The 576,716-nt window shown below is 39.1% G+C and overlaps 8 protein-coding genes and 1 long non-coding RNA gene across 15 annotated transcripts in view; 3 read left to right on the forward strand and 6 right to left on the reverse strand.

Moving 5' to 3' along the window:
• Positions 1–530: 530 nt before the first annotated feature.
• Positions 531–37,469, forward strand: wrap73.L (WD repeat containing, antisense to TP73 L homeolog; the record flags this gene model as incomplete). The annotated part of the gene is given in 12 exon segments (NM_001096522.1): positions 531–764; positions 1,424–1,576; positions 7,260–7,376; positions 24,806–24,878; positions 25,926–26,029; positions 28,357–28,443; positions 28,718–28,852; positions 29,363–29,440; positions 29,600–29,705; positions 31,065–31,190; positions 33,711–33,902; positions 37,086–37,469. Coding segments are annotated over 12 exon segments (1,356 nt in total). The 3' UTR covers positions 37,202–37,469.
• A 5,659-nt stretch (positions 37,470–43,128) lies between these two features.
• Positions 43,129–68,783, forward strand: LOC121395596. The gene is made up of 3 exons (XR_005962579.1): positions 43,129–43,230; positions 64,564–64,858; positions 68,505–68,783. It is a non-coding gene; the product is annotated as an uncharacterized LOC121395596 (long non-coding RNA).
• On the reverse strand, positions 45,419–56,551 carry LOC121395594 (protein kinase C delta type-like). Of its 2 annotated transcripts, XM_041569445.1 has the most exons (9): positions 56,466–56,551; positions 50,763–50,869; positions 50,246–50,413; positions 49,334–49,425; positions 48,402–48,464; positions 47,669–47,807; positions 46,746–46,937; positions 46,331–46,459; positions 45,419–45,648 (listed from the first exon to the last, which is right to left on the reverse strand). In XM_041569445.1, exons 3-9 carry the CDS (start codon positions 50,408–50,410, stop codon positions 45,532–45,534), a joined length of 897 nt encoding a protein of 298 aa, XP_041425379.1. In that variant the 5' UTR covers positions 50,411–50,413; positions 50,763–50,869; positions 56,466–56,551; the 3' UTR covers positions 45,419–45,531. The 2 variants fall into 2 exon arrangements, with proteins under 2 accessions (XP_041425379.1, XP_041425378.1); XM_041569444.1 differs by lacking the exon at positions 56,466–56,551 and having other exon boundaries at positions 50,763–50,968.
• On the reverse strand, positions 64,610–75,135 carry LOC121395595 (protein kinase C delta type-like). Of its 2 annotated transcripts, XM_041569447.1 has the most exons (9): positions 75,032–75,135; positions 69,353–69,459; positions 68,843–69,010; positions 68,485–68,576; positions 67,553–67,615; positions 66,827–66,965; positions 65,939–66,130; positions 65,536–65,664; positions 64,610–64,839 (listed from the first exon to the last, which is right to left on the reverse strand). In XM_041569447.1, exons 3-9 carry the CDS (start codon positions 69,005–69,007, stop codon positions 64,723–64,725), a joined length of 897 nt encoding a protein of 298 aa, XP_041425381.1. In that variant the 5' UTR covers positions 69,008–69,010; positions 69,353–69,459; positions 75,032–75,135; the 3' UTR covers positions 64,610–64,722. The 2 variants fall into 2 exon arrangements, with proteins under 2 accessions (XP_041425381.1, XP_041425380.1); XM_041569446.1 differs by lacking the exon at positions 75,032–75,135 and having other exon boundaries at positions 69,353–69,557.
• A 13,985-nt stretch (positions 75,136–89,120) lies between these two features.
• LOC121395597 (protein kinase C delta type-like) lies at positions 89,121–95,616 on the reverse strand. The gene is made up of 9 exons (XM_041569448.1): positions 94,845–95,616; positions 94,030–94,136; positions 93,513–93,680; positions 93,155–93,246; positions 92,227–92,289; positions 91,494–91,632; positions 90,606–90,797; positions 90,026–90,154; positions 89,121–89,350 (listed from the first exon to the last, which is right to left on the reverse strand). The coding sequence occupies exons 1-9, from the start codon at positions 95,599–95,601 to the stop codon at positions 89,234–89,236; spliced, it is 1,764 nt and encodes a 587-aa protein (XP_041425382.1). The 5' UTR covers positions 95,602–95,616; the 3' UTR covers positions 89,121–89,233.
• Positions 95,617–103,205: 7,589 nt separating this feature from the next.
• tprg1l.L (tumor protein p63 regulated 1-like L homeolog) lies at positions 103,206–111,233 on the reverse strand. Its single transcript, NM_001094857.2, has 5 exons — positions 110,984–111,233; positions 108,521–108,612; positions 106,151–106,327; positions 105,336–105,486; positions 103,206–104,033 (listed from the first exon to the last, which is right to left on the reverse strand). The coding sequence occupies exons 1-5, from the start codon at positions 111,182–111,184 to the stop codon at positions 103,839–103,841; spliced, it is 816 nt and encodes a 271-aa protein (NP_001088326.1). The 5' UTR covers positions 111,185–111,233; the 3' UTR covers positions 103,206–103,838.
• Positions 111,234–142,380: 31,147 nt separating this feature from the next.
• Positions 142,381–425,870, forward strand: megf6.L (multiple EGF-like-domains 6 L homeolog). 2 transcript variants are annotated; one of them, XM_018226155.2, is made up of 39 exons: positions 142,381–142,483; positions 175,870–176,004; positions 186,764–186,873; positions 210,312–210,416; positions 303,446–303,568; positions 341,703–341,825; positions 361,573–361,698; positions 363,296–363,418; positions 365,029–365,151; positions 367,428–367,565; positions 368,812–368,934; positions 373,128–373,250; positions 374,114–374,275; positions 374,627–374,758; positions 381,174–381,302; positions 381,397–381,525; positions 383,238–383,372; positions 384,760–384,894; positions 386,289–386,414; positions 387,252–387,383; positions 387,768–387,896; positions 390,952–391,083; positions 392,195–392,323; positions 394,756–394,884; positions 396,497–396,625; positions 398,045–398,173; positions 398,539–398,667; positions 404,426–404,554; positions 405,491–405,619; positions 409,147–409,278; positions 409,402–409,530; positions 409,748–409,876; positions 411,129–411,257; positions 412,073–412,201; positions 413,336–413,464; positions 416,214–416,342; positions 416,572–416,700; positions 419,789–419,833; positions 422,156–425,870. In XM_018226155.2, the coding sequence occupies exons 1-39, from the start codon at positions 142,389–142,391 to the stop codon at positions 422,224–422,226; spliced, it is 4,842 nt and encodes a 1,613-aa protein (XP_018081644.1). In that variant the 5' UTR covers positions 142,381–142,388; the 3' UTR covers positions 422,227–425,870. The 2 variants fall into 2 exon arrangements, with proteins under 2 accessions (XP_018081644.1, XP_018081645.1); XM_018226156.2 differs by lacking the exons at positions 142,381–142,483; positions 175,870–176,004; positions 186,764–186,873; positions 210,312–210,416; positions 303,446–303,568 and adding an exon at positions 329,164–329,628.
• An 8,567-nt stretch (positions 425,871–434,437) lies between these two features.
• arhgef16.L (Rho guanine nucleotide exchange factor 16 L homeolog) lies at positions 434,438–480,925 on the reverse strand. Its single transcript, XM_018226157.2, has 15 exons — positions 480,743–480,925; positions 463,457–464,055; positions 462,368–462,419; positions 459,294–459,460; positions 454,501–454,557; positions 452,383–452,543; positions 444,993–445,145; positions 442,745–442,874; positions 441,092–441,166; positions 439,646–439,738; positions 438,756–438,907; positions 437,821–438,027; positions 437,150–437,226; positions 436,752–436,853; positions 434,438–435,678 (listed from the first exon to the last, which is right to left on the reverse strand). The coding sequence occupies exons 2-15, from the start codon at positions 464,033–464,035 to the stop codon at positions 435,539–435,541; spliced, it is 2,145 nt and encodes a 714-aa protein (XP_018081646.1). The 5' UTR covers positions 464,036–464,055; positions 480,743–480,925; the 3' UTR covers positions 434,438–435,538.
• A 27,670-nt stretch (positions 480,926–508,595) lies between these two features.
• Positions 508,596–576,716, reverse strand: part of LOC108696629 (histone-lysine N-methyltransferase PRDM16) — a 439,218-nt gene continuing 371,097 nt past the window's right edge. The window contains exons 1-15 of one of the 4 annotated variants that reach the window (XM_041569451.1): positions 557,649–558,071; positions 552,303–552,405; positions 544,408–544,606; positions 542,284–542,431; positions 542,060–542,158; positions 540,187–540,340; positions 533,777–535,184; positions 531,489–531,576; positions 527,874–528,043; positions 527,211–527,288; positions 524,044–524,213; positions 522,341–522,515; positions 516,149–516,385; positions 515,258–515,432; positions 508,600–511,808 (exon numbers count right to left, since the gene is read on the reverse strand). In XM_041569451.1, coding sequence (XP_041425385.1) covers positions 511,674–511,808; positions 515,258–515,432; positions 516,149–516,385; positions 522,341–522,515; positions 524,044–524,213; positions 527,211–527,288; positions 527,874–528,043; positions 531,489–531,576; positions 533,777–535,184; positions 540,187–540,340; positions 542,060–542,158; positions 542,284–542,431; positions 544,408–544,606; positions 552,303–552,405; positions 557,649–557,750 — 3,441 coding nt within the window. In that variant the 5' untranslated portion in view covers positions 557,751–558,071 and the 3' untranslated portion in view covers positions 508,600–511,673. Of the gene's footprint in view, positions 511,809–515,257; positions 515,433–516,148; positions 516,386–522,340; positions 522,516–524,043; positions 524,214–527,210; positions 527,289–527,873; positions 528,044–531,488; positions 531,577–533,776; positions 535,185–540,186; positions 540,341–542,059; positions 542,159–542,283; positions 542,432–544,407; positions 544,607–552,302; positions 552,406–557,648; positions 558,072–576,716 lie in introns of those variants that run through there. The other 3 variants (XM_018226160.2, XM_041569449.1, XM_041569450.1) reach the window with 3 other exon arrangements.

Raw genomic sequence — 576,716 nt, forward strand, 5'->3', positions numbered from 1 at the left:
TATATTTTACAAGAGGGGGTACTTTATTCACTATATAAACGCTACTGACTTGCTCCTTTCTTACAAATACAGGTTCCAGTAGCCTTTGAATAACAATGTGTGGGAGTAAAAACGTGACACATCTTAGTGAAATGACTTGTATCGGAAAATGGCAGCATTCCGTGTAATTGTACTTCAGCTGGAAGACTGGCCAATTAACCCTGCTCTAACGACCATCTACCAGCTGCGACTTTTAACATTTACACGCGGGTCCATTTCCCGCTTCTCTGGCTCTTCCGCCCTTCCCGCCGCTTAACCCGCGGACGAGTCGTAACTCCGCCCACCCGCTGTGTCAGTTGGCCAACCAGCTGTCATAATCCCACAGACCTACACCAAGAGACTCCCTAGTCTGTCATTTATTATTAACCCCGCCCACTGCTGAAACACGCACACGCCCCTCCCGATGAGCACGCCCTTTGCAATAATAAAGGCCTCGCGATCACACCCAATTATCGAAGACGTCTGTCTTCGTTCTTCCTATAGGCTGCTTTGTTCTGTCAGTCAGATAAGCTCCACCCTATTGCTGCCATCCCCTCGCCGTAGTCGTCAGATCGTATTAGACGTAATTCTGAGCCGCCGTTGGCGTGTTCCGCCCACCAATCTCCCGGCTCTTCCTATGGAGCTTACAGTTTATTAAGTGTCACTGTGGGAAGACAATGAATTTCTCCGAAGTGTTTAAGCTTTCTAATCAGCTCTGCAAGTTCTCTCCCAACGGGAAGTATCTGGTGAGTGAGTGAGCCCAGTCTCCCAGTCAGCCTGGGGCTTTTCATCTTGTTGGGACAGAGGATTCTGGGAGTTGTAGTTTAACCACAGACAGCAGACCCGAGGGTGGTCCTGTTTTAGTGTGGGTTGGTTACTATGACCACCAGCATCATTGGGTCCCCTGGGAAAACTGTAGTTGAACATCAGCTGAAAGATTTTCAAAATATATAAAAAAAAAATTGAATTTTTTAAACTCGGATAAATGTAATCGATTAGAAAACTCGAATCAAATTCAACCTGTTTCGTTTTTTCTTTAGGAAAAAAACTTGAATGTCAGGAAGACTGCAAACAACTCAAAATTGATCCCTGGGTGTCTTCCCATTGACTTAAACAGCAATTCGGCAGGTTTTAGGTGGCGAATAGTCAAATTCAAGTTCTTAAAGGGCCAGAGTATGATGAATCTAATTTGAATAACTCCCTAGTCGAAAAAAACGAATTCAAATTTTCAATTCGATCCTTAATGTTACCGCTGATATGATGCCATTGTATCTACAGGGAGCTATAACTGGTCCCAGTAGTCGTGGGTATTACATCTTGGGGACCCCATTACTTGATTTGTTTTATGTTCTTTATTTTAAATACACCTAATCTAAAATCTAATTGTCTTGCTTATTTCAACCAGGCATCCTGTGTGCAATACAGGCTTGTAATAAGGGACGTGAGCACCTTGCAGATCCTTCAGCTCTACACCTGCTTGGATCAGATCCAGTACATAGAATGGTCTTCAGACTCCATGTTCATCCTCTGTGCTATGTATAAGAGAGGACTCGTGCAGGTAAGACATTATACTGAGAAAAAGGAATGTAATCAACACCTATTATCAGAGGAGCAAGATGAAGAAGGGGTTATTCGGCATATTATTCTCTTCATAGCCAGGAGCACAGGTTCTTAGATTGATTAACCCTTTCCAGTACGCCACTATCATTGGTAATGTGGTTGTGCCAGTCTTTGTGTTTTGAATCCAAATGTGAGTAAGTAATTGAAGGTTTTGGAAAAAGGTTCAGATGATGGGAATTGGACAGTTCACTTGTTATTGCTGCTTTTAGCCCTCTATGCGAATGAAAATGTAAATTCAATGGTTGCTTTAACTATTGATTGTGGGCATTAACTCTGTAATTTAACCAGATCATAATCTGGTAATATTGTAAAGATTACGTTGGAAATATCTTGAGGCCAGCATTAGTATGGATACGTAGTGTATTTACTGTATGCAATACATACAGCAAATATTGAACACGTCAACTGTGTTCTCAGTAAATATATTTCTAATGGGGCTGCTGTCATGAAATTCACACCAGATGTCTGTAACAACCCAAGTAATCCACACGTACCAAGAAATTAAAACAAATCCAGAAATTAAGTTATGTTTAATAAAGTGGAATGACACAGGGAATGAAAATTAAACACGCTTACTGAAATGTATTTAATACTTGGTAGAATAGTCTTTCTTGGGAATGATAACTTCAAGATGCCTCTTGTATGGAGAAACTAGTCACATGCATTGCTCAGGTGTGATTTTGGCCCATTCTTCCACACATACGGTCTTCAAATCTTCAAGGTTCTGGGGGTCTCTTCTATGAATCTTCAGTTCTTTCCATAGTTTTTCAATTGGATTCAAGTCGGGTGATTGACTCGGCCATTCTAGCAGCTTTATTTTCTTTTCTCTGAAACCAATTGAGAGTTTCCTTGGCTGTGTGTTTGGGATCATAGTTTTGCTGAAATGTCCACCCTTGTTTCATCCCCAGCATCCTGGTAGAAGTCCCAGTACATTTCTCTATTTATCCTTCCTTCAATTATATGACGTCTGCCAGAACCATATGCTGAAATACAGCCCCACAACATGATGTTCCTACCTCGAAACTTCACTGTTGGTATAGTGTTTTTTTGGGTTGATATGCAGTGCCATTTCTCCTCCAAACATGACATCCAAAGAGCTCAAGTTTGGTCTCATCTGACCAGACTGTATTCTCCTAGAATTTCATTGGCTTGTCCAGCAAAAGGAACTTCAACATGCTTTTTCTATAGCAGTGGAGTCTTGCGGGGTGAGCGTGCATAGAGAACATGTCAGTTGAGTGCATTACTTATTGTTTTCTTTGAAACAACTGTACCTGATAATTCAAGGTCTTACTGAAGCTCTCCGTGAGTGATCCTTGGACAACTCTCTGATTATTCTTTTGATTCCTCTGTCAAAAATCTTGTAAGGAGCATCTGGTTGTGGCCGGTTTAGGCTGAAATGATGTTCTTTCCACTTCCAGATTATGACCCCAACGGGGCTCAGTGGAACATTCAGAAACGTAGAAATGCGTCTGAAATCAGTATGTTTAGCAACGATAAGGTTACTAAGGTCTTGAGAGAGCTCTTTGCTTTTACCCATCATGAGATGCTTCAAGGGGTAATGAGAAACCTTTTCATAGGCCATCAATTAGGACTAAACCAGCTGATATTCATTTGAACTGATAGGGGGCAGGATTGCTTTATAAATACTGACAGATTTCAGCAGTTTTCTTGGCTTTCCATGCCTTTTTGCACCTCCTTTTCTTCTTGTGTTCAATACTTATTCCCTGTTTCATTCCACTTAATTAATTCATTACACATCAATATATGAATTTATTTGTTTTGAATTCTTTGTATGTGTGGATTACTTTGGTTGTTACTGACATCTGGGGGCAGATTCACTAACTTCGAGTGAAGGATTCGAATGAAAAAAATTCGAATTTCGAAGTATTTTTTGGGTACTTCGACCATCGAATTGGTTAAATTCGTTCGAATTCGAACGAAATCGAACGAATCGAAGTAAAAATCGTTCGACTATTCGACCATTCGATAGTCGAAGTACTTTCCCTTTAAAAAAAACTTCGACCCCCTACTTCGGCAGATAAAACCTACCGAAGTCAATGTTAGCCTATGGGGAAGGTCCCCATAGGTTTGCTAACCTTTTTTTGATCGAAGGATTTTCCTTCGATCGTTGGATTAAAATCGTTCGAATCGTTCGTTTCGAAGGATTTAATCGTTAATCGAACGAAAAATCCTTCGATCGATCGATCGCAGGATTAGCGCTAAATCCTTAGACTTCGATATTCGAAGTCGAAGAATTTCAATTTCATGGTATAAGCGTGCCTGGGTGCAGTGTCCAAAATATTTAGAATTACAATTCAACAAAGAAGGTCCGCACTCTCAGGTCTTAAAAATCAAATATGGTTTATTTTAAAAAGACTAACGTTTCGGCCTCTCCGAGGCCTTTCTCAAAGTCACTTTGAGAAAGGCCTCGGAGAGGCCGAAACGTTAGTCTTTTTAAAATAAACCATATTTGATTTTTAAGACCTGAGAGTGCGGACCTTCTTTGTTGAATTATTTATATATATATATATATATATATATATATATATATATATATATATATATATATAAATAATGGAAGCCATTGCTGACCACTCCAAATGGTTGGTGCTCACTGCAGGGATATCAATCTTATTTGAAATAAGTTTAGTCATATTAAGGCATACCCTTAAATCTATATGCCCCCCTGTGGATAACTCGGCACCCTGCAGCACAAGTAAACACCTTAGGAGCCCTCAACAACAATATTCAAATGCCAAGAAACCACAGGCAGAGTATGGCACACACAGGGAGTTTAGGGCTGGCAGGTATAGTATGGCACACCCAGGGAGCATAGGGCAGGCAGAGTATGGCACACACACAGGGAGTATAGGGCAGGCAGAGTATGGCACACACAGGGAGTATAGGGCACGAAAAGTATGTCACACATTGGGAACATAAGGAAGGCTGAACAGAGCAGAAGACTGAAACCTATCAGGACCACTCTAATATGTACTACATACAGTTACACAGTGCTGGTGCCCCTCCAGCATTTTTTATAAAGTGTGAACAATGTGGGCAGTTTCAGTCTGGGTCACAAGTGGGAACAATGCAGGGGGATTACATGTGTGAACAATACAGAGGATTAGTCTGAATTTGAGGTTTAAACAATGCAGGGGCCAGTTAATCTCTGTAGTGATACCTTTTAAATGTTACACATGGTTAGCAGACCCAACAGGCAGATTTTCATGTGGGGGGCCACACAAGGGGGGGGGGTGCCAGTTGGACAGCCATGAGCTAGAGCTGCGTTATTTCCTTTCTTGTAAATTACCTTTTGTATTTATCATCTCTGTGTTTGCACCTAAGCAGAGTTGCACTTGAAGAAAACAAAGCAGGCACTTCACGTGGGATGTGGGTGGCATCCGGAAGGATATCAAATACGGTGGAGCCACGGTATACTAGCGGGCAGGGAGAGTGTATCTTGACTTGAAGTGGCTTCTGATGAAGTGACGTATTGGTCACGAAACGCGTATACACTGTTTTAAGGATTCAATTAAAGTTTATTGATTTTATCGAACTACCTGGCTCCACCGTATTTGATATCCTTCCGGATGCCACCCACTTCCCACGTAAAGTGCCTACTTTGATTGCTGTATTGCCGTACCAGACCGGCATGGAGGGCTGCATCAGGAACCAGAAGCTACTTTCCTCTTTCCGCTAGCGGTGGTTTCAATTTTGCTTTGCACTTGAAGAATTGGCTTCTGCCCTTAGTGGTTGGTCGCTGTATATATTAGCTCTATGCAGGGTTGCCATCAGGAGTCGGTAAATGCATTTTCTGGGTGAGAACGCAGACAGATGACGTTTGCTATCCTTTTATAGTAAGATCAAGTACATGGTATTGTTTTATTATTGCAGAGAAAAAGTAAATCATCGTTAAGAATTTGGATTATGTGTATAAAATGGAGTCTATGGGAGATGGCCTTTCCGTAATTCTGAGCTTTCTTGATAACTGGTTTTCCGGATAACGGATCCTATACCTGTACAGTGTTAGCCAGTCACAGGGCAAAAAAAATAACAAAAAAGGGGTATAAAGGTGATCCCTTTATTGGCTAACTAAGATCATTTAAGATCAAAAGGAACTAAAATGTTCTGAAAGCTTGCTATGATTATCTGAGTTAGCCAATAAAGGGATTGCGTTTATACCACAATTTTTTGTTAAATCTTAGTTTGTATTGATTATCTTTTTAAACTCTCTCCTATTCATCTGCTACACTGTTGCCCAGTTACTGGGGTAATTGATCCATAGGAACAAGATAGCAGTTAAAATTCCCAGCCTGAGCTTTTTTTCAAAACCTCAAAAAAAAAAAACTAGTTGCAAATTGTCATAGAATAAACCTTCTACATGATATTAAATTTAATTACCCTTTTAATATGCGCGATTGTGCTTAGAATTACGACTTTACAAGTACAGAACTGTGATTGGATATAAATCTACAACTCCATCTTGTGAAGACGTGTGATATGTTATAGTACCTAGAAAAAGTTGTGCATTGTTTTTATGGTTTATTCATGATTTGCAGCAGTATCATCTGAATAAAAACAATAGGATTTCAGACCACTAAGGGCTATGGCACAAGTTACATTTGTCTGCTGCTGCCATAGCCCTGACTAAACCATAATCTTTTTTTCTGAGGAAAATGACTTGACTTGATAAAGTATACCAGTTGATGTACAACAGGACAATGCAAGCAGGAAAGTGGCTAAAACTTTTCAGAATTAAAGTCTTTCAGTTTTCTCCACACTGCTGTCTTTTTACCAAATCATGCACATTGTCTTGTCAGGTTATAGCATCCCTTTAATAAATATCTGCCTAGGACAATATGTTGTAAGGTTTCATTTAAAACCTTTAGAGATACAATCTTTACTGTGTTAATAACAAGGGTTAAGCATTGCAGTGTTAATGTTATACTATGGGGGGCATGTGCAAGGCCTCTCGGTCAGTCACATACACAACCTAAAGCAATAAGTTATTGGTGCAGGACTGTATAAGGGGCAGACTAATTGGAATTGACTGTTTACAGGCAGAACCATGGCAAACTATACATCTGGTTAGTATTTTAAACCTCTTTTTTTTCAAAAATAATAACATTCATAGAGGAAAAAAACAGTTTTTGGGTACACCAGGACAAAATTTTGATGTAAAATCCGGGAAAACTTAAAATCAGGGAAATGCACCCATTTAAATGCATTATAAATTGGCGGGGCCACAAATAAAAAAAAGTAAAATGCTGGAAAACTTAAAGTCAGGGTTTCACTGTATTACATTTGTAAGAGAGCTCATCATGGAATGTGCGGCCTGTGGCCCTTCAGCTATTGTTGGCCCGACTAAGCCGAGTCTTCCCTGATGGGTGCAAGGCTATGGGGTATTCTAGCCTAACACCTGGAGGGATACAAGTTTGACGTTGTTTTAGTGATTCAGATGTCCTTATGAAACCTGAATTAAAGTGCTAGCTATTCTTGAATGAAAAACTTGTCTTACTTTTGTAGTGGAACCCAGTGCCAGTCCTTCATTTTCCTGATGATTTCAAACTCCCTTTGGTTTCCAGCTAACGTTGTTTTTCCCTTTCCTTGTCCCTGTTCAGGTCTGGTCTCTGGAACAGCCGGACTGGCACTGCAAGATAGACGAAGGCTCAGCCGGGCTGGTGTCCTCCTGCTGGAGCCCAGATGCTCGTCACATTCTCAACACAACGGAGTTTCATGTAAGCGTGGGTTGATGACTCCTCCACTCCGGATCAGATGTTAATGTCTGCACTCCCGTTCTGAAAATAAACTCCAGTGGGCACAAAACTATCAGGTTCCCAAGGCGGAAGTACAGGGCCATTCCCGTTTTCCCTTCTGTATTAATATTAATCTTTAGCATATCAGAAGCCAATTTTTGTGCAGACAGATAACTGCAGATGAATTGTATAAACAACTGCGCATTAGCTCGGGGAAACTCAATATGAGCAGTTCCTGCTGGGACAGACTCTTTATTATTGAGTTTATAAAGTCATTAAATCGACCTCTGGTCATAATATCTTTTAAAATCAATGCTAAAGATCATCATTATCATGTAAACTCTATTGACACATACAGCAGCAGGGGACAGAGTTTCCTGATATGCTTTAAAAGTTATCCACAACATCATATAGTACATAAACACTAGCTTAAACTCATAGCTGGAATAGCTGGAAAACCCAAAATGTGAACACAAATTATTCGTAAAAATGTAAATGTTTTTGAGATAATGATGTACCCTCCGATAAATAATATGGAATTTAGAAGTTACCAAGGAGTTTCATGAACATGATCATGACAACTTAAGGGCTAGTCCACACGAGGAGATTCGGGGAGATTTTGTCGGCTGGCGACTAATTGCCTCGACTTTTGAGGCAACTGTGGGCGACTATAGAAAACGCATCACCGCGTGTGCATTAGCGCAGGTGACTTTGCATTGTAACCTATGGGGGAAAAAAGGCAGAGGTAGTTCGGGGAGATAGTCGGTCAAAAGACGAGGCGATTAGTCGCCAGGTGTCAAAATCTCCCCGAATCTCCTCGTGTGGCCTTACCCTAAAGGTGAGTTAATTACGTATTCTAATATATGAGCTTACATGATATCACAATGCCATCTAAAGTCTGGATTGTCTTTGTTTTCAGATGAACAGTGACCTGCTTGCATGAGCAATCCTTGGCATTCTCTTTCTTTTATTCTCCAACCTTTTTTTTTTTTAGATTAAAATGAATATTCACTGGCATTTATTGTAATGTCTAATACCATGTAAGAAAGCTCTTGCATGCCATCATTTACAGATCCAGCAAACAATGTGGACTGTAGTCTGTTGAATAAGAAATCTTATTTTTAGATATAGCTGCTTTTACCCAGCAATCTTTTGCGGTGAGCCAGGTGATATACCTACACCCCCACCCCCAGGACACAGCATCATTTAAAGGAAAACTATAGCCCTCAAACAATCTAGGTCTATATAAAAAGATATTGCATAAACAGCTCATAGGTAAAACCCTGTATCTGTTGCTCAAGTATTCATTTTGGGGGCATAGTTTGACTTTAACTTCCTTGCCATCTGTTCACTGCTCTTTGTTATGATTGTCAGGTACATCCTGGAATTGTGCCATTTTATTTGACTGTTAACAGCGGACTATATTTGACTTATGGCTCTGAGTACTAGTTTCCCAAAAATTTTGTACTTTTTAATAGCCTTTTATTTTTAAATTAACAATTTTATATTATGTTTTGGTCATCCTAATTCTACTGATGGTTAAAAAAAAAAAAATCTATGGTAGGGCTGTCTAACCAGAGGGTCGGATGTGGCCCTCCAAAGGATTTTTATGGTCCCCTGTCTTCTTCAAGGCTCCATAGAGTTTACTGTAAGACATCATCATCATTTTAAATGAATCTGGCCCACAAACATGCTATATGAGACATAATCGGCAACCTGTTCCCATGTGCCATGATATTCCTCGCCATATAATGGCCTGTGACTACTGGTGAGTTGAGATAATGTGCTTGCTGCTGAATGCTGCACATTTATTCGTTTTACCTTCTGCTCTGATGTTATGGCTCCTTAGGTAGGGTTACCACCTTTTTTTTTTCTCTGCGAAAACGGGCAGGAGGCAGGCCGGTGATGAGGGGGGCGGGTGATTTCAGGGGTGAGACTGATGACGTGGCGATCATCGACTGTCCTGTCCGTATTTCCTAATTTGGAAATCCAAAAAGGAACTTTTCACCAGGGTAGCCCTTCCAAAAATCGGGCTGTCCGGGTGATATCCGACAGGTGGCAATCCTATCCTTAGGGCAGTATTGTGCATCTAGTCTAGGAATGTGCGTCTAGTCTATGCGGGTGCATGTCTGTAAGTGAACCTCAAGAGCAGAGCTAGGAGTTATGTCTGGACTAGAGAGCCGTAAGGCAAATCCGTCTGAGAGATAGTCTGCTTTGTCAGTCATATTAGTTCACAAAACATCTGAGTACACGGTGTCAGGAAACATTTACTCTTTATACGTTCAAACTGATTTCAGTTGTCTAGACCATAAAATCTACCCTCCATTAGATTGATTGCAACTATATTCATTTTTCAGAACACTATATAGATTTCTGTTCGTAGCAATGAGAAAGCACGCAGATGTACAACATGCAGTTGTGTCACGGTTAGACAGGGTGGCACTTAGTGAATTTTCTACACACTGGTGATGACAGAAACATTAAACTGTGCTGCAGTTACTACAGCTAGGGTTTATATAGGGAGTCGCGTAACATAGATCATATAGCAAAGCTTAATTAAATCTAAATCGTATTAAAGGGTTGGGCTTGGCGTAGGGCAATGCAAAGAATGGCAGCGAGTGATCTCATCTTTACTATTTGTGTTTTTTTTTTTTTTATTTACTTCCGTTTGATTTTACGACCATTATCAGTGTAAGAAATTTCCCAGTTGTTCATGTTAAATACAAGTGTCAGACACCAGTCCGGCAGTCTCGGTTACCTGTCTGTGGGCTGTAACGCAGTAGAGCTCTTTCACTATGTCCTTGCACGTGCTTGTGTAGGCGGTGTGTATTTTTGTGCAGCCATCACAAATTGACGTTACCCCCCTCCCCACTAGATTTCATTAAGCTTTTGCCAGGATAGCATCTGTGTCAAGATAGATTTACTCTCCAGCTGTAAACAGGTTGCAGAATTAACTCATTTCAGACAGCTGCCTCGCTTGTGTCCGTGTCGGACTTGTGTTTTCACTCAAGTACAGTAAATCCAGAGCCTGCCGGCAGTGATTTGTTCAGCATTAATGGGACAGCTTCATTCAAAAAAAAGTACTATTATAGCATGGCACCGATTCAACTGGAAGGGTGGATCTCTGATAGCAGCTTCAGCACTGATTAAAGCAATTAGAAAGGCTGCACTTATGGAATGTGTCCCTAAAATGGCCTTTCTGTAGAGCAGTGATCCCCAACCAGTAGCTTGTGAGCAACATGTTTCTCCCCAACCCCTTGGATGTTGCTCTCAGTGGCCTCAAAGCAGGTGCTTTTTTTTGAATTCCAGGCTTGGAGGCAAGTTGTAGTTGTATAAAAACCAGATGTTCTACCTACCAGAGCCTCCTGTAGACTGCTAGTCCACATAAGGGCTACCAATAGCCAATCACAGCCCTTATTTGGAACCAACAAGGAAAATTTTTTATGTTTGTGTTGCTCCCCAACTCTTTTTACATCTGAATGTTGTTCACGAGTGAAAAAGGTTGGGGACCCCTGCTGTAGAGTCTGGTAACAACTGACTACTTTTGCTATTGTATTCTTTGCTTTTTCCCTTATTAACCTGTATTTATAGAGTTCTAACATATTTTGCAGCGCTGTATTTTTGCTACTGTATGTGCCCCTTTGAATTACCATCTTACGGTAAGCATAGCAACCCGGCCCTGATTTGAATAATTGGAAAGCCCATATGGAAACACAAGTACAGGTATGGGATCGGTTATCCAGAAATCTTAGAATTATGGAAAGGCCATCTCCCATATACCCCCTTTTATCCAAATAATCCAGACTTTGAAAAAGATTAAGATATAATCAATCCTTATTGGAAGCAAAACCAGCCTATTGGGTTTATTTAATTGATTTATATCTGGGGGGGGGGGGTTATCAGAGCAATTCACATGACTGGGGGCTCCTGGGAAACTGATATGTCAGATTTCAAAATTTAATATAAAAGAAATTAGTTTGCTCTTTTGAAAAATGGATTTCCGTGCAGAAGTCTGCTGGAACAGCACTATTAATTGATGCATTTTTGAAAAAAAAAAGTGTTTTGCCATGCCAGTATCCCTTTTTTTGCTTATTTTAAGATGCAGTATGATTCTCCAGTCAGATGCTCAGTATGTTCACCTTTCTGCACTGTCTATATTCAGCACTGAAATAGATGAAACCCCTTCCTCTTTAGTGTGGATGCTATAACAGAGCTAAACAGCTCCATCTGCTACTGTGTAATGCTGGCAATCTCCCCGAAAATGCTGACCATGCTGTCCCTAGGTGAGAATTCCTGCAATGTCTGCTTGCCAGTTGCATTTGCAGATCTGGGTTCTGGTTATATCTATTGCTAAAAGGAAGGCATTCAATTATCCCGCACCAAATATAAATCAAAATGCAGGAGCTATGCGCATACAGAGCAGCAGAATGTTAACTAGATAATTCCCGAGTAGATAGAATATATTCTGTTAGTTGGCTCTAAAAGTTAAGAAACACATAGGTTATTGTAACAGAAAGTAACTCATTTTACAGCATTCTTGGAAAGTTATATTAAAAATGATACGTGTTCACTGAGAAAAAAAAAATCTAGGTGGAACGTGCCTGTCTACATTATATACTGTCTAGAATTGAAAGGAGGTCTTAATGATTATCTGGGATTAATTGAAGTAATGTGGCATTAAGGAGAAATCTTTTTAACTGGTCTCAAACACACCTTAAATCCCCAAGGTCCTTTTGAGAATAACAAAAGCAATAAATAAGTAATTTAAGGTGTAGTTAAAGATCAAGTTAATCTGAAAGTCTACACGTTTTATTTTTCCTTTACATTTAAAAAAAATTGCATTAAAACCTGGCCGGCCAGGAACCAAACATGTAACAATATAAATACATAAAATGTTATTCTCAAGGTGATTCAGGCGAGTGGTCATATATTTAAAATCACAATAATAGGAATTTTCCCAAAAGTATCCTAGGTTGTATTAAGTGATTCCCCCAGTCTTAAAACAACAAATGTGCAAGGCAGAATTGGTGTGAGTTATAGTTTTCAAATTTGGTAATCAAGTGAGAGGTCATTTTACCAAACAGGTTGCCAAAATTTATTATGTAGAGAGATATGCAGAGTAAGTTAGAAAGGGATTAAATGTGGCGTCCCCCACAACCCCTCTCTTTCCAGCCACACGTGCACCCCAACAATGGACTAATCTCACCAGATCCTGTGTTCCAGTTTCTCCTCAAGGGCACAGTTTGGCACGCTCACAGGTCACTTAGCGCCAGATCGAATAGCTGCTTCGTGATATCTCCACTTTAAAGGACACTGTCATGGGAAAAATTAGTTTTTTTTTCAAAACGAATCAGTTAATAGTTCTGCTCCAGCTGAATTCTGCACTGAAATCCATTTCTCAAAAGAGCAAACAGATTTTTTTATATTCAATTTTGAAATCTGACATGGGGCTAGACATATTGTCAATTTCCCAGCTGCCCCAGGTCATGTGACTTGTGCTCTGATAAACTTCAATCACTCTTTACTGCTGTACTGCAAGTTGGAGTGATATCACCCCCTCCCTTTTCCCCCCAGCAGCCAAACAAAAGAACAATGGGAAGGTAACCAGATAACAGCTCCCTAACACAAGATAACAGCTGCCTGGTAAATCTAAGAACAACACTCAATAGTAAAATCCCATGTCCCACTGAGACACATTCAGTTACATTGAGAAGGAAAAACAGCAGCCTGCCAGAAAGCATTTCTCTCCTAAAGTGCAGGCACAAGTCACATGACCAGGGGCAGCTGGGAAATTGACAAAATGTCAGATTTCAAAATTGAATATAAAAAAAAATCTGTTTGCTCTTTTGAGAAATGGATTTCCGTGCAGAATTCTGCTTGAGTAGCACTATTAACTGATACGTTTTGAAAAACACATGTTTTCCGATGACAGGATCCCTTTAAGAATACCACCCTCCGTCAATCCAAAATGGCGCCTGATGTATCCCAGCTCATGCGTTCCACTGTGGAGTGCAACTCTCCGAACTTGCTCACACAGAATCCCAGTAGTTTGCCGATTCACGGGGTCCTGGCAATTTGCAGATTTTCACGATTTTGGGGTAAATTCACCAATAATGTTGTTCCAACCTTAGGAGCGACACACAACCTTGATGGCAACCCGATTGGGAAAATGACCTCTCACTTGATTACCAAATTTGAGAACTATAACTCACACCAATTTTGCCTTGCACATTTGTTGTTTTACGACTGGGGAATCACTTAATACAACCTAGGATACTTTTGGGAAAATTCCTATTATTGTGATTTTAATTAAGTGACCACTCACCTGAATCACATTGAGAATAACATTTTATGTATTTATATTGTTACATGTTTGGTTCCTGGCCGGACAGGTTTTAATGCAAATTTTTAATGTAATGGAAAAATAAAACTTTTAGACTTTCTAACTAAACTAGCTAAAGGTGTAGCTAAACTTGATCTTTAGCTACACCTTTAATTACTGGACCTCTTATTCTGTAGCTAATACTTTGATAAGCATGTGGCTGTTGATCTTTGTTAAAGTAACATTGGGGTATGCTTACTTATTCTAAACTTGTCTTCGTGCCAGTGTTGATATAGCTTGCACACATCATTCCATTATAGAGGCATGTTGATTGTTTCTTTCTTCACATACAAGATGCCCATTCAGTTCCTGTAGAGCTCAGTAGCTTTGGCACTGGTAGCCTTCAGCTAAACTCTATAGACACTGGGTTGGCAGATGTTTCATGTGCAACTGGGCCCTTGGCTATAACAGGTTGATGTAGTGGCTAATTGATTCTTATTTTTCTCTCTGATTCAGTAACAATAGTTCCCTTGACAAAGGCATTCTTGCCAAATATTGGGGTAATTCTCTCATTCAGAGTATCTGCTTTCATACTGGTATGCTGTTTATTCCATGGTGTTCTGCATCTTTATGGCCTTGAATATTGTCATTATGTATTGACTTCTACATTGTAATGTTTGTTACATATACATCTTTTTGTGCTTGATTAGTGTGCAAGATTATTCTATTTTTTTCTATAGTTTAGGAGTGAAATGCCGGGTTCGTCTTTTATTAGGGATGCACCGAATCCACTATTTTGGATTCGGCTGAACCCCCGAATCCTTTGCGAAAGATTCGGCCTAATACTGAACCAAATCCAAATCCTAATTTGCATATGCAAATTAAGGGTGGGAAGGGGAAAACATTTTTACTTCCTGGTTTTGTGACAAAAAGTCACACGATTTCCCTCCCCCTAATTTGCATATGCAAATTAGGATTCGGGTTCGGCCAGGCAGAAGGATTCGGCCGGATCTGAATCCTGCTGAAAAAGGCCGAATCCTGACAGAATCCCGAACCGAATCCTGGATTCGGTGCATCCCTATCTTTTATAGAGGCTGCGCCTGCTCGCCCTGCCCGTTTTGTGACATCATCGACGGGGCGGGCGGGTCTATAAAAGCAACCTGGAAACGTGGATGCAGTCGGGCGTGGGCTAAGGGGGGGGCGGGCTAGGTGCGGGTTGGGGGAAATCCCGACCTGCCCATCACTAGTCTTCAGGTATATACTGCCCCTTTTAGGCCATAATGTTTCAGATACAAACAAATAACTTAATGCTGAAGGAACACAATCTTATTTTCTAACAGTTCATATCTAAATTATTAAGTATTTGTGCCTGGACAGTATTCTGTAGCAACCAATCAATACAATTAAATAGGGATGCACCGAATCCAGGATTCGGTTCAGGATTCGGCCTTTTTTCAGCAGGCCGAACCGAATCCAAATCCTAATTTGCATATGCAAATTAGTGGCGGGGGGGGGAATCGCATGACTTTTTGTCACAAAACAAGGAAGTAAAAATGGTTTCCCCTTCCCACCCCTAATTTGCATATGCAAATTAGAATTTCGTTCAGTATTCGGCCAATCTTTTGTGAAAGATTCGGGGGTTCGGCCGAATCCAAAATAGTGGATTCGGTGCATCCCTACAATTAAAACAGAAGTCCATTTCAATTACCTCAGATAACCCAGTACAACATTTTTAGATTAGAACTTTGTGGTGATGACAATATCTCAATTTCCAGAGCTATAAAGGTGCACCTGTCTGACTGCAGTGGACTTGCTGGTTTAGTCTAAACTGATCTTCACAGTGCACCATTCCACCCAGTCTGTTTAAACTGTTAGATGGATTTATAATCCAACCACAGCGCCATTGAACCTTGATTTATAGGAATATGGCTTGCCAATCAAAGAGGTATATAGACCACATGCCCTGCAGATGGTTTGGGCTTTCTGTTCCCGTTGACACACCATTTTATATTATAAAACTCACAGGGAAAGTTCTGTATTTCTCATACACGTGATATTTCCTCACTACTGTTGAAGAAGGCCGTTTACATTCTCACATCTTGTTGTGACTGCTGAAACCATGTAGCAGAAGCCCGCTGATTAAGTCAGGGAAACGGACTTATCTGTTATCCGGAAATCCATTATCCAGAAAGCTCCGAATCACGGAAAGGCAGTCTCCCATAGATATGATTTTATAATCCTTGTAATAATAACACCGTACCTCGAACTTGATCCCAGCTATGATATAATTAATCCTTATTGGAAGCAAAGCCAGCCTATTAGCTTTTTTTTAATGTTTAAATGATTTAATAACCTTAAATGAGAACTAATGTTTAACTAAAGAAGTAGCTAGAAATGTTGCATATTATCTGTTGGGCTTTTTCAAGCCCAAGGCAACCACAGCCCTTTAGCAGGATCTGTGTCTCCAAAGATGCCCCAGTAGCTCCCCATCTTCTTTTCTGCTGATTCCCTGCACATGCTCTGTGCTGCTTTCACTTACTGAGCTTAGGGACCCACTCACAATATACAGTACACATAGAATATAAATGTCACAATATAAGACTGATTAGTAATTACTACATGTCAGCACAGAAATCAGTGCAAATAGCATCAGAATTTAATAATCATCCCTGTAGCATCAGCTTATATTACTGCACAACCTCATTTTTTGCTTGATAATTAGTGACGACCCCTAAGCTTAGCTTCTCAACAGCTGCTCAGAGCCCACTGAGCATGGGAGTGTCACAGACACTTTCCAAGATGGTGACCCCATGTGACAAGTTTGAAGTCCTGGATCATTGCTGCTGTTGACAAGTTGAAACTGTAGGCTGGTGCAATACGTTATTTTATATAAAACATGGCATTTTTAGCCATATTCATTTTTAGAGTTTAGTTCTCCTTTAATTGGAGGAGGAGCATTTATAATAAGGATGGTTGTGTAGTGGAGACATTGCATTGTTTATTTAAAAATGACAGGATATCCAATTTAAGGTTTAAACTTATATTCACTGCTGCATTGTCCAGGGCTGTGTAATGAACTGTGGGCTTTACATGGACATTCGATCCACGTAATGTCTAGTGGGGGCTCTTGACTTTATAAGTGACTTCTACGTGGGTGCAGAAAGCTCAGCAGGGTCTGTATTACTGCATACGCAATAGAATCAATATTTTGGTGTGAATTTGGACACAGAATCTTTGAATTTGTGTCATTTTAGAGGCTTTTTAGACCACTACTTAACTCTACTTTAAAAGCGAGAATGTCTACTTACTTATTAAAATATCTGAATACAAAAAACACGAACTAATAAATGCGGAACAAATCCCAGTAAGGATTACAAAATCTCAATTCTTGCTTACTCCAATGTGCAGATTTATTAAGGGTTGAATAGTAAATTCAAATATTTGATTGTCAAAATTGACACATTTGAATTTTAATCCCTCTATGCGAATAAATTATTATGTGAGATTTATTGCAACTCGACCATGGAAACAGTCCTAATTCGAATATTCGACACGTAAAACCTGCCGAGTTCATGTACAAGTCAATGGCAGAGGTCTGTTGAGCCATTTGGCGATGTTAATAGCCTTCCTGACATTCAAATTGAATACAATTCGAATTTTCGGGTCAGAACCATTCAAATATTAGACATTCACAGTTTTTCTTAAATAACCTCCCAGTCGCATTGTAAATATAAACGAATTTTAAAAAATTCACATTAAATTGGAAATTCGACCTTTGATAAATGGGCCTCCAAATGTCTGTGTGCATATATAAGAGAAAAAACTTTGAACCCTAAATCCTCGAAGCAACTAAATATTTTACAATTTGCAAACAACAGTTTTTAGATGATGCCGTTTTATAATAGAGTTTTTCGTTGTTTTTATGCTTATTGAATGAATATCTAAAATGTTGTGCATTAGAACCACGAAAATTTTTTTTTAGTACTATAAAAAAGTTTGAATTGTGGGGGGAAAAAAAAGAACCGTAATAAATAGGCCGGTTAAGTTCTCTATTTTCCCTGCATTTGATGCTCAGTGGAAAGAAAGAAGACAGAATAGCAATGTAAGATGTCCATTATCTATCACTAGCAATCACCCAGCCATTAGTGCTGGCAGTTGCTATGGGTTACAGGGTTAGTGCATAACCCCAATATGTACGTTGAACCAATATCTGGAAGCAGGTGTCTGAACTGAAATATTAAGAACTTACTCTATTAAAATCACCAGACATCATGTCTCTCTACATGCAGAATTTGTACAAAAGGCAGTTATTTTGTTAGATTTTGTGTATACTGGAATCATTTATTTGAGTGAGCTCTAATTCATGTGATAGGAAAGGAAGATATATTGGGTCGAACTGTTAATGATTATCTGACACCCAACTGCTGCATGTAGACAGAATGAAGAGAAACAGATGCTGAGAGAGGAATAATGAACATAAACTTGATTATTTCAGAAACAATGCAAAATTGTTTCCATTTAGAAAGTTTTTTTATTTCACTATGATGAAGCTTATATTAAATTTTTTTCACAATAGTTCCTCTTTAATGGACGGATGTCAGCCACTGATTTTTAGCATGATGTTGTCTTGGAAGTGTTTCAGATGAATAAGTGAGTAATTAACCTACTGTGTGTAGCAGTACCCCTTTGCAGAAATAATCCATTGTAATTACAAATAGCTGGCTTGCCTCAAATGCTTTGTGTCGAAGAATGTGCAGGGAATAATCCGCCAAAAATCCGGTGCTGACAGACACAGCTATGTAAAGGGGCCTGGTGACCCAGTCAAGTCTGGGACACAATCTGACAGTCACTTGAGACGCCAGGTTTGATACAAGTGGGAAAATGAGCAGTCTGTCCCACCTGCCGCTAACTGTCAGACCTCAAGACTTGCCCTTCTTATATCAACGGCAGGGGCTGTTTATCACATTACTGTCTCAATACTTTTTATTTCTCAGCTGTTTTAAAGGCTATTTTAGAAACAAGCTGCATATCTTTGTTGGTTTTCACTTTAAAAATTAAAAAAACAACAGTGAAATTGAATTCTAAAAAAAAAAAAAAAAACTCTAAGACATTATAAACTTTCTTGTCTTCCCCATATAAAGGAGCAGCTTCATTGGGATCATTAGCTGTTACAAGAATATATAGAAAATAATGTCCTCTAGATGATAAACTACAAATTCCAGCACACCCAGAGGTGCTGGAATTTGTTATTCAATAACTTTGGAAAGACGCCCACCGTAGGAAGTTACCGTTAACTGGGATAACTCTGGAACTCTAGTAATGACCTTTTATCTCTGTCCGAGTCTCATGGGGGGACGAGGAATCAATACTAATTTTAAGAATTATAGATTGTGTAAATGATGCCTGAAAGTGCTGGGATGACATGGTGAGAATTTTAACAAACTTGTCCTATGTCATTGCTGTAATAGATCCCCTAGTAAATAAGGGTGGCCATAGATGGGAAGATTAAAGCTGCCGATATCTGTCCTTTAGACCGACTCTGCAGCTCATCTGCCTGTGTAGGGGGCATTGCGATGATGGGTCTCCCCGAACTATATCTGATTGGGCAGGTTTAATTTTTCTTTGCATCCCATCAGCACCTATTCTCAGCATTGCAATCTGATTGTTTGGCCCTAGTGCCGAACAATAGGATTAAACCAATTCTGCCTTTGGTGAGCATATTGGGTGAAGATCTTATAGTGTATGGCCACCTTAAAGGAGAACTAAAGCTTTAACTAAATAAGTAAGCTAGAAATGTTGTACATTATGTTTTGGGCTTCTCTACCTTCCTTTAGCAGTAAAAATCTGTCGCCAAAGATGCCCCAGTAGCTCCCCATCTTCTTTTCTGCTGATTCACTGTACTTGCTCTGTTCTGCTGTCTCTGAGCTTAGGAACCCACTTACAATATACAGTACACAAATAATATAAATGTCACAATATAAGGCTAATTAGTAATTAATACAGATAATTACTACATGGCAGCACAGAAACCAGTGCAATTAGCATCAGAATGTAATAATCTTCCTTGTAGCATCAGCTAATAATACAGGCAAACCTATTTTTCTGCTTGATAATTTGCGACGACCCCTAAGCTCAGCTGCTCAGAGCCCACTGAGCATGTGAGTGTCACAGACACTTTCCAAGTTGGTGATCCCCTGTGACAAGTTTGAAGTTCTGGATCATTGCTGCTATTGACAAGCTGAAACTTTAGGCTGGTGTAATAAGGTCATTATATAAAATATGGCAATTTTAGGGTTTAATTCTCCTTTAAGAGACAGTATGACTTTGTGCAAAGCATACTGCATACACAACTAAGTTCCATTCAAACCCAACTGATAAGTACATAATAGGGCTCATGTAAGTCTGCAGTTCAGTTGCGGTCTTGCAATTTAGCCGTAGTCTGTTGCGAGTAACAGCACTCCTTGCACTTCCGTATAGTTGCCCTCCGTGCTCAGTCCTGTTCCAAATCAAGTGATGCTGCTCCTACTGGGAACCCTGGAGATTCCACCACCTCCTGACCAGGCAGTAGATCTGGGGTTCCCATTCATGCCCAACGTCCATAGACAGCAGTAGGAAGTTTATGTCCCTTGCGTGCCAAGCAACGGAAATGACACCAGCTGAACTTCATCACGATTGCATGCGATTTGCGACAAAGTGTGAATTTGTTACGTCAGATACCATTGCAGTAGGTGCAACACAGTTGAGCCAAACACATCGCTCCTTGAGACCACAGTGATCATGGAATTCATGGTGATTGCACTCAAAACTGCATTTTTCTCACTGCACTTGCAGATGTCCATGTACCCTATTGTCTTTATCCTTAAAGGGATACTGTCATGGGGAAAAAATGTTTTGTTTTTTGTTTTTCAAAACGCATCAGCAGAATTCTGCACTGAAATCCATTCCTAGAGTAAACAGATTTTTTATATTTCATTTTGAAATCTGACATGTGGCTAGACATGTTGTCAGTTTTCCAGCTGCCCCAGTTATGTGACTTGTGCTCTGGTAAACCTCAGTCACTCTTCACTGCTGTACTGCAAGTTGGAGTGATAATACCCCCCCTCCCCGCCCCAGCAGCCTTACAACAGAACAATGGGAAGGTAACCAGATAACCGCTCCCTAACACAAGATAACAGCTGCCTGGTAGATCTAAGAACATCAATAGTAAAATCCCAGTCCCACCTCGACACATTTAGTTACATTGCGAAGGAGAAACAGCCTGCCAGAAAGCAGTTCCATCCTAAAGTGCTGGCTCTTTCTGAAAGCACATGACCAGGCAAAATGGCCCTAGATGGCTGCCTACAAACCAATATTACAAATAAGGAAAATACACTTGCTGGTTCAGCAATGACATTTTATATTGTAGAGTGAATTATTTGTAGGGATGCACCGAATCTAGGATTTGTTTCGGGGTTCGGCCGAATCCTTCTGCAGGAAAACCCCCACCAAGGTGGCAACCCTAAAGACAAATATAAGGTTTGGAGCTTTTAGTATTTAGATCTGCTTTTGCTTTGGGGACAAGAATGAAATCTTATCCCCCGGAAGCGGTGGCTGAAATATCCAAACTTGAATCTTGGTATTCTAGCTATGCAAGTGATGAATGTGCAGTGAGTGAGTGAATAATATTTATGTGTGGGCTGTTGATCTGCAGTGGTCCTTGTAAAAAAACGTTTAGTCTTCCCTTAGAAAAAGAACATTACAATTTTTTCTTTTAATCTAGAACAGAAATATCCGTTTGAAATGACAAAAGCAAGAGTCATTTCATAATGTAACACAACATCACAAAGGGCCACTAAAGATTCTTTGTCTTCGTTTAATTACGAAGGTATTGAAAATTAACTAATGATGATATGTTTCATTGCTACGGTATAGATGCTACACACTCTGCTCTGCAGGACCATCCATTGTTAAATCTTCTTATTTATTTTCAAATTCTATTGAATTTTTAATAATCCGGCAGCAAAGTTTCAAACAAACAATATTTGCTAAGATTCTATGTGAATCCTACAAAGAAATTACTTTAACATTAACAGGTATTAACTACCAAGTGACCAGAGATCTACTTCATCTTTTTGCTCGACAAATTTTCTCCAATATAACATGTGAATGGTGCAGTCAAATTCAAAATGATTTTCCAGACCTAAAGGATTTTCTCCCATAAACTTAGAAATACATTTTCCTTTTTGTTGTTTGTGATGTTTCTAAATAAATTGACAACTTTATTTTGAATAGCTTTCTTGAAGAATGGTCTCCTAATTTATATTGAATAGCATCTTGTAAGCAAAGGCTATGTGTAACATAATAGCCAGAACACTACTTCCTGCTTTTCAGCTCTATAACTCTTGAGTTAGTCAGCGACTTGAAGGTGGGCCACAAGGTACATTTCTGTTCAGTGAGTTTGTAATTGATCCTCAGCATTCAGCTCAGATTCAAAAGCAACAGATATGACCCATGTGCCCCCCTCAAGTCTCTCATTGGTTACTGCCCGGTAACCAGTCAGTGTAAACCAAGAGAGCTGAAAATCAGGAAGTAGTGTCTGACTGACTTGTTATACATCAAATCACTCCAGTCTTTATACTTTGCATTTTTGCCTTACTAACTATATTAGAAACATTTTTTATTTTGCACAGCCTATCTATTTACCCAGTTGTTATTTTTACACTGAACAATTCCTTTAAAGGAGAAACAAACCCCTTGTTAAAAAAACCCTACCCACCCCAGCCTAGCTGCTACCCCAGGCAAATGTCCCTAACCTTTAACTTAACCCTCGGTGTAGATTCAGGGATCAGCGTTCACGGCAGCCTTCTTTGGGTCTTTGGTAATCTGAGAATAAGACTGGCGGAGCAGTGCATGCGCAGTTGGAGCAGTTTCCCATTTTGCGACAACTGCACATGCACTGAAATTGCAGAAGCGCCGGCTGCAGATGGCTGCCGTGAACTGCGATCCCTGAATCTGCACCGAGGGGTAAGTAAAAATTTTTGGGCACTTGCCATGGGGCAGCTGCTAGGCTGGGGTTTTTTTTTAATAATTTGTTTCTTCTTTAAGGCCCCCATACACGGGTAGATATAAGCTGCTGACAGATTAAAGAGGACCTGTCACCTTGAGACATGAATAATATATAGCTTTCCCTCCTTAGTTAAACCCTTTAGTCAGCTGTTTTTGTCTATATCTGAAACAGATTAGAAAATATCCTATATGTAAAAAGTGTTTCATAGGTGCTGCCATCTTGAAACAGGACCCCTTTGTGTTTTGTGTGTGGGCTGAGCCAAACTGCCAAATCTCATGCATGCCTAGTCATAGAGTATACTCTGTGATAGAAAAATGTAGGGCTATGGCGAGAATGCCCACTTTAAAGAGCATTCTTTTGGTTGATCAATATATGCCTCGGCAGAAATAAGACAAATTATTGCTTATGTTTTTGTTGTGTTGTGTCAATTTTTTCTGCAGGTATATTATGAAGTCAGACAGTAGCACTTGTATTGTAGCTAAAGTGACTACTGGTAGCTGTCCAACTACGAATATTAATAATAACTAGGAGCAGCTGGAAAATGAGAGGAGAAATGTAGGTATTTATTCCCAAAGCCAAATATAGTGTAAGACCTGAAATAATGCAGAATCAAGCCTCATCAAGCCTTTTCTAAATAATCATCAGATGATCCCTCAAACCAGTGGAAGGCAGAATCTTCAGTTAATGAAAACGTATTTATTTTCTTATTTTCATTTGCCTGTGACTGCATGTGGGGGGTTGGTTACTCATGGAGTTGCACCTATAAGGCAGGTCAACAGAACTCACACACACAAACTCAGGCACACACTCAGACACACACACACTCACAGACTCAGGGATACACACTCAAACACAGACTCAGGGACACAAAGAGATACTCTAACACACACACACATACACACAGAAATGCACATCACAGGCACATGTTTCACAAAAGACTGACCATTTAATCAAGGTGAACAGTCACTAACAGAGCACTCCATAGCGTAGCCTTATCAAGTCTCTAAAATAAATAAACGTAAAAGTACTGTTCATATTTCACAAAAGCCAGACCATTAAATAAAAGTGAACAGAGAGGTCTAACATAAATAAACTAAGTACGCTTCAGTCTGTCCTGCACGCCGAATACAGACACGAGTTCCAGCTAGAGGACTCAAGGCAAACGCTGTCGGAGTTTCCTGCTGCCTTATCTTTCTCCTCCGTGCGGGAGGTGAAATCTCACGAGATTTATCGTTTTTCCCTTGAGGCTTTGCGTGACGACTTTCAGAAAGTCGGACTGGTAGAGTCTCGTGCACTCTTTGAAAACACTGCATAGTTACATTTATTCAACAAAAAGATGCTGGTATGTGAGTATTTATAATTAATAATTACAGTCCTACTGTCAGCAAAAAAGTGACAGGTTTCCTTTAAGTCGGCAACTTATTGCCCAGTGTATCGGGCCCTCTGACTGGCTTCACCAATCGATATCTGGCTGAAAGATCAGGTAGGTTTAAAAAATCCTGTCAGTTTTAGGGCCGCATCAGTTCGTTGATGTGGTCCGCTATCTGACCACCCGTTTTCTCCTCTTTATGAACTGATTGTTGGGCCCTAGGGCCCACGATAAGATCAGCCAGATATTGCTCAGTGGAGCAGATCTCCATATGTATGGCCAGCTTTAGAACACAACACACAGTTTCAAATTTCTTGAAAGGGACTTCCACCCAATTTTTTTTTTTTTAAGCATAATAAAAGAAAATCTAATTCTAAAGATTTCTAGTGGTTTTGTTAGTGTCATTGCTATTGAAAGCTTTATCTGTTTATTCCTTCCAGTTGTCTGTATGATCATGCAAAATTAAAAATATAACAGGAGCCAGGTCTCTTCCTGGTCTTTTAATCCACTTTTATTAGCTGTCTCACAACATTGCTTCAGGAGCAAGGAGTCCACTGTTAATAGTGATTCATTTTACATAATAAAAATCAAAATAATTTTTGGGTGGAGGCCATACTGATATACCTTGTAACTAAATTGTTTTTCACAGATTTTTTTTTTTTCCCTCTGTGCAGCTCCGGATAACGTTGTGGTCGCTAAGTGCAAAGTCTGTGTCATACATCAAGTACCCTAAAGCCTGCCAGCAAGGTAAGGCAAAAAACGTTCTAACCTTGTAAACATAGTACCCAGGTATGGGATCTATTATTTTGAATGCTAAGGACCAGGGGATTGCTGGATAATGAATCTTTCTGTAATTTGGATCTTCACGTCTACTAGAAAATCATGTACACGTTAAATAAACCCAATAGGCTGGTTTTGCCTCCAATAAAGATTTATATCTCCGTTTGGATCAAGTACAAGGTACTGTTTATTATTACAGAGAAAAAGGAAATAATTTTTTTAAAAAACTTGGATCATTTGGAGACGGCCTTTCCGTAAGTCTGAGCTTTCTGGATAATGGGTTTCTGGATAACAGATCCCATATTTGTGCTATTTTCTTTTATTATTTTTTTATTGCTGCATAAAAAGGAGTCTATGGGAGGCGGTTTATCCTTAATTTGAAACTATCTGGATAATAGGTTTCTGGATATCAGATCCCATACCTGTATAAGAAGTCTGCTTTCCCTAACTTAATCAGCGGGCTTCTGCTACATGGTTTCAGCAGTCACAACAAGAAGTGCAGAGAATGTAAACGGCCTTCTTCAATAGTAGTGAGGAAATATCACGTGTGTGGGGGGGGAAAAGAAAACATTTTTTAAACATTTTAATCATTTGGATAAAATGGAGTCAATGGGAGACAGCCTTTGCCTAATTCAGAGCTTTCTGGATAATAAGTTTCCGGATAACGGATCCCATACCTGTACTGGCCTAGGATAAAGGCAGCGTTGCTTTTCAGTGAATGTGTTTAGACAACAGCACAAGCTGATTGTGTTTTTATGTTATTCTTGTTCAATTGGCTTACTGGTTGTGGATGCTTTTGCTGATCAACTGAGCTTTATAAGCTTAAAAACGTCTCCAAGCTTCCTGCTCTAGGTCACAGGTTGCTTTTTTTTGTTTTTGTTTTGAGGCTCCTTTCATTTAAACCGCTTTGTTGTTAAAATATTTTCCAACCTACATACTGCCCATAATGCTACTGTGTATTATTGTGAGTAGACACTAACTGCCGCCTTGCACATACGTATTGTCGACCTGCAGGCATCGCTTTCACACAAGATGGCCGGCACATGGCTTTGGCAGAGAGACGGGACTGCAAAGATTACATTAGCATATTTGTGTGTAATGACTGGCGCCTTCTAAGGGTGAGAAATACCTTTGTGCACATGTTATGTGTCCGTCTGTTCATCTAATAACTATATATCTTTCTACTTGCTTTGTACAATTTACTATACTGCAGGCAGGGGACTTTCCTAGATTGTTTCTTGGCAGTAAACAAGACTGTCTATACATAGAAGGATAATTCCTTTCTACACCCCCCCCCCCCCCCAGCATAGGGGCTTCAGGACTTCATGTGAACATTCCTTTCCCATTATGAATTTTCATCATTCATTTGCTACCATATTATACAGTATTTATTTATTTTTTATTCAGTTAATATAATAATAATTCAGAGGAGTGTGTGTATTTAAGGGGCAGATTTATTAAGGGTCAAATAGTAAATTTTAATTTTCTAATTGTATTTTTGGTCAAAACTCAGAAATAGTGATGGGGCGAATTTATTCGCCAGGCTTGAATTCGCAGCGAAATACCGCGTTTGGCCGCTTGCGAATATTCACCAGCGAAAATTCGCGTCAAAGTATATTTGGCGACGATTAACGGATGCCTATTGACTTCGATGGCACCCATTTTGACTCTGGCGAATTTTGCAAATTTTTCTCCCGTCTTGCAAATTTCGTGGATAAATTCGCCCATCACTACTCACAAATTCTAATTGGGAATAATCCAAACTCGATTCGAATTTGAATCATCATACCTTCGACTATTCGCCACCTAAAACCTGCCAAGTTCATGTAGAAGTCAATGGCAGACGTCCAGTGACCCATTTAAAGATGTTAAGAGTTTAGTGAAATTTGAATAAAATGAGTTTTCGAGTCGATAATATTCGTTCGAATTTTAGAAGTTCAAATATTTTCTTAAATAACCTCCCATTTGAATTTCGAGTATATACAAATTTATTAGAGTAACAAAAAAAAATCACATGAATTCGAAATTCGACCTTTGATGCGTGCCATCACTAACGAAAAATTATTTATTACTACTTTTTGCATGAGCACCGGGTCCTTTATTCAGTTTAGGTGTGCAGCCTTTACAAGCCATTTTGTGCATATATATCCATAATAAAATAACCTTTTGTAATCTAAAGCATATAAAAATGCTTTATAAAATTAACTTGATTTAGGAATCACTAACAATATTTTAGTTTTACCCTCATCATCCATCCAACAGGCATTGACAGCACATTAATTAACCCTTGATATTTGACCATCAAAGTTAACTCCTTCGACTTCGAATATCGAAGTCGAAGGATTTACCGCAAATAGTTCAAAATAATCGAACGAAAAATCGTTAGATCGAACGATTAAATCCTTCTAATCGTTCATTTTGAAGGATTTTAATCCATCGATCGAACAATTTTTCTTTGACCTAAAAAACATTAAAAAGCCAATGGGGACCTTCCCTATAGGCTAACATTGCACTTCGGTAGGTTTTAGGTGGTGAAGTAGGGGGTCGAAGTTTTTGACAGTACTTCTGTCTATCGAATGGTCGAATAGTCAAAACGATTTTTAGTTCGATTCAAAGTCGTAGTCGAAATAGCCAATTTGATGGTCGAATTAGCCAAAAAAATCATTTGAAATTCAAAGTACTTTTTATTCTATTCCTTCACTCGAGCTAAGTAAATGGGCACCTAAGGGGCAGATTTATCAAGGGTCGAATTATGAGGTGATGGGAGTCTTTTTAAACTCATCTACTCGGAATTCAAATAAAAAAAGACCAACTTATATAAAAAAAAATTATAATTTTTAACATCAAGTGAATAGGCTGTTCGAATCCAATTTGGATCATATTAGATCGAATTTGATTTGAAGTATTTAAAAAAAACAAAAAAAAACTTTGATTTTGATTTGAAGTCCACCAAATGACTCCAAAAAGGGTCTAGGAGGTCCCCCATAGACTAAAACAGCAATTCGGCAGGTTTTAGATGGCAAATGGTCAACGTCGAATTTTTAAAGAGACCATACAAATTTCGATATTCAATATTTTTTTCAAATTTGGAATATTCCTTAGTCGAAGTACACTAAGATTTGCTCGAAATTCAAATTTAAACTTTACATTTATCAATTCGACCCTTGATACATCTTCCAATAAATATTGCCTTTTATTGACATGACGTATGCATTTTAGCAGAGGTCGGGTCAGCGTACCATAGGCTAGTAGGTATATAGTAACAAATAATTTGATTGGATGTTTGTCCCGAGTAGGAGACCTCCTACAGAGTGCAATGGTTATTGTATTCTCATAACATGTTAAAAACCTTTCTAAACAAAAGCTAGAGACTGCTTGACCATACTGTATAGTTCAGTTGTTCAGCTTCTAAGAATAAATAATTTAATATATCTTTTTTTTACAGCATTTTGAGACAGAAACCCAAGACCTTGCTGGTATAGTCTGGGCTCCAAATGGCTGTGTGCTGGCTGTATGGGACACTTGCCTAGAGGTATGGAACAATATCAGTAGTTTTTATTCTGTTCTGAGATCTGACTCACAAAACTCCTTGTTTTGATTTAAAGAAACAGTGAGTGGCTTTTTGGCTAGAAATATTTAGGTTAGAAGTTACAGTTATTGCACAATAAATGAACTTGCTTTGCTGCAGAAAACTAACCAAAAAACAAGGTCATAGTTAGGGAACCTAATTAACTTGGCATATGAAATGTGAGTGGCAGAAGCAGTTGTAAATGACCTGAAATTCTGTTTCTTTTCCTCCCTTTCAGTACAAAGTGTTACTTTACTCGCTGGATGGCCGCTTGCTGTCGTCCTATTGTGCCTATGAGTGGTCGCTTGGGATTAAATCTGTCGCATGGAGTCCCACGAGCCAGTTTCTTGCAATTGGCAGCTTTGATGAGAAGGTATGACTACAGGGGGCAGATTTATTAAAGGGGTGCCGAATTACTGTATAAGTCAATCGGAGAGGTCCAGGTGATGGTGATGTTTGCAGCCTTCCTGACATTCGAGTTTTTTTCGGAGACAAAAAACTTGAACCAAGTTTTTTAAATTCTATTTGATTTTTTGAATTAGATTCAGGTTTTTTAAATTCGAATCGAGTTCGATTCGAGTGTTTTAAATTCAAAATGAATTTGAATCAAATTCGATTCAAGCTTTTTAAATTTGAATCGAATTTGATTCGAGTTTTTTTAAATTCAAAGCGAGTTCGATTGTTTTAAATTCAAAATCAATTTGAATCAAATTTGATTCAAGCTTTTAAAATTCGAATCTAATTCGATTTGAGTTTTTTAAATTCAATCCGTCCAAGGTAAAAAAATTTGATTTTATTAATAAATTTCGATTGGTCGAATTTTGAATTTATGGGAGCTTTAAAAAACTCGCATGAATTTTGATATTTGTCCCTACTATTTTAGGTCCGAATCCTCAACCATGTTACATGGAAGCCTATAAAGGAGTTTGAACATCCAGCCACCATCACCAACCCTAAAACAGTAAGTAGAACTGAGCTGCAACAAACCTAGGAGTCGCCAACCTTTGGGATTTTACAGTTCTGCACATTACAAAGCTATTCATAATGAAGGGGTTGTTTAGAGCTGTGGATTTTCAGCTACAGCCAGACCATAGCATTGCTTCTTCTGTTTCATTTTTAGGTTGTTTACAAAGAGGTTGAGAGAAGTCCAGCTATCAGAGCTGATGAACTTGCTTTCTCCACCCCAAGAGGCAACCCAAGCAGCCTGTTTAGCAATCACAGTAAATGTAAGTAGCTCAAATTAGCGTTCATGAAGGATGTTTTATAGCTGCCCACATTGTTTATCTTCATTTATTTTAACCCCTGTTAGCATATTAAAGGGGAACTATCGCAAAAATGAAAATTCAATATAAGCTTCCTCATACTGAAATGACACAAATCAGCTGAGAGAAAACAATGCAGATTGCAAGGGTGGAATATATTTCGGCTTTCTTAGACATTACAAGGAGAGTAAGAATTTACACATTTCTTTTATGGTCTGAGGGACACATGACTCCTGTACCAGGCAACGACTTCTCAGTATTCTTACATTAGAATTTTTAAGGCAAAATAATGCTGCAGTAAAGAGCAGGTTAAAGGAGAGCTATCGCAAAAATGTAATTTTGGCTTCAGCATACTGAAATAAGAAACTTTCTAAATACAATCAATTAAAAATTCTGTACAGTTTCTGAAATAATCAAGTTTATCTTCACTATTCCTCTTTCAGCATCTGTTTCTCCTCATCTGTCTTCATTCAGGAGTTGGATGTCAGATAAATGATCCAATATATCTTATAGGGGGGCCTCCTTTTGCCTAGAAGATGTATTAGAGCTCACTCTATTAAAATCACCAGACATCATGTCTCTCTACATGCAGGATTTGTGCAAAAATGCAGTTATTTTTATTAGATTTTGTTTTTACTGGAATCAGTTATTTGAGTGAGCTCTAATACATCTGCTAGGAAAGGAGCCCCCTTATTAGATATATTGGATCTCACTGTCAATGACTGACAACCAACTCCTGCATGAAGACAGAATGAAGAGAAACTGATGCTGAGAGAGAGATAGTGAACATAAACTTGATTATTTCAGAAACAATACAGAATATTTAATTGTATTCAGAAAGTTTCTTACTTCAGTATGATGAAGCTCATATTAAATTTTAGTTTTCGCAATCGTTCTACTTTAAGATTGATCTTAATTCTGTTTTCTCTTGTACAGCATAGTGGCATGTAGACCACATTTCGGGCCCATTCAAGTCTTTATAAAGGTCTCTGTGTGACCTGAAACATTGTCTATATGCCACTATGTGCCAGTAAATCACTTTTTGGCACGGTTCTCACAAATCCAGTGTGCTGTTAATTACTTGCAATTGTACATACAATAGTATGGCTTAGGCAGTCAGCACCTGGAACCTGCAAAAAGGTTCTTGTTCCAAGTTGAGCATTCTGTAGCCGTTGTGAATTTGTAGATCTAAAAATATAATGGTGCGATCACTCTTGGGAAAAAAAATGAAACCAGTTATCTATGCCCCATGGCTTTTAATTATACATTCTGGTATCCCTGGTAACATGTATGAAAATAAATGTACAAATATCTTCTTTACAGATGAGATTGCCCAGGTGCCAGTATTGTTCCGAACCATCAAGCCTGATACGGATCGGGCAAATCCAGATCTTGGCATTGGGTTATTGGCATTCAGTGCTAATAACCGTTATATGGCATCCAAGAATGGTAAATGATAAAATCCTTTTGTAAACATTAGCTTGTTAAGTCTTGCTTTACATTCAGCATGTTCAACTTGTTTATCTAAGGGCAATGGCACACCAGGAGATTAATGGCCAGTGATAAACCTCTGCTTCTGCGGGCGACTAATCTCCTGTAAAAGCTTTCTCACTGGCAATAATGTGAATCGCTGCTGTAAAACCCATGGGTTGCTCTATCGCTGGAGATTAATCGAACCATTATGGAGTTTTGTAATGCATTTAGGGCAGAGACACACGATGAGATTCGGGGATATTAGTTGCCCAGGGACAAATTTTCTCTTCTTCAGGGCGACTAATCTCCCCGAACTGCCTCCTGCCGGCTAGAATGTAAATCGCCAGCGGGATGGCAATCGGTGCACTTCGTTTTCCTTCGGGCGACTTCGGAAAACGAAGTGCTCCAAGTGCCATCCCACCGGCGATTTACATTCTAGCCGGCAGGAGGCAGTTCGGGGAGATTAGTCGCCCGAAGAAGAGGAGATTTGTCACTGGGTGACTAATCTCCCCAAATCTGAGCGTGTGCCTCTGCCCTTAAATACTTTGAATGTGGTCTTTGGGAGACACACTAAAGATTTGGCAAAATCGCCTCAGTATCTATAAGACATGGAGAATACATTTAAATGGAGTGAGTTCATTTGGAAATACTTGCAGGGCGAAGTAATACAAGGGGAAACGTATTTACCCAGGACCTGTAGACCAGCTCACCAGTAAATTCTACATGCTAATTGCTTGCCATACATTGCCCAACCAGTAGCAAACTTTTGTTACATTAGCCCACTGATCTCCAACCAGTGTCTCCTGAGCTATATGTGACTCACCAACTCATTGGATGTTGCTCCCAGTGGCCTCAAAGCAGATATTTATTTTTGAATTCTAGGCTTGGAGGCAAGTTTTGGTTGCATAAAAACCAGATGTACTGCTAAAGCGTCTCCTGTAGGCTGATAGTCCACATAGGGGCTACCAAATAGCCAATCACAGCCCTTATTTGGCACCCCCAGGAGCTTTTTGTATGTTTATGTTACTCTCCAACTTCTATTACATTACATTGCCAATTGGGAGGTGGCAAAACATGAAGCGCTACCTAGCATGAATAAACAAACGGGAGAGGACAGTGTGATACGTGGCGTACTAATGGGCACTTTGGTACATAGGAAAGGTTTCAGTTTACCACCTGCAGTGACAGAAAAAGAGGGAACTGGAAACCGAATTCAATAGGGAGAGATGTAGGGAGATGAACAACATCACAAAGCAACAGGAACATAAAGGACAAATAAACGGAAAAATAATCTCAACGTTCTCATTAAGGGGCAATAAATAAATTCACTAAAGGGCAAATTTTCACCAGCGATGGCTACGCCTCTTCACCAGGCGCAAATTAGTTACCGTTACGCTAATTCACTATAATGCGAAGTTGATCATTTTCGCTACCATTCTTTGGCTGGGCAAGCATTTCACAGCGAATTTTCACTAACGTTCAATTCTGAAACTTTTAGTATTCTTACGCTTAGATTCATTTGAATAGGGCGGGTACCTAAATATCGTATGGACATCTTTATTAGTAATGTTGGTGCAAATGCTTGAAGTGGCCACTTTTTCAAACACATGTCCAATGAGCCATAATAAAGACAGAAGAGATCCTCAAATGCCCTAGACATGAGCCCACCCTTCAACAAATGTGCCATGCCCCTCAAATTAGTTTTAAAAAAATTCCTCAAACATAAATCTTTAATAGTTTGGACTTTTGAAGGCAATCCCACTTTAAAAAAAAAAGAAGAAAAGTCGCCAGCGTTTTTAACAACTTAAATGCATTTCCGGCATACAGGATATGATGTCACTGACATAAGATTGAGGAAGATGTTGCTTCGTTTTATCAGTTCGCCTGGTCCGAGGTGACTAAACTCTGGCAGGTAACGTTCAGTAAAATTTGCATCTTCGTGAATTTACGGAGTAACGACCGTTTGCCAGAGCGAAAAGTCACTTGGCGATAGGGTGCGAACAAACGTTAGCAACGGTCTTGTTGACTAGTGAATTGTCCTCTACGCCCGTTGGTGAATTGGCGATGGCCCTGCGGATGTTATTTCTGCTGAATTTTCGCTAGTGTCGTCCACTTCGCCATTTAGTAAATCTGCCCCTAAATCTTTGTTTGCACTCCTCCATTTTGCCAAATGTCCCATACTTTTTGGCATCTAATGTTACAAATAAAAACGTATGTATGTATGTATGTATCTAGGATACCTAACCTTTGAGTGCCATGCCATTGTCCCTTCTTTCCCAGGGATCCCTTGTGGCTTTCCAGGTGTTTGATAAAGTAAAACCAGAAATCTGCTCATTATAGGAATAATGGACAACCACAAGGGATCTCTAGGAATGCAGTTACTATAGTGATGAACAGGTATTTTAACAGTAGAAGCGGGTAAAAATTAACTGGGGGTGTTTAATAAACTGGTGAGGAACTTTAAAATAATTAGCAGAATTCTATTTGTTCCTGCAGATAACATGCCTTACTGCGTCTGGATATGGGACATTCAGAAGATGAGACTGTTTGTTGTTTTGGAACAGACTTCAGCCGTCCGAGCGTTTCACTGGGACCCCGTGCAGCCAAGACTAGCCATTTGCACTGGCAATAACAGAGTGTATTTATGGAGCCCTACAGGCAGTGTATCAGTGCAAGTGCCGGCAGAAGGTGAAACCTTAAAATGTTTGTTTTGTAACTGAATCTGAAAGTAAGTTAAATGTTTATACATCTACTGTCTAGAGTCAGACATCAGAAAGCTCAGCTCGCTCATCTGAACTGGAAAGGACACGTCTCCTCCATATTCATATGTGGAAGTGCATGTTATTCTATGTAATACAACATGCCTGAGCTGTGTTACACTTGTGCATCCACCACTAAATACTTGAAAAGGGCTTGGGGAAAGTATCTTTCTGGTTAAAAGCCTGGTTAAATGTTAGTGTATGTGCAGTTCCTTTAAATCTTTTCATATTCCTGGCTTAAGTGGACATAAGCACATTTTAATTCTTTACTCATAAAACTGATATTTCAGTATTTTTTTTATCCTTTATACTTTTCACCTTAAAGGAGAATTTTACCCAAACGTTAAAAAAAAAAAAAAAAACCCTACCCTACATAGACCCCCCTTCCTCTCCCCCCCAGTCTAGCTGTTACCCCGGGCAAATGCCCTTAACTCTTTACTTACCCCTCCGTGCAGATTCTGTCCAGCGGAGTTCACGGCAGCCATCTTCTTCTCTTCAGGAATGAATCCGGCGAATAGGTGCATGCGCAGTTGGAGCTGAATCTGTGGACAGAATCTGCACGGAGGGGTCGCAGCTAGGCTGGGGGGGGTCTATGTAGGGTGGGGGTAGGGTTTTTTTTAACTTTTGGGTTTTGTTCTCCTTTAAAATTGTCCTGTTCCTACTCCATACGTTTAACTCCAGGCAGTGTTTGCTAAAAGGGATGGTTCACCTTTCAGTTAACTTTTAGTATGTTATAGAAGCATTGTTTGTTTCATTATATTTCGCCTTCTTCTGACTCTTTCCAGCTTTCAAAAAACCCCATCTAAAAACAAATGGTCTGTAAGGCTACAAATGTATTGTTATTGCTACTTTCTATTACTCAAATAGTAAAAAATGAAAACAAATTGCAAATTGTCTCAGAATATCACTCTCTACATCCTAAAATGTAGCTAAAATTTAGCTCAAACGTGAACAATCCCTTTAACAGCAGTGGTGGCCCAGGGTAAAAAGATTGACAGCCTAGCTGTCAGTACATTGTGGGTGGGCTTTTAATCCTCACGACTTGATCGCTTCTCCTGCAGAATCCTTTGAGCTTTGGCTGAGTTGTAACAGGAACCTGCCGACATTCATCAGCCATAGCAGAGCCCACAAGCTGCCAATGAGGCGATCCAAACCAAAATAAAATATTAACAGGCATTCAGGGAACAGCAGATTCATGTTTTGTTAGTGAGCCACAGAGCTCTCAATCTAATGACAAAATGGCTTCTGGGAGGGTTGAAAAGGACCCCTCCCAACTCCTTTTCTTCAAGGCACAAAGTTGTACAGATTGGCAATCGGCTTAAAGTTTATTGATGTCATTAAGGTTCAACATACTATTTGTAGGAAAGCACCGAATATTTTGGATTTGGCCAAAGCCCCAAATCCTTTGCAAAATATTCAGCTGAATACTGAACCATCCCGCCCCCTAATTTGCATATTCAAATTCAAATTCTGTTCAGCCAGGCAGAAGGATTAGGCCAAATCCGAATCCTGCTGAAAAAGGCCGAATCCCAAACCAAATCCTGGATTCGGTGCATCCCTACTATTTTGTTACAACTGAACACTGAGATATTTGTGCTCATTTACTAAGACAGGTGCTAATGTGCAGTTGTCCATCACAACCACATCAGAAACGGGCTTTTAGTAGTTGGTAACTAGTGATGAGTGAAAAATTTTGCACTGTACAGATTCGCAGCAGACTTGCGCGTTTCCAGTGAAAATTTTCGCAAAACAGCTTTAAAATTATTTAAAAAGAAAACGAGAAAGATGCATGACCAACGCATATGTCGGTTTATCCTTCCCCTCTCCTTCCACACCAACCAAAGCCATCCCACTGCCTATAGAAAGACATACACATCAGTATATAGTATATATACACTTATATAGCAGATTTATTATTAGTTGCCACGATAAATAACGACCAGATTCGTCATCAGTATTGGTAACTAAAAAAGAACAGTTTGTTATGGGTAACTTATTGCACATGTTTGTAAATCGGCATACTATTTGTTTTTACACTTGATCGTTTGTTTCCTTTTAAGGGGTGGGTCACCTTTAAGTTAACTTTTAGTATGTTCTAGAATGTCCCATTCTAAGCAACTTTTCAATTGGTCTGCATTATTCATTTTTTATAGTTTTTTTAATTATTTGCCTTTTTCCAGCTTTCAAATGGGGGTCACTGAACCCATCTAAAACATATGCTTTCTAACGCTACACATTTTTTGTTACTGCTAATGTTTATTACTCATCTTTCTATTCAGCCCCTCTCCTATTCATATCCCAGTCTCTTATGCAAATCAATGCATGGTTGCTAGGGTAATTTGCACCCTAGCAACCAGATTGCTGAAACTGCAAACTAAAGAGCTGCTGGATGCAAAGCTAAAAAACCCAAAAACCACAAATAATAAGAAATAAAAGCAAATTGTCTCAGAATATCCCTCTATATATCATACTAAAGTTAACTCAAATGTGAGCAACCACTTTAAAGGAGAAGGAAAGGTTAAAACTAAGTAAGCTTTATCAGAAAGGTCTATATAAATACACCAGTAAACCCTCAAAGTAATGCTGCTCTGAGTCCTCTGTCAAAAGAAACACAGCATTTCTTTCCTTCTATTGTGTACTCATGGGCTTCTGTATCAGACTTCCTGTTTTCAGCTCAAACCTCCAGGGCTTGGGCTTGAGCATGCTCAGTTTGCTCCTCTCCCCCTCCCCTTCCTGCTTTAATATGAGGGAGCAGGGAGAGACTAATATACTATACTAATATACTAAACAAACAGAGCTTGTAGAGCTGTTTACTCAGGTATGGTAAAGCATTCTGCAGAATATAGTGTTTTAGCTTGCACTATTGTGGCTAATCTATTGGCAATAAACTGCTTTACTTCTCCTTTAAACCACAGTGCAAAGTTTCACACTGAATGCGAGGCCTGTACTTATTGATGCTGAATCGTAAGATTAGAAGTCAGATTAGCCTTATGTAATGTACTTACCAGATTGTGTGTAAACTGAACTTAGCCTTAGATTCACGTGTAGTACATGGAGATCTGTGTGAAACCTTTGTTATAAAATGCATGTGTGTTACGTTTTTGTTTTCTAGGAATGTCCAATGTTCTGTCTGTGTCCTGGCACCCACTCGGACAAGATGCCCTGCTGGTCATGAGCAAGGAGCAATTATGCCTTTGTTATTTGGACACAGAGGAAGAAAAGAAGTGATTGGAGCACACAGCACTAACGCTGCAGAACAGTCACACACACACACGCACAGCTTTACTGGAACACAAGTAGCTTCAGTGCTGCGGAACTTTTCCCAAGCAGTCGCTTTTTTTTCTTTTACATTTTGGATTGAGTAACCCCCCGTATGGGGTCGGAGTTGCTGAAGGACTTTACAACATTCCATATGTAGAGCATGTAAATAATGTAGATGTAAAGAGATCTAATTTATGTCATTGATGTCATTTTTCAATAAAAGTAATATTTAATTCTGGTATTTAAAGGGATTCTGTCATGATTTTTATGGTGTCGTTTTTATTTCTAAATTACACTGAAAATAATTCACTCTACAATATACAATTTCATTCCTGAACCAGCTAGTGTATTATTTTTAGTTGTAATATTGGTGTGTAGGTGCCATCTCCGTTTATTTTGCCCGGTCATGTACTTTTAGAAAGAACCAACACTTTAGGATGGAACTGCTTCCTGGCAGGCTGTTGTTTCTCCTTCTCAATGTAACTGAATGTGTCGCAGTGGGACCTGGATTTTTACTATTGTGTTATTCTTAGATCTACCAGGGAGCTGTTATCTTGTGTTAGGGAGCTGCTATCTGGTTACTTTCCCATTCTTCTGTTGTTAGACTGCAGCTGGAGGGATTGGGGGTGATATCACTCAAATTTGCAGTACAGCAGTAAAGAGTGACTGAAGTTTATCCGAGCACAAGTCACATGACTGGGGCAGCTGGGAAACTGACAGTATGTCTAGCCCCATGTCAGATTTCAAAATAAAATATAATAAAATCATGTTTGCTCTTTTGAGAAGTGGGTTTCAGTGCAGAATTCTGGTGGAGCAACACAATTAAAGGAACAGTAACCCTGCCCTAGTAAAACGGCAGCTTTTATATATATATATATATATATATATATATATATATATATATATATATATATATATATATATATATATATATATATATATATATATATATAAAAAAAAGCATTTTGTCATCCACACTTAATCTCCAGAGACAGAGAGATAAAAAATCGCTTTCCATCAGTGTCCGTGTGAATCACACTAGTAAGACATATCATTCGAGAGCCACTGGAAAATTCAGAAGGCGTTTCCGTTGCGCGACTGAAATGTTTTTACTGAAGGCGATTCACTATGTCACCAATGGAAAGGTATTTTTGGACATTGGAAATAGGAGATTAAGTGCAGGCGACACTGCACCCCATACTTAATAACACAATGCTACTGATCTACAGGGAACAGCTATGCAGCACCATCTGCTGGTTAAAAGGTGTCATTGCAGCAGTTCTTTGCATCCTTTTTTTTTTTTTTTTTTAAAGTGACATATTTGCTTGATTCTTCAGCTTATATACATAAAAATGTGTACTGTTTTTATAATAAACCTGACTGTATGCAGTGAAATTCCCCCTACGTTTTACTTGCTCTGACTATTGAGGATAGGAAACTTCAGATGGCCCCTAACTGAAACAATCATACTTTCGAACAGCAGGGAGTCCCCCCTAACCTACTTCTCAGAACTCGAGCAGCTTTGTTTGTATCCCTGTAGAGCAGCCGGCGACTGTGTAGAGATTAGTATCCGCAGACCCAGTGCAGTCTGTATATTCTGATTATTAATCAGTCTTGCTGTATCAGCTTCCATGGCAGATATTATTTGACCTGTGCTGCTAATAAATGACACTAATAAATCCATGTGCACAGATTTTCTGACTGATCAATAAATCAAAAACCAGGCTGAATGACAATTTCCCCAGAGTAATATGTGTATGTATGGGGTGATCTGTAGAGAAAGAGTAGTCAGCACACGGATTCTCAATATTCTTTAAGGATGGTGCACGTTCTGCAATGGCCACTTCCCATTGGCAAACAATACTGTGAAAAGATTGAACAGCACCATCAATTCTTGAGTCGTTTAAAAAGCCTTTATTTGTGCTTTTGTGGGCATCACCTCCCCATACTATAAAATAAAACACAATAAACTGCAGCTCATCCCTTTTTATTGGGTGCACGTGGGTGAGGCTTGATAAACAAATTACACAAAGTTTAACCCCAGCACTCCAATATAGAACCCCAAGAGAAAACTATTTTGCACAGCTGAACTGTAACTAGTAAAAAAGACACTTTTAGTTACAAAGTTTGTACAAAATATGCATAAGCTGACGCGCCCCGTCAAAAAAGGGATGAGCTGCAGTTTATTGTGTTTTATTTTATAGTATGGGGAGGTGGCTCTCTCCTTAATGCTTGCTCTCCCAACCCCCATTCAATGGTGTTTTTGGAAGAGATCATGCTAAATAAAGAGAAAAGCAGGTATGGTCTTTCTCCCCCCAAAAATAACACTTTTTTCACTTAGGTAGGACTGACGCATGGACACTGCCTTGACGGGGCGCGTCAGCTTATGCATATTTTGTACAAACTTTGTAACTAAAAGTGTATTTTTTACTAGTTACAGTTCAGCTGTGCAAAAATAGTTTTCTCTTGGGGTTCTATATTGGAGTGCTGGGGTTAAACTTTGTGTAATTTGTTTATCAAGCCTCACCCTCGTGCACCCAATAAAAAGGGATGAGCTGCAGTTTATTGTGTTTTATTTTATATATTTATTTTTTATATATATATTTTATATATATATAAAATATATAAATATATATATATATATATATAATGAAAAATTCCAGGAGTGAAATGAAATATATATATATTTATTGACAATTATATGCCTAATGTTGACTGGTACAGATAGTGAAATAAAATAAACAAAAGGAAATTAAGTAAATAATAAAACCTCGACTACATGAGCTTTAAATTGGGGAAAAAGAGCAGTTACAGTGAAAAAAGCACAGCGGGCGCATCAAGCCCATATCTAAACTCTATCCAGGGATTCCAAGTTAACAGAAATTTCTGATGAGTATCCAGCAAGATACTCATCAGAGTTCTATTGGGATTTGCTTTTGTTTCCAAGCTCCTGCTATAGTCCTCTTAGCCGCTAGCATTATAAAGGAAAATAGGCGAAACTGAGCATTAGTAAGGGCCTCTGTTTGTTTGCCCAATAGGGCTACGGCAGGGTCTTTAGGCATAGAAACTTCCAACACCGAGTACACTATGTTAAAAATCCTAATCCAAAATATTCAGGCAGCCGGACACTCCCACCAAACATGAAACATTGTGCCTATTTCCCTACAACCTCTATAGCAATTGGGATCTGCCAGGGGAGCAAATTTTGCAATACGTGCAGGTACCAACGAAGTACCAACAAGTAATACTTTGTAATTTGCTTCCAATAGGGAGACGTTATAGGAGGATCTTTTAGTTACACTCCAGATCTGATCCCAATCCTCAGGTGAAAATTCTCTGGAAAGGTCGTTCTACCAAGCTGCCATGTAGGGTAACATCAAGGGCTGTGGGGACTCGAAGAACTTGTTATATAAGTGGTGTAATTGTTGTAACCTAAACCTCTCCGCTAGTGGAATTGAAAGCTTATCTGTCAACTGTTGTAAGGAAGGAGGGTCTGATGAGGAACATATATGCCCACTACCCAAATGCCACGATCAGACCACCACTTGAATTGGGAGACTAGGAGACCCGGAGTAAATTCCGGATTTTGAAATAAAGGTGCTGCAGGTCTAAGGGGAGACCTCAAATGTAATTTCTTAACTGCAGCATCCCGAATTTTCAAGGTGTGATGTAAACACCTACTCGCCTGTTTGGGCCCTTTTCCTAGGGGGCTCCAGATAAGTGCGTAAGGTTGTGTAAAGGAAACTTCTAAAGATACCAGTGTGGACAATCTTCTAGGGAGTGAAAAGTAAGAACCTGGGCTAATTGAGCTGCTCTGTAATAAAAAGAAAGTTTTGGGAGGTTCAAGCCCCCCTGATTCCTAGGTTGGTATAAAGTAAGTTTATTGACCCTTGGTATTTTCCCAGCCCAGACAAATTTTAGAATTGAGGATTCAAAATTTTCTAGATGTCCTGCAGGTATTGGGATAGGTAAGGTCCTGAATAAATATAACCGCTTCAGTAGAAGTGTCATTTTAACTGAATTTATACGTCCTATCCACGATATATGGTGCGAATTCCATTTCTCTAATAGAGAGGACAGAGCTTTAAACATTGGAGGGTAATTATATTTATAGAGGTGGTCATATGAGCTTGTTAATTTAATACCTAGTAGGGAGATATATTTGGGATGCCGATTGAATTCAAAGTTCAATTGAAGCATTTTTTTCCATTTCATGTATGAGATTGATATTCAATGCCTCAGTTTTATGATGATTAATTTGTAGTCCCGAAATAGTACCAAATGTGTCTAATACACTGTGTATATATATATATATATATATAAAATAAAACACAATAAACTGCAGCTCATCCCTTTTTATTGGGTGCACGTGGGTGAGGCTTGATAAACAAATTACACAAAGTTTAACCCCAGCACTCCAATATAGAACCCCAAGAGAAAACTATTTTTGCACAGCTGAACTGTAACTAGTAAAAAAGACACTTTTAGTTACAAAGTTTGTACAAAATATGCATAAGCTGACGCGCCCCGTCAAGGCAGTGTCCATGCGTCAGTCCTACCTAAGTGAAAAAAGTGTTATTTTTGGGGGGAGAAAGACCATACCTGCTTTTCTCTTTATTTAGCATGATCTCTTCCAAAAACACCATTGAATGGGGGTTGGGAGAGCAAGCATTAAGGAGAGAGCCACCTCCCCATACTATAAAATAAAACACAATAAACTGCAGCTCATCCCTTTTTATTGGGTGCACTTGGTGTTTTTGGAAGAGATCATGCTATAATTTTGCCAAAAATTTTGTTATCCGTATTTAAGACCGAGATTGGCCTGTAGTTCTTGCAATCAAATAAATCTGTATCAGGCTTAGGTATCGCCGATGTTTTAGCCTGTAAGGATTCAGGGTGTAGCTTTTGTCCTTCCCTAAGACCATTTAACATAGAGGTCAAATGTGGAGTCAATTCCGTGGTAAATTTTTATAGTTTATATTAGCTAAACCGTCAAGGCCTGGGGCTGTATTTGATTTCAACTGCTTTATGGCTTGAGATACCTCCTCTTGCGTAATTACATCTTCAACCCATCTTACTGCAAATTTTCAATAGTGCTGGCCAGTGGTTGTAGTTGTTTGACTACTGCCACAAAATTGCACAGTACAGGTATTGGACCTGTTATCCAGAATGCTTGGGACCTGCTGGATAACGGATCTTTCCGTAATCTGGATCTTGATACCTTTAAGTCTACTAGAAAATCATGTAAACATTAAACCCAATAGGTTGCTTCTGCTTCCGTTCCAAGAAGGATTAATTATATCTTAGTTTGGATCAAGTACAAGGTACTGTTTAATTATTACAGAAAAAAAGGAAATCAATTTTTAAAATCTAGATTTGATTATAATGGTGTCTATGGGAGCTAGTCTTTCCTTAATTCAGAGCTTTCTGGATAATGGGTTTCTGGTTAACAGATCCCATACCTGTGCCGCAACCACTAAGGGTGATGGCACATGGGGACACTGGCCACCCACTGGAAATCTGTGCTACCCAGGGCCGAACATAAGAGTAGTCAGGAGAGGTAAGTGGGGGGCACTGGGACCCTAGAAATGTTCCTCATCTTCTAACTTCAGCCCTGCTGATGGGAAAGCGTCAGTGGAAGAGACAGCAAGTGGCAAGGGGAGTCGTTGGACAGTTGAAGAGCTGGAAGTCAGGGTGATGAGATTTGGGGAGCGGGGAAGGTGATGCTGTGTTTGCCTTGGGTGCCCTAATGAGCTGGCGCTATCTGCAGTCGACTCCTGAAAATTCCTTTATATTGACATGGAAGCAAAGAAGTGCAATTTACTTCTGTAATCCCAGTGCCACACAATGAAAAAATTCCAGGAGTGAAATGAAATGCAGCCAGTCCTGTACAATCAGTGGAAATCCTGGACAATTACATACCTGAACTGGAAAAGGCCAGTGTCTCCCGGGACATGTATGAATGTGAATGTTTAACTGCAATGAAAATGAAACTGGTAAGTGGACAGAGCTGAACAGAGGCGCCTACAACACAACATATTCATTATAGTGACACTTTGGTTAGAAACTTTTACAGTGATTTACCTGCAATGCCCTCCAACAATAAAGGACAATACATTTATCCCTGAATAGTTCCAAGTTTTCAAGTTAAACACCCTCCTAAGGGTTAGAGCTTGTTGTGCAGCCTCCGAGCAGCAATAAGCACAGTGCTCTCTGGTTACGATCTGCTGCAGCTGTGCTGTAAAGCCCTGTTACCCACCTCTCAGCCCTGTTACCCACACATATATATATATTCCACCATGAAAACTGAAAAGAATAGATCAGAATGACTCATGAACACTGCACAAAGCTGGAATATATTAAGTAGTAGGAGGTGAAGGCACTTTGTATAATATAAATAATAACATGTTAGAATCAAGTCTCACAAGTGGTTGAATTAGCACATGGTTACCCATGTGAGCAGTAACGCCACGTCAAGGCTTCAACTCTTGTTACTGTCCATTCACACATCTATTGCAGCAAATGGCTCACCCTATCACTTGCTGCAATAGTTTCCTCTCTGGTCCTGCATGGAGTGACATAAACTGTCATGGGACCTTTCCTCTTCAGCAAATACTGAGAGGTATCTGACTAGTCACACACACACACATCATTGGCTTTTACATATTTAGATTTACTTTTACTCAAACATATTTAGATTTAGTTTAACATTTTGATTTTTAGTTTTAGATGATATATACACAGTACTGATACAGGAATCATGATGAACCTATTTAGCTGACTACATATGACTATGGTAAGAATATGGTTGTTTCTAGTTGGCATTTTGGGTCATACACCTCTGTCCAGTCTGTTTATGAACCTTTCCCCCATCCTTGAGCTGACCTGCAATTTATTCTAAATATGGTCCTGGGTTTTTTGGACTAGTTGTTACAACAGAGCCAATATTCACATTCACACACACATATCTCACACAACCATACAACATTCCTACACATTCCAGAATATCACACATGCTATAATTATTAAGTTCTTCTTTTAGTAGCCTCTTCAAGAACCCTGCTCCCCTCTAACTAATGGTTTATAAAAGTCAACCTGGGACATCCCTATTTAATTTAGTTTTTGGCATGCCTTTTCCGTTTTCGTGGGGTTGTATTTAGGTTATATTTATATTTTAATGGGCAATTATTTGCAATTAAATAAATTTAGATGATCCAGAGGAAGGCAAAAAACCCCTTGTGAGGCGGTCTCCAATCTGCCTCAGAAGGGGAAAAAAATTCCTTCCTGACTCCAAAATGGCAATCGGACATGTCCCTGGATCGACAGTAGCCTTGTAAAGGAAATACAATGCCACATAGGGAGTGTACGGGTTCAATTCTATTGCTCCCGTATTGGCATGCCATTAATGAAGCACCAGGTTATAAAAATAACCTGATACTGGTGACTGATTCCTTGAAAGGGAGAACAGGTCATTTCCAATACAGAAATGCTTGCGGATTCCAAAAGGGAATTCAACTCAGTGTTCTCCTGTTCAAGGAATGGGTGAGCATTGCAAATAGCTAATTCAACTGATGCGCGCACACACACACTCTCTCTCACACACACAGACACACAGACACACACACTCACTCTCACACACACTCACTCTAACACATACACACACACTCTCACACATACACACACACTCACTCTAACACATACACACACTCACTCTAACACATACACACACACACACTCACTCTCAAACACACACACACATATATACAATGGTAAGGTGGTAACAAGAAACCCCTATATAATCAGGTCTCCAGGGGGTAAACTTACCACTACTTACCATTAGGGAGCTCAGCGGCTGCTGAGTGATAACCCGCCCTACATTCCCTAAAAGAAAATGATTTTAGATGTATTTTAAGAAAAGTTTCTAAAGAGCATATGTTTTCTTTTCTACCTTATTCTAGATGCTTGCCTGTCAATAGTTATATAATATCTATTATCCTGTCAATAAACTATTGTATAACATTTTAGCTAAAGACCTAAAACCAGCCTAATCTTTTACATTACTCTACACTGTCTCATTTCATCTAACATTTATACTCACGATGTTAACTCTTCCGTTCTTTCTTTTTCTCCTCTCCAAGTCAAAGCCAGGGATCCCGTGTGGTGGCGACATTAATGGCAGACGCAGGTGGATGAGTTGTTGAGAGGTGCAGCTTGCCATAGAGGGTATGATGTCAATTGGCCCAGGTTGTTGCTATGTCCAGGCAGTATTGATGTTTTCCCATATTAGAACCAATGCCTTACTCCTGCCAACTCCAGCTGGGATCCACGTGGGAGAAATCTGCCAAGTTGGTTTCCTCGTTCGGAATTTGAGACGAGAATGTCAGCGGGATTTCAGTGAAGTCATCTGCTGATGGCTATATGAAAGGAAACATACTTTATTTCACTCAAGATAAGTCGTAACTTAATATGTGGCTTTAATTATCTGTAAAAAGTGATTACTGGATTCAGATATTAATGCCCAGAAAAATGAGAAGCAGGGAAAAGTTAAAATCAGACTATCACTATCCACCAAAACCCAACAACTTTATTTTGGAAATAAAATTACAAAAAGACTATGAAGATTTTCATTCATCCAGGTCATGGTATATCTAGTATAGGTAAATCTAAAAAACAACTGGACTTGCTGAGTAATCATTGAAGAGCTGAAGAAGCTGCTCGGATGAGTAGTGAAACGTCTTCAACTCAGCAAGTCCAGTTGTTTTTTAGATTTACCTATACTAGATATAAAATTACAAAAAGTTTCTGAGGGCCAAGGAATGAGCTATTGAAAAAGGTAACTGTTAATAAATGAATAAGGGACCCATTAACCTCACTATGGACATATGATTATCTGTCCTTGTCACAGTGATTACCACAGTAGAGACCAAGCTGAAGTCCAGTTTGGGTGAACTCTGAAGGTGAATTGTGTTTTATCAGTCTTGGATACTACTAGATCTTTGGGAAAGTTACTGTTAGCAATATGTTTTATTATCTAAGTGAAGCCCAACCCAATGTGTGAGAGTGGGTGGATGTATCATATATAACACATGTATTTACCATTCCTGGCTGGAAAGGGGTCTTCACTCTCCGGTTCTCCAGCTCTTCCCACTTCACTGTGCTGTAGAAAGCGTGCTCCCTGATGTTTCCGTTGATACCGATCCGCTGATTCTCATCCATCTCCAAAAGCTAAAAAGAAACATGAACATGAACATGAATTCTAATATTGCAGGTGCTATGTCATGTACCTCCTAGCACTAGGGCCCGGGCCTAGGGTGGCAGGATTTTAGGGGGCGGCATGCTGCCCAACCACACCCACAATGATTCAGAAACACTGGGGATGCGCATGAGATACAATAGTTTTTTTTAATTTCCTGTGCGCCAATCCCCATTGCTCTGGAGAAAAAGATGAATGATGATGAAGGATGAAAATCTGAGGGGTGTCTGCTATGTGAATCTGGCTCTGGATATTTACCTTCGGCAGGAGGTCCAGCATTTCCTTGCTCATATAATATGGGTAATACGGCGTATTCTTCTTTATTGCAAAGAATTGCCTTAGAATACTGCCTGATGGTGAAAATGGCAAGCTGCCCGTGGCCATTTGGTACATGGTAATCCCAAAAGACCACCAATCCACGCCTGCGTTATACTCTGCCTTTGATAGAACCTATGAAATAAAATGATTACAGAGAAAACATGAGTCATGAACTTGATAGGGTACTTGCAGAATACTAAATAACATGTTATTTCCATATTAAATTGCAGATGGATTACATTTAACTTCTGTATTACTATTAATTAATATATTAATAATATTAATTAATATTAAATGAGCACAGATCAAATACGTGTGGTATTATCAGAGATGCTGTTCTCATTTAAATGGGTTGTTTTTCACCTTCAGGTCAACTCTTAGTATGTTATAAAACGTCACATTCTTAGCAACCTTTGCATTGGTCTTTGTTTTTTATCTTTTACAATTTTTCAATTATTTGCCTTTCTCTCCAGCATTCAGATGGGGGTTAATGACCCCTTCAGCCAAAATCATCCTGCAGTGTAAGGCTACAGTTTTGTTGTTACTGAAACTTTTATAATTTATATCTATATTACTATATATATTTACTATATTTACTATATATATTTATCTATATATATACTATATTTTCCAGTCTCTCATTCAATTCAGCACCTGGTAGCTAAGTTAAATTGAGCCCTAGCAACCGGATAGCTGCTGGAACTCCAAAATAGAGAGCAGCTGAACAAAAAGCTAAATCATTCAAAATGAAGACCAGTTGCAAATTGTCTCAGAATATTACTCTATGCATGAGACTAAAGGTTAATTTATAGGTGAACAACACCTTTAGATGCTATGTTTGTATTTTAAATGTTTGTTGTCACCTCTGGTGCGCGGTATCCAGGGGTTCCTATTACTCCGTTGGTCCTTGTCTGGTCAAAGATGTTCTCTGCCGCGAGGCCAAAGTCGCAGATCTTGATATGGCCGTATCTGTCCACCAACACGTTGTCAGGTTTCAGGTCACTGTAGGATAAGCATTAGGAGAAAGTTACATAAGTAACAGTTCTTGGGACCAAAATTGCCATCCACTGCCCCTATAAGTAGGCTGCTATCAGAGTGGGGATCCTGCAGGGGGGGCATAGTAACAGAGAACCCAAAGAAATGTGAAGGTACAATTCATAGAATAAAAAAGATATTGGACCTTCAGAGGGAATTAGTAGCGTTTGGGTGGGGATGTTGACGTGTTTGAGCAGAACGGAGTGTGTGTTCTGTAAAATATTCTACATTCTTTTAATGGGGGCCATGTTCTACTTTGTTGGATTTGCCCACCTCCCACAGGGGTGAGGGGCCAACCTGGCAGTGGGAATAAAACCTGGGCTTATATAGGGGAGTTCTATGTAGTATGGGGGTCCCATGACTTCAAACAGCACCCTGCAGTCTGACTGTGTAAGTGCTTTCTTGTATTGGCTAATTTAAAAAGGAGTTGGGAGAGATGAGTAGTTACTATGGGAAATTCTTGCCTACAGCACATGTAGTGGTGACAGTCCATCATCACTCAGTGAATCTATGTGTCAGAAAGCACATAGAGACAACACAATATACTGAGAATTTACTCACCGATGAATGATGCCCTTAGAGTGCAGGAACTGGAGGGCAACCACCATCTCCGCTGTGTAGAACCTTTTACAAAAAGAAAATCATCATTGTTCCTATATCACATTCATTACATAGGATTTGTTACAGTTAACTATAGAGTTGCCTCGCAGTGTTCTCTGTGCTTGCATCTGATGCAAATATCTAAGTGTAACATACAAAAGGGTGCAGAACACGTCTTACTGACAGCACAGGCAAACATGCTACATATGTAACTTGTTATGGGAACAATTTCAGCCCATTGAAGTGTCCAGCGTTTACCACTAATAAAAGAGCTCTAGTGACACTGTCCCAGAGAAAATCCATTAAAGTGATCCAGCTGCAATTCCTTAAAAACTTTTCATGTTCTTATTAATAAGGTTAAACCAAAGAAATGAAAAATGGGCCATTGGTTGGGGCGGCTGGGAGGGGTGATATTGTAAGTCTATGGCATCTTTTAGCAACTCCTTTGGCATTGGCCAGAATATCAAGATTGCCAGTCTGGGCCTGACAATATGCAGCAGAACACAATTCAAAAGTGGGCAGCTTAAACAGAGGAATAAGCACTATATAGACCTTTGGAATATGTACCCCAATTTCTCTGTAATAACAATTAATATAATTCAGGTACAAAGCAGCCCTGTACTTATCTATGGCAAGGGTACAGGGCCAGGCTGCATCTTGCACCCACTTAACTAGAGCACCTGAATGAAACACAAGTTAGGGTGCAGGAAAGGGGACACTGCTACTCAAGCTTGTCCCTCAGTAATACACTGCTGCCATTGTGGAGAACACAGACCTATTAAGGACTAAGAGGTAGGCAGTGAGCAAAGTATGAAAAACACAGTGGGCTGCACCTGTTCTTTCCAGTTTGCTCCCTATCCCATGTACTGTAAATGGGCCCTAATGTCACTTACATGATTCTTGCCATTGGCAGATTTCCTTTGCGAAGAATCATTTGCATTAAAGATTTCCCGCTGGCATACTCCAGGACGAAGAAGGATTCCAGCTGTTAAAGAGAGAATAGAAGAAGGTGAGACCTAGAACATCCAGCCTCCCACCCAAAAACTTTAAAACTGTCTGAATAGAAGTGGTAATGTGAATAAGTGGAAAGCAACATCTTGGCGCTCCATGGAGATATAGAAACAGCCATGTATGAGGAGCAAATGAGACCCCACCGCATAGTTTGCCTAACACTGGTCTAATAATGCTAAAAGGTCATTTAAATGCTAGATTCCCTTTAAAGGAGAAGGAAACCCCCAGGGCGCTAAACCCCTCCCCCCCTCCCCTGTGCTGCCCCCCCTCCCTCCTCCCCCCTGGCCTACCTGTCCCCCTGGGCAAATGCCCCTAACTTTTTACTCACCCCTCTGCGCAGGTCCTGTCCACGGAGTTCGCAGTCGCCATCTTCTCCCATGCGCGTCTTCTTCCTGCTCTGACCGGCGTCTTCTGGCGCATGCGCAGTAGAACAGGTACCGGTACGGCTCTACTGCGCATGCGCCGAATGTCACGAAGTTTTCCGATTTCACTTTGTGACATTCGGCGCATGCGCAGTAGAGCCGTACCGGTACCTGTTCCTACTGCGCATGCGCCAGAAGACGCCGGTCAGAGCAGGAAGAAGACGCGCGTGGGAGAAGATGGCGACTGCGAACTCCGTGGACAGGACCTGCGCAGAGGGGTGAGTAAAAAGTTAGGGGCATTTGCCCAGGGGGACAGGTAGGCCAGGGGGGAGGAGGGAGGGGGGCAGCACAGGGGAGGGGGGGAGGGGTTTAGCGCCCTGGGGGTTTCCTTCTCCTTTAAAGAGATTATATGCAATTAATAGCAGTATTTACCTCTGATTGAAAAGCTGCGTAGGAATGACATAAAAATGTGCTTCCTCTAGCGACCGACAGCACTCGGGCCTCCTTCATCATGATGTTGAAGTTGTTCTTGTCTGGACTTTTCTGCATGATCTTTACTGCTACCAGTTGCTTCTTCGGTGTAAACGAAGCCAACATCACCTAATAACAAAGGGCAAATATTAGATATGACATGGTGCATGGTAAAGGTAAACGCTAAACACTGAGAGGCTAAAATGAAAACGTTATTTGTTTTCACTTTACACCATAGGTGGAGAATAATGAAGATTTCAGGAGGTTTAGTCTCCCCAATTAATTAGAAAGTGTCTTCCAGTGATTCCTTCCCCAACGTAAATGTCGCGTTTTATATCTCCACTTTATAATGATATTCTAAGAACTGTATTTACAAAACAGCGAGTAATAATACTAAACTACTTTATTCTCGCCAATGTTTTCTGCTTCCCTATGATTTATACCAAGAGAAATCATTCCTGGGAAGCCTTTCACTTACCCGGCCAAAGCCTCCTTTTCCCAGCTCTGAATAAAACCTGTAGTTCTTAATATCCAGGGGGACAGGTCTGCTGATATCCACACAGAGTTTCTTCGCTGCGCTTCCACCTAGGAAAAAAACTCCATTAGTACCTTGTATTACAAATAACCTGTACATAGCATATATTAATAAACCTATCAGCAAGCACAAGGCAGGGCTCGTTAATATGAGGCAGCACAAGGGGACTGGAGAGGGGACACCTACACCTATGTGCCTCCCCAGATGGCCCCCATGAATACATCTCCCAGAAAACTTAAACCCTTGATTATATATTGAGAAATGCTGGAAGCCTGGGTTTCTGACATATTGACACAGCAGACCATTAGTGATAGTGATGTTCATCAGAATCAATCAGTAATTAGATTTGAACAGTTACATACAAGGTAGAAGATGAAAGCAGATCTAATTGGTTGACTTTGGCATCATCACTGATATTACTTATTTCCTATACTATAGAAAACCAGCCCTGATTGGTTGATACTGGCAACATCACTGGTCATTTTTATTTTCCCTTATAGTAAACCAGCCCTAGTTTCATACCAAGATTAAAAAAAGAAGAAGAAAGAATGAATAAAAAGATGGGTAATTTTTAATCAGAACAAGACCTTGGGTAAGTCAGCAAGCTATAAACATCAGGCAAACATATTATTTGCAGAAATCCTGTTAAAAAGACATCCCAGCAAGTTAGGGTAGATGGGCAGATAGATTCTATGGGGTCACTTCTTATTAGCAAGTTAGGGGAGAGATTAAGCACAAACGCTGTAACTGTGTTTTCTTACCTTCTAAGGGATCCTCTGGACTTCTTGATTTTTGATCCTTATTCACACGTTCACTGGTCTTTTCCAACTGACTTTTCTTTTCTTCTAACTGTAACTTTTCACTCTTCTCTATGGGGCTTTTCTCCTTGTCTTTTAATTCACTCCTTCTGCTTTTATTGCTCCCATCTTGACGGGTCTTCTTTTCCATGGGGTGTTTCTTCTGCTCTTCTAACTCATCTCCACTCCTTCTCCTTTTATTTCTCCCATCTTCACTGGTCTTCCTTTCCATGGGGCTTTTCTCCTTTTCTTTTACCTGTCCTTCACTCCTTCTCCTTTTACTGCCCCCATCTACACTGGTCTTTTTCATTTGACTTTTCTTCTGATCTTCTAACTCACCTTCACTCCTTCTATTATTGCTCCAATCTCCACTGTTCTTCCTTTGTATGGGGCTTTTCCTCTCTCCTATTTGTCCTTCACTCCTTCTCCTGCTACCATCTTCACTGGTCTTCTTTTTCACCAGGCTTTTCTTCTTGTCTTCTAAATCACCATCACCCCTTCTGTTATTGCTCCTATCTCCACTGGTCTTCCTTTCTTTAGGGCTTTTCTTCTTCTCTTCCAGCTCCCTTTCTCTCCTTCTCCTTTTACTGCCCCCATCTTCACTGGTTTTCTTTTTCACCAGGCTTTTCTTCTTCTCTTCTAGATCTCCATCACTCCATCTCCTTTTCTCGCCTTGTCCTTCCTCTTCCGAATTCCGACTCCTCTTCTTCCTCACCTCCATGTTAATCTCTCCTCCTATACTGGTTTTTTAAATTTTATTTAAGCTCTATCGCAATTTATACACTTCTATCGATCGCCACTCTCACTCCATGTCTCTTCTCCTCACTGTCCAAACGGCAGTTGGCCTGAACCAACTGGACAAGTAACTGAACTAGGTGAGTCATGTGACCACCAGCAGTGTCAAGCAGCAGGCAACATGGAGTGACATGCAAGCACTAGAGAGCCATTGGCACTACAGAGGACATTGCCATGGCACTACAGAGAAGGAAAACTTCTCTAAGAGCAAATGTTTAAAGTTGATTGGGAGTTATCAAGTTGAGAATATGATTTATTAGTAAAACCATTAAGGGGCAGAGCTGAAATCCCTGCAGTTCAGTCCACAAGGGTTATCAAATGGAACTGCTAACAGAGTTGTATTATATCTACACTGATTGATGCTAATTGTATCAGAGTTCCAGAACTGTGCTGAGATTCTGTGTTCACTTCAGCTCCTTCAGGGGAAATTGGAAGTTGCTGATTACCTCAACAATTCCCACATATTAGAAGTCTGGTGGCCATTATCTGGACAAACACCAAGTTGTTGCTTAGAGGAACTTCTATTTTAAATGGTGCCTATCTATGCTGCCAGATTTCCAAACCTTTTTGGAGGTTTAGTGGGACGTATGTCTTTATTGAAGCATGACATGCTGACAATTATCTACATTCTCTATCTATAGACCCTTCTTCACCATTTCCATATTTCACTGCACTGCATTGTAAACTCCTAAATAGAAAGATTCATAGACACTGATAAATGTAACATGTCTATATATTTTTGCACTAATGTAAAAAAATAAAGGTCTAAACAGAAGCAAATTATTGTGAGTGCCATGTATAGGTGTCTCTGCTTTGTATTGCTTCTTCTTTTTCCCAGTTAATGTTAATGTGTAATATGGAAAACTGTATAGGGGCAAATGTTATATAAATACTGCACCTCTTAGTAGCTAATATTATATATTATCCATCTGAAATGTGTGACCATTACTTTTAACTGCATCAGGAAATTCCATGCATCCAATTCTCACATAGTAACATAGTAGATGAGGTTGAAAAGAAAAAAATGTGTCCATCAAGTGCAACATGCACAACTGCTATTGAATCCAGAGAAGGCAAAAAACAACCAATCTGAAGCCTCACCAATTTGCCCTGGGGGTGGGGGGATTCCTTCCCAACTCCCAGATGTCAGTTGGACCAGTCCCTGAATTAAGTTTGGATTAAGAGCTGTTTTCAGAAACCTTGTGTTTTATCCCTTGCTTAAAAGCCAAACAACACCTGTAGGGCACAGAACTGATGGAGAATGGCTGAAGTAAAGGATCATGGAGGTAGGAATGAGATGCAAGGAGGGCAGTGGATGAATACAAGCTACATACAAAAGCCATGCAGTGTTTCAGCACTGACTGCCCACTTAGCTCATGAAGCACACAAGAGGGCAATGTAATAATTATTAGTCTGCTAACCCATAAAAATGTTATTTGTGGGGAATTAAATAACTGCACTTTACATTGCTTTACTGTGCCAAATCCATTGCTGTTGTTGCATTATAGATGTACTCAAAAGAGCAAAAGTGGTCTTTGTTACTTGCAAAATCCAAGCTAAAGCAATAGAGAAAGAAATTTGGGGGTCTGCATATCCCTTAATTTCCCTAGACAGCATGATAGAACGTTTAGGAGACATAAATTATCTCCTCTTCCATCTTGGGATCTCTGTAGGAAGTGTAAGGAAGACGGGAGACCAGGCAGAACCAACTTTGTTATGCCTTGAAGTTCCCCTGTCATTTTCATGCTTAGTCAGTACCATCTGAATGTACGATTGCAATAACCGAATGTAATTTTTATTATATGTTATAAGCACACACAAAAAAAAGCATAAAAACAACAAATAACTGTAACATAGACAGTAGGTTTATTTATAAAACTATACAATAAGCAATCATGTTACAATACATTTACAAACAATATAAAATAAATATATTTATAAATATTTACCCAAAATTTAGATCTACCTACCGTCTACATACAGAAAGATATACAATTATGGGCTGCTGTATAGAACCACCTGCTACAGATTTTGCTATTTTGTACTGAAGCCACACAGAAAACCTGGTATAAATGATTGGCTGAGAGGGTATGCAGGGGCGGATATGTAAAACGTGGGTACAGAAATGTACATTGAGAAACATGCACCATAGAGAAATGATTTGGCTCAGACGTGCAAGGTGTTCCTTGCTTGCATCAGTTCTGTGTGCCTCTGGATTGCTTGACTTCTGTACTGGATTTGAGGTTGCCGAACCTCTACCATTGTGCACCAGACAGCATTGACTTACCTCACACAAGGGTGTGCGAGAGCCAGATTTCTCTTGGACAGGCTACTTACAGACAGAACGTGGCAAAATAAACATCTGGTTAGTATTTAAAAACCCATGACACTAATAATAACTATGGATGCACTGAATCCACTATTTTGGATTCGGCCACAGCCCAGAATCCTTCGCGAAAGATACGGCCGAATGCCGAACTGAATCCAAATCCTAATTTGCATATGCAAATTAGGTGTGGGAAGGGGAAACATTTTTTACTTTTGTTTTGTGACAAAAAGTCATGCAATTTCCCTCCCCACCCCTAATTTGCGTATGCAAATTAGGATTTGGTTGGGCCTGGCAGAAAGATTAGTCCGAATCCGAATCCTGCTGAAAAAGGTCGAATCCCTAACGGAATCCTGAATTCGGTGCATCCCTAATAATAACATTCTTAGAGGACAAACAGCAATTTTTGGGAACATTAGGACAAAATTGTTATATAAAATCCAGGAAAACAGTATTACTATCAAGGAAAGCATCAATTAAAATGCATTATAAATTGGTGGGACCACAACGAATTAACATAAAATGCAGGAAAACGTAAAACCAGGGTATGTAAAATTGAGGGTTCACTGTATATAAAATGACACCACAGCCGGGCCAAGGAGTTTGGGCTAGAGTCCTGCGCGGGTCCATTTTTTGGAACCCGCAACCTGCAATCCGCAACGCGGATCCGCAACCTGCATTCTTTCCCACTTGGACCAGCAACCCGACCCGCAAATACCTTATCCGCAACCCGGACCCGCTGACCATCAAGGATCAGGAAGTGCTGACGTTGTAAACCGAAAGTGACATTATCGGAAGTAGGCGTGGTCAGAAAAACCGAAGTAAAACAGTAAGTACTGTCAGGGGCGATCATGGCCCCTCCGCCACCTGAGGCAGCAGCAGTTGCTGCTGCCCCCCCTCCCCCGGAAATTCGCTCTTAAAGTACCAGGAGCAGCATTTTTGCTGCCCCTGGTACCTAGTGGGGCGCTGCCGCCTGAGGCGACAGCCTCAACTCGCCTCCTTGGCGAAGCACCCCTGAGTACTGTCAATGTAAACCGGAAGTGACATCATCGGAAATAGACGGGAACAGAAAAAAGGAGTAAAAATCGCTAGTGAGAAGACCTGCGGCCCCGCAGAACCGCTTCTATACCCGCACCCAGAATTTCTGCTCGCAAAACGCAGGGTACTGCAGGTTTTTGCGGGTAACCGACCCACTGCAGGGCTCTAGCTTGGGCACCCAGGACAAGGGTGGTGATGTAGGGGCCACACTTGTGACACTGCTGTAAATTTGTGCCATAAGAATTTAGGGAATTCATTTACAAAGGCACATGACACAAGCAAGAAACGTTGACTTGAAAAGGGGGTTGTGTATTTTATAAGAGCTGCTGTAGAGAGTCTCACCCTACAACACCCCACCACACAGGCACAATGTTATTAGGCAACATTTCCAAAGGTTGACATATATTTTAGGCAATTACATTCATGGCAGAGTAAATCCCCTGACCTATAATATATGTTTCACTACAAATCCAGTGAAATGATGGTATAACTCCTCCCCCACAATAGTAATGTAACTAAGAGCAGGACAAAATATTAGATACTACATGTTCATATAAACGTTAACTTCCCCTTTAAATTCTCCCCCTCTGTATGTTGTTCGTAGTAACATCTCTCTGCACTGCCCGGGGAGAAACGTTTCGTAATAAAGAGAGAGGCGGGATCTATTAGAGGAGCTGTGGAGCCTCTCACCCGGCCATTATCTCGCAGCGATCACTGAGTTCAGAAGCAGCAGCACCACAGAGCTCAGCAGCCCCATCCCGTAGTCTCACTGGGGGCGGGGTTAGGGGGGGGACTGACAGAGAGACACGTCATAACAGTGCGCAGTTGTTTTCATTATACACGCAGGCCGAATAGGCGCGGCACGATCTATCCAATCAGAGGGCCACTGATGTGATAGCCTAATCTGATTGGGAGTTGGTAACGTTTAGTTTGTTGCTGGCGCGGGGAGGAGACGTGTGGGTTAGATGTGATGTGACAGGGACTGGAGATGTTGTACATCCCGGTTTTGAGGGCGCTTGGAACCAATTATGGGCCGTAGTTGAAGTCAACCTCTCCTTCCCCTGTTTATATTTACACAGCCAGTGGAGATTAATAAATGTATGAAGTGAAATGGCGCAGAGGCTGTTTATTAATAGTTTAAATGGAAATATTTATTTCTTATAATCCTCTGGTTCCCTAATAGGGTTGCTAACTGGTATCTTTATTTTTTCCCAAGTTGGTTCTTTTTACCAGACATTCTGGTAACCCCATCCCTTACTCCAAAGTATAAACAGCTGCCACTCACAAATCCCACACACGGGCACATTACCAAAAGAATCTTTTATTCCAAAAACATGTCAGATGCAATTTTATGGCTGTAGGCTGTTCTGACTGGTTAAATAGTGTTAATTTACGTTATTCTATGACTGAACATGACTATAATTGTTATTTCATCTCTGTAACCTCAGACCAAGCCTGTGACTCTGTACTATAACATATAATATTGTCACATATTGAGCCGTATATGATTTGTATAATAAAGGATGCTGTTTGTGGGATATTTAAGTGTCTGCTATATATTATATGGAGTATGGATTAACTCTGCTGTCAAACACTGCTTATATAATAAATGTGTCTCACAAGCGACTCCCAGCTCCAGTGTCAAGGTAACACAACAGTTTATCTAAATTCTGCAGAATTGTGGGGGTCAGAGTGATCAGACTTGTGTATGAGGCAGTTGGCCAGTGATCTCTTTGCTTTCTCCCACCATTTCTTATTGACTGTTATACATACCCCCCAACTGTCCCGTTTTTTGCGGAACAGTCCCACCTTCAGCTGCCTGTCCCGCTGTCCCTGGTTGTGGGTTCAATATCCCGCTTCCCAGTGGCTCATGAGCTCTTCCTGTTTGTGCTTAGTGAAGTCTCGCGAGAAGAGACCACGCGTCCCTGACGCGCTACGTTGCCTCCCTTAGGCGCCAGGGGCTCCGGCAGAAGTGGGGGTGGAAGGAGCAGGAGACAGAGAGGCCGCAGTCAGACAGGAGCGAGGAGTAGAGTTATGGCTCGGTGGGCGCTGTTGGTGCTGGAGGAATGCACTGCGGCCTGGGAGGTAAGGGGGATTGGGTGGAACGCAGAGTGGCGCGGCAGGTAATAGGGGATTGGGTGGAGCGCACAGGGGTGCGGAAGCTGAGGTGACAGGGAAATAATACAGTGAGGCCTGCCATGGAAGAGGGGCTGGGCCTGAGCCTGCACTTGTTAGTGTTTCTTTCCCAACACAGGCCGGACTTCGGTCCGAACCACTACTTTACATTCTTCCCACTAATCTCCACCCAAACCGCACTCCCTTATACTCTCTCCCCTCAGTACTTCAATCAGATCTTCAGGTATGCTGCAGCTTCTTGAGAGATCAGGAAACGCAAACTATAACTCCCAGCATTCCTCGCTGACTCCTACAAGGGGTTTAGCAGACACAGACAAGAATGTTACTGGCCACACTTCTGCCTGGATATGCCACTTCTTTATGTTACTACAGTGAAAGTTCTGGAGACTTAGTGCCTCAGCATTTCTGTCATGTCACTAGTTGCATCCCCAGTCCCTTAGCTTTGTTAGTTATTATCCTATTGGTTATACAGCACTATTTGCTTTTGGCAGAAAGTAAAATCCCTTAAAAAACCCTCCATATCTACCAACTGTCCCTTTTTTAGAGGGACAGTCCCTCTTGACAGTCGTATATTGTGTGATTGTTCTTGGCTATATGCAGATCTAACCCCCCTGTGTTGTACACAGTCTTTTGTGAAGGCTGGGGTCTGAGAAAACTTAGCTAATATCAGGGCTCCAGATAAAGACTTAGGAGACACATATAAAAAGTACACGCTCCCAAATAAGTGCTGCACATGGTGCTACTATAAAGCTAAAAGGTTCCCTCAAATGTGTGATTAATATGTGACTTTTACAATGAGTAATTCATTTAAATGTATAGGTTTTGTGGCTAATTGGGCTACTTTTGCACAAGCACAACCTTTAGCAGGTCACTACTGGGCTGTATACCTCCCAACTGTCCCGTTTTGAGCGGGACAGTCCCGCTATTAACAGCTCAACCCGCTGTCATGGATAAGTCCCGGGTTTCTCTTTGATCTGCTGTACTGAATAGCCAGAAACAGATACAAGGTTTCTAACTTAATTGTGTCTTGACAGACAGCCCAGAATACATACTTGACATACTTTTGTCACAGTTTGATAAGATAAGAACTTAGACTTACAGCTTAAAAGGCAATTCACCTTCATTTGCAAAACTGTAATAACATAAAAACCACAGAAATGTGTTCAAACTTTCATAACCTGCCAAAGTATGTAAAATGAGCATGCTAAGTAGGGGGCGTGGCCACAAAAATGGGAGTGGCACAACTTTTTGTCCCTCTTTTTATTTCCAAAATGTTGGGAGGTATGTGTTATACCTCTCAGCCACCGTACTTCTGTTTTGTGCTCTTAGCCTCCCTGTTACTAAACTGAATAATCCTCGTTTCCATCAAGGTTTTGACATCTTATATGACATTTAGTATAGAGATGCACGGAATCCACTATTTTAGGTTTCAGCCGAATCCCAAATCCTCTGTGTTTTGTCTGGATACCAAACCAAATCCGAACCCTAATTAGCTTATGTAAATTAGGGAAACAAGAAAAGAGAACCGCACCTGGTAAAACATTTTTTACTTCCTTGTTTGTATGATTAAAAAGGCAAGTTATTTTTCACATTCGGTTGGCCAGGCACATGGATTTAACCAAATGAAAAAGGGCAAATGTTCACCGACTCCTGGATTCGCTGCATCCCTAATTACGTAGTTGGTTCATCCCATTTTATTTGTATGTATATCAACATCATTAAATAAACAAACATAAAAATGATGTCAAGGCAGTGGCGTAACTATAAACTCCGCAGCCACAAGGGGGCACATATTGAGGGGTCTGCTTCTTCTATAGTTCTAAAGAATTCCACTTTCCCCAGCCATTCTCTCACTGGTGTGTGGGGGACTAAAGCAGAAACTTCCAATTTGGAAGACTGAAGCTACACGGGTTATATCACCAGCAATTCACATTATTGCCTATGGGAAAGCTTTTACCGGAGATTAGAAAATTCACCAGTGTGACGCACTGGGCTGGCCCAGATCCACTTCTAAGTGGCGCAACCCCTCTTTGTCAGGGGTCGCGGTGAATTAAAAATTATACGCGTGCGCACTGATGTCACGCTGCACGCATACTTAGAAACCTGGCACCACGTGCTCCCATGGACAAATGCGACGCGGCACTCCGAAAAGGTGAAGGGGGCCCTGGGGCAGTAGCCCTGGTGGGCCCCAAGCCCCCCAGTCCGACCCTGTTGTGACATAATTTCGTTACTTCGAACGGGTGCAGGTGTAACTTTGCTAGAGGAGGAGATAGACTCCCTTACACCTGGTAATTTGCTCCCTTACACATCTCGAAGTTGTGCTCTGGCGAAGGTACGTAACTACGCAAATTCACTAAGATCTGCATTTTACTGAACGTTACCTCTTGCGCCAGACTTGCTTTCGCCACCTCAGACCAGGCGAAGTGCAATAGAGTAGATAGGACTTCCTCAAAAAATAGTTTGTTTCGCTTGCCGCAGTAACGCTAATGCTACTTCACAAGCGTTCGGTGCCCTGGACGAAACTTTGGATTTTAGTGAATTAGCATTGTCCTGGCGAATCTAAACCTGATGAAGTGTTGCAATGTGAGCGAAGCGGACGCTAGCGCAAACTCAGTGAATCTGCGCTTAGTGTTTTGCCCAACTCTGTGCTATAGGGTGGGCGAGTCATACATTTCACTGGGCTGGAGTCTTTTGGTTCCTTACACTGTTACTAAATATACTACAATATATTATAGCAAATGTGGCACAACAGACACCCATTTAAAAACGTTCATGTATCTTAAAAGGGTTGTTCACCTTTAACTTAACTGTTAGTATGATATAGAGCATGATATTCTGAGACAATTTGTAATTAGCTTTTATTATTTGTGGTTTTTGAGTTATTTAGCTTTTTTTATTCAGCACCTCTCCAGTTTGCAATTTCAGCAATCCAATTGCTAAAGTCTAAATTACCCTATCAACTATGTATTGATCTGAATAAGAGCCTGGAATATGAACAGAAGAGGGCCTGAATAGAAGGATGAACAATAAAAAGTAGCAATAATACAGGCACAATTGCCTTACAATGCATTTTTTTTCGGCGGAGTTACAATAAGAAGCAGGGGCATATTTATATTTAAAATAATTTGCACAATTGATTCAATGACCACAAACAACAGTTTCTTTTTATCACATGAACTTTATTTATATCACTATGAATTTCTCACATGAATTGAATCGATACATTTTCCAGTTTTGTTTTTTTACTTTTGTCCACACAAATGACTTTTGATTTCTAAATATTAGATTGTGTGACTGCAATAACTCTTCTGGCGGTTCGTTTCTTTTTGGACATTTTGTTACAAACTCTTGATATTAATAATTGTGGTTTAGTTTTTCTCCGTGGAAAGAAACGCAATCACGAATTTGAAAAAAAAAAAAACAGCACCGTTGACTTGCACCTGCGCAGTACAGGTATGGGATCCGTTATCTGGAAACCCATTATCCAGAAAGCTTTCAGTTACGGAAATGCTGTCTCCCATAGACTCTATTTTAAATGATTTCTCTTTTCTCTGCAATAATGAAACAGTAGCTTGTACTTGATCCGTACTAAGATATAATTAACCCTTATTGGAAGCAAAACCAGCCTATTGGGTTCATTTAGGGGCAGATTTATCAAGGGTTGAATAATAAATTAGAATTTTCGAGTTTTCACATTGAAATTTTAACCCACCTATTCTAATGTTAATTTGAATAGCTCTAGTGCTGGGGCAGGAGATATAACACAAAGCTCACACAACTGCAGAGATGTGACACCAGTATCACAATTGTACAGTGGCTACCTCCACTCACCTCCCAACTAAAAGATAAACCCTATGTTATAGGGTGCATTAACCAACATGTATGTGCATGTGTATGTACCCCAATCAATTTCTGTCTATGTGTATTTGTTCCCAAATGCTTCCCACATAGCAAGATACAAAATGTGTTTTATGGTAGATTCAGATCCATCAAGCTCAAGCATCAGATCATCACAAACAAAATCAAACAGGTTCATGTAATCCAGTTTTGAGTGTTGAATGTGGTTATTTTAATTATTTTTATTTGCTGATTGGTACAATATCTAGCCTCCAAACTTCTATTCTGAAAGGTGCAGGGTGATTAATGCCGTGCAGATGCTTAAACAATGTCACAGTTGTGCCTCTTACCTCTTGGATGGTTATACTTGGAAACACCTGTAGGGAGATGGATAACTATATTGTTATCATCATCCTTTATTGACAACATGCAGAAATAATCTGCAGCCTTTTACAGAGATTATACATCATTTCCATCAGTCCCTTCCCCAACGGAGCTTACAATCTAAGGTCACAATCAAATCTATTGCATTCACACAGACAAGCATCAGTTTTCAAGTTAAACACCCTCCTAAGGGTTAGAGCTTGTTGTGCAGCCTCCGAGCAGCAATAAGCACAGTGCTCCCTGGTTACGATCTGCTGCAGCTGTGCTGTAAAGCCCTGTTACTCATATATATATATATATATATATATATATATATATATATATTATATATATATAATATATATATATATATGTATATATATATATGTATATGTATATATATATATATATTTTCCTTCCACCACTTCCACCATGAAAACTGAAAAGTATAGATCAGAATCACTCATGAACACTGCACAAAGCTGGAATATACTTACCCCAAAATAATTAAAGATGTTCTTGCTGCAAAAGTCAGTGCTACAAAATATTAAGTAGTAGGAGGTGAAGGCACTTTGTATAATATAAATAATAACATGTTAGAATCAAGTCTCACAAGTGGTTGAATTAGCACATGGTTACCCATGTGAGCAGTAACGCCACGTCAAGGCTTCAACTCTTGTTACTGTCCATTCACACATCTATTGCAGCAATTGGCTCACCCTATCACTTGCTGCAATAGTTTCCTCTCTGGTCCTGCATGGAGTGACATAAACTGTCATGGGACCTTTCCTCTTCAGCAAATACTGAGAGGTATCTGACTAGTCACACACACACTCATCATTGGCTTTTACATATTTAGATTTACTTTTACTCAAACATATTTAGATTTAGTTTAACATTTTGATTTTTAGTTTTAGATGATATATACACAGTACTGATAATCATGATGAACCTATTTAGTTGACTACATATGACTATGGTAAGAATAGGGTTGTTCCTAGTTGGCATTTTGGGTCATACACCTCTGTCCAGTCTGTTTATGAACCTTTCCCCCATCCTTGAGCTGACCTGCAATTTATTCTAAATATGGACCTCGGTTTTTTGGACTAGTTGTTACAATAGAGCCAATATTCACATTCACACACACATATCTCACACAACCATACAACATTCCTACACATTCCAGAATATCACACATGCTATAATTATTAAGTTCTTCTTTTAGTAGCCTCTTCAAGAACCCTGCTCCCCTCTAACTAATGGTTTATAAAAGTCAACCTGGGACATCCCTATTTAATTTAGTTTTTGGCATGCCTTTTCTGTTTTTGGGGGGTTGTATTTAGGTTATATTTATATTTTAATGGGCAATTATTTGCAATTAAATACATTTAGATGATCCAGAGGAAGGCAAAAAACCCCCTTGTGAGGCGATCTCCAATCTGCCTCAGAAGGGGAAAAAAATTCCTTCCTGACTCCAAAATGGCAATCGGACATGTCCCTGGATCGACAGTAGCCTTGTAAAGGAAATACAATGCCACATAGGGAGTGTACGGGTTCAATTCTATTGCTCCCGTATTGGCATGCCATTAATGAAGCACCAGGTTATAAAAATAACCTGATACTGGTGACTGATTCCTTGAAAGGGAGAACAGGTCATTTCCAATACAGAAATGCTTGCGGATTCCAAAAGGGAATTCAACTCAGTGTTCTCCTGTTCAAGGAATGGGTGAGCATTGCAAATAGCTAATTCAACTGATGCGCACACACACACACACTCTCTCACACACACAGACACACAGACACACACACTCACTCTCACACACACTCACTCTAACACATACACACACACTCACTCTCACACATACACATGCACACTCACTCTCACACACACTCACTCTAACACATACACACACTCACTTTCACACATACACACTCACTCTCACACACACTCACTCTAACACATACACACACTCACTTTCACACACACACACACACTCACTCTAACACACACACACACACACACTCACTCTAACACATACACACACTCACTCTCACACACACACACACATGTATACAATGGTAAGGTGGTAACAAGAAACCCCTATATAATCAGGTCTCCAGGGGGTATACTTACCACTACTTACCATTAGGGAGCTCAGAGGCTGCTGAGTGATAACAACCCGCCCTTCCTTCCCTAAAAGAAAACGATTTTAGATGTATTTTAAGAAAAGTTTCTATAGAGCATATGTTTTCTTTTCTACCTTATTCTAGATTCTTGCCTGTCAATAGTTATATAATATCTATTATCCTGTCAATAAACTATTGTATAACATTTTAGCTAAAGACCTAAAACCAGCCTAATCTTTTACATTACTCTACACTGTCTCATTTCATCTAACATTTATACTCACGATGGTTAACTCTTCCGTTCTTTCTTTTTCTCCTCTCCGAGTCAAAGCCAGGGATCCCGTGTGGTGGCGACATTGATGGCAGACGCAGGTGGATGAGTTGTTGAGAGGTGCAGCTTGCCATAGAGGGTATGATGTCAATTGGCCCAGGTTGTTGCTATGTCCAGGCAGTATTGATGTTTTCCCATATTAGAACCAATGCCTTACTCCTGCCAACTCCAGCTGGGATCCACGTGGGAGAAATCTGCCAAGTTGGTTTCCTCGTTCCGAATTTGAGAGGAGAATGTCAGCGGGATTTCAGTGAAGTCATCTGCTGATGGCTATATGAAAGGAAACAAGGTGCTTCTTACATACTTTATTTCACTCAAGATAAATCGTAACTTAATATGTGACTTTAATTATCTGTAAAAAGTGATTACTGGATTCAGATATTAATGCCCAGAAAAATGAGAAGCAGGGAAAAGTTAAAATCATACTGTCACTATCCACCAAAACCCAACAACTTTATTTTGGAAATAAAATTACAAAAAGACTATGAAGATTTTCATTCATCCAGGTCATGGTATATCTAGTATAGGTAAATCTAAAAAACAACTGGACTTGCTGAGTAATCATTGAAGAGCTGAAGAAGCTGCTCGGATGAGTAGTGAAACGTCTTCAACTCAGCAAGTCCAGTTGTTTTTTAGATTTACCTATACTAGATATAACATTACAAAAAGTTTCTGAGGGCCAAGGAATGAGCTATTGAAAAAGGTAACTGTTAATAAATGAATAAGGGACCCATTAACCTCACTATGGACACGGGATTATCTGTCCTTGTCACAGTGATTACCACAGTGGAGACCAAGCTGAAGTCCAGTTTGGGTGAACTCTGAAGGTGAATTGTGTTTTATCAGTCTTGGATACTACTAGATCTTTGGGAAAGTTACTGTTAGCAATATGTTTTATTATCTAAGTGAAGTCCAACCCAATGTGTGAGAGTGGGTGGATGTATCATATATAACACATGTATTTACCATTCCTGGCTGGAAAGGGGCCTTCACTCTCCGGTTCTCCAGCTCTTCCCACTTCACTGTGCTGTAGAAAGCGTGCTCCCTGATGTTTCCGTTGATACCGATCCGCTGATTCTCGTCCATCTCCAAAAGCTAAAAAGAAACATGAATTCTAATATTGCAGGTGCTATGTCATGTACCTCCTAGCACTAGAGCCCGGGCCTAGGGTGGCAGGATTTTAGGGGGCGGCATGCTGCCCAACCACACCCACAATGATTCAGAAACACTGGGGATGCGCATGAGATACAATAGTTTTTTTAAATTTCCTGTGCGCCAATCCCCATTGCTCTGGAGAAAAAGATGAATGATGATGAAGGATGAAAATCTGAGGGGTGTCTGCTATGTAAATCTGGCTCTGGATATTTACCTTTGGCAGGAGGTCCAGCATTTCCTTGCTCATATAATATGGGTAATACGGCGTATTCTTCTTTATTGCAAAGAATTGCCTTAGAATACTGCCTGATGGTGAAAATGGCAAGCTGCCCGTGGCCATTTGGTACATGGTAATCCCAAAAGACCACCAATCCACGCCTGCGTTATACTCTGCCTTTGATAGAACCTATGAAATAAAATGATTACAGAGAAAACATGAGTCATGAACTTGATAGGGTACTTGCAGAATACTAAATAACATGTTATTTCCATATTAAATTGCAGATGGATTACATTTAACTTCTGTATTACTATTAATTAATATATTAATAATATTAATTAATATTAAATGAGCACAGATCAAATACGTGTGGTATTATCAGAGATGCTGTTCTCATTTAAATGGGTTGTTTTTCACATTCAGGTCAACTCTTAGTATGTTATAAAACGTCACATTCTTAGCAACCTTTGCATTGGTCTTTGTTTTTTATCTTTTACAATTTTTCAATTATTTGCCTTTCTTTCCAGTATTCAGATGGGGGTTAATTACCCCTTCAGCCAAAATCATCCTGCAGTGTAAGGCTACAGTTTTGTTGTTACTGAAACTTTTATTATTTATATCTATATTCAGGCCCATTTATTTTAATTTTCCAGTCTCTCATTCAATTCAGCACCTGGTAGCTAAGTTAAATTGAGCCCTAGCAACCGGATAGCTGCTGGAACTCCAAAATAGAGAGCAGCTGAACAAAAAGCTAAATCATTCAAAATGAAGACCAATTGCAAATTGTCTCAGAATATTACTCTATGCATGAGACTAAAGGTTAATTTATAGGTGAACAACACCTTTAGATGCTATGTTTGTATTTTAAATGTTTGTTGTCACCTCTGGTGCGCGGTATCCAGGGGTTCCTATTACTCCGTTGGTCCTTGTCTGGTCGAAGATGTTCTCTGCCGCGAGGCCAAAGTCGCAGATCTTGATATGGCCGTATCTGTCCACCAACACGTTGTCAGGTTTCAGGTCACTGTAGGATAAGCATTAGGAGAAAGTTACATAAGTAACAGTTCTTGGGACCAAAATTGCCATCCACTGCCCCTATAAGTAGGCTGCTATCAGAGTGGGGATCCTGCAGGGGGGGCATAGTAACAGAGAACCCAAAGAAATGTGAAGGTACAATTCATAGAATAAAAAAGATATTGGACCTGCAGAGGGAATTAGTAGCGTTTGGGTGGGGATGTTGACGTGTTTGAGCAGAACGGAGTGTGTAAAATATTCTACATTCTTTTAATTGGGGCCATGTTCTACTTTGTTGGATTTGCCCACCTCCCACAGGGGTGAGGGGCCAACCTGGCAGTGGGATAAAAACCTGGGCTTATATAGGGGAGTTCTATGTAGTATGGGGGTCCCATGACTTCAAACAGCACCCTGCAGTCTGACTGTGTAAGTGCTTTCTTGTATTGGATAATTTAAAAAGGAGTTGGGAGAGATGAGTAGTTACTATGGGAAATGCTTGCCTACAGCACATGTAGTAGTGACAGTCCATCATCACTCAGTGAATCTATGTGTCAGAAAGCACATAGAGACAACACAATATACTGAGAATTTACTCACCGATGAATGATGCCCTTAGAGTGCAGGAACTGGAGGGCAACCACCATCTCCGCTGTGTAGAACCTTTTACAAAAAGAAAATCATCATTGTTCCTATATCACATTCATTACATAGGATTTGTTACAGTTAACTATAGAGTTGCCTCACAGTGTTCTCTGTGCTTGCATCTGATGCAAATATCTAAGTGTAACATACAAAAGGGTGCAGAACACGTCTTACTGACAGCACAGGCAAACATGCTACATATGTAACTTGTTATGGGAACAATTTCAGCCCATTGAAGTGTCCAGCGTTTACCACTAATAAAAGAGCTCTAGTGACACTGTCCCAGAGAAAATCCATTAAAGTGATCCAGCTGCAATTCCTTAAAAACTTTTCATGTTCTTATTAATAAGGTTAAACCAAAGAAATGAAAAATGGGCCATTGGTTGGGGCGGCTGGGAGGGGTGATATTGTAAGTCTATGGCATCTTTTAGCAACTCCTTTGGCATTGGCCAGAATCTCAAGATTGCCAGTCTGGGCCTGACAATATGCAGCAGAACACAATTCAAAAGTGGGCAGCTTAAACAGAGGAATAAGCACTATATAGACCTTTGGAATATGTACCCCAATTTCTCTGTAATAACAATTAATATAATTCAGGTACAAAGCAGCCCTGTACTTATCTATGGCAAGGGTACAGGGCCAGGCTGCATCTTGCACCCACTTAACTAGAGCACCTGAATGAAACACAAGTTAGGGTGCAGGAAAGGGGACACTGCTACTCAAGCTTGTCCCTCAGTAATACACTGCTGCCATTGTGGAGAACACAGACCTATTAAGGACTAAGAGGTAGGCAGTGAGCAAAGTATGAAAAACACAGTGGGCTGCACCTGTTCTTTCCAGTTTGCTCCCTATCCCATGTACTGTAAATGGGCCCTAATGTCACTTACATGATTCTTGCCATTGGCAGATTTCCTTTGCGAAGAATCATTTGCATTAAAGATTTCCCGCTGGCATACTCCAGGACGAAGAAGGATTCCAGCTGTTAAAGAGAGAATAGAAGAAGGTGAGACCTAGAACATCCAGCCTCCCACCCAAAAACTTTAAAACTGTCTGAATAGAAGTGGTAATGTGAATAAGTGGAAAGCAACATCTTGGCGCTCCATGGAGATATAGAAACAGCCATGTATGAGGAGCAAATGAGACCCCACCGCATAGTTTGCCTAACACTGGTCTAATCATGCTAAAAGGTCATTTAAATGCTAGATTCCATTTAAAGAGATGATATGCAATTAATAGCAGTATTACCTCTGATTGAAAAGCTGCGTAGGAATGACATAAAAATGTGCTTCCTCTAGCGACCGACAGCACTCGGGCCTCCTTCATCATGATGTTGAAGTTGTTCTTGTCTGGACTTTTCTGCATGATCTTTACTGCTACCAGTTGCTTCTTCGGTGTAAACGAAGCCAACATCACCTAATAACAAAGGGCAAATATTAGATATGACATGGTGCATAGTAAAGGTAAACGCTAAACACTGAGAGGCTAAAATGAAAACGTTATTTGTTTTCACTTTACACCATAGGTGGAGAATAATGAAGATTTCAGGAGGTTTAGTCTCCCCAATTAAGTGTCTTCCAGTGATTCCTTCCCCAACGTAAATGTCGCGTTTTATATCTCCACTTTATAATGATATTCTAAGAACTGTATTTACAAAACAGTGAGTAATAATACTAAACTACTTTATTCTCGCCTATGTTTTCTGCTTCCCTATGATTTATACCAAGAGAAATCATTCCTGGGAAGCCTTTCACTTACCCGGCCAAAGCCTCCTTTTCCCAGCTCTGAATAAAACCTGTAGTTCTTAATATCCAGGGGGACAGGTCTGCTGATATCCACACAGAGTTTCTTCGCTGCGCTTCCACCTAGGAAAAAAACTCCATTAGTACCTTGTATTACAAATAACCTGTACATAGCATATATTAATAAACCTATCAGCAAGCACAAGGCAGGGCTCGTTAATATGAGGCAGCACAAGGGGACTGGAGAGGGGACACCTACACCTATGTGCCTCCCCAGATGGCCCCCATGAATACATCTCCCAGAAAACTTAAACCCTTGATTATATATTGAGAAATGCTGGAAGTCTGGGTTTCTGACATATTGACACAGCAGACCATTAGTGATAGTGATGTTCATCAGAATCAATCAGTAATTAGATTTGAACAGTTACATACAAGGTAGAAGATGAAAGCAGATCTAATTGGTTGACTTTGGCATCATCACTGATATTACTTATTTCCTATACTATAGAAAACCAGCCCTGATTGGTTGATACTGGCAACATCACTGGTCATTTTTATTTTCCCTTATAGTAAACCAGCCCTAGTTTCATACCAAGATTAAAAAAAGAAGAAGAAAGAATGAATAAAAAGATGGGTAATTTTTAATCAGAACAAGACCTTGGGTAAGTCAGCAAGCTATAAACATCAGGCAAACATATTATTTGCAGAAATCCTGTTAAAAAGACATCCCAGCAAGTTAGGGTAGATGGGCAGATAGATTCTATGGGGTCACTTCTTATTAGCAAGTTAGGGGAGAGATTAAGCACAAACGCTGTAACTGTGTTTTCTTACCTTCTAAGGGATCCTCTGGACTTCTTGATTTTTGATCCTTATTCACACGTTCACTGGTCTTTTCCAACTGACTTTTCTTTTCTTCTAACTGTAACTTTTCACTCTTCTCTATGGGGCTTTTCTCCTTGTCTTTTAATTCACTCCTTCTGCTTTTATTGCTCCCATCTTGACGGGTCTTCTTTTCCATGGGGTGTTTCTTCTGCTCTTCTAACTCATCTCCACTCCTTCTCCTTTTATTTCTCCCATCTTCACTGGTCTTCCTTTCCATGGGGCTTTTCTCCTTTTCTTTTACCTGTCCTTCACTCCTTCTCCTTTTACTGCCCCCATCTACACTGGTCTTTTTCATTTGACTTTTCTTCTGATCTTCTAACTCACCTTCACTTCTTCTATTATTGCTCCAATCTCCACTGTTCTTCCTTTGTATGGGGCTTTTCCTCTCTCCTATTTGTCCTTCACTCCTTCTCCTGCTACCATCTTCACTGGTCTTCTTTTTCACCAGGCTTTTCTTCTTGTCTTCTAAATCACCATCACCCCTTCTGTTATTGCTCCTATCTCCACTGGTCTTCCTTTCTTTAGGGCTTTTCTTCTTCTCTTCCAGCTCCCTTTCTCTCCTTCTCCTTTTACTGCCCCCATCTTCACTGGTTTTCTTTTTCACCAGGCTTTTCTTCTTCTCTTCTAGATCTCCATCACTCCATCTCCTTTTCTCGCCTTGTCCTTCCTCTTCCGAATTCCGACTCCTCTTCTTCCTCACCTCCATGTTAATCTCTCCTCCTATACTGGTTTTTTAAATTTTATTTAAGCTCTATCGCAATTTATACACTTCTATCGATCGCCACTCTCACTCCATGTCTCTTCTCCTCACTGTCCAAACGGCAGTTGGCCTGAACCAACTGGACAAGTAACTGAACTAGGTGAGTCATGTGACCACCAGCAGTGTCAAGCAGCAGGCAACATGGAGTGACATGCAAGCACTAGAGAGCCATTGGCACTACAGAGGACATTGCCATGGCACTACAGAGAAGGAAAACTTCTCTAAGAGCAAATGTTTAAAGTTGATTGGGAGTTATCAAGTTGAGAATATGATTTATTAGTAAAACCATTAAGGGGCAGAGCTGAAATCCCTGCAGTTCAGTCCACAAGGGTTATCAAATGGAACTGCTAACAGAGTTGTATTATATCTACACTGATTGATGCTAATTGTATCAGAGTTCCAGAACTGTGCTGAGATTCTGTGTTCACTTCAGCTCCTTCAGGGGAAATTGGAAGTTGCTGATTACCTCAACAATTCCCACATATTAGAAGTCTGGTGGCCATTATCTGGACAAACACCAAGTTGTTGCTTAGAGGAACTTCTATTTTAAATGGTGCCTATCTATGCTGCCAGATTTCCAAACCTTTTTGGAGGTTTTAGTGGGACGTATGTCTTTATTGAAGCATGACATGCTGACAATTATCTACATTCTCTATCTATAGACCCTTCTTCACCATTTCCATATTTCACTGCACTGCATTGTAAACTCCTAAATAGAAAGATTCATAGACACTGATAAATGTAACATGTCTATATATTTTTGCACTAATGTAAAAAAATAAAGGTCTAAACAGAAGCAAATTATTGTGAGTGCCATGTATAGGTGTCTCTGCTTTGTATTGCTTCTTCTTTTTCCCAGTTAATGTTAATGTGTAATATGGAAAACTGTATAGGGCAAATGTTATATAAATACTGCACCTCTTAGTAGCTAATATTATATATTATCCATCTGAAATGTGTGACCATTACTTTTTAACTGCATCAGGAAATTCCATGCATCCAATTCTCACATAGTAACATAGTAGATGAGGTTGAAAAGAAAAAAATGTGTCCATCAAGTGCAACATGCACAACTGTTATTGAATCCAGAGAAGGCAAAAAACAACCAATCTGAAGCCTCACCAATTTGCCCTGGGGGTGGGGGGATTCCTTCCCAACTCCCAGATGTCAGTTGGACCAGTCCCTGAATTAAGTTTGGATTAAGAGCTGTTTTCAGAAACCTTGTGTTTTATCCCTTGCTTAAAAGCCAAACAACACCTGTAGGGCACAGAACTGATGGAGAATGGCTGAAGTAAAGGATCATGGAGGTAGGAATGAGATGCAAGGAGGGCAGTGGATGAATACAAGCTACATACAAAAGCCATGCAGTGTTTCAGCACTGACTGCCCACTTAGCTCATGAAGCACACAAGAGGGCAATGTAATAATTATTAGTCTGCTAACCCATAAAAATGTTATTTGTGGGGAATTAAATAACTGCACTTTACATTGCTTTACTGTGCCAAATCCATTGCTGTTGTTGCATTATAGATGTACTCAAAAGAGCAAAAGTGGTCTTTGTTACTTGCAAAATCCAAGCTAAAGCAATAGAGAAAGAAATTTGGGGTCTGCATATCCCTTAATTTCCCTAGACAGCATGATAGAACGTTTAGGAGACATAAATTATCTCCTCTTCCATCTTGGGATCTCTGTAGGAAGTGTAAGGAAGACGGGAGACCAGGCAGAACCAACTTTGTTATGCCTTGAAGTTCCCCTGTCATTTTCATGCTTAGTCAGTACCATCTGAATGTACGATTGCAATAACCGAATGTAATTTTTATTATATGTTATAAGCACACACAAAAAAAAGCATAAAAACAACAAATAACTGTAACATAGACAGTAGGTTTATTTATAAAACTATACAATAAGCAATCATGTTACAATACATTTACAAACAATATAAAAATAAATATATTTATAAATATTTACCCAAAATTTAGATCTACCTACCGTCTACATACAGAAAGATATACAATTATGGGCTGCTGTATAGAACCACCTGCTACAGATTTTGCTATTTTGTACTGAAGCCACACAGAAAACCTGGTATAAATGATTGGCTGAGAGGGTATGCAGGGGCGGATATGTAAAACGTGGGTACAGAAATGTACATTGAGAAACATGCACCATAGAGAAATGATTTGGCTCAGACGTGCAAGGTGTTCCTTGCTTGCATCAGTTCTGTGTGCCTCTGGATTGCTTGACTTCTGTACTGGATTTGAGGTTGCCGAACCTCTACCATTGTGCACCAGACAGCATTGACTTACCTCACACAAGGGTGTGCGAGAGCCAGATTTCTCTTGGACAGGCTACTTACAGACAGAACGTGGCAAAATAAACATCTGGTTAGTATTTAAAAACCCATGACACTAATAATAACTATGGATGCACTGAATCCACTATTTTGGATTCGGCCACAGCCCAGAATCCTTCGCGAAAGATACGGCCGAATGCCGAACTGAATCCAAATCCTAATTTGCATATGCAAATTAGGTGTGGGAAGGGGAAACATTTTTTACTTTTGTTTTGTGACAAAAAGTCATGCAATTTCCCTCCCCACCCCTAATTTGCGTATGCAAATTAGGATTTGGTTGGGCCTGGCAGAAAGATTAGTCCGAATCCGAATCCTGCTGAAAAAGGTCGAATCCCTAACGGAATCCTGAATTCGGTGCATCCCTAATAATAACATTCTTAGAGGACAAACAGCAATTTTTGGGAACATTAGGACAAAATTGTTATATAAAATCCAGGAAAACAGTATTACTATCAAGGAAAGCATCAATTAAAATGCATTATAAATTGGTGGGACCACAACGAATTAACATAAAATGCAGGAAAACGTAAAACCAGGGTATGTAAAATTGAGGGTTCACTGTATATAAAATGACACCACAGCCGGGCCAAGGAGTTTGGGCTAGAGTCCTGCGCGGGTCCATTTTTTGGAACCCGCAACCTGCAATCCGCAACGCGGATCCGCAACCTGCATTCTTTCCCACTTGGACCAGCAACCCGACCCGCAAATACCTTATCCGCAACCCGGACCCGCTGACCATCAAGGATCAGGAAGTGCTGACGTTGTAAACCGAAAGTGAAATCATCGGAAGTAGGCGTGGTCAGAAAAACCGAAGTAAAACAGTAAGTACTGTCAGGGGCGATCAGTTGCTGCTGCCCCCCCCTCCCCCGGAAATTCGCTCTTAAAGTACCAGGAGCAGCATTTTTGCTGCCCCTGGTACCTAGTGGGGCGCTGCCGCCTGAGGCGACAGCCTCAACTCGCCTCCTTGGCGAAGCACCCCTGAGTACTGTCAATGTAAACCGGAAGTGACATCATTGGAAATAGACGGGAACAGAAAAAAGGAGTAAAAATCGCTAGTGAGAAGACCTGCGGCCCCGCAGAAACCGCTTCTATATCCCGCACCCAGAATTTCTGCTCGCAAAAACGCAGGGTACTGCAGGTTTTTGCGGGTAACCGACCCACTGCAGGGCTCTAGCTTGGGCACCCTGGACAAGGGTGGTGATGTAGGGGCCACACTTGTGACACTGCTGTAAATTTGTGCCATAAGAATTTAGGGAATTCATTTACAAAGGCACATGACACAAGCAAGAAACGTTGACTTGAAAAGGGGGTTGTGTATTTTATAAGAGCTGCTGTAGAGAGTCTCACCCTACAACACCCCACCACACAGGCACAATGTTATTAGGCAACATTTCCAAAGGTTGACATATATTTTAGGCAATTACATTCATGGCAGAGTAAATCCCCTGACCTATAATATATGTTTCACTACAAATCCAGTGAAATGATGGTATAACTCCTCCCCCACAATAGTAATGTAACTAAGAGCAGGACAAAATATTAGATACTACATGTTCATATAAACGTTAACTTCCCCTTTAAATTCTCCCCCTCTGTATGTTGTTCGTAGTAACATCTCTCTGCACTGCCCGGGGAGAAACGTTTGGTAATAAAGAGAGAGGCGGGATCTATTAGAGGAGCTGTGGAGCCTCTCACCCGGCCATTATCTCGCAGCGATCACTGAGTTCAGAAGCAGCAGCACCACAGAGCTCAGCAGCCCCATCCCGTAGTCTCACTGGGGGCGGGGTTAGGGGGGGACTGACCGAGAGACACGTCATAACAGTGCGCAGTTGTTTTCATTATACACGCAGGCCGAATAGGCGCGGCACGATCTATCCAATCAGAGGGCCACTGATGTGATAGCCTAATCTGATTGGGAGTTGGTAACGTTTAGTTTGTTGCTGGCGCGGGGAGGAGACGTGTGGGTTAGATGTGATGTGACAGGGACTGGAGATGTTGTACATCCCGGTTTTGAGGGCGCTTGGAACCAATTATGGGCCGTAGTTGAAGTCAACCTCTCCTTCCCCTGTTTATATTTACACAGCCAGTGGAGATTAATAAATGTATGAAGTGAAATGGCGCAGAGGCTGTTTATTAATAGTTTAAATGGGAAATATTTATTTCTTATAATCCTCTGGTTCCCTAATAGGGTTGCTAACTGGTATCTTTATTTTTTCCCAAGTTGGTTCTTTTTACCAGACATTCTGGTAACCCCATCCCTTACTCCAAAGTATAAACAGCTGCCACTCACAAATCCCACACACGGGCACATTACCAAAAGAATCTTTTATTCCAAAAACATGTCAGATGCAATTTTATGGGTGTAGGCTGTTCTGACTGGTTAAATAGTGTTCATTTACGTTATTCTATGACTGAACATGACTATAATTGTTATTTCATCTCTGTAACCTCAGACCAAGCCTGTGACTCTGTACTATAAACATATAATATTGTCACATATTGAGCCGTATATGATTTGTTAATAAAGGATGCTGTTTGTGGGATATTTAAGTGTCTGCTATATATTATATGGAGTATGGATTAACTCTGCTGTCAAACACTGCTTATATAATAAATGTGTCTCACAAGCGACTCCCCAGCTCCAGTGTCAAGGTAACACAACAGTTTATCTAAATTCTGCAGAATTGTGGGGGGTCAGAGTGATCAGACTTGTGTATGAGGCAGTTGGCCAGTGATCTCTTTGCTTTCTCCCACCATTTCTTATTGACTGTTATACATACCCCCCAACTGTCCCCGTTTTTTGCGGAACAGTCCCACCTTCAGCTGCCTGTCCCGCTGTCCCTGGTTGTGGGTTCAATATCCCGCTTCCCAGTGGCTCATGAGCTCTTCCTGTTTGTGCTTAGTGAAGTCTCGCGAGAAGAGACCACGCGTCCCTGACGCGCTAACGTTGCCTCCCTTAGGCGCCAGGGGCTCCGGCAGAAGTGGGGGTGGAAGGAGCAGGAGACAGAGAGGCCGCAGTCAGACAGGAGCGAGGAGTAGAGTTATGGCTCGGTGGGCGCTGTTGGTGCTGGAGGAATGCACTGCGGCCTGGGAGGTAAGGGGGATTGGGTGGAACGCAGAGTGGCGCGGCAGGTAATAGGGGATTGGGTGGAGCGGCACAGGGGTGCGGAAGCTGAGGTGACAGGGAAATAATACAGTGAGGCCTGCCATGGAAGAGGGGCTGGGCCTGAGCCTGCACTTGTTAGTGTTTCTTTCCCAACACAGGCCCGGACTTCGGTCCGAACCACTACTTTACATTCTTCCCACTAATCTCCACCCAAACCGCACTCCCTTATACTCTCTCCCCTCAGTACTTCAATCAGATCTTCAGGTATGCTGCAGCTTCTTGAGAGATCAGGAAACGCAAACTATAACTCCCAGCATTCCTCGCTGACTCCTACAAGGGGTTTAGCAGACACAGACAAGAATGTTACTGGCCACACTTCTGCCTGGATATGCCACTTCTTTATGTTACTACAGTGAAAGTTCTGGAGACTTAGTGCCTCAGCATTTCTGTCATGTCACTAGTTGCATCCCCAGTCCCTTAGCTTTGTTAGTTATTATCCTATTGGTTATACAGCACTATTTGCTTTTGGCAGAAAGTAAAATCCCTTAAAAAACCCTCCATATCTACCAACTGTCCCTTTTTTAGAGGGACAGTCCCTCTTGACAGTCGTATATTGTGTGATTGTTCTTGGCTATATGCAGATCTAACCCCCCTGTGTTGTACACAGTCTTTTGTGAAGGCTGGGGTCTGAGAAAACTTAGCTAATATCAGGGCTCCAGATAAAGACTTAGGAGACACATATAAAAAGTACACGCTCCCAAATAAGTGCTGCACATGGTGCTACTATAAAGCTAAAAGGTTCCCTCAAATGTGTGATTAATATGTGACTTTTACAATGAGTAATTCATTTAAATGTATAGGTTTTGTGGCTAATTGGGCTACTTTTGCACAAGCACAACCTTTAGCAGGTCACTACTGGGCTGTATACCTCCCAACTGTCCCGTTTTGAGCGGGACAGTCCCGCTATTAACAGCTCAACCCGCTGTCATGGATAAGTCCCGGGTTTCTCTTTGATCTGCTGTACTGAATAGCCAGAAACAGATACAAGGTTTCTAACTTAATTGTGTCTTGACAGACAGCCCAGAATACATACTTGACATACTTTTGTGACAGTTTGATAAGATAAGAACTTAGACTTACAGCTTAAAAGGCAATTCACCTTCATTTTGCAAAACTGTAATAACATAAAAACCACAGAAATGTGTTCAAACTTTCATAACCTGCCAAAGTATGTAAAATGAGCATGCTAAGTAGGGGGCGTGGCCACAAAAATGGGAGTGGCACAACTTTTGTCCCTCTTTTTATTTCCAAAATGTTGGGAGGTATGTGTTATACCTCTCAGCCACCGTACTTCTGTTTTGTGCTCTTAGCCTCCCTGTTACTAAACTGAATAATCCTCGTTTCCATCAAGGTTTTGACATCTTATATGACATTTAGTATAGAGATGCACGGAATCCACTATTTTAGGTTTCAGCCGAATCCCAAATCCTCTGTGTTTTGTCTGGATACCAAACCAAATCCGAACCCTAATTAGCTTATGTAAATTAGGGAAACAAGAAAAGAGAACCGCACCTGGTAAAACATTTTTTACTTCCTTGTTTGTATGATTAAAAAGGCAAGTTATTTTTCACATTCGGTGGCCAGGAACATGGATTTAACCAAATGAAAAAGGGCAAATCTTCACCGACTCCTGGATTCGCTGCATCCCTAATTACGTAGTTGGTTCATCCCATTTTATTTGTATGTATATCAACATCATTAAACAAACAAACATAAAAATGATGTCAAGGCAGTGGCGTAACTATAAACTCCGCAGCCACAAGGGGGCACATATTGAGGGGTCTGCTTCTTCTATAGTTCTAAAGAATTCCACTTTCCCCAGCCATTCTCTCACTGGTGTGTGGGGGACTAAAGCAGAAACTTCCAATTTGGAAGACTGAAGCTACACGGGTTATATCACCAGCAATTCACATTATTGCCTATGGGAAAGCTTTTACCGGAGATTAGAAAATTCACCAGTGTGACGCACTGGGCTGGCCCAGATCCACTTCTAAGTGGCGCAACCCCTCTTTGTCAGGGGTCGCGGTGAATTAAAAATTATACGCGTGCGCACTGATGTCACGCTGCACGCATACTTAGAAACCTGGCACCACGTGCTCCCATGGACAAATGCGACGCGGCACTCCGAAAAGGTGAAGGGGCCCTGGGGCAGTAGCCCTGGTGGGCCCCAAGCCCCCCAGTCCGACCCTGTTGTGACATAATTTCGTTACTTCGAACGGGTGCAGGTGTAACTTTGCTAGAGGAGGAGATAGACTCCCTTACACCTGGTAATTTGCTCCCTTACACATCTCGAAGTTGTGCTCTGGCGAAGGTACGTAACTACGCAAATTCACTAAGATCTGTATTTTACTGAACGTTATCTCTTGCGCTAGACTTGCTTTCGCCACCTCAGACCAGGCGAAGTGCAATAGAGTAGATAGGACTTCCTCAAAAAATAGTTTGTTTCGCTTGCCGCAGTAACGCTAATGCTACTTCACAAGCGTTCGGTGCCCTGGACGAAACTTTGGATTTTAGTGAATTAGCATTGTCCTGGCGAATCTAAATCTGATGAAGTGTTGCAATGTGAGCGAAGCGGACGCAAGCGCAAACTCAGTGAATCTGCGCTTAGTGTTTTGCCCAACTCTGTGCTATAGGGTGGGCGAGTCATACATTTCACTGGGCTGGAGTCTTTTGGTTCCTTACACTGTTACTAAATATACTACAATATATTATAGCAAATGTGGCACAACAGACACCCATTTAAAAACGTTCATGTATCTTAAAAGGGTTGTTCACCTTTAACTTAACTGTTAGTATGATATAGAGCATGATATTCTGAGACAATTTGTAATTAGCTTTTATTATTTGTGGTTTTTGAGTTATTTAGCTTTTTTTATTCAGCACCTCTCCAGTTTGCAATTTCAGCAATCCAATTGCTAAAGTCTAAATTACCCTATCAACTATGTATTGATCTGAATAAGAGCCTGGAATATGAACAGAAGAGGGCCTGAATAGAAGGATGAACAATAAAAAGTAGCAATAATACAGGCACAATTGCCTTACAATGCATTTTTTCTCGGCGGAGTTACAATAAGAAGCAGGGGCATATTTATATTTAAAATAATTTGCACAATTGATTCAATGACCACAAACAACAGTTTCTTTTTATCACATGAACTTTATTTATATCACTATGAATTTCTCACATGAATTGAATCGATACATTTTCCAGTTTTGTTTTTTTACTTTTGTCCACACAAATGACTTTTGATTTCTAAATATTAGATTGTGTGACTGCAATAACTCTTCTGGCGGTTCGTTTCTTTCTGGACATTTTGTTACAAACTCTTGATATTAATAATTGTGGTTTAGTTTTTCTCCGTGGAAAGAAACGCAATCACGAATTTGAAAAAAAACCAAACCAGCACCGTTGACTTGCACCTGCGCAGTACAGGTATGGGATCCGTTATCTGGAAACCCATTATCCAGAAAGCTTTCAGTTACGGAAATGCTGTCTCCCATAGACTCTATTTTAAATGATTTCTCTTTTCTCTGCAATAATGAAACAGTAGCTTGTACTTGATCCGAACTAAGATATAATTAACCCTTATTGGAAGCAAAACCAGCCTATTGGGTTCATTTAGGGGCAGATTTATCAAGGGTTGAATAATAAATTAGAATTTTCGAGTTTTCACATTGAAATTTTAACCCACCTATTCTAATGTAAATTTGAATAGCTCTAGTGCTGGGGCAGGAGATATAACACAAAGCTCACACAACTGCAGAGATGTGACACCAGTATCACAATTGTACAGTGGCTACCTCCACTCACCTCCCAACTAAAAGATAAACCCTATGTTATAGGGTGCATTAACCAACATGTATGTGCATGTGTATGTACCCCAATCAATTTCTGTCTATGTGTATTTGTTCCCAAATGCTTCCCACATGGCAAGATACAAAATGTGTTTTATGGTAGATTCAGATCCATCAAGCTCAAGCATCAGATCATCACAAACAAAATCAAACAGGTTCATGTAATCCAGTTATGAGTGTTGAATGTGTTTATTTCAATTATTTTTATTTGCTCATTGGTACAATATCTAGCCTCCAAACTTCTATTGTGAAAGGTGCAGGGTGATTAATGCCGTGCAGATGCTTAAACAATGTCACAGTTGTGCCTCTTACCTTTTGGATGGTTATACTTGGAAACACCTGTGGGGAGATGGATAACTATATTGTTATCATCATCCTTTATTGACAACATGCAGAAATAATCTGCAGCCTTTTACAGAGATTATACATCATTTTCATCAGTCCCTTCCCCAACGGAGCTTACAATCTAAGGTCACAATCAAATCTATTGCATTCACACAGACAAGCATCAGTTTTCAAGTTAAACACCCTCCTAAGGGTTAGAGCTTGTTGTGCAGCCTCCGAGCAGCAATAAGCACAGTGCTCCCTGGTTACGATCTGCTGCAGCTGTGCTGTAAAGCCCTGTTACTCATAAATATATATATGGGTTGAGTGCAGAGGAATCTTGTATTTGTCTATATGTATTTTGTGGTCACACCCTCATTGCACCCCCGCCTAATGATTTTAAAAACTAGTGGTGAGCACAACTTTCCCTTGTTTGTTATAGTTCTACAAGAGCAGTGACCAGCTCCATGTTGTAGCTCCCACCCTCTCCAACTATAGTCAGGTGATCCCACTGGTGTCTAATAAAAGGGCAGCCAAGTTTGGGAGTTTTACTTTGAAAGCAGCTAGTAAGTTGCAGGTAAAATGTATTCGTCCCTTTTATAAAATGTATAATTAAACCATAGAATTCTTAATGAATCAGATGAAAATTGAGCATAGGACTGGCCAATATATTTAAGACAGCGACATTTTGTGCATACTGCTACTAAAAAATGCCTTACCCTTTAAACAAAACAGGGATTGTTTGTCCATATATTGCAATATATTTAAGCTGGCCAACTACGTCAAAGTCATCCCATATCTGGCCAGTCCTACGCTTAATTTTCATCTGATTCATTAAGAATTCTATTGCTTCATTATACATTTTACAAAGGGACTAGGTTTTACCTGCAACTTACTAGCTGCTTTCAAAGTAAACCTCCATACTTGGCTGCCCTTTTATTAGACACCAGTGGGATCACCTGACTATAGCTGGGTTTTAAAAAATAGTGGTGAGCACAACTTTCCTTTATTTGTTATAGTTTATACAGGAGCAGTGACCAGCTCCATGTTGTAGCTCCCACCCTTCCCAGCTATAGTCAGGTTGTAAGTTGTAGGTAAAACCTAGTCCCTTTGTAAAATGTATAATGAAGCAATAGAATTCTTAATGAATCAGATGAAAATTAAGCATAGGACTGGCCAGATATGGGATGACTTTGACGTAGTTGGCCAGCTTAAATATATTGCAATATATGGACAAACAATCCCTGTTTTGTTTAAAGGGTAAGGCATTTTTTAGTAGCAGTATGCACAAAATGTCGCTGTCTTAAATATATTGATAATGGGTTGAGTGCAGAGGACTCTTGTAGTTGACTATATGTATTTTGTGGTCACAGCCTCATTGCACCCCCGCCTAATGGTTTTAAAAAATAGTGGTGAGCACAACTTTCCTTTTTTGTTATATATATATATATATATATATATATATATATATATATATATATATATATATATATATATATATATATTTTCCTTCCACCACTTCCACCATGAAAACTGAAAAGTATAGATCAGAATCACTCATGAACACTGCACAAAGCTGGAATATACTTACCCCAAAATAATTAAAGATGATCTTGCTGGGGGGGCGTGGCTGGACGGGCAACTGTGAGGACGCACCTCAAGGTACTCCCAGGGCTCCAACCCGCAAAATTCTACTCTAAGTCCCCTAATACGGCTAACACCTACCCACAGAGGTGCTCCATTGTACCGGGGTGCGTCCGTCATCTGTTGCAGGCACCAAAACCTGCCTGGTGCGCGTGGAGCCGGAGATCCGGTCGGGGCCTAGCGGCGCGTGTGAAGCCGTGGCCTCACGTACTTGCAGACCCCTTCTGAGGCCCGACCGGAAGTGCGGTCCCCGCAGCAAGCTCCTGGGTGACTCAGCGGAACGCACCAGCAATAACACAGCGGTGCACAGAGGAAGTGGGTGTGAGTGATTTTGGAGCCCTGGGGGCCCTCTCAAACAGTCTACAGGAATATTAAGGGCTGCAGATCCAGCATCCTGAGCTGCAGTCTATAGTTGAAAACAGCTAAGCACACACATACTATAGAGTGCTCTGCAATTGTTGTCCCGCCCTGCATATATAATAGCAAAGAGTTAAATAAATGCTCCATTCTGCGCTATAAACGCTGTTGCTGCTGCACTCTGTGCTATAAGTGTTGTTACTGCTGCAGCCTCTGTGTCCAGTTCAGCCGGCTTTAGACTGTACAAGTGATTGAACTGGATATTTAAAGCTGCTGGATATTTAATTAATCTACTACTATGGCTGATATGCTTGAGATGCAACACGTTACATTCCCAACTACACAGATGTAACATGATATTTATGCACGGGGTGCTGTACCTGTGAACTTTTTCCACCTGAACTATTGCACTAGGACGCGGTAGTCCCAGGGTCCAAATTGTCTCACATTTGACACAACGCTAGTCTGATAACTGCAACATTACCGTATCTTACCCCCACTGAGCGTTGTTATGAAGAAAAACGCACAAAAGCTCAAGGCTGATGCGGCCGCACGCCTGGAGCAATATGCCCGTAAAAATGGCCATGAGATCGCTGGCTCTTCTTCTCCAACTCCCAGTTCATCCCCTCCACTCCGGAATACTCCGGACCGGGAAGTAACCTCAGGTGTTCTTAAGACTCCATCTCCTGCAGATCTTATGGCCGCCATCCTGCAATGCCAATCCACGCTAACTTCAACTTTTGCATCTAAGATTGAGGAACTGAAAGTGGACCTTTCTCTAATTAAACAGGACATGCAAAATATGCGGGAACGCACTGGTGCATTAGAGGAACGAGTGAGTGGGGTAGAGGATCGTACGGCTACTCTGCCACGAGACCTAGGCCAAATCAAGTTGCAGCTCCAATCTGTCACTGAACGTTTGGATGACCTTGAAAACAGACAGCGTCGTTCAAATGTTCGAATCTTGGGTCTCCCTGAAAGAAGCGACGGCTCCCAACCGGAAATATTTACTGAAAAGTGGCTTAAAGATCTATTGGGCCAAGACATATTCTCCCCACAATTTGTAGTTGAACGTGCACATAGGGTGCCTCTGAGAATCCTACCCCCTGGTGCACCACCGCGGGCGTTTCTAATTAAACTACTTAACTATAGAGATAGAGATGCTGCCCTGCGAGAAGCCAGAAAGAAAGGTGAATTAAAGTACGAAGGTGCTCGGATTTCCCTGTACCCTGACTATTCAACTACAGTGCAAAAGAAACGAAGCTCCTATATGGGAGTTAAACGTAAGCTTCGAGACCTTGGCCTGGAGTATGCCATGTTATACCCTGCTAAACTAAAGGTGACAGATGGTGGCAGGGCCCATTTTTTTGACCAACCGGAGCAGGCTCTTGACTGGCTGGAACGGAGGCGGGTGGCCCCTGGGAGCCCTCTGCGAGAACAACGCTAACGATCGATTTTGGAAAAGTAAAATTTGCTGGATTTCTGCAGACATTATAAGTTTATTGTCATCCACTTCATTATCAGAAATCACATGCTTGAAAGGCGCATTTACTCCATTCTTACACTGGATTACAATACTTTGTGACAGCTCACCAACCTGGGATCTAGAGCTAGCTCAATTTCACTCTCTTATATACCCCAGTTAGTTGGCTGACCACTGGAATATGACTATGTCACTTTCAGGTACTCTTTGCTGGATAGCTCTGCTAAGAGAGGGCAGGTGATTTTTGTTCTATATTGGTTTTTTTTCCCAGTTAATTTTGCGGATCCAGAGTTGGTGCAATAGACTCTGTGCAGCACCCCTATATAACTGTTCTACTTTTGCTTGATTCCCTTGCTATTCCCCTGTTGGGTTCAACTTGTTCTGGGAACATGTGTCTCCGGACTATGTGGAGGATGCCGGGTGGGAAGGGTATTGTTGGGGTTCAACTGTTTTCTCTTTTGGTCCTTTCTCTTCTCTTAAATTAGTGATATCGGAGCTGATTCACCCGGACCAGACAGGCTTCATGCCCTCTAAGGCCACAGACATTAATATCAGGCGTTTGTATACCAATATCTCTACTCAACATGATAACTCGGGATCTAGAATTGTGGTGTCACTAGACACGGCAAAAGCTTTTGACACAGTCCAATGGCAGTTCCTTCGGGAAGCTTTAGCCCGGTATAAATTCGGCCCTAAATTTCTAAAGTCGGTACGGTTGCTTTACGCTCGCCCTCGAGCTAGGATTATAGTGAATGGGAGGTTAACCGAGAGTGTATCCTTAGAGAGAGGCACGCGCCAAGGGTGTCCACTTTCCCCAATGCTCTTCGCTCTGGCTATTGAACCGTTGGCCATACATATACGGGCGAATGAAGGGATACAAGGGTTGAGACTGAGGAATGTTACTGAAAAAATATCGCTGTATGCTGATGATATGCTGCTGTACTTGGCAAATTCACACCAGGCTCTGGAAACTCTCCTTATAGCTGTGTCTGAATTTGGTCGATACTCTGGTCTTAACATCAACCATTCTAAATCGGTCATCTTCCCGATAGACCCTCTCCCCCCAGGCACCCCTGGCTATATATCACGTCTCCAGGTGGTGACCTCATTTAAATATTTAGGGGTAACAATACATAAAGAGCTAGATAGATATGAACAATTAAACCTATACCCGATAGTGCAGGCACTAACTAACAGAGTTGGTATATGGCAGGACTTACCCCTTCCCCTCCCAGGTAGAATTAATATATTTAAAATGATTTTTCTCCCTAAATTTTTGTATGCATTACACAATTCCCCTATCACTCCGAGGACGTCCTGGTTTACAGGGGTGGATAAAATCATTAGGGGCTTCTTATGGGCAGGAAGCCACCCACGCCTAAGCATGAAAATATTGCAAACTTCTTTGTCTAATGGGGGACTAGCCTTACCTAACCTCAAAGCTTATTTTCTTGCAGCTCAGCTAGTCTATGTCCATTGGTGGGTGGTCCCCGATATGAATAACCCAGCAGTTCTATTGGAAGCCTCTATAGTTGGTTCACTTGAAGCCCTATCTAAACTTCCATACCGAGGCGCCTCTTCTTTTTGCCCTACCACACCCTCTATGGTCACTGTAGTTCAAGCTTTTCAGAAAGCCTTGAAGGTGGTCCAGGGTCCATCTGAAGTTTGGTCTCCTAGGACCCCAATATGGGGCAATAATCATCTTCCCCACTTTCATGAGCTACAAGACATAGCTAGATGGGCTCAGCTGGGAGTTAAAACCTTACGTGACATTGTGAATGGTGGTGAATGTAAAACATATGACTTACTGAGGCAGGAGATACACCCTTCCCCTAGTATGTTTTTCAGGTATCTGCAGTTGCGTCATGCCTTTAACATTCAATTTCCCGCTAGGCCCATAAGGGTGGTTGAAACTAACCTGGAGACCTACCTCCATAGACAAGACCTGACTAAACCACTCTCTTGGTTCTATACTATTTTGTTGACTGCAGGTCCTTCACCCCTGGAAAAATCTAAGACCAAATGGCAGAGAGACATTCCTGAGTTGGATGATGAGAAGTGGTCTGATGCTCTCAAAATGGTCCCAAATATTTCCATCTCAATGAGAGATAGATACATCCAGATAAAGTTTTTAAACAGAGTGTACCTGACTCCGTACCGTTTAGCGAAAATATACGATAATGTGTCAGATTTGTGCCCTAAGTGCAGGGATGAGATAGGCACCCTGTTCCATGTGTTTTGGTCATGCCCGGTGATACAGAGATTCTGGAGTAAGGTGCTGCAATTCTTGGATGAAAAATTAGCACTCCCACATATTCGTTCCCCGGAACTCTGCTTACTAGGACTGTCTGGTGATGTTCCACTACGTTTCTATTCCAGACTCTGCTATTTACAACTTCTCTACTACGCCAAGAAAGCCATTCTTATGCACTGGAAGTCCTTGGACCCCCCCTCATTGCAATATTGGCGAAAGTTGGTAAATGACTCTCTTCCAAGTCAGAAATTGACATACTTAGCCAGGGGGTGCCCAGAGAAATTTGATGCCATTTGGGGTACCTGGTTGAATTTACAGTAGTTTGTAGAAATGAGTGTTATTATGAATAGCCGAAATGACTGCCTCTGCCTCACGTTTTTTCTTCTCTTTTCTTTTTCTTTCTCTGTTTATTGTTGTTAAAACTGCAAAATAAAAACTTTTAAAAAAAAAAAGATGTTCTTGCTGCAAAAGTCAGTGCTACAAAATATTAAGCAGTAGGAGGTGAAGGCACTTTGTATAATATAAATAATAAGATGTTAGAATCAAGTCTCACAAGTGGTTGAATTAGCACATGGTTACCCATGTGAGCAGTAACGCCACGTCAAGGCTTCAACTCTTGTTACTGTCCATTCACACATCTATTGCAGCAAATGGCTCACCCTATCACTTGCTGCAATAGTTTCCTCTCTGGTCCTGCATGGAGTGACATAAACTGTCATGGGACCTTTCCTCTTCAGCAAATACTGAGAGGTATCTGACTAGTCACACACACACACATCATTGGCTTTTACATATTTAGATTTACTTTTACTCAAACATATTTAGATTTAGTTTAACATTTTGATTTTTAGTTTTAGATGATATATACACAGTACTGATACAGGAATCATGATGAACCTATTTAGCTGACTACATATGACTATGGAAAGAATAGGGTTGTTCCTAGTTGGCATTTTGGGTCATACACCTCTGTCCAGTCTGTTTATGAACCTTTCCCCCATCCTTGAGCTGACCTGCAATTTATTCTAAATATGGACCTGGGTTTTTTGGACTAGTTGTTACAACAGAGCCAATATTCACATTCACACACACATATCTCACACAACCATACAACATTCCTACACATTCCAGAATATCACACATGCTATAATTATTAAGTTCTTCTTTTAGTAGCCTCTTCAAGAACCCTGCTCCCCTCTAACTAATGGTTTATAAAAGTCAACCTGGGACATCCCTATTTAATTTAGTTTTTGGCATGCCTTTTCTGTTTTGGGGGGATTGTATTTAGGTTATATTTATATTTTAATGGGCAATTATTTGCAATTAAATACATTTAGATGATCCAGAGGAAGGCAAAAAACCCCCTTGTGAGGCGGTCTCCAATCTGCCTCAGAAGGGGAAAAAAATTCCTTCCTGACTCCAAAATGGCAATCGGACATGTCCCTGGATCGACAGTAGCCTTGTAAAGGAAATACAATGCCACATAGGGAGTGTACGGGTTCAATTCTATTGCTCCCGTATTGGCATGCCATTAATGAAGTACCAGGTTATAAAAATAACCTGATACTGGTGACTGATTCCTTGAAAGGGAGAACAGGTCATTTCCAATACAGAAATGCTTGCGCATTCCAAAAGGGAATTCAACTTAGTGTTCTCCTGTTCAAGGAATGGGTGAGCATTGCAAATAGCTAATTCAACTGATGCACACACACACACACTCTCTCTCACACACACAGACACACACACACTCTCTCTCACACACACAGACACACACACACTCACTCTCTCTCACACACACAGACACACACACACTCACACATACACACACACACTCACTCTCACACATACACACACTCACTCTCACACATACACACACACACTCACTCTAACACATACACACACTCACTTTCACACATACACACACACTCACTCTAACACACACACACTCACTCTCACACACAGACACACACTCACTCTCACACATACACACACACACTCACTCTAACACATACACACACTCACTCTCACACATACACACACACACTCACTCTCACACATACACACACTCACTTTCACACATACATACTCACTCTCACACATACTCACTCTAACACATACACACACTCACTTTCACACATACACACACACTCACTCTAACACACGCACACACACTCACTCTCACACACAGACACACACACACTCACTCTAACACATACACACACTCACTCTCACACATACACACACACTCACTCTCAAACACACACACACACATATATACAATGGTAAGGTGGTAACAAGAAACCCCTATATAATCAGGTCTCCAGGGGGTATACTTACCACTACTTACCATTAGGGAGCTCAGCGGCTGCTGAGTGATAACAACCCGCCCTACCTTCCCTAAAAGAAAATGATTTTAGATGTATTTTAAGAAAAGTTTCTATAGAGCATATGTTTTCTTTTCTACCTTATTCTAGATGCTTGCCTGTCAATAGTTATCTAATATCTATTATCCTGTCAATAAACTATTGTATAACATTTTATCTAAAGACCTAAAACCAGCCTAATCTTTTACATTACTCTACACTGTTTCATTTTATCTAACATTTATACTCACGATGGTTAACTCTTCCGTTCTTTCTTTTTCTCCTCTCCAAGTCAAAGCCAGGGATCCCGTGTGGTGGCGACATTGATGGCAGACGCAGGTGGATGAGTTGTTGAGAGGTGCAGCTTGCCATAGAGGGTATGATGTCAATTGGCCCAGGTTGTTGCTATGTCCAGGCAGTATTGATGTTTTCCCATATTAGAACCAATGCCTTACTCCTGCCAACTCCAGCTGGGATCCACGTGGGAGAAATCTGCCAAGTTGGTTTCCTCGTTCCGAATTTGAGAGGAGAATGTCAGCGGGATTTCAGTGAAGTCATCTGCTGATGGCTATATGAAAGGAAACAAGGTGCTTCTTACATACTTTATTTCACTCAAGATAAGTCGTAACTTAATATGTGGCTTTAATTATCTGTAAAAAGTGATTACTGGATTCAGATATTAATGCCCAGAAAAATGAGAAGCAGGGAAAAGTTAAAATCATACTGTCACTATCCACCAAAACCCAACAACTTTATTTTGGAAATAAAATTACAAAAAGACTATGAAGATTTTCATTCATCCAGGTCATGGTATATCTAGTATGGGTAAATCTAAAAAACAACTGGACTTGCTGAGTAATCATTGAAGAGCTGAAGAAGCTGCTCGGATGAGTAGTGAAATATCTTCAACTCAGCAAGTCCAGTTGTTTTTTAGATTTACCTATACTAGATATAACATTACAAAAAGTTTCTGAGGGCCAAGGAATGAGCTATTGAAAAAGGTAACTGTTAATAAATGAATAAGGGACCCATTAACCTCACTATGGACACAGGATTATCTGTCCTTGTTACAGTGATTACCACAGTGGAGGTTTGGGTGAAGTCTGAAGGTGAATTGTGTTTTATCAGTCTTGGATACTACTAGAACTTTGGGAAAGTTACTGTTAGCAATATGTTTTATTATCTAAGTGAAGCCCAATGTGTGAGAGTGGGTGGATGTATCATATATAACACATATATTTACCATTCCTGGCTGGAAAGGGGTCTTCACTCTCCGGTTCTCCAGCTCTTCCCACTTCACTGTGCTGTAGAAAGCGTGCTCCCTGATGTTTCCGTTGACACCGATCCGCTGATTCTCATCCATCTCCAAAAGCTAAAAAGAAACATGAACATGAATTCTAATATTGCAGGTGCTATGTCATGTAACTCCTAGCACTAATATATATATATATATATATATATATATATATATATATATATATATATATATATATATATATATATATATATATATATATATATATATATATATTTATTATACTATACTAATTGATCTGTAATTCTTCTTTGGGTGATATTAACAGGCCCGGATTTGTAGAGAGGCCACCAAGGCCCGGGCCTAGGGTGGCAGGATTTTAGGGGGCGGCATGCTGCCCAACCACACCCACAATGATTCAGAAACACTGGGGATGCGCATGAGATACAATAGTTTTTTTTAATTTCCTGTGCGCCAATCCCCATTGCTCTGGAGAAAAAGATGAATGATGATGAAGGATGAAAATCTGAGGGGTGTCTGCTATGTAAATCTGGCTCTGGATATTTACCTTTGGCAGGAGGTCCAGCATTTCCTTGCTCATATAATATGGGTAATACGGCGTATTCTTCTTTATTGCAAAGAATTGCCTTAGAATACTGCCTGATGGTGAAAATGGCAAGCTGCCCGTGGCCATTTGGTACATGGTAATCCCAAAAGACCACCAATCCACGCCTGCGTTATACTCTGCCTTTGATAGAACCTATGAAATAAAATGATTACAGAGAAAACATGAGTCATGAACTTGATAGGGTACTTGCAGAATACTAAATAACATGTTATTTCCATATTAAATTGCAGATGGATTACATTTAACTTCTGTATTACTATTAATTAATATATTAATAATATTAATTAATATTAAATGAGCACAGATCAAATACGTGTGGTATTATCAGAGATGCTGTTCTCATTTAAATGGGTTGTTTTTCACATTCAGGTCAACTCTTAGTATGTTATAAAACGTCACATTCTTAGCAACCTTTGCATTGGTCTTTGTTTTTTATCTTTTACAATTTTTCAATTATTTGCCTTTCTTTCCAGTATTCAGATGGGGGTTAATTACCCCTTCAGCCAAAATCATCCTGCAGTGTAAGGCTACAGTTTTGTTGTTACTGAAACTTTTATTATTTATATCTATATTCAGGCCCATTTATTTTAATTTTCCAGTCTCTCATTCAATTCAGCACCTGGTAGCTAAGTTAAATTGAGCCCTAGCAACCGGATAGCTGCTGGAACTCCAAAATAGAGAGCAGCTGAACAAAAAGCTAAATCATTCAAAATGAAGACCAATTGCAAATTGTCTCAGAATATTACTCTATGCATGAGACTAAAGGTTAATTTATAGGTGAACAACACCTTTAGATGCTATGTTTGTATTTTAAATGTTTGTTGTCACCTCTGGTGCGCGGTATCCAGGGGTTCCTATTACTCCGTTGGTCCTTGTCTGGTCGAAGATGTTCTCTGCCGCGAGGCCAAAGTCGCAGATCTTGATATGGCCGTATCTGTCCACCAACACGTTGTCAGGTTTCAGGTCACTGTAGGATAAGCATTAGGAGAAAGTTACATAAGTAACAGTTCTTGGGACCAAAATTGCCATCCACTGCCCCTATAAGTAGGCTGCTATCAGAGTGGGGATCCTGCAGGGGGGGCATAGTAACAGAGAACCCAAAGAAATGTGAAGGTACAATTCATAGAATAAAAAAGATATTGGACCTGCAGAGGGAATTAGTAGCGTTTGGGTGGGGATGTTGACGTGTTTGAGCAGAACGGAGTGTGTGTTCTGTAAAATATTCTACATTCTTTTAATTGGGGCCATGTTCTACTTTGTTGGATTTGCCCACCTCCCACAGGGGTGAGGGGCCAACCTGGCAGTGGGATAAAAACCTGGGCTTATATAGGGGAGTTCTATGTAGTATGGGGGTCCCATGACTTCAAACGGCACCCTTCAGTCTGACTGTGTAAGTGCTTTCTTGTATTGGCTAATTTAAAAAGGAGTTGGGAGAGATGAGTAGTTACTATGGGAAATGCTTGCCTACAGCACATGTAGTGGTGACAGTCCATCATCACTCAGTGAATCTATGTGTCAGAAAGCACATAGAGACAACACAATATACTGAGAATTTACTCACCGATGAATGATGCCCTTAGAGTGCAGGAACTGGAGGGCAACCACCATCTCCGCTGTGTAGAACCTTTTACAAAAAGAAAATCATCATCGTTCTTATATCACATTCATTACATAGGATTTGTTACAGTTAACTATAGAGTTGCCTCGGAGTGTTCTCTGTGCTTGCATCTGATGCAAATATCTAAGTGTAACATACAAAAGGGTGCAGAACACGTCTTACTGACAGCACAGGCAAACATGCTACATATGTAACTTGTTATGGGAACAATTTCAGCCCATTGAAGTGTCCAGCGTTTACCACTAATAAAAGAGCTCTAGTGACACTGTCCCAGAGAAAATCCATTAAAGTGATCCAGCTGCAATTCCTTAAAAACTTTTTTCTTATTAATAAGGTTAAACCAAAGAAATGAAAAATGGGCCATTGGTTGGGGCGGCTGGGAGGGGTGATATTGTAAGTCTATGGCATCTTTTAGCAACTCCTTTGGCATTGGCCAGAATCTCAAGATTGCCAGTCTGGGCCTGACAATATGCAGCAGAACACAATTCAAAAGTGGGCAGCTTAAACAGAGGAATAAGCACTATATAGACCTTTGGAATATGTACCCCAATTTCTCTGTAATAACAATTAATATAATTCAGGTACAAAGCAGCCCTGTACTTATCTATGGCAAGGGTACAGGGCCAGGCTGCATCTTGCACCCACTTAACTAGAGCACCTGAATGAAACACAAGTTAGGGTGCAGGAAAGGGGACACTGCTACTCAAGCTTGTCCCTCAGTAATACACTGCTGCCATTGTGGAGAACAAAGACCTATTAAGGACTAAGAGGTAGGCAGTGAGCAAAGTATGAAAAACACAGTGGGCTGCACCTATTCTTTCCAGTTTGCTCCCTATCCCATGTACTGTAAATGGGCCCTAATGTCACTTACATGATTCTTGCCATTGGCAGATTTCCTTTGCGAAGAATCATTTGCATTAAAGATTTCCCGCTGGCATACTCCAGGACGAAGAAGGATTCCAGCTGTTAAAGAGAGAATAGAAGAAGGTGAGACCTAGAACATCCAGCCTCCCACCCAAAAACTTTAAAACTGTCTGAATAGAAGTGGTAATGTGAATAAGTGGAAAGCAACATCTTGGCGCTCCATGGAGATATAGAAACAGCCATGTATGAGGAGCAAATGAGACCCCACCGCATAGTTTGCCTAACGCTGGTCTAATCATGCTAAAAGGTCATTTAAATGCTAGATTCCCTTTAAAGAGATGATATGCAATTAATAGCAGTATTACCTCTGATTGAAAAGCTGCGTAGGAATGACATAAAAATGTGCTTCCTCTAGCGACCGACAGCACTCGGGCCTCCTTCATCATGATGTTGAAGTTGTTCTTGTCTGGACTTTTCTGCATGATCTTTACTGCTACCAGTTGCTTCTTCGGTGTAAAGGAAGCCAACATCACCTAATAACAAAGGGCAAATATAAGAGATGACATGGTGCATGGTAAAGGTAAACGCTTAACACTGAGAGGGTAAAATGAAAACGTTATTTGTTTTCACTTTAAACCATAGGTGGAGAATAATGAAGATTTCAGGAGGTTTAGTCTCCCCAATTAATTAGAAAGTGTCTTCCAGTGATTCCTTCCCCAACGTAAATGTCGCGTTTTATATCTCCACTTTATAATGATATTCTAAGAACTGTATTTACAAAACAGTGAGTAATAATACTAAACTACTTTATTCTCGCCTATGTTTTCTGCTTCCCTATGATTTATACCAAGAGAAATCATTCCTGGGAAGCCTTTCACTTACCCGGCCAAAGCCTCCTTTTCCCAGCTCTGAATAAAACCTGTAGTTCTTAATATCCAGGGGGACAGGTCTGCTGATATCCACACAGAGTTTCTTCGCTGCGCTTCCACCTAGGAAAAAAAACTCCATTAGTACCTTGTATTACAAATAACCTGTACATAGCATATATTAATAAACCCATCAGCAAGCACAAGGCAGGGCTCGTTAATATGAGGCAGCACAAGGGGACTGGAGAGGGGACACCTACACCTATGTGCCTCCCCAGATGGCCCCCATGAATACATCTCCCAGAAAACTTAAACCCTTGATTATATATTGAGAAATGCTGGAAGCCTGGGTTTCTGACATATTGACACAGCAGACCATTAGTGATAGTGATGTTCATCAGAATCAATCAGTAATTAGATTTGAACAGTTACATACAAGGTAGAAGATGAAAGCAGATCTGATTGGTTGACACTGGCATCATCGCTGATAATACTTATTTCCTATACTATAGAAAACCAGCCCTGATTGGTTGATACTGGCAACATCACTGGTGATTTTTATTTTCCCTTATAGTAAACCAGCCCTAGTTTCATACCAAGATTAAAAAAAGAAGAAGAAAGAATGAATGAATAAAAAGATGGGTAATTTTTAATCAGAACAAGACCTTGGGTAAATCAGCAAGCTATAAACATCAGGCAAACATATTAATTACAGAAATCCTGATAAAAAGACATCCCTACAAGTTAGGGCAGATAAATCCTATGGGGCCACTTGTTATTAGCAAGTTAGGGGAGAGATTAAGCACAAAAGCTGCAACTGTGTTTTCTTACCTTCTAAGGGATCCTCTGGACTTCTTGATTTTTGATCCTTATTCACACCTTCACTGGTCTTTTCCAACTGACTTTTCTTTTCTTCTAACTGTAACTTTTCACTCTTCTCTATGGGGCTTTTCTCCTTGTCTTTTAATTCACTCCTCCTGCTTTTATTGCTCCCATCTTGACGGGTCTTCTTTTCCATGGGGTGTTTCGTCTGCTCTTCTAACTCATCTCCACTCCTTCTCCTTTTATTTCTCCCATCTTCACTGGTCTTCCTTTCCATGGGGCTTTTCTCCTTTTCTTTTACCTGTCCTTCACTCCTTCTCCTTTTACTGCCCCCATCTTCACTGATCTTTTTCATTTGACTTTTCTTCTGATCTTCTAACTCACCTTCACTCCTTCTATAATTGCTCCAATCTCCACAGTTCTTCCTTTGTATGGGGATTTTCCTCTCTTCTATCTGTCCTTCACTCCTTCTCCTGTCCCCATCTTCACTGGTCTTCTTTTTCACCAGGCTTTTCTTCTTGTCTTCTAAATCACCATCTCGCCTTCTGCTATTGCTCCTATCTCCACTGGTCTTCCTTTCTTTAGGGCTTTTCTTCTTCTCTTCCAGCTCCCTTTCTCTCCTTCTCCTTTTACTGCCCCCATCTTCACTGGTTTTCTTTTTCACCAGGCATTTCTTCTTCTCTTCTAAATCTCCATCACTCCATCTCCTTTTCTCGCCTTGTCCTTCCTCCTCCGAATTCCGACTCCTCTTCTTCCTCACCTCCATGTTAATCTCTCCTCCTATACTGTTTTTTTAAATCTTATTTAAGCTCTATCACAATTTATCCACTTCTATCGATCGCCACTCTCACTCCATGTCTCTACTCCTCACTGTCCAAAAGGCAGTTGGCCTGAACCAACTGAACAATTAACTGAACTAGGTGAGTCATGTGACCACCAGCAGTGTCATGCAGCAGGCAACATGGAGTGACATGCAAGCACTAGAGAGCCATTGGCACTACAGAGGACATTGCTATGGCACTACAGAGAAGGAAAACTTCTCTAAGAGCAAATGCTTAGAGTTGGTACAAGGGTTATCAAATGGAACTGCTAACAGAGTTGTATTATATCTACACTGATTGATGCTAATTGTATCAAGAGTTCCAGAACTGTGCTGAGATTCTGTGTTCACTTCAGCTCCTTCAGGGGAAATTGGAAGTTGCTGATTACCTCAACAGTTCCCACATATTAGTAGTCTGGTGGCCATTATCTGGACAAACACCAAGTTGTTGCTTAGAGGAACTTCTATTTTAAATGGTGCCTATCTATGCTGCCAGAATTCCAATGTGGAAAACTGTATAGGGCAAATGCTATATAAATACAGCACCTTACATACATCCAATTCTCACATAGTTACATAGTAGATGAGGTTGAAAAGAAAAAATGTGTCCATCAAGTGCAACATGCACAACTGCTAGTGAATCCAGAGACGGCAAAAAAAAACTACCAATCTGAAGCCCTGGGGCTGGGGGAATTCCTTCCTGACTCCCAGATGTCAGTTGGACCAGTCCCTGAATTAACTTTGGATCAATAACTGTTTTCAGAAATCTTGTGTTTTATCCCTTGCTTAAAAGTCATCTAACACCTGTAGGCATGGCCGCCATTAGAAATCATGGGGCCCCATACAACAAAATTTGTTGCCCCCTGGGCCCCACCCAACCCCGGCCCACAAGCCCTAACTACCCGGCCCACAAGCCCCACCCCAGATCCCGTCCACACCACAGTTAAAAGACCACACAGACATCAGCGCTTAAAAAGGTAACCCCCCCACACAAGTTATAAAAAGCTATTGATGGTTAGGGCACCCTTATAAGTTAAAAAAACTCTGGTGCCAGTGCCCCCATAAATGGGCTTCCCCTGGATCTACAAGGTCATCTATTTTTTCTGACACACCAGAAAGATCTAATGTTACGTGAACCTTATTTTCAGATGTTGAAGATGATAAAGTAGTCCTCAATACTGTGTGTGAGATTACAGGCTGACTTTTATTTGCATCAACTGCTGTTTGTTCTACTGACACTGCAGTACTGTTCATTATTCTTGCACTGGCATTATAAATAGGAGTGCTTGCTAATATATGGGCAGAACCAAGTAATGCAGAGTCCCTTCTTCTTCTCTTCAAACCACAGTTTTCTTACTGAAGACAAAGTAATTTTATATGAGATGTATATTCTTGTATACAAATATATGTTTTTGAGCAGGCTCTTGTATATAAATACATTAATTAAGAGACTCACCCTTATGATATAAAAATATTATAATTACTGGTCACAACTAGTGCAAGCTTGCGGACCCTATGGTTTATTCATCAAGAACAGACTTTATAAGAGTAAAATGTTCTTCTAGATCTGACCAGCAGGTAATTCAACCCACATCCTCTCCATGCTTGCACTCTATTGCCAATGACCTGCTCAATGCCCACCTACCATTGTGGATACCCACGACTATCTGAATCACTGCGGGGCCCAAACATGGGGAAATACAATATTAAAATAACCTGCTAAGATCAGTAGTAAGGTGTCATTTCTGCCGTAGCCAGGACTTTGCATTGAACAACTCGGTGAAAATCTATTGGCAATGCTAGGAGAGATTTGTTTCTTACCTGGCAGCAAACTTTGGGGCAAAGCTTCTTGTCATGTTTATCAAAGAACACTGACGATGGCCAGACAAGCAAGTCCTGATACAAACCGTCCATATCCATTTCTCGTTCTCTAGTTCTGTCCATGTTGGCCGTTAGCCAGTTTCTAACTTCACAGAGATCTATATGTGACATCTCCAGAGTGGAGCCCCAGGTGACCAGGGCAAGAGGCTGAAGAAAGAACACAACAGGCCAGAGCATAATGATAAGACATAAACGCTACATTGAAAGCTACAAGGTAATTTATACAACCCACAGCAAAACCACTCTGGGCATTCCTGTTAAAAAACATAACATATTATACCAATAACATTTTTACCTTTAACCTTTAAGTATTTAATGTATTTCAATTTTACTATGTCATAGAATGGCTAATTCTAAGCAACTTTTCAATTAGTCTTCATTATTTATTTGTTACAGTTTTTGAATAATTTGCCTACTTCCTCTGACTCTTTCCATCTTACAAATGGGGGGTCACTGATCCCATTTAAAAAAACAAATGCTCAGTAAGTCTAAAAATGTATTGCTATTGTTTTATTACTAATCTTTCTACTCTGGCCCTCTCCTATTCATAAATGCCATTTGGACCCTAGCAACTAGATGAAATAGCTGAAATTGCAAACTGGAAAACTGCTGATTATAAAGCTAAATAACGCAAACCCCACAAATAATAAAAATTAAAACCAATTGCATCATATTAACTTAAATGTGAACAACCCCTGGTGACATGCTGTAAAGCCCTGTCCCCCACCTCTCAGGATTACCAACAGCCTGAGTGAATAAATAATCCAATAGTGATTGACCGTCACTTAGGCAAAACATTGGGATCATTACAACTTCCCTATGCACAGATGTGGCCACATTTCACATGATCAACCTGATGTCAGCTGAATCCTTACTTGGTATAGCAAGTAACTATATATGACCTATATAGTTAAATATTGTCTCAGTGATATAAAATAAGACAAATGGGTCATAGGTCTCTATAGCATTATATACTGTACCAACTGCTGTTTTAAGAATGTGTTTTGATGGAACATTAAAAAAAAAAAGACAAAAGAACATTTATCAATAGAGAAGTAGCAGCAACCAGGAAGGTGTTAGCAATAGACAGGTACTGACACGTAGTTTACTGTATTGGCATGTCAGTACGTCTATTGAAACCTTCAGCCCTAAAGAATTATGGGAGAGCGGCGGCGTCACTGTGTGTCTATTGCTAACACCTTCAGCATGATGGAGGCTGAGGGCCAGTGTAAATTTGAAAACGAGCCGTATTTGGCCCCCGGGCCGCAGTTTGGACATGCCTGCCATAAACACAGAGCCTCTTGGTCCAGGTGATCACTACATCTACTGGACTTCTTTATACACATACCCCCTAATTTAAAGTTAATAATTCAAAATTACGGGAGGAAACCCACTTGTTGCAGTTGGTGGGGAGGGATGGGAGTGGGACAAGTGGTGTTCATGTCTGGGCTAAACATGCTCCTCATAAGCAATACTCTCTCTACACTCAATCTGCTATACTCTAGGGAATGCAATTAAGAGGAGACTTGTGTTTGATTTTATGAAAACTGTGAAACCTCAGATTATTATGTAACCCTTTCGGCACCCATTCGTCGGTGTTACACTCCACGTGTGTCGCTTACCTGATGGCGTGAAACAAACCTGAGCCACTCTGCAGTGGTATTGGGAGAGACTGGGTAACCTGGTACTTAGTGCCTCAACCTAGTGGGTTCCGCAAATGCACGTCCGGGTGGCCCCACGGGGAATACAGTAATAAAACACACACACACACAGTACTGTATTTGTTGAATAACTGTTTATCTAAAATTAAATGGCCAACTAGTACAAATAGCGCTGACTATCTACCTGAGTAAACAAGGCAAAGTCCTTTAATGTCCTTCCACAAAACAGTCTCTGTATCTTCAAGCGCTTTTTTAGGGTACTGTCCCTTTAAACAGAATACTCACTCCAAATCCTCTTCGGATTCTTTACAGTTTCTTTTCAGGTGAGTCCAGCACATTCAGACATACAGTGCGACTACCAACCCCTTTGGATGCTCAGATGGAAATCCCCTGCTGATGCTGGTTTCTCCAATCTGGATTTCTTTCATGCTCTCTGTCTCTCCAGGCACAGTATATGGCTTCCCTGTGGCAGCCTGATACAAATGTCTGCATTTGGTGATGCCTCTCAGCACTCTGGGCCTGCCGGCAGCTCTCTGGTCTCTCTCTCTGTCCACCGTGTGGTTCTCTATGCCAGGCTTTTCTCTTCTGCCAGCATCTGTCACTTCCTCTTCCTGCCAGCCACTCATTAGCTGCTGTCACTTCCTGCTGCACTGAAAGCAACAACTGGTTGCTAGGTAACAGCTTACAGCACACAGACACAGGCTCTGTGCTTGATCACTTACAGGGATAAGTGCGATGGTTTTGCGCTAATTCCGTACAATTATGTTACAGGAATCCCATTTGATTGGCACTAAGATTCTCACCCTTAAAGCCTTGGCTAGGCTCTATGTACCGCTCAGTACACTCATGTTACTCCAGAGTTAAATCCTGCCCAATTACCACTCACAACGCCATTTCAGATGTCTCTGGTAAATATGTGATTATATGGTAAGAAATTCACCATGGTGAACATCAATATACCCCTCCCTTCCAGGATGAGTTGCCATATGCTCTAATTAACTTACTGTCACTCCCGCCTGTCACTGGTCCTATTGATGTGGGACTAGTGCCCTAGGTGCCAGCACTCCCCAGCTGACGTTTTCCACATGGTGTGGATTTGCCCACTGCTACAGTGTTTTTGGGGGAAGTAGTTAATATATTAGAGATAGAATAGGGCTAGTGCTCCCACTAGATCCAATAGTCGTGCCACTTAACCAGGATGAGGAATTGTCGCCCTTCAGAGCACAAAGAACCCTGCTATCTATGGGGGGATGTATGGGGGGGAAAATGATTTCACAACTCTGGAAATCAGCGGGGGACTGACACTTACAATACGGGAAACCATGATTGAAATGTCATCCCTCTTTATAAATTTACGTATATAAGGAGAGCTGTCCACAAAAATGTGATAAACGATGAGTTCAATGAATAGAAGCAGAAGCTGACCAGGACCCCTAAATACACATTGTAACCTAAGGTGTGCCTTTAACTTTACTAACGTCCTCCTCCAGATATAGACCTGCCCAATGAAGTCAACACAACCCCCGAATGCACATTAAATGATCCCTGTGTGTCCCACTGTAATCAGGAGTAATTGTGATACATAATTATGTGCACCAATGAGACACAACACCAAGTTTACTTGTTAGTTTGTTTATTGTATAAATAAGCATCCTGTACATATGTATTATTACCCTTTAATACTATGTTTTAAACATGCTAAATAAAAGAATTATTTTTTAAAAAAATGAACAGGTTAAATACTACCCAGTCCTGTAAAACCTGTACCTCAAGGTGTTTCTAGAGAGAAAAACCTATGGGAAAAATATCTTTCCTCTCCTGTCTGTTAATGATGGTTACTGCTGAAAGAAGCAATAGTTTCAGTAAGAATCTTATAAAGCTTTATTTAGGGGTGAACGTAAAACACCAAATGCTACTTCTCCTTTAGGAACCAGTTCCCAGACAGAACCCCGCACAGGCTTAGAGGATTCCTGCACATAAGAAACAACGGAATTCAGCAGTTTTATCCTGGAAAGCACTTTTTGACAAAAGCATTTCCAGCCAACGAGCCAAGTGTAGATTAGCACTTAAATACATATCCAGAAACCTTTTTTCAGAAAACTCATCCTCCCATAGACCCCATTTTATCCAAATAATCCAAATTTAACTTTTTTAATAATTAAACAGAACCTTGTACTTTATCCAAACTAAGATATAATGAATCCTTATTGGAGGCAAAACCAGCCTATTGGGTTTTCATGATTTTCTAGTAGACTTAAGATCCAGCTTACATAAAGATCCCTTATCCAGAAGGCCTCATGTCCCGAGCATTCTGGATAACAGGTCCCATACCTGTACTGATTGCTGAGGGTGATCATAATGATGTACATTGGCGGCTATTATAGAATTAGAAGGCTAATGTTTTCCAGGCAGCAGCACTGACAACATGGAACAGGTATGAAGAACAGTAGAAGAAAGCTTTCCATCTTACGGAACGCATTTTAGGACATCATGCGCCTAATTACCTTTGCTGCATGCGTTGTCCTATGCCTTCTCCATAGCGCATCGTTTGCCTTTGTAGTCACGCATGCTCCAAATGCGCAGTCACACCTCCGCTCTGTAGCCTCCCTCCTCAGACGTCACTCATCATAGCTCCGCCCTCAGCCTTCCTCCTTCAGCTGTCAGGTATCGGGTATCAGGCATCAGGCGTCTTCCATCAGGCATCAAGCATCAGGCGACCGTATTCTGTCCTGGGCTGCTTTATTCACTTTTTTTTTTTTTACACATTTTTTTAACTTCCGGTTTTCTATTTGGTGCTTTTTTTCCCCAGCCAATATGCGCTATGGAGAAGGCATAGGACAACGCATGCATCAAAGGTAATTAGGCGCATGATGTCCTAAAATGCTTTCCGTAATTGCTTCCCTGCAAACCATGTGACCTCTCTCCTCCAAACATCACACGCATGGGCAGAGAGGGGGAGTGTACAGCTAGATTCTCATGTGGTAGTGCGACCTGGCTTTTCATTACAGAGTGGCTGCCTCCAAGCACACAGGTAATGCTGTGCCTGCTGTTAGAGCAGCACAGGATGAATGTGTAATGAGCAGAAATGGAAGCCCCCATGACAAAATACAAACTAAAATAACTTATGCATGGATTTGTGGATTAACATTTTATTTGCCAGACAGTGTTTATGGATGTGTGTTTTTTATAAAAATGCAAAAAAAAAATTTTTTTAAAATGACGACAGATTCCCTTTAAAGGGGACCCGTCACCCAAAAAAATTATTCAAAATCCTATTTTATCACATCAGTCAAGCAAAATTAACTTTAATCACACTATATCAATTATTTGAATCTTGCTTCCTTCAGTCTGGGAATTCAAAATTATAGCAAACAGGCAGCAGCCATTTTGTTGACACTGTTATTAAGACAAGCCTTCCATCATCTCAGAATCTTGTTTGTGCACCAGAATGGGGGACCTGATGTCCATCCCCATGCCCTGGCTACACAATTAAATGGTAAAAAGAACGGGGGGAATATATGGAGAGCAGTGACATCTAAGAAGTGCTGAATGGAAAGTGAAAGTAATTGTTTGCCCCGCCTCTATGCCACGGGCATAGAGGAGGAGCTAGAAATTACTTTCACTTTCCATTCAGCACTTCCTAGATGTCACTGCTCTCCCCACATTCTCCCGTTCTCTTTACCATTTAATTGTGAAGCCAGGGCATGGGGATGGACATCGGGTCCCCCATTCTGGTGCACAAACAAGATTCTGAGATGATACAAGGCTTGTCTTAATAACAGTGTCCACAAAATGGCTCCTACCTGGTTGCTATAATTATGAATTCCCAGACTGATGGAAACAAGATTCAAATAATTTATACAGTGCATTTAAAGTTAATTTTGCTTGACTTATGTGATAAAATAGGATTCGGAATAATTTTTTTTGGGTGACGGGTCCCCTTTAAATGCACCTATCACCCCTTTATAAAGCTGAATGCTTATTAATAATGAAGTCGCACAAGAAATGTGGGAATCAGGAAGCTTTTAATGAGTAACGATTAGGTGCAACATAAAAATACTTGTCATATATGTTATTAATTTAGAAGCAGTGTTATGCAATTAGTCATTGTGCTTTGGCAGATATGAGATACTCAAATCATCACCATATATACGACTGTTACATATACACAACAAATACACTGAGTTTTGGCAAGAAGGTGCATTACACAAATCTGCTGAGAGAGAAAACAAGGGTGGAATATATTTCGGCTTTCTTAGACGTTACAAGGAGAGTAAGAAGTAACATTTCTTTTATGGTCTGAGAGTCTTCTCAGTATTCTTACATTAGAATTTTTAAGGCAACATAATTCTGCACTAAAGAGCAGGTTAATGTCGCTTGACACTGTATCTTTTCTCAGACAGACTCTTTCATGGTCCTCATACACGGTCCATATTAAAGGAGTACGTTTGTATAACTGATCGCATGTAACAGCGCAGCCCCACCACCTGTACAAACACAAGGAGCCTTTACAGAGGTTACAGTTCAGGCAGAAACAAAGTTCTCTTGGCTTGTACATAATGAACATTACATGCAGAGAATAAACAGTTCAGGTTCCAGTGCAGTCGCAGCACACACACATTGCTGAACATCGGTGGCTGCTCAAAATCCAATTTTGCCTCTTGACATGGCGTATCCTAGTTTGGCCTCATTGTTAATCAAAGACATGAGCCCCAAGTAAGTTTCAATCATAAGAGGGCGCTCCAGCACCAGCACACCATTCGCTTTTCCTTGAACTGGATTTTGCTTGTGAGCTTTCTTCACAGCTTGAATCAGCTGGGTCTTGAAGTCCTCCAGCTTTGAAACAGAAAAAAAAAACCACACATATATTAAGAGGAAGATTTTTGAGTACCTGTTAAAGGAACAGTAACATCAAAATATGAAATAGTATTAAAGTAACAAAAACACTGTATAATGTAGGTAAAACTGGTGTGTTTGCTTAAGAAACACTACTATTGTTTATATAAATAAGCTGCTGTGTAGCAATGGGGGCAGCCATTCAAAGGAGAAAAGACTCAGGTTACACAGCAGATAAGCTCTGTAGAACATAATGGTGTTATCTGTTATCCATTATTTAACCTGTGCCATATAGACTTTTTTCAATTTCCGCCATTGCTACACAGCATGAACTATAGTAGTGTTTCTGAAGCAGAACACACCAGTTTTACCAGTGCAGGGCAACACTACATGATATTTTCATTACTTTCAATCACTTTCATTTTTTGGTGTTACTGTTCCTTTAAAGGGATTGGATGAAATACCATACAATATAGATTGTTTACTCACCCTGGGGGTGCAAGTGTGTGCCCCTCACTTGCAGAACAATTGTTCCCCTGGGGTTATTAGTCCCATCCTTACTAAGCCTGCGACCATTCTCCCCATGCAGTGTGCAAAGTGCAAAAAAAATAAAAAAATTGCCCATTTCATATACAAATTAGGGTAAGGACAGGCTAAGTAGAGCCGTGTGTGCAGCTCATTGGAAAAAATGTGTGACGGAAAAAAAGTCACGTGATTTTAAGTATTCTGATTTGGCTTGGACCGGCACTAGGATTCAGCCATATTGAAATCCTGCTGAAAATGGATGGATTTGGTGCGTATAATAGTACTAAGGGGCAGATTTATCAAGGGTCGAATTTAGAGTTTATGGGAGTTTCTAAAAACTCCCATCAACTTGAAAAAAAAAAATGACCAATTGAAATGTTTAAATAAAAGAAAATATAATTGTTTAAAAATGGGTGAATAGGATCAAGCTGCAAATTTGAATCAAAATCGATTCAAGGTTTTTCACCCAAAAATATTTTATTTTTTCAAAAGTCCACCAAATGACTCCAAATTGATTGTAGGAGGTCCCCCATAGGCTAAAACACCAATTCGGCAGGTTTTAGTTGGCGAATAGTCAAATTCAAATTCTTAAAGGCACAGTACATGATACATTTCAAAATTCAACATTTTTTAAAATCCGAATTGAATTTGGACTTTTCCCTAGTCGAATTACACTAAAATAAACTTGAAATTTTAATTTAAAAATTTGCATTTTCAATTCGACCCTTGATAAATCTGCCCCTTAAAATTCTTAGATTAGAGAGATCTATAAATCACCTTGCATAGTGGCATGACCTTGTCATCTGCATGTGCCATCGGGTGTTCTATAAAGGTAGCGTAGGGCATATTGGTGGTCCAAGGGTTCCATTTGTTCATGAAAGAGAAGCGCCGTGTACTCCACAGAATGCGAATTCCTGTTCCTTCACGTCTGCCATTAAAATAGGGAAAAATAAAAAAATGAAACAATAAATTAAGTGTGTATGTATATATATATATATATATATATATATATATATATATATATATATATATATATATATATATATACGGAAAATAGCAACACTCACAGGGCTTTACTGATGCAAGAAAAAATGATTATTAATTCAAACTCAACGTTTCGATTGTTCACGGATGGAAACGTTGAGTTTCAATAAATAATCGTTTTTTCTTGCATTAGTATAGCCCTGTGAGTGTTGCTATTTTCCGCATATATACCTATCCTATTATTGCGGGCACCCAGGCGTTTGCTTCAGGAAACGGAGTGCATCTTTGGGAATATATATATATATATTATATATTTATATATAATATATATATATATATATATATTTTTTTTTCTTTCTTTTTTTTTCTGCTTCAAAGGGTAAAAGAAACCACACCACATTACATCTTCTGCATAACCAAATACATTGTCTGTAGTGACTGGTATGAATGTGAGCTTTAATTTACAATTAATTTAATTTAATTTACAACGCTCTTTCAAAGAAGGACAAGGTGAATGCAGCATATTTACTAGTGACTAGAACAGTATCGCTGTGAACTACTCCCACAACACTATATAAACACTTTACTGATATATACACAGTATGTACCTGTTTAGAGACATTGGAGGAAACTCAAATTCTCCTATGGAGATGGTGTCCACAGCATTGAGAGCTATTCGGATGACTTGCTGGCACTCCATGCAGATGAAATCATATTTGCAAATTAATAGTGTTCGCTCAGTAATAAGAACCAGCCGTTCCTTTTCATTGTTCCAGTGATCAACTCTACAAAAATAGAGCAAAAAAAAGAAAAAGAAATATATGTTAGAGGTAAAGAAATCCTGTATTTGACCAACAAAAGGATCAACATGCTGACACATCAAAAGAAAACTATACCCCCAAAATGAATACTTGAGCAACAGAGAGTTTACATCATATTAAAGGAAAACTATACCCCCAAAATGAACACTTAAGCAACAGATAGTTCATATCATATTAAGTGGCATATTAAAGAATCTTACCAAACTGGAATATATATTTAAGTAAATCTTGCCCTTTTACATCTCTTGCCTTGAGCCACCATTCCCGTGATGGTCTGTGTGCTGCCTCAGAGATCACCTGACCAGAAATACTACAACTCTAACTGTAACAGGAAGAAGTGAGGAAGCAAAAGACACAACTCTGTCTGTTAATTGGCTCATGTGACCTAACATGTGTGGTTTGTTGGTATGTTTGGGAGTACAGTGAATCCTACGATCCCAGGGGGCGGCCCTTATTTTTTAAAATGGCAATTTTCTATTTATGATTAGCCAATGGCACATACTACTAAAAAATTATATAAAATATAAATATATTATGAAAATGGTTTATTTACACGAAGCAGGGTTTTACATACAAGCTGTTTAATGCAATATCTTTTTATAGAGACCTACATTGTTCTAGGGGTATAGTTTTCCTTTAGGGGTCACATGCTCAGATTCGGGGAGATTAGTCGTCCGGCGACAAGTCTCCTCCTCGAACTGCCTCCCTCTGGCTAGAATGTAAATCGCAGGTGGGATGGCACTCTGAGTGCTTCGTTTTCTGAAGTTGCCCAAAGTTTCTTTTACTTCAGGCGACTTTGGAAAACTAAGCGCTCTGAGCGCCATCCCACCTGCGATTTACATTCTAGCCAGAGGGAGGCATTTCGGGGAGAAGAGGAGGAGATTTGTTCCCGGGCGACTAATCTCCCCGAAACTGAGCATATGCCCTGACCCTAAGAGCAATTTTACACAATTTAGTCGCCGCAATAAATCACCTCTTTTCCAGAAGATTCCCCTTGGTGATCATGGATATTGCTGGTGGTAAAAACATGTGGTGCTTCGTTTTTCATTTACCTCTATGTTCAGAAGGGCTGTCCAACTGAAAGCCTGGGGGCCGCATATGCCCCCCCCCCCAACATTGACTTCTTTATATAACCTTATCCTTTTAATATAACCCGTTGAAGAGCAGTGGAATACTGCATAAAAGGTAACACTTGAACATTTATTCCAGGTCCTTGAAAGCATTGTAACCTCAGGCATGTTGTTGGCATAGTGTGTATAGTACAGGAGAATGCATTTAACAGGTGTTTATGTGAAAAGGTGCAATTCTTATACTTCTTGCCTTCTAATTCCGCTTGCCTACATTTTACATTAAAGGGGTTGCTCACCTTTAAATTAACTTTTAGTATGATGTAGAGAGTGATATTCTAATTATTATTACAATTAAATTAAAGCTTTAAATTGAATTAAAGTTGAAAGTCTGCAGTTCAACTGCATCCGAGTTGTTTCATTTAAAATTCATTGAGGTAATGTACAGAACCAAAATTAGAAAAAAGTTGTCTCTGTCCAAATATTTATGGGCCTTACTGTATGTAAGAAAAAGTCAACACATGTGCAGTAACCCAAACGTCCCACTTTTTTTACATTATTTTATTAATCTCATATTCCTAAACACCAGATTAGAAAGTTACTGCTGATGTAACAAATTGTTTCGCTAAGTACCGATCTTATAAATGACCAGTTATAAGACTTAAGGGGTTGTTCTCTTTTATTTAACTTTTCGTACGACATAGACATTAATATTCTGAGACAATCTGCAGTTGGTTTTCATTTTTATTTATTTATTTTTTTTACATTTTTTCAGCTGTTTAGCTTTTTGTTTATCAGCTCTCCATTTTGTAATTTTAGCAGCTATCTGGTTGCTAGGGTCTTGTTTACCTTAGCAACCAGACTGAGAGAATATGAATAGGAGAGGGACTGAATAGATAAGAAATAAAAAAGTAATAATAATAATAATAAAACTGTAAGCTCACAAATCAATAGTTATTTGGCTGCAGGGTCAGTGACCCCCATTTGAAAGCAGAAACAATGAAAAAGAGGACAGCAAATAATTCAACAACTAACAAGGTTAGAGCCCATTAGTTATCATTTTACCCTTCTCCCTTGGCCTGGAACTTACTCTGTAAGTAGCCAAACACTCTGGATCTCTCCATCCTCTGTTGGAAGCACAACCATGCGTATATCATTTACTGCTTGTTCAAGATTCCCAGGCTGAAATGAAAATAAAATAATGACATGCATGGAAACATACCCGAAAACCTAATAAAAACATAATGTGCAAGTAGCAACCTTCTTGTGGCACCTAACTCAGTCTGTAGGCTCTACTGGGTGACGCTATGCCCAATAAATGACCATATATTGTTGCACATAAGAGAACTATATACAGCCATATTGTACTGAATATGTATATACTGTTCAGTAAATGCTCAAAATAATGCTGCTCTGAGTCCTCTGTCAAAAGAAACACAGCATTTCTGTCTTTCGATTGTGTACACATGGGCTTCTGTATCAGACTTCCTGTTTTCATCTTAAACCTCCAGGGCTAGGGCTTGAGCATGCTCAGTTTGCTCCTCTCCCTCTTCCCCTTCTCTGCTGTAATCTGAGCTCATAGCTATGAGTGAGCAGGGAGAGACTCAGGCAGGAAGTGATGTAACATAAGCTAATATGGCAGCTGTTATCCTAAACAAACAGAGAGAGCTTCTAAAGCTGTTTATTCAGTTATGTTAATGCATTCTTCAGAATAAATACAGTGTTATAGCTTGCACTATTGTGGCTCTATTGTGGCTCATCTATTGGCAATAAACTGTCTCTGTAGCTTTCCCACTTCTTTAAAATGCCCAATAAATGACCATACGCAGTTGAAGTGGATTCCTGACTAGCCCCAATTGTGCATGCGCCTGCAGGCTCCATGTCGGGAAACCCAAAGAGGATATGAATGGGCAGAAGATGGAACAGAGTGATTCCACTGCTCTACTTTTTGAGCTCTGGGTTCCAAAAAGGAGCACAAATATAGGTAATACACTGTGCAGGGAGAGGGGGGTAAAGGAGGCAGATCGAGGGCAATTGCGGGGGGCACTGTTTTATATTCCGGGGGTTTAGTCCTCCTCTAAAGTAACTTTTAGTTTGATGTAGGGGGTGATATTCTGATACAATTTGCAGTTGTTTTTCATTTTATGGTCCAAATTACCCTACCAACCATGCACCGATTTGGATTAGAGATTGGAATATGAATCGGAGAGGCCTGAATAAAAAGATGTGTAATAATAACAATAAATGTGTAGCCTTAGAGTGGTGGCACATGTGGCTACTGGGGGAGATTAGTGGCCCAGAGACCAATCGCCTCTTCTTCGGTCGAATAATCTACCCTAAATGTCTTCATGTCGGCTAGAATGTAAATCGCCGGCAGGAATGGCGCTCGGAACGTTTCGGCTGAATTTTCCTCATGAGGCAACTTCGGAAAACAAAGCATTCCGAGTGCCATCCTGCGGGCGATTTACTAGCCGGCGGGAAGGCATTTAGGGGAGATTAGTCGCCTGAAGGAGAGGCGATTTGTTGCTGGGCTACTAATCTCCCCAAGTGTAGCCTGTGCCACCACCCTTACAGAGCATTTGTTTTTTAGATGGGGTCAGTGACCCCCTTTTTGAAAGCTGGAAAGAGTCAGAAGACGAAAGCAAATAATTCAAAAAGTATAAATAATGTGGTATAGAGTGTATAGTATAGGAGAATGCATACAACAGGTGTTTACTAAGCAAAGTTATTTGAAAAGGCGCAAAATGCAAATAATTAAAAAGAAAATTCATGAAAAAATAAAGGCCAATTGAAAAGTTGCTTAGAGTTAGCCGTTCTATAACATACTAAAAGTTAACTTAAAGGTGAACCATCCAAGTGTGAACAACACACAAAGGGGGTGAGAGATCTTTCACAGAAAAGAGATGGTTATTTTGCAGCTGAGGAGCAGGTTTACAAACACTGGAGATAAATATAACTGGTGATGTTTTCCATAGCAAACAAGCCACAATAAAGGTGGCCATACACGGATAGATCCGCTCGTTTGGCGATGTCGCCAAACGAGCGGATCTCCCTCCGATATGCCCACCTTGAGGTGGGCAATATCGGGCTGATCCGATCGTGGGCCCTAGGGCCCAACGATCGGATCCTAGCGTTCACCAAACGGGCGGTCGGATCGCGGGACCGCATCAACGAACAGATGCGGCCGCGATCCGACGGGATTTTTAATCCCATCCGATCGAGATAGAGATCTCGATCGGGGAAGCCCGTCGGGGGCCCCCATACACGGGCCAATAAGCTGCCGACACGGTCTGTCGGCAGCTTTTATCGGCCCGTGTATGGCCACCTTTAGATTTGGACAGTCACCTACAAATGAGAAAATAAAAGCAAAGGTCTGATTGGTTGCTATAGGTGACGTCACTGGAGATATTTCTCTCCAATATAAGTAAACACGCCCCTGAATCTTAAATAAGAGCATAGGTAGCGTGTTGCACGTTAGACACGTCTGGGGAATGCTATCAAACATGAAAGCATGCTAGGAGGAACGGAACCAGACTCAATATGCTGCTCTCACCCTGAATACGAAGAACTCTTTGATTCTGGCCTGGTGCGTGGGGTTGTGCACGGTGAGAGAGTGCAGAGACTGCACGGAATAATTAGAGGGCGTGGTCCCGAAGGCTCCCCTTTCCGGGCTCAGCTGGACCTCGGCCACCTCAGCGCCTTCGGGTGACAGAGTGGCTGCCGGGCTGGTATCGGAGTCATTGAGCTGCAGCATGACAGCAAGCGAGTGGACCAAAACAAGTGGGGAGACAGTACACTTCCGCACAGCGTCATATCCGGAACGGAGCTAGTGTCACATGCCTCGTTGCTTTGATTCGGATTTCCGGTTGCTCACTTCTAACAAGGGAAAGTTATGAGGGAGAGGAGTCAGGGTGCTGGGGAATTGTACGGACTTTTATGTCAACTCGTACAGGCGTAGCGTCGTGTAGAAGTATTAGGGGGGAATATAGTGAAAGCCACTTCCCTGGGAGAATTAATATAACGTTATATTTGTCCGACGTGTTCAAAACAATGAATATTCGCTTATTTAAAGATAACTAAACCGCCGTTTAAAGGACAAGCTTATGGGATTTAAAAAAAAAAAAATGAATGTGGCCAATGTACATACAGAGCAAGATCTCCATTAAAATGACGCCTGCACCTTTTTCCAATGTCTATTCTCTATTTGTCAGCTGCCCCGAATAGGCCTGACTCCTGTAACCTTCCACTTTTGTCTCAATAGGGTCTGTGACTGAAATAGCTGCTTAATAAAAAGAAAACGAAAAAAACACAAATAAAAAAATGAAAACCAATTGTAAATTGTATCAGAATATAACTCTCTACCAGGGATGCACAGAATCAATTATTTTGGATTCGGCCGAAACCCTGACTCCTTAACGAAAGATTCGGCCGGATACTGAATCGAATCCTAATTTGCATATGCAGTTGTGGGCGAATCCTTCTGCGTGGTTGATGTGAATCGGAATCCCTAATTTGCATATGCAAATTAGGGGTGGGTAGGGGAACATTTTTTACTTCCTTCTTTTGTAACAAAAAGTCACGCGATTTTCCTCCCAGCCCCTAACTTGCATATGCAAATTAGGATTCGGTTTGGCCGGGCAGAAGGATTCGGCCGCATCTGAAACCTGAAAAAAGCCAAAGCCCGAACCTAATCCTGGATTCGCTGCATCCCTACTCTCTACAAATGTTCATTTAATGGTGAAGACCCCCTTTAAGGCTACTTCCAGGCTTCTTTTTACCTGCATTCCCCTGTGCGGATCTTTAAAGGAGTGGTTCACCTTTGAGATAACTTTTAGTATGTTACAGAATGTCCAGTTCCTATCAACTTTGCAAATTGGTCTTCATCTATTTACCTTTTTCTTCTGTTTTTTTACAGCTTTCAAATGGGGGTAACTGACCCCATCTAAAAACAAATGCACATGTATTGTTATTACTACTGTTTATTACTCATATTTCTATGTAGTTCCTTCTATTCGTATTCCAGTCCCATATTTAAACCAATGCATGATTCCTAGCAGGCCCAGATTGGCAATTTGTAGATTCTGGAAAATGCCAAAGGGGCTGCCATAAACAGTCACTATTTAGTGGGCTGGCGAAGAGCTGTTTTCTTACTGGACTGATCTGTGAAAATTTTTGTTACTACATAAGTCCATAAGTCTCCATTACCTTAGACGGCACTAGTTTTTTATACTCTCCTTAAGCTTGTTCACATTAGAACCAACGTTAAAGGAAGAGTTCAGTGTGACAAAACTGGGTAAATAGATAGATTTTTTTTATACAAGATGTAAATAAAGCTTTTTGTACTATTTCACAACGATTTTGGGACTCCTGGACTTTACATAATTTAGTTATTTTTTTGGGGTGACGGAATGTGCCAGCTCTATTTTTTTAGGTTTTGGGTAAATAGATCGGCTGTGTAAAATAAAAAATATTTCTAATATAGTTAGTTAGCCAAAAATGTAATGTATAAGGCTGGAGTGACTGGATGTCTAACATAATAGCCAGAACACTACTTCCTGCTTTTCAGCTCTCTAATTCTGAGTTAGTCAGCAACTTGAAGGGGAACCACTTGTTACATATCTGTTCAGTGAGTTTGCAATTGATCCTCAGCATTCAGCTCAAATTCAAAAGCAACAGATATGACCCATATGGCCCCCCCCCCTCAAGTCTCTGATTGGTTACTGCCCGGTAATCAGTCAGAGTAAACCAAGAGAGCTGAAAAGCAGTGTTCTGGCTATTATGTTAGATATCCAGTCACTCCAGCCTTTATACATTACATTTTTGCCTAACTAACTATATTAGAAACATTTTTTATATTGCACAGCCTATCTATTTAGCCAGTTTTTATTTTCACACTTAACAATTCCTTTAAAGGAAAATATTCTAAGTTTTAAGATCTCTATCTAGTTTGAACACGTGCATGTGCTGATGGATGAGGACGGTTGACCATATTTCCATGTATTTGTGACTTTTGACCAGTCGATACAGTCTATTGATCAAAATATCAACCTTGCATACACCCCAATGGTCCTCAAAATAGAGGGGGTTAATCATAAAGTGGGTCATAGTTTAATATGCAAGTTTTGATGGCAGTTATCCTGATGTGGCTACATTTACTCCAAGCATGAGAAAACTTACTGAACCCTTTGAAAGAAAAGATATAGCCCGGTCGGCTTCTAAAAGAATCATGGGGTGATGAAATAAAAGTTGCATTGGTTGTTTGATTACACATCTCCCTCGGTTTACAGCACAGAGGACTCACTTGTACAAAATAAAAGGCTTGAAGCAGAGAGTGCATTTTAAAGTCTGGCAAATGGATAACAATTGAACTTCATACAATCTGAGACTGTTCCACTTAAACTGTTATGAGCCCTGAAACACTTATGACTAATGTTCCACTTAAAAGAAATAATAGCTTTCTGAAGCATGAACAGATAGGCATTTACAGTATATCTCAGTGTGAGAGCTTTAACAGAGTAGCTGGTACCATTTATAAGACTATTTATAGGACACACTCAAGGAAGAAAGGAGAGCAGTACTGTAAGATCACACCTGCAAAGCATATTACTATACACTGCACCCAAAATCAGCAACATATCATAAGCGAATATCTGGCCCATTTGGCTACCCACGAGCTGAGTCAACCGACCCGACTGTCAGACGCATATTAATCAAGCCTAACTTTTGCTCATGCCAAAACCAGGCTGAGGTTCAAAAAAACAAGTGAGACGCAATGGAGGAAATTCACAAAAGTGTCGAGAACGAAAAAATGTCTTTTAAATGTTGTAGAAAGTGTCGTAGTAACAGCCGACAAATTCACAGCGCATTTACCTGCCAATTTTCCGTCGTGTGCGACACTTACCATACTGAGCTTAGGAGCCGACTCAAAATATACTGAATATATATAATATAAATGTCACAATATAAGGCTGATTAGTAATTAATACAGATAATTACTAAATGGCAGCATAGAAACTAATGCAGTTAGCATCCGAATTTAATAACCAGCCCTGTAGCATCAGCTTATATTACAGACAAACCTTATTTTCTGCTTGATAATTTCTGACGACCCCTAAGCTTAGCTTCTCAACAGCTGCTCAGAGCCCACTGAGCATGTGAGTGTCGCAGACACTTGGTGACCCCTGTGACAAGTTTGAAGCCTTGGATCATTGCTGCTATTCAGAAGCTGAAACTTAAGGCTGAATCAATAAGTTCATTAGCCCTATTCATTTTTAGGGTTTAGTTCTCCTTTAAGGCATAATATCCTTGCAACCAGCGCCGCTCCACGCTTAAAAATTAGCGTTGGATCGGGTCTAAGGGTCAGTATCGCTAGTGCATTGAGCTAGTTAAAACCCGGAAGTTCGGCTCTTAGGGTAAGGCCAGACGAGGAGATTCGGGGAGATTTTGTCACCTGGCGACTTATCGCCACGTCTTTTGCGCGACCATCTCCCCGAACTGCCTCAGCGTCTTTTCCACATAGGCTATAGCTCAAAATCGCCTGCGCTAATGCACACGCGGCGATGCGTTTTCAATAGTCGCCCAAAGTTGCCTCAGTGCCTCCTCGTCTGGCCTTACCCTTAAAGTTACAATATATAAGCGTCTAGGCTGAATAATTTGTGTTGGCCACTGGATGGCAGCAAATTGCAGCTGAATTCTTTAAAGGGCTTTGCAATGAATATTTGGGAAAGCAAACAGAATGAGAACTTGGAATAAGATCTGTGGTAGTTGTGAAGCTTGGACTCATAGGGTCTCTTAACAACATTACTGATTAGTTACACTGGTGGATCTAATACTTTCTAATCCGACTTTGCTCCTGTGTGGCTCATATAAAGCCAAATTACTAGGGATGCACCGAATCCACTATTTGGGATTCGGTCGAATCCCCGAATCCCTGGTGAAAGATTCGGGCAAATACCGAATCCGAATCCTAATTTGCATATGCAAATTAGGGGCAGGAAAGGAAAAAGTGGAAAAAATTATTGTTTTCTGACGAAAAGTAACGGTATTTCCCTACCTGCCCCTAAATTACATATGCAAATTAGGATTCGGATTCTGTTTGGCCGGGAACAAGGATTCGGTCGAATTCGAATACTGCTGAAAAAGGCCGAATCCTGGCCAAATCCTGAACCGAATCCTGGATTCTGTACATCCCTACAAATTACAGAAACATAAAATGACCCATCATATATGTATATGAAGCTAGTTATCTGTGATAACATCCCAAACCCTGATTCAGCCTACTCCATGTCTCCCACATTTCCAATCAAGCCCCACCCATTTCACTTGTGTGGTTCCCCCAATTTAGAGGAAATTGTTTCATTTCTAGTGCAGATTTAACATTTTAACATTGACCATTTGACCTAGTTGTTAAGAATTGTGCTAGACTTTTCCACCTACATTACATTCCAGGTAAAGAAAAATTCTATACTCTACTGAGTGTAGAGTATAGAATTTTTCTTTACCTGGAATGTAATGTAAAGAAAAAAAACCCATCAAAAGCAATCTAACATAATTGTATTTGTTTTTGTTTCCAATGCAAACCCCCCAAATTATCAGAGAGAACTGGTTCATAAATCAATGTTTGATAAATCAGCGGGGAATAAAACAGAGGGGAATAAGTATAGCTGCTAACAAATATTAATACAATAATGAAGATAAAAGAGGCTCCCTAAGCAAAACAGCAAATGTCCATGTCAGCTGCATAAGATGAAATTCTAGGAAAAATACAATAACTAAATAGATTTACCATTAGGCCAGATAAGATTGAATATATTTATACACAGTAGAACCCCCATTTTATGTTTTTAAGGGGACTAGGAAAACATGTAAAATACAGTAGAATGTAAAATCAGGAAAATGTACTGAAAAAAGTACTGAAAGGATATAAGCACAGGCAGGGCCACCATCAGGGGGGCACAGGGGGTACAAGTGTACCAGGCCCGGGCCTGAAGGGGGGCCCGGCAGTGCTGAATTGTCGAAAGAGCTGGGTCCCCCTTGACAGTGCCGAAGCCATGCCGCCTCCTTCCGAAGTCCCGAACAGCTGAAATGCGGAAGTCCCGAAAAAGCCGAACAGCCGATGTCCCAAAGTGGCGAAAAGACCAGAAGCCACGAAAATAGCTAAAATTGAAGCCCTGAAGCGCCGAAAAAAATCCGAAGTCGTGAAAACAGCCAAAATTGAAGCCCTGAAGCGCAGAAAAGACCCAAAGTCACTAAAACAGACAAAATTGAAGTCCCAGAGCACTGAAAAAACCCAAAGTCATGAAAACAGCCGAAGCCACGAGTTCCATTCCTCTGAGCACCAATGTGTTTTTTTTTATTTGTTTTAATCCCCTGGCCACCAATGTATTATTTTAATACTCTATAGGCCCCTGCCACCAATGTTTTTTTTAAAAAATATTCTTTGGGCCCCAATTGTTTTAACTTCTAAGGGGGGCCCTGGCACCAATATTTTTTTAAAAAAATTCTTTGGCCCCAATTTTTTTTTAACTTGTAAGGAGGGCCCTGGCACCAATCTTTTTTTAAAAAAATGTTCTTTGGGGCCCCAATTTTTTTAACTTGTAAGGGGGGCCCTGGCACCAATGCTTTATAAAAAAAACTTTTATGGGGGGCCCTGGCACCAATATATTTTTTTTAACTTATAGGGGGGCCCTGGTCCCCAATAGCTTTTTATAACGTGTGTGTGTGGGGAGGGGTTACCCTTTTTAGTGCTGATGTCTGTGTGTCTGCCTTTTAACTGTGATGTGGAGTGGGCGGGATCTGAAGCGGGGCTTGGGCTTGTTGTACGGGGCCCCGTGATTTCTAACGGCTGCCCTGAGCACAGGAGTCAGTTTTACTTTGAAATACAATATTAAATGCTTTAATAACAATATAAAATATAAAAAATAAATATAAAATAAAATGTTAAAAATTTTCCCCAGCCACTGCATAGTCTAAGGCAGTGGTCCCCAACCAGTAGCTCGTGAGCAACATGTTGCTCTCCAACCCCTTGGATGTTGCTCCCAGTGGCCTCAAAGTAATTGCTTATTTTTCAATTATTGGCACGGAGGCAAGTTTTGGTTGTATAAAAACCAGGTCCACTGCCAAACAGAGTCTCAATGTAGCTTGACAATCCACATAGGGGCTACAAAATGGCCAATCACAGCACTTATTTGGCACCCCAAGAACATTTTTCATGCTAGTGTTGCTCCCCAACCCCTTTAACTTCTCGATGTTGCTCACGGGTTCAAAAGGTTGGGGATCCCTGGTCTAAGGGTTGCTACCTGGCCGGTATTTTACCGGCCTAGGGGGAAATTCACTAACGGGTCGAAAATTCGCCAGCGACGGCTTCGCCACACTTTGCCTGGCGCAAAATCGCATAGACAAAGCTAATTCACTAATTTGCGAAGTTTTGTCGCCGGCGCCGAACGCTTGCGAAGTTGCGCAAGCGTTACTACGGCAGGCATATCGAAGTTGCGCTAGTGTTAGATAATTTGCATACGGCTGGAAGTAAAATTTCAATGGACGTATATGTTGCAGAAAATACATTACACTACACAAGCCCAGTTGTTATCTTGCCCTACACATGAGCCGACTGTATAGTTTATGTGCCATATGTTAGGAAATGTAGGGGGGTAAGAGGGTACCCAAAAAAAAATTTTACGATCTTTTTCAGCCTATCACCCTGTAAAAAAGAAAAGACGCCAGCATTTTTTGGGACTTTCAACTTTTTTTGGACCAAGTCCTATCTACTCTATTCTGGTCTGATGTGGCGAAGGCAAGTCTGGCGATAGAGGTAATGTTCAGTAAAAACAAAAACTTACTGAATATGCGTAGTAACGCTCTTTCGCCGGAGCGAAAATTCGCCTGGCATTAGAGTGTGAAGTTACGCTACAGTCTATCTCCTTAGCTAGCGTAATTACGCCAACGCCCGTTAGTAAATCGTCAAAGTGCCGAAATGACATCACACTGGCGAATTTTCGCCAGCGTTAGCCACTTCTTCCTTTAGTAAATTTGCGCCCTAGCTGGTAAAAATAATGGTTGATCTCAATGTTATTAAGAGGGAAAAGAGATAAATATATAGGAAGGCCGGTATTTTTTTCCAGAAAGGTGGCAACCCTAGGGGTACAGGGCCCAGTTCGGTGCAGCGGAAGTGACTTTTTGATGGAAGGGATATTGTGTGCGTGACATCATTCCACACATTGGGGAGAGTGCTCTACATTCTGGTGCCTAGGGTAGCACTGGACCTAAATACATCCCTGCTTGTTACTAGCTAGAAGGCACAAGGTAGCCTGTCCATACCACCTAGCATAGGGCAATGATTTGATGACAAGTTAGGAGGGGGAGCGATAATGTGGGTCACCCCTCCTCTCATGAATATAGCGCTACCAAAAGCACACAACAGTCTCAGCACAGAGACAGTTCAGAGAAGAATAAGGCAGGGTGCAAAGCACATTTTTTTCCCTATTGAATTCATTTTGTAGAATTTCCATTGTTTAACCCTTTCACTGGCTCAGGGTTAAATCCACTTTGTGTAAAGCGTGTTGCTAGTGCAACCTTGAACCTGGAAACCTAGGTGCCACGTTGTTGGCAGGCAAAGAGTTGACAATTGTGATTGTATTTATAAGCAACCTGAAAAGGAATGAATATTTAAATTCCCCCCACCCCACGCCATGTGAGAAGGAATGTTCTGTTGAATTAGTGACAGTGTATATTTAGGTCATCCACTGAAGTGACAAGCCGACAGCTTATATTCCATTTACTCAAAATAAACTGACTTTAATTCACTGCAGCAGGTTGGTATTGGACGGGTGTTTATTTGACTCCATTATATCCATTTCATGAAAATGTCATGGTTCTTATACACAGCGTAACCAACTGAATTCTATTTCTATTTGTCACACACAAGGACACACTGATTTCATGCGCTTAGAACCAATAAGAAGAGATGGACGTTTTTATAATTGACCTTGTTTATTACATCTCATACAAAAAAAAAATCTCATCGGCCAGCGCTGCCCATTCATTACACATGTTTTCCATTACTACAAGTGTAAGAGGTTCAGTGATAAAAGCCGCGGTGCTGGGGATGACCCCATAATCTTACTAATGCATAGTTATCAAGGTCGTACACATCTTAGAGTTATTGTAGTATCTGGAGTTTTATGGAGATACTTTTGGAGCAATTTCAAGCCCTAATAGTCAACTGATCCATAAGGCTTACAGGGGTTGGTCACCTTTAAATTAACTTTTAGTATGATGTAGACTAGAGAGTGATTTTCTAGTCTACATCAATTGCAATTGGTTTCCATTTTTTTTGTGATATAGAGTTATTTAGCTTTTTATTCAGCTCTCCGGTTTGCAATTTCAGCAATCTGGTTGCTAGGGTCCAAATTATCCGAATAAGAGATTAGAATATGAATAGGAGAGGACCTAAACAGAAAGAGTAATAAAAAGTAGAGGTAGTAGAAATAATTTGTAGCCTTAAGGTGGCCAAACGAGCCGATCTTAACCCGATATGCCCACTTACGGCCGGGCGCGATATCGAGTGAATCCGAACGTTCAGCCCTGGGGCCGAATGATTGAATTACAATGCTGTGAATGGGCGCCGACGGGTTACAGGACCTCGTCAACTAGCCGATGTGGTCCTGGATCTCAGATAAAATCAAACTTGACCGATCTATATCTGGAAGGTGTTTAGAATTGGCAATTCTATAATATATTCAAATGTTTTATTTTATTTTTGTTTATTTTAAATAATGTACAAAAACAAGAATAATAGTTATTGGAGAAAAATGTGAGGTCGATGGGTAAAAATTAACTAACTAGTAGGAATAACATAAATATGCTTAGTACAAAAAATACAGGTCCATACAATGCTATATAACATTTAATAAATACATTATAGGATGAGTAAATAACAAGGCTATAAAGTAAGGAAATTAGGAGTCCATGGAACTGTACATGATTGAATGGATCCTATCTCTTTCAGCATTGTTCAAAAATTGTAAATACATTTTCCATTTTGAGGTGAATTTTTGAAGTTTTTTATGTTTTCAAATCTGTAGTTGAGTGCTTCATTAGTACATAAATCTTTTAATTCTAAAAGAGCCTCCCCTAGAGAAGGAAGGGAAGCCTCTATCCACTTTTTGGAAAATTGTTCTACGGTCCGCTGCTAGTGTCCGTTTCACAAATGCATGAATAAGTGAGGGGCACCAATTCTTGGATTTCAATTCTGATTTTAAATTTGAATTTCAAGCTTATTTGTTATTTGACTAGGGGATAGTCCAAATTTTATTTGAATTCAAAAATAATTCAAAATGTATCATGCACTGTCCCTTTAAGAATTCATTTTTGACTATTCAACATCTTAAACCAGCCAAATTGGTGTTTTAGCCTATGGGGGGCCTCCTACAATCAATTTGGAGTAGTTTGGTGGACGTTTGAAAAAAGAATTGCAAAAAGAAATTTTTGTACATTTTTTTTGGTGGAAAAATTAGAATCAAATTCAATTCGAATTCAGTTCAAGTTTGCAGGTCGATCCTATTCACCCGAATGTAAAAAATGTAAATTTTGTAATAAATTTCAATTGGTCCTTTTTTTCCAAATTTCGAGTTTATGGGAGTTTGTGGGCATTTTTAGAAACTCGAAATTCGACCCTTGATAAATCTGCCCCTAAATGTTAGAAACCTTACCTAATAGACTGATTACCGGAGTGAAAGAGAATGAAGTAGTGATCTGTTCAAATTATTTTCAATGTCATATTTAAAGTTAAGGTGAACCAACCCATTAACATTCAAGTGAATGAAAGCAATCTGGGGCAAGTAGAAGGGGTTTGGTGGACAGTGCAGTTAACAATGGACATTGCATGTAGAATAGAACCTCTTAATGACTGCTAGTGTAAATTTCATATCAGTGCACTCCTGCTGCTTCTTGAACAGGGTATCACTTAAGGTGGCCATAGATGCAAAGATCCGCTCGTTTGGCGACATCGCCAAACGAGCCGATCTTTCCCCGATATGCCATTAACGAGCCCTGTGGCTGAACAATCCGATTACGACGCGCAATGGGCTCCGGCCAGACGAAAGATGTCGGCACTCTCCACATACGATCCGAAAATCGTACGAATCCTCGATTCGTACAATAGGATCTGTGCGTCTATGGCCAGCTTTACACTTTCAGCACTCTCAAACCAGCCCCAGATTTAGACAGTCACACTATAGTTTTTCCAAAAAGAGTTGCTGGTGAGACTGGGTGAAAGTAGTTCAGGAAACAGGAGCACACTGGTGACAAGGGTTTGTATCTATCAATCTGTCACAATGGAGACATTTCCGCATGTTGTAAAGAGAAAGAGAACCATTTCTAATCTCTGATTAGTATATTTACTTAATGAACCCAGTTGTTAAGGAACCATAATTACATTTTTCGCTTCTCTTGGGCTGCCTAGTGAATTAACATTTCGGTATAGGAGACATTTGAAGCTATACACTTATATGGTATTGTACAGCAATAAACCTACCCATAGTTGGGTATTATGGGTTGAATTATATTTCTCTCAGTACATGCTGCTAGCTACCAACTGCCATTGCTCACTCTTCACCCTCCCTCAATGTTTTCTCTTTCTTTAAACCAATTGCTGAGTGTGTTCCTGAAGAAGGGTCTGTGAAACAATCGCTGAGGCAGGCATTGATCCATCTTCTTCTGTTAATGCTTAACGAACCCTGAATATTTCCAACGTATATAATGCATAATTTATTTTAACTCTAATCTGTACTCTTCCATACTGATGCTGTAGTTAAACTATTTTTGTCTGTCATTATAACTGTACCATGACTTACTTTGCCTTTTCTCTTTTACATTAAAGGGGAACTAAAGTCTAAAATATAATAATGCTAGAAATGCTGTATCATGTATACTAAATATAAACATAAACTTACTGCACCACAAGCCTAAAACAAATGATTTATGCTTTCAAAGTTGGCTGCAGGGGGCTGTTATCTTGTAACTCTGTTAAAAATATTTGCAAGACCAAGACTGTGCACATGCTCAGTGTGGTCTGGACTTCAGTTAGGAGGGTAAGCTTAGGGATCATCATAAATTATCGAAACAGCACAAGTTAAATAATATCTGCCATAGAAGCAGATACAGCAAGACTGATTAATAATCATAATATGCAGACAGCACAGGGCCTCCGGATACTAATCTCTACACAGTTGCCGAATGCTCTACAGGGAAACAAACAAAGCTGCTCGAGTTCTGGAGAGTAGGGGGGGGGCTCCCCCTGTCATTTGAAAGTATTGTTTCCCTGCAGAGCAGTTAGGGACCGTCTGAAGTTTCCTATCTGCAGCTGTCAGAGCAAGTTAAAATAAGGGGGAATTTCACTGCATACAGTAAGGTTTCTTATAAAAATGGTACACATTTTTTAATTAATATATATTGGAGATAGATTTATTTTTCATTAAATAACGTAAAAATGGAATTTATTTTTTTGCCTTTACATTCCTTTTAAAGGGAGTCCATGCAAAGCGTGTTTGTTCTGCCTCCCTTTCTAAGCAGTGGAAGTGTGATCTCTTTAATGATTTATGAACATTAACAATTTCCTTCTATTGATACATGATTGTTTTATTTGATGACCCATGGGCATGTCGAGAATTCTGGAGCTATAAGAAATGCTTCAGTGGTAGGAACTGTTAAGGATTTGTTAGGGGGGTTTATTGGTAGAGAAGTTGGGGTTTCCTATGCATGAGAAGTCAGTTAAGGTGGCCATAGACACACAGATCCGATCGTACGAATTGAGGATTCGTACGATTTTCGGATCGTGTGTGGCGTGTCCCGACTTCTTTCGTCCGGCGGAGATCGGTCGTTTGGTCGATCGGTCAGGTTTGATTTTGACCCGACCGATCCCGCCGGAACCCAGGGCACATCGAACAATCAGATTACACCAGATATAGCCATGTTTGTTAATGGCATATCGGGGAAAGATCCGCTCGTTTGGCGATGTTGCCAAACGAGCAGATCTTTGCATCTATGGCCACCTTTAAATATATAATTTTATAATTTTGAATTGTTAAGTTACAATTTTAATACCCTTAAACTAGAGAGAGAACCTACAAGGTTGATTTACAAACACAGCCACAAGGAACTTGCTCCTAAACGAAATATTTGCTCCAAGTGCAATTATACCCGCCGAGTTAGTCCTGATGAATCACACGCAGATGTGCCTATTAACACATATGGGCTCCCTAAAGCTACTCCTGCCCTGAACATGGCAGTTATTCCAGGGTTTCTACTGAGCGCTGCACCAAAAGGAGCAACAGACTTGCACCTAAAAAATCTTTCACAGACGGCAAGTGCTGGAAATGAAGCAATCTCCACCAGTTTATCAAAAATATTTTGACGCATCAGGCACAATTGTGTCAGATGTAACTTTCATCATGGCTGCCGTTGTGCTGGAATTTGTAGTTGTGCTTTATTTGCGCTCCTTTGCCAGAGTGTTTCTGAGCATCTGCTTGCTCGAGGGCAAATATAATGTAGGACTCCCTCGGTTTTATAGAGGCATATACTGTAACAATAAATGGGGCCTAAAGGGTCCAAACATGATCATAATCATAGTATCATTAGATATTTAGATTTAGAGGTACAGGTATAGGATCTGTTATCTGGAAACCCGTTTTCCAAAAATCTCCGAATTACATCTCCCATAGACTCCATTATAATCAAATAATTTCGATTTTAAAAAATGAAGCAAATGCTTCGAGCATCGTTCAATTCGAAGGATTTAATCGTTCGATCGAACGATTCGAAGGATTTTAATCCATCAATCAAAGGATTTTCCTTCGATCAAAAAAAGCTTAGAAAGCTTATGGGGACCTTCTCCATAGGCTAACATTGGTGCTCGGTAGGTTTTAGGTTGCGAAGTAGGTGGTCAAAGTTTTTTTTAAAGAGACAGTACTTCGACCATCGAATGGTCGAATAGTCGAACGATTTTTAGTTCGAATCGTTCGATTCGAAGTCGTAGTCGAAGGTCGAAGTAGCCAATTTGATGGTTGAAGTAGCCAAAAAAAATACTTCAAAATTCGAAGTATTTATCATTCTAATCCTTCACTCGAGCTTAGTAAATGTGCCCCTCAATCTTTCAAAGTCCCCAATAAGAGTAGAACTACCAGTGGTGCTGCAGGTGTAAGTGCCTTTGGACCCTGAAATATTGGCATTGTTTTGAAATGAAGGCCCAAATAATGTAATGTTCTTTGGTTCTGTTCCTCTTCTGGTTACTGACTTCCCCCCATATCTATGGAATTGGCTCAAAAATTAATTGATACAAGGACATAGCTGAACATGATTCCTTATACATAGTGAATTTGAAAGCCATCCACCTATTTAAAACCTTCAGTCTATCTCCTAGGCTGCTGTATATTATTCATTTTATGAATGCACTTCATGTTGTGGGCATTTATGTGAATGTATACATGCTGTCCCTATCACTGGTAGATTTATAGTTATTGGTTTGTATAACTACAGATTTGAATATAAACAATCCCTTAGAGGGTGTTTTAATATCTCTGTATCATACATTAAACCATTCTCTGGAGCTTTCGACACAGTTGTTCTGTAGCACGTGGGTGGGATTTTAAAGTGTCTATAACACAATATTATATTGCTGTTTTCTCCAATCTCTGGTAACCGTTGGTGCTGATGATTATTCGCCATATGAAGGATTATGAGAGATAAGCTACAAGATCAGCAGGTGAGATCATGTGGTATTATTTTTTTTTAATTTGTATTCTCAAGATTAGTTCTTACCAGAGATCTTTAAAGAGGCACAATTATGGTTTGAGCCATCAAGTCACTGACTGACACAATCTAGTGTTTCTAAGCCTGTTATCCACAATAACTCCTAAATCCTTCTCTTTTAAGGTGGCCTCATTGCAATGACATTATAGTGTACTACTGACATTCATCTTGTTTTTGCCCACATTTATTTATTGCGGATAAATCTCACTTGCCAGTTTGCTACCATGTTCTCCTATGTATTCAAATCACTGCAAAGTACAAACATTGTGCATGTAACTGATTTTTTTTGCACAATTTAGTGTCATCAGCAAACACAGACAATACTTACTGCCTCAAGATAATTTATTAATGAATAAAAATGTAATTAGCAAACACTGTATTTATAACCACACTTGTAATCTATCTTCTAACCAGTTTTATATCCAAATAGGAGCAGGACCTCTACCCAGGTCAAAGATGTTATTGGTGGGCCCTCACTGCCCCAAGAATTTAGTGAAAGTACAGGTATGGTACCCGTTATCCAGAAACCCATTATCCAGAAAGCTCTGAATTATGGAAAGACTCCATTTTATCCTAATAATCCAATTTTCCAACAATCGTTTTTCTCTGTAATAATAAACCAGTTCCTTATACTTGATCCCAACTAAAATATAATTAATCCTTATTGGAAGCAAAACCAGCCTATTGGGTTTATTTAATGTTTATATAATTTTCTAGCAGATTTAAGGTATGAAGATCCAAATTACAGAAACATCCGTTATCAGGAAAATCCCTGGTCTGAAGCATTCTGGATAACAGGTCCCATTCCTGTACTACGATCTGGCAAGGGAACTTCAATATAAGGCAGACAATAAAGAAATGGTACGTGCTTACTGAAGTACACCTAGGTATGCCATCCTGGACTGAGGTGATAAATGTCAAAATGGGGCCACACAAGAATAAATGGAAATACATGAGAAATTGTAGGTCCAGGGCTAATGTCCCCTTTTCACATTTGCCCTCTCAGGTCATTATTTCATCATTTAAGCATTCACCTTCTGTGCAGTAGTCGTAAATTTGCCCAGGTGCAGTAACCCATAGCAAACAATCAGCATGTAGCATTTAATTAAAAAAAAAAACAACTTATTGTTGCTATGGGTTACTGCACCTGGGCAAACTGAGGGGCAAATTCACCAAGGCGCAAGCGCCGAACGCTAGCGTTAATTCACTAGCGTTTGGCATTTTCGCTACTGCGCAAATTCACTAACGAACGCTGGCGTAGTTTCGCTAGTGTTACTTCGCAACCTTACGCCAGGCGAATCTTCGCTAGCGACGAAACTACGCAAATTCACTAACTTGCGCAGTGTAGTGAACGCTTCCTTTTACGCTAGACTTCCTTCGCCACCTCAGACCTGGCGAAGCGCAATAGAGTAAATAGGGATTGTTTAAAAAAAAATCAAAATTTTTTCTAAGTCCCAAAAAACGCTGGCGTGTTTTCTACATGATGGCTGATAGGCTGAAAAAGATCGAAATTTTTTTGGGGCTCCCCTTCCTCCCCCCTACATTTCCTGACTCATGGCAACTTACCTAGACAGTGGGCACATGTGTAGGGCAAAATAAAAATTTTATTTCCAGATTTGAAGGTTTTCTAGGCATTTGTAGTGCAGATACGTGTTCCTCCATTGAAATTTGAATTTCGCGCCGTATGCAAATTAGCCTTCGCTAGCGCAACTTCGCTTTATATAGCGAAACAACGCTAGCGCAACTCCGCAACCTTACGCTACCCCTGTGCGCAACTTCGGATTTTAGTGAATTTGCGAACCGCTGGCTAAACTACGCCTGGCGAAGTGCGGCGAAGTTGTGCCTGGCGCAACTTCGCATCTTAGTGAATTTGCCCCTTTAGTGTCTTGTATTACATATGGGAGATTGTATTTTAAAACACAGTGTCTAGGATATTTCTCTGTGAAAAGAGGGATAAAGCTTGGAAGTCGGGCTGTTTTATATTCTGTTCAGGGGCTTTTCTTGTGATGAACAAGATTATCTATAATCAGAGCGACTGGGTACAGCTAAGTGGTGTCATGTTTTCTCCATGCACTAGTGGAAACTGACTTATGATTCTGCTCTGAAGACTCTTACACTAACCAAATGTTCCGTGCACCTTTGAAAACATCATTATGAGGCCAAACACAATCCATAGATTCTATTTTAGGTTTGTTCTTGGCTCACTGAAAAATTCCACCTGCGATACCCATTAACAGAATTCTTATAGATATTGGCCACTATTTATGTTTGCTCAGTAGGGGATTTATGGTAATCCAGTGGCTGGAAATTAATACAGAATATGATCCTTTTCTTTCATTCATGTCTCTTTGCACACTACAGCTTTAAAGGAGAAAGAACGAAGAAAGGTTAGTTTATATATTCATTTAACATATTAGCATAGGTTACTCAGCTCAGGGAGCCTTCTTTATCAAAACATCTGCTTTGATTGCTCTGATGAGCTAACTCATCCATAGAATCTAATAACAGTTCTCTCTAGTGGTTTTATTCACTTAATAGATGGCAGAATGCTTGCAGTAACTTTTGGGTAAATCATCATTAAAAGACTAATTTGCACATTATTGAGTGATAAGTTATGTGCAGTTTGACCTAACTTGCCCTCTGCCAACTCATACTCAACCTAACTAAGCGGGTAGTTGTTCCTTATATATCTACCCAACACCATCTGTGATGTTATCGGAGGGGTGTTGCGGGCAGGTATGGGTATATAAATGAGCAATAGCAGCTGGGCAAAAGACAATTAGGTGCACACTCACATCACAGGTGGTCAGTAGTGATATGCAGGTCAGGAAAAACTCAACCCGCATCCGTCCCCACACACAAAACTTTAACCTGCATCTGTCCTCAACCTGCATCCGACCCTAACCTGCAAAGTGTTCCATTGGAGGACCCACGCCCAACATAATCTTTGGGAACAGTGGAGTAGTGTCCTTTCCCAGTCTGACCCACACCCAATGCTAACCAGCAATGGTTGGCCAAGTTTCAACCCTAAACCCACCCAAGCAGTGCTCAACCCGCGGGTCACCATGGGTTTCAGGTCAACCCACACATCGCTAGTGAGCAGGACCATTGGGAAATTACGGTCCACACACAACCCTCTAAAAAAGTGGTTGGGTGGCCCAAACTTGCCTGACTTGTGGGTTCCATGGATTTTAGACTAGCCCAACTATTAGGAAGATTATGGTGGGTGTAGCTTTGAAGATAGCATTTTAAAAAAATATGTTATGTGCTTGAGAAACACTAGCTATTGGGGATGGGGGACCATGCTCTTTCTGCTAAGGGTAAGGGCTCTAGTGTTGTCCCACTGGCTTTACTTTCCCTTGAATTTTGAAGGATTAAGCCAGATCTGAATATCAAAAAACCATTGTGATTTGGCAGAACCTTAAACTGGATTTATTCCTTTCCCTAAAGCCAAGTTATAGAGACCTGTGGCACCCAGTCCATTTTAGCCATCACTTTGCTCATAGAAAGAAATATGGCAGGTAAAACACCCTCCCTTATCTACGAGATTGTTGGCGCCTTAATCCAATCATAGCTCAGGAACGCATGAATCACCATTCCCAAGCCAAGTCCCTTTAATGAAATAATAAAGTGCTGTATTCCATTGCTCAGGCAGTTTATATCATTTATATGCTTTACGGATTAACCATCGATTCATCTCAATTTATATTACGAAGAAAACAAAATAAAAATTCTGATGGTTTTCAGATAAATAGTAATAGCTGCAATTCTCACAGAAATAACCATAACAGTAAATGTATGGACGCAGTTAGGCCACAGTTTGTATCGCCATTGGGACACACAATTTTATGATCATTATAGATGACATTTTATTGTACAGCTGTCTTTATTTTGATGCATGCGTGTAATGCATTGGATATATTATGCACACTATATTTATTCACAGATCTGCTCGAGACTCCTAGGGAGATGTGTCCTGGGTTCGCATGATTCATGTGGAAGGCAGTAAAGGCAAGACTTATGAGTGGAATGCATAAGCATATCTGTTCAAAGCTTGTCTATTAAAGGGAAAACAGCATACGACTAGTTTTATTTGTGTTTGCAATCCCTGCTTAGCATCAGCTTAAAAATATGGAATGGTTATCCACTTAAAGAGGTAGTTCACCTTTAAATTAAATTTAGAATGATGTAGACATTGCTATTCTGAAACAATTTGCATTTTTTTAAATATTTTTTAAGCTTTTTGGTTTTGCAGCTCTCTAGTTGGTTGCTAGGGTCTAATTGACCCTAGCAACCAGGCAGGACTTGGAATGAGATTTGAAAATATAAATAGAGGGCCTGCATAGGAAAATAAGTAATAAATACTATCAATAACAAAAATAATTTAGGCTCACAGAGCAAGTTTTTTGGCTGCTGGAGTCAATGACCCCTGTTTGAAATATGAAGAGTCAGAAGAAGAAGAAGAAGAAGAAGGCAAATAATTGAAAAACTATAAAAAATAAATAATGAAGACCAATTGAAAAGTTGTCTATTCTATAAACAACTATGGGGCAGATTTATTAAGGGTTGAACTGAAAATTCAAATTCAAAATTTTTTTATGGTCAAAGTTGCTAGGAATAGGGAATTCTATAATATACTTATTTACTAATATATACTTTTATTGTATTATGTTCTAGGATTTTACTGAACACATCCCAGCCTGAACACTGAAATCACAAACCAGAGATCTATTTCGAAAAGATCAACTACCAAATGGACTGTGGATGTAAACTGAGCATTATAAAAATGAATGTGTTACTTTTTGGGATGTCATTTTTCATCATAGGGCTTGGTGGAAAATGACCCCTTTTTATAATAAATGGTCTGTTATTCCCTAAAGCAAGAATGGGCAACAGTAGGCTATACAGTACATTATGCCGACAGATATAGAGCTGCAATAGGCTCAACTACAGCACCATTTAAAAAAAAAAATCTGCTGCATCTGATAATGAATTTAATATCACATGGGGTAAATAATTCTGGTGGCTAAAGAAGTTCTTTGCTGTTGATGTGAATAGCAGTCATGGCCGACCAAGTATCTATATAAATGAGGGATGTACCGAATCCACTATTTTGGATTCGGCCGAATCCCTGAATCCATCGTAAAAGATTCAGCAGAATACCGAACCAAATCCTAATTTGCATATGCATATTAAGGGAGGGAAGATGAAAACATTTTTTACTTCCTTGTTTTGTGACCATTGCCCTCCCTGCCCCTAATTTGCATATGCAAATTAGGATTCGGATTTGGTTCGGCCGGGCAGAAGGATTTGGCCGAATCCGAATCCTGCTGAAAAAGGCCGAATCCTGAACCGAATCCTGGATTCAGTGCATCCCTAATATAAATTACTGAAAGCTCAATGAGATATGAATTAACTAAAATTGTTAGAAGCAGGTATTAGTATATTTGATTAGTCTTTATTGCCCATTGAAACTCACCTGACCAAGGGCAGCAACCTGCTTTAAGACACTCCACATTTTGGTCCAATAGGTAAATGTGTTGGACTCTGTAAACTGTGTTTGTTGTAGAAGCCTGAACTTTTTACACTTACTTCTTGACACTCAAGAGTCATTATAAGAGGAGTGGGACAAATTCTAGTCTATCAGAGCATGGAGAGACAGATACGACTTTATAATGAACTTCCCCCTCCAATGCACTGCCTGAGCACTCAGTAAATGAAGAGGAAATGCTGAATAAAGCCATTCCCTCTACATTGGGAGGAAATATAGTGTGAAAGAGTTCATGTGCCATGTATACCGTTTCATTTAAAAGAAAAATGAAATGGATAGAATGTTTAGGTTGAATGCACCACCTGATGGTGCAATGCTGGATATAGTGAAGGTGTGTATTTCTCTGTAATGATGAATCATTTCATTGCTGATGCTGCAATGGCGTATTATATTCCTGGGATCTAGGATGGGCCCATATTACTTTGTAGAAAATTTGGCATTCTGAAGCAGACTTTGCCCCATTGACAGTGTCTTTATCTGTCACAGATGAAGCAAGCAAAACAACCTTTCATTGTATCCAGAGCAAACTTGTACATGCATAGGATCTATTATCCAGAAACCCAGGGGCGTTTCTGGCTATAATGCCGCCTGAGGCGGCCTTCTTTCGCCGCCCCCACCCCTCCCCACGGCACTAACCTTTATAGCACCGGAGAGGGCAGGGGCGGTCCGCGACGCTTAGTGCAGAGAGCGCAATAGCGCTCTCTGCACTAGAAGAGCCGAATTTCCGGTTTGAAAACCGGAAATTCGGCTCTTAGTTACCAGGAGCGGCATTTTTGCCGCCCCTGGCAACCAGGGGGGCGCTGCCGCCTGAGGCGAGTGTCTCAACTCGCCTCATTGGTGGAGCGCCCCTGCAGAAACCTGTGATTTTACGGATCTTTCTGTAATTTCGATTTCCATACCTGAAAGGGGTTGTTCACCGTTAAATATGTAAAATGTGAGTGATATTCTGAGACAATTTGCAATTGGTTTTCATTTTTTATTATTTGTGGTTTTTGAGTTATTTGGCTTTTTATTCAGCAGCTCGCCAGTTTTTAATTTCAGTGATCTGGTTGCTAGGGTTCAAATTACCCTAGCAACCATTCATTAATTCGAATAAGACAATGGGATATGGACAGTAGGGCCTGCTTAGAAATTTGTGTAATAAGTAGTAGCAATAACAGTAAATCTTACGGAGATTTTTTCTTTTAGATGGCGGTCAGTGACCCCCCCCCCCTCCATTTGAAAGCTGGACAGATCCAGAATAAGAAGGCAAATAATTAAAAAAAACTATAACAATGAAAAAAAATGAAGGCCAATTGAAAAGTTGCTTGGAACCATTCTATAAAATGCTAAAAGTTAACATAATGGTGAACCTCTCCTTTAAGTCTGCTAAAAAATCATTTAAACAGTAAATAAATGCAATAGGATTGTTTTGCCACCAATATGGATTCATGTTTTTGGGATCAGTACAAAGTACTGTTTTATTATTACAGAGAAAAAGTTGATCATTTTTAAAAAAAATAAAATTATTTGCTTAAAATGTAATTCACAATGTAATCCACAGCTTTCTCTGGTTAACAGGTTTCCGGATAATGGATGCTATAACTGTACAATCAAGAGTAAAATAAAATATTTTTTTCTGTTTATTAAAGTGAATCTACAACGCCTGAATCTACTCTAAGCATATTTGCAATGTACATTCATTGGGGCTAATTTTCAAACACTGGGCAGATTTGCACCTGGGCAGTAACCCATAGCAACCAATCAGTTATTAGTTTTTTTCTGCCAGCTGCAGGTTGAACAGTGAATGCAATCACCTGGTTGCCATGGGTTACTGCCCAGGTGCAAATTTGCCCAGTGTTTAAAAATATGCCCACTCTCTATTATTGGTTTTTGAGATATTTGCATTTTTGGACTGCCGATACCAGTCTTTAGACTCAACTGAGAGTCAGCAACCCTAGGGTTAACCTAACACAGAAAGTAATTAGAAAGCATACATATAGTTAGGGTCACGCACACCAACCTTCAAAGAGAGCTGTTGAGCTGAAAGCTTATATAAGCAGTCTAAAGCCGCTAATAACGCAGAAACCACTAAAAAAAACAGAAAATCAATAGAAATTGCGAAAGTCATTAGAGGACCACTCTAAATACATCAATGTTTATTTTTTGGAATAAAGATCTCCTTTAAGGGTCAAACATAATCATAATACACAATGTCAGACTGGGCCTCAGAGAGTGCACCCAAATAACTTGACATTCAGAGCTCATTCCTATAGCAATCCAATTAGAGTGCTAAACGTTATAGATCTGTTATAACAGGAGACTTCGTGTTTTGCAAAAGTTTAAAAAGTAAATTATATTTACAATTCCTTAGCTCAAGTAACTACCATGTATACTTTGCGTGCACTTTTGTCAAATTTCTCTTTATCTAAGAGTATCAATTTTTTAGCTTTTTGGTTTAGGCAACTGTTAGACTAGATGGAATGTAACGTGAATGCTCCTCATGCTTTGCTTGGCTTATTCATGACAGTGATACCTGGAGCCAAGTGTGTCTCCTGCTCTTTTTCCGGAGGGCGAGATTAGTGTCGTTTTAGTTTTAGAGCTCGCCAACAAAAATGTCTATTTCCTTACAAAAAAGGGAACCCACCTAGTTTAGAAAGCTACACCAAGTCAGAAGTGTTGACACAGCAACTATAGATTTCAGAGGGATCAGATTTTGCCCTATGCGCAGGAAAAGGTGTGTAGGCAGTTTGGGCGCCAGGGTTTGTCTATTTGGTTTGTTAATAGTTACTGCTTTACTCACAGGTTATCCAGTAAAACAGTTATAGACTGACTCAACTGGAATCTACCCACAAACGGCCCTTCTTAATTGGCTCAGTTTTAATTGGCTCAGTTGAATTTTTCTGTACCATTTCAAGTAACACCTGCATAGTAATATAGTTACTGAGGTTGAAAAAGTACATTTGGACCCTAGCAACCAGATTCCTAAAATTGCAAACTGGAGAGCTGCTGAATAAAAGCCTAAAGAACTCAAAAACCACAAATTGCAAAACGAATTGCAAATTGTCTCAGAATATCCCTCTCTACATCATACTAAAAGTAAATTTAAAGGTGAACAAACCCTTTAAAGGGGGCATATCCCCAACTTAAAGGGGACCCAAAAAAAATATTCAAAATCCTATTTTATCACATTAGTCAAACAAAATGAACTTTAATTACACTATATAAGTTATTTGAATTTTGTTTCCTTCACTCTGGGAATTCATAATTATAGCAAGCAGGCAGGAGCCATTTTGTGGACACTGTTATTAAGGCAAGCCTTGCATCATCTCAGAATCTTGTTTGTGCACCAGAATGGGGGACCTGATGTCCATCCCCATGCCCTGGTTACACAATTAAATGGTAAAGAGAACGGGGGTATGTGCGGAGAGCAGAGACATCTAGGAAATGCTGGATGGAAAGTGAAAGTAATTGCTTGCCCCGCTTCTATGCCTAAGGCATAGAGGAGGGGCAGACAATATTTAATTGACAGCTGAGATTTTTTAACTAGTTTACAACAGCTATGAATGCTTTAATAAAAAACAGAAATTGTATTTCATATTTAATTTAAAAAGGACTTTTATTATACAGATTTTTGTGTCTGGGTGACAGGTCCACTTTAATGGAACATTGCTCTTCTTCTTTTCTTCAATATTTTTTGATTTACAAAAAAATTGCTAGATCTCACTAGGCACCATTTACGACAGCAAGGGAAACTGAGCTTGGCTGCAGTCAATTGCAAGTGGTCATTCACCTTCAAGGTAACTTGGGGAGGCACATTTATCAAAGGTCGAATTTCGAATTCATGTTAGTTTTGTTTTAACGCTATTAAATTTGAAAACACTCGAAATTTGATTGGGGGGTTATTTAATAAAAAAAAACAATATCTAAAACTGGCACGAATTTTACAGATTTGAAAACTCGAATCAAATTAGACTAAACTCGATTCCAGTTTTTTCTACTGCAAAAAACTTTAATATCAGGAAGGCTAGTAACATGTCCTAATTGGTCCCTGGACCTCTCCAATTGACTTAAACATGAACTCAGCAGGTTTTAGATGGCGAATAGTCAAATTCTAATTTCTAAAGGGACAGTGTTTGATAAATCTCGAAATTCTAATTCACAATTCGAATTTGAGAGTTTTGACCATAACAAAAAAAAATCGAAAATTAACTTAATTGCCTTCTTCTTCTTCTGACTTTCTCCAGCTTTCAAATGGGGCTCACTGACCCCATTTAAACAAGAAATGCTCTGAAGTGCTACACATTTATTGTTACTGCTACTTTTTATTACTCATCTTTATATTCAGGCTCTCTCCTATTCGTATTCCAGTTTATCATTTAAATCAATGCATGGTTGCTAGGATTATGTGTATCCTAGCAACCAGATTGCTGAAATTGCAAACTGGAGAGCTGCTGAATAAAAATCAAAAAAACTAAAAAGCCACAAATAACGAAAAATGAAAACCAATTGAAAATTGTCTCAGAATATCCCTCTCTACATCATACTAAAAGTTAATTTAAAGGTGAACAACCCCTTTAAAGGTATTTGTGTTAAAATGTACTCCTTCGATTTCTGTAGCAGCACCGCTGCCTCCTGTCCTGAATTTCAGGCATTTGCATCTAGTGACACAGGACTACCCTACACCATAGACCGCTGGATTAGTTAGTAGCTCCAGGTTCCTACAGAAGCCTGCTTTAATCATGGCAGTTCAATGGGCGGCAAAAGAATACACTGCACACATCACTCTAAACACCGGAAATGACACCAACCAGTCTTTTCAGCACAGTTGCGTCTTATATGTATTTCAACATTAGAAAGAAAAGATAATAATGTTGCCATACCCAAACAAACATGTAAATATTATGAATGCCATTTGCTCTTTCTGATATTAATTTCTGAGTGAAGTAGCAGGTTCCTTTACACAGTTTAGACTATATTTAAGCCCCACGGGGTAGGGTCCTCCATCCTTTTGTCTCCTTGACACTGAGCACTTAATCTGTATTGTAATTATATTTTATATTTATGTGAATTGTATTTCTAAAGATGCACTTATTGTTACGTATTAAAGTGGACCTGTCATCCAGACACAAAAATCTGTATAATAAAAGTCCTTTTCAAATTAAACATGAAATCCAATTTATATTTTTTATTAAAGCATTCATAGCTGTTGTAAGACCATTTAAAAATCTCAGCTGTCAATCAAATATTGTCTGCCCCTCCTCTATGCCAGTGACATAGAGGCGGGGTAGACAATTACTTTCACTTTCCATTCAGCACTTCCTAGATGTCACTGCTCTCCCCACATTCCCCCATTCTCTTCACCTTTTAATTGTGTAACCAGGGCATGGGAATGGACACCAGATTACACATTCTGGTGCAGAAACAAGATTCTGAGATGATGCAAGGCTTGTCTTAATAACAGTGTCCACAAAATGGCTCCTGCCTGCTTGTTATAATTATGAATTCCCAGATTGAAGGAAAACAAGATACAAATATTTTATATAGTGTAATTAAAGTTCATTTTGCTAGACTAATGTGATAAAATAGGATTCTGAATAATTTTTTTGGGTGACGGGTCCCCTTTAATGCAGTGACCCCTTGTTTGTTACTACTAATTTATTATTTTGCTGTACAGTGCTTTGCCCTCAAGGAGCGCTATACAAATAAAAATATACATACATACATTAGAGTCCTGCAGTGGGTCAGGTACCCACGGGTTACCCGCAAATACCTGCGGAACCCTGCGGTTGCAGATAGAAGTTTCGGGAGCGGGTATAGACACGGGTTGGCGGTACTCCGGCTTTGCGGGTCGTGGGGTCTTCTCAATAGCGAGTTTTACTCTTTTTTTTTCTGATCACGCTTACTTCCAATAATGTCACTTCCAGTTTACAACGACAGCACTTCCTGTTTTACTTTATTTTTTCTGATCACGCCAACTTCTAATGACATCACTTCCGGTTTACAATGACAGCACTTCCTGTTTCTTGATGGTCAGCGGGTCGGGGATCGGTTTGCGGATAAGGTACTTGCGGGTCCAAGCGGGTAAATATGCGGGTTGTGGGTCCGGGTTCGGGTTTAACAAATTGGTTCCACGCAGGACTCTAACATACATTCACAGTTTGCAAGTCCAAATTGGGATTAATGATAGACCCTGGCATTTCAAGTACACAAAGACCCAAATAACCCCCCACTTTATAGCGACTGCCCTTCACAGCTGACAGTCTCTCTAGCATTTGCCAGAGATTGCCAATCCAGGCATAGTTAATGCCCTTATTCACCAAATGAAATCGGAGTCATTGATCTGGACCAAGAAGAAGCGTAGATTTCCCAATGTTTATTCAAAAGCTCTTCCTTAAACAATCAATATGTGTTATTGAAGAAGGGAGAAAGGCTGGCTTCAAATGGATATGGAGAAATTGTGAGTGACAGATCTGATTCTCAAGAGGTTCTTCAGCAAGTGCAAAGTTCACTGAACATGTATTGGTGAGAGGCATGTAATCTCCTGAGGTTGTCTGAATCCTTAATATCTCACAAGCCTTGAGTTTAGTTACTCTCAAGCCATTAAGTCCAGTTTGTACCGTTCAACAAATTGTAGTTGAAGTGTCAACATTGGTTATTCCAAGGGAACAGTTACCTAGTAACCTTGTTCTAAGTAGCAAGTAAGAGGGAGATGGATTAGATGACTTTGCAGTCAACAATCTGATTTAATGACCAAAGTCCCATTTAAACTGTCTAGTGTGGGCACATTATGGTGAATTTGAAATAGACACTATGGGGCCCCACCTGGATACAGAACAGTGATCTTGAACCTGTGATACCTAGTTGTTGCTAAGGTACAACGACCAACATGCCAATGAATTTTAAAGCCACACATTGAGATCTACAGAGCTGTCTCTGGACCCGATGGCCTAGATTTTGACTTGGTTGGAATCAAGTGATATTGCCAACTTGCTGTGCTTTTCCTACAGTTACTGCTCTTTGGGGCTCTATTTCCTATGTATTTCATGCACTAATTCAGATACATTTCTCCTTCTAACTAATGGAAATGATTTGCCTGTGTATGTGCATACCTTTATGTATTCTAGAAGAGAAATCCCCCATTTCCCTTTAAAGGAGAACTAACCCCTAACAATGAATATGGTTAAAAATGCCATATTTTATATACTGAACTTACTGCACCAGGCTAAAGTTTCAGCTTGTCAATAGCAGCAATGATCCAGGACTTCAAACTTGTCACAGGGGGTCACCATCTTGGAAAGTGTCTGTGACACTCACATGCTCAGTGGGCTCTGAGCAGCTGTTGAGATACTAAACTTAGGGGTCATCGCAAATTATCAAGCAGAAAATGAGGCCTGTAATATGAGCTGATGCTACAAGGTTGATGATTAAATTCTGATGCTAATTACACTGGTTTCTGAGCTGCCATGTAGTAATTATTTGTTTTAATTACTAATCAGCCTTATATTGTGAAATTTCTATTCTATACGTACTGTATATTGTGAATGGGTCCCTAAGCTCAGTAAATGACAGCAACACAGAGCATGTGCAGTGAATCAGCAGAAAAGAAAATGGGGAGCTACTGTGGCATTTTTGGAGACACAGATCTTTACTGCTAAAGGACTGTGGTTGCCTTGGGCTCGTATAGTTACTTCTTTAGTTAAGCTTTAGTTCTCCTTTAAGTCTGCACAATTGAGTGTTACTTCGAAACAATGGAATAGCCAATTTATTGTACCGTTACACTAAACATAAACCTTGGAAAATCCCGTCAGTCTGGGATGAGTCACATGAAATGAATGGAGAAATCTTTCCCATTGTGGTAACTGTGTAACAATCAGTGGAATCTTTGCCCTTCTCGCTGGTGCGTTTTTTCCCTTTGACTGATTTGCTTTAGCGATACCTCACTGGTCAGAATCACATTTATTAATATATGAACACATTGCATTGAATAAACAAGAAATATACTTCAATTTCATTTCATCTGCCTCCTAGGTGGCAATGTTTCTTTTCCGTGCCTGCTCAGTAAATATTGCTAAGTGCATTGCGTGGGAATTTTGAGTGGACCGGAAAAAAAAACTCTGAAATGCTTAGTAAATTGTCCTTTCTACTATAAATGAATTGGGTTTGTATCCTTCAGCTCTGTCGGCTCACCGCTGACAGCATCAAATGGCTGGTACATTGCTAACTTGTTCAGCCTCCCTAGTGCAGACACAGAGAGAGGAGAGAATGAAATTAAGAGAGGAAGGAGAGAAAGAGAGAAAGTAAAAAGAAAGAGAATAACAGAGAAGGAAATAAAAGTATAGAAGGAAAGCAAAAAAGGCAGAAGGGAATAGAAAGGGGAAGCATACAAGAGAGGTAATTAAATATGTAGTACAATGTGAGTTGTACAGAAAACAGGAGAAAAAGGGGGTAAGGGAAAGTAACAAGGGGAGAAGCAGGGAAATGGTGTTGGAAATTGGAAAACTGAAGAAAGCAGGGGTAAGAATTAGAGAAGGGAAATGTAGCGAATCAGAAAATGGAAGGGGCATAGTGTGAGAAGGAACAATAAAAACAGGCAGAGGGAGAGTAAAAGAAGAAAGAGTTTGAATTATGAGTAAGATAATAAAGGCAGCAGCCCAGTGGCTTCTGAATGGGGCCAGGAGCATAGGGAGGCACCATTAAGGGGGCAGCCCTTAGGTTCCAAAATAGAAAAAAATCCCATCCCCAGACACTTTCTGCAAATCCAGTGCTGGAGCTGAAGGCAAATGGAGGTGACCCCTGTCTTCACAGTCATCAAATATGTCAGTCACTGGTTTGAAGGTGATGGACTGAGGTCAAGTGCCTAGAGCCCAGGTGCAACTGTTTGTGATCAAAGTATGGAGCAGGAGGTGGTAGGTGTCCCTTGGCACGCCTCTAGCATGCACATCATTCAGAACAAGATAGCCAGAAGCTCTGGGGGCCACCCAAATGCTAGGGAGCCCTGTACTCAGAAGCAGGCCAAGCCGACCAGGCGCCCTAGGCACTATGACATTGTGTGCTCGAGGTGGGTAGCAAGAGAGTGGACAAGAGGTACCTGCCCAGCCCCCCCCCCATCATTGCGCCCTAGGCAGGTGCCTATCCCTAGTGTTCTGGCCCTGCCACTCATGCCTGGTACCCAGGGGAGAATTAATGCACAAGCTTATCTACGTTATAGCCTAGGGTTCCATTGTGATCAGGGGCACGTATAGCTTTTTCAACTAACTATTCTTTTTATTTGCCCTAGGGCTGGTATAAGATAAAAGGCAGGCAAGGTGTGTGCATGCACCTGAGCTCGCTATGCCGGGGGACCTCACTGCCGCACACCCAACCTGACCTGGTGTAGAGAGCACGTGTGACTGTATCTGCATGCCTCGCAAGGAAACGGGCAGTTAGGAAAAAGAAGAGCTACGTATGACATCCCGTCAGCATTTCAGGGAGATTAGTCGCCTGAAGAAGAGGAGATTGTCACTTGGCGACTAATCTCCCCTGAATCTTACAGTGTGCCACCAGCCTTAATGGGCAGCATATAAAAACAAGTGAGAGAAAGTGAGAATTAGGGCAGAGACACACGTGGAGATTCGGGGAGATTTAGTCATCTGGCAAATTGTCTCTTCTTCGGACGACTAATCTCCCCAAACTGCCTTCCACCGGCTAGAATCTAAATCGCCTGCGGGATGGCACTCGGAGCACTTCATTTTCTGAAGTCACCCGAAGTTGCCTCACGAGGAATCTGCCTGTGTGCCCTTACCCTTAGGGTCTGACCGCACGGGCAGATTCGGGGAGATAAGTTGCCAGGCGACAAATCTCTTCTTTGCGGGGACTAATCTCCCCGATCTGCCTTCCGCCAGCTAAAATGAAAATCGCCTGGGGGCAGGTACACAAATCGCTTTGGTTTCCGAAGTCGCCCGTAATTGCCTCACGAGGAAACTTCGGGTGATGCCAGGTGCCATGTGTGCATTGCCGCATGTGATTTTCATTTTAGCCGGCGGAGGACAGGGGGATCTCCTTGAATCAGTTTGTGTGGCCAGACCCTTAGGCTTAGTCCACACTAGGCGATTCGGGGAGATTTAGCGCCCTGGCGACTAATCGCCTCTTCTTTGAGACGACTAATCTCCCCGAACCGCTTCCTCTTCTCCTGCCCCGGCTGTAATGAGAGTCGCCTTCGTTATGACACACGCGGTGCTTCGTTTTCCGAAGTTGCCCAAAGTTTCCTCGTAAGCCAACTTCAGAAAACGAAGTGCCGCCAGTGCCATCCTGCTGACGATTTTTCATTCTTGGTAGGTAGGGGAAGGCAGTTCGGGGAGATTGTTGCCCCAAAGAAGAGGAGATTTGTGGCCAGGCGACTTATCTCCCCGAATCTGCACATGTGCCCTTACCTTTAGATTTTACCAGGGAGGGAAGGCAGTTTGGGGAGATTAGTCGCCTGAAGAAAAGGCGATTTGTCGCTGGGAGACTAAATCTCCCCTAATCTCCACGTGTGTCTCTGCACTTAAAGTTGTCAGGGGGAGTGAGAAGTAGACGAGGGGGAGGTATGAGCAGTTTGGGAGTGGAAGGGAATCAGAGTGAGCTGCTATGAGAGAGATTTAGGAGAGAGACAATGACTGTGAGTAAGGCAGGAGCTGAGAGACTGCGGAGAAGCTGCCTCTATACACATATTACACACACTATATGAATACCACTGAAATCTAGGACGCAACTGGAAAGCCCGAGTCTCCCTGGGCGCTATAAATATGCACGGCTCGCATGCGGCGCTTCTCTATTACTCGGGAGGCTTCACGTCCATTATCCACCCAGAGGAATTTCTCTTTCTTCCAGTCACCTGCAAATAGCGCCTGAGAGGCAGGTACAACGCGCAGCGCGGGGAATAGGCAATGGCTGCAGTCTGCTCGTGTCGCTCTCACTGATGGATACGCTGCATCCTAGAGGCACAATGCCGGGGAAAAGACATCCCTAATTTGTCCTGAGGGAGGTGACCTGTCTCCGAAATCCCCTCCTCTTCTCTGTCTACTCGCAGGCTCCTGTCGGAGGGGGCTTGGACTGTGCTCCTTGGAATGGGAACTGGATCAGCTGCAGCAGGACTCCCAAACACTCCCAAATACTCATTCACCTCTCAGCTCCCAAACACCCCCAAATACTCATCCACCTCTCAGCTCCCAAACACCCCCAAATACTCATCCACCTCTCAGCTCCCAAACACCCCCAAACACTCATCCACTTCTCAGCTCCCAAACACTCATCCACCTCTCAGCTCCCAAAAACCCATCAGTGCTTTGGATCTCTTTGACTCTGCTTCAGCTGAACAATGAGAAACAGCTGCCCCTGCACATTCTACGCTCCAGCCTGCTGGGAACTTTCTCTCCTTGTCATTTAAACTTGCAGCAGCACAGTGACCCTTTCTTCCTGAGACAATACACATGGCTCTTCAAGGAGAAACTTAGCAAAATCACCTCTTCTTGGCTTTTTGGGGTTTTTTTGGGGGGCGGGGGGAAGAAAGAAAACTTTGGTCAACTGCCTGAATTTCTCAGTCCTTTGTTTGATACCTGGGGGAAAGTATCCGGCTTGATTTGTGAAGTTCAGAAGGTGGATCATGTTACCTACAATGTGCGTCCAGATGATGGCTTTCCTACTGCTTGTTCTTACTCAAGAGATGTGCTCAGCAACAGATGGAATCCAGCCTTATATGTGAGTAAATTGCCATGTTCACCGAGAATGCTTATTTATTTATACACATTAGTTCCTATCTCCAGCAGAGCTGACAATCACATGTTCTAAGTACAGGCTCACACATAATTTAGATACCAATTCATCTACTAATATTGCCATTTGGAGTTGTCCAGCCTCCTATCCACCAGTTTTTGATCTGCAACCCTAAGCTTTCAACTTCTGCTGGTAGATGTAGTCTGATAGGAGCTGGAGGGTCAGGTTGCCCCCCCCCCACACACTTTTTAAAAAACTTTTTTTTACGTTTTTAAAGCATGGGAAACAATGTCAATAAAATACCAAGAGTTTCTAAACCCCTGTTTCCTAATCTAGGGTCTTCAGATCTTGCTGGACTTCAGTTGCCAATCACTTATTAGTATGGTAAAAGTATGCTGGGAATTATAGTCCAACAACTGGGGAACCAATGTTTTTGAGGTTCATTTACTAAAATATATTTAATTTTTTAAATAAAAAAAACCATGACCAAACTCCCATACCCAATTTTACCTTATGTATTATTAAAAAAGCTTGATTGAATCGGTTTGTTAAAAACTCGATATAATCGAGCGAAAACCCAAATCATAGGTTCTTTACGGGTTTTTCCCAAAAAGCCAGAAATTTTCGGATTTTTGCCCGAAATGAGTAGATTTTGAGACTAATTCCAGACCACAGAAACATCAAAATAGGATAGGGACCTCTGCCATCGACTTATACACAACATCGGCAGGTCTGAGATGGCATATTTTCGGATCCGGGCTTTTTACAGCATCGGGCTTTAATAAATCTCGAGTTTTATTCCAAAAAACCAGACCGGAGTTTAGTAAATAACCCCCTTAATGTTTGCATCTGCAAAATGTAGCTGCTGAAAAAGATCTCCCCAACAACTCCCCAAAGTGGGGCACAGGAGCTTGCATATACTCCCAGTATTAAAGGGTAATGCTGCTTTTTGTCATCAGTGCCACTGTAATACCTCTTTAAATGGTCTGGTATTTCGTAAATGATTATCTTCGTGCAGTTTCGGAACATGCCTTGCCCTGTAATTGAATAGAAGGAGCTGCTGCAGTGAGAGACCTTGTATGTAGTGAGAGGCAGTGAGACAGCTGCAGAGAAGACTTCACCTAAGGCGCTTTTAGGGAGAGAATTCAGGGTTTCTTCCTTCCAGGAATTCCTAGTTTATGTTCAACACTATATTAGCTGCCTATCAAAGCAACGTCTTCCTTCAAGTGCATTTCATCTGCAGCAAGCGGAACTGAGACACTTGCTTTGCTCCCTTTGAATAGATGAGGTTGTATCTCCTCTTCTTCATATTGAGTTTGGCACATGCTTATTTGGGAGCTGTGTACAAAATGTACAGGTGTAGGTCCCACTATGCAAGTGATGCACATTCTGATTCTGTACAGACAAAACCAATATGCATCTACAGTACGTTTCTAATTATTGTCATGCATTTTTAGAATATAAGCTCTGTTGAGCAGGGTTCTCTGTACACCCCTGTCAATAAATATTTGAATGCCATTTGATGTATACAATCTTCTTTTGGATAGCACTGTAGAATGTGAATAATAATATTAATACTTAAAATACTTAAAAGGTTGTTCACCTTTGTGTTAACTTTTAGTATGATGTAGAAAGTGATATTCTGAGACAATTTGCCATTAGTTTTCATTTTTTATTATTTTTGTTATTTAGCTTTTTATTCAACAGCTCTCCAGTTTGCATCTTCGGCAATCTGGTTGCTAGGGGCCAAAGTATCCTAGCAATCATGCACTGATTTGAATAAATGACTGGAATATGAACAGGAGAGGCCTGAATAGAAAGGAGAGTAATAAAAAGTAGCAATAACAATAAATGTGTAATCTTACAGAACATTTGGTTTTCAGATGGGGTCAGTGACCCCCATTTGAAAGCTGAAAAGTTTCAGAAGAAAAGGGCACATCATTCGAAAACTGTAAAAAAATAAATAAAGACCAATTGAAAAGTTGGCTGTTCTATTACATACTTAAAGGTGAACCACCCCTTTAAATCATGGCAGGGGTATCAGACAAAGACAGAGAACCCAGATTGCCCATAGCGGAATGCAGATTGAACTAATAATCATGAGCAGGAAAAGACGACCATTAGCACTTGATATGATAGTTCTGAAACATATGGGTGCTGTAGGTCACATGCTCCCTGATCTGGTGCAAATGGTAGAATAAGTGGCAAAAATAGGTCTTAGTTCAGCCCCAAAATGTATAAATTAATTTTATATAGGAAGAGATGAAGAGCTGCAAATGCACATATGCAATCCGTTGTTTATATAGTGAATAAAGTACCCCTACTGTAAATTATAAGGATATTATAAATTACTGAGGAGTTTCATGACCAGATAAAAACACGAGGCCGAAGGTCTCCGAGGTAACTTCTAATATCCTCATATTTTGCAACAGGGGTACTTTATTTGTTATAATCCACAAGGTTCAGTGAGTCATGTGACAGAAATGACATCAGAACTCACCGTTTATAACTGATGACATCAGAACTCACCGTTTATAAGGATATCATTTACAAGGTATTCATGGCTTTTGTGTATTATATATCATATATCTCCACTTAAAATGTTCAGTTGACATGATGCTATGTAATCTCACTGTTTCCCATTAAGGCTAAATATTTAAATTCCTTTACACAATGTAAAGTTATTATAGAACAGCCCAGCACTGAGGTTTTAGCACTTTCCGTTCTGCCATGCTGTGGACCAGGAGCAAGTTAATGCTCATATAAAGTTACGGTCCATAAAACTCCTCAGTAGTACTGGGGCTCATTTATCAACACAGGGCAAATTTGCCCATGGGCAGTTATCTATACCAACCAATCGGTGATCAGCTTTTTAAAGCCTGCTGCAAGTAGAACAAACAATGCAGCAATTTGATTGGTTGCCATGGGTAACTGCCTATGGGCAAATTTGCCCAGTGTTGATAAATGACCCCCAGTGAGTCAAAAAGTTTGCTGCCACTGTAGGGTCTGGAACTTCTTTATAGTAGTCATACTATATGTTAGTGCTCCCATTATAAGCTGTAGCACACCTGCCCACAGATATCAATACGGGTATGGGATCCGTTATCCGAAGATCCAAATTATGGAAAGATCTTTTTTAAGGTCCCGAGCATTCTGGATAACAGGTCCTATACCTGTAGTTATGCACAGCTGATGTCATACATTTGCAAGAGGAGTGCCCCCTGCTGTTCTATCTACATGGCCACCCCCCAAAATAGTTAAGTTACTGATGCAGGCAGGAAGATTCTCAACGCTGTATGCTCAGTTCTTTCGAGCTTGCAAGCAAATAAGAGTCAGGAGATGCTTTCTGTAATAGAGATTATATTTGTACATATCATAATGAAAGAAGCACTATGATCTAAAAATCCATTTTTTAAGTATTTAACATGAAATAATGGGGAGATCTAATAGGGTTGTTTGTAGGTTATTTTTAAGGGTGTCGTCTTCATGTCAATAACTGAAAATGATCTAGTATGTTGCAGACTGCAGAAATTAGGAAAGGAGCAGTGAATGGCGAGCCAAATATTTGTATAATGGCTTTGCGGTGCTGGGAAATCTGTTTGCAAATTGGCGGATGAAAAAGTAATTCAGACCAGAAAATGAATCAGTTGACATTGATAGATTACTTAACTGTCAAACTAAATATGTTCCATTTTGCTGTTAAATTTTAGGGACAACATTGCTGTGAGGCTTTATGTTGTGTAATGGAGCACTAAGCCCTGTGTTGCTTTCTGTACACATAGGCCATTGTGTTTAATGATATATACTGTAAATGCCTGTTGTGGCATTCATGAAGGGTACTTTTTCAGGGGTGCAATTACACAGAAAGCAGACCCAACTGCAGGGTAAATTTTAAGTGATTTTAATATATATTGGTATAACAGGTCACCTCTGGTCATTTTGGAGGCCCAACAAAGAATTTGCTAGTTACGCCACTGCTTTTCATGCTCTGGGTTCTGCTTTATGTATGTTCATATAACTATCAAAGAAAGAGGGGAGAAGGGATTTCATGTTTGCTTGTTGGTGGACAGTAATATTTATCTCATGGGAATGCTGTACTGGATAAGTGTGTAAAGTGTTGAACACCTAAAAAGGAGTAAAAGCAATTGTTTAGTATTTCACCTATTTGTAAAGGGACAGTGTAGGCCAAACAACATGACAAAAATCACCAAGCTTCCCTTGAGCTTAAATTTTGTGTGTGTAGTAGACAGCTTCAATTCAATTCTATTTATAAAAATGCATTTACCCATATACAGAACTTTCTAGAACTGGTAAAGTCCCACTGAAACCAATGTTACAGAAAAGAGCAGGTGTAAAAAAAAAAACAGATTATTTGGTGCCTTCTTTATAAATATGACTCTTAGATTCTGTTAAAGGGATACTGTCATGGGAAAAAAAATTTTTTTCAAAATGAATCAGTTAATAGTGCTGCTCCAGCAGAATTCTGCACTGAAATCCATTTCTCAAAAGAGCAAACAGATTTTTTTATATTCAATTTTGAAATCTGACATGGGGCTAGACATTTTGTCAATTTCCCAGCTGCCCCATGTCATGTGACTTGTGCTCTGATAAACTTCAATCACTCTTTACTGCTGTACTGCAAGTTGGAGTGATTATCACCCCCTCCCTTTTCCCCCCAGCAGCCAAACAAAAGAACAATGGGAAGGTAACCAGATAACAGCTCCCTAACACAAGATAACAGCTGCCTGGTAGATCTAAGAACAACACTCAATCGTAAAAACCCATGTCCCACTGAGACTCCTTCAGTTACATTGAGAAGGAGAAACAGCAGCCTGCCAAAAAGCATTACTCTCCTGAAGTGCAGGCACAAGTCACATGACATGGGGCAGCTGGGAAATTGACAAAATGTCTAGCCCCGTGTCAGATTTAAAAATTGAATATAAAAAAATCTGTTTGCTCTTTTGAGAAATGGATTTCAGTGCAGAATTCTGCTGGAGCAGCACTATTAACTGATTCATTTTGAAAAAAAAATTTTTTCCCATGACAGTATCCCTTTAAGTACTTGTTTCTATGGTTCATGCTGTCCTTTTATGACTTAAGTATGGTGGCTATACTACATCATCCTGGGCGCACCATGTTTCTCTTGTAGAACAATTGGTTGTAAAGGTATGGGATTCAATATCCAGAAAGCTCAGATTTACGGAAAGGTTGACTCCCATAAACTCCATTATATTCAAATAATCCAAATTTTTAAAAAAAATATTTCCTTTTTCTCTGTAATAATAAAACAGTACCTTGTATTTGATCCCAACTAATTAATATTTTTTTGGAGGCAAAACCAGCATATTTGATTTATTTAATGTCTAAATGATTTTCTAGTAGGTTTAAGGTATGAAGATCCAAATTACAGAAAGATTCATTACCTGGAAAGCCCAGGTCCCGAGCATTCTGGATAACAGATCCCATACCTGAACAAACTAGAGTTCATGGGATAGAAGTGGATCATTAGGACTAATTGTTTTGAATCACTATACAAGATGTAGAAATAAATTGCCTATCTTTGAGTACATATGAGAGCCCAGCAGCACCTGTGGGTGAGAGAGGCAGGGGGACATAATGTTCTATGTTGAGGTCAGTGATGCCCCATGTTCCAACTAGTGTGCTATGTGGTTTATTACCATTTTGGTGCTTTAGAAAGAGACCTTCCCAACCTTTCAGGCAGGCCATTACAAATTCAGAGATGGGTCATTACAATCGTCAGTGAGCATTGCCTCCCATTGACTTCGGTTTACAGGATTTATCTCCAGCATGTTTCTCATGCAAAGAGGAGTTTCACTACCCATTTCAGGTTTCTTTAAGGGTAAGTCCACACTGGGCATTTTGGGGAGATTTGGTCGTCTGGCAACTAATCACCTGAAACTTCGGGCGACTTTGGAAAACGAATCGCCGCGTGGGATTAGCGCCGGCGTTTTGTCATTTTAGCCGGCGCAGAGTGAGGAAAGGCCTTTGGGGAGATTGGTCGCTGCAAAAGGAGGCGATTAGTCGCCAGGCAACCAAATCTCCCCAAAATCTATAAAGGCTGGAGTGACCGGATGTCTTATATAACAGAACAGAACCCAACTTCCTGCTTTTCAACTCTCTAAAGCTGGCCACAGATGTTGAGATGTTTGAGATCTGATCATCATCGTGAGACCACGATTATCTCGGAACGATCGTACGATCATACGAATTGTCCATGAACTAAAAAGACCAATTTGCCAGGAAAAAAAGGGGAGCTGCCTGCTTGGCCCTGTAAACATAGATAGATTGCACTGGGACCAACAAAGATTTTTTAACCTCGCCAAAAAATCGTAAGATGTTCGATCATTCGAATCCCACTAACCGCATGATAATTTCGAAGGATTGGTCGGACTTCGCTAAAATCGGTTGCTCGGCAAGAGAAATCTTTGCGTCTGTGGGGACTCTAACGCTTAGGGGCCAATTCACTAGGGGCCAATTCACTAGGAATTAAAATCCTTCGACTTCGAATATCGAAGTCGAAGGATTTAGCGCAGATAGTTCGATCTAACGATCGAAGGATAATTCCTCGATCGAACGATAAGATCCTTCGAATCAAACGTTTCGAAGGATTTTAATCCAACGATCGAAGGAATATCCTTCGATCAAAAAAAGTTAGCCAAGCCTATGGGGACCTTCCTAACATTGACTTCGGTAGCTTTTAGATGGCGAACTAGGGGGTCGAAGTTTTTTTTAAAGAGACAGTACTTTGACTATCGAATGGTCGAATAGTCCAACGATTTTTACTTTGAATCCTTCGATTCGAAGTCGTAGTCGAAGGTCGAAGTAGCACATTCGATGGTCAAAGTAGCCCAAAAAAACCTTCGAAATTCTAAGTTTTTTTTACCTTCGAATCCTTCACTCGAAGTTAGTGAATCGGCCCCTTAGTCAGTCAGCGACTTGAAGGGGAGCCACATGGGATATAACTGTTCAGTGAGTTTGCAATTGATCCTCAGTATTCAGCTCAGATTCAAAAGCAACAGTTATGACCTATTTGTCCCCCCCAATTCACTGATACTGGCTGCCCGGTAACCAATCAGTGGAAACCAAGAGAGCTGCAAAGCAGAAAGTAGTGTTCTGGCTATTATGTTACACATCCAGTCACTCCAGCCTTTATACATTACATTTTTGGCTAACTAACTATATTAGAAACATTTTTTTTTTTTTTGCACAGCCTATCTACAGTATTTCCCAGTTTTTATTTTTATACTGAACAATCCCTTTAAGGTGACTGTGCTCTATAGAGAATAGAGCAAACAATTTTAGATTAGAGATGTTCACGTGTTGTTGCCTGAGGCTAGGCCATTTTCCAAAATAAGATCACAAATGGAAAATTCTCGCTCACTTTCTAATGTTAACAGCTTTTACTTTCAAGCTAATAGCACAAGCCATTTGTACCGCAGTAGCAAAACAACTTCCATAAATGAAAAGGCAACGAATAACATACTCCCCAATCCTCTGCAGAAACGCTTTGTACCGAAATAACTTTTCAACGTCAGTGATAAAAGTGCTGCTCCATAAGATGGAGAACCAAGCAGGTTTTTAAATAATAATATGATATCCCTTGAGATTCCTGACAAATGTCAGGATTGCACTTTCCAGCTGATGCGAATGTGTCCTGGCTGACCTTCCTGTAGTGACTCACAAATAGAGGACCACAAGTCTGTGTTATAATGTATTCCACACTAGTATCTGCTAGTAGATCTGGGGGGGGGTGTTAAACCATGACCCCATGAAGAGACACTGCTATCTCCATAGACCAGTGTTTTTAAAGGGATTGTTCACCTTTAAATAAACTTTTAGTATGATGTAGAGAGTGATATTCTGAGACAATTTTATATTATTTGTGGTTTTTGAGTTATTTAGCTTTTTATTCAGCAGCTCTCCAGTTTGCAATTTCAGCAATCTGGTTGCAATTTCAGTGATTTATGCTGCCCTAGGCCTGGGCCTTTGTGGCCTTGCCGCAAATCTGGGCCAGCTGGTTGCTAGGGTCTAAATTACCATAGAAAGCATGGGTTGATTTAAATGAGATACTGGGATATAAATAGGAGAGATCCTGAATGGAAAGATGAGTAATAAAAAGTAGCAATAATAATACATTTGTAGCCTTACAGGGCATTTGATTTTTAGAAGAGGTCAGTGAACCCCATTTGAAAGCTGGAAAGAGTCAGAAGAGGAAGGCAAATAATTGAAAAACTATAAAAATGAAGGCCAATTGGAAAGTTGCTTAGAATTAGTCATTCTATAACATATTGTTCTTATAGGGAAAAAAAACTAATTATGATGATGAAATAATCCACTGCCAACTAGCTTTATTCTTGCCATGAATCTGTGGAGAAAACTTCTACTACAACTGAACTGGCAGAGATCTCTCTGCATTGTGGGGGTAAAGCAGAGTGTGGTTGCCCTACACTTTCCATTTTGTTGGCAGAAGCCACCATAGAGTTCATTGTACAACTTCTAGAACTGCAGTCATTTTTGTTCTTTGAACTCAATGCGTTTTTATTTGGAACTGTCTCTCGCATGCTAAGAAATAGTACATTCCAAAAAGTTAAAGGGCATTAGTCAGTTTAAAGTTCTGAGATTTGCTTTGGTGCCTCCTATGATTTGGACATGATTCTGACTCTCCTCTCTCAAATGGAATAGATATATTAAGAACCTGTCAGTCATGGGATTGGGGATCCTATGGAGCCACCAGCAAAGCATACATGACTGTGCTAGTATCTGAGTCTGAACAAAACACGTCTCATATTTAAAGGGATACAGTCATGGGAAAACGTGTTTTTTTCAAAACGCATCAGTTAATATTGCTACTCCAGCAGAATTCTGCATTGAAGTTCGTTTCTCAAAAGAGCAAACAGATTTTTTTATATTTAATTTTGAAATCTGACATGGGGCTAGACATATTGGCAGTTTCCCAGCTGCCCCCAGTCACGTGACTTGTGCTCTGATAAACTTCAGTCACTCTTTACTGCCGTACTGCAAGTTGGAGTGATATCACCCCTCCCTTTCCCCCCCAGCAGCCTAACAACAGAACAATGGGAAGGTAACCGGATAGCAGCTCCCTAACACAAGATAACAGCTCCCTGGTAGATCTAAGAAAAGCACTCAATAGTAAAAATCCAGGTCCCACTGCGACACATACAGTTACATTGTGAAGGAAAAACAACAGCCTGCCAGAAAGCAGTTCCATCCTAAAGAGCTGGGTCTTTCTGAAAGCACATGATCAGTCTACACACCAATATTACAACTAAAACACTTATTGATTCAGCAATTACATTTTACTGTAGAGTGAATTATTTGCAGTGTAATTTAGAAATAAAAACGACACCATAAAAATCATGACAGAATCCTGTTAAAGGAAAACTATATCCCCAAAATGAATACTTAAGAAACAGATAGTTTATATCAAATTGAATGGCATATTAAAGAATCTTACCAAACTGGAATATATATTTACATAAATATTGCCCTTTTACATCTCTTGCCTTGAACCACCATTTCGTGACTCTATCTGTGCTGTCTCAGAGATCACCTGACCAGAAATACTACAACACTAAGGGGCAGATTCACTAAGGGTCGAATTTCGAAGTAAAAAATACTTCGAAATTCGACCCTCGAATTGAAATCCTTCGACTTCGAATATCGAAGTCGAAGGATTTAGCGCTAACGATTCGAAGGATTTTAATCCAACGATCGAACGAAAATCCTTCGATCAAAAAAAGGTTAGCAAGCCTATGGGGACCTTCCCCATAGGCTAACATTGACTTCGGTAGCTTTTAGCTGCCGAAGTAGGGGGTCGAAGTTTTTTTTAAAGGGCAAGTACTTCGACTATCGAATAGTCGAACGATTTTTACTTCGAATCGTTCGATTTCGTTCGATTTCGATCGAATTCGAACGAATTTAACCAATTCGATGGTCGAAGTACCCAAAAAATACTTCGAAATTCGAAGTATTTTTCATTCGAATCCTTCACTCGAGCTTAGTGAATCTGCCCCTAACTGTAACAGGAAGAAGTGAGGAAGCAAAAGGCAGAACTCTGTCTGTTAATTGGCTCATGTGACCTTACATGTGGTTTGTATGTGTACACAGTGAATCTTACGATCTCAGGGGGCGGCCCTTATTTTTTAAAATGGCAATTTTCTATTTATGATTACCCAATGGCACATACTACTAAAAAAGTATATTATTACGCTAATGGTTCATTTACATGAAGCAGGGTTTTACACATGAGCTGTTTTACTCAGTATCTTTTAATAGAGACCTACATTGTTTGGGGGGTATAGTTTTCCTTTAAGTTTTTCTTTTGTTGGAATGTGTGAGTAATTTGTATTCCTCCTGCCAGGTTAACCACTGCATGAAGATTTATGGCCACTGTGCCATGATACACTCTTGCAGTTTGATTGGTATGGCTGTCTGGAAGAGACACTAAGCATCATCAGTGCCAAACCTGTAAGAATTCCCTGGCAAACCACAAGCTTTGTATTTATTATAAGAGGAAAAATGTGTAGAAGTTAGTTGAACGTTTTCTGCCAATGTTATATCTGTTCTGTTTTGCCTTAGACTGGCTCCAGTTTGCCTTGACTCTCTCTCCGTGGCTCACTCTTTTGGGCCCTCCTGGCACCCTTTGCCAATAATAACTGTTTTTGGAAGCATTTCTTTGCAGGTGATACTTTCCCCGTATGTGTATATAGCATCAAAGCGAAGTCATGTTTAGAGAAGCCTAGGTTTGAGAAACAGGCGTCCGTCATTTGCGGTTATGAATGGAATTTTTGTGTTATGAGCAGGGATCTTATTTCACAGAACGTTTCTGAGTGTAACCTTTAACCATTTTTTGGAAAAGAAAAGAATGGCAGTGCAGTCCCATTAACTTCAGTAACTGATTCTTTTTCAAGAGTAAAATTGCAGATCAGAAGAAATATCTGTGGGAATATTTTAATTACATTTGACATGCTTCACTTAACTAGATATGAATGTAAATATTGAAAAGAGATGCAGGGACTTTGCCAGGTCCTTATGCTACTGCAGTATTTAGGGCTGTGGTGCATTTTGAATCCTGCTACTTGTGTTGGAAATCAAAATACCAGGAGGCAGCTAGAAGACCTAACCCCAAAAGCCCTTTTTATATATATATATATATATATATATATATATATATATATGGGACCCTTTATCAAGAATACTTGAGACCTGTTGTTTTTTGGATAACAGATCTTTCTATAATTTGGATCTTCCTACATTGTCTACTAGAAAATCATGTAAACATTTAATAAACCCAATGGACTGGTTTTGCTTCCAATAGGGATTCATTATATCTTAGTTTGAATCATGTACAAGATACCAGGGCTGGAACTAGGGGTAGGCAGAGTAGGCACGTGTCTAGGGCGCAAAGCTTGGGGGACGACAGGCAAGTACCTTCTCTGTGGCCTACCCCATGTCCGGACCCCTCTCTTCATGACTCTGTTTTATCCTCCCAGTCTATTTGCGCTTCTGTGCATGCGCATGTCAATTCATGCAGGCGGCGATTCGCAGATGCGCCACCCGAGCGTCAATTCTCGCATGTGCATGTCCAGCTGGCCAGGTTGCCTCGGGCGCCTGCCCGGCCTGGCCCAGCTCTACAAGATACTAATTTTTATTACAGAGAAAGAGTAAATGATTTGGATTATTTGGATATTATTATTTGGAGAGTGGTCCCTGGACATCATATTGTTTGGTGAGTTTCAATTTAACTATGAACCAATAATTCTCTAGTATACCATAGGCCTTAGAGCGCAGATTAAAGGGGTGGTTTACATTTAAGTTAACTTGTAGTATGTTATAGAATGTCCTATCAACTTTGCATCTGGTCTTCATAAATTATTATTATTATTATAATTATTATTATAATTATTATTTGCCTTCCTCTTCTATATCTTTCTGGCTTTCAAAAGAAGGGTCAATGACTCTGGCAGCCAAAAAAACTGTTGCTCTGTGATCTTACAATTTTTTTTATTATAATTTCTTTTTATTCCTTGTCTTTCTGGCCTCTCTGGAATTCATATTCCAGTTTCTCATTGAAACCACTGCCTGCAGTGGCGTAACTAGATGTTACTGGGCCCCCAAAATATCCAGTGGTTGCCCTGTATTACCGATATATATTACAATTACTCATTAATTAGGGCCTTATGGGGCCCAATATGCCTCCTGGCCCCTGCAGCCTGGGTCTGCTTCCTCTGTTGTTACGCCCCTGACTGCCTGGTTGCTAAGGTAAACAATACCCTGACAACCAGATAGCTGCTGAAATGCCAGACTGCAGTAAGAAAAACTGAACAACTGAAAAACCACAAAGAGTAAAAAATGAAAACCCGCTGCAAATTGTGTCAGAATATCAAAGACTATGTAATACTAAAAATTAATTTACAGTTGTAGAACCCCTTAAAGGGAAAAAACAAAAATCCCTCTTGCCCTATCCTTGGCAGTTTACTAGTAAATGGTAGGCTTCTGTTTTTAAAATTATAGAATGGAAGTTGTTTTGCCACAGCGGTCATACCCTGATGTTTCCTTAAAGGACTACTTTACCCTCACACTGTTTTCTGCAGAGTGGTGCTTCAAATAAGACAAATACCAGTGCTGGCACAAATGCATTGTATCTCTCTGTACAGGCTATGAAAATGCCTAAGGAGTTGTCCCTGCTATGTAGTGTACCAATTATGGCCCTGTTTGACTTGTCATCTCTCAGATACCTCCAGCACAGCTGTAAAATGGCTTGGCCTGGGTTGACTGATGTGTAGCCTAAAACCCAGATTTTCCAGTTTAAAATGTTGCAATACATGAACAGAATATGGATGCACTGCATCCAGGATTCGGTTCGGTATTTCTGCCAGGATTCGGACAAATCCGTGTCCCTGGCCGAACCGTATCCGAATCCTTTAAATCATGTGATTTTTTGTCACAAAACATATGCAAATTAGGGTTCATTTTGGTTCAGTATTCGCTGAGTCTTTGGCAAAGGATTCAGGGGTTCGGTTGAATACAAAATAGTAGATTAGGTGCATCCCTAGAACAGAACAGTAATGACATTAGAAATATAGTGGTTTTGCTCCAAATCCATAATATTCAGATTGAGCAGACTACCAAGTACAAAACTGATTTCAAACCTTAATTTGCATACATAAATTTGAGTAAGATAAACAAAATTGAATCTGTTATCAAAAATCTGTTGCCTGTTTTTTGTTATTCAATATGCATGAAATTGAGTTTGGATTGGGTTCAGCTGAATTAATGAATGATTTGACTAATCATGCCCTTTGGATTTGCCTGAATCCTAAATCCTAGATTCTCAGCATCCCTAGAAAGCGGCAGGAGGCTTGTATTATTGGATAAACAACTGTACTTTCATATGTGAGAAACGCCTAACTCACAAATTATTGCTTGGAAAAAGAAAGCATAAAACCACCATCTTTTTATGAATTTTTGGTTACCGCTGGATACCTTTTAATTAACATTTTCTTTTGCCTCAGAGGAGCGAGCAACACGACACTTCATAATGATATAAAAAGATGTGAATAAACAAGGCTGTCTGTGCAGAATAACTTACAGAAAAAAAATGAATTTAAAACGAGCCTTTACTTAGAAATATTTGTCCTGCTCGAGAAACAAGGACAGACTAGCTGAAATCCCCAGCTAAGGCCTGTGCAACATAATTCACATGTAATTAAAGTACCAGCAATAACTCTAAACAGAGGCTTGAAATGAAAATACAAGTTGCAGCACATCATCAGTAACTGGCGAAATGCCTCAGAGCAATGGTACCTTTGAAATAGTCATTGTTTTTCCATGAAGAATGTTTTAACATGAGAAGGTATAGTTGTGTATTTGTTTGTGTTCTAGAGAGAGCGCCTATTGCTGTAACAAACTCATAAGACATTCAAGACCAGGTGCACACAAAACCACTATGCATTTAGAGATACTGTATAAGGCCTAGTTTGCAAAACACAAAATCCTCTTGTCTTCTTGACACTGAAGGGCCTATTTACTAACATTCAATTTTTTTCACATTTATTTCTCTCTAAAAACGTGAGATTTAACTCTAATACAAAACTTTGGCAAGTAAAAGTATTCAAGGTCCCACAGATGTAAATGGGAGCTGTGCAAATACTACATAAGTATGTTGGACCTTTTTTTAGCCATTCGAACTTTAGGATGTTTTCTGTCTTTTTTATTATGTAGTATTTGTCAAATTTTTAGATGTATTGATGTTTTTTTCTGGATCCTTCAGTGCTTTTTTTTCCATTTGTGCTTCTTATATTTGGATCTTTTAATAAATGACATGACATTTGTGATTTTAGAGTACACGAGTCTATTCATGCTTTCAAAAACCTCTAAAACCACTAAAATGAGAATGTTGATAAATGGGCCGCCCTATGAGTAAGTGCTCACTTGGTACGAAAGGCATATCCTATTAAAAATTTTTTACTTTTGTAAATATTTTTTTTATTTTTGCAACCTTTGGACTGGGTTTTTTTGTGATGAGACCACAATGTGATTTTTTTTGCAACTTTATAAGTATACTCACCCCTTCAGGAGCAGATATACACACTATCAATTCGAATTGAATGGGCTACCCTGCCTTAATCTTTATTGTAACTGTGCTTTGTATTTATTATTGTACTTTGTACTTATTTGTATTTAGTAATGTGATGACCCCCTGTTTGTTCCACTAATTAACTGTTCTGTTGTACAGTGCTGCAGACTCAAGTAGCGCTATATACATACAAGCATGGTGTAATCCATGCTAGCACCAAATACACAGCCCAATGTATTTGTTAGAAGGTCATTTCAATTTGCATTAATAGAATAGCATTGTAGAATCTCATCAACTTCTCATTTAGTTGGCCATTGATGGAGCCAACTGGAGCTTTTCATTATACATCACCTACTGGCATGGCAGCTTATATAGTGTTATAGAACCTGCATCTTCCATGGGAATATTAATGGAACACCAGATTTTCTGATTCTACTAGTGATGAGTGAATCTGTCCTGTTTTGTCAAAAAAGCCACGAAACTGCAACTTTTCTTGCTCCAAATACATGTAAACTAATCTGAGTTTTTTCTTGTGGCATCTTTTTTTTGTCTCTGTGACTTTTTGTCAAATGCGAGTCAACAAGCATTATGGGAATTTTTTTGTCCAAATGCATTAAAGTCAAAGGCCGTTTTTTCTTATAGCGACTTTCTTGTCTTGGGGAATTTGCCACAGTTTCCTGAAAAAAAAAATGTAGAATAGCTGGCGGATTTTTTTTTTCACATTACTAGATTCTGCCCATTAGGCATTTTAGTCACACTCTGTGCCTTCAACATGTATCAAAATTGCAAACAAGGGAAAGTTGTGCTCACCACTAATTTTTAAAACCATTAGGCGGGGGTGCAATGAGGCTGTGACCACAAAATACATAGACACATACAAGAGTCCTCTGCACTCAACCCATTATCAATATATTTAAGACAGAGACATTTTGTGCATACTGCTACTAAAAAATGCCCTACCCTCCAAACAAAACAGGGACCGCCCGTCCATACATTGCAACACATTTAAGCTGGCCAACAACGTCAAAGTCATCCCATATCTGGCCAGTCCTATGCTCAATTTTCATCTGATTCATTAAGAATTCTACTGCTTCATTATACATTTTACAAAGGGACTAAGTTTTACCTGCAACTCACTTGCTGCTTTCAAAGTAAAACTCCCAAACTTGGCTGCCCTTTTATTAGACTCCAGTGGGATCACCTGACTATAGCTGGGAAGGGTGGGAGCTACAACATGGAGCTGGTCACTGCTCCTGTATAACTATAACAGCAAATAAGTTGCAGGTAAAACTAGTCCCTTTTGTAAAATGTATAATGAAGCAGTGGAATTCTTAATGAATCAGATGAAAATTGAGCATAGGACTGGCCAGATATGGGATGACTTTGACGTTGTTGGCCAGCTTAAATGTGTTACAATGTATGGACAGAGCGGTCCCTGTTTTGTTTGGAGGGTAGGGCATTTTTCAGTAGCAGTATGCACAAAATGTCTCTGTCTTAAATATATTGATAATGGGTTGAGTGCAGAGGACTCTTGTATTTGTCTATATGTATTTTGTGGTCACAGCCTCATTGCACCCCCGCCTAATGTTTTTAAAAATTAGTGGTGAGCACAACTTTTCCTTGTTTGTTATAGTTATACAGGAGCAGTGACCAGCTCCATGTTGTAGCTCCCACCCTTCCCAGCTATAGTCAGGTGATCCCACTGGTGTCTAATAAAAGGGCAGCCAAGTTTGGGAGTTTTACTTTGAAAGCAGCAAGTAAGTTGCAGGTAAAACGTAGTCCCTTTTGTAAAATGTATAATGAAGCAATAGAATTCTTAATGAATCAGATGAAAATTAAGCATAGGACTGGCCAGATATGGGATGACTTTGACGTAGTTGGCCAGTTTAAATGTGTTGCAATGTATGGACGGGCGGCCCCCGTTTTGTTTAAAGGGTAAGGCATTTTTCAGTAGCAGTATGCACAAAATGTCGCTGTCTTAAATATATTGATAATGGGTTGAGTGCTGAGGACTCTTGTATTTGTCTATATGTATCAAAATAGTTTTACCTTAAGCTGGTCATAGACGCAAAGATCTGATCTTCGCACGATTTTCGGACTGTGTGTGGAGAGTTCCGACATTTTTCGTCCCTCGGAGATCGGTCATTTGGTCGATCGGACAGGTTAAAAGATTTCTGTCCGCTGCCGATAATATCTCTGCATGTATTGCCGATCGTACGTTTTTCAATGGGAGACTGTCACTAGCTTTGTCGGACATAACTATCGTACGTTTGCTGTCAGGGGCAGAACATCGGCTGATCTGTTCTTTTACTACTTTATTTGATCGGAATGGTTAGTGGCAGGTCGGGAGATGGGGAAGTCTGATTGTTCGAGGATTCGAACGATCGGATCTTTGCATCTATGGCCAGCTTTATTGACCTATTCTGTCTGAATGACCATATGTTGCTAAAAGCTGGGGCAAAAGTTAGTTTATGAAAATCCAAAGTGTTTCTGCTATTGTGCTAAGTAGCACCATCCTCAAGTATATTCTTAAATAAATGATAAACTGATACCAGCAGTACCCTTGTTATAACATTACATTGAAGGATCTCTGTTTTGCTTACATTTTATGTCATGATGCAACTTCCTCAGAAACCCCTCTTCCAAAAACTCACAGGAAAATCAATAGAGATAAAATTCAGCGTAAAACTGCAATTGTTACAGCCAATTTGACATTGGCCGAATCTGATTTACAATCTGACAGAATCTTACCTGTCAAACTGCTTGTAGAAACAATTCTTTACTATTGCCGCAGGGCAGCTTTGACTATAAGGGATTTTTGGTTATTACTGTAGCTTTAAATTATAGCTGTTTTCTACTGGCGAGTCTTCATTTGCTTTGATCTGTTGCAGCTACAACGGTTGTCTGGAGAAATTCTTAGTTTAGAAGGAAGTAGAAGTATTAAATATTGCTAGTATTCAATTTATTAGGGCTTTCCAGCAGCAAACACTGGTAACAAACTAAAATCCACTTAATTCCAGGTGCTATAAAGCGATCGCGTCAGTGACTTGATATTATGATTATTTATATGATTTTGCATAAAAGGGTTTTGCTCTGTAAATCTGAATCCTCACACACCCAATGCAATTGTTTTCTTTCCACTGGTAAATAGGTCGGTGTTTTGTCATTTTGTTGTGCTATATGAAGCCTATTTGGGACAGTCAAAAACAAAAGGAAAAAAAATGGCCTATTAAGTGAAGTATGATATATGAGCATTTAGGAGAAATAATAACTTGTTTTACATTTAAATAGATCATTATGAGGCAGCTTACAGCCTAGGGAACAGAGACTCGGAGCTCATCATTCCCAGGTATAGGAAGCAGGGGTGTGAATGTATGGATCCCATGATGAAACATGATGCCTAGGGCAAGTACAGGGTAATCGCATTTCACAACGTCTCCCACTAATTACAGGGAACCTAATCTGTTTCTGTCTCTCTCTCTGCTTACGTAGTCACTCTTTTTTTTTCTAACTTCTTCTTAAAGGGATCAACAGATTGTGGGGCAGGGTGCAAAGTGCAAAAAAAAAACAGGAGCAAGGAATCATGTTTTTCAAACTTTGCCCTTATAACTACAGTGCTGTATTCATGAGGGTCAGGAGAAGGGTGTCATATAGTAAACCCTCTATCCCCCTATCTGCCCCCCTAACTTTAAAATAAAAAAAGAATGGTAAAATGATGACAATGTTATAGCATGTATGGGAGCCAATATCCAGAAACCCGTTTTAAAAATGGTTACCTTTTTCTCTGCAATAACAAGACAGTGCCTTGTACTTTATCCCAACTAAGATATAATTAATCCTTATTGGAGGCAGAACAATACTATTGGGTTTATTCAATGTCTAAATGAGTATGGTGATCCAAAATATGGAAAGACCCCTTATCTGAAAATACCCCTTATCTGGAAATCCCCAGGTGCTAAATATTCTGGATAATAGGGAAGATAGACAATCCTTCCTGTGAAGGAGCTACACAATTTATTATAACAATAATTAAATAGAGATATGGGACCTGTTATCCTGAATGCTCGGGACCTGGGGTTTTCCGGATAACGGATCTTTCCGTAATTTGGGTCTTCATGCCTTAAGTCTACTAGAAATCCATTTAAACATTAAATAAACCCAATAGGCTGGTTTTGCTTCCAATAAGGATTAATTATATCTTAGTTGGGATCAAGTACAAGCTACTGTTTTATTATTACAGAGAAAAAGAAAAATTTTGATTATTTGAATAAAATGGAGTCTATGGGAGACCATTCCATAATTCGGAGCTTTCTGGATATCGGGTTTCTGGATAAGGGATCCTATACCTGTACCTATAAATCAATAAACTAATACATGAGTGTTATTACACGTCAGTACCCAAACCCCTTTTCAGTGCTGATCAGTGGACAATTACATATGCATATATGTTAATAATAGGGATGCACTGAATCTTTTATTTTGGATTCGGCCAAACCCCCGAATCCTTCGCAAAAGATTAGACGGAATACAGAACCGAATCCAAATCCTAATTTGCATATGCAAATTAGGGGTGGGAAGGGGAAATCATTTTTTAATCCCATGTTTTGTTACAAAAAGTAACGAGATTTCCCTCCCGGCCCTAATTTGTATATGCAAATTTGTATTTGGATTCGGTTCGGCCTGGCAGAAGGATTCAGAATCCTAATCCTGCTGAAAAAGGCTGAATCCTGGCCGATTCCCGAAGGGAATCTTGGATTCTGTGCATCCCTAGTTATGAATGAATCAAATCAAATGGAAAAAAACATAAAAACAAAAATAAAAAAATGATCATGCTGATATATGGATGCATATAAAAAGTGGATATATGATATGCCAGCAATGTAGAGTGTAATAAATAAAATGATGAGGGCACAGTAAATCTTCCAGTGTGGATCAAAGATGGTGCCGCAGAGGAAACAAATTTAGTAAAACGTCTTTTAGAATACTGTATACATTTAATATACTGTATATTTATACTGTATAAATTTACAAATCTGTATACATTTTTGTATGATGATCCCGTGTACACACAGGGGAGTATGATATAAATAAGTAAATATACACACTGTATATATATATATATATATATATATATATATATATATATATATATATATATATATATATATATATATACACAAACATACAAGTTATGAACCAATATAATAGTTATAAAAGGGTAACATAGGAGAATTTTTTTATAATGCTATGAGGACAAGGCAAGGTTCATTACGTGCTCTAAATTGCAACTCTTTATGCACCTATAATGGAAATCACTCTGTACACAGTCCTGTGTGTGTTCAGCAGTGTTGCATTCAGGAGCTACGTGAGTTGGGTGACACTTGGGCATCCCCTGGAATACACAGTAACTGGCACGTAATTCCATAGGCATCAGACCGGAGGGACCATGATGACCCTTCTTCCCCCCAGTTTTTAGCCCTGGTTTTGATTTTTAATACTGTGGTATCTTTTAATTAGGAAGGTTGAATTAAACGTCCTTTTGTTGGACGGCATTCTCAGTAAAGCGGACTCTGTACTTGTCCTAAGTGAAGAATTTGCTTCTCTTTGTTTGTAGTTAACACTTAGACCTCTGGCCAGTGTGCATCTATGACTGTTCATTCTGATGACTTGGTCGTTCAAAGTCCTAATGAAAATTCAATTTCTCATTGTGAGATGCCATTTATAGCCTGAGCTTTGGCCTTTTTTTTACAATCAGCAGTTTAGCAACTATAGGTCACCTCTGAGCAGGAGATTGATGAGCACAGATGAGAATCCCACTAACAAAGGAACCTTAGAAAACCACAAAGCTTTCCATATGGACATAAATGGAACTATGGTTCTTTTTTTAAAACAATCTTCATCTTAAACAAGTTATCTTTGTTTTATGGGATTGAACATGTTCAGGTGTTTGCTTCGGAGCATGAGAATGATTAGCCATATGTTTTCTTCATTTTCTATTACTAGAATGCATCCCCCTAGCCCCTTGCACTGGGAATTGAGAGGCATTACTGCACAAATCTATAAAATGAATGAGCCATTCCTGTCATATAACTAGTTTCATGGCGTTGTTTAACGCAGCACATGTTGGTAATGTCTGTAAAGGTTTATATATTGTCATCCATATGTTATTATTGATGAGGGCCAACATTATTATGATTAGATAAACATCTGATCCAAGGATTATTCCTTTTGACATTTTGGACTATGCAAAGATGAATTGGCAATAGGCCTTTTTAATTTGCCTTTCTCCGAGTCATTTTATTTAGAGTTTTGGAAAGTGTTGAATTGATGAACTTTTGCCAGTTTGGTGGGCACCCCCAGTGATTCTAATCCCTAACTTGGTTGATTATTTGACCTATTATCCCAGGTCCAATGTGGTGAATGTTGTGCAATTTCTCTATATACAGGTATGGCCAATAATATTATTCTCTTCGTCCATTTTCCTCTCACTTTCTTATCTACCAGCCAACCACTAAGAATGTTGCAGATACAACTGCAACTACAAAACTGCTCCACCCAAGGTGCTGTATGGGTTGGTAACCGGGCAGTATGGTTGAAAGTGGACAAGGCGTTGTGCAGGTCTGGTCAGCTTTAGCCTTTACTAAACTTAATAGGAAGAACAAGGCTTTGTGTAAACAACTGATGGCTGAATACAGTCCAATTAATATCAGGGCATAATGTATACCTTATACAGCTCTCAAGCAACACCCATTTAACTCTCTGGTTAATCTGGGGTGTATCTGTGGGGTACAATGTCCCGTGTTCTGTTGAGGTGGGCTATGCGATTCCTCAAACTCTGCCCTGCGTGTATACTGAGATATTAGGCAAACATCATATGCTTGATGTACATTTCCATGCAAACCTGCAATGTGACAAGAAATCATTAATTTAAAAGCAGCTCAACCACTTAGACAAATACTCTTGCCTTTTTTACTTTGTAATCTAGCATGTTTTAGAGCCATTTATATTTTTTCAGACACTGTGCATCAAAATGGCCAAAATTGGCTTTTATTTTGCAGTAAAGTAAAAATAGAAACTAGTTTGCAGTTAGCTGTGCCTGTCTCTGAATATTTAACCATTTGAGACAGGGGTTTATTTTTTGCGGAGAAAATTATATTATCAGTGGTTGAGAAAGATGGCAAATCTTATACTTGAAGAGCAGGTTTAACTTCTTATTTTCTATTCCTTGTGATTGTGTATTTTGGCAGGGCATAAAAGAGCTTTTATGAAGGAATCACTTCCATGTACCTGAGCACATCATAGTCAAACCAATAATTACAAGCTCTCAGCAAGGCTTTATGGAGGACAGGACGTGTTTGACCAGTCCTGTAAGTTTCTGTGTGGCAGTGAGTAGAATCTTGGTCCAGGAAAATGCAGCGGATGCAGTACTGTACATTTGCACTTCCAAGTCCTATAATATTCCTCACTAGATGTTATGACATCAAATGAAGTAAAATAACCTAGGAGGGAATAGCTGTCTGGAATGGTTTGAAAGGCTGAAGAATTATAAATTAATAATTTATTGGGTACCAGAGCTCAGTAAGGGGGTGGGAGTGGGAACACCTAATTGCAAACCCCTGCCTGTCCCTCATGAATACAGTGTTACCAAAAGCAGACCGCTCTGTTTTCATGGGGCTAATTCAGTAATTTAGTATGTGTGCAAGTGCATATATTTTCAAAAATAGGGTTTTTTAGATAAAAATTTATGGTCGTAAATTGGCTAGCCACCATACCAAGTCAAGATTAACCTTATTTGGTGGTCCTAACTATTAACCTCTGGTTTTATTTTTCATAGACTGACACCTCTTGCATAGTTGCATTTCTTGGGAAAAGTGTCTCCAGATCTCCTGGCCTGGGCATTAGTCTCAGTCACAGTCTTGCCGATTTTGTGATCATAACTTGGTAACTAAATGCCCCTGTTTTTGAAAATACACCTATAATATAATCATATGCACAGATACTTAATTACTAATGGAACTGGACCGGGCCACTTAACGTTTTTGGCATGAACAAAAACAAAAGAAACAATGCAAAATATATCTGGAAAAATATAGGGCATGCGGATGAGAATTCATTTGAAGAGAAAAAAAAAATAAATAAAAGTATTCCAGTGTTACTTAGAAATGAGAAAAGATCAGATAATTTAACAGATTCTCTGGGAGCCCCTGTGTGGGCTGCCAGATGATACTGTCTGTGGCTGTCAGTTCCAGCACACCATACCGTGGAGCTGGGAGTGGAGACTGTGACTTCCAGTCCGGAGTTTGACTTGATAATCTGGCAACATCAATACAGTTGGAGTCTTTGTGTTCAATTGGAATAATTGCTGCCCAGCTAGCTCTTGCAGAAAGTTCACTAATGGCATTCACTGACATAACTGAATGCTAAAATGCATGAAGGATGACAATTGATCTTTTTTTGTTAAAGAAAAGCAATTGACTTTAACAAATAACAAGTCTTTTTATGGAGTGATTTATCATCCCAATCAAATCTTCCTATTTCACAATAACTGTAGGAATGTAACATGTAACAATACAGCCATAAGTATATCCAGGCACATTTTTAGCCAAAAGTCACTGCATAGGATGCTGGAGCAATGTAAACATGTCCTCTGGAGTGATTTCACTGTCTGACAGACCAATGGAAAAGTTTGGGATTAGCAGATACCTGGAAAACAACAAGGGCTGAAATATGTAAGGCAATGTCAGCTGTAAAGTTGGCTGGAAGAGGCTGTTTTTTCATGGTTTGGACTAGTGCTCCTGATTCAGTGAAAGCAAATAATAATGCATGGTATACGATGTTATTCTCGTGAATTTTGTGCTTTCTACTTTGTGGCATCAGTTTGAAGAAGGCTCTTTCTTGTTTCAGCACAGGACTGATGATCAGTTTCTTTTTTGCCTTTTCAATATGTAAATCTGGTGTGAGTGTTAACTATTGGTGTGAATTCTTCCTTGAGCTATGGGTTTGGGGCACAGCACCCGGACCATCAGCTTATGTGCCAAAAGGTTGACCTCTATAAATGAAATTTGGCTTGGGCAGAGCCTGACCTCAACCCAAATAAACACTTGTGCGATGAACTGGAATACTGACTACAAGTCAGGCCCCTTTTCCAATATCAGTGTCATATCTTACTAGTGCTGCAAAACAAGAAGCAAAGTTCCAAAATCTAATGGAAGAAGTAGAAGAAGAGCAGCAAGCAAATATGGATACTCTTGGTTTGGGAATAAGATGTTAGACAGGCAAGTTTCCTGAACTAAAGGAGGCGGCATCATTACAGACAATGTTATTTCCGCAAGAAGCACCAACATGCTACTTCTTGCATCTGTATGACATCAGTGGAGTTGTCTCAGGTACAGAACTGACTTTAAATCCCCGGATTTTGTTTTCCCGGAACTGACACCAAGTTTTCACATTCCCAGAATTCGTTGACTTTAAGCCTTTTTGACTTGGTCTACTTGCGAACGTAAAAATCCGACTCTACTATTTTACATATTTTAGAATTGTTAAGGGATTTTCTTATATAGTTGCATTTGCTGGCCATGGTTCATTTGCTGGCATTTTTACTGTGCCAATGTGGTAAGTGAATAATTGCTTTGTTGCAATTCTGCCTCAAATAGCATGTTGCCATACAGTTTCTCCAAATTATGGAAAGGCCATCTCCCATAGACTCTAAATAACCTAAGAAAGGGAGCCATTGTTGGTGGCCATTGGCGTTACTATAGAGGAAGCAGACCTTGGGGGGGGGGGTGGGGTTATAATATAATATAGCAATGAGACCAATGAAGTCCAAAAGCAGAAAAACTTTACAAGGCAAAGGAGGCAACTATGGTAAGGAATTTTACGAAAAGCTGTAAGGAGTCAGAAGAAAGAGGCAAATAATTCAAAAACTGAAAAATATAAAAAATGAAGACCAATTGAAAAGTTGCTTAGAAGTGGCCTTTCTATATTAAAAGTTAACTTAAAGGTGAACCACCCCTTAAACAGAATACTTTCCAACACTAACTACATGTTCCTATATGTGAGCTGCTTTGCATGTCCAGCTAAATTCACCAGGAAACATCCATAAACAGCAATATCCTACACAGTAAATAGCATGTCAGATTGAATGAGGATAAGTGGATATAATCCACTGTGGAATTTCAGGCTGACAGATTTCATATCATTAAATGCAGATCTAGCTTTTAGTACCTCTTCTCCCACTCCAGATCTCCATGTTATCTTGTTTTTTTTTCTTGTACATTTAGACTGATTTTCTGTCATTTAAAGAAATGCTTCTCGTTATATGAAAAATGTCCCATAATTTTGAAAGCATTAAAATAAGCCTTTATCATCAATCATATTAGAATAGGCTTCTGTTATCATGTGGTATACACTAGTCTTCTGCACTGTTTGTTTTTTTGTTGTTGCATATTTTATTATTAAAATGATAGGAGCCTTTATCCTCTCTAATACAACCATTAACACACAGTTTACATTTGCCAATTCTCTTTACAGTGGAGTTTATGTGTACTATCATTTTAACCAGTATAAATTAGTGTAGCTGTAGCCCCCTCTAGCTAATTACTTCGCTATTAAACATTTCTTTAGTATAAACAGACCACTTTTCATTTAAAGGAGCAGAAAACGTACAATCCGACAGGGTTGCCAAATGTGAGGTCACCTCCTAGGAATTGTAATGACTTATCCGATACCCAGGGCTGGTGCTCCTGTTAGAAAACTGCACTGGTCTTGGACACAGTGAGCAACAATCCTCTTCTTCTTCATGCGGGTTCACATGCACAGTAGTGTTAAATGTCCGACTTTAATCAGCAAAAAATGACTTTTTTGCTCTACTGTGCAAGCCACTGGATTTTGAAGACAGAGAAGGGAGGAAGAGTTTGAGTACCTAAGTGTACCTAAGTGTACCTAAGTGCTGAGATGCTACCTAGTTTTTGCTCTGCCAGTCTTTCTGCCCATTATTTCCTGCCCTGCCTCACTCTGACCATCATTTCCTGTGCTACCTCACTCTGTCCATCATTTCCTGCCCTGCATCACTATGACCATCATTTCCTGTGCTACCTCACTCTTCCTATAACCCTAACCCTGCCACTCTGTTCATCATTACTTGCTCTACCTCACTCTGCTGATTTCCTACTCAATTCCAATTTGTCCATCATTTCCTGCTTTACATCACTCTGCCCATCATTTTCTGCTCTAAATAATTCTGCCTACCACTTCCTTCCCTGCCTCACTCTGTCAATCATATCCTGGCCTACATCACTCTCACCGTCATTTCCTGCCTCACTCTGGCCGTCATTTCCTGTGCTGCCTTAGTTTACCGATCATATCCTGACATATACCCATCATTACTTTCCCTACATCACTAATTATCATTTCCATACCCACCACAATCTGCACATTACTTGCCTTACCTTACTGTGACGATCATATCTTGACCTACCCAACTCTGCCCATCATATCCAGTGATGGGCGAATTTGTCCCGTTTTCCAGAAAAATTTGCGAAATGGTGAAAAATTTGTGAAAAATAGTGAAATCTGAAAGTTCCCGAAAAAAACGTTAAATTTGGACGTTTTCACTCAAAAAACATGAAATTTGAAGGTTTTCACAAAAAATAGTGAAATTTGAAGGTTTTCACAAAAAATCGTGAAATTTGAAGAAGGATTTTTCTAAAAATTGTGAAATTTGAAGGTTTTCACTAAAAAGTCGTGAAATTTGAAGTATTTCACTCAAAAAACATGAAATTTGAAGGATTTCACAAAAAAATCTTGAAATTTGAAGGTTTTCACGGATATTTTCACGAAAAAATCTTGAAAATCGGAAATTGATGCCGGTGAATTTTCGCTGGTGGTGAAACAGGGGAATTCGCCGCAAATTTGTGCCAGGCAAATTTATTCGCCCATCACTAATCATATCCTGTGTTACCTCACTCTACCTATCAAATGCTGACTCACACCACTCTGACCATCATTTCTTACCCTACTTAATTTCATGTCCTCGTCTACCCCAACCTTAGCCACTAATCAGTGCTGCCAACTTTGTGCCTTTTTAAGAGATGATTTATATTATTATACATGCAATAATAAGAAAGACAGAACATGAAAATCGGAATCTCTGCCATGAACATTTCTAGATGAAACTGTTTTGACTTCAGCAAGATAATGAATTTAAACAGCCTGCCATTCGCACGAGCACAGCTATGGAGGAGGTGCTGAAGATTTATTGGTTTACCATTTCATTTCTTATCAGCGACATTTCACCCTCTTGCTAAAGAGTTTGCTTAAAACTTGCTTGTTCTGGACAATTTATTTTCCCATCATTCTGTGAGATAATAATCTGCCATATTCAGTGTGGAGGAGACATTCCTGATGAGGCATTTTTCCAAAGAATGGATGAATTAACTGAGGTATTTCCAATAGATTCCATTTCTAAGTGCTGAGGTGGAAATATAATAAACAGTAGTTCATACACACTGCAACTAGCAAACTTCCCCCCTCCCCCATTTTCTAAAAGCAAGAACTCCAGGAGATTCATTGCTGAGGCCACACAGCATGCAAAAGCACAGTCAAGCAAACTGCTTGATTCTGCACAATTAATATGGTAACTTATCTGGAAAGCCAAAGGTATTTGTCTAGCAGGTGTTAGTTATGGGGCTCCTTTTGCAGTCTCCTAACCTTGGCTCCTAACTATCACTTTATGAACAAGGTGAAGTATAGAAGTTTTGACTGATCTTCCTACAGAAGAACTGTGTGTGCCCCATTCCTTTGTTTGCAGCCTTTCCATGATGTGTCAATGTAGAGTTTTCTTTTTGCTTCAGTACTCAGTGATCCCTGTACAGGTATAGGATCCGTTATCTGAAAACCCATTATCCAGAAATTTCTGAATTACAGGAATCAACATTTTAAAACATATTTCCTGTAATAATAAAATAGTACTTTGTACTTGATGCCAACTAAGATACAGTTAGAACCATAAATATTTGGACAGACAACTTTTTTTCTAATTTTGGTTCTGTACATTACCACAATGAATTTTAGTTGAAACAACTCAGATGCAGTTGAACTGCAGACTTTCAGCTTTAATTCAATGGGTTGAACAAAAAGATTGCATAAAAATGTGAGGAACTTTTTTAAAGCCTTTTTTTAAAACAATCACTTTATTTCAGGGGATCAAAAGTAATTGGACCAGGGGTTCAAAAGTAATTGGACAATTGACTCAAAAGCTATTTCATGGGCAGGTGTGGGCAATTCCTTCATTATATCATTATTAATGAAGCAGATAAAAGCCCTGGAGTTGATTGGGCGGGGGGGGGGGGTGCTTGTATGTGGATGATTTTGCTGTGTACAGACAACATGCGGTCAAAGGAGCTCTCCATGCAGGTGAAACAGCTTTAAGCTGCAAAAACTGAAAAAACCCATCTGAGAAATTGCTACTATATTATTAGTGGCAAAATCTACAGTTTGGTACATCCTGAGAAAGAAAGAAAGCATTGGTGAACTCAGCAACGCAAAGATACCTGGATGTCCACGGAAGACTACAGTGGTGGATGATCGCAGAATCATTTCCATGGTGAAGAGAAACCCCTTCACAACAGCCAAACAAGTGAACAACACTCTCCAGGAGGTAGGTGTAACGATATCCAAGTCTACCATAAAGAGAAGACTGCATGAAAGTAAATACAGAGGGTGCGCTGCAAGGTGCAAGCCACTCATAAGCATCAAGAATAGAAAGGCTAGATTGGACTTTGTTAAAAAACATCTAAAAAAATGCCAGCATAGTTCTGTAAAACCATTTTTTGGACAGATGAAACCAAGATCAACCTCTACCAGAATGATGGTAAGGAAAAAGTACGGAGAAGGCTTGGAACAGCTCATGATCCAAAGCATACCACGTCATCTATAAAACATGGAGGAGGCAGTGTGATGGCTTGGGCGTGCGTGGCTGCCAGTGGCACTGGGACACTAGTGTTTATCCATGATGTGACACAGGACAGATACAGCCGAATGAATTCTGAGGTGTTCAGAGACACTCTCTGCTCAAATCCAGCTAAATCCAGTCAAATTGATTGGGAGGCGTTTCATAATACAGAGCGACAATGACCATACAGCCAAAGCAACCCAGTAGTTTATTAAAGCAAAGAAGTGGAATATTCTTGAATGGCCAAGTCAGTCACCTGATCTGAACCCAATTGAGCAGTATTTCACTTGTTGAAGTCTAAACTTCAGACAGAAAGGCCCACAAACAAACAGCAACTGAAAGCCGCTGCAGTAAAGGCCTGGCAGAGCATTTAAAAGATGGCGATGTCCATGAGTTCAAAACTTCAGGCTGTCATTGCCAGCAAAGCGTTTTCAACCAATTAGAAACAAACTTTTTATTTTCAGTTTTCAATTACTTTTGAGACCCTGAAATGAAGTGATTGTGTTAAAAAAAAGGCTTTAGTTCCTCACATTTTTATGCAATCTTTTTTGTTCAACCCACTGAATTAAAGCTGAAAGTCTGCAGTTCAACTGCATCTGAGTTGTTTCATTTAAAATTCATTGTGGTAATGTACGGAACCAAAATTAGCCCCCTCATAGAGGAACACAGGGGTAAGAAAGGTAATGTAAAAGCATCACACAAATACCTTTATGGTAAAATTATAAATAGCATTCAAAACAATGTTATGGCAAATACAAAAAAAGGTTTCAAGGTTTCAAAGGTTTCTGGTTTCAGTATCTCTTTCAGGTATGAAGTTGAAAATTACAGAAAGACCCATTATCCGGGAAAACCCCTGGTCCTGAGCTTTCTGTATAACAGGTCCCATACCTGTACTTCCCACAACAGGCAGATCGCCAGTGAGTGGTCATTAAATTAAAAGAGACAGGCAATATTTGAGGCATAAATGGCAAGTGTGCTTTTACATCCCTCTTGGAAATGGGTGCCAAGGTGCTATAGATTTATGTCTTTTTTTTTGCCAAACTGTTTGACATGGAGTTTACTGAAATAAAAACAAAATCCCCCTGTAGTTTCATATCAACATGAAAGAGAAGAAAGAGATCAGAACCAACAGTTCTAATCTGTGCCTGTGATGATTTCATCCTTTATTCTCAGCTTGTAAAGTGATATCTCAAACTAAACGTGGCCCTCTGGGTACTCTATGCAGGAAACTAATTCACTGCTTGATAATGCCATCCACACCCACTTGAGCTTCGCCTTGATAATATTCCGTGGCAGCTTTTGCTTGGAAGGGTCTCACATGTCTCTGCGCCTCTTCCTTCCTGTAAACCATATTTGAAAGGGTTCCTAAGCATGAAAGGAGTCAGTGTTTTACTCATTGAATGCCGGAAGGTTTCCAGTGTCACAATACTAGAGAGGGCATAATAAGCAAAGATGAAATTCCTTCCATAGTTATGTGTAGGAGAAAAAGTAGTTAGGCCTAAAACCCTAAAAACATGATTGGATCTGATAAAAGTTTAAAAAAATGCAAAGGCAAAATTAAAACTAGTGCAAGGGGGCCAGCATGTGAGAGTAAGGATGAACATTATAGATAACTTGAACATAATAATAATATACTGAAATAATGTGGAATCTCCACATAGGAACTAATCACTGATTTCAGTCAGCTGCTAGTAGAACACCAAAAGCAAACATCTGATTGGTTGCCATGAATTACTACCCAAGTGCAGATTGGACCAGTGTTTATAAGTGACCCCAAAGAGAGGCAAAAGGGTGGACATGGGTCTTGAAATCTGAAGATAGAGGTTATTGCACTGCTGTATACGATATTATGTAATTACTACTTTTTCCAAGGAATGGTTGGCAGTGACACATTCTTTTCTGAAATTACTTATAATTACTACTTGTGTTTCACCCAGAAGCATGTCCATGTATCTGATTGAGGCTTTATAGGATCACTAATACCTACAACAGGTGTGGCCAGCCTTCTGATATATTTCAACGATACCTCTCTGTATCCTTCCTGCAACCCACCAACCACTAGCTTTTCTCTGTATCCTTCCTGCAACCCACCAACCACTAGCTTTTCTCTGTATCCTTCCTGCAACCCACCAACCACTAGCTTTTCTCTGTATCCTTCCTGCAACCCACCAACCACTAGCTTTTGGGGCAGTTTAAGAATATCTGGAGGGTTGCAGGTTGTTTACGATGTTTTATCTCAATCTGTCTTGTCCCTTGCAAATGTATATCTGTTTCTATGGTTACACTGTAAAGAAAAATATATTAGTGCCATATTAATAAACTATTAAGAGCTGTATAATGATCAAAATTCCACTAGGGATATGTTTGTCACAGAAAAACAGCTCTGATGTAAATTTTACATTGGCCCAGTGCTTTGTCTAGTGAGACCATTGTTGTCAAGAAATGTTGGATTTTAATTTATCAAAACTGTCTGCGGCATCTTACAACAACTAATTCGGCATTTGTTTGTCAAGTAGGAATACAGGCAGGGGTAAAAATTAAAATGCCTCCCAAAAATTTGGTTTCAACAAAGAACTGAGTAAATTAGCGCCATCTTGGTCAAGGGATACTCTGTAGAATGGGAAATTTGTCAAAAGGGTGCCAAGCAGGAAAAAGTGTAGGGAAATCACTTGTGTCAAAACTAGATGTCGCCATGTGTGTCTCCACCAGAAGACGTGTTGCATACAAGGAGAAGGAGACAAAAGTTGTGGTGGTAGGTAAGAGAACATGCTGGCTTCCTGGTGGCCCTGACAGTGGGGCCTGTAATTTTGAGTGGAGGTACTGCCTAAAATCATGCATTTAAAAGAAAAAAAAATGTCATTCTGAGTATGTTGGGTAATGGGGAAAACTTTTTAAAAGTTAAGTGGTGTTAGTTTGTGTGCCTCAGCCAGAACTCCAATTCTTATTGCTTATTTAGACAAAGACCTCTCCAGGCAGTAGTGTAGTGTAAATAATAACAAAGCTTTTAGATAAATGGTAAAAAGTAATCCACTTCCCCATGAAAGTTTAAATCTCTATAAAATCCCCCAAACTACAAAATTTTAAATAATACTGTATGCAGAGGGAGAAGTACAATATTCTGGAATGGCCATCACAGTCCCCTGACTTGAATATCATCAATAACCTATGGGATGATTTGAAGCAGGCTCGGCAGCCATCAAATTTAACTGAACTGGAAAGATTTTGTATGGACAAATGGTCACAAATACAGCCATTTAGAATCTGGACACTCATCAAAGGCTATAGGAGGCGTCTAGAGGCTGTTACATTTGCAAAAGGAGGCTCAACTAAGCTTTGATGTAGTATCTCTGTTGGGGTGCCCAAATTTATGCACTTGTCTAATTTTGTCATGATGCATATTGCATATTTTCTGTTAATCCAATAAATTTTATGTCACTGCTGAAATACTATTGTTTCAATAAGGCATGTTATATATTAAAAGGAAGTTGCTACTTTGAAAGCTCAGCCAATAAAAAAACAAAACACTAAAGAATTAAGAGGGGTTCCCAAACTTTTTCATATGACTGTATGTATGTAAGGGGCTTGTGACTGGGAACTACTGGAGTGGAGACACAGGGAGGTTTATTTAGAACAATTCAATCTTGTCCAGATTCAGGCCTGGGAATGGGATATGGTTCTTCTTTGACTTATTCTGTGGTTATTAACAAATATATATATATATATATATATATATATATATATATATATATATATATATATATATATATATATATATATATATATATAAGAATATAGCAAAGGAGACTTATAATTGCTATCTTACGGCACTAAATCTTAATTCACTGCAGAGCCAGTGATCAAGCAGTGGTTAATTTTTGGATGAAGGTGTCCATCATTCTTCCCTCCTGTAAAGCTAGACAGCTTGAAAAAATCCCTTAGGCCTCAATGACAAGTTCCCTACAGATAAATGCCTTTTCTTTGCTACATACAGTACAGCTGTTCTTACATTTATAAATAGTCTATATTAAAATATTAAAAAGTAATTTTGTCAAACATGAGATAGTTAGATAAGCAGCCATACCACGTACTAATGTCTCCAGGGCTTTACTTATTGTAATTGCCAATAGCTTGTCTAGTGCTGTAAGTTACACATTTTTATTTTTAGCAGGTTAACCATGACCTTCCTTAAATGTAAGGACCCGTCCACAGGTGTTTTAGCCAGTGGCAAAACCCCATATTGGCATCTATTGGGTGCCTGTTGTGTTTAATAAACAGTTGGCTCAGTGTTGGTGTGGATTGACCAGTTCCAGGTGGAGGAAGATTCAACTTAGACGAAGTTGCTTTGCTTCACAATTTTTAAGCTATAGCTAGTGAGAAACTTGCCAAGGCCATTCCTTCTCCGATGGGAGGAGAGGTAAGCAAATGGGAGTAAAGGGGTAGTTTAAGGTCTACAGGAGGACCATGAGCACCCCTGGTGTTGATCTTGAAGTTCAGGAACATGTGAAGGACCCTAACTTGTCCAAAAAGAACTATGATTGGGATAAGTTGTTATAAATGCACATTTCTGTAACTGTTTCTATTTAGGCAGACATGACCAACCTCACTATTGCCTCCTGATTAGGGACTTCCCTACCTACAGAAGGCATCTAGTTGCTTTTTTTCTAACAGCTTTTTAGTATAATTTTATTGACACTGGTAGTAGTATAGGCAATAGCTATTTTAAAAAACCAATTTTGTGCACTATTCATATGATTAAAAATTCTAAATATTCAACTTTTTGTACATTTTGTGATTTCCTAGGCCCAATGTGTGTTCACAGAGAGAGCCGTCCGTAGCAGCCCACAAGCAGCCTGTGATCCAAGCCTTCAGTCGCATGGTCAAAGTATGGAAACAGGGATGTGCGGGGCAGATGTGGTGTGTTGGCTATGAGAAAAGGTAAGTACAAGAGACACTGATTTTCTGTCTACTGTGTTCTAAGGCAGATTTATCAAAATGTGAGTTTAGAGTGTAAAAAAAAAAAAAACATATTCTATTCATTCCTTTGGGATTTTTAGAACCATATTTATCAACTGGTGAGTTCTTCTTCACCCATTGATAAATACAATTCTGAAAATCCCATAGGAATGAATAGAACATGGGCAAGTTTTTATCTATTAAAGGGATACTGTCATGGGAAGACATGTTTTTTTCAAATCGCATCAGTTAATAGAGCTGCTCCAGCAAAATTCTGCACTTAAATCCCTTTCTCAAAAGAGCAAGCAGATATTTTTATATTTAATTTTGAAATCTGACATGGGACATATTGTCAGTTTCCCAGCTGCCCCCAGTCATGTGCCTTGTGCTCTGATAAACTTCAGTCACTCTTTACTGCTATACTGCAAGTTGGAGTGATATCACTCCCCCAGCAGCCTAACAACAGAACAATGGGAAGGTAACTAGATAACAGCTCTCTAACAAAAGATAACAGCTGTCTCGTAGATCTAAGAACTTCACTCAATAGTAAAAAGTCAAGTCCTACTGAGACACATTCAGTTACATTGAGTAGGAGAAATAACAGCCTGTCAGAAATCAGTTCCATCCTAAAGTGCTGGCTCTTTCTGAAAGCACATGACCAGGCAAAATTACCTGAGATGGCTTCCTAAACACCAATATTATAAATTAAAAAAAATACACTTGCTGGTTCAGGAATGAAATTTATATTGTGGAGTGAATTATTTGCAGTGTAAACAGTGTAATTTAGAAATAAACACGACACCGTAAAAATCATGACAGAATACCTTTAAGCTCTAAACTTACATTTTGATAAACCTTCCTCTAAATGGTAAATTATACATGAATTAACTCTTTTACTTGCTGGTTAGCACAACTTGTGTGTATATAAATATACGTTTAATAAATAAAAAAAAACATATTCTATTCATTCCTATGGGATTTTTAAAACCATATTTATCAACTGGTGAATTCTAGCTTTCACCCATTGATAAATAAAATTCTAAAAATCCCATAGCAATGAATAGAACATGGGCGAGTTTTTATCTATTAAGCTCTAAAATCACACTTTGATAAATCTGCCCATAAATGTTAAATTATATGTGAACTAATTATTTTACCCGATGGATTATTGAGATTATCGAGTCCAGGGGTAAAAAAAACATAGCTGCATTGCAATGAAGGTATTGTATTAGGAGGAAGCTTTCCCAAAGCACTCACATTCATTCAGACTTGGGTGTTTGGGAAAATAATGCAACGGTGAAGGGCAAGAGAAAAAAGCAAAAGTATCAAATATAAGTTATGGATTTCATTGATATAACTATAGGCCCATGGGCCACAAATAAATCTACACATACTGTAAGGTTCACTCAGTCTCTGATATACATGCATATGCATCATATGTAGACAGTACAATATTTTTCAGCAATATATATTATTTGTTATTTGAGTCAGCTCATAATATCTAAGGATGATCTGTTGTGTTGCTAAAAATTGCCCTACAAACATCTGTGCTGTCAGTTTTAAGTTGTCCTAATAATGCGCTATAGAGGTTGAATTCAGGCATTTTAATACAATATTAGGAACTAGGATAACAAAGTGGGAGATAAGCCTGAGATCAACTTATGTGCCATTGGCTTAAGGTTCAACTGAACACAATAAAATAGCAGTGGCCTTGTTTTGAGAACAGATAAAATATGGCTGAACACAGTAGAGTTAATAGCAAACTTACTGCAATAAAATCTGGTACATCAGCCTGAGCCTCAAATAAAACATTTTTACATGCACAGGAAAGGAATAAATAGAATGTCAATTCAAATGAATGCTTTTCAATTTCTGATTTTAGTGGTTCTTTAATGTGCCACCATTATGTGAGTGAAATGTTTAATTGCTCATTAGGATCAAACATTTGGAAACCTTAGTGCCTCGTATTGTTCGGTTTCAAGCAAAATAACAGCAAACAGTATGTAAAGGGGAAAAGAAAATAGGCACAATAAAACCCAGTTCCACTCTATTTGGTGCAGGGCCGGATTTACATAGTGGGTGCCCCTAGGCCTACTGTTGTTTGTCACCCCCGTCCTATCCCCTTTATTCCTGCACATGTGCAAATTTTATTCATCAGGTCTGGAGCATTGGGGATAGGTGCACAGGAAATGTTTAAAAAAGATTGTATTTCCCGCGCAACCCCAGTCTTTCTGAACTAGTGTGATTGTGATTCGGCGGCATGCCGCTCCCTTAAATCCTGCCACCCTAGGCCCAGGCCTTGCTGGCCTTTCCACAAATCCAGGCCTGATTTGGTGCCTGAGGTGTATATAGTAGTACTGTATGGATGATTTATTTCAGAAGGATGGTGGATAACTGCATGCAACTGTTTGCATTAAAGGGATAACCTTGGCATTACACCATAGCCATGTTCATACAGTAAGCAAAAAAGCAGACTTTGTTCTAAAAGCGAAGGCCCAAGGTATAGTAAATGTCTTTATTGTAGAGTAAACATAACCAGAGGGAGCTAGGGAGGGGATAGGGTGAAAGCAAGATAGACTTTGCCTCAATGATCATTTTCTCTTCTAGATATTCCTTGACACCCCACTTCAAGGTCAGTTATGCTAAGATTTGGGGGAACCCAATTGTTTTATATATTGATAACTTTATGACAAGTTATGAGGGCCCTGACCAAATATTGGACTGAAAAAGGGGTGGTGGAGCTTCAAATCAGAAAAATATAGAAACGACAGAATCATAGGGTAAATAAATCACGATCAGGAGAATCACCTTAGTGAATGCTTTTGCCTTTTGTTAATCAAGATATTATTATTAATAATAATAACAATAACATGTATTTTTAGAGTGCTAACATATTCCACAATGCTGTACAATAAATAGGTTTATACAAAGAACATACAGAATTACATACATATACTGGTTATACACGTAACCGATACAAAAGGCGAAGATATATATGTATGTTCCAATATAATGTATGTATGTGTATGTATGTATATATTACATAAAGCGTGTACGTGTGTAGTACATAACCTACAGTATAGCATGTGCCAGTTATCTGTCATACGTAAATGATTGTGGCCTAGATCCTTTTGAAATCTAAAGGATGATGATTAAAATTCTTCCTGGGGGACAAATATCCCTAGGGCCAACTTTGGCTCTTTACAGTATTTTAGTAACAACAACACCAAGGGGCCGATTCACAAAGGGTCGAATATCGAGGGTTAATTAAGCCTCAATATTCGACTGGGAATTAAAATCCTTCGACTTCGAATATCGAAGTCGAAGGATTTTAGCGCAAATAGTGCGATTGAACGATCGAAGGATTATTCCTTCGATCGAACGATAAAATCCTTAGAATCGAACGATAAAATCCTTCGAATCGAACGATTCGAAGGATTTAAATCCAACGATCAAAGGAATATCCTTCGATCAAAAAAACTTAGGAAAGCCTATGGGGACCTTCCCCATAGGCTAACATTGAGTTCGGTAGCTTTTAGATGGCGAACTAGGGGGTCGAAGTTTTTTCTTAAAGAGACAGTACTTCGACTATCGAATGTTCGAATAGTCAACGATTTTTAGTTCGAATGGTCGAAGGTCAAGTAGCCCATTCGATGGTCGAAGTAGCCCAAAAAACACTTCGAAATTCGAAGTTTTTTTACTTCGAATCCCTCACTCGAAGTTAGTGAATCGGCCCCCAAGTCATATCTTTTATGACTTCTCTGAGCCAGTAGGGGACCATGGGAGTTTGACATGTGTTTATCCATATAAAGACATTGATGGCACAGGACTCAATGTGCAGGACACCAGCTGGACGGCTCTGACAGCCCATTTTCAAAACCTGTACTTTGTCACGGACAAGGAGTAAAGAATATTTACTTGGAGGGAACTGCGCTTAATATATTTTCTATTATTTTCTTGTATCAGGTTCATTTGAGTCTTGTTTCCCTAAAACACACTTCGGATTTGTTGAAGGCCCTTCTTAGCCTGAAAAGTCTGAAAATGAACAAAGTGCTCATGCTATGTTGATAATTTGCCCATTTCAAATTTCCACTAAGAAGAGCAAATCAATCAGTTATTTATTTTCTGCTCAGTGACTGGGGCAGGAATTCACACTGAGAAGACGAGGACAAAGCTAACATTTAGACTGCTCGCTTATTCTTCCATGTACAAGCTGCTGCGTGGAAACCTCATACAGCCCAGGTTCTGCAACTTCCCTTCACACTGTAATTTTCAGCAATTATCATCAGTAATGTATTTGCCGCTGAAGGAAAAAAATAAATAAAGTGTAACTGGTCAGAGTGTCTGAGTTAGGAACAAAGACGTTAAATAATATGGTCGCATTGTTTGGTTTGACTTCAAAAGCTTCTTTTGCCATTTAAGAGACAATAACCCATTAATAGTAAACTGTCAACTAGTTCTTTGAAGCGTTGTGGGAACCAACCCACCCATTATGGCACACCGCTAAATGACTGTATTTACATCATCTTAGGTGCACAAAGGTAAGAATGCCACATGAAACATGGTGGCTGACATTTTTCTTGACTGAGCAACCTCATTGATCGTAAAAAGATGGAGCTATTATTGAACGTTTGGAATAATAAAAGGACTTAAAGGAAGTCAAGCATTATGGCAGCTGTTATGTGTATAATTGCAGATGTGCCGAAAATATCATTTTTAATGAAATTGAATTCCAGTTTGGGATAAGCAGGGAAGAACTAACTACACAGCATGTTTTTTGCAATCTTGCATCGTCCCTTTGCCATGTGTAGGACACACTATAGCTCAGAGATATTTTGACATCCCTGTAAAAGTCATGCCAATTAACTCCTAACCTGTTCCCCACATTTGGTCCATGCTATGAAAAGTCCCTTGTATCTCTGAGCAGTGTTGTTTCCTAAACTTGACAAAGGGTCTGGAAATCCAGAATATGTAAAATGCACTGAATCCAGAATGTGGCACATTCACAGCACTTCTTGCAGGACTTGGAGTTGGCCAAATCTTTAGGGTTTAGATTCAGTTTGGCTGCGGGAGTGATGCAATTTTGTGATTTATCGCAAATAAATGTCAGTATTTGTCAAATCCGACAAATTCAAAAATGATTAATTGGTAGTATTGTAGCATTTTGGCCTGGCAGAGGGTATCTAAGGCCACCATACAGTAGCTGCTAAGCTTCAAAGTGGTTGCCCTTCTGTGACATTTGTTGAAAAACACCTCAAGGCAAAATCTATATGAAGGTACAAATGAACTGGACGCTGTGTGCCATAGTCCTTAACCTTTTTTTATCTCTACTTCTCATGTCTGCTAACACCTCTGCATGCCATGCTGATATAGCTTGATCTTGCTGTTTCCTGACTTGTCATATGAGTATCAGGAATCTCACATAGGCAAATCATTGCAGGAAGGAGATCAAATGATCAGGGAATTGGACACTGACTTCAAATATCTGCCCTCAAAAAAAGTTAATCCAAAAATATATTACTTTACTTGGCAGTATATATATATATATATATATATATATATATATATATATATATATATATATATATATATATATATATATATATAATGTCCACAGAATCAATGGATCAACCAAAAGTCAAGGTTTATTGTGTTCCTCAGGGAAAAAGGACAAAGATTCAGTAGGGAACTGAAATGTTGGTCACAATAACATTGATTTTCGTTTATCCATCGATTCTGTCAAAATGTTCCTTGGTGTGCTGTCAACATTTGGGATATATATATACATATATATAGTAGTTCCCCAAGATTGACGCACTCCAGGGCTTCATAAGACATTGTCTTGAGAAAGGCCCAGAACGGGACAGAAACGTTGACAATAATTTTTTTTTTCTAAACTTCATTATGAAGCCCTGGAGTGCGCCAATCTTGGGGAACTACTATCTACAATACATTTTGATAGCACCCAGGCATAAATAGAACGCTTGACCCTTCATGCAAATCATGTGAGTGCAGGTACCACGTACATTCTTAATCTATTTTTGACCAGAGCACCCAGGTCGTTTATTTTCACCTCAAGGTGTGCATCCTGCACCCACCGTTCTCTCTCTCTTTCTCTCTCTCTCTCTCTCTCTCTCTCTCTCTCTCTCTCTCTCTCTCTCTCTCTCTCTCTCTCTCTCTCTCTCTCTCTCTCTCTCTCTCTCTCTATATATATATACAACCAACAAACCTGATGATGGCTCGCGTTTAGGAGCCGAACTGTTGAATAAATCCACTTTTTTTCTTCACAAGACCTATGAGTGCGGATTTTTTTGTTGGTTGTAAGTAGGGTTTCTTGTTCCAGCACCTAGCCGTTTACTGTCTGTGTGCACCTACCTATTTGTTTATTATATATATATATATATATATATACTGTATATAATGACTTGTAAGACGCGAACTATCAATCAGACAATATCTCCTGTGTAGTTTAACTCTAGCAGCGTCAAGTAAATATAAACATGTGGACACACTCGGAGAGAGCAATGGAATTCTCCTTGGAAAAAGGGGTTCCTCTAGGAGTATGGAAGGAAACCAATACAAGCACGGGGTAAACAACTCCATGCTAATTGCACCCAGATCAAATCCTTAATCCAAATGCTGCAAGGCCACAATATTACCCGCTGTGCCACCATTAAACCAGATGTCTGAATAAAAAACAAACATTTTAACTTACATAATAATAGAGTGCAAGAAGGCATGCAAAATATATTTAAATGTCTGCAGTACCATCATTTTGTTTGAGCAATTAAGTTCTGAATGTGTAATGCTATATCAATTCCATTCACCAAAATTAGGTGATTTTGTTTATAACTGTAATCAGCGTTACTATAACATTTACTGCTTCTTCCTACTTTAGTGTGAATAGTAGGGGCCAGGCTGTGCCCCAGAAGGCCTTTTGTAATTCGTCAGATGTTCAAGTAATGTACCCTGAATATCTATTAGCCCTCCCAATTGACTTTCTTCTCACACAAGCATAAACACAAAAGTGAATTAAGGAACGCTATTTTCTTTGCTAATTGAGTCTGTAAATTATGAGCGCAGATCATTAATTAAACCATAGCATTGTGCCAAAAAAATATACATTGCCTTACAAAAGTATTCAGACCCTTGACCAACTGTCTTGTTTCACTGCCTAACAAATCTTGTGCTAAAAATTAGTGTGATTTTTATTTCTAAACTCAAAATTAGATATTCGATATTCAGTCCTCCGTCTCATTATTTTGTAGAGACACCTTTTACAGCTATAACAGCTTTAAAACAGAACTAATTTTTAACATTTCAAGTAACTTCTCTGGGAATGCATTTCGGACAAAACAAGAAGTGATTTAGGCAGTTTTGGGCTGGATCTTTAGGGCCTACCAGGGGACATGACGTGTAGGGTACACTCTCACAACAACTTTAGATAGGTATCTCTGTTGCAGTTATTATTTTGGTCTATGGTGGAAATAAGAAGGGGCTTGTTGTAACTGTCCTACACTAGGGCCCACTAGGGCTTGGGCCCATAGGGGGACCCTCTGGTACTCTGGCAGGCCAGTCCTACCCTGGATTAAGGAACCTGCAGTGGGTAGAATGTGTAGTCCAAACTCTAATTGGAGGGCTTTGTTGTTCTCTAAGTCGTTTTGGGCAGCTTTGCACACCCTTCAGGACTAATATTTCATTCTTCTAGACAGATTTGGTCCAGGTTGTTGAAGTTAGTCAGAATACACTTGTGCAACTCAATTTTCAAACACTGGTGGCTCTTTAAAGTAAGAGTGTTGGAAGTGAATAAAATTCAGACTATTTGAGAAGGTGACTATAGGGTCTAAAAACAGAACATGGTTCTTCCGCTTAGTAAATAGTGCAGCTCAAAAGATCATTCCTAAATTAACTTAGCACGACAGAGATGAATTTGACTATTTCTGTTTTCCCGAGTGTCCTTTTCCCTACATTTTAAATGCTGTTTAGAGACCGTAGCATTTGACGCACTATTGGCAGCAGGACTCGTCAGCTGTCTTCCATCACAGCCAAATTGCCCAGGCCACTTATTGTGTTGAATCATGGATTTGCTTGTGTTAAGCTTCCTATCGTTCTATTAACCTTCTGGTGGAATCTCATTACACTGACCCGTTAATGCTCACAAATGAGTATGGGTATTCATCCAAAATCTATTAACAGAATTCTAAATTTGTTCCCGAGCATGCTGAGCTCCATGACTAGCCCAGAGGGACGTGTTTGCATTGTATTTGCATTGTATGTGCACAGTAATCCGTTGAATATTTAACCCACTTACAGACAGCTCCAGAAATGATTACTGCACTCGATGTGTCACAGTAAGAGAGGACTTAATCAGCCTGAACTTGTACGACTTGATTTTTCAAGTGAGTGTTATGCCCTAGATATAAGAGTCAATGAAACAAAGGGCAGGCGGTGGTGTGTTTGGGTACTAGTGACATGGCAACAGGAGGTCTGTTTGTGAATGAATTTTGTCCTTCAGACAGTTCACTGTTGACGGCTGATGACAGCACTAAATGATACTCTAAAAGCAAAGGTTAGACTTAATGTATGGTTTCTCACCAGGTCTCTTTCTTCTTCAGAATGATAATTACAAGGGATAACACAAGATTTCTTGGGAGGGATGGATGCCAAATTTGACTGTGCACGCATAGTGATGTCATCTAGCAGTAGCCGTTGATGATGCCATTGAAATGCTGGTTGTGCAGAATATGTGGTGAGATGCCACTTCAGAAAATTTGTAGTTAGGTTCCCCCCTCACTTTCAGTGCTCCGTCGACATTTTTTATATATATATATATATATACAGGTATAGGATCCCTTATCCGGAAACCCGATATCCAGAAAGCTCCGAATTATGGAATAGACTCCATTTTATCCAAATAATCCAAATTTTTAAAAATGCTTTCCTTTTTCTGTGTAATAATAAAACAGTACCTTGTACTTGATCCCAACTAAGATATAATTAATCCTTATTGTAAGCAAAACCAGCCTATTGGCTTTATTTAATGTTTAAATGAATTTCTAGTAGACTTAAGGCACGAAGACCCAAAATACGGAAAGATCCATTATCCGGAAAAACCCCAGGTCCCGAGCATTCTGGATAACAGGTCCCATACATTATATACATATATATATATCAGAGAATACCACAGCTTCACTATATTAAGCTTGAAAAAGGAACTAAAATGTGTTAAAAGCTTGCTATAATCATCTTAGCCAATAAATGTATCACCTTTACACCACCTTTTTGTTATTTTTTTTACCAGGAAGACATAATACTATAAATTCAGTTATGCAAGGGACAAGTAATATATTATTAACAAGATTTATTTTTTAAAGTGGCCATTTTTCAGATGTACAGCTACACAGATTTTTAGTTTTTGTAATTTTGTAATTTTTTTCGTGCAAAAGGCAGCCTGGTATATTGCTGTATTTGGGCCGTCCACAATTTGTTCCGCAAATGTCTTTTCTCATTTTAGGAAATAAAGAGGAAGTGTAGAATAAGCCAGATAGCATTGGAAAGGGGGGTATTAGAGTCAAAGGGTTTGAATGCTGCTGAAACGTGAGAAAGAGTAGTAGGATACAGTACTTTTTTTCCATCTTGTTAAGGCCCTATATTTAAAATAAAGGCTGTTTCTTTAGAAACATAGAATTGTTGGCCAAGATTTTTATGCAGATGCTGTTGACTGCTAATGTTTGAGATAGCTATTTCTAGATCGATATATTATAGTTATTTGAGGCTGTGTCCTTTCAGGTGTGGAGATTTATCTTGGGGATGTGCTAGAAGTGGTTCCTTTGGTGCACTGTGAGCTAAAGTCCTACAGCGGGTCAGGTACCTGTGGGTTACCCAGAAAAAAAGCAGATAAACTGCAGGCGACAGTGACGTAACCGCAGGGTCTGCTTCCTCTATAGTTACGCCACTGGGCAGCGGGTAGGACTTTCAGGTGTAGGTATAGATGTGGGTTGGCTGGTTTGCAAGTTGCAGGTCTTGCCTATACCAAATTTTACTTCTTACATACTTTTCTGCCCAATTTGTCAATTGTCGTTTGCAGCAACGGCACTTCCTGTTTAACATTGGTCAGCTGGTTGTGGATAAGGCAGTCGCGGGTTGGATAGTGGGTCCAAGCAGAAGGGTCCAGGTTCAGGTTGCATTTCGTGGCTCCAAGTTTGACCTGCAAAAGACTCTACTGTGAGCTTCATGTGTGCTTACTAGACTGGTCTCATTTTAATTGTAGACTCTCATCCCCACAATATTCAGTCTAACCTCAGGTTAGATTCATAAAATTAGAAATAGTGTAAAGGGTCTTGGTAAGTCAGTACTACACAATCGTATAATGGAACCATTCCGTTAGTTACTCCACAGTCAGTGCACATCACCAACGATGCTCCAGGTATAAAGCACATTTATTGTTAGATTTAAGTTCTCTATTTTGGCAGGATTTAGAAAACATAGCAAGTGACACTTGTTGTTGCTGCATTTTATGTTCTTGCATAATATTCCCATTTTTTGCAATCATTTTCCATTTTTATTGTTATGGTGTCTGTGAGCTGATCGCTTTCTTTATCATCTGCTTAATGTAGGCTTACAAGGACAGGGCTCTCAGAAACACAAACTGAGTAATGAGATGTAGAGAATGCATAATTATGTCTAATGCCTTCTGATTCCTTTACTTGTTCCTATATATATCTATTTGTTTCCCTTGCAGAACGGCATACTACATCACATATAGAACAGTTTACAGTATGGATTATAAGAGCGTGAACAAGTGCTGCCCAGGATGGAACCAACGCAATGGCGAAACAGGCTGTCATTACAGTAAGTGCTGCTCGTTTCATGTTAAATGACAATTCACTCATAAAATTGTGCAAAGCACATAAAAGGCAATAAAATGCCTTCCTCTTTATAGTGGTGCTGTTTTGGTCACTGTTAGGGTATTTTTTTTTGCATTAGGAAAGCTTCTTTTGTTGCACTAGAAATCTCAGAATACTCAAAATCCAATGCTGAAATATAGCAATGACCATGAGTCCCCGATCTGATGTATCCCACGGCACCAGATGCACAAAATACAAAGGAAAAAGATCAGTCTAAAGATAATAAGTTCATATTTGCTATAAATATAGTTAGTGGCAGTTCCCAAGAAGTGAACATATTAGGTTTTTCCTGAGGTCAAAGAGCTGTATGTATTCTGCATGTATATATTACTTTTCAGAATTTGCTGCTTGTTAATCAAACATGATGTTATAGTTTATTATTTTAAATGAAACCACAATCATTCTGTATTGTGCTCTGCTACATAAATTCATTAAAGAATGAGTAAAGCCTTAAAAAGAATATGTCTAGAAATGCTGGGTTATATTATTAAAGGGGTTGTTCACCTTTGAAATTAACTTTTAGTATGAAGTAGAGAGTGAGCCAATTTGCAATTGGTTTTCTTTTTATTGTTATTTGCGGATTTTTAGTGATTTGCCTTTTTATTAGGGATGCACCGAATCCACTATTTTGGATTCGGCCGAACCCCCGAATCCATTGCGAAAGATTCGGAGGAATACCGAACCGAATCCAAATCCTAATTTGCATAGTGGTGGGAAGGGGAAACCATTTTTACTTCCTTGTTTTGTGACAAAAGTCACGCGATTTCCCTCCCCAGCCCTAATTTTCATATGCAAATTAGGATTCGGATTCGGTTCAGCCGGGGAGAAGGGTTCGGCCGAATCCTGCTGAAAAAGGCTGAATCCTGGCCGAATCCCAAACCGAATCCTGGATTCGGTGCATCCCTACTTTTTATTCGGCAGTTCTCCAATTTACAGTTTGTTCAGTCTGGTTGCCAGGGTCCAAATTATCGCATCAACCATGCATTGATTTGAATAAGAGACAATGGAATAGGAAAGGCCCTGAATAGAAGATGGATAATAGAGAGTAGCAAAAACAAATTTGGCTTTTTTATCGATGGGGTCAGTGACACCCCCCAATTTGAAAATTGAGTTGAGTGTCAGAAGAAAGAGGAAAATAATTCAAAAATTATAAAAAAGGGAAAAAACGAAGACCAGTTGAAGAGTTCTTAGAATTAGCCATTCTATAACTTGCTAAAAGTTTACTTAAAGGTGAATCACCCCTTTAATATATATATATATATATATATATATATATATATATATATATATATATATATATATATATATATATATATGTTAAAAAGGACCCTCACTCCAGTAAATTGCAAATTAAGTTGTTTTTATTGTGCACATCTGTACATGTAATGCTTCGGAATTACTGGTGGAATTCACTCTAGAGGAATGTGACGATCTCTAACTTCACTCTTTGATAAATATACCCCAAGGTTGGAAAATATGATAAAAACACACTTGATAAAAAAGGTAGACATTTCTAACTTCATTTAGATAAATCTCATGTATTTTCACGATGGACTCCCAGAAATAAAGCTAATTGCTCTCTTTTTAGATCTACATTTTCTAAGAATACTCTCATCTTAGAAGCAATTCTCATTGTGAGTTTTATCAGCGTTCGTTTAGAAAAACAACTGTTTCTCATGAATATATTACAGGCATGAGTGCTGCCATTTATTGGCCCTAACTTGAGTCTCTGACAGTTCTGTGGACTCAAATAATACACACTGGATTTCCTTTCTAAGGTTCCGCTAAACCAGAACACGTTTCCTTTCTTTCTTTCCCATTTTTGTCTTTTGTGCTAGTCAAACAAAATGTTATTAGGAAGCAAACATATAATCCCATTTCTGGCATACAGATTGAGTTATTATAAAATAATGAATTATAAAGCACTTTGCCGTCACAATAGAAAAAAAGAACCAATTTAAAGGATAGCGAAAGAAAATGATTATATATTGTAAAGAGACTGAATAGCAAAGGACAGGTTCTGAATGCAGGGGAAATTGATACTAATTAATTAAACATTTCAACAAGTAGCCAGAAGCAAAGGTTGGCTGGAACAAAGTCAGGCTTCTCACTTTCACTCATCATGCCAACGTTAGTGCTGCATAAACAATTGCTTCGTAATTCTTTGTGTTTCAAGGAGAAATAAGTGTACAAAGTGTTGGTAGTCATTATTAGTAGTGAGCCATGTCATATCATATACAGAGAAATTCCTTAAAAAGGTATGATAGATGATAGTGTTTGTTTGCGTCTACGGGGAAGACCAAGTGTAATATTTAAAGGGATACTAATATAATGTACAGGTATGGTACCTGTTATCCAGATTTTCTGGATAACGAATCTTTCCGTAATATGGATCTTCATACCATAAGTCTACTGGAAAATCATGTAAATATTAAATAACCCCAATAGGCTGGTTTTGCTTCCTATAATGATTGATTGGATCTTATCTGATCTTATCAATCAAAGTAAAAATTGTTCGATCGATCGATTAAATCGTTCGAATGGAACGATTCGAATGATTTTACAAAAAAAAAACTTAGCCAAACTCAAAACTTAGCCAAACACTTAAAAAGTATATAGGAGGTCCCCCATAGGCTAAACAGCAATTCGGCAGGTTTAAGGTGGCGAAGTGTGAAATTCGAAGTTTTTTAAAGAGACAGTACTTCGATTTTCGAATGGTCGAATTTGTGAAGTATTTTCATTTTAAAACGAATTTTGGCCGATTCAGTGGTCGAAGTACCCAAAAATTACTTTGAAATTCAAAGTTTTTGAATTCGAAAATTCACTTTGACCCTTAGTAAATGTTCAAGCCTAAAGTGGACTTTGAACCAGAAACGTCTGGAAACATCCACTAGATATTTCATTTATTCTGCCCGATCATCAAAGAAATGGTCATTTTCTCAGTAATGGACTCACCTCAGGCTTAGTACTTTGTAAGTAATTTATGTTGATTTTATGAAAGTTCTATCCCACCAGGTCATTTGGAAACATTTCCTATTTACATTATCCACATTTCTTGTATATACACATACAGAAATACATTCTTAGAAAACCTGTGTAGCATTAAATTAAAGAACCTCTCGTATTGTTTGATGAAGAATAGACAAAAAAACGTGGTTATTATTTTCATATTTTTGGGGTGGGGGCTTGGCAGTTATATTATCCGTAAGTTCCCAGACAGGCTGCAGAAGGTGTAGGTATATTTGGCTCCGATGTCGGTTGCACCCAAATGCTAAAAGCTGAGAGCAAACACAATGTGGCCCTTGTTAAATAGTTAAGTAATAAAGCTGGAATTCCAGAGAGGAAATTCTTGTGATCCCCCACGCAGTAGCATCTCTTAATTAAACACATGTTGCAGTAACACACTGTTGTTCTTTTGATACAAATCTTGGCAGAAAGACAACACAGCAATATAAGGCTGAGGCAGATAACCTGAGAAATATGGAGTTGTTCTTTCAGTTTACAAGATAGCTGGCAGGTTCAGAAGTCAGTTGGGTTCAGCGACCACATCTGGAGGGAGAAGGACGGATATTTGGGGGAAAATGCTTTAGAGACCCTATGTCACGAATCGGCACCCAGAATCTAGAACCAATACTAAGCTCCCTGGTCTCAGTTCTTGCTTCCGTCTTTAACAGCCACCTTTCACCTCGGGAGGAGCTCTCGGATAATAGGATGCCGCCAGGTCTTATTAAGAGAGGAGCCAAATGAAGGTTCTAGACAAGCAGAGGGGCACGATCATTAAGCAAAGTCTTTGGGCAGAAGGTAACCGTACAAGGATTTAGACGAAAACGTAGTCAGGCAGGCCGGGTCAGTTCAGGCAGAATTCAAGCGGAGTCAGACCAGGCAGGGGTCAGGATCACAGAAGTCAGAATAGTCAATCTGGCAGGGGTCAAACAGGAATCAGATAACAGAAATACAGAAATAGAACCCAGGAACTCACTAGGATGAACCAAATAACGGGCAATGATCACAGTACTGAAGTCCCTTTAAATACCATTTGAATTTCGCGCTGACGTAATCACGCCAGTGACAATGAGCAGAGAAAATACATAAGTGTGTGCCGCACGCGCCCTAAGGCAGCGCATTGCGAACCACCGAAGAAGCAACAACATGTGCCAGGCGTCCCCGCCGGCCCACTGGACCACCTGGGTGAGTTTTTGTTACACCTTATGAGAACATTGACAAGGTTATAAAATGGAATTCACTTATGTCTTGAGCATGGAGCCTTTGAAAATATTTCAGCCTAAATATTGCAGAAGAAGGAGATAATACATATTTTATGATTTATTATGGTATATTCATCTCTCTGGTGTTTGTAGTCATTCTGTTTAAATGGTACAGGCTAATGGAAGGCAGGAACATCACCTAAAATAACGTAGTAAACAGTGGTCTGTATGTACAGTCAAACATTAATTTTACTTTTTCAATGAACTGGGAAAAACAAACAAATCAAACTCTAAAAGAGACTAAGAAAACTAGCATTCACTGGGATACACAAGGTTTTTTTTTACAGAATATGGGCCAAAATTATGATGGAAAATGCATAAAACTGACTCAAAATCTGGGAAAACATTAGAACATGAAGGAATGTAAAAAAAACCCCCATAAAATCGGGGTACGTAATATCGTATTTGACTATATGTTTATAAAGCTTTTTTTTACAGAATCCAGATATACAGAAGAGGCACTTGCCTAGGGCACAAATGGGGGTGGGTAAGGGGGCACTAGGCATTAGCATAAAAGACTTGGAATTTTCGAGTCTTGAAAAAGTTTCACCCACTCATCCAAGCATCTTTTTCAGATCAACTGGGTGCTGGGGAACCTAAATACAGGAGACAACGGCGATAACAACAAATACGTGACTCTAATAGTGGCCATACACATAGAGATCGCCAAACGAGTGGATCTCTCCCCGATGTGCCCACCTTAAGGTAGGCCCAATGATCGGATCATAATGCAGGCAATACGGGCGATTGGATCGCGGGACCGTATCAATGAAAGATGCGGTCTGCAATCCGACGGGATTTTTAACCCTGCCCGATTGACATCTGCCTGACTTTCAGACAGATATCGATTGGTGAAGCCCGCCAGAGGCCCCACACACGGGCCAATAAGCTGCCGACATGGTCTGTCTGCAGCTTTTATCAATGTATGTATGACCACCTTTAGTTACTGTTCCCACTGATGCTCACCAATCCTAGCGATTACACAGACAGTTTTATCTGCCGTCTGGGTCCTATGTTTGCCAGGCTTACAGTAAAATTAAAGGGACAGTATCACTTAATTTTATTAATAAGCTATGCTTTGTTCTTTTTTATGGAAATGTAGCAAAGGTGAAACGCAGAATCATCTTATCTATTTGTTATCTATTGTAGGATTTTTGAACACATAAATCAAACTATCCTATCGGGTTTTATCAGATCTATAAAGAAAATTGATTGATTTAGACCACAGCTTTGGTAGGGTAAGTCTAATAGTGCCCTTTTAGTTGCAGAGGCAACAGCTAAGCAGCAGTGAAGTGCCATAGCGAAATATAAAGTTGGCAGTTAGGAGTTTTCAAGGACCACCTGCTAGTACTAACACTATACAGGTAGATGTAGAGGCTTAGCTAATAATTTTGCGGTTTGCATATTGCAACTTACCATATTGGTACTGATGCAATGCATTACTGATCATGTCAGTTTTAGCAAGGGTGCATCTTTATTTTCAATGGCCTTGTCCTATTCATCTTCTGTGAAGGCCTCTGCCTCCTGCTTGTGTCACAGGGCTCCATTTAGTATGTGTGCCTATGCAGTTATTGACCGATTTGGATCAACTGAAAAATACAACACTGAGGTTTAAGAGACATATAACTGGTTTGATACAAAGCTGATATATGCTCAGGCTTGTGTATCAGCACCATGGCACAGACTCGTTCAGTACATGAAGAGTTTATTAATGAAGACTCTCTTTTAATCTTATCTTTTTTTCCTCTTAAAATGAGTGGTTTGTAATCCTTAGTTTTCATGACATAAACTAATAAGCCAAACAGTTTGCGCCCTATTTAGATTTAATTCTAGTGGCATGACCCAGTTTTGTTAACAAAAAAAAGAAGAAGAAGCAACAGTCGTTTTTCAGTTGAACCCTTTTTTGAAGAAGCAACATATTTATCAGTCACATTTAATTATATCTTTCATAATAGAAGGAAGACACTGGATAAATGTCAGCTAAATATAGCAGTGTGGTGTGAGACAGTCAAATAAATCCTGTTGAATTGAAAAATGATTGTTATTCACCCTTTTATACAGCAGGCGAAATGTGTCCATTTATAATCCTTTATATAGTAGGTCTTACCTGTGGTGATTTTAATAACGGAGAGGCTTGTCTTTGTTCCACAATAGTTGGAAGGCCTCAGGATGGACACCCCTGATGGACTCCCCTGTAAGCACAGTTCTTTGGGGTTTAGAAGTAAAAATAAATCAGAAGGCTTTAGATACAGCCCTAGATTTTCTAGGCAGGACCAAAATAATTGTCTGTGGGCTGGGCCAAAACCTGCTTGTAGCCAATCAGAACACTTCATAGACTTTAGAGGACAAGCAATGGCCTTATCACTGGGGGGATACTTTGTAAGTCCCATAGTTAATATAATGGCACAGGCCAGCTCTCCAGTTTGCTTTAAAATGCACCAGCAACAGGGTGCTATTCTAGTAAGTGCAGCTCTGCCATCTTGTTTCTTGTCCCCAGTTTTCTTCCTGCTGCTATGGGCTTTGCACATGGACAGTAGAGCAAAAGTTTTACCATTGGTGTTTAAAGAGATACTGACTCCAGAAATTAAAACTTTTTTTTACAACTATCAAAACATTGTCTTTTTTGCCTGATACTTTTGCATTACTTAGCCAATCCCCATGCTCCTCTGTGAGGGGGCTGCCAGATTTGTTCTGCAGTAGTCTGTTCGTTTTAGAAATTCTAACTGACTTATTGAGAAGGGACAGTTAAGCTGGCCATAGACGCAAAGGTCCGATCCGTGTGTGGAGAGTCCCGTAATTTTTCGTCCGGCGGAGATCGGTTGTTTGGTCGATCCGACAGGTTAGAAAATTTCTGTCGGCTGCCGATAATATCTCTGCGTGTATTGCCGATCATACGATTTTCAGTGGGAGACTGTCACCAGCTTTGTCAGACATAACTATCGTATGATTGCTGTCAGGGGCAGAACATCGGCTGATCTGTTCTTTAACTACTTTATTTGATCTGAATGGTAAGACTTTGATCTGAATGGTTAGTGGCAGGTCGGGAGATGGGAAAGTCTGATCGTACGTTGATTCGTTTGATCGGATCTTTGCATCTGTGGCCAGCTTTAGGTTCACAAAACAGTCAGGGTCGGAAACTTCAAGTAACAATTACTTACAGAAGCAGCGACGATTGATCAACATGACCTTCAAGTAACTTTAATGTATAATAATATTTTGAAGAGTAGTTTTTTTTAGTGTCAGTATCACTTTTACTTCTAATTCTACTGTAGAATGTGGACAGCCCAGGGCAGCCACAAGGGATCTGTGGGGCAGGCGATGTGGGATGATGGCACATCGCTCACTAGAATTATACCCGGATAAATTTTTCAGCGAAGAGCAATGAGAAGCCCCCCAATTATTAAGCCTTTCTTTGTCCTTTAATGACCTGATGGGGAGACGTAGAAACGTTTGTCAAGTGATTAAAACTGAAAATCCATCCACACATCGATTACCTGAGCTCAAGTTGGATGTTCTTTAAAGTTTACAAATGCAGGACTTCAAGCACCCAAAGTATCCCCTTGTGCCATTTCTCTAAGGGACCAAGGAAGTAGAAATGTAGGAGCCTGCATGCTGTAGCTCAGTGGTCTTACAAATGTGATTGCTAATATTTAATGATATCATTTGCTGTACAATTTCCTAATAACATCAAAGACCTCTTTTGGGGTCTGAGCAAGGAAGATAGGGACCCTGAGCAAGTGTCTGTTTTGGGGTATGATACGGTAGATACAGTTAAGTTCTCTGTATGACTGTGAGAGCAGAGGATGTTTTGTGTTCCCCTTTAAAGGCAACCAGGGAAAACATTTATTGCCCATACACCAGTCTCTCTGTAGACTTCAAAGAATGTTAGAAATGTTACAACATGCTTAATGGAATGATAGCTACATGCCTTGTGCCACTGCCTTTTTGAAAATATAATTTGCTGTTGTTTAAAAGAAATGTTGTAAAGATAAAGCTGTATAGTATACATTAGGGTGGCATTTAGTGCTGGCTGACATAAGCAAGTTTAACATTTAGATATAGTATCTTGTTTGGCTTTAGCTTTGTGAATTTTCTTTATATTGCTTGCTGTTCACTTTTTGCTCTGTTGTTTGGCCAAATTTGGTCACAATCGTAGTTCAGCTACATGAATAGTTGAATCACATAGGTGAATCTTCCAAGCAGCAGTTTAATCGTAAAATGTCCCCCCCCCCCCAATTCCTTAATTCCTTACATCTGAACTAGGAGGTAGCTCCAGGGTTCCCATAGCAACTTGTTTTAATTGCCACAACACAGAATTGGGCTCACTTGTCACTCACATGCTGAATGAAGAAAATTATACCAACCGCTTTGGCCACAATTGCATCAGGCACATCTTCCCTTGTTGACTGCAACAACACTGGAATACTGGGGAAAAAGCTGCATAATGTGAAAAATGGCTGTTGCTTTTAAAGTTTCCCTTTGCTCAGTGCACTTGCGATTGTAAATCACAACATCACCCGGCAGTGCATTCCACAACCTCACTGTCCTGACTGTGAAGAACCCCCTACGTTGCTTCAAATGAAAGTTCTTTTCCTCTAGTCTGAAGGGGTGGCCTCTGGTACGGTGATCCACTTTATGAGTAAAAGAGCCCCTGCTATTTGTCTATAATGTCCTCTAATGTACTTGTAAAGTGTAATCATGTCTCCTCGCAAGCGTCTTTTTTCCAGAGAAAACAACCCCAACCTTGACGACAGTCTCCCCTCATAATTTAAGTCTTCCATCCCTCTAACCAGTTTAGTTGCACTTAGTCTCTGCACTCTCTCCAGCTCATTTATATCCCTCTTAAGGACTGGAGTCCAAAACTGCACAGCATACTCCAGATGAGGCCTCACCAGGGACCTATAAAGAGGCATAATTATGTTTTCAACTATTGAGTAAATAACCTTTTTTATGCAAGACAGAACTTTATTTGCTTTAGTGGCCACAGAATGACACTGCCCATAATTAGACAACTTGTTATCTACAAAGACCCCTAGATCCTTCTCATTTAAGGAAATGCCCAACACACTGCCATTTAGTGTATAACTTGTATTTTCATTACTTTTGCCAAAGTGCATAACCTTGCATTTATAATTCATTAATACATATTGATACTTTTTGTATTTTGATTCATTGCTATCCCAGGCACTGTATCACAGTCCAATCCCTTCTCTCAATCACACATGCACACAAAGATCTCACTGCAGCCATCACCATCACACAAATTTACCATATAGGCACCTGAGGGCTGCTGCCCTAATTATGGTAAATATGGCCCTGGCTTTAGAAATATAAGACGCTGAATCTTACCTCTTTTTAATGTCTGTCTGTGAGTAGAGAGACAAAGGCAGCCTGCAGCAGAGTAAAATATACAGTACAATATGGGCATTCTTATTGAATTTTACTTTATGTACAGTAAGTAGGCATAGCAACCATCCACCTGCAGCAGTAGGGAACAGGAGCAATAAACTCAAATAGCACACAAAGTTTAATACAGGTACGGGATCCGTTACCTGGAAACACGTTATCCAAAAAGCTCCGAATTATGGACGGCTTTCTGCCATAGACACCATTTTATCCAAATAATAAATATATTTTAAAAAATTATTTCCTTTTTCTCTGTAATAATAAAACAGTACCTTGTACTTGATCCAAACTAAGATATAATTAATCCTTATTGGAAGCAAAACCAGTCTATTTAATGTTTAAATGATTTAAGTTATGAAGATTCAAATTACTGAAAGATCACTTATCTGGAAAACCCCAGGTACCGAGCATTTGTGATAACAGGTCCCATACCTGTATAATAAACATTTCTGCTATTAAGCAACTTGTTTTTTTTCAAAGAGCGGGTGACCTTTGAAACACAATTACCTATGACCATGTGAAAATAAAATTCACTATCTCTATATATTTACAATACTTTATCCATAGTTTAATCACATTAATGAATTTTGCACAGTTATAGTAACAATTTAACTTTTTTTTTCCTAAAAGCAACTCCTGTTTAACTGAAATTGCTCCTTTCTGACTGTCACGCATGAATGTACAGCTTTAGGGCTAAGAAAACATCCCTGCTCCCTAAGTCTTATTGATTCCACACATATCCATCCCAAGAGAGGAGTCCTTATGTAGCATTTCCACTCAGGCACATCTGTCTTTCCTTTGACCTTCTCACTGCAAATCTAGATCTCCTCCAGATTTAGACAAGACTTTATACTGCCTGCTGCGGAGCAAGAGAGTCTATAAAGAGTTAGAAATTCAGACTATTTCACAGTAAAATTGTGGCATCAAATTGCCAGCAAATCGCCTTAATCCAAAATATAAATATCTATAAAAGTCTATCACCTTTTATTAGACAGAAAAAAAACAGGAACATATTTTTTTAGTTAGACTATCAATCTTGCATATCATATGTTTGTATGTATTATTATAAGTAGAATATTCCCTACTCTTGGAAAGTATTAGTAGAAGCCAGGGTTATTGTATGTAGCTACCTGTCAGCTATGCTTAATAAACTGTGACAAAGAAATGTGAAACTGATGGCCATGTGTGTGCGCTGGGGGCTCTAGAGTTTGGCTTGGTAAGATAACATTATGTATTTTATCCTTGGTGGATTAAGCTGGCGCAGATGCTTTATGCATTGCCTTATATTGCTCACAAGACTAATCTAGATGTCATACATTCCTGCAGGGAAAATCAGAAAAGCACAGAATGACTATATTGAAGTAGGAAGGGATTTCGTTGCTGTGGGAAAGTAAAACAGATGCTTATCTGCAGTACTTGTACATCTGAAGCCTTGGGGGAAAAAAAAGACTGCAGCATTATATTTTATACCCACGGTGTGCAATGATTTCCCGGATATAGAGGAGAATTGGAGACTTACTGTACAGAAGCAGATTTGGTCAAAAATACAGCACCGACACCAGCAACAGCAAAATCGCCTTTAAGGGATACCGACAGTAAAAGATAATTTGTCATTTAGTAATTTTACAAGTAGATGTAAATGATTAGCCAACAAAAGCATAGAAAAAGAAATACACATCTTATAAAAAGAGTAGTTTTCCCCTTCTTAGATGAAAGGCATTAAAAATCAGTATAAGTGTATGTACAGATCATCTATTGTCTATACCTTTACCTACAATCCTGAGGACCCATAGGCACCAATGCAACTACACTCCTAGAAAGAGATGATGGTGAAATAATTACAGTCTGGGAAAAGTGTCTTTGTTGTGGGAAGCAATAGGGGAGCTCCCACATTTAAATGCAGTTAGCTAGAGAGGAAAATGTATTTTCTGACCACAAGATGGGCCTTTGATCAGTGTTTAGGTATGTAGATTACATTAATGGTTAATTCCTCTATCTATCTCTTTATCATGCTCTCTCTTGCAGAGGCACAGCAGTTCAAATTGAGTTTGCCTAGTTGTATGTTAGCAATAGGCTAAGGATCTTCCCTGTCTCAAATCCTGAATTTGTGTGTTAATGCATCCCATTGGTTTAAAGTCTTGGAATTTGACTTGTGATGGGGTTATAAGAGAAAAGGGCCTACAATGTAAATTGGATTCTTATTACATTGTTGCGACTAAACAGATTCACGCCCCTCTGTGTATTTTTATTATGTATGACCATAAATAATTCATTTTTGTTCCTTTGGTCCATTGATTGCATGTATAAACGAAAACAAAGCTTAGGAAACAGGTCCTCAATTTCTAGTTGATGGTTTCGCAGTTTTCCTATCTGTGCTCAAACACCCATACATTTACAATACCATCTGAGAGTCCCCGACTGCTTTGGAAAGACGCATCGCTGCCTTATGATGGATACAGTGTGTGATTCCAGTGTTCGCTAACAATAAGCTCACATTCAAGGTTAGTGATCCGTAATTGACAGCCATTGCCCTAGGATATATTCATTGATATCTCCCATGATGCCTTTTGCTCTGAGGCTGCAATGTAAATGGCAGAATGCAAATGGCACTGCTTAATGGGAAAAAATAAAGAGGAGCACAGGATAAAAAGATGTGTGTAACTATCATCTACAGTATGTGTTACTTTTGTTTTTGGAACATAAATACTAATTTATATTAAGATTGGATTTATTCTGACATCTTGAAACCTAGAGGATAACTTACCTTATATATCGGTTTAAAGGGGTGGTTCAACTTTAAAGGACAAGGAAAGGCTTCCACAACATTTAGCCTGGTTTTATAGTCCACCCTTGCATCTACCTGATCGCTAACTTTGTTTGTGCTGATTTCCCTCCTGGCTCCTGCAGTTCGCATTCAAACTTATCGTCTTCCCCCCTCCGTTACACCCCAGTGATACCAAATACCTGCACCAAAACGATCCTACGCACAATAGAGAGAATACGGTCACAAGATGGTTATTTTGTGCATGCACCTACTACAAATCCCATTAACTGCGCATGTTCATGGTCTTGGTCTTGTACGCAAAGCAATACATTAGGGGTATTTTTTCCTCTACCCAGCAGTTTTCCGGAAAGTGAAGTTTTACATCTGGTAAATGGCTTTAGTGCTAAGTGAATTAGAAGGACTATCAGAGAGGATTGAGGTATGCCCTTCCATATTGTATTTGGACTTCACTTGTCCTTTAAGTAAAAGAATGGACAATTCTGGTCTTCATTATTTATTTGTTTATAGTTTTTTTTAATTATTTACCTTCTTCTGATTCTGTCCAGTTTTCAGTTGGAGGGGGGTCACTGACCCCATCTAAAACAAATGTTCTGTAAAGCTACAAATTTATTGTCATTGCTACTTTTTATTATTCATCTTTCTATTCAGGTCAGTCTCTTATTCAAATCAGTGCATGTTGCTAGTGTCATTTGGACCCTAGCAACCAGATTGCTGAATTTGCAAACTGGAGAACTGCTGAATAAAAAGCTAAATAACTCAAAAACAACAGATATTAAAAAAATGAAAACCAATTGCAAATAACTTTCTACATCATACTAAACGTTAACTCAAAAGTGACCGACCCCTTTAAGACTCCGAAGCAGAGAATGGATTATAAATATATTTATACGTAACTTTAAAACTATTGAAATATTTAATGTATATTAAAAAGTTGCTTTTCTTTATTTATACAAAATACATTTTTGGGGGGGGGGGTTTAGGACCCCTGCAACTGGGGATCATCTATTCTGCAACCTGCTAGGAGTCTCTTTATTACGGCAGAGTTAATCTATATCCTCAGGATTCTTAATGTATTTTAATCATGTACAGCTACAGTGATTCTTTCCTGATTTGCCAATCACAAGAACACAACTATGATTTTATCTCCCCTTCAGCAGCAGCTACAACACAATCCAGATTAACCAGTAATTCATACTTAGTGCAGAATGCCAGCAAGATATGGCTGATCCCAAGCCAGGATAGGATTTACACTATCAGGCCTGGCTACCCCCTTTCTGCTGCTTTTTCCGCCCATTAACATTCCAGCTGGTCGCACAAGAGCATTGACAGTGTTCCAGCTCCTCGGGCGGTGACAGTTTCCTTGTTATACTGTTATAGTTTGTGCCTGCTATTTGCTCCTGCAATGCAGAGATGCCATAGCACTAGCGCAGCCTGCTGATCCAAATGACATATAAAAACAATTCTGTTCAGTTGAGAGTTGCAGAGAGGCAGCTATGCTGCTTTAACAGGCCAGCATTATAGAGACTCTTATTTCGATGCATCATGGGCAGCTAGCAGTTTTTCAAGGAACTCAAACAGCTGGAAATGCTTAGCACCTGCACAAGAGGGAATTAAACACTTGGGTAACGAATTATCAAAGGAAAGAAGAACACTTGCAAAAAAGCAAGCAGATTTGGATTATATTGGCTGAATGGTGAATTGACACCATTTCTATTTATTGTTTGAAATAGTGCAGGGTTGCAATATTAATACTTTTATTAAAGGAGAACTAAATCTTAACTAAAGAAGTAGTTAGAAATGTTTTACATTGTTTTGGGCTTCTATACAAACCCAAGGCAACCACAGTCGTTTAGCAGGTAAGATCTGTGTCTCTGATGATGCCCCAGTAGCTCCCCATCTTCTTTTCTGCTGATTCACTGCACATGCTCTGTGCTGCTGTCACTTACTGAGCTTATGGACCCACTCACAATATACAGTACACATAGAATATAAAGGTCACAATATAAAATGGATTAGCAATTAATACAGATAATTACTACCCGCCAGCTCTGAAACCAGTGCAATTAGCATCAGAATTTAATAATCAGCCTTGTAGCATCAGTTTATATTACAGACAAACCTCATTTTCTGCTTGATAATTAGTGACGACCCCTAATCTTAGCTTCTCAACAGCTGCTCAGAGCCCACTGAGCATGTGAGTGTCACAGACACTTTCCAAGATTGTGACCCCCTGTGACAAGTTTGAAGTCCTGGATCATTGCTGCTATTGAGAAGCTGGTGTAATAAGTTTAGTATATCAAATATGGCATTTTTAACCATATTAATTTTTAGGGTTTAGTTCTCCTTTAAGCAGAAAACAGTATCAATGGGGGGAGTGGGGGACAAATACATGAAATCTGGAAAAATAATTTATTTTATGAAATGAGACACTAAAGGTCATTTACCATACCCTGGGGCGCAAGTGCTAGTTCACTAAGGGACACAAGTGCATATCTTTTTGTGCACACTTACTTGCACCCTAGAGTAATGATGCACTCTGACTAAGCATCAGGAGGCACAGCTACTCCTGTCCTTACTGCCAGTCTTTGGGCATGTACTCAGTAAGGTCTGATTTCTGCATAAAATAGTAGGCAAGTAGGTGCAGGTGGGGAGGCACATGCTCCTTTTTGGTGCACAGAGGCCTGTGTCCATTCTCGAAATGCACCAGAAAGTGTACAAAGTGCAAAATATGGCACATTTACAGCCTTTCTTTGGCACTTGCACACTGCAAATGGCCCCACATTGCCAACCTCATAATGTGACATTCTAAATGTCTATAGAGGTCATTTATGTTGCACAAGGCAATATAAAAAGTGCAGAAAAAAAGGGAATCTTTGCACTTTGCACACTGCATTGCGTTCTTCAAGAATTGCTGCATGCTCATTTCAAAGCTCAGAGACCTATGGCCAGCACCTTGAATAGAACTCGATCCAGGGACTGGAAGGAATTTTTCCCCCTCTGAGGCAAATTGGAGAGGTTTCAGTTTTTTTTTTTTGCCTTCCCCTGGATCAACCAGTTTGGCTGGTTATATATAGACATAAAAGGTTGAACTTGATGGAAGTGTGTCTTTTTTCAAACTAATTTACTATGTTACTCTGCCTGTGTTAAGCAGTGCTCTATCCAAGATGGGGCATCTACTGTAAGTATACCCCCTTCCACCCCCTAACTTGCACCCATGAGCACTGGAGCACTTGCTCCCTTGGGGAAATGTACAGGCATGGGATTATCTGTAAATCTGTTATCCAGAAAGCTCTTAATTAGGGGATGGCTGTTTGTAGTATAGACTACATTTTAATCAAATAATTCAAATTTGTATAAATGATTTCCTTTTTGTCTGTAATAATAATAAAATAGTACATTGTTCCTATTGTGCTTAATGTTAAAATGATTTTTTAGGAGACTTAAGGCATGGGGATCCAAATTATGGAAAGTAATTATCCAGTATACAACAGGTCCCTAGTATTTAGTATAAGAGGTCCTATATCTGTACTGTTAACGAACAGGCTCATGGGGAGAGATGCAGATGCAGAAATGAGAGTAGCCAGATCATGAATTCACACAATATCCAATTCTTCCACCTGTTGGCTGATTGAATTGATATCTCCATATAAATTGTAAAGCACACCCCCCCTTTAATCCCAAAGTATTTTCACACATAAAACCCACTGTGATGCTATATGTGGGTCAGATATTGTCAGCCATCATTATTTATTTGTTATACGTCAGATGTTATTAGAGTCACCAGTGAATGCTGAGAAGGTGCAGAAAATATGATTCTGAGAGACTAAAAGCCGGAGATCTAGACATTTCACATGCATTTTGCTGACTGCCTTATTTTTCATCTATAAAGTGCAATTCCAACTATAACCCATGCCCCTGTTAAATCAGAAGAAAAATCAATATACAGAAGCTGGCCTGTTCATTTACACTCACACAGGGCCGGTTACACTCATATTTCTAAGGTTTATATATGAACAGGAGCCTGTAGTTAATGTGCTCTGCATGGAAAATCAATCATTCTCTCATCAAGCAGAAAGCTTCATACGTGCATCATCCATTGCACAGGTTAAACTTGCAGACTGGTGGCTTGCTTCTTATACTGAGGCCATCATATTTAACAGCTTTGTATGTTACATTTTACTCATATTGTGCTGAAAAGGACAATGTTGGTAAATCTGTGCCACCAGAGCATGCACACTAATCACATTATTTCCTTGGGAGTGACAGGTGGGAGTTTATTGGAACAGGACAGGTGTGCCCAAGTCTGATAGTCCTTGTTGCATTTTAAAGGATTAGTAATAACACAAAATCACAGTACCTTTATGCTGTTGGACACTGGACCTCCTTTCCAATGGAGGGACAAAAAATACAGAGCACCTTCTTTTTTGAATATTGCACCTTGCCCTGCACTTGTTGCCCATAGCTCAAGGTATTTGAACTCCAAAATAGAATACAAAGACCTGCTCATGTCTCAGGAATAAACCACTACCTTTGTTCAGTATTTATGAGGCTTGGGCTCTAGGTGGCACATGAGCATGCCCTCTGACACCTCTAGCCCTTGTGAGCCCCCCTGACCCAGATCTGTTCCCCAACTGAGTGAAAGCTTGAGCACTGCCTCCTGATCTCCTGCCTGGCCTCGAGAAGAAGAAATACATGGGGTGGTTGTGGCTGCGCCGGTGGAGGGCGTTGGGGGGAGCAGGCCCCATAGTGAAATTAAAGGATGGGATAATGGAAACACCAGAACTTGTGTGGTTGCTGAGCAGGGATGGTGCTGTTGCTAGAAATCCCTGGCAAAATTTGATAGTGAATGTGCTCAGCCACCCAGACCTAAATAAGAGAAAAGTGGTATATAAATAATGCCCTATCACTTACAATTCCTTCATAAAGCTATATAGCTGGCAAGAGTAGAACACATGGTATAAATTCCTTTCTGTTTTTGGAGTCACTCATATTTAGCACTGCTAAAAAAGGTGGCCCTTACTTTTCATTTAAGTGACATCACCGGGGCGTAAACATTGAATCCCCTTCGTATTTTTGTTATTTCTGGCCTGGCCGTATATATCCAGAAACTGTTCTATACGTACAGTGTATCGCTGCGAACCTTTTTAAACTATGGAACTCTTACCACAGTACTAGGTACTTGCTAATTTGGGAGAAGAGAAATAGAGAATGAAGGGATGTTTTATGTTTGAAACGGTTAAATATGTTGAGGGAATGAACAGAGTTAAGGATGAAACAGTTTTTCATAGGAGGAAGGAGATGGCTAAAAAAAGACACAATGTGATTATATGGAGTGCTGAACACTGATTGCTCAGACACTAGAGTCCATGCACTGTAGACTTTACAGCCTCCACTTGAGAGCCTCAATCAATCAGTCCTCCAGCCCACTGAACACCTCCTTCAGTTGTCTCCTAAGTACTCTGTTTAAAATCGCCCTGCTTTGATGATGTGCCATTGACCACTAATGCTGGAGCTGTTGGGGAAACATTTAGAATTCCCAGGAGAAATGTTTGCAGTATGCATGCCCACGGTGATCTACAGACCCTTTATAAATGAGCACCTCTGAAGCATAAGGTATGCTTACTTTGACTGAAGTGCATCATTTCCACATAACAGCTTCTCCAATTGACCCTGGGGTTCATGACCATATCACTACAATTTACAGTGGAGGTAATACTGGCTACAAGCCAGTAACCTCTTTCAGTGGCATTGTCAATAGAATGACCATCTAATGTGAGGGTCACCAACCTTTTTTACTCATGAGCAACATTCAGATGTACAAATAGTTGGCGAACAACACAAGCATGAAAAATGTTCCTGGGTGGTGCAAAGTGAGTGCTGTGATTGGCCATTTGATAGCCCCTATGTGGACTGTCAGCCTACAGGAGACTCTGTTTGGCAGAACACCTGGTTTTCAGAGCAGCATCCACAGTTGTATTTTAAAGTACTTTAGGCGCCATACTCAGGTGGTGGCCTGGCTTTTCCTAATCTCAGATTCTATTATCTTGCTGCTCAACTAGTATATGCCCACTGGTGGCTGGTTCCCAGAAGAAATAACCCGTCGGTGGTCCTTGAGGCTGCAGTTGTAGGTTCCTTTGAAGCCTTCGGAAAACTCCTCTATGGTGTAGCCTCCTCTCATTATGATGTCACTCCTGACAACACCTGGTTTTTATGCAATTAAAACGTGCCTCCAAGACTGGAATTTTAAAAAAAAAGCGCCTGCTTTGAGGCCGCTGTGAGCAGCATCCAAGGGGTTGGCGAGCAATTTGTTGATCTGGAGCCACTGGTTGGGGACCACTGCTCTAATAGAAGATTATATATTCATACTATTTAAACAACTGCAACTCAATTCCACTATCATGTCTCCTTTCTGTTCTCCCTATACCATGCAGGATGATGATACAGGTAGACCCACATGTTAAATGAAGGATCTAGTGCTGTTTCATGAGAGATTGTACAATATATAATTAATTTTTAGTTATATTAGGTTTTTTGAAACTTTCTGAGTGATAATAAATATTGCTTCAGTGTGAGTGTCTTTCCCTTCTTGTAAGGAACATCTTTTTCCTAGGGTCTTGTTGCCAAATACAGTATACCCTATAAACCCCTTTGTTTTCCACAAGCAATTTTTTTTACGTTCATTTTAATATCACTAAAGGTTAATCTTGTCACCTTGGTAACCGCTCCAGTCTAATCATGTTACAATACGAGTAGCAGAAATAATGTCACCCAAAAATTTAATCTAATCCCATAAACCACAGATATGTGATTCCCCTGACAATGAATAGGGAGGCTGAAATGAAGCATTAAACAACCGTTAATCAAATGCACGTTAATAAACAGAAATAAAAAAAAATGCAATATTGTATATACCCTGGCTAATCTCAGCAGAATCCAGTGTTAAGCAGCTTTACATGTACCAGCATTTTAATTTTTGAGCACCAAATTATTTTTTATCACATTATTTGCTACCTGAGCCCACGGTGCCCTTGAGTTTGGTGGAATATTTTCAGGCAAGGAAATCAGCATGACCAATGCAATAAAGCAGATAGTGCTCTGTACAGAAACATTGCCACCCGCGGTGTCACTCCTCAAATTCTTTCTGGAATATTCTTTTGCAGAGACAAAAAAGAAGGAAAGAAAATTGATTTGATGTGTTCTGCGGATTTTGATCATTGGCAAGATTAGGGCAGTCATTTGAAATGAAGCCCATTAGGGATGTAATAAAAAGAAAATCTGGTTGAAGTTTTTAGTGAAAAGCAAAGATCTGTTAAACACGTGTGACGGGCCATTTAGGTAATAAGACTAATCCTACATATTAACACCATTTTATAATTGCTCACTTTTGTCCCTTCATTTTTTTACAGATTCATGAAACAGGAGTATTTTTTGTGGTAAGAAAATAATATACTAGGGTGCATTCACTTACCTCAAAACAGTGAGGAAAGTAGGGATGCAATGAATCCACTAGTTGGGATTCGGCTGAATTCCCGAATCCTTCATGAAAGATATGGCCGAATAACGAACTGAATCCAATCCTAATTTGCATTGCGACTTAGGGATGGGAAAGGGAAAAAGTGGGAAGTATTTTTTCTACTTCTCTGTTTTGTGAAGAAAAGTCACGTGATTTCCCTTCCTTCCCCTAATTCACATATGCAAATTCGGATTCAGTTCGGCCAGGCACAAGGATTCGCCCGAATTCGAATCCTACTGAAAAAGGCAGAATCCCGAACCAAATAATGTATTCAATGCATTCCTAGAGGAAAGTGCAATTTCAAGCACAGCCCCCATGTTTTTTCTCCCACAATGCAGCTTTTTTTGCCCAGAATTCTAGTGACACAACAGAGTGATTTGCATGGCTGAACTGTGATGCGTCTACCATAATAGCATCTGATACAATCCAGCCTATGGGCGCTTTGGATTGAAATCTGACCCTGTATATCACCTAACCTACACCTCATGCTTTTTATGGTTTCCTTATTAATTTAGATAACTGTATAAAAAAAGAACATTCCATTCCACATGAGCGAGATAACACCTTGGTAGCTAAATTCTCTTCCCATAAATCACAGAGCTTTCCAGAGTCTCCTCTGTGTGCCAGATGTAAGTTCTATCTGGGGAGCCTAAGGCCAGCGGCTAGTTATTTTGCTGTCTTTTGCAAATCCTTGTCCTTTTTTATGTGTTTAATCTCCCATATTAGTGCATGTTGCTTCAATTTAAGATTATTTTCTTCTCTAAACATCCTTTTTGGCTCGATAAAATGAGTCCAAATTTCGCTGAGCACCGTTCAGTGTGGACCCACGGTTATTTATATGTACTTGTATGTTTTAACACTATTCATTATTTCATTTTACATTCTCTAAAGCATATACAGGTAAGGGACCTGTTATACAGAATGCTCAGGACCTGGGGTTTTCCAAATAATCCGTAATTTAGATCTTCATACTTTAAGTCTACTAGAAAATCATGTTAATGTTAAATAAGCTCTGCTCAAGGGGATACATAGGCGGCACTTTGGTTAAAAAGAAAGGTGGTTTATTACAACAGGTCACAAACCAACATCACCTGACGCGTTTCGAAAGCAACTCCCTTAATCACAGGCTTGTTTCTTAGTTGCTCCCGAAACACGTCAGGTGATGTTGGAACTTATTATAGAGAAAAAGAAAATTTTGATTATTTGGATAAAATGGAGTCTATGGGAGACATTCACTTGTGCCATTTTTAGTGTCTTGTTACTGAGAAACACATTTGTAAGACGCCTTCTACAATGATACTTTGCATTCAGTCATTTCATCCATCTGTCCTTGTGTATGTTATGGAGGCCATATATAGATTGATCTCCCTTTCTCTCCCACCAATCAGTCCACTGGCTTGTTCCAATCATTTGTGCAGAGAAGCTGTGAAAAATTTCAAAATTCCCTCATCTTAGGACCAACCAATGTCCATAGTACATGAAATTGGCAGAATGGGTGAGAACCTAACATTTTTAGAGATTTATTATACCCCAAAGCTGCTAAAAATTCAAATCCGAAAATACTCAATATCAAACCTGTCGAGGTCATGTAGAAGTCGATGGCAGATGTTCCTGAAGTTGTTTCTTTCAATTTTGATGTTTCCCACCAACGTTTTTGAGAAGAATTATTGATTAATGAGTTCAGTTCTAGTAAATAACCCCCTAAAAGTTAAAATTTTAGTGATTCCGGTGTTCTTGGGAATTGGAGTCTTGGCAGGAGAAGAACATTTCCAAGTAACTTTAAATCCTTGAACATTTTAAATTAATGTACAATGCAAGATGCCCTTTAAAAAGAGCATGCAGCAATGAATTCCACCTGAAAACTTTGCAAATATTGCATTGGGGACTGGAAAACACATGTTTTGGGCATAATTTGATGATATTGGTAGATATAGAATAAATTGATCAATGATATTATCGTAATTCCACACATTCTGCTGCTTTGGCAGGGGATTAGGCACTTGGCTGCATACATCGTGTTTGCAGTTAAAATGCAAGGGCACTATGTAATAAAGAATAAAAATTCACAAAAATAATACGAAATATTTTGCAATGTTACGATGTTCATTAGACAGGTAATTACATTGTGAACGCGAATTAAGCATTGTGCAATTTTAAGGCTAGCTTGAAGGTACCGTAATTTTTTTTGGTGCCAAATAACTGCTTTTTCATTAACATTTTAGCATATTGTTGTGCAGTGACGGAAAAATCAAAACGCACAGGTTTTATATACCGTCGGTGTAGGATGCTGATGGTTCGCAAAAAATATATTATCTATTTGCAAAGAACTGGTTAATGGGTTTCCGGCTAATGGATCCCATTGTGTGTTGTTAGTTAAAATATTTCAGCAGGCAAGGAAGAGATAGTATTCTGCTAAAATCTTGTTTTAGAGTAATATGGGCCCTTTTTCTTCTTATTTCTGACTTCATATAAATCATGCATTTATATTTATATTAAGTTATGAAATCCTTGGCAAGACCTTCTATAGGCAGAAGTCACTTTCAGATACCATGCAGTCTATTGAGTCTAGTGAATTTGTCTATATAGCAAATTTATAGGGGATAACCATTCATTTTAAAACCCTTTTTGAGCTGATTAAAAAAACCCACTAAGATAAAATATTTTCTCTCATAAGCAATACTTTTCAATAGATATGTGAGAATTTCTACTGTTGTTAAAAAAAATCAGTGACTTTTAATGATTTTTTTTGAACAAAGAAATGTAAAGGGAGAGTTTCCCCCCAAATTCATTTTTCATATGATGTACAGTAGGTCGTAATTTTTTTTAGTTTTGGTGCATTGTTAATAGTTAGATTTTTTCTTTTGCTGGGGATATGGATTTACCCTTGGCAATGTCACTATACTCTTTGTACAGGTATGGGACCTGTAATCAAAAATGCTCAGGACCTGTGGTTTGATGGATAATGGATCTTTCACGCCTTAAGCCTATAGTAAAAACATAAAATAAAGACAATTGTTTTGCCTCAAATAAGAATTAATTATATCTTAGTTGGGATCAAGTACAAGGTACTGTTTTAGTATTACAGAGACAAAATAAATAATTTTTACAAAATGTAATTATTTGGATAAAATGAATTCCATGGGAGATGGTCTTCTTGTAAATTAGAGCTTTCTGGATATGGGGTTTCTGGATCACAGATCCCATACCTGTATTTGTTTTCACAGGGGTAGAGATTTGGTTTTCTGTTTCAGTGACTTATATTGAAACAAAAATGTACATATAATAAATGCTGTGTTGAAAATGATCTTTCTTTTGTAAAATAACAATAAAAGACCATTCAGAACCATCTGAATGAAACAAACAGCTTTTCAGTGAAATGTCTTGGCACTCAGACACTGTATGTTCTCTTGCAGTGGCCTGCACCACTGGCGTTTGTTTTAATGGAGGGAACTGCGCTGATGGATCCTCTCAGCAGTGTTTTTGTCCAGCAGGATTTCAGGGGCCACGCTGTCAGTATGGTAAGTGACCATTGCTATTTTTTTAAAAACAGTACAGATGTTTATCCGGTAATTTATCTTTATCAGTAAATAAAGAGAACAGAGTCACAACTATTTTGCATTCTCTTGCTGCTGTCTTGTTGATATATTGATGAAAAGATAGGAGAAACATTGCACCGCCCCAAGGAGTGAACTTTTTTTTGTAGTGTAAATATTTTGTAGTGTAAATATCGAATATATATAAATCTCTGTCTGGTTTCCCCTTGAACTGTATGGAGTGGATGCCCAAGGATTTGGTCCTGTTTCCATTAGTTGTCAATAAGACCCATCATTTCTTTACAGCCTGAATGTAAGAATACTTGTTGCCAAACTACTGCTCCATTCTTCATATCTCTTTGTGCCACTTGTTTATACGGGTATTGGACCTGTTATCCAGAATGCTCAGGACCTGGGGTTTTCCAGATCTTTCTGAAATTTGGAGAACCAAACCCTTAATTATATAAACCCCTACCCCCCTACCCTACATAGACCTCCTCCCTGCTCCCCCCAAGCCTAGGTGTTATACCCTGTATACAGTATGCCCCTACCTCTTTACTTACCCCTCAGTGCAGATTCTGTGCAGCGGAGTTCACGGGCGCCATCTTCTTCGATAATCTTCAGGAAGAGAGTGGCGTGTAGGCAAATGCGCAGTTGGAGCAATCTTCCGGTTTGCAACAACTGTGCATGTGCCGAAAGTGACGTAAATTGCCGAAGTGCTGGAAGAAGACCCGAAAATTACCGAAGAGAAGAAGATGAATTTCGCTGCACAGGGCCCCTCCGCCGCCTGAGGCAGTAGCAGTTGCTAACGCCCCCTCCCCCGTGCGCTTACCTTTTTGTGCCTGAGGGGGTCCACCAGGACAGCAGAGAGGGCCAGTGCACTAGCGCAGAGAGCCTAACTGCGCTCTCTGCGCTAGAAGAGCTGAATTTCCAATTTGAAAACCGGAAAATCGGCTCTTAAAGTACCAGGAGCGGCATTATTGCCGCCCATGGTACCTAGTGGGACGATGCCGCCTGAGGCGACAGTCTCAAGTCGCCTCATTGGCGAAGCGCCCCTGGGTAGGGCCATTTACCAGGGGTTACAGCTAGGCTGGGGGGGGGGTCTATGTAGGGTAGGGGGTAGGGGTTTTTATAATTAAAGGTTTGGTTCTCCTTTAAAGTCTACCTAATCACCCTAAGAAATACAGTCATCCCAAATTCTATTTTATCAAGTTCGCTAAGCAAAATAAACTTTAATTAGACTATATTTATTATTTAAATTTAGTTTTCTTCAGTCTTGGAATTAAACAATCACAACAAACTGTCAGGAGCCGTTTTGTAGACACTTTTATTAAGACAAATTATGTATCACCCCAAAATCTTGTGTATGCATTAGAATGGGGAGCCTAATGCCCTACATAATTATAGAGCCTGAGGAGGGAAGGGGCAATGTAAGAAGTGCAGTGACATGTAGAAACTTCTGAATGGAAAGTGAAAGTAAAAGACTGCCCTATCTCTATGCCTCAGGCATAATATTTGATTGATGGCTCAAATAATCAAACAGCTTTATAACAAGTATGGATGTTTTAATGAAAAAAAGAAAGACTTTAAAGTTTCAGCTTTTTATATGTAGATGACAGGTCTGCTTTAAGTCTATTAAAAAACATTTTAAACATTAAATAAAACCAATAGTTTTGTTTTGCCTCCAGTAAGGATTAATTATATCTTAGTTGAGATTAAGTACAAGGTACTATTTTATTATAACAGAGAAAAAGGAAATCATTCTTAAAATTTTTTGATTAAAAAGGAGTCTATGGGAGCTGGCCTTCCCATAATTCAGAGCTTTCTGGATAACGGGTTTCCAGATAACGGATCCCATACCTGTATATATGATTGTGGGTTACTTTCCATGTGATGCTGGATCATTGACTTCATAGACTTTTTATTGTGGATTTGTTTTCCTTGTATATTGTTTTCTTAGGCGACACGTGCATAGAACAAGTTGATTATTCGCAAATATACACTATATACTGGCTCCCTCCTGCATGCCAATAAAGGGCTACAGGCTCTGAAGTTAGTTGTTTTGCAGGTTGAGTTTTAACTAGCCCACACATCACTAATAGCCTTGTGTAGTTGAATGAGTTATCCCAACATCACTATGCACAGTGTTTTCAGAATTGCCCCCTTTGTCCGGAGAATAAACAAAAGGCACTCCTTCAGTTCTATTCAGTTTGGAAATGTCCAAGGAAAGCTGAGTAATGGACAGGTCTGAACTTCACACATGGCTTTGCTGCTTGCCTTGCCTAAGGCATTTAGAATACATTTTAGGAAAACATATTTACAATGGCTTAGGTCACTGTTTTATTCATTTGAAATTGTGGGGGGGAAATATTCAGTGTGGACCAAATAAGCAATAGCAGGACTGTCCAACTGGAACCTGCGAGGGACTCTATGGCCTGTTCATGTTTTCCATATGAAGCACCTGTGAATGAGGAGGCTTGGACTTCCCAGGTGATGGGAACTATGGCCTACCATCTCAAGTGTTTCCCTGCTATGTAAATGTTACTATTATATATTTACTAGCAATGTAGTGACCTATCCAGCAGTGACCCAGTCTTTTAAGCTTTTTTTTTTAACAAATATCTCCGGAGGTCAGCAATTAGATTTGCATGCAAGTTAGAAAACAAAAGCAAAGATCTGATTGGTTGCTATGGACGAGATCTCCTGAGATATTTATCTCCAATGTTAGTTAACATGCCCCTATTGGGTTTATTTAAGGTTTACATGATTTTTTAGTAGACGTAAAGTATGAAGATTCAAATTACGGAACAAGCCATTATCTGGAAAACCCCAGGTCCCGAGCATTCTGGATAACAGGTCCCATACCTGCCTGTATGTGTATATAGTGAATAAAGTACCCCCTCTTGTAAAATATAAGGATATTATAAGTTACCGAGGAGTTTCATGACCATATAAAAACACGAGGCCGAAGGCCGAGTGTTTTTATACAGGTCATGGAACTCCGAGGTAACTTCTAATATCCTCATATTTTGCAACTGGGGGTACTTTATTTATTATAATACACAAATTTCAGTGAGTCATGTGACAGAAATTACATCAGAACTCACCATTTATAACTGATGACATCAGAACTCACTGTTTATAAGGATATAATTTACAGGATATTCATGGCATTTGTGTATTTTATATATATATATATATATATATATATATATATATATGTAATCATCCACAATGGAACGCACAACCATAAGTTAAATCCAAGCCTGGGTGCCAGTCCGTATTTAGTTAATAACATACATTCAATGGTGACAGCACTCCGAGTTAAGTAAATAAGAAAACAAAAAAGAATAAACTATAACAGGTTTATTATATCCAACGTTTCGGTTCTATCTCAGAACCTTCAACAGGGAAAGGATGAAGGTTCTGAGATAGAACCGAAACGTTGGATATAATAAACCTGTTATAGTTTATTCTTATTTGTTTTCTTATTTACTTAACTCGGAGTGCTGTCACCATTGGATGTATGTGTATATATATATATATATATATATATATATATATATATATATATATATATATATATATTTATATATAAAAGATATATGCCTTACATTAACATGTCATTGTTACCATGTAAATATTTTTATGTTGTGATATGTAATATGTGACATATTCAAATGTTATATGTGTAAACTGTCTAAACAGGGCAGACCTTTTATTTACTGTGAGGGTTAATCTGATTTGCATTCGGCATGTTCTTGTTATTTGAAAATAAATGGAAATGGAAAAGATTGTTTTGTTGATATAACAAACTAATGTTCAGCCAAATTATGTTTGAATTATTTTTCAATTGCATTTACATTTCAATTTGATGTTATCAAATAGGAGGGAAATGAAAAACAGTCTTTTGCATTTGAATATCATTTTATCCATATTATGTTTCTATTCTCACGACAACAACAACAAAAAATAAAAACAAAGAAGTCAATGGGTTATATTCTGTATTGCTCTATTCAGAGCTATTCTTAGCAATATCCCATGTGAAGGAGAATGAATCCTTAATAAAAATTTATTTAATGAAAGCTAATGTAATGGTGAGCAAATTTCCAGTTTACCTTAATTAAACATTTTTAAAGGTTTTTAAGTTATTTATAAAGGTAATTGCTATTGAAAAGCAGTATCTTTCTGCATTTCTGGTTCTGACAAGGATTGTTATCACTATAAAACCAATTGACCTTATGTAATACAGGTATGGGACCTGTTATCCAGAATGCTTGGGACCTGGGGTTTTCCAGATAATTTATGTAATTTAGTTATTCATACCTAGTAAATCATGTAAATGTTAAATAAACCCAATAAGCTGATTCTGCTTGCAATAAGGATTCATTATATCTTAGCTTGGATCAAGTACAAGCTACTAGTGATGGGCGAATCTGTGCAGTTTCACCGAAAAAAATGGAAAAAATTGCAAAACGCATGTTAAAAGTAAATGGGTGTCCAAATAATTTTTATGTGCGACGATTTTTATGCACGACAATTTTGTCACGCAAAATTGTTTTTGGAGGCGGTGGATTTTGCGTAAATTTTAATTTTGCAAATTAATTTGCTTGCGGTGAAACGTGGCAATTCACCGCAAATTTGAGTGTGGCTACGTTAATCACCCATCACTACAAGCTACTGTTTTATTATTACAGAGAAAAAGGAAATCATTTTTAGAAATTGATTATAATGGAGTCAATGGGAGGCAGCCTTTCTTTAATTTGGAACTTTCTTTATAACTGGTTTCCAGATAACGGATCCCATACCTGTACAGTAAATATACGGATAAACCCTTGTCCGAGTCAGTCTGGGCACACATACATTCAGATTTCTTTTATAATAAACAGTTTGTATGTCTGTTCTGTGCCAGTTTCTATGGTAGTCTTTAATGAAAAATTTAACATATACAATGCACATTTTTTATCTGTCCTATGACGTGTTTCCTAGATTAAATTTTTATATTTATTAAATTATGCCAACATAGTCTGCAACATCATTCATATCAGTACCTGTCCTAGTGGCGCTTACAGACTAAGGTCCCTATGACATTCACTCACTATGGTCAATTGTATCAGGAGATGTATGTTTTTGGAATGCGGGAAGAAATGGAGTACCCAGAAGGAACCCATGGAAGACATACAAGCTCTTTGTACTCTTGCTGGAATTGAAGGTACAACCCCAGTGCTAACTATTGTGCCACATATTGCCAAAACTGCCATTCCAGATATGTAGATGAGCCAGCTTTCAGACAAGTATTTATTATACTTACCTGATACCCCGTGCCAGTGCTGCTATCAGCAGAAAACTGCACCGACCCGGGGGTTCTGCCAGTGAGCACCACAGAGCGATTGTCTTCTGCTTTCTTAATTTCCCAGGGCAGACGCATGTGCCGTAGAATGAAATGTGCGGCTTCTCACCACGGTGCATGCTGGGAGAACCCCGGGTCTGTGCAGTTTTCTGCTTAGAATGGGGTGTGAAATAGGTAAATACAATCACTTGGGGTGCATAACTTTTGGTACCCCCAAGCAAAAAAAAAAATCTTTCCTTCTCCTTTAAACCAAGACATTTTTTAAAACACACAAGTGGGCTTCAATTCTGCAGCCTAGAAACTCTCTCATATAAAAGTGCAAACTTTCTGCTCACCTACCATCCAAAGAGATAAAGTGACCTCCCAGAGGACACAAGCTTCCTATATTAGGTGTTAAGCAAGTATTTTCCTGTTAGAGAAAGCCGAGAATATGCAGCGATCATTCTGCTTGGAGACGCTGGGGCTTTATTAAAGGCAACATTACTTGACAGAAGATGTTTCCTCTGAGCAGCTGATTTGAATCACAGGCATAAAACCACTTACTGCATTCTTCCACTACCTTACAACTGCTGAATCAGGTTGCTCCTTCTTATTGCTTTTGCTACATCTCATGGAAGGAACTTTAATTGTTTTTCCAGTTGCAGTTTATTGTGCTGAAGTGCCCTTACAGTTTGTTCCAAAGCTTCCATCTGTGATAGTCCTTGTACAAAAGAGATTAGAAACAATCTGCTTTGCAGTATTTGCACTGTTGCTCCACTTATGGAGCAGAAGATGCTAATTCCAGTGATGTACGGGCATAAAAATCCAGGTGTTAAGAATCTCTAATCTTAAACGAGACCTGAAACCTTCACCTAACACAATTCTAAGCAACTTTATATCCAGTAGACATTTTCAGTAGTTTTAAAGTTATTTGTAGTTGCAATTGAGAGCAGTATTTGTTCTATCCCCTATTACGCTGCTGATTACGTCTCTTGAAACAATGCTGCTGAAGTCAGTCTTGTATGCTTCTTCAAAGGTTTGTTAATTGGCTGGCTTCTGCTACATTGTTTCAAAAGTTAGAAACACTGGGGCAGAAATTAGAAAGGGGACAGACAGTTACTGCTTTCAGGTGCAGCTCATATTTATGGAAATAGCGATAAAGGCAGGGCCTACATGGAATACAAAGAGAAGTGCTACCAGTCCAGCCAATCTTGATAGGCAAAGCCTTGGCAACAAACAGAACTTCATGCGGGAAATTGTACAAAATCTGGTGTCATGCAAGTCCATATTGAAGATGAAGAACATGTGTCCAACGATGGGCATCTGGTCAACTTTATAATTGTGAGACATGTGTCCTACTGGAGTGTCACCATAAAAATATCTATTGAAGCTTTGTAGAGGGTCTGCAAAACCACCACTTCAACAAAGCAGTGTCTGCCCAATACCCCAAGCAGATCCATCTGATACCATAAAGGAGTAGGGAGCTTGAGTCGGACCATGAAGCAGAACTCCTTGATTGGTCCACAGAACAAGAGATTTCCCCTGCAAAAATGTAAAATGGGGAACAGCATTAACTGATGACCAATCGTGATCAATAATAAGTTTTGTTCAAAAGCTAACAATAATGGGGTTATTTATGAAAACTCAAATTAATCAAATTTTTTTTAGTAAAACAAAGTTGGCCCAACTCCCATCCACAAACCTCTTTGAACAATGATTTTTCTTGAAAAAGTCAGAGTGAAAGAAACTAGATACAAACTCGAGCGTCGATTCGTATAGCTCCGAAAACTCAACTTTTTTGGATTATCTGACGAAAACCCAGACTTAATTGGACAGGACCGGAACTAGGGGTAGGCAGAAGAGGCACGTGCCTAGGGCACAAAGGTAGAGGGGCGCCAGGCACTTACCTCTTCCGACGCCTTCCCCTAGTTCCAGAAGCAGAGGTAGCAGTTTTTCGCTCCCTTGCGCATGCGCACTTGTGCACCCCCGACGCATGTGCAATTGCGCTTCTTGGCGCATGCGCACTTGCATGTCGCGTCCTCGGCGCATGCGCCAACGGTGGGGGATAGGCAGAGTAGGCGATGGGTTGTGTAGGGCAGCCGGCCGACTTGGCCCGGCACTGTTATTGGATTATCCGGTGCAGATCACAGTGTCAAGAAACAACTTCAAGGACATCTGCCATTGACTAGTACAAGATCTCGACAGGTTTGAGATGGAGTATTTTCAGGTTCGGATTTTTGGGGTATAACAAATCTCTAAGAAATTTTTTTTTTTTTCAAGAAAGATTTGAATTTTCCCCTTTAAAACCTCGGCCAGATAAATTCAAGGTTTAATAAATGGGCCCCTAAATGTTCAATGACTAAACGTTGTGTTGCTGTAGTTGTGCTTTACTCATTTTGACTATAGGGAAAGAAAAATACGTTTTTTTTTAATATGATAATGCAATTTTCACTGGTGCTTGATGCCTATGCAAATAATTTACTAATCACCCTTTATAATTGGCCAGTACTTCCTAATGTTTTTCTCAATCTGTTTACTTTGTCTTCCATTACAAAAAACAGTTATTAAAATTTTAATTTTGGGGTTTTCTGCAAGACAAGATCATAATTATTTTCTAATTCAAGTATTTTTTTTTGTGCTTTATCAAACAACCTCCCCCCCACAAAACAAAAAAATTAGGCAGCAAAAGCAGCTGAGCCTCTGTAGAAGTCAATTGGAAGTGTATTTGAGAAATCAAGCTATTTTAAAATATTTTTCGGACTACATATTCAAGATTTTGCAGACTTATTGATAATATGGGCTGACTGTTTATACCATTTAGCTCATATATGGAGCTACTGGCCAAATTAGAGGAATGATCAGAAGGGAGTAGTGATGGGCGAATTTATTCGGCAGGCGCAGATTCGCAGTGAATTCCCGCGATTTGTCTCCGACGAATAAATTTACGAAAGAAACGGACGGCGGCGTCCGTTTTTTTGAACACAGGCGGATTTTCTCTGGCGAACGTGCGCCGGCATCAATAAAGGCATCAAAAAAACAAGACGCCGGCGCCGTTTCTCAAATTTTTTTGCCATTTCACGAAATTTGCGAATTATTCGGTGAAGCGAAACGCCACAGATTCGCCCATCACTAGGAGGGAGAACCATTGGTAATATCAGCAAGGTACCAGTATGGGTATAGGACCTATTATATGCCTTTGCTATTTCCCATAGAGTTTACTTTACCAGTTCTTCATGTTTACAGATTAGCTTTTTCGTTGTAATGTAATAGTGTCTTGTGATTGGTCCAAAGGTATTTAAGATCCTGCCAAAGTTATGAAAGAGCTGGCCAACTATAAAGCTAATTATTAAAAAGACAGACTTCCGTTAAGAAAACTGGGGCACTTGACAGCGAAAACACACTTTCTACTTTCCATGTGATTAAAATAATATGCACTCTCCCCGTCAGGTGGTAAGTGCTTCGTTCTCTAACCATATGCAAGCTCTTGTGCTTTAGTCTAAGCAGTAGGCTACTCCAGCAGTAAATAAGTTTGCATTGCCGCCTGCCTGTGCCATTCCACATCATACATTTTAAAGTCCTCTTACAAGAATCCCATAACCAGCATGGACACTGTCCCCTGCGTCGTTTTCATTACTGGCTGCATTTACAGCTATACATTGCTCTCAGATTCCCAAAGAGAAGAGACAATAACACAATAAGGTGCTTCTTTCACCCCCCGTGTCCCAGCACACGACACAGCCTTTTCTTCCTTTCTGTTATTCTAATGAGTGTACAAAATGCTTCTCCCAAACAAAACTGGGAAGGAAAACAAAATATGTTTGGCTATAAATTGCTAAAAATAAAAACACAGTGACTAAACTGCAAAAACATTTGTCTGATATTCATAAACACTTTATTAAAGGAAAAATACACCTTAGACATGGGCATGCAGACCTGCTAAACTGGAGAAGAAAATTCTGTAGTGTGAAAGCAGGTATAGTGGTAGGTGTGGCTTATTCACTTATGGACGTGGCTTTTCCTTGTTTGGACTGTGCTTATAAAATAGGCAAATAAAGTTCAACGTAAGGTTAATGGAAACATTCTAAAATCCAAATGATTAAGATACAGATATGTAGCTCTTACCATCCCCAACCTCAACTTGTGTCTCATTACTAATTTTGCATTGCTTATTATATTCGGCATTCATTTGCAAAGATGAATGCCAAAGATATATAGAAAAGGGTGATTGCGGGTATATTAATTAAAGAAAAAACGAAAGAATAGCCACTTATAGATGCATTTTATTCGTAATCTTCTCTTCAGTGTCAATAGTGAGTATCTCTCCCTCTTTTTTATACTTTATACTTATCAATTAGTAACGTATCCATGTTCACTGGAAAAATATAATATTTCTCAAGTTACTCAAGTGCCAGTGCCGTACGTTTACAGGTTAAGGATATAGTTTTCTCCCTGGATGTAACCTATGCACCCCAATTTCAATTATGTGTTATGGGGTAGTTCTCCTTTAAGTCAACTTTTAAGGGCTTATTTATAAACGGTCAGAATTTAGAGCTATGTGAGCTTTTTTAAACCTCAAATGAATTCAAATGTTTTTATTCTCTAAGAAAAGACTCGAATCAGCGACTTCGGGGATAACAACCCAAAAACTTGAATTGATCAAGTATTCAGTGAAAAAAAATCGACATGCTCGAATTGATCGAGTTTTTGAAACCCACTGAAAAAACTCAAACATCATGAAGGCTATTAACATCTTCAAATGCTTCCAGGGACGTCTACATGACCTTGACAACTTTTAGATGGTTTTGGATTCGGGATATTTCCAGGGTCGGGGAATAATAAATCTTAAAAAATTTTCATGTTTTTTTAACCTGAAAAATCGATTTTTGACCAAAAAAATACCCTTGAAAACTTGAATGGCTTTTCAGCCATCACACACTTCGCCAGGCGAAAATTTGCTCAGACAACGCTAATTGTCTAAAATGCGTAGTTTTGTCCTGGGCATCATACGCTGGCGAATTGTCGCTATCATTACTTCGGCAATGCGAGCAAATCAAAGTGAAGAAGCGATAGTGTTCAAATCTACCTACCGCAACTTCGTTAGAGGACTTGCTCAGGCTAATTTGCATAGGGCTGGAAATTTAAACTTGAATGGAGGTCTGTATGTTACATGTTGCAGCTAATATATTATATATAATATAAAGCCAATACAGTTGTTTTAATGCCTTACACATTAGCCCACTTTAAAATAATGTTCCATATGTTAGAAAATGTATAGGGGAAACCTTATGCCTTTTGCAGCCTATCATCCTGAAAAACTGAAAAGTCGCCAGCGTTTTTTGGACTTTTAAGATTTTCCACTCAAAAATTATGATGTAAGTAACTGAAGATTGAAGATGTTCTGTATACTCCAATTTTGCCTGGTCGGAGCTGGCAAAGGCAAGTCTGGCGAAAGGTAACGTTCAGTAAAATCCGCATCTTAGTGAATTTGCGGAGTAACGTCCATTCGCCAGAGCAAAAAGTCACCTGGCATTAGAGTTGGAATCAGCACTAGCGTCTATCGCCTTCGCTAACGAATTGTCGTCTGCACCCGTTAGCAAATTGGCGAAGTGGCCAAAAGTATTAACACTGGCGAATTGTTGCAGCGTTTGTCACTTCACCCTTTAGTAAATTTACCCCTTAGTATGTTATAGAATGGTCAATTCGTAGTAGGCATGCACCAAATCCACTATTTTGTATTCGGCCAAACCCCCAAATCCTTCACGAAAGATTCGGCCGAATACCGAACCGAATCCGAATTTGCATATGCAAATTAGGGGTGGGAAGGGGAAAACATTTTTTACTTCCTTGTTTTGTGACAAAAAGTCACGTGATTTCCCTCTCTGCCCCTAATTTGCATATGCAAATTAGGATTCGGATTCGGTTCGGCCGGACAGAATGATTCGGCCGAATCCGAACCCTGCTGAAAAAGGCTTAATCCTGGTGAATCCCGAACCAAATCCTGGATTCGGTGCATCCCTAATTTCATCCCTTTTCAATTGCTCTTCTTTTTTATATTTTATAGTTTTTTAATTATTAGCTTTTCTCTTCTGACTTCCAGTTTTCAAATGGGGGGGGGGGCACTGACCCTGGTAAAAAGATTGTAGCCTCTATCACTCTTAGAGGCTACACTTTTATTGAAATTGTTACTTTTTATTACTTATCTAGTCGGGCCCTCTCCTATTCTTAATTCAGTCTCTCATTAAAACCCTGGTTGCTAGGGTACATTTAACCCTAGTTCCCCGATAGCTGCTGAAATGCCAAACTGGACAGCTGCTAAAAACAAAGCTAAATAATTTAAAAAAACACATTAATAAAAAAATGAAGACTAATTGCTAATTGTCTGAGAATAGCAAGCTCTTCGTGAGCAACCCCTTTAAGGGAAATTATCTGAGCCATTCCTAGCATATTGCTGTCATGCTTTGTCCTGGAAATTGAGCTTATTATGGACTTATTTTAGCTGATGGAATCACACTCAACAATGTTGGTTGCTGCAGTTTTGGTTTCCTATACTTTCTTATTGTCATTCTATATGCAAATTTCTCAGAGAAGCACTAGAACATGCCACAGAGAAGTAGGGTGCACTTTGCTTGGATAGACATAAGTCAAATTTCAGTTTTACTTGCAAAAATGTGTCTTTTGTCCCCAAACAATAAGGTAGTTACTGAAATTCAAGTGTAAATCGTGTGTGGTTAAGAATTTGCTTGCCTATATCAGCACCCTCGCCTGATATAAATCACCAATCACTGTACGCAACGGCTTTTGTTCTAATTACACACACTATCTTTATTGCAAATGGAAATGGTAACTTTATTTATGCTTCTTTCATTATTGCATAAATCTCAGCTAACGGCCATTGTGGATAGCGCTGTTAGCAGACGAGTCTGTCTGTGCTCTCGGTCTTATCATTTAGCAGTTCTGTGCTGCAGCATATTGGGATAATTCCAGTGTGACATGGAATCCATTCAGGCGAAACCATAGGTGTAATGGCATCAGAGCTTGAGATATTTAACTCTTTCATCCCGGCGCCATCTGTAGGATGAAAGAGAATGCACTGCTAGTCTTTCACATTATTTTATAAAAAAATGTATTTTAATATATTATGATTAGCCGTAGGCATACACCGTGTATTGAATATTTGCTAGAAAGCAAAAATAGAAATCTGTTGCCTTGTTCTAAAAAATAAAACAGAAACAAAGAACAGATATTTCTTATTTTTAATGATTCTAAGGAGCTCCTGAATTTATGGATTATTTAGTTAAAGGCTCCATTTTATACAAATAAGAAAAAATTAACTTTTTCTCTGTAATAATAAAACAGTACTTGATCCAAACTACGATGCAATGAATCCTTATTGGAAGCAAAACCAGAAGATTGGGTTTATTTAACGTTTACATCATTTTTTATTGGACTTAAAGCCACGAAGGACCAAATTACAGAAAGATCTGTTATCCGGAAAACCCCAGGTCCTGAGTATTCTGGTTAACTGGTCCCATACCTGTACAGGTATGGGACCTGTTATCCAGAATGCTCGGGACCTGGGGTTTTCCAGATAATAGATCTTTCCGTAATTTGGGTCTTCATGCCTTAAGTCTACTAGAAATTCATTTAAACATTAAATAAACCCAATAGGCCGGTTTTGCTTCCAATAAGGATTAATTATATCTTAGTTGGGATCAAGGACAAGCTACTGTTTTATTATTACAGAGAAAAAGGAAATCATTTTTAAAAATTTGGATTATTTGGATAAAATGGAGTCTATGGGAGACAGCCATTCTGTAATTCGGAGCTTTCTGGATATCGGGTTTCCGGATAAGGGATCCTATACTTGTACTATATGTCTGCTGCTGTCCCTCTGCCACCTATTGATATCACTATTTAGGAACAGATCATACATTGTCCAGTATGAAGCTTGAATGAGATTTTTTTTCAAATGTACTTTTAGTATGGAGCAAACATTCTGACATAGTTTGCAGATCTGTTCGCTGTAGTCATTGATGTCTGGCAAGCAGAAAGCAGATTTACCAGCAGTCTAAATGTGAGTGCAGTTAGACTGCACTCTAATGGGGATGCAGATGGAGGCTTGTGTGTATAACTATGCACTGAAGTTTAAAACAAGCCAAAAAAACGTAGCCTGCGCCATTGACAATACGATAAGAGTGCAGCCTAGGTTGAAGGCATTAAAATTGCATGTATTTGTGTCTGCCAGCAAATAATCCAACTTGCATTATACATTCTGGAACATGATGTATTGCTCCTTCCAGCCTAACAAGATATGTCAGACAACAATCAGACGTCCAGCACTATAAATTATTACACAGAATGTTACACTTTGAAGTGTTGTCTTGGAAACCCTTGTAATATTATACAGTATCATTTGTTCCGATCAGTGCAAAGCACAGTCTTTAATTTTAATAAGAAACCTCTGATCCTGTATTGAATTACCCAACTGCTTCTGCAAAGCCTGTTATTTATACATGGAGTTAGCAAACTGTTTTAGGCTTGTGGCACGATGGGAGGTAATCTTGTAATCTCTTGTGACTGATTGCGATAGCAGAGTATGGAAAGCATATGCTTATTGGCACATAATGGCGGTGACAGAAAGGTCTGCGTTGCTGAGGAGGAAATTCTGGGGATCCATGGACCTTAAACTGGATCGCAAGTGAATTTAAAATGAGATTAATAATGTAGGGTCCTAGGTTTGATTCCAGCCAGGGCAATGTCTGCTCATCGCTTGTATATTCTACCTGTGTTTGCTTTGGTTTTCTTTCACAATCCAAAAATATACGGGAAGGTTAATTGATTTCTAATAAAATTGACCACGGTTTGTGTGTGAATGTAATAGGGACCTCCAATTTATTTATGATTTATTTGTGGACTGATGTGGATAATGAATATGTTAGTGCAATATAAATAAAGAAAATATATAATCGTTTCATCTCCCTCCCCAACTTCAGTTTTTTTGTTGCAGTCAGTGGAGGTGCATTTGTTATGTTTGAATGGTGGCAAATACCACCGACAATGTTCCAGCATTCAGTGAAAGTCTGTCTAGGAGGGTAGAGACTGTTATAGTAGCAGAGGGAGGACCAAATTTATATTTATAGCCTTGGTTTTAGAATGAGATGATGGACAGAATGGTGTCTATATCCGTTTTTCCATATACTTTTTTTAAATTAGTCTTTGCAAGTGAAGCAATCTGTTCCTTATTTTATAATTTTAGCATCTTGATTTTTGTGTCTCTTCCTTTTGGCTTAGATTTTATATGGTATCTTTCCCTTAAATGAAAAGTATTCCACCCTTTTTGACATGGGGTTTTTGGGGTGGGAGTGGGGGGGGGGTTGTGATGACAGTGGGTCTTCAATATAGTTCTGGAAGCACAAGCTGAAGATTAATTAGGTTGAGTTTGGAGGAAAAGGTACCTGAACACGAACTTCCAAAAATATCTATAAATGAATTTTATTTACACAATAACATACCTGATTTCAGATATGTTTTTGTGTAAGCATACCTCTATTGCAACATACTACTGCACAACTGCTGGGGGTAAAGAGGGCCCTGCTCAAAAGAGCTTACAATCTAAAATAATAAAGTAATAATGGTAGAAACTGAATAATGCGGTGACAGTGTCCCTTTAACGAAATACAATTGATATCAGCACGTTATCGAGCAATATAAAAGGCATAGGCTTTCCCAGGTGCTTGAATTCCAAAGGATCTAGTTTATAGATCAAATAGTTGGCCCATTAAAGTAGTTGTAGCAAGTACATTCTGTCTAGTCAGCAAACAGATTCTGTAACAGCTGCTCAATTGTAAACACAGTTTGGATTCTTTTTTTCCCCCCCTGAGCTGTGCCGTTGATTAATCCAGTTACTTATTCGCTCAATCATATAGATACTAAATGTAAGTAAGTAAAGGGGAACTACACAGAAACAATGAAATAAATAACATTATAAATATATATATATATATATATATATATATATATATATATATATATATATATATATCCACACAATTCCAAAGAGAGTTTCAATATATTTTCTACATTAAAGTAAATGTAATTGCTTTGAAAACAATCTATCTTTTCCTTTTACTTCTTGCTAGGTTACTCTTGAATTTTTAAATTATGTAGCAAAGAGAAGATTTACTACATTGCTAAATTGCTTCAACAGTCAGGACAAATAACGGCCAGAAAATGCCGCTAGTTTTATTAGCAAAAACATTTGCAAATAACTTGAAAATATACTTTACATTGGAAAGATCCTTACATTTTTTTACTTGTGCAAGTCCATCTTTGAAGAAATTATAGGACAGTGATCCCCAACCAGTAGCTCGTGAGCAACATGTTGCTCTCCAACCTCTTGGATGTTGCTCCCAGTGGCCTCAAAGCAGATGCTTATTTTTGAATTCCAGGCTTGGAGGCAAGTTTTAGTTGCATTAAAAAAAAACAGATGTACTGCCAAACAGAGCCTCGATGTAGGTTGACAATCCACAAAGGGGCTACCAAATACCCAATCACAGCCTTTATTTGGGACCCCAAGAACATTTTTCATACTAGTGTTGCTCCCCAACTCTTTTTACTTTTGAATGTTGATCATGGGTTGAAAAGGTTGGGGATCGCTTCTATAGGACATACAGTATCTTTATGGAAAACAGGTTTCTAGGAGACAAATATTCCAGATAATGGAGGTAATGTAATAAAAGTCAGTAAGCTTGCACAGGCCTAATAACCCATAGCAGATAACCAGATGTTGCTAGAATTGATGCAAACTTTGTGACTTTTACCACATTACTTATAAAGATCCTTGTTTGTTTGTATCTGAACACTTCAAAATATTTACTAAAGCATAATAGTATGGGTAGTAGATTTTTTCTGTTACGATTTCACTTTATAACAAAGTATTTAGACCACAGAGGTGGCCTCCTTTCTGTTACTGTGCGCGTGTGAAAAAACAGCACGTCTGTAATACTGCCACCTTACCACTAGTGGGCAATCAATTGGCAGACGTGGCAATACCTTTTTTCAGAGGAAGATACAATTTTCAAGTGGGTATGTGCCTGTGTTTTTTTTTACAAATAGGGCATCTTTCATTGTTCTGCCTCCAGAACACTCTAATCTGTTGACAGGCTGTAGGCTGCCTATGACTCCGTATAGTGGATATGAAACGGTCAGGATATTTGATGTTTTTAACATGTTGAAATAAAGTTCATCGCTTTTAATGCACGAGTGGACACAGAGTGCTTTCCCACTTTATCTTCAACTGTTCCTTTAATACCCTAATAAAACCCACTTTTTGACAGTGCCCCATCCATTATTAGGGCAACCTAAACCAGAAAAATTACAAATATTTAACTCACAGAGTTCCCTTAGCTTTTCTCCTTAGCTATCTCAGCCCCACCCGCTCACTTCATACTTTCTTTTGCATTAAAACCACCTGCTGCGGCGTTCGCGATGCCGTCCCCCCTTGCCCTTTGCACTTTTACATAGCCTTGGTGGTCCAGGGGGCTTCATTGTTAGCACAGAGATCACGGTTGGGCTCTCTATGCTAGAAGAGCTCAATATCTGGTTTAATAACCGGAAATGTGGCTCTTAAAGTTACCAGGAGCGGCTTTTTGCCACCCCAGGTAACTTCTGGGAAACTGCCGTCTGAGGAAAGGTGAATTAGAACTCACTCAAATAACTGATTCCAGTACAAACAAAATCTAACAAAATAACTGCCTTTTGCACAAATTCTGCATGTAGAGAGACATGATGTCTGGTGATTTTAATAGAATGAGCTCTAATATATCTTCTTCAAAAGGAGCCCCCCTATAAGATATATTAGACCTAACTGTCAATGATTATCTGACACCCAACTCCTGCATGAAGAGAGAATGAAGAGAGACAGATGCTGAAGAGTAACACGATTATTTCAGAAAGTGTAAAGTTTGGTGATACCTTTTATTGGCTGAATAAGTAGCAATTACAAGCTTTTGTAACTCATAGGCCCCTTCATCAGGCAAAATACAAATGAAAGGCTGGAAAGGCCCATCTTATTTACTGTTAGATCATTGAAAAAGGGTTTATGGGCAATACATTAGAAGTTACAGCTCGATTATTTCAGGAACGGTACAGCATTTTTAACTGATTATATTTAGAAAAAATTCTTATTTTTATATGCTGAAGTTTATATTACATTTTTATTTTTGCTATAGTTCCCATTTAAAATCCACTGATTGTGTAGCTACTTAGCAATACATAAAGATACATGCTGAACACCTCATTGGTTTCAGCTTAGCTTTCTATCTAAATGACATGCTCATTAGCCACGCAGCATGTGTAGTTCATATGTGTTTCATATATGTTGGATTTTAAGAAGATGTTAAAGCAAATCTCAGAGGCAGTTGGCCCAGCTGTATGGGGATGATATCTACATAACATAAATATGCCAGTAGATGCGGCATGACACACAGAGAGAGGTTGTGTTGACCTTTTTGTGCTCTTATGTTTTCATTGTACAGTACATCCCCCTTTGTGTCTAGCATCTGTGTGCAGCATCAAGTCAGAAATAATTGCACAGCCATACCAGTATATAGAGATGAATTCATATTACAAACCAGCAGGAGAAAATCAGCAGCTCTCAGACAATTAGGGGAGCTGGAAATTGATGGGAAACATTTTAATTGCGCATTATCTGCTGTGTGAAAAACCAAACTTTTGCCAAAAATATTAACATTCCGGCACTATAACTGTACATATTGTTCTTTTCTTTGCTCATTACACCAGTAGGTATGAAGTCAGAGCACGAGGCAATAGATATGTATTTTATACCAGTCATTTTCACATAGACTGCAGATTTCCATCACCTGTCTGTTCACAGAAACCATCTGCTCTGTGTCATCTGAAATCTGGAAGCAGGTGTTTCCAGATGAAATAAGTGACATGAACCCCGGCTATGAACATTCGTCACACTCTCATTTCCCCCCCCCAACTTGACAAATAGACAAAAGGTATCCATGGGTGTTACAGTTGTTATTGATAGAGCTGTTTTTGCTTCATCGCAGTTTATATTATGCAAAGTAACACAGAATCAGGCACATGGAATGTGAAATTTATATGGCACATGGTGAGGGTGATAGTGGTGAGGGTGCTGGATATCACCTCTTACCTTCACAGCACCCACTGTAACAGAACAAATGTATGGCTGTCTTTGGGATGCAACAACTGGAGAGTCACAGTTAGGACTGCTTTAAAACCGATATGAACAAGCTCTGGTCCTCTAGGTGCTTCTTAATATTCGAGTCAATGAGTGAATATTGAGTGCTGTGCTCATCTGATTATTATATTGATCAGTTGTGTTCAATGATGGGTATAATTAGGCTTATTAGGATTTCAACATTGTTTAATATTTTTACAAAACAATTTGAATGTCATTAAATTCGTAGTTCGTCATCCAAACTCTGCTTTCTGTATTCACATTATTATATTCACATTAATGGTCAATATACTCTATCTCTTAGAGGAAAAATGTAATACTCGTGTGTTTGGACAGTGAATAAAGATGGAGTTTGGGGTTACTTATACCAGGTCACCCTGGTATAAGGCAGACAGCCTTCCTGCAATAAATTCATATTTTCCAAATGTCTGGTTTATATAGTAGCCCAATGAGATATGGTTCCTAAGAGGAATTATTGCTCTCAATTGTGAAGGCATAGGGGAAGAGTCTCATTAGCATTAGTCTCACTTTACTTTATCAGTCACAGCTAATTGCAGACTGTTTGCTGTGGGCTAGTACTTTGGGTAGAGTCCTGCTGTGGGTCAGGTATTCAAAAAAAAAAAAACGGGGAACCTGCGGGTTGCTGGTAGGACTTTTGGGTGTGGCTATAGATGTAGGTCTGTGGATAGCAGGTCAGGTCGCGGGTCTTATCTATAGCAAGATTTACTACTTAACACATTTTTAAAAAACGTTTTTCTTCCCAGCCCACTTCAGACAATGCCACTTCCGGTTTACAACAACAGCACTTCCAGTCAGTGGGGTCAACGGGTCATAATCAGGTTGTGGGTTGCGTCGGGTTGCGATTTCAATTGGGTACAAATGTGTACGGATCGCAGGTCTGGCTTGGGTCTGGATTGCGTTTCAAAAACTGGTTCTGGGCAGGGCTTTTTATGGTGAATTAAGATATCAAAGCATTGACATTTGATGAGCAGTGTGAATTCTATTTTACATGCGTTAATTGTTCTGTCTGCGCTATGGGTGTGCATGCTAGGGCTCACTTACAAAGTAAGAGCAAAGTGCAACATTTTAGTGCAATCCACAGTTTTTTTTTTTTTACCCAGAATTATAATTTAGTTTTAGGTGACAGCAAAATAGCTCACATGCACCTTCTCATTGGCAGAAGACTCAAGTGTAGAGGAGCGTGTATCTGTGCTTGTGAGACCAGAGACAAATGGGTGCAATTAGGTACTTGGCACTTTACGTATTCATTGTCAATGAGGTCTATTAATACTAATGGCAGGAAGTAGGACATGTTTCATCTTTGTTGCATCCAGGGGTAAACACCCATAAGGAGGAATAATTCTGCACAAAACGCCAGGCATCAGCGTGTAAAAAACGGTGTAATTTTTAAATGCTATTTCTTTGAGCAACTTCCACTTAAACTTACTTACAAATGTCTGAAGCAGCGTAAAATAACAGTGGCAAATCTGGTGTTCGCATGATGTAAAACTCAACTCACCATTTATTTTACACAGTTTTTTACACAGCATAATAAATAGACCCCCTAAATTCAGGCATCATAACTTTCACATTTCACATATAGCACTGGTCTTTTGTATAGTTTTATTTTTGAATACTGTACATTGATTTTTTCTTATGGTCCACTGAAAGGAAATTATACCCAACTGTTCAAATGCACCTTTTTATGTTACAAGGCTTAGGCCTTGGCATTTGATCAAGCAGAGAAAAAGACATGCTGTGTGTGTGTGTGCTATGGTGGAATTTCAATCAGTGTGACAAGTAACACCAATAAATTTTGCTTGGAGCCACACCAAATCGGGGATAAAAGATTCAGCATCTTCCTTTAAATGTTCCCTTCTAAGCATTCTCAGCTAACAAACACAGCTGGAAGATGATGGAAGTTTCAGTTCATTAAGGGACAGGTTGCAAATGATTGTCCTATGCAGTGATTTGCCATGTTCTTCTATGAGTGTAAATACAGTATATTCCCCAAAGTCATAATTTCTAGTCATACCCTGAACATTGAATATACACTTTAAATCAGTGTGTGCATATGCTTGTTATTATTGGCTGTGATAATGTTGCCATGCTTAGACTGATATTCAGCTAATAGTTTGTTCAACCTTGCTGTGGATCCAGCCATGGGAGTGCCAGGGGAATCAAGGTGCCAGGAGTCCTGTACATCATGCCTGTGCTGGAGATGCTCGGTAGGCACTTCCTTGCTTTTATTTATTCTGCACCTTGCACCCTATTTCTACTTGTGTGCCCCTTACATTACAGTACTTGCACCCCAGCAGTTCACAATTAAGCCAGTGTACAGGTATGGGGTCCATTATCCAGATAGCTCCGAATTACAGGAAGGTCACCTCACATCGGGGCAGATTTACTAAAGTGGCAAACGGTGGCGACAATTCGCCAGCGTTACCGCCCGCAAGGACACCGCTGGGTAACCGGTTTCCCCCATACATTTTTGAACATATGGAACATAAACTATACAGTGGGCTCATGTGTAGGGCATTATAACAACTCTATTGTGTTTATTAAGGCTCCCTGTACATGTGTAATTAAAAGTGGAAATGTAATGTATTTGCTGCAAAATATAACATAAAGTCATTCATTCAACTTTAAATTTCCCGCCATATGCGCATTAACCTGAGCGCAAGACCTCTAGCGAATTTGCGCTAGGCAGAAATGAAAGCTAGCGCATCTGCTCTTTGAATTGCTTGCATTGCCGAAGTAACGCTAACGAAAAGTCGCCAGCATTCGGAGCCCACGACGAGACTCTGCATTTTAGTGAATTAGCGTTGTCTGAGCGAATTTTGCCTGCCGAAGTGTAGCGATGGGTGCGAATCGGTCGTTGGCGACTTTTCGCCGGTTAGTGAATCTGCTCCATTTTAATCAAATAATTCAGATTTTAAAAAATAAATTCTATTTTCTTTGTGATAAAACAGTACATTGTATTTCATTCTAAAAAATATATAATTAAATAATCCTTATTGAAGGCAAAAGAATTGTATTGGGTTTAATTAATACTTAAATGATTTCTCTTAGACTTAAGGTATGAAGATCCAAATTACAGAAAGCCCCCTTTATCCGGAAAACCTCAGGTCCTGAGCATTCTGTATAACAGGCCCCATACCTGTACTTTTTGTTGTGATTTAGCTGCTTCACACATAACTTCCTCTATGAGATTTTTTTCTTTCCCCCTCACCATTACACAGTATATAAATATAGTAAATCTTTGAACTTTGTTCCAAAAGACACACAGCGAATAGAGACTGATGTTCCAGATTAAATTTCTAGGTGTAAAACATCCATGAAAGTACAGATTTTAAATGATGCCAGTCAGTATCAAAATTTAAAAAATATCTCATTTGATAAGCAGTCTGTGCATTGTTTTCTCACATTGACATAAAAGATCACGCAATTCCCAGCAGTGCTGGCATTTCACATTGCAATTAGTGGGATGGTTTATTGAGTTATTATAACTGACATGAAAGAATATACGTTTGTTTTGTATCTCATCTTGTAAGTGATCATCCCCAATACTGTTTGCTACGTTGGAACGTTCTACCTAAACCTCACCCCAGGTATACAAGCAAAGTGTCAGCTTAAAATGCAATATGGCTTAGATCATTGAGTGTGGAAGGAATGTTAACTGAACTCAAATGCAAGGTAGGATTCTCCCACTTTATTTATGCATTTATAGACGTAGTGATTTAATTTTCTCTTATTTTGTAGTTGTTTTGTGCCTGGAGGCATGCAGTCTATTGGGCAGTGTATCCAGGGCTTGTAGGGCAGGGAAGAAAGTGTATAAGAACAAGGCCTCCAGCATTAGAGGGATCCCACGGTGGTGGTGCTGAGGATTATTATGTTTTGTAATAAATGTTAAATATATTCAATTTTATATATCAGCAATGTGCTTCAACTAAAGGTGGCAAGGGGCAGGCTGGACGTAGATCTAGTATTCTGGCCGTTGTCTAAAACATGACTCAAACTCAGTTATTGTCATGGTTAAAGGGGAACTATTGTGAAAGGAACATTTAATAAAAACGTCCTTATACTGAAATAAGAAACTTTCTAAATACAATCAATTAAAAATTCTGCATTGTTTCTAAGAAAGACCAGGTCTCAACACTCTTGAAATCTTTGTCATGGCTACCCGTTAAGCAAAGTTTTACATGCAGCATCCTTCTCATGACTTTATGACTTTAATACCTTTCTTTTAGCCTTTTATTCTACATATCTTCATTTTTGTCTTTATATTATTTGGCAAGTCCTTCACTCTTCTCAGAGCCACTATCCAGTCCCACCACCCACTTTCACCACTGGATTGCCTCTTAATCTTTGTCTCTTGGGGGCAGATTTATCAAGGGTCGCAGGGGATTCAAGTGTATTTTCGAAGTTCAAAAAGTTCGAATTTCGAAGTAAATTTTTGGGTACTTTGACCTTTGAATAGGCTACTACGACTTTGACTTTGACTTTGTTTTGAAGTAAAATCGCTTAGTTTTCGACAATTCGATAATTGAAGTACTGTCTCTTTAAAAAAAACTTCGACTTCAATAGCTCACCTAATTAAACCTGCCGAAGTGCTATGTAAGCCTATGGGGACCTTCTAATGCATTTTTCTAAGTTTTTTGTAGTCAAAGTAAAATCGTTCAATCGATCGCTGAAATCGTTAGAATCGTTTGATCGATTTAATCGTTGGATCGAACGATTTTACTTTGACCGCAAAACAGTCAAATTCGGTAAAAAAAAACTTCGACTTCGATATTCGAAGTATAGCCATTCGATGGTCGAATTTCGAAGTATATTTCACTTCGAAATCGACCTTTGATAAATCTGCCCCTTGCTGTTTCTTTCCTCTCTAATTCCATATATAAATTCCCTCATACAGACTCCAAAGTTTATAAAGCAATGTTCCAACCGCTGTAAACCTCAATGTGTGCCTGTTGGTTACATGACCACTTAGATTTGAATCTACAACTGCGGTGGTTTGAGAGCGGGTTAGTGAATCAGACTTTGTGAATGTGCCTGTGTTGTTATAGTACATTTACTGTGTATTATGTTATATTGTGCGTAAATTGGTATTCTATACACAAATATATCTTTGGTTCCAGCTACTTTCTTCCATATTTTCTCTGCATTGTGTAGTAAGCTGTGCTTTGCACTTTATTGCTGTATATCCAATCACTGTTCCACACTAGATTAAGCACATGTTTTGCAAATATCAATCTGTTTTTGCATTGCATTGTTCAACCATACAGATCTCACAATGAATATGATAAATACAAGATACTCAATAAGGAACTCATTAACTTGACCTGCTTGTATTTTTCACTGCTTGCTAATCTTCTCAAATGAACAGTTTTAATCTATGCAAATATTACAGCTATATGACTAACAGAGGAAAGGGTGGCAATATGTTCCAGAGCATTAGCTGCCTGATGTCCTCCGTACAAATCATAATGAAGAAAAAGGTGGAGATAATAGACACCAGCAAGAAATGAGCATAAAGGAGAGTTTATTGGAATGTTGTCAGAAACATGGCTCTAACTGCTTGGCTATATAAATCACTCCCCTCTCTCTCTGCTTCACCTTCTGTATAAACATCAACTCTCCCTGAGCCCTTCCTTCTAAACAAATCACTCACTTCTCACTCTGCCTTACCCTCTGTATAAACACATTGCTCTCACTCTGCTCAACACCAAACTTTTTTCTCCGTAAATTACCCAACTCTCACTCTGCTCTACCTGCTGTGCCTTCCACATAAACCACCCATTTCTCACTATCTGTATAAACCACCCAACTCTCACTCTGATCTGCCTTCTTTATAAATCATCCATCTCAGTTCTGCCTTCCATATAAACCACCTATTTTTCACTCTATCCTGCCACCTTTATAAATCACCCAGTTCTCACTTTGCTCTGCCTGCCCATCCAGCTCTCTCTCTGTCTCTGTCTCTGTCTCTCTCTCTGTCTCTGTCTCTCTCCCTCCCTTCTGTATACACCACCAAACTGTCACTCTGCTCTGCCTTCTGTATAAATCACCCAGTTCTCACTTTGCTCTGCCTGCCAATCCAGCTCTCTCTCTGTCTCTGTCTCTGTCTCTCTCCCTCCCTTCTGTATACACCACCAAACTGTCACTCTGCTCTGTCTTCTGTATAAATCACCCAGTTCTCACTTTGCTCTGCCTGCCCATCCAGCTCTGTCTCTGTCTCTCTCTCTCTCTCTGTCTCTGTCTCTGTCTCTCTCTCTCCCTCCCTTCTGCATACACCACCAAACTGTCACTCTGCTCTGTCTTCTGTATAAATCACCCAGTTCTCATTTTGCTCTGCCTGCCCATCCAGCTCTCTCTCTGTCTCTGTCTCTCTCTCTGTCTCTGTCTCTGTCTCTCTCCCTCCCTTCTGTATACACCACCAAACTGTCACTCTGCTCTGTCTTCTGTAGTATAAATCACCCAGTTCTCACTTTGCTCTGCCTGCCCATCCAGCTCTCTCTCTCTCTCTCTCTCTCTCTCTCTCTCTCTTTCTCTCTCTCTCTCTCTCTCTCTCTCTCTCTCTCTCTCTCTCTCTCTCTCTCTCTCCCTCCCTTCTGTATACACCACCAAACTGTCACTCTACTCTGTCTTTTGTATAAATCCACAGTTCTCACTCTTCTTTCCCTGTTGTATAAACCACTCAACTCTCACTCTGCTTTACTTTCAATACAAATGCAAATCAGCACAGACAGAATCTATTGGCTGCTTAATAGTGATGAGTGAATTTGCCCCGTTTCGCATTGCCGAAAAATTAGCGAAAGACTTTAAAGTCTAAGGACTTTTTTGTTCCTGCAGTTTTTGTAGCAAAATCTATTAGAGTCTAGGGGTGACTTTTTTAGTAAAAGTCAAAATAAAGTGCCACACTCACACTAATCCGCTATTTGAAGCGTCGGGTGCATGCTGTAATCCTCTCTGCAGAGGTTGAATCCACACGATAATAATTGCTGCAGCAGCACTCCGATCCTTGATTTAATCTTTTATTTGTGCAAAAACACGGCAAAGTTTCGGGCTGTACCTGCAAAAGGGCTGGTAAAGCCTGAAACGTTGCTGTGTTTTTGCACAAATAAAAGTTTAAATCAAGGATCGGAGTGCTGCTGCAGCAATTATTTTGGGTGACTTTTTTTTGTCACTCCAATTGCATTAAAATCAATGGGCTTTTTTTTTTTCCTCGTATATTCTCACTCCAAATGTATCAATAGGTGTTTTTTCCTCAAGTTTTGTCTCAGACAAAGGGCAGACGCACACAGGCAGATTCGTAAGGCAACGTCGGGCGACTCCAGAAAACGAAGCGCTCTGAGTGTCATCCCACCCGTGATTTTCATTCTAGCCGGCGGGAAGGCAGATTCAGGGAGATTAGTTTCTCCGAAGAAGACATTTGTCACCGGGCGACTAATCTCCCCGAATCCCCGAGTGTGTCTCTGGCGTTAAAGTCAATGGGCATTTTTTTCTCAGTGATATATTTTTTCAGTGCAAATTTTTGTCTCAGTTTCACAAAAAAATCTGCCGGTGGCAAAATGCGGAATTTCCCTACAAATCCATGTTTGAGAGAGAATTCCGTAGAGTGTTGGGGACTTCCGGGTATACTGAAATCCAAGTAAAGGGCAAGTGTCTATGTCATCTATGCAAAATTAGTGCACAAGTCCAATCTGGCATTTTATGGGTGGAAAAAGCAAGTGGCAGTGGCAAAGGGTTGTTCAGTAGAAGTATAAGGTTGGTGATCCCAAGGATATGTAGGACTATTGTAGAAAAATGGTTAATAAATGGTAATGAGATGGGAATTCTAAGGAATGTAGAGGTGGACTTGCAGTGCAGGGAGATCATAGTTAGCTGTTTCTTGGGATTGATGTGTTATGAAAAATAAGTAGCCACATAGTTTTTTATGTGCAAATGTACTAGTGGCTTCATGTAGCCATGGTGGGTACAAATGAGAAACATGACTTTTTGTTTGTATAGTGCTTTCTCTATTTAGCACAAATAGCCTTTGCTTTCATTAGAGGTTGTACTACTTATTTAAACGCCCTGTATGTACATAAGATATAACTCTACAAGTTGTATATATGACACATGAGGAAGTAAATAAACTGAAGAAAAAAAGATATTTCTGTGATTACTGCTTGGGTAGTTTGTGCTACTCTTTGTAGTGGACATTTTATTTCATTTTCCTATGTGTACACAACTTCTATTGCACCTGTTAATGCATTTTGGATTTCCAACGTGGCTGATTCTGAATTGTAAAACTTCCTTTCATTGTTTTTTATTTGATGCTATGTAATTATTCACCTGTACCAAGAAGATCTATTTAAATCATTGCTCACTGCATTGCTGTAAATAATACCCATGCCCTGCAGGTCAGGAAATTCCACTTATTTCTCTAGTTTGAGTTATACATTTAAAAAAAAAAAAAGACTTGCGTTTTAACAGCGCATGTAAAACAAATTTGTCAGGGCATTTATTTTATGACTTTAATCGTATTACTCAGTCATAGCTGTTCCTAAACTTCAAGACAAAAAGAATCTCACGCTGTCACGACAGCAATAAATACGGCACAACCCAGACAGTAATTAATTTTTCATCGTATCAACTGAAGGGATTTTCTGGGCTGTTTTCTGCCTATAAACAAAAAGTGCACGGTCAGGAAAAGGAAGGGTGGGTAAGATGTGATGGATTTTGGCAGTTAGAGGTAATAAAACAGATGGGCGATAGCTTATATGTGTGCAGCTAGGAGCTTATTTACAGACGGTCTATATATTAAAGCCACCTTGATTCAGAAACATCTTTTTTGCAAAGTGAAATATATCGGCTTCACTTGGAGCTCCACATGACATATCTGTGGATGTCTAATAAAGCCAACTGGCCTATCCACTCTGCCCAAGTTATTATATCTAATTTATTCTTAGGAGATTCCTACGTTCATTTCAAACAGGGTTATTTATCAGCCCTGCTGGCAGATTATCTCAGAGATCTGCCACCCTCATAATAATCCTAATAAAGAATGGGAAATTCACAGGAGCCTTGGGGTACCCACTTTTTTTCCATTCATTTCCAATGGTCCCTGGCTGGTTATTTAGCTGCGTGCTCTATGTCTGTGGGGTTAATCTACTATCTTCTTCTGGTTCATAAATGATTTGCTGTGTGCCGCTACATTGCTTAGTGTGTGTAATCACCTTTGCAGAGTTACAGTATGGAGCTCCGTTTGTCAGATGGAGATGCATCCTCAGTGGGCGGTTGGTTGGGAGAAATTGGTTCTTCATTGCTGATAAGAATACAGATTGAATGGCCAGAAGCACCAACAAATGGAAGATCTTTGCATTTACTTTGCATTTAAATATGATGTATGTTACAACGCGCATTAAAGAGATAAAAAAGCAGAACTAGCTAGCTATGCCACATTTGCAACATCTGCATTCACTTCAGAAGCTCAAAAATAGTTCATAAAATAAACATAAAATTACCCGTGTAATGTAGCCATTTAATGTAGTTGGGGCAAAATATCAGGGTCTTGCAGAGTTGTAGATCCTACCATTTTTAGATAACAGAAAAGCCTCAGAAATAATAATCATGAAGAAAGTGCTCCCCTAAGTAAGCCAGTTTGGGGGAAAAGAAGCTTAGATCGTATTTCTGTTTGCTAGCTCTGAGGATTGCTTCTCTTATCAGAAGCATAATGCACAGGGTCCCATTGTCTCTCTATCATCATGGGCTGTGGAGGGGCAGAATATCATCTTCAAGCTCAGTATAGTGCCTTTAGGGGCTATTGCGGCAGGTACCACGTCCAAACAGTATTTCAATACTAGTATGGGATTCGTTATCCGGAAACCCATTATCCAGAATACTCAGAATTATGGAAGCTGTCTCCCATAGACTCCATTTTATCCAAATTTTAAAAAAAATATTTCCTGTAATATTTTTCTGTGTAATAATAATACAGTGCCTTATATTTGATCCCAACTAAGATATAATTAATTCTTATCATCGTGTTCATGGCTCAGATACTGCTGATCAGGGTTGGACTGGGGGGGGGGGCCTGGGCTCGATGACTCGAAAAAGATAATCTCTCAATACCATAAACAGACAGATTTAAAAGAAAAGGGCAGCACCAAGCAAAAGGCCAGTCAAGGGTAATCAGGGAGCTTTATCCCCCACAGAACTCTTGTTCTCCATTTCTCCTGGTAGTCTACCTTAGCTCATTGGCAGCTGTTATTATTCATCCAGTAGCAAAAGGTGCAGATATCTGGACATGTATAACCCCAAAATATTTCCGTGGCACAAAGCACTTTTATCAGGATGTGGCTACGGATGTCGGATGTCCCTCCAATAACTCACATCCCTTTTGTTTGGCCTGAATATCACTTCAGTCTTTGTCATAATACATACAGTTTCTTCAACCAAAATCACATTTTAACACATTAAATCCCACAAAGTGTTGAACAGGCATGCAGTCGTGGAGCCAAAACTTGATGAATGGTCATTCTGTATAGGTCATTATTTAAAGGGATAGTAGAAAATGATTTCCATCTTTTGTAACTATACTGATTTCTGATTTTACACCAGGATTATATTTTGAAAGAATTAAAGGAAATGTACACCCAGAAACCAAAATTGAAATCCTAAGCAGAATCCTGATATAAATGGTGCAGATATCATTCATCAATAAAGACTCCAATTTCTAGTGTCCTTCTCCTATGTGGTTGCTGTGTACCTGGGCATTATGCTTCCCTTGAGCTGAAGACTCCTTCTATGGTTTGTTAACCTATTCATTAAGAATCACCACCATCATTAGTGCTTTGCTATGAAGATGAGCAGCCGTAGCTACCTTGTGCTCCTGGTGCAAATCCCTGCATTAGCTGACCGTCATTCCAAATCAGCCTCCCACTGAGCAGGATGAAAGAGATTGCAGACCCCCTCACTGTAACCAGCTTAACACTCTACAGCATCTGAGAAAAGAGATATACATTTTCAATTTACCAGACAGCTGCTCCCAGTCAGAGACAATGCAAGGCTTCATCTTTTTGTGAAGCAATTCTATCAGCTTGTTTATAGAAAATAATTGTGGCGTATATTCCTCTTGAAGCACAACTAATGCAGAGAGCGGGCGCACTTATCCAGTCTGGTTTTTGTACCCAATTACTTTGCATTCACCCTGTTTTTGACCCCCTTCCCAACAGTCGTATCTAGCTGACTTTCCTCCTTGCAAATGCTTTCGATCCATCATCCATGGATACGTGCATTTAAATGGAAGAGAATCATTTTCCTCCAGTGGAACTCAACAGTAAAACTGGCAGTCCTATTCTAATATTTGCTATCAGTATGCTTCTTAAGGCAGGTGTAATCTTATTTAATATCTCAAATTTCAGATACAATGGAAACATTGCCAGCCCATTTACACTCTCGTTGGCCTGATTCATGTGATTGCTACAAGTGATTGAACAAACGTTCGACCTTGTATGCCGACATTGCTCCGATTAAGAGGCGTTTGTGCCAGTGACTTATTAGGTGCTCATCAGACCTTCTAGTTGAGCTCCTGACAAAGCTAATCTCCGTAGCAAAAGAAAGGATTTTGTGGCGGAGTATAATAATTTTTTTGGAAAACTAGTGGATAACTACGTTTTAAAAGTTTATCAGCCAACTGTTAAATGATAGTTCACATAATATAGATCATGATCTTGTATAGATCATTGTATAAAGCTCACAGTGGAAAAAGGCTTCTTTTTATCCTTGCTAATAATTTATTGAAATAGTACTGTATATAGGGCACTATTTGTAGGCAGGTTGCTGCCAAAATTTCAATTTGTAGGGGTCTTGTTACCCCAGCCCACATTACACTTGCCATTAGCACAGTTCTTTCCGGTTGGTCACTTTTATCTCCTTCTTTGACTTTGTCTTTACTTGCCTTTACTCACTAACATAGCGTAACATGGCAGCTGAGGCACCTAAGGCATCAGTACCTGACACTGAGGGGGCACAAAAAAAAGAAAAATTCTGCCAGCTCCTACCAAAAAGCCCTACAAATGGATTAAAGACAAGGACACTATTTCAGTTAGTAAAAGGCAAAAAACAGTCACTGACTACTCAGGGGAGGAATCCCCTCCACCTACACAAGCCCCAAACTGGCTTGTAGCATTACAGTCCACTGTTATAAGTACGACAGCCTCAATTGAAAAACTAGAAACAAAGGTGTTTCCCAGTTCACAAGATAGTCATGAAAGAAAGGAAAACACCCGATAAATGGCTGTCCAAAAAGACAAACAATTTGACATATTATATCCTAGTGAACAATTAAACAAATGGGACACCATCTCGTAGCGCTCCTCACATAGCGTTCCACTGGAAGATGGCCCATTTTTTTTTTAAAGATCCTATGGATTGGAAAGAGATGACCAAGAATTTGACATGCACGCCCAACTGTCCTAAGGTACTCCTTGCAGTGCATTTTCTGGATATACTCCAACTCATAGCGAGGCCATCCACCTTATCGGTGGTGGCAAGGAGTTCACTATGGATGAAAACTTGGAACGCAGACCCCGCATTCAAAAAGAACTTAGTGGCCCTTCCTTTCACAGGAAACTCCCTGTAAGGCTTTTCAAGGTCACAGCAATAGTGATAGCCCCGTACTGGCCCAGATGGATATAGTTTTCCAACCTACAAGACTTGTCCATAGCACCACCTTGGAAACTTCCACTGTGCAAGGATCTCCTCATCCAAGGCCACTGCAGACACCCCAACCTAAAAAGACTTTCGCTCACAGTGTGGCTGTTGAAGGCAACTGGAGTGGCAAAGGATTCTGGGACCGGGTAACTGAAACCCTCTTACGAGTTCGTAAACCAACTACGGCCAAATGTTATCATGGCATTTGGCACACATTCCACACCTGGTGTCACAAAAAATCCCCTGCCCAATCTCAACACTGCTCTGAATTCCTACAAGATGGTCTAGAATAGGGTCTAGGGGTCAATTCACTCAATACAGCTGTCTGCACCAGCAAGACGTCCAAACTTTTTTATAGGCTTTGGCCCGTATTAAACCAGTGTTCCAACACCATGTCCCGCCGTCTGACCTAAGTCTTGTTTTACGGACGCTTCAACACCCACCGTTTGAACCACTTGCTACAATCTACATCAAGCTACTAACTTGGAAGGTGGCATTCCTCGTGGCAATATCATCAAGCAGGAGGGTATCTAAAATTGGCACCTTGGGATGCAAACCCACTTTCTGTGTTTTCCATAAGGATAAGGTAGTGCTTCGTACATTACCTTCCTTTTTACCAAAGGTTGCTTCCCCATTCCACCTTAACAAGGAAATAGTTCTATGTTCTGTCCCACACCTACCACCTCCAAAGAGAGGCTACTCATAATCTAGACTTTGTTCGGGCCATCAAATTCTACATCCATAGAACAAACAACTTCTGAAAGTCAGACTGTCTCTTCATCCTCTACGGAGCAAACCAGAAGGGAACTAAAGTGTCAAAATTCTCCGTCGCCAGATGGATCAAGCTATTAATCACCACAATGTTTCAACTACACAAACTCCCAATTCCCTTTTGAATCACAGGGAACTCCACACGGGCTCTCCACTCCTCATGAGACCTTGCAAACGACACTTCCGCAGAACATCTGTGCAAAGCGGCAACGTGGTCTTCATTACATACTTTCTCCAAATTTTACAAGTTTAATGTGCTCTAATTTTAATTAATGTAATATTTTTTGGAGTGAAATCTACCTTAAAACTTTTATCTACAGTTTCCAGTCATATGAAAAACAGGGTTCTGTAATTACCCTCATGGTGGATTGGACTCCGCTCGAGCCAAATTCTGCAATGACCAATGAAGTGGTGAATAGACGGGAGCCTTAACCACCACAGGTCATATGAAGTGCCACAGTGAGGCACGAAACGCGTCAGGTGACTAGACACATCGTGGTTTAGTTAAAGGACTCAAGGAAGATACCTGTTCATGTTTTTAATGTTACTTGGCAATAAAGATTTTTTTCATTGAATTTCACCCGAGGTTGTTAAGGCTCCCGTCTATTCACTTCTTGATTGGACATTGCAGACCATCAACTTGCATTTGTTAGAGGTATTCCTGATTGGACAATTGATCTGATAACCTTACATTTATTGCACTGCCATGCCATTTTCCCATACAAGGTCTCATTTGAGGTTCAGGTGCATGTTCTTCTCTGTGGCCCCAGAATTCAACATTTTTTAATCCCGTGTAGCTAATTCAGTGCACCATGTCTGAGATATATATTCACACTGCCAAACAGACTTTACACGACAGGCAAAGAAAGGTGCTGCACAGAGATTTAAATAGCTGTCAAGTAAATATGTCCCTGTGCGGCTCCTTCATTTAATGTCGGTATGCAAGTGCTCTGAATAACTTAGGCAAAAATTTAGCTGCAGGGAAGTGAAAACCTCTGTGACTGTGTAAGAATGCTAGGTCCTGGGGTTTTCCAGATAATAGATCTTTTCATAATTTGGATCTCCATACTTTAAGTTTACGAAGTAATCATTTAAATATTCATTTAACCCAACAGGATTGTTCAGTATCCAATAAAGATTAATCATATTTTAGTTGGTAAAGTACAAGGTACTGTTTTAGTATTACTGGGAAAATGAAAATAATTTTTAAAAAACTGGATTGTTTTATTAACATGGAGTTTGTGGGAGATGGCCTTTCCGTAACTCTGAGCTTTCTGGATAATGGATCCCATACCTGTACATATCAGTGTTGGGCCTGGATTATAATGAAGAGGTTTTCCTTGTAGGTGGATTAAAAAAAAAAAAAACAGGAGGTGTGAAAAGGATTGGTAGTCCAAGATCAAGGTCCGAATAAAACGTTGGGCATATTGATAGAGTTTTAACATTCCAATATTCTATTCATTTTGCCTTGACCAAGCTTCTTATGCAGAAGGACATTTGCCTCCTCTATAGAATATTGATTGGAAAGTAGCGATGCACCGAATCCAGGCTCGGCCAGGATTTGAGCTTTTTCAGCAGTATTTGGATTCGGCCAAATCCTTCTGCCCGGTCAAACCGAATCTGGATCCTAATTTACATGTTTTCCACTTCCTATCCCTAATTTGCATATGAATATTAGGATTCTGATTTGGTTCAGTATTCGGCCGAATCATTCGCAAAGGATTCGGGGGTTTGCCTGAATCCAAAATTCGGTGCATCCCTATTGGAAAGGCTGAGGATTGTACTTGACCATGCATCAGGCCCTCTCTGGCTTTGCATGGCACCTCCATGAGACCCAACTGGCTGAGATTTGGCCATCCTAATAGTGCCAAACTGGCCAAAGATCCTCTTATTTGGTTCCATTGTGTATATCCAATCTCTGTCCCCACATCTAGAATACTAGCCATACAGGATCCGAGGAAATAGAAGCAAATCATTTTGTTTTGTGCCAAATTTAGTTATGTCAAATAAAAGCAGTGTTATTACTATATGACTTTTGTGGTCAAATGTTTCCAAAATTAGTCATTATCCCAACAGCAACATATCCCAACACTGTTGTCCACAAGTCCTTTCAGAACCTGTCAATAGAATATTCATGGATGGAATTTTTGGAAACAGAAAGGGGCAGCCGCTTCGCACACTTTGCACCACTTTGCCAGGCAAAAATTAGTTACCACTTCACTAATTTGGTCAATTTGAATAGGGCAGGTACATTAAAGTCATATGGACGTCTTTATTAGAGATGTTGGTGCAAATGCTTGAAGTTTATTATAAATGTCCAAGGAAAGACAAAAGAGTTAATATAATGCCCTAGACATGAGCCCACCCTAAAATGAATGTTTCATGCCCCTCAAATGTCTGGGGAAAAATGTTAACCCAAAAAAAGTTTAATAGATAGGACTTTTGCAGGCAATCCCGCTTAAAAAAAGAAGTCGCCAGTCTTTTTACAACTTTAATGCATTTCCGGCAGACAGGATATGATGTAAGTGACATAAGATTGAGGAAGACCTAGCTTCATTTTATCAGTTTGCCTGGTCTGAGGTGGCAAAGTCAACTCTGGCGAAAGGTGCACTTTACTGAATTTGCGGAGTAAGACCATTCTCAAGAGCGAAAAGTCGCCTGGCGATAGAGTTCGAATGAACGCTAGTGATGGTCCCGTTCGATAGTGGATTGTCGCCTACAGCTGTTAGTAAATTGGCGATGTCCCTGCGAATGAGATTTCTGGCAAATCACGATAGCATTATTCACTTTAGCCTTTAGTAAATCTGCCCCAAAGTGGAATAAAGATTGTGCATTTGTATATCATAAAACTTCTTACTTTGAAAGCAATTAGTTTGTGCCAATAAATAATCAAATACATTATATCACATTCAAGTCTTAAAGTGTTAGAACATTTAATAAAATCTCCAATATATATTTCATACCTTTGCATTACAAAACATTTTTTTTGTTATTTCCTTTCATATTTTTAAAAATTTGTATTCTACTTTTTATTGTATCTGTATTTTATTATATACCCTTACAAATTGTTGCACAGCCCTTACTTATAATATGCAAACCTGACATTCAGACCGGTGACCAATCATTTAAGTGACAAGTACTTTCTACATCATTCCTGAATTAGAAGAGAACTGTTGCCCTTGTCATCAGAAGGGCCATTTTTCCAACGACTGATCTGTCAGTAGCTTCCCATTTGTACTATACTAACTAGTATATTCCTGCAGTTTGCTCTTGAATTCACACCTTTTACAAGCACAGGCCGAATATCTTAAAACTATTATTCATAAAAGAAAGATACAATGTTGAATGTGTGCAGGAGAAATCTGGTTATAATTATTATTTTCATATTTTCTTTTTAAATTTTCTCTGCCAAATTTTATTGAGGCTCAGCTTTGTATACCCGATGATAGGTCTTTAGCCCATTTTGGAGTTGCATTTCCATGTGCCATGTCTTTAAATATATTTGATACATAAACCTGTACATGAAGATGAAGCTGCACAATGTTAGGGGATTTGCTGATATGTCATGAAGATTGAATATAAAAGACATATCCCATGGTTTTGGTCTGTTCCAGTAAATATGGCCCATAACATCACGGCATATTTAGGTCTTCCCGAATCCTTCAGCTTGAATGGGAGTGTTGAGAATATTAAGAATATTTACTATATATAGTTGATGCTCACTGTGTAGCACCTGTGAGTATCTATAGAGATGAGAAACTTTAATGGCAGACAATTAGTGGGGCATAGTTTTTATCAGGCTAATTGTATTGATTTCCAAATCTGAGTTCTGCTGTTTTTGAGAGAGACGTTTAATGCCTAATACACTCTTATTTGCTGGTCCATTCCCACCAGGAATCTATTTTTATACTGAAAGCCTCCTTGTGATTTGAAAACTCCAAATATAATTACTAGAATTAAAGAATAATTAGGACAGAACTTGACAACCTGTTGGAACACAGAGCAGCATGGGTTTTTCGCAGGCCTAATAAATACAACAGGAATTGGGATTTTAGCAGAAAGAGTACAAATGCTCAGCAATGACTGCTTAGTGTTATCTCGGTCTCTTAATTTCTTTGGTTGGTCTATATTAAACTATGGGGCTGATGAGGGGCATCCTAATATAAATAAATGGAATTGCCTGATTTGATGAATAGAAAGGGTTTGAGGAAGCGCATAAAAATAACTGTATTCTGTGATGAACAGGTCTGAGGTTGATGTTACTCTGATCTATTTAAATGAAGTGCACTTAGCATCAATTCAGACTGTCACCCAAGAGAGCAGACTCTGTGCAAGTGATTTTATTATCTATGGGGAGCCATCTAAATTACCCTTTTCAAGTTTTAATGTGCGACATTTAATTAGCAATAAAGGCAGAATCATCACGGGCAACAGCCGATACAGCAGCAATGAAACTAGATGTACAGTCTTCTTTCCCAAGAAGTTCTGCTGTGCTGCTTTTCTCCTGAATATTCAGTGACAGGGATGTAACAGTAGGGGGGCAGACCTCGTGACTGTGGGGGGCCCTGGATGAGGGGACCATTAGGGGCCTGGAAAGAGCAATTATAACAACAGTGGCAACATTGGTGGTTCTGAACCTTGTGCAGTGCATTTGCTGCAAGTTTACAAGTGTGGAGCAGGTGAGGGATTGCAACAGAAGGGGAACTTGATCATTTTTTGAAGGGGATGGCCATGGACTTCAGGTTCATCCACTAATCCACCACATCACAAAGACTCAGCAACATGCCACAGTTTGGCCTGCCAGTCTTTGAAGAGATGCCAATTCTCCTCTCTACAATATGTTGCCCTCCTTAAGATAATGTTCTTATACAAAGAAACCTACAGTACCACTTACAATGGAAATAGACCTTTTTCTGGCACAATCTTCATCACTGCAAAAGACCAACAGTTTTTTTCTATTACTTGGTCTACCCTTGATCTTATGCTCTTCCTTATCCTTTGTACAGCCAATTAGCTTTCATGGGAAGTTTTTCAATTTACTTTTAGTACTACAACTTGCCTGGGCAAACAGATTTTTGGGGTGGGTTGCAAGATATTTTGCTACTGAGTGATTTGCATGCTCTATAATTCCTACCAACTCCAGAACCTTTTCCCTGGTTCTGACTTGACTTCTTAGATTTTGGCTGTCACTGGTTTTCTTCTTGGCTCTGTTCATTGTTCTGTCTCGTTATACTCTTGGTTTTATAGATCCCAGTAGGCTTGTTTGACTTCTCCTAGTTCTTGCCATACTTCATCCATGTGCCTTATTTTGGCTGCCACTCCAATCAGTTACTGTATGGTGCTAATGCATATCCCTCTGTACTGTCTGTAGCCTATGTCTCCCTCAATAGTACAATGGCCTTTTCTTTAATCTTAGGGGAATCTCAGTTAACCTTTTAATTTTTCTATTTTTTTTTTTAGTTTATAAAATGATTTCCTGTAATAGCAATCTACAAACTACTTCTTAGTTTTTTTACAGCCAGTCGAAAATTTGTCGAAAATCGACACCCGCGTAAATTTTGGACGTGCGTCAGAAAAGTCGCTTGCGTCAATTTTGACACTGGCGTTAAAGTGAATTGGTGTCCGAATAGTGTTGATGTGCGACGATTTTGACACAAGCGACTTTTTTTTAATTCACATGATCTGGTCAAAGATTTTGGGCTACTATAATAGACAACCTGGCCACCGAACTGGTCTGCCTACTAGGAGTGGTTGACATATTACCCACCAATGCGGCCAGAATTCGGCTGCAAACTCTCATGCTTTATGCTAAGAAGGTGATGGTCATGCATGGATGTGAGATACCTCCCTCCCATAACTTTCTGGAAGCAGCTAGTAGAGACAGCCCTCCCGCTTATCAAATTAACTTACAAAATAAGGGGTGCCAATTTGAACAAGTTTTGGGGGGGGACTTAGTTTGATCCAGACTACCTGGAACTGTAATTTCACGTGCCGGGCATATGTGACCTGCACCTCCTAGTTATAAAATCCCTCCATGTATACACGTACTGTATCTGCAACCAACAGCAACAAAACCCTGTTTTTGAACTGAACTAGCACCAGTCAACACTACTGTACCTAATAGTGACCATCTATTGTTCAATTTAATTCAATCTGTCTGTCTGTTTTGTTAAAATCAATAAAACTTACCTTTAAAAAAAGCACAATTTAAATTACCTTTAAAATGATCACAATTTGACATAAATTAGTGTGATTAATGTGAGGCTGAATTAAAAGGAAACATTTTTTAATGTATCTACTTCTTCATATTCTGCAGAATTGATATTCATAAAATGGTTCACAGATGAGAAGGGGTAGGGAAATCCCAGGGTTAATACCTTTACTGACTGCAGTATTATCATTGATTTGCTTCTAATATTTGCTGCAGTATCTGTACTAGAAACGGAAACTCTTACCTGAACACTTACTGACTGACTTGAGAAAAATTAAAAATATAGGATACCATTTTACAATTAATTGTGTCGAGTTTCTGTTTGGGTTTCTTATAGTTTCTTAAATTCTGAGATAATGAAGAAAATGTACCCTCCTGTTTTCAAAAGCGAGAATGGCTGCCTGGGGTAACGCAGATCAACTTTCATCTGTGGGATAATCAAACAGCACTTACAGAACAGACATACATTTAAGTTTTAATAGGGAGTCTCATTAGAAATGGGGTATAAAGTAGACTGAGCAGAAGCGTTGCCTAATGATTAAAGACATAAAGTGGCGAGTATACCTTAGAGATGCCCTATAAATGAGTTGTTATTAAAATTACACTGATCGTTTTCTAAATGCAGCAAGTTTGTATAGCACCCTCTGGTACTAACCTTGTCTCTAAAAGCTTTTTGCCCCAAATAAAGCCTTATTGCTGATTCCAGCTACTCAGTGTTTGCTCTGCAGCCAGCCCTGTCTTCTGGCAATGCTTGTGCCCCAACTGATGTCTGGTGCTTATTTGCTTTTCTTTATTGTTTTGTCAGTGCTTGGCACATGCAGAGCAAATGTAGAACAATAGTGAACATACACAACGTTTGTATTTAGAATAAAAATTTATACTAGGGATGCACCGAATCCAGGATTTGGAATTCGGCCTTTGTTCAGCAGGATTTGGCAGAATCCTCGTGACTGGCTGAACCAAATCCGAATCCTAATTTGCATACGATATACACACGTGCATATGCAAATTAGGAGCAGGAAGGTAAATCATGTAACTTTTCATCACAAAACAGGGAAGTGATAAATGTATTGCACTATTTCCCTTCCCATCGTTAATTTGCATATGCAAATTAGGATTCAGTTAGGTATTCGGCTGAATCCCAAATAGTGGATTCGGTGCATCCCAACTTTATACATAGTGATTACAAAACAGTAATCCTAGCAACTGCAAAAACCTAAACAGTGGAAGTTGGGTGACATAAAAATACCTTTTATAAGTATAGGATCTATTACAGTATATGGAATGCTTGGGACCTGGAGTTTTCTGGATAAGGGTTTTTTTTCTGTAATTTGGATCACCATACCTTTTTAATCTACTAAAAAAAAATGTCCACATTGAGTAAACCCAATCAGTTGTTTTGCAATCAATATGGACTTATTTACTTAAAGTACAAAGTACTGTTTTATTATTGCAGAAAAAAGGAAATCAATATTAAAAAAATAACATTATTTGCTTAAAGTGGACTCTATGGGGTATATTTAAAAAGAGTGAAGTTAGAGATCGCCACAGTCCGCTAGAGTGAAATTCCGCCACTCTCCATTCATTTCTATGGATTTTTTAAAAGAGTATTTATCAATGGGTGAAAGTGAAAGTTCATCCTTTGATAAATACGCCTTTCCAAATCCCACAGAAATGAATGGAGAGTGGCGGAATTTCACTTTAGAGGATTTCTAACTTCACTCTTTCATAAATATACCCCTATGGGAGATGACCATCCCGCAATTCTGAGCTTTCTGCAAATCAGGCTTCCAGATTAGGGATCCCATATCTGTGCAAACAATAGCAGCACATCGTACAACAGTACAAGTACATAGCAGGCTATGAAGTATCCCCAAAGTATCTGTAAGAGTATAAATCTCCCCCCCCCCAATACAGTAATCTGTCTACTGCAGGTGCAATAATGAAATCAAATCTCTAAATCAGGGGTCCCCAACCTTTTTAACTCGTGAGCCACATTAAAATGTAAAAAGACTTGGAGAGCAACACAAGCATAAAAAAGTCCATGGGGTGCCAAAAGAGGGCTTTGATTGGCTGTTTGGTAGCCTCTATATGGACTGGTAGCCTACAGGAGGCTCTGTTTGGCAGTACATCTGGTTTTTATGCAACTAAAACTTGCCTCCAAGCCTGGAATTCAAAAATAAGCATCTGCTTTGAGGCCACTTGGAGCAACATGCAAGGGGTGGGTGAGCAATATGTTGCACACGAGCTACTGGTTGGGGATCACTGGTCTAAATGGTAGCTGTGGATAAATCTGGCCCAGATCTGCTCAGTGTTAGCATATCAGACCCTTGCCCATACAACCCACCGTAAAACCTTTTAGTTGGGGCATGTAAGTCAGAATGGCCACGACGTTGGTGTTAGGTCTTTATAAAAGGTTAACTGAATGAGAACAATGTTATAAAGAACATTAGAGTGAAAACTCAAACTATTACATATATCAAAAAGGCAAAGTTTTGCAAATGTGTCGACAAGGTGTTCTGGGCAAATTAATTGGCCTCTATTGTTATATATGCCCAGAAAAAAAAGGTTTCTCGTGTCCTATTCTATTCTAATAAGGGTAATTCTTATATGTTATCTTGCAGTGGCAATGATAAACCACTTTCATGACTTTTTTTCTTTATGTCAAGTAATATCAGGTGTTAAGTACATGATGACTAATTTGGCCCATTGCATAAAGTGGCTGTGCCATATATACACACATGTCTGTCGGCAGTAACATTTGCTCCGCATCCCATTTGCTTTTCCCTTCTCCACCCAGCTTATCTAGTCTGTAGGATACTTTTCAAGTTGCCCTTGTTCATTTTGGGGTCATTCGGACTAGACTCAAATCCGAATCATATCTACAAATAGCTGAGTGGAAGAATGGTATGAAGCATGTATGATCCAACTGCCCAAATCTTATAGATATTATAGGATGTAATTCTTGTCTGGTCAGAATGGCTAAAAGTCCCAAGAGAACTAGGAAAGGTTTATTATTGTGCCCTGCTAAGACTTTTTAGACAGAGGAATTTTATGAGCCGTATATTGTTCATTATGATGGACATTACCCCCATATGGATGTAGAACATATACCAGTTTTGTATAACTGCATATTGCATTTATTATTTTGCTTTTGTGTATTTTCAGCTCAATACAGTTTTGCAGCACGACTAGTAAAATAAACCCTTCAGAAACATTCATTTGTACAGTTCACTCTTTAAGAGCTCTTTTTTTTTTTTTTAGAAAGTTGCTGTGTGCAGACGATGAAAAAATGGTCACCAGTGAATTCAGCAAAGCTTTACTTGTACCAATAGATCTTGAGTTTGTCTTTGAAACACATCAGCCAGTGGTTCCATAAAATTGTTATGTGTTCTTGTTCAAAGTGACACGACTAGAAATCTCCAAAGTAGAAGCACCACCTGCTAGGAATTAATTGTAGATTGGTAGCATTCTCCGACTCTCCCAGAGCTGCCGTTCTACTGTTCCCATTTTGCAGACATTTTTCTTCCGCTGGCTGTGGATTCGAGTTTAAGAGGAAAGTGAGCACTTTTAAGCTCTTCACTCTTGCATTTCATTCCATAAAAAATCCTGGAGACGTATCTCTTCTCAGATGAGTCTGTTGTTAATGCCTACCCAGGCTCCAATATTGATGGTGGATCTGATTTCCATGCACCAAACAATACTTTATCATTTGAAAACGATGCAGTCTCCATGATGTTTACTCCTAAATAACTCCCGTAATGCTTCTGCTGGGGAACTAGGAGGGAAAAAATAAATAGCTTGGGGTGTGTTCAGCCGTGTAACATTCATTTTCTACTCAAACTTTTTCATTCTCATTTTTGCTTGAGATTTCTCTAAAGGCTTCCACCTTGTTTGCTGCTTGATGACATTACTGGAAGTTCATTGCACCCAAAGGCTATGGCAAAAATGCTTCCAGCAAACTGTTTATATAACATTCTGCTTTGGTATTCACTCTATCTCAAGCTACTTTATGATTGATTGCTACAACGTTCTGGGCTTAAAAACAGGGCATTAATATTGTATTAACAGCCTAAGGGAAATATGCAAAAAGGATCAGGATCATATCTACGGTCTGATTCTAATATAATTTTTTACCCATCAAGGGGCCCATTTACTTAGTTCGAGTAAAGGTATAGAATAAAAAAAACCTTCGAATTTCGAATGTTTTTTTTGGCTACTTCGACCATCAAATTGGCTACTCCGACCTTCGACTACGACTTCGAATCGAACGATTCAAACTAAAAATTGTTCGAATATTCGACCATTCGATAATCTAAGTACTGTCTCTTTAAAAAAAACTTCGACCCCCTACCACCTAAAACCTACCGAGGTGCAATGATAGCCTATGGGGAAGGTCCACATAGGCTTTCTAACAATTTTTAGGTCGAAGAAAAATCGTTCGATCGTGCGATCAAACTGTTTGCGGTAAATCCTTCGACTTCGATATTCGAAGTCGAAGGATTTACATTAGGCAGTCAAATATCGGGGGTTAATTTACCCTCAATATTTGACCATATGTAAATCTGCCCCTAAATGAATCAGAACTATATGTGTTCTTTCCCTTTCCCAAATGGTGCTGTGCCATGTTCTAAATGAATAAGTGTTTGAACAGAGAATCCTTATATAGTACTCAGATAGCATTCATTGGTGTTCCTAGCTCCCCAACACAACTTGGGAACCCACCTGCCACCAGCTGAACACATAACACATGTGCATAACACAAATAAATATGTAAGGGCAGATTCACTAAAGGGCGAAGTGTCCGTCGCTAGCGACAATTCACCAGAAATTCCATCCGCAGAGACTTCGCCAATTTACTAACAGGCATTTCATATTCACCTATGTGCAAAAGTATTAAAGGAGAAGGAAACCTAGTCGGCGCAAAAACCCTCCCCCCTCCCGTCTGTTGCCCACCCTCCCTCCTCCCCCCTGGCCTACCCGTCCCGCTGGGCAAATGCCCCTAACTTGTTACTTACCCTTCTGCGCAGGTCCAGTCTACGGAGTTCACCGACGCCATCTTCTTCCAAGCGATCCATCCGCCAAAAGTCACGAAGTGAAATCGGAAAACTTCGTGACTTTTGGCGCATGTGCAGTAGATCCGTACCGACGAAATCCTCCTACTGCGCATGCGCCAAAACGCCGGTCAAAGCAGGAAGAAGATTGCGTGGAAGATGGTGCCTGTGAACTCCGTGGACTGGACCTGCAGAGAAGGGTAAGCAACAAGTTAGGGGCATTTGCCCAGTGGGACGGGTAGGCCAGGGGGGAGGAGGGAGGTTGGGCAACACAGGGGAGGGGGGGAGGGTTTTTGCGCCGACTAGGTTTCCTTCTCCTTTAAGGAAGTTTCGCTAGGCAGACATGAACGCTAGCGAAAATTCGCTATGAAATGTTCACACTGCCAAAGTAACGCTAGAGAAAATTCACCAGCAAACGGCTGCTGAGACACAACTTCGCTTTTTAGTGGTAATGAATTTGCCTGGTGAAGTAGCGTGAAGTGTGGCGAATCGGTCGCTGGCGAAAATTTGCCCTTTTAGTGAATTTTCCCCTTACAGTTCAGGTGGTGAATTAATCTAGGGATACTGAGCGAGATATTTGGGGTACACACCCAACTAATATGATATCATTATATGACAACAACTGCTCTGGGGCCAGGGTATACTGGGGGGTAGCGGTAAAGGTGAGACCAAACTAGCACAGAAAACCAGGAGGGCATAGGTAAAATGAATTAAGGGGTTGAAAAGAATTCTTTAAATATTCCTTTTTTAAAATGATTTCAGAGGTCCAGACTTTTGAGCAGGATTCTGGGAGTTGTAGTTGAATAACTACTAGCGGGCTGCAGTATGTCATATCCAGCTGCCTGCATATTCTTTATCACTGATGAAGAACATTTTCTTACTATTGTTAGAATTCATGAACAGGTAAGCTTAACAGGTAAGGTAAGCTTTGTTTTGCTCCAGCCAGAGCCTTAGAAGGATTTCTGTAGAATGGCATGTATTTCCATTTTGCTGTAAGTACACATAGAATGGCGTGATGCATCCCAGCCCTCAGCACCCTGCATTTCCAGACACACAGCACCTTTATCTCCCCGGCTCGCAGATGTGGGCTGTGAAGGAATGTGTGTGCAAAAATGAAGGAAATACTTCAGGCTAATCTGACAGATACTCTCGCAAAAGGCCAACCATTACACATTATCCCGCTCTTGGTATTTTCATAATATGACATAAATCTGTTACTGTCTACTTTCCAGCAGGCTAATTGGTTGCAAGGGCAATTAGGAGCAAAATGTTTTTCAATTCCTGTAATTGCCTTGGTGCTGAGTATTGGTGCAGGGGCCAGCCAGGGAAAAGCGTAAAGTGCGTTTAACCCCTTTAAATGCCAGCAGAACTGCTGTTTGGTTTAGTGCCAGTGTTATGGATGAAGTGTTCTCGTAATGAGCGATGGTCAAATATTAACTAAAGGGACTGCAAGTGGCATAGGGAAAGGGTTTGCTTAATTGCTAGACCCAGCTCTAGCCCCAATTTGCCATGCTTTTCAAACACAAGGTAGCTGGAACTGGAGATGGACCTTGATGTGTGTGTATATAATGTATATACTTATATTTAAATTTTAATTTACTTCTCTTACTTTGCGGTGCTAATTTATTGGTGCATAGTGCAAACAGCTGGTGCAAACTGACGCCTTTCTTCAATTGGCCTGACACTGAATTGTTTGCTGCCATGAACAACTTAAATCCATTATTTAAAGGGAATGTATGGGGGAAGATCATGGTGGTCCATATGCACATCTCATGTATACAAGTAGACATACTGTACAAAATCAAATAAACCAAAGTCCCAAACCTTTGAAAGTTTTGAAAGTTTGAACATATTTCTCTGTTTTTTTCCCAGTTATTAGAGTTTTGCTAATGAAGGTGAATTACCCTTTAAGCTGTGAGTCTTCTCCCAAGGGAGCGGTTATCTTATATTATTACAATTACTTATTTGCTTATCTCGAAATTGTTACAAAAGTATCTTATCTGAAGCTGTCGCTGTTCTGGGCTCTCTGCCAAAAGCCAATTAAGTTAGAAACTTTGTTTCTTTTTCTGGCTGTTCAGTGCAGATAAAAACAGGACTTTCCAGTACAAATGAGGGACTGAAGGTTGAGCTGTCAAAAGAGGGACTGTCCCTCTAAAAATGGGACAGTTGGGAAGTATGAATAAATACTAAATAAGTAACAAGCATAGTACTAAGTATGAATAAATATACTAAGATTAAAGGGCTTGTGTACAGTATTAAAGGTCAAGTGGATTTTTACTCAAAACAATTTCAGTCAAAATTCAAATTTTCTTGTTTAAAAATAAAACTTTTCACGTTTAAAAAAAAAAAAGAAAAAAACTAAATTTTTCGAGATTTAGTATACCCTGAAACAGTAAATAGCTTGAATCTGAAAATACTCCAACTAAAAACATTTTAAGATGTTCTGGTGTGTACGAGCATATGCATAAATACAGACATACATACATGTAACAGCGTCCTGTTAAATTCAGGTCTTTCCATGGTGGGCTGTAGGACTCTACAAGTGCCCCTGTCAGGTCCTGGGAGTTGTAGTTTACCAACAACAATTGAAAGGTTGTAGTTTGGGCAATAGTTATATAGAAGGTTAGTGCTGCCATCCTGCCCTACTATACCTATTATATCCCTACCTACAGATACTGCTGTATGGTCCCCACTATATGACAGACTAGATAATCATCCCTATCTCCTAAAGACACCTTGACAATTGACATAGGACCTTGGCGGGGTGCATTCCCACCTCTGTATGTGCTACTGTATATACAGTAAATAGTAATGGAGGAGGTGGCAATCCATTACATTAGCCATGCATGAAACAGAAATAGTTGGCCAGCTTGCAGGATTTTTTGGATAATTAAAAAGCTGGATAGTTTCAGAAACCTTTACGGAAATTAAATGTTGTCCCTTCCCAGATGTCTATGAAGACCTAGCTGGCCTGGTAGTTTGTATAATAAAGGTATTGTGTCTCATTGACTCCAAAAATCTGTTTCTTCATTTCACATAATCCACTTTCCCCTTCTGAGCAGCAGCATATGGAAAGACTTTGTCAGAGAAGTTATTTTAGTAATTTGCAAGCACTTGCCTGGCTCTTATTGGATGATATATTAATAACAGTTTAATGTAAATAATGGTCACATTGCATCTCTAAGTCTATTGAGCACTTAGTGCAGCCAGGTTCCCACATTACCATCTGTTTCACACCCGTGCCGAGCAGAAACTATACATTATCATTAAAGACATCTGTCGTCGGTCTGTGCTGTCCAACTCCGCTACTGAAGGAGCTAAATCCGGGAGAAAGACGTTCAGTGGGCAGCCTCTAGTGCACTGAGAAAAGGCAAATTTTCTAGCTCATCTGATTTAAATGGCTTTTATTTACCGCACTAGAAAATAAATGCTAGTAATATTTCACGAGCCAAAATGTAGGTTTAAAGAATCGGTCAGTGACTTTTGTTAAGGTGGCCATACACAGACAGATTTAAGATTACCAATTTGCCAGCATATCTACCCGTGTATGAGGCTCTCCGACAGGCCACCCCAATCCATACCTGATCAAATTCAGGAAGAATTTGATTGGGCAGGTTTGATTTTCCCATCCTATTGAGGACTGCATCGGCTATTTAATGCTGTCCTTGTCCTGTTGGCACATATTCCCGTCATTGTAATTTGATCAGATATCGGATTAACCCGATATGACCTATCTTTGATGGGCATATCAGGGAAAAGTGTATGTCCACCTGAAGATTCTTGCACATATTTGTCAGGGGTTTATGCCTGTAGTGGTCCGGTCTTTCTCAGCTCCCCAAAAACTGGCCTGGAAAGTTGAGAGATGCCAAATTTTAGGCACCCCAGGAATATAATCACTAACCTTAGACCCTGGGCTGGTGCTGCTCTTTGCTGAAAAGGGCAATGGCAGTGGGTACCTACAATTTTCCTAATTGTTCCTTGTATGTGCTGACCCTGGATCATTGCAAGGACAACTGGGATGTTAATCAGTGATGATGAATTGAATCTTCCATAGAAGGCATCCTGACCTAGTGTGTCTTACAGAAAAGAGGAGTGATCACCTGGTGTCCAATGTTAGGGAATTGTCACCTCCTTATTGAATATGATTTTTTGCCAACACGAAAACATACAGGTGCCCTTAGAGAGCAGAATATCAATGAGACTGGCAATGTTTGGCTCTCCTACGTGTCGGACAGTCATTGAGCTGTCTTCTATGGAGCCAGATGCTGCCGACCCACCTGGGCATGTATGACCAGCTTACTTGTATAGACGTAAAAGGAAACATAAGCCAGTGTATTTGTCATTATTTGCTCTTTACTTCATTTAGATGTTCAGATGCAGAGGAGCAACTCGTCTTTATCCCCCATTGAATTTTATGCATCTTTCTAAGTGAGAACCCAACCGTGCTCTATCTTATTAGTCAGGTTGTAATTTCCATCTGTGGTTTGTAATCTTATTCCCTGATGGCTTGTGTTAGAAAAGGAACAGGGTCAAATGAAGAGAGAGGCAGAGTTACTCTGAGGAACCGTGACCCTGGAGATGATTGGCTTAGGTAGTTAAATTCTTCAGATGCAAAAAACTACTTTCCTTAACCCTTCGTTTCACCCAGTGTAGAATCACCAGCAACAGGGTAAAAGTGCCTTTGAGCTGATGCCATAGATTTGCACACAGCAAAGAAGAAGAAAGATGGTAGGGTTCATGTATGTCCTCCAGTTCAGTTGCGGCCCCTGCACTTTCTCTGCAGTCATTTGTGTGATACACCATTTTCATTGTGCCGCTCAGTCCTTCCTGCCTTCCTTTCCAATTGTGCATTGTTGCTCCTATTGACACAGCAGAACCCTGGAGTTACTGCCACCTCCATACCAGGCTGTAGCTCTAGAGTTTACTCATTGCCCTTCGTCCATCACTGTAGTTCACTTATGCACCGACAGCATCGGATTGGGGGTCTGCGGCTCACCAAGTTGCCATGTCTGGGGCCCCCACACCCCCCCTGGCCCCCTGCCCAGGTGCAACCCCCCTCCGATTGCACTTTGCTCACCGCACTCGCAAACGTACATGTGCCCCACTAAGTAAAGCATATGTTGCTTATTCAATGTTTTTTGCATCCAGAAACATTTCTTCCTTTTTTAGGAATCTAATCTATGTGTTGTTTTTAGCTTTAGAAAAGGAGCAGTTATAACTCTCCATATCATCACCCATAGCCTTTCCATTGTGTTATAGTCCCCCCTTACAGGAAGCCAACTGATGGCAGAGATAAGTGATACTCTAGAAATAACTCATTAGCCATATTCAAAGTAATTGCCACTTCAAACACAAATTGGCCTTAAAAATATTTTTTTGTTGGATCATCAACCCCACCGCATGTTCAACTGCTCAATTCCACTTCAGTTTGCCTTTACATTTTTTGGGAGGTAATTTTATGTAAAGTTGCAAAGTTGAGACAGGTATTGTTACCTATTGTAACCAGTAGGTAACCTGTTGATGGCTTTGGGCCACCTGGGCAAACATTTTCTCTTTATTACATTAGCACACCAGTGTTTATTTGACACTGTTGAGTCCAAAGACAAAAAATAAGACAAGACTGAAATGACCTTAGAAATACAGAGACTAGCTGTGAGCTGTGATATGGGGGTAAATCTTCTGAGATACTTATCTTCATATGGATAACTATCTAGTAAGCTGACCTCAGGGTGACAGGGACCAATATGTGATCAAGACATGTCACAAATATCACATCTCACACACAGACTAGCAGTAGGGTATAGTATATTAGATTGCAGTTAGTGCCCAACACAACAGCATGCACAAATAAAGTTGATAAAACTCACTGCCTGATCTACCGCCTGCATGAAACATAGAACAACGTTTACATATATGATGTATAAGATGATGTTTAAAAAAAAATAAATATATATTATTTTTACTGTAATTTGTGTTCTATAAGTGAAGGATAATGCCCAATCTGGCCTTTCACTTCCTCTATACAATGGCCAAACCGTCCCAAAGGTTGGCTGTGGTCATGAACACCAGAAGGGTCATTTATGAACCCAATGTGTGTATGCAAAGTGCATAAAAGACTGGTATTAGCCATATATTTGCAATTTGTACATTGCGTAGTGTAACTTGTCCCAGGCCTCTGCTCTCCTTTTTGTAGAGTAAGCCCCTTGGATCCATGCCTGTCTGTGCTCAATCCAAAAGAGCCAAGTGAGGGGAAGCATGTACCCATCCCCATACCTGCCCCGTTAATTGCACACCATTCGAAAGTGCCAGGAGGTGCAGCCTGCATTGGGGCCTGTTTTTGGCAATTGTTAAGGACCGGACTGCTGTTCCCCCTGAAGCTTCTCTTTGCACAGACCAGCAAAACCCCGGGTGCAATTGCTCGGTAAGTAAGCATTAATGCTCTTGTGACCCTTACTGCTCTTGCACTTGCACCACAGGAATTGAAAAATTACCCCTTATGTTTTTACCCACTATTTAATGTCCTTTCCCAGAATCTCAGTGTCATGAGGTGTTGCACCTGCCACATTTGTGGGTGATGCACCAAAATGAATGCAATTGCCTGTAACTAACATTTTCAGAGTGGGGGTTTCATCACATCCAGCATTGGCATTAAAATGGTATTTAGAAGTGATAATTCGTTGCAATTCTGCTGCGCCTGTGGGTTCCCCAGGGTTCCAAAGTGCAGCATTGGGCTGACCCACTGGGGCAGAGTGAAAAAACCTGTTGGGCCCCTTCAAGAAGGTCGAAGTACTGAAGGTACATGAACATGTGTGTCTATTTTGGCATGACTGCACTTGTCTCTGTGTTGGTAACTGAGTATTAAGGTGTGGGGTTCACAGACACAGGTTTATTCAATGGTGCACAGAGGTCACAAACACTTTTAACTTAGCTGTAAGTGGAATTCTGCAGATATTATAATCTCTGGCTGCCAAATAAATGTAATATAATGTAACATCTTATTATTCATCTCCAGATTGTTCTCACCTTGTCATATAATATCGACTTTCAGTGCAACTAATAACGCATTTTGTATTAAAGGAGTCACGTCGCCGAAGCAGTCATTCATATCATGGTTTAATAATTATTTGAACATTTCCCCTTTTTTTTCCTATTTGTATATTTCTGCCTGAATATCTCCTTCTTGTATACGGTACTTAATTTCTTGCTCACATTAAACACGAGACAGCGAACGAGTGTCATTTGCGCTGATAGATATGCCAGATTTAGTCATGTCGGTAGAAATGTATGGAAAAAACTCTGTAATGGCTCATTGAATAGAATCAATGACAACTGATGTTAAAACGCTGGTGTCTTTTTTAGCTTTCACATTTGGAAAAGCACCCGTGAGTCCAATATTAAGAGCACGCTTGAAACCTGTCATTACATACCGTGTGTGAGACAAGGTTAAAAAGACGTTTAGACAGAAATTGTTTAAGAAGAAACATAGGAAGAATCCGTTCGGGTTGAGACAAGACATTATCCAGGCATCTTGTGCAACACTGAATCATGGCTACCCACTGTGACACTGATGTTGGATACCACTGACATGAGCAGTCATGTAATAAAAGTCATTAGGAGAAACAAGATACTTTAAAGTCAACTATTTCCATTTTGACTGCTTCTGCCCTTACAGCAGGGATTCTTAACCCCAGGACACCCAAGCTTGGGACCCCATGTTGTTTAAGTTGGGTCACCATGACCCAGTCCTAAATTAAAAGTTTAACTGGTTCTAAACCAATTTTTGGATCAACTGGAACTTTTTTACATTTACTTGAAGAACAGGTTAAAGGGGAACTATTGTGAAAATTAAAATTCAATATTTCTTATAGGGGGGCTCCTTTTGCCTAGAAGATGTATTAAAATCACCAGACATCATGTGGGACATTCACTAAGAATCGTAGTTGTGCTGGCATCCGCTTATTTTCGCCACGCTTCGCCAGGCTTATTTTCGCCAGTGCTCCGCAAATTCACTAAAATTCTAAGTTGCGCTCAGGGGTAGCGTAAGGTTGCGAAGTTGCGCTAGCGTTACTTCGCCAAGCGAAGAGAAGTTACGCTAGCGATGGTTAATTTGCATATGGCGCCAATTTCCAATGGAAGTATTCGTAGCAGAAATACACAAGCCTGGAAAACCTTCAAAACAGCAAATAAAATGTTTATTTTGCCCTACACATGTGCCCACTGTGTAGTTAAGTTGCCATGATTTAGGAAATGTAGGGGGGAAGGAGGGGAGCCCCAAAAAATTTTTCGATCATTTTCAGTCTATCACCCATAATAAAGAAAAAATGCCAGCGTTTTTTGGGACTTTTTAAATTTTAACTTTTTTTGAAGCAATCCCTATCTACTCTATTGTGCTTCGCCTGGTCTGAGGTGGCGAAGGAAGTCTAGCGTAAAAGGTAGCGTTCAGAACAATGCACGCGTTAGTGAATTTGTGTAGTTACGTCCGTTGCGCAAATTCGCCAGGCGTAAGGGTGCGAAGTAACACTAGCGAAGTTACGCCAGCGTCCGTTAGTGAATTTGCGAAGTACCGGAAATGCCCAACGCTAGCGAATTCACGCTGGCGTTAGGCGCTTCGGCGCTTAGTGAATTTGCCCCCATGTCTCTCTACATGCAGGATTTGTGCAAAAGGCAGTTATTTTGTTACACTTTGTTTGTACTGGAATCAGTTATTTGAGTGAGCTCTAATTCATCTGCTAGGAAAGGAAGACCCCCTATAAGATATATTGGATCTAACTGTCAATGAATATCTGACACCCAACTGCTGCATGAAAAGAGAATGAAGAGAAACAGATGCTGAAAGAGGGATACTGAAGATAAACTTGATTATTTCAAAAACAATGCAAAATACTTAATTGATTGTATTTAGAAAGTTTATTTATTTATTTAAGTTTCAGCTTATATAAAATTTTAATTTTCACGATAGTTCCCCTTTAAAGGGCTAACTTTTTGTATGTTGTGCTGTTCTTAACAACTTTCTAATTGGTCTTAGTTTATATTTTTTATTGCCTATAAATTATTTCCTCTTTTGCCTCTTTCCAGCTCTCAAATAGGGAAGGAGTGGGGGGGTCACTGACCCCGGCAGCCAAACTATAGTTCTATGAGGCTACAATATTATTATTATAGACACTCTTTTTATAGTCACTTAATTCATATTGCAGTCTCTGATTCACACCGCTGCCTGGTTGCTCAAGTAAATCCACCCTAGAAACTAGTAAGCTGCAAAGCAAAAGCTTAATTATTCAACAATACATTGAACATTAATTACAGGTATGGGATCTGTTATCCAGAAACCCGGTATCCAGAAAGTTCTGAATTATTGGAAGGCCATCTCCCATAGGTTCCATATTAATCAAATAATTACATTTTTGTTTAAGTAATTTCCTTTTTCTCTGTAATAATAAAACAGGACCTTGTACTTGATCCCAACTAAGATATAATTAATCCTTATTAGAGGCAATTCATCCTATTGGGGTTATTATTTTTTATTAGATTTACGGTATGCTGAGTCAAATTACAGAAAAACCCTTTATCGGGAAAAACCCCAGGATAACAGGTCCCATACCTGTACAAATAATTCCAGGCCATCCCTGTCTACATGATAATAATAGTGAACTGCCCCTTACATAAAGGGTTTGCCAAAAGACTAAATTATATAGGGACTGATATGTTGCGGGAAAAAAAGGCCTGAATATTTATTCCTTTAAATATTCATGTAATAAAACACCTTTTTTATGTTATTTGTTCCGTAACATTTTCTGGCCAAAGGGAATGTCCAAAAGTTGTTTAATAGTTGTCTTTAGGATGCTTGCATGTGATTGGCTAGTGTGAGAAATGAGACTATGTTATAATATCTGTTTTCTGTTGATGCTGTCAGTGGCTCAAAGGAGTTTATTAAATAGAATGTCACCGAGTGTAATTAGTGCAATATTCTCTTTGAAATAGGAGCTAAAGGAATGAATAATCAGGTGGTATACACAGCAAGTGTGAACAAAAACAGGGAGCAGACAAATAACCCACTGCCAAATTATTCCAGCTTCATAACATTCTTGGCATTTCACGGAAGGTCCAACCTCGTTGGCAGTGACGGATGTAGGGAAATAGTTTAACAGGACTTTATAAAAGGAGTGAAGCCAGGGCACAGACAAAAATGACAGGTTCATGAGAGGTTTCATTTTGATATGTGATTGTTGTTTGTTTTACATGATGATGGAGCTATGGTGGGAACTAGCATTGCTGCAGGGGGTGCATTTAGGAGTCATGTAAATACTGAATAGTTAGAATTTATTTGGGGCTTTTTATACAGTAGAACCCCAATTTTATGTTTTTTAGGGGACTAAAAATGTTGTAAAATCCAGGAAATCTAAAACCAGGGAATTGTATTGTGCATATTATAAAGCTGGGTCCACAAAAAAACCCAATGTAGAATGAAGGACAACTTAAAAACCTTCAAAAGAGAAGGTTAAGGGGAGTTTGTCTTTACCACCTCTGCTTGTGGAATAGAAATTAAATTAAATACATTCAAAACCACATTATTTTAAATAATGCAACAAAACATCAACAGGGCAAATTATAGTTAAATGTGTGTGCCAGTATCTAACAGTATTAGCCAGAGTCAAACTAGTGGTTTACATATAGAGTCACAAATTCTTGCCAGTATCCGATATTCCTGCCCTAGGCCACACAAGGACAATACACTAGGGAACACCATTTCTCAATTCTTTATGCCAGGGGTCCTCAATCATTGGGCCACGGAACAGAACCAGGCCGGTGATAGTCCTGAACTGGGCCTCTGAACAATTAACGAATTGGACGCTGGCGCACCCAAATTGGATGCTGACCCCTCCCGACCCCCTTCCTGACCCCTTTATGTGTGCCCTTTATTTGTTTGTGTAGCGTTATAATAAACTGACTTGTGCTAGGGCAGTTTTAGCTACTTTCCTTTGTGGGCTGAGACCACAGATGAGCTCTCTTTCTCAGGGGTAAGCCCTCACAAAGCGGTGGAGGCAGGGTGTAGTGTAACTGTAACTAGGTGCGATAGCACAATGATGGGCGCCAGTAGTTCTTTAACGGTTGAACAAAGAACTGTATTTATTGAACAATAGCACATAGATCATTTAGCACATTGATCCACAATGGAGTATAGAACATACACAGCAGCATAAAGGAAGCACCTATAGGCTGAATCCCCACAGGCTAGGGAATATACAGCAGAGAGTAAGTTGACAGCATGTGATGGGTATTGCCCAGTTTTCAGGATATCTTCCAGTGGCAGACTAGGGGAATTCCTACCATCCCTATCTCAACACTTGGTTCCTTACTCAGGGTCAGTAATACCCTGGGATCTTAATCCCTCTAATCTCCTCGGCGGAGCCTTGAGCTGCTCAACTAAATAATCTCTCTATCACTCCTAGAGCGATCTATAAAACGAGTATAGGTGTCTAATTACTAGGGCCAAGGCGCCTAGGGTCGACACTACCCATTCCCTTCCAGCCTGCTTGGTTGGGCTAAAGCAATGGAACCAGAACGCATGGTTCCTAAACCTTTTATACTCTGGCACAGTGCCATCTGGTGTACACTGTGTGAACTACAGGGGTTACGTATGCACACACAAGGTCCCCATAAGGACCCACTGAGGGGTCCATATTACTAGGGATGTGCCTGTCTGTAAAGTGTAAGGGTGTCTAAGATTTTCACATCCCTACATTTGCGTACACAATGAATTGTAGGATCCCAGGGGGGGATCTTAAGGTGGCCATAGATGTAACAATCACAATCTTTCTTGGAAAAAATCTTTCCAAGAAAGATTATTCATTTCAATACACACATGTAGAGCTGAATCGCCAGATATAAGGTAGATACAATAGAATTCTGCACGATTCAGCACTAACAATGGCCGATGTTTGGGTGACTTCAAAGGCCGACCGATATCCAAGTTTTCTGTCGACATCGGTCTGCTCTTTTCCCACCACACACGCACCGAATATCATATGAAAATTTGTTTAGTACGAAATTATCTGTGCGTCTATGGCCACCTTTAGTTCTTAAAATTACAATTTTCTATTTAGGATTACCCAATGGCACATACTACTAAAATAGTATATTTTTGTTGAAAATGGTCAGAGATGGGCATTACCTTACAGCACAGTGTGTGTGTTTGTGTGTGTGTGTGGGGGGGTCTTTGAGCAAAGGTTAAGATGGGCCATTGCTGAGAGTGAAATTTTTGCATCAGAAGCAATGGAGGCAAAGGCACCCTACTTCCCAAAATAAGGAGTTGCTGGTTATGTTTATTTCCCACTCTTTTTATATCATTTGTCCCTTTCCTTAAATATTTTGTATGGATATTTTTATGTGCCACTGGTAATTTCACCAGAAAGGCAGAGGAAGATGTAATTCTGTATGCTGCACAAAAATAGTAACTTACTGTAAATGGTCGGTAGCTGAGGGCAGAGTCCAGCAGAGATGAAGTCTGAAGAATAAGCAGCAGGTTAATTGTAGTTTAAGGCAGCAGAAAAGATGAAGGGAAATTTATAGGGAGACGTGACCCTTAACTGTGACCAGGAAAGAATTGTCAGCTGCTGTTTCACGTTTCTTTTAAGCAGCTTATGGGAAATAAAATTATAAAGTTCTAGTTGGAGAGTTTGTAAGGTTGAAGGGTGCAATTTACTGCGTGTTATACTTCTTGGGAAAGGCTAAGTCGATGTAATTAAGATGTAGAGGAATAAATGTGAAGGGGGGGGTTTGATTAAGCAGGAAAAGTGTGAAGTTGGAAGAGAGCGGTGCTACATCTTGTTCATGGGAATAAAGGAGCTCAGGCATAAACTGAAGTTGGAATGGTGCAGGAATTTTTCAGTGACATTTAGTGCAATAAACTGTTATGACAGAATTTGTCAGCTTTGTTGATTTTTTTTTAAGGGAAAAAACCCTATTTATCGCCAAGTATATTTGTCCAGTGCCTATTGTAGAGCTTTACAGATGTCATTTTGTAACCATTTTAATTATAATTTGAGCCTGTGAACTGAATTAGTCTTCTATGCAAGTTACACAGATGCAAAGGAGCCCTAGAATTGGTGCCTACCTTGAGCAAGTGTTACCTGAAGGTTCCCTTAGCATGTTGTGCCTGTGCTCACAACTGACTTGCACTTAACTGAATGGCATACTAATGCTGGATTGCTGGAGGTGGAAGAACTTAACCCAGCTTAACTCTTGTAATAAATTAAAAATGCTAGGCCTGAGTGCCCAACAATGGACAACCTTTTGAATGCTCTTGTTGAATGAAAGCAAATCCCACCAGCAACGTTCCAATATTTAGTGGAAAGCCTTCCTGGTGATTGGAGGCTACTTTAGCAGGCAGAGAGAGGAACAACTTTATTTGAATACCCTTGGTTTCAGAATAGGTTGTAGGATAGGCAGAGGTCTTTGTATTTTTGGCCACTGAGGCTCATGTACCTTGCCCAGTCGGTAAATTACTCACAATAGTTCTTCTTCTCATTGGCTTATGTATACAATAGAACCAACAGTTTACTGTTATAAACACATACTATAATAAAGAAGAGGAGTATAAAGAAGAGTGTAATTATAGTATGTAGGTTCCAGAAAGGACAGTTAACAAGGGGGTGGCGTCTCAGTAGTGAACAGGTAATGTGCTGCATTAATACCCTTCTTATTCTGTGGATGGTCCATTAGGCTTTGATCAGTTTGCAAATAAATGATGTATCACTACAATTACATGTCATTTGCAGTGATGCAGTTAAAGGAAAAATGTCTTCCCATGATTCCCATTATTTTAATTCTCTTTCCTTTTGATGCACTTCCAGTTAATGGCAGGTAGTTACTAATTATTCCACGAAGCGTATTATAAAGCTGTGTAAAAAATACAGATACACGTATGGGATCTGTTAACCAGAAACCTGTTATCCAGCAAGCTCCAAATTATGGAATTTCCATCTCCCATAGACTTTATTTTAAGAAAATAATTCAGATTTTTTTTAAAAAAATATTTCCTTTTTCTTGGTAATAATAATAAAACAGTAGCTTGTACTTGATCCTAAATTACTATAAATAATCCCTATTGGTGGCAAAACAAACTTATTGGGCTTGTTTATTGCTGATTTTTTAAATGATATTTTTATTAAACATTTTTATGATTTTTTTTACATTATCAGTAGAATTGTTACATAGAGCACATAGTGACACAGGAATACCATATATTCCATGCTGACTTTCACCAACAGTCAAGGCTGAATATACACCTAGGGTGAAGCTAAACACGAGGCCAGTGATCATACATTCACCTCTTAATATCTCAATTACACAAACGGAAAGAAAAAAAAAATCAGAAATGGCTTTAAAGCCTTTGAGTGTAGGGTTTTTTTAGGAGGACAGATGGTTGGGCAGTGTCTTCCCAAGAAATGTTATGAATGATGGCTTGCCTCCTAGCAATTGCTCGTTATAATGAGTACAAATTGTAATGACAGAATCGTTCATGTGCTTATAGGTCCATAGAAGGAAGGGCAGAACTGGCTGCTGTAACTTTTCGACAACAAAAGTCAAATAAAAGTTTCTGTAGAATTGAGCAAACTGCTCTCAACACTAAACTCTGGTGGCTCCATACCACCCACTTGTCCAAAACCGTCCCTCTGCTTATGGATGCTTTAGTGTGGGATCATGCACCGTAGAAAACACAAGCATAGGCGGTGGGCCAGAAGCAACACTTAAAAGAGCTTGTTCACCTCTGTGTTAATTTTTATTATGTTGTAGCTAATTCTAAGTCTACTTCTTCTGACTCTTTCCAGCTTTCAAAATACTCTGTAAGGCTACAAATGTATTGTTATTGCTACTTTTTATTACTCATTCTTCTATTCAGTCCCTCTACTACTCATATTCCAGTCTCTTATTCAAATCAATGCATGGTTGCTAGGGTCATTTGGACCCTAGCAGCCAGATTGCTGAAAACTGCAGAGCTGCTGAATAAAAAGCTAAATAACTCAAAAACTCCAAATAAAAAATGAAAAGCAATTGTAAATTGTCTCGGAATATCACTCTCTACATCATACTTGAAGTTAATTTAAAGGTGAACAATCCTTTTAAAGTTTCTGGATCTTAGTGAATTTGTCTTACGTTCAAGCTTTTTTAAATTGGCACTGAACTGCCCCATAGAAGAAGAAGCATGGCGCTTTTAGGGTTGGAAGAAGCGCACTGAAGCTTTGAGTAGTGAGCAATGAGTAATATATCCAGTATTTGTAAATAACTATAATACAGGTATGGGACCTGAATGCTCGGGACCTGGAGTTTTCCGAATAACAGATCTTTCTGTAATTTGGATTGTCATACCTTAAATGTACTAGTAAATCATTTAAACATTAAATAAACCCAATAGGTTGGTTTTGCCTCCAATAAGGATTAATTATATCTTAATTTAGATCAAGTACAAGGTACAGTTTTATTATTACAAAGAAAAAGGAAAACATATTTAAACATTTTTGATTTGGATAAAACAGAGTTTATGGAAGATGGCCTTTCTGTAATTCAGAGCTTTCTGGATAGTGTGTTTCCAGATAACGGATCCTATACCTGTACAGAGAAAAAAGTATAACAGACAAATATTATATACCACAACGGAGTTCCTTGCTTAGATGTATGCTTTATACGAGTCATGAAACTCCTATGTGACCTCCAATATCCTAATATTTTACAAGTTACATTATTTGTTTATATTATACAGGTTTCAGTGAATCATATGATACAAATGACATCGTTAAGAACTGATGACATCATTTATGAGGACAGATTTGTATAATATGTATCTCAGCTGCATTGCAACTTTCTATATTTTCTCGAATGCTAGAACAGGTTGGGAAGGAGCAATGTCAAGCCATTCATTTCACATGCCCTAACACATACGTGGCCTGCAGACAGCTACATGAAGGGCGTAACTCTAAATATATTAGAAGCGTTAAAGAAACAGTTTGGATGCCACTTTAAAATTACTGTCAAGAACTGAGAAGCATGATTTAACAAGCCGGGCAACTGGGCGTTCTGACACAAGTTATTGCATTACATGAGAGGGGAAAGGTGAAGCTGCAATACAGAAAGCTGTTGTAGCAGCTAACCAACTCCATCTGATGGATGCTTGCTTTATCTTGCTACTTTCTTTCTATCTATCATTCACCCGAGACTCTGAATCTCATTAAACAGAGAAGCTGCTACGGGGCAGCCTCAGAATCTCCTCCGATGGTTATTACAGTCCCAGTGGCATTTTAGATTTATGAAAGTATTTCACCTTTATCTGTCTAACCCTCTATCCATTTGGGGAGAATTGTCTAATAAATCTACTGGTTGCTCTGGTGAGCAGATTAAAGAATTGTCCTCTTATTCTCTGTTCAGGGCTGCCAGCATTTCATTGGATCTCTGACCTGAGAACAGCAAAGCCCACACTGAACTGACAAGGAAATATTCATTCACCATGCCTGGGGTTGCATTTTTTAAAGGGGGTTATGCATCAAGGTTCCGAACTGGAAGTCAGAAGTTTAAAAGATATGCCTTTTTCGTAAATGCAAGTCTCTTGGCCTAACAATGTTAACATGAATTTAATTGTGGCTATTTGTACTACTCAAGCTAAAATGCATTCATGTTTACAATAAAAGGGTTTCTCTATTTGTTTAAACTCCGTTTAGAAGGCTTCTTTCATTTCAACCAAAATTTAGGGGGTTATTTATTATGCTCCGAATATCCGAAATTCCATTAATCTTTTTGGACAAAAAAAACGAAGAATTTTTGGAATTTATTAAAGCCTGATGGTCTTAAAAATCCGACAACGACATCTCAAAGCTCTCGAAGTCCTGTATAAGTCAATGGGGAAGGTCCCAGTGTCTTCGCTGCTGTCTGTACTGATTTCCAATCATTTCGGGGATTTCGGACCAAAAAGTCAGAAAAGTCAGAAAGATTCGTACTTTGCGGGCAAAGCTCCAAGTTATCGGATTTTTGCCAGACCCAGTTTTTTCGAACTTTTTTTAATGATAAATAAGTTCCATTTGGGCAGTCGGAGTTGCTCAGATTTTTATGTTAGAAATACTTAGAAAAATTCGGACCTTGATAAATAACCCCCTTAATTTCCAGGGGGGAACTGAACAAGTTCGACGCGCTAAAAAAGAGCCTGTGAGGAAAACCACACCTCCTCTCTATGACCAAGTAATCTGTCTACCCACGGCTGACGTGAGGCAAACCTTAACCAAGGTCAATCCACGAAAGGCTGCCGGACCAGACAACATTCCCGGTCGTGTGCTCAAAAACTGTGCTGATCAGCTGGCTGACGTCTTCACTGACATTTACAACACATCACTAAACCAGATGATCATCCCCACATGCTTCAAGTCCCCACCATCGTTCCAGTGCCAAAGAAATCTTCAGTAACCTGCCTGAATGACTACCGCTCTGTTGCACTAACCCCGGTCATCATGAAATGCTTCGAGAGACTTCGATGGGACACATCAAGAGCACCCTGCCCCCACTTACTGGACCCACTACAATTTGCATATCAGCCAAACAGGTCAACTGAGGATGGCATATCTTCTGCTCTCCACCTCTCACTAACTCATCTGGACAAGAAAGACAGTTATGTGAGACTGCTGTTTATAGACTTTAGCTCAGCATTCAATACCATCATCCCTCAAAAGCTGAGCGGGAAACTAAGCGAGCTGGGATTGAGCACCTCTTTGTGCAATTGAATCTTGGACTTTCTGTAAGAGAGGCCTCAGTCTGTTCGTATCAGCGACAACGTTTCCAGCACCATCAGATTGAGCACAGGAGCTCCTCAAGGATGTGTTCTCAGCCTGTTGTTGTACACATTGCTGACACATGACTGCATAGCTAGACACAGCGCAAACCACATCATCAAGTTCGCCGATGACATGACTGTGGTGGGGCTCATCAGCCACAACGGCGAGTCGGCGTACAGAGATGAGGTTCAGCAGCTGGCTGTCTGTTGCAGTGAGAACAACCTGTCACTGAATGTGGATAAAACGAAAGAGATGATCGTCGACTTCAGGAGAACTCGCCCTGCTCACACACCACTCAACATCAACGGTTCCACGGTAGGGACAATAAAGAACACCAAATTCCTGGGAGTCCACATCTCTGATGAGCTCACTTGGACCACCAACACCGCCTCCATCACCAAAAAGTCTCAGCAGCATCTTCACTTCCTAAGACGACTGAAACGGGCCAGCCTTCCTCCTCCCACCCTCACAGTGTTCTACAGGGGATTGTTCACCTTTAAATTAACTTTTAGTATACTATAGAGTGTAATATTCAGACAGTTTGCAATTGGTTTTCATTTTTTATTTTCTGTGGTTTTTGAGTTATGTAGCTTTTTATTCAGCAGCTCTCCAGTTTGCAGTTTTAACAATATGGTCGCTGGGGTCAAAATTACCCAAGCAACCATTCATTGATTTGTGATCCAGAGACTGGAATATGAATAGGAGAGGGACTGAATAGAAAGATGAGTAATAAAAAGTAGCAATAACAATACATTTGAAGCCTTAAATGGCATTTGCTCTTTAGATTTTTGAAAGCTGGAAAGAGTCAGGCAAATAATTAAAAGAAAAAATGAAAGGCAATTGAAAAGTTGCTTAAAATTAGCAATTCTATAATATACTAAAACATAATGGTGAACCACCCCTTTAAACCAATTGGTGATGAGTCATTCAACCTCCAAATCCACTAGGGTTTATATTGCCAGACGGGCTGCCTTGAAATAAAAGCCTGTGATAAAAGTAGAGAATATATATCTAGTAATTTATTGAAATACTGTATATTGTCTCACGCTGGTTTCCCAAGACTATATTGTGAATACATTAGAAGAAAAGTTCAATGCTGTGTTCAAATTATAAATAATACTATGCTTAACATTTTGTTACAGTGATTAATTGGTAGCTATGTTAGTATTCATTTCAGACATGTTCCAGCTATACCCTTTGTGCTGTGTTTGAACTACTGTCCCAGCCTTGATAAGGGCTCAGAACACAACAGATAATAATTACAGCTATGTTTCTTTTATGGCTGCCAATAGCTTTTAAAGTAGGTTAGAAATACATGTAGCCAACAGAGTAATCTTTGGAAATTGATTTAGGCAATATGTCTTTTGCACTGCGCGTCAGCAAAACCTTCTACACTTAAATTAAAAATCCCGGAAGCACCCCTTAAGGATTCTTAATTAATTTATTTTAAAACAGTAATGTGCCATAAAGTTAGTGGGCTGAATTCTATTCACTTCTCTTCTATTTCTGGTGTTGGTTGTCTCTTGGATTCATGGCGGTAGTTGGAAGTAGTCTAGTGTGCTAACAACAGATTTCTATGTGCACTCAAGTTCAGAGATTTTGTTTTTACAGAGGATTTTGTAATGACGTGCCCCAGTCTTGTAACCCATGACAACAGTTTAACAGTAACCTTTCAGCTGTCTGAAGGATGAAACGTAATTGGTTGCTACAGGCAAATAAAGCAGTACAGGTTTTGGACCTGGTATCAAAAAATACGTTACCGGCTGTCTCCCATAGCCTCAATCTTATCCAAGTAATTAAAATGTTTTAAAATGATATTTTAAAATTTTTTTAAACAGTACCTTGTACTTAATCCAAACTAAGATATAATTAATCCTTAGTGGAGGCAAAACCAGCCTATTGGATTTGCTAAAAGTTTAGAAGATTTTCCAGTAGACTTAAGGTGGTGAGCCAATTACGGAAAGATCCATTATCTGGAAAACCCAAGGTCCTAAGCATTCTGGATAACAGGTCCCATACATTGTTTATAGTTACCTTATTTAACATAACCCACTTTGTATATTAAAGGATAAGTAAACCTTTAAATAAGTGAATGTAAAATTGGCGAGGGTGCTATTCTAAGCACTAAGATTTGAAAACGGTTTCCATTTTTTTTCTTAAGCAGAAGAACATCAGAGCAGCCTCTTTATTTCACCTGGCAACTTTCTTGACTACTTGGTTGTGACAATGGTGGGAAAATGACCAGCAGGTGGCGCTGTTGTAACACAATTCATTTATAGTAACTGTACATGTATCCTTTAATATCTTGGAATTAAAAAATAAATAAATAATGAATGTACATTACAAAAGTGTAATCATACATGCACTTATTTGTAAGGTTTACTTATCCTTTAAGGGCAATGACAGACACTGTTACTTGCCTGGTGAGCAACAAATTACCCAGAATGACATCTGATTTACTTTACTGGCAGTTGTGCGGGTCGGTCGACTGTCAGTTTAGAAGCCCTTTATAGAGCTACTGTTTCCCATGGAGGGCATGGTAGCATGACTAAAACCAGCTTGTGATTACAAGTGCTTTTAGCAGGTGCCCAGCCCAAGTGAAATAGGAAGTGTTCTGGTTAACTAAAGGTATTTAAATAGCTCCATAAGCAGTAATAGTTTTGCCAAGGCCCTTAGAGATTACTTTGAGTTTCTGGACAGTCTCCACAGCACAAATCTGGTACAAACGAACTGTTGCCAAATTATAAATTGGGTTTACCTTCTGGTTTTTATTTTCCATGAAAAGCCAATGATAAATGAGCACTAAGCATTCATTCTTTACAATGGGGCTAGAATATTGCTTACAGGAGCGAGGGATTTGGGTCCAGTGCTAACAAATTAAAAACTATTTTATAACGTTAAGTAATTGCAATCATTATAAAGAATGTGCCTTCAAATTAAAATATGAGCAGGGTAAAGATTCTTTTGTTTCAACGTGCAATGCCGTCGCTTGCCAAATTCAGCCAGTGCAGCAAAACATGTAGGGAAGGTATAATCTTATCTTGAGCAAGTACTTCTTCTCAGTAACTTATCTGAAAGGTATGTAAGCATGTATGTTGTTTCACAATAAGGAATGAAAAACATTTGTGTTGCCAGTCATATTGATAAAATGCCTTTTCTGGCAATTCCACACTATTTTCTAGGGGATTAAATCCATCTTTAAATTATAATGAGCCCTATTTACTTTTTCCATGGTTTTTTAAGGGAAATCTGCCTTTTCTTGTGTTGGTGAATGAAGGATAAGCGCTGCACCCCCTATATTTAGAAATCCGATTGGGTTGGCAATTTCAAATAGATATGATACTATACCTACGATCCACAGTACAGATCCATCTATGCCGTTGAGTGTTTTAATCTTTAAGCTATAATGGGTTGGTTCACCTGTAAGCATGTTATAGTATGGCTAATTCTAAGCAACTTTTCAATTGGCCCCTATTTTTTATTTTTCATTGTTTTTGAATTATTTGCCTTCTTCTAATGGCTCTTTCCAGCTTTCAAATGGGGGTCACTGACCCCATATAAAAAAACAAATGTTCTATAAGGCTATGATTTTTTTTTAGTACTCATCTTTCTATTCAGCCCCTCTCCTATTCATATTCCAGTCATTTATTCAAATCACTGCATGGTTGCTAGGATAATTTGGACCCCAGCAACTAGATTGCTGAAATTGCAATTTGGAATAAAAAGCTAAATAACTCAAAAACCACAAATTATAAAAAATTAAAGTCAATTGCAAATTGCCTGAGAATATCAATCTCTACATCATACTAAAAGGTAAATGAAAGATGAACAACCCCTTTTAAGACATGGTGCACCACAATATGGAATCAAACTTTAGCCACAAAACCCCAAGTTCCCAGCATTCCAGATAATAGATCCCCTACAGCACAATAAAGAGAATTATGCACTGCCCCATGTTTGCATACTACAGGAGTTCATGTTGCTAGTGACAAATTATAACCGGCAATTTTTTTGAGCCATTTTCCAAGATTTCTCAAGAGCTGTCACATCCCGCTGCTGAAATATGTGCTCTGATAAACATTATCATTTAGGTTACATTTTTGTATGAGGAAATGCTGACCTTGTCTGGTTTTTGAATTAAGAGATTAAAGCACAGCTGGCCTGTCACTGTGGGCTTCTCATTTGTCTGCTTTTGATTTCATTGGGGTTTTTTTATGCAATGATGTCCATCTCTGTTCCTTAGAACACTGCATTTTGTTAGAGGAACTTCTTGCCCACTTGGAGTTAATTCTGCATCAAGCCCACGCGCTGGCAACCTGTGCCGCCCTTTCAGGTGTTAAACTACAACAGCCCAGTCCTAAACTGTTTATTTCTAACCTTGTAAATGTATTCATCCCAGTTTAATCTGCCACTTAGATAGGGCTAACTTTTTTTTAATGCATCAGATTCAATGATGTGGAAACCACATCAGTTATTCCAGTGTGAAAAACATTATGTATAAATCTGTGCCAGACGATTTAATTGCTCCAAATTGGACTGGTGTGTCTTGCTTTGATGCCATTTCCAAATATCTCTTATATTTTATTAATGACCCTATTCATAAAATGTTGCTGCAGTTTTGGGTTTCAATTACTTTCATTACTTTCCTGCCCTTGGTCACTCTTCATAGGGGGATAGAGAATCATAGATTTTAGAGTCAGTACTCCTGGGGTTGGCGGCAATTTAATTTAAGAGTGATCCTTGGTGTTGCCACAATGATTACATAGTACTTTGAAGACATTTCCAGCAAGTTCAAGCATTTGCTTAAAGAATGTTAAAGAGTGTTCCTAACTAACTTTTGATCCAGAGGAAGGTCATAAATCCCAAATATACATGTACAATTTGCCTTTGGAAAAAAAGTTCCTTCTGACTCTAAAATCAAAGTTTTCCAGAGATCTCCGGTGTTGAAAAAGCTCTTGGCTGGAACCCATGTATATAGAGTAATAAGCTGCAATACCTTGTTGTGGTCAACCCATATTTTCTTTCATCCTTCCTAGTTGACTTTGGTGTGAATTGCCAGGGTTTACTTTAAAGCTCTTGTTCCCTGGATTTCTAGGTAGCCATACATTTTAGAAATCTGTAACCACATATGAATTCATCTTAGTTTTTAGTCCTATGTCACTGTTTTGTCTCTCTCAGAAAATTGTGTGGTGTCTCCTTCTGTCTACCTAATCTATAGTACTTCAGCATTACAGTTTACAGAGCCACATTAAGTGGCATGGTCAGTAAAGGAGCAGAACAGTGATCCCCAACCAGCGGCACTGGCTCCCGAGCAACATGTCAATCACCAAACCCTTGGATGTTGTTTCTAGTGACTTGCCAATAAACAGGTGCTTATTTTTGAATTCCTGACTTGAAGACAAGTTTTGGTTGCAAAAAAAAAACAGGTGTACTGCCAAATAGAGTGTCCTGTAGGCTGCTGGTCCACATAGAGGCTATCAAATAGCCAATCTTAGCACTTATTTTGCTCCACCCTGGACCATGCTTGTTTTACTCCCCAACTCTTTTTACAACTGAATGTTGCTCACGGGTAAAAAAGGCTGTGGATCCCTGGAGTAGAACATTGGGCAGTGCTGGGTGGTAACAGGAATGGTGGTAAATGCTTGTAAAACAAAGGATTGTGATGGCCCTATGCTTTCATATATGTATGTAGGAGTAGAGATACAAAGTCCAGTATCATTTGAGCATTGCTTTATTTGACCATGGGCCCCATCATGAATTTTAGAATTGTGTTTTTTATTTTTTTTTGGATGAAAATCCTTTTAGCAAACATGTTCAGCGGCTGGACGATATCAGACTTCACTTCCTTTGCCCTAAAGACTTTGACTCTAGGTGACTCCTTCCATTTAATGTCATTCTTAATCTGCTGTCATGTCCCACAGTTATTACTGACATAAATACATTGGCTAGTTTATGCATTTTTGTATGCCATGACCTAAGCATTTTGTTATGTGCATCAGGCCTGGATCAACATGCACTCTGACTTATATCATGTTTACAAACACATGTTTAAAATATTTACAAAATGTTCCCATGAGAGGGAATCAGAAGAGTTATTGTACAGGAACCCCAAAATTGCAGAGATGAGCCAGATGCATATTTTACACGTTAAGGTTAAATCATGTTGGGTTTTTTTTTGTCTGGAAGATGGTATCAGTATATTGTCAGAAATAGGTTAGTTTCACTGCAAGATTTTTGTTTATTCTCCTACAAGGCTCAGTTACTGCTAAAATGAGCACCAATTTCTAATTTCTTCCCCCCTCTGTATCTGCATGCTGACAGATCCTGCACTTCAGATGGGAGAAACTACATCTTTAAGGATGCATCCCCTATACTATGCTGGGCAACACCAAATGCTTACTCCCATTGTGTGTGATCAAGGTTGGGCCATATATATGAGTTTACTGAACGATTGTCCTAGAGGGATGACACTTTCTCAGCATTTTTTTGTGCTGGCCTCATCAGGACCACCTGCACCAAGTGTAGTCATCCTGGGTGGACCCCAAATAAGAAAACTGTATTCTTAAAGTTTTTACTTGAAAGGTTTGTTTCACAGAAGTATGAAAAACCCAAACCCATTTTTAATTTAAAAAAAAAAAGCTTGTTTGACCTTGGAAGTCAAGGTTGGGTTGGGCCTGTTAGATTACATAGGCGACCCATACTTGGTTTCAAGGGTTAGCAGGAATATCAAAAGCAGGCCTGCAATCAGTTAATGGATAAGTATTTGCTTTGGTGTTACTAATGAACAGCCCAGTTATACATGTAAGACCACATGCTGGCCAAATACTTGTATAATGGACAGCACCACTCACGATTCTCTTTTTCTTTAAAAAGCCTTTATTCAGCCATGGGCTCTGACCCCAAACAATTCGGCAAAAGACCAGGTGCTGGCATCATATTGGGCTTGATCCTACAGTACACCCTGTAAGGAGGTGCATTTACTCACTGTTGTAAGTGTTTGGTCATAATTGAAATGTGCGTTATGTAGTCATGGGGGCAGCCATTCAAGGCTGAAAAAGGAGAAAGGGCACAGGATACACAGCAGATAACAGATAAGCTTTATAGTATACAATGAAATTCAACAGAGCCCATCTGTTATCTACTCTGTATCCTGTGCTTGAATGGCTGTCCAACAACAATACCTTCTTGCCACACACCACTTACTAATTCATGCAGGGTGTATTCGAATCCCAGACTGGTTCCAAGTCAAACGTACCTTCCGAATGGCGTATAGGGATGAAGCACATCAGCTTTGCTCCGGCAATTTTCCCTAATCACATTTTATTGCAAACATTTGAATTTCTGCAATAAAATGTGATTAAGGCAAATTGCTGGAAGAAAACTGGTGTGCTTTATCCCTATAGGCAGTTCTTGAATGGTTGTCCCCATGGCTACACTATAGTAGAGTTTCTAAAGTAAAGACACCAGTTTTACGAGTGCAGGGCAGAAGTACATTACATTGTAATTCCTTTTAAATACTTTCATTGTTTGGTGTTACTGTTCCTTTAAGCTCACTTGTTGGCCTGTGCCTTGGTGTTTCTGACAGTGCTACCTTTACTTCTCCTGTCTTGGCCTTGGTTGTTTATGGCCACCTTCTGGTTTCTTATATTCTCCTTTTTGCTTCTTTCATGTTGACCCTACCGCTGAGTTTCTGCACTCTTCTTATGCAACTTTTTTCTTCCCTTCTCTGTGCTTCTCTGCAGCGTTGAACCTTTTAATGTTGCCACCCCCATAAAATCACTAGAAATGAGATTGGAGAATCAGTTGTGACATTGTTCATATATTATATGCAATAGTCTGCTCTCAGTTGGAAAAGATACTAAGTTATCCTGACGCAATGTTATGGTATCAGGGTGGAACAGTTCATCACAATCTATAGAGGCACTGCTTCACTATAAGTCCACATGGAAAGGCACAAACTCTACATCTGTAATCATACAGTTTAGATCTATTTGAAAGCCAAGCGTTCCTCTCTCAAACAGTCTCAACTCTATGGCTCGGCAAGCTGTTTATGGATTCATTATTCTTGGGCAGTAAACAAATTATTAAACTCAGCTGAAGTCAATTCGCTGCCAGATTCCCAGCTCTATTTTAATAGTTTTCACATAGCTTGCCAGACAACTTGTAGAGTTATTTGGCTGTGTTGCTTTGATGCTACTGATTTATAATATTACATTAAAGAGGAATATTCCTCCTCCTCATCCAAAAGAAAAAATCAAAACATTTAGAATACTTAGGGGCAAATTTACCAAAGGGCGAAGTGACTAACCCTGGTGAAAATTCGTCAGCGTGATGTCATTTCTGCAGCCGCTCATTCACACTCACATCGACAGACAAAGTTGTGCTCTGGCGAAGGGACGTAACTGCGCAAATTTACTAAGATGCAGATTTTACTGAACGTTACCTCATGCGCCAGACTTGCCTTCACCACCTCAGGCCAGGTGAAGTGCAATATAGTAGATGCTTGCTGAATTAATGCTAGCGCAACTTCACCAGCGTTCGGAGCCCTGGACGCAACTTCGCATGTTAGTGAATTAGCGTTTGTATGAGCAAATTTTCGCCTGCCGAAGTGTTGCATTGCCTGCAAAGCCGTCGCTGGGGAATTTTTGTCGCTTAGTAAATTTGCCCCTTAATATTGTAGTGGGTACAAGAGATCTTTGTTGCAAAATTCTATGCATTAAGAATGTAATAAATCGGGGGAATGTAATAAAAGTCGGTAACGGAACAACTAGTCGCAATGTGAAAAAGTTATGTCTTTCCGCAAAATATATTTTGCTTTGCGTGAATTTAATATAGCTTTTGCGAACCCGGAAACTGTTTAGCGAGCACTTCCGACAGTGGAAGACCGTTTGCGTATTTTATTGTTTGCGCCAATGCGCAGTAAATGTAATAAATAATAATGTAATTGCTCCAAAAGATTACGCCACCTTCAAGCACTTCTTAAGAGTGCTCAATTAAAATTCACAATGCGCAATTAAAATTTGCAATGCAATAACAGTTTAAGGAACAATATTACATTGTGAGATGTGGATTTTTAATCTTCTTGGTGTAAATTGTATTACATTCCCCCATTTATGTTTCAGAATTGCGATGCTGTTAGAACAAAATTGTTGCCCAATATTAAAATGTTGCCTAGTAGTTGTAAGATATGCTGATGTTCCATTGTAGGAAAGATCTTGGAAGATGCTGGGAATTTCTCTGGTCGGTTGCTTCAAAGTCCTGGGTTTACTTCAAATGACATGTAGTTAAGATTTGTCCAGGAAGAAAAAAAGGGAGAAACTGTAAAGGAAATTAATGTGGATCCTTAGAAAAGATTTACTAGACTAATAACAGTTGCAGGAGTTTTTGAGGTCATTCTTTAAATGTGCCATCAGTTTATCATGTTGATTACCTCGTATTTTCTTTTCATGATGGCTTATTGATGCAAGAGCGCTTCCATTCTTAACCTGCCTTGGCAGTCTTGGCATTGGAACCACTGAGCTACATCAGTTAAACTTTACCCTACTTCCAGCTCTTCACGCATGATGATTTATGCATTTAGTTTTTTACAAGACACTCTGAAACCCAAGAGGAAAAAAGCCAGAACCTACTGTGTCTAGATTTTATGCCAAAATAATAAATCTCTCTAAAAATCAAAGGTGCTTTATCCAAACGTGCTTAGCCATAACACAGTGGAAATAGATTGCTAGGAGACCTGTAACAAAAATATTTCTGTACAGAGAAATAGTAAGGCAATGGATTGTAGGGGGTATGCCTCCTGGTGCAAGATGGCAATAATAAGGTTCATTTGTAGTTGCTTTTAAGTGATAGTAAATATTTGCAGGAAAACATCTGAAGATATTTTTTATTCTCCAGTCTACCTCCAAAATTCTTAGAAAACAATCTATTAAAGACATCTAAACCACAGATTAGTAGCACGTTTTTCCTGCATAAAATGGTGTTCCTCTGCCGGGGAACCCTATAAGTAAGTGCCAAACTTAATGGGTCTAGTAAGGTGGAATGCATGTACAGGTATGGGACCTGTTATCCAGAATGCTCAGGAACTGATCTTTCCATAATTTGGATCTTCATGCCTTAAGTCTACTAGAAAATCATGAAGATTAAATAAACACAATAAACTGGTTTTGCTTCCAAATAAGATCAATTATATCTACGTTTCAATCATGTACAAGGTACTGTTTAATTATTACTGAGAAAAAGGAAATCATTTTTTAAAATTTGGATTATTTGGATAAAATGGAGTCTATGGGGTATATTTATCAAAGAGTGAAGTTGATAGTGAAGTTCCGCCACTAGAGTGAAATTCCGCCACTCTCCATTCATTTCTATTTTTATAGGCGTATTTATCAAAGGGTGAACTTTCACTTCACCCATTGATAAATAAGCCTTTCAAAATCTCATAGAAATGAAAGGAGAGTGGTGGAATTTCACTCTAGTGGCAGAACTTCACTCCTTGATAAATTTACCTCTATGGGAGACAGCCTTTCCGTTAATCATACAGTAGCTTTCGGGATAACTGGTTTCCGGATAACGGATCTCATACTTGTTTCATATTCTCTCTCCACACTGGGCATATGTTACCTTACTGCTGCTGCTGTGCCATGGCCCATTTACTTTGTTGGGACACCATCTTGGCCATTTGACCATGTCTTTTTTGTATTTTTGATGGATAATATGACAATGACAGGAGGGTTCTGGGAGGAGCTCATAAGCATTATGGAGAGAATACAGAGAAGAATATGCAAAATGTAGCCAATTCCGCAAATTAAGTCCTCGAAAATACACTTAAATGAATCCCTCTGTATTTGTTATCTACAATTTAATGCTGCTGTTACACTTGCATATTTCCATTTAAAATATTCATATTCAGAGATGACAGGTATTTTTGTTTGTTATGGAAGCATTTTTAAATAGGAGCTAGGAACATACACTATAAGGGGCAGATGTATCAAGGGTTGAATATCGAGGTTTAATTAACCCTCGATATTCGACTGCCGAATTAAAATCCTTCTACTTCGAATATCGATGGGGACCTTCCCCATAGGCTAACATTGGCCTCGGTAGGTTTAGGTGGCGAACTAGGGGGTCGAAGAAATTTTTAAAGAAACAGTACTTCGACTATCGAATAGTCGAATAGTCTAACGTTTTTTAGTTCGAATTGTTCGATGCGAAGTCAAAGGTCGAAGTAGCCAATTTGATGGTCGAAGTACTGTCCATATTTCCACCAGTAGTTTTGTACAAATGTGGGATTCATGGAAGCACACGGCATTTAAATCTAGAAAGGGTGTAGCTTTAAAACATATTTCTGGCATGGATACAGAAACATAGAGATTGTTATCAACTATGTAGTTGTATTTGATTTCTTGAAATATTGTTATTATGACACAAAAAAAAAAAAGTATTCAAAATAAACCCAAAAACACTTGCTCCAGTGTTTACTTAAATTAGCCATTTTTTCTGTAATTCTACTTCAGATATTTCACCACTTGTGAACTCAAGACAAACGAATATAGAACAATGGTTTTGGGACAAAATAAGCACAAAAACAATTTCAAATATTTTATCCGTATCAACTGTTTGCACCTTTATTGCATTTTCCCCTTAATAGCCTGCTCATTTACCTTTAGGCTATTTTACAGAAATGTACTTCAATAAAACAATGAGTTTTTCCCTCCGCCAGTGATCGTACCTGTTTCTAATAAATTTAAGGGCTGCATTGAATTTAATCATAAATGCTGATCAGAAGGGTTTCTGAACTGACTTACCCCAATATTCCCCAATGAAATATTCCAATTTTTATGGAAAAATATATCTTTATATTAGCCTCCAGGATAATGAATGGGTTTGATTAAATTCACATCCAGCGAGAGATTAATCGACGTCTGCATTTTGGGACATAGTTGGATGAAAAACACTTTTATTTAAACCATATGCTTATATAGAATTACAGACCTGTGTAAAAGCTACTGGAGTTACTTGGAAGCATGTAAAATATGCTGGTGTATAATATAGTTGATCAGCTGTCAGGATGGGTTAGCAGGCCCAATATATATGCAAACCTATTATAAAACATGTATTTTGCAGGAATATGTTGACAATGTCAATGTTTATCACATACCCATTGTACTTATTTACCACCTTTCAACTCTCTGGTAGGGAAATTCAAGCTGCTGCTCTGATATGAATACTGGATTATTGAAGTGAAAAGAGTTGATACCCTAGTCTGTAAAAGAGAGGTATCCCACGGTTCAGCCACTGAGAATAAAGGCAGTGTCCTAAATTAATCCAGAGATCTTCAAACAATTACTTTCAAGCTGTTGTTGTACAGGTATGGGACCTACTATCCAAAAAGCTCGGGGCCTGGCGCTTTCCGGGTAATGGATCTTTCTGTAAATTGGATCTTCATACTGTAAGTCATGTAAACATTAAATCAACCCAGTAGGCTGGTTCTGCTTTCAATAAGGATTAATTATATTTTGGTTTGGATCAAGTGCATGGTACTGTTTTATTATTACAGAGAAAGAGAAAATCATTTTATTAAAACTTGGATTATATGGATAAAATTGAGTCTATGGTAGATGGCATTTCCGTAATTCAGAGCCTTCTGGATAATAGGTTTCCGGATAACAGATCCCATACCTGTACTACAACTCCCAGCATACCCCATATGTGCTTCTACTGCTGACACTACAATTGGCCTTTGTTGAATCATAGTGGCCCTTAATTGATGGTAACGGACTTGTTGCTGCTCATCTTTGTAACCCTTGTGATCCACCTTTAATACTTCATCTCTAATACTTTGTGAAGTCATATCAGGTTAATGTACTATACTTTATCCATTTCAATGCTGCTGTATGCAGGGAAATTAATGTAAAATCAAAACAGGGTGCCAGTTTATCTACCACCAGTGATTCCATCCTCTAACCGTGCTGATGCCCCTCTTCTTCAAAAGATACACTGGCCCAGGCTCTTTTCTTCTGAGCACTGCAATGCCATCTTTTCTTCTGCTTCCCCAGGCATTTATTGACCCAACAGCTGGGCACTGGGCAGAATACCAGGCTGCAAGATCAATAGGCTAGAGGACTAACCACAAATTTTTGGTCCACAAAGCAGAATACTTTTAGGACGTGTTTTGAAGTCCTGTTTTAAAACAGCATATCAGTTAGAATCCCATTAAAATCTTGATACAGGTATGGGATCTGTTATCCAGTAACCCATTATCCAGAAAGTTCAGTGATCATGGGAAGACGATCTCCCATAGACTCCGTTTTAATCAAATAATTCACATTTTTAAAAGTGTTTGATTTTTTTTCTGTAATCATAAACAGATCTAAAAATATAGTTAAGCCTTATTAGAGGCAAATCAATCCTGTTAGGTTTATTCAATGTTTAAATGATTTCTTAGTAAACTTAAGGTATGGGTATACAAATTATGGAAATTCCCCTTATCTGGAAATGGCAGCATTCTGGATAATAGGTCCCATACCTGTACCTTAAAGGCAAGATCAGAAAAAAGTTATAGGATACATTTCATTTTGTTTCTTACATCAGTTAAACACTTGAAAGTTTCTTTTATTGGATACTTCACTCTTCAATGTCGTGTCTCCTCCATACTGACTGGCAGAGCCCTCTAGTGCCCATGTGTGGAAAGTACATTTCATTTTCCCTGTTCCCTGGAAAACAGCAGTGTTAGTAAAGTTATTAAATTGACACTAAAAAATGTATTTCCAAAATATTAATCTACATTATAAATTACCTATAGGTCATGATTGTTTTTCGCTGATGGTTCTGCTTTTGTAAGTAATCATACCTCCCAACATTTTGGAAGTAAAAAGAGGGACAAAAATTTTTTTTCTGCATGTAGCGCAGCAATTTGACCACACCCCTTTCTGTGGCCACACCCCCTAATTACCCTGTTTGTTTTACAAAATTTGGCAGGTTATGAAAGTTTGAAAATATTTCTCCTTATCTAAACTGTGTTTTTGTGTCTCAAAATTGTTACAAAGTATCTTATTTGCACCTGTTAGCTGTTCTGGGCTCTCTGCTAAAAGCCAATTAAGTGAGAAACGTTGTTTCTTTTTCTGGCTGTTCAGTGCAGAGAAAAGAGGGACTTTCCAGTACAAATGAGGGACTGCGGGTTAAACTGTCAAAAGAGGGACTGTCCCTCTGAAAAAGGGACAGCTGGGAGGTATGAGTAATTGTCACTTGAAGTTGCTAAACCTGACTGTTTTGCCAACCTGACTGTCCCTTCTTAACCTACCAGTTAGAGTTTCTAATGCTAACAGACTACTGCTGCACAAATATGGCAGCCCCCTCATACAGGAACAGGGTAGTAAAAAAGTAAATGTAAAAACATCAGGCAAATACTTTATGGCACAATTATAAATAACATTCATAGACAATGTTATGATTGATAATAAAAAGGTTATTTTCTGATGTCAGTATCTCTTTGGAGTCACTGAACTTGCTGTAGTCACTCATGTGTAGTGTTGCCACCTGGCCGGTATCTTACTGGCCTAGCCGGTAAAACACCAGCCAAGGCCGAAGCCGGTATTACAAATTTACCGGCAATGTAGCTGCTGGTAAATTTGTAATACACCTAAAAAAAGCCTGTGGCCTGCCCCCAGCCTGCTCCAAACGTACCTTTTTTCCTGGGCTTCTTGCCAAATTTGCGCGTTTGGCTCCACCCCCTTTGACGTCACGACCTGGCCAGCCAATAGCGCATCACGGCCCGCCCCTTCATTGCCACGGCCCCACCCTTTTAACCCCGCATCCCACCTGCCGGTAAAGATTATTTTAAAAGCATACTCATTATCTATTTACTGTAGTAATTATACTGGTACGTCTGGGGTTAATATACCGGTTATCCTTTTTCAGTACTTATTATCCTGTCATGCCTAGGGTTAATATGCCCTTTATCTATTTTATTTAGTGATTATATTGGCATTTCTGGGATTCATCTATTTTCTGTATTATTTATACTAGCACATCTAGGACTAATATGCCCATTATCTATTTATTATTTAGTGATAATATTGGGGCATTTGGGGTTAATATGTTCCTTATCTATTTTCTATAATAATTATACTTTCATGTCTTGGATTAATATGCTTGCTATCCATTATATTTAGTGATAATATTGGCACATCTGAGTTTAATGTGTCCATTTTCTGCAGCAATTATACTGGCTGATCAGTATTATGATTTGATACAATGGGTTGGTATTTAGGAATGGAGCCACAAAGTGGGCATTTTGTCTCTCTTTCTATTTTTTTTTATTGTCGGGAAGTATGGGCAAACCTATTGTACAAGGGTGGAATTCAGGGGAAATGACAATGAAACAGGATTTCCTATTTGGCTTCCCTTGCTCCTGCCATAAAGTTCCAATCAGATTAGATAACAGTTATGGTAATCATGTACAAGCCAATAAAAGCTGCAGCCTATGGAGGATCAGTCACGGAAATCTTGCTCAAAAATCTTCCAGATATTTTCAATGACATTTAGGTGCAGTTCTCCCCCAATGGATCTCCCTATAACCCCATTATGATCTGCTTATTGGTCTGGCAGCAAAATGATTTGGTTGTCCCAATTTGGCCAAACTGGGTAAAGACGTGTTCATTAGGTGACCTTACTAAACAGTAACAGTGACACCTATGGGACAGGTTAACAATTATTGGTTTTGAAAGCATTTGCAGAACTCAATAAACTGCCTGTAATAAACTGCCTGTTCTTGTTGTTAGTCCATTGTCCAGCAGGGGGAGCACTGTGCTTGCTTAGCTTGTGTATAGAACAGAGAATACATACTCTAGTACATGTGCTTCCAGCTTTCTTCCTACCAATTATCCCTGATCATAGCTCAGCGCCCTCATATCTTCATTTAACTTGTACCATTAATTCGTTTTGCCTGCAGTCAGGAAAAGTTAAATGAAGCATTAGTATTGCGTTTGACTGAACAGGGAGACCGATGACAGAAGTGCTGAAAAGCATGTGTGTCTTAATTGCGCCTCTTAGGATCAGTTTCCATTCCGCTAACAGGCGGTGATTAAGAACAATTCTAAATTGCCTTGTGAGTATATCAGGTATGAAAATGATTTAATGTGACTGTAATTACACTTTGTGCAGTGTATGTGTATGAGGCGAGGATGTGAACTGGTGAGCTATTCCTATGTGCTCTGGGGATGGTGTTTAACTTTTAAAGGTGAAGTGGTGAGATCAGAGGCCTTGCCCCAGTGTAATTGGTAATATAATTGGATTATTACATTTTACTTCATGAACACAACATCATGCAAAAGTCAGATGCATTGTCAGAGCAAATGAAACCACTACCCAGTGTGCTATGGACAGATGAGCTCACACTTCAGTTTATATGACCTGTCTTTTCCTACTCCCTTTTGTTGCACATGCAGCCTGTGTCCTTGTACCACAGGGAGATCCCTAAACATGATCTACTCACTCATATGAATGGAGATGCCAACCTAGTGCTTTTGGGAGTATCAAGGTTGGAAGCTCTGAAATAAATAATGAGAGTGCGGAGAGACTGTGGATTCTCCAATCAAATTGGAATGCTGTTGATCTGTTTATACAGAAACTCTGGTTGGCTTATGCCCCATGAAAGCACATGTTGGGGATCATTGGCTAGTCAAGACCAAATAGGACGTTGGATGTGTTTGGAAGCCCTCTTTTAAAACTGCACATTGGTTAGAGTCCCATTAAAATCTTGATATTGGTATGGGATCTGCTATCTGAAAACCCATTATTCAGAAAGCTCCAGTTCTGTAATATTAAAACAGTACCCTGTACTTGATCCAATTGTTTCTTAGGCAAAATAAACCTATCTCACAAAATGTGATGTGAATAACTGAAGATTGAGGAAGTTCTATGCACTCCATTGCACTTTGAATGGTCTGAGCTGGTGAAGGCAAGTCTGGCGAAAGCGGTAACGTTCAGTAAAATTCGCGGAGTAACGTCCATTGGCCAGACCGAAAAGTCGCCTGGCAATAGAGTGTGAATCACCAATAGCGTCGATCTCCTCCGCTAGCGAAGTGACGCATGCGCCTGTTAGTAAATCGGCAAAGACCCTGAGGGCGGTAACGGTGGCGAAGTGCCGCCATCATTAGTCACTTCTCCCTTTAGTAAGGCTTTGTGATTTTAAAGTTTAATTTGCGTTGGTGTTTTTTTTTTTGATGTGTACTAAAGAATTGGAAAACATTTTTTTTGATGTTACTGGTCCTTTAAGGTATAGAGATCTAAATCCCTTATGCGGAAAACCTCAGGTCCCGAGCATTCTGGATAACAGGTCCCATACCTGTATATAGATGCATGTATGTGTGGATTATTCAAGCAACTTGATCTGTTTTGTAATGGCATTCATTTAAATCCTGCATATTTCTATTTTTTTTTTTTTTGGAAAGCATTGGTTCTGATCTCATCCACTTGGAACTGATGACACCTGCTAACATCTGTACAAGGAGGTAATATATAAGTGTGCTGAGAGGCTCTTGGAATGGTGAAGAACTGTAGGATAAAGCAGCTGTCATGTTTAGGTCGAATTTCCCATTTCTCTGACAGATCTGCAGCGTCTGTTTCCTGAACGTACACGACTGAGTTACAGCAGAGCCAAAACATTTCGGCTGGATTATTTCAACTGCGATACACCTAACAAGAGAAGAATGTTTTCTAAACTCTAATTTAGCCCATCAAGGGGAGATGGGTAACAAAACAAAAGTGCGATTTTAATGTGTCTTTTATGGAAAATTGTAATCCGGTATAGTGTTTCCAGATAATAGATCTCAAACCTGTATTTTTATTATTAACGTGTATTTTAAAAGTGCCAAAATATTCCACAGTGCTGTTAATTAGTAGGGCGGGTACATGAAACCAGAAGTGAGAGAGAGAATACATTTCTGTGTATATATATATACCAGGGATTCCCAACATTTTGAACCCATGAGCAACATTTAGAGGTAAAAGGAGTTAGAGAGCAACATAAGCATGAAAAATGGTCTTGGGGTGCCAAATAAGGGCTGTGATTGGCCATTTGGTAGCCCCTATGTGGATTGTCAGCCTACTTTGAGGCTCTGTTTGGCAGTGAACCTGGTTTTTATACAACCAAAACTTGCCTCCAAGCCTGGAATTCAAATATAAGCACCTGCTTTGAGGCCACTGGGAGCAACATCCAATTGGTTGGAGGGCAGCATGTTGCTCACAAGCTACTGGTTGGGAATCACTGATACTATATAGGTACCCCTACAACTGAAGTTTGACAGTGACTCAGATTTGGCAGGTTATTTATCAAAGGTTGAATTTTAGAGATTTTTAGACCTCAAATGAATTCGAATGAACTCACAACTCAAATGGTTTGTAATTTTAAAAAAAACTTGAATGGAAAAAACTTAAATCAGCGAGTTTGGGGTTAACAACCTGAAAACTAGTATCGATCGAGATTTTTCGGCAGGAAGAAATTCGAATTGCGAAAAATATGCTTTATTTACCAGTAGGTCTTTCCAGCTGACGCGAGGTCACCCATTCCGATTAGAAGAAAAGAGGTTCCGCCTAAATATTCGGAAGGGGTTTTTTACAGTGAGAGCTGTGAAGATGTGGAATTCTCTCCCTGAATCAGTTGTACAGGCTGATACATTAGATAGCTTTAAGAAGGGATTGGATGGCTTTTTAGCAAGTAAGGGAATACAGGGTTATGGGAAATAGCTCATAGTCCAAGTTGATCCAGGGACTAGTCCGATTGCCATTTTGGAGTCAGGAAGGAATTTTTCCCCCTCTAAGGCAAATTGGAGAGGCTTCATATGGGTTTTTTGCCTTCCTCTGGATCAACTGGCAGATAGGTAGTTAATAAACAAAAAAAAAAAAAGGTTGAACTCGATGGACATGTGTCTTTTTTCAACCTTACTTACTATGTTACTATGTTACTATGCCTGAATTGATTGAGTTTTCGGGCAAAAACCTCTGAAAAAAATTCAAGCATCATAAAGGCTATGAACATCTGGCCAAATGCCATTGACTCCTACATAACCTTGACAGGTTTTAGATGGGGTTGAAAAATTCAAGTTTTTTTAACTCGAAAATGTGAATTTTGACCAATAAAATAAACTTGAAAACTCCAATTTTCATTGAAAACACAACTTGATCCTTAATAAATAACTCATTGATGTCAAGATTGTTCATCAGGAAGGAATTGGTAGAAGCAATAGCTGAAATCAGCCTTAGAAGCAGCAATTTGTGATGAGTGAATTTTTTTCGACAGTCATGGATTTGCCATCTGCAAATTTTTTGCAAAACCGTAGCAAAAATGTGCTACTACAAAAAAAGTTGCCATTGATTTGAATGCATTTGGAGCGAGAAAAATAGTTGCGTGTGAAAAGAAATGTTTGCATGTAAAAAAATTTGGACGCTCATTGACTTCAATGCATTTTTCGAATTTTATTTGCTAATTTTTCCACAGTTTCAGTGAAGCAAAACGGGACAGATTTGCTGACAACTAGCAGCAATGTTTGCATAATATCCTTCCAGCTCATCTGACACAACTCCCTAGTGTAAGCACAGTATCCATGCTAGCCACTCATACTTGGAAATTTGAATAAGCGAAAGCTGCAGCTCTAGGCCATCCGGCAAACAGAATTAATTCTAAGAAGAAGGGAAAAAGCTGTCTACGGTACTTAAATTTTTCCTGCAGGCAAACAGTAGATCCTAGCTACTAGTACTTTTTTAGTACAATATTCAACTGATCGATTATGAGCTTTGAAAAGCATTGCAGTTCCATGTAAATGTAGCTACCGATCATTACACTTTCTTTATACAGGTATGGTATCCGTTATCCGGAAACCCATTATCCAGTATGCTTCAAATTACGGAAAGACGGTTCTCCGATTTCGGACAAAACATGGTCTTGCATATGGGACATGGCCAGAAAGACATCCATTTGTGCAGTCTCGGCCGAGAGAGCATATAAGATTATATTTCGGTGGTACTATACCCCGTTACGCATCAGTAAACTAAGCGGCAACCCGAACCATGCAACCTGTTTCAGAGGCTGCGGAGAACAGGGATCCTTTTTACACACTTGGTGGACATGCACAGTTGCCCGGGAATTTTGGGGGACGGTTGCCACTTTGCTCTCAGAGGTCTTCCATGTCACTATACAAGCCTCCCCGCACACTTTCCTTTTAGGCATAAAAATCCCAGAAATTCACTCGAAAAGTTCACACAAACTGGCCACGCATATTCTTACAGCAGCAAGATCTCTACTGGCAGCTAATTGGAAAAAGCCGGTAATACCGGGGGTACAGACCCTTATAATAAAAGTTAATTGGATCAGAGCAATGGAGTCCATTCGAGCCAGACTTTTGGACAGAAGTTATGAGGAGGAGCTGGAGTGGCACCCATGGACCCGTTACCTGGAACTGTTTTAGCTTGGGACAAATATGGCGATATGAGGCACTGCACTTGGACGGTGTAGGACACGTTACCTTCACTTCGATGTACTTCTTTGGTTGAACGCACTGCTATTTCTGCTACCTTCCTTCCTTTTCTTTATTTCTTTTCCCCCCCTTTTTTTCTTTGTCTTTCCTTTCTCTTCCCCATCCCCTCTTTTATAATTGACGATACAGTCACTTTAGCTTTTCTTTAGCTACTGGTTCAAATGTGGAAACTACATTTATTGATCTGCTGTGTAGCTATCTTCCTTGTTATTACTTCAGCCGATGTCTTTTTGTTGCATTACGTTCTGCAGTCTATACTGTATTGGTGTAAATCAATAAAAATTTCAAATTTAAAAAAAAAAAAAAAAATTACGGAAAGACCATCCACTTTAGACTCCATTTTATCCAAATAATCCACGTTTTTTTTTTCTCTGTAATAATAAAACAGTAGCTTCTACTTGATCCCAACTAAGATATAATTAATTGTTATTGGAAGCAAAACCAGTCTATTGGGTTTATTTAATGTTTACATGATTTTCTAGTAGACTTAAGGTATGAAGCTCCAAATTATGAAAACATCCGTTATCCAGAAAACCCCAGGTCCCGAGCAATCTGGATAATAGGTCCAATTCCTGTAGTATCAAGAGCATGGAAGCCTCTTTTCCGGTAGATACACACAAATATGTAGGCATATAGCTCCCAGTGCATAATTAGCTGTATCAATATAGTTTACATTGGAAAAGTAAATAAAAGACCCGTCTTTGTATTTTCCCATGCATTATAACAGGTCTGCTTGTATGTATAGTGTCTTGAAATGTTAATGAAGGAAATACTAGGGCAGTTCAACAATATTTTCTGTCCTGGAGAACATTCATTTCACATATTAGCAGGTAAAACTCTGCTAAGTAAGAATATGTTGGCCCTACCACAGCTGGCCCTTGATCAAAGTAAAGAGGTATTGATCTAACGCACTGTGCCAAACCCAGGCTTATGCCACATAATTACTGAGGAAGGAACTGCAGGTTTCCACTCCAGCTGTGCGGCAAGATATTGAACTCCTAAAATATTAGAAATGACAGAATCCTTGCTGAAAGGCTACCACAACAAATTAAATTAACTTGGAACAGTCCTATCTAAGGGAATTAGAATGTAGAACTGACAGAAAGCTATACTAGCAATAGATGTAGACAAGATAGGGCTCTGGGTTATGCAGAGAGGTTGGGATCTTGAGAAAAAATACTTGCTAGAAGAAATCACCCCTTGCTCATCTCTCTACACTAATGTAAGACGCGCCGGGAGATTGAACTCTCTTACCTTCCGGCGCGCCTCCTGGCTAGTATCTTTGACGCTGTGCTTTCTGATTCCAGCGTCATGGCGCCGAGCGTCATGACATCACTATTGAGCTTCAAATTTGAATCTTGATGCCAATTCCTGCTTAAAAGCCCAGTCCACCATTTTGTTAATGCCCAAGCTAGGCTTCAGTTTACTGTTCCTGCCTGACTTTTTGATTACGAATTCCTGCCGCCTGCCTTGAACACTTCGCCTGTTTTTGAGTCTTCTAAATACTTGCTGGTACCTCGTTTATGGACTTATCTCTAGCCACGCACATCCTTGCTGGTTTCCGCAGCAGAAAGGGGCCCCAAAAGGGCGCCGGTGAACACCAGTGACCACAGGGTTAACCTATGCAACCGAGTGAACCCCACACTGCACAAGGTTTGGACAACGAGAACGTTACAACTAAACCTAAACTAGACTTGAACACCAACTTGCAGAATTCAGTGTTGTAGGTTGGACGTTCCGGATGTAAACATTGCACATGTTAATTATTACACAATGTAATAATATATGATTTTGCCTCTGAGATTTTCTGGCCAAAGAGTGCCTTTATGGCACATGACCAAAATCAGCTGCCCTCTATTAAACATAATACATCTCATTAAAATATTGGGTCTGTCATTTGGCAACAATGGGAAGATTTGGTGGAAGTTACACATGGCGAGAACTTCATTGGCACAATATATAGGCAAACATTAACACCCTATTGAATACAGCTGTCTAGATCATTATAAAGGCAGTAAAGGCCATACTAGGATAGTGAAAGAAAGAAGATGTAAAGGAATCAGAGGAGACTAGGTGCCACATGGATGCACAATAAGGTAGATGAAGAAGCTTTTTTGGCTGAAGTATGTAGAAGGGTAACACCAAAAATCCTGCCACTAAAAGATAACAGATATACATAGCCTTAATGCACATTGTAATTAGGGTTGCCACCTTTTCTGGAAAAAAATACCAGCCTTCCTATATATTTATCTTTTTTACCTATTAATAACAATGGGACCAGCCATCATATTTACCGGCCAGGCTGGTAAAATACTGGCCAGGTGGCAACCCTAATTGTAATGGAAGTAGATATATACGTTATATTTGGTTTAGGATCTGTAATTTACAGGCCTGTCATGCTAGGAAGTCTGTCAATAATGTGAAGTCCTGATCTAGAGCCATACCACTATGAAACACAACTGTCAGGCTGAATAGAAATCTCCAAGAGGCAAAGGAATTTAATCAGTAAGGCAGACCTACCCAGGAACTGAGTGATTCATGTGAATCAGGGAAAGCCAATCTTTTCAAAGAAAGCAGTCACAGCTTTTCTGAGAAAACATTACCTTAATTCTACCAAATCCTGTCTGCAACATGGCAGGATTATCCTTCTTCCTCAAGATGATCTGCTTCTGTTTTCCATGTTTCTTTCTTAGTACGGTAGATGCATGTTCCAACTACATCACTGTCTTTAGTGTATTGGTGTTTTTAGTCCCATCGCTCCTTAAAGGGACACTATTATACTTTAACATACACTTGGAATTAACAATTCTCACCTAAAAACCCCAATACTCTACTATTTACTTTTGCAGCCCCCTTAGTGCCTATGCGCAAAGAACGTGTGTGCATTATAATGACTGCATGCTGCACTTAATTCAAAATAATATGCAAAACACAACAAACAGTAAATACAGCACTCTGTTGCACTGTGCAGCCCCTGGTGCACTTTAGACTGCGCTTTTAAATCAGGGGGTCGCAAACTGTTTTACCCACATTTAACTGTAAAAAGAGGTGGGGAGCAACACAAGCATGCAAAAAAGTGGATACCAAATCAGTCACAGGTTGTGGATCACTGTTATAGATGCACACTTCAACATGATGCCCACTACCTGCCTTCTCAGAATGGCCCTGCTGTTCTCCTTATTGTGAAACCCAATGGGAAAGTCCAACATTTTTTTGCACTTTGTAGGTTACATTGGTTTAATAATTGAAGTCTATAATCTTTTTTTATGTTTTTTGTTCATTGTTAATATGAAATATTGCCAGTAGGATCCTCCAAACCAGAAGTTCTTAATCTTCGTTTTTACCAGGCTACCCATATTTGGAAGCATCATTACCACAATTGAGGTTACAGGTGGTTTAAAAAACAAGTGTTACCTTAATCCAAATAAAGTATTTTGGATGCTCCACATGCTTTAACACAATAGTGAATTAGAACCCAATTAAATGGAAGTGGACCTAGGGCATCATTATAACTACAACTGCCACTCACTAGTGAAATTGGTTTCAAAGAATGAGACTAAAACTTTGACTTATTTGGGGGCACATTTACTAAGCTTGAGTGAAGGATTAGAATGAAAAATACTTTGAATTTCAAAGTTTTTTTTGGCTACTTCGACCATCGAATTGGCTACTTTGACCTTCGACTACGACTTCGAATCGAAGGATTCGAACTAAAAATCGTTCGACTATTCGACCATTCGATAGTCTAAGTACTGTCTCTTTAAAAAAAACTTTGACTACCTACTTCGCCACCTAAAACCTACCGAGGACCAATGTTAGCCCTTCCCCATTAGCTTTCTAAGCAATTTCTGATCGAAGGAAAATCATTCGATCGATGGATTAAAATTAAGATTTTTCGATCGAGTAAATGCAGTAAATCCTTTGACTTCGATATTCAAAGTCGAAGGATTTTACTTCGATGGTCGAATATCGAAGGTTATCGAATTAACCCTCGATATTCGCCGTCAAATGAGCATATAATTGGCCAATTCAACAATTCATTTATTAAGCCCAAATGGGCAGATAAGAGCTTCTGACCTTTAGACCTTTAACTAGCACACATAGGTTATAGTGTAACACAACTGCAGACATCATATTTGGGCTAGTCCTTGGCTTGTTTATTTCTTTTCACTGGCCCGTCCATATCTGTATGTGTTGAACAGATATTGATCATTTAAAATATGTCCCAAACATATGATGGTCGATCACTAATTTTGTCTAGAATGTGCAAACATTTGGCAGTGATCACCTTTTGTTTGAGCACCTTAGCAGCATCATGGATATTCCTAAGTACCCTTCTCAATGCTATGCTGTAAACATAGAGGGAAACTCAAGGGGACACAAAGATGCTCCGTCATGCAAATAAAGATGATGCTTGCCAGTCCCGTAGTGGGCCATGCTCCCTCGCAAATAGAAAGCTTGCTTTATAGTTTGTTTCTCTCCTGTTCATCTTCAACTCTATGACTACCACTGTTACTGTAACCACTGCAAGTGTCTGTAAATAATTCTATTAGAGAGGTAGCTATGTCACGGTGAAAATGGAAAGCTGCACAAGAAAAAACTATAAAGAATAAAATGTAGACTGATTGCACATTGTCTTATATTGTCACTATCTACAATATAAAAATAAATCTTAATGGGACTTTCTTGATTTAAGTTAAAGCAAATTGGTATAGGATCTGTAGTACTGTAGATATTAAATATAGAAGTCCCCTAAATAGATAGAACTGGTTGTGTGTCTGTAGAGACATTTGTGCTCTGTGTTTACATACAAAATACAAATCGTGGCAGTCATCCAATACCAACCCACATTACAAATTCAGATCACTTCTGGCCAAACCTCTGTCCACACTAACAGTCAAAAATCTTTGCATACCGGACCTACTGGGGTTTTAATTAACCAAACAGGGCAAAGACAGGGTCATTGAACAGACCCAACTGAATAATTTGTTGGCACTTCAAGGTTTATTACATCCCAATAAGATCAGACTAAATTTTGTCTTGTGTAAAATCTAATGTTATTTCAGTATAATACACAAGAGTCTCGAATAACCTGTAAAATACAGGTATCGAATTCTTTATCCAGAAATCTCTTAATTACAGGAAGGCGATAGACTATAATAAAATCGCACCTTATACTTTAGAGTAACTAAGCTGCATGAATTGATATTGGTGACAAAAAAATCCTATTGGGTTTATTTCATGCTTAAATGATTTTTAGCAGACTTAAGTTGGCCATACATGGGCTGATAAAATCAGACTGTCCGCAGTTTATTGGTCATTGTATGCGGCCCTCCAACGGGCTTCCCCGACAAATATCTGGTTGAAAATCGGGCCAACATCGATCGGGCAGGTTTAAAAATCCTGTTGGATCTGACTGCCTGTATTCCCGGCATTGTGATCTGATTGTATTGTATCAATATCGCTCAATGAGCGATTGTATCAGCCCGATATCGCCCGCTCAAGGTGGACACTCAAGATGGACATTCAAGGTGGACATATCGTCTTCTCATTTGGCGACCTCTCCGCAGATCTGCCCATGTATGGCAACCTTTAAGGTATGGTGATACAAAAAGATCCCTGATCTGGAAAACCCCCAGGTCCCAAGCATGCCAGATAAGATATACTATGACCTAGGTTAAAGGTTAATTAATAGGATAAAGGTTTCTTAATGGTGTCATCACTTATAATTAGTTGCTTAGGGGCCGATTCATCAAGAGTCGAATATCGAGGGTTAATTAACCCTCGATATTCGACTAGGAACTAAAATCCTCCGACTTCGAATATCGAAGTCGAAGGATTTAGCGCAGATAGTACGATCGTACGATCGAAGGATTATTCCTTCGATCGAACGATTAAATCCTTCTAATCGAACGATTCGAAGGATTTAAATCCAACGATCGAAGGAATATCCTTCAATCAAAAAAACTTAGGAAAGCCTATGGGGACCTTCCCCATAGGCTAACATTGACTTCGGTAGCTTTTAGCTGCCGAACTAGGGGGTCAAAGTTTTTTTTAAAGAGACAGTACTTCGACTATCGAATGGTCGAATAGTCGAACGATTTTTACTTCGAATCCTTCGATAGTCGTAGTCGAAGGTCGAAGTAGCCCATTCGATGGTCGAAGTAGCCCAAAAAAACTTCGAAATTCGAAGCTTTTTACCTTCGAATCCTTCACTCGAAGTTAATGAATCGGCCCCTTAGTGTCACATAAAATGATAAAATATGGTGATATCAGAAGTCCCTCTGAAGTTCCATGACCTGTATGGAATTACTTGCCCTTCGAATATCCTTACACTTTAAAATGGGAGAGACACAATATTTGTTTATACATTTTTTTATTATGTTTTAAGTTTTTATCCGTGCCTTAAAAAATAAAATAAGAAGGGCTGATTTTTCATTGATCAAACTGGGGAACTCAGAAAGATTCCTATCAGTTTGGCTTATTGGATGATCGATCAAAACTTTTCTAACGGTTCTGAAAAGTTCTAAATGAGCTGAAACATTTATCAAAGCTGATAACTGAGTCATTTCGGCAGAATGAGAGCCGTCGAACTCCATTAAGTCATCCATCCGAACTGGATAATTATTCTTTTAAACCCTTTTTCAACATATGATTAAAATGAATTGTTAAATAAATGGTTAGATTGGAAATCATTGTTATCTTTTTTTACAAGTGGTATTAATGAAGAATGAATCTTCCCAGCAGTCCTACCAAAAGAATAATAAAAATCAAAGTCTTGAAATTTAAACACATGGCTATTTTATTACATGTATACAGGGATATCGGTTGATCTCTCCATGTTCATGCTTCATGAGAAACAGATTTTTTTTAATGCCCAGCGGGATGCCTCTCGTGCAGGTTAAGCTTACTGAACAATCTGCTCTTATTGCACAACGCTGAGAGAGTAGCGCTTTGTGATAAGCACTTTGCTTTTTCCAGTCAAAATATTTCAATACGCTGCCAAAGGGTTCCTAATTGAAAACATTGATCAGTGCTCAGACAAACGGTGCCTAGCATCCTTTCAGTATCCACTGTGAGTAGCTTGATTTGATTAATTCAATTTCCCAAAACCCATCTGGTAAAACAAGATCCAAAACAAGGAATGCGTATCTGGCATTGTGTTTGTTTCTTTAGGAGAATAAAGAGGGGAAACAAAGGATAATGAACACCTGTAACATGTTACCATCCATTGTTGTGCTACAAAGAACTGTTTACAGATACGCAACGATGTCTCTTAATACATGAAGGAAAGTTTAGTATCGTACGTATCTAATTTCCGTTGCCCCAACACCAATGAGCACATTCCATTGTCAGGCCAGATGTTCTGCACAAAAAACAGCGTTAAAAGCTGACTGATCATGAGCATCATCTCTCCCTCGCTGACCATTTTCATGTCTGCCGGTTATCAGGCTTTTTTCCCAAGTTGTCTGATGGGAAACCATATTTAAAACAATCAAAAATCAATTTTTTCATATTCGTCTTGTATTCAAGATAAAAGATAAAGCCGAAAGGGCCATCTGGACTGAAAAGAATATTTGGCAGCAACGGTCCATCTCTTTAGTTCACTTTAAAAGGAAAAGTTTTCATTACTTAAGGCCAAGGAATTCTGTAGTGTCCTGAGACAGGTCAGGGATATGATTGAGCTTACATTCCTTTCAAATGCTTCTATGATGTATCCAGATGAAAACCCAATAGATTGCATTGATTTGTAAATGTATTTGCAAGGTCTGTACTAGGAGCATTGTGTTTTGAAGAAAAGTGATATATTTAATGAATTATATATGCAATGAAGCAATTGGTAAAGGGCACTACCCCGAAACTGTAGTACCTTTGAGGATTTTCTCGGTAGAGTCGCTCTATAATAAACATTACCCAGTAAGGCAATGGTTGTCACACTTTAGTCAGGACTCTCTTTAGCTCATAGTAAGATTAAAGATAAAGGAACCATTGGGTTTTCAGTCATTCAACCCGAGTCAGTGGCGGAACTACCGCGGGAGCAGGGGGTGTGAGCGGGCCAGGGCCCGCACCCCCTCAGGGCCCCCCGGCAGCGCGCCGTACGGAGGGGGCGGGGCCCGGCTGAGCATCACGCACCAGGGCCCGCCCCCCTCTAGGAACGCTGCTGACCCGAGTTCCAGCTTATCTAGGGCATTAAATAAGGTTTTGCCCCAAGTGTCCTCCTAACTGACCTTCAAGCTGAACTTTTAGGTATATCCAAGAAAGAAAATAGTCATTCTCCACATTCTCCTACCAAAAGCAGCCAAAAATGCCAGTTTGCTTGTCTAAAAAAATAACCCAGTAGCACTGATCTGCTGAAAAGACTGATTACCTTTGTATATAGATCTGTCTCAAACAGCAAGGTAGCTGCAGCCCTCTCAAGTATCTGCTGAAACCAGCATAGGCATCAGCATACTGGACAATCTATATGGACCAACTTCCAAAGTCTAATTGGTTTGGATGCATATGAAAACTGATATTGACTAAATTGCTTGACCATTTGTACTATGTGTGGATTGTCCCAGAACTAAATGCAGCAAGAATACTGTTAGTCTGGAGGACCAACAGTGGTTATACTGTGTGTCATTTCACAAAATGGCAACAGAAGGTCATTTGCTGCAGAATACTATACTATACACTAAGGGGCAGATTCATTAAGGGTCGAATTTCGAAGTTAAAAATACTTCGAAATTCGACCCTCGAATTGAAATCCTTCGACTTCGAATATCGAAGTCGAAGGATTTAGCGCTAATCCTGCGATCGATCGATCGAAGGATTTTTCGTTCGATCGAACGATTAAATCCTTCGAATCGAACGATTCGAACGATTTTAATCCAACGATCGAAGGAAAATCCTTCGATCAAAAAATCACAGGCAAGCCTATGGGGACCTTCCCCATAGGCTAACATTGACTTCGGTAGGTTTTACCTGCCGAAGTAGAGGGTCGAAGTTTTTTTTAAAGGGGAAGTACTTCGACTATCGAATGGTCGAATAGTCGAACGATTTTTCGTTCGATTCGTTCGATTTCGTTCGAATTCGCACGAATTTAACCAATTCGATGGTCGAAGTACCAAAAAAATACTTCGAAATTCGAATTTTTTTCATTCGAATCCTTCACTCGAGCTTCATGAATCGGCCCCCAAGGGGCAGATTCATTAAGGGTCGAATTTCGAAGTTAAAAATACTTCGAAATTCGACCCTCGAATTGAAATCCTTCGACTTCGAATATCGAAGTCGAAGGATTTAGCGCTAATCCTGCGATCGATCGATCGAAGGATTTTTCGTTTGATCGAACGATTAAATCCTTCGAATCGAACGATTCGAACGATTTTAATCCAACGATCGAAGGAAAATCCTTCGATCAAAAAATCACAGGCAAGCCTATGGGGACCTTCCCCATAGGCTAACATTGACTTCGGTAGGTTTTACCTGCCGAAGTAGAGGGTCGAAGTTTTTTTTAAAGGGGAAGTACTTCGACTATCGAATGGTCGAATAGTCGAACGATTTTTCGTTCGATTCGTTCGATTTCGTTCGAATTCGAACTAATTTAACCAATTCGATGGTCGAAGTACCAAAAAAATACTTCGAAATTCGAATTTTTTTCATTCGAATCCTTCACTCGAGCTTCATGAATCGGCCCCCAAGGGTGTAACGGTTGGCACCCTAAACACAGAACCGATGCCAAGCACCCTGGTCTCGGCTTGTGCTTCTGCCTGTAGCATCCGCCTTTGGCTTCGGGAGGAGCCCTCAGCTACTCAGATGCCACCAGGTCTTAATAACGAGAGGTGCAAGACGAGGGGTTCTGGACAGACAAAGGGGCACAACTGTAACCAAAAGTTTCTGGGCAGAGGGTCGTGGTACAAGGCGTTAGACAGAATCGTTGTCAGATCAGGCCGGGTCAAAGCAGGCAGAGAGTAAACGTGGTCAGGCAGGCAAGGGTCAAACCAGGAAGTCAATCAGAGGGTTAAGCAGGATCGGATTCGGTAATCAGGCAAGGGGTCAGGATACAGAATGTAGATTTGTCAAAAGCCAGGCAGGGGTCAAAACAGGTAATCAGAATCAGGTTCAGAAAAGAATAGCAACAGCTAACAGCACCAGGAAACAAGTCCTATAACGGGCAGTGTGGAAATGAAAAATGTACCTTTAAGTACATTTAAATTTCGCGCCATTGCACGCTGCCGTGATAATTAAAGAAGAGGCGCCGCAATCCGTAGAGAACCCACGCTATTGAGGAAGATCAGCGCGGCGGGAGTCCCTGCCGTCCCCCCACTAGACCACCAGGGTGAGTTGTTACAAAGGGACAGATTTATTAAAGAGGACCCGTCACCCAAAAAAAACCATTCCAAATCCTATTTTATCACGTTAGTCAAGCAAAATGAACTTTAATTACACTATATAAATTATTAGAATCTTGTTTCCTTCAGTCTGGGAATCATAATTATAACAAGCAGGCAGCAGCCATTTTCTGGACACTGTTATTAAGGAAAGTTGTATCATCTCAGAATCTTGTTTGTGCACCAGAATGGGGGACCCGATGTCCATTCCCATGCCCTGGCTACACAATTAAATGGCAAAGAGAACGGGGGAATGTGTGGAGAGCAGTGACATCTAGGAAGTGCTGAATGGAAAGTGAAAGTAATTGTCTGCCCCGCCTCTATGCCACTGGCATAGAGGAGGGGCAGACAATATTTGATTGATTTTTAAATGAGCTTACAACAGCTATGAATGCTTTAATAAAAAATAGAAATTGGATTTCATGTTTAATTTGAAAAGGACTTTTATTATACAGATTTTTATGTCTGGGTGACAGGTCCACTTTAAGGGTCGAATTGAAAATTCAAATTCAAATCAAATAAAACCTGCCGAGTTCATGTACAAGTCAATGGGAGATGTCCAGGGACCAATTCGGACATGTTAGTAAGCCTTCCTGACATTCAAGTTGTTTTTGGAGAAAAAACTGTAATCGAGTTTAGTCGATTTCGAGTCATTAAAATTTGTGGGAGTTTACGATATTCGATTTTTTTATTAAATAACCCCCCAATCAAATTTAGAGTAGGTTCGAATTTAATAAAGTTTAAAAAAACTCACCTGAATTCGGAATTCGACCTCTTATAAATGTGCCTCTAGATAAATGGTACAGATGTGATCCAAATACCCTCCTCTATATGCAGTGGGAAGAACGGGGATACTAAATATCGGAATATCTAGGACAGTAAGAGGAACCTGCTTCAGTGCCAATATAACTATTGCCATTAGTTTAAAATTTCTCTATATAAAAATTAACAAAATATTTAGCTTTTAAACATTTCATTTCCTATTGTTTCTCTTTTTGTTAACAGATGTAAATGAATGCGAGAATAGTAATGGCGGATGTGAAGTGCAGTGCTGCAATACGATTGGGAGCTTCTACTGTAAATGTTCTGATGGCCACAGCCTGAAAGAAGATGGGAAGACCTGTCAAGGTAAGAGCTGCACCGCTGGGTATAGTATAGTATAGTATAGTATGGGTATAGTCTGAGTTTATAAAGGGAAATGATGAATTAGTATAATACTCTTATGTCAATCTATTTTACCTCTCTGTAGGGAACTCCATAAACTTTAGTTACAGTATCTGGTTGCCAGGTCTTATATAGCTGGGTTCCCAAACTATTTCTCCTATTTCAGACCCAATAATGCAACATTTTTACTTTTCTTGTGCCACATACAAGAGATTATTCTTGCTGTGACTGATCAAAGAGCCATTTTAAAATGTTCAGTAGAAGACAAAGCGCTCATAAAGGGACTTCTGGGTGGACTTCCTACAGGGTAGTGTTCCCATTAGGAATCTGGTCTCAGAGAAATTGTTTTGATCTGGTCTCAAATATTGTTCCACTGTCATGATTTTTTCTAACAAAAGTTTTTACTGTTTCTTTGACTGATGTACAAAAAAGGAAATCCTGCACTGTGGAATTAAAGTCTGAAACAGCCCTTTATGAAATCCAGATCAGACCAAATCTTTGTGGGGTTTGATATTTTTTATCTTGGATTTCATAAAATGACATTTTTAGACTTTCATTCTGAGGTGCAGGATTTTTGGGCCCATATTGTCACTGGGGCTTCTCTTTCTTCTCAGCTACAAAAGTGTGGAAGACTCCGTCTATACAATAGCTGATATTGACTGTGCCTGCAATTTGACTATCATCTATTATGGAAATTAGAAAATGATTGCTGTTTGTATGATCATTATCCAGCTCCACTTTCCAAACAGTAATGCAGGAGCCTAATTTTGGCCCTTTCTTAAGAGTAAAATATCAGTTCTTTGGTGTCAACATTCCAAATAATGATAGTATCCATATGAAAAACATGAAATTATTGCTGATTTAGCTCCACTTTGGGCACTTTTTTAGGAGTAACAGTTCTTAGGGATCAGGAAACATGAAGAATTAACTGATAGATAAGGCCATGATAATGGGGAGTTTTATTTTTTAATATAGTACACCATATATTCTTTCATGCATTGTCATTATATTGACCAGTTGCGTAAATATTCTACTTCTCTTAAATCCCCAGTGTTTGCAATGGAAAGTTTATGCATATAATTGGATATCATTTTGACCTCCTAGGTAGTGTGCAAATTGCAAGCACCTGTGACTGCCGTAAAGAATATAGTACTGAGATCAGTGCTATCTTTATGAGGAGCGGGGAGGTATGTAGCAATCCCCCTTCAACACCCTAACTGAGATGTGGCCTAGAAAAGCTGCCGACAGACAAAGTTGACAGCTTAATGGTCAGTATATGAGGCCCTCCGTTGGGCTTCTGTGATCGATATCTGGCCTAAAACCGTCCAGACATCGATTGGGCAGGCTTAAAATTCCCGTTGGATAAAGGATGGCATTGGTTAGTTGATGGGTCCTCGATCCCACCACCTGCATTCGTATCCTTGTGATCTAATACTCTGGCTCTAGGGCCCACAATTGGATCAGCCGAATATCGCCCACTTAGAGTGGGCATATCGGTGCAAGATCTGCTCATTTGGCAACCTCTGCAAACGAGTGGATCTGCCCATTCATGGCCACCTTATGGTAGTGGTAGAAGACACACAATGGGTTTTTACCTCAGCTTTGTCTTACTTTGTCCTGTGCACCTTGTGGTAGTTTCTGTATCGGGCAGGTGCACAGCCATTCCCCTGGGCAGAAGTACTATCTGAAACAGCAGTAAGGGACATGCTGTTGTACCTATTAGTACTCTTGCACTTCTACCTGGGGGAAACATACTGTAAATGACCCCTATTGTGTTGTACAGTACAGTTGGGATCAGTAAGCCCCCAAACTGTCTACTATAGATAGACATTATACTATATCCATGTTTGTGAATATCAAATGTATAATTGCTTTCTTGTGGATTGGATTCCTTAGTGACCTAGAGAAGCCTCACACATGGAATCCAGAGTGCATCTACTATTTGCAGTTTTAACAGCAGGCACATTCCAGTCTCCATCTGGTATATTAAAATCTCCCATAACTGTCACCTCACCCATCACCAACATCTTAGTCATTTGCTCTGCTAACAGACCATCTAATTATTTATTTGGCCCTGGGGGCCTATTGATTATTCCTGCTTGAAATAAATCTTTGCCCTGGTTGCAAGTGTTGCCCAGATACTTTTAGATTTACGTACAATGTGCTTCATCTATCTTGTTTTTCAACAAATTCGTGCTGCACAAATCCTTCTTTCCTTCAGTGTCATTTCTAAAGAGGGAACAGTGAATGTACCTGCATCAAATCATGACGTCCTTGGTAACATAAGTCAGTGATGGAAAAAATTCCAAACAATTATAGTATCCTTGTGAAGAAAATAAAACAATTGCTTAAAATCCACATTTTAGAGGTTCCCTCTGGTCCTTGGCATTATATTTACTTAATGGTGATCCAATAGTGCTCTTTTGAGCACATTTGCAATTTACATTCATTTTTTTATTCTGTTCAATTTAATTGATGTTAGCAGTTTTACACAAAGTGATAGCCTTGAGCTGTAGTTCTACTGCTGATCTTCAAGCCTCCAGATTGTTGAGTGATGGATGCAGGTATCATCATTGGATGCTACAATCTAAAACAAAAGCTGATGAGAAGGGAGAGAACTGTGCAGTAAAGCACCTGGAGATACTGCCTGCATGGGTCATTTAACCCTTTGACCGTTGAGTAGTCATGATACTACTGGGTAAAACTGCTAATATCAAGAAAACAATAAAAAGACAAAGAAAGAAAGACAGTAAAAAATAACAATAATTTTGCAAAAATGCTTAGGACACTGCAGACATTTTTACAGGGCTGTAGATCTCTTTAAAGCATATTTTAGCACAGCAAGCTAAATGCAATTTCAAGTGTAATTTCGATCTTGTTATTCACAATGCTGCATTTCCCCCATGAATCCAGTGTAATTGCAGCTGCCGGGGGATAAAAGACTGATGCAGTTGTGGCTAATGCATGCATACCTCCCAACTGGGTACATGGTTCTTTTCCCCCCTTGTTTCTCTAATTTACATATACAAATTAGGGTTCAGATTCAGTTTGGTATTTGGCCAAATCTTTCACAAAGGATTTGGGATTCAGTCGAATCATAAAATAGTTTGGTGCATTACTTTCAATGTGTTTATTATGGGAAAATGAATTATAATAATTACTTGGTCTGGTGACTTCTAGTTCTCTATGTCATACTGAAAATTAATTTAACCCCTTTAATGTATCAATTGTAACATTTGCCCTTTAGTTTGAGCTCAGGGAGCATGCTCAGTAGGCAATGGCTGCTGCTAAACAATGTACTGACCAATTGTTGCGTTGATTCTATAAAGCAGGGTATTTAAACCTCAGCTATGGGGGTGGCATTTTTCTTTTGGTATCCCAAAAGGACAGGAGAGATTTCATTTTTTCAGAATTCCCTTTCCCGAAGCACTTATTTGCTCTGGCACAGTGAAACCAGAAGGAAAGTGGTGCATTTAGCTTAAAATTAAGGTAAGACTCTGCTTTGTAGAAGCTACAGACACAAAATCAATAACATAATATAAAGGCAGCTTTCAAAGAGCTACATAATGGGCTAAATGTTTTCAAGGTTATCCTAACACTTTATTCTACATGGGTACAAATACAAATTGTTTGAGAGTAAAAACAAACTATTATTTAAAAAGCTGTGAAAAAACAGCAATTACAAACTGTTTAAAGGAGAAGGAAAGGTTAAAACTAAGTAAGCTTTATCAGAAAGGTCTATATAAATACACCAGTAATGCTGCTCTGAGTCCTCTGTCAAAAGAAACACAGCTTTTCTTTCCTTCTTTTGTGTATGCATGGGCTTCTGTATCAGACTTCCTGTTTTCAGCATAAACCTCCAGGGCAGGGCTTGAGCATGCTCAGTTTGCTCCTCTCCCCCTCCCTCCTCCCATCCATACTGTAATCTGAGTTCAGAGCTGTAAGTGAGCAGGGAGAGACTCAGGCAGGAACTGATGTCACACCAAGCTTAAATGGCAGCTTCTATCCTAAACAAACAGAGACAGTGTCTAGAGCTGTTTACTCAGGTATAAATATAGCGTTCTAGCTTGCACTATTGTGGCTAATCTGTTGGCAATAAACTGTCTTGGAGCTTTCCTTCTCCTTTAAACAAATAAGTCTTAATTGTTGACTATTTTGCTTTTTTCTCTATAATACTTTGTTTTTTCCATGGGCTACCCACAAATATTTCTTACAATATAAGAGCTGTGGAAAGATGCAAAATCATTTTTATTTAAAGTTTTAAAGTATATGAGTATTTTAGGCAGTAAAAGTGTGAGATGCAGTTCAATCCCACTAAGGACTATTGAGTTTTATAAGAAATATATTCCTCTTCTCCAAAGGTTGCTAGCACACGGGGCTGAAAAGTACTTAAAAGCACACTTTCACCTTCCATTGACTTGGAAAAAACAGAAAATATTTATACTTAAAGGAGAAGGAAAGGAAAAAGGTATGCACTACCTACATCAAAAGTTCTAGTACAGATGCCTTGAATCACATTAGTTTTAGCTCACCTATGTGTGTATAAAAGCATAAAATCATGCATCATGTTCAATCTCGTTCAGTAAAACGTGGCCGCCATCTTAAGAAAGGATTATAGGCTTCCCTTTCCTCTTCTTCACTATTGCGCATGCGAAAAAAAAGCTCCCCCCCTACCCAAGGCGTGTCATAGATGATGTCACACTCACTACTTACAGTGACAATGCTCCGCGCACAGCAAGGGAGGAAAGCTGCTCCCCTGAATCATGCGCAGTAGTAGCTTATTTGATCCAACGCGACTCAAGGCTGAATTGGGCTGCCTGGAGGTCACTTGTTGAAAAATCCCTGACGTCGCTGGAGACTTGTCATACAGGTTTACATATGTTTTAGCTTTCTCATCAGAGCGTTTTTACTACTGCTAGACACCATGGACACAGGATTAACTCTGCTCTGTAAGTGATTAGTCTAACAGACTTGTCATACAGGTTTACATATGTTTTAGCTTTCGTTGTCCTTTAAAGGGGTTATTCACCTTTATATTAGCGTTTAGTATGATGTAGAGAGTGATAGACAGTTTGCATTTGGTTTTCAATTTTTGCTATATGTGTTTTTTTGAGTTATTTAGCTTTTTATTGAGCAGCTATCCAGTTTGCAGTTTCGGCAATATAGTTGCTAGGGTCCCAATTACCCTAACAACCATGCATTGATTTAAATAGGAGAATGAAATTGCTACGGTAACTCAAATGAGCCAGTTTTAACGCAAAGCAGAGAGAGAGTTATGTTTTGGTCCTCAACGCCATAGGTTCCCCAGTTTGCAAAATGACCACAAAAACCATATGACAATATTTTTTTAGTCCTTTAAGGGGGTCAGGCCCTTGTTACAAGGCCAGCAAAGCTCAAGTGCCGTTGGATTGGGAGGGTTGGTTGGAGATGTGAGCCAGGGTTTCTGTGCTCTGAAATTGAGTGTAGAAAGTACAAAAAAATAGCAGATTGTAGCTTTTTTTTTGCACACTGTGTGGTTCATTGTAATTGCATTTAAAGCAATACCTGGTAGGTCTCAGCTTACACAAACCTGATTTACATAATTGAGTTGCCCTAGGTTGGGGCCCTGTCCTCTCCATGGTGCCCAGGGCTCCTTTATGTCTAAATCTATGCCTGGTCGGAACTGTGATTAAATAGTGTAAATAACTGTTACAAATACAAGCACATTCTAACTGCATTTGACATTTGAATATGCCTACCACACACTTAAAACATTGTTTTCGTCTGATTAAACAGTTTCCGGTAAAATCTAGTGCATATACATGGTGTAAGGATGTAATTAGGGCCTTAGACTGTGAGCTCTGCTGGTGCAGAGACCAATGTAAACAATAAATGATCTCTGTAAAGTGCTGCAGAGCACACCAGTTCTATATAAACAAAAAGAATAATAATTATAACTAGTAGATCAATATATAATATAAAATAAAATATATAAAATCCAGCAATTTCACCTTGAGACTGTATTTTTCTTTTTCATACCATGGACAATATATTTAATGAACAAATAAAATGTCAACTAGTAGAAAATCCCATGGCATTTCAAAGGTCGATTTAATACGCGGCTTCCCTTTATTCAGTAATGTATTTACTAACCAGCTTTAGAATTCGGTGCAGCATTGTACAAGACCAGACATAATATCCTATTATGTCTCAGATGAAACATGTTGGAACATTTGGGAGTGATGCACCTTGGCGTTGTTTTGAAACCTTTTAATTCCTGTCATTTCTGCAGTAAGACCCGAACGTGTTTCCAGGCGTTCTCACCAACATTCTAACCTTCTTTGTGTGCATCTCCCTATGCCCTATGCAAACAGCAGCAGGGAGGGAAATTTATAGATAGAGAATGAAGCTTGGAACAAGCTGGGGACTGTAAAAAGTTGCACTTGCTAATAAATCTGTCACCCATGTACTTAGTATTTTAAACCTGCTTTTCACTAGATTATGCGGAAAGGTATTCTGTGCTAAAGCATCTTACTGATATTTATCTGTACATGTTTGGTATGTCACTGGGAATTTTGTCTTCCACAAAGAATTATGGCTTCAGATTCACAATCAGCTATTATGTTTACTGCAGTGCTGGTAAGTGGAGTCGTTCCAGAGAGACACTGTAGATGTATACAAATATAGTTATCCTTGAGCTCTGTTCCGTTTAATACATGCCGTGCAATCGTCTTGTCTTGTTGCAATTTAAAAGATATATTGATCAAAATGATAAACAAGGTATTTAGTTAATAATGATAAAGCATATGCGGCTAGGCAGAAAAAGTATTGCCATGTGTTTTGTTATGTGGTTACAGGGCAAAATGGGGTTGGCAATGTATGTATGTATGTATGTATATTTTTATTTGTAAAGCACTCCTTGAGGGCAAAGCACTGTACAGCAAAACAATAAATTAGTAGTAACAAACAAGGGGTCATTGGAATAAAAAGTAACAATAAGTGCATTAGGAATACAATTCACATAAATATAAAAAATATAATTACAATACAGATTAAGTGCTCAATGTCAAGGAAACAAAAGGCTAGAGGACCCTACCCCGTAGGGCTTACAGTCTAAATGGGAGGGTAACATACAGACACAAATCAGAGGGGGGTATTAAGGTGCTGTGGGTTACAGTTTGTTACACTGTTATATAAGTGCCAGTTCCCAGTTCAGGTGTTATCCAGGTGCTCCCAGAGGTAGTCTTTGAGTTTTGTTTTAAAAACATTGAAGGAGGATTCTCTCCTGAGAGATTCAGGAATGGCATTCCAAATATAAGGAGCCGCAAGAGAGAAGGGTTTGATACGGAAACAGCAGTAGTAGTGGGGGGTACAACCAAGCGGTTGCTCTGAGAGGAGTGGAGGTTTCGGGCAGGAACATATAGAGAGACAAGAGATGAGATGTAGTTAGGTGCAGAGGAATGAAGGGCTTTGTAGATTATGAGGAGGAGTTTATAAGTTTTCCTTTGTTTTATAGGAAGCCATGATAAGTGACTTCAGCAGCGGAGGGGCCTGTACCCTTTTGGATGAGAGGAGGATAATTCTTGCAGCAGTGTTTAATACAGACTGTAGAGGGGAGAGATGGCAGTTAGGGAGGCCAGTTAGTAAAAGGTTACAGTAATCTAGTCTGGATAAGATGAGAGCATGCATGAGCGTCTTGGATGTATCAGGTGAAAGGAAGGGACAGATTTTGGCAATATTGCTTAAGAAAAAGTGACAAGTTTTGACAGTGGTGTTAATATGATCAGAGAAGGAGAGAGAGGAGTCAAAGATTACCCCCAGACAGCGAGCTGAGTTCACAGGATTAATGAGCATGCCATCACTAGAGATAGTAAATAGGGGAGTAGGACCAGGCTTAGGTGGAAAGATGTTCACCCAACGTGAGAAATTTAGCAGTAAGAATGATTAAAAATCCTCTCTGCAGGGCTGTATGGGGCACAAACTTACACTATAACCCAGAAAAATGGATTTTGTATGTTAATTGCATGCTCCTATTTAATTATATGACTTGCATATAACCCCGTTTTTAAAAAAGTTAGGACAGTGGAGCTCATTTATAAACAATGGGAAAATTTGCCCATGGACAGTAACCTGTAGCAACCAATCAGTGATTGGCTTTTCTCAGCCAGCTGCTGGTTTAATGAATGCAAGTATTTGATTGGCTGCCATGGGTTACTGCCCATGGGCTAATTTGCCCAGAGTTTATAAATAAACCCACTGTGTCAATAAACAGAGAATGAAATGATTTGGAAATCATTTAAACTTTCTACTCTGTTAAAAATAGTACAAAAACAACACAACAAAGATTGAAACCAAGAATTAGAATTTCATACCAAAAACACATTTCAAATAGGTTGGGACAGGGGCAAAACAAGTCTGGAAAATGAATGTAATGTAAGATGCTAAAATAATGCTAATGTTTAATGCTAAAAACACCTGAAGGAACATGTCAACAATGGGCAACAGGTCAGTAACATGATATAATAATGATAAAAATAGCGGATCCCAGAAAGGCGGAATCTCTCAGAAGATAAGAAACACAGTATGGACAAATAGTGCAACAATTTAAAAATAGCATCCTCAACAAAAAAAATTGGGGATTTCATTAACAGAACATGTTGCTTGCGAGACACTGGTTTGGGATCACTGCCTTATGATAATGTCATTTTCATAAGGATGCCCTGAATATGCTTCTTTAAACAGATTTTTACTGAGTCTCCAAGTTGTGGCAGGGAGTTCTAGAGTCAGGCAAAAGTCATGCTCTCAGGAATTGGATGAAGTGATGAGTGGAGAGCTGAGGGGAAGGTCAGAAGCAGAACGTAGCATTGAAAGAGTGGATTTTAAGACCAGAGCTGAGATATAGGGAGGGGATTCAACTAAAGTTGTGGAAGAAGTTATGGAAGACACTTTCCATAGACTTCTCTGGTAGGACGTCCGGTTTCATGCGGTGATGTTCAACTTTCAATTTTTTTTTTTTAAATAAATCTTTACAAACCGCAGTAATCACAATAGTTGATAACTCTCCCTCTAAATCTCATGCTTTGACTTAATGCGGTTGTGGCTTTGCTGATAAAATATTTTATTTACAAAAGTAGGAGCAAAGTTGGGCACAAATGCCATGTGTTTTACTCTTTACACCTTGCCCAGCTGCAATTTAATTTAGATGTTGCCAAAATATGTCACTCTTTCTGAATGCTGTACTGCCTGTGATAAGCAGCACTACCTATAAGAGGGATGGGAGGTGGGTGCCACAGAGCACACATTTTTATCGGGCATTATAATAAGTTATAGTGAACTAGCCCTTAACCAAGGGTGTGCAGCTGCCCCGCAAATAACAAGTACACACCCCTAGTACAGAGAGTACCAAATGTAATCAAATAAATCAGATTTTTTAAATTGTTCTTTTTTTCTGTAACAATAAAACAGTAGCTTGTACTTGATTCCAACTAAAGGTGGCCATACACGGGCCGATAAAAGCTGCCGGGAGACCGAGTCGGCAGCTTATTGGCCCGTGTATGGGGCCCCCCGACGGGCTTCCCCGATCGAGATCTGGCCGAAAATCGGGCAGATCTCGATCGGATGGGACAAAAAATCCTGTTGGATCGCGGCCGCATCTGTTCGTTGATGCGGTCCCGCGATCCGACCGCCCGTTCCCATTCGTTAGGATCCGATTGTTCGGATCAGCCCGATATTGCCCACGATATTGCACGAGTCGATCTCTCAGTGTATCGCCACCTTAAGATATAATTAATCCTTATTGGAAGTATTGGAAAACAATGTTATTGGGTTAATTAAGGGGGTTACTTAATAAAATCTGAATTTTGAAATCATTCATTATAAACCTTGAATTTTAAGAGGAAAAAAAACCTCAAATTTTTCAAGATTTATTATACTCCGATGCTGCAAAAAGACTGAATCCGAAAATCCGCCTGTATCAAGTCAAGTCAATCGGAGAGGCACCTATATCAATTTTAGGGTTTTTGTGGTCTGCGCTGGGATTAGCCTGAAAAACTGACTTTTTTAGGGTTTTTGGGCAAAAACTCGAAAAATGTGAGCGATTTAGGAAAAAACCCAATAAATTTGAACGATTTATAGAGTTTTCCCACAATCTGATTAAATCAAGTTATTTTATTAATAAATAAGCTAAAATCGGGCATGGGAGTTTGGTCATGATTTTTTTTAATAAAATATGAGAAAAATTCAGATTTTAGTAATTAACCCTCTTAATGTTTATAAGATTTTTGAGTAGGCCATGTATGGAGATCCAAATTACAGATAGAACCCTCAACTGGAAAACTCCAGGTCCCGAGCATTCTGTATAATAGGTCCCATACCTGTACAAAGATGAATATTTGTTACAAGGTTTAGGATAAGGTGACTTCATATCAGACACTAATTAGGTATGTCAGTTCCAAATGTCACACTTAGAAAAGAATGCAGCATAGGGGCTTGGCCAAGAAGAACAGGAATGTGGACATCTTTGTGGTCCAAAATGTTTGAACTTTGAGATATGGTTAAAACAATGCGTTCTAATTAAAAAATGAATTTCAATGAATTCCATTCATCATCTTTCTTGATTCTAGAGAACATGCCTAAGCTGTTTTTTCTGTTGGTTTTATAGTTGTCTGGCATTTTTCATTTTTAACTTGGCATGTTATGATCTTATTCCGAGATCCGTGATCAAGATGATATAAATGTCTGTGCAATTATGTCAGCGTTCCCTTTGTAGGAACTAGCAGCTGTGTGTGGTTGTCTGAAGCAGCACAGGATCCATTCTTGTGGTCGGAGGCAGATTAGCAAGTCATTTCATGTTTTGGGAAAGTTTTGTTAAAGTCCAGAAATAGAATCCACGTTCTGTTCTGTAATCTCTGACCAAAAAAAAAGGAAACATTAATAGATTGTTTGCATATTTTCTTCTCTCCCCTGTTCACATATTTTCTTAGGAGGACATTAATCCTATCTCATTCTCATATAGATGGATGTTTTATGCTTGTGTTGTGCAAAAGATACTCATAAATGATCCCATGTGTGCTTATTTGTGAAAACATATTTTAAGTATGAAACTGTGTTTTAAATGCTCTTACTATGCAGAGTGCATGATAGTATGCAAAAGTTACAGGGCTCCCCACAAAAAATACAAACATAAATCTGCTCCTTATTAAGGCCTATGGCACAAGGGGCAGATTTGGAGCATTTAGTCTCTCACATATTCATTTGCCAGCTATCCCACTTCTTAGCCTGAAAATTCTATATAAAGTAGGTTGAAAAGCAACAATATCTCCACATTCTGGCATTTTATTTTTTTACTCATTAGGGGTTGCTTTCATTCAATTTAGAACCATAGTAGACTATACACTCGAAACCTGCCTTTTGGAAGAAGGAAGAAAGAAGACAAACGCTGAATGGCAACTGCTAAAATGAGGCTGGCACAATAGGGTAAGGGCACACTTGGTGATTCGGGGAGATTTAGTCACCTGGCGACTAATTGCCTCTTCTTTGGGGCGAACTCCTTCCCCCTGCGCCGGCTATAATGAAAAGTCGCCTGCGGCATGGCACACGTAGCGCTTCTGAAGTCGCCCGAAGTTGCCTCACAAGGAAACTTCGGGTGACTTTGGAATACGAAGCGCCGCGTGTGCCACAGGCGACTTTTCATTATAGCTGGTGCAAGACAGGGGGAAGGAGTTCGGGGAGATGAGTCACCCCAAAGAAGAGGCGATTAGTCGCCAGGCGACTAAATCTCCACGAATCGCCAGGTGTGCCCTTACCCTAAGCGATGGCAGAATGGCAAATCTAATAATACACTAGGAAAAACAGCAGACAGTGGCAAATTGGAGAAAGAGAGACATGATGGAGGAAGAAAACGGAACATGGTGGGACAGACAGATACAGTGGACTAAATACATATACTACTCATTTACCCCTAAAATGATTACCTTTTTCTCTGTAATAATAAAACAGTACCTTGTACTGATCCCAACTAAGATATAATTAATCCTTATTTGAAGCAAAACAATTCTATTCAATTTATTTAATGTTTACATGATTTTCTAGTAGACTTTAGGTATGAAGATACAAATTACAGAAAGATCCATTATCCGGAAAACTCTGGGTCCCGAGAATTCTGGATATCTGTATGGTGGAATCGGCTGTACCTCTTCTTTTGCCGTAACTGTTCTTATATGTTAGCTGTGGACCAGGGGATTTGTTATACTGCACTGCCACACTGATTACATCCATGAAATAGAACAAACCAATGTATATATAAGTGTCATCTACATTACTCTGGAAAATCCTTGCACATAAATTCTGCTATTGAAAGGGATCGGAGGACTATGCACAAGATATGGAAGAGAAAAGTAACAAATAGGATTAGTTCTAAGTAAACATTACCAGGTCATCGGACAGAACAGGAAACTTCTAATAAATGCATATTGCTGGGCTGCCCTTATTTCACATGATCCGGTAACCTTATTCCAAAGAGGTGAGAGGGCTCTGAAACTTGCAAGGCTGGGGAATTTATACAATCTCCAAAACTAATAAACTCATTTAGGAAACAGATTTATTAAACATCCATGGAAGGTTGAGGGGGTTTTTTTAATCCTGTGTAATGAAACAGAGGTTTAGCTGAAATAGCAGGGTCACATTCTCAGGGATGTATTAGAAGCCGATCCAGTTCACTTTCAGCGACTCATCCTTTCCCCTATACATCAGAGATTACAGTCTGTTTCTGTTTGGAACATTGACCCTGTTTCTGCGCTACCTCGTACACATGTTTGCTATTTGGGAATGAGTTTACGTTACGGTGAACTGTAGTGGTTTGCAACGAAGAAATGGTTGAGAAAATATTTGTCATTTTTTAATGAAATAATAAACATGACTGTTCATATATGCGTCTTAAATAGATTGAGCCTTTGTGCTTGTATCTATGGAAACTGTATCAGCCAATGCAAGCAATATGGCAGTCCCAGCTTGGGTTTAAATTTAGGCGTCATGTGCAATCAAATATGCCCTCATATAAAAGAGGCTTTAAATAAAACTGAGATAAACTCTAACTATTTCAGTGCCTGCCTCTCACTTTCTCCCCCTCCATATTGGGGTCATTTCAAGCAAGTTTTACCAAATTTTATGGAACAATGGCCCCCCTGAGAAATAAGAGCTCTCTATCTTGCATAGGAGTCAAGCGGACGGTGGGTTGAGCCTCCCAGACTGTACTTGATACCATAAGGCATCTATGCTGAACAGGCTTGTTGACTGGTCTCAATGACTTCATAACAAAGCATGGATTGAAATCGAGCAACAATCTACATGCACCCAAATGATTCACCTACCGTGGATAGATAGAATACATAGGAGAATTTTACATAATACTCATCCTACGTTGAATTACAACTTAAAGATTTGGGACACGGTCAAGGGAAATTGGAAACTCACAAAATATCCCTCTCCTCTTATGCCCACCACCAATAACCCTGCCTTCCATCCAGCACTTTATACGGCCATCTTTAGGGAGTGGCCAGTTGATGACCATTTACAGATGAAGCCACTTGGATTTGTGAGATAAATGCGTCATGACTCATGGTTAATTGAAGAAACTGCGTTATCTAAAGTCATCTTAACTCATTTAATGCATTTAACCTTTCCATTAGCATACCAAAGCACCATTGTGAACAATGGTGAATGCCTTAATTAGATGGGATGTTGTGACGCAGTTTTCTGTGTTAAATGAGATAAATGGGATATCTGTGTTTAGTTATTCTGTGTCAAACAGACAAACCAAAGTGGCTGCATCTGTACAATGCACGCACTTGATGACACAGGGCTAGACCCAATAACCCAGAATTTCAATCTTGCCAGAGTAGACATTATTTTACATGCCTAGGAGTGGACATTTGGCTAGGGAGAAATCTTACCCAATTTCAACTCTCATGTGAGCCTATTCAGTCACCGAAACGTACAATCTCGATCTTGTACAAACTCTTAGTTCCATACAGGGACAGTAAGCACCTGCTATATACAAGGTCCTTATCACATAATTTCCCCACACATTTTCACCTTATCAAATCTGGCCCTCGTTGCAAAAAGTTTGGACACCCCTGCAGTAAATTATAAAAGTTCAGAATGCTCCTGGATCACTGAGCTGATGAAACACTAGCGACAGAAACTTTAAACCTTAATTTTGGGAAAACGGTAAAAAATTAAAGATAGAAAGCAAATGAAAAAAGTCTTTATTTCTGGTGAACAATCTGAAAACAACTGAACTGAAAAAAGTGATTGGAAGGTGAATAACCCCTTTAATATTTATTCCAGCATGTTGCTTAATAGAAGAATCAGAAATAGGTGGTGGCTGTGTAGGGTGCTGTGGGACAAGGGCACTGACTAGCAGGGGGGTGGTGGTTGGGGTGATGGTCAGGCATTGGGCCGTGGGTACCAGTACTGGACAACTTGAGTGGGAATTGCTTTAGAGGAAAACCATCTCCATAATCAACTGAAGAAGCAGACAATGAAAGAGAAGCAGGGGCTGCAAATTCACCTTCCTTAGAGCAGCTGCAGTTCTACTGAGAGGCATGCTGGGTAATAAAAGGGGGACGGCACTGGATACATTACTGGTACAGACATTTAAATAAAGAAAATGTTATGGCTGTGTCTGCTCAAACCCAGCACTGTACATACAAGTGAGTTTGTATCTGCATATAACAGGCTTACTGGTTTATTACAATTATCATTTATACTATTATTATTTTATATATTATAATATATATATATACACACACATATATATATATATATACACACATATATATATATATACTAATAGATTGTAAGGTTGATACATTTATCCATGCTTCCTGGTTGCTTATGACACTCTTTTCTGTAGCTTCCATCTTGTATAAGAAACAAAACCCAAATGTCTAGCTGGGGAGTAAATTTTTGGATTGATCTGGAAACACCTGAAAGAAATTTGCTACTAAACAATGGCTCATGTCAGACAGCGTGGGCTGCTAGACAGGTCCTTTCTCCACCCCGAGAGCATGATGTGCACACAGGCAGGCAGCTGGCACAATAATGCATGTACTGAATGAAAATGAAAAATTACTTTTAATTAACCTGTGTCCTTCTTCTTTTATCTTCTCTAGCCAGTGGCTGAACAATGGCTTTCTTTTATGGAAAATTCTTTATTTTACAATACCTGTTAAGGCAGCCATACATGGACCAATCGCCTAAGCTCTCCAATTTATAGGCCCACTGCCAAACAGACAGAAAGCATAAAAGGGGCCACACACAGATACTAAATCAGTTACACTGCAGTAGGTCAGTGTTTTCCAGACTCTGGTACAACTCCCCCCCCCATGGGGTCCTAATACAGAGGTAATGGGGTGGAACCTGAAAGCCACATAGGGTAAGATTTTGGGAGAATGTCTATTTGCTCTCCTACATAACCCAGCTTGAAGGTGAATTAGAGTGGGATTTGGGATGAACACCTATTTGCTGTAACTAAGACTGAATAACTGTAATTGATGTAATGGTCTTTCCTATATCCATTACCTAGTTATGAACTACTGGGGGCCCAAGCAAGAGGGGCATGAAAATAAAAAGTCTGGCACCAATTGAAGTAGGTGATCATACCCAGGACAACATACCTAAAAACTGATCTAACTAAACCCCATCTAAACCTAGATCTAACTAAGGGCTCTAACTAAACCTAGTTCTATTTGTCTGCTTCTGAGGCTGCTTCATTGGGAGTTCTCATTTTCTCCAGCAGCTGTGTGTTTTTCTCTTTTTTTATATTGTGCCTGAGCCACTGCTTTAGCATGATAAATCCCACATCTTACCTTTAAATGACTGTAGGCAGTTAAACACAATGGTGGGCTATGCTCTCAGGGTACGCTCATTAACCGCTGCAAAAGAATGTGTGTTTATTCGCGTGCCATCCAAGGCTTCCACCTCCCAGACTTCGGAGAAATTGCTCCCTGTGACTAAGTAATGCCTGTCATTGCATGTGAACTTGTTCTGCATACCAGATAATGGCATGTTCTCGTGTTCATCGCAGGCATGCCTCACTTGCCAGATGTGAAGCGTGATCCCGGCGCATCATGATATTACGCCTCAAATCTGCTGCGACACCCCATGCTTTGCTCTGGGCATTAGCTATGTCACACACATTCCTCACATTCTTTCCATTATCTGCATCCTCATCACACTGCTCTGTTTGCATTTACTACACTTAAAGGAACAGTTCAGTATAAAAATAAAAACTGCGTAAATAAATAGCCTGTGCAAAATAAAAAGTGGTTTCTAATATAGTTAGTTAATATAGGGACATAACTGTTCAGTAAGTTTGCAATTGATCCTCAGTATTCAGCTCAGATTCAAAAGCAACAGATATGACTCATGTGCCCCCCCCTCAAGTCTCTGATTGGTTACTGCCTGGTAACCAATCAGTGGAAACCAAGAGAGCTGAAAAGCAGGAAGTACCGTATATACTAGAGTATAAGCCGTCCCGAATATAAGCCGAGGTACCTAATTTTACCTCCAAAAACTGGGAAAGCTTATTGACTCGAGTATAAGCCGAGGGTGAGAAATGCAGCAGCTTCTGGTAAGTTTCAATCTCATTTTTGGATGACTATTCTTAGGCGCCGGCTACTATTCTAAGCGCCGGTGAATATTCTTAGGTGCTGGCGAATATTCTAAGGCGCCGGCGAATATTCTTAGGCGCCGGCTACTATTCTAAGGCGCCGGCGAATATTCTTAGGCGCCGGCGATCGTTTTTGCGCTTGACCCGAGTATAAGCCGAGATAGAGTTTTTCAGCATATTTTGGGGGCTGAAAAACTCGGCTTATACTCGAGTATATACGGTAGTGTTCTGGCTATTATGTTCACATCCAGTCACTCCAGCCTTTATACATTACATTTTTGGCTAATTAACTATATTAAAAACATTTTTATTTTGCACAGACTGTCTATTTACCCCATTTTATTTTTTACACTGAACAATTCCTTTAACCCTGGGACAGAGTGGCCCCTGCCAGGAGAGGGACAGCAATGCTGATGGATGGAAAGAATAGATAGCAATCCTGCTAGATCATTACTGCTTTTATTTGTATTGGAACACTTTTTTTTCTTCTTAAAAGTGTTTGTTTTTTCCTGGATGCAGGTAGTTATATTATCTGTATTTGTAGAAGCCACCACTCAGTAGTGGTTTCTTTGCTGTTAATGCATAAGGGTATTAATGCCCTTAAAAAGACTAGAAAAGTTAAGTCTTTGCTTAAAGAACCAGTAACAGAAACGAAAGTGGTTTTGTATACATTGAGATATACAGTAGTGCACTGTTACTCTTGTTGCTCTAAAATTCTTAAAATTGTGTAGTTGCTTTATAAACCCTAAGGGCTTAGTCACAAAATGACATTTTGACAGCCACAAGCCTTTCTGCAACAACTACTGCAGGCAAAATGCCCTTGGTCACTGCGTCTCATCAAAATCTGAATGCTGTGCCTATGCCAGACAGACACTGGTGGTGTAGTACTACTGTGTTTTAAATACATAAGTGCCTTAGCCCTAACGTCCCAAGTATATAAATCAGCTCTTTTGTAGAATACACTTGATATAACAGATAAGTATTTTAGGGTATTAAACTGGCTTAAATACACATCTATATGATGCACTTTCTTTTTATACAAAATAAAGCTAACTGTAGTGTATACACAGATTGTATTTATATACTGTGTTCATATATATATATATATATATATATATATATATATATATATATATATATATATATATATATATATATATATATATATATATATATATATATATATATTGTCAGGGATTAGGTAGCTGGGATCAGCTTTTTTTTAAACCAGCCCACAGCACAGTGGTGTAGTTTCTTTTCAGCAGTTTATTTTCACTTGCAGCAAATAAACAACAAGCCCACTCTATGGGCTTCTAACTAACACAGGTCAGTTGTCCAAATTAACCAGGAGTAGGCCTACCACCTATCTCCCCAAAAATATATTAAGAAAACAAAGTCCCAAATCTTGTGGTGATTTCAAGTCTCTCAAGGAGCTCACACAGACAGCTTTTCTGTGTCTTTTCCCCAGACTGGCTTGAGCTGCTTTTTTAATTATCCACCTTAGATGCCTCAGATAGACCCAAAACACACGGGCTGGACTAGCAGTCCCAGAACCCAGGGCCGGAACTAGGGGTAGTCTTAGTCTGCGTTTGCTTCCTTCTGCGCATGTGCACTTTTGCTTCCTCACCACTTTTGCTCTTCTGCACATGCACGAACAGTGGTGGACAATGTAGTCGGCCAGGTTCCTAGGGCGCCTGGCCGACTTGGCCCAGCACTGCTGGAACCGCTCAGTTAGGAACCTGGGACATAAACAAGCTCTGTCCTGGACTTTCCCAAGTATTCTGATAGTGACCTCATATATACTGTCAGTATTTCTCTGAATATTACTAGTGTGTAAAATATTCTAAAAGACCATTTCTATTATAACTAATGTGGGCATACACTATAAGAGCCACACCTGTGGTGAGGGACCAAGAAGAGGAGATCTTTAGCTGATTTAGCCACCAACAGTAGAGAAATTGTTTTCCCCTAAGTCAACAATCGGATTATAATGAGAGCCTAGGAAGAACCACGAGTAGAGGAATGCATCGATACATCCAACATGATTTTCAAACCTACTAGTTAGAAATCTGGCAAGTTTTTTGACGGATTTAATTTTAGCAAACCTTCAGGGGGGCCCCATACAGTGTACAACCACCAGAGGAGCAGGGTGTTCGATTGAACCCGGTTCTGCACACTCCAAGGGACCAATTGCAGATACAGGGGTAAGGGTATTGGAGAGAAGAGTAAGGTATTTGCACAGGCATGCACCTGAGAGGTGGAGGGGAGCAGCCCAAAAAGTAGTGGGGTGGAAAACCTGCACCTAGGCCCACGTGACCCTAGTTACATTACACAGAGCAGTAAGATACAAATTTGGACTGGTGTGGTCAAATTGGCAATTGTAATCAGCTCATGTATGGCCACCAGTACAGGGCAAATCATGAGATAGGTACTTTATCCCATCTTTTGGTAGAACTTGAGAGCTAGAATTCCCCTTCCTATGACAAAACTAAAAATTCTTACTGAGTTTATTTAAGGTTTAAAATACCTCTTCTACAGCTGCTTATCCCATTTATTTTTAAGAAACGCACAGGCATTTGGTAAAGAAACTATAAAATCAATCCAAGCTTTCTAGAATTCATGTTGTGTTTTTAAGCGTTGCACCTTGCAAAGATGTTTTCAGAGTAATCCATTGTAAATTGTTATGCTACTTAATGGTTAGTAGTATTTGTAACAATTGAAATGTTAACCATTGATATTCCAGCTGTAGAATTGTCACGGATACATTAGTAGTGAGATTTGTATCCATGACTATTCTGTATGCAGAAGTATCAGTGTACATTACTGCAGTACATAAGGATAAACTGTAAGGTTAAGTGGTGTCCCAAATGCAGTACTCAGTGTACAACAGTAGGGTATAGTATCGGACAGTTCTATACAGTCGCACCATAATGTGCACAATATCCCTGCATAATATATATAAATGACAATTCTATTTCTGTGGCATATGGTACATTGTCTTTTACAGGGCATAAACGGAGGCATTGGAAAGGAGGATAATGTGCATTCACTTCGAGAAGTGTAAAAGGCTTGTTGTTCTTGTACCTATTGTAATGCCAAATAAACCTTTGTGTTTAGATAATGTGATTCCAGTGGAAATGACCTGAAATCATAATGAGAACTAATGCTGTTTATGGCAGGTATAAGCTTCCAATTAAGCGTGCAACATATGGGATTTTTGCAGATTTTTAAAAAATCATTAGGGGGCAGATTTATCAAGGGTCGAACCCTCGCAGTAAAAATCCTTCGAATTCAAATATCGAATTTGAAGGATTTTGCGCAAAAGCTTCGATTGAACGATCGAATAAAAATCATTTGATAGAACGATGAAATCGTTTGAAACGAACGATTTGAACGATTTTAATCGATCAAAGGATTTTTATTTGATCAAATAAAACTTAGAAAAGTGCTGGGGAAGGTCCCCATAGGCTAACATGGCACCTCGGTAGGTTTAAAGTGGCGTATGAAGTCGAAGTATTTTTTAAAGAGACAGTACTTCGATTATCGAATGGTCAAACGATTTTTACTTCGAATCGTTCGAATCATTCGATTCGATCAAATTCGATCGAATTTGGCGAATTCGATGGTCGAAGTACCCAAAAAAAATACTATGAAATTCGAATATTTTTTTATTTGAACTATTCACTCGAGCTTACTAAATCTGCCCCCAGGTCTATCTCAATGATAAAAATCAGAAACTATGACTTCTAAAATATTGTGGCCAAATATGAAGACACAGTATGCCAATTCCCAGATGCTTTTATATACTGGGCTGTCTTGGGATGGCTAGGCCTCAAAAAAGTCCAAAACAGAACTCTCAAGGGGCTCACTTTAAAAATTGTAACCTCCTTTTAAACATTTGAGGATCATGTCCCAACCACACGGCTGATTTTCCTTCTCCCATTTTGGGCCCCAATTGTGGAAGTATGGAAAGCAGGGCTGAAATCCTTCTTATTGGCCATATATTTCATTCAGGTTGCTGACTTCTGGTGGAACTTGGAAACTGCATTATGTTATTGCATAGCAAGTTAAAAAAACACAACCGTCATGCTAATTACATGGCACTTGGAGCACCCACTGACAGCTGGGTGCCTTTGGTGGCTGACTGTCTGAAACCAATTCAGATTTGCATTGGGTTTGAAAAGTCTTTTTATCCCCCTCTGTTGGTGTTGTACAGAATTGTTCTTAATGCCTTGCACGCTCTGTTATAAAAGAGAATTGGTTATTGTGTCCTGGTACGGAGCTAAAGTTACATGCAATTAATCATTTCTATGCAAGAAAGCAATGACCAAACTTACACAAAGTAACTTAAATCATGCCTGAACAGTGCTACAGAGCTTTATTTAATATCACAAAAGAGATTTAGGTAAATGTATATTTTGGCTGAAGAAGAGGCTCCCTCTTCATAAGGCTTGGCCTGTAGGAAGTCAGCCTGTGCCATTAAAATAGTTAAAAGCCACAAATATACTTATAGGCTGTAGTTACCTAAATGGAAAATATGACCAAATATTACAGTAAACCCGTATCTGTACAAGGGATACCTGTTTATACCTGCATTTTGAACTATTACTAAGAAAAACCCCCTTTATCATGAGAATCTTTCTCTCTGAGGTGCCATGCTCTACAATAAAATGTTTCATTTAAAGTGGGATTTACAGAGTACAATTACTGGTAAAATTTCCATACAAAAGAGAAAACCCTGATTTTAATCCTGCCCAGAGAACAGTGGGAAGCTGCATTTAATTATCACTTCTATGCCTTTTGACTTGTAGCAGTTAAATGACAGAGCGTAGGTTCATTTGTTCTTTTCCATGCAGACAGTTTAAAGGGATACTGTAATGGGAAAACGCATCAGTTAATATTTCCAGCAGAATTCCGCACTGAAATCTGTTTCGCAAATGAGCAAACAGCTTTTTTTATATTTAATTTTGAAATCTGACATGGGGCAAGACATATTGTCCTTTTCCCATGTGCCTCCAGTCATGTGACTTGTGCTCTGATAAACTTCAGTCACTCTTTACTGCTGTACTGCAAGTTGCAGTGATATCACCTCCTCTCTTCCCCCCCCCCCAGCAGCCTAACAATAGAAGAATGGGAAGGTAACCAGATAGCAGCTCCCTAACACAAGATAACAGCTGCCTGGTAGATCTAAGAACAACACTCAATAGTAAAATCCAGGTCCCACTGGCACCCCGACTTTGACAATCCAGGTCCCACTGGCACCCCAACTTTGACAATTTTCAGCACAACTCTGTACAATTGCATCAGACTTCCTCTCCCTTACGCTTTAATTGCAGGGAAATGCTGCATTCAGGGAAAACATTTTGAATAAATTGAAAAGTGTTTTTGCTCCTACAAAGAACTATGACGAGTTCTAACTATGTCAGCCAACCTGGATCCCAAAGCTCCACATTTGTCTCAGTATCCATAGTATATGGGCCCTGATACATTATACAAGTCTAATAGAGCAATTGAGATGGAAAGTCTGTTTACAAATTGTTATTATTGCTGAGCTTTTTAGCCTGTGTCTGGACTTTTACAGCTGTATTCACTTAGCATGGAAGTATCAGGGCAAGTGCCTATGTTATTATAACTGTCCATTATTCCAAGGTGCAGGATGAAAATATTGTACAGGTATGGGATCCGTTATCCGGAAATCCGATATCCAGACAGCTATGAATTACGGAAAGGCCATCTCCCGTAGACTCTTTTATCCAAATAATAGAAATTTTTAAAAATGATTTCCTTTTTCTCTGTAATAATAAAACAGTAACTTGTACTTGGTCTCAACTAAGATATAATTAATCCTTTTTGGAAGCAAAACCAGCCTATTGGGTTTATTTAACGTTTACATGATTTTCTAGTGGACTTAAGGTATGAAGATCCAAATTACAGAAAGATCCTTTATCTGGAAAGCCCAAGGTCCAGAGAATTCTGGATAACAGGGCCCATACCTGTATTCAATTGAAATGAAGGTTTATCTCTAACAAAGGGCAGAATAGGCTCAATTCTTTTTCTACAAATAATTGAAAAAGTACATACAATACGTTATAGACCCATTTCTGTTATGGTATGGAACTGGTAACAAGAATATTACAAGATAATCTTTCCTATGGTACAATGTTGTGACAGCAATTTGTCCATAAGTGGAAACTGCTAACAGACTGGCAGGTGTTGTACAGAGCCATGTGTTCAGAAGAGTTCCTGGGCTACAGAGACGAATGGGGCAGTAAGGAGTAACTAATTAAAGAGTGCAAAGTACAGAGCTAAGCACAGTAAATGAGTAGGTGTAAAGGAAAGCAGAAGGGGACAATGGAACAATTACCATGCTGTGGAAATTATAGGGCCTCTGTCATTATGTTTTTATTACCTTCTTAAATGAAGACTTACAGATTTGGATCCTAGTTTGTGTTTTGCCACAATTTTGCAGTACAGAATCTTGCTGAGCGTTTCGTGTATCTTTCACATCCAATAGGAAGTGCATCATGTCCACAAAAGAAAACTAGAAGGGACCAAAGCACCTTCCCTTATTCCGGGGGTTGATTGATATGGGTAAATACAGAGGGTGCATGGGGAATTGGGGATGAAGTGAATTTGGGATGGTAAGGAAGGGAGCCAAGGCTCAAATTTGCAATGAATGTTAAGCCAGTGGTGCCAGTGGTTGGGTGAGCCAATCACATCTTTGGGACCTGGATGGCAGCACCAACAGTTTTGACAGCTTAAAGTAATATCCTAAAGTGTGTTACACATTGTTTTGCTGAACTAGTAGTACAGGTATGGGACCTGTTATCCAGAATGCTCGGGACCTGGGGTTTTCCAGATAATGGATCTTTCCATAATTTGGATCTTCATACCTTAAAGGGATACTGTCATGGGAAAAAAAATTTTTTTCAAAATGAATCAGTTAATAGTGCTGCTCCAGCAGAATTCTGCACTGAAATCCATTTCTCAAAAGAGCAAACAGATTTTTTTATATTCAATTTTTAAATCTGACACGGGGCTAGACATTTTGTCAATTTCCCAGCTGCCCCATGTCATGTGACTTGTGCCTGCACTTCAGGAGAGTAATGCTTTTTGGCAGGCTGCTGTTTCTCCTTCTCAATGTAACTGAAGGAGTCTCAGTGGGACATGGGTTTTTACGATTGAGTGTTGTTCTTAGATCTACCAGGCAGCTGTTATCTTGTGTTAGGGAGCTGTTCTCTGGTTACCTTCCCATTGTTCTTTTGTTTGGCTGCTGGGGGGAAAAGGGAGGGGGTGATAATCACTCCAACTTGCAGTACAGCAGTAAAGAGTGATTGAAGTTTATCAGAGCACAAGTCACATGACATGGGGCAGCTGGGAAATTGACAAAATGTCTAGCCCCATGTCAGATTTCAAAATTGAATATAAAAAAATCTGTTTGCTCTTTTGAGAAATGGATTTCAGTGCAGAATTCTGCTGGAGCAGCACTATTAACTGATTCATTTTGAAAAAAAAAATTTTTCCCATGACAGTATCCCTTTAAGTCTACTAGAAAATCATGTAAACATTAGGGGCCTTATTTTTTATCAAACTCCAAATTTATCTGACTATTTTAATGAAAAAAAAAAAAGTCTTACCAGACTAAAATCCACGATTGGACATATTTATTATCACGATTTTACCCAATTAGCGGCAAACACAAAAAAAAAGGAAAAATTTGAATGTACAATTTTTTCAGATTTATTTCCCGAATCACTTTACGGACTTGGGGGCACATTTACTTAGTTCGAATGAAGGATTAGAATGAAAAATACTTTGAATTTCAAAGTATTTTCTTGGCTACTTTGACCATCGAATTGGCTTCTTCGACCTTCGACTACGACTTTGAATCGAACGATTCTAACTAAAAATCGTTCGACTATTCGACCATTCAATAGTCGAAGTACTGTCTCTTTAAAAAAAACTTCGACCACCTACCTACAAATTGCGGTAAATCCTTCGAAGTCGAAGGATTTAACTTCGATGGTCGAATATCGAGGGTTAATTAACCCTCGATATTCGACCCATAGTAAATGTGCCCCTTATTGTCTAAAAAACCCGTAATAGTCGGATTTTTGGGCTAATTCCACAGATACTTCCAAATAGGATAGGGACCTCTCCCATTGATTTATATACAACCTCGGAAAGGTCTGAGATGCCGGATTTTCAGATTCAAAAATGCTCCATCCTCGGGGTTAAAAAAGCTACTGTTTTATTATTACAAGGAAAATGGAAATCATTCAAAAGTTTTTTGGATAAAAGGGAGTTTATGGGAGGCGTTCATTCTGTAATGTGAAGCTTTCTGGATAGTGGATCCCATACCTGTACTATGGAAAGTTGTCCGACAGATACTGGTTGGAAAAATCATCAGTCCTAGAATTTCTATTTAATGTATTTTATTTAATTTTTTACTTGTAAGTCATGCAATTAAACTGGAGTAGTACATAATTGGTTAAAAAACGGAATGATATGTTACACGGCGTCAGACTAGGAGTCAGTCGGTAGAACTGCAAGCGTTTTACAGGGCCAGTATAAATGTTCCCATGCCTCGTCGAGATGCCTGTGTGAGTCTGAAATTAACATTGTGATGCAGGAGTAAAATAAATCATGGCTGATTGGACGGGAGTGCAATTCCCATTGTGAAAGTTATATGTGCAGTACAACACATACAAGCCAAATAAAGGAAATGTCTTCCTAAAATTTGATGCGTTTATTTCCTAAAATCTGGTTTGCATTAAGTGTTTTTTTCACCCTCCAGTTTCTAAAAAAAAAAAAAAAAAGTGTTAAGTGAAACAGCCTGGCCGGACTCCTACTTTCTTGCGGTGCCCTGAAGCTGTCAGCCTGGAATCTGACTCTGTCTCTCATTCTTTTCTTGCTTACTGTTTCTTTCAGTTAGTTTTGTCAGAGACTGTGATGTCATGGAGTTGTGCTTCTTGGCTTCCAGAATTAGGGGCTGTCCATTACCTGCGGGAGGTGGGCCTGAGCTTCAGATCCTAAAAAGAAATATGTGGGAGGGACTGGAAAACTCCCCGGTGCTACAGAACACAGAGTTAAAAACACAAAATCATCAGGCTTTATGCAGGAGACAAGCATTTTGTCTTCATGTTACTTACAGAATAGTCTTGACCTGACCATTGCTTTCTGTTAAGGGGATTATCAGCTTTCATTTTTACCATGGTGTACTCAGTGTACTCCTTGCTATTACTGCCCTGCCTCAGCATCTTTATGGGTACCACTTTTACCTCCGGCACGTGGCACCTCAGGAGTAACTGCTACCCGTGCTATTTGCGAAACTCAGGATATGCTTCCATCCACACTGCTAGCTCCAGGCAAGGTAAGTGGCTGCACTTTTGGTCTGGTTGATCTACAGATGCATGTATCCAAATGCAAATTGTCTGTTGCATCAGTGTCTATTCAGACTGACGTATGAGGGGTTTACATGTACCATACAGGTATGAAATTGGTTATCCGCAACCCATTATCCAGAAAGCTCCAAATTACATAAAGGCCATGTCCCATAGACTCAATATTATCCAAATAATTCAAATGATTTCCTTTTTTTTCTGTAATAATAACACAGTACCTTGTACTTGATCCAAATGATGAAATAAATCCTTATTGGAGCCAAAGCAATCCTATTGGGTTTATTTAATGGTCAAGTAATTTTTTTAGCAGACTTAAGGTATGAAGATCCAAATTAAGGAAAGATCCATTATCCGGAAAACCCCAGGTCCTGAGAATTCTGGATATCAGGCCCCATGCCTGTATTAGTACAGTACATTGATGAGTAGTATACAGAGACACCATTTGTCGATAAAATGTTTAAAGTTAATAATTTATGTTTTAGATTTTGCCATTCCTGCCTTAGATCCATACTATGTCTGTATAGTGTATGTGTGTGTGTGTTTCTATGCAAAACACATATTCTATACACCCGCACATATATATATATATATATATATATATATATATATATATATATATATATATGTATCTACAGAGAAAAAAAAGTTGATTCTAATAAACATAGGAGAGCAATTGCAGCAACAATGAAATCATTTGACTTTATTTTACAATTTGTTTATGATAGAGCAGGGAAAGGACTGAGCCAATAACTTTATTGGAAGGGTGGTTATGTGTGTACTTGCAGCGCAAGTTAATACAATGAATGCATTGTTTTGGCTATCACTCTCTGGTTGCCATTATGTGCAGTGTTAGGTATTACAGTGCTTTTCATTTCCGCTGTGTTTAAATACACTGTGTAAAAGTACAGTATTGACTGTGCCAGATTCTGTCCGGCGAGAGAAGCAAATCTGTCAGTTCTCCGAAACACCGGATTTATTTAGGATACGCATGTTGCCAGAATGGGCTGTGCTCAACAATATTTCTGGTGCACAGATTGCTGTGTTTAACATAACAGGGAATTTATCATTTTATTAAGGACTCATATATACATGGCTTTAGAAGGGGACATTAGCAGCACCGTATTTATTAACCACATTGCCTTTTTTGTGAAACAAACTCCTCTTCTGACTGCATAGCTTAAAGTGAATACCTTCCCCATTGACAGTGGTGGGACACCAGTATACATGATGGGCTTTAGCATTTTCCTTTCTCGAGACTGAAAGTAATTGTAAGCTGAAAAAAACCCCTTCCTCTTGTGAATTCCTCTAATTAAAGTAGAAGGAGGAGACGGGGAGGAAGAAAGAAAACTTGAGGAAGACTCTTGGTTGGATGCCAGGAGTTACTGTTCAACAATAGCTGCTGATGAACAAGTTAGACATCCCAGAGGTAAAGACTTCTGGGTAATGAGTATTCCTGCCTTTAAAGGGAAGCTATCATCTGGTTTCTCAGAATTAGGTACTTTGGTCCAGTTTGTTTTGTGTGTGTTACTGCTCTATGTGTTACTAAGTCATAAGTAACATAAACACCCAACAGCTGAGCCGCGTACAGCTGCAGACATCTAATGAGTCCTGATTTTAATATAAAATAGAGGCGTATGTTTGAGAGGTGTGCTTACACTATGGGAAACAGATCTATCAGTTTGATGAATGCAGCAGGAATTAGAAGAAATTCAGTCATCTCTGATGTAAATGTCTGCTTTCAGCACCATGGCCAGATGAAGACTCAATGTCCACAGGACACACAAAAAAAAATCATTTTATAATTCACTCCACCCTAAGATGTAGAGAAAAGGGACAAGTGTAAGGAGACTTCAATGCTACAATTTCCCACCTGTGTTTCTGAGAATATTGCATAGGAATCACAGATGATAAATCAATGACATAATGGGATAGATATTGACACTAACACTGCTTTTTAGGTGCTGTAGTTCCTTGCCTGGTGTTGTCCTCGCTGATCAGAAGGTTCTCCATTGTGGCCAGGTTGAATGAATCAGTGTATATTAAATTGATATACATCTGACCCCATTTGCAAATACTAATTCCAGAGCTATATAAATAAATGATGATGATATAATGATGATGATTTTTGAATTGAGTTGTTTTCTTTAAAAGCATAAAAATTACTAGTATTGTGAAATACAGTTGGGTTGTTCACAAAAAAAAATGTAGTCCAAAAAAAATATATATATATATAATAGATAATTACAGGTATGGGATCATGTTATCTGGAAACCCATCATCCAGAATGCTCCAAATTACAGGAGGGCCATCTCCTGTAATAATAAAACAGCACCTTGTACTTGATCCAAACTAAGATATAATGGGGTATATTTATCAAAAAGTAAAGTTAGAGATCACTGCAGTCTTCTAGAGTGAAATTCCATCCCTCTCCATTCATTTCTATGGGATTTTTAAAAGAGTATTTATCAATGGGTGAAAGTGAAAGTTCATCTTTTGATAAATACGCCTTTCAAAATCCCAAAGAAATGAATGGAGAGTGGTTGAATTGCACTCTAGACTGTGGCGATCTCTAACTTCACTCTTTGATAAATATACGCCAATGAATCCTTATTGGAGGTAGAATAATCCTGTTGGGTTTAATCAATGTTTATTTTAAGATATGAAGATCCAAGTTACAGAAAGATCCCTTATCTAAGAAAACCCAGGTCCTGAACATTCTGGATAACAGATCCCATACCTCTATAAGGAAATTTCATAGAAATTTTTTGAAAATGTAGAAAAACTAGGGGTACCTTTTTCATCATTAAAGATTTATTCACATTAAAAGGATGCTCCTCTAAACATTTGGTACCCAAGTGAAAAGGAATTTTGTCTTGATTAAGTCATTGGGTTAAAAAGATAAATGCTACAGTGTGATGCTGTCTGTTGAGGCTTCTAGGCCACAAAGTTTCCAATTAATTTATTCAATATACTGTATATTTCACTCTTCTTAACTGGTTGAAACTATTTTATCCTCTTCTTGGTTCACCAACTGCATCAATTACTTAAAGGATAAGTAAACCTTTAAAATAAGTTAATGTAAAATTGATGAGAGTGCTATTCTAAGCACTTTTGTCATTTGCATTAATTATTTTCTTTTTATTCCAAGATATTAACAGATACTTGTGCTGTTAATATGAATGAATTTTGTTCCAACAGCGCCACCTGCTGGTCAGTTTCTGACCAGTCTGACCACCAAGTAGTCAAGGAAGTTGTCAGGAGAAAGAAAGAGGCTGCCCTGATGTTCGTCTGCTTAGGAAAGATTTTAGAAAAGTTTTTAATTGTTTTCCTATGCAGAAGAACAGCCTCTTTCTTACTCCTGACAACCTCCTTGACTACTTGGTGGTCAGACTGGTCAGAAACTGACCAGCCTGTGGTGCTGTTGGAACAAAATTCCTTCATATTAATAGCAGATGTATCCCTTAATATCTTGGAATAAAAAGAAAATAAATATTGAATGTAAATGACAAAATTGCTTAGAATAGCACTCTCATCAATTTGGCATTCACTTATTTTAAAGGTTTACTTATCCTTTAAATATTTTAAGATAACTTACTCAGTATCTGGAGGTATGGAAACATTCAAAAAGTAGAAATGGACTGTGCTGGCTCTGTTTACTGTTGACCCCATTAGGGGAAAACTCACTGTATAGCTGAGAAACATGATCACTTCCCTCACTGGGTCTTAGTCCTTAATCAAGTGTCTGGATCAGAAGATGAACCACTGTAAAAGTAATGGCAGTAAAGATTCACTAAGTATAAAATAGGATAGCACTGGTTTAGGCAGTGTTAGTAGGCACAATCGTCCGTGCTCTTTGGAAGCTCACATACTTTATTACCTCCCCTCTAACTCAAGAGCTACATTGGCCTCTACTGTTTTTGGAAGGATTTCCAAATGATGTTAGAACAGTGGCAGTTGCATCCATGCAACCAAAAAAGCATTAGTGAAGTTGAACACTCAATGAGTGTACAGTTAGAATTCCTATTCATCATACAGGGATTCAGTTGGGTTGAGATCAGCAGGCTGTGCAGGCCAGTCAAGTTCTTACACTCCATCTCAGCAGTGTATACCAGTGTATACCAGTGATATTTTTGTATTTTGAAGTAGTGTCTAGATATTTTTGGCCAAGGGTCCCCAACCTTTTTCTACCTGTGAGCCAAATTTGAATGTAAAAAAGGTTGGAGAGCAACATAAGCATGCAAAAAGTTCCTGGGGATGCCAAATATGGCTATGATCAGAGGCCCTGTGTGGACTTGCAGCCTAGAAGAGACTCTTATTTTTTGCAACTAAATCTTGCCTTCAAGCCAAAAATTAGAAAAATGAGCACTGGCTTTGAGGTCGCTGAGAGCAACATACAATTGGTTGGAAAGCAACAAGTTGCTCGCGAGCCACAGGTTGGGGATCACTGCTTTTGGCCATATGGTATGTTCAAATTCTAACATATGAAGTAGGTTTTGAACCCCTTTGAAACACTCACCCCCTGTCCTGTATCTGTGTTGTGATGGAAACTTCAGCATTGTGGCACAACAGTGATTACATAGAATGTTAGAAAATCTTTTTCCATTAACATAAATATCGTGGCATGTTGTGCCATAGTCCATCGTAGGTAAGCTGCGTGATGTCAAAACAAGGTTTTTTGTATCTGCAAAGCTCCCGAGCAGGGCACATAAATCTATACGGTACTATTCTTGTTTGACAGCACTGATGGCGTCATGGGTAGCAATGCATCTGGCCCTGTCATCATCCCTGTTCAATCTCAAAATTAAAACCCCACAAGCCTTGAAGAGGTTAATCGTCATGTAAGAAAATTGCAATCTTCTCTAGCTATATATAATGTTTATATACAGCATTACAGAATATTGCTAAAAATACTCTTGTCAGCCAGCTGCAGCCTTTCTCACATATGGAATGTATCACACAATGCATGTTATACTCACCTTTGCGTATGAGAGCACAGCTGTAAAAATCCCCCGATACGTGACTGCCTGCAGCATCCGCTGTGACAATCTATTTTTTGCATAGAAAGGAATGGAGGAAGCCTGACATTGCTATTGCCCTAAATAAACAAAAAAGCAATGACACTGATCAAGTGAAGTTAGAGATCAGTTAGGTGAAAGGGAAAATCTGCCCTACATATGGGTCATACCTGTAGGGGTGTTATGTAGTTAACTGTGCAAAATGTACTCCAGTCCAGTAAACTGAACCAGTATAAGTTTATCTTAGTGGCATAACTAGATATTATTGGGCCCCACAGCAAATTATTTTTGAGGACCCCAAAATGTCTAGAGGTTGACCTGTTTTTTTTAATATTTATTGAAATTGTATATTAAGAGCCTCATGGCGCCCCTTTATGTCCCGGGCCCCCCTGCAGCCACCGGGGCTGCTTCCTCTGTAGTTGCACCCCTGGTTTATTATTTTTTATGGGATATTGACCAGTGTCCCTGCTATTTGTAGACCTGTTGATACCTTGCCCTTCCAAACAGTCATTGTGGAGGTATTCTTGTGAATACCAGTGATAACTACTTGTCTGACATAGATTGTAAAATCTGTTACAGAAATGGGATCCATTATCTGGAGACCCATTATAAAGAAAGGAGAAAATTCATCTCCCATAAACTCTACTGTAATCAAATAATTTAGATTTTTGAAAACAATTTCCTTTTTCCAAGTCATGACAATTAGTGATGTGCGGGCCTGCCCGATATCCATGGGTCGGCGGGTTGAGCTCTTCGAACTGCTCTCCCCCCCCCCGCTACCTTCCAAATGCCGGCTTCCTGACTCCTGGGTTGAACTTTTATAGACGAGCGCCTCTCGCCCACACCCCTTTTGTGATGTGAGGAGGGTCGGGTCTATAAAAGGAATCCGGAAGTGGGGCTTGGGTGGCCATGGGTGGTGGTCAGGAAAAGCATCACTCATGACAATCCTTGGGGGGTACCCTAACATTAGGCAATCCCCTTGAATTGAAGTGTTTGTTCTCCTTTAAAACCAACAACATGTATGTTTTAGAAAGACTCAAAATTCAGATTCTGTAGTACGACCTAGAACATGCTATGCACTGCTGATCCCTGACAGAGCTTGAGCAATTTAGCCAAGCAGCATGGGGAAAATTTGCAGGATCATGAAGTGTAAAGTTGGGATGTTCTTCCCAAAAAAATGCAGCTAAAGTTGATTCTGTTCAAAGGGGTAAATACTAATTCAACCTGCTTTTTTGTATAATTAACTTTTATGTTGTAATAAAAGTATTTTGACCCTTTAAAGTGCTAAATATGTTGGGCAAATCAAATGTTAAAACATCCCAGTTAAATTCATTTTAATTCCAGGTTGTAACAAAACAAATGTGGAAGGAAATCTAAGGGTTGCACACTTCTCTAAGGCTCCTTATATCTAAGCTATATAAACTGTATCATACTGTACATCCTTCTTATTTTGTATTTTATGCTATACGTATGGGATCCCTTTAACCAGAAACCCATTTTCTAGAAGGCTTAGAATGTACTTTGTTTTGTATCACATACATTGTAAATGATTTGTATAACAAAGTTATTGGTGGAGTTTTCCTGTTAACCTGCATCTTCCACCTAAAAATCAAAAAAAATTTGCAAAATGCATGACATTTTGTAGGCAGCTAATTAAAAAAAGTCTCTATATATGATATAAATAAATATATTATATTATATATTTATATGGTTTATTTATATAGCTTAGATACAAGGAGCCTTAGAGAAGTGTGCAACCCTTTGATTTCCTTTCCACATTTTGTTTTGTTACAACCTGGATTTAAAATGAATTTAATTGGGATGTTTACCATTTGATTTACCCAACAATTAAGCAATTTAAAGGGTCAAAAAATTTTTAGAACTCAAAAGCCACAAATAATAAACAATCAAAACTAACTATAAAATGTTTCAGAATATCACTCTCTACATCATACTAAAAGTTAACTCAAAGCTCAAGAACAACCCCTTTAACGAAAGCAAATTTCAGGATTTCTTTATTGTGATTGGTTGTTATTAAGATTATCATCTCTGACACACTAAGGACAATTTTAATAATGATCATGATATTCAGATGGTGTAAAACTTTAAATGGGCTATGTTACTATAAAGTGCATGTAGATGACTATTGTTGGATCGATTTAAAATCCTTGGAGAGCCATGTGTAAAGATCTAGCCAATGTATTTTACTGAAATTCATAAACCATGGAACAATCTAAAGAATTTCCAAAATGTGCACAATAGGAATTCTTTGTTGTCTGACTTGGAATGTACCTAGCTGAAAGTGCATGGTCCCTGCCTGCTTCTAATTCCAATGGATCATGCGTTATTAAGTTTTAGTCTGTGTTTTGAGAAGATTGCATGTCTTGTAGACATCAGCATATTTTCCTTTGTCTTGGTCGAAAGGCAAACCGAAATCTGTAATCAGTTTTGCTTCAGTTTCCAAGGCTTTAGTGATTAAACATTTCCAAACTTGCTAAAAATGTTTAATGAAACAAGTTTTGGAATTCCATTCTAATTAAACTCCCTTTTTTTGTTCACTAAATATTTTCAAGTATTCTGTACAGAGCCCGTCGCTGAGCGAGTTGGTGATGGCACTAAACCATGTACAAACATTGCAGAATGTATAGGAAAATATCTTAAAATCAAATACTTATAAAGGAGCACATTAAGTGGAAGAAATATAATGCTGTTAAATGCTTGTCATTCATACCAAAATCCCCCAGAAATTAGAATTTATTTCTAGTGAAGGACCCACAAAATCAAACAGCTTCAACACATGGCGATGGGGATTATTGAACCAGAACAAGATCCACGGTGGAACCAAACTTCGTAAAACAAAAGTAACTTTATTGATCCATATTAAAATGACAGATACAAGTGGGCAGGGAGAAAAAGCTTGACGCGTTTCGTGACTACTATGTTACTTCATCAGAATCAGAAGCTTCTGATGTGATGAAGCTGATTTTTTGCTGCCGTGGCCAGAACAGCTAAGTGGGATTTACTGGTGAGCGGACTTTGTGTGCTCTCTCCTCTGCAGTCGGCAGCTCTCCCTTTCTCTCTACCCACAAAATCAAATAAAGGTATGGGATCCATTATCTAGAGGCCAGTTGTCCATAAAGCTCTGAATTACATTATAAATATAGACTCCATTTTATCCTAATAATGCAAATTTATAAAAATGATTTTTTTTCTCTTTAATACTAAAAGCGTACCTTGTACCTGATCCAAACTAAGATATAATTAACCCTTACAGAAAAATAGCCTGTTGGGGTATGTATGTTTAAATTATTTTCTAGTAGACTTAAGATATAAAGATCCAAATTATGCAAAGATCCTTTACCTGGAAAACAGGTCCCATACCTGTACATCAAACAGTTCCAGTTCTATTAATCAATGTGAAAATTAATTTAGCCTATTTTCTCTAAACAAAAAAGGAAACAAATATAAACTAGTCACATATAATTGGAGGCTGCTACTACAGGTAGTAAGTGGGATCTATTAATTGTGGGATTCTTCCATGTGCTTCTTTGGCCCCACAGGCTGAATATCCATTTGACTGCCATATGTGTTGCTTGGTTAAATTACTAGTAGAAGCCTTCTGAGTTCTGGACTGACCACTCAAATGCGCAGAACTGGGTCATCAGTATGTTTTATTTTTAGGTCAGTTATCTGGCTGTCACCCAAGGGGTTGATGTGCCTAATAGCTAATTTTTGGGGCTGACACCTGCATGGATAATCATAAAGTTAGATTTCACATGGCCATCTTAAGACAAAATCCATAATTTGTTTCAGATAATAGAAATATTGTAAATTAAGGCATAAGATAGGGGTAAGGGTAGGGTAAGATTTATAAGATTTGAGTAGTTGTATTGTCCTCTGCATGTCAGGATTTCTTAAATGTAGATCTCTTAAAGTGAGCAAAGAAATCTAAGCACTTTCATTTAGCTTCACTGCACTTAATGTCCTTGTCAAGGCTTTGCTCTTGAGATGTCAAGAACCTGTGCAAATGAAAACTGAATTTGATATTTTTTCAATATTATAAAGCCTTTACTTGTAGTTATGGACTGCAAAACTTTACATCCTTCTACATATATCCAGAATGTCGTGAATCAACTGGCCAATTTCCAAGAATTCTTTCTTGTAACCTTGAGAACGTTCCATGAGCAATGCGAATGTCATCTAAAATAGGCATGGAAAATGGATACAACATGGGCTTTTACAGAAAAGAATGTAAACCATCATGTTTCTTTGTCACGGCGACAAGCAGAAGAACCCAAGGAAGCATTCTTTGCATGAACAAGTGCAGTTTTATGTGACAGCGTACATCTTTTTCTCATACCATTAGTGAATTCCTGAACATTGCGGTTAGCCTGATGAGATGCTGGGCTGCAACATTTCCATTAATACTTATTACATATGTCTTGTCCTGTTTTTATGGTAGAGTTGAGAGGCCCATCAGCATCAGAGTAGATACATGTGCAACAGTTGTTAGATATACCTCCAGTATATATGTAGCATATTCCAGAGGTGGCTCTGTCTGTCTACATCTCCAGGGGCCACCCTCTTCTCTAACTGGTTTTCCCCAACATCCTTGAGAACCTGAATCTCAGAACCCAAATTTTACTTCCCCGGGTTTATGGTTTCCTGGAACTGATACAGTATTTTTGTGATCCAACTCAGGCAAACTGCACTGTTTTGTTCCCAGAATTTTTTATTTATCTGCAATGCAGTCCTTTGGTAAGCATAAAACTGGGGTTTCACTGTTATGTATTTCACAGAGTTCCTACCTACCATAGCTATACACTAGCTATGAGTAAGTTCATATCATGCATTCATATTATGGGTGGGCGTTCAATCAAAAATAATAAATCTGATTCCACGAGTCAGGCTGTTGAAATGATTAACGTTCTTGTTGAAAGGCTCAGAGTGGTGAATTTAGGCCCAAAATATATAGATTGATTACTAATTGCCCCCCTAGGGTTATTCTAAATCAATGGTCTCTGTATACAGAAGAAATCTGTTGGTCACAAAAGTGTGAATAACTTGCGGCCTTGTAACAAGCCCACAAATCAGAAGAAGAAATGGGATGTTCCACTCTAACTGGTCATAAATTGAACATGGTTGTATAAGAAATCAAGAATAGAGTAAAGAATAAAAGCAAACTTAATAGATGGAAATTATAGCAACGTGCTCATACATGCATTAATTAATTGATTCATTCTTTATTGTTAAAGAAATATTGCAATTCGATTTTCCATAGTATTCTAATTAAGCAAAGATACAAATACCTGTTTTTTTTACTAACGGCCTTATATTCTCTGAAGTACAGTACAGGTACCTTGTACTTGATAGGGGTGGTTAACCTTTTAATTAACCTTTTCATTACAATGTTATAGAATGGCGAATTCTAAACAACTCTTCAATTGCCTTTAATTTTTTCTTTTTTTATAGTTTTTGAATTATTTCCCTTCTTCTGGCTCTTTTCAGCTTTTAAATGGGGGTCACTGGCACAAATGAATTGTTATTGCTTCTTTTTATTCTCTTCTTTCTATTCAGACCCTCTATTCAGTCTCTTATTTAAATCAAATCTTATCCAAATTTGGACCTTAGCAACCAGATTGCTAAAATTGCAAACTGGAGAGCTGCTGAATATCACTCTCTAGAATCTAGATTATACTCATACTTAGGGGCATATTTATCAAAGGTCGAAGGTCGAAGTTAAAAAAACTTTGAGCTTGGAAATTAAAAAAGACCAATAGAATGGAGGTCGAAGGTTTTCTGGGGTCAAAGTGGGCCGAATTCGGCCTACTTTGAAACGTACAATCGTACTTCGATTCAAAGTTTTTTAACTTCAACCTTCGATCTCCCAAACTTCCCCAATTGCCTCCATACAGGTTGTAGGAGGTCCCCCACAGGCTAAAACAGCACTTCGGCAGCTTTTAGGTGGCGAATGGTCGAAGTTGAAGTTTTAAAGAGACAGTACTTCAAAAAAATTAGACCTTCGAATTTCAAAGTTTTTTCAAATTCGAATTGAAGTATGACTATTCCCTAGGAATTAATATATATAATATATAATAAAATAAAATCATTGACTTTTAGGGTACGGTAATAATGGCTTAGAAGACTGCTCAGGCTTTAGTAACCTATAGCATCCCTAGCATTTTCTGGTTTGTTTTCTTTGGAAGTATGACTATTCCCTAGTCGAAGTACACAAAAAATAGCTCGAAATTTGAAGTTTTTCACTTCGAAACTTCACCTTGACCTTTGATAAATCTGCCCTTTAAAGTTAATGGAAAGGTGAAAAACCAATCTAGCATAAATGCATGTTTTAGTGGCATTTAGGCAAATGACATGTCGTTTCTTTAATGGGAAACACCAGGACAATGCATATTGGATACCAGATCCCATACATGTAATACAAATAAAATAAATTAATATATATAATATATAATAAAATAAAATCATTGACTTTTAGGGTACGGTAATAATGGCTTAGAAGACTGCTCAGGCTTTAGTAACCTATAGCATCCCACACTTTGTTGCTATATGCATATTTTACACCATTATATACATGAGCGTATTCCACTTAGCCTCAGAGGATTTACGTTTAGACCAATTGCATGTTCTGCATCTCAGCCCCACACTAGAACACCGGTCTCTTTCAGACAATTTCAGTCCTCCAGTATGTTCAAGAATTTAATTTCCACCTTTTTTGTTGAGGGTTATATTTCAGCCTTGTATTGAACCCATAATAGAGTCAGTCTGGTGAATAGTCTCCGGGAGATTGTTCTGCAGGTACAGTGATTAGGGAGAAAGCTTTAAGACGTGAGAGAACATTAACTTGCTTCCTGCTGGCTCTTAACTGTTGTTCTAAAGATGCTATAAAGTATAATAGACTTGGCTTTTTATATCCACTGTACCAATAAATACAGTATATGTGTAGTGAATTGTAACTGATATGTGTGTTTCATTAATGCCTTCTTTTACCCATTTGCCTATGTTTCCAGATGTTGACGAATGCCAAACCCATAATGGAGGCTGCCAGCATAGATGTGTCAACACCCCAGGGTCGTATCACTGTGAGTGCAAACCAGGCTTCCGTCTGCACTCAGACAGCAGGTCATGCATACGTAAGTAGCCTAAATACATTGCTATATTCATGCCAATTACCTTATCCTACTGGCACTGAGGAAATTCTCTTTTTTGTACCCTGCTAATATTTGATGAGGATGTATGTACAATAAAGGGACATGCCAACCATTATTGTTTCTTGCATTCCTACTAGTGAGGAAAATTATTTATATTAAACCTCATAGTTGTTTTCATGGACGTGTTTAAATGGACACTGCAATGTCAATGGTTAGTATATGTTTGCCTAATAGAAATATTGACAATACAGGTATGGGAACCGTTACTCAGAAACCCCCTATTTTGAAAGCTCATAATGAAGGAAAGGCCATATCCCATAGACTCAATTTTAATGAATTAAGTCGAATTTTTAAAAATTATTTAAGATTTCTCTGCAATAATAAAACAAGAACTTGTACTTGATTCAAACTACGATGTGGTACGGTTGGTAAGATTTTTTTTCTATGCCACTTAATATGATGTAAGCTATCTTGCTTAAAGGAGAAGGAAATTCCCTGGGCGCAAAAACCCTCCCCCTCCCCTGTGTTGACCCCCCTTCCCTCCCCCCCTGGCCTACCTGTCCCCCCGGGCAAATGCCCCTAACTTGTTACTCACCCCTCTGCGCAGGATAGGGTTGCCACCTTTTTTAAAAAATTTTACCGGCTGCTGGGGGGGCGGGGACACAAAGGGGCGGGCCGTGACGTCAAAAGGGACGGGGCCGCGCCACGGACGCTTGAAGAAGTAAAGAAAAGGTAAGTTCCAGGGGATTGGGGGCAGGCCGAGGGCTCCTTTTAATTGTACTACAAATTTACCGGCAGCTACATTGCCGGTAAATTTGTAATACCGGCCCCGGCCTTGGCAGGTATTTTACCGGCTAGGCCTGTAAAATACCGGCCGGGTGGCAACCCTAGCGCAGGCGCCATCTTCTCCCAATCGGTCTTCTTCCTGCTTTGACCGGCGTTTTTGGCGCATGCGCAGTAGGAGCATTTACCAGTACGGATCTACTGCGCATGCGCCAAATGCCACAAAGTTTTCCGATTTCACTTTGTGACATTTGGCGCATGCGCAGTAGATCCGTACCAGTAAATGCTCCTACTGCGCATGTACCAGAAGATGCCGATTAATCCAGGAAGAAGACCGCTTGGGAGAAGATGGCGTCTGTGAACTCCGTGGACAGGACCTGCGCAGATAGGAGAGTAACAAGTTAGGGGCATTTGCCCTGGGGGACAGGTAGGCCGGGGTGGAGGAGGGAGGGGGGAGCAAGACAGGGTTGGGAGGAGGGATTTTTCGCCCAGGGGGTTTCCTTCTCCTTTAAGTGTTCATTTTGGGGGTATAGTTTTCCTTTAATGCTTTTAAGAGTGGCTTGGATGATTTCTTGGACAGACATAATATCAAAGGCCAGGGCCGGAACTAGGGGTAGGCAGAAGAGGCACGTGCCTAGGGCGCAAAGACACAGGGGTGCCAGGCACCTACCTCTTCTGACGCCTTCCCCTAGCTCGGACCACTATGCTCAGAGCTGTGGCAGCAATTCTAGGTAGTTTGCCGTCTTCTACGCATGCGCACGTCTTTGGTCCATGTGCACTTGCCGCTCTTCTGCACATGCGCACTCGCGCTTCCTTACCGATTGCGCAATTCTGCGCATGCGCGAGTGGCGGGGGCCGTCGTAGTTGGCCGGGTTGCCTAGGGCGCCCGGCTGACTAGGCCCAGCACTGTCAAAGACTATTGTGATACTAAACTCTATAGTAAGTGTAGATATGGGTATATATAATTTATGTGAAGGTATGGAGGGGTGTCTGTATGGATGCTGGGTTTTTCATTTGGAGAGGTTGAACTTGATGGACCTGATTTAACTATGTAACTATTTCAGAAACGGTACATGTTTTTTTAATTGATTGTATTTAGAAAGTTTCTTATTTTAGTATGATGAAGCATATATTAACTTTTCATTTCCGTGATAGTTCCCCTTTAAAGAAAAAGGCAAAATTGTTAGGCACCAACCGGGACCCTGAGCTGGTTCTCTTCTTAGCTCAAAAATGCACTGGCCCAGCATACTTATGTAGAAGCAGCACGCCATCATCCTACTTCCTCTCTGTGGATCTTCTATACTGCCCTTAATTTGGGTTTCTCACTACTGCACATGCTCACAGTGCACATCCCTGGGAGAGAGTAGATGATGGTGGCACTTCTACAGTAGTACTCTCACAGCCGGCTGAAGACGGTTACCAGGGCAGCAAAAAGCCAGTACAGTATCTCATGTAAGATTATAATCGCTGGGTAAGGCTGCCACAAACAAATTAGCACCCCCGGTGATTATGAATTTCCTACTCCTTTAATAGGGCTGCACATAAAACTTTACTAAGCTGGGATAACGTCCTACATTTTCAAGATGCCTGTACCATAAAGCTATATACCAGAATAGGCATTTTACTGTAGCACAATGCAGCAGAAAAATATGATGACACAGTGGCCATTTAAAGGGTAACCAAGTTATTTTGCTGTGTAGTGGAGAAAAGAGAAAGCCTTACTTTCCATTATAGCATCAAAAAAGTAAAAATGAACTCTAGATAGGATGTCACCCATCCAACACTTTCACTGACAAAATGCTTCCTAGGTTCCAGGTTCTGTTTCATTTTATTCTCAAACGGGTAATGCAATAAATATCATATCTCACCTGCAGCACCAGGAGCAGAATAATAAAACTGACCATACCCTGTGTGCTTGTAAGTTCTACTTGAACAGAGACTCATGTGAATGATGCGGAATTTCTGTAAAGTGCTGTGTAATTATGCTGGCTATGTAAAAATAACAGCTAATCATCATAATTATAAGGTACAGGCTTGTTCTATTACTTTTCATCTGCCAGCAGAAGTTTGCCTCCCTTCTTTTACTGTGTTGGATATGGAGGAATATTTAGCACAGCAGCGGCTGCCAGTGTAATAAGCAATATGCTAAAGCAGCGATTCGGCACCCATCAACTGGAACTGAACTTTAATTACACAATCCCCAATAAATAACATGCATTGAACTGATACAGGGACCCGGGGTTTTTTAAATCAACTGCCATTCTTCTGTGATGGTAGCAGCCCTTTATGTTGATTTTATTTTTCCTACTGTACTTTTCTTTAAAAAGTAAAAATGGATAGTGCCAGGTTTAGGGGAAGGCATTTTTCATGCAATATGGGGGTTTAATTAGCTTCAGAAATGTATAGTGTCATTGGTTTAGTTATATTTATGCCCAGACTAGTGATACGTGTTTTATAGACCTTGCTCCTACATGGCAAAATTTTATTACTCTGCATAATTTGGAAACAAGCAGTCAGCACGGCAATTGTATCATCTTCTCAAAGCAGTTCACATTCTCCAATGGCCACTTTCCATTGACGCACCAGGAACAGGAATGTTGGAACTTCACCGCAAATTATTTTCACTTGAATTTATTATTCACTTGAATTTATTTATTATAGGCTAAGGGCATTACGGCAATGTTCAGGCTATACAGCCTTTTATCAAGCTTGATAAAAGGCTATTAAGGGTGACCTGTGCAGGGACCCTCTCGGTTAAAACAGGCTTTGCGTCACCTTTAAGATGGAGTGCCCAATTACCAGTTGCTATTATATGGTTGGGTTCATGGCATTCTGCCAGCAGTTACTATTTGCCAAGAGAATGTGGACCCAAGACATGCAATCTTGATATGCCCTTCCTGATTTCTAAACGTTATTCAAAAGCTGGAAAGTTCCCAAACAGTTGGAAGCAGTTTTATCTTGTTAAAGATATTATTCACATCAAGTGGCTCTTGTACTGTATGGCTATGTGTGAGTAGGAGTCATTCATGTACAATTATAGTATTCCTGTTTTTGTACTATAAGGTTAATTACATGTAATAAAGTAATGGCAGTAATTAATCAGTAACTAGCTCTTGGGAGAGAGGGGAAGCTTTCTCAGCTGGCAGACAACATGGCACAGTGGTGACAGATTCACTAAAGTTTCTATTTCTGAAGCATTGCCAGGAATCCTAATATTTTACTTAGTTATTAACACTTTCCACTTTAGTGAACTGACACCTTTATCAGTCTTACATGAGAGTTTCACTTCAGAATTAAAATTTAACGTAATGCTTTTTTCTATGGGCAACTAGTTACTAAATATGAAAATAGATTAAGTAAAGCAATAACAATTTACATTTGCTCCTAGTCTGTAGAGAGAGATGTTAAGAGACTACAGGTACGTGCAGCATAATCTTAGATCAATCTCATTGTACAAAATGGGCTTTTCTCTGGAGAATAGAATATGTAGAATAATGTGCGAGACTATGACAATGGCAGGCGGGTGCTGTCAGTACAGATTATACATATGGTGGGCCTCATTACCTTAGTAAATTGATCCTTCGGCACTGAAGAATTTCTGTACAGAGATGCTTTTATTATGTATGGTATATATATATTTATATATAAATGAGTATTGAACCTGGCATTTTTCTTGTGAATAATACACAAGATATTGTCTGCATGAATAAGAATATCCTGTAAGTATACATTACTCAAACTGCTATACTATGTATTCTTCACGTTTCCAGGGTTTTTCATGAGCTCTACAGATGTTTAAGGACAAAGGGTTCCAACAAACACAAGTGCTTTTCCTGGTTTCAGAGTCTGCTAACTACATAAATATGCCTCAGGATAGCTGAAACAGCAGAATGTTCTACATTTTTTGTAGGCAGTGTATGAAATAATATTCATCTGTGTAGTATTTTAGAAGCGACATGTGTGCAAACAGCACGAAATGATACATCACAGCTGCTCGAAAACACTCACTGCTAAACTTTTTAACCTCATTAGGATTTATGAATCATATGTGTTCAGAGATATTCTGTGTATCCCATGGTTTGGTGTGGGCTGGTGTATCACGGTTGGTGTACATGAGCACTAACATACTTGCTTACAGATTCTATAGGAGCTGATAAACGATACATAATTAGTGTAAAATCATGAAATCGGAAAGTTCCTGAAAAAATCGTGAAATTCTAACGTTTTCACGAAAAAATCGTGAAAATCAGATGTTTTCACCCAAAAATCGTGCAATTAGAAGGATTCCACTCAAAATTGTGAAACTTGAAGGATTTCACTCAAAAATCGTGAAATGTGAAGGTTTTCACTAAAAATTGAGTATGTTTACAAAGGAAAAGTGCTATATGGAATAAAGTACATTTTAGAGCAGATTGTACTTTTAGGTGTAAGGATACTAGTCAAGAAATAGGTCAGAGATTCAGTTCAGTTCTGTTAGAACATATTGCATACTTAGCATTTATTTGTAAGGTTGCCACCTGGTTGGTATTTTACCGTCTGGTTAAAGTTTTGCCTAATGCCAATGTTATTAATAGGGGGAAAAAAGATAAAAATATACGAAGGCCGATTACAGGTACAGGATCTGTTATCACATTATCCAGACAGCTCCGAATTCAGATTTGTAAAGTTAATCCACATTCTGGGCCAAACAATACTATTGGGTTTATTTAATATTTAAATTAATTATAAGTAGACTTAGAGGGTTATTTATTAAAGTCTGAATGCCAAAAACTCCCAATTTTCGGGATTTATTGTATCCCGAGGATGGAAAAAGTCTGGATTTGAAAATCTGGCATCTCAGACCTGCCGGGGTTGTATATAAGTCAATGGGAGAAGTCTTGAAGAGATCCTGATCTGTGCTGGGTTTCGTGAAAAAATCAGAAAATTTCATAGTTTCGGGTCAAAAATCCGAAAAATATGTATGATACAAATTTTCAGATGATTTTCACGATTTTTTCCAATAATTTTTTCCCTAATTGGAAATTTTCAGGAAAATGTATTAATAAATTAGGGAAAATAACCGATGCGTATTTGGTCTGAGTATATTTTTAAAGGCTTATTTATCAAAGGGTGAACTTTCACTTTCATAAATACGCCTTTAAAAAGCCCATAGAAATGATTGGAGAGAGGCGGTATTTCACTCGAGCAGACTGTGGTGATCTCTAATTTCACTCTCTGATAAATATACCCCTTGGAATTTGATAACTAATGCAAAAAGGAAAGGTTTTGATAAATTTTTCTTCTTTTTCTCTAAATTTGATAAATAACCCCTTAATGTATGGAGATCAAATTACGGAAAGATCCCTTATCCAGAAAACGCCAGGTCCCAAACATTGTAGATAACAGGTCCCATACCTGTATTTTCTTCTATAAAAGGTGTCGATTCCTACTTGAGTGTATGTGCCTATGTGTTACAAAACTGACATATTATACCAGGTGTTGTTCCCCTTAACCTAGATGTTCCTTAATAGGCATATGCGCCTCGTACAACTGAACTGCTGTGAGTAGCAGACGGCACAGTGAATGAGCAGCCACCCAGCCAGGCCTAACAAGCTACACGACTTTCTAATTACACCGGCCGGCACATGCATGAAATCATAACACTACATTATTTCCACATTGCTCTGTCGCTGTGACTGTGAAATGTCTAGCCTTTAGCTTCCCAGTGTGCAGCAATCTGCTGGGGCTACGAGAAGGCTGTGCTTGGCAGACAAAACATTGACAGATGCCATGAAACTACCGTGTTATTCTTTTGCCGAGGGCATCTGGTCTACTAAATGCTTTCCAGGATATGGAAGTGACAAGCAGCCTCAGCCTATGCAGATGTCATGGTCACACACAAGAACACCAACACGTACATATAGTTTCATAGTTAAAAGTGGCTCCATAAACATATTAATAGAAGCTGACATTAAAAAATACATGATTGAACCTCACAAGGTGCTCCTTCGACTTCGATTATTCAAAGTCATAGGATTTTAATTCGGCGGTCGAATATCGAGGGTTAATTAACCCTCGATATTCGACCCTTAATACATCTGCCCCTTAGTATCAATAATGCGGGCAGATGAGAGCCCTGTACTTCCATCTATGGGGGTTATGTATTAAAGTCCAAATGCCAAAATTCAAGGTTTTTTTTTCTATAAAATTTAAATCTAAATTTTAAGTTTTTCCTGATTTATTATACCACGAGGATGGAAAAAGTCAGAATCCGAAAAACAGCCATCTCAGGCCTGCCGAGGTTGTATATAAATCAATGTACGAAGTCCCGAAGATATCCTGATCTGCACTAGATTTTTTGCAAAAAATCTGAAGATATTTGATATTTTTTTGGGCAAAAATAAAAAAAAACCTGATTTTTCAGGCGGAAAAAATATTCACAATTCTTTCAAGTTTTTCCCTGAACTGGAATTTTTTGGGAAAATGTGTTGATAAATAAGGGGAAATCACCCATACAGATTTGATTGGAGTATATTTCAGAAAATAATGAGATAAATTAGGATTTTGATAAACAACCCCATAGTTTGACCACACTTTTTTCTGCATTTGTAGGTGAGCCCTTATGTATCACTGAGCATTAAGCTTAAAAGTTCAGTGTTGTTTCAAGCAAGCTGAAGAACCCCTAAAATAACACTGAGGTCAATTTTTGTATTCTTTAAATCCTTAATTCCATAAATTAAAGGTACTGCAATTTTTTGTTATCGTAAATTGGAAAAAAAAAAACTATACTATATAGCTTGTGGCATTTATTGGACTATGTTTGGGTAATTTCATCTTCCCAAGCCAATGGGGACCTTCCCCATAGGCTAACATTGATATTCAGTAGGTTTTAGGTGGCGAAGTAGGGGGTCGAAGTTTTTTTTATTCTATTCCTTCACTCGAGCAAAGTAAATATGCCCCTCAATGTAGATTAATATATTGAAAAGCAAATTTTTAGTGTCGGCATCACTTAAATGTAACTTGAATTCTCAAATTGATCAAGTTTTCAGTAGAAATACAGTAACTTAACTCACTTGAATTGCTTGAGTTATTGAGTGAAACCGGCCGAAAAACATCAAGAAGGCTATTAACATCTTTAAATGGTTGAAGGGGCTTCTGCCATTGACTTCTACATTAACTCGACAGGTTTTAGATGGTGTATTTTCACATTCAAGCTATTTCCAGCTTCGGGCTATACTAAATCTTGGAAAATTCGATTTTCTTTTAAAAATAACTCGAATAAGCATTGGGGACAAATATCCTCTGTAAGACAATTTATTGGGCAGTGGGCACTACTAATTAATTACATTTCCCCATGTCCATTAATTTTTAGCAACCGATAATCTGTCAGCAGCATCAGCAAGCAACTGTTTTAAGGCAGCTAACATATTATATTAAACAAGTACCAGAGGATCTTCCATAGGGCCCATCTCATCAATCCTTTGTTATTTCCACTATAGACTATGCCATTAATGTGTATTGCTATGTACTGCTTGTTGGGAGATGGACCCTTGATAGCAGATCTGATGGTAGGCACTCGGAGGCCCTGTCTGACTGGTCTTCATTGCCAGTGTAGAGTGAGGAAGAAGTGGGTCTCATTGGATTGGGAAACCTTGGACTTTATCGGGGGAATGTAATTAAAGTTGCAAAGAAAAAAACAATTCGCACCAATAAGAATAAAAATCCACATCTCGCAATGTAATATTGTTCCTTAAACTGTTATTGCATAGTGAATTTTAATTGCACACTCTTAAGAAGAGCTTGAAGGTGTCGTAATATTTTGGAGCAAACATAACGACTTTTTCAGTTATAAGTTTTATTTCATTGACTGCGCAATGGCGCAAACTATAAAATTCCCAAACGGTGTTCCACTGTCTGAAGTGGTCGCTAAACAGTCTCCGGGTTCGCAAAAACTATAGTAAGGGGCAAATTCATCATGGGTCGAATATCGAGGGTTAATTAACCCTCAATATTCGACTAGGAATTAAAATCCTTCGACTTCGAATATCGAAGTCGAAGGATTTTAGCGCAAATAGTTCGATTGATCGATCGAAGGAATAATCCTTCGATCGAACGATTAAATCCTTCGAATCGAACGATTCAAAGGATTTTAATCCAATGATCGAAGGATTATCCTTCGACCAAAAAAACGTAGGAAAGCCTATGGGGAAGGTCCCCATAGGCTAACATTGAGTTCGGTAGCTTTTAGATTGCGAACTAGGGGGTCAAAGTTATTTCTTAAAGAGACAGTACTTAGACTATAGAATAGTCGAATAGTCGAACGATTTTTAGTTCGAATCCTTCGATTCGAAGTTGTAGTCGAAGGTCGAAGTAGCCCATTCGATGGTCGAAGTAGCCCAAAAAACACTTCGAAATTCGAAGTTTTCTTTACTTCGGATCCTTCACTCGAAGTTAATGAATTGGCCCCTAAGTTTGCGCAAAGCAAAATTTGTTCACGCAAAGGCATAACTTTTCCCATTGCGAATAGTTTTTCCGTTAATGACTTTTATTACATTCCCCGTATGTATTTTATTTACTTTACATATATGCCATCATCATAACTGAATCCCTTTTTTTTCCAATCAGGGCTTCAGGCCAGAATTAATAGCCTCTTTGGTATTAAATGCAGTTTTGCCAGGAAAAATGTGGATTTTTCCAGTTATTAAGAAAAGTCCCCAAAATATATGACTTGGTTTCATCAAAAATCTGTTTAGACTCAGATAAAACCAAGGAATTATGTTTGTGGAAACTAAGAAAACCACATAATGTAGCTATTAAATGGCCAGCGAGCTGTCTCTAGTTTGTGTTTTAGTGCATACAATTTTCATTATTGACACAATACAAGCTTGGGTACTGGTAAAGCAGAAACCTAGCCCTTGAAAAGAGGCACAAACATTCCCAGCAGCCACCGCCAACTGCTGTCTAGCAAAGGATGCTGGGAAATAATTGTCAAGAGCTGCAGAGCAGCAAGTATAGGGCGTTTATGAGGGTGTTTTCAGGCTACAGTTATTTGTCATCCAAAGAAATAGCATTTCGTTAAAAGACTGCTTACATTATTGCCTTTTGTAAAAACGGAATTCCAAAAATTGCATTGGGGATCATTAAAAATCAAAACATCTTTAAGTAGAGCATTAAGGAAAAGAAGGATGTATAATGCAGTGAGGCAGCATGCCAAAATGCCATTAATTTCTCTCGTAAGTTTGGGAATTTTGTTCTCATGCAACATAAAGCAGAGCACTGTGTATAGTTTGTCTTCCGATTTAATCCGTTATATAGCATCTGGCAATATTTGATCCCATAGTAATACGAGATTTCTCAACAGTCTCATGCATTTGTTTCTCTTTGGGAATATAAGATTTGTCTAGTTTAACCTATTTCCTGCATGTTTATGGAATGCAACCAGGGAAGGCAGCTTTCGACATTTAAGCTAATGTAGAACTACAACTATACTCCCAGCATCCAGTCTATATAAGATACCGGAAACTAGCTGGAGGGCTAAAAGCTGCCTGTACCTGTATATGTGCCTGTACCATAGTTTCATACATATACAGTACAGTGATGCTCATTGTATATATACATCACGTTATAGTAAAGGTACAAAACAGATGAGCTAACTGCAAAAAACAGATACAAACAACCATGTTGCTCACATTTTGCACCCATAGGCACTGGACTTTAGAGCACAAAGATCTTTGGGACAGATTCCCTAAAGGGCTAAATGACTAACGCTAGCAAATATTCGCCAGCGTGACGTCATTTCGGAACTTCGCCAATTCCCTAATGGGCACAGGCGTCACTTGGCTAGCGAAGGTGATAGATGCTAACGTTGCTTTGCACTCTAACGCCAGACGAATTTTCGCTCTGGCGAAAGGGACGTTGCTCTGCAGTTTTTCTAAGTCCCAAAAAACGCTGGCATCTTTTCCTTTTGTCAGAGTGATATGCCTGCAAAAGTATGTAAAAATCGTTTTGGGTAACCGGGTTCCCCCCTAAATTTTCTAACATATGGAACATAAACTATACAGTGGGCTCATGTGTAGAGCATTATAACAACTCTATTTTATTTATTAAGGTTCCCTGGACTTGTGCAATGTAATGTATTTTCTGAAACATATACGTCCATATCATTTCCCGCCGTATGCAAATTAGGCAACGCTAGCGCATCTTCGCTTTGATTGCCGAAGTAACGCTAGTGAAGATTCGCCATCGTTTCATGCCCTGGACACAACTTCGCACTTTAGGGAATTGGCGTTGTCATAGCAAATTTACACCTGGCGAAGTGTTGCGATGGCTGCGAAGCCGTCGCTGGTGAATTTTCCTTGCTTAGGGAATTTGCCCCTATGTTTCCATAGTGAGTACATTGATGCCTGTGTTCAGTAACTCTGTATTCACAAGATGCTGGCTGGAAAGATTTTACTCCCCGTAGTATATACATAATGAACCCAACTGTTTCTTAAGTTCTCCAGTAAAGGCCCCAAAACATATACATGTAGTGGATCTTAAAACCCATTATCCAGAAAGCTCTGAATTATGGGACGGCCATCCCCTTTTAATCAAATAATTTACATTTTTAAAAATGATTTCCTTTTTCTTCTTAGTAATAAAGGAGTAGCTTGTATTTGATCCAAACTAAGATAGAAGTAATCCTTTTGGAGGCAAAATAATCCTATTGGGTTTATTTAATGTTTAAATAATTTTTTAACATACTTATGGAGGTCCAAAATGCAGAAAGACCCTTAAACAAGAAAACCCCAGGTCCTGAGCATTCTGGATTATATCTTTATAGATGTTTAAAGAAGGCCTCATTTATGTAGCCTTTAAAGTAACACACACAGGCAAAAACTGATCTCATGTGTTCACTCTCACTCCATCTCTTCTTATGTTTGTTGTTCCATGTGATTTAGCAACTTAATCCATTGCTATCTTCAGAAATCAGCCAAACCCGACCCTCTATCAAAATCCATAAAAAAATGTAGAAGTTGTTGCCACTACTTATTTATAGTCATAGTCATAATCCTGTTCTCCTTCATAATTCAGGGATGATGCCAGGGGTCTGGAAACTACTTTCACTATTCATAATATTTAGACAAAATTGGATCCATGCATTCCAGATTGCAGAAGTTACTAAATTAATTTAAAACATCTCAGTAGCAGTCATTTGAAATAATGTCTTCCTGCTCCATAGAAAAATATGCTAACTGTCATTTGACTTTATTAAGTCATCTGCTTCCCCCGAAAGATTTCCAGTGCATTGCAAGTAGTTTGTTGTACAGTAAATGCTTTCTACAGAGACATAAAATTCAATTGGTGAAACAGAGCTATGAACAGAGATTTACATACAAATTGCAGTACTTTTTATTTTGCTTTTCAACAAACACCTGAGAGAAACAAATCATAACATGTGCTATAGCATTATAGCATACAACATTAATAAGATATTAACTTGAGGTTTTAAGCAATGTATTATCAAGGTACATAAATAGTATTTTCATGGAAATTTAGAATGACATATGTCCATAGTTGTTTTAACTTAAGCACTTAAAGCTTAATGCTGTCAGTCATTGTTTATTATGTGGCATCTAGTCAAACCCTTCCAGATATTTGTAGGGGCAAACTTGGGTTAAGTATTGTACAAGCTGGGGGATATATTGTAGATGACTGGTATATATCCCCATTCTTTCGGTTTTAAAACTACCTCTTTAAGAGACACCATGGGGTTAACCAGCCAGAGGTGGGCTGGACATCCAAGGGTTGTTTAATGGAGGTGATTAGCAGGTGAAAGGGGTGGAAGTTTTTTCACATGTGGTAACTCACTGCTGGGTTGAACAGAAAAGGCTGTCTCTCTAAAATACTGGAGAGTTTATTCCCTAAAGACTGGATGTTATATGTTTGGCAAGTAAGCTATTCTTATTTCATGGACTTTTATACTGCTGAAGTGAAGCTGTTTTGTTTTCTGTACAACTGCTTGCTGCTAAAAGCTTAACCTGAATTGAGAAAAATAAATTGATAAAGTTTTACCTTCAATCTGGAGTGGCCTGCATGTCTGGTGAAAAAAACCCCTCTGTGATCCCCCATACTTCACAGTATGTAAATTATAGTAGGGAAGGATTTATTTATTTATTTCCAGCCATTCAGCTAAACACAGGGATTTGGGAGCTAGTCATTAATATCACCATTAATAGTAAAATAGTCTACACTTGTATTCTAGTTCATGCTTTAGCTGTCAGCTTGTTGATTGCTCCCAGCAGACAAACTTTTGGGGATATTACAAGATATACAGTACCATCGCTGTTTTCCAGAACTCACGTATACTTTCCTACAACCATAGGATATGCTTGAAGTCCTTTCAATCTAACTTGAAAAATAAATTATGCAAACCAACCAGTGGACTGTCCACTGTCCATGGTGCTGCACATCTGCCCTTGCTGCAACAGTGGGTGATGGACTATGTTTGGTGAACTACATCTGCCCAAAAATACAGCATAAACTGAATGATACAAAAGTAAAAAGCAATATGCAAGATATGTGGTACAGAGGTAGAAGCTTCTTACCAGTTGCATAACTGCAGGGAGTGCACTAGACCTGCACCCCCTTGGGGCCCACTGGAGCCACGATAAACATGTTGCTGGAAGCAGGACAGGGGAGAATTGAAGAGGTTGGGGGGGGGGCTCACAGCAGATATTTATGGCACTGTCGCACAGCGTCCTCCTCAAAACAAAGCGCCCGAATGATGATGGAGCGTGTGGTCGCGCGACCAAACAATTCCAATTTTGCGTCTTCGTAACTACGTGACAATGACTTGACACCATAGGATCTACGTTGTGCGTTCTTCCGTAGGCCTACGTCATGCCGCTTTGCATATTATCGCTGCTATTTGTCTCCTCGTCTGTTTGGTACAGGCGTTTTTCTATAATTTACTATGTCTTTGCTATTTTTCAATTACCGCTCCGAAAAGTGTCTCTGTGTGTTTTCAGGTTACTGGCGCTTTTAAATAGCATTGTGTGCATGGTACCTGGCGATTTGCTATACTTTCTATGTAAAGACAAAACGAGCGACTAGTCGCCGCTACTCGCTTTTAAAAACCGCGGGTGACAAATTGCCCCCGAATCTCGTGTGGACTAATCCACACTGTCATAAAATGCAGTGATAAACATGTTGCACAATAGAGTTTCTTATCTGAGGCTAAAATAATTAATCAGAAAAGAATGTCATTGTCAGGATCAGCCCGGGACTTGAACTCTGGTGGTGTTGTTCTGGCGATTTGCAGCACTTGCCTCATGAGCCACTGGGGGCTCTCGGGACTGGTCCTGAACTATTGTGTCTATTGTTTCTGGTAATCTGCCTGTTTTCCACCCACCTCGTTTACCCTCATGTGTTTCCCATTTCCTAATCACCTTCCCTTTATAAACCCCGCCCTGAGCATTGCTCAGGGCGGAGTCATTGAATGTATTCTGTTTGTTCCTGACCTGCCAACCCGAACCCGAATCTGAATCTGAACCTGAACCTGAATCTGAACCTGAACCTGAACCTTGAAAACCTTGTATGCCTTGTTCCTGAAAACCTTGTTACCTTGTTTCCTGAGTGAGTACCTTTGTTCCTGTGTTCCCCATTTTTCGTTCACCATCTGGATACCTTGATTAGCTTTTCGCCTGTTCCTGCCTTTTGTGTTTCTGTGTTCCGACTGCAATAAACCTACTATTACTTCATCATCATCATCATGTCTTTGCCTACAATTACCTATGGCTACACCCCTGGGCTCCCACCATATCCACTCCCCTTGGAGTGGCTATCCTCCGTTACAGCGGTTCCGCGCTGTGAACATTACAGTCATGTCAGACTGGTCCTTCTAGTGCAGGGATAGGCAACCCGCGGCTCCGGAGCCTCATGCGGCTCTTCATCCTGCTTGCTGTTTCTCAGTCTTGTGGCTTTGCCTGTCACATCGTCTATAGAGCCCTCGCACCTGCTGGTGGCTTCTTGAGTATGCGACCGTGGTAAACTAACCGCTAGCTTACCACTGTCACACACTCAAGATGCCGCCAGCAGGTGCGAGGCCTGCATAGACATCCCAGGCAAGACCGAGCCGCAGCAAGATGATTCATTATGGTCCTTACCGCGGTCACACACTCAGAACAAGAGAGAAGCCTCCAGAGTCCAGTTCAGCAGGTGCGAGGGCTATAGACGTGGATGTGACGCATATTTTAATGACGTCTATAGCCCTCGCCTTTAAACAGATGAGAACATTAGCATTTAATAGGGCTATTCAGTGTTTAATTAATTTCAAAGTAGGCCTACACATGCACACTGCATATTTGTTTGTTGTATTCTGTTGTTGTAACAGTTAAAAAAAAAACTTTTAAAAGTTTATAAACTGTGTTATGTTTTGCGGCTCCAGACTATTTTTCTTTAGTGGAAGAGGGGCCAAAATGGCTCTTTTGATAGTAAAGGTTGCTGAACCCTGCTCTAGTGCTTGAGTACATTCACACAGAGTTGAGGCCAGTGCTCACAACAAATTGTGGGGCGCACATACAGGGCAGCCATCAGGGGGTACAGGTGTAAGGGGCCCCGAGAGTAAGGGGGGTCCGGCCACGCTGCACTTTCTTGATTAGCCAGGCCCCCCTGCTTTCTGACAGCTGCTGACTTCGGGAAGGCAGGGTGGGAGCACAAGGAGAGGTATCTTCTGTTCATTCCTTTCCCTTATTGGTCACAGAGTTTAAGTCCCAGTTGAGCTGCTCAGGGAAGGGATTTTTTTTTAGTGTGTGGTGGGTGGACCTGTGGGGTGGGGAGGGCGGACCTGTAGGTGGGGCTTGTGGTGGGTGTAGCCCAGGGGGCCCAGGAATTTTTTTCATATGGGGCCCTGCGATTTCTGAAGGCAGCCCTGAGCACATAATCCGGCAAGATTCGGTTAGGCATTTTTCAGCAGGATTTGGCCTTTTCGGAATCCAAGTGCCTGACCGAACTGAATCTTTAAAATCAAGATGTCTTTTTATCACACAAACAAGGGATTTTGCAATTTATTTTTTCAGTGGATCCCTTTAAAATTAGGGTCTGTATTTGGTTTGGGATGCAGCTGAATTCTTTGTGAAAGATTCAGAATTCAGCCAAATCTCAGAATAGTGAGTTCAGTGCATCTCTATTTTATTCAGAATCAACCATGAATCTGCACAGCTTTTTCAAGCGCTTGTGAGATATAGTATATAGGCACATGGCCTATAAAATTAGAGAGAGAGCATTGCTGGCTGGGTATAAACAGGTAGGGTTAACATCTGTACAGTGTCCCCTGTGAAATCTCTTTGAGAGGCAAATAATAATAACTGCTGATTGTAAAATGGGTAGCAGGCAAAGGCAAGTCCACAATATAGACAGTCAAAACCATGGAATTGATTGGAAAAAAGGGGGAAAATTCAGGGAGCGACTGAAGAATTAGCATACAGAAGCAAAGAACTCAGGCAGCCAAGAACTCAGGGTAAAGAGAACAGTCACGGAGCAGCTAGTCTCTTGGTAAGAAGATTGCAGGCATCTGGTCCCAGAAGGATACACTGTAAGGTGGCAGATTTAAAAGTAAAGTCCATAGAGTCTCCTATGGGACAGAAGGGAACAGCTGTGAAGGCCATTGTTCTAATTTGGACAGATCCTGACACATAATATGCAGGTTTCTTAGTTGCAGAATGCCGTAATTGATAGGACTCTGGCATGACCTAGTAAATAGTTTGACAACACAGGCAAAACTACATATAAGAGAAAGCAAGCACATAGACAATTGTAATTGGACACGATATTTGTTATTATCTTTTCTTTATATAAAACTGGCATATTCCATAGTGCCTTATAAAATCAATAACTGTGACTGGCTGAGGGTTTATATTTAATAAGGTGTTGCTCTGCAGCTTTATTACTTTTGTTGCGTAAAGGTGAACTTTGTAATAAAGTAGAGATCAATAGAGAACAGGTGCTGTCCACCTCTCTCAAAAAAGGATTAAAAATCACTCGTAAATAAATGTTACATGGCCATTATAGCTCATACTGTATGTACACAGACAAGACAAAACTCACTTGTATTTTTTATGTGTATTTTGTACTTACCAGTTCTAAGGGGATAACCCTGGACTTTAGAGGGCCCATGTACTAATAATCAAACTTGATTTTTTCCACAACTCTCTAAAACTGTGTGGGTTTTCCCACTTTTAAAAGCTTTAAAAATTCAAGATTTATTTAGTGTAAAAACATGCAAACCTCTAATACAAATCTTCCCGGATAAAATATGTTGAGGTCCTATAGAAGTCAGTGGAAGTTGCACTGATCCTATTGGACTGTGTTAAACCAATTTGGACTAGATTTTTTTTCTAGGAATTGTTTTGGATGTATTTGTAATTTTTAGCGCATTATTTTCCTGTCATACTTTTTTTTATTCTAATCTTTTAATAAATTCCATGATATTCGTAGTTTTAAAGTTTGTGAATTTAGTGGTAGTTTCAAAAATATCTAAAACCACTAAAATCCAACCTTTGATAAATAGGCCTCCAAGTGTATTTTGTTTTTGCTCTTCTACAACAACAAAGATTATTTGTAAATTCCTTAAGAGAGCTGAGTGCAATTGGATTTTTTTTTAAAAATTTCATGTGTAATGTACTGTACGAAGTAGAATAAACAATGAGACTACGGCAGACATCCAGTCTAAATAGGCTGTTTGCAAAGCACCCAAAAATAACTGATGGTTCATATTAACTGTACTGGATTGGAATTTACTTTGCACAATAAATGCAAATGATAGCAAAAACTAAAAGTGGCTTTGGAGCTTATGGAAGGGGAATTACGTATTTTTGTAAATGAGTTCTAGGTATAATTTCTAATTTCTGGCAGATACACGTGCTTTTTAAGGGGTTATTTATCAAAGGTCGAATTTTAGCGGTTTTTATACCTCCAGTGAACTCGAATAAACTCACACCTCGAATGGTTTCTAATTTAAGAAAAAACTTGAATGGAAAAAAAGTTGTAGTAAAACAAAATCAATTATGGGGTAGCTGCTGTCTATACAGCGAGTACTGTGCACAGGCCCAATTAAACCAAGGTAAATATCAAAGACATGCACAGTTTCTCGCTTAAAAACATTTATTGGTGCATATAAACCACAAAAAATAACATATCAGAGGTCCTCCTCTGATGAAGCGCCCAATAGCGCGAAACGCGTCAGGAGGGTGTGGCTAACAACAGGTAGGCAGACTGGGGGGGAGACACTGCGTTGTGGTGTGTGTGAATTGAATATTGATATGTTATTTTTTGTGGTTTATATGCACCAATAAATGTTTTTAAGCGAGAAACTGTGCATGTCTTTAATGGAAAAAAAGTTGATTTAGGGAGATCAAGGTTAACAATCGAAAAATTCAAATTAATCGAATCACACGAATTGTTCGAGTTTTCGGGCAAAACCCTCCAGAAAAAAACTCAAACATCACAAAGGCTATTAACGTCTTCAAATAGTTCAAAGGAACCTCTGCCATTAACCTTGAGGCATTTTAGATGGTGTATTTTCAGATTCGAGCTATTTCCAGTTTCGGTGTTAATAAATCCGAGGCCTATGTGCCCTTCTCATAAATCTGGGCCTGACTGCTGAAACACCCCTTCCTAATTAACTGCAATTCTGTATATTTTTGTGCAGGGTTAAGTAACTATCACAAAAATTTAATATAAGCTTCATCATACTGAAATAAGAAACTTTCTAAATACAATTAACAATTCTGTATCGTTTCTGAAATAATCAAGTTGATCTTCACTACTCCTCAGCATCTGTTTCTCTTCATTCTGCCTTCATGCAGGAGTTGGGTGTCAGATAATTATTGACATTTAGATCCAATATATCTAATACGGGAGCATCTTTTGCCTAGAAGATGTATTAGAACTCACTCTATTAAAATCACCAGGCATCATGTCTCTCTACATGCAGAATTTGTGCAAAAGGCAGTTATTTTGTTAGATGTTGTTTCTACTGGAATCAGTTATTTTTATGAGCTCTAATACATCTGCTAGGAAAGGAAGCCCCCCTATACGATATATTGGATCTAACTGTCAATGACTATCTGACACCCAACTGCTGCATGAAAACAGAATGAAGAGAAACAGATGCTGAGAGAGGAATAGTGAACATAAACTTGATTTGGGCTTTCCTTATATCATCAAAGTTGTACATTGCCACATGTTTTGCATGTGAACTTCAGCAGCCCACCAGGAAAAAGGACTGTAATGAACTGATCCATTGATATTTTGTATAGCGAAAATACAAAACTTGGTGTAAATCTATGATAACATTTTTATCCAGATTTTGTTAAACGCTTTAAGTATTGAAGGAATATGAATTTCATGGTGTAAAACCTGCAATTTCAGCACAGTTGTGTTACAGTCAGCATGTAGCTTTATCTTAAACCTATAATGTAGGAAATTTTGAACAACCACACTTTAAAAGATGCATCACATAGAAAACATGATAACAGGAAGAAAATGCCAAGTGCGAAATTAGCCTAAAGCGCATAGCTCACAGGGTGTGTTCCCCACCACTGGTTTTTAGTTTAGAGGTGCCACACCCAGCCAAAAAGCCTGTTTTAATGGAAACTGCTTTGTCGGATGGAAAACACGGACAGAGAATACATCCCATGTGCCACTAGCCTAAAGCTCGATTTTAGTGAAAATGGCAGCCCTATTTAAAGCTGTGTCCCCCCATTTTTTCTTCAACTTCTGTTGGTGCATCGTATAGTAAAACATTTGTTTATAATGGTCATTTTTATTTTTTCAAATAAAACAGCTTTTGCTTTAGTGTTATTTTCCCTTCCACTCCAGGGAGGCAGGGATTTTATTTTGAGCACACGATTTAACATTTGTTTTTGTTTTGTAAACAAGCTACCCGTTCTGTCGTTAATAAGCTAATTACAATTATTCTGTCTAGCTGTGTACTCTTGCTCTGTCGCCAATGGGGGATGTGAACACGACTGCGTGCAGGTTACAGTGGCGCACTACCAATGTCGTTGCCGGCACAATTATCAGCTGAAAGAAGATGGCAAGCACTGTGAATGTAAGTAAAAGCCATGTGCTGCTACATGCCAGGAAAATTGCTCTCGGCACAATATTGTTTAACACCAGCACAATGTGATCCTTTAATAGGTTATGCAGCAATTTGGAGAAGGCAAAAACAAATCCCTGTGCTGGAAAAAAAAAAATTCTAAAAAAGCTTTTATATAAGAAAATTAGTTGAAGTGATCCCTAGTAATACATGTCTATAATTTTTAACTTTTTCCATGCTGCGTGCCGTCGATGTGCTGCTGGTAAACACATAGTGCAGCACAAGTAAAAACAAAACTCCAAACTTTAGAATTCAACACTAGCACAATAGTGATTTTAAGTCAATACCGTAGAGTGTATCTTTTGTTTGCTAACAATAGGGGGCACATTTACTAAGGGTCGAATATCGAGGGTTAATAAACCCTCGAATTCGACCCTCGAAAGTAAAATCCTACGAATTCGAATATCAAATTCGAAGGATTTACCGCAAATCCTACGATCGAACGATAGAAGGAAAAATCGTTAGATCGAACAATGAAATTCTTCGAATCGAACGATTCAAAGGATTTTAATCGATCGATCGAAAGATTTTTCCTTCGATCAACAAAAACCTTCGAAAAGTGATGGGGAAGGTCCCCATAGGCTAACATTGTACCTTGGTAGGATTAAACTGCCGAAGTATGTCATTAAAGTTTTTTTTAAAGAGACAGTACTTCGACTATCGAATGGTCGAATAGTCGAATGATTTTTAGTTTGCATCGTTCGAGTCGAAGTCGTAGTCGAAGGTCGTAGTAGCCTATTTGATGGTCAAAGTACCGAAAAAAGTACTTTGAAATTCGAAGTTTTTTTTACTTCGAATCCTTCACTCGAGCTTAGTAAATGTGCCCCTATAAGTATGTATGTAAGTATAACTTTATTTGTAAAGTGCTGTTAAGAAGCCACAGTGCAGTACAATGCATAAAAGTACAATATAAATAAAAGTACAGTATATAAAAGTACACACAGGGAAGACAAATCAGACAATAAATACAAAAAATATACACAGTACACAGAGCTCATAGAAGGACACAGAGCTTAAGTGCTATGTGGTAAGAAACACAGTAGGAGGGAGGTCCCTGCCCCATAGAGCTTACAGTCTAAATGGGTCGGTGGCTAAAATACAGACACAAATTGAAGGGGAAATTATCCCCAGCGACGTGACATATATCGGTCGGCAATTAGTTTTGATCATTATAGTAATCTCTACTTTGAAATATTAACATGCTTTTTTTAGTAAGATAGCCCCAGTGTTTCTCAAACTGTGAGGCTCGCAAAATTGTTGAGAACTGCTTCTTTAAGTTTTTACAGCTTTACCTGTAAAAATGTCAATCTTCTAGCTCAACCATTCATCCATTTTTGCTTGTATAAGTTAATTTCTCTTAAGGTTAACCACTTTTAATAAGCAAATATGGGAAATTCAGTTGTCGAGAAATGATGGCAGCGCTACTTGGATTGGTAAGAGTTGCTGCAAGTTGAAATGGTCATTAATAATTAAGGCAATTGGTAAACTGTGCTGCACAACTACCCTAACGTCATTTACCATTCTTCATTGATGTCATCTAATTACACAGTGACCAACCCGTGTTCATCCAGAAATGGGGGCTGCATGCACCAGTGCAACAATAACGGGGGACTTGTCAGGTGTTCATGTCACCCAGGATATAAACTATCAGCGGATGGCAAGTCGTGTGAAGGTACAGTACACATTCTTAACTGCAGCCATTATTTGCTTAAACATAACCATCTGGCTTGAACATTACTGGAGAGATTAGTGCTGCAAGACCCCTTCATGCTTTTTAATCAATGGCTATAAAATGTCTGCCAGGCCCAATAAGTGTTTTAAGCCTTGTTAAGTCTACTCATAATGGCCTGGCTGTCAGCTTGTGTCTGCTGTGACTAATTTCTATGAGCACAATATACAGCCACAGACTCACAATGTTTGGAACAGGAAGCTTGGCAGGAGAAGGATTACATTTTCCTCTGTACTCAATGGATTTCAACATAAATTAGGGCTCAGTTAATTTCAGAGGCTGAGTACAGAACAGGATAATGGGTTTCCCAATACTTTCTGAGAAATTATTATAGGTATTAGTAATAGTGTTATTATATATATGTGTTTTAAAGGGGAAGTTTACCATACAATAATGTTTCCGCATGATGTAGAAAATGTGTTACCTGAAAACGATTTACACTTTTTAAATACATAAAAACAAATTTCTGAAAACACTGACCCTAGCATCAAATAGCTTATACTCCGGAGAGACAGGCACAACAGAATTAAATTTATTTTAAATTTGTTTAGATAATTGTCATCTGCATTATACTAAAGGTTAAAGGAGAACTTTCCTGTTAAGCTCTGTCAACAAACAGCATCTTACATATCATTACGACTGTTATGAATATACCTTTAATGTCTTTTGCAAACCATGTTTGAATAAGATTCACTCTCAGGATAAAGCTGTCCATTACGCCAGTGATGTTCCTGTGGCAAAATTGCCAGTTTACCTTTTTTTTTTTAGAGGTATCTCAACTTTCTTTTTATCTGACCATTGGGCCTCCCATGTAACCAGTTATATACTGTGTGATCTAGCCAAGCACACAGATACTTTATTTATAATCCGTATCCACATGCCAAGAAGGGAAGTCAGCAGATAAAATGTTCAATTTGGACAGATCATTTTTCCATGCAAAAACCCATATTTAAAATTTGGGGTTTTTTTTAGATGTAAATGTGTAGGAGAGTGCAACCTTAAGAGATAAATTAGTAGGATGAATATATAAAGGGTGTTTCCCAAGACTGATAATTAAACCGTATAGTTCATACAGCTGAAATGCATTGGGTAATGTTTTTACGCAGTCAATAATAAAACCCATATTTTCCCCCCAAAGCTGCCAGGGGAATAGCATGTTTATAGAACAGCGCAGGACTAAGATATTTGGCTCTAAGCATGAGCAATTATTATAGTAATAAACTTGTTTATCAGTCAGTTCCCCTATTTTAACTTCATCCAGCTTTTAGGTGATATTGTTAACTGGTATTTCAGGTTAAAAGACACAAAATAATGAAGTTTAATCAAACTTTTGCTAAAATGATTAGTATCTAGATTTTTGCTGATTTGGTTAGGCAGTGGAATCATGTACCTATGGCTTCCAAAAACAGTTGGAGTTGGAAAAAGAGTTTGTTGATGGAACATGTTTCACTTGAAAAATGCTTTATTTTAGCAGTAATTGTTTCTCTGCTTCAGTGCCCTCCTTTCACATTTAATAATCTCTCTATTATGTCCTACCACTTGTTTTTTTAAAGACATTAATGAGTGTTTGACTGGCTTGGCCATGTGTGCACACAGCTGTCTCAACACTCGAGGCTCCTTCCATTGCGGCTGCAGTCCTGGCTATGAATTGGGAGCTGATGGAAAACAATGTTACAGTAAGTACCCTGAATATGGAAACCACAGGTGACCAGGAAGACTTTTGGAGTTAATTAATGTTTAAAGTTTATGCAATTCTGACCATTCTAGAATATTTAGAATTTTTATCAAACCAGTATATATTTTGTTTAGCCTAATTGACTTTTTAATTGGATTTCTGCGGCACACTATACTACACACTTCAGACATGACTTCAGCTACTATAATTCCTTTGTTTTGAAAATCACAAAAATAATAGGGAAAACTTTTAAATAATTTGCACTACATAGAGTACATTGTTTTCTCTAAAGAGGAGTTTCTTTAATGATCTGCTAAAAACACAGGCCAACTTTCACTACCTTCTCCCAACCAGCAACCCGTTTTCAATTTTTATTATACCCTGAAGCTGCAAAAAGTTTGAATCCGAAAATCCTCCATCTCAAATCTGCCGATTTAAGTCAATGGCAGATGTCCATATCCCAATTTGAAGATATCATAGTTTGTGCGGGGTTTATCATCCCACTCTGAAAAACAAGTTTCTTTAATATTACTCTAAGCAAATGGTTCATTACGGGTATTGGTTTCCTTATCAGAAACCTGATGTCAGAAACCTCCAAATTAGGGAAGGCCATTTGTTTTTCTGCAATACATTGTAATAAAACAGTACCTTGTAGTTAATGGCAATTAAAATGCACAAACCCATACTGGTAGAATTGCAACTCTTTTGGGTTTTATCAATCATTATGTGTTTGTATTAGCCTTTTAGTAGTTCTAAGCATTCCAGATTATAGAGCCCATCCCTGTATTATAAATGACTGTGAAAACATTACAATAGCAGCGTTAGCTTGTTATTCAGGCAATTGTATTTGGCTCATCCCTAGTTTAATCTTGCACTGTTATCAAGGAATTGAACCATAAATACTAGCCACAGTACATGTGTTTTTTGCACTTTGCCCATTTAGTAACATTGCCCAGAAATCAAGCCTTTAAGCCTGTAAATTCTGCTAAATGCCACCTATCACCTTTTTCTTCCTGACACAAAAGCTTCTTATTCTGTAGCTATGGTAACCAGAAACCCAGAATATTTATGCATGAATCTAACATGTATATATTCCGAGAACCAGTAACTAGTAATATTGGTAAAGTCAATAATATATCAATAATGTTGTGAATGTTTGAAAGATCGCTATAAATGATGAAGTGTGTAAAATATATGCTTTTTGGATCTCAAAGGTTGTTATGGTGAACGAAAATTACATCAGATACTCTCTTGGTTTGTGCTTATACGTGGAGCCTAGATATGATCATTTTCCTTATAAGAATTTGCCAAGATAAATTAACATTCCATCAAGAGCATCCAGCTGTAAACCATAAATAATGTGTTATGTCTAAAAATGTAAAATTCTGTGGACCATAAATGAGATCTGATTAGCTGTTGACAATAGTTGAAAGGTAGCGTAAGAATAAAAGAATCAGTGGCAGCTAAGAACTTGGAACAGAGTCTTGGGACAAAGGGGAATTCAGGATAAGAGGGTAAGGAACAGGGTACTATACAGCAATCTATGAAAAGATCTCCATAAGGTGCCTATAAATCATGCACCCTACAGTCAACATTGGATGAATGGAAATGTAAGCAGCCTATATGCTTTGGCATGGTCAGAATTGTGGCATGTGTATTGCAGATGTTTTGCAAACCTTTACATTTGAATTATGTAGTGTGTATGTATGTAAACCATAGGTAAATACAATGTATGTAAACCATAGGTAAAATACAATTGAATATGTGCCTTTGATACATTAGAGATTGTATTTACTGTTCTTGAATGCAATGTTTTTTAGCTCTTATTTTATTAACATTTATTGTACTCATCTGTTCACTGGACTGTTGGTGACTAGCTACTCTAATCAACTATTCATCTTCTAAACAAGTCTATTTGTAGGACATGAAGGTGGCCACAGGTCAAATCCTAAAATCCCAACCAAACTGTCTAATCATTGGCCCCAAATATTTCTCTGATCATCACTCCGTACAGTCATTGTGCAACCTGTAACTCCTTACATTTTTGCATACCAAAGACCAGCTAGTGGAATATGTCCATCTGCCCGGCCAATCTGCCTGATCAGTAATGGCATGAACACTTATTAAACAAAATAATGTCGCAGAATACTTTTCTGCACTGGAAACCTTTATTAATTTCAAACAAACCACATTTTTATGCATAGGTAGTTCAGAAAGTGCAAATAATGATCATTGGTAGAAAACAGACAAAGGATACATTCTATTTTCCTATTTCAGGGATTGAGATGGAGATTATAAATAGCTGTGAGATCAACAATGGAGGATGTTCTCATCAGTGCAAACACATCAACGCTGGTCCTCTTTGCCTCTGCCCCCAAGGGTATGAGTTGGATTTGGATGGAAAAACTTGTATAGGTAAATAATGTCATTCATTATTTTTTTTTACTAGACTGCAACTCTAGCTTGTTTCATGCACACTGTATACATTTAATCTAGAACACGTGACTAAGTACTTGTTGCATGTACATTTTAAAGCTGAAAAATGAGGGCCTCAGGTGTTGACTAAACTGTTGAATAGCATATGGACACTGCACTGTACTGGTGAGTGTCTTCCTTTTGGAATCCATTCCCATTGCTATTGAGTAATGTGGCATTGTATAACTCATATAGATGAAGGAGCATTCCTAGCATTACCTATCATATGTTTCCTCATGTTTCCATCTCTTGGAGTTGACATAAATACAGCTCACCCTTATGTTCTCTAAATGGATGAATGTAACGCACAAGAGCTCAATGATAAATTAGGCCTCAGAAAAGAAAACACCTTTCCTAATCCCATAAAAAGGCAGCTGGACCATTTTTTTCAATCAGCATTATCCTAATAGTATTAATATTAATTATTTAAAATGTGGGACACATAATTACAAAAAAATGTCAAACTGTTGACAATCCCTGGGGATGAAATGAAGAGGTAGAAGTAAACGGAGGATAGTGAAATCAATGATAGGTGGTGGCTCCTTATCCAGAGAACCGAGACTTGATACTTCACTTTTGTTATTATTCACATTAGTTCATATTTTCTGACAAGCTAAAAAGGCAGTTTCTTGAAACTATTTAATCTACAGTATATGCCAGTGCAGTTGGTTCGATCAGAGAATCCTAAAACATAACAACTCACAAGCTTATTTTTAAAAGCCCTTTTGCATCTTAAAGGAGAACAATATGAATAAAACTTACCAGCCCTGGAGAGGGCTACCTACCCCCTTCTGAACCAGAACATTGCACCCCCTCTATAGTCTTCTCTTTTTTGTTACTATGCAGAAAAAGCAGAGTAGTGCAGTGCCGATACTGAACATTTGCAGTTAAAGCTGACCCATACCTGTCTTCAACTGCACATGGTCCACATCTGGGATACAGCTATTTAGGTTGAATCATAAGTGCAGTGCAGTTAAATTAAACAGTGGTTATTCACTCTTGTATGTACATCTTCACACACACCATGTATTCATATTTTTTCTGTAATTCAGCTGGAATTGCTATGCTATTACTGACACTGGCGATATATTTCAATGAGAAATGAGTATGAGAAGACATGGAATGTGTACTGTTATTAGTTGTGATACTGGCTTGATGAGTGACTTATCTTTCCCTGATCTCCCAGACACAGATGAGTGCACAAATGGGGCATCATGCTGTCAGCAAGAGTGTTCTAATAACCCTGGGGGTTATGAGTGTCTGTGCTACCCAGGCTATAGAGTCAACCCAGATGGATGCGGCTGTGATGGTAAGTTTATTACAGAGTGTTATTAATAAGAGAGATTTGTAATGTGCTGTATATGAAACAGAATTCCATTAATACTATTCTATGCAATGAGTAGACCCATACAACAAGACTCTGGGTCCATATAACAATTATTCATATAGTTCCATAGTTAAATCGGGTTGAAAAAAGACAAAGTCCATCAAGTTTAACCCCTCCAAATGAAAACCCAGCATCCATACACACACCCCTCCCTACTTTCACATAAATTCTATATACCCACATCTATACTAACTATAGAGTTTAGTATCACAATAGCCTTTGATATTCTGTCTGTCCAAAAAATCATCCAAGCCATTCTTAAAGGCATTAACTGAATCAGCATCACAACATCACCCGGCAGTGCATTCCACAACCTCACTGTCCTGAGTCTGAAGAACCCCCTACGTTGCATCAAATGAAAGTTCTTTTCTTCTAGTCTGAAGTGGTGGCCTCTGGTACGGTGATCCACTTTATGGGTAAAAAGGTCCCCTGCTATTTGTCTATAATGTCCTCTAATGTACTTGTAAAGTGTAAGTACACACATAGGTTAAAGAAATCTGATTGTTCTCCATTTACTCAAGGTGCACTAACGTCATCTAACAAGTTTGTATGCAATTTATGCCTGTGTAACAACGTTTTGTTTTGTAGAGCTACGGTATGTATATCATTATGTACAGGCAGCACTGAGCAATCTTATAATACAGCAATATTTCCAACAGGGGGTCAAACATTGCAATGGATAATACAAAATACACACTAACCAAATAAATATACACAGTAACAATGATTAAAGGACAAGGGAAGAAGGAGGTCCTTACCCTGTAGAGCTTACATCTTAATATGTGGGTTACTTTCAGGCACAAATAACTAATGTGTTGACAGTAGCTGAACCACTGGGCCCTAAGTGCTAAGACTGAACCAGATAACATGCTAATACTCCAAGAGGTATCAATGGAATTTGAGGAATTCAGAAATTCAGAAATGCAATTTCAACAAGAGACTAGGGGGCCTGTTTATTAAACCTTGATTTTTTCTGGTCAAGTTTTAAAGGGAAAACTCAAATTTTTAGGGGGAAAGAAAGCCTCGAATTTTTAAAGATTTATTATACCCCAAAGCTGCTAAAAATCGGAATCTGAAAAAAACTCCAGCTAAAACCTGTCAAGGTCATGTAGAAGTCAATGGCAGATATCCCTTTTACAATTTAAAGAGGTTGTGATTGGCATTGGTTTCGTAAGATAATCCAAAGACTTTTGTGATTTTCAAACGACAACTCGAAAAAAATCAAGCGATTCAGGCATCAAATCTGAAAGAGTTGTACAATACGAATTTCCGTCCGATTTTGTCAAGACTTTTTCCGCACCGACTTTTTCAAGTTGATTTTTTGATAAATGAATTGAATTCATGGATGGGAGTTAGGTCTGAGTTTAAGTAAATAACCCACTAAAGGTTTAGTTATCCTTTTTTAACAGGGTGCCATGATAAAAATTTGAACAAGGAGCAGGTTCTTCAAGCAAGGGAGCTTGAAAAAAAAAGTGAGAGAGCCAGTAGAGGGAGTATTTCAAATAAACCAACTTTACAATGAAGTCTATACAGCAATTTAATCCTACTTTCAATAATGAATATCTATGACAGTGAATTTAAACAGCTTGTTTCCACTCACTAGCTTCATCCTGTGTTTCACTCAAACTATGGGCCAGATTCAAATCAATGGGAAAATGGTAAGAGGGAAAGTAATTAAAAGTCGCAAGAGTTTTTTAAAATGGCGCCTTTGCGAAATTTTTAGCACTGCTTGCAATGTAAAATCAGTCGCTGGCAAATATAACATTGCGCATTTTTGCTAAGCAAAAGTTAACACCTGCTCTGGAGTTTAGTTAAATATTTTGTCTTTAAAAAGACATCACTTTTGCGAAGATTAATTACATACACTGCGAATGTTCACAAAAGGCATTTGTTCGCAAACTTTGCGATGAACTAGTTGAGGTCTTAAAAAGATGCAAACATGGTCGCTGACGTTCATAAGCGTCTTTGCACAGGTTTTTTTCACTAGCGAAACATATTCACCCCTATGGGGCAAATTCAATAAGCGTCGAAGCGCCTAACGCTAGCGTCAATTCGCTAGCGTTGGTCATTTTCGTTACTTCGCAAATTCACTAACGAACGCTGGAGTAAATTTGCTAGTGTTACTTGGCACCCTTACGCCTGGCGAATTTTCGCAAGGGACGTAACTACGCAAATTTACTAACGCGCGCATTGTTCTGAACGCTACCTTTTACACTAGACTTCCTTCGCCACCTCAGACCAGGCGAAGCGCAAAAGAGTAGATAGGGATTGCTTCAAAAAAAGTTCAAATTTTTTCTAAGTCCCAAAAAACGCTGGCGTTTTTTCTATATTATGGGTGATAGGCTGAAAAAGATCGAAAAATTTTTTGGGGCTCCCCTCCTTCCCCCCTACATTTCCTAACTCATGGCAACTTAACTATACAGTGGGCACATGTGTAGGGCAAAAAAAAATAATTATTTGATGTTTTGAAGGTTTCCCAGGCATTTGTAGTGATTGTACGTATTCCTCCATTGAAATTTGAATTTGGCGCCGTATGCAAATTAACCATCGCTAGCGTAACTTCGCTTCGCTTAGCGAATCAACGCTAGCGCAACTTCGCAACCTTACGCTACCCCTGAGCGGATTTTAGTGAATTTGCAGAGCGCTGGCGAAACTACGCCTGGCGAAGTGCAGTGAAGTGCGGCGAAGTTGCGCCTGGCGCAACTACAAATCTTGGTGAATTTGCCCCTATATGTTTTATCATGTGAAGACTTATAGGCAAGATTGAACTGAAGGAGAAAAAGGTTTTCTCCTAATTCAGTTCCAATTTTGTCCCATAGACTTTATTGGAGTTTTCATGTTATAAACAGTGAGACAAGCTGTCCCATTGAATTGCAACTGGCTTTATAAGAAAATCTGGAATTTAATTAGGAGATAAGTCTTTCTCATCAAACTGAAGTTAACCCTATGTAACTAAAGCTGTTTGTAAATCCCATCCCCGTCCATCAAAGACTGTAACCCATAATCCACTACCCAAACCATGTGACATGATAACAGCCTACCTTGAGACAATCTGTATGGAGCCCTAAATCATTTATATTGGGCAACTGTCATTGAGATAAAAATGAATAAATATACCACATTGAAGTGGATGCTGAATAACTTTGTTTCACGAATATGTCTTTATATTTTATGTTATTGAATTCCACTGGGTTGACATATTAAATGTTTTATTAATGCGCTCCCTGCTGCAAACGACTCACTCATGCTGTTCAGTCCCAAATGCCTAGCAGTGGTAATCAGTTGGTTCCATGTGAATGTTGTTAGCCTGGGGAGAAGCGTCATCTAGGGATTTCAATGGTGTAGCAAACTGATTACAGCATGAGTCAGTGATTTGGAATGCTCTGCGGTTAAACATCCTGATTACATTTAAGGGATTGTGCTAATTAACCAATTGATGTCTCTAAAATGATAGAAATTATTAATATCTAATGGTAGAACAGATTTATTTTACGCATTTATTTAGCATTGTATGGCTATGGGAATACTACATGTTGACTTGAATTAACTAATGAGTTCATAATATGACATTAAAATTATAGATATAGAAACATAATATGGCATGCTGGGAATGATTCTCTTCAGTACCAAATTACATACACCGCTGTCCAAACACAGGTTTCATGATATACTGCCAATTTTTATCTTCAGGTGGTAGTGTCCAGTTAAGGTCCTGCCAAATGAGCTCAAGTTAAGGGGTGTATATCAGCAACCTGCTTTTAATGCTTGCCCAACGCACTTTAAAATCACCGCTCTAGAAATATTTCTGGCACATTTACAACCAAGTGCATGACCACGGGAAATGGGAGAAATCACAGTGCAGTTGTAGCTGAATTGTACATGGCATTCAGCTAGACATGTCATGCACTCTACATATACAGGCGTTTGTGTTCTGCTTGATGGATGCAATGTTTTGTCAAAAAGCGCAATTAACAAGTTTTGTGTATTCTTCAGAAATTCATAAAGGCACTCAAGAAATTCCTTGTATTTATAAGGAATATATGAATTAATAAGATAAAAGAGCGGTATGACGTTTGAAGCATTTGGGACAATAACATCATGCAATTTTCCAACAGATGTGGATGAGTGCTCCTTAAACAATGGAGGTTGTGAACAACTGTGTGAAAACCTGATTGGTTCCTTCCAGTGTAGCTGTCCACCTGGGTATAGACTGGATGGAGACAGTAAAAGCTGTACTAGTAAGTTCCTTAGCTATTGCATTAGCTATTTGTGTATATCTGTTGTATGATGTGTACCACTAGGGACATTTTTGTAAAATATTTATTATACAGACAAGTCAGTAAGTTCTAAATCAATTGGTAAAAAGGTAAAAGGTGATGGATCCTCAAAGAACAAACGACATGATCTGGTAAATAATAAGACACAAGTGAGAAGAAGTGGGGTGCAGTGTGTTGAAGATTTTCGTAAAGAATTTTATAAAGCATTTATTACTTGATGGGAACCAGGGAATACATTTGAATAATGGAGGAGCCAATTAGTTTTATAAAGGACTAGAAGGATTTTGGCAGCAGCAGAAGAGGCAATGAACAGGACGAAGGTGGGAGGCTGAATAGCCAATTAATATACGTGGCAGTGTACTAAGTGAGATAAGTTGTGTGCAGGTAATAGTAGTATTATCAGAAAGCAAGGTTAGAGTCATTTAATGTGATTAGAGAATGAGAGAGAATAGTAAAATAGTATTTGATGCAGGATTGTGAATCAGCTGTGTATATAAGTATAAGTATAATAAAGGTAAGAAATGGGCTCAGTTTTAGCTCAGTTTGATCTTGTTAGATTGCTGAAACCTGGTCACTGAGGAAATAAGTGCCAGGAGATGAAGACTGGATTTACAGATATCTTTAGGCAGAGGACCTCAATGGATCTTGACCTGGTGACCAGTAAACCACAGCAGATCAGCTCACCCCTCTGGGTACTTGCTATCATTCATAAGCAAAGACAAATGTCTGTAGAATTACTTTAGAGGCTTGTCTTTCTGAAATGTGATCCTTACATTTATTTGTCATTTCAGTAAATATGCTTATGTGTTTTTTTGTCTCCACAGCCATAACTAACCAAGCTGAAGCATTACCTGGTCAACGCCCCATTGTTCGCTCTCTTCCACAAGTCACTTTACTGAGAGATGAATTTGCTCAGTTTTTTGATGAGGACTATGATGATGAGGAAGCAGAAGCCAGAGGAGAGCATACCCTCTCTGAATCATTTGGTAACAATATCTCCCTTTTTTATCTTAACATTGCTGGTTTTCAGAAAAAAAGGCATAATGATGGGGGACCAGTTTAAAAAAGTGAAAGAGGTTATTCATCTTGCAAGAAATGTTTCAGAATTGTAGCAGCAGCAAAACTATTTGACCTCAAGCTGGAATTAAGCCCAGGTTTCCCTGTGTAAAATTCTTATGAGTTATCCATTAAGTCACACCTTTTGTAATAAAAGATCCATTATACTGATTTTTTTTAAACAGTGTATATTATATTCAAGCCGGGTAACTTGAGCTGCTGCTGTTAAAAGTATATTCAATCCTGTTAATTTCTAACAATATTCCTTTTGGTGCTTCTAGTTTGTTTTGGGGGCAGCTTTGGCCCTGACTGTGCGCTAACCTGTGATGATTGCAAGAATGGAGGCACATGCAATGATGAGGAAGATGGTTGTGTGTGCCAGGAGGGCTGGACAGGACTTATATGTAACCAAAGTAAGTAGAACAAATCAGGTAGTCTATCAAATGTTCTCATTAAAGTGTACCAATACAGCACTTCACATATTTAAGGTATTCTTCAGAGTAACTGACACTCCACATTGGTCAGTCAGATCTGGTTTAATGCATTTTGTACTGACAGGTATTTAATAATTGAACATTATACTGTGGCTACAGGTGGCATTTTTGATGCTCTTAGAGTGTTTAAGGCACCTGAAGCCAACAATAGAATTGTGCCCATTGGTTTGATGCCATGTATAGGATTTCTGCACATGACTTATGCTATGTTATTTATAGGATTTTTGCACATGACTTATGTTATGGAAACATACTTCCGAACATGTAACACTGCCTTCTATCTCTCTGCATTCTCATTCTTTGACAATTCTGTGTCGGTGTTTCTGAAAATGCAAGGGTTGCTGATCAAGTAACTGGAACACACAGATGAGCAGGGCAGTTAAAGCTTTGCTCTCTTTCATGTAGCCTTTTAACAATGGGAACGCTATCACTCCATTGTGTGTTGGACCCTGGCATGAAAATTGCTATAATCAGCAGACAGGTGCTGTATTTCACTGTAAGTACAATGGTTATGTGATTCACAAGTCTACTCCACTGGCAACAGTGGCGATTTGACTGATCAGACGGGGCCACCTCAAGACTCACTCCAACCATCTCTGGGGACTGTGAGCCATTACATATGCTTCTGTACCAAAGGATAAATCAACCAATTTCATCACAAATTTGAATACAAAGAGGACACCACTGTTAGTGCCATATTTAAACCACACCATTCAATGTTCCAGGTCTATACACAATAGTCCTGAAGTGGGTTGGGTGCCTACAGCAAAGGGCAGTTGTTGGGCAGGTAAAAGTAGTAGAATGTGGGTGCAGTATTGAATGTGGGTTATATAACCTGCAGGTGCTGTGCTTTTCTTAAAACATATCCACCACTTCTCTTTCTTCCTTCTTCCCAGGCCTCTTGCCCTCTACCACACCTGATGTTACCCCCAACGCCAAAAAGACCAGTGTTTTAAAGCAGGTTTGCTATAGAATTCACACGTGTCATGATGCGGCAGCCACACACCCAGTTACATCTGCTTCTCTTTTATTTCCATTTTATGTACAGCATAGGCACATTCCATTGTCCACACATTTCACATGTGGAAAACAGTGTTGGCTTTCCATGATACTGCTGAGATGAAGAGCTCAAAATTTGAAACATAAATTAAACATAAATTAAAACCAGTTTTGGAATTTCCATTATATACTGTAGATATTACAAAGAAGGGTTAACTTCAAAGTAGGTAATGCTATAAATTGTAAAGGTTGTGGTTTTGAAATTTCCCCATATCCCTCCACCTAATTTTAAGATGTGCCAATAGTGGGAAAAAAAAACTTTTGTTAATGAAAAGCAAAACAACAGTGGTATGAATGAAATACCTTTATTGACTGCTATATAGGAATATTACAAAGCAAGCTTACTTAACTCTGGGGTTCCTTCTTTAGGCTATTTTATATTTCCCCCCTCTGATGTACTGTAAAATCAATAAATAAATTCTTATATTTATGTTGGACTTGTATTTATAGTGTACAAATGTAAGCTTTCTTTCATGATGTACAATTTATTGTATTTATTGTGCATCCATCCAGGGTCTCCTGCATTTACAGTGTACACATTCAAGTCCTGTGGTATTCATCAAATACTTAAAGGGATTCTTTCACCCGAAAACATGGTTTTTTTTTTCAAAATGTATCAGCTAATAGTTCTGCTTGAGCAGACATCTGCACTGAAATCCATTTTTCAAAAGTGTAAGCAGATTTTTTTTTATATTTAATTTTGAAATCTGACATAAGGATACACATGCTGTCAGTTTCCCAGGTCCCCTTGGTCATGTGACTTGTGCTCTAATTAACTTTAGTCACTCTTTACCACTGCACCCGCTCCCTCACCTTCCAACAGAACAATAGGAGTATAACAAGATAACAGCTCCCTGGTTAGATATGAGAATAGCACTCAATAGTAAAAATCCAAATCCCATTCCGACAGTTACATTGAGTTGGGGAAACAATAGCTTGTCTGAAAACAGTTCCATCATGAAGTGCTGACTTTCTGAAAGAATACTAGTATAAACATTCTAGCTAGGTATAGGTATTCTAGCTGTTATAGGACCTATAACTGTTTAGCCAAAAGGATGGAAGGATACTGGGAATGCATGATCGGTTGGTTGCCCCAGTTCTAGATTTTGTTTGATTTCCGTTGTTCTCATTTACACTCGTAATCTTAAATAGAAACTGTATTGCTTTAAACATACATATAAAACAAATTTGGGAGGCATTTCAGTCTGTGCTGTGTTTTCCTTAGCTGCACGCACTTTGGTTCATGTTCACTTATTGAATGACTCAGGTTTTGCTTCTCTTCCTGCCAAAATGAGAAGCCGCAATTTGGACTCACTTGTAACTCTACTATTGGCACTTGAATTTCAACAGGGATTGTGAACCATGTCAAAATGGGTAATTTCAGCCAAAGAAAAGAAAAAGTGCAGAGTTCTACATTTATTTGTGGGATATTAAGCACCGATGTATAGCCCATTACACTTATACAAGTGCCTGTAGGGACATGCAACCTATTTGCAAAGATTTCTAGTTTATGAAATGCCCCATTTTTATATGTATCCATATTGTTCTAATTACATGTTTCTTGGAGATCATATTTTATGGTAGATTCTTAGTTGCTCATAAGCCTCTAGCCCACAATAAGCACTTTAAATTGGTTCTACTCAGGTCTACATAACATTCTGTGTTCATTTATAACCAAGTAATTAGTATAATGACAATGTTGTTTACATAAGGGGTGAAACATAATTCTCAAATGCTTCAAAAGGCCAACCACGTTTCCACTGAGACAGTATTAACTAATGCAGCCAAAAGTTTATTCCAGTTGATACGTCTCTCTAGATGGATAAACTGCAAATAAATATAAATAAATAAATAAATATACTTGTAGCTAGAGTTCTGAATGAATCCAGGCTGTTCATCTCTAAAGCTGCTGAGGAGAATCCGTTTATGGAACACTACTTTGGGGGCGCTGGGCAAGTACCTACTAAAACATTTTCTGCCTACCCGATAGTTCAGGCAGCTTCCTCCCCTGCGCTCTCCCTCCCATTCTCGCTTCTCTCCTCCCCTCTTGCACTTCCCCCACCCTCTGTCATTACCTCCCATGCCCTTCCCCTTGGTAACTTTCCTGGTTATTGCACTCTTGCATGACACAATTGTTAGTGCGCACTTCTCAGCGCGTGTCTGCGAGAAGAGTTCCGAGCACGCACACGGACGGGGGTATCCTGCCGGCTGCCTAGGGCGCTCTGTCAGCACAGCCCGGCCCTGAGCCGAACCCCAGAATCCTTTGTGAAAGATTCGGCCAAATTTCTGGCCTGCCTCTACAACTGGACTCTGCTGGACTGGACTCTTTTATACATAATCATATTTATACAACTTCACATTACTTTTTCCTTGGGTTTTGTGTTTTTGAGTATACGCTCTCATCCACAATGACCCCATAAGTCATGAAATCTTTTCCTGAGATGTCTATGGTAGCATCATTTTACCCTTTGTTCCTCATGAAAACCAAGCTGAACATACTTTGTTACTGAAACTCCTAACAAAACATGCTGCAACAAACAACCCTGTCTCATAGTTCTGGTTCATGTAGCCAAGATCTAAAAAAAGGCTATGATCAGCAATTTTCTTATTACCTCTAAGCATGATATTGCATAATTAACTGCACCAATGCCTGCTTTTACTATTTACTTTGCCAATTACCTGTGTGTGAAAGGGAAGAGATGCCAAACCTCCTGTTTTACATGGGAAGGATGACAGGTTGCAAAACAGTTTTGAGTACCTAGTTGGCACAGGCAAAGACATCTGTATAAATATTTATCATTTCGATGCAGGTTGTTCAGGTTTGCTTTGTTTGCATAGAATTAGGGTTGTCATCTGCAAGTTTGTGATGGAATAATATTATGGAGGGATGTGAAATAAAATCAAAGCTGTCTGATTTGATGCCCAGTTGTGTTGCTGGCACTATTTAAACCTTCTGTGCTCTAGAGGTGGCATCTTCGCTATAACGAGATGCTGAATTTTTGAAGAGGGGGCATGCAAAATGCAGGAGTGTACAGTGTTGGTGCAGCTGTGCGCTGCTTTATTTGAGGACTATTTCATCCTCCCCCATGCCTATTTTTACACCCTATAAATATGCCAATGCAGAAACGCGTTAACCGTGTCTGTCTTATACAGCTACATGCATAAAGCAAAACACATTACTTCATTCACCCAATAGTTTCTTATTTATAAGAATACCTTTTCCTTAATATATCAGATTTCTAATAGTGCATAGGGCTTCTATAAAAAGACTGGAACGCACAAGCTGTGATTTGGTCCATTTCCAGTAATAGTGAGCACGCCAAAAGGTTTTTGGTTTGGAGAGCCAGTGTAAACAAACCGCACGCTTTTGGAACAGGGAAGCACGGAAAGAATATTATACTCCAGCACGTAACTTTGAGCCTAATAATGGGAAAATGTGTAAAAAATACATTAATTTCACATTTTGCAATTAAAACTGGATTAGGTTACTAATGAAAGACATAGCAGTCTAGCACCGTAGGGGCTAAAAAAAACAAGCAGGACCATCTTAAGGTCACTGTACGATCACCCAATAGATTTGCCTGTTTATTTCCAAATGGGCTCCATGTCTGTTTACTGGTCAGTATGGTCATTGACTTTACATGCTTTCCAAGAGGATTATCACCTGTTCTTACTGATGTGGCTGAAAGAAAGAGCTTGGCTCCAGCTTGGCTCCAGTACAAGGGCAAGATTTGTATCTCATCCAGCCATGGAGCCAATTACTTATGTTCATGACGTTGTGCAAAAATAGCTCATATCAAACATATCAGTAATTGGCTGCAAAGGGCAGAGTTTGAAATGATAGAATACAATGCAGTAAGGTATGTGGGCTGAATTACTTTTACAATAAAGCTACTTCCAGTCCTGTTTTTGCCATTACATGTCTGACCTCCACTATGTGCAGGAATTGATAATGCAAATGGTATGTCTGCCACCTTCTTGAATTAAGATACAGGGAATGCAAGAAAATACTATATTTTAATTTGAATACATTGGCATGTGCATCACATCTTATATTCCCAGTCTGCCTTAGCTATATTACTATGGAACATTCCAGTTTTGGAGTGCTATGCAGGTACTGTTAGATACATTATGGATAGCCCTGCTAAATGAGAATAATCTTAGTTCCTGTAAATGAACCGACTTTTTCTAACCAGCCAAATTTCTGTAAACCTTGAATATCAATCCAGTATAAAGTCTTCTATAGTAAATTTCTATTGTTGTACATTTGTATTATGTATAATAGTATGAATATTATGGTACCTAACCTTATGGTAAGTTTAAAGGGATATTGTCATAGGAAAACATGTTTTTTTCAAAACGCATCAGTTAATAGTGCTGCACTGAAATCCATTTTTCAAAAGAGCAAATAGATTTTGTTATGTTCAATTTTGAAATCTGACATGGGGCTAGACAAATTGTCAGTTTCCCAGCTGCCCCCAGTCATGTGACTTGTGCTCTGATAAACTTCAGTCACTCTTTACTGCTGTACTGCAAGTTGGAGTGATATCACCCCCTTCCCCCCCCCCCAGCAGCCTTACAACAGAACAATGGGAAGTTAACGAGATAGCAGCTCCCTAACACAAGATAACAGCTCCCTGGAAGATCTAAGAACAGCACTCAATAGTAAGGGTAAGGCCACACTGGCGTTTTGGGGAGAAAACACCGGCGCTAATCACACGCGATGGTTTGTTTTCCGAAATTGCCCAAAGTTGCCTCACAAGGAAACTTCAGGCGACTTCGGAAAACGAATCGCCCCGTGTGATTAGCCTCAGTGTTTTTTCATTTTAGCTGGCGCAGAGTGAGGGAAGGCGTTTGGGGAGATTGGTTGCCGCAAAGACTAGGTGATTAGTCGCCAGGCGACCAAATCTCCCAAAACACCCAGTGTGGCCTTACCCTAAAAGTCCCACTGAGACTGATTCAGTTAATAACAGCCTGCCAGAAAGTAGTTCCATCCTAAAGTGCAAGCACAAGTCACATGACTGGGGCAGCTGGGAAACTGACAATATGTCTAGCCCCATGTCAGATTTCAAAATTGAATATAAAAAAATCTGTTTGCTCTTTTGATAAATGGATTTCAGTGCAGAATTCTGCTGGAGCAGCACTATTAACTGATGCTTTTTGTAAAAAACATGATTTCCCATGACAGTATCCCTTTAAACTAAAAGTTCTAGAATAACATTGAACTCGTTTTTGGGATCGACTAAATTTCTGCTTCTTCCTATTCTTTATGCAGCTTGCCCTGAAGGAACGTTTGGTCAGAATTGTAGCCTCAAATGTAACTGTAAGAATGGAGCCACCTGTGATCCTATTACTGGCAAATGCCGCTGTCCACAAGGAGTCAGTGGAGAATTCTGTGAAGATGGTGAGTAAAATGTACAGTGTAGCTGGGAATTTTTAGTATTTTGTCAATATCTATTACTGCAAGACCAAATGGTATGTTTATTCTTTTTATTTAGGCTGCCCAAAAGGATATTATGGAAAGAGTTGCAAGAAAAAATGTAACTGCGCCAGCAAAGGTCGATGCCATCGCATCCACGGAGCCTGTTTGTGTGACCCTGGGCTCTATGGACGTTATTGCCATTTAGGTGAGGAAAAAAGTCTTGCATTTATCTACTGCAAGTAAAAAAATGTTTTGTATATGTTTGATGGTAATTAACTGTGAGTGTATATGATTCTTATACAGGACTTTTCCTAGCCTCAGTGTAAACGAAATAAACACAAGATTATCACAAGAGATAAAAGATAAACAATACTGTACACGTGGGCTCAGCCCAAAAGAGCTTACTATATCATCTTTTACCTTTGTGAGTCATATCACTCCTTTACTTCTCCAATGCTCTCTTAATAAGCTGGCCTCACAAGTATAGATAGTAAAGCTGGCCATAGATGCAAAGATCCGATCGTAGGAATCAATTTACGATCGGACTTTCCCATCTCCTGACCTGCCACTAACCATTCAGATCAAAGTCTTACCATTCCGACCAAATAAAGTAGTAAAAGAACAAATCAGCCAATGTTCTGCCCCTGACAGCAATTGTACGATAGTTATGTCTGACAAAGCTGGTGACAGTCTCCCACTGAAAATCATTCGATCGGCAATACATGCAGAGACATTATCGGCAGCCGACAGAAATTTTTTAACCTGTCCGATCGACCAAACGACTGATCTCCGCCGGATGAAAAATGTCAGGACTCTCCACACACGGTCCGAAAATTGTACGAATCTACGATCGATGCGTCTATAGCCAGCTTTAAATCCCACCAGAATGTGTTGCCCCCCACTGCACTGTTCATCTTATTATAAACAGTTTAATTAATTTAATCACAGTTTATTGACTAGATAAAAGACCAGACAGACCAATGCTCTCAAGGTTTGTCTTGAATTCTATAAGGGATTCTAAATAAAAGGAGTACGGTGCATTACAGAACGGTATGCAGTATGCAAAAAATATTTTGGAGCTGCCGCTTCCCCCACAAACACAAACCTGACTCCTTTAGTGCTCTAGCACTTGCATCCCGGAAATTATAAATTATTGTTAAAGTCTCAGGATCAGAATCACTGTCCCACAATGCAAATCAGTAACCCTGAATATAAAAGTTCATAAAGATTTGCTACATGGTTAATACAAGATTTCAATCTATCTGGGACAGAGTAATCTTAAATATACAACATTGTTAAAATCTGATAAAAAGTAAAAAAAAAATTAACATGAAAGGGTCGATTTAAGGCTGGCCTAACCTAGTCTGAGGCTTAAAGGGATGGTTCACCTTTAAGTTAACTTTTAGTATGTTATAGAATGGCCAATTCTAAGCAACTTTTCATTTGGTCTTCATTATTTATCTTGTATAGATTTTTAATGGTTTGTCTTTTCCTTCTGACTCTTTCCAGCTTTCAAATGGGGGTCACTGACCCCATCTAAAAACAAATGCTCTCCAAAGCTACAAATTTGTGTTATTGGTACGTTGTAGTACTCCTCTTTCTATTCAGGACTCTCCTATGCATATGCCAGTCTCTTATTCAAATCAGTGCATGGTTGCTATGGTCATTTGGATCCTAGCAACCAGATGGCTGAAAATTGCAAACTGGAGAGCTGCTGAATAAAAAGCTAAATAACTCAGAAACCATAAATAATAAAAAATAAAAACCAATTGCAAATTGTTGCAGAATATCACTCTCTACATCATACTAAAAGTGTACTCAAAGGTGAACATCCCCTTTAATCAGAGGAGCTTACTGCAGTTCTTGGTACCTGTATTTTATTTTTCTTGCACCTCAAGATTATTCTCCTTTTTCTAGCCTGTCCGAAGTGGACATACGGACCTGGCTGCTCAGAAGAATGCCAGTGCATACAGAAAAACACCCTGGAGTGTGATAAAAAGGAAGGCCTTTGCACTTGTAAACCAGGTTTCCATGGAGAACATTGTCAGAAAAGTAAGTATTCTGCCATTTAACTGATCACCTTCAGTGTGAAGTTCATGTATGTGTTGGATTAATGCATTATCATCATTATCATCGCTGTCTTGCTTGTTTTTGTTCTTTACTATTTTAAAAAAAGTATGCAGTGATAAAATGTTGGAATGTAAAAGATACGATATTATGTAGTAGAAAATAAAGATTTCCTTGAAAAGAACTGAATTATAAGATTTTCCCCACACGCTTAACCCTTTCACAGTCCTGTTGAGTCAACCCAGCCATTAAGGGCAGATAATATCTGATAATTTACAAGTTGGTATGCTTCACTGCCAGCAATGTTCACAAGTACATCTCAGTTGGCAGTTATTTATTGGTACATAATGGTAGCTATTTATATAGGAGGGCCTGCTTCATATAATCAACAAAATCAACATCATGTCTTCTGCCATACTATTTCAAGGTTCACTTACATCTGCAAACATGTGAAGTGACTGGGTCATTATTAATCCACCTTCACATTTGACTTTCATTGTAACTGGATTGAAGGCTAAACTAGATCCAGTGGTGAGCCTGAGAGTCACATTCCCTACAATAGTTACTAGTTCCACTGATACCATAACATTTATCGGTGGACGTTCCTACTACTGATTGCATGCCCTGAGTAATATTACAAGTCTCTGTGTATTTATAATACACAAAAGCCATGAATATCTTGTAAATGATGTCCTTATAAACTGTCAGTTCTGATGTCATCAGTTATAAACTGATGACTCACTTGTGTATTATAATAAATAAAGTACCCCCAGTTGCAAAATATGAGGATATTAGAAGTTACCTCGGAGTTGCATGAAGTTACCTTTGGCCTCGTGTTTTTATATGGTCCTGAATCTCCTCGGTAACTTATAATATCCTTATAAAGAGGGGGTAATTTATTCACTATATAAACAGTGACTAGTGATGTCATCAGTTATAAACGATGAGTAGTGATGTCATTTTTGTCACAAGACTCACTAAAACTTGGGTATTATAATAAGTAAAGTACCCCTTATTGAAAAATATGAGGATATTAGAAGTAACCTCGGAGTTCCATGACCTGTATAAAAGCTCTCGGCCTTCAGCCTCATGTTTTTATATGGTCATGGAACTCCTCGGTAACTTATAATATCCTTATATTTTACAATAGGGGGTACTTTATTCACTTATTCACTTATATTAACTTTATATAGATTTGTGCAGCATCTGTTTCAGAAAATTGCCCTCCATTGGAAGGAAACAGGTACTTGTGAAGGAGATCATGCACCCGTTCAGCTCTAGATGTGTTTCAAACATTCTGACACCAGTTTGTCACTGTAAACTGTGAATGTGACCTCAAGCTTGTTGTATCTTGAATATTTTTATTTATTAGAATGTGACGTGGGATTTTATGGAATCAGTTGCAAGAGCAAGTGTAGCTGCCCATATGGTGTTCTCTGTGACCACACACATGGGAAGTGCCAGAAACAGTGCCCAGAAGGATACCAGGGGGATAACTGTGACCAAGGTAACATTCCACCACTACCCCAAGTAAATACCCACTCCTACTGCTAAATTCTCTAGTTCTTCAATGTCATACTTTCTAAATGTAGTTATTTCTAATACTAGACCATCTACCAGCGCTTATTTGTTCCTGTATTTGTTCTTTAAAACCTGCTGCTTTCTCTTATCAGTTTTACAGTGGGAAACAGGTATCCATGTTGTTAAAATTATGGCTTTAAAGCTGCTTGTAATCTTTCTGTTCTTCAGTCATTCCAAGGGGTGGTTTGTATATTCTTTTTATTGTGTTTTTTATTGCTGTGGTTCTGTAAAATTGTATGATACAGTATATTGCAATCTTACAATATTGTACCATTTCTAGCACATGAAACTCTGCTCACTTCTTATGTTATAGCAATAATCATGCCTATATGCAATTCTATGCCCATTTCGGCACCGTGGGAACTTGTGTCAGGCAACCAATCTCTTTATCAACCGAGGAAATCTGCTGCACAAAATAATGCCACCTAGACTTAAGGTGGCCATACACGGATAGATCCGCTCGTTTGGCGATGTCGCCAAACGAGCGGATCTCCCTCCGATATGCCCACCTTGAGGTGGGCAATATCGGATCCTAGCGTTCGCCAAACGGGCGGTCGGATCGCGGGACCGCATCAACGAACAGATGCGGCCGCGATCCGACGGGATTTTTAACCCCATCCGATCGAGATCTGGCCGACTTTCGGCCAGATCTCGATCGGGGAAGCCCGTCGGGGGCCCCCATACACGGGCCAATAAGCTGCCGACTTGGTCTGTCGGCAGCTTTTATCGGCCCGTGTATGGCCACCTTTATGAGATAAAGAAATCAGATAAGGTTTATTCATACGAGGAATAACACTCACGTACGACACAAGTTGGACATAAGTATTCCAAAAACAATCACCCAGTGTTGGTCCTTTTATACTCCAGTAAGGGGGTCTCCAAAGGCTTTAGTTCTGACCAATCAGAGATTAAAGTCTTTGTTTACTTTAGTCCATATTCTGTGATGAATCCTCCAGGCCGATAATCTTGTCTGGAACATTTTGGGGGACTTGAGACATGTGTAATGGCAGTAATGATAAGCAAGTACATTACAAGCCAAACAGCTCTTCTCTAAAACCTACTGTAAGTTTACAGTCCTTCTGATGTAAACAACTAGGCCCGCCATTATTCTGTTAAACATAATTCAAACTATATACTTGTACTAAATTAACCTGATTTATACACACATGTAAATTTAAGATGGTATAACTTATCCTCACACTTGTAATCATCAATGAGTTTTAGTTGAGCCTAGTGACTGGTTATCCTACATGAATCCCTAATAGCTTCTCTTATACATGGTCCACATTAATGTTTTTTTGTTATTTTTGCTGTGAGCAGAATGCCCAGAAGGAACATTTGGACTGAACTGTTTAAAGACTTGTGCATGCGGAGGTGCACCTTGCAATCACGTCTCAGGGATGTGCATTTGCCCTGCTGGAAAAATTGGGATAGACTGTGCCAAAGGTGAGACATGAGTGGTAGAAATGTGTTCCATCTATGATTGAGGATTTTTGGTATGCTTTTAATGAAATGCCACTGCGGAATATTGGTCATGCATTTTACTGTGTTTCTTTGCTTTGCTTTCATTGGGGACCCAATTAACATCTGCATGTGAAATTCCTGCCTCTGGAAGTGATATGTTGAGATGATGTTATGTTTACTGTGGTTGTTATAGCTATCCATTAAGTGCATGTTTTTTCCTGATGAAGGTTTTGGGGTGTGCCTGATATGTAACAGAGCCCACACATGCTGACGCTATTGCACTGTTCTAATATTCACCTCTTAAGTGCAAAAGACATCTGTCATGGCTACTTATCCTCACTTTGTATAAAGGTCATTAGGAATAACAAATATGTGGACAATTAATCTAAAATGTAATCCCCTTTAGGGTAATTTGCACAGGAGATGATGTTTTCAAATCTCCAGGTTTCAGACTGATTTCAGACATTCCAATTATCCCTTGTGGTACAATGATAGAGAACTGATATATATTGTAGGAAGTGTCTGCTCACAGAGTTGATGGTTACTGGAGATTGTGCATTAATCCCAGAGCTGTGGGACAAAGTGCAGAATTTTTAACCAATGGCCCCCTCTTTTTAGGTTCAGATTCTGTGTTATTTAATTTTTTTAAAGTAATCTTATTTTCCATGACTGCACATACTGGCACTGCTATTTACAAGCATGTATTAGAGTCTGCTGTTCCAGCACGCTGTTCACTGTAAATAATCCCTATGAAGAATTCACAAGTTGAATTGTGGTCTACCCTTGTAAATAGTTTCAATTCTTCCATGTCTGCCTCAGGTTGCCCTGTAGGTCACTGGGGAGCTGGCTGCCAAGAGATCTGTCCCATGTGTGAAAACAACGGCAGTTGTAACCCAGCCACCGGAGAATGTACATGCGCACCAGGGTATACTGGCAGCCTTTGCAAAGAAAGTAAGTGGTGCATAGTTATTACAGTGGCACGTGGCCAGATGTCCAGTGAATTTGCCTCTGATCTGTTTCAGAGATTATCATTGTTATTATTATCATTGTAAACACAATAGGGGTCTGGTGGGAGGTAAAAAGGAACTTGAAAAGTCTAAAACTAGAGGCTGAGCCACAAGTAGCTTCACAAAATATTTGCAGAATAAATTGAAAATAAAATACAGTACTATATATATTCAAAATGTATACAATATATACACCTTATCTGTGAAATGGTAGAGCGTACACAGTACCCCTGGGACAGAAAGTAATTATATATTGTTGATATGGTAATTTACTAGATAACAATAAAAACGTAAGTAACTGAAGTTTTTTTTTTTTATTTTCATCTAGTTTGTCCTGCTGGTTGGCATGGCCAAGGGTGCCAGATGAGATGTGCCTGTCAAAACAATGGACAGTGTGACCCAATCTCAGGAAGATGCACATGTCCTCCTGGCTGGACGGGCCATAACTGCAGGAGAGGTATGGAGCTATAAAGCAACATACAGCCCATGGAAGTGGCAGGCTCTAAGGAGTGATTGAAAAGGCATTATATCATATTGTTAATTTTAACTGTAATATAGAGATCCCATGGCTTTGATTTTCTGAAATTAAAATGCATGTATATCAACCATTTCTTTCAAAGCTTGGCCAAGTAGTATGGACTCCCAAGACATGCCTGCTTGCTCACTCACCTAGCTGTACCACTACCTTAAAAAATGCTCCCACCCCAAATAGGAGCCTAGGCACATACCTCTGATATCTACCTATAGTTCCAGCTCTACTTTCTTTTATTGGTTCTTCTTTTTATTCCCAAATATATGTTTTACTTTCTCCTGGTTTAGAGAGCATTGGTTATGTAACACCTATTTGGGCTGCATAGCACACAAATAGTTAAACTGTCCAGCTAGCAGTAGAAGCATGGGTTACACGCGACTTCACACAACAGGGTCAGGGCCTTCGCCATGTGGAAGTGTTCCCTCTATGGTGTAGTGCAACTACACCCCCCCAGGCTACTGTGCATACAACAAAAGATGGGCGCCAGGAGGTTCTTGCAGTAAAACAGAAAACGGTTTATTTAACTATGCACGAGGCAAGTGACCACAGGTTTAGTACTCACACAGGAGCTGAGGCAATAGCACATTTCTCACACAGAGCTGCAGGCATTAGGCATTTCTCACAGAGGAAAGATCTCCATTAGGCATTTGCAGTATTACACACTCATTCCCTCCTGGAAGTTGTCAGGAAAGCAGCTTCTACCCTACAGTCCCTCTTCACTGAGGTCCCTGACTGGAGGCAACACACAGAGCCTCTGGGAAGCTACTCCCTTACTGCAAATCCTTGTTGGAGCTTCAGCTGCTCTTTCTCTCTCACCTCTCTGCCTTTCTCTCCTAGAGTGACTATAACAAGTCTGCCCTAGTGTAACTATTCCTCATTCACGGGGTTACCTGGTCCCCGACTTCTTCTTCCAAAGCACATGGGCCTTTCTGGGCCTAGCTGTGCCCAGGCTCCCCTGAGCACACCCAGCTGGATCACCATCCCCAGGCCAAAGAGGAAGAGGCCACTCCTTACACACACTATATAGCAGTGTAGCAGGGGAGTGTCATTCTCTCCTGGCAGATCACTCTAAGAAAAAAGGTGGGGGCCTTAAAGCTGCAGGGCAGATTACCCAGTAGGGGTCCCTACATACACCCGGGGGAAAAACCCATTTCGTCCCGACAATGGTTTAAACATCCCCAACATATATCAACTTACAGTACCATCACATCCACTTCTGGTATCCTCTCCTAAGGCATACCTGGTAACAATGGTCACTGTAAAGGAAACACAGCATGCACAATACTGTATCAAACATTTTCAATTGCATAATAAACAGTTGCAGTTGGTCAACTTTATTACACATCAGCAAAAATACTTCTCCCCCTCCCAAGGGTCCACACAGGCCAGTCCTTGGGTGCAGAAACACTACTCAGCGAGTAGGTGAAGGCAGAAGAAATGGTGGAGGGGATCAATAGTCCTGAATTAGAACCCACTTAGTCCAGCAGTCCTTCCAGCCACAAAAAACAAGCAAGCAGCACTCTAGGCATCTCACTCTGCAGGAGTCCATAGAAGAGCTGTAGCAAACATCAGAAGAATCCATCCTCCAGGTTCTCCTCTTCCAGATCCGGGATCACACATGAGCAGGAAATGGCTCCATCCGGGACATCCATCTTCCTCCCATCCAACTGACATCCGCAGGCCTTCGTGAAATTCGGGGCGAACCTCCAAGCCCGAACCCACGGCCAAATACTTCGAAGGAAATCCATACGATTCGAAGAATTCGTACGTTCCGTTTATCCACTTCGAAAAATTCGTACGATCCATTCGTACACTCCGGCAAATTCGTACATCCATTCGTACGATTCGAACAAAACAATGCACAGCCTGGTTTTAGGGAATCGAGCCCCACGTTGGGCAGCCAAATGTAACACCTATTTGGGCTGCATAGCACACAAATAGTTAAACTGTCCAGCTAGCAGTAGAAGCATGGGTTACACGCGACTTCACACAACAGGGTCAGGGCCTTCGCCATGTGGAAGTGTTCCCTCTATGGTGTAGTGCAACTACATCCCCCAGGCTACTGTGCATACAACAAAAGATGGGCGCCCGGAGGTTCTTGCAGTAAAACAGAAAACGGTTTATTAACTATGCACAAGGCAAGTGACCACAGGTTTAGTACTCACACAGGAGCTGAGGCAATAGCACATTTCTCACACAGAGCTGCAGGCATTAGGCATTTCTCACAGAGGAAAGGTCTCCATTAGGCATTTGCAGTATCACACACATTCCCTCCTGGAAGTTGTCAGGAAAGCAGCTTCTACCATACAGTCCCTCTTCACTGAGGTCCCTGACTGGAGGCAACACATAAAGCCTCTGGGAAGCTACTCCCTTACTGCAAATCCTTGTTGGAGCTTCAGCTGCTCTTTCTCTCTCACCTCTCTGCCTTTCTCTCCTAGAGAGACTATAACAAGTCTGCCCTAGTGTAACTATTCCTCATTCACGGGGTTACCTGGTCCCCGACTTCTTCTTCCAAAGCACATGGGCCTTTCTGGGCCTAGCTGTACCCAGGCTCTCCTGAGCACACCCAGCTGGATCACCATCCACAGGCCAAAGAGGAAGAGGCCACTCCTTACACACACTATATAGCAGTGTAGCAGGGGAGTGTCATTCTCTCCTGGCAGATCACTCTAAGAAAAAAGGTGGGGGCCTTAAAGCTGCAGGGCAGATTACCCAGTAGGGGTCCCTACAGTTATGTCACTCCATCAAGAAGCTGTGACCTATTTCATACTTCAGAGAGGGTATCTGCTAAAAGTGTTCTCATATATCATTTATTTATATAAATAGTGATCAATTTGTTTTACAGAACCATTAGATTAGGGAGATTCATCATATTTTAAAGTTTAAGGAAAAAAATAGTTTTAAAATTAGATTTTGCTTGTTTCAACTGAGACAGGAGAAACATTAATAGACTTGTCATTGTCTTTTTTTGCCATCCAAGCATGTGATGCGGGACACTGGGGAACAGACTGCCTCAACCCATGTAACTGCAGCAATAGTGATGGGAGCTGTAATTCGGTGACTGGACAATGCATCTGCGAATCAGGATATATAGGGCTGAATTGTGATCAAAGTAAGTTAGAGATCCGCATGTGAGTTATGACTGTATATTTCATGCTGTTGCATTTATACAAATGGAAAGGGATTCAAAATTATATACTGCTTGAAACAAGTGGAAATTGATCCCTGGTTTCTTTTGCTCCTCTCTTTTGGCTACAGAGGTTGCTGCTCATCTTATAAACAAAGGAGTACTCAGTTTATTTATTTTTTTACTGAGTACTTGGTTTATTACTATCCCAACCAACCATTGCACTTAACCTTTAAAAATCATTGTAAACTGGTATATTGATAACACCATACTATCCTTGCCCTGTGTGAATTACGGGTGTCCTTGTGGGTCCTATAAATGCAAATGCTATACTAAGGTTGGTGTGCTGCATCAGGAATAAACTGTATTCATGGCCAGCTATAGTGGGGCTGGTGGATGAGCCTGGGGAACTTTGGTGGGAGGGCAGCTGGAAGCTGGGACACTGCTGGGAGGGTGAGCTGAAAACCTGCAGGATTAGATTGTGACTTAAGGTGGCCATACACGGATAGATCCGCTCGTTTGGCGATGTCGCCAAACGAGCGGATCTCCCTCCGATATGCCCACCTTGAGGTGGGCATTATCGGGCTGATCCGATCGTGGGCCCTAGGGCCCAACGATCGGATCCTAGCGTTCACCAAACGGGCGGTCGGATCGCGGGACCGCATCAACGAACAGATGCGGCCGCGATCCGACGGGATTTTTAATCCCATCCGATCGAGATCTGGCCGACTTTCGGCCAGATCTCGATCGGGGAAGCCCGTCGGGGGCCCCCATACACGGGCCAATAAGCTGCCGACACGGTCTGTCGGCAGCTTTTATCGGCCCGTGTATGGCCACCTTTACTCCTGAGTGGATCCACTCCCATCTCGCTGGCAGTCAGCAACACCTAGCCCTAAAAACAATAGGTCTCATGGGCATCCATCTAAATAATTGCAGCCTTCTTTATCTAGTATTCTGTTGTATTTCCAGGCAAGTATTCATTAGTGCATATTAAGCAGAACAGCAAATGACGCAAATAGCCTATAGAATAATTTGATGTCACTTTCCTGCATATTTATACAATTCAGTCTGACAATATTTGTATCTTTTGTCATAGAATGTGCCGAGGGCTGGTACGGTTCAGATTGCAGGCACCCATGTCAGTGTGATAATGGTGCCGTTTGTGACCATGTGAGTGGGGCTTGCACTTGCGCAGCAGGGTGGAGAGGAACATTCTGTGAGCTACGTAAGTAATCATTCATCTGCAGCTAATACAACTATAGAACCTGTTATCCAGATGCTTGGGATCTGGGATAAAGGATCTTTCAGTAATTTGGATCTCCATACCAGATTTACTAAAGGGCGAACTGGCCGCCCCTAGCGAAAGTTTGCCAGAAATCCAATCCGCAGGGAGATTGCCAATTTACAGACATAGAGGACAATTCGCTAGAGAAAGATTACATCGCTAACAATGTTTTGTGCCCTTTAGCCGGCGGAATTTTCGCTCAAGTGAACTATTGTTACTCCGCAAATTCACTAAAGTGCGAATTTTCCATATCGTTAACCCTTTTCTCCAGAGTTTCCTTTACCAGTTTAGACCTGACAAACTGATAAGATGAAGCTACATCCTCCTCAATCTCATGTCAGTGACATCATATCCTGTATGCCAAAAAGTTAAAAAGACAAAACCTCGCCTGTTCAAATTGACCTGAGCGTACGAGTATTAACAAAGTTTTGCTAGGCAGGAATGAAGGTCAGTGAAAGTTCGCTATGAAATGCTTGCACTGACGAATTTATGGTAGTGAAACTTGTAATTTCTACACCTGTAGTTCACCAATCCTGCAACTGGTGGTGCGTTTCTTCCATTGACCCGTCCGGGTCCCTTAGCAACGTATGTGTATAGAAAACGGATCCGCACACACTCTGATTAATGCAGTTGGGGATTATCCCCTTTTATTTAGCCACCAAACATCAACATTTCGGGGGGATGAAGGGTGGGTGTTTCCCCCCCCCCCCAAAACGTTGATGTTTGGTGGCTAAATAAAAGGGGATAATCCCCAACTGCATTAATCAGAGTGTGTGCGGATCCGTTTACTATACACATACGTAGTGAAACTTATCCAGCATTCGGCTGCACAGACGCAACTTTGCATATTAGTGAATTAGCGTGGTGCCAGAGAATTAACAGCTGACAAAGTGGCTTGAAGTGTGGCAAAGCCTTTTAAGGTGATAATTCGTCTTTAGTGAATTTGCCCCCATGTCTACTAAAATTTAAACATGAATCAAACCCAATTAAATTGTTTTGCCTCCAATAAGAATATATGATTATATCCTGCAAGGTACTACCCATTGCTACAGAGAAAAAAAGGAAATTAAAATGAACTATGATCAATAATTAAAATGAATTATGATTAAAATTGGGTCTATGGGAGATGGCCTTTTTGAGATGGAGCTTTCTCAATAATGTTAGTGGATAATGAATCCCATACAGGTATGGGACCTATTATCCAGAATGCTCGGGACCTAGGGTTTTCTGGATAATAGATCTTTCCATAATTTGGATCTTCATACCTTAAGTCTACTAGAAAATCATGTGAGCATTAAATAAACCCAACAGGCTGATTGATTTTGCTTCCAATAAGAATGAATTTTATCTTCGTTTGGATCAAGTACAAGTTATACTGTTTTATTGTTACAGAGAAAAAATTTGGATTATTTGGATAAAATGTAGTGTATGGGAGATGGCCTTTCCGTAATTCTGAGCTTTCTAGATGACGGCTTTCCGGACAACAGATCTCATACCTGTATTGCATTTTCATTTATGATATATTTACAGTATGTGTGTAGAAGATATGTTTTCGACATTAGAGGGAAGAATGAAATCACTAAGGATGTTATGCTGAGGATTTAAAAATACCTAAAATTACTTCCTGTACCATACTATGTAAATAGTATATTTATGAAAAAGTGGTTAAAAAAATGCAGCCTTTTGAGCAGTAAGTTAAGGTATATGAATTCCCTGTTGACATTCCAAAGAATATCTTGATCTAAGTTGTAACCAATGGAATGGCAAATCCCTCAGTAGAATGTTTATGCCATAGAAACGAGACCCTATGTCTCAGCTATTGCCTTGGGCTGTAAGACAGACATGGGGGGAATTAGTTACATAGAGGAAATAGCCATTAAATGCTTAGAAATTCTCTTGGCTGCCTTCCATACAGCCTAAGGCCATGTTATGTGAAAGGGAACATGCCCAGATACATGTCATACTCAGCGCAAGTAAAAGTAAACAAATCATTTGCTTTATGTTGAAGTGTTTGACAGCGCCTATGTTTCAATGGGGAATACTGGGAAAATGAATGAGTGTGGCAAGTCAGATAAACTGCATTGTAATGGAAATACAGCACCTGTTACTGCACTCAGCATTTATATTGCATTTCTCCATTCAGTCTCTTGTTAAACAACAATCTCCAAAACCATTTGAAAGTCTTCTAATTCTAGGACTAATCCTAGGACTAATGTGTGGATCTCCGTATCTGAAACAAAATGTTCCTTTTAAAATATCTAGTTGCTTCGACTAAATCATAATCATCATGTACTACTGTCCTATGCCGTTCTTGTGCTTCTATATTTAATGGTGAAATAGATTATATTCAGTATGTTTTCACATTTCTCCAGCATGCCCTGATGGCTTCTATGGCACAGACTGTGCAAACCACTGCCGGTGTTCCAACGGTGCCCCCTGTGATCATGAGTCAGGATCATGCACTTGTCTTGCTGGTTGGACTGGCACTACATGCAGCCAAAGTAAGTAACTAATATTCAGTTTATGATAGCTAAACTGGGGGGGGGGGTTACTCTTATCTATTTTACCCATTCAGGTCATTCTATCCTAAATTGATTATCTTGCATCATTGCATTTTATTGTGTGCATTCAACTGTTCTATCCCACTCAACCTGCAATGTATATTGTAGCCATTCTATTTCACATGTTAACTGTATTAATACACTCATTCATTCTTCTAAGGCTGCTCTAAGGAAACCACTGTGTGCAACTATGCAGTACATGTGTCCCCAACCTTTTTTACGCATGCGCCACATTCAAATGTTAAGCGAGTTGAGGAGCAACACATGGAAAATGTTTCTGGGGGTACCAAATAAGCACTATGATTGGCTACTCAGTAGCCCCTATGCAAACTGAAAGTCTAGAGGAGGCTATATTTGGCAGAACACCTGGCTTTTATGCAACCAAAAATTGCCTCCAAGCCAGAAATTAAAATATCGGCTGGGAACAACATCCATGGGGATTGGTGAGCAACATGTTGCTCCTGAGTCTCTGGTTGGGGATCACTGGTCTAGATAAATCAAGCTGTACAAATGGGAATGTTAATCCTTTCAATGTAGCTTTAAAAAAAATTTTCCTACTTTTTATTGCCTTTGTGGGATCATTTAAAAGCATATAAGCTCCTGTTGTTGCTTTTTATATTGCATGCCCTGACCAGAAGAGTAGGCTTTGTGACAGTTTATTATACAGGGGTTTTCTTTCAAATTCTACTACAGCAAAAAGAGAAGTTCCACACCTTTGTTTATAAATGAGCCCCACTGTCTCCATAATAATAAGCATGTGCTTTTTGGGGCAAAAACTAGAATTTTTCGAGTTTTCTTATACCCTGATGCTGAAAGCCTGAATCTGAAAATCCACCATCTCAAATCTGTCGAGGTCATGTATAAGTCAGTGGCAGTTGTCCCTGTCCCAATTTGAAGATATTTTGGTTTGCGCTGGGTTTAGCCCGATAATCCCAAAAAATTGGGGTATCTGGACAATGACCCAAAAAAATCAAGTGATCCAAGAGAAAAGGGTTTTCACTCGTTTTTATCGATTTTTTTCCTGATACGATTTTTTATTATTTTAATGATAAGCGAAGTGAAACAGTGTATGGGAGTTCGGTCAAGCTTTTTTTTTTTTTTTTTTTTTTTTAAACAAATGAGATAAAATTGGATTTAGTTAACAACCCCCCTAAATGTTAGATGAACTACCCCTTTACGTTTCTGTAGTGACAGCAATCATTAGCCGAGCAAACTGGAAATGGGAGATGAACAAAAACAAATTAGCAGCAGGATCGTTACTTATTACTGGTTTATAAAAAATAATCCTACACCAATAACACCTCATAAACTAATCCATTGCACAGATGCCTTTCCCTTTAGTATGGGCCATTGGCACAGAAAATTAGCATTGATTTTTTGCTGGGGGAATAACCCACACCATGTGTTAATCAATTATAGCCAACATCACAAAATATCCAATATAAAAACAAAACATTGCATTGATTGAGTTGAGTTGTTGTTGTGTGTCCCCTGTGCTGTGCACTAATATTGTACCTATTGTTCAACTTTGTATTTTCTAAAATCTGCCCAGAATGTCAAGAGAACAGATATGGAAATAACTGCGAGGAAACTTGTAACTGCTTTAATGGAGCCTCATGCAACCATATCAGTGGGGAGTGCGTGTGCAGCCCTGGTTGGACAGGAATCACCTGCCGGCAAGGTAAAATAGGAAGAAAGATTCTCTTCTTTTGCTTGAACATTCCCTGCTGGGTTAAAAACTGACACTTTTATGGAACACTGTGCATATAGATGACAGAATATTGACCACTGGCTTGGTTTTACTCTTCAGAGGAGATTTTCAAAATGAAAAAAAAACATGTACAGTGAACTAAGAAGCACAATATTGATCCAAAACCCAGTTATCTTTTGGCTACATGCTATGTCAATAGCACATTTTCTTTCATTCCACCCGGGGAACATGCTCTCCTGCTAGAATTACCCTGAAGGAAGAAGCATTCGATTGTTTTCTATAAATACACAAAATATAATGGAAGCTTAATACAAAGGTAATAGTTGCATCTAATTCATAGGGGATATCAGTATTCTATTTTTAAATGCATCACTACAGATGTTAAAAATTAAGCCTTACTTACAGTTAGGGGCAGATTTATCAAGTGAAGTGGAAAATACTTCGAAATTCGACCATCGAATCGAATACTACGAAATTCGAAGTCGATTTTGTATGATTTTTTGCACCGTATGATGGTATTCCGATCGTAGCACGATCGCATGATCGGTATTCCAATCGACTTCGAATCGTACGATTCGAACGATTTTATCGGACGATTGGACGATACTTAGAAATATGCTCTGGAAGGTCCCCATAGGCTAACATAGCACTTCCGCAGGTTTAATTTGGCAAAGTATTGAAGTCGAAGTTTTTTTAAAGAGATGGTACTTCAATTATTGAATGGTGGAAGAGTCGAACGATTTTACTTCGAATCGAAGGTTGAAGTCAAAGTCGTAGTCGTAGCCTATTCGATGGTCGAAGTATCCAAAAATTACTTTGAATTTTGAATTTTTTAACTTAGAAAATTCCCTCGATTTCACTGCGACCCTCGATAAATCTGCCCCTTAGTGATGGGCGAATTTCTCCCGTTTTGCTTCACCGAAAAATTTCCAAATTGCAAAAAATTTGCAAAAATTGACGCCCGCGTCAATTTTGACTCCGGTGTTAAAGTCAATGGGCGTCCGAATAGTGTTGACATGCGGCGGTTTCAGATGTGCGTCCAAAATTTTTTGAAACACAAAAATTCATTGCGAATTCACGCCAGGCGGATTTATTCGCCCATCACCATTATGTTTGGGAATTGGGATCATTAAAAATAAAATAGGGAAGCAAATTCTTTAAAAATATCCATTAAAAGACACTGGGTCTCAGTAAATGTTCTCCCTCTCTTCCCCATCCCAGGGGTTAGAGAGGATCTGCTCTGGGGCTCCAGGTAATAAAAGTGCTCCACAACATTTCTATAGAAATGTCAGTTTTCAACCTCAACTCCAACAGTAAATTAATATTCTTGACTAAAGTACATTGGGTTTCCTTGATGAATACTATAAAAAGTCTTTATTTGTTTTGCAGCTTGTGCTGATGGCTTTTATGGGTTCAGTTGCCTCCAGCAGTGTATCTGCAGAAATGGAGGAAAATGTGACCATGTCTCTGGTCGGTGCAGTTGCCAGAAAGGCTGGACAGGATTGGCTTGTGAGATAGGTAAGGTTTACTCACTGGTATTGTAATATGACATAGGAGTCGATACAATGGATGATGACATAGAAGATGGAGAAACCACCATCGATGCTAAGGGGCTTTTCAACTCTATAAAGCAATAGAAGATCCAGTTGAGGGTAATGCTGTCAGTGTATGGTGTGATGTTATGTAGATTTGGAAATGACAGTGTTAAATTAACAGGGCTTAAGTAATTTAATATTGAATTTATATCTCATTACTGACCCTTTTTTTGCCAAAATATACTCTGGCCCAAGTAAAGTGAAGGTGTCATCATAGAATTCAAAGTGGGCGGAAAAATCTAGACCAGATAAATCTTTTGTAGTAAACAGATTGCTATATTCTTCCAGAATGTACTCCGGGAACATATGGGGATGGCTGCCTACAGAACTGCAGTTGCCAAAATGGAGGAGTTTGTGAGCGAGAGACAGGACGTTGCATGTGCCATGGAGGCTGGACTGGGGACTTATGTCAAACAGGTAAGAGAATGTGTGGAGAAGAGATGATGATGTCTAAAAGCTTTCTAGCCAAACTCTTGAACTCATTTACTAATGCCAGTGCTAAAACAAACACAAATTGCCATATTTTTTACCCACAATACAACATACTTTCCCAGAATCAACTGTAAGAAATGTTGCCTGCAAAAGTGTGAATGTGAATGGCATCACTTTCGGCAATGCACTGCAGGGTTTATACTATATATGGTTATGCATTCTCTTGAGATCAGCAGTTGTAATATCTCCTAGCATTGAAACACGTCTGATTATTGGCTTGAGGATACCCACAAATCATCCGTCTAAGGCATTGGGCTTACATTTCCTGTAGGCATGTGCCAAACTGGCTACAGATCCATTTGATGTATTGATGAGTTAAACAACCAGAATTAGAGTCCAGTTGTGTTTTCCTGCAGTATCACTTTTGATCATAGCTTAAAGGAGAAGGAAAGCTACGGAGACATTTTATTGCCAATAGATTAGCTGCAATAGTGCAAGCTAGAATGCTATATTTATTCTGTAGAATGTTTTACCATACCTGAGTAAAAAGCTCAAGAAACTCTCTGTTTGTTTAGGATAGGAGCTGCAGTATTAATGTGGTGTGACATCACTTCCTGCCTGAGTCTCTCCCTGCTCTGGGCTCAGATATTACAGTAGAGAAGGGGGGGGAAGAGGAACAAACTGAGCATGCTCTTGCCCAGGGCAATGAGGTTTAAGCTGAAGGCAGGAAGTCTGAAGCCCATGTGTACACAATAGAAGGAAAGAAATGCAGTGTTTCTTTTGACAGGGGACTCAGAGCAACATTACTTTGTGGGTTTACTGGTATATTTATATAGACCTTTCTGATAAGGCTTACTTAGTTTTTACCTTTCCTTCTCCTTTAAGATTTTTCTAGAGCTGACTTCTGTCCATTCCAGAGAATTCTGTCCATGAAAAACCATATAAAACCATATAAATATGTACATTCCTCTCCTAAACACTATTGTCTCTTCAGGAACTGTGCCTAATGTATCTCTGCCTCCCTGTTTTTTCACCCCTTCATTTGCCGTGTTGCTCAAATTTCATTCAAAACTCCGAAAAAATTAGTTAAAAATTCGCAAAACACATTTAAGTCGAGGGGCGTCAAAATAATTTTGACGTTTGACAATTTTTACATGTGCAACTTTTATGTCCAAATGCATTAAAGTCAATGGCCGTCAAAATAATTTTCTAAGTTTTATGTGCGCGACAATTTTTGTACGCGCGCGTTTTTTGTCCAAATGCATGTCAATGGGCACCAAAAAACCTTTTACGCACGACAATTTTTTTGCACACAAATTTTTTTTTGTTGTAGCAAATTTTTGCAGCAGTTTCACAAAAAAATTGCAGGTGGCAAATCGGTGCCTAGCAAATATATTCACCCATTACCCTTTTACCACCATCACCTATTTAACGATGTGCTTTTCACTAGTGCCACCCTCATTCCTAATGTTTCTCCTAAACATTATTTTTGAATCCTGCTTCCTGAATCTCAGACTACACAGCACTGCATATAAAGAATGTTAAGTGCTTAATGGTATTATTATCTCGTTTGGATTTTTTCCTTGGTGCATGTTCTGTTTATTGAATCTCTTTCCTGCTTATAATAAAATTCATAAAAGCCAATTAGACATCTCAGTTTTGGAAAGATGCAGTCGATGTTTGTATCAGGTTTCCAAAACTCTGGCAAGCAACTTGTACCTCCATCATTTGCCAGCTGGCAGTTGTACTGAGTTGATTCTGAGAGTTTGGGACAAAGACTAAAATGAGCCTACTGTGACTGCTAATCATTTTAACTTCTGCTTATGAACTGATGGCACTGAGCTTTTAAAGCATAGGAGATAAAAGCATAGGAGATACACAATAAGATAATCACTTAAAAGTAACATTTTGGCATACTGTTGCTTAGTAAATTATCTTCAGCTCTGTCTTAGTATTTCAAAGCCTGTTTAGAGAGAGGCAGATTCCTGAGGGTTATAAGGATGAACTGCCAGAAGGCATATCATTGTTATTACTTTATTCATTATTAAATCTTTAAAGGGGAACTATCACAAACATGGAAAATTAATATCAGCTTCATCATACTGAAATAAGAAACTCTATAAATACAATTAATTTAAGAATATATGCATTGTTTCTGACATAATCAGGTTTATATTCACTATCCCTCTCTCAGCTCTTTCTCTTCATTCTGTCTTCATGCAGCAGTTGGTTGTCAGATAGTGATTGACAGTTAGAACCAATATAACTCATAATGGGGGCTTCCTTTCCTAGCAGATGAATTAGAGCTCACTCAAATAACTGATTCCAGTACAAACAAAACCTAACAAAATACCTGCCTTTTGCACAAATTCTGCATGTAGAGAGACATGGGGGCAAATTCACTAAGATGCGAAGTTGCGCCAGGCGCAACTTCGCCAGGCGTAGTTTCGCCAGCGCTTCGCAAATTCACTAAAATCCGAAGTTGCGCACAGGGGTAGTGTAAGGTTGCGGAGTTGCGCTAGCATTGTTTCGCTATATAAAGCGAAGTTGCGCTAGCGAAGGCTAATTTGCATACGGCGCGAAATTCAAATTTCAATGGAGGAACACGTATCTGCACTACAAATGCCTAGAAAACCTTCAAATCTGCAAATAAAATTTTTATTTTGCCCTACACATGTGCCCACTGTCTAGGTAAGTTGCCATGAGTCAGGAAATGTAGGGGGGAGGAAGGGGATCTTTTTCAGCCTATCAGCCATCATGTAGAAAACACGCCAGCGTTTTTTGGGACTTAGAAAAATTTTTGACTTTTTTCGAAACAATCCCTATCTACTCTATTGCGCTTCGCCAGGTCTGAGGTGGCGAAGGAAGTCTAGCGTAAAAGGTAGCGTTTACTACACTGCGCAAGTTAGTGAATTTGCGTAGTTTCGTTGCTAGCGAAGATTCGTCTGGCGTAAGGTTGCGAAGTAACACTAGCAAAACTACGCCAGCGTTCGTTAGTGAATTTGCACAGTAGCGAAAATGCCAAACGCTAGCGAATTAACGCTAGCGTTCGGCGCTTCGCGCCTTAGTGAATTTGCCCCATGATTTCTGGTGAGCTCTAATACATCTTCTAGGCAAAAGGGTGCACATTAAGGGGCAGATTTATTAAGGGTCAAGTTTTTTTATGGTCAAAACTGTCATTCGACTAGGGAATTATCCAAACTCTCGATTCAAGTTTTTAAGTTTTCAAATTAGAATTAGATTTTCGAGATTTATAATACTCTGGCACTTTCAGAATTCGAATTTGACTACCTAAAACCTGCCGAATTAGTGTATAAAGGTGGCCATACACGGGCCGATAAAAGCTGCCGACAGACCAAGTCGGCAGCTTATTGGCCCGTGTATGGGGGCCCCCGACGGGCTTCCCCGATCGAGATCTGGCCGAAAGTCGGCCAGATCTCGATCGGATGGGGTTAAAAATCCCGTCGGATCGCGGCCGCATCTGTTCGTTGATGCGGTCCCGCGATCCGACCGCCCGTTTGGCGAACGCTAGGATCCGATCGTTGGGCCCTAGGGCCCACGATCGGATCAGCCCGATATTGCCCACCTCAAGGTGGGCATATCGGAGGGAGATCCGCTCGTTTGGCGACATCGCCAAACGAGCGGATCTATCCGTGTATGGCCACCTTAAGTCAGTGGGAGAGGTCCAGGGATCAATTTGGTGATGCTTGTAGCCTTCCTGACATTTGAATAAACTCAAATCAAGTTTGGTCGAATTCGATTTGAGTTTTCCAGTTGGTAAAATTCGTCCGAGTTAACAAATACTTGAATATTCAAATTTCGAGTACAGGTATGGGACCTATTATCGAGACCTATTATGGTCGGGACCTGGGGTTTTCCAGATAATGGATCTTTCTGTAATTTGGATCTTCATACATTAAGTCTACTAGAAAATCATGTAAACAATAAATAGTCTGGTTTTGCTTCCAATGAGGATTAATTATATCTTATTACAAGCTATTGTTTTATTATTACACAGAAAAAGGAAATCATTTTTGAAATGAGGATTATTTAATTATAATGAAGTCTATGGGAAACCTGGATTTGGATAACAGGTTTCCGGATCCCATACCTGTACAATCAAATTCATTTGAGCTAAATAAAACTCACATAAATTCGAACCCTTGATAATTGTGCCTCTAAGTATTTAATTCTGCTAGTTTTTGCTTTTGTTTTATTGCAATCATATTGCTGAATAGGAATAATCAGAACATTTGGAATGTGTTGGCTCAGCAGCCAAACGTTACAGTTCTAATGGACACAATGTACTACTGTACCCCTTAATTAATCTGGCGGCAGCTCGCTGCTTTCAGACACAGTCTATAAACTCTTCATGACATGGTGTTTATGCTAATCTTTTTATCATGCAGTCAAAGTCTTATCATTGCCCCAGGCTTTTCCAAGTTTTAGTTTGTCTCTCAACTGTGTGATTTGGCTCTCATGTTTCTATTGGATTTCTTCTTTTGACATGTAGCACCTTCGGTGCCAGAAATGTCTGCCTCAGATCGGAAACAGAGGCCGTTATTGGGCCTGAAAGGCTTAGGATTTACAACTTGGTCTATAATTGCTGGGAAGTAATCTTTATTACTTTTCAAAAACACATAGTGGAATGTAGCATTGTGCAAGCTGATCCAAAACCTTTGCAGCCCATAGATGTATTCTTTTTAACCTGAATCTGTGATTACTGCTGTAGCAGACACTATGCAGTAGCTCCGGAAGTATGCAGAGAAGCGAATAAGCATTTATCCCAGATATAACTCGAAGGGCTTTAGCACACGGGCAGATTCAGGGAGATTTAGTCGACTGGCGACTAATCGCCTCTTCTTCGGGGCGACAATCTCCCTGAACTGCTTTCCCCCTGCCTTCCACCGGCTAAAATAAAAAATCGCCTGTGGAAATGCACTCGCGGAAATTCGACTCATTGAGTCAACTTTGGGAGACTTCAGCAATGGAAGTGTCACAAGTGCATTGCCGCCGGCGTTTTTTCATTTTAGCAGGGGGAAGGCAGTTTAGGGAGATTGTTGCTCCGAAGAAGAGGCGATAAGTCGCCAGGCGACTAAATATCCCCGAATCTGCCAGTGTGTTAAAGCCCTTAAGCTATTCGTACAGGGTGTGCAGACACAATCATTACTGGCAAACCATTTCACTGGAAAGAACTATGCATGCTCTGTTTGGTTATACTTTCCACTATTCCGGTTTGAACTTGTAAGCTGTACAGGTAGAAAAAAGATAACAGCTGCCTGGTAGATCTAAGAACAGCACTCAATAGTAAAATCCAGGTCCCACTGCGACACATTCAGTTACATTGAGTAGGAGATAGAACAGCCTGCCAGAAAGCAGTTCCATCCTAAAGTGCTGGCTCTTTCTGAAAGCACATGACCAGGCAAAATGAGGATGAGATGAGATGAGATGGCGCCTACACCAATATTACAACTAAAAAAAATACACACTTGCTGGTTCAGGAATTAAATTTTATATTGTAGTGTAATTATTTGCAGTGTAAACATATAATAAAAATCATGACATGATCCCTTATACATACACAATCTTTTTAAGCCTATATTTTGAAACTTTAAAGTGAAAAATGTAAATAAGGACAGAAGACACTGTGCTGAATATATAAAACATGTCATCTGCAGGAGGAATATTAGACTATGTCAGAGAAGGTGAGAAACTAATTTGTGTTTTCCCTTTCATGCACTAGCATGTCCTGCTGGAACATTTGGAGTGAAATGTGCAGAGAGGTGCAACTGCCGCCATGGAGTTTCCTGTAACCATATTACAGGCATGTGTGATTGCCCAGCTGGATGGAGAGGAAAACACTGCGATAAGCGTAAGCTGTGCTCCGTCTATGCTTCAGTATTTAAAAGAGCTGTTGGCAGCACCCAAAGTATTCAATATTGTGGTGCTGGGAGTCCCCTTTAGGTCCAGCTATGTCTACAGGACAAATACTGAATGATACATAGGGACCTTTTTGCAGCTGTGAGAAGATAACATCGGTCATTTACTAAGGGCAGAGTGCAAAGTGCAAAAAAAAGGTGCAATGTTTTTCGTACTTTGTACCCTGCACTTATATATGAATTTCTGCGGATCTCTGAGTTCTTTGTGGCCTGTGTTCAGAAGCATTGTGTTAATAAGGGACAGGTGGAAAGGACAGGCTGCCTTGAGCACTCCAAATAGCACCAGATTTCTGAATGGCATGCAAGTTAGGGAACAGGAGGGGGGGACACTTATATGCTTCCCCTCTCCCAGCCCTCACAAATATAGCAAAGATGAACACAATCAGTGCTATTTATTATTCTTTGGAAGAGACACAGACCTCTTCTGTACCCAGCAGCAAATCTGCAGGGCAATTCGTAAATTGCAAAATAATGGGTGCATCGTCCATCATAAATGACAATTTTTCTCTTTCATTGTCAGTCAATAGACAGGCAATGAAATGGTCAGTAAAATTGGTGATTAAGTACTGCGAGTTACTGCACCAATATTTAGTACCTGCGTTAGTAAATTAAGCCAAGTGACATTTTTTAAATACTATTTTACTGGGCAAACAGACTCCAAAGCATAACATTTAGATTCACGATGAGGAAATACTGTACTCCATGGCTATAGGTATCTGAATAATACAAATGATGACAAAGACTATGGCATAAAAGGCCACGATATTGGATTTCCAAAGGGTTATTTTCCCCATAGGTATTTATTTTATGGTGGCAGATGTATCTCTGCAATAATGTTACAGTGTAATAAACATGGTCTTTTTTCTTAGCTTGTCTCCCTGGGTCTTATGGAGAGAAATGTGTGGAACTTTGTACTTGTCCCCATGGAACAGCATGCAATCACATCACAGGAGAATGTGGGTGCCCACCAGGATTTACAGGCAATGGATGTGACCAAAGTAAGTTGTTCTACCTTTAATGGAATTTTCAGAGAAAAATACACATTACTGGGAAAATATCTCTGCTATCAAGTCCATAGACTTCAAACCATAACAAATCAGTCTACAAGTTGATTTAGAATGAGACAGCTAAAAGGAAAAGGTCAATAAAATTCTTCTTGGCTACAATGGCAATTGCAGTTAGGTCCATAAATCTTTAATTCAGTGGGTTGAACAAAAAGATTGCATAAAAATGTGAGGAACTAAAGCTTTTTTTAACACAATCACTTCATTTCAGGGGCTCAAAAGTAATTGGACAATTGACTCAAAAGCTATTTCATGGGCAGGTGTGGGCAATTCCTTCATTATTTTCATTATTAATGAAGCAGATAAAAGCCCTGGAGTTGATTTGAGCATGGGTGCTGTATGTGGAAGATTTTGCTGTGAACAGACAACATGTAAGAAATTGCTACAATATTAGGCGTGGCAAAATCAACAGTTTGGTACATCCTGAGAAAGAAAGAAAGCATTGGTGAACTCGGTGAAAAAGACCTGGACGTCCACGGAAGACTACAGTGGTGGATGATCGCAGAATCATTTCCATGGTGAATAGAAACCCCTTCACAACAGCCAAACAAGTGAACAACACTCTCCAGGAGGTAGGTGTATCAATATCCAAGTCTACCATAAAGAGAAGACTGCATGAAAGTAAATACAGAGGGTGCATTGCAAGGTACAAGCCACTCATAAGCATCAAGAATAGAAAGGCTAGATTGGACTTTGCTAAAAAAAACTTCTAAAAAAGCCAGCACAGTTAGGGAAAAACATTCTTTGGACTGATGAAACCAAGATCAACCTCTTTCAGAAAGATGGCAAGAAAAAAGTATGGAGAAGGCTTGGGGGTGCATGGCTGCCAGTGGCACTGGGACACTAGTGTTTATCCATGATGTGACACAGGACAGATACAGCCGAATGAATTCTGAGGTGTCAAGAGACACTGTCTGCTCAAATCCAGCTAAATACAGTCAAATTGATTGGGAGGCGTTTCATAATACAGATGGGCAATGACCCAAAACATAGAGCCAAAGCAACCCCAGAGTTTATTAAAGCAAAGAAGTGGAATATTCTTGAATGGCCAAGTCAGTCACCTGATCTGAACCCAATTGAGCTGCATTTCACTTGTTGAAGATTAAACTTCGGACAGAAAGGCCCACAAACAAACAGCAACTGAAAGGCACTGCAGTAAAGGCCTGGCAGAGCATTAAAAAGGACGAAACCCAGAATCTGGTGATGTCCAGGAGTTCAATACTTCAGGCTGTCATTGCCAGCAAAGGGTTTTCAACCAAGTATTAGAAATTAACATTTTATTTTCAGTTTTTCAATTTGTCCAATTACCTTTGAGCCCTTGAAATTAAGTGATTGTTTTAAAAAAGGCTTAAATTCCTCATATTTTTATGCAATCTTTTTGTTCAACCCACTAAATTAAAGCTGAAAGTCTGCAGTTCAACTGCATCCGAGTTGTTTCAATTAAAATTCATTGTGGTAATGTATGGAACCAAAATTAGAAAAAAGTTATCTCTGTCTAAAGATTTATGAACCTTACTGTATATTACTCTCTAAATCAATTACTTGTGTATAGCAATTTATATGTGTAATTTCTTCATAGATAAATATTAGACCTTTTTTGAGCCTCACAAAAAAAATATTCATGACTTTCTTTCTTGGTGGGCAGCTCCATAATCTGACAACTTTCAACAAAAAACTCTTCCTATGTTGATTCCTCCAGTCTCACAGAAATAAGAAACTTTCTAATATCTTTCAATATCAATAACTAATAACTTTCAATATCAATTGAAAATAATGTACTGTTTATGAAATAACCAAGTTAGTCTTCTCTATCTCTCTCTCAGCAATATTTTTGTCATCATGCAGAAGTCAGAACCAGATTTTGATTGACAGTACAGTAGGTCACATACTTTGATGTGTGTTCTTTTTGCCTAGACAATGTATTAGAGCTAACTGTGCGAATAACTGACTCTGACACAAAACTGCATAAAGAGAGACATATTTCTTAGAGAAGGGTACTGAAAAGTCATTTTCTTATTTCAGCAATGGTACACATTTTTTCATAGAAAGTTCTTATTTCTCAGAGATCAAGCAAAGCAAATATAATTTTTCATTTTCACAATATTTCCATTTAAAGACACGTGTAAATGAAGGATTTAAATGAATGTATATTGAAAGCATAGGCCTTGTTCTGTGTTATTAATAGCATGCCTTCATTAAAAGGATCATGTAAAAAACACTTTTATACCTGCTTCTAAACTGCCTATTTATTGATTTTTATGGCTTACAGAAGCCAGGACCTAAGAGTTGGGGAAGAAATAAAATGTAAATATTTAAGGTTAAGTGGTAATTGTCTGATCATTTGCAAAATCATCAAAACAAATGCATCTTGCCCGATATGACCACCTATGTGCTTGTCCAAATCGGGTTGACACGATCTTTTAACCCCCAACAATTGGATCATAATGCAATGCTATGTAAAACTATCTAGAGAGAACTATAACATTGGGGTCCTCTTTACTTTACTTGCTTGTTTTCTAACTTGCTGACAAACTTTTGGCTAAATAACACTTAGATTAGTGGTAAGGGCCCATACATGGGACAGTAAGTCAACAACTCTGTCTGAGTGGTCTAATTCGAAAGCTTATGTCGGCCTGGGTATGGCTATCTTTAGAATATGTCTACATCATCCTAAAAATTATTTTTAAGGTGGGCTTCCTCTTAGTAGGGTTGTGAACAAACATTGGCAACATTTACCATAGCCCTATAACTTTTAGGGAACACAGGGTTTGTTTTGAATATTCTAACTTCTAAAAAGCAGCTTGATGAAGTTGCCAAGGGTCACAGGACTGTGTTTGTGCATTACCCTGAAAATGTCACTATTGATCCCTTGTTTGTTACTTCTAATTTATTGTTTTGCTGTACATTGCTTTGCCCTCAAGGAGCGCTATACAAATAAAAATATACATAAATACTATTAGCTATTTTATTAGCTACCAGCACATGGTTGCTTAGTTTGATGGCTGGCATGTTTACTAACAGAGTGACAATAGTTATTGAGCCATTTGCATTCTTCTGTGAACTGACTTCATAACCTTGAGCTAAGTATCATAACATTTAGTACAGGTATGGGAGCCGTTATCCACAATGCATGGGTTTTCCAGATGAGATTATTTCATAATTTGGACCATCATACCTTAAATCGACTAAAATAATTTGAACATTAAAAAACCCAATAGGTTTGTTTTAAATAAGGATTCATTATATCATAGTTTGGTCCAATACAAGGTACTGCATTATTATTACAGAGAAAAGGCAAATAATTGTTAAAAATTTGAATTATTTGCATGTAATGGAGTCCATGGGATGTGACCTTCCGTTTTTGGAAAATGGGTTTCCGTATAATGGATCCCATACCTGTACCAAAGCAAGTATTTTATCAACTGTCTAATGTGTTTTACCTTATTTTTATATCTCTGCAGCTTGCATTCCAGGCACCTATGGGCTGAATTGTGAGAAAGCCTGTCAGTGTCCAGGTGAACATCAGAACTGTCATCCAGTGACAGGGGAATGTATTTGTGCACCAGGATACCATGGAGCCAACTGTCAGCTAAGTAAGTGTACATGTCATAGGCCACATCATAGATCTGACCATCCATTGAAAACTCCAAAAACGAGCAATCCCCATGTAGGAATGGATTTACCATACATTCTGAATCATGTTTTGTGTTTCACAGGATGTTCAAATGGACTTTACGGTCCAAACTGCGAGAAACGCTGTTCATGCAAAAATGGAGGACACTGTGAGGCTACAACAGGAATGTGCCACTGTCTACCTGGTTATGTGGGGTCTGACTGCAGCACTGGTAAACCTCAGAAAATGTTTTCATGTTAAAGTCAAAATATTATATAAATGCAAAATGTACTTAGTGTTTCATATTGTGCATAGTGTTAGATCTTACGTTTATAAACGTAGACCTTAGGTTTATAATGCAAGACTAGTGCTAGGAAGGCTTATAAAAGAGACTTTAAGTGAGTGAAAATTAACACTATTAACAAAGATATTTTTTTTCCCTTTAATAGTATGTCCCCATGGAAGGTATGGAAAAGGATGCGCCCATGTCTGTCCTTGTGGTCCAAGAGGAAACTGTGATCATGTGACTGGAGAATGTATTTGCCCCCCTGGAAGGACTGGCCAGAACTGTGAACATAGTAAGGATCAGCTCTCATATCCACTTTATTTTAATATTAATGTTCAGTAAACTATATTGGCATAGGTTCCTGTTAGTGATGCTTTACTTGTGTTGAGTAGATGCTACTATTTCTGAAGAGGAATCCTCATGAAAAGTTTTACATGAAACCATGAAACCATGTCCTTCAGTGGCCATATTGTTGCTTGGTTTTGTTGACAATAATGTTTAAAATAATCACATCTCAGAGAGGGGTTTATTGCTGAAGAAAGTCACATCAGCCCTTTTTGGACTACATCGACAAATACAAGAGATCCTCTGCACTCAACCCATTATCAATATTTTAAGGACATTGAAACATTTTGTGTCGTAAGCTACTAAAGTAGCTACTTAGTGGTGAGCACACCTTTTTCCTTTTTGGGCTACATTGGGATGCCCATTTATCAAAGGTCGGATTTCGAATTCATGTAAATTTTTTTAAATTCGAATATACTCACAATTCAACTGGGAGGTTATTTAAGAAAAAATTAAAAATGTCTAATATTCGGTCAATTGGTTCCGACCCTAAAATTGGAATCTTATTAGATTCATATTCAATTTGTACGAATCGAGTTTTTATCCCGAAAAAAACTTGAATGTCAGAAAAGGCTGTTAACATCTCCGAATGGCTCAACGGACCTCTGGCATTGACTTGCACGTGTATTTGGCAGGTTTTAGGTGGCAGATATTTGAATTAGGACTGTTCCCATGGTCGAGGTGTGATAAATCTCACACATTCGAATAGGGCGATTAAAATTCGAATGTGTGAATTTTGAGAATCGAAAATTGGAATTCAAGTTTACTATTCAACCGTTGATAAATCTGCTGCTTAGTAGATAGAGTTGAGTGCATAGGACAGGAGAATAGTTGGGAACCCTAGGGAAGGACAAGGATAAGCTAGCCTGGCTCCTGGTGGGTGACTGCTAGTGTAGGTACAGTATGTGAGCGAGCAGGCCTAGCATTTGTTTTAGTGACAGCTGGTGAGTAAAGGATGGACACCTGTGGGAAACGTATTGGTCAGTAGGTAATTGGTGTGTGCGTATGTGAGAGTATTTTTCTGGTGAGCCATAGTACAAATCTCTAAGAAATAAAAAAGTTTCTAAACAATTTGTAAACTGAGTCTGTCATGTAAATATACTGGTGGGGTTTATCTTCATTGCAGCATTATTGTTTGCCATGGCAGATGATGCTATGCCCAAGCTTACATGCATTTATTTCTTTTATTTTCATTTCAGTGTGCAGTAGAAATTATTTTGGGAAAGACTGCAAACACCACTGTACTTGTACGAATGGTGGAAGGTGTAACCCAGTTAATGGTTCTTGTACCTGTGGTCTGGGCTGGCAAGGACCTACCTGTGAAGAAGGTATGTGCTATATTGCTCTTAAATTCGTTTTTAAATACAGGCCAAGAATGTCACATAAAGCCCTAGAAATAAGGACCGTCTTCTGAGATAGTCACTTCCTATTTCCCTAGTCAGTGTATATAAAGTCTTTCCTGGGGTTTTGTTAATATGTATGGGTTTCTTCTTACATAAAACTTTCCTCTCTTGTTGTCTTATACGTTAGATATCAGCCTAGAATGGAATTTTCTCATAATGAAAAACATTTCGTAGCTTGCCTGATAATATTCGAAAAATGAAAGGAGAAAAATAAAAGTCAGAACATTCTGAGCAATTTTACAATTAGTTGTATAGTTGAAATTAGAAGGTATATGTCCCCTTTAATGACAAGTCACAATGTTTTTAAATGTATTAGTAAATGTAATAGCAACTGAAAGCGGTTTCGGTCTGTATCTCACAATACAGAGACTCTGCTTTCAAAGTAAATTAATTTAGAAATATCTTTAAAATCTCTGAAAAAGGAATGTGGCTTAGAATTATATTTCATTTTTCAAAGGCAAAAAATTAACAATTTTGGTTGGACGTACCCTTTTTTTGACTGGATGTAAAGTGATGTCAGAAATTCTTCAGCTGTTTCCTATACCACACTATTAATAGCTGCTACACTGTATATAATTAGCAGGCAGTGCTCTAAAGTGCTTCTCTATAGTACTCCTAATAGGTTGATTGTATTTCAGTGGCAGAAAGGGTAGGACAGAATAAGAAATGTAAATATTTGCTCTAGGTTTAACAGGATATGTGTATACCTATTTAATCATTTATATATTGTCTCAATTTAGGGTGCCCTGCTGGTAAATATGGAGCTGGCTGCCAAATGGAGTGTTCTTGTCAGAGCAATGGCACTTGCGACATTGTAACAGGCACTTGTCACTGCTTAAAGGGATATTATGGAGCAACATGTGAACATGGTGAGCCCCCCCACACACACATCAGCATATTACTGCCACAAGTAGAGATTAGTCCTGACGTGTCTGGAAAAACGAAGCACTGACATTATTTCTGGTGATAAAGCATTTGCAGGAGATTAGCTGCCCACAGTAGAGGAGATTTATAAAGGGCAGCTAATCTCCACATCTGCCAGGACCTTTAAGGTAAGGGCACACGCTAAGATTTGGGGAGATTTAGTTGCTCGGCGATAAATTGCCTCTTTTTCGGGGGGCAAATCTCCCCAACCTTCCTCCTGCCGGCTGGTAGAGGAGATTTATCAAGGGCAACTAGTCTCCATGTGTGCCAGTACCTTAAGGGTAAGGACACATGATAAGATTTGGGGAGATTTAGTCGCTCTGTGATAAATTGCCTCTTCTTCGGGGCGACAAATCTCCCCGAACTGCCTCCCACTGGCTACAATCTAAATCACTGGCAGGGTGGCACTCGGAGCGATTTGTTTTCCATATCGCCCGAAGTTTCTTTGTGAGGCAACTTCGGCCGACTTCGGAAAATTAAGCATTCCGAGTGCCACCCTGCTGACGATTTACATTCTAGCCAGTGGGAAGGCAGTTTGGGGACATTAGTTGCCTGAAGAAGAAGCGATTTGTCGCTGGGTGACTAATCTCCCGAAATAGCAGCGCGTGTCTCTGCCCTTAGAAGGCTTTTCAAAGAAGAATTAAAGGCAGGAAATAAATTCATTAATTAATTTCACCCCCAGGTAGATTTGTTAAGGAGAATGCACAATAAAGAAAAAAAATGGCAGTGTTCAGTTCCCCTTTAACATGACAAAGGTTGTACAAGTTATTTTGTTTGTGAGCAGAGAGTTTAGGGTGGGTGGGAGACCTGTTGCATTCCACAGCAGCCCCCTAGTTGAACAACCATAAAAGGACCAAAGGTTGAACCTTCCTGTAGCAAAATGTACATTAAAGCCCCCATCTGGTGCCATATTGTTTTCTCTGATTGCAGGAGTAGTACTTCTCCTCTGCATACACAGTACAGCCAATTCATCAACATAAACCATAAAAACCATGACTCTTTATTAGGGCTTTTACAGCTCACTGCTTGTGGGCTTGATTAGTTTGAACTGTATGTAGAAAGTTCTCTTGTTTTCACAGCCTGCCCACCTGGTTTCCATGGAGACAACTGTGGGGAATTATGCACTTGTGAAAATGGAGCAACGTGCGACCCTGTCACTGGGACGTGTCTGTGTCCTGCAGGTTTCTATGGAGACAAATGCGAGAAAGGTCAGCTATCTAATAAACTGTGTTATAAGCGCGTTAACACTCTTGCTTTCAGCTTTAGAGGCTAATTGCTTCGAATGCAACTGAGATGCCCATGGGTGAAAATGGAACAACAGAAACATATTTTTAGAAAAACATTTATTTGCGGGGTTACTTACTGAAATCCAAATTTATCTCATTACTTTAATAAAAATAAGACTCAACCAAACTCCCATCCCCAAATTTTGTCTTTTTTATTAATAAAGTAGCTTAATCGGATCCGGTAAAAAAAACTCAATAAAATTAAGTAAAAACCCGAATCATAATCATTTTTTTTTTACTTTTCTCCTGAATCACACTTGAATTTTATCGGGTTTTTGTCCAAAAATCCCGGATTTCCCTGATCATTGGGCTAAACTCAGCTGAGACCACCATATCTTCAAATTGGGATCAGTGCCTCTCCCATTGACTGATACAGGACCTTGACAGGTCTGAGATGGTGAATTTTCATATTTGGGCTTTTTTTATGCATTGGGGTTTAATAAATCTTAAAAAATGTGAGTTTTTTTCCCACAAAATATTAGAGTTTTTGCCCCGAAAAGCCTGACCAAATAAATTCGAAGTTTAGTAAATAACTCCCTTGGTGTGAAAATGTTGTCATTATATTAATTTGTTACGTTGAAAGATGAGAGAAGACAAACCTAGTAAATGTAATAAAGGTTATCAGGAAACCCATTATCCAGAAAGTTCCTTGAATGTCATCTCCCATAGGCACCATTTTAATAAAATAGTTACAATTTTTAATATACAATTTCCTATTTCCCTTTAATAATAAAACAGTACCTGTTACTTGATCTTAATTAAGTTATAATTAATCCTTATTGGAGGCAGAATAATCCTATTGGGATTATGTATTGTTTAAATGTTTTTTAAATTGATCATCAAGCATTCTGTATAACTAGTGATAGGTGAATAAATTCAGCAGGCGACAATTCACGGGTGAAACTCCCTTGAAAATTCGGCGGCTTCAAAACATTTTGGACGAGCATTGGAAAAGGTGCTCGCATCAACACTATTCAGACGCCCATTGACTTTAACGCAGGCATCAAAATTGACGTGGGTGTCAAATTTCGAGTTTTGAGAATTTTGCGGGAAATTTGCGAATTTTTCGGCATAGCGGGAAAAATTTGCCCATTACTTTGTACAACAGGTCCCATACCTGTATTGCTCTGGATAGGTAAACCATAAAATGAGCAGCTGTCAAGTCCCAGTGGCCCTTGCTGGGGTTAAAGTCTGGACCAAGGAAGAAGCTGAATTTAGGCAAAAAGAGTTCAAACAATGTATCTGAAGGGTTAAGCGAGTCTCAGGGCTGGCAGCAAGCAGAATAATTAGAATGGAACCGTAAGTTTAGAAAGGAACAGAAGATCAATCCATTTAGAATGACCCAGGAACTTATAGAATAAGACCTATATTTGGGTATTGAACCAGGGTCTTCAGATTCTATTTGTTTAGAATTGTTATGCTGAAGTATGGTGTGATGATTTTGCACAGTGAAGCGTCACGCAGCAGTGCGCCATCGTGATGTTGTAGCCATGGGCACAACCATAATGACAATGAGGAGGAGCCATTTTTCCCTTCACCAGTGGCAAACAGACAACACATATACAGTACCTTGCCATTGCCCTGAATGTAAACTGCTGTGTGTATGTCATTCAGATACATTGACAAAGCACCCCCTGTACTATTGCAGGGTTTACCCTTGCCTCTATAAAGGTGTAATGTCCATGTTCTCATAATCCTTCGAATGCCAGGATGTCTGGTAACTTGCTGAGTGTTTAGCTCATAGCTAAAACACATGAATAACAAAGTAATCCACCTGCAAAGTGTTGCACAAGAAGGTTAGGAGAGTGTGCAGAAATGCTGTGACATGCAAATTCACTTTGGATTAATTAGGATACTGGAAGTATGGGATCTGTCATCCAGAAAGCTCCGAATTATTGGAAGGACGTCTCCTATAGACTCCATTTTTATCTAAATAATCATTTGAAAAAACGATTTCCTTTTTCTCTGTAATAATAAAGCAGTAGCTTGTACTTGATCCAAACTAAGATATAATTAATCCTTATTGGAAGCAAAACCAGCCTATTGGGTTTATTTAGTGTTTACATGATTTTCTAGTAGACTTAAGCTTCAAATTAAGGAAAGATCCTTTTTCCGGGAAAAAAAACCCCCAGGTCCCGAGCATTCTGGATAACAGTTCCTATACCTGTAAAATGAGAGACTATCATGGTAGCGGTACCAAGCAGTAAAGCAGATCTACTAAGCTGCACGTATGACTGTTGCTAGCTAGAAATGCAGTACAGGTATGGAACCTGTTATCCAGAATGCTCGGGACCTGGGGTTTTCCGGATAACTGATTTTTCCGTAATTTGGATCTTCATACCTTAAATCTACTAGAAAATCTTGTAAACATTTAATAAACCCAATAAGATGCATAAGCCTTCCAATAAGAATTAATTATATCTTAGTTTGGATCAAGTACAAGGTAATGTTTATAATTACAGAGAAAAAAGGGAATACTTTTTTAAAATTTGGATTATTTGGATGAAATGGAGTCTATTTTCGTAATTCTGAGCTTTCTGGATAATGGGTTTTCCCAATACTGGGTCCCATATCTGTACAAGCGGGGATCAGAAGTCAGAACTTGGGCATGATGCAGTGAATGAATGTACTTGGGGTATTTTCTGCACAATCTCATATACTTTTCTTTCAGGCTGTGAGAAGGGGACATACGGAGAGAAATGTAACAGGCTTTGTGAATGTGAAGGAAATGCTCCTTGTGACTCTGTGACCGGAGAGTGTATTTGTCCCCCAGGGAGATCTGGTGCCAGCTGTGATTTAGGTGAGTGACAGAGAGAATATGTGATTTCAGCTTTTCTGCTGCAAATAGGACACAATAAATCTTGCTTCTGAAAAGCTCATTTACTTTTGCTAAACTGCTTCCTTCAGAAGCCTTTGCCTTTGTTTGACTTAGCAAACTGACTGAACTTTTATAATATTGGGCTTGCATCGGACTTGCTGATATTTAGCATTAAGGCGTAAATCACTCTGTCTGTTTTCTTTGTTTACAGAGTGCAGGATCGATCGCTTTGGCCCCAACTGCACCTTCAGCTGTGACTGCTCATGGAATTCCCAATGCAATTCAATGAACGGGGGCTGTATGTGTCTTAATGGATTTATAGGACCAACCTGTCAAGAAGGTAAAAAAAAAAGTACTTTGTATCACTAAATTAGGAAATGCCATTGCAACAAGAGGAAGACATGGCAGCTAAAACTGTAGCAAAGGTGACACATACTAAACAAAATTATACCTTCTTCCCTGCTATCAGGCTTGGGTCATGGAAAGGAATGTTTTCATATACCCGTCAAACTTCCAACCTCTGGGTTAAGGGTAACCTATAAGATGTAGCTATTTCTCATGAGGAGCTGGTTACATTATGCATTGTGTTTGGCTGCAGGGATGAGACTCATGGTGATAGGCTCGTTGCTTGTCTCACATAGGGTGCAGGCCAAAGCCCAGTAATAGTAAGAAGTAAGCTCTTGTGGACAGGACTCTCTTTATCTCCATAACCACTTTTTGGACACCCCTTGTGCCAAAGGTTATACATCACATTTTTCCTTACCAATGCAGGTCCTGAGTCCCCTTTGCTAAGTGAAAGGGTACTGGGAATTACCTCTCTCGGCAGTGCCTCCACCTAATGGGATCCGGGAATACACATGCTAGTGGGCCCATTAGGAAAACTTTCAAACGCACAACGTACTGTGTAACAAATAGCTTTATGTAAGAGAAAGGCAAAGTAAAATACATTTACATATTAATTGACCCACTACCCTTGGAATGTATGCAAGTCCAGTCCTGGCCCTCTGTCTGCCAAAGGAGTTGCGGGACTTTGCCTGGTACAAAGAGTCTAAGTCCCTTTTCCCCAAAGAGCACATTTGTCCCCAGGTAGCGCTACCTGCCCCAAATACCTTTCCGATTGGACAAGATATTGGCTCCCACGTGCCAGGCATACAAACAGTCTGTTTTTACAAACAGGAGATACGCTGGATCCTTATTCTTTTTCTGCCCTCCCTCAGGCACAACTCACCTGAGGGATTCACTCAGATGGGTAGGCTCCTCCCAAGCTGGAACAGGCATCCACAGCAATGAAATCCTTAGAAGCTCCAGGTTCTCCTAGCCGAGCACACAACTTGCTTTAAATTTTCAGGGTATTGCTCCCAGCTCCTAGCGCGAGCACGATAACCCCCTTTACTCCTCACAAACAGCTCCCAATGCTGTCTATAGCACGAGCATGCAGAATTCCTCCTCTGCAGAACTACAGCTCTCCATAATGTGCTCACACTAAAAATCCAGATTTGGAAATCAGGAGTTTCAGACCCTCCTGGTCTAGCTCCCAAGCTTGGGGCTGCCGCACCCAAGCCTCAGAGGCCTCCTGCCTTTACATCTTGGTGGCCAGATTCTTACTCCCACTCTGAAGTAAAATCAGCAAATCCACACATGAGCACATGGTATCTCCTATAAATAGGAAAGTGGTGCAGCAGCTACATCTTGTGACATCCTCCGGTATCTGCTAGCATGCTGCACATGGACAAGGCTGAGCCCTTCCCAAGACCCTAGGAGACCCTGCAGCTGAACAAACAGGGGATGTCCCACCATGTGGTTCAGATTTTCAGGAACAGAGGGGAATTACACCTCTGTATCCCTACACTTCTGTTATCTGCTTTACACCCATTTATTGTACATTGCTGTGGAATATGTTGGCACTTTATAATACTTGTTATGAATAATACCAGTAAGGAATTGGTGTTCCCTTATTGACTAGCAGGCCTCATTTGGAAAATACAAATGCATGATGTAGGTATTTGTAAAGGGTTTGCTCACTTTTGAGTTAACTTTTAGTATGATGTAGAGAGTGATATTCTGAGACAATTTGCAATTGGTTTTCATTTTTTATTATTTGTGATTTTTGAGTTATTTAGCTTTTTATTCAGCAGCTCTTCAGTTTGTAGTTTCAGCCATCTGGTTGCTAGGGTTCAAATTACCCTTATAACCATGCATTGATTTGAATGAGAGACTGGAATATAAATAGGCGAGGGTCTGAAGAGAAAACTGAGTAATAAAAAGTGGCAATAACAAAAATGTGTCACCTTACAGAGCATTCATTTTTTAGACTGAGTCAGTGACCCCCATTTGAAAGCTAGAAAGAGTCAGAAGTAGAAGAAGGCAAATAATGAAAAAAACTATGAAAAAATGAAAAAAATTAAGCCCAATTGAAAAGTTGCTTAGAATTAGACATTCTGTAACATACTAAAAGTTAAGTTGAAGGTGAACCACCCCATTTAAGTACTTTTTTGTGTTTAACATGGAATCTGCTATTCTATGGCTATGGCCATAACTGGCTAAATCTCAGTCAACGCAGTGGCTCTGGGTGCAGGTACAGGAGTGTTGCTGTAGCCTAAAGAAAATGGTTAACAGTGTACATCAACAGCTACAAACACTGTTAGTGGGCTACGGTTCTGTCTTTGGAAACAATGTAGCAGAAGTCAGACAATGACAGTATGCTTCTTCAAGGATCTGTTAATCAGCTGGCTTCAACTACACTGTTTAAAAGTCAGAGCGACAAGGGCAAAGAATAGAAAAGGATAGGCAGATGCGGCTTTCAATAGTAGTTATATTTATATATATAACTTTCTACCCATTACATTCAATTACTAAGTAACATTTTCTTTTTGGTTTAAAGCCCCTTTATGGTCTTTGTGGTCATGCATTCTAATTTGAATTTGATTTAGCTCAAATTGTGTCAGTTATAGGACAGTGGCATTCCAAAAATATTCCAAAACCAATTTTGAGGTTCAGACCAGTATAAGTAATTTTTGTCCGCTTGATCCTCTATAATATATAGATTTGTAGTGGTTAAAGGCCGCTCACCGTTGGTAGTAATTGGCTCGGGTGCACCTGCCCCGAGCCCTGCGCTTATTACACAATCCTTTACACGTTATTTCCAACGGTTATTTGCACTCATAGATAAATATAAGGATCGGCTTACCCTCTCCACGGGGTGACCCGGGTGCTGCCGCCCCGAGTCTGTCGCTAAGGGAGACGTTTTCACAATACACATCCAAGACGTTGCAGCGCAGTCTAAAGTCAAAAAGATCAACCCTTATTGATTTATATCAGATTAAAAAGAAATGCTAGCTCATGGTCTGACGCGTTTCGTAACTATGTACTTCATCAGAGACCTGATAGAACAGTGGCATACTGATTTTATTACCTTTCTCTCATTGAAGGTGGGCCACCCCAGCTTATGTCGACTCTGTTCCAGACATTACTATGTAAGTATAAACTCCTGCTTGCTCTTTATTTAGAAATTCTTTGTTATATACTGGCCCTATCTGACATCAACTCATTGAGTTTGGGTTATGTATAAACACCAAGCTATGAAAAGATATAATTTTTTTTTCACACAGACATACCTGATTCCACAGATTGAAAAGAAATAATGACAGTTTCTCTCTGTTGACTAGGCCAGGTCCACTCTCACCTTAGGCTCACAGGTAATGCAGAGAAAGCAGAGGGACTATGATAAGCAGATGGACTTTAACTCCCCAAATCCATCACTGTAAACCTATTGGAGATATGGAACTGGTGGGAGCTAGATAAGGAGCTAGATAGATTTCAAATGTTGAACCAGGTTGGTCTGTGTAAAAAAAAAAATACATTTATATTTCTTTTTGGAAATTCAGATAGTGTTTATGCACCTTTATAACATATCCTCAACTGAATGAACTCATGTCAAAAAGTGGGGTGAATTTTCCCTTCGAGGCCATAGAAAATACTGAGAATTGTCAAAAATACCGTTGCATACAATTATGTGATTTGAGTGTTTGTAGCAGAGATAGTTCTCAGTATTGCCTATGGCAGAGAATATTCTAGACTTAAAGTACGTAGCCACGAAAAAACCACAGGCAACAAAAAGCTCCATGTGTCATTGTCATAAAGGAAGTGTGCCTCTGCTGGTCAACACAATCAGTGTCAAGTATTAAGACTCTTACCTCCAAGCTTTTTGTAACACATTGTACATGGGGAGAATGCATAACTACATGTCAAGTATGCCAGACTAAACTATGCCTCTATTACTAAATTGTCCCACATTTTGGGAGAAGTCCTACTACAAAAAGTTCTGTCCATACACAGAAAGATCTCTTCCATTGACTGGTCCTTCCTTGACTTCTACATTTTTCACCATGACTTTCGCAATTCCTGTTTCTTAGGCGAATCTTCATGCAGCCTAATTAAAGGAAAACTATACCCCCCAAACAATGTAGGTCTCTATTAAAAGATACTGAGTAAAACAGCTCATGTGTAAAACCCTGCTTCATGTAAATGAACCATTATCATAATAATATACTTTTTTAGTAGTATGTGCCATTGGGTAATAATCATAAATAGAAAATTGCCATTTTAAAAAATAAGGGCCGCCCCCTGAGATCGTAAGATTCACTGTGTACACATACAGACCACATGTAAGGTCACATGAGCCAATTAACAGACAGAGTTCTGCCTTTTGCTTCCTCACTTCTTCCTGTTACAGTTAGTGTTGTAGTATTTCTGGTCAGGTGATCTCTGAGGCAGCACAGATAGAGTCACGAAATGGTGGCTCAAGGCAAGAGATGTAAAAGGGTAATATTTATGTAAATATATATTCCAGTTTGGTAAGATTCTTTAATATATCATTCAATTTGATATAAACTATCTGTTGCTTAAGTATTCATTTTGGGGGGTATAGTTTTCCTTTAAAGGAATAACATGGTATCCTGCCATGCTGTTTTCTGCATTCTCTTATGTGTTTATCCTATAAAAAATGAAAGGAAGCCAGGCATGTGGCAGGGTTTAGTAAAGCTCTCAGTGAGACATGCATGCAAATTTCCCTTAATGCTTCCTTGACATAAAACAACTGGTACTACTAAGAAAACAGTGCCAGTTGTTGCATGTCAGATCAGATTGGTCACCGTTATCCTTACAAATGTGCCTCAAACCAGAGTGGTTTGTGTGTAGAACTACTGACTGATAAGATGTGACAGGCCTTGAAACTATCTAAGCACGCACACTTTTGTAATGGCCTATATTCCCTGTGTTAGCTTCAGATGTGGAACAGTATGGTGGACAGCCACATCCAATCTAGCCAATCACACCCAAATCTAGCTTTGACAAGACACACAGAGATTTGTGTCTATAGTGACTGCACTTTTAAAAGTGGCCATATCTGGAATAATATGCAGACTATTCACATGATCAAGGTGCTCTTTTCCTGTTGACTGGACCCAAGGGAAGACCGTCTCTGTTCTACTGCAAGGTGGCAGTTGTGTGCAATCAGCTAGGATGTCATTTACAATTCCTACTGCTCATCTTTCTTCTGTTAAACTGTATTTACTTTTGCATTTTGTTAGTAACTGTATTATTTCCCCACTACCTTTTCTGTTCTGCTGTACTATTGCCCTAAGAATCTTCCAGTGCCAAGACAGAATCCAGATCACAAGGTCAACATGTAATATTTTTCCCACAAATGTCTTTACTACTTCTGTAAATTCTGTTTAGGAGCAGTATATTATTACACAAATGAGCATGCGCATTAAATAAATGAACTTGTTTTCCAGATGCAAAGTCTCAAACACAGTCCGGATCCTCAGCTCGATATCTGATAAATACCAGCAAGCAAAGGCCATAAAAAGCCTGGAATATGTTTATTCCATAACGCTATTGAATTACAACATGCCGTTAATGCAAAATGTACTGTGCACTGTTGTAAAGGTGCCAAACAAACTTTGTATGGATTTCTAAATAATGACTTGAATAAAAGCAACATGGAGATGCACGCGAGATTCCATCAGCCACCACCAATCAATGGCTTCTGCACCTAGAACTGAAATGCCAAGAGGAAACACCTGCACCACACCCAACATGAAATGCTTTCTGTTCCACCTGATTTTTACTGAACATAGTCAAGAAGCACAGCAGTGGTCTCATTGTTACTTCCTTCTAGTCTTCTTGTCTCAATCTGAAAAGATCCATGCACAGAAATATCCAACTACTGAGAATGAGAAGGAGTAAGTGCTAACAGAACAGCCTTCCATTGCAAAAGCCATATAAAAGGGACGTACTTTGGTAAATTGCTAACATCAAGCTGATTGGAAACCATTCTCCATATATTAGTGGGCTGGCAATAACAGCACCCACAGGCCAGGTGCAGCCTTCCAATATATTAAGGCCTCGTCCTTCAATGAGTTCCTTATATTCTTTGTATAATGTAATCATTACAGTATTAACAGGCCCTTGGGAATCGGCCCACTACATGGAATAAGTTCTGGAGAACTGCTGGGCTTCTCCTGCACTTCCTCTGTATAAACCTTGGGGCAGTTAGTACTTAAATACTACTGTGTTTGATATTTTTCTGTATGGATAAGTCAATCAATGGGTTTTTAGTCATAACATTCAATGATGGGTAAGACACAAGAATATCCAGCGGCCATTGTAGACCCAAAAGATGTCCGGGCACAGGTTCTCCTCAGTGGTAACTATGTCCTACTGTTACGCCGGTGTAATGTTACCAACTTGTGCTTCTTAATTCCTGGTTCCATTTGCAGTCCGATGGTTTCCATCTGTTTGTCTGATCAGGGGAATAGCTGAAATATCTATTTATGTTGCAATATTTAGAAGAATGAAGAACTTTTGAAGCCACAGCCAAAAGGTCACACGTGTCTGGTGAGCATATGAGATATCTATGTAACATACACAATGTCTCATACTCATACATGCCAAGCTCTGAAGGAGCTTCTTGATGTCCAAACATTGTCATTGAAGCCCAGTAAACAAACAGTGACATCACTGCTGCGGTGACAATATTGTACACAAAGGAAGTTCATTCCTGAATTATTGACATGAACTGGAATAACCAAAATTTTCAATGGAGCAGGCGCTCAGAATAAAGGCACTCTTCCACCAGGTTGTTCAAACAAGTAGAAAAGATTTGTTGTGTCCATAGCCGTACGCGTTTAGAGCCTATATAAGTCTTTGTAACATGAAACACGTAAGGCTATGGACACTATAAATCTTTTCTACTTGTTTGAACAGCCTGGTGGAAGAGTGCCCTTATTCGTAGTGCCGGCTCCATTAAAAATTTTGGTCTGTCCGGTCCCCGTGCGGAGGGCTCAGGGCAGTGCACACGGGCCACTAAATGTGGGGAGTGATAATTATACTTTTTATGGGGACCCCTACTCCAATTCATCATACCAATGAACTGGACTAACACCATATCTCATAATAGTGACTACTTGTCTATGTAAACACATGACCAGGCCTATTTCACATGACTTTGTAGATCGCCTATACATTAACTTTGTGTATGATATAGACAGTTTTTAACATTTTTTTTTTATATTTTTGCTTTTGTGAAATGCTTTGGAACTAGATTTTACAGCTGCTTTTCTGGTTGCTAGGATCCAATATACACTACCAACCAGGCAGTGGTTAAAATGAGAGACTGGCAGATGAATAGCAGAGGAACTCAACAGAAAGCTAAGTAATAAAAACGAACTCATAACGTAGTCTCACAGAGCAATAATTTTTTTAGCTGCCGGGGTCAGTGACCCCCATTTAAAAGCTGGAATAGGTAGAAGAGCAAATCAAAAACGATAAATGATAAAAAGTGACGATCCGTGTTAAGAATAGGCTTTTCTATAACATACTGAAGGTTAATTTCAAGGTTAACTACCCCTTGCTATTACTTTTAATTACAAATAAGCAGTTGCCTTGAACAAGGCAGGGCCAAAAAGCTGCCTACAATAAGGACCGATCTTTATGTAATTTGCATATGGAATTGTATTTGCCATGTTTTTTTACCCATAATTCAATGTTGCAGACCTGTCTTTTGCTTAACCAGTGTGTGTGTGTGTGAGTGTACAGGCCTTGTGTAACGGAGTGTAAATGCCAAACGATGAGTAAAACCTGAAAGATCCACTTGCTTTCAATGGATTCAGCTGCGAGTAGAGGAATATAATATAAATGCAGATGCCGTTAAATAAGATGTATGGGGAACCACACAGAATTATTCCAATTATAAATATTCCATGACTTTTTGCACAGAATAGTGAGTCAGTAAGCAGCATGTGACAACCGGGGAGGAATTTTCTGACCCTCAACCACCTGTTATTCAATAAACCTTCACACATTGGGGATGTTACTCATTTTTAGCTATGGATTTTTTTTTCCATATCTGAAACTGAACAGAAGTGATGAGTGGACGTTCTCCCTATAATTTATTCATTAGAATGAAAATCTGAATTCCTTTCTATCTTGGGTCGTTAATTGCTAATTAGAATGACATTTCCTTTGCTGATGGCTGCCCCTAGCTCTGTGCTTTCCCTCCAGGGATGAATTTATTGTGGTCCAGAGAACTCAACTGCAAATACCCATTTATCTCACTGCACAAGAGCTCATCCATGTTGCAATAAAGGAAACTCTGGCTAAAGTACTATTAAATCTCTCTACGTTCTACTGTATTGGAAGTGATCAGATTGCCTGAGCGCTGCCCCATGTTGTCTACTTGTATGAAATCCAGTAATTGCCTGCTTCAGCCTTTATTGCACTTCATCACTTGGAGCCTCATCCTAAGTACCTGCTGGGGGGGACATATAAGGGTAGAACTACACAAACATTTTCGGCACAATCTGACGGGCTACGACAAAAGCCGGCATTAAATCGGATGCGACGGAATAAGGTAAGTAATGGCATTGTTGGATGGTGTCGCAGCATTGATGCGACGCAACACGATGCAGACGCTGTCTTCGGATCAACGCTGCGACTTCATCCGACATTTCTATCTCTTACCTTATTTCCGTCACATTCGATTTGACGATGGCTTTTGTCACAGTGCGTCGTATCGCGCCGAAAACATTAGTGTAGTTCTACCCTTGCCCCCGGCCGTTCAGGATACCTCCTCCCAATGTTTGGGGTGAATTTTGGCCATGAGGCTGATATCAGATGAAAATACATTTCTTTATGTATATTATATTACTCTCTTTCTTGCAATGGCCTAATTAATGGGTCATCACTTTTCAGGCTTAAACCAGCCAAAATATTTAAAACTAAATGACATCAGTTCTGCCTTGAACCCGTAATCTCACTATTCTAGTGGCTCTTTCCCAACTTCGAGTTCTTTAAACAAACACAAGCTGATTGGTCAATATGAAGCCATATGATTCATTAGACCAGAAGTCCAGTAAAAGAAATGTGGCAGCAAAACTACTACAGGTATGGGACCTGTTATCCTGAATGCTCCGGACCTGGGGCATTCTGGATAACAGATCTTTCCATAATTTGGATCTTCATACCTTAATTAGAAAATCATAAACATCATAAACATTAAAGGGATACTGTCATGGAAAAAAAAATTCTCAAAATGAATCAGTTAATAGTGCTGCTCCAGCAGAATTCTGCACTGAAATCCATTTCTCAAAAGACCAAACAGATTTTTTTATATTCAATTTTGAAATCTGACATGGGGCTAGACATATTGTCAATTTCCCAGCTGCCCCAAGTCATGTGACTTGTGCTCTGATAAACTTCAATCACTCTTTACTGCTGTACTGCAAGTTGGAGTGATATCACCCCCCTCCCTTTTTCCCCCAGCAGCCTAACAAAAGAACAATGGGAAGGTAACCAGATAGCAGCTCCCTAACACAAGATAACAGCTGCTTGGTAGATCTAAGAACAACACTCAATAGTAAAAACCCATGTCCCACTGAGACACATTCAGTTACATTGAGAAGGAAAAACAGCAGCCTGCCAGAAAACATTTCTCTCCTAAAGTGCAGGCACAAGTCACATGACTTGGGGCAGCTGGGAAATTGACAAAATGTCTAGCCCTATGTCAGATTTTAAAATTGAATATAAAAAAATCTGTTTGCTCTTTTGAGAAATGGATTTCAGTGCAGAATTCTGCTGGAGCAGCACTATTAACTGATTCATTTTGAAAATATTTTTTTTTCCCCATGACAGTATCCCTTTAAATAAACCCAATAGGCTGGTTTTGCCTCCAATAAGGATTAATTATATCTTAGTTGGGATCAAGTACAAGCTACTGTTTTATTATTACAGAGAAAAAGGAAATATTTTTTTAAAATTTGGATACAATTGAGTCTATGGGAGACGGCCTTTCCGTAATTCGGAGCTTTCTGGATAACCAATCCTATACCTGTACAAGGTGGCAGTGGAGGGCAGCAGTGCTGGCATTTAGTATATATGGTGCTCATTAGAACTCACACAATGCTTTACTACAGGTTCCTTATACTCATTATAATATAGGAGGCCGGATATGCTGACAAAACTATATAAAAAAATTAATAAATAGTCGTTTATTTAGGGGCAATATGTAAAAGATGGTTTCTCTTGTATAAAATGATGTATATTTAAACTGTCACTCATTGTTACCAAGATGGTTTGTATCTATGTACTGTATGTATCTATGATGTGTATTACATAATTTATACTTTTTCACTTGTTTGGAATGGATTATTTGGAATGCTATATTATTAAAAAAAATATTTGATGTACAAAACATCACTGGTCTCTCAATCACTGCTCAGATCAATTTATTATCCAATAGTAAGGAATTAAAGGATAATAACCAAGAAACCAAACGGTTGTGTGCTTATACAATTCCATTTGCACTTAAAGAGGAACTATCACGAAAATGAAAATTTAATATTACTGTTTCTGAAATAATCAAGTTTATGTTCACTATGCCTCTCTCAGCATCTGTTTCTATTTATTCTGTCTTCATGCAGGAGTTGGGTGTCAGATATTCATTGACAGTTAGATCCAATATATCTTATAAGGGGGCTCCTTTTGCCTAGAAGATGTATTAGAGCTCACTCTATTAAAATCACCAGGCATCATGTCTCTCTACATGCAGAATTTGTGCAAAAGGCAGTTATTTTGTTAGAGATTTAGTTTGTACTGGAATCAGTTATTAGAGTGAGCTCTAATTCATCTGCTAGGAAAGGAAGGCTTCCTATACAATATATTGGACCTGTCAATGATTATCTGACACCCAACTGCTGCATAAAGACAGAATGAAGAGAAAGAGATGGTGAGAGAGGAATAGTGAAGATAAACTTATTTATTTCAGAAACGGTTTTAATTGATTGCAAGAAAGTTTCTTAATTCAGTATGAGGAAGCTTATATTAAACTTTCATTTTCACAATAGTTCCCCTTTAAAGTTAGCTGTAGGTGAGACAGTCTGTGCCATGCTACAAGATTATAGTTTGGCTGTCTGTCCCAGTAATGGGCTGAATGGCCTAGGGCCTGCTAGAGAACTGCTCATACAGGGAGGGCCCACTTATAACAATTAGATACAGATACAGGCAAAGGACATGTTATCCAGAATGCTCGGGACCTGGGCTTTTCTGGATAAGGGATCTTTTCGTAATTTGGATCTTCGTACCTTAAGGGGCAGATTTATCGAGGGTTAAATTTCAAAGTTAAAAATACTTCGAAATTCGACCATCTAATTAAAATACTTCAAATTCGAATATCGAATTCGAACTTTTTTTCATCGAATTTTGGCTATTCTGCGGTCGAAGTAAAATCGTACGATCGACCGATTTTTATTTCGACTTCAAAAACTTAGAAAAATGCTGTGGAAGGTCCCCATAGGCTAACATAGCACTTCGGCAGGTTTAATTTGCGGAAGTATTGGAAGTCGAAGTTTTTTTTAAAGAGACATTATTGAATGGTCGAATATTCGAACTATTTTTACTTCGAAAATTCCCTCGAATTCACTTCGATACTTGGTAAATCTGCCCCTAAGTCTACTAAAAAATCATGTAAACATGAATAAAACCCAATAGGCTGGTTTTGCCTGAAATAAGGATTAATTATATCTTAGTTTGGATCAAGTACCAAGTACGGTTTTATTATTACAGAGAAAAGGGTAATACTTTTTTAAAACTTTAATTATTTTTTTTAAAATGGAGTCTTTGGGAGACAGCCTTCCCATAATTCGGAGCTTTCTGGATAAAAGGTTTCTGGATCCCATACCTAGACTAATACATGTGACATGCAGGTTTATGGTATAAAGAAAGTATTAATGGTATGTGGCCTGAACCCACCGAGAGTCCAGTCCAACACTGGTTGGTGAAGCAGAACTAATGAAATGCTCTAACAATAGAACATTATTGGGGAAACGTAATAAAATTCACAAAGAGCAAAACAATTGGCACAAATAAGGATAAAAAGTCTCATTTCGCAATGTACTACTCTTCCTTAAACATTGCGAATTTTAATTGCGCATTGCCCATTTTTAAGAAGCGCTTGAAGGTGTCGAAATCTTTTGGAGCAAACATTACCTTTACAGTAAGAAGTTTTATTACATTCACTGCGCACTGGCGCTACTATAAAATTCGCAAACCTTCTTCCACTGTCGGAAGTGGTCGCTAAACAGTTTCGGGGTTCACAAAAGATATATTAAATTTGCACAAAGGCAAATTTGTTCACACAGAGGCATAACTTTGCGCATTGAGAATATTTTCTCCTTTATCGACTTTTATTACATTTGCCTATATGAATGTAACCATTACACTTCAGCACAGAGAGTGCACAACAACTTCGCAGGAAAACCCCTTCTACATTTCATGCAGTTAAAAGTTGTTCAGCTTCCAAACACTTTTTAAATTCAGTTGTTTTTAGATTGTTGCCCAGAAATAAAGACTTTTTTCAATTACTTTCCATTATTTATTTCTTTACTGTTTTTCCAAAATCTAAGTTTAAAGTTGAATGTTCGTGTCTCTGGTGTTTCAGTCTGGCAGCTCAGTAATTCAAGTGCAGACTCTGATCTGTTACAATTTTACAACATTTAGTTGATACATTTCTCAGCAGCATCTGTGTAATATTAGCAACTACTGTATCAATTCTAACAGCTGCCTGTAATGAAACCCAGAGATTCTGCTCAGCAGGAACAAAGATAATAAATGTATCAACTATAATGTATCCATTTAGAACAGTTTACAGGGTCGGCGACCCCCTCCTTCTCAGACCTGCTTCAGAAGGTGAAAAATGACACTTTACACTTCAATATTAGAAAAACGGTGACACATAGGGGCACATTTACTAACCTCGAGTGAAGAATTCGAATGATAAAAAAAAAATCGAAGTTCGAAGTATTTTTTTGGGTACTTCGACCATCGAATGGGTCAAATTCGATCGAATTTGATCAAATAAAAATTTGTTCGACTATTCGATAGTCTAAGTACTGTCTCTTTAAAAAATACTTTGACTTCTTACTTCGCCACTTTAAACCTACCAAGGTACAATGTTAGCCTATGGGGACCTTCCCCAGCACTTTTCTTACATTTTTTCGATCGAAGAAAAATCCTTCGTTAGATTCGAAGGATTTTATCGTTCAATCGAACGATTTTTACTTTGATCGCTCGATCAATGGATTTGTGCTAAATCCTTCAAATTCGATATTCGAAGGATTTAAATTCGAGGGTTTATTAACCCTCGAAATTCGACCCTTGATAAATGTGCCCCATTGAAAATAGAAAGTAATTGGAAAAAGTCGTTATTTCTGGTGATCTATCTGAAAACAACTAGTTGTTTGAAGGTGAACCACCCCTTTAAGGAATGTTTTACATTTGCTCATTTGAACAGGCATCAATGCAAACATATTTTTGGGCCCCACCATGGGGGAGCACAATTTCTCATGGGCAAAACGCCGTTGGAAGATGATTGTGCCATAATTCAGATTCCATATTGTCCTAATCTCAGATGTCTGGGTACAGCTCTGTGTTTTCCGGTGATGGTCGTTCACCTTTAATAAACTTTAAGTAGGTTACAGAATGACTAATTCTAAGCAACATTTCAATTGGTCTTCATTATTTATTTTATACCGTTTTTTAATTATTTGCCTTCTTTTTCTGACTCTTTCCAGCTTTCAAATGGGGGTCACTGACCCCATCTAAAAACTATCTAAAAAATTCAAAAAGCTCTGTAAGGCTACACATGTATTATTACTTTGTATTACTCATTTTTCTATTCAGCACCTCCCTTGTTTATAATCCTGTCTCTTATTCAAAGTCATTTCGACCCTTGCAATCAGATTTTTGAAACTGCAACCTGGAGAGCTGCTAAATAAAAAGCTAAATAACTCAAAATAATAAAAAAAATAAAAACCAATCGCAAATTGTCTCCGAATATCACTTTCTACATTGTACTCAAAGCTCATTCAAAGGTGAACAACCCCTTTAGGGATTACAGATATAAGGGTGAATCCATGCAGACAAGGGGAATTGCAGAGTCTGTGCAAGGGACAGAGGGGCTGGACATTTGTTTTTTTTGGATTTTTTTGTTGGGGAGATTTAGGCCATGCTGTTACACCAGGCTGGATGGGCAATTTTTGATGTAGACATAAAGGAATGAATAAATGCAACACAAAGGATCTAATTATTTGGGAATGGGTTTGTCATTTATAATTCTATGTTGAAAAAAAAAAAAGAACCTGCAACAAAAATTTAAAAAAAAAAAAAAAAAAATAGATTTTTGACTGTTTCATGTTTAAGGAAGCTGCGTATGTTTCTCCACAATTATATAATTTAACTCTACTAAAGAAACAGAAGGTCTGTGCTGCCACCGTGTGTTTCCCTTTAGATACAGAACAAGTGCAGCCTTTTTGTCCCACCTCCAGATTGAGCTTGAAAGTATTCGTATTTAAAAGTTGTGGCGTCTGTAGAGTGAAATTAATAATTGACTTTGTTGCAAACAAGAAACAAGTGATAACAATAAGCCTTTATTAGTAGAATTGTTGCATTCCCCCGAATATTCCTTTTCATTAAAAAGTAGGGATGCACCGAATCCAGGATTCGGTTCGGGTTTCGGCCTTATTCAGCAGGATTCGGCCAAATCCTTCTGCCCAGCTGAACCAAATCCTAATTTGCATATGCAAATTAGGGGCTGGGAGGGAAATCGCGTGACTTTTTGTAAGAAAACAAGGAAGTAGAAAATGGTTTCCCCTTCCCAACCCTAATTTGCGTTCGGTATTCGGCCAAATCTTTAGCAAAGGATTCGGGGGTTGGGCCAAATCCAAAATAGTGGATTCGGTGCATCCCTATTAAAAAGATCTCGTGCCAGGAATCATTCAGAATACACAATGTAAAATACACATTATATCACAAGGACGGAGTTAGAGTGACATATTTTACAGTTTGATTTTTTTTCTATTTACATTCATATTTGACATTAACGTGTAAATCTACAAAGTGGTGAAAATGAATCACTAAAAGACGTCACAGTCACATCTATAGTAGCACATGGGGATGCACATTTATCAAAGGTCGAATATCGAATTCATGTGAAATTTGAAATTTGACCAATCGAAATTTTCAACCCGAAAACTCGATTCAAATTGAATTAGATTTGAATTTAAAAGACTCGAATGTCAGGAAGGCTGCAAACATCTTCAGATTGATCCCTGGATGTCTGCCATTGACAAACAGCAATTCTGCAGGTTTTAGGTGGCGAATAGTCGCATTTGATTTCTTAAAATGCCAGCGTATGATAAATCTCGAAAATTAAATTTTTTTTTTAAAACTCAAATCGAATTTCAATAACTCCCTAGTTGAATTTGACAGTTTTGACCATTAAAAAAAATTTGAATTTCGAATTTTCAATTCGACCCTTGATAAATCTGCCCCTAAATATTTGAATTCAGATATGAAGCCTGGTAAGGGTCTAAAACCTTAGTAGGAAATGGTTTAGGATACATAATAAAAATGCTGTATTGCCCCCTGGTGACACATCACAAGGAGCGCATTGGATATCTTTAGTTTGACCAACGGCCCACGCAGCACTTTTCACCCAGCGCGTGGCCTCCTAGTGTGGCTCCCATTGACTTGAATGGATAAAGCGTGGGAAGAATGATAATTCCTTTAGTAAGCTTTATGTACACTGGTTCATAATCGGGGGCTTAGGGAGACCAGTTGGGAGAGGGACAATCCTCATACAACTGGATTTTCTACTCTGCCTGATAGATACCTGCATACATTTTGCCAGATATTGGTTGAGAAGGTCATCTCAAAAGCCCCATACACATTTGCATATGGTTGCAGCTTTTATGGACACCTATTCAGGGGTCTGATACAAATACCCAACACAAAGACACAGAGGGAGATGGATGGAAATCGCATGCCCCATGTGCTGAACAGGATTGCTTTAATTAAAAAATTAATCTCGTAACCGTGCAAGAATGAAAAAGAAGTTTTCTTGCATGATAAAGCAACTGACATGTCTCAATTCCTGTTCAGCCCAATGGAAATTCCTGCTACCTCTCATCTCCTACCAACGAATAGGGGGTGTCAGACTGGTCTTATTTATGTTAATAGGAGGCTCTAGGGGAGGCTTGTGGTGCTTCGTGTGCCATCAGCTTAACCATTTATCACCATGAGGATATTCTGTAATATAATACAAATAAACTAACTCAGTGCTTCCCAAGTTAGCCACTATGCCCCAGGTACTCACACGTAAACAGTTCAGCGTAAAAATAAAAAACTGGGTAAATAGACTGTGCAAAATAAAAAAAAATTCTAATAGTTAGTTAGCCAAAAATGTAATGTATAACGGCTGTAGTGACTTGATGTGTAACATAATAGCCAGAACACAACTTCCTGCTTTTCAGCTCTCTATGCTGAGTTAGTCAGTGACTTTAAAGGGGGCCACATGGGACATAACTGTTCAGTAAGTTTGCAATAGATCCTCAGCATTCAGCTCAGATTCAAACAATTATGGCCCCCTCAAGTCAACGATTGGTAACTGCCTGGCAGTGGAAACCAAGAGAGCTGCAAAGCAGGAAGTAGTGTTCTGGCTATTATGTTACACATCCAGTCACTCCAGCCTTTATACATTACATTTTTGCCTAACTAACTATATTAGAAACGTGTTATTTTGCACAGCCTATTTACCCAGTTTTTATTTGTATACTGAACAATTCCTTTCATAATACAGAAAAGTCTGTAGAGTTTTGGACTGGTGCCCCTTAAAATCCACTGCAAGGCCATGTCCAGGCTCACAGCTTGATGGAGCTGAATGGACAGAGATGAACGGCCTGATGGCAGGAGAAAACTAGTGTTTACAGTCACTGCACTTTATTTCTTCTGTCTTTTCTATGGCCAACCCCTAGTCTGGGCCCTTGTAGTTTACCTCTCCCCACTCCAGCTGCTAATGTGCACACTTGTTCATGCATGCCCTACAGGGGGGCACTAAGGTTGCCTAGAGCATTTGGCCAACTTGGCCAGGCACTGCCAATTAAAATTGCTCTTAATTAGCCACTCTATAACATACACAAGCTTGCTGGAACTTAGAATTTCTATACAGTCTTTAGGTAATACATACAGGAGCCAAACACTGGAACAATCCAATAAAGAGAATTATAGGGGCAATATGAACTAATATGTAGGGCAATCCCAGTGATGCAAACTTCTAATACTGTGGTCAGGTCCGTTACATATCGCCTCTATTTACATTAGCTTGGTGTTCTCTTTCCCAAAGAACCCCTTCACCGATCTGGGCGGTTCATGCTTATATTGTAACTTTGGCCATTCTGAGATACTGCACATGCCTGAGAAGAGAATATTTATTTGGAAAATGGATCCAACTTGGCAGTGCACCTCTCTAGAATAAACCACCCTGAGCTGGTGCAATTTCTTCAGAAGACACACACCCACTCAGATGCCATGGTTAGCAATTTGCCTCAATGGGAGTTGCCCAACATATTGACAATATATTAACCTTTAGTTCTACTGTATTAGTTCCATGGTAGAAAACATGTAAAAGGCTCTCTGGACGTTATTCTGAAAGAGAACAAATCATCTTGTCACCAATGTAGATATAAAGTGTAGAACTTTTTTTCCCAAAATACATGCATTCCACTTATTTATCAAAAAATAATTCACATGTTGGTTATGATGTAGACTTTGTACAAAACAAACATAATAAAGTCCCGTGTATATACCTCCCCAGAAAAGAGTGTAGCAGATAAGAACCAAAATGCAGGGTTTCAGTGTAAAACTGCTAGAATTCCTAGAACAGTAAATATAATATAATTGTGCAAGAAAATGCAGAATTCTTATAAACATTTAGGCCCAGAAAGAGAATGTTGAATAAGAGCAGCTCAGATTATTCAGGAGAGGATACAGTGGATTCTGATCATCACTTTTCAGGATCATATTCCGGGGACCTTGGCTTTCCTGCACAATGGAGCATTAATATGGAGCACTATGCACCAATAATAAAAAAAGAAACCAATAGTATTGTTTTTTTATACACATGGATTTATGCTAAAGTGGAGAAAAATCAAATCAAGTGAAGGTGAATATCTTTTGGTTTAAACAGGAGACAATGAGAAATAGCATTGGTGTGTTTTATAGCAACAGGTTTGTAGAAAATAGATCCCATACCTGTACCATGTTTACCCATTGCCTTAGTCATCTCCTCTATAGAAGCAGATGTGAACCCGGCAACAAGAATATAATTCCACATTCTTCTCTTTATATTTACATTCAATTTATACATGGGGAATAAAATAGCATTTGGGGTGCCATTTATTACTCATTATTCTGCTCTTCCCCTGCTTGACACAAGTCAGTGGTTTCATCGGACAACACAATTTGTGACTATGTTACAGCTATTTGTAATGCTGAGCATGCAGTGTTGCTCCCTGGGTAACAGAACGTAGGACAGGTTGACCAAGATGATCCCAAATTTGAATGAGCTCTGATTGAGGTTTTCTTCCCATGGACCTCCTGGCAACCTAGTAACATTCCTGCCTGAGATTGGCATCATTGCAGTAGAACGATCTCCGAAGATCTCCTGAAATGTATTTTATGATACAAACTAAGTTGACCAAGCAATGGTCCAGGAACTATACACTGCATGGATTCACAGGTCTGTCTCACAGTGTGGCCTTGGCGTAGAATGTCCATCTCTTCCATTACACGTCGGTCTCAATCCTCAGTCTCTCCATTCGCTGAACATTCCTTTCCACAGCGGTTTGGTTGGTGATTTCCTTAGCACAGGACTCTGGAAACCAACCTCTTTCTCCGTCCCGGAGTCTTTCTCCCTGATACCAACCTAATATTAACAGTTAAAAGTATCAGTAAGTATTCGTAAAGTTTATGTAGGTATACAGGGAAGTTTCTCTCACTATATTTTTTCCATACAAGCTATAAAGTTATTATCCTATTTATCCGTGGCCCCTTATGTTTCTTTGAAAAGCTACAGGTAAAAACATCTTGGGTTCATCATATTTTACCACTGAAGTGCAATTTCTTCTTTACTTGTACCACATGACTAGTTGCCTACTAAGTGATTCATCTATGAAGCATCACAAGAGTACACCAGGAGGGGAGTATTGTTTCTCTCAGTATTGTATTAATGTTACTACAGCTTGATGCAAACCCTGCTCCCAATGCAGCCCACAAACTGGTTAAAAAGTATCTTGCCTTTGTATCCCCTCAATTAAATATAGATGGTGCAGTAAATCCCTAATATAATAATATGGGCTGAAATAATGCTCACAGGGGGGCTCCGCCAATGAGGCGAGTTGAGTAACTCGCCTCAGGCGGCAAAGCCCCACTAGGTACCAGGGGCGGTAAAAATGCTGCTCCTGGTACCATAAGTGCAGAGTTTCCGGTTTTCAAACTGAAAATTTGCTCTTCTAGCAAAGAAAGCGCAATTATGCTCACTGCGCTAGCGTACTGGCCCTCTCCGCCGCCCCCTTGTGGACCCCCCTGGACCAAAAAGGTGAGCGCACCGGAGACGGGGGGCGGCAGCAACACCCTAGCTGCCTCAGGCAGTGGAGGGCCCACTATCGCCCCTGAATGCTCATAATCTGACGCATGGGAAGTTATACTATCAGTGGCTGCTCTAATGGGCTTCCTGAAAGTTCCTGTCTACGTTATGGAAACTTGGCATTGAATTATTATTATTAACATTTATTTATATAGCGCCAGCATATTCCACAGCGCTGTAGTACCAATATATATTTTATAAGTAGCAATATATAGATAGTGGACTTCTGGATGCTTTAGAGCTAACTGGAACTTAATCTCACTATGTTATGCAGAGTTCTATGCCTTCCATGACTCTAAAAAGACATACAACAACATTTTTTTTAAAGAAAAGATATGAATTTCATATATTACCATCTTCTTCCTGCAACAACAGCATCACATCATTTTGTTGGAGTGAAATTTCATCGGCTTGTCTGGCCAAGTAAGCCTTTATAATTTCCACCTGGCGCAGTCCTGGAATATGGAATAAAACGTTCTCAGCACAATGACATGAAAAGAACGGATCGTTGCACAGGCAGTGCCAGTATGGAAGACTTTATAGGCACAAAAAATATATAAGGAACATGCAGGGTCTGTTGAAGTTAACCAATTGAAATTGACTTTTTCTTGATTGTATTACAGAATTTTCTATTATATGTTCATCATTCTAAATGAAATGCAAACAAGTAACTGTATGAAAGACCCCTAAACACGGTGCATATACCCCAAACACCAGTACTTACACTGATCACTCATCCTTATTTTCTTACCTCCTCTCCTAGATCTGTTGTTCTCTTTGTGGTCTTCTTTCCGCTCAAGTGCAGCAATCCATCGTGCTCTATCACTCCTGCATAGAAACATGCAACATGACATCTCACTTTGGAAAGCCCAACCTTAGCTCTTTGTTTTTTATTGATCCACAACTCCTATCAGTCCTGATATTCTCTGCCACGGGATGATGCTGGACACTACGTATATAGTCCCAGGTATTAAGAACAATAGCCCATACCCAGTGGCTCGTGAGCAACTCGCTGCTCTCTGACCCCTTGGATGCTGCTCCCAGTGGAATCAAAAAAGGTGCTTATTTTTGAATTCCTGGCTTGAAGGCAAGTTTTGGTTGTATAAAAACCAGGTGTACTGTCAAACAGAGCCTCCTTTAGACTGCCAGTCCACATAGTGGCTACCAAATAGCCATTAACCATCCATATTTGGCATCCCCAGAAACTTTTTTCATTCTTATGTTGCTCTTCAATACCAGCAATGATTCAGGTAAAAAAGGTTGGGGACCTCTGCTTTAGAGGGATCTGACTATATACTTTTACCCTTTAACTAGCTATAAATATCCTAACTGCAAGCTTGCGCATTAATTTAACAATGAAAACAAAAGAAAATGGTGAAACTAAAAATAACAGACTGTGATGATTATACGACAGATACTTACAAACTGTCAGCTGCCAACACAGTTTGGTCTGGTTTCCCATCACTGTTCTTACTGATCTTAATCTGAAACAAGAAGGGCCCATTTGGACTCCGGGGGCCACTTGTTGCAGTTTTAGCAGTAGGCGTTAAAGGCTGGTCACCATTTTCTAATTTAGCGACAGCAAAACGATCCGTCGTGACATAATCTGTTACTATGTAGTTTTCCTCACTGAAAACAGAAAAAAAACCCAATGTGAATAACAATGGTAGAGAACTGCAGCAAAGAGACAGAATTAGGGTTTTGTAAAGGATAAAAAATTCACTCACGTTAGAATGAAAAAACATTATAATGAAAAAAACATTTTAGGAACTTGCATGGAGAATGGAGCCAACCTAAATGATCATGTTTTAATTTTATTAGAGGAAACCAGCAGTACATTCTAGTCTACCTTAAACAAAAAGCAATGATCTTGGTCACCATTAGAAAACCTTTCACTCATTGTGATACTAAACTCTCTAGTTAGTATAGATATGGTTTTATATAACTTATGTGAAAGTAGGGAGGGGTGTGTGTATCGAAGCTGGGTTTTCATTTGGAATTGATGGACTTTGTCTTTTTCAACCCAATTTAACTATATAAACCCAATTTAACTATATAACTATGATTAAATGGCTCTCCCCTAGTTCCTACCACTCTGACATGCACCCATTCAGCTCCAGGCCTGGCTCTGTTTCTGACATCAGATTTCATACTAGAACTGGTAGACCTAAATATGTATTTTTTGTGTTTGTTTCTAGGATGAAACATTGCTTCCCTGTAGTGATGTACAGTAACTCCTCCCCTGATGAAAACAATCTTTCTCCCACAGTGGCCCCCGAGAACAATTTAAAATTTGATTGAGCCTACAAATTTCCCACTTTGTCCTTTAGAGTGTCACGTAGTCATATTCACTTCACCTTTTCTTCTTCGTTATTATAAGGACATCATTGAATAAGAAGAGGTAGCAAGAAGTCTTTCCAAAGCCTTTCCAGAAAACTCCAGATTCTTCCACGAGGTTCAGTTCACCTCTCTTTAACAACCAGCGAGAGGCAGAAATGAGTGGGAACGGCTAAAATAAAGGAGAAAATTAATCATTTGTTAACCGAATGTTCTAATAGTTTATTAAATGGCCATATGGTCCATTCCTTTGGAAGTCAGAAGACAATCTGAGAAACTATCTCTTTTCATAATGACGATGGGAATTTAATTTATCCACAAAACACAGATTCCCGTGTTTTGTCCCTTGAAATCCGTACTGTTCACTGTGCGTGTGCTAGGCTGTGAGATCAACCAATCTTCCAATACCTTTGAATCAAAACCAGCCAAGCTGCACTAAAGGGCATAGAGGGAAAACCCATGTTTAACACAGCTTTAATAGTACTTCCGAGTACATGGAGCAGGTCACCAGCTAGGGAAAGCCTATTGATGGAGATGTTTACCAGAGAGAGAGAGAGTCCGGCATGGGGAATAACCCATTGGACACGAACTCCCAGAAATCAGACGGAGAGGAAGCCTTTATAGCCTCCTTATTCTCAAAATAGTACAATTTTGTCTACAATTGTCTTTTCTTCTTAAGGGAACACATACTGTAGTTCTCTGGCATTTAGAGGGGCAGCCCCATCCGTGTCTACCCAGCATCAGAGTCTTATAAATGAGGGCAGAAATGATTACTGAATGTAGAATAAGCTTCTTTTGACTGTAGCTACAAACCCTTGGCAAAAGCAGCTGATTGTGCACAGTAATATAAGTTACGTATAAATATGTAAATTTGGTTACTTTATGTCATTTTTCTACACTGAATGTCTACCTTGATCTTCCCGAACTCGAGCTGCGTTTGCAGGGTGTACATCTGCTCCGTCCTTTCCATTTTCCGTGCCCCTTCATTGCACTGCTTAACCAGCTGTTAACAAAAACCAACAGAAAATCCCTTTATTTATTTACTTTATCTGCCAGCAGATTCAGAAGGTAATTGCCTGTGCAATAAAGGACCACAAAACATTGCTTCTGTATTTACCCTGTTTTTCTAATAACATATTCAATTAGTACCCAAGCAAACTTCATACACATTTAGATACACATTTAGATACTGTTTTTCTTTGGAGTCTTGTTTTTTGTCCAAAATTAATTATTATCTTCGGAACAGTTCTTTTTTAATTGTGATGCTTGGTTTTATTTCAACCGTATGGACCCTGTGCTGTCTCTCATTTACCTTAGAAAAAAATACTTTTTCAATAGGTAAAGTAAGTAAAAGAGTGAGGGCTTTGGGTCCACTTCAGATTCCAGAGAGAACTTTATAAATCACTAGCGGGAGGATCCAGAAGCTGCACTCAAGGAAGAGCACTGAGTAAGATTAAATCTTCATTAATCATGGAACAATAAAATACTAATGTGTGTATTTATTCTGTATGTTTATTTCCATAGCTAAGCAGACTATATGAGTCAGCGTTACTGATAGCAGTCTCCCTTCAGCAGTACATCTGCAATGATTGTGCTCCCATGCCAGCTTACTGGCACTCACAGGGTTACGTTAATATTTATACAGAATCAGCCCATGATCCCTTTAAAGGAGAACAAAAGTGTGTTTATAACCCTGTGTCCCCTCCCACTGGGATATAAAATACAGGTATGGGACCTGTCATCCAGAAGGCTCAGGACCTGAGATTTTCCAGATAAGGGGTCCTACAGTAATTTGGATCTCCATACTTTAAAGGTGTCCATACATGAGCCGATAAAAGCTGCCGACAGCTTATTGCCCCGTGTATGGGGACCTCCGACGGGCTTCCCCGATCGTTATCTGGCAGAAAATCAACCAGATGTCGATCGGGCAGGGCTAAAAACCTAGTTGGATCGCGGGCCACATTTGTTCGTTGATGCGGTCCTGCAATCCGACTACCTGTATTGGCAGCATTGTGATGCTAGGGCCGACAATCGGATCAGTAAAAAATCAACCACCTCTAGCAACAAAGCCAAACAAGTGCATCTCTCTGTGTATGGCCACCTTAAGTCTACTAAAAAATCATTTAAACATTAAATAAACCCAATAGGCTGGTTTTGCAGCCAATAAGGATTAATTATATTTTATTTGGGATCAAGTACAAGCTACTGTTTTATTATTACAGAGAAAAGGGGAATCATTTTTAAAATGGAGTCTATGGGAGGCAGCCTTTCTGTAATTCGGAGCTTTCTGTATAACAGGTTTACATCGGTTAATAGAAATAGGCAATCACTAATGCTAAGAAGGGCTCCATCAAACCTTGCTTAAAGCTTTCAGAGCATGAGTTGTCTCTCCATATTCCTTAGTGTTCATGTTCATTTTTTGGCAAATAGTCTAGAAAAAAAACAACAATAACACAAATCACAATTGGTTACAGCAACAATAAGCAGATTTGTACCCACAGCCCAAAACATTTCCTTTGTTACTGTAATTTCAGTAGAACAAACAAAGTTTACTTCTGATTAGAGGCAATGTGCCATGTTACTACATAAACCAGTTAATCTGCCAACACAATATTGTGCCTGTGCTGTGTGCTCTTCAGATGGAAGCGGAGAGATTCTACAGAGTTCTGATTAACACTTTACAAAAAATGTATATAAAATGGATAGACAGATGTATTCTGCAGAGTTATATGAAGTATTTTTACTTTTTAGTCCATATAAATGGGGACTGGATATATGGATTGAATTACAAGAAAAGAAATATACGAGTGCTGCCCTACAAAGAGGATACTGGGTTTTATGCTGGTAAAGAGATCAACGACTCAACATGGTCTCCAGCCCCTCATGAGCCCTCCTCTGAATATCTAACACTGTAGGTTTGTTGGTGAGCTTGTCAGTCAAACAGGGTAATGATGACATGAGGAGCAGCTCTGGGTAGAGAATATTGCTGATAGAAGACACATTTGTAAATAAACCAGAACCCCAGTCTGCAGGTCTGAACATTCTGTTTATAATTCAACACTGTCCCCAACCAGTTTGTGGAATGTGCCTAACAGAGTTCTTCCTATATTTCTACCCTTTTCTATTCTGCCCACACCCCTTTCCTTTTGTTTCTTCCACTTATTTGTATCTATGTTCTCCTCCTCCCTTTTTATTCTAAGTCCTCTTACATTCTATTTGCTTCTGCTCAATTGTCTCTAGTTTGGCAGCTCTTCCCTCTTTCAGTGTGAGACTGAAGCTCCTATGGGCTACCAGAGCACCTACCTGACATTCATGGACTACTCTCACAACAAACAGATAGTGACACATATTATAGATGCAGCATAGGCCTGTAATGCATGAAACGCGTAAGGCAATGTTATGTAAGTTTATAGCTTAATGGGGTGGTTCATCTTTAAGTTAACTTTTAATATGTTATAAAATGGCTAATTGTAAGCAACTTTTTAATTGATCTTCATTATTTATCTTTTATAGTTTTTGAATTATTTCCCTTCTTCTGACTCTTTTCAGCTTTCAAATGGGGGTCACTGACCTCATCTAAAAAACAATTAATACAATGTATTAAATTTAATTTACAAATGTATCATCATTACTAATTTTTATCTTTCCATTCAGGCCTTCTCCTAGTCATATTTCAGTCTCTTATTCAAATCAATGCAGATCAAATTTAAAAGCTAAATAACTCGAAATCCAGAGATAATAAAAAATTAAAACCAATTGAAAATTGACTCAGAATATCACTTTCTACATCATACTGAGAGTTAACACAAAGGTGATCAATCCCTTTAATAAATAAAAACTCACCCATGCTCTATTCATTTCTATAGGATTTTTAGAATTATATTATTACAACTTATATTAACTGTAGATAGACCAGTGGACAACATTGGTGTACAAATAACCTGCACAAAATGTAACTGTGATATACTTGTGATATATAGCAGCATGGCCACACATTCAGATTACTTACATCCATCAGGAGAGGAAGACGAGTGACTCTCTGCATTGGTAGAATTAGGAAAGACAACATGGGCAGGCCACCACATTCCTCCTTCATTTCTATTTGCTTTAAGGTTTCTTTAAATTGTGCATTGTTGGACCTGAAATTGCCATACAGTGAGTTAGGGACCACAGTTACAGTAATGAGAAGCAAGGTGTATTCTTGTAAAGCACATAAAGCATTTATCTGAGAATGGGAATTATAAGGGGTGTGCGCAGGGCCGTTCCTGCCATGAGGCAAGATAAGCACCTTGCCTCAGGCGGCAGGGAATGGGCAGTTACAAGGGGTGGCAAAAAGCTGCCTCCTGTAACTTTAAGAGCCTAATTCCCGGTTTTTAAACCGGAAATTTGGCTCTGTTAGTAAAGAAAGCGCAGTACGCGCTCATTACACTAGCGATGCCGCACCTTTTGACCTGCTCCGACGCTAAACTTTTAAGAGCGGAGCGGCAGCAGCCCACAGATCGCCCCTGGGTGTGTGCATAGGACTTAAAGGAGACATATAGTATATCATATAGTATACTATGTATAGTATATACTTTTGGGTGTAAATTAATATTGTCTTCAAAATTAGCCTCTTTATTTAAGCTCCCCATAGATGTTCTCTGCCACCTGTCCAAGTTTCAAATGAGGGGTGGGAGTGTCCTAACAGTCTCTGCCAGAAGCATAGTAGGAGGCAGACAGCCAATCACAGCCCTGCAGTCACACAAGCAAAGATAGGCTTCAGTTCCCTATCAGGTCAGCCTAGCTGCTGATTGGATCCTGTCCTACAGTGCAGTGTGCTGCGTACTGCTGGCTCCCCTGCACAGCCTGGGAAACCGGGCAGCAGGAAGTGAAGCAGATGGGCGGGACTAGTAGGGTTTTTGCAGAAATTTACAATAAATCAACCCGAAACGCTACTTCTTTAAAGTGGACCTGTCACCCAGACACAAAAATCTGTATGATAAAAGTCCTTTTCGAATTTAACATGAAATCCAATTTCTATTTTTTATTAAAGCATTCGTAGCTGTTGTAAGCTCATTTAAAGGAGAAGGAAAGGTTAAAACTAAGTAAGCCTTATCAGAAAGGTCCATCTAAATATACCAGTAAACCCCCAAAGTAGTGCTGCTCTGAGTCCCCTGTCAAAAGAAACACTGCATTTCTTTCCTTCTATTGTGTACTCATGGGCTTCTGTAACAGACTTCCTGTTTTCAGCTTAAACCTCATTGCCCTGGGCAAGAGCATGCTCAGTTTGTTCCTCTTCCCCCCACCCCCTCCCTTCTCTACTGTAATCTGAGACCAGAGCAGGGAGAGACTCAGGCAGGAAGTGATGTCACACCACATTAATACTGCAGCTCCTATCCTAAACAAACAGAGAGTTTCTAGAGCTTTTTACTCAGTTATGGTAAAACATTCTACAGAATAAATATAGCATTCTAGCTTGCACTATTGCAGCTAATCTATTGGCAATAAAATGCCTCCGTAGCTTTCCTTCTCCTTTAAACATCTCAGCTGTCAATCAAATATTGTCTGCCCCTCCTCTATGCCTTGGGCAGGCGGGGCAGACAATTACTTTCACTTTCCATTCAGCACTTCCTAGATGTCACTGCTCTCCCCATATTCCCCTGTTCTCTTCTCTTTTAATTGTGTAGCCAGGGCATGGGGATGGACATCAGGTCCCTCATTCTGGTGCACAAACAAGATTCTGAGATTATACAAGGCTTGTCTTAATAACAGTGTCCACAAAATGGCTCCTGCCTGCTTGTTATAATTATGAATTCCCAGACTGAAGGAAACAAGATTCAAATTTATATAGTGTAATTAAAGTTTATTTTGCTTGTCTAATGTTATAAAATAGGAGTTTGAACAATTTTTTTCAGGTGACGGGTCCCCTGTAAGCACATTCCTTCTATTTTTAAAAGTGTATAATGCACTGGCACATTCTTGTTTTTCACACAAAATGTCCCCTTTAAGGAAATATATGCCTATATTTTATTCTCACTATTCCCTGAATTTGAGTCTATCCAACCTTTTCACAAACTCCTCACTTTGGATGGGATACTCCTGTATGAGCTCATATGACGCATTTCATGCTAATGACGCATTTCTCCCTAATAAGGCATTATGGGGCTCAGTTTGACAAGAGACTCTTATCACATGAAAATTCAGTAGAAGTCTACAGGGGAATTAAATGAGGCAATGAGGTTCTCTTATGTAATGGAATGTGTCTGTATGTAACTTACATGAGCCTTTGGAGCGTCCGTTGCTGGTACATTTCATTGGAGCAGTAACTCACATAGGGCTGGAACGTCTTCTGAGAGTGATGCTCTACAATATCACTTATGTTGTCAATGAATGGGTTTATTTTGTGCCTTTTCTCCAAGTCTTCAAAAAACCTTGAAAGAAAGTGCAAATGTCTTGTGAATTCATTTACAGGGGACATTTGATGCTCCTGTGATCCTTTTGCAACATTTCATTGCTTTTTGTTTCTTTCATCTCTGTTGTTTGCAGTTAAACGCTGCTAATATCATACATGTGCAACATGAGTGCCCCTTGCTTTTTGGTATAGGCCGCTCAGAACTTCAGAAGCTTAAATTACTCTGGACATTTCCAGTAAAGCTTCACTGAAATCTACATTCCCCTAACCCCTTTGATTAGTCTAATATAGTCTATAGACCACAACTTTGCAGAAAAAACACTGGTACATGTATGGGATCCATCATCAGGAAACCTGCTATCCAGAAATGTGATTACAGTAAGGCCATCACCCATGGACTCCATTTTATTCAAATAATTCAGATTTTAAAAAATTATTTCCTTTTTCACTGTAATAGTAAAACAGTACCTTGTACTTGACCACAACTAAGATATAATTAATCCTTATTGGAAACGGAACAATCCTGCTTTTTAGTAGACTTAAGATATGGAGACCAAAATTACGAAAAGACCCCTTATCCTGAAAACCCCAGGCCCTGAGCATTCTGGATAACAGGTCCCATAGCTGTAGTCAAATTGCCCTTTATCGCTTGCCATTTCTTATCAGTGAGAACAACTGTGGCTAATAGCAGATAGTGGCAAAAATACATGCAGCACTTGGGTACATTAGCTTTGGAATTCCTGAGCAGTACCTCCCTGTTTTACCCATAACCAGAGCAATTTCCATTTTTCTCACTAAAGACTGGGCATGGAAAATGATCGGTGCTTTAACGGTCACTGTTCTCCAGGAAAGGAACACAATGGGGTATTTTTATCATACAGTGCAAAAAAGTGGATTAAAACATTACCGGTGATGATGATCATAGCAACCAATCGGATCTTTGCTTTTGTTTTCTAACTGTTGAAATCTAATTGCTGATTGGTTTCTCTGGGCAACATCACCGGTAATGCTTCACTCCACTTTCTACACAGCATGATAAATAGGCCCTGATATGTTGTAAGCCCACGTCTACTGGATCTTTTCATAGCTCTGTGCATAATTATTGTGGGTGAGGGCTGAAAATTCTCTCTATGTAAATGAAGTGTTGGGGAGCACCCCCCATTAAATATGAAAAACAGTAGATGGTGTGCAGGGTGAAGTAATAAATCACAAAGAAGAGAGAAAAAAAAAAGAGCTGACCCATATATTTGCACCCTCTCATCCAATCGTGTCCACAAGCTCATATATTTATACACACACTCAATTAAACATGACTTTTATTAACCAAATTAAAATGAAGTAGTCCAGTAAACAAAAAAACCCGGTTAGGACCGGGGAGACGGATTAACTAGGCACAATCTAATAATGAGTGGTAGGGGTTATGGAAATCACCCAATGCGACTCCTACAGTCATCACCCCATTCACCCACATAAAGTCACATACCACAAGGGTCAGCGGAACCGAAACAGTAGGGTTCTATATATCATGGGTGATTTCCATAACCCCTACCACTCTTTATTTAATTGTGCCCGTGATAGGCATATGAGATAACAGGTCTCTGGGTGGATTTCCCAGATTAAATACTAGGAAAAATTCACTGGCACTCGAAGGCAGGTGCAAGCAGAGTCAAGCCCTTGCGTTTTTATTAAGCAGAAAGGTGCAACGTTTCGGGGATAGGACCCCTTTGTCCTATCCCCGAAATATTGCACCTTTCTGCTTAATAAAAACGCAAGGTCTTGACCTTGCTTGCACCTGCCTTCGAGTGCAAATTAATTTTTCCTTGTATTGTACAAGGAGGGTGCCGATCCCTCCATCACCATGCACCAGGCGAATGGCCTTGTAGGCCAGGGTATGCGAGCGGTGCCTCCTTTCTCTAGATTAAATACTGCCATTTATATGTACCACCAGCCCACTACCCCTAGTTAATCGGTCTCCCTGGTCCTAACCGGGTTTTATTGTTTACTGGACTACTTCATTTTAATTTGTTTAATAAAAGTCATGTTTAATTGAGTGTATATATATATATATATATATATATATATATATATATATATATATATATATATATATATATATATATATATGAGTTTGTGGACATGATTGGATGGGAGGGTGCAAATATATGGGTCAGTTCTTTTTCTTTCTGAAAATTCTCTCACCAGCCCACTCCACAGTTCTACACGCAGTTTCTTGCACTAATTGAAAGCTTGCCAGAGACCTCATGTGGCTACACGTGGTATTGCAATCAGCTAGCTGAACGTGCCCTATACAATGACAAGCCTTTAAATAGTACAAATACTGCATTTAATCTTTAGCCATAGGGTCTATCTCATAGGGTCTGTCTCAGAAACAAGACTGAAATCAGGGTGTAAGTGTTCCACTGCACTAAGGCTAGGTCTTCAAGAAAATCAAGAGTTCAAGGTCCATTTAATTTTACCACCAATCATCTGATCTGCAAACAGCTTGCTGGCTTTCGACCAAGCACTTTCAGGAGTAAGGAGTCAGGATTGTTTTATTATTATTAATAATAGTATTTATAAAGCACTGACAAAATTCCTCAGCACTGTACAATAAAAAAAACTGTATAAAATGAAGATACTAAGGAAACAACCAATAGAGCCATATATCAGTGTGAGATGGGTGGGACCCTACACACAATAATCCCTTGACCACATGTTATACCCCAGATGGGGTGTTTGAGCTGAATTATCAGAAAACCTTTACTTTAGGCTGTTGGCATGTGTAATGGGTGTACAGCAAAACTGTACAGGGAGAACACTGCAGGGAATTCTATATGGCGCAATACAAATCCCACATCTCAACGTGCATTTTACTACACTGTTGGCAATTTACAAAGCAATGTACATAAGATCTGACATACTTATGTGTTCTAAATAGTTTAAAGTGTAAGTGCTACCAGACCTCAAGAACATGCTGAAACCCAAAGAGTCAATTTAATAGGCTAGACCCCATAGGAAGACACTTGGAAACCCCCTCTCTCCCCCCCCCCACAGAACAAGAAAAAAGGAGCACTAGAACAATGTTATTCTGCAACACAACTGAAAGTCTCCCGAAATATGCCTTCAATTAGTCCTTTATATAATAAATATACATATATATATCTGCTTTGAATTTACTGTCATGGAGTCTATAATTCATAAAGAAAAGAAGACGGGGCTCATGTAAAACAATATGTTTGTACAGGTCTCTCAGAACAATGTGGATAAGAGGGTAAAACAAAGCCCATTCTACTAGCAGCACCTTCACGTAACAAGTGAGAATAGATAGGGACAGTATCAAAATCAAAAGCGCAACATACAAAAATAAGCCCAACAGAGAACTGGTCAAGGCAAGTGTTACCAATTGGGCACCCTAGTGCCACATTGAAAGAAGGCAAAGCCAATAAACTTGCATAGGTTTAGCTGAAGCAAAGTCACACGAGGAATGGCCATTTCTGAGCAACTTTTTTTTCTATTGTTTTTGAGTTCTGACTTCTGACTCTTTCCAGCTTTCAAATGGGAGTCGCTGACCCCATCGAAAAACAAATGCTCTGTAAGGCTACAAATTTATTGTTATTGCCACTTTTTATTACTCATCTTTCTATTCACGTCTCCTATTCATATTCCAGTCTCTTATTCATAACAATGCATGGTTGCTAAGGTAATTTGGATCCTAGCAACCAGATTGCTGAAATTGCAAATAGGAGAGCGTGAAATAACCAAAAAATACCCCAAATAAAAAAAATAAAAACCATTTGTAAACGCTCTTAGGATATCACTCTACATCATACTAAAAGTTAATTTAAAGGAGAACAATGTCTTTAAACAAACAAATGCATTTTTTCCATCATAGATGATGCACATTTTGGGAATTTTCTAAAATGTAGCTTTTCAATTTTCTTTTACTCTAGAGACTGAATATGAAACAACAGCAATTTCCAGCCGTCGGCCCCAGCTAAGAATGTTGCAATAAGTGGGAAAAATAAGCCCAAGATGGGATCCAGTGATTAAAGCAGCATGGCCATGAGGATTTAAGTGGTAGAAGCAGACTATCCTGGAGGTCAGGCCTCTTGTCAAAAGCTTCCAGATATCCAGAAGGAATTTCAACAAAGTTAAGCCCAAATGACAGGTCATTAAATACTATCCTGAAGAAACTGTAGTTGGCATATGGCTGCATCTGTGTCGGGCTAGAACCATATCAGTTTCATTGCTGCAACCTATTGTTTCTCTGCTTCATGTTAGATTTTATCTCCCTGCTTAATGGTGTCATTTCCAGCCAACGCCACTACAGACGGCACGTATTGGAAAACAAATAAGGTATTAGAATCATAAGCAAACTTAAGGTATATGGTTACATTTACTGTTTAGAATCAGTATGCTGTGGCTGTGTGTAATATGACATGCTATAGCAGTTACATAAAAATATATCCAGGTATAGGGGTCTGTTATCCAGAATGCTTGGGACATGGGGTTTTCCAGGTAACGGATCTAAAATTATTTAAAAATTAAATAAACCCAATAGGATTGTTTTGCCTCCAATAAGGATTAGTTAAATCTTAGTTGGGATCAAGTACAAGCTACTGTTTTATTATTACAGAGAAAAAGGAAATCATTTTTAAAAATTAGAATTATTTGTTTATAATGGAGGCTATAGGAGTTGGCCTTCACGTAATTTGGAGCATTCTGGATATCGGGTGTCCGGATACCATACCTGGAATAGTGTATACCATCATCTCCCCAAGGAAGCTAACAATCTAATTGCCCTATAACATTATCAGCACACCCATACAGGAAGGTTAGTTTCTTTAGAACATGTGTTTGAAGCGCAGGAGGAATCTGTGGGAGACCCATACAAAACACAGCACATAATCCTAGATTTTGTTCGGCTTTTATTCAGCAGCTCTCCAGTTTGCAATTCCAGGAATCTGGTTGCTAGGGTCCAAATTACATACCTCCCAACATTTTGGAAGTAAAAAGAGGGACAAAAAAAATTTTCCCACACGTAGCGCAGCAATTTCTTTGACCACACCCCTTTCTGTGACCACATGCCCTAATTACCATGTTTGTTTTACAAAATTTGGCAGGTTATGAAAGTTTGAAAATATTTCTCCTTATCTAAACTGTGTTTTTGTGTCTCAAAATTGTTACAATGTATCTTATTTGCACCTGTTAGCTGTTCTGGGCTCTCTGCTAAAAGCCAATCAAGTGAGAAACTTTATTTCTTTTTCTGGCTGTTCATTGCATAGAAAAGAGGGACTTTCCAGTACAAATGAGGGACTGTGGGTTGAGCCGTCAAAAGAGGGACTGTCCCTCCGAAAAAGGGACAGTTGGGAGGTATGAAATTACTCTAGCAACAATGCATTGATCTAAATAGGAGACTGACATATGAATAGGAGAGGACCTGAATAGCAAAATGGGTAATAAAAAGTGGCAATAACAATAAATGTGTAGCTTTACAAAGCATTTGATGGGTGACCCCCATTTGAAAGTTAAAAAGACCAATAAGTCAAAATCTATAAAATAGAGAAAATGAAGGCCAATTGGAAAGCAGCACAGAATTAGCCATTCCATAACATACTAAAATTTAATTTAAAATTGAACAACCCCTTTAATCCAGCATACCGGTACATCCATACTAAAGCTAAAACTGCATTAATCTGCTCTTAGCAACAAATTTAATATGTGCTATAATGACAAATCTCTAAATAAATCTTTTTTCTATGTCATCCCCAGGACCTCATTTCCAAAAAGCAGAATGAAGACTCCCATGACCAGTAAACCCCCAGTCTCAGCCCAGTCTAGGCAATATTCTATACTGGCTGTTGTTTGAGCTATTCCTAATCCTGGTTATGCTTCATATTATGACCACAAAACAATTACATGCCTCATTTTAGAATATTTTAAAGACACCAGTATTCTAAACCCATTGCTTTACTTAAGGGGGATTGCCATATTTTACTTTTCTACCTTTCTCTGACCAAAAATGTAAAATGCTGGCTCTTTGCTAAAGTCAGAGATGTCAGAGAAGCACAACGAAGTTTTATTCTGTGACCCGGAATTCAATTTCTATTGTTGTTATTCATTTAAAGTAGTTCATTTTCTCTTTAAAGTGTTGCCTTTGTTCTCAATACCCTGTCTGGTTGCTATGGCAAGTGGGACCATAACAACCAAAAAGCAGCTGAAGGTACAAATGATTTAAAAGGTTAATTACTCAAAAGTCACTTGGGATAACCCAGGAATGCACATGGAGAATGTGACTATACATGGCACACTAAGGGGCATATTTATTATGCTGTGTGAAATTAAATTCGCCGAAAAAACGGTGTAAAATAAATGGCGAACGTATCAAGGTGCGTGCAATTTTACATCATGTGAACGCCAGATTTTCTGCTTTATTTTACATTGCTTTTTTGCAGAAGTCACTCTAAGAAAAAACGAGTAAAACCTGATACCATTTTTTTTTTTTAACGCCGTATTTTACACGTCGGATTCTGGCGATGTGTGGTGTATTATCCCGCTGTTTTTTTTTCAAAGCATAACAAATATGCCCCTAAAAGTAAATTCTAAGGGTGAACATTGTCTTTAAACTCAGATCCCAATACCGTGAAAAAAAATGCTTCTTCTCATGTGAATGAAATGGCCAAGCATGGAAACGTTCATGTCTCCAGCCCAGCAGTCAGCGAGCCCTGCACATTCCTCTAGAACAGAAATCTAAGGGCTGCCTTTAATGCTTTCCTTGTGTGATGCAGCGCTCTAGTGTCTCTGACCTCCTTCAAAAGTCCTGGCTCTATAATAGAGTGCATGCATTTGGGAATGAAGCGGCTTCCTCTTTCTTCACATGAAATTATTCCCCATAGAGCTCTATTTCATGGGAAAATGACCAACTGGGAGAAAGCTATTAGTCGTTTAGCATACATATGCTGTGTATAAGGCAAGGGAAGATACCCAGGCACCAACGACATTTTCCCAAAATTACTAGTCGCAATGAATTTTTATACGGCAACAAAACAACAACAAAAATACATATTTTTTTCAGGTTCTTCCAGTAAACAATACAAAACGGTGAATTGAAAGCTCTTATTTTACTAAATCCCACCTTTTTGGTCTTCAAAGCTTGTAGGAGAAGAGGGAGACAGTTAAAGGGCCATCAAAAGTCTTGTATATTGCTATTACTAAACACAGCATGAAAGCCTAAAAGAGAAAATGATGGGCACTACCTTTTGCTGACTTCCAGTATCTCTGCAATGTTGGAGAACAGATGATGGTGGTCAGTGTTGGTAATAGTTTGTCTTAGTTCCTCAGATTTTTGGAAGAGTCGGACAAGGATGCCCAAGCTGTGCTGATAGGAGTATTCTGAAGTAATGATCTCAAATATTGCCTGGAACAATTCAAATCTTCTGTTAATAGAAGAGCAAATCCTTGCATGAAAAGCCCAAAAACTTGCTTAGTCTAGTGCTTGTAAGTCAACTGCACTTGGATCGACTATTACTATTAATGGGTTCTAAATGTCAGTTGTAAGTAGTGATGGGCGAATTTGTCCTGTTTTGATTTGCAAAAAACGAAAAGCGAATCTTAATAGCTGCGTCAATTTTGATGCTGGCATTAAAGTCAATGGGCATCCGAATAATGTTGACGCACGGCAGTTTTGACGCCGGCGAATTTTAGCAGCAGTTTTCAAGAATTGATTCGCCAGTGGCGAAATGCAGAAATTAGCCGCGAATTCACCCCTGGCAAATTTATTCACCCATCACTAGTTGTAAGCCCTAATTATGTGAAACATCCCTTTGCCCCATGATATCCTTCTCGGCTGCACTCTCTAAACTCACATTCCAGTAAATGCTGAGAGGGCCTCTGTAGTGATCTGGACCATCAGGTCTGAGAACTGGTCCATTAGAATGACATGAAAAGCTAAAGAGTCCATGGAGGTGCCAATGACTTAATTAATCTCTTACCCTGGTCCAGGGCTCCTCTTCCATAAAAAATGCACAACCCGGAATAGTTAGCAGAAGGGTGGGGGTAGTTTTTCACAGGAGGACCGCCATCTTCCTCTAATTACCCAGGAATCTCCTGTGCCAAATTCAGAGTCTTCCAATACATTCTGTACTGTGAATGCACCAAATTTCAAGAGGTACATGGGATGCCTGGAAAGGTAGGGGAAGATGGAGGCAGCCCCCCTGCTGAAAATTGCCCTGGGCCAGTGCCAGTCCAGGTTAAAGGCCGCCATACTTGGTCTGTCGGCAGCTTTTATCGGCCCGTGTGTGGGGCCATCCAACTGGTTTTCCCGATTGATATCTGGCCTCTCGATTGGGCAGGTTAAAAAATCCCGTAGGATTGTGGCTGCATCTGTGCGTTTATGTGGTTCCCGCAATCCGACCGCCTGTATCGGATGCATTATGATCAGCCCGATATCGCCCACTTCAATGTGGGCATATCGGGGAGAGATACGCTCTCCCCGACATCGCCAAATGAGCAGATCTCTACGTCTATGGCCACCTTTAGAGGTAAGCAAGGCAACCCTGTGACTCTAGAAAAACACATTAAGCAAAGCAAGTATGTTGCCAATGCACAGGGATCTTTACCAAATCTGATTTTTTTAAAAAAAAAAATGGTATGTACAACACTTTTGTCTGATAGATGTTTATAACCCTTTAGGGAAAAATACATTAAATAATCACATGACAAGAAATGATGGAATGGTGGAGATATAGTGTGGGTAGAAGGGATTGTGAGAAAGTGACAGGGAGAAGTGCAGGAAATATAAGAAGAATACTATAAAAAAAGAATACAAGTTCTGTTATTCAAAATCCCATTATCTAGATCATTTGTGCTATTCTTCAAGGCTCTATATACAGTAAGCAAACCAATTTGTATTGTTTAAACAATTTCCAACAATATTCTACTTAATTATAAAACAGTACAGGTATGAGACATATAATCCAGAATGCTCAGGACGTGGAGTTTTCCCAGATATGGGGTCCTTCTGTAATTTCGATCTCCATACCTTTAATCAACTAAAAAATAATTTGAACATGAATTAAACACAACAGGATTGTTTTGCTTCCAATAACAATTAATTACATCTTAGTTGGGATGAAGTACAATGTACTGTTTTATTTTTACAGGGAAAAGGGAAATCATTTTTTACATTTTAATTATTTGATTAAAATGGAGACTACAGGAGATGGCCTTACCGTAATTCCGAGCTCTCTGGATAAAGGGTTTCCAGATAACAAATCCCATACCTGTACTGCTGTGTGACATATTTAGTATTCATATAAAAGATACCTTTTATTTAGTATTGATCCTTTAAAAATGTGCCCAATGATCAGTCCTACCTCTTGGCGCTTCCGCTCTTCAGGGGAAATCTTGTTCAAAATCCCAGATTCTTGTACCTGTAGATGGACAATTTCATATGATAAAACACTGCTGCTGCTCACATAAGATTGTGTTTAATGGCAAATAACTAGAAAAAGCAAAGTTAAAATGATTCACTGAGATTACCCATGGGATTACTGTTAAGCCTATATCTACTGATTAACAACCAGCTCTAATCCAAGTCTTCTGAAATCTATGTATCACCACTAGCTGCATATTCATCAGGGTTACAAGTTACAAACGGGCCACGGAATTGGCTTAAATCCTATTTATTTATTGATTTGGATTACTTTAAAATGTTTGCTTTTCCTTAAATATGACAATATGTGAGCAAGACTGCCAGAGGTTTCAAGTAGGAACTAAAGAGGACGAATATAGTTGACTAAGAAACTGAGAAAGTCTGATGTTTCTAATATCAGTGAAAGGCCTAGAGGGAAAGAGTGACAAAGCAACGCAAATATTAGGGAAAGGACATTTTTTGTTTGCCATACAACACAGTGCACAAAAACTGGGTAAATAGGCTGTGTAAAATAAAAAAGGAAAGCCCTGGAGCTATAAACGCAGGGGCTGCATGAGAAGGGATCCGAATGACCAGCAGCCAAATTACTTTCTAATACAGTTAGTTAGCCAAAAATGTAATCTATAAAGTATATATAAAATAATTCTACACAATTGAGATTCTGATGTGCTTATGTTACTCACAATGCACAATGAATTACTACAATTTCAGTGTAATTGCATCCATAAGTGCTACATTTTGTACTACTAGAGCCACAAAGAATTGTGCCACAAATAGGGACAAGTTGTGCTGGGAAAGGAAGCTGCAAGGGGCAGGAATTTTATACAGTATGCCTCTCAACAAACAAATTGCTAGCAAAGATGTGCATTGTATACAGAACTTTAAGAGTGTTGACAGACATAGCTACTGGGGGAGATAAGTCGTGCAGCGACAAATCGCCTCTTCTTCGGGCGACTAATCTCACCTAAATTCCTTTCTGCCGGCTAGAATGTAAATCACCAGCGGGATGGCATTTCCGATCACTTCGGCTTTCTGAAGTTGCCCGAAGTTTCCTTGTGAGGGCAGCTAATCTCTGGGCGACTAATCTCCCCCAGTAGCCACATCTGCCACCACCCTAATGGAGGCAATTCCTTCAATGTATTTTTATTTACTTACAAATTATCTGCAATGCCAATGTGGACTCACTAGATTCACCATAACCTAAATATACAGGACGTATTCTCTACTATGTCATGCATTTCCTATTGAGATGAAGGAGAGGGGACAGTGCAGGTTTTGGGCGCTTCTCTGCTGCTAAATATGCCCCCTTTGCCACATAAATTATATTCGTTTTTAGATGCAAACACCAAAGAATAAATTGTTTTGTGTGTTGATCCTAATTCTTAAAAGTATATAACCATATATATTTCTCACAGCATGAAAAAATGTACTTCCTGCCTGACCCAAGTCACTCTTATTTCCCTGTGGGGAATGGGAGGAGGCAATAAATAAGGAGACAACATTATTCTAGGCTCCTAGCGAGCAATCATTGATTACACTGTACTGGGCAGGAGCATGCTCTCGGTATGTGTACATAATAAAAGGGCTTGATGTATTGCACCCTCTCAGCTTAACAAATGAACTCTCCATGAGGAGAATAAACAAAGCAAGAAAGCAATTTAAGCTTGGGATGGGTCACATACTCCCCCTGGATTCATCCTGCCGCCCACTGACAGCTCAATATGGTTCCCACCAAATGCGTCCTCTGTACTGCAAGCACAAACCCTTCACGTCCCCAGCAGCATAAACAGCACACATCTGTATTCCACAGTCCTTTCCTCATATTGTTTAATACATTAGAGAATAAATATATATATACTTTATATACAATAGTCCTGAAAGTACCCGCACTCTTCCTCCCACGATTTATGCTGGGTGCTCCGGTCAAGTGTAATGTACAGCCTTCAAAGTGGTAAAGTGGTACAGCACTCCAGAGATTTTTTCAAACAGACATTTCTATTTAAACATCCATCCACATCTCAATGTGGGCCGAAACATTGGATACATGAGTGATGTTTGAATAAAAATATCTTTATATATATATATATATATATATATATATATATATATATATATATATAATACAAACGCTAGTAACAGCACTCACGCTTTGCAGTATCTTTGCGGTGCACGTCCCATGAGGTCTCCGGTCAGTCCTCCATAATATATATAGTTCGATTAAGAAACAGCACTCGCCATAAATGCTCAATATTTTGTATTAAATAGTAAAACAGTTACATCACCATATATGTGCACATACATAGAAGCGACGTTTCGAGCCGAAAAGGCTCTTTCTCAAGCCATGTGAAACAATGGTGTAAAAGTGCATACAAAGTCCATAGCGTCCTTTTATTTAGCGTCCATTTATGGCGAGTGCGGTTTCTTAATCGAACTATTTATATATATATATATATATATATATATATATATATATATATATATATATATATATATATATATATATATATATATATATATATATATATATATATATATATATATATATATATATATATCACTTTTGGAGACACCAGTGGGCAAGATGAAATTCCACATCATGGTCTTTTGGGCACTTCTTCATATAAAACATACTGCACTCCGGGATGAATAAGGTGAGATGATCACAACATTTTTGTCATTCTATAACAAACTGCATCTTGTTAGGTTTTATTATATCAAGATATCACCCTGACAAGCAAGCAGGCTTGTCAATTCCTGGCTCCTATAAGGGCTCTATGGTGGTGCCTGTGGGTTGAACAATGCAGTCCCTAAAGAATCAATAAATAGCCTCCTATTGAATTTCACATAAGAGGCAGAAATTGCTGACATTTATTAGGAATTAAAAAAGAAGTCTTAATCTCAATGGCATTGTATTTGAGCACTTTCTGTTGCAACAGGGCAGCCATCATTTTCCTGTTCCCCTCAGGCTATGCTTTGTGTATCACCACAGGGTTCAGACTACAAGTGTGCATAAAGTACCCTGCACCCCAAGGATGGTCCAATTTGCACATGCACTACAACCAGAGAAAGAGGGATGGAACACTGGAGAAAGCAAGCCTTGTTAAGAATAGACAGATATTGGCACAGCAGTTCTCTGCCCTAAAACACTGGCCTGCTAGCCTATGCAACAATACAATGCCAAAGAAATTCACTTTTCTCTTTGAAATTTAGCTTTAAAGGGATATAGTCATGGGAAAACATGTTTTTTTTCAAAACACATCAGTTAATAGTGCTACTCCAGCAGAATTCTGCACTGAAATTCGTTTCTCAAAAGAGCAAACAGATTTTTTTATATTTAATTTTGAAATCTGACATGGGGCTAGACATATTGTCAGTTTCCTAGCTGCCCTAGTCATGTGACTTGTGCTTTGATAAACTTCAGTCACTCTTTACTGCAAGTTGGAGTGATATCAACCCCCTCCCCCCCAGCAGCCTAGCAACAGAACAATGGGAAGGTAACCAGATAACAGCTCCCTAATACAGCATAACAGCTGCCTGGTCGATCTAAGAACAGCACTCAATAGTAAAATCCAGGTCCCACTGCAACACATTCAGTTATGAGTAGGAGAAACAACAGCCTGCCAGAAAGCAGTTCCATCCCAGCATTCCAAGTGCTGGGTCTTTCTAAAAGCACATAGCCAGGCAAAATGACCTGAGATGGCTGCCTACACACCAATATTACAACTATATTGTACAGTGAATTATATGCAGTGTAAACAGTGTCATTTAGAAATAAAAACATCATAAAAATCATGACAGAATCCCTTTAAGGACAACTAAAGCAATGTAAAGCCATATGTCCATGCAGGAAATACCCAGCAATGAACCAGACATTTACCACCTATTTTTTTGGTCTAAAAACAGTATATTTTCTGCTAACGAGTCCATGTTTAAACAATGCGTTTAACCAAGAAGTATTACAGTCTGATTAGAATCAGCTCACTAAGAATGGGAAACATGGGAGATCATCATAAACAAATAACAAGAGGCAATGTACATGTGTGCCTACAAGCTACTTGTGTTTGTCTGCAAACACTGCACGAAAAAGCTTTTGAAGGTACGGAGGTACTGCACCAAGTCATACATTAAATGCCTCAGGATTTGTGCTATGAAGATGCAGTTCAGCACCAGGGAGATTTAAATGACTGCCTGGGATACTGCTTCTCCAACGGTGTTAAAGGGCAGTATCCACTGACCCAAGAATGTGACAATTCAGTGCAGTATTTCCCTAACTATTTTGAGAATAGTTAGGGAAATGGATTTAGCAGTTTAAGGGGAGATAAACTGTTTATAATGAGTCTCCTCCTCACTGTCAGTGTTAAACAAGTCTCTAATAACTAAGATGGACTTAGTTAGAGATTAAGTTTAGTTGGGAGGGAAAATCTGATTCAATAACTTTTCCTCCTAAAATTACGCGGATTACTCAAGGAGTCATTTTATAGTAAAATGGGTGAATATGGGATACACCAATAAATTACTTTTCTGTTGGAGTTGCAGCTGACTTTCTGTATAGACAGCCAATAATAACCTTTCTTTCACTACAAACCAACTACAGCACTCGGTATACAATTTTGTCAAGCATAGGTTATATTTGCAGTTCTGGACCACCACTTACCTAATATTAACAAAAGCTAAAAAGACACAAAGACATTCTCATCATAAGCAGAAGTATCCCTGAGGCATTAAAGTACATACCTCGGGAAGCTGGCTCCAGATGAGTTGTGCAGGCCGATAATTCTTCACCACGATGCCATCATCTGGCACTGGCTGCTCCGCCTCTCCCTTCTCCTCCAGCAGATCATCATCATCCTGATTGTTGGAGTTAAGTCCTCTCTCCCGAAACTCTTGGTACAGCCGGGGGTCTGGAAAGAAAAGTCGGCTTAGGGAAAGAAGGAAGCCTTCAGAGACATCACTGGCACTTGCAGAACTTTCTCCCTGCTCTTTACACGAAGGAGCCAAAGTAGAGTCCATTAGACTCTCCTTTGTCCACAGCAATGGCCTGATGAGGGAAAGGCGATGGAACATTCTAATGTTGCTGTTCCCCAGTCAGAATGGGATCTGCAGCCTGCCCAACTCCCTCGGCAGCTTTCTTGTTTGTCACTTTAGGCTGATGGAGGAAGGTGGTAACAAAGTGTAGAATTTAACATCAGTATTCAAGGGTGGGGCTTGCACATTCTATACGTCTAAAAAGGCCCCCATGTTACCTGTCACAAGACAACTTTATCAGGAAACGTAAGGAAAAGGCACTTGAAACATGTGGTGGCATTTCTAGCGAATCTCTGTGTATAAAGCTCCATACAGTGTTGTACAGGCCACACAGGGGAATGCTGAGGACTGCGGCCAATGGAAACATTATTAATTGACAGTATTATGGACAGTAAAGTGTAGGAGCTTGCCTTGCTGTGTGCATAGGACATTCCTTATTTTAGAATATATATATATATATATATATATATATATATATATATATATATATATATATATATATATATATATATATATATATATATATATATATAAAAAAAAGTGGGTGAATTGTGGATTTATGGTCAGTTGACATTAAGGAAGCAGAGGACCTAATATAAGTGAAATACATCATCCAAAGCATAGATGAAAGCTTCCATGCCCTACAACTCTATCCAAACATGAGCTACTGGAGACATTGCCCTAAATATAAGAAGGCAGATAGAAATAATATAAACAATGGAGGAATATATATATGTTAGTACAGCGAGTGCACTCTTGGGTCAAATCTTGTAATACATCGTAGTAAATGGACCCGCACTCCTTATTTGTGGTAAAAAAAATCAATGTGCTTTATTCACAAATTCATTTCCAACGTTTCGGTCCTCTCTTGGACCTTTTTCAATCCTGGTCAACAATGGGTTATTAGTGCCCGTGTTTGTGTGGCTTTTTGGTGTGTGGGTCTCTAGGGCAGGGGCCTGTGGTGGTTTGTTGTACGGGGCCCCGTGATTTCTGATGGCAGCCCTGCCTGTGACAGCCACCCAACCAATCCCAAAAAAACCTAAGCTGTGTGTGATTTTTCCCCCTCACTTTGTGTGTGTGTCTTGGCATGCTTAATAACTATAACCAGGCATTTCATGAAAAAGCAAGTTGTTTTGATCAAGCAAACATCCCCTGTGGCTGTGTCAGGCCACTTAGAAACCTTATTTAGATTAGTGTGAACAAAAACTGTATGAGAACAAACCAGTTTGTATTATGCAATATTTATTCATGCACAAGTTCTCTTTCCAGACAGTAATCGTATATCTTTACACTACAAAATATATTTCACGAGAAAGAAGAAAAGAAACCCTTGTTTTATGATTGTATTAAAAACACCCTCAAAAATTAATTAGACTTTCGCAGCAATTAAAATCAATGTGCAAATCCAATCTATTGACATCATGATCTTATTTATCACACTATTTGATAACGCAATTAACCATATACACAGATTAGTTTTAAAGCGACATGTGCTAGCAACTTTATCACAGTGACTTAATTCATAGGGGTACATTTATCAAAAAGTGAAGTTAGAGATCACCCCCGACCTCTAGAGTAAAAAGAGATTTTGAAAGGTCTTATTTACCCCGCTTTTTTAGCGCTGACTCATACGGATTTCAACAGTGTGAATTTTGTACCCGAGGAGAAACAAGGATTGACGAGACGGAATAAAAGGGGAACTGTGGTTACTCTATATAAAATAATTGCGGTAAAGCTGCACGGAGAGTGTTGGTTCCCCTGTCCCTTTTCCTAATTCAAATTTACACTACTAAGTGATTGGCTGGGCATTCTGGAATTTACAGTTTCGAAGACACTATGAAAATTGCAAATTATGGATGGCACCTCTGTATATTATTAAGTATACAGCTTTCTTTGGGAATGTTACACCAGCAGTAATATACTCATGAGTTCCCAGAATGCAGCCATGTCTTGCCTCTACAGATGGATGCTGGGAACTGCAGTCATATCTGGAGGAGAGCAGACTGGACATTCCTAGTTGTGCTTTTGTACTGTAGGCCAAGTATATACAAGTATAGATATAGCTCGCAGCTGACCGTGGTCCTTTGTGCAGCCTTCTTACAGGTACAGACCTGCTGTCATGGCATTTTATAAAAAACAAGTTTCTACATGAACAGGCTTTCACTTCAGCTACTCATTATGCAATAAGCCTGATACAGGAGTAAGTTCCCATGCCTCTCTCAATCGACACTGACTAAGCATTGAAAGGTTGGTCATGTCTCAACTGTAAAAGCAAAAAAAAAAAAAAAACAACTGCAGGTGCCCATTACTCAATGATTGCCAAGGGAAGACAGAGTTGTAGTCAAGTTACATCACCAAACTGAGAAAACTGCAAAAGTCATGTAGACAGAGCCAGCAACATACAGCTGAGTGTAACACAGTGGCTGCTTATTCTCCAGATCCACAGTGAACTACTGTACAGTACCAGACACACACAATGCTGAGTTTAACAGTGACCTACAACTGCATAGGGATCCATATACACAATGAGCAATACAACAGGCGATGACTACAATGTACTCCAGGCACAACTTGACAACAACACGCGGTGCCACTTAATGTGTTTTTCCTGCTGAGTGACACAACACTACATTATTGTATAGTAAAGTTCATCTGCACAAGGACAACTCATGGCAGTATATGACATATTTCACTTTGTTTACAGTCAAATATTTTTCTTCATCTAATCTAATATTCACTAACTGGAGATATCACCTACTGATAATACTCTGTTTCACACTTACCATCTTTGAAGGAACCAGCATGTCTCTGCATTCTCTTTCTTCCAAAGGTTTTCTGCAAAAAGTCAAAAAAGTGTAAAACATGTATTATTGTAGAAAACAGTTACCTTTCATGTACAGGTATGGGATTCATTATCCAGAAAGCTCTGTATTACAAAAAGGCTATCTCCAATAGACTCCACCTTATCCAAATTTTAAAAAAGAATTTCCTTTTTTCTCTATAATAATAAAACAGTACCTTGTACTTGATCCCAACTAGAATATAATTAATCCTTATTGAATGCAAAACCAGCCTATTGCAATATTTAATGTTTCCATGATTTTCTAGTAGATTTAAAGGTATGAAGATCCAAATTATGGAAAGACTAATTATTTGGAAATCCCCAGGTCCCGATTATTCTGGATAACAGGTCCCATACCTGTACTAATAGTAGAAATGTTACTGGTACCTAAATACTTTGTACAGCTCAGTGGCTGTTAGACCTTATCGGTTCAATCCTCCCTTGGAAGTCAAACATTTGGTTAGGCCACCCCTTAGTTCATAACAAAGTTGTTCTAAGAATATCTAGCACAGCAAATAAGTGACCATCCCAAATCTCACCATAAGTGACCTTCAAGGTGGGCTTTCATAATGATATATATGAGAGCACATGGGCATTCTGTTAGCTTTCTGGCTGAGCCCCCACCCCACCAGGCCACTCTCATACTTTGTGAACCACGGATTTAGACTTTTAATAATTTGACACATTTAAAGCAAGATCATATTTACAGGCTACTTAACAGAGATTAATAGACATTGACTGTTGGTAGGTATTAGAACTCCCTTCAAATACTCACAGGTGTATCTACCCCACACCTAAATATAATTGCGAGTCACTTCAAGCCAATTAGTCATAATTAATGGTTGCATAAGGTGGAAATATTTAGCCCCATTATTGTAATATGCACACTGTCATAGTGTGAGAGGATGGCTGGACAATGAAGTTCAAAAAGATGAAGACATTAATTTATACATGAGCTCTTATTTTAAATGATCTGTTCCACCTGGAAGCCCTGCTGAGGACCCCCATTGGTCCATTGTCTCCAACATACCTTAGATCTCCCCGGACTGCGCGGAGGAAGAGCCAATGGATCTTCTGATACAGGCATTAAGGTTGAGAAAGGCTTTTGAGGTTCAGAGTCTTCAAAGTTCTGAAAGCCTTTCATAGCTGACCTGTAAGACTGGTTTCTTAAATTTCTTTTTAATGTCCCCCCTGTGTCTATATCATCTTCGGAAGGATCCAGACAAATATCGGGAGCCGATATCCTTTTTGGATCATTGCGGGCTAATTCTCTGGTGAACGTCGTGGCAGCAAAGCTATGATGACGTGGGACTTTGGTTTTAGTGGCCACAGCTAAACCTTTGGGAATCATTTGCTGAGTCCCAAGTTTATGTGCCGCTGGGCTTTCTGTGCTTAGTATAACCCTGGAGGCTTCCACGGGAGAAGGGATCCGTTCTGGAATGTAGGAGGCATTATCCACTGGCTCTAAAGTCCTTCTTGACACATCAGTCCTTCTCGGTACTGCAGGGACCAAGGTTGCACTCTTCTTAAATTCTGAGGCATATTTCTTTCTGTCAAACAAAAGTGAGGATTTTTCTCCAAGCGAGGAATCAGATTTTCTTTGAGACATGGTGTCGGTTGGTTGCAGCCCTAGAGTCACAGAAGTATCTGTTAATGCTGTTATATTATTAATTTTCTGCACAATTTAAATAAGAAATCAAAGCACCATCATAGAAATAAGAGGCCAAAGTTTATCACTTGCATCAAACTTTTCTTTGATTACCTGCATTTCATGATTTGGAACAGTTGGTTACATCAGAATGCATTTCACAGATTAAAAAATAAACAAAAAGTAGCTATTTATGGCCACAGTGGATGCTAGGGGTACTTTTGCCAGCAAGATTTACAGGGGTGGTTCACCTTTAGGTTAACTTTTAGTATGTTGTTGAATAGCGAATTCTAATCAAATCTTCCATTGACTAATTTTTTTTTTTTATAGTTTTTTTAATCATTTGCCTCCTCCTGACTCTTTCCAGCTTTCAAATGGGGGTCTAAAAAAACAAATGCTCTGTAAGGCTACAAATGTATTGTTATGGCTGCTTTTTATTACTAATCTTTCTATTTAGGGCCTCTCCTACTCATATTGCAGTCTCTCGTTCAAATCAATGCATGGTTTCTGGGGTAATTTGACCCTAGCAACCAGATTGCTGAAAACTGCAGAGCTGCTGTATAAAAACCCCAAAACCACAAATAAAAACCAATTGCAGATGGTCTCCGTATATCACTCTCTGCATCTACTAAAAGTTAAACAATCCCATGCTTGGGTAATATTTATATGCTGGAAAACAGCCACTTCATCACATTTATAAAACACATAACAGGACTTCTAACAGATGATTATTATTCGTAATAATCTAGATGAAAAATTTAATTGCTCAGAAGGTTCAGCAAGTTAAAGGGGTTGTTCACCTTCCAAACACTTTTTTCAGTTCAGTCGTTTTTAGATTGTTCCACAGAAATAAAGACTTTTTTTTTTTTAAAAGTTTTTTCCAAAATCTAAGTTTAAAGTTGAATGTTCCTGTCTCTGGTGTTTCAGTCTGGCAGCTCAGTAATTCAGGTGCAGACTCTGAACTGTTACAATTTTGCAACATTTAGTTGATACATTTCTCAGCAGCATCTCTGGCGTATTAGCAACTATTGCATCAATTCTAACAGCTGCCTGTAATGAAACCCAGAGATTGTGCTCAGCAGGGACAAAGATAAGAAATGTATCAACTAAATGTATCAATTTAGAACGGTTTACAGGGTCAACTACCCCCTCCCCTCCCAGAGTTGCTTTAGAAGGTGAAAAATGACACTTTACACTTCAATATTAGAAAACCGGTGACAAATAAAAAATAGAAAGTAATTGGAAAAAGTATTTTATTATTTCTGGTGATCTATCAGAAAACAACTAGTTGTTAAAAGGTGATCAATCCCTTTAAGCTACCTGGATACAGTGTTTGAGCAGCTGGGGTACAACAAAAGTGTCCCAGATACACACATAAAATAAATTGCACTATGAGGATTTTTGGAAGCTCTGGGCATCCTCCAGAACCTCCTTATGGGTTACCTATAAAGATTAAAAGCTCAGAGTTTACCTATCAAAAGGCAAGAGTCACTGAGCGAATAGAACCTGCAGGGTTTACTGGCAAGTTTTTCTCGTGGAGCTCTTTCAAGGCGATACTTGCCCCTAGGGCTCACTAGAGAAACAGACATGCAGGGCCTCCTTTACTTAGGTGGAGACAATGGCAATAGTTATAGATGTTGTATATACCTATGGTGAAAATTTAAATTAGTATTGACCTAGGCTACTTCCCACTGGGAGGTCTTATGATGCTCTGGCAGGCCTTTGAGCTCTTTTATTTTGTTAAAATGAGGGAACTGCTGTTTCTGGCAATTGTTTTATACAGTTATCTGGAAACCCATTATCCAGAAAGTTATGAATTACAGAAAGGCCATCGCCCATAGACTTCATTATATCCAAGTAATACAGATTATTATAAACGATTACAGTTTTCTCTGTAGTAATAAGACAGTAGCTTGTACTTGATCCAAGCTTAGATTTAATTAATCCTTATTGGAAGTAAAACAATCCTATTGGGTTTATTTGGTCAAATTTACCCAAACTGGCTAATAATATCTGCCTGTACAGTTATCGGATCCCTTGTACAGAAACCAGTTATCCAGAAAGCTCTTTACAGGAGGGCCATCGCACAAAGAGTCTAAGCAGTTTAAGCAAATAATTCTAATTTTTAAAAATGATCTCAGTTCCCAAGCATTCTGGATAATTGATCCTATACCTGTACACCAGACTTGTAGGGCTGCTGAATACACAGATTCATAGCTTAACTTCTCAAACACTGGTGTTTGTTCTGCATATTTATAAATTCCAAAATAATCTAATACAAGAGCAGTTTTGTATCCAAGTTACAGTTACTCTATTGAAGCCGTCTTTGTGTGGGAACGTTACAACATGCCCTTTGCACAAAAAAAGAAAACTTGTTTTACTTGTTTAACTATCCCTATAATTCATTTCTGCCTTGAAACCATGTTAGGCAGAAATGGGAGGGCCTTTACAAAGTGGAACTAGATAATGCTACTTTCAGGCCTATAGGAGTTTACATTCACAGGTTGACTTCTCTGTAAATCCCAGCCCCCAACATTCCAGTGCAGTGCTTGGGACTGAAATGACAGTTAGGCCTCAACTACCCCCTCTCCAGCAGAATATATTTAAAGCCTGAAATTACATGCATGCCAGCCTGACTTATCTTGAACAACTTAACCCCTAAACCTCCTAAAAATACTTTATATCAAGCTTTGAAATAAAATAAAATAAACCCACAAGCAGTTGCTATTCATGGTATTTATGCAGAAATCCTCAATGGCAACAGGACAGTTGCTGAATTTGTTTTATTTAAGGTGGATATATGGGTGCAGACATACCTTACCAAACAAAGAAGAGCTGCCCAGCGACATGATATACACAGTATCCTTCTTGCATAAAACAGAGGCTTACACATATAATAATAAAAAATACGTGTATAATAAAGATTAAATATAGGCAGCAGAAAAGTATTGGATGTGCCACAGCTAGGGTTGCCACCCTTCTGGAAAAAAATACCGGCCTTCCTATATATTTATCTTTTTTCCATATTAATAACATTGGGATCAACCATAATTTTTACTGGCCAGGCCAGTAAAATACCGGCCAGGTGGCAACCCTAGCCACAGCCCTAAGAAGGCTATGGGGGCAATCTGCTCGGAGGTACAGGTATGAGATCTGTTATCCAGAAACCCATTATCCAGAATGCTCCAAATTAAGGGAAGAAATAATTCAGATTTTTAAAATTGATTTTCTTTTTCTCTGTAATAATAAAACAGCAGCTTGGTACTTGATCCCAACTAAGATATAATTAATCCTTATTAGAGGCAAAACAATCCTGTTGGGTTTATTTCATGTTTACATTTATTTTAAGTAGAGCATTCTGGATAATAGGAACCATACCTGCATTGTAGTTAAAAGGGCAGTTCCCCTTTAAAGGAGAACTAAACCCTTAAATAAAAAAAACCCTAACCCCCCATCACACATAGACCCACCTCCCTGCTCCCCCTCCAGCCTAGCTGTTACCCCTAACACTTTATGCCCCTAACACTTTACTTACCCCTCGGTGCAGATTCAGGGCATCAGAGTTCACAGGTGCCATCTTCTTCTCTATGGCGCTTCAGTAATTTTAGTGACTTTCGGCGCATGCGCATTTATCCACGAATATGCGCTGATATGCCGCTCTCTTCCCGAAGATTACCAAAGAGAAGAAGATGGCGTACGTGAACTCCGATGCCCTGAATCTGCACTGAGGGGTAAGTAAAGTGTTAAGGGCATTTACCCGTGGTAACAGCTAGGCTGGGGGGAGCAGGGGTCTATGTAGGGCAGGGGGTAGGGTTTTTTTTAATTAAGGGTTTAGTTCTCCTTTAAGTGAACTTTTAGTATGTTATAGAATGGCAGATTTTAAGCAATTTTTCAGTAGGTTTATTTTTTATCATTTATGAATTATTTGCCTTCTTCTTCTCTTTCCAGCTTTCAGTCACTGACCCCATCTGAAAAACAAATGCTCCGTAAAGCTACAAATGTATTGTTATTGCTACCTTTTATTATGCATCTTCTATTCAGGTCCTCTCCTATTCATATTTTAGTCTCTTATTCAAATCAATGCATGGTTGCTAGGGTAATTTGGACCCTAGCGATCAGATTGCTGAAATTGCAAACGGGAGAGCTGCTGAATAAAAAGCTAAATAAATCAAATAGCACAAATAATAAAAAATTAAATCCAATTGCAAATTGTCTCTGAATATCACTCTCTACATCAGACTAAAAGTTAACTTGCAGGAGAATAACAACTTTAATCTAGAACACACTGATCAGAATGCTTACAGGACTGCTGATGTCTTCAGCCTTCGGAGCAATACAATATTCCAGAAATTTTAATATAAGGTTTGTGTTTCCAATGGACACACACTGGCACGGAGACCCAAATCTTCATTTGTATACAAAAAGAGCATGAAGCCTGGGAAGGAATCCATAAAATGGAAAACAGGGATGCAGCACATGCTTCATGGATAGGAGATTTATAGGTGTAATAGATAAGGGGGCCAAGCTTCTGGAGTGACAGTTTTCATATCAGGCAGCTGAATAAGTGACAGGAAAGCTTTTAGTAGTGTGTGTTACTATCTAACCATCACAGGGGAGAATGGCTTCTGTCCCTCTGTCACCAACATATCTCCCTCCTTTAGACCTTTCAAAGAAGTGTCATCTGGACAAATTACGACTAGAAGTTCACCACCGCAGTTTATCTCTAAGGAAATATGCCTGAGCATCAGATTGGATTTTGACATTTGTTGGACACATTTAATTATACCGGTACAAATATATACAGGTATGGGACCTGTTATCCAGAATGCTCTGGACCTGGGGTTTTCCAGATAACGGATCTTTCTGTAATTTGGATCCTCATACCATAAAGGCCCCCATACACGGGCCAATAAAAGTCGGCAGCTTATTGGTCCGTGTGTGGGGCCATCTGACGGGCTTCCCCGATCGAAATGTGACCAAAAGTCAGGCAGATCTCGATCGGGCAGGTTAAAAAATCCCGTCCGATCGCGGCCGAATCTAGTCCTAGGGCCCACGATGGGATCATCCTGATATTGCCCACTTCAATGTGGGCATATCAGAGAGAGATCCGCTCGTTTGTCGACATTGCCAAACGAGCGGATCTCTACGTCTATGGCCACCTTTAGTCTACTAGAAAATCATGTAAACGTTAAATAAAGCCAATAGGCTTGTTTTGCTTCCAATGGGACTGTTTTATTATTACAAAGAAAAAGGAAATACTTTTTAAAAACAGGGATTATTTAATTATAAAGTAGTCTATGGGAGACACTCTTTCTGTAATTTGGAGCTTTCAGGATAACAGGTTTCCGGATAACAGATCCCATACCTGTACCACCATAGCAACCTGATATTTCACTTTTTATTTTCCATACCAGATCCCATACCTGTAATAACAAAAATGTAGGGATGCACCTTATTATCCTCAGCCTGTTTTTCTTTAGTGGTGTAACACTGCATCTTGAAGAAAATTCTATCGAGAAACCCACAGCGTTTGTATCCTCAGCACATAACACCTCTTTAGGTTATGAGCATGCAATAGTTCCCATTTTTTCCATTTTTGAACCACGTATAGCTGATTGGTCAGATGATCTAGTAGGCATCATGAAAAATACCTTTCTTTTTAGAGGGTTTTTGGAAGTAGATCCTGCATGTGTATTACCTAGGGGAAATGGACCCGGGGAAATGTTATGCATTTTGAGATTTGCCTAAAAACCTTGTGTGCCATTTAGTCTAAAAGTGGGCAGACATGCGCAGATAAGTTCAAAAAAATTTTTATTTTGTATGATTATCTGTATGTGCACAGGGAGGGCCTACTGACTGCAAACAATATCGAAGCATTACGGAATATTGGTTGGTTTGGGGACTTGTTAGATTTGAATAGTATGTTCTCTGTCCAATGGGTCAAAGAGCTTTAAGACCAGACCAGTTTGTGATTTGTTTAGACAACAGATATTATATGTCTGAGGCTGACGGCCATCACATGGATATTAAAGACAGGGCTGCTGCAGCTTCAAACATGTTAACGTGCACAATTTTTGCCGTTACTGGTTCCCAAGATAAGAAACTGCTCACTGTGTAAATCATTAACAGCCATTCAGTTTGCCGTTTGCAGTGAATTTTAAAAAGATGCTATGATAAGAATTTCCCAGGACTTGGAAATTACCTGTAATATTTAGTTTATTTTACTATCCATAATTTAAGAAATTCCAACAGATATCATTTCTCATTCACATCAGTCACTGCCCCTGCGGAGCTTACAATCTAAGCTCCCCATCAAGCAACATACACTAACAATTACTGTATAATAAAGAAATATATTTTACTTGTGACTGCTGGCAGACCTAGCAGACTTTCTTACGTTCAGGGTATCTGAAGTTTGGAGATCCCAGGAACTCTATTGGCATGACTGGTATGGGTGACACGTTTATATAATAAGATAGAAGATATAACATATACAGGTAGGTTGGTATTTGTTTGCAGAAAAGGTGGTAACCCCAATAAGTCTGAAAACTTTCTGGCCTCCCTCAGACTGTCGGTCCAAAGTAAGAGCCCAAGAAGATTATGTAACCAAAAGTCCTGGGTTAGGGTGGTGGCACTAGGGGATTTTTAGTCGCTTACGATAAATCCTCGCTACTGGGGGGTTTCCGAAGCTAAACCAAAGGAAACTAAGGAACACTAAAAATTGATTGCACTAGCAATCTCCCCTGTGAAAGAGATATAGGGGCTAACAGCCTTATCTTCTCTCCTTGCCAAGATAATGTGACCTCATAACTCCCAAAAGGTTCCAGTCTTCACGGTGGGTCGGTACCTGGAAAATGTACAGGCCCGGATTTGTGGCGAGGCCACATAGGCCCGGGCTTAGGGCGGCACATTTTTGGGGGCGGCATGCCGCCCAGCCGCCTGTGCTCCCCAGTGCTTCGGCGCTCGCACGCTGGCACTTTTGTGCCAGCGTGTGGTAGTGCGGGCGGGCGCTAGGACCGCGCGGAGCGCACGACCTAGGGGTGCCCGCCCAGCGAATCCGGCACTGAAAATTTAATTTAACACTAAATGCAGGAAAAAAACTGGGGAGATAAACCAAAACTGAAAAAAAAAATAAATGGCATAGGGCAAATTTATTATAGGGAACATATGCCCCCCCCCTTTTGACATGAGCTCATTCATCTGGTCAAATATAGATAAGGTACATAAACATTTTCATTTTACACAAACAAACCCAATTCCACAGATTGAAAAGAAACCATGATAATCTTACAAATTACTTCCCAACATCCCTTAGGGCAATGGCATACCAGAAGATTATTGGCCAGCGATAAATCTCTGCTTCTCCGGGCGACTAATGTCCTGTAAAAGCTTTCCTGCTGGCAATAATGTGAATCGCTGGTGTTGCTTAAGTCTTCCAAAATCGCTTGAAGTTTCCACTTGAGGCAAATTAAGTCGATTTTGGGAGACTAATCGGCAACACATGGGTTTTACCAGCGATTCATATTATTGCTAGTGGGAAAGTTTTACAGGAGATAAGTCGCCTGCAGAAGCAGAGATTTATCATTGGCGAATAATCCTCTGGTGCGCCATTGCCCTTAGTAGGTGGAGCACAGATTCTCTGGACAGCAGAGGGACTTCGCTTAACGTCCCAGAAGCCACCTCTTCACAACTGAACAAAGCGAGGGAGGAGTTGCATTACCTGTGAGCCTAAGGTGGGTGGAGAACTGGTTCCTGTGAACAAATACAGCTTATCATGGTTTCCTTTCAATCTGTGGAATCTGGTACGTGTGTAAAGAGAATACACTTTTTATTTCTGGAAGTCCAGATAATGTTTATGTACTTGTTTAGGAAAATACAAATAAATGGAGGGCACACCTAATTCGAAATATACAAGAGAAAAGATGCAGTGGGAGGTGCAAAATAACCTTTAAGTCGCCCCTACAGAGCAACCAAATATAACACATACAAAAAATCAGGTCTGCACACTCAAACACGAATCTTTAGACTCAGGTGGTAAGATTGAAATATGTTTTACTAGTTAAAAAGAACAACCAAACTAAAAACATAATGTTTACAAAAACAAGAAACATTTCACATGATGCTGATATACATACCACCCTTAGGTACAACAAGGCAGAAAAGAAGACTACAAGGAGCGAATACACCTGCCAAAAATGAGAATAGCCCCAACGTTTCGGCAAATAGCCTTTGTCAAGGGGATTCTCATGTACTTGTTTAGCCCAGTGGTGTAAGAGAAGTTAAGCTGAAGATGAAGTACTAATCCCGAATGAAAATAAATAAGACCAATTTTTTTTTTACAACTATGATGCTCTTGATTTTAGCTTGGGTGCCCCCAAATACACCCCCTTAACCTGTTATAATAAATGTCTAAAATCATAACACTCAACATTTCTATTGACAATTGTCAGGCAAGATTTTACCCCATCATGAGTAATTTAGAGAGTTGCAAAGTTCCCAAAAGGTCTCCTGTCTCCCTTTGCCTTAACAACTCAGGAAGGAAAAAATAGCAGCACATTCTGTACCCAGGATGGTATCATTCCAAATGCCAAATACATAGATGTTAACCTCGATAGGTTGAACCTGCAGCCCTCCAGCTGCACTGAATACAAAATACCCATGCAACAAACTTCCTTTTTTTAACAAAAGGGATTTTAAGATGCCTGTGCATATCTCAATAGGGTTATCTGAGGATTCACAGACAAGGAGAATTTACAGATAAATGTTTCTCCCTAATATATAATGGGTGCAGCTAGTAGACCTATCTGCCACAGGCTTCAATCCAAATAATCCCTGGGTGAATAATTCCTCTCCTTAATGCAAAACTAAACAGAGGCAGGTGCTTCAGCTCTGTATGTTCTCACATTAGAAACATAATTATTGATCATATTCCAAAACTTTTATAAAGCAGAACTTGACCTCGTTTATTTAGCCACCAAACAAGATCAATCTACGTACATTTAGCAGCAGTGCTGTAACATTACTGGGGTTTATGGGCCTTACAATTAACTTTCAAACTCCTAATTACAGCAGCAACTTCTCACTTATTAAAGGAGTTGTTCACTTTTAAGGGCTAGTCCACACGGGGAGATAGCCCTGCGTTTGCGGTCGCGGCGACAAAGCGCCGCGCCAGTCGCCGCGACCGGCGCAGGCGACAGTTTTGTATGGGCGCCTATGTAAAAACGCCTGTGCTAACCACACGAGGCGATGCGCTTTTCAACAGTCGCCTGAAAAAGCCTGGCGAGGCATTTTCAGGCGACTGTTGAAAAGCGCATCGCCTCGTGTGGTTAGCACAGGCGTTTTTACATAGGCGCCCATACAAAACTGTCGCCTGCGCCGGTCGCGGCGCTTTGTCGCCGCGACCGCAAACGCAAGGCTATCTCCCCGTGTGGAATAGCCCTAAATAAACTTTTAACATGACTCAGAGAGTGATATTCTGAGATAATCTGCAATTTGTTTTCAGTTATTATTAGTTATGTTTGTTGAGTTATTTTATTCAGCAGCCAATTTCCAATTTCAATCAGTCTGGTTGCTGGGTTTCAAATAAAATTACCCTATCCAAAGGGGAGTACAAAAGAGGAGTACCTAAGTAGCAATACCAATAAATATGTAGCCTTACAGAGCATTTGCTTTTTAGATGGGGTCAGTGACCCCCATTTATAAGGTGATAAGAGTCAGAAGAAGGCAAGTAATTCAAAAACGCTAATGAAAAATTAAGGCCAATTGAAAAGTTGTTTAGAATTAGCCACCGGCTGACAAGACTGGGATAGCCGGGCCAAAATGGAGATGTCCAAATCTATATGCCTGGCTGGAGGTGGCATTGACCGGTAACATGAATTCAGTATAACTGCCAACATTACTTGATAACAGTAATCCCGCTTGATTTCATTTCGTTGCACAGGCCTATCTACTGTTACTGTATAAAGTACAATAAACAGACATGAAACAAATCAAGAACCCAACAGGTTGGAACAGGTGTTTGCAGATACAGTCAATACATTAGTTCATTCTCCCCTGGCCTGAGAATTAAGTACCGCATATAATAAGAAAAAAAGCTAATATTTGCCTAAGGTAGCTGCTAGTACTGGTAGAGATGTCTCCACCCACAATCCCAGAAAATAATGCTCTCTTAATGCCGTAGGCTGCTGCTGTCACTATTAACATTTTCACAAGCAGGTGTAGGTTCTCATGCCACCAAAACTTATACAGCTCTACTTTAACACCCATTACGAGCTTACTATTTGCATTAAAGTACAAATACGGGATTCGTTATCTGGAAACCCATTATCTAGAAAGTTCAAAATTACGAAATGCTCGTCTCCCCGAGACTCCATTTTATCCAAATAATCCAAATCTTTAAAAATTATTTCCTTTTTCTGTGTAATAATAAAACAGTAGCTTGTACTTGATCCAAACTAAGATGCAATTAATCCTTATAGGAAGCAAAACTAGCCTATTGGTTTTATTTTATGTTTACATGATTTTCTATTAGACTTAGGGTAGAACTACACAAGCGACTTTACCTGCGATAGCTTCCATTCCGACACGCTGAGATGAATCATCACGTCGGATGCCCCGAATCTAAGGTAAGTAATAAGAATGTCGGACGTTGTCGCTGCGTGCATCTGACACGACACGACTGTCGGATGAAGACAAAACATTCACCGTTCGCATCCGACAGATGTGTTGTGTCGGATGCATGCAGCGATAACGTCCGACATATCGTATTACTTACCTTAGATTTGGTGCATCCGGTGAGACACCTGCGATTCATCTTAGCGTGTCGGAACGGATGCTATCGCAGGTAAAAGCGCTCCTGTAGTTCTACCCCAAGGGTATGAAGATCCAAATTGCCTAAAGATCCGTTAACTGAAAATCCACAGGTCCTGAGCATTCTGGATAACAGGTTCCATACCTGTATATCGTTTGTATATCTCCAAAAAGATCATAATAGGTGTGTATAATGCCTGGTGTGGGTTCCTCCATCAGCCTGCAGCTCCAGGGTGGGAAAGCCCTTTATGTCTGGCAAAATCTTTTTCATTACATATTATACACTGTGTGACACTAACAACAAGTTTTTGCACTTTTGAAATTTGTGCACTGGCCTCCTGGGTCGACCCACAAATCTAGGGGGGCATTAGGCTCCTCCCTCCCCTGAACCCTGGCCCTACGAGGGTGTACTACGATGTTTGGACCTCTTTGGACATCCATTGGTTTATACTGCCCCCTCCCATAACTTTTGGCAGAGGGGAATGGACAAAGGGATCCCCCTTGCCCCCTGTCTGTGCTGGGGATAAATGGGTTCCCCCTAGCTTCGGCAAACGGGAGCCTTAAGACTACTGGATCATTTGTGCCTTTTGCCTGGGACCCAGGAGTTTTAACAGGCTTCTTTTTTAAGGCAAGTCATTGCACCTTTTGCACTGGGTGAGAAGAACATCGGGCTTCAAAAAAAAATATAAACAGTCAGACACTATACAAGAATTTTAGTTACCAGTGCAGTCCAGTCACAGTTAAATGAATAAAAGCACAAAGAAAAGAATCTAGTATCACCAAACAAACAGGTTATACCCCTTACAAGCAGAACAAGGAACAGTAAAATGATACTCTGCCATGGAATGAAAGATCCCTACGTACCTGTTATTTCCTAGAACTCCTAATTATGTAGGTGGAGAAGAGTGAACTCAAAACCAATATTGCATCCCTTTCCACAAGTACAAACCACAGCCATTAACTTTCCCTGGAATATTATGCAGGACCGGATTTCCCGGGCCTCACCACAAATCTGGGCCTGATACTATGTTCAGCTAAAGCCACACACGCGTGTATCAAGTGTGCCATGTGCCACAGTGAAGCCTCTGGTAGTTGGTGGATAGGTTAAAGGGGTTATTCGCCTTCCAACTAAAATAGAAGTAAACCCTAAAAATTAACATGGCAGAACATTGTCTGATGTTCTTTTACTAGTTTATTTAAAGGAGAAGGAAAGGTTAAAACTAAGTAAGCCTTATCAGAAAGGTCCATCTAAATATACCAGTAAACCCCCAAAGTAATGTTGCTCTGAGTCCCCTGTCAAAAGAAACACTGCATTTCTTTCCTTCTATTGTGTACTCATGGGCTTCTGTATCAGACTTCCTGCCTTCAGCTTAAACCTCATTGCCCTGGGCAAGAGCATGCTCAGTTTGCTCCACTTCCCTCCCTCCCTCCCTTCTCTGCTGTAATCTGAGCCCAGAGCAGGGAGAGACTCAGGCAGGAAGTGATGTCACACCACATTTATACTGCAGCTCCTATTCTAAACAAACAAGAGAGTTTCTAGAGCTTTTTATTCAGATATGGTAAAATATTCTACAGAATAAATATGGCATTCTAGCTTGCACTATTGCAGCGAATCTATTGGCAATAAAATGCCTCAGTAGCTTTCCTTCTCCTTTAAACTGAAGGTTAGTGGCAGATTGAGAGATGGGGACGTCTGTTTGTTCATCCAATATTGCAGATAAATCTGCACGTCTATGGCCACCTTTAGGCTGCTGGGGGGGGGTGATATCACTCCAACTTACAGTAAAGAGTAACTGATGTTTATCAGAGCACAAGTCACATGACTGGGGGCCGCTGGGAAACTGTCTAGCCCCATGTCAGATTACAAAATTAAATATATAAAAAACCTGTTTGCTCTTTTGAGAAATGGATTTCAGTGCAGAATTAACTGATGCGTTTTGAAAAAAAACATTTTTCCCATGACAGTATCTCATTAAGTATGCATTGGCGTATAGTTCTAGTTGCACACCAGCCAAATCAGTGGTCTATTGCTCTTCCGATTCTGCAGTCACCCTTTTCTGGTTCCCACAGGCAGCGCTGCTAACAATGAGAGATCACAATAGTGCATAGTAATTTTGGTTGGAATAAGTAACACGACCATCAGATTGAAGATCTTTTTGTCTAAATAAAACCTGCCTAGCTGCATGCCACATGCCATTAGGGAGACAATGAGCCACTCCTGGTTTTCTTTCAACTTAATTCCTTTCTTTTCTAAATGGGACCATGAAATAATCTTTGAAATGCCTGGGTCAGATCTTTATCAACCTAATGACTTGGGGCTTAGCTGACGCTTCTGCATAGGAACCCAGTAATAAAGTGGGCCCAGGATACATTCGAAGGAGGTGAAAATTCAGCTGTGTCTGTGCATGTTTAGTCACATGCTCTGGGGCAGCTAGCTATACTCTAGAAGGATTACGTGCCAGTATTCACACTCCATACAAACTTGTGTACATTTGAACACATTCGCCAACTCCGAGGGGCCGATTTATCAAAAATCTAGTTTTATCTTATTTCACGATCCGGTGAAAAGACGCGAGTATGAATATACTCAACAATATTCTTTGAACCTTGAATAGTCGCCATTTGATAAAGAATAAAACCACAAAAAGTCAAACCACTTGGCAAGTAAAAGCTGGCGAGGTTGTATAAAAGTAAATTGGAATGTTCTCTGACAGCTTTATTTATTTATTTTCCCAGTTTATTAAATCATCGAGATTTTCAGCCTCACTGAAATGAATCAGATTCTCACTGGCATGCAATTTTTTTTCCCGCGAAAAAACATGCGCAGGAATATTTGGTTGTATTTTTTTCTTAAACAAGCCAGCATTCGTGAAAAAAAAAAAAAAGAGTCACACAAGTTTTGTCTGTTTTGTTTTTCCTTCACAAATTCGGATTTTGATAGATCTGCCCCTTAGGGTCAAGGCACACAGGGAGATTCTAGGAGATTAGTCGCCTAACGACAAATCTCCTCTTCTTCGGGCAATTAATCTCCCCAAACTGCCTCCCCGTCGGCTAAAGTGTAAATGGCCGGCGGGATGGCACTCGTAGCGCTTAGTTTTAAGAAGTTTCCTCGTGAGGCAACTTCATGCGACTTCGGAAAACGAATCAATCCAGGTTACATTTTAGCCGGCGGCAAGTCAGGGGAGGCAGTTCAGGGAGATTAGTTGCCCCGAAGAAGAGATTTGTCGCCAGGTGAACATTCGCCAGCAACGGCTTCGCTCACAGCTCAACACTTCGCCAGGCATAGATTTGCCAGGACAACGCTAATTCACTAAAATCCGAAGTTTGCCCGAACGCTGGCAAAGTTGCTGTAGCGGTGGCTAATTTGCATACAGCGGAAAGTTAGTTGAATGGACGTATATGTTGCAGCAAATACATTACACAAGCCCAGGAAACCTTAATAAATTAAAATAGAGCTGTTATATTGCCCTACACATGTGCCCAGTGTATAGTTTATGTGCCGTATGTTAGTAAATGTAGGGGGAAGCCGGTTTCCCCGAACAAATTTTACACTATTTTTCAGCCTATCACCCTGAAAAATGAAATGACGCTTACGTTTTTTGGGACTTCGAAAAATTTTCAACAATTCAATAAATATCTACTCTATCGCACTTCGCCTGGTCTGAGGTGGCGAAGGCAAGTCTGGAGCAAGAGGTAACGTTCAATAAAATCGGCATATTAGTGAATTAGTATAGTTATGTCCATTCGCCAGAGCGCAAATTCGCCAGGAGTTAGGGAGCGAAGTACCACTAGAGTCTATCTCCTTCACTCGCCAAGTTACGCCAGCGACCATTAGTAAATCGGCAAAAGTACCGAAATTACGTCAAGGTGGCGAATTTTCGCCTGCGTTAGTCACTTCGTCCTTTAGTAAATTTGCCCCTTAGAATGTGGGATACTATGTTCATCCACAGAGCAGCCTCAATGCCACCTATGCTTCTAGTGGTCCAATGAAACAGCAGAAATGAGGGATAATAGGGATTGTGTTGTAATACTATACTGGCAAGTTCAGAAAAAAGGGGGCCCATAACTTACACTAGGGCCCTACAGTGTCTTCTTTGCACCCCATGTCCACCCCATATAAATGGCACAATGAAAATTGGGGGACATGGAACAGGTATATTAACCAAGCAACACCGAGCTTGTGAAAAGTAAACAAATACATACACATAATATACCCACACACTGTGTGTAATACATAGCCAGTCAAACAGCTCATCCATATCCAACATGCTGATCTGAAAACAAAAGTAAATTCTGGGAGTTGCAGTTTATCAGTAGCACAACGTTTCACCGCTCCCTTTGCTAAACACTTTCTGTTCTCTGTACTGATGGTTCTGACTCCTGAAGCAATGCAGCAGAAGCCCACCTGTGAGGAAACATGTTGCATTGCTTGAAGAGGCAGAAAGGGACATAAAAACTGCTATCAAGAGCAATTATCTTTATAGAGAAGGGTGGTTCAGCTTTCAGTTAATTTTTAGTATGTTATAGAATGGACAATTCTAAGTAACTTTTTAATTGGTCTTTATTTATTTTTTTAAAGTGTTTACATGATTTGCCTTTTTCTTCTGATTCTTTCCAGCTTTCAAATGGGGGTCACTGACCCCATCTAAAAACAAATGCTCTGTAAGGCTACAAATGTATTGTTATTGCTATTTTTATTACTCATCTTTCTATTCAGCTCTCTTCCTATTCATATTCCAGTCTCTTACTCAAATCAGTGCACAGTTGCTAGGGTAATTGGGACCCTAGAAACCAGTTTGTTGAAATAGCAAACTCGAGAGCTGCTGAATAAAAAGCTAAATAACTCAAAACCCCCGAAATCATATAAATATGATTGCATATTGTCTCAGAAAGTTAATTAAAGTTAATTTAAGGGTCAGGGCACACTCTCAGATTTGGGGAAATTAGTCACCGAACAACCAATCTCCTCTTCTTCGGGGCGACAAATCTCCCCGAACTGCCTCCTACCAGGTAAAATGTAAATGGCCGGCTGGATGGCACTCGGAGCATTTCGTTTTCCAATTTGAGCGTGTGCCCTGACCCTAAAGGTGAATAACCCCTTTAAGGGCTTTAGCACACGGCAGATCCGGGGAGATTTAGGCGCCTGGCGTCTAATGGCCTCTTCTGCGGTGCGACAATACCCAAACTGCCTTCCGCCTGCTATAATGAGAAAACACCAATGCACTTGCGGCGCATCGATTTACGAAGTCGCCCGAAGTTTCCTCGAGAGGCAACTTTGGGTGACTTCGGAAATCGAAGCGTAGAATTGTTTTCTCATTATAGCAGGCGGAAGGCAGTTCAGGGAGATTAGTCGCCAGGTGCCTAAATCTCCCCGGATCTCTCCGTCTGCTAGCTCCCTAAAACCACTTAAATGTATTCCAGTTGCATCTTTTGTCTCTTGTAAAATGAATCCCAGGATGACAGGTCAGCCCCCTTCTCAGCATTACATAAGAAGCAGTGTCTAGAGAGAATAAGTGCAACACTTGGCTGCTCTATTGAGTCCAGCCCCGCTGCCCCAGTGACAGGCCTTGCGCAATACTTGGCTGTAATTAAAACCAAAAGCGATTCCTCGGAGCAGATCGGACGCAGCCCAGATTTCTTTTAAAACAAAAACAAAAACAAAGAGAGCTTTTTGGGAGAACAAAGCTTTATCTTGCGCCCTGTCGTTTCCCTTCTGAGCGTTAAACGTCGAGAGAAAGTTAAACAGCGCAGCGTAATCAGCACAGCCCGCTAAAACAGTTGCAGCAGTAGAGGGAAAGTCGCAGCGGCTACAGGCTTTGCCAGTTCAGGTCACTGACTGAGTGGAAAGCTGAGGCTCACCTGGTGGGAGGGTGGCACGGTCCCCCGTAGGAAGTGATCAGTACATGTTACGCTCAGGCTCTAATATTGGCGCACATCCCGAGGCACAACCGACTGCATTCAACTCTCTTTCTCTTGTCTCTTCTCTTGTCTCTTTCCCTCCCCACTTCCTGTCTCCCGGAGTGTTCTCCCTCCCCGGCTCAGCCCCATCCCAGCAGCGCTGACATCAGCCAGGTGTGTGTGTGTGAGTGTATATGTGTGTGTGTGTATATGTGTGAGTGTATATGTGTGTGTGTATATGTGTGTGTGTGTGTGAGTGTACTGCAGGACAATGCTGCTCTCCTTCCCATGGGACAGGACAATAGCCAGGTCTAATTTTTTCCAGCCAAACTCAGCTACAAAACCAGCCCAAAACTACCTAAGAGGCACTTAAAAAGTAGCCTAAAAAATGGCACAGTATGTTCAGTGAAAAAATGTCTAAAAAAAAATAAATGAATATATGTGAAAATACACCTTCTTCAAATTTTCACTGTTTCCCAAATTTTTCCGTGAAGTAAAATGTGACAGATTCACCCGTCACCAGGGGCTTAACTATAGAGGGGGGCCCAGGACGTATAGGGCCCTAATACATATACAATGTCAATAAATACTGGTAAGAGCTCAACCTCTAGACATTGTGGTGGCCAGCACATTTTTGCCCCAAAATTGTCTAAAATTGAAGAAAATGCGAGAAAGCGTAAGAAGGACTGGAGACTGGGCTACAGAGCCCAAAGTCTGGAAACACAAGTCAGTCCCATTGCATGCTAGATATTGTAGTTTTACATTAAACTTTGCAGTTGGCAAATTGTTAAACAAAAACGACGTTACCCAACAAGCACTGGGAGACGCAGGCTTGGAAAGTAATTGAGTTTCCGACGCAGGCTTGGCACAAAGTACAAACCAGCCAAAGGCCCAAAAAGTAGCCCAAATACGTACCTTGGCTAGTTTGTACTTTCAAAACCCACCTGGGCTTTGAATTAGTAGCCCAATTTGGCTGGAAAACAGACAACCTGGCAACTTGTGTGTGTTTACTGCAGGACAATGCTGCTCTCCTTCTCATGGGGCAGGGCCAGGGTCAGACTGGCGCAGTCGGGGCCCACTGGGTTCTGAACCCCGGGAGCCCCGTGCAAATGCGCAAAAGCTTGCGCATCTGTGTGAATGGCAGACGCACTGCACGCATGACAGGCCCACTACGCACATGCGTGAACGGGGAGCAGCGCCACACAACTTTTTTTCCATTTGGGGGGCCAATCTAGGACCGGATCTGGGCCGGCGGGAGCCCAAGAGGGCCGGGGCCCACCGGGTTTTTCCCGGTTTCCTGCCGGCCCAGTCCGACACTGGGCAGGGCAATACTGCCCTCCGCTCCTTCTTCCAGCAAACTAGAACAACCCGGTCTGTGCCTGTTTAATTCGACTTGCTCCAAACTCCTGTGGCAGCCGGCCCAATCTCAGCTGTAGGATAGTTGAGATCCTATTTGTGTCTGTTAGTAAGGGCCGCAGCACAGCACACTGTATAGAGCATCACTAAGTGAAACAGGTTGAGATTATAGGTTTTGTATCAGGCATAAGAAAAAAATGTTATCTTAATTGAAAGGGGTGGTTCACCTTTAAATGAAATTTTAGTATGACATAGAGTGTGAATGATATTCAGAGACAATTTGCGAATGGTTTTCATTTTTTATCATGGTTTTTGAGTTATTTAGCTTTTTATTCAGCAGCTCTCCAGTTTGCTATTTCTGGTTGCTTGAGTCCAAATGACCCTAGCAACCAATACAAGACTGTAATATGAATAGGAGAGGTCTGCATAGAAAGATGAATATTAAATAGTAGCAACAGCAATACATTTGTAGCCTTAGAGATAGTGATGGGCAAATCTGTCCCGTTTAGCATCACCGAAAAATTTGTGAAAGGCATTGAAGTCAATGGGCGTCAAAATCATTTTGACACGCGTCAATTTTGACACGAGCGACAATTTTTATAGACGTGACTATTTTGTCCAAATGCATTTGTCAATGACCGTCTGAATAATTTTGAAGCGCGGCAATTTTATGCGCATGGCAATTTTGATGTGTGTCATTTTTTGTTGCGGCAAATTTTACACGGACCAAATTTTTATTCACCCATCACTTCTTACAGAGCATTTGTTTTTAGATGGGGTAAGAGCCCCCCATTTGTAAGCTGGAGAAGAAGAAGGCAAATAATTAAAAATAAACAAAAAACTATATATATAAAAAAAAGAAAAAAATTAAGGCAAATTGAAAAGTAGTTTAGGATTAGCCATTCTTTACTAAGCGAGAACCAACCCTTTAAAAGGGTAAATCTAACAGAGCCAGATAGATACTGTAAGTCAATGCATGAATACTTGGGGGTCCTTCTAAAAACTTAGCAAGTCCAAAGGCCTAGGTGGCCTTTCCACAAATCCAGGCCTGCTGTTGGGCCCAGTGTGACTCACTATGCTTACCTAAGTAATGTTCAAATTCATTGGGGGGTAGGGTTGCCACCTGGCCTGGATTTTACCGGCCTGGCCGGTAAAAATGATGTTTGATCCCAATGTTATTAATAGAGAAAAAGATAAATATATTGGAAGGCCGGTATTTTTTTTCAACCTCTGGAACAACATGGAAGATCCGTTAGTAGTGTCAGCGAATTGGCTGCACAAAAGTTCACAGTAGCTTTGAGGGGGGGCTTTGCGGGGAAATAATCCGGGTGAGGCACATATTTGTTACTGACACGTTCCTATGATTTTTATAGGAACGTGTCGATATCGCTTTAAAGAAGAGTATGAGGAGAACAACTACTCAATTTAAAATCACTAAAAATAATGATATTTATGATATGTTAATCCTGGTGTCCTGTGATGCCCCCATACCCCATGGCAGCCAGGAAACTGGAGGCACCTGGAGACACTTTTGTACCAAATGTAGGTTGTGCCCATTCTTGCTTAGTAATAGTAACACATTTCTTCCTAATTTTGGAACATGTATCATTTTAAATCATTTTAAATATATCCCAAATAACTTCTGATTAGACTGATGCCACACAGAGTGTTTGCTAGTGGAGAACTGGAGAAGGTCCCAGAGCTAACCATGTCAGGCATTCCGGCCTATCACCACTAAAACTTACAGTTTTCCTTGAAGCCTGTAGGAGGTGGCCAATATAGTTTCATATACTTCTACGCCCTCTGTTCCATAGTCCCCAGAAGCATGTCCTTTTCCTGTAAATGCATCTTTGGCTTTTTCATTAAACAGATGGGCTTTATCGTACCCAGATAGTGATTGCTGCAGGGTGGGAGGTCTAGGGATCTCTCCGGAAGGAATCTTCTGATAATGCAGGGTCAGAGGGAGTGGTGTGAGATGTCATCCAAATTTGTTTCATGTGGTTGATGGGCCCAGCCTGCCTCTGCTGCTAAAGAGTCCATGTCCACTATAATGTCCTGCATTTATAGGGCGAGGGTCTCATGTATGATATTCAATTCCACTGGTAAGTAGGGTGTGTTACAGGGACATCTGTGCCTTCATATAAGGGACTGGCAGCTCTATGGAAGGAAGGCTTACACAAAAAACATAAAATATTAAGGGCAGGGGTCAAGAATACAACCAATTATTATATACTGGTTCCTCGGGACCCCATGGCCGTTCTTCATCACTGAATCTCCAATGGAAAAAACACTTTACTGTTCACTTTGCACAAAACTTACATATTTTATTCCATTCTTATTACTTTGTAGCACATCTGGAACTGCATCTGTCTACTCATTTGTGCTGCACCCGTCTGCAGAATGCTGAACCTCATTTTGTCAGACTCCTTGCTAACTTTCCATGATTTAAACATTCACCGAAAACTTCTGTTCAAAGGGGAAATATCTCCCTATCACATTCACACACACATTACAGCCAGTTTATTCTTAAAGGAGCTGTTCATCGCTGAGTTAACTTTTAGTATGATGTAGAGGGATATTCTGAGACAGTTTGCAATTGGTTTTCATTTTTTTATTATTCTCGTTTTTTTGGTTATTAAGCTTTTTATTCAGCAACTCTCCAGTTTGCAATTTTAGCTATCTGGTTGCTAGGGTCCAAATTACCCTAGCAACGATGCATTGCTTTAAAATAAGAACTGGAATACGAATAGGAGAGGGCCTGAATAGAAAGATGAATAAGTAGCAATAACAATAAATGTGTAGCCTTACAGAGCATTTGTTTTTAGATGGAGTCAGTGACCCCCATTTGAAAGCTGGAAAGAGTCAGAAGAAAAAGTCAAATAATTAAAAAATTATAAAAAAATTAATAATTAAGACAAATTGAAAAGTTGCTTAGAATTGGCCACACTGTAACATAACCAAAGTTAACTTAAAAGTAAACCACTCCTTTAAATAGTTTCTTCTAAAACAACAAACATTGTTTCCAAGGAAATACAAGTTAGTGACTATAATCTCTATAAAAAAAACATTTTCAGCACATGAAACAGTTTTAAGTAAAAATGGTGGTTACACACTTAAAGGGGAACTAATATCAAGCATAGAATAAAGCTAGAAAATCTGTATGTTATTTATTTACTGAATCTACACAGAGGAACAAAAACATTAACATCTCCATATCAGTGGCGTAACTGTAGAGGAAGGTAGGGGGCCCAGGGAACAGGGGGTCCGGACTGCAAGGTCAGCTTCCTCTATTGTGTTAAAATCCCCTCTCCCCACTGCTCTTCTCCTTTAAATTGATGCACTTGCATGCCTTAGGTACAGTAACATGTGGCAGGGGTGGGGGAACTCAACTTGTAGAGTGGGTGAGATAATGCGCACCAGGCCCCTCGAAATTTTTTCCAATGGGGGGGGCCCAGCGTGGTCTTGTTTCACCACTGCTCCATTTTTTTCTCTTCTTGGCTGTTCTACTCCCAGATGCTCCTGAGATGCGCAGTGTGCTGCTCTGGGTTCTGTATGTAAAAGAAGCAGAAACCAATGGTAGATCTAGGAAATAAATCATTACTGTTCTGCTGAATCATACAGTTTACACTTCTGCTTGCAGCTCATTTAGAACAAGACATTTAAATAGTTCCATGGCTAATTAATAATAAGCATTGGTAGTTGTAGTTACGGTATGCAATATGCATCTCAACCAATCACTGGCTTTGCACAAGGTGGATCTTATAGGTGCAGGTTATTTAAGGGAGACACTTGTTATGGATCATATACAGTACATAGGTGCAGTTGTACTGCTTTGTAGACAGTGTGATTTGCCCCATTGAAAACAATTAGACTTTTTTTTGCATTTTTTAGGGGTTGTAAACTATTTGTATTTTTTTGTCAGTAATCAATAGCTGAAACACACCTCAGTGCTGACAATGCCGGCTTTTAATTCAATAACATCAGGAGTAGTGATAAGCGGACATGGCGTTTGCATTTTGACTGCCACTCTATGTTCCAGTAGCCGTACAATATAATGGAGTGGTTACGTTAGAGGGAAGATATGCACATCTGTTGATAACCCCATAGCTCAAGAGAGAGAGACCTTTAATTCCATCTGTTGGATGTTATCAAAGTGCCTGAAACCCACATGTTCTATCAGAGAGAGGAACGCTGCTAGTGCAAAGCCTTGGCTCATGTGAACAGACTTTAGCATTACTGAACCTATAACGGCTGTTGGCAAACTACAACTCTAACCTTCCTCATGCTGACTGACAATGCTAACAGAAAAAACTGGAGGTCTCTGATTCTCCCTGGGAGGTCTGCAAAAACTCCCGGGTGCCATGGTGCTCAAAGTAATATTATGCATGCCAGGCAGGTCATTTTTGTGCTTTATAAATACATATTATTACAAGGAGTATTGAACAATAAGTTATAACAGTATAACACAAAAGAACCAAAAATATCCTGTATATTATATCCTTATAATACACAAAAGCCATGAATATCTTGTAAATTATATCCTTATAAACGGTGAGTTCTGATGTCATCAGTTATAAACGGTGAGTTCTGATGTCATTTCTGCCACATGACTCACTGAAACTTGTTTATTATAATAATAAAGTACCCCCAGTTGCAAAATATGAGGATATTAGAAGTGACCTTCGGCCTCGTGTTTTTATATGGTCATGAAACTCCTCGGTAACTTATAATATCCTTATATTTTACAAGAGGGGGTACTTTATTAACTATATAATCTACAGTCTGGTCATTTCCCTATGGGATCAGACTGTAAATTATATGCTTATAATATACAAAAGACATGAATATCTTGTAAATTATATCCTTATAAACGGTGAGTTCTGATGTCATCAGTTATAAACGGTGAGTTCTGATGTCATTTCTGTCACATGACTCACTGAAACGTGTGTATTATATAATAAATAAAGTACCCCAGTTGCAAAATATGAGGATATTAGAAGTTACCTAGGCGTTCCATGACCTGTATAAAAACACTCGGCCTTCGGCCTCTAGTTTTTATATGGTCATGAAATATATATATACCCCCATAAGCAATGGTCTACTCTAATTCCTCAGAACATTCATTCTCCAAGCAGGTGAAGAAATCTGCCAGAAGTAGAATATTAATGTGTTGTGTGAATCTCTACAAAGTGAAACCTTTCTGAAGAGAAAACCAACATGAAATCCCTAGGGCTCCCCTCCCATGCACCTCAGGCATTAATTCTGTAGAGTGACAGAGTATCACTTGCTATTCATTTCAGCAATTCCATGTAAAGTAACTTACACGCTGATACCCTGGGTCCACCCTTCCTTTTGCTGTCCCTGATCTATAACATTCCTTGTTTCCCACCCAGTGTTACAAAACTGTGCCACTCCCTCTCTCTTCACCCTTCAATGTCACCTCTATGCCATTATCTTTGGTCGCGCTCGGCATTCCATGCACTGTACAGAAATCCCCTGCAGCAATGCAATAAACTCTGACACGAGGGAAATACCATCTTTCCATTAAAAACAATGCACTACCAATCAGAGGACAGCACTGCATTATTTAGAAGATCGAAGAGCTAGCCATTACATGCACTCAAGATTCTGAATATGCAAATAAACCCTAGTATTGTAATATTCACTGTTATAGAATAAATTAAACACTGTGCTGTAAATCCTACCTTACAGGTTCTGTTTTTCTCCTCCCTAGGGGATGTCATTTTATCCCCTTTGTCCTGGCCCCTGAGTGAAATAAAAGAGAAAAATATATCCCGAAACTCCGATTTTATTGAATGGAAAAACAGAGCCTGATCATATGGCATGTTTACTATACTTCCATCAAATACTTAAATGTTGACAATAAATATGGGCACATGTCATTCTGCACAAAGAGCCACATTATTTACTTGTCCGTAATGATGACCCCAGAGACCACATCATTCAAAGCAACTTTTAAACAAGCATTTCTCAGACTCGCTTTAACCAACAGGAAATGCCATAAGCAATGGCTGGTCAGTATAATGTTATTATAATAGTCTAACAAGCAGAATTTATCAGGGAAAGAGAGACATCCCCGGGTGATTAGAACTAGGTCAGCAGATAGGTAGGCACTGGCAGGTAATCTTACCTGGGTCTGTATTTTACATACATTTTTTTTTTTGTTTTTTTTTCAAAAAGCCTGATGCAGCAGTTGTTATTTGCCTTAATGGTTTAGATCTGGTTTGTATGGTAAGGCAGAACAAATGTTGACTTCTCTTTCTTGGATATTTCACTAATATTTGTCCACCAATATATTTATTGAAGAACAGGAGTACCAAAGAACAGGTATTGCTTGAGTATACACAGATCAATCTTAAAGTCACATTAGCACCAGAAGCCATTGTAACATCTCATTGCAGTTAACATCACATATACGAAAAGCAAGTAAAATATATAGCAGAGTGTATGGTTATAGAGAAGGAAACAGGAGAGAATGGGTAGGGAATTGGGTGGGTGAGGTTGATGTGGAGGGGTTAACTATTTAGTTCATTAAGATTTTTATGTGCCGGTGAGCCATCTTAACCATGCTTAAGTACAGGTTACATGTTGTTTTGGAGTAATTGTCGAAGGTTCTTCAACTGTGTGCCTGCACTTTAGGATGGAACTACTTTCTGGCGGGCTGTTATTTCTCCTACTTAATGTAACTGAATCAGTCTCAGTGGGACTTGGCTTTTACTATTGAGTGTTGTTTTTAGATCCACCAGGCAGCTGTTATCGGGTGTTAGGGAGCTGCTATCTGGTTACGTTCCCATTGTTCTGTTGTTAGGCTGCCTGGGAGAAAGAGGGGTGGGGGTGATTTACAGCAATAAAGAGTGACTAAAGTTTATCAGAGCACAAGTCACATGACGGGGGACAGCTGGGAAATTGACAATATGTCTAGCCCCATGTCAGATTTTAAAATGAAATATAAAAAAATCTGTTTGCTCTTTTGAAAAATGGATTTCAGTGCAGAATTCTGCTGGAGCAGCACTATTAACTTTGAAAAAAAACATGTTTTCCCATGACAGTATCCCTTTAAAAAATCTGTCTCTGGTCATAAGGGAAAGGGAGGATTTCCATCTAGCTAGTATTATGTACCATGTACAAAGAAAGGGGCCAGAGTATCACCATGATATAATAGGGCAGGGTCTATAGGAACATCTGCTTCCATTACTTGGCCTGATATGCAGCGTACATTTTCCTAAAAGGCCTTAATCAGTGGGCAGTCCCATAAAATCTGTATATGAGCTTTAACATGAAAGGGGTGTAATACTATCCTGTATTTTGTAGTTCACCTTTTGAATGCGGCAGCATCAAGAGCTTTTAAAATGTTTTTGAAGTATCGTGCCAATTTGTTTCTCTTTTAGTGATAAATTCAAGTCTTTAGAACAAGCCTTGATGGGATATTGGAAGTGGGGGATTCTATAAAGCGCAAAATCTGTAAGTTTAGGGGGTATCTCAGTGGAGCAAAGGGTTTCAAGCTGAATCAATTTGCATTCTAATGTCCTCTGAGGCTGTGGAAAAAGTGAGAACTTTGGGCGTATTGGAGATTGTTTAAGTGGATTAGAGGTTTCACCTGAAGCAGATGATCAGGTCTCACAAAAACCCTGGTGATAAAGCTGAATTATTGATAAGGGGCAGTAATGGGAAGGGATATTTGGTGAGTTTGTATTTCGGGGATGGTCTTGGAACGATAAGCATCAGTAAGCTTGGTCTATCCATGGTAGCTGAAGGATGTGTGAGTATATAGATTGCTGTTCAAGGTGTATGCATGATTTCTGTTCTGAGCAGTGGGACCAATCAAGAATCCTACTGAGGAGAGAAGCTTGGTGGTAGATTTAACAGTCAGGCAGAGTCCATGTGTCTTATCTCTGGTAAGTAATCTAAGGTTGAGTCTAGGGGGCAGATTTACTAAAGGGCGAAGTGACTAACTCTTGCGAAGATTCACCAGCATTACCATTTTTGAGGGACTTTGCCGATTTACTAACGGGCACAGGCTTCACCTCACTAACGAAGGAGATAGACGCTAGCGGTGATTCACACTCTATCACCAGGCGAATTTTCCCTCTGGTGAATGCAAATTACTCCACAAATTTACTAAGATGCAGATTTTACTGAACGTTACCTCTTTCGCCAGACTTGCCTTCGCCAGCTCAGACCAGGTGAAGTGCATTGGAGTTCATAGATCTTCCTCCTTCTTCTGTTACTTACATCATATTTTTAGTGGAAAAAGTTTCTAAGTCCAAAAAACTCAGGCGTCTCCTTTTTTCAGAGTAATAGCCTGCAAAAGTCCTTGAAAATTTTTTGGGTAACCAGGTTACCCCATACATTTTCTAACATATGGAACATTAACTATACAGGGGGCTCATGTGTAGGGCATTATAACAACTCTATTGTTTTATTAAGGTTCCCTGGACTTGTGTAATGTAATGTATTTGCTGCAACATATACATCCAATCAACTTTAGATTTCCTGCCTTATGCAAATTAGCCTGAGCTAAGACCTCTAACGAAGTTGCGCTAGGCAGAATTGAACGCTAGCGCATCTTCGTTTTGATTTGCTCGCATTGCCGGGCAGCCCCACAGGAGAGATGCTGCTGTAATTTTTAATGGATTTATAATAAATTTTGACTTTTTTAACATATTATTCTGGCTCTGCGGTGCTCCGTTCCTCTACATTGATTTTGTCTCGCATTGCCGAAGCAACACTAGCGAAAATTCGCAAGCGCTCCGTGCCCTGGACGCAACTTCGCATTTTAGTAAATTATTGACTGAGCGAATTTTCGCCTGGCGAAGTGTTGAGATGGCTGTGAAGCGGGCGCTGGTGAATTTTCACCAGGTCTCTTGCCTTGCCAGATAAATTGTTCTTTCTGAACAATATAGAATAAGGAATCAGATGTATGTAAGGATATTGTTTGAATAATGTATAGGAATCTGGGCCATACATTTATTTTAATCGCATTCATGCAATCAAACCATGATAAGGGTCTATCCCAACATCCTTGCAGGTCCTTTGTTAATAGTAGGGCAATCTGAGTAGTCTTCCATTATTTGGATCCCGAGATTTGGGAGTGTGAGGCCCATTTATAAATCTAGGTTTCAATCGTATCTATCGGGACGGATATGTTCAAAGTGAGTGATTTAGAGTAGTTGATCTTAAAATTGCATAGAAGAGCAAAGCAATTGATTTTAATATTTAAGGAGGGGATTTAGAGGCTTTTTGGCTCCTAGTTACCCCACTGGATAATTCTAGGCACTACTAACTATACATCTTCCAGTGAGACCGATTAGTCTGCTCACTAGTCCAATACACTCTTTCCCATACCTTTCTATTCTGTGTAAACACTATAGGAAACTTAAAATACCTTAAAGATAAGAGGTCAAAAACAAAATATAATTCCTGGAAGCAATGGTTTATTTTTGTATACAGCAAGGCTAAGTATCATTGAATCTAATCTAAATTCCGTGAAACTGAAAGCATAACATCTCTTCATGGTTTCTGAGCTCAGATTCCACCCCTCGACTCTCTCCATCTTCACTAACAAATTAGCGAGTGCAAATGAACATAACACTGTCAGCCACTCTGCAAAATTATGTTAAAGAAGAAGGAAAGGTATTCTCATTGGGGCTGCCAAATGTTAGTTACCCTCCGGTGATTATAATCGCTTATGTGAGACCCCTATTCTGTACAAAGAAAAATATGCAAAATATGGGCTAACTGTTTTTCGTTTTTCATTATTTGTGGTTTTTGAGTTATTTAGCTTTTAATTACGCAGTTTTCCAGTTTGCAATTTCTCGTTGCTAGTGTCCAAATTACCCTAGTAACCATGCACTGATTTGAATAAGAGACTGGAATATGAATAGGAGAGGCCTGGATAGAAAGATGACTAATAGAATGTAGCAATAACAATACATTTGTAACCTTACAGAGCATTTGTTTTTAGATGGGTTCAGTGACCCCCATTTGAAAACTGGAAAAAGTCAGAAGAAAAAAAGGGAAATAGTTCAAAACCTATAAAAATTAAATAATATCGACCAATTGAAAACTAGCTTAGAAATGTCAATTCTATAACATACTAAAGGTTAACTTAAAGGTGAACCACCCCTTTAAGCAGCTCTTGATCGAAATACTCTTCAACAAAGAAAGCTGGAATATCAGCCATAAAGCAGGAATCATCTGCTGTTATTGGAAAGAAAGCAGCATATATGTCTTATTGGAAAAATAATATTACATTCAGGCACAAAAGGACTTATGGTTTCAAAATGTAAGAAAAACCACATTCCTCAACATTTCTGCTCACTATATTTTCGACATGGCTTTCAGTGACTGTGCCCTTTAAATACACGTATGGTTTGTTTGGGTGCGTATAAATATGAATCATAACAGAAGATTTCCCTTCAGTTGTTCTGAATGAGTTCTTTATACGGCAGCAAGAACAGTGGAATGCAGAGATAATAGAGGCACGCCATGCAGAACACACACTGAAATATTCCAGCGATTCAAGGACCACACATAATTGGAATCACTTGACATGTATGTACAAAACCTCAATGGCAACACAAGCACAGGCCAAAATCAATAATTCAAATGTGGGCAACCGCAAGAGCAAACCAGCAGCCTTGCCTTTCTGCTCTTCTATTGTCACTTTCCCTACCACATCACACAAACACTACCACTGAGTGGCAGAAGGAGAGACTAGAATGAAGAAGCAAAGAAGGCTGGCTGCTTTGGCACTTAGGCAGTAAATATTAGTAAGCTTTCTAAGTAATGGTCTCAGTCTTCCAAAACCCAGGCCAGATACCACCCGTCTGCAAGCCCTTAAAGGGCAAGTAAAGATTAAAATAGAATAAGGCTAGAAATGCTGTATTTTGTATACTAAACATAAACATGAACTTACTGCACAACAAGCCTAATAAAACAAATGATTTATGCTTTCAAAGTTGGCCACAGGGGGTCACCATCTTGTAACTTTGTTAAACATCTTTGCAAGACCAAGACTGTGCACATGCTCAGTGTGGTCTGTGCTGCTTAGGGATCGTCATTCATTATCAAAACAGCACAAGTCAAATATCTTCCAGCAAGACTGATTAATAATCAGAATATGCAGACTACACTGGATCTTGTGTTGTCCTGTAATCTAACGTGGATTTTATAGTTTTTGTATTGTTCAATACAAACTTTCTCCAACTCTGCAGAACCAGTGGCTGCAGCAAAATAATCATCCAAATAGAATCCCAGTTTATCTGTTTAAATCTGGCTCCATGATCATTGTCTTTGCAGCTGGAGTTGGAAACAGTAAAGGGGATGTAAAAGCAAAAATAAAATCCAATACAAATCTCGACACAGTCGCCGACTGCTCTACAGGGAAACAAACAAAGCTGCTTGAGTTCTGCATGGCTGGGAAGTAAGGTGGGGACTCCCCCTGCTGTTCATAAGTATGATTGTTTCCCTGCCCAGCAGTTAGGGACGTCTGAGAATTACTATCCACAGCAGTAAATGAAGGGAGAATTTCACTGAATACAGTCAGGTTTTCTTATAAAAACGGTACACATTTTTAAATTAAAGTATTTTGGAGTTTCTTTTTCACTGAAGAAAGTAAAAATGGCATTTTATTTTTTTGCCTATACATGCCCTTTAATGCATTGTTTTGTGTAGTTTCACTACTGTTAGATATTAGTTTTGTAGATATTTTGTAATAGTGTTTGCAACTCTAATTTAATTTTATTTTGTAACAACTTCACAACATAATTTCAAACATTCCTGCACAGTTGCATTTTCTTTCTTTATAACATAGGAACAAAGGTTATAATAACGGTGTCATGTGCAAAAGTTTGGGTACCCTAATTGGTCAGGATAGAGTAACATCCCCTTTGGCACATATCCCAGCATGTAAATGCCTTTTGTATCCAGCTAAAAGTCTTTCAACATTTACTTGGACCATGTTGAGGATCGACCCACAGATTTTCAATGATGTTTAATTCAAAGGAATGTGAGGGCCATTCCATTGAGCATCATTGTCTTGTAGGAGCTGGACCCCCTTTCAGGTTCTTGGCTGACTATTATACACTGGATCCCAGAATTTGCTGATTTTCAAACATACTGGTGCTGGGTTACCCAGGGCCCACTGGAAACCCGACTCAAGGGCCCACCACCCAGCTGCCCACCACCCAGCTCCCGTTCCTCCCCAGCTGAAGCTGCTGTACTTACTTTGCTGTTAAAAACTGAAGAAGGTTGTGCGTTCCTTAGTGGAACACACGCAGAAGAGTGGGGATCGGTAGTTGCTTGTGGACAGGCCCCAACAGGTTCAGGGCCCACCAAGATTTTTCCTGTGGGCCAGTCCAACCCTGGATTCAAACATGCCAAATGCAGCTTCCATCTTTCGATCAAAAGCAGTGGTGAGCGGCCATGGGTTGCAAGCAGGACAGGGTGGTGTAAACACAAGATGAGTGGGTATCAGAACTCACCGAATGGAAGAGGTTTTGATGAAAACTGACCTCACCTACGCCTCCCTCCGAAAGTAACAGTCACTGAAAATGGGAACAGGACTGTACCTCAGTAGCGGAGTGGGCAGGAGTGCCGAAAAATCCAAAACGTCAAAGCAGGCAGGGATGATCAGAAGAATGGTCAAGACGAGTCCAAGGTCAGTGCAGGCAGCAAACAGCAGAAGTCAAAACAGGCCGAGTCGAATCACAGGAATCAAGTTTGAAGAAAATAGCTTAGGAATCAACACAGGAGCGATGATCACTTCGCAATGCAACAAAGTTCAAGGTGACCTTTTAACCTATAGCGCCGGCGTCAAAAAAGGCGCGAAAAAGCGTCAGCGTCAGGACGCCGGCGTGACGCCCGCAGAGCGACCGCGACGCACGCGACCGCGTCGAAACTGAGCGCCCGCGAGGCGCCCGCGACAGACGTAACCGCGACGAAACCGGGCGCCTGCGTATGACGCGGTGCTGGTCACGAAACTGGAGGCACCATCTTGAAAAGGGGCAGACATATCCTTACAGTGGGTGTGCCTGGCCCAGGGATGCACCAAATCATAATCTGAATCTACAAGTGTTGTTGAATCTATTGAAGAAATACTGTAGTCAACTTCACCTTCAGATAGACAGATATGTCAACTCTGTCACCCTCCATTGACATTCCTAGAAGTGGCACCCCTAAATCAGAGCAGGGAGTCTGATCAGGGAGCAATGCTTGGGCCAAATGGAGGTGTGGTCTTGGTGGGCTGGGGGTGTTGCCAGAAGTGGAGCAATGGTGGTCAAGATGCACCCAGTTCTCTTCAAACGCAGGTTGGTATCTCTGGGGAGATTATGAGAAGAGCTGAATGATGTTATGCTGCACATTTTGGTTGATACTACAGACCCTCCAGTGACTTGACATAAACCAGTACTTTATCACATCTAATATCTTTGCATTGGCTGAAAGACATGGAGAGCTGAACTTGGTGGCTTATCTTGTGAAGGTTGGTGCCACTTAGGAAATGTAATACTTACCTATACAGGTCCCTAAATAATTAATTCCTCATACATTTACAATGCAGTCCTCACACTCTTTATTGCTGGAAATTTCTTTGGTCTATTGCTATTCAAGGATTCCCTAGGAAAACTAACTGCTTTCACTGGATCTTATTCCAAGTTCAGCTTTGTCTGTAGCAGCCATAGGCGTATATTTATCAAAGAGTGAAGTAAGAGATCGCCAAAGTCCTCTAGAGGGAAATCCCACCACTCTCCATTCATTTCTATGGGATTTTTAAAAGAGTATTTATCAATGGGTGAAAGTGAAAGTTCATCCTTTGATACATACGCCTTTCAAAATCCCATAGAAATGAATGGAGAGTGGAAGAATTTCACTCTAGTGGACTGTAGAGATCTCTAACTTCACTCTTTGATTAATATACCCCAATGACTCTTCCCAAAGTCCACACTCTCCCTTCATTGCTCCATTGGGTATGCTTTCCTCCTGATTGGCCAGTGGGCCGAATGGTACCAATTATTGGTACATGTATGGCAGCTTTAGTCGTCAGGTATGATAATACAGCACAAATGTATTGACCCTGGAGCCTCATGGCCTAGCAGGTGGAGATGTGCTCTTCCATCATGTGTGTGTGCAATATTAAAAGAAAACCGTATCTATGAGCAGCTATAGGAGCTGAATAGTGACCAGAACAATCACAATACAGGGCTGCCCTCTGCTGGTCACAGACATTATTATTCTATTTAAAATGAAAAGATAAATAAAGCTTGGCGTCATAATTCTGACTATTTCTAAAGTGTTTTATTTTATGATATGTTATTTATTTTTAATTCTCCACCTCTCCCCCCCCCCCCAAATTTCACCATTGCTTCTTGTTAATAAATTGGCAAGGCAGTAAAACACAGACATGCACAAAAGTTGTTATATAATCCTCACATATTATACAGACCATTATTGTTTTGTGCCTTCACTTTTCCTTGTGCCTTCACTTGTCTATTTAATACAGTTAAGTATGCATATGTGTATGCTTTTATATAGAGGTACATCCAATGTGTAAGATTTGGTGCAGGGTCTACAACCCCCCTCTGCTTGTACTACAGGTGTGGGATCCGTTATTTGGAAACCTGTTATCCAGAAAGCTCTGAATTACATTAAGTCGATCTCACACAGACTCTGTTTTAATAAAATAATTTACATTTTTAAAAATTATAATTTTTCCTTGCAATAAATAAAACCATACCTCCTACATGATCCAAACCAAGATATAAGTCATCCTTACTGGAGGAAAAATAATACTATTGAGTTTAATTAATGTGCCAATTATCTTTTAGTAATATAGTTATTCAAATTAGAGAAATACCCCTTATCTGGAAAACCCCAGGTCCCGAGCATTCAGGATAACATACCTGTAATAACGTTAAAAACTTATGGCCCTTGTCCTGGAATTTTTTTGACCTTCCCAGTAATGTAACATAATGTAACATGGACCAGACATCCCCCCATCCTTAATAATTATTAGGCAAAAAGTGCAAAACTGTATGCACAGTATTTCTACCAGCGTTTACCCACTGGGCCTTCCCATGAATCTGAACCGGAGCAGATGTATAGATACATACACGTCCTATATACTGTAAAAATATATATATATATATATAACAAACAAGGGAAAGTTGTGCTCACCACTAGTTTTTAAAAACATTAGGCGGGGGTGCAATGAGGCTGTGACCACAAAATACATATAGACAAATACAAGATTCCTCTGCACTCAACCCATTATCAATATATTTAAGACAGAGACATTTTGTGCATACTGCTACTGAAAAATGCCTTACCCTTTAAACAAAACAGGGATTGTTTGTCCATATATTGCAATATATTTAAGCTGGCCAACTACGTCAAAGTCATCCCATATCTGGCCAGATATGGGATGACTTTGACGTAGTTGGCCAGCTTAAATATATTGCAATATATGGACAAACAATCCCTGTTTTGTTTAAAGGGTAAGGCATTTTTCAGTAGCAGTATGCACAAAATGTCTCTGTCTTAAATATATTGATAATGGGTTGAGTGCAGAGGAATCTTGTATTTGTCTATATATATATATATATATATATATAAAAACAAAATGTATTAATAAAATAACAGAGACCATCGTCGACCTACCCTAAGGCCTTTCTCAAAGTGCCAAAATCAACTTAGAGCATGTCTTTTAACTACCAACTATTAGCAACTACCAATTAATTAAATAAAATAACAGTATAATATTTTATTGGTTTGTCAATGACGTTGATCATGTGATAGTGCTGCAGCTGTTGGTTTTCCTGCCAGTTGGTAGTTAAGTTGATTTTGGCACTTTGACAAAGGCCTTAGGGTAGGCCGAAACGTTGGTCTCTGTTATTTTATTAATAAATGTTGTTTATATTTTTAAGACCTGAGAGTGCTGATCTTTTTGGTAGTGTATGGCGAACATTTGGTGATCGTGCACCCAGGCATATGAACAATCGTTATCAAGAGTGCCGGCTTCATGTGGATTTATATATTCATATACACAGTATATATATTTATATATGAGTGCAGCTGGAAATCCATTCTGTACCCAGAGATGCCAATTACCTCCATGTCATCAAGGCATAATGATCCACTCCTAAAATGTCGAAGACCTCATTGCACAGCATTCCACATTAATATTTGATGTAACTATGAATGTTTAAATGCCAGATATTTGGAACCTTACATTCCTGATGACATGGAGTGAGCTGACATCTCTGTACTAAGTGCATTGGACGTGCTGTGCAGTTTTACAAATTCAACTGGACAGCAAGGCATGGGTTAATTGATCTAATGTCCCTATAACAGAGACAATACTGAGACAAAGAAAAACTGAAAACAATACAACAAAAGTGCTTTCTAGGGACCCCCCGTAATTTGCTAAAAGCAGAATATGAACTGTTTTCTTTTTGGATAAGCCATATAAGACATTGTTATGATTAACAATAATCAACAAAACTTTGTGAAACAATATCCAGATTATACTGGTGTGCCATCTAGTGGCAGCAGAGGTTATTATCCAGTGGGTAGAGAAAAGGTGTGATACAAGAACATAATAAAACCTGACAAGATATAATGCTATGCTAAATTCAAAACTGGAAGAATAAAACAGCTCCAAGCAGTAATTAGCAATCTGCAAAGTTTTTTTTTTTTAGCAGTGTAAGCACACGCTAAGCTGAATTACTACTACTACTACTACTACTACCATCACTGAGATGTAATAAATGCTTATTAGTAGCAAAACAAGACAGTTGGGTTTTTTTTAATTTTTAAATAATTTTTTTGTAGGAAGATCAAAATTTCATAAAGATCCATAATCCGGAAAAAACCCCAGGTCCCCCCAGGGAAGATGTATGACTTGGTCCTTGGTCCCATAAAGATGTCCAAGTAGCACTATCAGCATGTGAAATTTCTCTGCAATAAACATATAGGGGCAAATTCACTAACCTCCGGAAATTCTTTGCAGACATCGCCACACTTCGCCAGGTGAAGATTCGGCAGGACAACGCTAATTCGCTAAAATGCGAAGTTGCGTCCAGGGTGCCGAATGATGGCCAAGTTTCCCTAGCATTTATTCGGCAAGCAAAGCGAAGTTGCGTTATCGTTGGCTAATTTGCATACGGCGGGAAGTTAAAGTAGAAAGGACGTATGTGTAGCAGCAAATACATTACACTACACAAGCCCAGGGAACCTTAATAAAATAAAATAAAGTTGTTATATTGCCCTACACATGAGCCCAGTGTATAGTTTATGTGCCATATGTTAGGAAATGTAGGGGGGAAGCTGGGTACCCTAAAAAAAATTTACAATCTTTTGCAGCCTATCACCCTGAAAAACTGAAAAGTCGCCAGCATTTTTTGGGACTTTAAAAAATTTTTTTTGAGCAAGTCCTATCTACTCTATTGCACTTCGCCTGGTCTTAGGTGGCGAAGGCAAGTCCGGTGCAAGAGGTAACGTTCAGTAAAATCCGTATCTTAGTGAATTTGCATAGTTACGTCAATTCGCCAGAGCGAAAATTCACCTGGCGTTAGAGTGCGAAGTAGGAGAATCCATCTCCTTCGCTAATGAATTTTCGCCAGCGTTAGTCACTTCGGCCTTTAGTACATTTGCCCCATAATCTTCCTCAAGAAAGTGACAAAGAAATTGAGGTCCCATACAACCGCAGAATTGGGGGAAAACGAGGCAAAGGGAACATCCGTACTTTGTATCAGATTTGTCAAATGGGGCAAATGTGACTTTTACTGAAACACAACAGTTGTTGGGGGTCCCCCAGTTTCATTTTGTTAATGACTATATTTCCATGCAGAGCCTACTCCTACCTCACTGTCTCACTCATCTCTTTCCCATTGGTTGAAAGCTCTCAGTAGTGAGCTATGTGCTTGTACAGTGGATTCTCATATAAGTAGGCACCTAATACAATAGGTTTTTATGTTGGTTAGCAACAGATGAAGGATTGTTCACTAATCAGTCCAGAGGAGGAAAAACATTTTAAATAAAACATTTTGCACATATTAGACATTATTACACACATACATTTAGGGGCCCATTTATTAATCCTCAATTTTTTATGGTCAAGGTTTTTGGGGGAATAGCTCGAATCTTTCGCGAAAAAATAAAAACTCTAATTTTTAGAGATTTATCATACCCCAAAGCTGCTAAAAATCCAAAAATACTCCATCTCAAACATGTCGTTTAGAAGTCAATGGCAGATGTCCCTGAAGTTGTTTCTAGACATCGTGATCTGCGCTGGATAATACGAAAAAGTTTTTGTTTGATAATCTGAAAAAGTTGAGTGTTCACAGCAAAAATTTGATAGAATCGAGGTTTTGGATCGTCAGTCGTAGGATACGAATTGAGGCTCGATTTTGTTGCTATGTTTTGCCACTCCAATTTCTTCAAGAAAAAAGATTGATAAATGAGTTGAATTTGTGAAAGCTTAGGTCGACTTTGTATTCATAAAGAACTGAGATTAATTTGAGTTTTAGTAAATCAGCCCCTAATTGTTAGACACGTGGATTTAGCATCAACCTCTTCCATAAGTAAACACCAGTGTAAACACCTTCAGTATCTGAGAAGGAATAAAGCTTCTGGTAAGTCAGCTGCTTAAAGGTGCAGTCCCATATTTTGTGAGAATATTTGGACAATTTTTTCTACCTAATAACACTACAAATATGAAAAATATGCTGTTGTTCATTTCATGGTATTCAATTGATGTTGATATTATAACACTCATGGTTTAGGCAGACTTGCCCTTTTATTGTATAGTGTTAGATATACTAAATAGCATTTGGCTCATGCAATTTCTACGTAACATGCATTTCCCTCCCATCTGATTGGTCTAAATCCGGTGGTGGGGTTAAGCATTTCAAGGAGAGGGATCCCTTTCCCCATATGCCGCACCTATTGTTTTTAATTTGATTTTAATCAATATCTCTTTGGCATAGTTGTGAATAAATATTGCCTTTTTACGAATCTTGTTTGGATTATCTATAGCATTATGGGGTTCAGGGACACAAGACTGGAGGTTTAGTCCTTACTTTAGTACATGGACCCACATACGTGTTTCTGCATTCAGTTACCAGGAGCATCTTTGACTGCTTTTATAGCTGGTAACCCGAGGAGTTCTCACCTTGCCTCTTTGCTGAAGCACCACTTCTTAAAGTGCACATTTCCTGGAAACAGGTTAATTTATCTGCTAAAACATATACAGGGGAATGTAATAAAAGTCGCAAAGAGCAAAACAATTCGCACCAATAAGACTAAAAATCCACATCTCGCAATGTAATATTATTCCTTAAACTGTTATTGCATTGCGAATTTTGATTGCGCATTGCAAATTTTAATAGCGCACTCATAAGAAGTGCTTGAAGGTGTCGTAATCTTTTGGAGCAAACATAACGACTTTTTCAGTAAGAAGTTTTATTACATTGACTGCGCATTGGCGCAAACTATAAAATTCGCAAACGGTCTTTCACTGTCGGAAGTGGTCGCTAAACAGTTTCCGGGCTCGCAAAAGCTATAATAAATTCGCACAAAGCAAAATTTGTTTGCGCAAAGGCATAACTTTTCGCATTGCTAATAGTTTTTCCGTTAGCGATTTTTATTACATTCCCCCGTTATTCTACTAAAATCTTATGCAAAGGGACTAAAGCAAAGTAGAAATGGGTTTACGTAACTCCACACTAATGAAACATATTTTATAAGGCTTTGTTCAAACCAGCCTCTGCTGATGGGTTGTTCAAATGATGTATAGAGGTTGATCAAGACATTCTTGTTATGTCCAGAAAGAGTCAGGGCAGAGGCAAACTGCATCCCCGTTGGCTAGAATATAAATCGCCAGCGGGATGGCACTCAGAGCGCTTCGTTTTCCAAAGTCGCCCGAAGTTTCCTCGTGGGCGCTCCGAGTGCCAGATTCTAGCCGGCGGGGAGGCAGTTCGGGGAGATTAGTCGCTCGAAGAAGATGCGATTTGTCTCCACAAATATTCTCATCTGTCTCTGCCCTAAGTATCCATAGTTACAAAAAGAAGACTTCAGCATACCAGCTAGTTTCTTCATGTTGGTGTGTGCATGCACCAATTTCCTAGTGTTTCCATGGTTGCACCTTTTATTCAATATACACAAAATCATGCCATAGTGTCAATATGTATGCACAATCTCTACTCTAGCACTGGTATAAAAGGAGCACATGCAATAAAACCTCTTCTTTGGTGGCTTCATGTGCATCTTCACCAGGTTCTTCCTCTGGACTGTGTCAGTGGGAAAAGAGGAACCTTTTTTCCCATCTCAGAAGAGTGTTCATTAAAATAGTTTAAATTCACCTTCCTTCTTGTAGTCTGAGTACAAATGTATTTGCTACTTCCCTTTTACAAGGGTTTCTTAGGTCTTGGTTCTATGTCTGAATGACCTTGGGCCTTTCTGAAATGGTTTAGATCAGGGATCCCCAACCTTTTTCACCCGTGAGCAACATTCGGATGTAAAAAGAGTTGGGGAGCAACACAAGCAGAAAAATTTTCCTGGATGGAGCCAAATAAGCACTGTGATTGGCTATTGGTAGCCCATATGTGGACTAGCAGCATACAGGAGACTCTGTTTACCATTACACCTGGTTTTTATACAACCAAATCTTGCCTCCAAGCCTGGAATTCAAAAATAAGCACCTGCTTTGAGGCCATTGAGAGCAACACCCAAGGGTTTGGGGAGCAACATGTTGCTCACGAGCTACTGGTTGGGGATTACTGGTTTAGATGCTGTGACCTTTTCCTATAAATGTTCAGAAAAACATACTGTTTAATAGGTATATATAATTTCTAGTTTCTTGTGTCCTGAAAGCCCTTATATTATAGCGTAACATCCATTGATATTATGGAGCACATTTACTTAGCTCGAGCGAAGGATTAGAAGGAAAAAAACTTCAAATTTCTAAGTTTTTTTTTGGCTACTTCGACCTTCGACTACGATTTCGAATCGAACGATTCGAACAAAAAATCGTTAGACTATTCGACCATTTGATAGTTGAAGTACTGTCTCTTTAAAAAAAACTTTGACCACCTACTTCGCCACCTAAAACCTACCGAGCACCAATGTTAGCCTATGGGGAAGGTCCCCAAAGCCTTTCCTAGCAATTTGTGGATCAATGGATTAAAATCCTTCGAATCGTTCGAAGGATTGAATAGTTTTTTCCTTCGATCATTCGATTGAAGGAATTGCGGTAAATCCTTCGACTTCGATATTTGAAGTCGAAGGATTTAACTTCGATGGTTGAATATCGAGGTTAATTAACCCTCGATGTTCGACCCATAGTAAATGTGCCCCTCAATGTCTTTATACTCTATGTGCAATACTGTCATTTGAATATTGCTAAAAAGCATATACAAGTATAGTATCTGTTATCCAGAAACGTTATTGAGAAAACTCTGCATTATGGGAGTCCCAAAGACTCCATTTGAATCGAATAATTAAATTTTTTTTTTAATTATTTCCCTTTTCTCTGTAATAATAAAACAGTGCCTTGTAATTGATCCACACAAGCTTAGAATTGATCCTTAATGGAACAAAACAATCCAACTGGGTTTTCTTAATATTTGAATCAATTTTTAGAAGACTTAAGGAGATACAAATTATGGAAAGATCCCTTATCCAGAAAACCCCAGGTTCTGAGCATTCTGGATAATAGGTCCCGTACCTGTATAATCAATGTCTAAATAGCTGATCAATATAATGTATTTTGGAAACTGGTACACTGTATGCAGCATATCTAATGATAGGGGAACCATTGGGAGACGGCATGTAGTACAGGTATCGGACCTGTTATCCAGAATGCTCAGGACCTGGAGTTTTCCGGATAATGGATCTTTCCATAATTTGGATCTTCATACCTTAAGTCTACTAGAAAATCATGTACACTATAAATAAACCCAATAAGCTGGGTTTGCTCACAATTAGGATTCGTTATATCTAAGTTGGGATCAAGTACATGGTACTGTTTTAATGGAGTCTATGGGAGACAACCTTCCCTTAATTCGGAGCTTTCTGGATAATGGGCTTCCGGATGACGGATCCCATACAATGGAAACACACACACATTATTGACATGCACTTTGTCTCAGTGATTCAATTCTTGGACAATACCTTCTCCACAAACCTTTCTCAACAATAAGACATGTTGGACCAAGATTAGAAAAGCACACAGGTTTATTGCATATCAATCTCATGTATAAATTCATTGTAGCATTGGAAAGATTACATTTGGTATACATTCCTATTCTACAGCATTAAACTCAAAATCAACTTTCTTATTCATTATTTTAAGGAATTTCTCTACTCAAGTACATTTGTCTTTTATCACAAGCATCAAAAAGATTTTTTTTCCCTCCCCACAAAAAAAAAAAATCGCATTTTTTTTCTACACATATCCTGTATTTTCTTTATATTTACCCACATAAGCGATTTTTTTTTTCATATTAACATCTGCCATAATATATCATCGGCAGCTGATGCATCAAGTCCCGGACAAAGAGTCTAGTCACATATACAGTAAGTGCATCTACAGAATTTTAAAATTGTTTTTTATTATGTTTTTTTTTTTCAATTTTCCTCTTAGAAAACGCACAAACAGACACAATAATGACGGCAATAACACCAGTCATGCACGGCTTCGCCTATAAACATAACAGAAGCAATATACAATCCAGAGTGTAAAAGAAACAAGCACAGTTCTTGTTCCAAAAAACATTTCATTTAAAACATCAAATGAAAACCAGACATTTACAACTGATTTTACTTTTTCTGCAATATACAATCTTTTTTTTTTTTGGGGGGGGGGGGGTTGAATACAAGAGAAAAAAAAATGGGCCCATTGCCATGTCAATGGTGAACCTAAACAGCAATATGAAGTACAGTCCAGTGAAAATGGAATCTATGTGTTCATGGAAAATACATATTTGAAGAGACGAACACCTTCAAATTTCATGGCTGAGAATTAAGGGTGCCTTGTGGTCAAACCTTAATGCCAGAAGACTATTAAAAAACACGCTCACAATTTCAATTTCCCAAAATATCCGGTAGCAGTTTCTTTTTTAATTTTCTTTTTTACATTCTTTAATGTATTCTGGTAGAATTCTATATCAGTGTTATTTGTATATAGCAAGCAACAGATTATTTAGAGGCAGTGGACTGCCTAAAAAGACAGTCAAGAAACCTGAAGGCTGGAATGATCTGGTAAAATATTGGTCCCATCCTGCTTGGTCCAAACCAGCTTCCATTTTTATTTGTGTATTATAAACCAAGGTGAGCCTCCAACTTGGTCTTCAGAATCCGAATGGTTTTTCTTAACATGGTTTTTGGAAGAAAATTTTAAATGGCGCCTTCTTGTGGTCAGTGCCACCTCCATTTGTCAGCAGGTAGACAACATATATCTACAATATACCTTAAATATTTTATGTACTGAAGGGGCTTGAAATATGTTAAATACTTTATACTGTATTTACTCATGCCTATGATACTGTATTTATATTCATTGACTACATCTCAACAGCAACACCAATTCTTCCATTGGTAACAGGTTGCAACATAGAATTATGTGCTGTGATGTTTATGTGCCCACAGCTAACTCCATGACAGTAACACTTCTTGGAAATCCACTGGATCTAAAGTTTTACATTTCTGAAGTCGACATAATACAAATTATGGCATGCCAGTGTTCATTTCTATTTCAAGGCTTATAATTCTACAATTACACAACTCAATTGAAGCCTGTAGCCGTATTTCACCTGATTTTTTTCTTAGCCCATCGCATTCAGTGCATCTGTTCTGTATGTGTAAACTGTAAGTGCAATATACTGATTACAGTGGGTTCAAAGTTGAAGTACTAATAATAAGTGCTGATTTGTCAAATGGAAACTTCAAAACCTTGGGGGAACTCGTTCTATCTTCTAATCATTTCATGATTTATAACAACTGAATTCAAACGCTGAAAGTATGATAAATAGGCTATTTGGTTTAAGCCAGATGGGAAAACACTCACATTACAATTGTCTATCACATAAATACATTTAATTTAAAGTCATAAATTAGCAACAGAAAAAAATCTATGAAATTACCCCAGATAGACAGTTGTTGTTTACTTAAAAACAAAAACATGACTGCCGTGACGCTTTCAATTAAGACCCTGTCAAACATACAGTCCTGTTAAATATCACTTTTGCAATAGCTGGGCACCAGTACTTACATAGGCAGGCATTCAAATGAAATACGTTCCATAATACAATCAGGTCTCTGGTGTAATTATTCTAGAAATCCAAAATAGTCTACATTTTAGGACCACTGATTTTTTTTTCCATTGTATCTAAATATAAAATATAGTATTTGAGTCATAGACTCATGCTGCTCAGGAGAAACCTAAATTAAAAATGACCAATTGACTCTCATAATAAAGAAGCCGCCAGCTTCTAACTCATCACAAATACTGATGTCATCAGCTTAAACTGGATAACAGATATAGTGATGTCATCTCTTAAGGCTTATTTCCAGAGGGTAAATTGTTATTGGGAAATTTCGTGAATTTTTAGAATCCACTGGACAATAATATAGGGATTAGCGCAAGCAAATCGGCCAGCGAATTGGTATCTACAGAGTAAATATACATCCTTGTTCTCTCTGCCAAATGATAGCTCAGACTGTCATCAAATACTTAACCATGAATCATTCCAATGGAACTGTTGAATAACATTTCATCTGAGAATTAAGATTCTTAAACTTCAGGGCTTTTGTAAAAATAAAAATCATTTATTTAAAAAAAAAAAAAAACATTTTAAACTAAAGATCAAAATCAACAATCATTTATTTTGTCTGGAAACGCCTCACGGGACTAATTTTATTAGTTGTTCTTTGCATTTTTGGAAGCTGCCATTTGAACCAACAGTAGAGGGGTGTTGCCTGCTATTTAATTTCCTTTTTATAGTTCCCATTCTAAAGGGAATTAGTTGGAAGGAATTCTTTATTTGACAGTTCTCTGTTCAAAGATCTTGGGCACCGTCCAAATAACACAGCATGCAGAGACTGAAAGCTTTAAACTTTTAGTGCAGTCTCCGAGTGGAGCTGTTTTTCGCTAAGTATTTGTCAGAGGCTTAGTTTTATATTTTGTTTGTGATTATATATCTATGGCTGGTAATGCATAAGAAAAATATCTATACTACCCTGAAATACGATATGTGAGGTATTAGCACAAGTTAAAAAAAAATAAAATGCATTTCTTTCAAAATAATGCCCAAAAAAATGCATTCTAAAGCTCACAAATAAGGGTCGGCTGCTCAATTGTACAGTAAATCACTGCCACAAAATATTATACATCTAAAATGGATATTCATTTAATTTTTGATAAATGAAGCCCGCAAATTCATTTGGATTAAAATCTGAGTTCAAATCTCTTTTGGAAACAATTTACATTTTCATCTTTATCATATAATTGATGATCAATTATATTGTTGTCTTCTAAAAAAAGACAATGCATGCTGTTGTAAAAGTATTAAAAATGATACATTATAAGAGCTATGTATTGTAGACTTGTAAAAATGGCATAGTATACAAAATATAATTCAATCACCACTCTTAGTGCCTCAAGTTGTGTTCTTCTGAATATATAATCACAAGGTGTGGTCCATCTTGTGTGATATTCTTGGTTGTTTCGTACTGTGCTTCTTAAAATCAATCTATAAATGCTGCCAATGCAACAGCTGAATAGCTATAATAGGTGCTCTTATATTCTGTAGGAGTGTTTTTTTGGTAGCATTTACAAATACAGAATGGAATGGAACTCATTATCCAGAAAATATGGTAAGGGAGTCTACCATAGAGTCCTCTGTAATAATGAAACAATACCCTGTACTTGATCCAAATTAAGATATAATTCATCCTTTTTGGAGGCAAAACAATCATATTTGATTTATTTAATATTGAAATGATTTTTATCAGACTTAAGGTATGGTGAGCCAAGATCCCTTGTCCGAAAAATCCCAGGTCCCAAGCATTACAGATCATAGGTCCTATACCTGTATATATAGAAGCAAATTGTGTAATTGATCCCATTTGTATTGCCGAATAGTAATGCTACCCCTGGACTTATATTGAAAAGACAATATAAAATACAGCAGGGCATTTATCACAAAGAGATCATAAAGTTAACCAATACCTAAGAAGGCTATTTTTGGAATGAAAACATTGAAATCTATATTTGTAAATGTTACAAAACACTCCTTCGCATAGCAGAAACATATATCCAATCAGGAGCTAATATGTATGTGTATATAGGAAAATGAAGAAGCTTGCACTCTCAGGTCTTAACAAATCGTATAAAGGTGTTTATTAGAAAACAAAAACGACTAACGTCAAGTGAGAAAGGCTTGAGTGTTAGCCGAAACGTTTTTGTTTTCTAATAAACACCTTTATACGATTTGTTAAGACCTGAGAATGCAAGCCTCTTCATTTTCCTAAATAAACTTTAGGCTTATTGCACCCAGGCAACTGTGACTGATATACGAGTTGAGCCGGCTTCCAGACTTCTTATATATATATATATATATATATATATATATATATATATATATATATATATATATATATATATATATATATATATATATATATATATATATATTAGCACAGAATATATTTGGCATGCAGACACAGAGGCTCTCTGTAAAAGTCCAAATAATACTTAAAACAGCTACAAATATGGGCCAGGATCCAGTGTATTGAAATGCCATTATGTAAAAGTAATTGTGGTCTAGAATGTTGGGAAACTTCCTTGTCTTATGATAAGGTTTTTGAAGCTACATACAAAGGCAGACCAGCATACCTAATCATTTAACATTTTTCAGTCCCCCATATATTTACATTTGATTAATATTTTTTTTTTGTTTGAGCCAGGTGTCTAGTGCTTTAATACAGTACATTATAGAGTGATGTCAATTGATTTTGAACTCACCAACAATGAATAACAATGAAAAAAAGTGACATATTTTTGACATATGGCACTGACTGCTGGGTAATGTGAAACGGGTAGCCTTAAATTACTATGTTGCTATTTTGTTAAGCAAAGCACATTAAAACATTTTCTTTTTTTGACATAAGTCGTCTTTTTTTTAAACACGTCTGACAAATAAATACAATATTTAGGAGAAACATAATTAGAAAAAAAAATGAAAATAATTTTTAACAAACACATGATTGTCTGGAATTTTGCAGCAAAAACGTTAAAGGAGTCATTAAAACCAAATTTGATCACAGCTTCAAAAAAAACCTTAAAAAAGAACTAACATATTTTTCAGAGCTGAGATCTTGTAGTGAAATTAATATTTTTTTTGTTGTTGAATTATTTGGCACATGGAGATTTCCAACACCTTGAATATAATACACATCACAAATGTATTAATCTGTTTTGGTCCTTCACTATTTTCTAATAATTCACTATAGTGATATGTAATGCAAAAATACTGTTACTGAAACATAAAATAAGTAAACACACCAGAGAAGGAAAATGATAAAATATATACAAATGAAGCTTATCTCCATCTTCTATATTAGTTGGAAGAAAAATGATTGGCCTCCAAAGCAGAATTTAGCAGGAGAATGGTAAACCCTATTATTGTGTTATTTTATTTTCCGACCTGAAAGCTATTTGCAACCTTGAGCAATGTCCTCTGAGAATTGTAGCTGGAAAATCATCAGGGTCAGCTGGTTATTTCCTGATCCTAGTATATTAAAGGTAGACAAGGTTAGGCCTTTTGAAAAAAAAGATAATCTGAAGAATTTGGTTTTGAAATTAAAAATGCCAATTTCCAAACACTTTCATTTGTATTGAGATTTGCTTTTCTATTATTTTTCTATTTATTGCAGGTCTAACTGACCTGGAAAAAGAAGCAATATTGAAAAAATCATTTTCTCTCAAATAGGTCAAAATGATATTATTAAAATTATTATGACCCATTTTTGACTTCATTTATTCTATTAAAGGTTGTATGCCTAAAACATATTTGTTCTCATAATTAAAATACCTAGCCTCTGCTGTGGGATCCTCTAATCATTGCAGGCATAAAAATTAGATTTTTGTAATAACAATTTTAGTCAGTTTTTGGCAATGCTCTCCTCATATGTCTGTTTAGAACCATTGATGGTTCCCTAGCTTTAATAATAAAGCATCATATGGAAATGGCAAATCCATTACTTTAATCCGAGCTACATTTCTGGGTAGAATCACTACTTTAGTTGGCAGACCAGTATATCAAATAAATCAAATCATAAAGACCAGCATATCAAATAAATGCCAAATATCCTGTTAGTGATGAGCGAAATTTTTCACCAAGTCACACTGCTAAAAGGACTCCCATAGACTCATGGGTGAAAAAATATGTCACTCGTCAAAAAATTGTCGTGCAATTTGTCACAGGTAAAAAAAAATTGTCATCCATAGACTTCAATGCATTTCGGTGAATTCTCGATGTTTTGCAAATTTTTGGCAAAGCGAAATGGGCCACTAATTAGTGATATTGAATTCAGACACACTACTATTGAAAAACATATACTTTGTCCATGTTTTTATGTTGATTATTACTGTGCTCGCTCATGAAATGAAAAAAAAAAGTTCATGGACTTTGAAGTATAAAAATATTGAAATTGTTGCTTCTAGAATTACAGTCTGATACGCTTTGTAACTAGTTTAAATGCCTGTGAGAATTAAATAATTCAAAATCATCCCATGATAATAAGGGCACCCACGATCCGCTGATTTCGCCCAATATTGTTTAACTGAAATTTGTCTGAATTTTTGTTTCATAATTTATTTGGAAATATCACATTTCTGTATAATTGATATTGTACATTTAGCATCCCGCTACTACAGTGACTTGCCAGGCATACAGGTGAACTTCAGGCCAGTGCAGGTCTTATTTATGCTTTTGATGGAACAAAAGACTTGGTATATAACTTGACAATATTGTAATCTATTTTATATAAATAATTTTAAACAGCACCATAAACGTTTTTTTCATCTTTGCATGGAATTTAACGTTTTAAAGATTGAAAATTGTAATTTCTCCTAAAATGATTCTAGTGGTTTAACTTACTTCTACAGGCGTTCGCAGGATTGTGTTATTTATTAACTCCACACCATACTTTTATAGAGGCTTTCAGTGCTTTGCATCCATCTTTGAGAAAAGGCATTAATAGGAACCTGTGGTTTACACAACATTTTCTTTTGTGTATAAGAATGTGACAGTTTTGACAATGTGGTAGCTTTAAAGGGCCAATAATACATGGAGAATTCGACAACTGAAATGATACAGGGGACACCTTATATTTGCCCCGTAAAGACCAAGAGGACCACTTGAACTCTTCACTTTTCATTCTGCTTTCTCTCGTGTTGGATGGGGATGAAATGGTGGCATGTTTTCAAACTTGGTTAAAAATGTAACTTCTGTGTTCACAAATGGTTGATTGAATTGAAAGTCCCTGATTCTGGTGTGGCTCCAGCCATGTTCAACCAAGCGTCCAGGGAATTGTGGGAAGAAGTATGAAGAGAAGTATTTTCAGAAAGGGACAACATCATTGCGTAAGCCTGGAGGATGTTAATATAAACAATTAGATGTGAATGTATAGACAATTATTGTAGCAAATATTCACACATAATATATTATTTGCACCTCACTGGAATGTATAGTACAGGTATGGGACCTGTTATCCAGAATGCCTGGGACCTGAGGATTTTCTGCATAATTAATTTTCCATGATTTGGATCTTCATACTTATAAGTCTACTAAAAAATAATTTAAACATTAAATAAACTCAATAGGCTGGTTTTGCTTCCAATAAGGATTAATTATATCTTAGTTTGGATCAAGTACAAGCTACTGTTTTATTATTACATTATATTATTATTATTATTATTATATTATAAAGGAAATCGTTTTAAAAAAATCTGGATTATTTCGATAAAATGTAGTCTATGGGAGATGGCCTTTCCATAATTTGGAGCTTTCTGGATAACGAATCCCATACCTGTATTGGTATTTATGTTTTAATTTACTCAATTGGAATAATTCCAAATTAACTGGAAACTTATAGTAAACATAGCCCATCATTTCTCTTTTATACAAAAAGAATTTTTTCGTAGCTTTATGCATACGTCTATCTACACATAGTTTCTCATTTGCTCTTTGAAATCCAACAGTTGGTTCTGCTTTCTCAAATATTTTATGGTTGGACTGTTTTACTTCAAAAAGACTGACAAACTTCCAATGGGTGTTGCTTGAAACTGCACCCCAGAACACTGTGAACCTTCCTTTGTCATTAGTTAAAGTAAGAATTGTACTTAGGACAATATAAAAATATTTGAAATAATACCCTTACTTTTTTTCTAGACCATTAACTTATGCGAACCAGCCCTCTACTCTTACTATGATTACATTTGTTTTGGCACATGTATTTGTATACATTTTACTTCTTATATAGAGACGCATGATTTACAGGCTCTTGTCAAATATAGAATAAAAAAAATGAAAACAGGAAATTGCAATTTAAAAGGAACATGTATTCAAGCTTCAAATCAGCTTTTAACACCTTCTTTATATTGCAGCAACATCAATTTAATTACAGTTTTATATTAGGCAATATTTCCCTGGCATGGGGTTAAGTAATATGTTTGATACTTAATAAATATAGATAAAATTGTAATGATGTTTTACATCTAGCGAGCACTTCATTGATTGCAAAGTTAAATTACAGAAAATTTTAATTTTGTGATAGAATTTACAGTAGTAATAATTACATTTATAACACCTCATTTGTAAAGTAAATTCTGAACTTAATTTTCTTACACTTTGAGCCTTATTTATCAAAGTCCAATTTTTTTATAATAAAAAAAACCTCAAATTTTTCGACTTTTTGGCATTTGGATTTTAATAAATAACCCCCTTCAAAAGGAGTGTCAGAATATTGTAGCTCCTCTCTTGAGTACTGGAGATCTCCACAGTTACTAATCTCTTTAAGTTTATCATAAATAGTTTCAAACGTTTCTAGTTTTGTGAGAATATTATACTAGCTTCAATAATTATAACACTTAAGCACCTTTTCATGTCATAGCATAAACTAACCTATTTTTATCACAAACCAGGCAGCACTCTAGGCTAAAAATGGTGGTTTATTTAACTGGCTGCTGCTGGAAAGTGAGGCCTGACGCGTTTTGAGCCTGGTGCCCTTAATCATAACATAAACTAACATGTGCACATAACAATATCTTGATAGAACCACATTACTTCTTACATGATCAAAAGACCCATGTATACTGTAGTTGGAAATGTTGCACATGTATTTGAATGTTAATATTATATGATCAATATTGTTCATATATACAAACATTTGGTTGTCATAGTGCATAAAAAACAAAAGCAATTTCTAAAGTGCCTCTTTGTTGATGCAATGCTCTGAAAGTGCCTTAAGGTACTGGTAAATGGGACATCTTTACCATCAGCATTGGCAGGATTTGACTGTAGCTACAGATATACAGAACGCCCCATGGGGGTGATGCAAAAAGGTGTCGAACAAAGGCTATTTCCCATCATGGTCCATTTTACAAGAGTATAATGTAGCAAAGGCTATGTTCTGTGGAACCATTTTCACATAACTGGCTATAATACACTATCTGGCAAGAAAAATGCCTTCAACTACTTGTAGACATGTGATATCGGACTACTGTTATTATATAAAAGTAGTCAGGGTAGATTTTCTTTTAATTGTTGTGGAAAGATCAATTCCAATCAATTATTAAGGATAATCAGAAGTTATAACAGTGATTCTCTAAACCAGATAATGGATACATAACAAACCTTTCTGATAAGAAATTGGATTCAATCACCATTATTCTATCATTGTTGATAAGGTCAGAAAGAAAATATTTCCACATTGCCCATAGTCAATTATGGAATTCCATGGAATTCTAAGAAATAGATTTCCAGCAAGGCTCAGACAGCATTAAACGATCTTAACCATCAATGATGATGAGATCATTTGATTTTTTTGATTATAGCCCCTATAAAGATGGAATAGATTGGAAAACTACAGGATTTCCTTTTTAGTTAGTAATAAATTTACCCTCTGTGTCTTCTCATAAGTCATAAACATTAATAGTTCTGCTTTAATGATCTAGTAACTAATTAGTAGCCTAGTTAGTAGTATTTGTCATCTTAAGCAATGCATTCTGTGTGTATCTTTTTTGAAAATAAACGTTTCTCATACTATTAAAGCAGATGTTAGTACATTAGCCACATCAGCAGGCATGAAACAGAGACATGCAAATGACTTGTACCGAAACAAAACACAACACACACTAATGTACCAAGTCTTATGTCCACGTACTCAAACTCTGTTTCATTAGCATATGTTAAAGAAATCATACGTCTGTAAAAATGGCTTAGGGAAGCAGGCTGCATAGTAAGGATGTCGTAATATATTTACTGTTCCGGGCACTTTTTGATGCATAAAAATCAGTATTTTTAGTCCAAGCAAGCAGTGGACTTATGTCATTTTCATTCAAGCGGACAGTTTACATAAGTTGCAGTTTAACATAAGGGTTATGTTTAGCATAAATAGAATTACATCAACTGTGCCTCAAAGAATGATACAGATTTTTGCATCAGGGTCTAAAATTTAAAAAAAAAAACTCCCATGATTTTTTTTATTTGTCAATCTTTCATTCTTTGCAGTATACAGGAAAAACAAGAAAAGGCTGCATGGTGGCCAATGGTTAGGGGAGCGGGGTTTGTTGGTGCGATTTAAATTCAAGAAAAGAGGGTATAGCCTTGTGATTCTCTTGCGGGGTTTACGTGTACCCTACAGTTAAAAAAATGTTTTACTGAGTTTTAAACCTTATACAAGAATATCTAACTGTAAGTATGTGTAGGACATGGGTAAACATGAGCGTTACATATACTCGTTATACAAAATATTACAGGGCTAGCTGATGCTTTTGGATGTCATGCTAAGTGATGTATGTTCATATACTGTACATACCTGGTTTTTAGCCTGCCTGTACAGAGTTTCTTTTAATGTTTCAGAGTCTAAGGTGGAATTAAACACATCTTTAACTTCAAATGCTTCCTCTGCTGTTTTTCGAAGGTCCAGCCCCTTCCCAAAATTCGGAATCTGTTCCATATCTAACAGGCCGGCATCTTCCTCCTCAATACACCTGTACCAATGACCAGGGGGAGGGGTAGTTGGTGGACCTTTTATTAGCGTGTCTGTTTTTTTCTTTTTTTAACTTAAACTAGCCGTTTGTACAATTCTGCTATTTTGGATGCCAGCATGCATTATGCCATGGGGTTTACTTGCACAAGCCACATGCAGAAAAAAAAAAAAAGGACGGGAATGGAATTTGACAGACACACACAGAGAAAATGTTGCCACAAATGGATATGTCCTTGTCAGCTCTTAATAATATTTAATGGTCCAGCATGCGGTTCAGTTTTCTGTACCTGTGTTACTGCCTGAAATGTTTTTACATTTTGCTGTTATTTTAGAAACTGAATAAAATTGGCTGGTATATACATATGCACACACATGCATATGTATATATATATATATATATATATGTGTGTGTGGGTGTGTGTGTATATATATATATATATATATATATATATATATATATATATTTCATTGTCCAAAGTTCTATAATTAGGTATGCCAATTGGCTTCAATGGATGTGCATTTTGTTCTGCATTGCAAGTTTAAATAAAAAATGTTTTGTCTACCGAAATATTTAAGACCTCAGAGCTGTGTGTGTACCTGTCTAAAGAAAATGTTACTCTTCCTAAATGCCCTCTGATATTGGGTTTAATGATGGTGGAACACATAAATGATTCATGAACGTTCAGGCATGGCACTAAGCACAGGTGATGGAATTACCTTCGGGTGTGATCAAAGCTCATTGTGAGGGATGTGGGTTCTTCATCTTCCTCATCCTCTTCATATGTTTCTTGGTTTTCCATGGAAGGCGAGACAGTTTCATCTTGTGACTTCCCTGTCAAGCTTCCATCTTCATAGTCTTCCTCTAAGTCATCATCTTCTTCCTCGTCTACATCGTCTGTTTTCTGGTTAACCAAGCTGAGGCATTTAGAACTGTCTACATCCTGGATTTCTGTCCTGTAAAATAAATGACAGAAGCGTACATGCATGGTTAGTTAACGTATGGCCACAGTATTTATTAACTCTACAATTTCAAGTCAAGTCAGATAGGACAGTCATAAGAAAAAGAAAAATGACTTGAGCTTGAGCCCTAAAATGTTTTCAAAAATAATATTGATGTTTTTTTTATTTGTTCTTTATTAAGTGGTAAACATACTTTAAACTTATATGGAAAAATCATAAAATTGTATTCTAAATGCAAGAATTTTTGGTTGAACTCTACCCAATTAACTAAGTTAGTACTGAATAATTTATTGGCTGTGTTTAAAATGGCAGGGTCCCTTTCTAGCAAGGAATGGCTTATACAATCTTATACTTATGTATGGTTAAATAATCACTGATAACTGTTTCATCAAGAGCTGTAGCTGGCATTTTGGGGTCATAATGGTTTTTTTACTCTACAAGGCTAAGGGGCAGATTTATCAAGGGTCAAATTTCGAAGTGGAAAATACGTTGAAATTCAACCATTGAATAGAATCCTCCGACAATCGAATTCGAAGTCGGAGGATTTTATTCATCGTACAATCGTATTCCGATTGTAGGACGATCGTACGATTGTTCTCCAATCGTACTCCAATCGTACTTCGATTAATGCGATTCTATCAATTTTATCATACGATCGTACGATTTTCCTTCGTAACCCAAAAACTTAGAAACATGCTCTGGCAGGTCCCCATAGGCTAACATAGCACTTTGGCAGGTTTAAGTTGGCCAAGTATTGAAGTCGAAGTTTTTTTTAAAGAGACAGTACATCCAATGGTCGAACGATTTTTACTTCGAATCGAAGTCGAAGTAAATCCGAAGTCGTAGTATCCTATTCAATGGTCGAAGTATCCAAAAAATTACTTCAAATTTTTTTACTTCGAAAATTCCCTCGAATTCACTTCGACCCTTGATAAATCTGCCCCTAAATTTGTAGGTATGCTACTGTACATTTTGCTTGACACCTTCTTCTATTGGAACAGTTTACCATAATGGCCTTAATTGTTTTCATTTGGAAAGCGCTACTATATAATAGGTAGTCAAACTGATATGGGTTGGGCTTACTAAGGTAGATCAGTTTCTGTCTTAAGGGTTTACCACCCATAGCAGGTGTACATTTCCAATTGCCACATTAGTTACTCAGGTTTTAAAGGTAAGTTGAAGGATTTTTTATGGGTTAAGGGTTACAACTGAGTTGGTTTCTACTCCTGCATTCTTTTTTTATGCATATTATACAAAATGTTTAAAGAATACTTAAGAGCGGTAACAGACAAATTTAAATCCGGGCATTCATATTTAGGTATTATTAAGCAAAATGTATGCAACAGTTATATTGTCTGTCAACCTAATTTTTAATTAAATGTTACAGACAGATTTTACGATAGGAACCCATTCTCCCGAAATGCCTTTTGAGCCTTGGCTCATGTCACTCTATCTAAACACATAAGTGGCATGTTTGTGTTAAAACGTTTCTCGTAGTTGTTCTTTATGATAAATACCCACATTTGATTCTCTCTCAGGAATCACTATGCCAGTCTGCTATGTATTCCCTTTGTCTATCTTTATCCCACAGCAGGAAAGGCTGAGTGATCTCCAGTTTCCTTCAGGAAATGCCAGATGAAGTTTATTTCTTAAATATGCAACCCAATGCCTTCACACCCTCTTCCCCAAGACACAAACCCCATAAACTGGTGATTAATGAGACAAAAAAAAACAAGAACATACATATTGTGAAATTCAAAAGTCATTTTAGATAAAACTGAATGGACATGGATTTATGGCTCAGTTGAGAAACAGTGCTCTGTGCTGCTTCTCTCTTGCTGGCAACTTTGATAGTCTTTACTATAGGCAATGCTTTTTTTTTTATTATGAAGGTGGTGGCCCTAGGAGGCCAAAGAATATTTTAACTGAATGGTTACAAGAAAATAATGAAAAATAAGCATTCATTTTTATACAACTATATATTTTGGATATAATAAAATATACTGAGGCCTTTTAAAAAGTTTCCCAGAAAAACCTATAGGAAAAAAATGTAATTGGTGCTATTTATGGCCTACCTAATTTTAAATCTTAAAATATTTTGAAAAGGCATAGAAAGCTATAAAAGATTAATAACAGGGCTGAGAGGTTATTATTAATCATTATTGCTGAAGGCGCTTTTTGACATAAACTTAGAGGCATCCAGAACCCCCAGTCCGTAAATGGTTAAAAACCCCATCTGTTGTGCAGTATAAACAATGCATGCTACAAAAATTGGTTGGCGATTACATGGCTCATGCTGTCAGCATCTCCGAATGTCATTTATCACCCTCCCAGACAGACAGAAAACAAACGTCATTACGATAGCCTCTATTTGGAGCTGCCCTGGCGACATTTGCAGTATGTGTGGGAATTTGAAATGCACTACATCTCGTTTGTTTTCTTAGCTCGCTAATGAGATTCAGTGGGGAATAACCTGCGGCATGTGCCCCAGCTGCTTTCATTAAAAAAACCTTTGTTCATTAGTTGCCCTTGTGAATTATTTAAGCATTATGCGGTGATTTTTTTTTAATATTGAAACTTTATTTTCTCTTAGGATTGCAGGTGAGGAAAGTCATTTAGGCTACACATTGGTGCACTGTTTAATAACGAAAGAAAATACAAAAGAACTTTAAAAGTATATTAAAATATATTTTCCTTGGTTCATTTCGAAATAAAAACGAAATAAAATAGAAATTAATGAAATGCAGTTAAAAAGAAAAAAAGCAGACAAAATACTATGACATAAAAATAACACATTAGTGGAAATAAGAAAAAAAAAGAGAAAAGGATTGCTTATTGTGTCCCCTTAGGGCCTGGGAAATTACATTCTGCACAACCAGCTTACAAATAGTGATGAAAGACTCCCACACCTTTACATTTTTGCATAAACAACTGTTTCTTAGTACTCCCAGCTGGCACGACGTGATACAGAAAGTAAACTAGATTTTGCTGTTAAAGACCTGATTGAATTTCTTTTTTTTTAAAAAAAAGGCCCCCTTGTCTTATTAGAATGATTAATGCTAGGAACTTCTTTTAATATACCAGCCACTTAATTTCTGAATAATGATTGTCCAGCTCTGGTCACAATGTCGTGCACACAGGCATTTCTACCCTTCACACTCAGTAAATCTTTGACAAGGAATGAATACTGAATGTGGGTTGAAAGAAAATTGTTTTTCCATTTTTAGGGTGGCTCAGCCTAGGAAAGGAAAGTACGTTTGTGTCAATGATGTAAAAACTCTAGGCATGGTGTCCCATATTCTTGTACCAGGAGATAAGATCACAGATGATATTGTATTTATGTAATAATAATAATATCCATTAGTATCCAAGTAAAGGTACACACGATACTAAACGTTTCTTCATTGATTGGTCTGGGTACATAGAAGTTTCTGTTTCTGGTATCTCACAAAGGGCAGAGACACACTCAGAGATTCGGGGACATTCAGTCGCCCAATGTCAAATCGCCTTTTCTTCGGACGTCTGATTTCCCTGCAATGCCTTCTCGCTGGCTAGAATCTAAATCGCTGGCCGGATGGCACTCAGATCGCTTCATTTTTCGAAGTCACCTAAAGTTGCCTTAGATTCTAGTCGGCGGTAAGGCATTGCAGGGAGATTATTTTTCATGTCTGTCCCAGTTTGGTTGGTCACATATTCACTAATAAGTGAAGAGTTCTTCAAAAATATAACTGATTCCAAGAGTATAAGTTGCCTTAAGTTACTGTGGCCAATTTTCACAATTATCTGTATAGAGCTGACAATTAGTCCAGGAATATTATCAGCATTTGGAGTAAGCCATAATGGATGTACTTTATCCATGCTGATTTCCTATTGATCTGCATAGGAACTGGAGGCTCTGATGGAAATACCTAGATACATGTATGGGACCTATTATCCAGAATGCTCGGGACCTGGGGTTTTCCAGATAATGGATATTTCCATAATTTAGATCTTCATACCTTAAGTATACTAGAAAATCATGAAAACATGAAATAAACTAATCAGGCTGGTTTTACTTCCAATTATGATTAAATCTTAGTTGGGATCAAGTACAAGCTACTGTTTTAGTATTACAGAGAAAAAGGAAATCATTTTTAAAAATTTGGATTATTTGGATAAAATGGAGTCTATGGGAGATGGCCATTCTGTAATTTTCTGGATAACGGGTTTCCAGATAACAGATCCCAAAGGAGTGCTGCTATCCTTTGACCTTATTTGGGATCAAGTACAAGCTACTGTTTTATTATCACAGAGAAAAAGGAAATCATTTTTAAAAATTTGGATTATTTGGATAAAATGGAGTCTATGGGAGATGGCCATTCTGTAATTTTCTGGAGAACGGGTTTCCAGATAACAGATCCCAAAGGAGTGCTGCTATCCTTTGACCTTATTTTTTTGGATGGTCTCAGACTGTGTAAAAAAGCACATAAGGCAACTTGTACCTGTACTGTATTGTGTGTATTCAACTGTTAGCATTTAATATACTGAAATATTAATAAATATTATATAAGAAAAATATTTTATGTGTATTTATTAGTAAGTTATATTTCTATTTTGGTAACAAAAAAATTAAATTGGGAGAAATCTGAGCACAAGTTCCGTGGAATCTGGGGTAATGTAAGAAAAGTCACAAAGTTAGGTCTAAAAACCCATAGAAATATCCATAGAAATACAACCAATCAGTCATCAGCATTTACTTGTCAACTGCAAACATCTGATTGGTCTTTATGCATTATCTGCGGCAGACTTTGTGTCTTTTACTATATTATCCAATGTGTTCTTTATTCTAGATTCCTAAACATAAAACACAATACATTTTTCAAGGAAAAATACACACTGGATGGATCATTTTATCTCTAGAACCCATCTTTTTTTTTTTTCAAATGAAAAATGAAGAACTGAGTATATTGTTCTCTGCCTGTCTGGGCACAACACCTTTTTCCACAGCCCTCCTATAATATGGTAATTCGGTTATAAGAAACCAGCAAGAGCCAAACATGGGCCGGAGGTTCCTGGAGATGTGGCAAGCTAGACAGAGCCAAACATGTACAAGTCAGACAGAATTAACAAGCCCCTACATTTTCATATATTCTATACAGAGTGTTGCCATAAACTACGTCTATCATAGGCATCAGAAATGTCAGCGGCTGTCCAAATACACCTGCCATTGATTAATTATGTGAGTTCCATTGGGATTCATGGGTGCAATGGCACTTTTTTCTGTTTACGTTCTCCGCACAGGTTTGGGTTCTGTGACTTCATATAGCATTCTAATCTGGAATTCATCATCTCATTTTTCAAGTGAAGTGTTTTCAGCAGAACGTACTGAATGTTCTCCAGTGACCCATACATCTCAACTAATTTTATAAACAAAATATTTTCATGGCTTGAAATTCTAACAATCCATTACTTAACATCTTCTTTCATCATTCCATGACACAGCTCCAGATTGGCTTCTCCTTGTTAACCTTTCTGCTGGTTGGTCGGATGACACGTAGCCATCTGTTACACATTTTAAACGCAGTGACACCTTCTAATTGCATTAATTGGAAATCATTAAAATGAGGTTATATAATGGGAAAGAGGATTAAAAAAGGAATAATCTTCTGGTCTTTGCCTGGAAACATCATATAATTTTTTTTTGTATTGGTTATTTATTTTTAAAGACTGGCTTATTATTAGTGGTCTTTTTCCAGAAAAGGCACCCGGCACTGGCAGCTCATTTTCATTTTACCTATCACCAGTGAACATCAAGTTTTAGTTTATGGCACACGCATTGTCTGATAATCTCCTATTACTTATAAAAATAACTCCAGTGCCTTTGAATCATCAAGGAAATGAATCAGCACATAATAGAATTTGTTATCCGATGCAACACGTGTCGTCATTTCTTTTAAAATTTGTAGTTACCTTTTTTCTGCCAGACTCGCCGTTTGGGTCAGCTCGCTATTTGCAATAAAGTTTCGGATTTCCGAGAAATAGGAATCTTCTTTCTCGTCTAAAAGTGCATGGTTTTCGGATTCAGAGTTGGGGGAGGAGACGCTGGTCCCATGGTGGTTTGTAATGACTCCGGAGTGCTGACTCACTAGACAGGAAATAGGGAACCAGAGAAAGTTAAGGGGAATCAAATATCGCTCAGGTCATTCTTTGGGGAACTAAAAATATCAGTCCAACAAACCATTTAAAAAAAAGTGTTCATTAAGTACAGTGCAAGAACTATTTAAATAGATTTTGTCATCAAGTTGTAATGAAGTCCCAGCAAAGAACGTTCATTCGGGAGTCAAAGCCCCAAAGAGTTTTGTGGGCTGCCATCACCACTTATATATTTGTATGTCTGTCTTGCCCATTCAAGAAAATGATGTCTCTCTGCACTATGGTCAGGCTAGACAAACTGGGAATATAAATATTTTTATATTGAGGAGGACTTTTCTTGCAAAAACAAATGCAGATAGTTCACTCCTGCATATTCTCTTGGGTCATCCTTCAGCAAAAAAAATCTGCACCAGAATTGAAAATAACTTTAAATCCAGTGACAATTATTATATTTGTGCTAGTAATCACTGAGGCGCTTTCAAATAATGCTACATGCTCAATAGGGCTCATTTACAGTGTTGGAAGTCAGGTGCAAAGTACAAAAGAACTGGCAAGAAGCATTGTTTTTTTTCCTCCATGATACACCCACTGGTGGGCACCAGTTGCTTGGGTGTCTTCTTGTGAACCCGTTCCTTGTGTGTCATTAAAGGGATACTGTCATGGGAAAAAAAAAAAATTTCAAAATGAATCAGTTAATAGTGCTGCTCCAGCAGAATTCTACACTGAAATCCATTTCTCAAAAGAGCAAACAGATTTTTTTATATTCAATTTTTTTTCTGACATGGGGCTAGACATATTGTCAATTTCCCAGCTGCCCCAAGTCATGTGACTTGTGCTCTGATAAACTTCAATCACTCTTTACTGCTGTACTGCAAGTTGGAGTGATATCACCCCCCTCCCTTCCCCCCCCCCAGAAGCCAAACAAAAGAACAATGGGAAGGTAACCAGATAACAGCTCCCTAACACAAGATAACAGCTGCCTGGTAGATCTAAGAACAACACGCAATAGTAAGCTGGGAAATTGACAAAATGTCTAGCCCCATGTCAGATTTTAAAATTGAATATAAAAAAATCTGTTTGCTCTTTTGAGAAATGAATTTCAGTGCAGAATTCTGCTGGAGCAGCACTATTAACGGATTCATTTTGAAAAAAATGTTTTTTCCCATGACAGTATCCCTTTAACCTAGTGCAAGGAAAGGCAAAGTGTAGCCAAAGCAGGAGCAGATTCCTTGGTCATGGAGGACCCATGTCTGCAAGCAAAATCATGGATTGCAGGGTTTTGTTGCTTTGCAGGTGACGGGTCAGGAGGAGGAGGCAGAAAAAATGATCACATCTGCCAAAATTCAAGGCTGTTTTTTTTGTATTTTATATACCTCACTTATACAAGGTTTGTCTGCTACCGAGCAACATATATTAAACTAGTGTGTGGTTGATGCTTACCATATGGCTAATGTAATTCAAATCTGCTTACAGTGATTTTTTCGTACTAGATGAAAGAGAGAACCTATTTATTATCTTACCTGGAACATTTTCATGTTCATGTTTCTTGAGGTGTCTGTCCAGGTTTGTTTGCTGCCCGAAGCATCTATTACATAAGTGGCATTTAAATGGTTTTTCCTTGTTGTGAATATTCCGAACGTGCCGCTGAAGGTTGGAGGAGATACTAAATGACCGGTCACAATATTTACACCTGGAAAGAAGAAGTGTTACAAAAGCTGTGAGGCACCACATTGACGCTGTAGAGACATCATACAACTTACAACTTTTTATTACAAAATGCACACCATTTGTTTACACTGCTTTTTACGGTGTTCTTCCAGCATAAATAATTTTACACAGCCTTTTTGGGTGTAATGCAGTACAGTAACCCATAGCAACCAAACTGTAATGACTAGTACATTACCCACTCTCTTAGCTCAATTCTTTACGAATGTTGAATTTTATAGACGGTAAGTAGATCTGTGATAAAATATGGGTATATTTATATATATTTATATATATATATATATATATATGCAGTATATATGTATCTAAGTTAGCTTATATAGGTCTTGTTCTGTGATAATGCCAGTTCCTTATGGCGTGACAAAGGCAGTAGACTATATATGATTCAGATCTTGCAAAGGATTTCTTAGTAGAACAGCCAATTCATTTTATAGGTCATCAGTTTTTCAAGGGAGAATGAACGAAAAATTAATTATTTTAGGGCCAACTTTTTGTACAGTTGAAAGCATTCCATCCACATAATAATTCTTCATGATGGTGGTCAAGGCTGGAAATGTTTCTTTTAATTGTAATTTAATGTTTTTAAAATTAGATTTAGGGGCAGATTTACCAAGGGTCGAATTTCGAGTTTATTGGAGTTTCTAAAAACTCCCATAAACTCCAATTTTGAAAGAAAAACAACCAATCAAAATGTATTTAAAAAAAAAAAGTTTTTAAATACCGTTCAAATTGGATTCGAGTTTTTAAATAAATAAATAAAATAAAATTGATTTTCAAAAGACCACCAAACAACTCTAAATTGATTGGAGGATGCCCCCCATAGGCTTAAACAGCAATTCGGCAGGTCTTAGATAGGAAATAGTCGAATTTGAATTCTTAGGGTTAGGGACAGTGCATGATATATTTTGAAATTTGAATTTCGATCTTTTTAAAAAGTCGAATGAATTTGGACTATTCCCTAGTTGAATTACACTAAAATAAACTTGAAATTCGAATAAAAAAATTGGAATTTTCAGTTTGACCCTTGATAAATCTGTCCCTTAATGTGAAACTGAAATTTTTTTTTGAGGATATTTTGGAACCATAAGGCAGCAGTCACCAATGTAGTATGGAATACCAGATACCTTCATATAACTGCGTATACTAATTTAAAAAACATTTTCCGCATAGAAACCTGACATGATGCCTCTTGCTCTCTCCCACCCTGTCCCACTCACTTTTACCCTCCCTCTGTGGATGATTGTGAGTGCACCTCACCTTTACAATCTCCAAAAGTTAAAGAATATTACTTTTTATCCAAAAGATCATCCAAAACACCAACAACAACAGCAAAAAAAAGCTAAACAAAAACAACAGCAACCAGACAGTATTCATTTTCATTCTCATCCTATCACTGGTCTGGCCTGCATTTCACCAGACAGAACAGACTTTCACAAAACAAAACTTTTAAAAAACAATTAAGCTGACATTCACAGTTGTCAGAGAGCAAAAGAAATCAATGATAATTAAATTGTTCTATAAACATACCACGGGTTCCCCAGGGTGCTATTACAATGCTACAGTCTCCAGAAGTCAATCTTATACTGCGCTGTTACACAAAACACACACATCTGAGGTCTCAGAGAGAAGATTAGCCAAATAAATCACATCATTCCTAGATGTGCACACTTTCCTTTTTTGGGCAGTCATTTAATTGAACCAGATAAACAGTGAACCTTAATGTGAACGCAGAACTGGTGGGACGCATTGCACATATTTCAGCTGTATAAGGATTAATATCATCTGTTTGCAAAAGCATTATGATGAAATGATTGGATCATCTCATATTTCATTCGCTTCTGTTATCTTAAGTGGCTGATTAATTAGGAAGTCAGCTAATTCTGACTCCCTGCTTACAGAATAACATTAATGAGCTACTATTTATTGCCACTTGGATGAAAAGATAATGTTCTCTAAATATATATCATGCTTTCATTGAAATGTTGCAGAGGTCTGAAAACTTCCATGCATCTAACTTCAACAAATTCTAAATTATATCTGTACATTTCACTTCTATTCACTGGACTTTTTGGTTTTTAATTCTTATTGGACTTCCCCTTCATGTTGCTGTGTTATTAAGCATTAATGACTCCATTGTGCCATAATCATGGGTGATTCCTACTGATTATTATCAGAGCTGATCCCTGATGTTTCCTGTGTTTTCCACTGAAAACAGTTCCTCAATACAATCACAGAGGAAAAAGCTAGGGGAAATCACCACGTGTGGCATGACCCTTAGTCCAGCCATAGATTTTCTTGCAATATTCAAAAGGGACTTCAAGAAACATAAAATCATATCTCAACAGCCTAATTATAAAGCTTAGGGAACGTTGCTTAAGAAATACTAAAGGCATTTGAATTCACCACTTACAAGGCTGTGTGCGTTTCTTCCAGGTATTTTGGGATCAGCTCATGCTCCAAAAACATACAAACAGGTCTACTGACTCTTGACCTTAGTGTGTGTGAATGTGATAGAGACCTTAGACCAGAGGTCTCCAACCCCTTTTTTTTACCCATGAGCCACATTTAAATATAAAAAGTTGGGGAGAAATACAAGTATGAATATAGGTCATAGGGAGTGTCCAATGAGGGCTGCAATTTGTTATTTGGTAGCCCCTATGTGGGCTGGCAGACTACAGATGGGTCTGTTTGGCAGTACACATGGTCTTTATATCTCCAAAACTTGCATTTAAGTCATAAATCCAAAAGTAAGCACCAATCTGAGGCCACTGGGAGCATCATCAAAGGGCTTGGTGAGCAACATGTTGCTCACAAGCCACTGTTTGGGGATCACTGCCGTAGACTTTGGGGCAAGAATTGATGTGAATGATGCGCAATCTCTGTAAACTGCTACATAAATGTGTTGGCACTGTATAAATAAAGCACAATAAGCTTTAAAGGCATATTTATGTTTTCTGTTTACCTGTATGGTTGCTCTCCTGTGTGGGTCCTGAGATGTCTTGTTAGATTGGCTGATCGAGGAAAGATTTTGCCACAGTACCTAGTCATGATAAATGACAAGATGAATTAAAGGCATTTTTTAAAAAACAGATAATTTTTAAAGCCAAATGTTTTATTAAAGAGTTAGGCATGAATCCCTTTGATAGTGAAGAAGGGGTCAGCCCAGATTTACTAGGTATGATGGGGATTCCACATATTCCAGGAATGAATGTGGTTCTAGCTATAAACTAAACCCTCTCTACCCAACAGAGCAAACATTTCTTACAATTTATGATGCCCCTGCTCAAGTCAATACTTAAACCCAGAGCTGATTATCAATTCTGAGCACTGATTGAGAAAAAGAAATATACAAGTCCCTGCTGCCTGAAAAAAATCAGCCTTATGTGCATCACACAGTGACAGCATGGCTCTCCATCTCCAGTTAACATGGCTCTCCATCTGCATTTAAGCAGGAGCATCTTTAATTGTCCTTTGACTGCACAATTCTACTACAATGATGAATGATATATTTTTATTTCTTTTACAATATCCTTTCCTTGTCTAAAAAGGCGCATGGTTGTGAATCGCCAAATTAGATGCCAAATTATTTTTGAAGGCATTTAAATAGTGGTCCTTTTTTACTTACCTGCAGGTGTACCGTTCCTTGCCTTTCCTTAATATTGAATCTGAGAGAGTTGTGGGCGAGGAACGGAAATTAAACGGATGATGTGGGAGCGGCTGTAAGGAACTTCCTGTGTCTGCTTTCAAGTTGGCAAAATTTTCCAGCTTTTCAGTCATATTTTCAATGGCCGACATCTAGACACACAATTCAAGTATATCAGGTAAAAATGCTGTTGCACAGGAAGAAGTATATATATATAAACCAATGCTTGGAAACTCTCGGAACAACTCAAAAGCCAATTCTTGGATCTTTACTGCCCAACCTACTGTAGGGCTGCAAGGTTATTTCTGGATCCTAGAATCAGGTTGAAGCTTGAACTTGTTTTTTAAGATGTGTATATGGGGGTCGAATATTAAAAAAAAGATATAAATATGTATACTCCTATTGTATTCTAAAATGAACATAGTATTTCTTTCATTCGCAAATTTATTTGATAGATATATTCTGTACCTTACACTGAGCTAAACCCTAGTCTTAGGGCTGCCATATACCTGCAAACTGCCCAATTCTAATATTCCTGGTCATTTGCAAACCCAAGGATAGCATAACTGTGCCCCAAACTTATTCATCCTCCATGAAAACGGAAGAGCAGTTTAAAGGTAATTGGGGCAATGGATAATATTATTCATTTAATATTCATTCAACTGGATATTGGCATTAGTTTACTAATATATGGGGTCTATAAGACTAATATGGTTAAAAAAAGTAAGAATTAGATCTTCACGGTCTATCAACCTGACCAAACCTCTGATTTGAAGTCTCAGTAAAATATGTTAAAACATTGTAAGGTCAAATCGCTGTACTGGCTCAAAAAGGATGCTGTTTTTTTTAAATTTACAACTCTCTGGGGGACTTCATATTTTATTTTCTAAAATGTTGGCATTGTGCCACTCAGAGTATGAGATTACCTCATTGTTCCAAAGCAGAGATTCTGTAGCCCCCCAGCAGAGGTTAAACTGCATCTCCCAAGTCCTCTCAACAGAAGGAGAATAACAATGCCACTAGCGTGGAAGACTAGCTAAGGGTGCTTTGTTTAGATGCCAGTTTGCATATTACAATTATGGGTGTTGCAGCTTCTAGTAGCTGGCACATTATGGGGCAGATTTATCACGGGTCGAAGAGAATTCGAGGGAATTTTCAAAGTAAAAAAATTCGAAATTCAAAGTAATTTTTTGATACTTTGACCATCGAATAGGATACTACGACTTTGAATTTACTTTGACTTCGATTCAAAGTAAAAATCGTTTGAATATTCGACCATTCGATTATCGAAGTACTGTCGCTTTAAAAAAACTTCGACTTCAATACTTCGCCAAATTAAACCTGACGAAGTGCTATGATAGCCTATGGGGACCTTCTACAAGCATTTTCTAAGTCTTTACACATCGAAGTAAAATTGTTAGATTGTACGCTAAAATCGTTTGAATCATTCGATTCGAATGATTTAATTGTTCGATCGACCGATTTTACTTCGATTGTTCAATGGCCAAATTCGGTGAAAAATACTTCGGCTTCGATGTTCGAATTCGAAGTATTTTAATTCGATGGTTGAATTTCAAAGTATTTTACACTTCGAAATTCGACCCTTGATAAATCTGCCCATATATATATATATATATATATATATATATATATATATATATATATATATATATATATATATATATATTTGTTCCCTGCTAGCCAAGTCATTGGTAAACAGCTGTTAAGCTATTGATGCTCGCTGAGCTGCCATTTATTTTTAGAGATAATCCAGCCACTTTTGTTACATTCACTTATAGTATGAAGTAGCTTTTCATGGATTATGTTACTTTGAGAAAGGTCTTAAAAAAAACATGATTTGAATGTGAGCCAAGGAGGGAGTAAAGGACATAGTGAACAAGCGGAAAATGAGAGGAAACCATACATCAAATAATAGATGCTCTATTGTACAGCAAGGGCTGACCTTTTGCACGTTTACAATACATTAAACTAGACTCCGGGGACAACTGTAGCCAAGTCATTGTTTTAAAAGATATCATTATTAAAAAATTACCAAATATAAATTGTAGCGTGGCTGGCAGCTGATTGTAAGTCCAGTTAAATGTAAGTAATTAACCTTAATGCATTTAAATCAATAGATTTATGCCCGGCAGAGTTTATAGGCCTAATGCAAAAACAGAATTCAAATAACTTGAGCGGTTTAACCTTAAGGAGTGATTTTTAGGTCATTAAGCGAGCACAGCAGCGAATATTATTCTGGCACCGGGCCGTGATTGTCAACTGGCTCTAATTTAGTAGGAACCATCCTTATTTTGGACTTTGGATCCTGGAAATGCACCAGGCTTTTACACTGACCCATTGCAGAGGAGTGTTTCCATTTCCCTAGGATAAGCAATTCTCTCTGTCTGTATCTAGGGAGCAATTGAAAACCCAATGACATTGCCTTGCCTCTTCTGGAGGGAAGTTCCATGCATCTATCCATGTTCTTTGTGAGATCCAAAGATAAATACCTGTAGGCAGCCAATTCCTAGACAGACATGGTACATATGGCATTTCCCACACCTGCCACTGCCCATGCTGATATTACTATCATCTCATACACAGAAAGCAGGAGTCACATATATTTCTCTCCGTGAACTATGTATTTGCTGGGCTGCAGGTTCATTATTTTGATTATTATTAAATGGCGCATTCCTATTATTAATGCTTCCACTTATCTTGGTGTGAGTGTATAGGTGGCGCTGCTGTGTCAGACAAATTCTAAGTAAAAAGGCTCTTCCTGAAGCCAGTCTGCCATTATTAAACATCTCTGTGATATCAGATCCTTTACAAGCAGATCTCTTCGCTATTCTAAGTGAGACAAACACAGGATGTTCCTGGCGGGCCTGGTGCCATTATCCAGTCATCTAGAAGGAAAATCAGTGGAAGTTATTAACTAAACTTCTGTGGTCATGTAAAACAATGAGGGAACTATGTTTAGCGGTGAAATCAGCTTGGATCCAGTGTTCACAAACCTGTTAGCTAATTACATCATGAGGGGAAACTGATTTCGGGGAAAAAGAAAGGGACAATGCAGTTGGTCTGGATTGAACACTCGAAATTCCCTACATGTTATTGATCATAAGGAGGGTCCAGTTAGACCCAAACCGAAAAACCTGGGTGCAAATTGGACACAGATCTAGTCTATTCAGCAGTGTAATCTACTAGCTGTTTGAAATTGAAAATCTCAATGGTAAATATGGATTACTAGACCTTGGAAATGTGCCATGTGGGCACAAAACGCGTAAGGCTTTTCTTGATGGTATAAAACATTTTTTAACTTCTGTATCACTTTTTTTGTTGGCCTGTTTTGTGGGTCTCCACCATGCCCCATTTTTTCCTCTGTCGTAATGGTTTGTCTGCTCCACCAAACTAAGGGTTTGAGGCCATTTGTGCCTGCTACCTTTTGGTTTTTGTTTAAATGTTGCACTTTTTTTACAGTTACCCCATTGGTGTTTTGTTTTTACCATCTTTATTATTTTGAGTTTTGAAATAAAGAAGGAAGAAGGGTTAGTCCATGCTCGTTGTTGAACACATATATCGATTTAAATCTTTTACCTGTGGATGAAAAAGCAGTGGCGATGGTCGTAAATATTTTTCCTTCATAGCCCCCACAGGGTCTGTAACCTTCCGCTTTTCCACCCTGCTGGACAACAACAAATAGGGTTACGTACCCCCTAAAGAATTATCACCTCCTATGGAAATGTGGGTTAACTGACAAATATGCTATCCTTTGCCAACCAAGCCATGTTATGATATACGTTTAGCAAATGTCTGATTTCATATTCCTAATTATACTAGGCAAGTTAAATCAAACTTCTGATTGGTTGGTAAAATAATTAGGCCTTTGTGGGAAAAAAAACAAAGGAATCATTTATCAGTGCCACAGATGCAAGTGCTCAGTTACCGAACACTTAAGTTTGTGGCATTGCTGTGTTCTGTACCTTATTATAAAAATTAAATAAAATGCACAGAAAATTGTGTTGGAGCACACAAGGCAGCCCTGTCTTTAATGCCTAAATGTCTACCTTAAGGATGCACTTGAGACAAATTGCTTTAAAGTTTACATTTAAAATATGAAAAAAGCAAAGTAAAGCAAAAAAAAATCAAAAATCAAAAATCACCCAGGCCATACTACCCTACTATTGAACATTAAACTCAACCAGTGTAGATATTAAATGTATCTGGACTTAGTTAGGTATCTTATACCAATGCCCGTAACCAAAACTACAGCACATTTTTCAGTTTGTCGCATTTATAAATGTGTATCATTTTCTATGATTTCCTTGAGTGCGATTAGTTTTCTTTTGATCTGGTAACTTCATGAATGATACTAGGAGTAGGAAGATAACATTATAATAACAATATATATTTATATCAATGTAATGGATTTGTTAGAATAACAGAGGCATAACTTAATGTATGGGATAGATTTTAGAGAATGAAAGGAATAATGTGTGGGATAAAATTATAGGTATGGGACCTCTTATCCAAAATGCTTGGAACCTGTGGTTTTCCAGATAAGGGAAAAAATATTTATACATGAATTAAACCCCATAGGATTGTTTTGCCTCCAATATTAATGTTGCCTTATTTGGGGTAAAGTACAAGATACTGTTTAATTATTACAGAGAAAAATGTTTGTTTTTTTTAAAAAAAAAAAAAAAATTACATTTATTTGATAAAATTGAGTCTATGGGAAATGGCCTTCCTGTTATTCAGAGCTTTCTGGATAACAGGTTTCTAGATAATGGATCCCATACCAGTTCCAGACTGTATGGGACAAAATGTGCGGGATAGAGAACTTAGAACAGGTGACATTGAACAATAAGAACAGCAAGTCAGATTGGTGAGAAAGTTGGCGAAAGAATCATGAATTGCGGGATAGAATAAATTGTAGGATAGAATATATAGTCTGAGTAGCATTAAATAATAAAAAAGAAGGTTTATGATGGCACTAGACCGAGTGGCATATAACTAGGAGTTCAGACTCTAAAAATGTTTTATTCCCACAGAGACTAGCTGAATATTTAAATTATGAGTGAAAAATTTACTGTTTTAAAACGTGCAGAAACTTTCAAGCAATTGCAAGCCTTCAAACTGAAAAGTAGAGCTTAAAATCACTTAAAATGGTCATCCGAACTGTAACTCAGTCCAGCAAAGAGAGGGTTGGGCTATTTGATTTACAGTATTCTTAATTCATTTGGATGAGAACATTTCCTGCAGATTAATCACTTAACCTCCTTTTTTTTTTCCCCTGGTAAAGCTAAAGATCATCAGAACTGGAACACTTCTCTGGCTAAACAGATGTTCCTTTCTCCCAACATTGCAACACTATTTTTAGTGTTGTGACATTATTATTAAAAGTCACTAGGGATGTAGCGAACTGCCGAGTATGTGTTCGCGAACGCCGTTCGCGAACACCGGCAAAAAATGCGAACAGTTCGCGAACAGTTTGCGAACTTCGAACATCCGAAAATCGTTCGATTCGAACGATCGAAGGATTTTAATCGTTCGATCGAACGATTTTCGTTCGAATCGAACGATCGAAGCCATTCGATCGAATGATTTCATTCAATCCAATGGCTTCGATCGTTCGATTCGAACGACAATCGTTCGATTTTAGCGATCGAATGGTCGAATGATTTTGACGCGAACGCCTATTGGCGAACGTCGCGCGACGTTCGCGAACTTGCGGCGGACGCGAACAGTCGAAGTTCGCGCGAACTAGTTCGCCGGCGAACAGTTCGCTACATCCCTAAAAGTCACTGGCTATAAACACATTTTTGCTCTGTTGCATAGTATATGCTATAACCATCTTTGATGAAGCCAAGTTATGTTAATACCTGTATATCGGATCCATAAAAAACGGTGAAGGCTTTGCGTAGTGGAGAGGTGGCTGCTGTGGAAGTTGTGACTGAGGAACCTTCGATAGCATATCATTCATCATCAGTTTCCTTTCACCATAAATATGGTTTCTCCGAATTTCCCTTAACCCATTCTGACTGGCTCGACTTCTGTTACTAATGCTGAGGTCCAGTGGCTGTTCCTCCCCTGAGGACTGTGGTGCCAAAACCCTAGGTGGTATTAAGGCTGATTTAATCTCTTTTGGCTTGGTGGTGAGATCAAATGGCGATTCTGAACTAGTGCTGCCAACTTTCTGAAGGTCCCTGGGTGACTTAGGTTCAGCTTTTACCAATAAGTTATGGTTCATTGTCCTGTCTGTAAAAGCTGGGTACAAAGAATGTGGGAAGTTAGGAAGAAATTGAAATGGGAACATGGAATGATAAGGGAGAGCACCCATTTTTTTCTCTTGCATTCCCATAAATCCAGGTCCAAAATATTTCTCTGCTATGGATGCAATAGCTTTAATAGAGTCATTAGCTGCTCCAATTGATGGAAGCAGTTGCTCTTCTGGGGGAGGAAAGAAGGAATGTTGTGAGTAGAAAAACGGCCTTTCACCTAAGTTATTATTTGAATTTCTAGATACAGAACTACTGACAACATCTTGCTTGTTTTCCATTGGTTTGCTTTTTTCTTTGTTCTTTCCTCTTTCACTGTCTACATCACTGTCCAAGTCCGACCCAGTGCCAGTGGTTGTATCTAGATCAGTTCCTGAAGTTGTGTTGACGTCTTCAAAATCACTACCGTCAGACAGGTCACTGCTCCTGGATTTATGTTTCCCCAAGTAGTTCTCCATGCTGTTTTCAAATTTGTCCTCGATAGAAATTTGCTGATTGTTGTTGCTGCTATTTAAAGAGGACATTAAGGGTATAGAGGGATTTCCTATGGGGCTAGGAAGCTTTGCTTCTCGTGTATGGTTCAAAGGGCTTTTAAGCAGAGGTGAAGGAGGTAATAATGGAGGCCGGGGGTACAAAGCTGGAGGGAAAATTCCAGGAAATCCAGGTGGTAGAGTTGGAAATGGCGGTGGACCAGGGGAGAAAGCAAGGCTTCCTGGATGAGCCCTAGAAGGGAAGTATTCATTAAAAGCAAAACTAGAGTGATTAAGATTTGGTGAAGGTTTGGATTTGTCCATCAAAGAACTTGGTGTTAAGGGTAGACCAGGAGCAAAAATCCCACCATGGTTGTAATGGTTTTTGCCTTCACAGAAGCGCCGGTGTTTGTTAAGAGAGGAGGTAGTGCTGAACATTTGTCCACAGTCCTTGCATTTAATCTGTGTACGACAGTCCGCGTGCATTCGTTTATGCCGGCACAGGTTGGAGAACTGTGTATATGATTTATGGCAGACCTCACCTGGAATACCAATAGAAGCCAAAACAAAAAATAAAATAAAACAGGCAGAATGGAATGATTGGCAAATTTTCATCTTTCTTATGACATATTTATCTTAATCACCAAACTCTGAATTGCTAAACAAACAACCAGACTATCATTAAAACTAGGAACATATTGGGAAGATTGGTTTCTGCCATCTTCACTACAACCATTTTTTTCAAATGTTAAAAATTAAATTGTCCTTTTTATATAAAATCATTGTTACAAAAAAGCTATGTTTTCTTTTTTTTGTTTTAGTTCATAAATTCTCCAAAGCTGGAACATTTAAATACAGAACAGCATATGTTCTGACATATCAAAAAAACACTAAATTACTTTGCTTTTCTAAAATGACCCCAATGTTCAACAGAAGCTACAGAAGCTACAACATAGAGGGTTGGCATGTCTCCATCAATTCAGGAAAAACATTTCAGTGGAACCCTTTAGAGTAAAGATCTCCTAGTTATAATGCAAATAACTCCATAGGATGAAATAAGAGTTAGTTCAGAATTGCAGTTTTTGCCATTCACAAAACAGGTAAATCCCAAATCATTTTTAGATGGACATTATTAAGCTTTGTCCTTCAGACCTTTTTTTCAGACCTTAAGACTCATGTTGAGTGTTTTTACCACTGTGGTTTTCCCAGGAAGAATCTCAGCAGTCAAAACATGTCCACATGAGCCATTTTACCATTCATTTCAATAAGAAAAGGTGCTGTCAGGGATTGCTCAGAAATGTTAAACTGGAAGAAATTCCTTCCCGACAGCACCAGCCTCAAATGTTGGCAGTTTAGCTTCTTTTTTAAATGAATGGCAAGTGGTCATGCATTTTGTCCACATTTGAAAATATAATATTGAAATATTGTTCATGTAATATTGTTCCTGTCATCTGCAGAGGTTTTTTTTAGTACTGAATGACAGCCCTTTATATTTAAATTTATTTAAAATTTGACAATTTATTGGATGTTACAATGTACAGTCTCTCACTTCAATGGGCTCAAAACTCTTCTAACATTTGGTTTGTTTGGCACTTTGGGAATATTCACTAAGGTGATACAGGATCCTTTCAAATGAAGTAAGCTTGACATAAGAATATATACAGATGGAGAGCTGCAATCCAATACAAACTGTAGTCCCAGACAAAAAGCTTCTGAACATATGATATGATCACACAGCTGCCTTAAAGGAATAGTTCAGTGTGAAAATAAAAACTGGATAAATAGATAGGCTGTGCAAAATAAAAAATGTTTCTAAAATAGTTAGTTAGCCAAAAATGTAATGTATAAAGACTGGAGTGAACAGATGTCTAATAAAACAGCCAGAATCCAACTTCCTGCTTTTCAGCTCTATATCTCTGAGTTAGTCAGCGACTTGAAGGGGGGCCAGATGGTACATTTCTGTTCAGTGAGTTTGCAATTGATCCTCAGCATTCAGCTCAGATTCAAAAGCAACAGATATGACCCATGTGGCCCCCCTTCAAGTCTCTGATTGGTTACTGCCTTGTAGCCAGGGTAACCAGTCAGTGTAAACCAAGAGAGCTGAAAAGCAGGAAGTAATGATCTGACTGACATGTTATACGTCAAATCACTCCAGCCTTTATACATTACATTTTTGGCTAACTAACTATATTAGAAACATTTTTTATTTTGCACAGCCTATCTATTTACCTAGTGTTTATTTTTACACTGAACAATTCCTTTAAAGGGGCAATATACACCCGTGTTCCTTTAGAGCAAACTAAACAGTGCTTGTGTTCAAAATATGTTTTGTATGTACCTTTAAAGAATGAAAATCAATATTATATTTAGTTAGAAATTATTAATTGTTCTGTTTCGGCCCTATAAACCAATGGAATTGGCAGAATTTCAAGAGAGATAACAGGCTCTTTACTAATAAACCACTCCCTTTTTCTATAGATAAGGCTTATACTGTAGATAAGGCTAGTTTCTCAATGGGTGTGTTTTCACTGGTGGAGAAATGCCCAAGAGTACCAGTGCCACCTGCCCTGGAGTTGAATGCCAACCACCAAAAAAACCCTTCAAAATATGCATTTCTGCGTCAGAATTGCGTATTCCAGCAGTGACAGCTGATTGCCTCTAACCTTAAGGTGGTTTCGGGGAAATACACCCGCCAAGTGTGATATTAGTCTAAGGAGTAGTTTGTGATATTTAGTGGTTTATTTATCAAAGGTAGAGTTTTAGAGGTTTGTGAGGTTTTTTATATGTTTTCTAATAAATGAAAAAACTTGAATGCAAAAAACTCTAATCGGTGTAGTTGGAGTGAATACTCTAATTGATCAAGTTTTTGTCAGAAAAAAATTTGAATCGCTTGAATTGATTAAGGTGTCGAGCAAAATCCACCGAAAAAAACTTGAACATCATGAAGGCTACAAACTACCTCAAATGGTTCAAGGGGAAAAAAAATGCATTTCCTTAACCCAAAATTAGCCTTTTGATTATAAAATACCCTTGAAAACTTAAATTTTTCAGTTAAAAATCAACTCAAACCTAGAATGTCAGGAAGCCTGCAAACAACTTCAAATTGATCCCTGGATGTCTCCCATTGACTTAAATAGTAATTCGGCAGGTTTTAGGTGGCAAAGCATGAAATTCGACTTCTTAAAGGGCCACTGTATGATAAATCTTGATAATCTAATTTGACAGTTTTGACCATAAAAATATTCGAAACTTCTAATTTTTAATTCGACCTTTGATAAATCTGCCCCATAGGGGCACATTTACTTTGCTCGAGTAACGGAATAGAATAAAAAAAACTTCGAATTTCGAATGTTTTTTTTGGATACTTCGACCATCGAATTGGCTACTTCGACCTTCGACTACGAATCAAACGATTCGAACTAAAAATCGTTCGATTATTCGACCATTCGATAGTCGAAATACTGTCTCTTTTAAAAAAACTTTGACCCCCTACTTCGCCACCTAAAACCTACCGAGGTGCAATGTTAGCCTATGTTTTTTTGGTCGGAGAAAAATCGTTCAATCGATGGATTAAAATTCTTCGAATCGTTCAATTCAAAGGATTTAATCGTTCGATCGATTTTTCGTTCGAACTACTTGTGGTAAATCCTTCGACTTCGATATTCGAAGTTGAAGAATTTACATTCAGCAGTCGAATATCGAGGGTTAATTAACCCTCGATATTCGACCATATGTAAATCTGCCCCTTAGTGTTTACTATGGTGTTAGCTGGCTAAATAAAATGGTGGGTACCCTCCAGGCCCGACACAAGCCCTGTTCATAATGTTAAATGTAAAAAATTACATCATGATCATCAGTATGATACAACTGAATATTTTATGGAGAAGATATACTTTTCTTCCTAAAAAAGGGCATTTGTCCTAAGCAAACACACAAAGAAGAAAAATGTCAACTAAAAGTTGTTTTCATTAGTGAACACTTTTTTTTGTTGCATTTTTTTCTTCTAAGCCCTATTCTGGTAAAATCCTTGTACATCTGTTTTCTGAGTTTTTTTTTTAATTCAACAATTACTCAGCCTTTGGAGAGACTTGGGTCACAAATGAGTAAAGCCTACAAAATCTGCCAAGTTAAATTAACATCTATATTTTTTCTCTCCAGGTTATAATATATTTTCATGAAAAAATGGGTTTTAAAAATAAAAGGCATAATAAAGTGATTCTCAGGCCAACTGACATCAGAACTGTTTGGGTCATGGAACCCTACTGGTTAATTTATGCACTAGGACACCAAACAATGTATGAATGTATAACTGGTGTTGGTTCAGAGCCCAGGGGCTGCATTTGAAAATGTTGGCTAACACACTGTGAAGTTCTTAGCTGGCAATGTACCTTATCCCTTGAACTGAAATGTACTACACATAAAATATCTCAAGAAATTTAAATATAGCACCAAATTCCCAGGGTCTTTGTCAACTGTGGATATCTATGGTTATTGGTAAGTAGACTACTACCTTGTAACAAGCAATTGCACTCCAAATAAACTCAATTCTTTGAAAGCACTAAATATTCATCCATGCATTCATTTAATAATTGCATGTTTAGTCTTACGCCCATTGAACATTATCTTATGTCAAAACATCTTTTTCAATAAACCTTTTTTATTGCTTGGCTATCTTTGCAAATAACAGTAATAATAACTGATTTGCTTCTTTTCTATTGATTAGACCCAAGGAATAGAAAAATCGCAATTCTCTAAAGTCTGTATAATTAAGCTCAAATGTATGTATTCCTTGCATGCGCACCAGTGAACAATCACAGTGAAGTCGTTATTGTTACATACTGAGAAATCTGAATTACTAGAAAGGAATTATATTTAGGCACATGGACACTTGGAAAAGAGCTTGTTAACAATAAAACACATGATATTATAAGATTAGAATTGCAATATTGGCATATGTTGGAGATTATGCTCTTCTCTTTTTTAGACTTGTGAATGGCAGAGAAATATATGAGACCGCCATATTTAGGGCAAACCTTTTTTAACAAAGCAAACACAGTAGCTATGCATTACGACACAATGGCTGCCTCCTATTGTTTTGCTTTTGCACAGAGATGGGGTACTTTTTTATGAGGGTTTCGTGCAAAATTAACAAATCAGTTGTTCCTGCTAAGTAGATCAGCTAATATCTTCTTGTAATCTACAGTAACCATGGGGAAAGAAAAACATTTCACGGATACTACAGGCCACAGATCAGACCTGAAAAAAACAGGCACTCATGCAAGGGACCCATATCAACCTACATCCATATGAGATGCAGCCTAACTTGGCTACTAAGCTAAGAAACAATGTTAGTAGAAAGAGTTTATATTATCCAAATGTCCATTTTTATATAATAAATGACAATTTAGTATGCAAATATATACTATCACAAAGTGTATCTTTAACAACGAGGCATACATTGATTGATAGGGCAAAATTCCCTGTTGCGGGATTAGAGATGCATTTATACTAAGATGAATGTGTTCTGAGCATGCTCCAACTTACATATGAAAGGTTTGATAGTACTATGTATGTGCTTGTGCTGTTTGAGGCCTGATGAAGTGGCAAAGGTTTTGCCACAGTCAGGGCAAGCATGTGCACGAGCTCCGACATGCTGTGAACGGATATGTCTCTGGAGGTTGCTTGGGTCAGTGAACACCTGTAGGAAAAGTAAAGCAAATTTTAGAATTATAAAAATAATTGGCATTTCCTGATGTCTAATGTTATTAAGATGCATCTATCAAGTTCCAATAAAGTTAGAAACTATTAGGGATGCACCAAATCCAGGATTCAGTTCGGGATTCGGCCAGGACTCTGCCTTTTTCAGCAGGATTTGGATTCTGCCCGACCGAACAAGGAAGTAAAAAAATGTTTTCCCCTTTCCACCCCTAATTTGCATATGCAAATTAGGATTCGGATTCTTTCGCGAATGGTTCGGGGTTTCGACCAAATTCAAAATAGTGGATTCGGTGCATCCCTAGAAACTATCAAGGTTATGCAGAAACATGGTGTAACTTGGCTTCAGTTTCATAACTCAAAGCAGCATTTGAGACTTTATCTTCCATTATTTTAACTACTATGGGTTATTTGCATTGGATTATGAAATGGGCCAATATACATCATATTCCCCCCAAGAACTATTTTTTTTCACTATAGATGAAATTGGATCAATTCTTGGCAAAGTTTTTGCTTCACATTAATTCCCATGGAATATTTCATTGATGAAGACTTGAAGACAAACATGAAGCAACTAATTTGCCACAGAATTCTTCCAGTTCCCCATGTATAAATATGGCCATGTAAAATCTATTAAACAATTAAAAACTTGCCTGCTTAGATAAAGTAATATCAAACCAGGATTTGGAGAATAGTATGCACTGTAATGGTTATCTATTGTACAGTAAGTCTACTGGTAGGTCACCTAGACCTCCATCATCTGTAGGTTGCTGAAGTTGGTTAGGGCTATAATTCAGCAGTATCTGGGGAAAGTTTCTAGGCACTTTGTTATTGTAAGCTCACATATTTCATATTTAAATGTTTTCAGAAGTGAAAAGTAATACATGATAGCTAACCCAAGTGCCCATGTCACTCAGTTGCCTTCATCACTGTTTGTTCATTCAGGTTATTTATTAAAGGAGAAGGAATGGTTCACTTACCTGATACTCCAGGTTCGTGCTCCTGTGCACCAGCCCAGGCTACTTCTCAGTGACCACCACAGAATGATTGTCTTCTTCTGCTTCTTCATTCTTCAATGGCCCAGGCAAATGGATGTGCAACCAGCAGAGAAGAAGGAAGGAGCAGGAAGAAGATTGAAGTGCGGTGCTCATTCAGAAGTACCCGGACCGGTGCAGTTTTCTGCTAACAGGAGATCCAGCCCAGTGTATCAGGTAATATCCTGGGATAGTCCCAGGTTTATGAACAAAAAGTGGTGGGGCTTACCAGAAGGGGTTTAGGAGTGAACGGGGCATTGTTTATGGAGGGGTAGGACAAGTAAGGGGTGGATCAGTACAGATACATAATGTTCTGAAATGTTACTTGAAAATGATGGCAGGTGTTTCTATGTAACATAAATGGTGGTAATTACAATTTACATTTCAATAATGACTAGTAATATATACACCCTAGTGTATTAATTTCCACTAAACGTTATTAACATTTTAAAGTCAGAAAATGGAAATCTTTAAGCAACATGATGTTGTGATTTCTCAAATAACAAGATAACAAAAAAGTATAACACACACCTAAAGTACATAGACACAAAGTTTCTGGGAGCTGCGCTTGCTTATTTAGCTGATGATACACCGCACAGCTGCCTGAAACGTTGTGCTTGTAACTGTGTGTCATACTACAATAAATGGAACTATGTCATAACACTGACGTCTACTTTAGGTGTGTGCTCTTCCGCTTCAGTGTTGTTGTTGCAGTTCAAATTAATGGGTAATCTGGGATGGAGGTCACTTGGTACCCACGACTCGCTCTGCAAAGGACATACGTGAGACACATATCACTCTAAGTGTCAGCCTTACAGTAATAGTTGATGGATGTCACAATGTAAAAGTGACAGCAAAAGGCAAAGAGAAAGAAACAAAGTGCGTTCAGTACCTTTACACAGTTTTCACACTCGAAACGCTTGCCGCTGTCATGTGACATCTGATGGCGGATCAAGTTTGATTTCCAGTTAAAGGCCTTAGGGCACTGATCACATTTGTACTCCCGTTCCTCAGTGTGGATTATCATATGCTGCTCCAAACTGTAAGTAAATACATTTTAACAGTAATGTGAATGTATTCAATTTAAATTTAAAAAAGTTCAGTGCGAGGTACAGAAAATAAATATTTTGAATAAACACATTTCCAGTCCTTCTGTTTGTTGCTTGGAGCTATTGAACATTGGGCACATTCTCCACCAGTGCATTTCATCTGGCAAAGAAGCACCCGCATCTATTGCTGTAGCTTTCCTTTCACTTGACCATTTTTATACTAAAAAGTGTCTGTGCCACCACTATCACATGCTTCTCCCATCAGCACATGACTCTTCTGCTTTTGGTCATTTTTCATCACAAGACAACTCTGCACCATAGCAGCCAATCAGGGATTAGCTTGTTTTGGTAAACTTCATGTAAAACAATGATAGCAAAAATGTGATTGTTTGTGACATGTGACATATAGAAGTGTCCTTGCATCTGATATTCCTGTGTAGTACATTGGGTGTTATGGAGATACTGGCTGGTTTAGCAACATCTGGAAACCACAGTTTGTAGACAGTGGACACAATACTCATGAGGCAATGTTATTTTACAGTTTAGTCGGATAAGCTCTCAAAGGCTTGGGCTGTTGAGTAGGCTGAGATCAAGAAGAGCAGGAAGGAGGTTCAAACCTATTCACAAAGGCTTATTGCATTGTAACAATCGAAGGTCAGAAGATCTTAATGCTACTTCTTGCTAATCTTTGGAACAACTATATTCTTTCCTAATACGTCAGATTTCCCTTTATTTTTCTTGACAGGTCAGATTCCTATAAATTGAAAGCTTTGAGGCTTTTCAGTATTTACTATAATTGCAGAAGAAGTTAAATGTCTACTTCTAAATCTTACTTACCACATAGGAGAGCAAGCTGGTGAGACAGCACCCTAGATCACGATGAATAGAATTATATGCCAATAAAAACTAACTCTGGATATTTTTATACCAATAGGCTTTGCCCACAATGCACTTGAGCAAGTTGCATAATCCATAATTTCAGTGATTTAAAATCCCCCTTTTAAGCAAGGCCAAATGTAAGATTTATTGCACTTCCTCTGTTCTGCAAGTTCCAACAAACAGGCCAGTTTCATTAGGTTAACTTGCCACAGGGACAGCACATAAACTCAATGCTCATGTATTTGGTATAAGTGAGGATTATATGGGGTAATGTAGAAGTAAGGTTGATCTGGTCAACTAGGCAGAGACATCAACTTTGCAGCTTGTAAAGATGTCAAACCGCAAGAAAAACCTTGAGTGATCGGATAAAAAAGATTGTAGTATTGATACATAGTGATGGGCGAATTTATTCGCCAGGCGCGAATTCGCGGCCAATTTCTGGCGATTCCCTGCCAGCGAATAAATTCGCGAAACGCCCACGAAAATTCGCGGCAAAAAACGGGCGCCGGCGTCAAAAACAAGACGCTGGCACCGTTTCGCGAATTCCGCGCAAAATTCACGAATTTTTTGGCAAAGCAAAACGACGCAAATTCGCCCATCACTATTGATACACAAATAAACAGCCTAGTTGTGGTGTTTGCATTTCTAGGTCAGCTAATAACATTCCTACGTACGTGAGGATCACTGGATTTCCTATTCTGATTTTCCTTCCAATGATCCAGTGCAATTGCATTATATCTTTCAACATTCCCCCTGACCCTATAGACTGCAAACCATTGCAGAATTGGATATCTAGGGGCACAAAGTACTGCATACATTAATGTGGGTAGTGAAATTCCGCCTTCTGTCTGTAAAAAAAAAATACAAATAGTGATTCTGGAAAAAAATAAATATTTGTTAGGGGGTGTGGTAGTTTTAATTCAGCAACAACTGGGGACTGCCCATTCTGAATAAGGACGGAAACATTGACAGTTAAAAAATATCTAGAAGTAACTGCTTTTCAAGAAAGTGTTTCAACTTTTTTCACTTCAAACATTCCCATTGGCTGAGCCAACACCAACTTTCAAATTGAATAATTGCCCCCTTACCTGTATTTGTTGGGGAAAGGGCGTTCACAGTCTTTGCACTCGTGCATTTGTTCATTATCGAATCCCTCCTGCTTGATTTCGTCATTCAGCGACTCGTAGATGTGGTTGACTGTGGTGCAGGCGTATTTCTGGTGCCGCCTCAAGTCCAACTTGGACTGAAAGAGTTCGTCACACTCCTCACAGCGGAATGTGTGCTCTTCTGAGAACCACAAAAAAATACATGGGAATTAGCCCAAGACAGTCATACAGCAAATAGCCTAGGTCTTATCTTCACCTTTCATCAGTATGCAATAATCCAGCCTCATTGTAATACCCTAGATTTATTCGTTACTGTCCTCCTGCTAGAAATCCATAGGGCCTATGTATAATGTGTCCAGGAGCTGTCAGAGAACAATTGGTAATGGAATATAGTAAAGAGCACTGGGGTCGGGGTGAGGGGAAGGAGCTTTATAATTAACTATGTACATACTAAATAATTATTGTCAAGGTCAAACAAATTTTAAAAAAGGGCAGCTGTTATTAAGTTTACGAGGCAGCATCCTGACTTTCATGCCAAGTTAAACAATTGGCTCCGTGCAGTAAATATACGGAAAGTACAGATTCTGAAAGAGTAACAGGACTGTCCAGCACTCCCCTAACAGGCAATTTCGCGAACAGAAGCTTCTTAAGCCATTTAGCTGCTTTGCACTCCAAACATCTTTCCATAATTAAATGTTCATTCCTGTGCAAACAGCTTAGAACAAACTTTGTGCATGTAGCGAGGCTCATTAACTCCCAAGGTAGACTGTAATTAAGCTTTTTGGTGGGGATTTATTGATGCTGGCAAGCATGCCATACAGCCCTGCCACTTAAAAGCTCGGGGCAGAAGGGTTTAGGCATCTTGCACTTCACCAAACAGGCTTTTTCATTAAGCACTGCGTTTGATACCTGGGGTTTGTATTTATAATCTGTCAGTATACTTTAAATAAAACTTGAGTTACTTTAAATGGAAAACATGTCCAATGTGTACGTATGGGGTTTTCTTCCTTGACTTTACTTACTTTAGATGTAAAGCATTCAGGCATAGTTTAATGTTCATAAGCAACCTCTTTTCTCAGCATAGTTACACTTGTATTTAAGACTAGAAGCTGCCATATTGCTTACTCATATAGGCACCAATAGCACATCTATTTGAGACTTTTGGAGTTAGTTGCCTATAAGGAGTATCCAGTCCTACATGCAAATATTCCTAGAAGAAATGTTTTCTGCACACAGTAATGTCTTCCCTCTCACTTTTTATTTATGGGAAAATAACTCCTTATAAATTACATTTCACTTTAAATCAGTACTCTCTTAATTGCTGCAACTTAGCATCTGTTGGTTATTTTCAATTACAAATGGAACTAACAGACACACAATCTAAGGTCTCATTAGTTGCTGAATTTGAAAATTCGAACATAAAAGTTTGCTGGTTGTTTTATATTTTGTATAACAGTGTCAGGCCATCTGTGGCTTCATTGGTTATCATCAACTGTAGTGACTAATGCCACAGTATACAATATAGGGGTTATAAAATATTTCAAGACGGCACAAATAATGTTAAGGGTTTAAGGGGTTGTTCACCTTTAAATTAACCTTTAGTAAGATGTAGAGAGTGATAGTAGATGTTTTAATTTTTTATTATTTGTGTTTTTTGAGTTATTTAGCTTTTTATTCAGCAGCTATCTAGTTTGCAACTTAAGCAATCTGGTTGCTAGGGTCCAAATTCCCCTACCAACCATGCATTAAGTTTGAATGAGAGACTGGAATATGAATAGAAGAGGGCTTGAATAGAAAACTAAGTAATAAAATGCAGCAATAACAATACAGGGCCGATTTTAGAATATAAAAAAGTACACCAATTGACTCCAAATAGGTTCTAGGAGGTCCCCCATAGGCTAAATTCATCAGGTTTTAGATGCCGATTGGTCGAAGTCGAATTTTTAAAGAGACAGTACATGATAAATTTCGATATTCAAATTTTCGAATTTTTTTCAAATTCAAATTGAATTTGGACTATTCCCTAGTTAAAGTACACAAAAAATAGCTGGAAATTCGAATTTTTTTAATTAGAATTTTCACTTCGACCCTTGATAAATCTGCCCCTATATGTGTAGCATTAGAGAGCTGTTTTAGATGGGGTTAGTGACCCCCATTTAAAAGTTGCAAAGAGTCAGAAAAAGAAGGCAATTCAAAAGGTATAAAAAAAAAAGAAAAAATGAAGGCCAATTCAAAAGTTGTTTAGAAATAGTCATTCTATAACACTGTAAAAGTTAACTTAAGGAGAACCAGCCCTTTAAAGGAAGGACAGAAAAACATAGTGCGTGAGTTTTTAGAATTTGCCTCTATAATGTCATTAAATGCAGGTACTGTAGGGGGTGCTGTGCACTAGTATATATATATATATATATATATATATATATATATATATATATATATATATATATATATATATATATATATATACAGTATATATATATATATATATATATATATATATATATATATATATATATATATATATATATATATATATATATACATACAGTATATATATATATATATATATATATATATATATATATATATATATATATATATATATATATATATATATATATATATATATATAGATAGATAGAAAATTGCATGTATTTTATATGTTTTTTATTTGGAATTGTTACAGGTTGTAGCACACACATACATTATATTTACATTATATTTAACTCTTACAATCATAGAATAACTAGTAAATAGAACATGGCTTTTTCACTGTACTGTGTATAACTTGATAACTAACATCACCAAAACATACACTTTTCATACAGGCTGGCTAATCAAACAAAATATTATGAATATACTGTATAAGTTGTAACCTGCCCCTAATGTTTGTCTTTCAGAATTTCAAGCGGTAATTCTAAGAAGGTAGTTTTATTTACCTATCTTTAAGGAACTTTGACTGCTTTATAGAGAGAACTAATCTGATTAAGTTTGAAGTCAAAGCTTATGAGGAAAGAGACATCAGAAGTTTCTTTTGTCTTTACATTATTACTTCCCCACAGGATGTCCAGCAAAATGCACAATAATGGGAATTCCGTCCCTTAGGTGATCACTCGGGTTAAATTAAGATGCTGGGAACCTTGAACCATTTCTATTGTCCGGCTAATAACTATTCACAACTTCTCTTATGTACAACCCCCCCCCCTTTCTCTGTATCGTTTGCAGTGTTTATCTCGTTGGATATGTCTGAGACTTCTTTATCATAAAGTATAAAACCTTTAGCTGGAAATCCTGAATTGGGAGATTTTTTTGTTGCTTTGTAGCTCATGAAAGTGCAATTTCCATGTTTCTGAACATATTATACTGCACCTAATGAGCTACAAAATGTCAGAGAGATAAAAACACAAAACATTGCCCTTTGTACTATTGCCATAGGGGTAAGGCATTTTTTGATTGTACTGGCAGGTTAGGTTGGTTCTTACTTGAAATCACTGATTTATAGAGCAATACTGAACCAAGACTGCATTTTCTGGTCCAGGTTTTTGTCTTTAGAATTAATAAGGTTCATAATATAGTCCTAGAGATACAAGCTCTGAATTATGGGAAGGCCATCTCCCATACCCACATTTTCCCTTTTCTTTATAATAATAAAACGGTTTCTTGTACTTGTTCCAAACTAAGATATAATTAATCCTTATTGGAAGCAAAACCAGCCTATTGGGTTTATTTAATGTTTAAATGATTTTCAAGTAGGTTTAAGGTGTGAGGATCCAAATTAGAGAAAGATCTGTTATCCAGAAATCCCCAGTTCTCGTATATTGTGGTTAACAGATCAATAGGTCCTTCCAGCTGACAAGAGGGCACCCATTCCGATTAGAAGAAAGTAGGTTCCGTGTAAATATACAGAAGGGTTTATTTGCAATGAGAACCGTGAAGATGTGGAATTCTCTCCCTGAATCAGTTGTACAGGCTGATACATTAGATAGCTTTAAGAAGGGCTTGGATGGCTTTTTAGCAAGTGAGGGAATACAGGGTTATGGAAGACAGCTCATAGTACAAGTTGATCCAGGGACTAGTCCGATTCACAACTTGTAGTCAGACAAGTTGACAAATTGGAGAAGCTTCAAATGTTTTTTTTGCCTTCCTCTGGATCAACTAGCAGTTAGGTTATATATATACTTACAAGGGTGAGCTTTATGGACGTGTGTCTTTTATCAACCTAACTTACTATGATACTATGTTACTATGTTACCATGTAACAGGTCCCATACCGGTATATGCTGTAGGTTATAGATAGGTTACTGTGCATTCCACATGATGAAATCCTCTGCTTTTTGGCTTGGTGTGGTGTTTAAGGGCACATTTTTGGTTTTAAAGTTCCCTTGCTGGCTTTTTTATTAAAAGAGAAAGAGCCCCAGAGGAAAAACAGCAAAAAAGTAGGATGTTTTCAGATGCATTTACTTAGCAGACTACAGAAACCAACCAGGAATTAGATTCCATTAAATGAATCGGCTAATTGTTCTTACTTCCCTAAAATGTGATTATGGTCTGGAGATCAAAATGATGCAGGAGAGAGAAAAAAAAAACTGTTCTCAAATTCTGTTCTCCTAAGTTTCATGCATTTTATGGTGACCACGTTCTTTCAGCCGGGGTTTCTTTTGAAGCGCAATGTAAACGTTCGTCCGAAGGAACGGGTTTCTTCTGCCTTGTTTGTGAGACCTGCAGTTGCTCCGTCTATCTAAAAGTCCCATCAGTAACACTCAGGACAATGGAGGAATGTAACTGAAAAATAAATCAGCTTCTAATGGCTTTCAGAGAAACCAAGGGGAGGCAATTATGTGGCATCTACATGCTAATCTACCAGAATAAAGTCTCTAAGCAGTTCAAGAGCTCTACTCAAAATTCCAACAGAGATAAGGGGGTCTAGTGCATTTGGCTGAGGTTGGCATAAAAGATTTTTGACGATAATTATCTTCATGCAGAACATTTTTGCATTCTCTTTCTTGTACAATTCTGACTTTAACTGACTGAGAAAGTATTTATTTGAAAAAGTAGAGGGGGGAACAAAGCTGTACGTTTGATGGAGTTATTTGGTCCTGGCATAATCGAGGCAAAATTTGGCAAGAACTTTTTCCTGCACATGAATTAGAAATATTTTTTTGTAGAGTGTTCGACTGTTCTACGGACTCTTATAGCTGTAGTAGGACAATCCCAAATATACCATTATAGGAATGGCTCTACAGATGTAGCAGGTGTATTCATTTATAGGTAACACAAAAAAGCTTGATTCACATATGATGAATTCACTATAATTCTATTCCTTTGACTTAGAGGTATATCTAGCCATTTATGTGACATGCACCATAGAATCCTACATAGAAATAACAACACAGCAGCCCCACAGAATAAATGTTTCTGGTTTTTCTGTTTAATCTATACCACTTTGTGTATTTATTGACAACATGAAGCTCCGATAGATCAAGCTGAGATGTTTTGGAAAGGGTTAGGACTTTAACTCCCTGATTCCTCAGTGAGTTGGTGGCTGCAGGTCTCTTGGTATGGGCATTATCATTATCTGGTGGCTGTATTTCAGGTAATAAATGTGCTGCACATGGCATGTGTTTAGTAACCCATATGAACCATAAGACCAAACTTTGCACCTGTTTTTCCATTACTTGATGGGCCGTTTGCTTATATTCCATCACATTCTATGTTTCAGTCATACATAGATTAGATAAACTATGGCAAATCTAGACGAAAAACCTTTCATTCTGCTAGCAATCCATGTCATCCATGATTATTTATCACACTATTCTTTTTGGTCCATTTTTCTCAGGCAGTGGCCCCTGGACTTCTGTCATTTGCTGGCAATGTCATTGCAGGTCCTTTCAATTTATGGGGCTTAGTTGTAGATATAAACTGCTGTAGTTTTTAACTGACCCACATATTAGAAGTAACTTAACTATCCTAAAGGTAGCCATATGTGGGTGGATAAAAGCTATCCCTCCAGACTGAGTTGGCAACTACTGGCCTGTGTATGTATCAGTGTGTTGATATTCTCCTTATCAAATTGGACTATGTAGGCTTCACTGAACGATAAGGTTGTTGTCCCTAGGGCCAAGGACTGGATCAGTCAAATTTGGCCCTGCATGTGTGCTACATAAATACCAAGCATGTATTTTATAAGTTTTTTATTTGGTATTTTTACAGGTTGTAGCACACACATACATTATATTTACAATCATAGAATAACTAGTAAATAGAACATGGGTTTTCACTTTATTCATTTTCTGTGGCTTCCAATTTTGGGACGTGCCACCTACAAAATGTGTCTCTTCGTATAATGGCACCAGATTTTTGCACATTCCATCAGCAATTTCAAGATCCTCCGCATTATCTATCCCCTCAATGAGACACTGCTATGATCCATGTATATACAGGCAGGTTAATCGGCTCTTGATAGAATTGATCATAGTTTGTGTATGTATTAGGGACCTTGAATTATAAGCTCCAGTGGGGCAGGGACCAATGTGAATGATATATAATATATAATCACTATATACATAAATAATAATTCAAGCTCTGGTTACCTTAAATTACTCCCCATCCTGATATACAGGCTGCTCTTATGCAAGCTATAGTCAATTTCTATTTTCATAAACCCAGCTCGACTATAAGAAGGTTTTTATTTGTCTGGTCTACAAAGTTGCAAGTGAAGTTATTTTTATACAAGTTTCATTTATTGTGTGTTGGCCCAGCCTTTGACCGGGTCCTTTCAAGTGTTTTGAGTCTGCAAAGAGCTGATATCACAAGAGTAAATGAATTATATTACATGGCAGTTGTACCACAGAATTTGGTAACTGTGAAATTGAAAGTTATACACATGAGTCGAGCAGTTAGCTAACCTCCAGAGCCATGCTGTTAGGAATCATATGTACGGCATTAACTCCTGACTGTTTGCCTCAGGTATCAAAGGAGGCATTTAGGAACTTGTACTATAAATGGGATTATATTGCTGGCCTACATTTACAGATATAGCAACGGCAGTGCTTGTAAGTGTAACTAGGACCTCTTTGTTTTATGCAGCCATAATGTTTTATTCTGGGGTCCCCAGCCTATGCGAATAGAACTTGTTTAGCTACACAACATTAATAAGTGTTTGGTTTGTATTAAGGTACCTTTAACAATGAGGGTGACCAGTCAATAGGAGCCAAAACCCTCTATAAAATAATTACACCCTAACACCACACACACATTCCTTTTTGTACACACATCATTGTACAGTACATGACAAATGCAAATTGTGTTATCCATCATGGGTTTAACAGTAGAGATTCATCTCCAATAAAATGCACTACTTTGTGCAATTACCCTCCTAAAACGAAACTATCCTGGATATATATAACTTAACCATATTAATATTGACAAATATAAGCAGTAGATCAGGGTGGAAAGTCTATTGGCCAGAAGTGACCCTCTGGCACATTAATTGTAGTGCTTTAATATCCTTCCCATGCTTTCAAACAGAGTTTATAGAATTGCTGCAAATAAAATATTCAAACAGAGGTTATAGAATTATTGCAAACAAAATATTCAAACAGAGTTTATAGAATTATTGCAAATAAAATATTGCCAATAATTAATTTGTGACTGCACATGTTTGGGACATAGGGATATTGCTGAGCTGAGGGCCAACTATCTTGTTGTTCATTATCTTGTTTATTAATACTTTGTTTTCTTTATTATAAAATACAAGTTTTAATTTACTAATATTTCCACTGAAGTGTCATTTTTAAGCACAGCATCATTATTGATCAAACATTTCCCATTCGTTGTTGCAAGCTGGCATAGTATGCATGGCAGAGACAATAACTTACCATCAATATTGGGGGGCATGTTTCCTGGGGAATAATTCCCCTCCTTCATATAAACCAACAACTCTTCTCCTGGCTCGATGTCTTTAATAACTTTATAGGAAAGCTGGAATGAAAACAGGCAAAGGGAAATAAAAAGGGAAATAAAATGTCATTTATAAATGTTAATTTAGACAGAATTAAAAAAAAAAAACTGTTATATGCCCCTTGTAAAATAGGTTTGTTACACTTTGAAATGAAACCTATTGTGTCTTCACAGCAACCAGTGTGTTAAGTATTTTTAATAAATACATATAGCAGAGCAAGGGGACCGATCACCCTCCTGCAAAAGTGCCATCCATTGATATGACATAAAAGGCTTTCATTTGTCCGTTTGTTTTAATTATAATTATGCCAATTCTGGGCAGAATTAAATCCCTGGTGTTCACGTTGTCAGTGGTCCTGCAGACCGACACCATAACATATACATATAACCTACCAAAAAAAAAAACGTCAGGCCTGCTGGGTCTGGACGGGGTTAATGCAATATGTACATCTTAAAATTGAGTGTTGAAATTTTTAATGGTTGGGTATACAAGTCACAGAGATGTTTTGTGAGAAGGAATTCTGGCAATGTTCACCATTAGGCTAGGTTCCAGTTCTGGTGTTAACATAAAAAGAAATACCCACAGCACACCCACTAGATCTCTCACTGCAACCTTTCGCGACTGCAAATAAAACAGGTCGTCGACTATTTAGCATCAAATAAGAGACCAAAAGAACGACTTAGATGACTTAGAAAATAAACTGCTTATATATACACTACATCAGGATAACGCTTTAAAGCAGAACTAGCCTGGCAATTGGAGACATTCACACTATGTGAAGGCTGTGAGCGAACTACTTGGTATCTGTTTCAAGGGAATAGGGAGATTTTACTACCACTTCTCAGTGGCTAATACCTGTGACAAATAAACCCACATCCAGATGAAGCTTGTAAATGCTCTCCCAGCCTTACCTACCATAAAATCCAGTTGTTTGTCTATTTTCACAACCCTATTACACAAGTGAAACATAAGTATCATAGCGTTTCTGATACCTTGCAAATCTGTTTTAATCTTGGTCAATGCAGATTAAGGTTTCACACACCCCCCCCCCCTAAAAAAAATGTATCTCAAATATCCAGCAGCCATTTGTGGTTGAAAAAAGTTCATGGGCCGTGTTACGACTTCCAGGTTAATCAAATAAAAGTGGGTTTTGCTCATGCATGGGGAATGGGGCTTCTTCAGGAGAGAACTGCACTGAAAACAATAGGAACCTGCACCCTGCTGATGCTGGGGTGTCTTTAAAAAAACTTGCCTGCTGGATCCCAGTGGTGTGATATTTTTTTAGCCTATTTATTTATCCCAGATCCCAGCTGCTTTGGGATATCATGAGAAGAATGCTGCTAGCAGGCACATCTTGTCTATCTCCTCTTTATAACCTTACAAGCTCAAATTTCCTAAAACATACATTCCTAACGCAGAGTAACTGAGACCATTAGACATGTTGTTGACCTTTTCAGACACTTAAGGAGTTAAATATTTGCTACTGCTGATTTGGAGGCTACAGACATAATATTTAGGATTCTCACTATGACCATTCTTGCATTTGGTTTGGCCGCTGTTCAGTATATATATTATTTTCCATTCTTAAAATAATGTAATTAACACCTCTTACACCTGCCTTTGTACACAGTGATTTAACAGAATCCCCCCCCTGCATGACATGAAGACAAGACGAGGGCAACAACTGGGTCCTGTCTTTAGCACCAGCCAATTGGAATGGTTAATTAACATGCCGGGAACATCAGGGCCCATATATTTCATTGATGTGTCAACGTGATGCCCTAAATGGCTGTACAATATCTCAACCAGGTGTGAAAAGTGAACAGAGGCCGCTACTATGTTGGAGAGCCACATAGCCTATAAATTTTCAACTTAAACTCAAGGGGTGTTTTGCTAACCACTGAAAGGAACCCCCACACCCAAATGAAAATTGCTTGGTGGTCTGCAAAATTTTAAAGGAGGGGCGCTAACCAAATTGAAGGTATTTTCTGATAGAAATGAAAGGATGGGATATTTGGGTGGAAGCCATGTTTCTTAGAATCCAAATTTCGTCCTATCACTACAAAATGCAGCCCATTAACGGCACAGGCAGTAAAGATGTATGAAAGCGTGGAGACTTACTGTAGCCTGTAGTTACAATGTCTCCCTTTACATGAGAGCAAGCAATAATGGAGGATTAGGATCCCTTTAAGGGACTAGAGCACCACTACTTTCATAAAACAAACAACTCTCTCTGCAGCCGGCACAGCGTCGGGGGGGGGGAGAAAAGAAAACGATTTTCTAAGTCCCGGTTTGTATGGCCCTTGGGTTTCAGCAGTAAGACTCCAGCATCCGTAGGCTCAGCTGACCACGCTAAGAACACATGCTCTAAAAACTCTTATACAGGGGTCTTCTGAGTTTATAAACATAACAAGATTATTACATTTAAAGGGTAACAGGGGAAATGCAGCCCAGTTTATTTAACCCACAGGGTGCCAGACTTTTTTCCCTAAGGCAGAGTAAATATTTCAAGCCATACACAGGGCTTTGTATGTTGCGTTCTGAGGATAGGTAACACTAGAGGCGTCTCACAGGCAGCTGTTGTTAGACTACAATCCCCAGAAGCCCCTAAAAGCCAAAGAGGGGCTATAGTTATTTATTTTCCCTCCTCTTTTTGGATAACACACAAATGAAGACAGAAAACTACTAATAATTTCCTATTGAGTGTACAGCTTTTGCCTGTTTTACAAGTGCCTTAATTGTTTATTTACAGCAATGATATCTATGTCATATGGAATTCAGTAAGATCCCAATATTTCCCCAGGACTCACATAGTTCTCCTTTTTTCCCCCCTACGAGGTGTCCCAATGAGACTAAGGATACACTGCTTTCTCTAATCACCTTCTATTCTTCTAAGTGCACATTCTGATGACATGTGACGAATGGTTACTAAAGCCGTCTTTTAAATTCCCTGCAGCCTTTAAATACCACCTCATTAGTAGCTAAACCATAAACGGGCCAGACACTGAGAACCGGGGCCCCTACCTAATTAAGGCTTAGAGCCCTAAATTGAGAAGCAGAACTATTTCATTAAGCAACCCTACAGCTGTTGGTGGCATTCTGGGAGTTGTAGTTTTAGAACAGCTGGAGTATCGTTGTTGTATAGAATGTTATAATATACAATTTATACTTTCATTAATAACACCAGGAAAATTTTTCTTTTCTGTCTTCCTTTTACAACCAGTACTGATAATTCAACCATAAATTAGTTTTAGGTTTTACGAACATTAATACAAACAACGTTCCAGCAAATACACCCCCAAACCAATGCTTTTATTATATAGTAAGAATGGTACAGTGCTGTAGTGCTATATCTATAAAATATACATGTATATTCACCATATCAACAAGCAGGCATAGGATGCATTAGAACACTTAGACAATGATTGATGAATAAAAGGTTCTTAGGATACAGCGGATATTTATATTCCAGATTTGGATTTTAGTTCCGTGATATAGTCATACTACATATTTACAAAATTTATACGGCAAACAAAAACACAAAAATTCTGACTAATTTATTGCTTTAAGCTGTTTTCTTTCAGTTTTAAGCATTATTAGGAAATCGTTAAAAGGGAAATGTTCAAATTGCGCTCTCCTATTCAAAGAGGAAATTATTCAGCAATTCTTACAAATAAATCAAACACGCTTAAATCAGCAGTTTACTTGACAATATTTATGGGAATTCTAAGTAATTTGTTTCAAAGGCATTCATAAATATATGCAGTCGATATATATATTGCACAGATTTTGATAATAGTAAAGAAGACAGAATAAAGTGCATCCTACACAGCATTTGCTTCTTTACTGGGAAATATCTTGACGTTCAGCCGAGAACAATATCTCAGATGTTTTTATGCCCTTATGCTAAAATTTTAGGTATTTTGCCCAGTTCAACATTTTTTACGGCCGGGGGGATTTTGTATAGCAATTACAGTACAATAATATTAAAGGGAGCCAGTTAGTGTACAAACATGTTGATCAGAGAAAACGATTCTCAAATGTTTAAGTGGCTACTACAGGCATCCGTACGTTTCTACTAGAGCGACATTATTGTCTGTTACAAATTTTTAAAATTAAAATTTTCCTTTTGTGCTCAAAATATTAGCAATTTTATTTCTTAATTATAATAAAGAGATTGTAAGCTCTTATGCACACTACCACTGTCCTTCTCTGTGTTCTCTGTTGTCTCTTTGTAATTAATTAATGCTGGCAGTTGTGAATTATAAAAATGAAAACAATATGAGGCTGATTATAAAGTCTTTACTGTCACCTCTTTGCAAGCAATTATCATGGAACAACTCAATATACCATGGAAACCTGTTAGCGATTCTAATCTACCATTATAATATTTACAAACTCTCTTGAATTTATTGAACATATCAGAATAATCCTTGCAAATTTTAGCTATGCCACACAGTGAGGGTTCCGTCTGCGATTATCCTTCATCTAACTGAATGAAAAAATATAATACAGCTTTTAAAAATCCATGCAACGTTGATATTTTAAATCCATTTCACACACACAGCTAAATGCAATGAACCGGTGCCGAATATCTGTCGACTGTTTTTAACGTGACAATTAGCTATCTTGAATTTGAAATGAAAAATCTCTAAAAATTTCAAATTAAGAATTTCCTGCGATTGTTTTCAACCTACATGCCTTTGGAACTGATCGACGACCGATTTATATATAAATATGATTTAAAACACATGGTGGTTTTTTTTTTTAATTCCGCAGCAAATTTTGAAGATTTACAAGTTCATTTGTTCAAATTTGCTCCTAATAATAGTAAATATCATTCCGTGACCAAACAGCAGGATTTTCAAGACCACAAGGTGGCACTCCAGACATACATTTCATTTCTCTCCCTGCCACTGAACCTGCTGCTGCTGTTCCCGTGTACTTTCTCGAGAGCACACTTATTTACCCTTACTTAGCCAAATCAACTTCTTCTTTTTTTTTTTTTACCAATTTTATAAAAAAAAAAAAGTAAATCAAACGTACAAAAATAAGCGAGAGATTCAGGCAGCCCTAGTCCATCTCAGGGTCTCCCCTGTCTTAAAACAAGCAAGGTTGAGTCATGAGCAAAAATATGCAAATTTGGGGCTGAAACTTTTCTTTTCCCTGCTGTTTTCCAAGTTCATACAACAACTGAAACATGCACAGTAAACAGGACACAAAAGGGGTGAAAGTGACAAAACAAACAGAAAACATGTCTAACCTTTTTCCTTTGTGTAAGGTGCACAAGTTCAGAGACCTGACTTGTGTTTAGAGCTTTCCAGTCTGCTATCCCAGTATCAGATGAGTTTGTGGCAAACACCATCCTTCCAACATTAGAGTGACACACTCCAGCCACTGAGTGTGAGTGTGTATGTGTGTGTGTGTGCCTGTGTCTGTGGCAGGCCTGAAGATAGCCCCTGAACTATCTCTATCTCTCCCGAGGTGGGGCTTCATTGGTGATTATCCGACTCTCTCAATGGTCTGAGATCCAAGCCTCAGACACTCCCCCTAATCTCATCCGAGAGGACTGATTTCTCCAGAGACCCTCCCTACATTATGTCTGTATCAGAGCCTACAACATGCTCAAAATCATAAGGGGAAAGGAAGTTTTTTTTTCTCAGTCCCTTTCTCTTCTGCTCTCTCTCTCTCTCACACACACACACACAAACAGCAATCCAAGTTTTCAAACTGTTGATATATTTTACATTCTTTAGGAAACTGCATGGCCGTCGTCGTTTAAAGGGCTGAACTACGGGAGGGTTGAGCACGTCCCTAACAAAGCTTTTTAATAGGCTTTTTTCTTGAATATTAGAAATCTCACCTTATAAACTAGCTCTTAAAAGCCTGAAGGTGTCAAAAAGTATATTTTCTTTATTCGCCTATTTTTTTTTTTTTTTTGCCTCTCACGTGTTAACCTTTTTTTCACATTTCTCCAAAAAAATATAAAATCAAAGAGAACTAAGTGTAAACAAGAAAAAAAAAAGTAATTTGTTAATAAAAAAACATTTCAGATGAATGCCTACAAGGCTCGGGGGTTGAATGATTTTAAGAAAAAGTATTTTAAACTGATTTGCAAATAATTTGACAAACAAAGAATTAATGTGCTTAATTTTTATACATTTTGAGGGTGATTTTTTTAAGCCTTAGCACAGACTATTTGTTTCTTTTTTACAGAATATGGAGAAGAATAAAATTCAAACATCATTACAGGTATGGGATCCGTTATCTGGAAACTCGTTATCCAGAAAGCCTTCTCCCATAGACTCCATTTTAGTCAAATAATCCAAATTTTTAAAAACTATTTCCTTTTTTTTTCTCTGTAATAATAAAAGAGTAACTTGTATTTGATCCCACTGATATAATCAATTCTGATTAGAGGCAAAACTATCCTATTGTGTTTATTTCATTATTTTAAATTAATTTTAAGTTAAGGGTGTTATTTACTAAAATCCGAATTTATCTCATAATTGAAATAAAAAAAGCTCAACCAAACTCCCATGGCTGATTTTGCCTTTTTTATTTATAAAATAACTCAAATAAATCGGATCATGAAAAAAGCAGATAAAACCTGATACATACGTTTTCTTTTCTGACTTTTTTTTCTGGGGGGGGTTTTGCCTGAAAACCCCAATTTATCGGATTATCAGGCTAAACCCAGTGCAGACCACGATATCTTAAAATTTGGATAGGGACTTCTCCCATTGACTTATACTGTACATGACCTCGACAGGTCTGAGATGGCCGATTTTCACGTTCAGGCTTTTCGTAGGATCGGGTTTAATAAATCTTGAAAAATTTGAGGGTTTTTTTCCATGAAAAATTCAAATTTTTGTCTCAAAAAAACCTGACCAAAAAAATTGGAGTTTTAGTAAATAATCCCCTTAATGTATGAAGATTGAGAACCAAATTACGGAAAAATCCCTAATAGAGAAAACCCAAGAACATTCTGGATAAAAGGTCCCATACCTGTATTATGAAAAAAGGCTGCAAAATTAAAATTTATTTTTTATGTATTATTAGTATTTCTTATATGAAGCCAGAATTCCCATTCTAAACAATCTCCTTCTAAATGATGCCCTCTAATACATGTTAACATCATTAAGTGCACTTACTTATGTTTAGATTATGGGCAGATATGGCCTCTAAATGTCACTGCCAGATAAAAAGCTCCCTTAATTATACAAAATCTAGGCAAATATCTCTAATGGTTGTGGTGTAACAATTCCCCTCGCAAACATTGCTCTCCATTTATGCAGTTCATTTAAGCCTCACAGGGGAAGGCTTTATTATTTCAATTTACAATTGAAATAATAAAATGCAGCTTTTAAAAATCAAGGTCCTCTTCCCCGTCTCTGGGAGATGGCGGCTGCAGGCAAGAGGGAGCAGAAGACCTGGCTTTATTGGTATAATATAACGTCAATTGTTACATGATAACCTGATTGGGAAATGGAAGGTCTCTTATCTGTGCATTACCTGTTTCGACCTCTCATCCGTGCAAACAAGGAAAGACCTGATCATTAATTGATTATTTATGTCCCAAATTGTCCCCTGTGTTTACTAACCACTTTGCGGAATCAGGCTTAGCAGCCCAGAGCCAGAGGAGCCCCACATCACTATGTTTTCACTCATGCAGATTACATGTAACAATAGAGCACCTCTCTGTGGGAGCATTTCATGCGCTGCTTGGGGGACTGCTGCCAATTTCTCTTTTAAAAAATGTGCCTTTATGGTGAGATTTATGGCATAATTAATGTTAGTTGTGCCAGAATACACTGTAAATTAAATGTAAAGACTGTAAGTTATTTGGGCAAATGTGGCTAGAGGGGGTGATGGGAGTTGTAGTTCAAACGTATCTCGAATGCCACTGTTTCTATTTTTTTTGTAGTAGTTTCTTTAATGAAAGGTGGTAATATGATTCCTGGTCATTGTTGTAGCACCCAGCGGAAACTTAGTAGCATGTAGCTTATAGTGCTTACAGAACATTCATTGTCTGTATATGCTCAGGAGCTTCCATGCTGCTTTCCTTAGCACTGGGGGTGCTGCTGGTAGGGAAGGAGAATTCTCAGTTCAGCTAAGGAAAGCAATATGGCAGCTTTGAAGAATTAATGCATATATGCATGCATGATCTCTGTGAAATTGTGGGTAATACTGTAATAATTAAACAACATATTTAGAAAGTTACTGAATTGTATCAGTAAAGCCAAACATGAAACACGTAGGTGGAAAGTCATTAAAAAACTTGCACTGAGCAATGGAAAAAGTTGGACTTGCAGTATAAAAAAAGTCAGCCAGTAACTGTCAGAGGATGATGGGAGTTGTAGTCCACATACCCAGAGTGCCAGCAACAGGACTAAAGAAGCAGAGCAGAAAGCATCTACTAATCTGATATTTTAAAGGGAAATGTTTGTAGAAAGGTAGGTATTATTTATGTAGTTTCAGTGCCTTGTATTTGTTTCTCATAGCACAATGAATTCATGTTTTATAGCTTCTGTTGGTGTCCAATAGCATTTGATGCAGATTTGTTAACGATCGTGGCTCTTGGCAGAATAATAAATACATATTTGCCGGGGAAATAACAAAGGAGACAATTCACTAATTTTGCTGATACAGATCAGAATATCACAACTAAAGAAGGACGTTAGGATTCCTTGTCCTATCTCTGCAGCCTTGGACGTTCATTTTTTTTTTAAAAATAAATAACAATTTATTTTTCAAAATAACCTTTTACCTACGGTTAAGTGGCACCATGACCTGTGACACAGAGCATTTTCCCCCGTGTGTGTTTTGAAGACAAAATTCTAGCAAAATTCTAAAAGTACTGCAATGGGATCTCTAATCCTGAAACCTGTTATCCATAAATTTCCATCCCTGTTCAAACAGTTCTTGCTTATTCTCTTTAACCATAAGACACATGGATAACTAAGCACCAGAAATCTACGTTGGTGGCAAAACCATTCCATTCGGGTTTTTTAAATAGTGTAAATGTTTTTAGTGGATTTAAACCCTCAGGTCTCAAGCATTCCAAATAATAGATTCCATACCTGTTTTACCAACTCCAATAGTATAAAAGCATTGATTATGTTCAACTGGACACTGATATGTATGCATTTTTAAGGTGATTAAACTGTATTGAATGCTCGGGACCCGGGTTTTTTTTGGATCTTCATACCTTAAGTCTACTAGAAAATCATTTAAACATTAAATAAACCCAATATGATGGGTTAATTAATAAGAATTAATTATATCTTAATTGGGATCAAGTGCAAGGTACTGTTTTATTATTACAGAGAAAAAGGAAATCACTGTAAAAAATTTGGATAACATAGAGTCTATGGGAGACGGCCCTTCTATAATTTGGAGCTTTCTGGATAATGGCTTTCTGGATAATGGATCCCATACATGTAAATGGTTCAGAAGATGGTGCTATCTAATTTTTTTACTAATAATCACAAGGGTAAAAGTTTGTTCCATTGGGCGTGGGAGAGTCGTATTTCGATTCTTATATTTTCTTGGTGTGAACGAGCATAACCAGCATTAAAATGGGTGGGAATAAAACTGAACTGTAGAGAACCAAAAGCATGAATATGTTCACAGAACCCAGTGCCAAAATATGTGTGAAACCCAACTGTAAATTGAATTTCATACCTACATCCCTCTGGGTCCTGCATATACACTTGCTAGTCTCATGGGATAAAAGATAAAGGTTCAAAATCCCGGCAGGTACAATCTCTGAATGACTCAGGACAGATAAGCAGGACAGATAAGGTAATTAAGGCTATAGAAAAAAAAACAAAAAAACAAAACAGGAAAATGCTCATTTGCTTGCACAGATGAAAAAGATACTACTGAGAACTCAATGAGAATAACAGAAAAAACAGGTTATGTTCACACATTGTAGAACTTAATATTTGATTGTTTTTTTTTTTTTTTTTTTTTTTGTTTCCTGGCAGCCAGTGTTCAGAGTCCAGACATTCAGGCACATGGCGGGCCCATTCTCTTCACTCTAGTTCGGAACAGGAGGGGAGGGGGGGCTGCCAGTGTCCATTCTTTGCCTGAATTCCTTGGAAGACTGTACTTTCTTCTTGACTCGTGGAGAAAGTTTTTTGCAGTTAAACAATTGACTGCATTGTGTTTCCTAGCCCTGTAAGTGTACTTTTTGTTTTTGTTTTGCTTGATATTGTCTGTTATACAGCAAAAAAAAAAAAAATAATAATAACGGCACTGACTTCACTGTGACCTTTGCAAACATGAATTTGGTCTTGGTACACGTATGGGATCTGTTATCCAGAAAGCTCTGAAATTTACTATTGTGATAGGTCATTATTTAGACAAAAAAATACTTACATTTTGAATGATTTGCTTATTCTAGGCTAGTGTAAATACATGTTTTTGGTTTCTTTTATTGTTTAAATATTTGTAGTAACTTTAAGGGATTGGGATCCACCTTAAGGAAGACCTTTTAACTGGAGAACCATAGGCTCCAAGCACTGTAAATAGAAGTATGTCCTGATTCTATGGAAACTCATAATTTTTTTTTTTTACATAAAATAGGTCCTGGTGGTTCACCATTATAGGGGTGGTTCTCCTTTAAGTTAATTTTTAGTATGTTCTTGAATGGCTAATTCTAAGCAACTTTCATTTTTTCTTTCTTATAGTTTCTGAATCATTTGCCGTCTTCCAACTCTTTTCAGCTTTCAAATGAGGGTCACTGACCCCATCAGAAAACAAATGCTGTGTACGGCTACACGTTTACTGTTATTGCTATTTTTTATAACTCATCTTTCTATTCAGGCCCTCTCTTATTTAGATTCCAGTCCCATATTTAACTCAATGCATGGTTACTAGGGTCATTTAGACCCTAGCAACCAGATTACTTAAATAGCAAACTGGAGAGCTGCTGAATAAAAAGCTGGATAACTTAAAAAACACAAATGATAAGAAATGAGATCCAGTTGTAGATTGTCTTAGAATATCACTTTCTATATCATAATAAAACTTGATTTAAAGGTGAACAACCTCTTTAACCTCTTCTGAGGCCATACAAGCTATTTGTGTAAATACCTTTTATTATTAAATCAAAAGTGTATCTATATTTTTCTGTATATTTGTATTTTAAAGCTACTTTTAGACTGCGCTTCTCATACTCTGCATAAATGGACCAGGCAGGGGGAAGAACAGTGCAATTAAATAAATAAAATATAAATATATACAAATACAACAAAGATGAAGTCCTAAGTGCTAAAGGCCCCCATACACAGGCTGATAAAAGCTGCCGACAGACCGAGTCGGCAGCTTATTGGACCATGTGGGGGCCATCCGACGATCGAGATGTCAATCGGGCAGGGTAGACAATCCCGTTGGATTGCAGCTGCATCTGTTTGTTGATGCGGTCCTGCGATCCCGACAGCCCACATTGCCTCCATTCTGATCCGATCGTTGGGCCCTAGGGCCCATGATTGGATCAGCCCGATGTCGCCAAACGGGCAGATCTCTCCCCGATTTGCCCACATTGAGGTGGGCGTTATCGGGCTAATCCGATCATGGGTCCTAGGGCCCAACGATCAGATCAGAATGGAGGCAATATGGGCTGTCGGGATCGCATCAATGAACAGATGCAGTTGCGATCCGACGGGATTTTTTGTCCCTGACTTTCGGCCAGATATCGATCAGGGGCGAACGTCGGATGGCCCCACACACAAGTCAATAAGTTGCCAACTTGGTCTGTGTATGGCCACCTTTAGATACAAAGGCTGGAAGTCCCATTGGTGTTTCAGTCCAACCCTAAATCATTGACAATTAGTAGCAAATAAAACTCAAATAAAAGTGAAAGCAAATCTTGAAAGATGAAGGCACTAGGGATAATTGTCTACATTTTATTTTTTTGATTGTCGAACACGAAACAAGTTAAAGGTCTGTAAATATTATTCACGTGCAAAAGAAATATACTGGTCATTCCTGCCTTTATACAATGATAACATCAGGCCTGGCTAATCAGATGGGGTGGGGGGCTGCTGTGTGCTATGAAATATACAAGGGTTTGTCTGCATATGATTTATGCCACATACATGTTTTCATCAGTCTAAGCAACATACTCATTTTCGTCTCTTCCCTGAAGCAACATCATAATCATTACAAAAAGTTCAGCATCAATCAATGTTCGGTTTGTAAGCGGAAAAAAAAAAACATTACATTTGAATGGCAATGGCCCATCAAAAAAAATGTTATAGATTTTGATCAAGGATACACCGAGGGATTTGTGTGCGGTGCATTACTGGGAGATAGATTAGAGTCCTGCCTATTTGGCTTTTGTGTCCCTTTGCATTATTGATATCCTTCCCTCTTTTAGATTCCTGCTTATGGCCTTTTAATCTTTGAACTGCAGGAAGTCGGGGGAAGCATTTTTTTTGGCCATTTCACAGATTGGTACCTTTGTTACACAGCCATGAATGAGACATCATTACTGGTTTCCCTTGGGCTGGGGACAGGGGCGGGGGAAATCCATCCTGCAGTCCTAGACTTGTTGTGGATCTACATTACCCAGTGTACTGGGAGATATTGGGTGTCCTATTTTAGCAACAACTGGAGTATCATAGGTTGGGGTTGAATAGCTATCATAGTATTTACTGTATTTTTCTTTTTAAAATCCTAAATGCTTTCTTTTAAACACAGCTGCATGGGTTCTATTCGGACGGCAAAAGGCTTACAATAATAATAATAATAATAATGCTTATTATTCATTTGCTGCAGGGCGGCCATTTTCTCCGATTATATGTTGGTCATAAATTCTGACTCTCACTATTGCTGGCACATGGATAGTAAGCAAGGCGCCCATGCTTGATTTGACAACCCTGCTGATAATATAGAAATGGGGCTAAATGTATGACTAACACCATCTGTTTGATGCAGTATATGCACTTCTACAGAGTTAATGACTGATGGAGCCAGGAGCCAGGGAATATGTATTGATCATTCATTAGTGTGTGAGTATATGTACGTGTTTGTGTGCATTTTGTTCTTTTCATTTTTCATCACTTTAAGCCAGATCTGTAGCACTCGCATTATATTTAAATAAGTCTATTTTTACTCCCATGGCCTCCATATACCAGAATTATTCAATGGAGGGTCAGGCCAAACAAGCACATATTTGTTTTACTCCCAAGTTGCCTCTATTATAGTTGTCATCATATTTCTTGGTCCACTTCCCTCCCCTTAAATATACAGGAATAATGTGCAAACCTTCAGGCATTCTGCAGGCAGAAATTGAAGCTGCCTATCAGTTAGGACCCCACTAGGCCCTCTTTCTTCCTGGTTTCCCTATTGTCATAACCCTTACTCTCAAATTATGGTGTCACAGCTTTATTTAGGATCATTTTTATGAAGCTAGAAAAATGGCATTCGAGCACAATGTACACAATGATTTCAATGCCATAGTACGCTGTGTAAAACCATTGCGTAATGATTTTATGTGAATGGCAGCAAAGTGTCAATGTTTGGAGTAATAAAAAGGTGTTAGCTTGAAAAAAGTCGCTTCTCAGCTTTTTTCAACACTATTCAAGACAGAATTTGCCCCATTGATTTCATTAGGCCGTGTAAATAACGCCATACTTTTCAGCATAAGTATGGAGGTTAAAAAAAGCGAAAAAAACACCCCCCCCAAAGATTTATAAATTCTCTATTTTCTGTTTTCAATTTATTATTTAAATAATTGTGATGCATAGCGTTAATATTTGAAACCACCAAGTAAAAATTTACATTTCTTTATAAATACTCCCTCACAATGGGGCAAATTCACTAAAGTGCGAAGTGGCCAACGCTGGCGAAATTTGCCAGCATGACGTCATTTCGATGTACTAATGGTAGCTGGCTAATTTTGTTGGCGTAATTTCGCCAAGGAGATAGACTCTGGCGCAACTTCGCCCTCTAACGCAAGGCAAATTTTCGGTCTGGCGAAAGAGCGTTACTATGCAAATTCACTACGTTTTTGTTTTTACTGACCGTTACCTCTATCGCCAGACTTGCCTTCGCCACCTCAGACCAGGGGAAGTGCAATAGAGTAGATAGGAGTTCCTCAAAAAAAAGTTGAACATTTTTCCTCATCCCAAAATATGCTGGCGTTTTTTCCTATTTAGGGATGATAGACTGAAAAATATCATAAATTTTTTTTGGGGTACCCTCCTTCCCCCCTACATTTGCTAACATATGGCACCTAAACTATACTGTGGACACATGTGTAGGGCATTATAACAACTTTATATAATTTTATTAAGGTTCCCTGGCCTTGTGTAGTGTAATGTATTTGCTGCAGCATATGCGGCCATTGTACTTTAACTGCACGCCATATGATAATTAGCAAGCGCTAGCGTAACTGTTGCACATAATTTCGCTGGCGTAATTTCGCCAGCGTTCAGTACCCTGTGAACAACTTCGGATCTTCGTGAATTAGCATTGTCCAGGCGAATTTTCACCTGGCGAAGTGTTGCGATGTGCGTGAAGCCAGCGCTGGCGAATTTTTGGCGGTTAGCGAATTTGCCCCAATGTATTTATAGATAACCCCTTTATAAATATTCCTCACAATGTAATTACTTTAGAGCAGAGCAAATATACTAGTAATTCCTAGTAAATAATTAGTAAATACTAGTAACGAGTTATATGCAGGCAATTTATTGTTCACAGAAAGGAAGTATATATATATTGTGTTCAAAGCTGCATTTTCCATACACTGTTGGTGATAATGGCCAGTGGCAATAATCTTTGCAACAATGGACCATTTATAAGGATATTATATGTCTCTAGGGAGTTCTGTGAATATATAAGGGCCAGGTGCTTTATAATATTTTCATTACTTATTTTGAAGTCTTATAATGCATGAGTGGAAGGTTAGGGCAAATAACAATATTATATTTGTAAGCAGAAAAAAAATATTCAGTTGATAAAGCTCAGAAAAAATTAAAAAAAAACTATTTGTGGGAAGCAGATTTATATATACTTAACAATGAAGTGATGCAAATGCATTTTTTCACATTATTCAGAAAGTCTTGATGGCGGTATGCCAATTGGAATTATCAACAGAACATTAATTGAAGGGCATATTTAAAAGGTGCATAAAAATAAAGACACTTTAACACTTGTACTATGCAATATAAAATATTTATCAAGTGCTACATGAAAATTCTGTCATAGAAAAAAGGTACCAGCTTGCAAAAATACATTTTACACATCTTTTCATGCCAGAAAATCTTTTCTGCCTAAATTCATGCCATTGCCTTTAACACTTTGCTGCATGCCAGGTCTAATGTGTCTAGTAAAATAATGGGTCATTCTATTTATTAGCCTGATGTAAATAACATACACTTTTATAAATATGTGCAGTGCCTCTTTGGAATGGATTCATTGATTGCAATGCATGAAGTTTGTTCACCAGTAAGGACAACAACAGAGCTTTGTAAATACACTATTTAAGTCTACCGTACACAACCTTATACTGTTTTTTGCTGTTACATTTTTTACACGCCATTTTAAATATGGCCCCTTATATTTATTCAGTTTTATCCTTCCGGGTATTTAAAACAAGTTTGTAACAGTTAATACAGTTCTTGACTATAATATGGAAATAGTGACCTTGTCTTTTAGACTAGACTAGAACTGCTAATGCCAAAGACAGCTACTGAGCAATGACACATGATCATATTAACTGACACTGGGCCACACCATTTTCCTAGTTTTCTAGAAACAGAGAAGTTGAGGCTGAAAAAAGGGCTCTTGCAAGAACCTTTGACAAGTCGTCTCCTCAATTGACCCTTTGCCTTCAGTCATCACATTGAACTCCATTGTTACATACTGTAATGAAACACCAGGAGCCAGAAATGGTGAAAATGGCCACAGCATTTATTAACATTTTATCAAATAAATAGGACCTTGCTAGTCTCACCCCAAGGCAATATTCAAAGCCAGAATTCCATAAGGGGTCGCTACTATGCTCTGCTGCTCCTCACTTGAGATCAGCACTATGTCATTATATCCACCACTGAGTACTAGGCTGCCTCTACCTACAGAGTGGATACCCCCAAACTCTGCTATGAGCAGGAGCTGTATCTCCCTCCCTGATAGAAGTTCAGCAGCCCTGCTATCGGTCCGGAATCTGCAGTGTGCCGATGATAGGAAATTAGGGATGCACCGAATCCAGGATTCGGTTCGGGATTCGGCCAGGATTCGGCCTTTTTCAGCAGGATTCGGATTCGGCCAAATCCTTCTGTCCGGCCGAACCGAATCCGAATCCTAATTTGCATATGCAAATTAGGGGCGGGGAGGGAAATTGCGTGACTTTTTGTCAGAAAACAAGGAAGTAAAAAATGTTTTCCCCTTCCCACCCCTAATTGCATATGCAAATTAGGGTTCGGATTCGGTTCGGTATTCGGCTGAATCCTTTGTGAAGGATTCGGGGGGTTCGGCCAAATCCAAAAAAGTGCATTCGGTGCATCCCTATAGGAAATCCAAACAGGCTGTCACCTAGCACAAGCAGTAATAGCGTCTGTATCAATCAACCCACTGTGCAGTCACAGGAGAGAACCTCCTTTCTCCCTTTTCTAAATTTACCTGTGCAGTACTCTGGCACGGTCCTACCACTGCTGTGACAAATAAAAATTTAAAGGAAAGCTACGGAGGCATTTTATTACCAACAGATTAGCTGCAATAGTGCAAGCTAGAATGCTATATTTATTCTGCAAAATGTTTTACCATACCTGAGTAAAAAGCTTTAGAAGCTCTCTGTTTGTTTAGGATAGTGACTGCCATATTAGCTTGGTGTGACATCACTTCCTTCCTGAGTCTCTCCCTGCTCACTCATAGCTCTGGGCTCAGATTACAACAGGGAGGGGAGGGGGGGGGAGAAAGGAGCAAACTGAGCATGCTCAAGTCCTAGCCCTGGAGGTTTAAGATGAAAACAGGAAGTCTGATACAAAAGCCCTTGTGTACACAATAAAAGGAAAGAAATGCTGTGTTTCTTTTGACAGAGGACTCAGAGCAGCACTACTTTGAGGGTTTACTGGTATATTTATATAGACCTTTCTGATAAAGCTTACTTAGTTTCTTCTCCTTTAAAGTATATTATCAGATATCCACTGTTTTGATCCAGAGGAAGGCAAAAAAACCCAGCCTGAAGCCACTGCTAATTGTGCCTCAAGAGGGAAAAAAATTCTTTCCTGACCCTAATGCCGATCAGAAGCATTCCCTAGATCAAGGGGCACATTTACTTAGCTCGAGTGAAGTATTAGAAGGAAAAATACTTCGAATTTCGAAGTATTTTTTTGGCTACTTCGACCATCGAATTGGCTACTTCGACCTTCGACTGCGACTTCGAATCGAATGATTCAAACTAAAAATCGTTCGACTATTCGACCATTCGATAGTCGAAGTACTGTCTCTTTAAAAAAAACTTCGACCACCTACTTCGCCACCTAAAACCTACCGAGCACCAATGTTAGCCCCATAGGCTTTCCTAGTGTAATGGAAATGGAAGGTTTCCAAGATGGCGACGGCGTCCAAGATGGCGACTCCCGACCTCACCATGTGGATCCTGTTGGTTGCGGCTCTATGACGCCTTCTTCCTCCCGTCTGCCGATTGGTCGCCGGCGACGGAATGGTCGCCGGCGTCAGAACGTGCGCCGGCGTCAATGCGTCAGCGTCAGGATGTCGGAACCAACGCCTTGACGCCATTGCGTCCAAATTGGCGCCATACCTGGCCTATATTAAGCCTCTGGACATTGCTATCATTGCCCAAATATAGGTCTTACCTTGTGTATTCCTGGGTGTGATTATTGCTATTGATTTCTCGTGTACCGACTCCTGCTTGTCTTTTGGATTGATTCTTCGCTGCCTGAACTGAACTTTTGCCTGGACTTCGACCATTCTCTCGTCTCATCCCTTTGTACTTCGATATCGGCTTGCTACCTGCCTCCTCCTTGGTCCTCACTCCAACTGCGCCTTCGGGCCCTTACACCTAGCTTTTTTTGATCGAAGGAAAATAGTTCGATCGATGGATTAAAATCCTTCGAATCGTTCGATTCTAAGGATTTAATCGTTCGATCGAACAATTTTTCCTTCGATCGTTCGATCGAAGGAAATTAGGTAAATCCTTCGACTTCGATATTCGAAGTCAAAGGGTTTTACTTCTACGGTCGAATATCGAGGGTGATATTCGACCCATAGTAAATGTGCCCCCAAGCATTTGACATTCATTTAACATGAATAATAACATGCAAACTCTACTGTATAACAGTACAGAAACCACAATATAACAGTACATGCAGGAATACAGCCACATTTGCTTATTAATATAAATATAAGAACATAAAAAGAAATTCCTGACATTTCACAAAATATGCACAAAAGGGAAGGGTGGGTGGGATGTTTCTACCTGCTCAGAAGATAAGGAAGTAAACTGCTTCTTCCCCTGACATCACATCCCTGTCTTTCTCCACCCCCAGCTTGGCTTTTCCCTGCCTTATCTCATTCCTTCTCACCCAATCACAGCTACATCTGATTCTGCCAATCTTTAAATATAAACCAGTGTAATCTGGCTGCTGGTCATTCGGATCCCTTAAAATGCAGCGTTTATAGCTCTAGGGCTTTCCTTTACTCGTACACTGGAAGTACCTGGCCCCATTACCCATCTTAGGGTGGCACCAATACTGACCTGGTGGCTGGATAAGTGTCCAAAAACAGAACACTGGGAATCCAAAATGGGGGCACTTGGCAGAGAAATAAGGAGAACTAATAGAAGTTGTGAGGGAGTGGAAAAGTACAAAAAAGAAAGGGTAAATGCCCCCAACATATTCCTTCTTTGCAGTCTTAGAGCACTTGCTAAAAGAAAAAAAAACACTAACCAGAGAGCTCTATCGTATACATTTATGTATAAATCTGTAAAAACTTACTTTTGGTTGGTTGTTGTGAGATACTAGATTGGGGTAAAATGTAGTCTATTTTCTCTGCATGTTATTTACACATTAGAAATACTTTACCCCAGTCGCATACAGTATTGCTTGCTGGAAGTAGAATACAACTTTTTGTCAAATGCTTTTTTTTCATCGTTAAGATAAGGTGTGTAACCATGTGAATTACAACTTACCAAGTGCATATATTATGTCAGTAACCCCCCAAGGCCTTATTTTAGGTAATCACACTTTTCTTTCCTTTACTAACAGCAGTGGAAAATACAGACATTGGCATTTAAGTTTTTTCACCTTTGCTTAACACGTCTTTTTTATTAAGCATGTATTAACCACAGTGGTTTTACTACCAGGTTGCATATTTTTCAGAATCTTTCAATGCGTAGTCACTGCCTCCAACCCACAGGCAACTACATGATAAACATCTTTTTAGGGTACTCTATTCTTATACAGTTTAAGCATGTGTGTCTAAAAGCTATATGTAATGTTACAAAGGATAAATTGCAGCAGCAGTGTGAGGTCCTTGTTATGGACAATTTATATAAAGGGTGAATACTAATGTTCTTTATGGAACGCCTTTATAGTAGTAATAATCAGATTTACTCCAGTTCCCACAAACGATTGCAAGCAATCATCAAGTTTCAGTTATAGAGCTGCTGATTGGTTGTTATGGTTTACTAGACCTCCATCAACATTTACATGTGCTATTACAATCTATACTCAACATCCATATGTCTAACATAGCAATGGTAACACAGTTTCTGTTAAAACAAAGATAGAGGAAAATACCTGTCACTCCCCAATGTACACAAGCATATGCCAACGGAGACTTTTGAACCTAAAGTAAGAATCCTAAAGCTTACCCACAACACATACAAGAGTTGATTACTTCTTTACAACAATTGAAAGTACAGCCTAAGAATTTGTTTTTGAATTTTCTGTATACCATATTAATATTAACACAAGCCCTTTCATTCTTTGGGAGAAATGTAAGTCTCAAAGTTTACCAAGAATTGGGAACAAAATATTTTTTTTTTTTAGAATTTTCAATATTGTTCAATAGACAGTTATTCATTGTGTACAGCGTATGCATAAGACCTGCTTGAAGGTGGTATATTTTTTTTGGTTGCAAAATTACTTTTTCACTATTTTGGAAACAGGTACAGATTATACTGTTAGGGGCCGATTCACTAAGGGTCGAATATCGAGGGTTAATTAACCCTCGATATTCGACTAGGAATTAAAATCCTTTGACTTCGAATATCGAAGTCGAAGGATTTAGTGCAGATAGTTCGATCGAACGTTCGAAGGATAATTCCTTCAATCGAACGATTAAATCCTTCGAATCGAACGATTCGAAGGATTTAAATCCAACGATCGAAGGAATATCCTTCGATCAAAAAAAGTTAGCCAAGCCTATGGGGACCTTCCCCATAGGCTAACATTGACTTTGTTAGCTTTTAGATGGCGAACTAGGGGGTCGAAGTTTTTTTTAAAGAGAAGAGTAGAAGAGTCGCTGAATATTTTGTGGATTACATTAAATAAATGCACAGAGGAATAAATGCTGGCATTGAGCATTTTCTTTTTCTTAATGACTTCTATTACATTCTCTTAAGTCTTCTAATTTCCCCTGTACTGTAAATTAGATTATGGAAATAAGACCGTATTCCCAGCTCAGAAAAAAAAACATCAGTTCTATACCAATATCACAAATTAAATGGTAGACATGCTAATAAAACCCCTTTTCCCTTTAGCTTCATGCTAATATGTTTCTGAGAGTAATTCAAAACAGCCAATCGTCCCCAATCCAGGATGCCCTTGGGTACATTTTAAATAAATGCACAGGTTGGATATGATATGGCCTAAAAAAAGACCTATTCACTAAATGCAAATGTCATATCAGGATTTACTGTTTCTCTGATAGAAGATAGTTTGAACTACTCTGTGCTTAGCATGATATTTTTATTTTATTTTCTAAGATATTCTTACAGGCAAGTAGTCAACCATACCTACTGCCATCTGTTCCTAATGGAATGCTCATAAGTAACGATTTTAGAAATACCTCAAGGTAATTTCAGTGCATATGATTCTAAACATGTCTCAAAACGACTAGAAAAAATTATTTTGGCCAACTTTTTCTTGTTTGCTGAAAAAGGTCAAAGAAATATCGATTTGTATTATGACCCATCTACCAGAATTATATATTTATTTTCACTGCTTTGTCTTAAATCTGTTTATTACTTTTTTTCTTTTGGTAAGGGGCCGATTCACTAACTTCGAGTGAAGGATTCGAAGGTAAAAAACTTCGAATTACGAAGTTTTTTTTGGGCTACTTCGACCATCGAATGGGCTACTTCGACCTGCGACTACGACTTCGAATCGAAGGATTCAAACTAAAATCATTCGACTATTCGACCATTCGATAGTCGAAGTACTGTCTCTTTAAAAAAAACTTCGACCCCCTAGTTCGCCATCTAAAAGCTACCGAAGTCAATGTTAGCCTATGGGGAAGGTCCCATAGGCTTGGCTAACTTTTTTTGATCGAAGGATATTCCTTCTATCGTTGGATTAAAATCCTTCAAATCGTTCGATTCGAAGGATTTTATCGTTCGATCAAAGGAATTATCCTTCGATCGTTCGATCGGACTATCTGCGCTAAATCCTTCGACTTCGATATTCGAATTCCACTGTGAAAAGTCAGCCACATCAAAAAAAATTGTCGTGTGTTAAAATTGGCACGCCCATAAAAATTGTCATGTGTCAGAATTATTTGGAAGGCCATTGACTTTAATGCATTTGGACCAAATAGTCGCGCATATAAAAATTCACAAAAAAAATTATTTTGATGCCCATTGACTTCAATGTGTTTTGCTGCCACTACTAGGCAGCAGAAAACATACACTTTGCATTTGTTTTTCAAATTTAGGTAGATTTTTTTCCCCACTAATTCAACTATGTATGTACACACATTAAAATCGAATAATTTGTAACAGTTTTTTACCTACTACATATACTATTACGATGAGTAGTTAAAATGTGCTAGATTAGTGGCAATGACATTATGATGGGACCTAGGAAATGTATAGATAGGGTCACACACAACTCAACTATTACCTCCAGCACTCTAGGTTTCTATCATGGCTCCATTTTTTTTCTTTCTAAAAGGGAATTTCAACTTAAAGTTAACATTTAGCATGTTTACTTTTAAAAACCCCTCGACTGGTCTTCATTTTATATACAGCATGTTTTATTTTTGGCTTGGGCAGAATGGTGGTGCAATGGATAGCACTGCTGCTTGGTATTGCTGGGGTCCCAGGATTGGTTTCAACTGGGGCATTATCTAAGGATGTTATATGTGCTGCTCCAAGTATTCTGATTTCCTCCCACACTCCAAAAAATACAGGCAGGTTTATTGGTCTCTGATAAAATTGTCTGAATGTGCAAATTTGATAGGGACTGTAAGGTCCACTGCGGCAGGGACTCATGTTAATGATGTATAATCTTTGTGAAATGCTATAAAATATACTATAGAAATAAAGATATTAATCAGTATTTGCCTTCCTTTTCTGCAGTTTAAAATGCTACATGGTTATTGGAGGTCAATGACACTGGGAACTAAAAATGTATTGCTCTGTGAGGCTTCAAATTCATTGTTATTGTTACTAGTGATGAGCAAAATTTATTGCCAAGTTTCACCTTGATGTCCATTGACTCCAATGGGTGAAAAAAAATGTCGCCCATAGACTTCAATGCGTTTTCACCATTTTGTGAATTTTTGGCAAAGCAAATTGGTTCAGATTTGCCCATCACTAGTTAAAATTGCTACTACTAACCTAAAAGAAGGGTTAGCATTTACTTATTGACCTACGTTTAACAAAGCAGTAACTTTTTGAATATAGTATCTTATCCTAGTTTTACTCTTTAAGAAAAGACATGCAGAATTGTTTGTGTCCATAACTTGGAGATAAAAGATCCCTTTCTTTGAAAGGCTATTATGGTTATGGGTAGCAGGGATGATGTCAGGGCATATTAGGAGCCCTGAAGAAACCAGGGAGAAACCAGTATATACAAAGAAACTGGGGAGAAACTTGTGTATACAAAGAAAGTATAGAATGAACAAGAGCCATGCATAGCCAGTAAAGTATCACCTTATCAATGGTGTCTAGGGATGTCATATATCATAAGTGAAACTTAGTGATACACGTTTAAATCCACCACAAGCCTCTTGCTTTATATGGTCCACGAAACTACCTTACATATTATAATACAGTTCTATTACACCATTTACATACATAAGGGATGTCCAATGCTTAGATTAGAAATTCAACAACAGTTTGAGAGTCTCATGTTGGGCACCCTAGTTTGTTTCAATGCTCAGGTAAGGGCAGCACCCTCTCCACTTTGTGCAATTGGAAGATTGACGAGAAAGACAAAATACGGCGTATATATAGATAGAAGGTTCTTCTTATGAGGTCTTATTCTTTCCAATCATGCATAGGGCAGACTTTTGTCCACCATGCAATACAGTAGCAATTTTGTTTCCTGATGGAAAAGTAAGACACCTTTCAATAGTATATAATTGAGTGTGAGTGACCTTTCAAGCCTGAGTTAAAAATAAAGGCAATACTCTTAACACCCCAGTGATAATTGCAAATAACCCAATTTGCATTATCCCTATTCATATTAACCCGCAGACTGTCATAATCAGCTGCCTGTGGGATAAAGTGCATCCTGTGACCTTGATGATTTGCAGCAGATATGTTCTTTTCATGTGTCCAAAGCTCCTGCTTATCAATCACCATTGTACACTGTTCATTATACACAGGGGTTTTGCAATTGAACAACACCGAGTGGTCTAAGGAAGTCCCTAGCGTGGAGCTTCAAGTGGAGATAGGCTTTCCCCTTCAATGACAAGCATGTTTTCCCCCCTAAAGTGCATGCTATGCCATTTATATCTGTTGGTATTCTGACAATATATACTTCATTGTGATTATGAAGCCTACGCAGTAGGGATGATTAGGAACAGAGATTTGTGATTGCAATGTATTCATCTTGGCAACTACACAGCCCAGAGAATGAGAAACAGAAGCACTTACAAAATGCATAAGGAAGGAAAAATAAAGACAAAATCATCATTTTTCTCCCTTATTACCCATTCAGTAATACAAATTTACTAATTTTGCTAAAACAAGGGATTAGAAAGAGCACAGACATAAAAAACAAAAATCAACTATCTGCATTAGTGATGACTTAACTGGCAGAACTGCATTAGTGTTGGTCACAAATCCCAGCATCACACCAACATTTTATATAGTATGTCATTTAGGGGTTTTAAAACTTTTTTT

Source organism: Xenopus laevis, chromosome 7L (assembly GCF_017654675.1).
Source record: "Xenopus laevis strain J_2021 chromosome 7L, Xenopus_laevis_v10.1, whole genome shotgun sequence".
In the NCBI taxonomy this organism is placed as follows: Eukaryota; Metazoa; Chordata; class Amphibia; order Anura; family Pipidae; genus Xenopus; species Xenopus laevis.

Coding starts and splice junctions, on each gene's coding strand:
- LOC121395594 (XM_041569444.1), bottom strand. CDS start 50,918: ATGTACAGGTTATTTGTAATACAAGGTACTAATGGAGTTTTTTTCCTA. Junction 49,426..50,245: donor ACGCAGCTTTTCAATCAGAG/GTAAATACTGCT, acceptor TCTCTTTAACAG/CTGGAATCCTTCTTCGTCCT. Junction 46,460..46,745: donor TGCTGGACCTCCTGCCGAAG/GTAAATATCCAG, acceptor GTTTCTTTTTAG/CTTTTGGAGATGGATGAGAA.
- arhgef16.L (XM_018226157.2), bottom strand. CDS start 464,035: ATGTCTCAAAGAAAATCTGATTCCTCGCTTGGAGAAAAATCCTCACTT. Junction 439,739..441,091: donor CTCTGAAAGCTTTAAGCAAG/GTTTGATGGAGC, acceptor TTTTGTTAACAG/CTGGTTAAGCAGTGCAATGA. Junction 438,028..438,755: donor ATAATAACGAAGAAGAAAAG/GTGAAGTGAATA, acceptor TTCTGTTTTCAG/TGAGGAAAACTACATAGTAA.
- tprg1l.L (NM_001094857.2), bottom strand. CDS start 111,184: ATGCTGCAGCTCAATGACTCCGATACCAGCCCGGCAGCCACTCTGTCA. Junction 106,328..108,520: donor AGTGTTTGGCTACTTACAGA/GTAAGTTCCAGG, acceptor CTATTTTTGTAG/AGTTGATCACTGGAACAATG. Junction 105,487..106,150: donor CCTCCAATGTCTCTAAACAG/GTACATACTGTG, acceptor TTTTAATGGCAG/ACGTGAAGGAACAGGAATTC.
- LOC121395597 (XM_041569448.1), bottom strand. CDS start 95,601: ATGGAGGTGAGGAAGAAGAGGAGTCGGAATTCGGAGGAGGAAGGACAA. Junction 94,137..94,844: donor TCCAGAGGATCCCTTAGAAG/GTAAGAAAACAC, acceptor TTTTTTTCCTAG/GTGGAAGCGCAGCGAAGAAA. Junction 93,247..93,512: donor ACGCAGCTTTTCAATCAGAG/GTAATACTGCTA, acceptor TCTCTTTAACAG/CTGGAATCCTTCTTCGTCCT.
- LOC121395595 (XM_041569446.1), bottom strand. CDS start 69,508: ATGTACAGGTTATTTGTAATACAAGGTACTAATGGAGTTTTTTTCCTA. Junction 67,616..68,484: donor CTGCCAATGGCAAGAATCAT/GTAAGTGACATT, acceptor TTTTTGTAAAAG/GTTCTACACAGCGGAGATGG. Junction 66,131..66,826: donor CTGGATACCGCGCACCAGAG/GTGACAACAAAC, acceptor TTTATTTCATAG/GTTCTATCAAAGGCAGAGTA.
- megf6.L (XM_018226155.2), top strand. CDS start 142,389: ATGTTACCTACAATGTGCGTCCAGATGATGGCTTTCCTACTGCTTGTT. Junction 367,566..368,811: donor GGATGGAAAAACTTGTATAG/GTAAATAATGTC, acceptor CTGATCTCCCAG/ACACAGATGAGTGCACAAAT. Junction 392,324..394,755: donor AGGAACATTCTGTGAGCTAC/GTAAGTAATCAT, acceptor ACATTTCTCCAG/CATGCCCTGATGGCTTCTAT.